This window comes from Numenius arquata, chromosome 5 (assembly GCF_964106895.1).
Source record: "Numenius arquata chromosome 5, bNumArq3.hap1.1, whole genome shotgun sequence".
NCBI classification, from domain to species: domain Eukaryota; kingdom Metazoa; phylum Chordata; class Aves; order Charadriiformes; family Scolopacidae; genus Numenius; species Numenius arquata.
The window spans coordinates 7,834,007-8,410,722 of NC_133580.1; the positions used below are offsets into that span (position 1 = coordinate 7,834,007).

Here is a 576,716-nt window from a genome sequence, read left to right on the forward strand (position 1 = left end):
GAAAGAAGGGAACTCTTGTGCCTCTGTTTTTCCATAAAATATGAACATACTGCCACTTGGTCTAGAAATTCCATTTGCTTGCTTTCGTACAGTGAAATTTATTTGCTTTAGTGTTTTTAGGGTCCAAGAGGATAGAATGTTTTACTTTGACTGTTTCAAAGTGTTTGATATCTACACAAACTCTATATGGCACAGGCTTTCAAGCATAATTACTTATTGCAGAGATCAAGTTGGATTTAGCTTTTAATAATCCAATTAGTATATGGACATGCACATGCATATAGTATGTAGGTACATAATCTACATGTATACACAAACATTACATGTATGTTATTGTGCATGTAAAGATTTCTGTCTGACAAATAGTTGCGGAGCTTAAGGAGAGTTGATTTTAGCTCATTTATGCATAAATATGTGCATGTGTATATATGTAATATGTTATACATGCATCATCTCTGCACACCCAGAAATATGTATGCTAACCCATCAAGATTTATTAATTTTTGTCTGTGTATCCAATACGGTGTGGTTACTTCATGATACTTACAAATAAGTATATATAACATGGTGTGAATTGCTGCTTCAGTTTGAAGCTGTACACCTTCCTTCCGTCTGTAAACTGGCCTTTGTAAAACGTGTTTCACGAGCATTTATAAGGCAGTTAGAGACCCTCTTCTGCATTCCTTGCAAACCCAAAACTTCTGCTAATCTCTGCTGCAATCTCCAAGAAGGCAAGCTCAGGCCTACAGCGTGTGTGGGTGTTTGTATGTATTATCTGTATGCAAAGTACAACAGAAACATAGTTAGCCTGAGAAATATATGTGTGTATATATATAAAATTATAACTCAAGCAGAGATTTATTTTTTTTTAAATTCAGTGAAAAGGTGTAAAAGTAACACTTCCTATGCATTGTCAATATGTCAGGAAATGACTCCCCAAAAGTTTTGGGCTAATGGGAAAAATACAGTTAATTTCCCCCCTCCCTCCCTCTCCTTCTCCCCCCAATGGAGGTATCTGTTTGTGTCACTTCTTGAAACGTATTTTGCCAAGAACTGTCAGAGTTACAGCATGCGCTGCCACTATGCATGTTCTTAAATTCTCACCTGGCATTCCGGATGATTAGTGGGAGCTTTGTCTTGATCCAAACTGCAGAAGCAGCCCTTCAGGTTCCCATGTCAGGTGAGATCACAGTAGTATAAGAATGAGGTGTTTCATTGAACAGTCATAAAGAGGGTGATTAGGAGGGTAGCGAGGGTTGGTGTAGGGGTTTTGGGGGTAAAATGTGTAAAATTAGCCTACAGATATCCTAGTGGATGTTTTGCCTGAAATTAAATGCTGGAAAAAAACACCCAAAACAATTTAAATGAATCTAAACTCTAGCTGAGGTGAAAGGGCCAAAGCTAAAGTCTGGTGTGATTCCTGGATGAATAAGAAGCGTTCACCTGGGCTTGCATTTAATATGAGCCAGTCTATGAGGGAGAAAGGAAGGGAGATGGATATAATGAAAAGCTTGAATGCCTGTGTGCACCAAGGGGACCACTTGCTGTTAAAAATCAAATTTCATCTTTTAAATCACTTTCCACGCTTGTCTGTGGTAACCAAGTAAATGAAATCTTGAAGTGTCCTGGGACCATGTGGCTAGATTTGAACCTGCTTATGGGGTAAGGTGGTGCTATTAATCAGCAGCTGCGAAACAACAAAACCCAACAAAAACCCAACCACCCCAGAATATATAGCTCCTCACTAACACAAACAAAGGCAGAGAGATTCATGGTTTATGTTATATTTATTGTCATTGGTATTAATAATTTTTAAGTCCTCCAATCTTTTAAAAAATGTAGAAGTCAAGGAAATACTTAGCGGGAAAATGCATAATGAGGTATATAAAATAAAACCTGGCAAAGGGAAAATAAGATCAGCAGGTAGGAGTATCACTGTAGCTGTGTGGTTGTGATGAGGAAGACTCCTTACTGCAGAGAAACAAGCCTTTTGGGTTTTTTCTTTTTTGTATTATGTATCACAAGTAGCCTAATTACAGCAAAACCAGCAAACTGCCAGTTATACAGGAAGAGGCTTAAACTCACTAAACTGTTATATAAATAGAAAGTTCAAAGGTCTGTTTGTGGCTGACAAAGCTGAGAACCGGCCATCTGTGGGCCAGGTTCCTCTCCTGTATGAATGCAAAACCATACTGCACGCCACAGCAGCGTGTACTTTTGACATAGTCCTCAACCTGGAGGGGGTGATCCTACTCTCCAGACAAAGGTGAACTGTTTCAGTTCCAGGCCTGGGTATTTCCCCTCCTTCACCCACCTTCCCTCTTTGCCTGGTGCCTCTGCAGAAGACCTTGGTTACTGTTCTTTCACCAGGGGCTGTAATAGCTCACTAAATGAAAAGTCTTCTGAATGTGAAAAGTGTTGTGTATCTGATGGGAATGTGTGAAATAGATTAAATAGGCTCTTTGGAAATTAGACTGATTTTTTTTTTTTTTAATGTTTTGGGGTGGTGGTGAGACTATTAGTATAGGAGACAGTCACATTTTGAATGGATTTCTGGGAGGTTTTTCTCCCCCTCCCTTTCTTCTCCTTGAGAAATATTACAGTTGAATTGCAGTTACTTTTTGGATTTGTATTACAGACATCCCCGAGTAATTATTTGAAAACGTTTCATTTTCAATTTGCTTTGAAAGTGTAAATGGATAAATTGTGTGGCTGCTGGTGGGTGGGTGAGGGGGCTTAGATGCTGTCAAAACAAGCAGCTGAGAAAGACCAAAAATAGTCTTGGGCCAAAACCTGTACTTGAAGTACATCCTGATTTAGTAATTCTTCCCTGGTTGATATTGAACTCCATGGAGTGTAAATCTTAAAAGAATTTGGCCGTTTGCAAACATTAAGCTCACATCTATCCTATGAGGCAAAATTACAATCAGTTTAACAGCATTTGAATTGTTTTCCTAATGATTCATTCAAGAATTTAATGACTTTTAAAATATACAAATTGGGATGGAGAGTAGATACTTCAGATACTGCTCAGCTGTTCTGAAGCCAGACAGAACTTCAGAGCATTTAAGCACTTTGTACATGAATGCCAATTATATTGTTTGGGATTTTCTTTTGAGTAAAAGATGGTGTTATGATGCAGGTTCTTCAGTCAAGCAGAATTATTCCTTTTGTCTGTCTGACAAGGCTGTCACTGCAACCTGGAATTTAACTAAATAATTTAAGGGGAAAATGTGACGTTCTGTAAAGTATTAAGTTAAATAAATATACTAAATGATCTCTGAAGAAACGAGTGGACACTGCTGGTTGTTTTGAACTTCTTAGCACTGAGTCAGTATGCTTCAGTGTCGTTGAAGGAGTATTGTGATGCTTTTTTCACGGTATGAGGCCCAAATTCTGTTTTTTATCAGAGCTAAGCAAAATCCCCATCATGCAAGATGGGACAGAATTGGTTCTAAGACTTAGAAAAAGCTCATGGGCCTTAATACAGCAGGGTTGATAGGCAGGTATGTAGTTTTAAGCAACACACGCAGTCCTATTGAAACAACGCTGATTTCTAGTTAAGTTTTACTGAAATGGGTTCTTGATCACTCCCAAGATGTGCAACGTGTTTTACTTATGACTAAACCCAAGTTCTCCATGTATTTGGTAATGGAAACTGATGTTATTTTTGACTGTGTAGTAGGCATCCATTTGCCTGAAGTCTACCAGCAGTTTTACATGATTGCACAAATAATTGGGCAGCCGGAAAGAATGCAAATACTAAATCTCATTTTTTAAAAAAAATTTAGAAGAATTGTAGGAAACATTTTATACACTGAACCCATGAAATAGGTGGAATGAGCATCTAAGCAGGTAGATCTCATCCTATATTTCCCTGGTGCCTTTAGTTTGAGGTAATGGAATTTTTTTGTGTAGTGGACTTGAAAGAGTGGGCTCCTGGATGCTTGATAAATGCATATAATCAATAAATACCATAAAGTACCCATGTCTTCCCCCAGTTTGGGCCTGAGCCAGTAGCCAGTGATGTCAATGGAGATGCTCCCAATTGACCTCAGAGTGTCCTGGATTTGACCCTGTTTTGGCCAAAAGGCAGACTCTGTGAAATGTGGAGCAACTCTCTGATGACCAAGATCAGCAAGGCACTTTGCACACACCTAATACTATGCATCTGAAAAACTCCATAGAGCCCAATTCTGAACCTGTCTAATTCAAATTTACTGCCTTTCTTTTGAGAAGAAAGAAAAGAAAAATGGAAAGGAAAGCTTGAATCTTTTCTCTTGGTTGCAGTTAACAGAATAGATTTTATAAAGCCTTCAAACATCTATTAACACTGAAAACTGAAACTGTGCCACAAGTCTGGGTTTTGCAATGTTACGAATTCTTTCTTAAGCATTGAAAAAGAAGATAGGAAATCCAGTAATATGTCAAGTTAGAATAACCTTCGAGACCACTCATAATATAATGTAGTCAGGAAGTCACAACAGTGACTCAAAAAGACAGCTTTTCCATCCTTTTATTGTTACTGAATGTTCTATATTGATGCTTTGTAATCAAAATATTTGTTTAAATTGTTCTAATAGCTTTGGTCAGAGGTCAGAAGGTTTGTTACTCCTGACTAATGGACAACCGCAGAGATAAAAAATGAGAGGAAGGATGGCCACGTGCTGTCAGTAGCTTTTAAGCTCTGTTTTGAATAACTTCGAATTATACAGTCGTTTGACCAAAGATTCTCACAAAGGGCGTGTGATATCCAATCTGCATTTGTGAGTGAAGATTTTGGAGAATGAGCTGGGGGGGTTGTTTTCAAAAACTGTGCCGGAGCCTAGGCTCGCAGAAACTTGAAAAGAATTGCAAGTTGCTTCTTAATTTCAACAAGACTGCTGTCGAGTGCAGTCAGTACGATGGGTTTCCAAGGTTGGGCTCATAGTGCTGAAAAAATAACATGGAACTAGAGAGCTGAGGTAAGGGAATAAACCAAAACTTCCTGCTGTTAACTTCCCAGCTGTTATAAACTGTTTTATTGTGAAGAGGCTGTTTTTCAACTCGTACGTAGCAGATCCACACCATAAATTATTACGACTGTTAAACAAAGGTCTAGTCAGTAGTCTCTTCTTCTGTAAAACTTTATATCACATTTTAATGACATTTTATGAATGTGTTCAAATCAAGCCAGTGAGAGAAGAAAACTCTTAGTTGTGGAATTTCGTTTCTTTATGTGACCTCAGCAGTTAGTCTGATGTTGATGAGGCCTTATTCCAGGTGATTTGAGATGGTGAGGCTTAAGGAGGGTTGGAGATGATACTGCAAGTGGAAGCTGATTTTCATTGTAGGTGACACAGGGAATGGGGGAATGCCATTTACTATGTACAGTGTCTTGTTTAGTGAGGAGCTATAGTCAGCAATTCAGATTCTTGACTCAGGTGCTGCATGGTGCTACCAGTTATAGTAAGACATGAATAGCCCACTCATAATTATGTGTTTTTATAGGGGTGGAGTATTAACAGCCAGCACAGAAGAAAACGAGATAGAGCACCAAGCTAAGAATCGCTCAGTTGTTCCTTTGACAAGTATTATAATAGCTATTTTTTCACATGGTGGTGTGGAATAAGTAAATTCTGTACCTCTACACTGCTCTTGGTGCCTGGGGCTCAAACCTGCAGATGTCTCACTACTGAGATGAGTGTTTTTTGCTTATGAAGCTTTGCGTTGGCTATTGTCAGGATTCGACCGTAGTTGAAAAGTTTTCTTGGTCATTCAAGTGTATGATAGGTGACGGTATCTGCATCCTACAAAGTGATAGGCACCTAAAAGTAAGACTGGGTAAAAACGGAGCAGTGCTTGGTGGCTTGTCATCTGTGCTGAGAAAGTGGCTTCACAAATTCTAAGGTCTGAGAGTGACAATCCATTACGTAGGTCTACTTACTCTTTTTTCATCCTGTACTGTATCACTGGTTTAGGTCAAGATTTCACTTGTGAGGAAAAAAGCAAACAACTGTCAGTGGAGAAAGTAAATGCAAATCTTTAAATACAAAATCAAGAAATATAAAATGTCATTAAGGTTGCCAGTTCCCATTTATTTTAGGCTCGTCGCGAGGGGAAACTAAGATACTGCAGTAATACGATGTTTAGGGGGATTTGTTTCTATGCTGCTGTCAGTAACCATGCTTATATTTGAGAATGTAGTATTCGAGACTTGGAAGAATATATGCCTGTTGATTGTGGACCTCTTCGTCTGCATAGAGGCCAGTGTGAGAGATGATTTCAGGGGGCTTAATTTCAGGAGGCTGCACACTGCTTAGGTCACTGTCCTGAACTCTCAGGTGAGACACCCATAGCTTGGGGTAGCCAATGTGTATATAAAAACTTCGGGCTGTTCTTTTGAATGTGGGAGTAATTTTTCTTCCAGTTTCTTTCCTGTAGAACAATGGAATGACATTCTTCCTGGTGTTTCCTATGAAGAATAATGATGAGGAATTATCTTCTCTGTCTACAAGTGTTTAAAAACTCATTAGTTAGGGTCCCTGAAAGAATTCCAATACAAGTCAGTGGGTGTGGTGGAGCTGATTGTAATGGGAAGCGGACTGGGCCCTGGGGCTGGTGGTCAGCAGGGAGGCAGAGCTGTAAAGAATACTGTGCATATGCTATAGTAAGCATTTTCATAGATCCCCTCCGTGGGAGAGGACAATGGCTTTGGAGCTCATATTTACTCAAAAAGCAGCCCTTTGATTTTCATGGCTTTATGCTTCGTTGCACATTGGAAGGCCCATTTGTCTTCTCCAAGCCTTTGAAGAGGGATAGGTGAAGGGACTGAGGCCTTGGCCAGTGGCAGTTGCTTGGGGAAGGAGCTAAGTTGCCTTGCTTGTTTTGGTAATACTTGGCAAAATTTTTGTCCTTTATAAGTTTGTTAAATCAAGAGGAATATATATTCAGGAATCGAACATGGATTCTTTTACCAGCTCTGCCACTAGCTGCTTTACTGCCTTTGGAAAGTCACTTTGTGTCTGTCAAAGTGGGGTAATGATAAATACATCTTCAGTAATTTGCTGTGGTTTGGGGGGTTTTTGTTGTGGTGGGTTTTTTTTGTTTGTTTGTTTGTTTGTTTGTTTTTCAGGTGGAAGGCATGAGAGAGAAGGGCCAGCTGTGTATTTACTTTTGTCTGGTGTTTCTGTTCACTTTTTTCATCTTCCTGCGAGTCAGCTGGGAACTGTTTTTGACACTTTCTCTATTCTGAACTTCACTCTAGCTACGTAGCCCTTAACTAGCTTGCTTGTACTCTGTTACCTACAGGAAGAACAAACGGTGCTGACGCAGATTGTCTATGGCACAGCTTATGGATTGGGATCCTGTGTTGGATGCAACTTTTGTGCTGATGATATCAGACACATGTTTAGAAAAATGGGATGATATTTCTGGCCACGGACCTTTCAGGCAATGTTGATTTATGTCTCTCTGCTTTACCTCCTTTTGTAAAGTGAGAAGAATAACATCTTAGAATTTTACTGGTAGACAAGCATTTTGCAGAGACATCATTATCATTACCCCTTCTTATACATGGGGGAATGGAAAGAGGAGCAAAGTGACTTGCAGAAGGACTGGCCGTTGGTCAGGACTGCTGTCAGGGGAGTTCCAGTTCACTGCTTGCCCACTCTGATGGGTATATTTTCCTATTCTGCAGGGGTGTGATGAGGTTAAGTCCCTTAATGTTTATGAATGTTTATGGTGATAGAGCAAGACAGGAACCTAGGCAGATTTATTAGTAGGGGAAAGGCAAGCCTGTAAAGAGAAATGGTAGGATTTGGGCAGAGGATATCTGCAAGAAAAGGTAATCACAGCAGAGAAACTCTTCTGAAGGGCGGAATTTATTTACAGTGTGCATATCTGATATAATTTGCCCTGCTCTCAGCCGGACAGTAAAGGCCATGGACCTTTTGGAGACAGAACGGTCTTGTTACTCCAGAAGGCTTGTCATTTCCTGGGTCTTATAGAAAAGCTTTGTATATGCAGCTGTAGCTTAAGTAAACGTCATGTCTTGGATGCTTCACTGAATAGTACATGCACGCTTTTTCAGAAGCATTGTTGCTCTTTGAGCCAGCTGCCTTTGTTTCTAGCAGACCACTGCTTTGTTGGTTAACCCTGGGCATGAGTTTTCCTCGCATATGTTATTAGACTGAACATATTTTCTATTTATACCACTTGGGGATACAAATTACTGTGTTGCGTTTAGCAAGCACTAGGAAGACTACATCTTTGTGATGTAAAAAAAAATAAAAATACAGAGGTGAAATTTTATTCAAAGGTCCTTTCTTTCAAGGTTCAAGGGAAAATAGGCAGTAAAACCAGATGATAGTCTTTATTTTTATGTCCTAGAAAAGCAGGGAGGTATTTTGCACATACGTGTTTTAATAGATTATGTTGGTGGCGTTTGGTTCTGAAATTAACAATGGGCATTTGGCGACTGGAATGAATTTTGATGAAATCCTGTGTATCGTTTTAAGGTAATTAGGGAGATTATTAGTAGTGTACATACTTAGAAGTATTGTCTTCGTGGCTTTGATAATTGTCTGTGGGGCAGTAAAGTTGCGCTAGAGGGCTGAGCGGAAGGCCACTGCAACCTGTTGAAGTTTTTCATTGATTTTGTAAACTCTAAAACATTGTTAGCCAGAGCTTCCTTTGCTTACTCACTCCATTTCTGGAGAAGATGACCTTTACCTACTCTGGGGTAGAGCTCCAGAAACATTATGCAATCCATTGCAATATTTTTGTTTCTGTTCAGTCTTTCCCTCTGTCTTTAAAGAGCCTGTGTCCAAACTGACTGTTCTTTAATGTGTGCATAGAGGGGTCATAGATTAGAGAACGTAATTAAAGAGGGTTTTGATATTTGTGTAGGAAAACACCTGTGTGCTCGTTCAGAATCACACAGCCCCATCAGCAGGGCATTGAGCATGTCTGATCATAGACCATGACTAGGTGTTATCCTCATCAGGATAATAAATAATACACTTTCCTGTCACTTCACTCTGCCTGGTTCTTTCCCCATTACCCAAGACAAGCTGTTGCGTGAGAATTTTGCCTGGTTGTAGACTGCTCATGAATCTTGCAGTACATGACATGCAGACATCTAACAAACATGACTAGAAACTGCATAAAATACACAGACATAACACAGAAGTCATATGTTTGAAAACACATTAGAGTTCCACAAATAACCTGATATCTAGAAGGCTTTTTTTCCTGTATATCCATAACCAAGAGTATTCTTCTAGCTGCATTTCAACCAGATCAGGGTTATTTTAGATTTTGTAATGATCCTCACTTGTGTAAACTGATGCAATCTGCTTGCAAATTCAACGTCAATGATAAAAGCTCTCATCAAAAAATTGAGGCAGGCTAGAATGTTTGGTTAAGATTTAATATCTTTCTAACTAATTATAATGCAGTGTCAATATATGCTCTAATATCTGTGGAAAGAAAAGGAACATGAATGATACAGTTCCAATGTACTAGGTCTTTTGTAAACAATTAATGGTTAGGTGGATGTCTGAAGCAAGGGCGAGAGAATTGATAAACCTATTCCAAAGGGCTTGAAAAGTTGAAGTGAATTCTAAATGTAGATTAGGAGCAAATGATGACAGCCAAGCCAGCATTACCTCAGTTGATTAATTTATAAGGATACTGGTCAATGATTTTAACCAACAGCTATGCATAGTAGAATCCTAATGGGATCTGTCTGTTAAGATTACATAAAGTAGAGCATTTGATTTATTTCATAGCTTTCCAACGCTCCACTTTAACTTCATACAAATAATGCATTAGTCACACTGGATAAAATGGCGTATTGAATAAAGTTGTGATTTTGTCTGCTGCTTATAATCTGATTTTTATAAAGGATTAAATCTGTTTTAGTAGTTTATTCATATCATAAAAGAGATTGTCGGTTGAATGAAATCTTTACATCTGCCACTTTCTATCTCATTAGAAAAGACAGTAACATAAAGTTCCTCATTTCCTCCCAGTCTGTTTTATCCCCTGGTGTGTCTGAGTGTGTATATCTTCTGTATATGTTTGTATATTATAATGTCAGTGTGTTTTCGAAGTTGTGGTTAAGACTGCGTCACAGCTTTGGGGGGGTAATACGAGGGCTTATAAATGTTCTGGCAAAGAAAATACCCAGCCAGGAACAAATGGGGGATGCGGCAAGGGGTGGCTGTCAAAAATCTGAAAATGATGGCTTTTAGCAGCATGGCCATGTGTGTGTGCATTGCTGGATTCAGCAAGGTATTTAAGTACACGCAGTGATTTACTGCGAGTGTGCCGACGTCAGTGGACACAAGTGCATGCTTAATGATAAGCGCATGTTGACTTATGGCTGATTTAAGAGGACACGAAGGTTGGGCATTCCACTGAACTTACATGTGAATTGTCAGTTGTGATCAAACTGTCCAACTGTAATTCATCTGTCACGGTTCCAGTGGTTTTTAAAATATTTTTCTAACTCAAATGCAGGGTTGTTGGTTTTAAGCTAAATATTTAATGCAAAACTATAAAATCAGGCATTTTTATCCATTGTTGCCAGAATGTTCGTTTATTGTTTGTGTATTTTATTCCTTTTGTTTAAATGTGTGTCATTGACAGGATGCTGTTGTTACAACTGGCAGTTGTTTTCATGTAGACATTTAAAGAGCAGCGGATGATCTTTTATAGATGTTTTCATATTTGTAGGCAAGGTTCTTGCCATTTCTATTTAATCCCATTAAGTGTTTAGGGCCAAACTTGGTCTTAGGAACATGAGGTTCTCTTGGTTTCTGATGTTGAGCAGAGAGGTAGTATCCAGCTCTTTTAGTTACCTTTTTAGTCAGAAAAGCAGATTCTCAAGATCTCGGTTCTCCCTTCTGAGGACTTGCTGAGGATGAAACTTCTTCATTCACATTTTCATTTGTTGCTATATGTTGCAGTTTTTCTGGCTCTGGCATTTCAATCTTGGCTCCTTTTCCCACATACTTTGAATCAGTAGGAGTATTTTGATATAAAATGTGTAGTCAGCCTCTTCTGTAGAGCAGGGGAGCCACTTGCAAGCTTTGGTTGCAAAGGCGGTGGGAGCAGCTGTAGGGCCTGGGTGGGCGGGGGGGGCTTGTGCTGTGCTCTGCCCTTGCAGGGGACCTTGGGTTGCCCAGGTGTTAGTACAGGATGATTCCCGCTTGACTCCCAGCGCAGCATTGGGCCTGTCTCTGACTCCAGCAAACTTCTCGAATGAGACTTGACGATTCACCTATCGTTCACCAGCCCACTTCGTTTCAGCAGAAATGTCAATGGGACCTGGCTCTTTGCTCGGCGCTGGCCATTTTCTCTGCAGCCGCCGTGCACTTGCTGACTGAGTTGAACAGTCACAGCTGAGTCATTTTTTGCTTAAATTGCATTCATTACTGAAATTGAGGAAAAAAACCCCAAACCTTTACTTGTTACGAAAGTGGTTTTGGTTGTGAGTATGTTCCCATGACGCAGAAGGCCCCCAGGAAGGACAGCAGTGTTTGTTGAGGTGGAGAAACACCCTATGTAGTTTTGGGGGCCAAATCCAGGGAGTATGCATGGGTTGGTGAGGGCAAGTAGTTTCCATTTGGTGTTACTGCGTGAACAGTGCCTCTTCCTCAGCTAAATTTAAGTATCCTCCGCAGCAGGTTTACCTACACACATGGAGCAGCTCTCATATCTCTGACCTTGCTGTAAAAATGGGTAGTCATAAAAGCAGACACAGCTCCAGTGTGTGCTGCTGTGTAGCTCCAGTGGCACTGGGGTAGGTGGGCATTGCAGGTGTCTTGGGAGCCAAGGGAGTCATATGAAATCACCCTCCTTCCCAGCAAACCTGGCCTGTTGCGGGGCTCAGCCTGGAGCTGCACGTGGCTGGAGCACACATCCATCACTGCTATCGGAGAGCGGCCAAACCTGGCATCTTCTGTGTGCAGAACTTTTGAAATATGGAAGTATTTATTCGCTTTCTCATATACGTAGTAGCATAATTTCAGGGGTGGAAAGCACGTCCTGGTTACATACGGTTCTAGTTGCTATTTGAGAACGTGAGCTGATGCTGGACCCACAGTTCCATAATACACCGAGGGCTCATGCAGCCTTCCAACAGTTGGTTAACAAATTATCCTGCGAGATGGTTATGGCAATAAGACACAGCATAAGTATTTAGATCTGAAAGAGCAGTGCCTCACTGTTTATTTTCTGTGAGGAGTACTGACTGTATCTCTGAATAAGCAGACAACAGTGTTTTATGGGAGATTTTTGTTGTATTTTATTTGGCAGCTGTTTGTCTTAATAGGAATTCTTCAATAGTATTTATTGTATTTTGTGCTGGTAGGGGGGAGAGCCAAAGCAGAATCTGAGCAGTTTTACTTGCTTTACTCGTGAACAATAAGAAAATATTGCTGTATTAATTACTGTTGTGCTTTATTGGCAAAAATAAAGAGATCCTATAATATGAAATTGCTAATATAAGAAAGGCTTTGATTTTCTCATTAGCACAGGATATTTTGCATCTGTTCTGGTTCACGAGTGCATTGTCGGCACTTAAATAATAATAATGACTCAGTAATGAATAAGAATAACAACAAATAGGCATGCGAGTATGCAGGCAGTCAGGCACCCTCCGGTGTTTATCAGTAGGTTGGTTTTGGAGGTCTTGCAAAATGAGCTGTTCCCATATGCCCATTCAGATTTTCTTAGATCATTGCACAGACTGGAGATTCATTTCGCTGCTGGCATGGCTGGGTTATATACAAGCACTTTTTTTCATTGTGTGTCAGGAGTAAAGTGTTAAAGTTGACACTTGAAATGGAAAAATTTATGTTTCTTCCACTTAGAAACATTTGAGTCTCCATTTTTCCTCTGTTCTATTTTTTTGTGTGTGTGTGTGAATAGAGTCTTAAGTATCTTATTGTTTTGAATTTGTGAAAGTATCAGAGCTCTGGATTGTTCTGTCGGTCTTTCGAGTATGTTCCTAAAAATGTAGCCTGGCAACACCTTTACTACAGTTCAACTCAGTTTGTATCGAATTGTCCCTGGTACTGTAGTTACTATTACAAAACCAGATAATATTAAACTAATGTTAGCAGTCTGTCTTGAACACAGAAAAGCCTAGGAATCTAAAATTAAGGTTCAAATTCTGATTTAACTCTTAGTTTATAGCATTGTCTCGCCTCTTTTAAAATCACCCACCTGCCTGTATGGATTTCATTTTTTTTCCAGGTCCTATCTAGTTCTGAATAGTTAATAATAGTTAAGTGATAAGTGAAGGATAGCACAATACTCCTTTATTGTTAAGGCAGTGGCTAATTTCATCAAAGAATGTTAACTTATAGCCTTATTCTCAAAATAATTTGAACTAGTGATGTGGCTTAGTGGTTCTGAGTTTAAGAGAAAAGGAAAATGCTCAGTTCAAGTTGGGGAAAAAAATCAGCAATTACACTTTGAGTTACTTATTTCTTAAAACGCTACTCTGCGTTGTAAATTATACCTTTGTGACCCTGCAGCTCAAGAGAAAGTCACAAAAACGTGTGTGTATATAAACAATGACCTGGAATTTGATAATTGTCATCAAAATACTTAAAGTTCTGGGCTGACAGGCAAGAGGGCATCTTCTATATGAAGGGTCTAAATTGTACCTGCCATTTAATGCCATTAAAAGGCTATCTTAAAAAAAAAAAATTACCAAAAAGTGGCCTTATTGATTGCTCCAAGTGATACTTCCTTTAAGAAATCTGCATGTGTTAATGTGCACTTTAACAATATCTGTGAAGCAATGGAAAGCAAAAGTGGATTTTTTTTTTTTGTCCTTATTGATTAATAAAATTGTTTTGTGGTTCAACAGCCCTTAACTATAATGGCACAAACCTTATAACACATGCATAGTTAAAAGAAAACAGCAAGGGAGGAATAAAAAAAAAAAAAGAGAAAAACAAAACAAAAAGCAACCTTCCCCTTCAACTAAAACAGTTTAGCCCTGGATAAGCCAAAAGAAATTGGTAAAGCAAGTAGTTTATCAGCACATGACCCGTAAAGTACTTAAAATGATCTGTGAATGGAAGCTACCCTAAGTCTGCTTCTTGTCACAGTAATTTGTCTGGCTTAAGGGCAAAGTAAGTGGGTCTCCTTGGCAGTACAAGAATAAGTAGATCACCAGGTAAGATCAGATAGGAGTCTCTGATGGTAACAACAGAACTACAACAAAGCTCTTCTTTTGACACCATTTCTGCTGCTCTTACTGCTGTTAATAAGTGTGCTAATTATCGTGAACCTGATAAGGCTTATATTAATTGACTGAACTAAATGTAAATTCTGGTTAAATAGAGAATAGTTTAATAGACATGACAGGTGCTGGTTTGCTTAGCTGCTGTGTTACAGTAAAGGCATGCTTCATGGAAAACAAATCATATGAAGAGCGGTTGAAGGAGCTGGGACTGTTTAGTATGAGGAAGAGGAGGCTGAGGGGAGACCTCATCACTCTCTACAACTACTTGAAAGGACACTGTAGAGAGGTTGGTGCTGGTCTCTTCGCACAGGTAACTAATGACAGAATGAGAGGGAATGGCTTCAAGCTCCAACAGGGTAGGTTTAGACTGAACATTAGGAAAGAATTTTTCACAGAAAGAGTGGTCGGGCATTGGAATAGGCTGCCCAGGGAGGTGGTTGAGTCACCATCCCTGGATGTGTTTAAGAGATGTTTAGATGTGGTGTTGGGGGATATGGTATAGGGGAGAACTTTGTAGTGTAGGGTAGATGGTTGGACTTGATGATCCCAAGGGTCTCTTCCAACCTGGACGATTCTACGATTCTATGAAAACAAAATAAGTATCTGTATTTTAACCCTTAGATTTTGGGGAGGCTTAAAATGTTCAGATTTGACTCCTAAAATAGAAGAGCTTGAGGTTTTCAGGATATCTTTTTCTGCCTTTCTCCCCTGTCCTTTGATACTTTATGCAAGGGCAATCAGTTCTTACAGTTTTTGTATTGTAGTAAAACCCCTGTGTAGTTGTTTGTCACATATTTGCATGACCCAGAGTAGTGTGACCTAACTGCTCAGTCTCTAGACACCGTTACAGTAGGAAATGTTGGATAATAAATACCAACAATGACCAATCCTATGGCTGTAGACTCGATGTGGAGTTCCAGTTAGAACTGGCACTCTGTGTTGGGTTTTTGGGCATCTCTCTCCACCTCACTCAACACATTTGCAAAATGGATACTGTCGTATATGCTGGGCTTTAGAGGCGGTTTAGGGCATGCCTGGTAATTGTGAAGATACTTTGAGGTCTTTCAAATATCTTTAATTTGTCCAAGCAAAACAGTGTCAGTATTGAATTGCTCCTCTTCTGCCTGGGATAAGGGCAAAAGAAGACTGACTTACATTTCCTGACTCAAAGAAGTGTTTAAATGCTCAGTGTTGTTAAGTGTAGACTTGGAAATGGACAGGGAAGAAGCAAACATGATAAATGTGGTAAACGTCACAGATGTTCTTTGGAAATGCTGGAATATTTATAGTATATGTATTCCATAATTAGGTAGTCCCATTAGTGCACATGACCTCTTGATTTTAATTGTCAGGTGAGCTGTCACATAATAACACATGCTGCAGCATGTCATTTCTCAGCTACATTTTATTACTTTTTAAGATGTTTTACGTCTTTTCCCCCTTCTCCCTCCAGTAAACATCACATTCGTGTGTAAGGCAGACAGCTCTGGAAACCGGTGGCCTCTGCCTATCAAGAAGCCTTGGCAGAACGAAGCTCTTCCTCTGCGCTTGGTGAGGTGGTTCTGCTGTGCTCAGGTCTGGCCACTTCCAGAAGGAGGGGGGCGATTTCAGTCCCCCTTGTTCCTGTACTTGACACCCACTGTAATCTGCATCATGCTTGCTAGGGACTGACTTCTGTATTATTCTTGCTATAATGCTCTCCTGCAAAAACACTCCCAAAGCAATCTCCTACCAACCCGACAAAAGGCAAACCTATTGTGAGGCTTGTGCAGAGTTTCAGGACTCTGCAATCTCCCTGTGAATGGGCTGGAGTGGTACCTCAGAGTTAGTTTTGATGCACATGGGATAAAAATAGCTGTGTGCTTTCTGCCCTGTGCATGCCACCTGTTCCAGTGAAAAGAGGAAGCCTTAGTTTCTTATAATGGTCATGAAACTAGCTGCATTTTACTGAGACGTACAGGTGCAAATAACCCCCCTATTTTAAAATATATAAAGTAATAAATTGGCTGTTGAGAAATTAGAATGCAGCTGAACTCATTTGCAGGTTGAGGGTGGCTTATTTATCTCTGGATGCTCCGTTTTCTATCAATGCATGGTAGTTACCAGACGTTACACTTTATTTTGGATTACAAGATCATCACATGCTTTTACTACATGCAGTGCTTTATTGAAGCAATCCTGCATTATGTGTACAAATTTAAAAAAATAATAAAAAATTACAGTTACTTCCTGCCTGAGGAACATGCTGCAGGGCTTTTTTTTTTTTTCCCAAAGTTTTTAGTTTTGTATTCACTAATTTACTGTTTGTTCTAGAGCAGCAGTGAGTGGGAGTTAAACTTTAAGTGCACATTTGGCTCTTTAAAAAGACATTTAGTGTACAATTACTGCTGTTTACCATCTTATAATTGTTGTGTGTTTAGGCTTAGACAGGCTTAGGAAGATGGGTATCTGTAATCTTTGAGGGCTACAACTCCCTGTCCTAGTTTTTACAAAAGAGAAAGTAATTATAGATATTGAGATAGATACAGAGATAACACAACACTCCATGCTGTGATGTTTTAGTGATTAGTGTAAAATAAACACGTAGACAAAGAGAGGTTGTGGTAAAAGATGCTGTATGTGGCTGCAGTTTCAGTCAGTGATATTCAGTGTGATGCTCCAGTCGGATCTGGGAGTCAAGACTGCTCTTCGTGGAGTCCCCAGATTTGCTGTTCTGTCGTTACACAGGTGCACAGTTTGCAAAACACTGGGTTTAAGTAAGGGGCTGTATTTGTAGTAACAACTGTACGTTACACCACATCAGAGTAAAAGTAACCAACTGCAGTCACGCCTTGATTGGCAGCCTGATGAACAGGGGTGGCAGCGCGTCCAGTGACGTAGAGGAGAAATACCTCCATCAGCCTTTTTTTGGTGGGCATCTTTGTTGGATAGGAAATAGTAGAAAGATGGATGAGTAAGTGTTTGGGAAGACCCAGACCTCAGGATCTCAACAGCGCTTAGAGTACATTTTAGGGGAGCAACCAAGGGGTGGAAGCTGCAGGTTTCCCAGTTTGGGGTCCATCAGAGGAAAAGGACAATTGCATGTTCCAAGCTGCTGTGTCGCTTGTTGCTCAGTAAAACCGTTTGTCTTTTCAATAATGCATGCACAAAGCACTTGAGAAATATGGCTGAATCCAGGTGTAAAATAGGTAGCCAATAGTATTTCCCTTTTACAGGCACCGAAATGTGGTCTTTGTGATTTGGCAAACGTTGCTCTGCTAACCTATGTTGTCTGGATTTTCTTCACAAGGAAATGCATCTCTGAGGAATGGACTGAGACGGGGATGTGATGTCTACAGTGAAAATGTAAATTAAGTTCTATGGGTTGATTTTTGCTTTGAACTTGGGTTGAAAAGGCAGTTGTGTAAAAACGAAATGTAACAAAAGTGTAACTGAAAATGCCATAGAACTTGAAAGGCATGAGAGATAGGTAGTTAAAAAGCATCATTAGCTTAAAAAAGTATCTTCTTTCTTTAATTCAGTTTTATGACCCACTGTAATTGGAAGACATAACTTCACTGTTTTTCTTTAAACAGGAGAATATTATTGGATTTCGGGCCAGTCATCTGAAAGTTTTCACTTATAAACGTAATGAATGCTTTCAGCTGTATTTGTACGAAATGTTTTTGGATTACAGATGCTCTAGAGAAACAAATCTGAGGGCTATTTTGTAACTGAAAGCCTTTGAGAAAAATGTTCCTATCATTCAAAAAAGATCTGAAGCTCCGAGTATGTATTGTGACTGTCATATTAACTTTCATACTCAGAATGCAAAGGACAACTAATCCTTCCCTCCTTGGTAGGAATCATATGCTGCTTTTTAACTTTCTTCACCGTGTTTTATTTTTAATGTAATTTTAATGAAAAGGTGGATCTAGCATTATGAAGTGGTTGTTTGTTGCTGTTTTTCTGATGTCACAGTGATAGGAGTCCCAGCAGTGTTACTTTTTTGGGGGAATAATATATACATTCTGCACTTAAACTTTGATCTTGTGTTTAGTTCTACGAGTTGAAATCCATGACACTTTCTTTGGGCTTATCTATAGCCTTTTAAAATCAACTGATTTTTTTTTTTTTTTTAACAGACTGTAATAGTCTCTGGATTGAGACCACAGAGCTTGAGTACTTGGGTGTTACAAAGGTGGAATATGGGGAGGGAGGTGGTGAAGATCAAATCCACCCTCCCATTTAAAGGGTGGAGATAAAGCCTGATATAGTACCCCACCTCCTCTTGATAAGACTGGTCTGTCTGTGTTAATGCTGTTCCTCCTCACTGTGGTAAACTTCACCCACTGACATTAAATCCTCTCTCGTAAGTGATTGGTGTACAATCCTACTCTGTGATTTCCAGGCGTGTCAAGGGATTTAGTTGTACAAGCTTTTTCATGTATTTGAAATGCAACTTTTTGATAGTAATAGGAAGCATGGATCAAAATGTGTGATTCATCCTTTTTCGTACCTGTAAAATCCTATAACAATAGGCAAGCTAATTAAGATAGTTAATTAATTTGTTCAGACTGGTAACTAGTAGGGGAAAAAAACAAACACACACACACAAAGTAGAAATCCTAAAGCTTATCTATTTTAAAAAGAAAAGCTTTTTTTCCTCCCTGTTTTTATGTGAATCCCAATTTTTTTTTGAAGACTGAACTTTTATATGGGAAAATATATTTTCCCATAAAGTATAAGATTTCAGCGATTTTATGTCAGTACTATTGGAAAAATTTTTAATTTAGAAAAGGATCATTTTTGCCAGTGGAGGAGGAAAATTGTTTTGCTTTAAGAAATAAATCTGAGCATCTCTTAATAAACACTAACATTACTGTGTTTTTTATCTGTGTGTGCTTTCATAAAAGGTTCTTTTTAGTGCAATACACATTTGGTTAAATCCTGCAGTACCTTAATGCCTTTCATGCTAGTGCATCCCAAGGCACTTTACAATCTGTAAAGTTAACATTAGAAATGCAGCACATAAAATTCCCTAAGACAATCCTTTTTAAAATGCTGAATAAAACATCTAAACTGTTAAGTTTGGATTAAATTGCCCAGCAGTTGGTGCATTTTTTCTTTCTGTGGAAAATATGTTTGAAACAAATGACTGAAATGAATAAAGGCTCTGTAAATAATATGACTTCAAATGATATTCATGAAGGCCAAAATCTGCCATTCTGCAGGAGGAAGTCTAGACATGTACAAAGTTCAGCTCTGTTAATTAAGAGGGAGCAATACGCTGCAGTGAGTCAGAGCAATTTTATAATCCAAATGCTGCTAAAAGGGACTCTTGTCAACCTCAAAATCTTATTTGTTTTATAATCACTGGGTAAGGAGACTTGCTGGCTGAAGAGATACGTGTCTCTCTTAGGTTTGAATGCCATCCAGCCCTGGTAGTGACCAAAAGCTGTTACCATCTGATAACTGTTTGTTAGGCTATGCAAAATAATTGTAGTCTCCAAACAGATCCCAGTGTCAACGTCACAGAAGCCACCCCCATGCTTGGCACTAATTATTGCCCTTGCTGGCAGCCCAGGCAAGGAGGCCAAGGTTTGACTGTTATTTCTGCTTTCAGAGCTTGCAGTGGTCCTGCCGAGAGTGTGTCTGGTTTGTGGTTAAACGGTGTATGCTCTGTTCTCTGCAGGGCTGCCAGCCTGGCATCTTTTATAAGTACTGATTTTTATCATTAAGAAAACAAGATCCTTCATCATCTCCTCACTCCACCTTTGGGTCTGCTGCGAGCTGATTTTTCACATTGATGCAGTCTTTAAAAAAAAAAAAAAAAGCAAAAACCGAAAAACAACCCAGCAGCAGAACAAAACAAAAGCAGTGCCAGGTATGAGTTTGTTGTGCAGGATAAGATGAGGCCAGAAAGAAATAGGTGCTTTTAAAAATTGTGTTTTTTGCAAATTAAAAGAAATAAAATGTACGCTGAAAAATAAAAACAAGAATAACAGCCAGCTGATAGCAGTGGAATACATAAGAGAAAAAAAACAGGATTATGCAGCCTCCAAAAGAGCCAACAGATGTTCAGGGCGGGTTAGAAAAACAACATGATCAACGGTATGAAAGCTGCGACAGATCTAAACAAAACCCCAAAATAGATGCAATTCTAGAATAAGCCTGAAAAAGAGAAAATCATTATAGGCTTTCCTCAGCACAGCCGCTGGTCTCTGATAAAACAAGATTGAAACTTCTCAAAAAGGAAATTTATACCGAGGTGGGTTTGCAACTTCATTGCTAGAGACTTCTTATGCACCTCTGCCAGCGAGTAAATTGGAAACAGGATAAAAATGAGCAGTCTGTTCCTCAGGCAGGAAAGGTGCCTGAAGTAAGAGCTAATTGCTGACCCCGTAACGGAGTGGCACTTTCTTAGGAATGGGGAGTGTAGTTGTTGTATCACTTAAAATAGGGTTTTTTTTCATTTTACTGGACAACTTCAGCTGGAAGGAAGTACACACAGACTACATAGTTGTATAAAATCACCTCTCTCGCCCTTGATGCACTGTTGTGCATTCCCATAAAATGGAGGAAGCGTGGGTAAAGCCCGATCAGTGTGCAGTGGTGTCAGGGATGCTGGTGTCCCTTGCTGTGGATCACGGGCTCTGCTCCGGGGCTCAGAGCAGTGTTACTGCCTGACTTAACCGTCGTCCTCCCCCAGCATCAGAGAAATCACTTGTTGGGGCAGACCTGAGGACAGGCCGTTTCAGGGGGTTCGGGCTGGCATGAGCCTCTTGGTGCTCTCCTTGAGGTCCAAAGCAGCTTTCCCTCAGACGCTGGTGAGATGGTGTATGTATTTAACTGTCTGAGGCCCTCTTGCTCCTACTTCCAATTGTTTCTCGGCTTAAATGCCACTTAATGGACTAGATGCTCCCACCCTGGGAGGACTAAAGCCAGAAACATACGTCACTGGCTCCGAGAAGAGGGGATGCCTGGCTGGGGCAGGAGTCCATCGGCTGGGGTGGCTGCATGTGGTCCCATCGGCACGACAGGGCCTGAAGGATGAGGGGTTTGGGGCCGGCCTCCCAAAGGGGAGCCAAATGGGGGGGTGAAGGTGGAGACCCAGTGGCTTTTTTTCCAGAAACCTCCTTTACTGGGGTTTGTCTGCTGCCTACCCTGAAGTGAGATCACAGCCGTTGCAAACAGCCGGGCCTCTTGGCTGTGACTGAAAAGCACCGTTTTCAAAAGGCATGTATGGGTCTGGTTCAGCTCCTGTAAATTTTAATAAGATGGAGGTCCGCTCTGGTTTTATCACAACATTAATGAAACACTGGAGTGAAATACCTTGAGTTTAGTGTTATGGGAAGGGCACGATGCCCTGGTGGGTGCCTGCTGCCCAGCCTGTGGCATGGGCGCCATGTCGGGCCAGGCACGCTCCTGCTGCTCGGGCTCGCACCAGCCTTCCCTCTCAAAATGCTAATGACCAAATCTACATCAATTTGTATAAATTATGCAAATTGAGTAGCAGTTGTGCACTGCTGTGGCTTAGGTGCATCTCGTGCTGTACTTACAACTTCGCATTGGGCTGACGCAGATTTTACTCGCTACAATAAGTGGTTTTGCTGTGGAGTGTTTGGAAAGCAGCAGGTGGTGGTAATTGGTTGTAGGTGACACTGGTACACTCTGTTAAGGTTTATATAATAATATATTCTTCAGTGGAGAAACCCAGAAGGTCAGTGAGCTTAATTCACTGATGTACACGGCTCCAACCGGCAGTACTTGGGCCATTTTGCTGTAGGGGGATTAAAGTGATTATATGCTCTGTTAAAAATAGGTAATTTATTTGTTTTTCCTCAGGTTTAGGAGACTGTGAAATTAGCGTTGAATGATACAGAGGTGGGGCAGTTTCCAATAGTTGCCTTTGTACCTTGGTTTTCAGTATTGCCTTGCTCTGCAGCCCTGAGCCACTGACTGCTCTCCCCTCGGCTCCTCTGGGGACACCCAGCATCTTCCCATGGCACAGCAGAGCTGAGCTCTGGGCATATGTTTTCAGAAGGAATCCAGCTCTAGCTTTTCAGATGAAAAGGTTAAAGACTTTGACACAAGATAATTATAAAAGGAAAATGAATCTTTTCTTGGATCAAAAATTATTGTGTAAAAGAGTGTGTAAATTATGGCGTGCAAGTTAAGTAATGGCTTTTATACTGAAATCTGGAATTACTGTGATGAAGGAGGTGGTGTCAAACTGTGGTAATTTATTTCATTTTGGTTTCTCAGATCTGCAATGAATTTAGGAAATTCAAATTTATAGCAAGTGGGTCTTTGTAAGAATTTCTCTGTGAGAATGAGGATACTTTATGGAACTTCCATCGGGGTCACGTTCATACCATTATTCTAGCTAGGACTTCCAGCTAGAAAGTTCCCATGTATGTTTTGTTCCACTGGCTTCTGTAAATGGATTTTGCAAACTTTAAATGTTACTTCCATTTTTTCATTTAACTTGCATCACTGCTAATCAGTGTTTTGTTTTGTTTGGTTGGTTTTTTTTTTTTTTTTTTTTTGTGGAAGGCTTGGAAGTTGGTGGATTTCTTTCCAAACTATGCATAATTGGAGCTTTTGTTATTACACCAGAGTACTAAGAGCCCAATTTGAAGTTTCCCTGGAAAGAAAATTGAAGTTCTTAAAGTTGTATTTTGGGGAGATTAGGTCAAGTTAATTACAAGGGCTCAATTTTATTCCCAGTGGAGGATGGTTATGATTTGGTCGTAAGCATAATTCACCTTTGAGTCACAGCACTTCATACAGAAAAATATTGTTGATGCTGCAGAGCATGTAGTCCGCCTTGCAGTAAATCAAAACCTAGGGTGTAGAGTCTTTCCATGTGTGTTTAAAGAAAGAAATGAGCAGGCTATGTATCTGCTGTATCTAAACTGTGCTCTTTTGTAAACAGAACGGCTATTTTTGAACCTCTAGCAGGATGTCTCTGGCGAAGGGATAATGCAGATGGATCCTTGCATGCACACAGCCTCGTACCCACGTTTATCACTCGGTGAAGGGGCTACGCGTATCATTCATTTAACTGGCAATTCTTTTGTGGTGTCAGTATCATTTCCTAGCAAAATTGGCTAAAGGAATTGTTGCAAACACAAAAGATGTTTTGAACTGGCCTAATTACTTGCTCAACAGCCAATAACTTTGGGAATTGTTTTCTATGTGAATTCTAGATACAAATTGGGATATCTTCCCATTTGTTTAAAGAAGATTAGGCCAACAGGAGAAAAAAGGATCTTTACCCATTTTCACTGAGCAGTGAAGTTTGAATATACAGCTTGCAATTGAAACTATTTTTTTTCCAAAGCCTTTGAGGGCTGTTTCTCAGTCTAGTGTAAACAATTTATTGTTAAAGTCCTAGAATATTTGCATTTTAATTAAAGACAATTTTAATTAAATACAAAACTTTAATCAGAAAAGCAGAGTTTACGCAGACAGTGTGCTTGCATGCTAAGCAAGCTTACTCTGAGGGGACCTGTACTCTGTGTAAAACTAGTTTGTGTAAAACTAGGCATCTTTCTTGCCTAACTTACCTACAGATAGTAATCTCCCTCCTGCATCTTTTACCTTGCAGTAAGATATTCTTCCTACAGGCAATTAAGTGAAAGAGAGGGTCATGCAGAAATCTTAAAGAGGCAGTGAGCAGAAGAAAAGTTTACTTTGAGCTCATAAGGATGCCTGTAAAAGTAAATGTTAAAGTTACTGTTGTGATTTTTAAAATGGTCTGTTTAATGATGTTTTTCAAAGTTAATTTTTTAAAAAAAAAACCAAAACATAGCCAATACTGTGACCTTTTGATGTCAAATAATAAATGTCACATCTGGATTTGCCTGCGCTTGGTAATGCTATAAAGTTGATGCTGTAACAGCATCTTGAGTTATGACCTATTGGTTTTGCCCTGTTTGTAGATGAAGCTCTCTGAGGCCAGTCATAGAACGAATTAGGGCCCCAATGGGCACATGCTTAATAGAAAGTTGGGGTCTACCATGATGTCATTAAGTAAATTCTGAGGTCTAACAGGCAAATGTATTTGTGGAGCTTTCCTCCTGCATTCTAATGGGAATTTGCTTAGGCCAAGATTACATAGCTGGATATTCGGAGTAAATCCTTCCACAGTGAGCTATGAACTAGTCTTCTGAGAAATACAGTGGTAGCCCGACTCTGAGAGGTTTTGATTTGTGGTTGTTGTATGAGTTTATTTTTATACATAAGGTTTTAGTATCCTAGGGTAGACAAGAAGTAGGTGATCTTTTGTGCCCCTTCCATTTTTCTGTTGGAATTCACTTAATCCTTTGCAAAATAACAACTAAGAACTAAAATGATAAACAGTCATAATATGAAAAGAGGATATTTTATGTTTACCTGTAGCTACATGTTGTGAAAGCAGTACTTCTCATTAAGGTCTCATCATTGACAAACTGCTCATAAAAAATTAGAATGCAAGTGTCACTCAAGAACTGTTTAAGACTGAGACTTCAGCCATGATTTAGTATAATATCGGCATTGTGTTTTAATTCAAAATGGATCTATAGCACATGTACAAAAATATTTTCTCTCAGACCTAAAGTTACTTGCGGTAATGGCAAAGCAGTTAATATATTACCTTTGCTAACAGGAGAAGTGCTGCATATAAATATTTTTAGTCAATAATGTATTTTAAAAAAGGTTTCTCAGTGGGATCAGATTTATGTTGTCAGAAAAATTTATTCAGCTGACAAGTGCAGATGCCCGGCACGTCGTGTATTCTAAGATTTACAAAGCAGTTTCTTCCTAGACGTCAGTTGGATGTGGTTATGGCAGGGGTTATGTAGAGAACCGGGGAATCAGTCCAGGAATCCTTTTGTGCAAAATCCTGCCTTAGATTGGTGCGATCCAATAAACCTTTGCCTCTACATGTCCGTAGCAGCTTCTGGTAGCGTTAGATAGTCAGGTCAAGAAGGGGCAGAGCACTGGAGTCAGGATCTGCGGTATGGATCTGAGAACAGAATTTTGCCTGAAGCATTTGAGATTTTCCTTATACATTAAATGGGCCATTTTCCTCCCCCTATTACTTGTGTGCTGCTGCCAGCTGCAGTTCAGCTAGGTAGAAGTTGGAGCTTGCTCCTTTGGTTTGCACAGATAAAAAGTAGAGGATAATACTATTTGTGCATTGCATTTTGCCAAGTGTGCATGTTTCAACCGCTATTGTTAAAGAGCCTGCATATTGTTTGTTGTACAAAATATGTATATAATGAGAAAAATATGCTTGAACAGAGATTTCATGTTGCATAGAGTAGCCAAGCCATATAATGAGTAAAAAAAGAACAATGCTGCTTAAATCCAGTTTAAAACTAATGATCACAAAATAATTGAAATTCAACTCCTTTGGAAATTAAAAGCCTTTAAAAACTCGTAATTCCCATTTGTTTTTACAGTTCTAAGATCTGTAACAGGTTCACAAGTTTGTGAACTTGTTACATCAGTCTCCATACCTTTTGATGGAGCTGTATTCAGTTACCCTGAATTTGTTCCAAAAATTTTAATTGGTTGAATGGAATCTTTTCTCCCAAGATAAAAGTTGCTAAAGCCAAGGAGGTTTTTAGCTGCCTAATTATCCCAGGTTGTGAAATGATTTGGTATAGGGTACGTCAGGAACAATTTGACGTATCTGTGCTGACTTTGAGTTAATCCATCAATTTTATCAAATAAAGAGCTGGAATTTTTGGTTTTTTGATCAATAGGTTTAAAGTAAGGAGAGTTATTTTCCCTTCATTTTATGTCCTGTCTGAGTAATTCTAGTTATCTAATCAGCATAAAATTTGCACTACAGTTAAATAGCAATGCATGATTATACCTGATGATACACTTTTTTTTAAAAAGAAAAATAATCTAATAACAGGATTCTGTATTGATTGTGCTGCTAATTCTGCCTCGTAGCACAGACTGGCGGAAGGCAGGTAGCTGAATTGTATTTAACGGTTTTATTGTGATGTGACTAAGATGGATGTGACATGGTCCTCTATTATTCGTTTGAGAGTGTGGACACTAATGAAGCCATTAGCTGAGCTAAGGCAAGTGAAGAAAATAGGGAAATTACCATTATTCTGAAGCCATTAAGTTGTAATCTGCCACTTTCTCTCCTTACTCAAAAAGGCATCTTCTTTTTAAGGCCTCCCTGACTGTCCTTTAAAGATTCATTAATTCATTAACTTTCCAAAGGAGATGGAGGAAACACAATTGAAATTTTAATCAGCTTGGCGTGTCATATTATTAACATTTTGAGTGTATCTGTATTCACTGTTGCACCACATCAGGTTAAGGTTAAATAAACTACATTACAGCAAATAATGTTCTGTTTCATACCGTAAAACATAAAATGTTGAAGGCAGAAATTGGTTTCATGGTTAAATTAAATTACGATACAGAGCTCATATTATAAATTCTGTTATTCAAATCTGTGTTCTTTGGAGGAAATGCAATACTACCTCTATGTTATTAACATTAATATTTTCAAAATATTCAGGATTTTTGTATTCTGTGTGAAAAGATATAGAAGGCAGTACAAAACTTTTTTTATAATAGTTTGCTTTTACTATATACTCACTTATGAACAATGTTTTGATTTTTCTCTTTTGTAAAGTGGCTGACTGACTTCGATGTCTTTCTTGTAATGGGTCATTCAGACATTATGTACAATTACAGCTGCAGAATTTTCTCTTCATTATTCCTTTTGCTTAGATACTACGGAGTGATATTTTTATCTCTCTCTTCTTTTTTTTTAAAAATATTCCCCTTCACCTCAGCTGTACTGGAGTGTCCTAAAGTACAGCAAGCAGCTTTTGGCCTGTGCTGTTGGAACTGATTGAGATATGGTGGTGACAAAATGGATGAGCTGTCTGTCTTAACAATTAAAATATCCCAAATGTATGGAGGGGGTGACCTCAAACCTGATTATGGGAACGCTCTATTTGATTTCAGGTAACCAACAGGAACTTTTTTTGGGGGGGAAAAAAGCCCATTTCATTTTGGGCTTTCTAAGAGTGGTTTTATTGATGCCTCAATTAAGAGGCCTGGGGTTCAGACACTTTCTGGAAGGTGCATGTTTTAAGCATTTGCTTGAAATCCTTTGATATCATCCCAGGGATAGGGCTCACATGTCCCCAGGGATATGGTGGGAAAAAAAAAAAAAAGTTGTAGGAACAATAAATAGAGGGGTGCTGACAGCCTGCATGTTGGAGGTAAGATGAGGCACAAAGACGAAGGGAGGGTAATGGAGGCTGGAATGTTCTGTTACTTCTGTGAGCTTAAAGTTCCTTTCCAGGTTCATCAGATTTCTTCCTCTTCTTCCTATAATTTTATGTTTGCAAACACTTTCTATTTGTTTCTGGACTGTTTTGCCCTTGTGCTGTATCACAGAACTTTTAAGCAGTGATATAACAAAGCCTGCATAGCTTGATGTTAGTATTTATGCTAGGCAGGCAAGCCTGGTATAAATCTGAGGTGTTTTTCTTTTTTTTTTTTTTCCTAGCTGTGATAGTGTCAGTTTGATATATCACCTTTCATGTTGTGTTTGTACTTGAGGTCAGGAAACTTCTGAGTTGTGCGTATCATCAGCATTGTAAATACAAAGTAGCCTTTGGCACCTTAGTGTGGTGCCTTGCAGTGTATTTGTCAAAACAAAACAAAATCCCCTCTTTTGTTTTCCCCTGGAGTCAATTATGCTCAGGATGAAGTGGTTAGTGACACCAAGGATAGTAGTTGAAGCATTACAGGTTAACCTGCTTATCAGAAGTGCTGGCATTGGTATTTTCTAGTATCACTGGCCAGCTTTATTGGTCTATTGAGAACTTCTGTTTTCAGCAGAACTTGCCAAACTCACTAAAAATTCTTTGTAGATTTTTGAGCTTCCAAAAAGTACCCACTTAAATAACACAATTCTGCTGTGTCAGTGCTGGCAGTCTTTCAGGGCAGGACCTTTTGCCTATGAACAAACCCTTTGATCAGGGAAGTGGAGCTGTTGTTGTGCCTTCCAGCCCTGTCCTGCATGCCCTACTGCAGGGACAAGGAAGATGTGTGCCAGCCCCACTGCCCTGCCCAATAGCTTTTGGGACATACTGGCTCCACCACTGTTGAGTGTATTCTGCATTTTTATCTAGGATACACTGTCCATAAACACGTCCTGAGTGTGTGCTAGGGTGAGTTCTCAGGCTTTGGAGAACTCGTATATAGCTGTGTATATATGTGTATACACACCTTTATAGGTGCTGGTATTGTTTATATGCTGTATGATAATACAGGAGATATGCATAAGCATTATGTATACATATATGCATGGTGTATGGCAACTATATTATCACGTGTACAATATACCTGTATGTTCTCAAGATGCTTCTTTGCAGCCTCACACAGGATGATGTAGTTGCAGCTGGTTTCTCCACACTCCTGGAAAATGGGCTGGTGAGTTGTGGTTTCCCTAGGTTCAGTACAGCTGTGGCATAGTAATTTAACAGCAGTTGGCTTTCTGTGTCTTGGATTTTAAAATGTCCTCTCCTATGCTTAAGTATATGTAACTTTATAATACGAAATAATCTAAATCTATTTCTGAACAAAGCCTTCACTATTGTGCAGAAAAAGTTTGTTTTGAATCCCTTGTCAGATAGGTCAGCTCATTAATTTTGTTGCAGCTGCGATGGCATAGTAAATGTGACTCAGGTGTTCCCATATTGCTGTTGCATGTCAGATACAAGCTGGCTTTTGTAAGTAGTTTCCCTACGTAGGATTAGATTTTAGCCATGTTCTGAAAAGAAGAAGGAATTCAAAATCCAAGGGAGAAAAATAATAGCGTGCCTCAGAAGCAACAGAGTGTAAATCATGTATTGTTGTTTTGATGATGAGATCAGTAGCTGTTCATTAGCATCAGTAGATTAAAAAACTGCTCTTGGTTTGGGATGGGGTTTCCGGATCTCTCTGCTGACAAGCAAGGTTTGGGACCCAGTCACGTCTGCTGTGATGTTCTCTGCTTGAACAGGGGTTTCTTCCCATCTCCTTTCACTGGCTGGAGATTAGTCGAATATATTTGAATATAGTGAAAGGTCCAGACATCTTGGCCAGCAACCAAAATATGCTCTATACTTAATACTACCTCAAATTTCTCATAAATGGTCTGTGATTATTCCAGTCACAAATAACATAGGGAGGCTTTGAGATAGACTTTATGTCATATGGTTATGAGTTCTTTTGTAAATAAAGCCAATCCTCAGGAGTGAGCATGAGTAATGGTTGATCCTGAAAAATGAAGAATAGGACTGTGTTTTGAAGCTTGGTGAAAAAACCCACACATTGTAATTTATTTATTTACTTCCATTACTCTGCACTTCTCTGAGCGCTGAAACACAACCAGAACATAAGAACTTATTGCAGATCTGCAAAGTCCTGTACAGCAGGGACTGCTCTTAGTTATTGCTATCAGCAGCAATAAATGTAATAAACATAAACCTCTCACGACAGCCTCATACATCCCTCAGTCTGTGACTTCCCCAGTGGCCAAAAAATAGATGAACTTTAAAGTGGGCCTGAAAGGGGTTATCAGCAAACTCTGGGTCTGCAGACTTGAGGAAAAGATTAGGTTTCAGTGTCCTACGTTCTTCATGGAAAATACTCTGTCATCAGGACTTTCTAAGTTTTTGGGAAGCTCTGGTCATAATTGTTGCTGTCTTCCATATGAGGAGTAGGAGTCTTTTGAGTTGACAAAATCCAAATTAACAGGAGTGTTAGGAGCTAAACCCAGGGTCTAAAACCTATGTGAAAATTAGCCAGCACCCCATGCAGACTTTGGAGCACCGCTGGCACATGTGAAGTGGGACTACAGAAATAGGTAGCACCAAGAATGTACACCAGTATCTTATTTTGAGGTGAAAAACACAAAGCATGGCTGAATCTGCAAAAACCTCAGAGCTTTCCCAAGTCTTTCCTCAGATTCTTATGAAAACTCAGACCCTGCTTGTCTTCAAATGGTGTGTCTTGGTGACCCCACCATTCCTGACTGTGCTTCAACATCCCTTGATAAAAGAGAGGTTCCATGATTTGGTTTTGTTCCCCCATCCCTTTGGTGTGTGTAGGCAGAGGGGATGGGTCACACGAGTACTGAATTTAAGAAATGCAGTCCTTGTGAGCTCAGTTTGAGATAGAAATATATTTGAATAAACAATGTGTAGGAATCAATTCTCCCTCTCGTGGTCAGATGAGGTCCTTCTCACAGTCTTCAAGTACAGACAGATTAGATGTTTCTGTTTGTTTGATGTAACCTGCACCTTTTGGAAGGCTCCCATCTGCAGAGTACGACCAGGATTTAGTGGGGAAGTTACTGATAGTTCTTGAAATACATATATTGACTTTTTGCCACACTCTGAGTGGACAGATTGGAGATCTGAACTGAACTGTGACATTCCGTGGAATTGTATTAACCTTACTTATACACACCTCCCCTAAGTGTTTCTAATTTGTCTCTGTTTAGGTGTTAAAGTACGTCTGAAACATAGCTCTGTTTATCATCCTCCTGGCACTCCTGTTGACTCTGGTGGGTGATACAGTGTAAGCTTGGTTGCTTTTAAAGGATGCTGCAGTGTTGTTGACTTCGATAGGAGCGCTCCTCTAAATAAGGAGAGTAGGATTTGCCTCTCTGTTATAAATCCCACTGTTTGCTAAGAAAAGTCCTGAGGATTTTGTTCAATGATATTTAAGTCTCCCCAGAAGCAAAAAACCCCAAAACTCAATTTAAAAAAAAAAAAAAAAACCAAAAATGCACAAATGAGCAGGATTTAGCATGCCAAAATCAATTCTTAATTATTGTTTAATTGATTTCAGATATAAAAAGGAAAGAAAAAAGAAAATTTTCAAAGATATTCTTTACACAGGGCTTAACAGCCATTTTCTATCAAAGTGGATATTAGAACAATACCAAAATTCTGTCATGGACAAAGCCAGTGTACACCAACATGCCTTTTGTTTGGTTTTATCACTGAGGAGCAGAAGTTCTACTTTATTAGTTTTTCTGGTTTATTTCACAAATATTTTCTGTTGCATGCATCATTTTTAAGTGCTGCAAACACTAATTTTCATCCAGTAGCGTGAGAAAATAATTGCCACTGTTTTTAAAACTCCTGTTAAATTCTGAAGCAGTAAGTTTAATTGCTTATTATGTATTTCTAAGTAGTTAGTTTCCTCTAAGAATTGGCTAAAGATTTTCCTCACACAGATCTTGACTCAAAGATTGTCCTTTAGCTAGAAAATATTGATTTGCTTTTGTTTGGCCCCTGTGGAGAGCACCTTATCTCTAAGAGTGGGTTTTGTTACGATGCGAGTTGACAGAATTCAGATTTAGCCAGGTGAGGTCTGTCACGGTGAGTAAAAACATTAAAGAATCACGGTAATAAAATATGATATTAATCTTGTGATTTTTTTTTTTAACTCAAAGGCAGTTTTTAATGATGCAGAGATTTTTGGGAGTTCTGGCTTATTGAAGTAATTCATGCTAATTGTCTCATCTGCTTAGTATGTCATTTGTCTTCTATGAATATCAATGCCTACATTCATTTAATCCAAAATAATTAATACGCAAACAATTAATAATGAGAGATAGAATCTGAATTGAAAAGAACTTTAAAAGATGTTTAAATATATTCATGATTGTTAAGACAAGATAAATATTGCATTACATTTCAAATTATTTTATCAGAAAGATGTGAACTAATACAAAATCATATGCATCTTTTTGTTATGCATATCACTATTTTTATTTTATTAGGAAGTATATTGTGGCAGGTCAGGGATGAGACTTATGTACCATAGTTTAGGCATTGTGCAAGCTTAGTAAAAGGGTACAGGCCGTAGATGGACAGCCTGGACTATTTAAGTGCGGTGGCTGCCTCGCTGATGTAAGCAGGGAGATAGGTGCCTTTGAAGAGTGATTCAGCAGCTCTCCGTGCTGACTAATCACTAGATTTAGCCACTAGCAAATGCACGATCCATGGTGATGTCTGAGCTCCTGCCTTTTAGGGCTGGCATAAGGCTCTGACTCAGGGTTGTATCTGCCCACTAATGATCTGGTGCATACAGCCCTCTTCTGATGCAAGGTATCTGAGCCCATCTTGTTTCCTTAAAACTAGCAAAACCCACAACAAAACGTTTCTGCCTTAATAGTACTTTGTGGCTTTTCTGTTATAACCTGGTGACAGAGAAAGCATGGCTTTGGGGTTCTCAGCACCCTGAGAGGGCAGAGGCTGCTTCACTTGCCTGGGAGAGGGCATCCCCGAAAACCCGGCCTCTATGCACCTGCCTGAAGATGAGCTACAACACAACCGAAAATGCAGCAGTCACAGCGCCAGAAGTAAGTCTGATCCTGTAGCCTTGTGGCTTGGGATTTACCTGAAGGGGGTTGTTTGGGTCTTTGGTCTGAAGTGTTTGTATGTTTTCTAGCAAGTAGGAATTGGACAAAATAGGCAGGATGACTACTTCTAGTCTTGGCTGATAGATGTGAGCTGCTGTTGTAACACTGGAGTTTGCACCTTGCCTGTGAGGTTCAGTAGGACCCACGTGACCATGACTTCCACACCATGGTGGGGTGCTTTGCATTTGAAGCACTAGTTGCTTCCCAATGCTTTTGGTTTTAGCAGATCTTTCACGCTGCTGAGGAAAGGATGTTAAAAATGTGAAGGTGGATTAAGTAAATGTGGAGGCAGTAGCTGAGAACCTGTCTCTGGCTCCCAAAACCTGCTGTGTCCATCCATGCTCTCAGGCGTACTTGTGACATGGTGATGTGGAGGGTTACTTAGGTGTGGCTGGCGGTGGAATGTGACCTTCCACGCAATTTAACTCCTTGTCTCTTAGTGCTGATGTCTTTCTTCAGTCAACAGAGGACAGTGCGCCCTTGATCACCTCTTTTCTGAATATTTTAGGACACTGGCCTCAGACGTTCTTCTTCAGCAGCTTTCTGGTGATCTCTATACTTCAGGGAATTATCCCACCAAGCAAATTGGTAGACTTCATGAGCGTGTTTTGTGGATGTTACTGAAGTTAATTTTCCTTACTACAGGTACGCCTACAGGCTGTAATAGAGCTGGCATAGTTTGACCATTCCAGTTCTAAAGTAATAGCCTGATGTGCTACTGCTGCCTGGCCTAGAGGACATGGTAATGTTGTTAGTTGTTACAGTGATGTGTTTTATATATGGTTATCTGAGCCAGAGGTAGTTTGGATTTCCAAAGGTGATAGTTGGAAAGCTTGAAAAGACAAAGGGGATAATAAAGCTTGGATATTTTTTTAAGCATCTGTAAAATATCCTCAGCCTGGACATTGTCAATTGTAGGTGTGGTTTTTTTCATTCACTTTAAATTTGACACATGCACAGGCTGCCAGGACAAACGCTGTTCTGCCTTCCAGTCTTACCCTAACTATGCATTTGTTCTGTCTGCCTTGTGCTGGTACTGGGTTTTAGAATGTCATGTTGTGAATCAGATCAAGCAAATGATCCTGCTGAAAGCGTTCTCTCTTTTTTTTTTTTCTTTTCTGGGGTGTCAGGGTGGGAAAGGGAGGGAGGGAAATTACTTTGCAGCCAGATTAATTTCCTGATCTATCTGCCTGTGCAGTTGCAAGAATGCCACTACCAACACAAGGAGGGGACAAAATTACTGCTAAATTAAAATGTTTGTGGACTGCCATCTTTAGATTTGAAAGAAAGATTACTTTATTTATATTACTTTGCTCTAGATTTTGACACGCTATAGGCTAGGAGACATATGTCTGTAATCATTATTTGCTCTTGAAATGTGGAATAGTCATCAGGCATGTTTTGTGGCTTCTCTGAATGCATATGTGTATGTAGATGTACTGAAATACTCTTTGTTCACTAGATGAAATACGTATATTGGTGGAAAAACATAATTTGACTTTGCACTACAATAGTTTTGGTGTGAATGATTGTGCTGCTTCTGCTTGATGGTGTTAAAGTCTTTTAAACACTACTTGTTCTGAAGATGTTTTATCCGGTTCTCACTGGTGCAACTCTGCAGTTCGCAAAGCATGAAGATGCTGAATAACTCAGTAGTGTGTGCTGGCCCAGTGGCCATAGCTTCTAACCTTGCCATTGACTTTTAATGTGTATTTTTTCAGTTTCTGTATATGAATTTACCTAGCACTACACTGAAGAGTGAACAGATTTACAAAGTGATTTACATTAATATAGCATACCAATTCCATGTTAATGTTGCTATTATAGAAATCCTGTTGTAGAACTCCGATTGGTCTTTAATCAATGACTTGCGTATCAAAAGTAAAGAATGAGTAATTCTGGTATATATATTTTAATTCTGTAAACATAATCATAGTAGCTTGGTCATAAAGTTCCTGAAGCAGACAATTGCTTCAAATATAGCTTATGTTGAAGTAAAGTGAATATATTCTGGATAGACATCTATCCATTATAAATTACCAGCTTCTGATAGATATAGTGAAATACTTACTTTCATTCTGCTCCCATATTTTCTTAGTTTATTAAGGCAGTATGACTTCAGTGGATGTGGGAGGCAGTAGGTGAAAAATCTGAAATGCGTGTGAATAAACAGGTTTCCAGACAGGGTACAATTTTTTCTTCCCATGTAGTATGTATTTCAAAGTATTAATTTACAAAGTACTGAATAACATCGTAAATGCAGTGAGTGTTTTATATGCAAGATTCTACTTCTTTCCTTTTTTTTAAGCCTTTTACACAGAATTCACTCAGTTTACATGCATCTCTTTGCATAAATACCAATAATGCTTTAATTTATGGGTGTTTGCTGTTGGGCTTTGTTTAAATGAGTTCCATCCAAAAGGAATGAGAGCCTTCTATTGTTGCAGAAATGAATAAACCACATGAGGTGAATTTTCCTACAACCCATTTCAAACCTGGAGTTTTCAGGGTATAATTTAGATATTGCATTGGTGGTTTATGACCATATAAAGTGTAGGTGTGTAGGTAGGAGGTTACATAGATGTACTTGTAAATGGCTAGAAGCAAGGAGGCTGAGTATGGTCTCCAGCAGTGCATATTTCAGCTCACAGTTTCACATCTCTATCCTAAGGCATTAGATGTTACTAATTCTCCAAAAGCCAAAGATTTGTTTTACAGAAGAAAATTCTGATTTGATTAAGATATTGCTTCAAGACCTAATGTTCCTTTAGCAAATCATGCCACGACTGGAAACGTACATGATTGGAAATAAACTGCATGTTATCTGAGAAAGAGAGAAAGTGCCTCATGATTTGGAATGATCCTGCAGAAGCAGCGTTTAGTGTAATGACAGTACACTTAGATTAATTACAGCGCTGCTTGCAGGCGCCACTATATACTTACTGTTGTGTCAGCGCTTTTGTTGTTAACCCTGTGTTGCAAAAGTTTATAATTTGGCTTTAAAAAAAGAATGAATATTCTGATTTGAATTCAGGCTTTGTGCTGCATGCACAGAATCAACTTTTCATTAGGGCCTGAATTTTATTTTTGTATCATTCACACTTCAAAGTGTATAGCTATAGAAATAATCGTATCTATTTAATATTGTGTATGTTTTCTGCTCTGCCCACTTTTGCTGAGAAATTTAATTTCAGTAAATGCCTAGACTATGTTATGATCACTTCAGATGGTCTGAAATAAAGCACTGAGATAGCTGACCTTGAAATCTGGAAGGTGTAAGTATGAAGCCACCATTTTTCTACTCAATACATGAGTTAAATTTGGCTTAATGTGTATTTATGTGATTGGCTGCAATGAAGGATTGTGAAGGTCTGAAATAAGTTATGTCTTAAAAGGCTGTTTACACAAAAAATTGGGAATACTCTAAAGATGCTTTTATAATTAGTCATGTAAACACTACAGTGTTTTTTAAAATAAACATTCAAAATATACTGTACTTATTGAAGCAACAGTGAAATTAAGTAACTTTTTGAGTAAGTCATCAGAATGCTCTTTATCCTCATTTTACTCTTGATTAGATGGTAATAAATACTGAGCAAATAAACTTGCTTGTACCTAGATCATCTCATCCAGCAAATACAGGAATCTTTGCATGTTTTTCTAGCAGTTCTTAGTCTGTTATCCTGTATTCTTTTAATTTCCACTCTTAGATTGTATTTTACTTTTTTCTGAGTAGTGCTGGCAAGTGGCTCTTATCAAGAACAAATGATGCCATAAATCAGAACCAAAATCAATGATGCTGTGGGGCTGTAATAGCAAGATGCGGTTATGTGGGCCTGAGTGTTTTACCTGCCTCTGAAGCCAAGAGTGAGGTCCTGGGTACTGTTCCAACCCTTGGCTTCTAATTTACTGGCAAGCATATATATACAGCTGTTCTGTCTGAGTCTTAGAGAGGAGATATCAATATTAAACGCCTGTTTTAATATGCCTTTGCTCATAATGCAAACAGTAAAAAGCGACTGGACATTTGTATTGAACTAGAATTGCATAGGAATACAGAAAACACTTAATCCCTCCACCCTTAACAATCCTAGAGTAGGATTTAGGACCGGCAGGACTGGCTGAGATGCCTGGCAGCATATTGGCTGCCTTCTTTTTCTTTTGAGCATGTGTTCTCTGTAGGTGCAAAGGATACTGGGTGTTCAAATAGTAGGACCGGTTCCTTCAGTTGGAAGAAGGTTTATTTGCTCAAAGCAACAGGATCCTTAACATCATGACTGGCCATTTTCGGCTGTAGTTACTGCTCTTCTCCGTGATAGGTGGTAGTATAAACAAGGAATGATTTGTGCCGCTGGAATAAGGCCATGTGTGTTATGCCAAATATAAAATGAGAGGGCTGATATGAGTGCCTCTTGGACATGTCTTTCATTACCCTTTACGCTTCTCTTTCCTAATAGAATTTGGAGGAACCAAACACATGCTGTATGCAGGGTTTTATTAGAGTGCTTTGCCTCGGGCCCTTAACTCCTTTAGCTGGTCATTACCTGACCAGTAAAGACCTCTAAACGGGTCATTAATGCTTAAGTAATAAACTGTTTCACAAGACTGTCTAGTACAGAACCTCTTCTATCATTTTTACAGTTACTGTTTTATAGATAAATCAATGACCAACAACTGGATATTCTTGTTTTGCTACATAATCTTGTAATAGCGGCCACAGCAAATAGACAGTGGGTTCACTTAACTGTGTTCAGGAGAGCTGGAGATGGCCACATGCAAGTGGGACCTGGAGTTATATGTAGGATAAACCTCAAATAAGGTAAAGAATGAAGGCACGTTCTGCTGTTAGCAAAGTAAAGATTATCTGCTTGGAAAGTTTATTTTTTGTTTGGTTTTTTTGTTGCTGTTGGGTTGGGGTTTTTTTCCCCTTCTAGAAGTTGTATAATTTCAATAAGGTGGCTTTTCTTCCCCCAGTGCCATATTAGGGACAAGTAAGCCTCAGCATAGTCTGATGTTGGCAGAGAGAGATTTCCTACTTTCACAGAGATTTCCTGCACTAACAATTAGCTAATAATGTAAATCCTGCACTCTTCTATGCCATACATCTGTTGACTTTGATTTTGACATCTATTAAATGCTTCCTAGATATGACAGCAAAAGTTAGCTGTGGCACACATTTTTCTCCTGGTTCTTGACATGAAATTTTTAGGCCTCCACTTTGACCAGCACATCCCTTGAAATAGCTTTCTGTGCATGAAGTTGTATAGAGCTCATTCTCCCTGAAGAGGCAGAAAGAGAAAATGCATAGTAGGTACCACAGAATTTTTTTGGCAGATCACCAGGCATTCAATATTTCCATCCTTGTTAATATCAGTGTATCATTGACTGCTGGGCGCTGGAGTAAGCAGTCCAGTCATATACATCTTTTCTCTTGTTAGCCTTTGAGGAATGCTGGTCTGTGCTGGGACTGTTGGGTTTTTTGTTTGTTTGATTTTTGGCTTTGCCTTTTGTTTTTTGGGTTTTTTTGGTTTTTGTCATAATGCATGAACGTTCCAAAGTGGAATGAAATTTGATGCTGAAAATGGTTTGTTGTAGACACACAATGTTTTTCTGTGGTAAAATGGAAGGAAACCTCTGAAAATTGATGACTTCTAGTGCCCATGGAGCAAACACTCAACAATTATTTTTCTGAGAAATTGAAAATATGTTAGTTATGGGACAAGTTATCTCTGGCAATGTAAAACAATTAATATTGAACAGCTGTTTCTATGATGAGACTAACTGTTTTGCAAAAAATATAACATTTGCATGTTTCTCTATTCAGTTCTTCATTGAATTAGGAGTTTTGCATTTGGAGCTGCCATCTTGAATCTAACAAGAAAAAAGATTAAAGAATATGCGACAAGTTATTTATTGAAAGAAAAAATACAATAAGTGTTTTTTTTTCTTTTCCTTCTCTTTTTGAGAGAAAATATCTTTTTGTGTAAAGGCCTTAACCAGACCAACCAAGGACTTTGAGGTGACTTCAGTCCTGCACATTGTTGTGCTAGATCCTCAAAGATGATGCTACAAGTCATAACATTATATATAGTGGTACAAGAATTGTGTGCTGACTTACAGTTTAAGTAGGGATGAATCTGACACAGCACTTTGTTCAGTTTACAACTCTCATGATATTCTTAGCACCTGCAGAAGGATCTTAATTCATTTGAAGCAAAAATGCACCAAGGCTAACATAGGCTTAGAAAACAAATAACACTTCACAGATTGCAGCTCCATGATTGTCCCATTGTCATCTTTGCTGATAAGCAGAGAATGCTGGTGCAGTAGTGATCCCAGTATTTGTACTGGATGCTTCCTTCAGGCTCGCTGGACAGAAGCTGTCCTGTGTGTCACTTTGCTGTGTTATAACGATATCAGGAATCAATTTGGTCCCATCTGCAATCGCCTAATATAATCAACCTCTATTCTGTTTAGTTCAAATCACTACCTACAGTAAATGATTTGTGTGTGCGTGAATATTAAACTTTCCAAGTGAACGTGTGAGTAAATATGAGTTGACGATAAATGAAAGTTATTTATGTGCACTGAAAATGAGTGCCCATTACTGTTTTTATAAAAAAAGCATTATATTGCGTCATCATGGTGTGAATAATGATTATTGCTTCCTTTTTCTCTGATAGGAGAGAACAGTAGTTCCCAAATAATGCCTTTGTATTACCGATTTCACTTCTGGCTAATGTGGTCTCTGTTAGTCTATTTGGTGTAAAGATTTTCTTATCTAATTTTTTAAAGTCAAACCTCTGCGAGAGAAATTTTTTATGGCTCAACAGCTCTTAGGTTTTTTTTTTATATAACTGAGTGCAAGTATATTTGTCTAGTGATTACAACAAGGCAGATACAATATTTACAAGCCTTAGCAATTCCTGCGCAAACGCAGTCTCTGGAGAAGGGCACAATAACAAAGCAAGCAAACATCACAGTTATCTAAATAATAAGAAGTTGCAGGCATTGGGGTGGTGACTCACAATGTGGATGGAAACCCTGGAGTTTTAGAGTAATTTATGGGGATGCTGAGGAGACGGATTTCACTTAAATACAGTAACTGCTGAAATATTTCTAAGTTAAAAAGTCAACTAGTGGTTAAGTAAATATCCTCTTGACCCCTTTTAACTCTTGTGATGTACCGTTGTTTTAAAGTATTTACTTTGAAATGCTTGAGTCATAAAATGACCCAGGAGAGATGGATTGACCACAGATAGTTAATGCATAGGATTGAGTTGCTTAAAATTTAAACCCCATGCCTGTTTTTTATCTAATCTATTGTTCTTTAATTGGAAGAATGAGGTTATAAATGGAGGGCTATGGAGTCTAAAAAAAAAAAAAAAAAAATTAAAAAAAGGTTTCATACAGTACTGCAAAAAGCATTAGGGGAAAAAATTTAGAGAAGAACAGAGATTCCTTCTTGTTTCTATAGAAACCAATAGTGATCAGGAGGGGAGAGGATTCTTTTCAAGTGTACATTTTAGTGAGGCTGGCTCAGCAGCTCAGCACACTGGAGGGCCAGTGTAAAAAAAACCCTCTAGCGGCTTGAGATGCGGTGTTCATGCCCCTGTGATACCAGCTGGAATGAGGATAACACATCACTGGGAGTTTCTGGTTCGTGCTGCTGTGGGTGAAGGGAGCTCTTTGCACTGCCACATCCCCCAGGGAGTGCAGCCTGGCAGGAGGGCTCCTGGCAGCTGAGCATCACTGAGACGGGAAACCAGCCGCAACGGGAAGTTGCACGAATTGGATGTTAAAAAGAGGGAGAGGACAAAAGAGGGGGAAAATACTGATGAAGTGTGCTGTCCTGTGTCAAAATTAACTATGCTAATTGCTTTGAACCAATAATCTCCTTTGGGTTTATCATGACAGGATCATGGCCACTGAAATACTGTGTATCAAAATGATTACAGCCAGGACTCAGTGACTTGGCTTTTGAGTCATGATCTTCCTAGTGTACTGCATAATACATAATCCCCTCCACAGCAGAGTTATATTCTTAATTATGTTCTGTTTTCCTAATATCAATTAAGTGTTGCCATAAAGAGAAGATTAGGGAAAAAAACAAATTCTAAAGCAAATCTAAGTCTTAGTCAATATTGTACCTTTAAAATAATTGCAGGATTCTTCTAAATGAAGTTCAGGTCAAATGCAATGTCAAAAATAAGGCAGTTTCAATTTGCTGCAACCTGACAGGTCCAAGAAGTGACTGAGGAATATCTGGTAACTGGCAAAGACACCTTTGTTTGACATTTACTTTCCCATGTAAACAATGGAGCACTGTATATTGGCATCTGAATGTATTAGCTGGTGGTGATCCAAACCCTGGTATGAATTTAGATGGTTTTCCTTTCTGTTTATAAATACATAGTCTTGATAACAAGGGAACATTTACTGCAATCTTGCTCGGCAGTTGTCAGAGCAGAATGAATCATTTTGAAACATAAACCTCCTCAGATCTCAAAAATATCAAGAAAAACATAAAACATAAGGGAAAAGGATTATAAAATACAAATAAAAAAGGTTCTTAACATATTTAGAGGCCTATGGGCTGTAAACACTGTAGATTATCATTAATGAAACTCTCTGCCAAGTGCACAAACCACAGTTCAGTAGCAGCTGTTAAGCAAGCATTGTTCAAAGCTGGATAATCCCTTGAACATTATACATCGTGGCTCTGTACCTCTTCCTATTAGTAATCAGATAATTGCTTTGCATTTTCTGTTACACATTTTTCTTTTAAAATTCCGCTTCATTCCTCTTTATGTCAAAAGGCTTTATCTTGCAGTAATCACTTAGGCAGAAATCCCACAGAGGTCAACAGGCAGGGCTGCGGTCTGCTTTATTTTCTGGAAATCTGGTGTAATACAGTTCAGTCCTGTGGTGTTACTTTGGCTTTATAATGGTAAAACAGAGGAGAATCCCACTCTACAAACAAGGTGCTTGAATTGTATTGTAACTTAGTTATGTTTTTTTCCTATGAAATGGGCTCATCTAAATAATTTTGAAAGTAATTAAAAATATTTTCTGCCATTGTTTTTTGCTTTAAAAATAAGTTTGCGGTTACATGTTGGGAGGGGGAGGAGAAGATGGGAAGCTTTCCAATTCCATTTGTCCAAGAGTTCAGGCCTCAGAGGAAGTTTTTTCAGGACGTGATATGTAAGTATCTTGCAGAAAGAAATTTGGAAAAGATGGCAACTATTTTATTTTCCGGCATCAAAATATCCTTAAGTCATAACAACACAGAAATAGTGAGCCATAGCCCTGGTAATTGTGGGTTCCCTTGAGCTGCATTGGCTATTAGGCTTGAACCGGGAGAGCAGCTTATCTTGCACTTCTGGAATTTCTCATAACCCTACAACAAAGCACTATTGATTTTTCTCAGCCAGGCAGTAGGGGAGGAGAGATTGAAGAAGGTCATATGTAAATGTCCTGAGTTTGATAAGCAGCTGGACCAAATATTATGGAGTCTAGAACCTCACCTATGCTAAGTAAATCCATTTTATAACCCTGAAGGTACGCATCTGCTATTTTCTCTCAATTAGCACATCGTGTCTCTGCATTGGAGTTTTAAGCCTAGCAATACTTACTGACACGGGCCATTCGGTTTAAAACCACCACGTCTTTTTGATGGGCACTGGTTTCACAAGCTATTGGCATCAACTTCCTTAGTCCAAGATCTGGTCCCAATCCCAAAAATCAAAGCAGATGGAGACGTAATTCAGAGAGCAGAAAATATGATTCATCCTTAAACCTGCAGGGTTGTAGGGACCGTTTCTGTCTAGTACTTAAAATTATTTTACATCACATGGCAGAAGCAGAGATTTGAGAGGTGGTGTCACACCTCCCCATGGGCAAGGCATAATGTATATTTTCTAGCTAACATATCTCTGTGCATGTGTAAGAAGAAGAAATTGCGCTTTTTTTGTATTAAAAATTGCAACATTTTGTTTTCAAGAGAATCTAATGCTTTCTGTTCATTGCAGAAGCAATATTATTAAATGCCAGTCAGCAGGAAAAATTAGAAAAAGGATGGTCTGTAAGACAAAAACAAATGCATTTTCCCTCCATTTTCCAAAAAATAAATTACCAATGAAGCAGGAGCTGTCTTCAGGCAAGGTTTCAGGAGGCAGATCAGATAGCAGAACTTTCCTTGTTCTAGTGAGACGCAGTTTTCATTGAAGACAGGAATTTAGGAGTATTTCTAAGGGAAAAGATCTTGCAGCAAAACTGCAAATTGGGCAGCACTGTACATAAAGCAGGTAACTCACAGATCCTCCCAGCAAAGTAATACCAGTTAAAAAGGCATCTGTAACCAACAAAGTACAGATGTACTCATCTTAGTTGCTGAAAGGAAGAAAGGAAGACATGTATGAAACAATACTATTATTCTAACGTGCAACTAAGATTTGGAGAAAGTGTTTCTCAGTTGCTTTGTTATAAGAAGCCCTACTCTGTGCAGAGTGTCTACCAACAAATTTCTTCTAGCATATGCATTAATTTCTACGATATTCTAGAAAAAACATCTCTGCAAAGATTCTAACTTTTCAATTAATTTACTGAAATTAGGATGTTAATATTGTACGTTTCCAACAAAGCACTTTGACTTCTGTAAGAAGGTTGTGACAGTCCCAGTTTCTGTACCTGTTCGGATACATACATTTGGGGCTTCCTGGGGTGATCCTGAGCTTCCACTGAAAGATCTTCTTGCCCTTAATCGTCTTTACAGTTGCATAAAACTCTTGCATTGTCTTGGCAGTTGTGTGTTGGTTTGGATTTGCATTTCTTTAGAATGCAGAATGCATCAGAATCTGCCAAACTGTCTCAGCAGCACTCCTACCCAGGAAGGCTAAGAAGTCTGTGATTTAACTCTGCATTTATAGAGGGTTTAGTGTGCCAGTGCGGTAGTTGGGGGAGCTTGCAGGTAGCTGTTGGGTACAGAACGTCAGCTCCAATACTAGTACCGCTGAACATTAATTTCTGTTTTATTGTTAGAGATAACATTGGCCAAATACAAAGGTTGTCCTGTGATCTGATTCTCTCATTTTAAGTTAGAAGAGCACATTAGTCGTGGATAGTTTCTAAAGTTCCAGATAGATGGACAATTTTGAGGAATGTTGATCTTCAGGTATTGGGCATGAATATGAAAATAAACTGCTTCCATGTTCTATTAAGAATTGGCATTTTGCCTTTTATACGAGTGCAAAGGGAAGAAGAGGTATGGAAAATGGTGCAGGGAGGAACTGGGCTAAGAGTCAGATCCCATAACTGATCCCGTTGTAGTCTTCAGAGAAGCTGCAAAGCAATTGAGTAGAGAAAGGGCTTGAACGGTGGTTTCTACCTCCCCACCCCCGCTTCTCTTTACCTGACCACGTTCTGGGATAAAAAAATAGTTTCTGAGAAGTCTAAAACACAGCTGACCTGGTTGCCAGGCAAACAGAGAGTCTGAGACTTTTCTTATATTTTAAAAGAAAACAAACCCCGAGTGTTCACAGTTCCCCTTGAGTGGCATCCAGGAATGCCTTCAGCGTTTGACTCCAGATGGAAGGCTCACAGCTTCAACTAGAATCCAGTCAGCTGCCATTTGTGATTTGGGCAGTCTGTTTTGGGTGAAACGATTGAAAATATTCATCCTATTTGAGGGGAAAAAACCCACCATTCTTGTCATTGACTAAATGTGGGGACTTCTGAGCATCAAATCATTGCTAAAGGATTATTCAAATAAGATAAACAAAATGCTCTGACTTCCCTAGTAGAGAAAATTTGCAAAAGTAAATAGATGTCATTGAATCAGGTGAAACATACACTTTAGAAATAAGAGTGGAGAAGATCCACAGTAAAATTAAGGTACTGTTGTAGGAAGGTGTGATTCTTAAAAAAAAAAAAAAAAAAACAAAACAACCCAACAAAACGAAAACCTATGGAAAAAATTACATCTAAAAGGAAATGGGAGGGGAAAAGCAGTGCTTTCCTACTAATTTGCCCCCTTCATTCTGTGTTTAATTTAGTAAAGCAGTCATAAACCTTGCTAAACAGTCAAAAAATTAAATGTTGCTGTATAATTTATGGTGGTTACAGGATACATGAGAGTGCACTTTAATTAGCAAATTGCATGTTTATTTTATTTGCTTAGCATATAATTTAGATTGGATAAATGCGCTTTGACTGGCTATGGCACCTTGGTATCCTCATTTGGTATAATTTTTAATCACATTGTTTTGGAATTTTATTGCAACATTATACAGTTGATATAACAGTGCACAATTAAGTATGCTCAGTTCACACCTTGCTCTTGAGGAAATTACTTTTTATCTGTATTTGGATGGAGCACTTTGTATGGCAAGTGAGAACTTGGGAGTAATAAAGAATGTGCACTGTGGGCGCTAGAGCTGCAATCTGAATAGTAAATAATAATAGTAATGATGGTGCCCTGTTAGTGAAATGTGTTTGGGAGGAAGGTTAAAAAAAAAAACACAAACAAACCGTGGAAATAGGCACCTGGGAATTATTATTGTATGTAATAGTATATTAGCTGTATTGTAACAATGTCTTGATGTTCCAGCTAAACTGAGGGAGGACGAGGATTGTGCTAGGTGCTGTACATGGCCAGAGGGGAAGAAATGCTCATCCAAACATTAGGAAAGGAGGGAGATGTTGAGAGAGCATAAGTATGTGATACAGGATGTGGGATGTTATCAGACAAAATTGTCATCTCAGTCCTGGTCCTGCCCCTGCACTGCCACTACACTGTGACCCGCATCAGGATGCAGACCAGCTTGTAAAATGTTGTGAGTACCACTGTATAGAGACAGTATACTGAGAGAGACATGCACAGGCTTGGTGTGTGTTCCCATGGTTCTGAGACTTAATAATATTTCTGCACTTTTTTGGTTAGTTTACTTCTGTGTATTTGATCATGCTCAGGGAGTGTCAGTCTGGGATCTGTTTATGGTATTCTGGCTTCGACAGGCTTTGAATCTGGAGCTCAGTTTTCCCTGTTGTTCACTTGGCTTTTTTATGTGGTGACAGGACTAAAAGGCAGCTGTTTTCATGCTTTAGGGAAATTCAGATTCACCTTAACCAACTGCATTTAAATTCCCACTTTAAGTAATAGGTCAGCGGCATGTTTAGCTATTGTGTAGATGTTACTGGAGAACGTAATAGGGCTGCAACTTGGAGATTCTGGAAAGAAAAAATAGTTGTTGATTTTGGTGTTGTGTTTTTTTTTTTTTTACAGAAAAATATTCCCTAAATGTATAGACGTTAATAGAGAATATTATTTTTGCAGCTAAAATATGGAAGGAATATAGAGCATTTAATGGAGATCTAGAATAGATGTCAGCAGTGGCATTTTATACAATTTAGAAAATTTAGCAGAAAAGCTATCATTTTCTCTTACATTCTATGGACTTTTTCCATAAGGGCTGCCTGAGTATTGCATATATGCTAATCTGAGATCCCAAGCGACTGTGTCGGGAAGATTGATGCTGGGCCGGATTAAGCTTTCAGTCACACAGGTATAAATCTGGGGTAACTCTATTGTCTTGCTTCCACTGAGAAGAGGATCTGGCCCACATTCCTTTCTTCTCCGCCTTCGAGTAATTGGCCCTGTAATGCGCCCATGCTGCTCTTGTGTGATTGGCACTGATCATTTCGCTGTGACAGGACGTCGGCGGTGGTATGTACTGCTTGAACACTGACATTCCTTACTTTGTTACAGCGTGTTTTGATAACGTTATCTGTAAAGAATGTTCCTTGCACTGATTATGGTTATTAAAACATACAGAGATCAACAGATATAGCAAACAGCTGGTTAGTCACAGCTGATGTGAGAAATTTGATTTCATGTAAGTTTCACAATTTGAAACTATATCCTCTAGAAAAACATAGGCGATTAATCCCTACTGCATGCAAGCTAGTTGACTTTGTTTAAAATAGGATTATATCAGGATGATAAACAGAGACTAGAATTAAAGCACCTTTTTGAAGATTGTTGAAATATAGAAGAAAGAAAAGCAGAGAGGAGAGTTTTTCTGTTTTAGGGTTGGCTTTTTCTTTTTTTTTGACTGAGGTACTGGAGTGTTTAAATAATATTTATGGGACCTATCGTGCAGATGTCATAGAGCTGTAAGAAAATACCTGTAGTATTTAGAGCCAGCGACGCAGTCCTTTTAAATATCTGTATTGCTCTATAAAGGCAGACAGTGCTTCCCGGCATTCCTTATGGAATGCAGGGAGAATGGCATGGACCTCTTGAATAATTAATATGGTTTTCAGAGCAGTAGTCATGGAAACCCAGGCAGTGTCACATATATGGATTTTAGGAATTAGGCACGTTTTGAATTGCACATTTAGCCAAAAAAAGCATGCTGTAAGTCCTAAAGATCAGAAGCATTTTCTCAGTGAATCTCTTGTTTACTCTGACAAATACATGTATCTTATATATTTTTGGATTTAAATAATATTTGGATGCCTAAAAATTTACATGGTAGTGATCTAAAGGGCTGTTAAAGGCACTAACTGCCCCAAGCCATATTTTAGATGTCTTACTCTTTTTTTCTTTTTTTTTTTTTCTTCATCCCAGCCCCCTGAAGATATTAGGATGTACGTTTTAAACTGTATAGCCAATTGCTATTCACTTAAAGGACTGCAAATTTACCACAAAGTTGCTCGGCCCTTACTATTAGTTCAGTTGTGTGGCTTTTTTATCTGTCTCAAAAAATGTCTCTTCAGGATCAATATCGTCATTACCTTGGGTGTGTATGTGGAAGAAGTCAACCAGGCAGCAGTGAAAAGCTATCATCCAGTCCTCAGTAATATTGTACGTGTAAAGAATAAAAATACATGGAAGTTATTTATAGACCATAAACCCCCTGGCTTCATAAACCATTTTATACTATTATTTGTCCAAGTCTACAGAGTCTCTCCCTGAGTTCACGGCACACTCAAAAGCCTCTGTTCTTTATTTCTGGCTGTTTGAATTGGGAAATTAATTAAAAATACACTTAGCAATTTATGGACATGAAAAAGCCATTTGGCCGAGTAAGCTTGCTTTCTTTTTACCTTTTTTCATCCTCATTTTGTTTTGTTGCTCTCTTTCAATCTACTCTCTGCTAATAAAAATATCACTCCATTTCATAAACTCATTGAGACTTTGTGGCAGTAATATTACTTGGCAGCGTAACATGGCATATTCATTACTCTCCAAGCAAAATGATTTTTCTTAACATTTTGTGATCCAGATTCCTTAATTAGATGCACACTTGCAGCTTTCATTGAAGTCAATGAGAGCTTTATAGCCGTCACTGATAGCAGATACTGGCTCTTTATTTCCAAATGTGAAATGATGCCCACAGTTTTGATGTTTTATTTAAACTGGTAATGAACAGGTTCTCCCCCTCTCCCAAATCTGTGTTGTATTTAAAATGTTCCTAATATGAAATGAAATATTTCTGTTCAGTCATTTCAAAGTTATCTCTTTCCTAGCAAGGATAAATTCACTCACGTTGGCCTGTCTTGACAACAAATCTTTAAGTATCCAAGGTGGTTCAAGGTTTTTAAAAGTTGCACCCCCTCTACAGTAAAACTAACTTACCTCTGTGATGCTTAAAACTGTGGACAGAATTCCAGTTGTGAAGTAGTTATTAGAGAAGTCATCTCACTTCTTATGATTTGTATTGCAGCCCTTTGTTGATGCATCTCTGTGTCCTTGTTGCTTTTTCTTTTACTGCAGCCATACACAGAACAAATGGCTTCAGAGATTTTTCTACACTAAGCTCTAAATACCTTCCCGGTTGCTCTGAGCACTGTTTGGCTGTTCCTTTTCATGTGTATTCACTTTTTTCTGGCTTATTACGCTACAGCACTCCCAGCTAAGTTGTCCATCTGTAGACCTTTAAAAAGATGTATGTTAGTGATAGAAATAGTCATAAAATCAAGAGGACCAACTCAGAAAGATGTGTAAATATCTGCAGCCTATTGGAAACATCTCATAATTACACAAGGACTTTCAGGACTCAACCCCAGAAATCCCATGCAGTTGATAATCTTAACTGCAGTGTTTTCTGGGAAGAGTCGCAGGGAGTTAATTAAAATGCTGAGCATCCTTCAGACTTGTAGAGTGATTAGAGAAGTTAAAGGGGGACAAGAATATGGTCTAGGACTGTAGCTGCATGCAAGGCAATTCAGTGATGAGTCAAACTGACATTACCACAAAAGCAGCTTGGGTCACATAGGAATTATAACCAACTGAAGAGCTTGTCTTCTGGGTGTGTTTGGCTCTCCTCGTTTTCTGCTGCCCTTCAGGTAGGACTCCAGTATATTAGTGCTATGTGCCTTCCTCCTTCCATTGTGAACTGACTCGTTCGTGGTACCAGTACTATCCTAACCCATTCCCACTCAGGGTTGTTGTGCTTCCCTAGTCATAGAAGTAATTGTAATGACAACTTTTGCAAAAATCCAGTTGTCTCCTGGTTTTAATGCAGAAAGTTATTTAGCAGTTATTTAGTTTCCTTCTTACAGAACTATACATATATTCTTATATACAAAGGCACACACAAACACAATATTATAGTCTCAAAGAATTGACGCGGCTGTCATATCTGCAAATAATCTACAGTACCATCATTGCTGCGACCTTTCAGACCACTGAATGTAAATCAGATTCTTACCCTCTGGTGGTCTCTGTGGCAAACTAAAATTGCTCACAGATTGCATTCGAACAGTGCCTATCAAGTCAGATGACAATGCAAGACGCGTATCATCATTCTGGTTGCACTGGCATATTTCCAACACTACACCAACTGCAGTGTTTTACAATGCAATCTGTGGTTTGTCGAGGGAAGTGTGTGTGCACCTTTGTTAGCTGTCACATGCTTGCTCATAACCATTGTGTTCTCCCCGACTTCTACCCCCTATTGATGGAAATCCCTATTCATGTTCTTAAGCCATCAAATCTCTGAAAACATTATTGGCTTTGCGGATTTGGGCTTTTTAGATTGACATGTTACAATAACATCATGCCAGGAAGATACTTCACGTACCATATTCTGCCAAATTTGCATCTTTCTTTACAGGGACATTTTGAAGTCCAGGCAGGTGTTTTAGCACTTGGAAATTTTAAGTAGGGTGCGAAGAAGATAAGATAATGTGAAAAGAAGGAAGTGTGTAGTAGTACTGGAAATTCTCCTTATGGACTATTAAAATAATCATCTCCTGGTGTGATCCTGGGGAGGGATGTGTTGGGGTTAGGTTCTCTCCGGCAGAAAGCAAAGTGACCATGATCACAAGTTTCATTCATTGCTAAAGAAAGGCTATGATTAGACTGAGGGAATAGGAGGATCAATAAATATGATTTCCACAGAAATTGGTAGGTAGATGAATGAAGAGCACTGTTTGTTAGTTCATCCACTGGTGCTTCACATGTGATTGTAACAGAAGCAGTATTATCGTATCTCACCTTTGTTAGACCTTTCAACTTTATATTTGTCAGTTTTCACTAAAAGATCCAACAAAGGGAGAAAATATTTGTGTAAGCCAATCTAGGTTTTGACCTCTAGAGCCTTGATTCTCAGAGCACTCAGGCAGAGTGGGTGGGCTTGAACTATAATTCTTATAGTGGCATTCACTGTGTTGGGCTTACTCTGGAATCCTGCTCTCTTCTCAGACATGCAGTGGAGAAAATCAGGTAGGAAATTGATAGTCCATCCCTTTTCTCCCTCTCTGAAATTCTACATTTAAGTGGCTGCAGGAATATCATAATGCAACACATTCATTTCTGGGTTAACAGAAGAAAAGATGTGTTTGTTTGGTTATCTTGGTGTTCATAGTCTGTTTTCATCATCTGTCCAGGATTGTGTAAAAGGGCTGGTATGAAGCTAGATTAAAGAGGCTCAAAGCACAGCTGATCTGTCTTTTAATACATTGTGAGTAGAAGAGACTGTCTGAATGCTGCAGTGGGCTTTAGATCTTGGTTCCATCAGCTCACAGTGGAGATCAGGTGAACCACTGTACCTCATAGAGCGAAAGAAACTGAAACCATGAATCTTTGCCACAAATCTACATGGCACGTGGCCAGTTAAGAGCTGAAATAGGTTGGTATTAGCAGCGGGGAAGTCTGAAAATGCTCTAATCATACCTATCCCAGCAGGGCTCTTAGTGCAATGACAGGACGATCGTCTTGACAGACTTTGAGAACTTTCTTCTTTAAACACATGCAAAATTGGGGGGGGCGCTGAAAAGGGAGGAGGGAGAGGGGAAGACAGAAAAAGCTTTAACTCTGCTGATGTGGCTTCTTTAATTTGCTGTCAGTGATGCCACCGATGTTAATTCTGGCAGGGTTAATTATGAGAAATTAAAAAGCCGCTCAGAACAGACTGTACCCTTCGTACTCCAATAAAGAGGCAGCTCTGGCGTGAGAAAATTTCTTCATTAATATACATCCCCAAAGGGCTACTGCGTACAGCTTTTTGAATATGAATCATAAACTCCCAGGGACCCTGCAGGAAGCAGGGGAGATAGGATTCAGAGGAGATTGACTGTGTTACTTTTACTGCTTCAGGAGAATGACGCTTGGGCTGGCAGGAAATCACCATGCCGGTGACATTTGGAAAGAAGAATTTATTAATTTGCATGTTGGCATGTTACAAGCTTTGAAATATGGTTTTAAATACATTCTGTACAGACACTGCTGTATCAATGTTCAGTATGTCAGTCTGTAATACATGCAGCTGTTAACATGGAGCTTAGCATAAGCATTGTAATTGTTTACCATTTAGTATTTTGCAAAAATGGCTTTAGGGCATGCATTTATTTCTCAGGAAAATTTCACTGGCTTCTCACAAACTAGGCACTATATACCCTTAACCTAATACATTATACTAAATGGCAATGTGGTTATACCAGATACATTGTAGAAAGGAAACAGAGAAGAATACCACATACAGATTGTGCAGCTCTAAAATATTAGCTGAAAAAAGAATGTGTCCCAAACCAATAATCTATAATTTATATTAGTTTAACTTGGCAAAGCCATATTACCAAGCAAATATAAGTGCAAATGGAGCTAGATGAAAGTGAAATACCTCAGTGATATTAACTTTCAGCAGAAATAAAGCCCTATTGTTAAAAAATTATGCACTCGGACCATTTGCAGTGTAACTCTGATGCTGACAGGGTGTTCCAAAGTGCTGGTGCAATTTTGAAGTCTCTTCCCAGGAAAGGTATTACGGTCTGTAAGTCATTACTACAAAGAAAGAAGTTAAACAAAGTTAACTACAGCACAGAGGTCTAAAAGGAGGCCAGAGGAAAACATGTCTTTTTTTTCCCTCTAATATACAGAGAAGCACCGATATACAGCGTGTAACCTTTCATTCAAGAATCTCAACAGTCTTCAGAAACATTAATTACTTAACCTTAATAGCAGCTATAGTCCATGAGTATTATTTTGAAACTTGTTGTAAATGGTCATTCAGGGGACTGATAAAAATCAATTGAGAAGGACCTCTAAGAAAAATGAAACATTATTTATAGCAATTGAGAGTACTTGGGGACAGCCTCTTAGGAAAAGTTATTTAAGCAGATTGCTTTTTCAGGCAGGTTACATTCTATATTACTGTAGCAATTATTAGTGTAACTTTGGGCAGGAACAGTCTGGAATACAATGTTTGAATTTATGGGAAACTTCTGTGCATCTGCAGTCCCAGCGTGCTGGGATCTCTGTTTTGACAACTCTTTATACCAAGTTAACTCTGCTTATCAATCTCATTTTATTTTTCTAGTTGCTTTGTTAACATGGAGCTAGAGGTATAGGTAGACTGTGGCACGCACAAGGCCACAGCACAACATGATGCATTACCCCTGTGACTGAGGAACAAAGACAGAAAACCTGATGGCCATTTTCTTTGTTCTAACACTGGAATCCCACTTTTTAGCTATATAACTAAACATCTGCTATCAAAACTAAGGGAAAGATTAGGTATGTGCTATAAAAGTGGCATTTCCTTTGCCACTGAAAAATGACTTTAACATTTCCAGGAATAAAGACCTCCTTTGTTTTCTCCAATTCTAATCCCTGTCTCCAATTTCACCTTAGAAGTATGTGTCCCTCCCAAACCCTGAATCCCTGCTGTCACCAGCTGTGCATTTCTTGGCAGAAACCCACTTATCAATGTTAAGAATGAACTTTGAGGCTCATTGAATCATTCATTGTAATCCTCACGTAACAAACATAACATTTCAGCAAGATTTCTAATTACCTTTTGACTGGTTTTTTTTCATAGGGCCCTGTTGCTGTTGGAATGGCTCTCATGGCATACACAGAAATAACATTAGACTGTAAATCTATCGACTGGAGCAGTGGGTAGGAAGAAAAAATGTAGAAGGGGAGAAGGTCATTTTTATAATTAGTGTAATATATCAACATGCTAGGAAGCTGAAATGGAAGAAGTTGTTAGAAATGGAAATTTGCCTGAAAGTGAAAGTTCATCTGTGAGCCTCCTCTTCTCCACTTCCCTCTGTTACCTTACTCTCCAAAGCAACCCTTCTGACAGCTCCTGGGTATACTGTTCTTACAGTCTGAGTCTGCAACCCAATACATGGGTTAGCTGCTCGTACCCTCCTGAAGGACAACTGCTTTAAAATATTCACGTAGTAGAGGTGGGTGCTGCTCTCAAATGACTCCAAACCACTGCTTCCGGAACCTCGAGGGGAGTAAAGCAGCAGACCAGTGCAGGACTGAGTTATGCAGCTGTGTCTTCACTGCTTCCCATTCAGGTCTGCACAGATCAATTAGAAAGCCCTGCTTATCCCCAGACCTTGCTAATTGGTGACTACTGGACACCAGTTCCCGGCATTAAAGGGAGGAATAGCAGCATCTGTGAGTCTGAGATCCATGATGAGGATGGTGAAAGTCTAGTCAGATGAGATAAGCCTTATGTACTGATACACGTGATATCCATTGGGAATCAATATACAGGCTACTGTGAATGGGAATGGCTGCCCGAAACCCCTTTCAAAATCTTTTGATTTTTAACAGTCTTTCCCAGACATCAGCATATTATTTAGGCAAAGATCATGAAAACTGCTCTGTTTTCAACTGGATTTTTCATCTAAAATGCAGCTCACTCGCAACTTGTTACTGTCTAAAGAGAATGCTAACACTGCCACATTTCCTCATTAGCTTTGCATAAGACAGACTCCTGTGTCACAGCTGATGGAGCCTTTATGAGCCTTTTAGCCAAATGACTGATGTTTCCCTCGTTATGTCAGATCTGAGGGCACTGCTGGCATCTTTCTTTATTCGCTGTCTAACACCATCAATCGAGCAGCTGCCATGCACCCATGATCAGGCTGATTATTAAAATGTGCTCAGGAGGCTGCCGACACCAATTTTCTTTCATCTGAAGAGGCCAATATACACTGGCTCAGGCCGACAGTTATGTACATGGAATATTTAGTGCAGGGACCAGCAGGTAAGGCTAGGATGATTCCTTACAATCTATATCTAGTCCATTGGGATTATCATTAAGATGTTAAAGAAACAATGGTGATGTTTGTTTTTTTCCTCTCCTTTCTTAAATAGGGAAGTTGTTCTTTTCATTGGGGGGCACTTTCTCTAAATCATAGCCCTTCCTCTTATAGCTAGATGACCCTGGTGATAAGGGGTCACAGCCATGGAAGAGCTCGTTAAACTTCAGTCCTGCTAAAAATGGGCTCTTGCAGTGTTGCTCACCCCTAAGGTTTATAATACTAGTTTTGCTCTGCTGTCTCTTTATTCACTGTTATGTCAGTCTCTTCCAAAGGGAGACAGCCCTTGCCTTCTTTCTGATGCTAATAGTAAAAAAAAAAAAAAAAAAAAAAGCCTTCTGCAAACAGTGTAGTTCAGAGCCATGGGCTGACCCAGCATGTCAGGGATTCATGAGGAGCTCAAGCTCACCTGGAGTTCCCCTACCAACAGCAAACACAACAGCTTGGCCGTGTGTTCAGGGGTGTAGGTAGGAACTCTCCTGTTAACCTGTTTCTGCCTTTGGGGTCTCTAATCTTAAATGTCTTCATCTCCAAATAGTAAGTTCAAATCTTTGTCTAATGCACTTGTCATTTTGATATTTAAGGATGAGCTGTGAAGGTTTGATTGATTGGGGTTTTTTCAGCCCCAGGGCTGTATGTTTTTTAAAGGAATATTTTAAGTTTAATGGTTATAAGATGTAGTTTTGTCTTAGTACTGCAATGTTGTTATGTGTGACTAAAAGGTGTAGCTAAATGTGTGTCACTTTATACATAGGCTTATGTACATGTTATGAGCATAGCACCAGAGAGAAGGAGGGGGTAAACATCCGCAGATGTCTGGACAAACCAAGCTGCAGAGCAAGGGAGCACTGTCATTGACTTTCACCAAGTTCTTGTTGGAAAAAAGGGGGCAGAAGTTTTATGCTCAGATGTGGTGGATTCCCTCCTCTTGCCCTTGTTCTGCCCAGTCTTCTAATGCGCCTGAGCCTCCCTTTCTCTGGTTTGTCTTTTAAATAGACCAGAATGCTTCAGAAATTGTTTCTGCCTTTGTGAGACTGCTCATTCTCTCCAGTTGCTGCAGTGTTTAGACCCAATCTATTAGTTAGTTGGACGAGGAATTCTAGGAGCTCTGCCGTTCCCTCAGTTTGAGTAATATTATACTGTCTGCTCTGGTCTTACAGGAAATGCAAACCCGAGCTGTATTGCACTATATAAATGAATATATAAAAAATACATAAATTCATATAAATATATTTTACCATGATTCAGTTTTTATTATTAAAAAAAAAAAGTATTAAACTGCCTGTATTCATTCATAGAGTGGTTCGGGTTGGAAGGGACCTTAAAGATCATTGAGTTCGAACCCCCCTGCTATGGGCAGGGACACCTCCCACTAGAGCAGGTTGCTCAAAGTCCCATCCAGCCTGGCCTTGAACACCTACAGGGATGGGGCATCCACAGCCTCCCTGGGCAACCTGTTCCAGTGCCTCACCACCCTCACAGTAAACAATTTCTTCCTGATATCCAATCTAAATCTCCCCTTTTTCAGTTTAAAACTGTTACCCCTCTTCCTATTACTACAATCCATCATGAAGAGTCCCTCCCCAAAGGGATTCCCTGGGGATGGGGATCCCTTATAGACCCTGTGATAATCAAAACCACTCTAAAACTCTTAGTACTGCTAATTATCTACATAGCACTGCTGAGCAGTTAACACTTTTGTCTGTCTCAAGTTCACACCCAAGAGGTTATTTCTCTAGAAGGCGGCCCTCTCCTTGGGGAGAGACTAGAAACGACCAGGTGAGAGTAACTGAATTATAAAGGTGCTGAGAGTGAAGCCTAAGTTGATTTGAAACCTGTTTTGTTCCTGATGTACCAGTAGGAGGGTTTGCTGTGGGACTTGGTGTAGGGACTTGTCATAAGGAAGGCAATTGCAAAAAGAAGTATGTTTGATTATGGTCTTAAATCTCCAAACAACTGTGTCTGTGTTGCCTTTAGGACAGTAGTTTTGTGTGGCCAAGTGTGCATCTGTGTACGTGTGGTGTGTGTGTGTGTGAAAAATTGAAAGACCGTGGTCCTGTGCAATTTTTGAACCCTTATTCTGTGAGTGCTACAGAATCAACACAAATTCTAATAGCATGATATTCTATGGTATTAAGTGAATATGTTTTTCATGGCCCACCTGCTAGTGTAACTAATTAACAACCATTCTCATTAATTACATTGACCAGGATCATAAAATAATTTCAAATTGCTGAACATGATCAACAGGAGTAAAATGGTTTCACTTTAATCCCTTAATGATTTTTTCATGATTAATCAAACAAAATATATGTAGTTATTTGATCCATTTTTTCTTCTTGCAACTGCAACTCAGGGCAATTACAGTAGACATAAAGTTGGTGCAAACGGAACTATGTTTCATCCAGTAGCTAATTAAGCAATAAGGTACAATAGGACAGGGGATGTGTGAGTGTTGTGAGAAAATCACCCCCCTGAGGATTTAAAAAAAAAAAAGTACACGAGGACCTCTGCTCTGTCCCCTGGGAATGTGATTATCTTCGTATAACCACATACCCTGCAATTGCGTTCTTGCTACCAGGAAGTTCTTTAAGATTTTATGTAAAACTGAATTGGGAGGGGGAAAAATCTTGCCAGAGTCTAATCAGAGAAATGATGAGCTGCAGTCTGGCTGCAGTCTGGCTGCAGTCTGGCTCACCAAATCAGATGTCATCTACAACTCCTAAATACCCAGCTTTACTTAATAAAACCAGCATTTATTGCCAGTTCTTTGGATGTTGTATAGATCTGCCTTTGACAGTATGTAGCTCTTTTTTGGTGTGGAAACAAATATGGCTTTTGTTCAGACAGTTGATAAACCCTGAACTCAGGCTGTTGAATATGGGATGTTAAATATTGGTGGTTAAACTGTAAAGAAGATTCGGTATATATCTAAGCACAAAATAACATGAATCTGAAAAACGTTTACAATAATGTTTGTCATAATTTATTATACTGTTACTACTCCTCATTATCCCAAATTACTGAGACATTAACAATGTTTTGCATGGTCACAGAGCTGGAATGGTTTATAACCATACTGAGATACCAGCTTGTTTCTGTATATGGTAATTCTTAGATATTAAACACATAAATATATTTAAAAAAAAAAAAGGATGTAATCATTTCTGGTAGTTATGTGCACGTGAGCAAAGTTGCCCAGACTCAGAGACCATAATGCTCAGGTACCTCCTAAAGACTAAGGATTAGCTTCTCTCATGGAGAAACATGGCTGCTATCTACCAGTCCTGACCACATCTGGAGCAGATGTGGGTAGGCTGCTGTCGTGCTCCCTGAGAAAGAGAGCTTGAAAGACCAGGTGGTCTCTCCAGCTGGGGCTGAGGCAGTCAGAGGTGGGAGCAGCCTGGTGGTCCTCTGAGCGGTGCTGCTGGTGAGTGTTGGGGGGGTGGGTTGCCCTTGGCTTGCTGTTGCCCTCATGTACGGCAAGGAGAAAAAGGGTGTGTGATGGACGACGTTACTAGACCTGAACGACCAGGGAAATTCAGTAATTTGTTCCTGTGAAAACTTTACCAGGCAAACGTTTTTTACTTAAGGCTTGGAGATTTTTTCCTGATTTGATAGCTTGTGGTTGGACTTACTGTGGCTTACCCAGCAACAGAAATACAATAGCATAGTCTGTCATGATAATGCTTTCTGTGTGGTCATAAAGATCCACAGTATTTAACCTAGTTTTGCATGAAATAACTAGATTTAGATCAATCACAGTCATTTTGTAGGAGAGAGAGAGAATATTAACTCGGACTTGAAATGTGATTAATTCCAATTTGCTGTTTTCAAAGATAAGCGATGCTCACAATCCTGTTAATTAAAAAATTTAGAGTTTTCCATTTTACTTCATGCACTATTTTTTAATGAAATAAGTTTGTCTTTTTGCTTTTCTTATTATGACTGATGCCTGGCTCAACATGCCACAGTCTTCCTGTAGGAAAAGTAGTGTGTACTTGTTGTGACCCTGTGAAATCAAGATAAATGGTCTCATGCAAGATACATTATGGGCTTTATGACATGCATAAATATACAGTAGATTGTATCCTTTCCATAAAAATGTTCTTAGATTTCTAATATTGTGTTTTAATGCAGTTTTGTTAACAGGATGACAAATACTGAAAATATGTAGGTATTAAAATAGGATCCCAGATTTGTGTGCTGTTCATTCAACTGTCAGCAATTGCCACTTCTCAAAGAGCGGTCTGACTTTGACCTTGCTAAATATTCATTTCATGTCTCCACCAGTGCTTGATTAAGTCAGGCAACTTTCTGTGTGTAGCTGCACTTGGCATGGGTCTGACTGCCATGTGGAAACACTTTTTGGTCAAGGTTAGGAATGAGCAAGACCTTGTTAAAAACTAAACAAGCACAGGAGTTAGGAGATTTGCATGATCTAGAAACACTGGTTTCTTATGAGAACTACTGGTTTCACATCTTATCTTTAGTGCACAGCAGTTGTCAGGCCAGCATTATATATTAAGAAGAGGAAATGTCAGTTATTAACGTACTGTAAGTGGCCTAGCTAGGAATACAAATTGAACTTTAAAAACCGCAAAAAAGGGGAGGGGAAATAAAACTTAGATTTACTTTATAATTGGCTTTAGTGTTTTTTGAGAGGGTTTTACATCTTGCTTATGCTGCTAAACTCAGCTACTAATAAAAACAGTGATGGCAAAACCAATAATCGTCATTAAAAAAAGTTTTACTGTGCTGTGAGTGTATACGGGGTGTGTGTGTGTGCAGTGTGTTTTCTCTCTGTGCCCTCATTGCTTAGTCGTTACCTCTAAAGCCCTGATTGAAAACCACTCTTGCTAACAAGCCACACTATGCTGAAGCATAAGTCACCCATTAATTGACAGATTGTGGGGCAGATTCTGAATGTGCAGAAAGTTGTGCATCAATTACTCTGCAGTACTCTGTTGAGTCATGTTATTTGACATGAGCTTAGTGTCTGATTCTGTATCTTATTTGAAAATAAATCTTAGAGCAAATAGTGTGTTTTTAAAACTGGATTGTCTAATTAGTGTTGTTATTCAAGAAGGCAACAGGGTGTAGGAATGTTTATACCTGTAAATATCCAGGTGTTTTGCTCTTTTGAAGTAAGCAGCAGTCAGAGTTGATAAATGTCTTGGCTGGAATTTAGCAACACAATGAACCTCTGTATAGATATCCCACATGGTATCAATTGAAGCTCCATTTAAGACCTAATCGTTGGCCCATACAAGCAGAGGAAAGCTTGGCTAGACAGATGGAAAGAGCTGCTTTAAGAAGGGATCAGAAAAGGCATTGCTACTCGGCTGGCCTAAATCCACTAATCTGATGTTATTATTAGCGATAAGGAGCAGCGACCAGGATAAAATCTCATTCTCTGCAAATGTCATTTAAATAGGACTCTGATATTTTCCAGTCAAGTAGACAGGCTTTAGTCAAATAGTGAGCACTTTATTTGTAAATGCAGGAGGAAAAGAAAAGCTTTAGTTCAGCAAGTTCTTAAGATGTCAGCTTACCAGTATTGATTAATCGTTCAGCAGTGGCAGCTGCTTCTTTATTAAAAGCGTAGCTCTCCATACAAAAGATATCAGATGTAGGAAATGTTTGTTGACAATTTACCTTTTCTCACGATGTGGCAAGAGCTCAGTCTGTTACACATTCCCTCACTTTCTGGCCCTGCAACTCAGATAATACCCATGAAGGAATACATTAGTCCATCTGCATGAGGTAGACTGTGGCAGCTGGACTCCACTGGAAATGTCGCTCTGTTTGAAACGGACCTGCAGCCCCGGTTCCCAGCATGGGAATTAATTCATGGGGTGCCAGTGCTGCTTAGGAAAAGCCTTTGGTTTGGCTGTGTTGGAGTATACACAAAAATATGGCCTGATGAAGCCAGAGCAAAGAATGAGATGAATGCCTGAATTTCACACAATGAGAGATATGACCTAAGGTCCATTTGTATTTTGAATGTTTTAAAACCTTTGATTCCACCCACTGCTGAATCAAATGGCTGGTCTACTAATTTGTCACACCACACAGGCACCTGGAGGTGCGTATGGACATGGGGACTTAAGCAGCTGTGCAGACGAAGATGTTCCAAGATGAGTATTTTCTTCTATCTCTTTGAATACATTTCTTCTTAGATTTAGGATATGGCTCCTCTTACTGAATTTTGAATGTCTGATCATGTAGACTCCCTCCATGGAAAAAGGTAGGCAATTAGATGCATTTCAGGTTGAAATGGTTCACCTTTGAAGTTGTCGTGTACCCCCCCTGCTACTTTACTGTTTAGGACAGAGGAAGCCTGTCACCTCATTTCTTGAGTGTATTTCTAGAACTAATAAAGTTGAATCCCACTATTAACTGATTGTGGAACAGTGGAAGCAAATATTGCATAGTGTACTAGGAGCACAAGCCAGGCTTATCCTATTGCTTATATCTTCTTTTGTTGCCAAATGTGTAGCCGAAGAAAGAGAGTTGCTTTTCCAAGGGATTAGAAGGGATCTTAAGTCACATCAGCGTACATAATGTCTCTTCTTATAATGTAAGTACAGTTAATAACCAAATATTATTCTGGAAATTTGAATAGTTTCTTTGCTGTACACCGTCCTTGACTGAATCTCCTGTCTCCTGTTTCCTCTTTTAGCTTTCTCTTTCAATCTGAGCTCTCTTGCCATGTTCTTCAGAAGTAAAGCAGTTTGATACCCTCTGAATTTGGCCTCAGCTTTCATGGAGGCAGGGGAATTAAAATGGATTAAAAATAACAAACTCGTCTCACTTTCAGCAAATACACAGCTATAGAAATTTAAAAAGAAAGATGCTTTTAAATCCTTGTAATTATTGAATGCTGAGCACTCCTATTCTTGGGTTTGTGTACAGGGTTTTTTTGTATGTGAAATATATCTCATGCTAGCGCATGCTTGATGAGAACGTATCCAGCAGAGCCGATCATATTAAATGGCGTTGAAACTGTTCGGTATTTGAGCTATGGCTGAATAAACCAATTAAGGACTTATCCAAATCTTCACTGTCATGTCCAAGTCCTTGGGACACAATAAATTATTTGATACCTTGTCCTTTTCATTTATATGATTATGCTTTATACAGCAAGCTGGCTTCTAGTAGATATTAGATGAATGAGCTTACTCCTTAAAACCCTGATTTGTAGTTTCTAAGAGCTTCTGTTCAGATGAAAACCCAAATTAATTTTTGAACTCTTTGAGGTTTTACCTGTGACTAATTGTCCTAAACAGTTTTGGAGTAGGTGGTCAAATATTCATTATTAGCCCCTGATCCAATAACTACAAATTTTCATAAAGATTCTGTGATACTATTTATACTTTTGAGGTTTCAAAAAATGAAGTGTCTGTGTCAAATGCTCAAGCAGACCAGATTTCACTTGTCTTCTTTTGTTACCAAGACTGTGACATTCTATTTGTCTCAAATGCCTGTAGGTAGAGTTTGGATTTTAGGAGTTCTGAGTTAGTAATTTATGGAGTCATCCAACAGTAAATTCACCCATTGACCTTTGATCATGCTGTCCAACTATTTATGGTTAAGAACCCAACTGGGGTGATCTGATGGATAATGTAACTGTGGTGTGTCAAGCATTTCTTTTCATTTAGAAATCAAAATGAATTTGAAAATGGCATCTTCTACACTAACTCAATTTACTTACTAACCTGTTGTGTAGAGATCAGTAGATGACTGTGCCATGTATTTTTGTCCAAGATTTGTATTTTTAAAAGAAGATAATATTAATTGAAATGTCAATGAAACTGTTCATTATTGATATTATGCTAAATTGAACAAGCAGTTGTCTGGACTTGACATTTCTTTACTACTACAGTATCTCTTTGAAAGCATATATAGCCTCACAGAAGCCAGGATTTGGTGTAACTTGATATAGATATGGCTCGATATTGGCCATAGAAATGTCATATTTATCTTGCAAAAACTGTTGTTGCTCTGTTGTTAGCTGCTTTGAGCAGAAGCTGATATTGAATCTCTGTAGTGGATATACAGTACTGCCAGTGGTAGTGGGGCAGCCTGATCCCAAAGAGTAGAGTGTATTTTCACTTGTGATTTGCCATCCCCAGCCAGGGTAGAGCTCCAGACTCCCCAGATAAAAACGATATTTCACTTAGCTCTGTTATACTGTTCATGTAATCTTTATTAAAAAAAAATTCCAAACCAAAAACCCTCAAAAAACAAACCCAAACAACCAAAAATAAAACTCTCACCAAAAAACTCAAACAAAAAACCGGCCCCCAACCAAACTTCATCACCCCCAGGAAAAACTCAAACCTACAATGACATTTAAAATGTAAAGTTGGAAGAATCAAAGTTGCTGTGAGTCATGATGATGTAAAAGCTCTAACTGTGGTTTTATAGGGAAGTCAGTAGGATTTGAGGGCATTCAGTTGTATTTGAATGGCATAATGTAGAATACAAACTAATCATTTGGTCAGGGCAATAGTACTTAGGCCAAAGCTCTGTTCTCTGGTATGCGTGGAAGTCCTTTGTTTGAGCAGTGCTTGCCCACAGGTGACTGAGGGCAGCACTTGATATCCATTCCCCACTCCAAATTTCACTCCTAATACAAACTAGTAGTTTTAAATTGTTAAGAACAGTCATTATTGTCACCAGTTACCTGTGTTTAAGTATCCAATATTGTAAATACTAAGATAATGAAATGGAGGAGGAGGGAAATGCGACAACAGAATACTTGCCCATCGTTTTTATGTGGTACCCCAAATACCATGTGTGAGCTCACCTTTAGTAACTGTCTGCAGAGTCAAGAATTACTGAAGTTTGGGGAACCTTCTTTTCCTTTAAATTAAGAAACCGTGTTTAAAATATAAGGTGTGTGGGTCGTGTTTTATTGGCTTGGGCACAATCTAGGGAATACGTTCTGCCAACAATGCCACTTTTTAACAGGAGGCGCTCCACAGTGCCCAGTAGGAAATTACTGCAGGCTTGGGCTGATGTGAGAATACAGAGCGATCCTTTGCAACCTGTGCTGATGGATTTTAAAGACACAATTGTGTATTATTTTCTAAAACACATCTAGAACATAAGATGGTTTTGTTGTTAGCTCCTAGGGACTACAGGAATGCAAATTGAGAGTGCTGTATTTATAAAATAAAAATAGGTGCTGGTCTGAAGCTGTCTGCTAGAGTAGAAATGAATTTTAAATTACGTGTGCCTGAGGCTTTACCTTACTTGCCGTGGGCAAGGCAGATCCTCCAGCCATGGCGTTGTATGCACAACTGTGCTACTAACAAAACACTGCTTTGGGAGTAACTGAACCTATACATTTTGTAAAGCTTTTCCTTCAGCTGAAGAAATATTACTAGATGATTTTCTTTTTTTTTTTTTGCCATCCTTCCTGCATTTTTCCTTCGTCATGCTCAAGTTAATGCAGAGTTAAACACAAGGCTGAACTTCCACTCTGGCTGAAAGTGATGCTCTGCTAATGCCATCTATGAATCTGAAGCTATGAGCCAGATTAACGGAAATGAGATGTTCCACTTTTCCACCAGCCCTAAAAGTGATTCCCTGCCTGGCGGGGTGAGTGCAGAGGAGTCTTGCTTTCTACTTAGCGTAATTATAAAATCCAACCAGACCAGCAGCACTTGAAAATATCAGCTTCCAGAATCAGCAGAATCAAAATATCAACCCAGTCTTGCATATCCTACTTTTTATTTTTCTTGGAGCTCTTTGGTGATGCTTGTATTTTTGAGAGGAGGATTAAAAAGTTTTCATATGCTGATTACATGGGCTTTTAATCAGTAGTTATATGTGGAAGCATGTATGCATGGAAAAAAAATTCTTTATTTTTTCCTTTTTTTGCTTATATGCTTTTTTAAGGCCTGGTAGGAAGTATCTCTGCTTAATTGGAAAGATGCTGCAGCTGCCGAGCAGAGCTGTTGGCTTGAGTGGGATTGCTCATGTGAGTAAGGGCAAGTTCAGGCCTTTTTTGTGTTACTTGTGCCTCTTCTTCCTAGGAATATAAAATGTCTGTTGCCAATGGTAGTATCAAATGATGAAACTAACATTGGAGAGTTTAGTATTTACAGAAACTCAGTAAAATAAAGAGCTCTAGAGGTTTGATTCCTGAGTCCTGAAAGCAAGTATAAAAACCTCCCACATCCATGAATGTATGTTGAGCAGAAATGAAACATTTAGATTTTGCTTCTCTTTTTTTCTATTTGTGCCTTTAGGGGGCTGTAGTAGAAATGGAATACTTAATGTATTGACAGGAGATATATATTCCACTTGTGAGTAAGGCTCTGAATCCTCTTGGCTTCACTGTTTCTGAATCATCATGTCTTTCCTCAGTGGAGAGATAAATATGGCATTCACTTCAACCCATTTAGCCCATTATTCATTTATATAAAGCAGGACCAATTAAGACATTCTTTTGTGTATTTGCACATTCTACATATGGAGCAAAAGGGAGTTAAAAATATCTGTTGCAGCAAATGTGACAGGATGCTCTCTGAATACTGAACATGTTACTCCTGCAACTCCTCTGAGCAGTAAACTGACATTTGGGAACTGCTGAAATATACAAATAGACACTTGTTTGGTTTTGTGTTTGCTCCGTTTCTGATGTATGAGATTCATAGTCACCTGCTCACTTACCTGAAAAAGTGCATTCCTTTCCACTTCCATGGCTGCCTGCTCCTCAGTAGACAGTGTATGGGCACAGTGCTTCAGCCAGGGACAGAGGCACAAGTGACCAAATAGTTTCTGAGGCAGGTGTCTGTGTTCCAGGAGGGATCCATATTAGGTGGCACTGGTGTATCAGAATGAATTATTTTATTGGTATTGCTGCTTTCTTTCAGAACATGTGTTTTGACTTTTTGTTCAATCTCTGAGAGTTTGAGAAGAGAATGAAGTTAAAAATAAAATAATAAAAAACCCCTAAGAAATTTCTGCTAGTGCAGGCTTAAGGAAATAAGCCAAAATATACATTTTCAATTCCAACAACATTTCAGAATGGTATAAGTCTCTGTTGGCTTAAGTGTTTCTTGGCACAAAATGCTGATTATATATGTCTCAAGGAGACAATCAGCATGTTCATACAAAAGTCTCAATCCCTAAAACACAATAACATGTGGTTGCCACTAAAGACTTGCTGTCGAAATAGATAAGAAAAGTTCTTCTGGATTACGATATGGGGCTTTACATTGAAAAGCTTTGTTTTGCATTAAGAGGTAGTTTGTGGCATTGTGAAGTGATGAAATGGTATGCAGCATAATACAGTTTGAATGGAAAGGAAATACAGTAAGACATAAACTCATTTGCTGGTATTTTTCCTTGCAACTCGGTAATATTTAACTATTGCATTGCTGCCTGAAACAAGTCATTCCAGTCCTTACTGAGGAAGACATGATGGGGTGCAAAGCTCTTCCGCAAGGCCTGACGTACCGGCACCGTGGCCCAGTTGCAGATGGGCTTTTGCAGCTGGGGGGAGGCAGTGGAATGACCCAATATATTTTAGTGGGTCAGAATGTATGTGAATAACTCCTGTCTTGTGGACCAGTACAGCAGTGATGGATTCAGTTGCATCGCTTTGTATCTTTTGTGTCTGCTGGGCTGAGTTTTATGTATTTCACCTAAGATCCTTTCCAAATCTCTCTCTGTATTGTGGTTTAGAACTTCAACATCTTTTTCTGCACATTTGTGAATGTCAGTGTGAACATATGCTGGAAACTTCTGGTTGTGCAGTTTTGTTCTTTTCCTCTGATGAGTGAGGAAGAGGGGTGAGAAGAGGCTGTTTATGAACAGGTCTGACTTTCTCAGCAGCTCAGGCCCCAGAAGTGCACCCATAGAGTGTCAGGCAAGGAGCCCACCCTCTGGGCCGCAGAGGGCAAAGGCAGAGGAGAGCAGTGCTGCTTGGCTGGAGAAGGCTTCATTTCATCCTTTCTACCAGGGCTTATGCCAAACCCCCTGTGGTGTAATGTATCTTTGAGAGACTTCCAATACCTGTCTAAAGGCTGCAAGGGGCAGTGAATCCTCTGCTTTTCTAGTTAAGTTGTTAAAATAGTTATTATTTTGTTGTTGAAAATTGATGCTGCATAAACTGGTTTGAATTTGACTGGCTTCAGCTTCCAAGCACTGGATCTCGTTACACCTTTTTCTGCTAGATTAAATACCCATCTGCTCTCAGTAATCTCTTTCCTGTGTAAGTATTCATAGTCTGTGATCAGGTTGCCTCTTAACCTTCTCCTTTATGAACTAAATAGACTGAGCTGTAGTCTCTCCTTGTAAGGCAAGTTTTTCCAGGCACTCTCATCGCTCTTGTAGCTCTTGTCTGTATCCTTTCCAAGTGTTAGAGGAGGTAGGGAATAAACCAGCCTAGCAGGGGAGGCCCACTTTTGTTCAATTGAGCAGTTCAGTATCAGGAATTGTTCATTCCTATTGAGAAGGCTGAGAGGTACATCATGATGAAGAGGAAAAACAAAGCAGTGTGTTTCATCTGTCAAATGGAGGGGAATTTATGTCTCAATGTTAAGCATTGCTTTTCTGAAAAGCCCTGTCTTTTCAGTCATTGGCAGAAATTCAAACTAAAACTGTAGTTGCTTTTCCTTCTTGGTTCCTCTGTTATATGTATTTCCCAACATGTTCCAGTGTTAACCTCTGTGAATCAGGTCTCGTGATCCTACCCAATGTGTCGGGCAAAGTTTCTATATTTGCTTTGTATAATGCCAAAATAAGCATTAAACTGACCATGAGAGGTTCCAAATAGAAGAACCTTGATGATTGCGTGATTTTAATTATTTTAAGAACTATTTTAAAATCATATACGTATAATTTGTTATTTTATGTGTAATGGACCACTCATCTACTTCTGCAAAACAAGGTATCTGTATACACAGCTTAGCTGACCTATTAATATGGCATTTCTGGCCAACTTTAGGACACAAGGCAATCATAGTTTATTACTTGATAGAACTAAAAGAATGAGTTAAGAGGGAATGTCTGTCTCCCTCTGTTTCTCATTTTCTAAATATATATATAATAGCAAAATAGCTACCTATAGGCAGACGTGACTATATCCTCATGCTGTACAATTAAATACGTTTTATCGTATTGAGATTCAATTTAGTATAAACAACAAATGTGAATAATTGAAGATCTTAGTGAGGTCTTCATAGTGATTGTATTGCCAGTGGTTGGTTAGTGCTGAGCATTTGGGATTCAATAAAAATATGTTGTAAATATGTTCTGTTTTAATGCTGCTCACATTTAAACATGGTACATTGTTAGGATGAAGCTTGAATTATTGAAGAATCAGAACGACTAATCCTTGATAAAATCATAATGATTTAAAAAGTTTAAGCGAGTCCTTTGTCCTTCAGGTTATATGACCTGAAAATAAAAGTATGCAAAAGGATTTAATAAAACATAGGCTACCCTGTGTGAGAGCTCTCTCAAGGCTTTTCAAGGAGTAAATGGTTACTATTACCAGAGGTAATGTACTTCATTTGCTTTCCTAAGAAGCTACTTTGATATTAAGAGAAACTCCTGAGCTGGGATTGGAATTTAAACTCCTGTAGGGTATTTCATCTTGCGCCCTAACAGCCCTAAACAGCTTGTTTGATTCTGAGGTCAACTGTATTACTGGGCAGCAGACTGGCTTTAAGAATTTCAGTGTTATTTCTCAATTTTTAATTTTTTTTTTTTTAGTTTGTGCAGCTTCAGTAACGATTTTGCGCTGTTATGTGCTGTGATTACAGAGTAGCCGATGATGGCTCTGTTCAGCATTTCCCATTAAAGAAAATCCTACATATATTAATGATAATTTTCTCTCACCAGTTCTACATTTTAAGTGCAATTTTTTTTTTATTGTAAGTATGAAACCATGCATGGTTTCTTTATTGTAACACAGCTGTAGTTGGTTCCCTAGAGTACTTCTCTGAACAGAGTTTCCCAAGGGAATAGTAGTACATGGGTGCTTTGAGGGTGAAGAGATTTCCTCCCCCCTCACCCTGCTTTAATAATGACTCAGTGGAAATATCTATGTAAAGAAGGTACTATATGTGTGTGTGTGTGTATGTTTAAAAGTAATTTATGCTTGTGTGTTACGTTATGTATTTTGCTGTGATTTTGATAAATACTATCTATCTGTTTGCAAAGTAAAGCCATCATTCGAATGCACTAGGGCCTGATTTAGTGTTTGCTGAGGTCAGCAGGGAGCTTCTACTTCATTTTTGAAGGGATTTGGCTCTAGTGCACAAAGAGGGAAAGTTGATTTACACGACTGTTGAACTGTGCTTGGGATAGAAAGAATAGAAGCTGCATGCTGGAATGTGGTACTTGCCTTTAGGCACCTGGAGGAGAAGATGACCCAATGGAACTAGAAACAAATATATTCTTGCTGTTTTTGCAATTTCAATTTCCACGTTGTATAAGAAAATTGTAGCCCATTAAACTCATTGCTTCATCTGTGAGCCACTTTTCCTCTCCTTGCTTTAAAACACTGCAACAGTTTAAACACAAAGGATACCTATTCGCCTCCTGGGTTTCTCAAGCACTTACATGTACAATTTTTACGTGATATGTTTCTTTTAAATTTGCCCCTCTGGTAGCCCAGGTGGTGAGAATTATAAGATGGGAGCATTTAAGAAACTGGTGCAGTGTAAATGCTTCTACACATATATACCTGCTCTGGAATCTGGCTCAATTTAACTAAAAAAGCCCTCAGCAAAGATGTCGTCTTTGATATTCAACACCAGAACCTTGTGTGGACAAGTGAAGGTATGAACACTAAATGTAAACATCGCCTCTCCTCCCCTTGCTTTTGGCACTAAGAAATGCCATCATCTTAATGTATAAAATTGTTTGGCAAGGCAGATGAGTTTTATTTTGAGGGAGGAATATGGCTGCTTTTTGTTATAGGCATACATTGATTTCATTTATTTGTAAGTGTAAAACAGAGATTGGAATCTCATCAGATACCATACCCCCTTGGGTTTAATTGGACTTGCTGTATGCAAAGGACTGGCAGGTAGATGCTTTAAGATTGGACACTGGTTTCTTATGACCGGTTTATCGCAGTCAAGTAATATATAAAAAACCTTATCTCTAGTTGGTGAGTGAAGGGTTATATTCTGACCTGCCTATTGGTTGGTGCTGATCAGTTACTTAGCAGACAATAGGTATGCTCCCATGTTTCACATTCTATGCTACTGCACAAATAATAATAGTATTTCCAGTTCTCACAAATTATGATTATTATCCAACTGCTGATGACTGTTCTGTTTTCCTAGTCTTTTCCTTGGAAAGCTCTTTTTTGCTGCCATAGGTCTCTGCATGCTTTCCTACAATCCTGCTGCTCTCCAGTAGGGTTCTGTCAGTGTTTGCTGGATTAGCAGGATAATTTGCTTTCCTGGCATGTTTTGCTTGTCCACAGGGACAGGCTGCTCAAAAGAAGAGAGACCTAACCTGGTGCATCAAGATGCAGAAACTAGTAACTATCATTAGTTCTGAGTTCAAACCTCCCGGCGCTGAACTGCACGGTCTTCAGGAATAGTAAGATTGATGTGTCTGTTGCTAGTTTAACATGCCAACCCAGCCTGCTTCCAAACTGAGCTGTAGCGTTATTATCCTTCAGTGACAGATATGTGCAGTGATGGTGATCTTTGACCTGCATAAAATAAGTCAAAGGAACAAAGCAAAACTTCAAAGAACACGAGTGTGCCCAACACTTTCAAGCTTATGAGAACAATATACTGTTAGCATGAGTATTGTGGAGATTTAATCGTTTCGTCTGTACCTTAGCACGTTTTTGTAATTAGAAATCAGACAATCTTTTTAATTTCAGAGCTAGAATTTCTTTCTCTCCTTTTTCTTTGTTTTTCTCCGAAATCAATGCTATGCTTTGATTTTATTTTAACATTTTGCATATCACATACTCTGATTTATCACAAAAATGTATGTTGCATATGCAACTAGTAAAGAGCACTTCTGGTCCTGTTTTTGACAGAACAAGTCTTTTGAGCCAGCTGCAGTAAAATTTCCCCAATTCAGACTAATGATCACAAGAGTGATTGCAAATTCCAGAATTTTCTGATGTAGGGAGCCAGCTAACAGCTATAAAACCCAGGACAAATGCATCCTATAATGTACTTTGTTCATTTATTTCATACCATAAGGATAGTTTTGTTTTAATTATTTATGATAATAAACTTCTGAGTAAAGGCGTTCTGCTATATTTTGTAATGATAATGAAACTTGAGTGATGCAGGGCCTCTCCACAGCATCCTGATATTAAACGTGTCTTGCAAACAAAATAAGGAGTTGGTCATATGCTCTTTTAGGGATTTTTGCTATTTAAGTGGGGGTTGAAAGCTTGTTTTCTCCTTCTCTCCTGTCTTTCCCTTCCCCTCAGGATAAAACAGGAGCCTAATGCTATTTCATGTATCAGAAATTCACACTGTTAAAAAGCAGCTCTTAATTAAGGCTTAGTATCCTGCACTTTTTAATGTATGAGAGCCATGGAAAGCATCTTAAAGAACCTTTCCAAACATTCTCTGCAAGCTTACAGGGATTATCACAAATTTTGCCCACTGGCTGCCTTTATTATCATGCTACGGGAAAAAAAAGGAGGAGTCGGAAATACAATTAAAAAGGTCTTTGCAAGTCACCTGTAAAGTCTTTATGTGCAAATTATGGCAGATACAACTCAGAGGCTCTACAGCAGTTCATTTCTAGTGGCATGATTTTTTTTATCACTGGTGATCTATTTAAGCAGAAGCTATTGAAGCAAAAGGCATTTCCTGGGGAATTAATGATCGGATGGGAGGAGTTGATAACCTAAAGTACAAGTGAGGGCCATCTATCGCAGCCCATCATTAGTCTCCAGAAAATGCCCTGTACTGAGGTAACTGTTGTACTGAATATTTTTTTACTAGTTGTTTTTTTGTTTGTTTTTTAAATAAAAAGAATAAAGAGCAGTACCAATTTACTGTCTGCATTTTTAACAATGCTCAAATATTGTGTTTGTATTTAATCTGTTTTAACCTGGTGGATTGATAGGATGACAGACAATGCAATGCTTAAGAACTTGATAAATAATATTGTATGGAACATTTATCAAGAATTAATGCCTCTTTACTAGCCAGTTGAAATACTTTAAAAATTTGTTAGTATTTTATTCATTTGATAATAGCTTCTTGAGTGCTAACATTTAAGTGTTAATTTTCTGGTTGTGACTATGGTGCTATTACAACTAGAAGAGACAAACACTATAAATAGAGTATTAATGGTAGCATTCAGTTTAGTTTTAACCCTTACAACACAATACATGGCAGGTATATTTTCTGGTGGGTAGTGCAAATAGAGCTGCTGTAATAGTAATTCCTTACCATTAAAAAGGAAGGTTAATCGAGTTGTAGGTAACAGGACTAAGACGTGGGCAATGGGAAGCAGTTCCACTCCCGCTGCTGCCACTGGTTCATCCTGTCGCCATGAGCAAGTCCTTTAATCTCTCCGTGCCTCAGTTTCTCAATGCAGATTGCATGTTGCTAATGGCAATTAACTGCTTAACTAGCGTTTGCTCATTGTTCTGAATTAATAGCTGGCAGAAGAGCCTTTCTTCCCCGTTGTTACCAAATTCCTAAAGATTAACAATGGAAAAAAATGAGCGATTTATCTGATGAATCACAGGTTCTCATCGTTTGGTGTGGCAGGCAGTCCCGCCTTCTCCCTTTGCCTGATGATTTCTGTCAGCATTATGAGATGGAAGCCTGTAAAATGTTAAATCTTCTAGATCAGATCTGGCTACAAAATCCTTATTAGACTAATGCTCTGATGTGATTGTGCTGTAATCCAGTGAATTAACGGGATGATTTTTAAAAAGGGAGCAAACTATATTTTATTCAAAGAAGTACTTAGCCAGAATCTGTGCAGAACTAAGGAATGCAGTTGGTAGAGTTCCCTCAGGAGGATTCATCCTTGATGAGTTGACTTGGCAGAAACCCACGGGATCACTAAGTATTGATAGACCTACTCTCCATAAGGGCAAGCTGAGGTATGGAGGGACCGAGACTATTTCTTTTCAGGTAGTGAAACACCGACACAGAGGAGAAAAGCATCTAAGGAGTCATATAAGCAGATGGTTTTATATTTATAGAGTATATTCCTCCTGATAATAATTTGGTACAATACCTCTTAAAAGGACATAATGCTGTAGTTCTGGCTTCTGACTGCTGCTTAATGTGTTTAATACCTGGCCCACAATGGTGAAGTGATCCACACGGCCGCGGCCAGATGACTTCTTTGAAGCCGAAATCATTAATTAAAATGTTTAAATCATCAAAATAAGTAAAGATAGATGTGAAATGTGGCTATACATGTGCAGTCATAGCCCTTATAGCTAATGATATGCAAATTGCTGTAGAAGCTGTTAGTGCAAGTGCTGTGCTCTCCTGGCTGATGTTCTGAAAAGCCACATTTGGCTGTGGCCGACTGATGCCGGGGGCGGCCTCACCGGGACTGCCTTTTCTGAGGGTTTGGGCTGTGCTGGCTGTGGAGATTAAAGGTTGACCCTTCCTGCGGGAACTTCTTATTTGGTGTTTAACAATGTTAGGCTTGGTTTTTTTGCCCCTTCCATCAGCTCTTTTAGGGCACGTTGTCTGATGTGGCTCAGGAGGCCAGGCTGGATCTGTCAAGGCCCTTGGTTTTGTCTCTCAGGCTTGTCTTGCCCATAGGTGGGTGTTATGTGGCTATAAAATCCACTCTGTAGGATTGTTTGCTTGAACAGATGTTACATTGGCTTTAGAGCTGTAATTATTCTTTATTTATGTCTGGTTGCTTGAAACTGGCATTTAAAGAATGACAGGTTCTTGGGTAATACAGAAATGTGGGGGGGGTTTGAATTACAGTATGTTAAGTTAATGTGAGGAGAATAATCCACGTTGTAAAAATCAGAGAATCCTTCCTAGACCGACAGTAATATACACTTTTTTTTTTTAGGCTTTCAGTGTAGCAATGCAAGACTTTCAAGTGGAAAATTGTTAATTTACTATAATGAATTGAAATGTGAAAAAACAAATATTTAGTTAATTGCCTCATAAATCTGTCTGTTACTATCAGTGGAATTAAATTGATAAACAGTTCTTTAAAATTAATTTCCACATGGCAATGTGCAGATTTTATTTTATTCAAACCCCATTAGGTATTTGTATGAAAGAAAACATAAATTTGTATTTCTGTCACATTAAAGAGTGTGTGTAACAAAACACACATTTCCTACGTGGGTTCTGAGGTTTTAATACATTTGGCATAATGAGGAGATCTCAACATTAGTTCTTTTCAAAGGCAATAGCAGCTGAAAAGTGGAAGTACATCATACTTTCATGATTGTATCGTGTCGCTTTACTGTCAATACAGCTTAACTCAGCATCCCTTTGCTGTTGGGGTCAGAGGACCGTGGACATGATGCTTGAAGGTCACATGTGGTTTTGGGCTGTTGCCAGTGCTGAAAGTGTTTCAAGAGGCTGAGGGGAAGATGTGCTCTCTCAGGGGGGACTATGAAGCTTATTTCTGGTCACTGCCAGGATGGGAGTTCCTCGGGAGAGGAGGAGGTTGGTGTTTTATGTTACTGGGCCCGTATTTCCTCCACAGCTACAAATTTTCCCAGTTTGGAGCCTGCTGCAGCAGCACTTGTGGGCCCTTGGTATGAAAGGAGGTGGGAAGCTGAGTGCTCTTGTACTTTAATCACCTAATGACATTATGCCCTGTGCAGTATCAGTTTGTCAAAGTAAGTGGGGCACTACACAAAATTAAATCATTTGATACACTCCATCCTTCCAGCAAATGTAATAAGAACATCCTTGCTGACCTCTCCCAGTGACATACAGCAGGAGCAAACTTGTCTCATGGTGTATGACCCAATGTTCTGGAAACGCACATAAAGATAATTCCTTCTTGCACTATCGTATTGTTAGCTAGTCTTAAATTTCAACTTGATGGTTGTCATCTCAGTGTTTAGTGGTGGATGAATGGTTGCAAGTTACAGTTGATCTTACGGTGAAGTGTAACATCTGAGAGTTGCGACTCCTCAGTTTTCTTCCCACAGCTGTCTCTTACTTCTTGAATGACCGTCATCAACTCGCTTAAACTTTCATTCCCTCAGTTGTTTTACTTGACAGTAGTTGCTCCTTCCCAGAGGTGTAATCAGGCATGACTTGCTCTGATTCGTAAAGAGCTTTGAGGGGAACCCAGACAGAGGGACAAAATATTAGTGGTAACAGTGACCTATAAGACTTCAGAGAAAGGAGGTTGCAAACACGTTTTCAGTTAGCTTTAATAATACTTTAATAATCAAAAGAAGAAATGTAATGTTTAATATTTAAACAAAATTGCATTCACTTTCTTCTCATGTTGAGTATTAAAGCAGGATGGAAGCTAGTTTACATGTTTTTACACTAGACTATTTTATTATTAAATACTGAAATGTGCTGGAGTTGGCCAGCCTCCAATGAATATGACTCAACTTACATTGCATTTTAATATTTGCATGTTACATAGTATAATATTTCTATTAGACAAGTGGTTGATGGTAGGGAATTAAAAAAGGATGCACTTTTATTAAGTAACACATTGTGTTCGTGTTATGAAAATAAGTGATATTCATTTGCTGATTGACAGCAGAAGGGACCCAAATAGAAAGGGTTTGGAGTGTAAGTAACTATTATTCAGAATGCAGTAATCCATGTGTCTGGTCTTGATAATGCATGGTATAGTTAGTGCTGTGGGATGTGCATCTGAGATTCTCCAGAGACTGAAGAGAACAGGAGCTTACTGTCTGTTTGCCTGTAATGTGTAGGTGCCCCCCAAAAATGCATGTGAATTCTCACATATTCAATACAGTACAAACAATCTTGTTAAATCAATCAGGTTTTCAGAACTATATGAGTAGTAAACCTAGTTTGAGGTAAGGTGGTAATTTTAAGGTGAGTTGTGAAACTCCTTGCCACAGAGTATTCTGTTTGAGAGCATTCTTTGGAGAAAAGTCTTCTAGAGATGTTAAATACAAAGATACCAGGTCCTTTGTACTTAATACATAGCCTAATGTGCCAAAAATTTCTCGGGGCGATGTCAGTACTTTGGGGAGTGCTTTGCTCTGTTTCTAGAGGCTTTACTGGGTATTTGCTGTTGGCTGTTGTCAGAGGCAGGATGAGTTAAACGGAACTTTGATCTGTCTGTCTTCTGGGAATTTGGCCTTAAATGGCCGTGTTTTCTTCATTGTGGTATTTCTGTCATTCATGAAGTGAGTTATACATGTGAGATTTCAAACACGTTCAAAACGTAATTGGAGAAACATAATTTCTGTTTGGCTCTGAAAACTGTGGTACTAGGATGATCATCTGCATCACGCCCACCTTAAAAATTCAAATAATTTCAGACATGAGGTGGTAGTTTTGGCTAGTCTGAGTAAGATTATGTTACGATTTTGCTCTGTCTAAAGAAGTGAAATTATTTTACTTTTTTAAGTGCTCTTTTTTAGCTTTCAAATCCCAGGGAACATTTCAAACTTATTTCAGTAACACCTACATGCCATATCCCTAGTAGCACAGCATTCCCATGTTGAGTTAAATTTAACGGTGGTGTTTTTTCAGGGAGGATGGTACATTTGCTTTACTTTTTCTCGGTGACAAGGTCCGTGATCTGCTGGCTGGTGTATGTGTCTGTGTTGGTACTTAATGTGGGATAGAGGCAAATTTGATTATTCCTCAGTCAGTTGGTTGAGATGTCATGTGTACAATCTATAACATCACTAAAAAAAAAAAAAAAAAAAATTGTGCTTTAGCTCAAAGTGATAATGGCCTGTGGGGTACATTGGGAAGCATATTTGGTACCTTGCTTTTTTTAAAAAAAGTTGTTTTTTTTAAAAAATTCCTAAATTTCAGTTCATTTGCATTTGTCAACCAGGGAATCTCTGCAGTCAATATCTGTTGTACATAATGATCATAGAAGCTCTGTAGCTCTGGCATGTTCTGGTTTGTATTTGACTCTTTAAACTCTTGGCAGTGGATAAAAATTTCTGTTAGCATGAGGAATATAGCAGAAAAGCGAGTTTATACCAATAAGTTGCTGCTGCTTAGAGCTGGCTGTGTTATGAGACCTGGCTTTTTTTTGTCACTATTAAATGGTGAGGTCCCATCCAACCCTCATTGAATTCACTGGGAAAATTGCCAGTAGCATCAGTTGAAGTTGAACTATGCCCTTAGAGAAGATGTAAACCTCAGCAATGCTGATTAACTTTGTGCTACTTTGGTTAAATTATTTTGTCATACTTTATACTTTGTTTATAAATGAAAAATAAACATTATATGTTTGCTGAAGACATGAGCAGTATTTGTTATAGATTATCTTCCTCACTAGAAGCCGATGATGATAATCCATTGACCTGCTGTCAAGTCTCAATCTATTTACGAAAATTAAATAGAAAATATTATTATCTTTCTTAAGCTGTGTGTAACAGGCACCTTGTTGTTGTGAGGCTTTTTAAGGTCTAGTGGAAGAAGGCTTAAAATTTGGAGTTTGTAATGTTCTAAGTTCTTTCCAAGCTGATGACCGTTAAGTCTCATGAAGGTACAAAATCATTGCATTTCTTGCAAGATGCCTAAGATGGGCAATGTATTTCACAACAGGACTGAAAAGGGGATGCGTATTTACTTGAATTTGAAATGAGAGCACCTTGCATTTATTTGATCATCTCTTTCCAGTAGATATTACTACAACAAATGGAGGAAATTATACAGGGTTTCAACTGAGAGAAGAATAATTTATTTAAAAGATAATTTCTCTAGCCAAAAAGTGTCCTAAATAATAATCAATTAAATTATATTAGGTTTACAGTACTATATTTTTGTGCATTGGGGTCTCTGAATCAGTCTGTACATGTGCACTGCACACAGCGACCTGCGTGCACTTCTCCTTCAATATAAAATTGATGAATGAAATAGTCATCCTACTGAATTCTTAATTTTCCTGTGGTGGTGTTCTTCAGCACAAGTTAAGTTTAAGAACATGTGGTTAAAGAGCTGCTCAGCATGTGATAATGCTCAAGGGAGCAGAGATGCCTGTTAGTAAATGAATGCATTTATTAGAGCTGTAGGGGTAGCACGGAAGCACTTCTGTGATAAAATACTCAAGCAGTTGAGTCTGCTGATTCATCTGACTCCAAAAGGCTGTGTTAATCAATGATTGTTTTGTAATTTTTTTAAAAGGCTAGATTTATTTCTGTTAGCTGTCTATTGCATATCATTGCAAGTATTTCAAGAAAATACAAATGTGTGGATTTCATTTTTAAGGAAGTATCCTGCAGGTGCCCAGGAAAGTTTTGAGTAGCAGTATTAAGGAAATTTCTTAATTATAAATATGAAAAAAGGTAAAGACAAAAGTAGAGTTTCAGAGTGGTTTTCAGCTCAGATGTAAGAATGCAATCTGTACGTATTAAGTAAATAAAGATTTTGTGTTTCCATATATTAAAATCCATTTTAATTTTTGGAAATGGTACATGTACAAAAAGAAACTTGAACATTTTCAAGAAATTTTTCATAATTTGAGGTATCCAGGTGGGTGAAAAACAGACCGTAACAAGTATTGTCAGAAGATCTTTAATTACATCAAATTAGTGTTATGCCTTGGGAGTAATACATATACAAATATACACTTTGTAGTAGTACTACATGGTGTTTTCTACTGATGTGTATAAAGACTAATGCACAGCATGGAAATAAACACAACTATATTCAACTGTAACACATTAATACATTGAATGCTGGTGCTGATGGGCATATGAAGTAAGATGGCAGCTAGGAAGCCGTTAGGAGATATGCTGTGAAGTGTGTTTGAATTATAGTATATACTTTGGCAAAGACTTAGTGACTTCATTCCCATCAGTGAATTTTGAAGAAACTTCAAATCTCAGGAGAGATCAACAGAATTTTAAAAAAAAATAAAATTAAAAAAGGAAGAAACTGTCATATTCTGTTAAACTCATAAGGGCAATGAAATTTGGAATTTAGGTTGAACCACCTTCTCTGTTCAACACCCTTGTAGTGATCAGAGCCCCCTCACAGTCACAACACATTACCTGTCTAATAAAGCTTCCTAATCCAGCTCCTGTGTCCTGAATATAATTCACTTGATGCCAAAAGTGCTCATAAATTTCACATTTATGTAAGTTTGCTGCAGTCTATCAGAGGTTTAGTGTCATAACTAGAATACTGGATTCCAGGTGTTTCTGGGAAGTTGATATCAGTACCTTAATGTGCATTCATTTGTTAAATGATAAAAAGGCAACCAAAATAACCTCATACTATTATCTTAACTGGCTCTTTTAGTTATGTATCAGAGATTTACTCTTAGGAATATCACATGTTGGAAAGCTATTTTATGTGACTGATGTTCTAGTTACTATTTGTCTTTCAATGTCCTTTTGGAGCTGTGGTTATAAGCATTTTTCTCTTGAGTTTTATTTTTTTTTTCCACTCTTTTCCTTCAGTTTTGCTTTTGTTTCTCATACTGAAAATTTGAACTGACAAAAAGACTGTAATAGACTCCAAAACATACCTTGAACACACATTGTTAACCAAATTACAATCGCTGATGTCATTTACACGTGTTGCCTTTCAAAGGATGAACATGTTCATTTAATTTGCTTTTTAAATATCCATAACAGTGTCCCCAAGCATTTTAATAAAACAGAAACAGTTAATTATTGCCGAATGAGGATATCCAAATACAGTGGTCTGCAGTTTGCATTTAGTATATCTGACAGCACTTCTCTCTTGAAGAGAAAATTGTGTAAATTGCCAGTTATTATAATTTTTAATAAATAAGTCTTATCTTGACTCTGTTTCTCTCTTTCTTTCCCACCCCTCTGCAATACTGTTCAACAACCATACTTTCAGTGGGACCATTTCTATTACAGAGTGATTGAGCTCTGATTTACACATCAATTACCCAACTTCATGGAGATTTTCATGCTCCCCTAGCTGACATCAATGAAGCATAACTGCGTAAGCGCTTTATTTCATCCCAGTTTTTGATAACTCAGACTGATAACTAATCATATTGAAAGACAATGTGCTATGATACAGGAAACAATAAATGCTCCCCTTTGAAACCTCATCTATTCTTTATACGCTTACTATTCAGGAGCTTATCTCTGTCATCCATTCCCCCAGAATCGTTCTTTCCAAATTCACGTTAAGGAAAGGTTTGGGGCTGCATAATACCAAAAAGAGGAGAAAATTAAGTGAAAATAACATTTTCTAGGTACTTGGGGGGAGGGGGACAGCAGGGAGAGGAGGGGAATAACTAAAAAGAAGGTAGAATATGACAAATATAAGCCAAACCCTTAGCCTTCTAGCTTAAATTTCCATAAATTGCCCAGGGGTCTCTTGGGTGTTATTTTGTTCGGAGGCTTTAATCTTCTGGATTCTCTATCAAATGTGCTACAGGAATGGCATTGTTTTTAATGCAAATTGTTAAGAGATTTAGCTCATGTGGATAGATAACCAGTGACCATCTCAAGTGTTTCTCTACAGAACTGTTGAACATCAAAGACAGAATATTCTATATTTTAAAATAAATCATTTATCTTGAAGTGCAGTGTTAGATATTTTCTGTGCTAGATACTTTCAGTAACTATTCATGCTATGAAGAACACAACATTAAAGTAAATGTTAAATATGAAAGATAGTGAGAAGTTGTAAAGCTATTCTCTCATGGCTTGATTGGTCTGTGTCAAGTAGTAAAATTACCAGGACGAAGATGCAACTTCAATGGTGATAAAGGAGGAAGAGGAATTTTGCTATTTTAAGTGTGGCACTGCTTGTGATGTTTATCATTAAGCAAAACAAAGACTTCAGATGAGCAAGGAACATATGTGAAGTTGGCCATATTTCTGCTTAAAGATCAGGTTTTAAAACTCCCCTCATTTACTGAATACATTTTAAGACCTGCAATGAAATTTAAGACCTGAGGCTGGTGGGGTGTTTTTTTTTTTGTTTGTTTGTTTTTGGTTTTTGTTTGTTTTTTTTTTTAAATAAATGTATTGAAATACCAGAGTATAAACTGGGGGAATCTGAATATACTACGGAAGCCTGTTTTTCTTCCCTTGTACAATGTTGTGATACTCTGCTTTTACCTGAAATCAATGGAGTTATAGTGAGATATATCGGGAGTTACGTAGAGGTGAATTCCCATTGTAATGTATTTGCTAGAAGTACTCTTACCTACTTTGATTATCAGATGAAATGCTTTTTGCCATATATTTTCACTCACATTGAAAAAGAATTGCCCTGGTGTGGAAAAGCAAGTGTGTATTTTAAGCATGCGAATGTTCTCATTGACCCGAGTTGGATTTTTCATGTAAGGCAAGTATGTTCATGAGTGGTTTTTTACTTGGGATGTTTAATACCTTGTGCAGGCATACGAGTTATTTTTCGAGGAAGCCCAGTTTCTGAGTTTACTTCACCAAATTCCTGGGCAACAATTTTGTCCCAAAGTCAGAGCTATGAAGAAATAACCTTGGGAAAGGGCTTTCAGTTAGCAAATTTATATCATTTTATATCCGCTGTGTCTTAGTTCAGAACCTTGTGTTTATTTCTGATTTCCAGAAACAACAAACATTTCCGTTTGAGAACTTCTTTCATCATTTAGGCATACCCGATATTTTAAGGGATGTGGAATTAGCGGAGATATTTGATTTGATCATAGTGTGCATTTTTGTGAATTCAGACATGTTACTGAGAACAGCAACTACTTCTTTCCTAACTTGTGGATGAATGCTTTTTTTTCTTGAATGTTGTTCATTCATCCTTGTGGATGTAGACTGTCACTACTATAAAGTCTCTCTTCTCCAGCTTTTTTTATTGATTCTTTCCCCATTGGACTCTAGTTGTTTTGATTGAATCACCAGAGCAGTGGTTCTTATTCATGATTCTTCTGCAACATTAGGTGTTTGATCATTTTTTTTTCTCTTTTACTTTTCCTTCACATCACTGTGACTACTTCAGATTTGTCTGGTCTGACTTCTTTCTTCTGCTCTTCCTCCTGTCTTTCAGGCTCTTGTCTGCCTTGCCTAGTCTTCCGCAGTTTGGGAGACTACTTCTGTGGCGTTAGTTAGCACATCTTTGAAAATAAACCCCAGATGCTGGGTCTCAGTCTTTAGCTGTTGGTTTTATTTCTTCAGCTTTCCTTTAACTCTTCCCTCTAACCTCTTGCTCTACTGCAGTCTGTCCTAAAAGGTTTTTTCTTTTCCCTCCAGTTTTTTTTGTACCATATCCTCTCACTTTCATCACACATGACTGCACTGTCCTTCCCAGTGCCCCAATTTTTATGCTTCTTCTAGTTCTCCTTTTTGTGGACAGTGCACATCAGACTTCCGTCTCTTAGTGCCAGATCCGCATTTTTAGCTTCCAGTCCAAAACCTACGTGCATGCTTGTTATCTCTTTGCCTTGATATAACCTCCTACTGCCTCAGCCACCTTCTCCCCTTCTCCATTCTCTGCTTGATGCAGCTTGTCTCTGCAGCCATTGTGGACCATAGCAGGTATGAAGGGTGCAGCTCCAGGGGCCTCGCTGACACTGCAAGTTCATACAGGCTGAGCACCTGGCTTGTCACAGTGCATCAGCTCACTGCTGTCCCTTAGGGTGTCCGTAGCTGAGAAGAATGACAAATGGATATATGCTGGTCTGATTTTAAAGGGTTAAGTATCAAACACTGTTATTCAAAATGCATTTGCAGCCTGCCTCAATGTTAAACATACCAAAACAATAATACAGTTACAGTTACTATTCTTCCTGCCATATCCAGCACGCTGGTAATTTGTAGATCAGTGGTCTCGTGCTCTTGTAGCATTCTTACTGCTCACCATTCCTGATCTTCTCAGATTTATGTACAGACTTTCCCATTCAAATTCAATTATTAATCTAATAAGTGGTAACAAAACAATAAAGCTCATGTATTTAAAGTACATTGGCATGTAATAGCTGTGTCTAGGGAACTGGCCTTCTTGGATACAGTGAGCATAGAAGAAAAACAGCTGCAGGTCACTAAATCTCTTTTTAAAAAAAAGTTTGCAAAAGTCTGTATTTGTGATTTCTTGCTCTCCTGGCTTTAGAAGAGTCATGAAGTATTTCTCATACTAATGAGACAGAGTGAACTCTGGTGTTCCTCATGGTATCTGACTGTAGTTTTCACTGACACCTTCACCACTAATCACATATCTGTATTTCACAGAACATTAGTAAAGCTAAATATTAAACATAAATCCTAGAGATTGCATTGTGGCTGCATTAAGAGTTTCTGGAGAGCATCCCATTAGGTTCTCAGTGCACTGCAGTCTTAAGATCTAATCAGCATCCCTCTTTGGATTACAAAGAACCCAAAGAAGTTGTTATCCTAATCTATGTATGATCTTATAATATTTGACTTTCCGTAGCCACAATCAGTGCCCTGTCAAATACTCCCATAGCAAAAGTACATTTGCAGAGAAATAAGCCAAGTAATTGACCTGACAGGATGAGCAACCACTTCCTTTTGAATAGATACTTCGTACACTTAAGTCTGTGATGTGACTGTGTGAGTGGAAAGTTCATAATGAACGTTTAGTTCACAAGAGAATATATGAGAGAGAGAGAGATTTGGATTGATGCAGACGTAGCAGTTCACTTAAGGCTTTCCTTGTGTTGTAAAATGGATGCTCACAGTTTGGTAGTCTGTAAATATAGTTGAGGCATGAGACGCGTTTGTGCCCACCTCTTGGGTGCATGGAATAGGTACCTTTCATAAACACATGCACTAAACCAGAAATACTGCAGTACATTGTGTTGGAAAACTCAGGTTTTTTCAACTTTTTGCTGTTAAAATTGTAAATACTGTCTTATCTTAAGTTAATGTCTTTTAAAGTGATGATGCCATTTGAATTACTGCTGTTTTCATCACTTTCGAATTTGTGGTTTTGTAATGTGTCACAAAACTTATCTAAATAGTCTTAGGGCCTCTGCTGCTTTTTCTTAGATAGGATATAGCATAATGCCTCACTTGTTTCCCCGAGTACTTTACATGCTTGAGACCAGAGCCAGCTTTTAGATAACAAAGTGCTAGAACCTCACATGAAGGGTGATATCTATTGTGTGCTGTGATCTATGTGTTCAGTTGCCAGATTCAGTTTGATTTGGATGGGCCCAAGATTTCACCCTGAAATTCCAGGCCATGGTTGCTATTGGGAAGCTGTAAAAGGCAGCCCTAACTTTCATGAATAATTCTTTCTGAAGTGAATGCTGGCAGTGCTTGGGGTAGGACTGCTCCCATAAGCAAAGATAACTTGTGCAGGATATAAGTCCTGTTTATAAGTCCGCTCTACTGGCACTGAGACTGAGCTTACAACTTCATAATGATCTGATCTTGATATGAGTCACACAACCTATGGGTCAAACTGCCAAAAAAATCCCTGGAAAGAGCTCCAGTGGGGGGGTGGGGGGATGAATACAGTGTGTTCATCCTGCTCCTGGCCTGGATTATTCCTGTGCTAAACCAGCCCCCTACTCCAGAAGAGCTGTGGGGAGAGATGGAATCAGCCTTGTCCTCATCTTCATGTACCATTTTGGGAAACAGTTTGTACTTGCTTGTTCCCCTACATGTGGATTTTAATCTTGATTTAGAACATGAAAGGAAGGAAGACTCATGCCCCTCTTCACCTTTTAGTGAACAGGTCGCTTGTGGTTTGCAGTATTGTGTCTGCAATATGATCACATATAGGGTAGTAAAGTGACTGTTGCTTACCACAGTTTCCTTTCTGTTGCCAAGAAGCCAGCAAATATAGTACTATAGCTTCTGCAAAGTAGCAAGAATGATTATAACAATGTTCTGGAGCTTGATGTTGGTGCCAGTGATGTTACTACATCAGGAGGCATTATAAATAAATAAGTATGGTATCTTTTCAGCCTTCAGCTCAGCCTATGCAGGTGGCTTTGCATTCTGTTTACACGCCATACTCAAGCCTTATTCAATGAATTGCTTAAACCAATTATTATTTCCTATTTTTTTATTTAGGGATCTCATTGTGGCATTAGCCTTTCTTTTTTTTCTTTCCTTCCTTGTACAAAAACAAGTATACGAGAGTAAGGATACATGGAGTCATCAGGCAACAGACATATGCTTCCCTGTGCTCTCTGCAGGGCTTGCAGGTTCAAACACAACCTGCCTGAATCATAAGAACTTTAATTGAGTAGATAAAGAGGTCCTCATAATTATAAACTGCAGTAGGTATAACAAGAGGCTAAATACATAGCTGTGGTTTTAATTAGCTGGTGCTTCAAATTAGTAATTGTGGTTTCACTCAGAAATCAGTGACTTTATACACTGTTAAAGCCTCATCACTGTGCAGTTCATTCCTCATTATATCTCTCGGTGTGAAGCTTTCAATACAACATCATGCTGAGCTAAAAAGGCAAAAGTTGTAGATATTTGGTTATCTTCCAAGTGCAGCGGAGCTCTATGGAGATTTAATTCATTCTCACCAGAGAAAGGAGAATTAACTGGTTTTTGTTACATATATAGTATGTCTGTTTGTATGTATGCATTTGGACCTAGAGGGTGTGCATGGATGTGTGCATGCATGTCCAGAATCTACCAGGGAAATAGTGCTTACAACAGATAACATCAGTGCATATACTGAGTCTGCTATTCAAATTGTTGTCTGGAATTTGGTAGCTAATTAACTGACACAAAACAGAGCCAAAAGCCTTATAACAAATCAAATACGGGTTGAAAGCACAGAAGTGTCCCTTAATGCTTGTCACATGAGAGGTTGTCAGTGCAAGTTGAAGCATGCATCTTTTCCTTTCCTCTTTCCTTTCCTCTTTTTCCCCCGTCCTTCAGGGTTTTAATTATATCTTTTCCCTCGGAGGAGCAGGAGGTAGTTTGCAAAGCCAAGAGACCAAAATACTTCAGTGCTATTCAGGGGAGAAGTGAATGTGGTCTCAGCTTGTCATCTAGATCTGGCAGGTGCACAAAGTAAGCTGACATACAGCTAAGTGCCACTCGCCATTGCTACGCTGAGGCGCTAGATCCTTTTCTGTGTGTGTGTAGAATTATCTGACACAGGAATCAACTATCCTAAAGGCTCTTCCAGGAGCCTGCTACAAAAACACTTCTTAAAACCTGCTTGACACCCACAATGAAGCTGGACATAAATTTTAACAAGTACATGGGACATAATTAGGTGGTCGCAATCATTTGAGGCTGAACTGGAGCATTGGGATGGATGGAGACAAGTGTTACACAGCTCAATGGAGTTGAAGGTGTTGCTGTGCTTCCTTGACTTCGCGTTTGCTTTCTCTGCACAGACACTTTCTTTGTGGGCACACATGCCTGTGTTTGTGTGTCTGTGTGTGTGTATTTTACAGACTGTGCGTACAAATGCATCAAAATGTATCTTATTCCTCTGCATAATGCTCTGTTAATTTGAAAAGAACATTTTTGTCTGTTTTCATTGTAGAAGTGTACTGACTGTGCTACTGCCCAATTTCACATAGTATTATGATTCCAAATCTACATTTGGGAAAATTATTCCGTAGCTGCTTCTTTCTTTCAGAATTGTCCTCACGAGTTTCATTGCTTCTGATTACTGATAGTAATGAACATGTAACTAAATTATGGGGAAAATAATGTGTTGTCTTTTTTGTCTTCCTCTTCTTCAGTCACTATGAGCAAGACCGGAGTGCACTTAAGCGGAAAGAATGGGAGAGAAGAAACCAGGAAGTCCAGCAAGATGAGGATCTCTTTGCTTCAGGTTTTAACCTCTTTGGGGAACCCTACAAGGTAAGTTGCATTGTTGTGCTTTACATACTCAGAATGTCTTTTACCTGAAGGGCTTTTACAAATACAGATAAAGCTTCTCATCACCTGTAAGAAAAATAAAGCATCAAAGCCACCTTGGTACTTACACTCCTGAATACACTGATTATCCAAATCAGCATATGGGAGCAGAGCAAACGGAATGCTCTGCCCAACACTGCATACTAGAATTGACAGAATCAGGAATTGTGGTTACAGTCCAGTTCAAGATTTCTTCCTCTAAACACGCAGCAAAGTCCTGCAATAGAAGTAGGTGCAGCTGATATCTCTACAAGTGGGTTTTTACTTACAAAGCTAGCACTTAGTCTTTTTATTTTAAGAAGAAAATATATCTCAGTTGTTAAAACCAATGTCCTCTCTATAGATAACGAGTCCATAAGCTTTCTTGTGCAATCATAACCATCCAAAGAAGTCTTTTGGGAGCCTGTCTGAATCTTTGGGGAGCATAACAAGGGTATGAAAGTGAATTATGACAAGTCTTATTCTCTCTAAGGAGCTTTGCTGCCTGAGATTTTCATCACCAAGGGATGTCCCCCTTTATGATTTCTGCTGCTTTGATTTTCAGTAAGACATTCCCTGAAGAATTCATCAGAATGTAAATTTCCATATCTCTTTCTCCTCCCAATCAGTGACATCCATTGAAAGGCCACCACTTCATCTTTCCATTTTACATTGTTAGCAGCTGTAGGGAGCATGAGGGCTCTTTGAAAATCGCCCGTAAAGGAGGAGGAAAGACTGGCATTATTATCAAATGGTGTCTAATAATTATAGACTGTGAGACTATGACGGATGCACTTGACTCCTAGCTGTACTTTGGTTCAGGCTGACTGAGGAGCAACAGGCCTCGCATCCTTGGGGTGAACTCGTGCACTGGAAAGCCCCTGGCTCATGTACAAGGGAGTGAAAGTGTCATGAAAAATATTTAAAAAGGTGGTTTTGAAACCCAAAAGTGCAAGATAACGGTAGTACAGAACAAGATATCAGAGCTAATACAAAGGCATCTGCCTTGTCTGTACTATTGACTAGCAGCCATCCACTTCACGCTATAAATACTACCGTCAAGATGGGCCCAATTTGAGCTCTTCTGGAATTGCAGCTGGACTGCACACCAGGTGAATCTCCCTTGGAGCAGGGATGCTCTCACGGGTTGGAGATTCCTTACCTGAGACTAAGAGATCTCTCCTTAGCCAAGACAGAGAGATCCCTTACCCATGACAGATCCTCGGTAAGTGACTGATAGCATGCTGAATTAATAGTATGAAACATTACTAATCCATGTAGCTACTCAATATTATTGTAAATATTGTATGGATAATTCCGTTAGACATAAACTGTTGACCAAGTCTGAGACTAAGATTGGATCCAGCAGCACCTAGGCTCCAAAAGGAGGTTAGAAAGCAACCTCATAACTCAACAGGAGGGTCCTCCTTCCTTTTTGCATCTCTGGTCTCTGTGTGAATCATTCTAACTTGATTCTAAGTCCATTTTCCTTTGTATATTTCTTCCATGCAGTAATTAATAAGATGAACCTTGCCATCAAACTTACTGAACCTTGTCAAACCACTGTTAAACTGTGTTAAATGCCATCAAACTTATTGAACTCTGTCAAATTATTATTTTACCTCAATAAAACATATTGCTGCTTTTCTCTTTTGAGTGAGGTGCATTCCACTTATCCACAACAGAGACTTATGCACCCAAATAAGGACTATGCACTGGGACATACTTGGGGATTTTTTTTTGTTTTGTTTTTATAAAAATCTAACCAAGGTACTATTTCTGCATTGGGCCGCCATTTTAGCACCATTATTTATGGGAATAATAACTTACTATGAACTGATTTTGTTAAGACTTCCTGCAGGTTGTGTCAAATGAAATGTAGGTGATCATTGTAGTTTTGGACAAGTGCGTGTTTCTACATTGATTCTTTGTAGTATATGTATGTGTACATATACATGAAAAGAGATATTTATTTCTGTGGGTGTATAAAATACATCTGTACTTGCTTATTAGAAGATAAAAAATATTCTTTTGAAGCTCCACTGTCTCATGTTTCATGTGGGGAAACAAGACCTTTGACAATGTGGTGACATCCAGCATTATTGGGCTGGTTGGGCTGTGAGGGCTCTGTTGCCATTTAATGCAAGTGGGTTGCAGGTCTTGCCTTCAAGCTCTGGTGCAACCTGCTAATGCTCGATTTTGCAGAAGGGATCAGAGAAGAGCCTGCAGTGTTATGACAACAGACATCTGAAAAAACAATGACAGAGTTTTCCTGAGTGAAGCTGCAATTTTACTGCTGGATTGTTGATACCTTTTACATTTTGAATTAATAAAGAGTTTCAGAGAGGAGTATTTTAGAGAAAACAGTAGCAGTATTTTTGTTACTTTTCAAAGGAATTGCCTCAGAAAAGTTCCACTTGAGAAAGAGAGCCTGATGGGCAGCATTTCCATTGGGGAGCCTTTGGTGAATGTTAAATCATTTATCTTTTTCAGGTAAAGCCCCTCCATGCTATTCAGGCTTAGCATAAAAAAGATCTCAGCTTCTAATCCATGGAGGTTAGTTTAACTATGAGGCATGAGAAAGTAAATGAATTATGAAACCTCAAGTTTCATACAAATTTTCACAAAACCCTTGTAAATTGGGCCTATAAGTTTAGTGCATTAGTTCTCTTCTTTGTAAAACTATAATGCAATAGCTAGCTAGCAAATTAGTCTTCCAATAGGATTCTATTACAGATCTTTTTTTGAAAGCAATAGAAGCAAATGTAGGAAGGTGTACATTTCCTAAATTAACAAGAGCCTAGAATGAGGGGGAAGGCTACTAGCCATGAGTCACACACCAGACATAATTTATGCCTTAGAATACTCAGAAAATGCTTCATTTCCTTGATACCAGTAAAATTGTGATTCAACATCTGTTCAGAAAATAAGATGTACAGAGGTTTCCTTTAAGAAATCAGCCAATTATCCAGAATGTGAAGGTAGAAATTGTCCCCAGTCTGGAAGTAACAAAGAGCAACCAGAAATTGTGACTGGATTTTGGGTTTGTCTTGCTGGTATCCACGCTTGTCAAGAATACTCTACTTCTCACAAGAGCCCTGAATTTGTCAAGGAAATAAAATAAAAACATTAATATTATGCTTTATGTCTTAAATGCGGGTAGTACACTGCACTACACACCTGAGCTCGTTCAGGTTTTAATGCACAAATGTGGGCTTAGTTGTGTGTGCTCTAGTTTTATATAAGTCAAATTACCTCTCACATTCACTATGTGGTTTTTACTTTGCAATCTGGTCCAAAGGCCATCAAAGACAGTAATAATCCTTCCATTGGCTTCAATAACTATTGGATATGAGCTTTAGTGCACTTAAAATATGGTAAGGATGTTTAAGTTAATTTAATCTCCATGCTTTTTAGCAAATAAATTTTTTTATTAATGCTCCTAGTAAATGACTACATATAATAATGCCTAACACTTATATGGTGTCTTTCATCCCCAGGATTTGAACATTCTGCATAAAACAGAGTTAATATCAAGCAAAATTATATTTATCATTGTGACATGTAAAGCAACGTAAGTTGAGAGAATCAGATCTCTCCAACACAGAAGTGATTGAAAACCTCTACATTCAAATTAAAATATTGATTCCCTCTGTGAGGATTTAGGCAAGAGCCACATGTACTGTGCTGTGATGTTGAAGTGTTACAGTGATGATATGTTGTTAGTACTTTTTTTTTTTAAACTTTTGCGTTCTGGAAAGTAAGCTAAATGCATCCTGAAAGTATAGCGGAACCAGAGGTGAAGGTTGGTGGTCAGGCTTTTTTCAATACTTGTTTCCCATGTTCCCATGTGTTATCCCATAAGGAGTTAAAGTGTTTGGGGAAGGAAGAAACAGAACAAGTATGCAAGTGTTTAGACTTCGCATCATAATTCCTGCTGGGCCCTTAAGCACAATGGAATCTCCTTGTTTTAAATTTGGGGGTTGAACAGAGAGAGCCTGGCTTTGGCTGCTGCCCAAACAGCTCATTGTGCAACTCGGTTGAAGGAGACTGCTCATATACAAAGAGCTTATTCTTGGCTTAGCTAGAATATAATTTTTGCCACTAAAATGACCAACCTAGGGACTTAGTGAATAAAAGTGATTCGTGATTCTCCACAACTAGGATTATTAACTGTGTCAGTTAGGAGCACTGGCAAAATGTATATAGATGAGAACCACATTGAACAGTTAATTTTTAAATCACTGCCTCAGTGCAGTGGTAATATATGTTACAATCCCTGAGAATGAGCAAAAGGAAATTTGCATTTATTATCTTCTTTTTCAACATTTTTTATGGTATGTGCAGTACTAAGGAAAAAAAATATCTTTCTGCAGTATTCTTCTCATCTCCTGACTAGTTCAGCAGTGGGTAATATAAGCAGATATTTCAGGAGAAATCCATGCATGGATTTTTTTCATCACTGAAACTTCTCCTTAATACTTGAGGAAAATGGGATCAGTGGCATGGTAGGATCCCTGGTCGAGGAATGAACTGCAACACTCTCTAACCAAGCACAAGCTCATAGTGTTGCCTTTCCCCATCTTTATGGCCTTGAAGTTAAGGCATCTGCTTTAACAGGAACTATAGTTTTACTTTGTTTTTATCCTTTGAGTCTTGTAAAGTAATAAGCATGGGGAATAACATGTTTTAGTTCTCTGCTGGTCATTTCAATGGAACATAAAGGTCAATAAGAAAACTGGTGCTTTGGGTCTCTGTGGGGTGAGTTAGAACAGGAAGAGAGAGGAAATTAGCTGCCTATTAATTATAGCTTCCAGCTTATTTGTCCAGCTTTTTACAAGTGAAAGGAAAAAGGACCAAAAAAATCCACTTCATGCTTCAAAAGAAAAAATATAATAGCAGTGAAACACAGATGAGTCAGTATTTATTTAATAATTACTGGAATTCAAAGAAAAGCATGATTCACAAATACAACCAGCCTGCAGACAATGAAAGAATCCTGATACTTAAGAATGTGGCAATCATGTCTATTTATGTTCTATAAGAAAATATTTTTGAATTATCTCTTATTTGAAGATACCTGTAGCATTTGAGTGGGTAGAAGCTTTTTCTTTTCTGGATTCAGATGGTAGATACCTCAGGTCAAACTGAACCCTCCATGGAAAAGTAATTGGAGTTACACTGGAGTGAAGAGTTTGGCGCTATATGTTTATTACAGGCTACCCAGCTTCTATTTATGGCAGGACTATGGGTCAAGGGGCTGATAGAGCAATAATGTACTTAAATAAACTCTGTGATTGCAATTCAAATGCTCAGTAGCCAGTAATTGCACGTTCATGTTTTGCGTGATATGAAGTGAACATGCCCAACATCTCTGACATAAAACCAGCTTATTTTGCTCCTAACATCCATAACTGATGCAATTTAAACACTTCTCTGAGAGCATATTTAAGAAAATGGGAAGCAGTATACAAGTGTTACTCATGCAAGCCTGTTTCAAGAGATTCTTTGAACACAGTTATTGATAGGTTTTTCTTACATAACATATGCAAAATGTAATTGAAATTAAATTAAATGTCAGCATGACACCATTAAACAGCTAACATTTGCCATCTTCTAAGACAACTATTCTGAGCAGTAACTTTGTAATCAGGAATTTACTCACTCTTTTCCTTTATTTATTTTTTTGATATTTTAGACAAATAAAGGCGATGCCCTTGCAAACCGTGTCCAGAACACATTGGGAAATTATGATGAGATGAAGGACCTGTTAACCAACCATTCCAACCAGAGCCACCTTGTAGGAATCCCAAAGAATTCTGTCCCACAGACACCCATTGACAAAAATGAACAGAACTTTTTCCCAGAGCCAAGAAACAGGATGATCCCATCTCATCAGATCAGTGGCCACTCATCAACAACAATGCCTCCACCTTCTTCATTGTCATCTAATTCTACTTTGCTACATGGGCACCAGAGCAGCAGGAAGTCGAGGACAGACTGGTCACGTGGTGGTCACAACTCTAGTGGGGCCCAGCCAAGCCAATCCAGTAGTCAGCCGAGTCGGACAAAACATAGCTCTTCTCATGACCAGCCGCAGGGCAGGTATGAAGACCTCTATAATTGTCAGAGTGAGCAGCATAAAAGTGGAGGAACTGAGGAAGCAAATTCTATGGCAGCATCTTCACATTCGAGGAGGCATACTCATTCAAAGTCAGCAGCTGGAGAACATACTTACAAAGAAAACAGTCATTCGAAGTCACCCACAGAGCTTGAGTTTGTAGGTCATGGTCCTGGATCTCCAATTCCTTCCACATCTTTGCTATCTGCAAACAATGGTCTTTCAACCCAGAATTTCCCACCAGGGCTTCACTGTAAAAACAGCATGGTCCAGCAGAAGCCTACAGCGTATGTCAGGCCTATGGACGGTCAGGACCAGGTACCCAATGACTCACCTGAACTGAAACCTCCGATAGAAATTGAGAGTGGATATGGAAATCAGTCCTTTGGAACACTGCTGGAAGGAAAAGTGAACACACCTAGTTCAAAGAACAAAGTACCAAAGCTCAACATTCCTCCTGTTACTGAAGTAAGTAGTTTAAAATATCTTCTGTCTCGTACCACTTGAGTATTTCATGCACGGAATATTTTCCTCTGGAAATATGCAGTTCCATTTCCTGGAATTATGGTCTAAACCATTCCTTTTTTCTAGAATGTGCACGACTACTTTTGGCAAAGTTTTTTGTGGTAGTCCCAGTAGCAATATTTAATGAAGTTTTAAAGGCATAGTTTGGAATGCTAACATTGCTTATTTCTGATTAATATTAGAAGGCTAGATCTCTGTTGGGTGTAATAAATTTATACCACCTAGAATTCTGGGCAGAGAACTCTAATATCTCAGTTCATCTGCAATTTTCACTCTTGCATTTCAGTTAGGAGCTAGTTTGATAGGAAGATTGCTGTTTTATCTCTAAGGAAAAATGGCAGTGTTCAAATTTCAGTGGTACTAAATAGTTCTACCAGTAAGGAGTTTATTTGCAGAGTTTGCTAAATTCCTACTGCTTTTAATGGAATTAATGTGGCTTAAGTTCTGAGTAATGCTTATGAAAATGTGTCCCATTAAAGCTTTTATGCATTCTGAAGAGCTGTTAATATCGGGTTTCAGTCCCAGTCTCTGCTACCAACAGTTTAAGCCGTTGAATTTTGTATTGGTGGTCAGTACAGCAGTCATGTGAGGAACATCTTAGTTGGTCCATATTCATGTCCATTCTAAGCACAGATGTATAATAAGGATACCAATTAAACTATTCATACTCTGTATACTTTTTCTCTGAGTTTCTCTGAAGCAGTAACCTTTGCAAGGTAGGTTTATAGTGTGCGTATGAGCAGAATTGCAGTATGGGTTTTTCATAGCTTTCTGTTTCCCCCAAAATATTTTTATACTAGGAATGAGGAGCGATGCATTCTTAAACCACTTTATTGCAAAAGGTCAGCTTTTTCTATTGGAATAATTGTTTCAAGCCAATAATTTGTTTGACTATTTAAAAACTTGATGTTATTTATTAACATTCCAGGCAGCAACAAAGACTGATGTGTTTTGCAGTAGAGCTTGGAATAATTTTCTGGGAACTGCATCTGAAAACAGTAAAAGGCCTATTTATATCAAGTGGAAGCTGAGGGTTGCTTGCAGATGGTGTTTTATTAGAAAATGTATTTGTTAATAAACGTAGCTTTGTGCAAGATTACTTTACAGATGTTTCTGTTTATTTTTACCTTAGGTTAAAAATCTGCTGATGTAGATGGCTTCATAGTCTGTTGCGATTTGTCGCTAGCATTGTTTGGCAAGTAAATAATTGCATGCAAAGGAAATAATGATGTTGCAAAAGCAAATACATTTTTTCACTTTTGCCATCTATTAGCACTATGAGTCAATAGAGGTACTTTCAAGTGCAGCAGTAATATGAAGTATTTTTGGAAATAGAATGTACCTTTTGCAATTTGTATCAACTATTAAGAATGCATTTTTTCTTTCCTTTATTTTTGAGTGAAATCCTGGCACTGTTGAAATCAACTGGGTTGTTAGCAATGTTTTTTGGGCACAGTATTTCACCCACAGTCTTTTTGCGTAGCTCTAAGAACCTCTGATGTGAACTGTTGTTTTTGGAAAGTTTCCTAGTCACACAGATGAAAAATTACATCTTAATTTGTTGCTATAGCTACTTTACTTTTCACTACACAGGATATAAACTATAGGTGCATAATTAATTTCATTTATGATCAAATAAATGGTAAACTCTAGGCACTTTAGAAATGAATGCAGATAATAATCTTAAAACAGTCTGCGTTACAAGAGCGAACAATAATTTGAAGAGGGAAAGAAAACCCAAAACTGTGTTAAGGTGACAAATATCTTTCCTTTCCGATACAGAACATATGACAATAGCCAGACTGGTGGATCTTTTACAGGCAAATCTCCTCCTGAGTTTGGAGGTTTGGATTTTTTTTTCGCCTGTGTCAGGACTGTGAACTTTGGCCCTGTGTGTTTTTCCACAGATGTGTATCCTGAATTTGATTTACCCTGCGTTCAGCAATAAAACTCCTTCCAATCCAACATTATAGATAACTGGTTTAGTTTAAGCTTAATCAGAACTGACAGTGCACACCTGTGAAACCCATAACCTTTTCAGAATGACTGCAGCGAGTGGCTCTGTTGTAATCTTTATACAATTGATGTGGAGGCTTATGATCCTTCGGTGGTGCTTATCAATTTATGAACCTTCCCTAGCCACCTCGAGCTGTAGTGATCTGCTTGAAACAATTTTGCTCCTGCTCCATGGGTTTCCATCCTAACACAGTTCCAGGTGGTGGTGGTGATCTTCTTCAAATTAGCAGTAGGAGAATTACTTTTTTGGGGGTATTTTTCTGTAATTTGTTCTACGGCTCTCTTCTGTCTTTGAGTCCATTTTTTCAGATTGCTGGGTGTACGCATAGCGATTGCACACCAAACATTTTTCAGTGATTTCTCTCAAAACTTTGCATGCTCTTAAGATGAGGAATTCTGTGCAGAAATAAAATTCCTAGAGGATGATGGTTCTGCAATAATGGCATCTCTTAAGAAGTGCAAAGTTGTAAAAGAAAAAGACAGTTTTTACTATCTTAAGGAGGGCGAGGGGAATAAGTAACCAAATATTTGAACAAGAAGATTTAAAAGATGAGTTGAGACTGATGTGGAAATACAGTCTCATTTATCATGGCTTAATGGAATAGGATGTTGAGTGCCCTGGAAGCATTCTGCCATGTGTAAGGAAGTGATCAATTTTATAACATAATTTGTGTCACTTGAGGTGTTGCTCTAAGAATCCTTGCTCGTTTGCTGGGCCCAATTCTGCCCTCAGAGATGCCCATCCATCTTTCAGCTCCTCCGGAGTGGACAACATTGTTAATGCCTTGCTGCTGGCATGTCTCCACTGTGCAATGGATTGTGGTTTAGTGATTTCTGAGCTTGTAGAGATTCATGATAAGTTTATACAGACTTATCAGACTGGGTCAGGGTGTAGCATTAGCAGCACTTGTGCACCCATGGACTAATCCTTGCCTGTGAGTGAATGGTGGTGTGTGACTTCCAGACCTTGACTCACCCACACAGAGCTAGTTCAGACCTGTCTGCACTGTGAGTGGCCATATCTGGTAGAGAAAGAGGAACACAAGAGCCCCTGTAGCCTTTTAGTTATGTCCTGTAAGGATTTCTTTATGGTTTTGTGATCCGTTTGATTTCTTTTACCTTTCTCCTTCATTTTACTTATGAGTATTGTTGTCTAATGGTGAAGGTAAAAAATTTTAGTGTTTGGCACCTTGAGCGAAACCCAGTGCACCTTGGCTTGGCAGCCTCCGAGATTCAGAAATTGTGAAGCAGACCTTTCAGATCTGGGAGGCCATAAGGGCATTGTGTGACTTAAGGGGGACATGCAGAAATGCACCAGATATCATGACACAGAATTGCTAACAATGACCCTGGAACTAAAACTTAGAGAAAAATTTATAGAAAGCTTCAAACTAAACGCTAGTTCTTGGTCCTTTCTAATTCACTCATTTCTTTAGTCTGTATTTATATACATACTTACTTACATTTCCATATTAATTTTGAGCTTGCATTTAACATTTAGTAAATTGTGGCAAGCCTGGGACATTGCAAAGAGCTTTTGCATTATGTAGAATTCCACCTACTTAAATTTATGATGGGAGATGATTGTTACCACTGAAAGAGACCTGCGTCGTTAAATCCTGAACATCTCTTCAAAAAAGTAGAGGTTAGAGACCACAATAACAGCTGATCCTCTCTCTCCTGCATTAAAATCCAGAATCTTGATACATGTATGTATATTTAAACCTCTAGGAATCGGATGCTTAGAAATTATTTCAAATTGACTAACTCAGCAGGAGATGGCTGAAAGAAAGCCTGTACTTTTCAGATTGGGCTTGAACACAAATTACTGAGAGTACTGAGTAAAGCAAAGGTTGTTAAGGTCTCTGGGAACATCAGAAGTTGCATTCCTAGAAAATCTTATGTGCAGTTTTCCAGAACAATTCATGGATTTCCAATAAATGTTTAGGGACGGGAAATCAAGGGCAATTGAGATAACATTTGATTCACAAGGCAGAGTTTTTAAATCTCACTGCAAAATTGGCCTCACGTTCCTACAAAGTAGCAAATGCTCATATACCAAATTTTCCCAAAAATACAAAGCTAGGAACAAATCCAAAAGGCCTACAACATCTATGTCACCACCCACTTAAGTAATAAAAAAATAGAGAACTTCTATTTTCTCTTTACTTCTAGGAAAATATTTTGACGGGTTCAGTATACTGCAAAATGATAAGCTTCTGTTACGTGTTTCAAATCATTCTGTTATCGCTGCATGTATTGATTAGCTTAGTACTTTCTGAGCTAGCTATAAAAAAGGCTGCTTTCTGCATTAAAGAGCAAGAAAAATTGACAGGTAGATAACCATATTGATTGAACCTAAATAGTCAATGCAGGAGGCTTATATATGACTTATAAAACTCTCTATAGGAACCAAAGCCAGTTTAATATCATCTTTTTTTTTTTAATTAAATGGAAAGTAGGTGTCTTTAATTAACCACCCCCACACCCTTTTGGTATACATGCTACTCTAGTTGCCAACTATACTACATTACCATAGTTGTGGGCAAATCACTTTTTTCAGATGGAGCTTTAGCTGTCCCCCAGACTTTGAGCTCTGAAGAAGAATGGACTGAATCACGCATTAAGCTGAAATCCCTTTGCTTGGTTCATATTTCAAAAGTCTGAGGCCAAAAACAAACCCAAAGAGCAGTATTTCTTGCAGTATTACAGGTTACAGCCATATGTTTTTCATTTGTAAATACTGTGAGAAGTAATGTTCTTGTGATACTTCTAAATGAAGACCATATGACACCACTCGACTGAAGACTTCTTATTGTGGCCTTTCTGAGGCTACTGTCCGATTGCTCGGACAGTTGCTAGCAAAGCTATTTTGCAGGGCTAGCAAGAGGACAACTTGCTTATTTTAAATTAAACATAAATAAGCCTGTTTAGGGCTTGATTTTGAACCGCTGTGACCAATGGGAACATTGCATTCCACATCAGACTGTGGAACAGGGCACTTTAACTCAGTTGAATAGGTGTGGTTAAAAGAGTTGACCGTGTATATTTGGATTGGGGAAGGAAGGGTTAGATAGCTTCTTTCCCATTGTGCATTTGTTAGTGGTTTTTTCCGTTTTGTTTTATAAGTTACTCCTGATCGTTTTTTGCTGGGCGGAAGAAAAAAAATCTCAGTGCAAATTAGAGTACCTCTATTTGTGAAGAGTCAGTCTCATGGTGTCTTGAAAAGTGATTTTTTTAATAATTTTTTTGAAAATCCCAGTGCTGAGGTAACTGCTTGTAAGTGGCTTGTTATTGGTCCAAGTTAAGTGTAAGAAATACTGTTACTCAAATGGTGTCATATGAAATGTCACAAAGTGAAATGACCTCAAAGGCTTTGGGGAGAGCAGTAGAATTTGTTTTGCTTGAGCAAAGATGTGGAGGCATCATTTAACAGCTGCAGTGGGACTGTAGGATGTATTCGTAGCTCTGCCAATAGATTTGGTGTGCAACTATGGGACAGTCACTTTGGTATTTTTCAAACTCATTATACCCAATTTAATTTGTAGAGGTTTTTTAATCAAACAGAAATCTTTGTCAATCCTGTTCCTTGTTTTGATGAGTGGTCCTCAGTTCTTTGGTGCATCTGACTGGGAAAGGAAGTTATAATATTTAGTCTTCATCCACGGAGGAATATTGTGCAGGTATCTCACGGAAAACCATTATCATGGCAGCTAAATATAATAACTAAATAATAACTAAATAATAATAACTAAAGCTGCATCTTTTCTGCTTCCTTCCATTAATTTAAGGAAAACATCACAAGCCATATAAAGACAGTGTTAAGTATTGTGATATCTTCACATTGACTAGTAATATACTTTTTGAATAATGACCAGGAGTTGATAGAGCTAATTTTTCAGCATCTTGTTTACATCTATGTAGGATGCAAATGCATAAAGAAGGATGCTCTTGGATTTTGATAGTCTGCTTATCTGTCAGCTCGCAAGGGCATTCTTCTAGGACCCATCCAGCAGGTGTAACCAAGTTGCAGCCTTTGCACTATTTGTTAATACTTTTGTGGAACGTGACCTGCTTTAATAAATGTATTCTTTGTGAACTGTAAAACAAAGAATGCTCATATAAGAAAAGATGAGAAAATGCTATTTTCAGTTATTTAATTTTTTATTATGTGTGTTTTCACTCTGAGCTGTGGTCTGCCCTCGAGTGAACAGCGTGCATGCTTCTTACTGAGAACGGGATTGGAAGGTATTTGAATATCAGCGTTTGGCCTTCCGTGTTTGAATGAATGGTCATTTGTAAACTTGTCAGCTATGTTAAATATTGTTTTATCTGATGAAAACCTTTAAAGTAAAACACAGCTAGTTTGAAAGAACCTACCTATACATTCTCTACTCTTTCCTGTCATAACTTTTGGATATTTTTTCCACAAATTCTTCTGTTCTTTGTAGAGAGCACAGGAATTAAGGTTTTAAATCGTCTGAGAACACAGAAGTAGCATGTTTTTTAAAGTACAAGCAAGAGAGCATGCACACATTTTTGCAGGGACAATGACAGCTGTTGTGAATCATCGCTGGGACTGAATCTGGGGCTTCTCAGGACAGCCTCCGCTTCTTGAACAAGAGTGCGGACTTTCAGTAGTAGCTATAATTGACTTTCTCCCAGGGCCGCTCATTTAGTGAATATGATGAAAACATTTCATGTAATACACACCTGTTAAATGTATAAAAAGAGGCATAAAGAAAATACAAGAAAATCAGTGGGTGTAAATGTAGACTTGGAGAAGAAAGTTCTAATCCTGATGAAAATGGTGGTCAAGTAGAAAATTGGACTTTGCTTTATCTGGAAGGCGTAGATCAGTAAGAAACAACTGGAATGTGGTTTTGCAAATGCCAGGAATCTGGGCAGTTGAATGGTGCAGAAAGTGTGATTAGATATTATAGAAGTAATAGGAAACCAAACACAAACCACTGTTCAGATGCTATGGTAGAAGTTGAGACTGAAATATAGCTAATTAAAGGCAAAGGAGGAGGGATAGTACCATATATTGTCAAGCTGAATGAAGATTTACAAAGAATATTGCAATAAGTAAAATAAGACTTAGGGAGAAATCAAGAAGGAAAAGTTACTTATGCAACAGAGGTATGGTAGACATGAAGGAGATGTAGGTGTGATCTGAACATACAGTAAACCTTTGCGACAACTTTGAGTAGGAATACGCTGACCATGAAGCAGAGGATGGACGGTAGAAGTCAGGACAGGGAAATGACTCCCCATAGGGGAAAGAGGAACTACAGTACTTAGGTGCAGTTGGCTTTCTAGTGGGAATCGCAGGAGCAGAAGTGCTTAGCTGTTCTTAAACTCATCAAACTCCATCTTGTGAAAAGCTGTATGTGATATGCAAGCAATTAACCCATGATTGAGAAGGCAGCCTCCTCCTGTGCTCTGTTCTTGCAATTTTACATGCATAAGATGCTTACTCGCATGCACACCCCTGGGTATATTGTACGCTTAGTTCATTGACATGCAGAATTATACTCAAATTTTAAACCATTAGAGCAATACCATATGAATCATATTTATAACATACCTTCAAAGTGTGAAAATCAGAGGAGGGTCTTATATATGAGCATTTCCGGCTTTATGGCCAAAGCCACCCCACTATAAGCTAGTTGTCTCTGACTGAAGTATGGAAAAGCATTTAGGAGCTGCAGGTGAAAACATCATATGGGAATACTTTAATAAAAAAAGCAGAGTGAAAGAAAGTTGAACATATAACTTGGCAACTCTCCATGAACTGCAGATATAGGTTAAAGTTATTTAGTTGGCAGGCGATTGCAAGTGTATTAGCAATGTTGGGGAAAAAAAAAAAGTAATTTCTGTATTTTGGCTTGTGCAGTAAAGAAATTCCTCCCACATAAATATGTTCATTTCACCTTCTGGGAAGTAAAGAAAGGAAACTGTAGCTGCAGTCTGTTATTTAATCTTCCTGAAATTAGCATTTGGTGCTCAGGAAGATTGAAAGATTTAATGCCAATGCCTTCCTCAAAAGAAAGAAATGACACACCACATATGTTTTAGCACTGGTTAGACTGTTAAATGGAATTAATCAAAATCCATGTTAAAATATTTCCATGTGTTAATTAGCAACGGTTTGGAACATTAAAATACATATTGGCTTGGGAATAAATTAGGGAAGAAATATCAGATTGAGTTTGTGGGCTTTTAATTGCAACATAATATACTGTGTGTTTTAGAAAGGTAAATGTAAATACACTCCTATGAAATGCTATGGCAATGTGCATTTAAAAATTGTGTAATAAAACAATCTAAAACAGGCTTTCATTATGGCAGAGCGAGCGATACCATTTCCCGTTTTAAAAGAAACATTAAATTGTTCCCTCATATAATAAAGCAAGAGAAAAACAGTTTAAAAATGCCATGAGTTTCATCTCAGGCCAAAGGAAGTTTTAAAATTTCTCCTTTGAAAATCATGATGATGTAGCAAGTACCAACACCAGGTCTCCTGTTGTGAGTAGAAGAATTCACATTTGCCTTTCAATTCCTGCTGGGTCACTGCAAAGCTTGTTTCCCATTCCCTCATGCTGAGTCTTGAAAGCAGCAGAATAACATAAATTTAGTTAAGTATGTAAATGAGACTGGACAAACGGGTCTGTTCATACTCTTAAATTAATACACACAAGGGAGGTAGAGATATCTAAGGTAGCATTGTAGATAAACTTAACTCCTGACTGAGGGTAGAGACCATGGTTGGCCCACAGAGTAGTGAGGACCCATTTATCTTCCTAGGGAGGGAGTGACCATTCTTTTCCATGACAAAGACTACGTAGGAACCACCTCCAAGAGGTTTTCTGAAGTTGCATCCCAGGATTTATCTCCCACAATCACGTAAGTGGAGATGATTTTGTGTACATCCAGCCCGGTGAGCTTGAGATGGAGGTAGATGTTGATTTTAATTTTTTCTATGGTTGCTGTTCAAGTAGCCATTTGTAAAATAACATTGAGCATAAAGAAAAGGTTTGGGGAGCAGAGAGAGGGAGATGCAAGATAAGTATAGCTTCACTCACTTTCTAGGCTAACGAGCCTATTTTTGCTTGTATTTGCAAAGATCTCTGAGAGGAGTCAGTGATCATAGGTGTAAGCCTCAATCCCGATTAATACTGCCAATTAATACTGCCAGTCTAAACATATTTCAGTTTATACATGCTGCTTTCCCTTGCATGCTTCCTCAGAATAATTTCCCATTGTTATATCCCCCAGATGTGTAAACTCGTTGGGTTATATTTCACTGAGCTGCAAGCTGTGACACTTAAATCCACAAGACAAGCTGGCAATTACTTCTGCTGTTTGTAAATATCCAGGCACCCATTTACATTTGCCAGTATTTTAAATATAAACATTGAGATAATTCTTTCTTAAATATGTTAAAACACTGACACGTAGCCATTGTAAACTTAGAAAGTGTAAAAATCCTCAGGCCAGTTGGAGTCAGGATTTGGATTTTATTACTTGGTGTTCACCCTCAATGAAGTCCTGGGCAGTAACCTACATCTGTGGGGTTTAATCCTTTTTGATTCCACGAAGCCCTACCTTCCATGTCATCAGAAACTAAAAACATCTCAAAACCAATATAATTTCTACTAGCATGTGCTAGTGACACTTAATTATGCTTAGTTGTGAACCTCTCTTTACATCCAGGGGTAGCTTTCTTAAGCAGCTTCCTTGTGAAGTAAAACTTCACAGTATATTTTGCATTGGGAAGAAAGAGAGATTGTAACATCTTCCCTTCCTGCCAACACATGCAGTTACACATTGATATGAAATATGGCACAAATTTATCTAGGGAAATATTAAAAAGAGTAATTTTTATTCAAAGCAATTATCCTAGCAACCACATCATTTGCTGCACAATACCATGATCACAAAAGTCACCATTTAACATGGTTTCATGGCAGGGACCACAGAGTGTGGTGTCATGGACCACAAATGATTTACAGATCCAAGTTTGGAAAGAAAGGATTTAGGGCTTTGTCAATATTTCTGAGAGAAAAACGTTACCATTGAAGTTTCCTAAGGTCCGTGGAGGCGCAAAAAGCCGATGAGGGGATATGCACTGTCTGTGCCAATGATTGACATTTCATTCTCATAAATTATTTCTTCCACCACCAGATAGAAAATGACTGTGCCAAGTGGAATGGAGGCGGGGCTGCATTCAAAAAGTTTCTGCATGTGAATATAAAGAAATGCATTTAAATCCCACTCAAATTTGTTCTTACAACTCCTATTGCTTTTTACCCTCTATGAAGTGATAGAGTAGTTCTTCCTTAAAACATAAAATACCCGATTCGCTGTACTCCAGATAAACAAAATAAAGCAGACCCCTCTCTAAAGGGTGTAGAGGTGATTGTAAAACACAGCCAGGTTAGACCTATCCTACCCTTTGACGCTGGCATTGCTGTGCAAGTAATCCCCCTTGTTCTCCCCTGGAATCCCCCTAATTCCATGTGAGGACTAAGGCTTTCTGATTCTGAATAGAAGAAGCAAAATTGGGCCATAAATGATCAGTCTGAATAAGACTTATTTTGCCTAGCAGCAAGAGTAGAATGTAGCAGGGCTATAGAGAGTTATTGCTCTTCAGAGGAGAAGAAAAATTAAAATTTGCAAATGCTGTTTTCGTAAACACATTTTATTAAGATGTAACTGCACCTGCATTTCATCAAGAAAATTGTTTGCTACAGTTTTTAATATACTTTGATATATTGAATATATTTGATTTATTTTGATAATAATATTTTTTCTGCTTTTATTAGTAATTTACATACTTGGGACTAGGGACTTAAATGATCAGATCTTGTGAGAGGTGGCCTGTTTACTTAGAAGTCTTGTCCCACTTTTTCAGAACTAGTGTTTTAACTATAATGAAGACTTCAGATAAGCAACCAGATTTCAGATGTTTAGCTAAATCAGGAATATCATATTACTATTGACTTTGCTTGGTCATGAGAGCCACGTGCTAGAAAGAAAAAGGTTGTTTCTGTTAGCATATTAGTTTATCTTAGGAGCACACTTTGGAAACAAATCTGATCTTCTCCAGTTGCTGCTCTTTGGTTCACTGGGGAGTGGTCTCAGGATATGTGAACTAAATTTCTTTAGGTTGAAAGGAAAAGAAGAGAAGGATGCCCATAACGTGCTCCAGATGCTCTCTGGTGCTCAGGAGAAGTCAGACTAGTGCCACGCAGCCCCTTCTCTTGCCTCCTCTCCCCCAAGACGCACACTGCGTTCACTGGCTTCTTGGCACCAACTCTGTCTCTCCATGGATTGACTCCTGTTGTGCTGTGCTTCTTACTAATGTAGGTACAGCTTAATTCTCTGGCACTAGGACCAGTAATGACCTGGGATAAAATTAACTGTCATAGTGTTACAGAAAGGGTGACTGACTTCTATAGCTTGCCTATAAGAACTGTAAATACCTATATGAACAGGTGGCAAGAATGGAGAAGACTGCCTTCTCCTCACCATGGGCTGCAGCTCTACAGGGACTAGCCTAAATCTAGCTCTTTGAGAAGGGAAAGCCTCCAAGTTATGGAGACAACTTCCATAACTAAGCACGTTAAAAGGGAGATGATTTTTACAGCCTAGCGTGGGAGATTTTCCATAACAAATCTTGCATGTGGTTTCAGAAGTGGAAGCCCAGAACAATTCTCCATGTTCTTGGCTGCTCCAGTCATTTTGGTTTCTAGGGTGAGGCACATGTCAGGTCACTGAAGGACAGAAGGGAACAGAGGCATGAACAGAGAGAGGGATTTCCCCTTTCATTAGCCACAATAAATATGTTTGTTCAAGAACAAATAGCTGGAATAAAAAGGCATGCAGCTCTTATGCTGAAAAAAAGGCTATTTGTGTCAAATACATAGGAAATACTGTTCACAGATAAACCATTGTAAGGATTGTCCTTTAACAAAGCCAAGTTTACTTGAGATCCTGACTATGTAAAGGGCCCTGTATTTCATTCTTTTTCCCAATAGCTAACATGGGACACTGCACGGTGAGTAAAGATGATGATTGCAGTGAGCTGGGCTTTAAACTATTTCAATAGAATATAGTGCTTTACTGCAAGCTGCCTTGGACTTTGGTGCTGTCAGAAATCCTTATTGAGTGGGATTTCCAGGTTTAAAGTCAACAGCCAGAGGCAGAAAGAAGAGATGCTATCTCTGTGGCATGCCCTTAATAAAAAGTTTGCTTGAACATAACTCCCTTATGATAGCAAACCTGTGTATAATGGTGAGAGTATTTACTTGGCGCTCTTCAGGATTACCTGTGGTATTTTGTTGTGATGGTGGAGAGAGAGAGAAGTCTGCAGAGAGACCAAGCCTGTGGCAGGGGAGCATAGCGGGGGTACTTCCATGGCTGTCCCATGCAGAGAGGTGGCATGAAGGCAGCTGGGCCTGGAAAGACAAACAGGTTTGCTTTCACCAGTGGACTTGGAGCCCAGGCTGAAGGCAACTCTTAAAGGAAAAATGTGGCAATTTGTGTTGGCGAAACAGGAGACTTAATCAAGAGCAGCTAGAACTGACATGAGCTTCAGTAGGAGGCTGTGGCAGAGGACATGAGGGAACGCCTAAAAGGTGCTGAGGTTGCGTTACCTGACTTTCCCAACTGCTGCAGCCTCTGTCTGGGCTTCTCCAAAACCAGGCCATTTCTTCTTTGTGGAGTTCTTGCAAATCCCATCTTACTTCCCTTTCAGTGGGTACCTGGTTCTTCAAAGTACTGGAAGTAAAGTTGACTTCTGCACTGTGTTTGTGAACTTGAGCTTTTGTGGACTTCACAGATGATTATTTTTCTGTCAGCAACAGCATTGGTTTGTTTTCTCTGTGTGTGTGCGTATGTATAAAATCCAGATGTAAAATTATAGATAAGCAGTACATAGACAGTCATATGACCACTCGGATCTGCATCCACATTTGCAATACAGAGGCTGAAAAGGCTTTCCCTGGCACAGTGCAGTGGTTTCACAATAGATCACACATGACGAAAGTGGAAAGGAATTACATATTTTGTTGCCTCCTCTCCTGTGACATAAAGCCACGTGGAGATCTTCACCGCATCTGGTTTCTGATTTTGGCCCTGAATACAGACAAATATCACAGGCCCTAACAATTGTCGTTTCTAGTCCTCTCTCCAAAAGTGAGACCCAAGGGAATTAGTTTTCAGCTGAATGCTCTGTTCTGTTCAATGCTTAAATTTACTGGCATTGCTTGTTTGTCTCTTGCTGAGTGGGATCATACAATTACTTCTTAAATTCCTCTTTGTTCCCACAGCTACTTTCACGCTTAATCCCTCTCAAAATGAAGCAAGAACAGCTTTGCCCACAGCGCTGGTGTCCCATGGCTCCCAGCACTTACTGTTTCCCCTGCTGTGGGGAAGGGTGTGGGTCTGCGGTGTGGGAGCCGGAGGAGGGAAAGAGAAAAGTCTAACTTGTTGCCTGTGGCGTAGGGAGCAGAGCTGTGAGCCTCAGGAACTGGAGGAGACATTGTAATGCCTACGTAGAAGAGCAGAAAAGTAAAGGCATCAGTACATGCTTTAGTGGACGTGACAGAAAGATAAGGGCCTGAGAAAGGGAAAAGTGCAAGGGAAGAGCAAGGCAGGTATTCATCGGGTGCTGGGTGCTGGATTCTGGCTGCCCAGAGGAGGCAGCAGCAGCAGTGCCCACCTGGACAAATGGAAAACCTGGAGGATATTCTCTTGGATGACTTCTCAACTGTCTTAGCCTCTTCCTGTGGCCCGTCTGCACCATTTACAGGGAGTAGCAGTGACCGCAATAGTGTGTTTTTAGATCAAATCACTAATACATCCACTTGAAAGAGAGGTAAGCTGTGCATGAGACTTCTGCCCAACTCCAGTTTCCTCTTATATACCATCAGATGCACGTTGCAAATAGCTGTGGCTGTGATAGCAGCACAGCCTGTACTCTGTTGTCATAGAAAATCTTGAACATTGTGAGTGAGTGTTTGGTACCTGAGAAACAATCCAGTATCTTCTGTTAGGAAGCTTTTGAGTTAGCAAGCTGCTCTTAAACCTTCAGGTGATTATAGTATACATGTATAAGGTATAGAACCAAAGCTTCTGTATTTGTGTATGTGTATAAGAGAAGGTATTTGAATATGTTCTCCCACCATTTTTCATGTATTTTTACAGTGGTGATGGCTGGACTTTGCATATGGATTATTGTAATCCTACATCCCTGTAGCAAAGTCTCACCTTGGATTGAGTGTCATGTTGGGCAAAGAAGAGAGCAGATATTTTGGAACAGAGTTTTCCTTTGTGAATGATTGCTTTCTCTCTGCTCTGTGGAAGGAAAAAAAGAAGCTACAGGACCGCATTTACTGCAGCTCTGTGTCTGAGCTAATAAACTGTGCTGAGAGCTTCAGCTCAGGTTTGAGCATTTTTTTTTTCCCAGCCTGAAACACAAGCTGAGATAACTCAGGTCTGCCTACAATAGACAACACAAATATTCCTTGAAAGGATTCCAAAAGTTTCAAGGCCTGTACAGCTACAGCAAGCGTTTCTATGTGTGTATAAAAATATATACCATATAGGATGTGTGTAAAGCCATTTGAAAATCAAGCAAAATGTGCACAAAGCTCTATTGAGATTGCTTTTGGGAAAAAAATGTTTGGGAAAATTACAGAGTTCCTTTTTTAAACAAGAAACAAACAAAACCCCAAAAAAACCCAGAGCAACAACAACAAAAACCCACGGAAAGCCAACACTGGCATTTTTGCATGTGGATGTTACACAAGTCTCCTTAGGGATTACCTTTGACACTGGGCTCTTAAAGCAGCAGCATCTTGTGTAACATGTTTGCAGAACAGGCGCCGTGCTTCCCAGGCAGCAGGTTTAGACCCACTTCAGTCAGCAGCAATCACTGCCACTGTCTGCAGTGTTTTGTGAGAATGTTCTGAACCATTCCAAAACCAAGGATAGAAAATGGAGTAAAGGAGACTGTTGAGGAAAAAAAATTAATAAAATAAATCCTCACAGCCACATCAGTCTTGCACATTTGGCTTTAAGTAGAAGAGATACAAGGAATTATTTCAAAATCTGATGTCTAAGATTTTGAGTTTATTTAGTAAAAAGGAAAAATAAATGCATTTTTTCCAGGAGGATCAAGTCAGTTTAATTTCTATTTTTGGCTTCAATGGAAACAATTTTTGACCCTTTATAATTAAAGTTATTAGATGAAAAATGTTCTCCATTTTTCCCCACTCATACATCTATACCTATTCTGTAATATGCCAAACAGTGAGACCCAGATATGAACCTAGTTTTCTGCAGAGATTTTATTTTTAAGGACCAAATTCCAAACTTACTGTTGCTTATAGAAAACTTGTCATTGACTTCAGTAGTGTTTGGATCAAGACCTGTAAAAATAAATTCAGAAAGAACCACTCTGAAATTAGCACGTACAGATGACGACTGCATTATAGATTGGACTGGACGCAGTATTTGTGCTATCCTTTTATGTAGCACTTCAAAACACCACAACTTTCCCTGAAACAAGCTCTTGGGAAAATAAATGGGAGAAGTTTCCAAATACTATAGCTGCTTCAGTATTCATACATAATAAACCCAGCTTCTGTAAATAACTCATTTTATCTGTCAAACATTGTAGGCACATATGCCACATTAACTGTCACTGGGGTCGTAAATAAACAATGTATCTGTCTACACATTACTTATGTCTGGGGGGAAATGAACAAGTACACAAGAAAAACAGTAAGGAACATAATTTAATTGTAAAATAAAATGTTGGTGTTGCTATTGCTAATTATTTTAAATACATCTGAACTTAAAAATTTAGTTCATAATTCAATGCAAGATGCAAAAGAGTAATATTCAAACAAAATTGAGTTAATAATGCATCTATTACGTATTTTTTAAATGCATTTCTACTCCCAGTCATTCAAGTACAGCTTGGGGCACATTTTGATTCTTTATTCTTAACACAACAACAGAAAACAGCCCTCCACACCAGCCCCCTCTCCGAATCTGCACGAGCGGAGTTTGGAGCCACAGCAGTGTCTGTAACTGATGCCGTAACGATGCTTGACTTTGTAGCCGGAATCTTCTCGAAATGACATTTGCAGATTTGACTCAGTTCTATCAGAATCAATGGTGTTTTCTGTATATAATCATACAGAATTTACATTTGGGTTTAGAGTGTAGGTACCATTTCTGGGTTACTGTATATCAATGAGCTGAACTTCCTTACATCTCTTTAGCATTGTCACAATGGACTCTCCTTTCTAATAGTCTGTGTGATTTCTGCTTAGCAGTCTGTGCTGTACCGCTTGTTTGTAATCGTGTTTAGGCACCAGAGATAGTAGGAGACTTCTAATGAGATGCCAAAATACCAGGAGTCTGCCTTTGACTGCTGGAGTATTTTGGTTGTTGAGATACGTTCTGTACGCTTTCAGTTTTGTTTTCTGTAGGCAGCGTTGTTACTTAAAAGACCAATTTCTAAGCCTTTCTTAGAACAATTTGTTTCTTGTTGTATGTTTGAAAACAATCAAATCCCAAACCAGCAAACCCACAGATTCCCTTTGGCCCGTTCTAAATTTGTTGTACTTTGGTGGGGGGGGAGAGGGGGGGAACAATTCATCAACCAACTATATAGGGATAACAGGCTTGATTTATGATAAAGTAAAATTAAGTTAAGCTCTGTCTGAGCCAAAGTGATAGCAGATCTTAAACTGTTAGATGATATTATCTTTATTAATTAAAGAATTATTGTGATTTAGTGTCTGTGCTAACCACTAATGCTGCAAGAGAGAGGATGTTTTAAAACAAAACACAAGTCTTTATAAATTCTGTTGATTGGCTAAAGTACACCTTTTATATTAATAGTCTTTTAGCAAAGCTAATGAGCCAGAATATTAAGATTTAAGACATTAGTGCTATTAATGTAATAGCTAATGATGATGAAATTCAGCCTTTAGAAATTTCCATGGATCTCTTGGTAACTTATGAGTGGGCAGAATTTGACCCTACATGCTTTTCTAAAACATGAAAATACCACAATAAAGGACTAGGGTACATTTAATCTTGGGATGATTAAGTCATGAGGTAGCTACATTTTTGAAAAGAAATGTATTCACTTCTGTTTGGCATGCATAGAGCAGGAATCCATTGTGTGCATCCATGTTATTTTTCTTTGACACTGTTAAATATCTGCTAAGTTGTTTTCTGCCATGCACAACATTGCAAGTGGCATGCTAGAAAGCATATACGATCTATAAGGAGCTCTTGTTGCTGGATTTAAACAGCACAGCTATGAGAAGAATTTCAGTGCAGACACCTCTTGTTAACAGCCCTTCCGTAGGTGCTTAAGTTCAAATTAACTGTTCTAAAACCCAAATTAGAGTCAAATCTGATGTGAGCCAATTTACTCTGCACAACAATCATGGGCAATGAAAAGTGTTCTGCTAGATTGCTGTTTAAATCGGATCACTACAGCTCCCTCAGTGGGAAAGTAGTACGGAATAACAATGGCCAGCGGCTAAATGTAATTTAATTATTGGGTTTACATATTGGTTAGTTCTTGCATTGTTTAAAAAGACACATTTTCCATCCAGGTGTGCAATGTCTGGCCAGTGTTAGAAATCATTATAAAAAGCTGGAGGAATAATAGACTGATGATCTAACACATTTAAATTAAGCAAGGTCTGATTGTTGAATGTTGAAGGGTGGTGAGTTCATTTCCATCGAGGACTGACATTTTGTCCTTTTTGTATATTGCATTGTTAGTGGTATAATGCACACAGAAATATGATGATGAAAAGCCTGAAGACTCAGAGTTTGAAAATAAAGCTTCCTTAGGGTTGAAATATCTGTTGTTTCACACAGCAGTTTTTCTGGTTCAAATCACATGGTAAATTTGAGACCCTCCATTTAATATTTACAAGCCAAAGGGAAAGAGAAAAAAAAAAGATGTCAGTCTGTCTTTACCTTTCATCTGTCTGTTAGGCTTTCTCATAACTGAAAGATACTCCAGGTTGATGAATGTAAGGTGGTGTAGGGCATCATCATTCTAGTACTGCACTTTTTTCTCCAACTCTTTCTTTTGTATCGTAACAGCAAAATTCCATATCACATCATTGTTTGATATGAAATTGCTTGATAGGGTGTGATGACACATTCATATTATGTTAGCAGCATAATTTAACTGCTCCGTTTTTTTAAACCATTTGCAAAAGTGCCTGAAATGTGTGCATTATAAAATAGGGTCATTATAGCTATGGTTGAATTGGCATTTCGGTAATAAACCCTTTGTAGAGGGCTAGATGTTAATGCAAATCTTTTATCATTATAAATATGAATCAGTCAGCAACAATATGGAGTGACTTCAATAAATGGACACTGGAAAAACTGATTTGCTGAATGCTGATACTGCGGCTCTCAAAACCCTGATGTCATGCCACCAAAATGTTTGCCAGGGGTGCTATGAGTCCGGAATGTAGTTTGTTAGTTGTTGGAAGGAGGAATGCTATTCGTGGATCAGCTGCCACCATAGGTGAGGAGTGGCTGGCATCTGCTGTGTTTGAAGGGAAGGAGGTTGAAATGGATTGTCATCTTCTAATTGTAGCCTCAGTCTGTGCCTGTATTTCATACAGGCACCAAGGCCCATCTCATTATGTGCCTCTCTGGCATCACGGATCAGCCCTCTGTCTTTACTCCAGTGAAGCCTACTGCAATAAATATGAGTGTCTCCCAGTAAAACGGATACAGCCCTTTCTGCTCTGTTTCAGAAGTATGTTTTTCATACTGTGTTGGGAATAGAAGCGTCTCTGTATTGCATATAGAGAAGTGAACAAAAAGATGTGTGTGCCAGAGCTGCTTGTCTCATTCTTTTCCTGCCCTTTCTTTCCAAGGAAGTTACTTCAGCTGTGCTTCTATGAGGGATAAAAGACATCCCCATGGGAAAGTGAGAGCATCTTCTGCTGCAAAGAAGAGGCTAAATACTGATCTCGGATTTGGATTTGAAGTAGGTTAGTGGACACCTGAAGAATCCTTCCAGGTGTAGCTCTGTGAGGGCAGAACCTCACGTACAGTCCCATATACATTTTCCTCCTCTTCCTGAAGCAAGGGACAGAAGAAGCAGTTGCCTCAGCTTCAGCACCAAAGCTTAAGTTCCTTACTTAAGGAATTTAATTGGCTGCATTGACTTAGCTTTTGTCAGGATTTAGACTTTCGGAGGTCCATCTTTGGAGTATCTGTTACAAGCTCAGGAGGGATGCCAGCATGGCTGGAAATCTGAAGACAAGCTCACAAAAGTTGTGACTGTGCGGGTGGAGTGGAGAAAGGGGGTGGCTGTGGATCCTGCCTACAAAGGTTCATGAATAACAAAGATCAGTAGACATTGGCATGAGTTCTCCCTCTTTTAAGAAGTAGTATCACATATATGCCAATCAGTAGTTACACAGTTTACGTTGTCACTTAGGCTATGGGGCTCCCTTTCTGTTGAGTTTCACTAATTCTCTTTTATACTCTGTCCATGACAGCAGCTAGTAAACTCACAAAAGCATGTTTTTACTGCTGAACAACTTCTGTGTAATTCTTTGTCATTTAGTGTCATTACTCTTTGTCATTTGTGTTTTGTAAAGTGTGCCATATTCTTCTGTCTTCCGCAGTATGATCCCATAGCACTGGGCGTGGTGAGACTCATGAGGCAAGCTGGTAATTTCCTCAGTAGAGGCCTTGTCTGTTCATAGGCTTAATGATTTTCTGCATTTTTGTCAAACAATGGTGTTATCTCCAGTTGAAAAACCGCCAATAAACATGACTTCTTACTGTGTGATAAATTTTATGTCACTTAGTATGTTGGGACTAAAGAGGACATTTATGAATGAACCATGAATTAGCAAGGTCCTTTCCCTACTGTATGCCCATTACAAAATGAAATGATAGAATTTGGTCAGTTTGTACACTCTATGATTTATAGAAATTTTAACTTTAAAATATCTAGCTTTTGTTATTAAAGAAAGACTCTTGTAGTGGAAGCACGTATCCTAAGTGGGTACCAGGTGAAAATGCAAATGACATTTCTCAATTTCAGTTCATTTTGTTTAAATTTAGAATAATGTTGGATGATTTTTTTAATGTTTGTTCATTCAGTAGGCACATAAGTCATATCTGCCAGCATGGTCTATTTCTTTTTTAGGTCAGATTTGACACATATATGTGTTATTTCAGGAGTGTAATCACTCAACTTGTTGCTGGTTTCAGGGAATTCTTTTATACTCAGGTCCTTGTGAATTGAATTAAATGGCTAAAAAATTAATTTGTTGTAGAAAATAGACAAATAAATAGATTGATGGCTATTATGCGTCTCATTAAACAGTGTGAACCAGAGAGGTGGTTCTTTGTTATAGTTCTGTCTGGAAGGCCAAATGTTCCAAGTGTTTGAGCCAGCTTCCACGTCTTACATTTTGAGAAGCTGATATTAGTAAGGTCCTTCTAATGCTGATGGAGTTATGCCTGACCTCGGAGGTATCTGCAGTTTGTGAGTCAATATTACTCAAACCTGTAGTTTAAGTGAAGTAATTTCCCATGTTGAAAGGGAACAGAGCATTTCCAAAATTATAATATTGTAGTATGTATATGCAAAACCTATAGGTGTTTTTGATGAATAATAATGCACTCTGACAGCAAAGAATCAACACAGAAAAATTAGGTCACAGCAGCTTGCTTGCTCTTTACACTGTCATGGTTGATTGGTTATTCTCATCACCCTTTGTTTAAAATCATTTCAGAATTAATTGGTGTTCATTAACGCAAGTCTTTGTAGCAGAATTGCAGAAACAGTCATTAATGTAGCTAATAAACATAAAAAAGAAAAAAGGATCCTATTACCAGGTCCCTACAGGCTGTTAACTAACATTTTGAATAAGAATACATAAACATAAATTAAACATTTTTACAAACTGCTAAGGATGTGGGAATTTAGCATGGTGGTCTGTAGTAATGCTTTGAACCAATTTGTTACATTATGTCGATTTTTTAAGGTTTCTGCTGTGAAGATAGTGGTCCTGATTAGATTACATTTTCGCTGCAGTCAGGCAGGTTTCTTAACACGACTTTCTACCTCTGCCAGCTCCTACAGAACGAGGCTCTGATCCTTCTCCCCTGAGTTCAGTGAGTGTTTTTCTTGAGGAGTATAGAGGCTCAGGTTCCTTTTGTGATGTTTTGGGGAGAAACGGAGCAAACAGAAGCCAGAAGTTTTGGTTGGGGGCCCAACAGCAGCTACTGACGGGTGCAAGCGTTACCTGCTTCATTTGTATGAGCAAAGGTTGGTCTTTATCTGGGTGGTCTGCCAGCCAATTTTCATGTTAGCTTGAGTTAGACTAACTCAGTAAAACGCGCTCTCAAATTTGCGGTCTGTTAATTACAGGATTTCCCTTGTTTGGGCTGTTGCCCTGATTTGTTGGAATATACAATTTAGAAGGCACTGCTGTATCTCTTAACCCCCCAAAGCCACTTTTCTAATGGATCTCCCAAGGTTAAGAGTCATTAGTGGTCAACTACAACACAGGTGGGAAAAGTCACCTCTGCCCTGTACCCTGATGTACGATGGTGCATGAGCAGCTCCGGGTCTGGAGCGTGTTTCTGCCTGACCCCTTGCAGGCTGTGGGGATGCAGCAGGTCCCGGTGCTCTGGTGCAGGGTTGAGCTGTCTGAGAAAGACCGGCTCATTCCTGTGCTCACAGGTACTTGTTAGCCAAAATAGAGTGAGATGATGTTTTTACTGCCTACTTCTATGTGGGAGGGAACTGTGGCTTTTCAAAGGGTGATAAAAGCAACCATGGTGTTGGGCACGCAGCAGGAGCTCCCAGCACAAGCTCTGGCTGGCTCTTCGGGAATTCCTTCCAGCCGTAGGATGGCTGCAGTGTAGGGAGCAGGCAGTGGAGCCGAGAGAGGAGGCCACGCCATCCGCGCTCTCCTGGCCTCTCTGCACCTGCACCAGGCTGGCACAGCTGCCTCCTGGGCACCGTTTTGCCCCCAGGAGAGTTTGTGGGACACCTGAGTCCCCGATTTGCAGGCACAATGAGGTACCTATGCAGCCAAGTGAGCGCAGCCTGGGAACAAGTGAATGGAAATGCCAAATTATTTAACCTGAAATGCTGTAGACATTAAAATGGAGCTCTAGTGAGGGGCAATTGGAAAATGTGTCCCCTACTATTTAGTTTTCTAATGTCTTATCTACAGCTTACTCGATATAAAGAGGGTAATTTGCAGATGAACCACCTAATGTACTTAGTTGGTATATTTTGATGTTTGTAATATCTGAACAGGATTGGCTGATGCACTTTTAACTTTGGGTAAATGCAGAGTCTCCATGCAAATGCAGTCTTGGCATACACAGTAAGTTACAAAAACATTTCCAATACAAAATCAACTAGACAAATATATTGCTTTGTGTGTCTGACTTGATACACAGTGTCTGTATACGTTCTGACATACGCAGAGAAACATGAAGGCTTGTCAGTGATCCATATAGATTACTTTTTATAGCATACAGTTTCAAAGAATTCAAGCTTTAAGTAGGATACAGTTGGTAAAGGGACAAAGCAATATATTTACCCCTACAATTAAAATATAATAACAGACTAAAAATTGTTTTAGTCTAACTTTTGTTTATTGACTAGAACATATAAATGGCTTTAGGCACTACTAAACAATAAAAAAAATGTGGCTCACTATTGGGTCTTTTATCCATTTTAATTTATTTTGATGCTGCATGCAGTTTCTGAATATCTTTTGTGGGTTGTAATAAAATAGCCGCAGTGCAATTTTGCATGTATGTCAAGCGGTGCGTGACCTGATATGCAAATTTAATACCAAGGTGCCAAAACTGAATTCATAATGTTTCACATCTACAGAGCTGTTTAAGGCAGTTTAGAAATCAATGAATATGTAATATGAAGGTGATAAGACCTAAATAAAAACCCTATTTATCTACTATGAAAAGTATTTATACACAGAATATTTAGCACAAGCAGAAAATGGACAGAGTTTCCAATTATATGGTTTGCATAAACAAATGTTGAACCATGTGCTTAGAATAGATAATAACATAGCTGGTTCCTTTGCATTATACTTTAGAAATGTTTACAGATGTCTCTCTCTTAGTGTATATATAAAATGAAACACTAAACTGAAGCAGCTTTTGAAGAAAACCTCTTTGAGGTCTCTTACTTATTTTTAATTTACAGTATATGGGGTGCTTCATTATAGGTTTCTGTTACTGGTTTTCAGGTTATTAAAGATCAGTGAAATAAGATACACTTTTGCGAAGTCTTGTAGTTTATGGTGAAATAAGGGACATAAATTTAACTGGTAATAAATAAGAATCAAATGATTTCCATCTGCTTACCTTTAAAAGCAGAGAAGATCTAATTTTGGAAGCATTTTGACTTTTGAGATCTTTTCCTGAATTGATGAACTGATTATTTCTATTGTTTTGTCCAAAAAGTTAATCTAATAAAGTTTCAGGAGTTTACCAAATGATACTCGTGAATTAGATTGGCCTTTCACTCAGCATACTTACATGTGGAGATGGACTGGGAATCCAAGTTTTGATTGATGGCAATCAGTCCCAGCTATACCACTGAAAATACATACTGTCTCCCTGCGGAGGAAGGGCGTGTGTGTGTGTGTGTGGCTGGCTGGCTGCGTTGTTTTACAGCACCCTGCCAGTCAGCACAGACAGACGTTTATATCTCTTGGCTTGAAATAAGTTGCTACGGTAATGACTACCAATGTGTTGAGCAATCAAGAAAAATGTAGGGGTGCAGAGGGGTTTGAAAAATGTCCATCATGCCATATGCGTGCTGCTGGTATTTGGAAGAGATTTTACATCCACCTTGCTACAGGCCAAGGTCCATCATAGGAAAAGGCAGAGCATTAGACTGACAGATGAAATAATGATTTGAAATCGATACTAATGAATCTTTGTTCTTGTGTAAGAAACTAGAGAAAACTCAAACCCTGAAAGTGTATGCTTTTTTTCACACCAGACCTTAAACCAGCTCAGGTGTAGTTTTCCACTGTTGGTCAACAGCCTGTTGACTTAATGTCTTGAACCTCAACGAGAGTTTAAAGTTCACAATAAATTTGAACACCACCTTTGTCTGACCAGATACAGATGAGCAGAACTGGGAGGTAGATAATAATGAAGAAGATCTTAGGTTTTGTCCCTTGCGTGGCTACTACCCCGTGAAATTGCTGCCTCCCTCTGAGAAATGAATGATGGGGTCATTTCTTGTTTCTGCATGAGGGATTGTCTGCGTTTCTTCAGCAAGTGCTAGAATCATTCATTTTTTTTGAAGTTTTTTTTGGCTTGTGCCACTATTTATTAAAAAGAGATTGTATTAAAAAAAAAAGTAGCCATCATAATGTGAGTGATGTACTTTTCTCGGCCTGTTATATGCAAAAACCTGAGGTTAATTCTCTGTAGCAAATATGCTGCATTAACTTTCCTCAACTGAGGGGATGGCACCATATTCCTTGGAGGCGAGGACATCCAGGTTTTCCCTTGCATCCTTACAGGTGCCCTCTAAGAGGTTTGTTTTAAAAGGATCCGTATGGATCCTTCCATATGGAAATGGAAAGATGCCTGAGCTTCCCCTCACAAATTTCTCTTTGTATTGTCTTCATGGTCACGAGGAGTGCTCAGCTTTCATAAGAGACCGTGTCCTTTCTGGTCCTAAAAGAAATCTGCAGTAAAGGACTGCGTTTGGATGAACGTTTTATCTTTAAAATTAATGGACATTATGATGATTTCCCCAGAATTCTTATTTTGATCTTGGCTATTTATTTTTCCTTTCTGACTTTGAGACTTTTTTTTTTCTATTTTAAAAAGCAGAGTTTTCCATGGAATGCAAATTCTGGTTCCTAATCAAGTCATAGAGTACAGGATAATGTTATCGTTTGGGTTATTTTTCTCCAGAATCATCATTTCCCTCTCCAGCCTCTTTTACAGAGCATGGAGGAGAATGGCAGGAAGAGTTGGTGGTGCAAAAGGAACCAGAGGGGCAGGAGACCACCACTTTGTGCAAATTCTGGGTTCCCACCAGAGTCTCTGCGCTGTAATAGAGACTTGAGCTTTGACTGTTTGTTCCTGGGTTCAGCTTTGAGGTTAGATAAAAACATTCCTAAAATGGGGAGTATTTTTGTGTTGCAGATTTGTTTTAGTGACAGTTTTGCTGCTTTGGAGAATATCCATCCAGGAGAACTATATTAATAAGGGAAACATTCAATACTTAAAAAACTAATTTTCTTGGCAGCTTAAATGTCTTTATTTGTGATTTTTCTGTCCATGTCTCTTAATCAGTGTCATGCTGTGAAATCTGCCATTTTTGCCATGACCAACCCATGAAATTTGTCATTGCTGTTTCTGTGATTTGCATGGGGCTTGCTTTATGATTAGCAAGCGAATTTTACAAGTGTGTATTGTATTTGCATGGATCACTGCTCTCCAAAAAATGCACAGCCTCTTAGTCTGGCCCCCAAACTACACTGTAACTCAAGGCTTAATATTTCTAATATTAAAGTGTAGTTATTTCAAGGGATAGTTAGGCTCTTTGTGGAAGTGGTTATTAGGTTAGGCAATGTGGTGCTGTCAGTGGAGCTTACCTTAAATGCCTGGGTTCATCACCTTTGTTTTGCAGCTTGTTCATATTTACTCAGTTTGGCAAATAGAGAAGCAACACAAGCTTTGTGCAGAAAAGAATTCAGATGCTTTAAGAGTGTGTCATGCAGCAAAGCAGATTACCGTACAGGCTCAGCTAAGGGTCGCATCCCCAATTTGGAGCGCAAAATCTGTAGGAGAAAGTGAGGCTCTTACTATTTGATATATAGAAATTATATAGTGAATTATATTTTTAACACTGAAGCACTGTCTTATGAATCTTTTGGCCCAGCAAAAGATAGTATGTTTAGTTTAACAATGGGATGATATTTTGACATTTATTAAAAAAAAAATTAGCTTTGGCTTTATTTTAAGTGTGTGGTCAGAAGGAATTCATTTGCTTTTACTGGAAGAATACTTATCATAATGGACTCATGTGGTATCCATGTGCTTGTCACGTGTTCTTTTTTATACACATCCCTCTAATTCCATTTCAATGCCACTTTAATTTAGCATTAGTTAATGGACTCCACATAAAGGTTACTCATTTTTTATCTGGATTCTCCAACTAAATTTCTGGTATTTAAAACTGCTAAGCTGGAGAGATGAGCACTAAATATTAATAGCAGCACTTTGAAAAATTAACAGAATTATCTTCCTTTTTGTCTGTTGATTCCCTTTTACTACTTTACAAATTAATAAGCAAAACAATAAGGGGCTAGAGATTAGTCATGAAAAATGAAATACATTGTTGAAAGAGAATGTACAGCTTACCTACACATACCAGTCGTCAATGACTCTTAGGCAGCATGGGAAGATGTGCAGATCACCACTGGTGGGCATGGTACAGCAGGAGTGAATGGAGTCACCAGTTTAATACATGAAAGATGTTTGTATTAGGAGCCCACCCCTATGTTCTTGCTGTAGCTGACAGAAGTAACCACTTGCTGAGGCTGAATTAGGAGCCTAACTGCCCAAATTACATTATTTCATTTCTGGAGACACCTGCCTACCTTGGACACCCACCTAAAGCTAAGGTGGGTGGTGGGAATATCTCCTAATATATAAAATCCACAGAGGTCCTTGGGAGTTACAGAGTTTAGTTTAGTTGGAATCTAGATTTCACCCAGAGACTGAAGGCCTGAAATTGTTGAGAAGTTTTTTCATTGACTTTGCTAGGGTTTGGCTTAGGTTGGATGGGCCCGCATTGCGGTGTGAGACAGCCCTATGCAAGCCAAGGTAGAAAAGATCCATTATGATAGCCAGTCAGTAAAAGAAAATACTTCAATGACTAAATTGGCTCCAGTTGTTTATTATCTATTATTTATTATCCCATAAAAAGTCTTTATCCGATAAGACTGGAGCTGAATTTTCATAGGGCATTTTAAACAAAAGTGGCTTCATGTCAAATTTATGCTGGAAAGGTCAACATTAGTTTACATCAAAGGTTTGGGTTGTTGAGAAACAATAACATAAGGTCATAATTTCAGCTTGTTTGAAGAGCTGCAATGAGCTGTTTGCCAGAGATTCGATCTCTGGTAAACAGGCCCCTCTAGGCTCACTTGGAAAAGCTTGCAAATGCACTGATGCTCTTTGCCCATTAGGTTCGGGATGAAAAGCAAGCCTGAAAGCTGCCAGTGTTTATATACAGAATTTGGTTCTTATTTCTTTTATTTTTTTTTTATTTTTTTTTTTTTGAATCTTGAAAGTGAAATCACTTAAAGAGAAAAACAAAAAATGATGGAAGATGTAAAGAAGGGGAGTAGGTAAGAGGAAAGGGTCATAATGTTTAGACTCCAGCTTAATCTAGTTTTACAAGTGCATGGTGCAACTGAAAGTTGCAATAAAAGTTGTTGATCCTAAGGGGCCTTTTTAAAAATATGTTATAAACCACAGGCTGGAGCCCCTTTACGTCAGGTTGAGAATGGGTCAGAATTGAAAACTTCCCTCCATAAGGGAGGAGAAAGCCTTTGCTTAGCTGAGGGAGGGCTCTCTGAAGTGCCAGGCCAGCACATCTTCCCGAAGCTGGAAAGAGCTTGGTCTCTTCTGAAGGCTGCCTGCGGCTGGCTGTTGTGGGCTGTTGTCCTCTGGCCTGCGGTCACCCTTTTTTCAGAGGGTGGAGTGCACGTGCTTTTCTGCAGATTTGCCTCTGTGCTGTCATTGCTCATGGGCTGGTGCAATGGGTGGCCTGAGTGCTCAGGTGGGAGCAGATGAAGGCACTGCCATTCCTTTACATGGTCAAGGTCTCTTTCTGTCCCCTGAAGAGTAACATTTCCCCTCCGATTACCTCTCAAAACTCACCTTTCAATTGCTTGGAGACCATTGAAATGTTAAAAGGACCTTGTCTAACAGAAATACTGCAGCTGCTTGTTGAACTTTAGGAGTCCATGTGTCCTTGCACATTTGGTTATTGGAGTGATGTAATTTCCAGGCTTTCACACACATGGAAACTATAATATCTCATTACAGATGGGGGAGTCCAACGATTAACATACAAAAGAAGGTTGTCTAATTCCATGCAGTTTAAGAATCACCTTTAAGAAAAGAAAGCAAGAACAATAGATTTGCATTGCTGTCTTTAACTCTGAGTGAACTTTGTCAGCTTCGTTTATTGGGGTGAAATATTGGGCCTCTGGGGCTTACTGAAGCCCTAGAGTCCCTTAGGATCAAGTGACAGACCTTATATTGGGAGTATCCAGTAATTACCCAAATCCTTTGAGTACTGTTACTCACAGTTCTGATTTTTACTTTAACATTGCTAGTGGTACTAATTTTTAAGTTTCTTCACAGACTTCTATTCATTACCCCTCAGTGATGTGCTAATTAGAGCAGCCAAATGCTACAAATGAGTCTGTGTTTGCGATTTTTCAAGGTCTGGAGTCTAATAATTTTCTCCACCACTATAAAGATGTCATGAGGTAATGTGTAAAGTTATGCTGTGGAAAACCAAACAGAGAGAGAGGGAGATAAAGCATTCAAGGGTGTCTGATTTAACTCCTCTGAATACAGTCATGCTCATGCACTCCAGGTTGGAATAGCTGGTGTGCACACAGTGCTCTGCAGCCTTGCACTTTCAGTTGCATCAGTGTTTTTACCCTCCTAAGAAAAAGAGACATACTTTAATACTCATAAACATTCATTTAATCATTTGAGTCTGGAAAGGGGCACCTCCAGAAAGGCTCCACACGAATGTCTGTTCTTCAGAACAGGCAATAAACAAAGTCTGCTGTTAGTCTGCCAAAACCCAAGATCCACCTAACTAGACAAAAATCTGTGAATAAGGAAATGCCCAAACAAAATACATGGATTCAGTCTCTCTTCCCTTAAAATCCCTTCCACAATAAAGCAAAAATAATCTGTTTTCTTTTACAAACAAGCACTCCAAAGCAGAGACACTTTTCTTGCAAGCCTGGCACTAGTGTTTTGACACAGCTGAGTGCAGTGTGGCAGCTTGGTGACACGTGGCAATTCCGTCAGACTTTGGAAAGAAAATTCTTTTTGGATAAAGAAATTCTGCTATCTGAAGTTACATTTAAATCTTCACAGCGTGCTTCATCCCACCAGATTTTAGTCACTTAAATCATAAGGCATTTTGTCCAAGATTATGTTGTCTTCTGTAACCAGGTGAGAAGAGTAGGTGAGAGATCTCACCTGCCTTATCAGTCTAGCTTGAAACTACATTTCAGTGTGTATTGGCCTAGTACTGTACCTTCCAATAAGGTTGTAAAGTTTCAGGTGTGTTTACTCATAGGAAGTGGCATCTTCTTTCAACACGTGCGGTTACCTGTTCTGCAATAAAAAGGGTGGCAGGATCTGGCCCCCAAAAGGCTAGCAGTAGCACTTTGTTAGTGGGATTTATTTGTGGTTAACCAAATGGCACAGAGCACCTTCGTAAGTTTTGAATTTTTTAGGAGAGAAATGATCTAATGCCTCGCCTCAACACAGCATGGAGACTTAACATTTAATGCTGGAGACTTGCCTTAAATGCATTTGCCCCGTGCTAGAGTATCATACCTAACGCACAGTAGAGACAAAAGTAAAACTATTTGCTCATCCACTCAAGGACTGAATAAAACCATCATGAAAAAAGTCATCCTGCTTTTCTTGAACACAGTGGCAAAAATTGCTCTCTTCAGCAGCTTAGGATTGAAAACTCTCCTCTTCACTGCCCTTTTTTGTGTATTTTTTGATGTTTTATAAAAGGGTTCAAAATCTGTTCTATAACACTATTTGACTAGATCTATGATGATGTATGCCAGAACATGTCAAAATAATTGTGTGGTGACTATTCTGGGTTAAGGAGAATCATATTTAATGTTACTAATTTTCACATTATTTCACCCATAAAAATCTTTCTAGCAGCAAAAGTTTTATTGCACTGTATTTCAGTCTCTAATTTATTCATGGGATAAATGTTTCATGTAATGAATTTTCTAGTAAATGTATTCTGAAATTCATGCAGAAGCAGGACCACTGTAAAACTGCACACAGTTGTGCTAAAAGAGATGGATTTCCCCCGTTGGAAAGTTTGGAAGGCAAATCCTATAGCTTTTGCCCTTATAGCCCTAGTTTCTTCTTTTATTAAGCTTTTGTAGACCTTTAACAGCTTTATTGTAAAAATGCTACTGCCACATAATATGCAAGTTAGATTTTGAGTTGGTTTATATGTGCGGTCCTTTGCACTAACAGAGTATTCTTAAGCCCAATGTTTTTCTTGATCATGAGGCTTAACCATACTTTCAGTGTTTACACTGAATTGTCTTTGTTCCTCTGTCACATCTTGGCACTTGCAGGTAGGGAGCAAGAGGTCTTGAAAGCTCATATTATTTTTACTAGAGTAAGGCACTGTGTTATAGAGATGCACAGTGTTTGAAGAAGAGGCAGAGAAGAGCTCTGTAGAGGCTGATTCTACTCCTTTTTGCTGATCTCCTGGTTTTCTTATGCTAAAAATGGCACCTGTATGAAGTAACATGTACAGAGCAGCACACATATCATAAGGGCATAACCACAAACAATATATTAGTGACTCTAGGTTTCTCCCTGAGTCAGTGTAAAGTCATTTGGCTATAAACTGTCTCTTGCTGCATGCAGCAGGTACCAAACCCAGAATTTCTAGCAATCTAAAAACCTCACGCTCCTACAGAGAAGTAAGCAACAGATGTTCCTCAAATATTGATACCAGACAAAATTCCTTATCTTAGAGACTAAGCCTCCCAAGTGTTACTAAAAAGGCGGCCCTAACCATGTCATGCTGCATTGGTGAAAAATTTTTGTGGATAAAACTGGTCTTGAATAATAAAATTATGTCACAGGGGCACTTATCCTCAAGCTGAGTAAGTTTCAGGGACAAATTCACTGCCTATCAGTTGGTTATTAACAACTAGCAGCAAAGCAGAAGTACCCTACTGCCGTGTCATATAAAATATACACGGTGATCAACATTGACACAGTTGTTAGCTGTGGTTACTTCTCTATACTTGTCATTGACCAGTCCAGCCCAAACCACAACAAACACCCATGTATTTCTGACTCTAGGTATGAGAAAATACTGAAGTGGCGCTGTTCTTTAAATGCCGTCTATTTAATGGGGTTCAAAATAATAAAAAAATAGGGCATCAAATCCTAAACAGGAGTTAATTGATGACAGTTCTACAGTTTATACTACAGTTTATCAAAAAGTCTACAGTCCACTATTACTAATTAATTACAGTGCTGCACCATAGTCTTCAATATGGTCAAGGCAAACATTTATCAGTAATCAGAAAAAAGAGGCATTACCACCCTGTGGTGTATGGAGTTGGACGTGTGTGATCTGAATGGGTATAGTCTCCTGATGTCATTTCTTTAAGGCTGCTGCTTAAATAAATGAGGTAACCTTAGCCCATTCCAGAGCTCTGTTTTAATATTCTTTTTAGGGTATGGAAATCTTAGGATGTGAATCTCTGAGTGACCAGATGCATAGGAGCAGGTATTAAACTGCTACAATCTAATTGATATATGCTGCCATCAGTTCTGACCCAGGTAATAGCAGAGCTAAAACAATTTCGAGTGGGTCGAAACATCCCTGGAGTACTTACTGCGGTGATATAAAAATCTTGAAGCAATGTGTCTTAAGTCCTGTAAATCATGTTAGACTTAATGAAACCTTCTGCAAGAGTGTTCTGTATCTCTGATGCATTCAGCTGCAGTCTGTTGACATTTCGTATCTGGTTTTAAGAATTATGTAAACTTTTGATGATGTGCTATAGCTGATGGGATTGAAAAGTAAGGATTGCTTTTTAATGGTTCGTTTTTGTGGAGATCCTAATAATTGCAAAGAAAATTCCTGAGATCCAATGTATTTCATTGGATGTTTTGATTTCTTTTGCCCAGAGGAATTTTTCCTTATGAAAACTTTGAAGCCAGAGATGCGTCTGTTGTGTACACAATATCTGTTTCAGCTGGCTTGATACAATTGAGTCAGACCAACTTCATACTCAAGTTGTTTCAGTACATAAAATTTATCTGCCTTTATTTACCAGTGAGCTATAAATGTTGTCCTTTGGAAGGGAAGTTGCTAGATAATGACAAGAGAAAGATAACAGGTGAGACTGCAAGTACATAGGCATCCATTCTTCCCTCCATATGCACACATAAATCCTTTTGACATTAATGAGGACAACATGCATGTAGTGAAATGCTGACAAGACTCCATAATAAAAGTTAAGCAATGTGCAGCACTTGAAATGCTGTATCAGACTCTTTGTTTTCAAATATTTTCTTATCACTATTACTGTGCTTAAAATAGAAAAAGGTCTTCATCTCTTATAAATTAGGGTGGTTTTATGGATTTTCCTAATTCACTCTTCCGTAGTGGTTTTTATTGGTAGAAGCTTACTGCTGGAGGAGAAAATTCTGCTATGTTATTCCAGAATATACCTGAATAGATGAATTCAGCAATTCTAGAGAACTTTGTTTTGTTCAGAATTTCAGAGCTGTGTGGCTGAAAGCTGTACTCCAGTCTAATGCACACTTCTACTATCTAGCGTATTCAGGTACAGCAGGCAATTTCAAATGCTTATTTTAGGAGGGATTGGAACCCAGGGGACCCTAAAAAGAGCCTGAGTTTCACAGAAAACATTAAGCAATTTCGAAATTCAAGTTGGACTTCCTCTAATTAAGCCACACAGACCAATAATCATTTTTGGAAAATGCAAAAAGTCCTAGCTTGCATTTACAACCAACCATTTGTCAAACTGGATGTTGTCTCCGACAAGCACTTAAAAAAATATAAGAGAGACAGACAAAGGTTCTTTCTCAAAAAAATCATGAAACTGGCATAGTTATCATGACATTTAAAAAAGTAATAAGGTCTTATGTGCTCTTATTTGCTTTCTAGTTTCCAAATGAATAAGGGTAACATTCTGAAGCTTTTCTCTGGGACTGTGTAAGCTGGAAAGCTTTTAAATAAATTGAAACGAAGTTCTTCATGTGAATAAATGATGTAGTAGCTTAGGCTTCAGGAGAAGCACCAAATGTCTCAGGACTCTATGTAAATCTGGTGGGCTAGCACTGTTTCTTCAAAGTTGGTAGATTTATTCTAATGCTTGCTAGGTAAAGGTAAATATCTTTTAAAAAAATAATATTGTTGCTGTCTTAAAAATGTAAAGGTCCTTACTCCTGTAGCCATCTGATAGCAAACAGATACTGCTTCATTCCATAAATAAGATTTTTTTTCTGTTTCATAAAGGGTCTCAGAATGCATCTTTTCTTCTATAATTACCTTAATTTTGTAGAACATAGTGGTGTTTTGCAATGTAACCCAAAAGCTGTTGTATGCTGGGCTGTTCCGAAAGGAACTGGTGTGCATGTACAGAGTTTACTTCAGAGGGCAAAGTATGGAAAGAAGCTGCCATTTAATGGAAATGAACATTTTGAGTACAAAGCTTTCCAGTCCTATAAATACTAAGCTGCATAAAAACAGAGCATATACTTAGTTCTTCAGTGTCTCGCGGAATTGTGTCATTTTAAACCCTTTAGAAACATTAAACTAGTAGTCCACGTAACTCTGACTTCTTGTCAGGAGAAGTTTTTCTCTTGAGTTCTGCTCATGGGCTTTAAAAACAGGGCCCTGGCTTTGCCTTGTTGAATCTGAAAGGGTTGGAGGAGGGAAGCAGAAGCAGCAGAGGCCTTTGTGCTGTAATGCAAGAGGGAGCAGGCTGCAGATACCTACAGACCTTGTTGATAAGACTGTGAGGAATACTAACAGCTCCCACTACTCCATGATGTCTGGAATTCCTCCTCTGTGGAGAAGTCATTGTCATACTACCTTCATTACTATTGTTAATTGAGTTGGTAAACTATTACAAATCTTGAGCTACCAGTAGTGTAGCAGCTAAGTCAGAGAGAGATAAGGCCAGTTTCGTTTTCCTGGGTCAGCAAGGCGCTGAGCTCTGGTGGTTTCTCTCTCTTGCACTGCTCTGTGGCCAGAGAGCCTGGCTCGGGCTCCGCATCTTCTCTTGTCCCTGGGGAGGGCAAGGGCTGTCCTTCAGCTGGTGGCTCTCCTTAGGTGACATCCTGCAGTGCTCCAGCTCATGCAATGAATTCTCTATGTAATGGTGCTTGTATGGCAATGTGGAGGAGTTAGGGCATCAGGTCTGCTGCTGCTCCGTGCCCAGCTGTGACTCTCATAACGAGACAGCCTTTATTTGGAAACAAAAGTACGGTTTGTTTTAATAGTATGTGAAAATGCTTAGAAAGAGAGGGGTTTAGAACAATCCACATGCATTTCCATCTCACCACGGGGCTTATTATCCCCTTGGAGCAATCCAGGCTGGCCTAATTCCTTTAGTCACCTTCTGTATATGTAAAAGTCGATACAGAAATCTGATTCCCCGGAGCAGTTCCCACTCTGAAGAGAAAGCCGCCTCCTAAGCAGCAATGGTTTTATGTTCCTGGCCATTCTGGGTGAAACCTGTCAAGTGTGCTTACTACAGATAAAACCGCTGGCTCTCAGCGCATCAGCGCACTGTGCTGCCATGGCTGACCTTGAGCATTTTCCATTCTTCTTTGCTTCTCCTGTGTGTGACATCACCTTACAGAACTTGGATCGGTGTGTTTGTACTGTAAAAATTGCAGTTGAACAACCTGGTTGACTCGTAATATCCTTTACATTTGCCTCAGGTTTAGGTACTCAATAGATGTTCTTGGGTGCAGATCTTTTTTGAAAATCTGGCCAGACCTCCCAAGTGAAATGTGCTGATGCTGAATGCTTTTGAAAATCTGAATTTTGAAATTCCCTTATGAGAAACACACAGGCACTAGAGTAGAAGTACTCTGTGATACGGTGTTGATGTAGTGAGTAGTTTCTTTTGCTGTCCAGACCAGCAGGTTACACTGTGAGCACAGGTGTAACTAAACTCCTTAGCACTGTCCTATGGGACACCTGGTTAGCCCCTGAGTTTTACAGTTTCTGGTTCAAGCCAAATGCAGTTAGACGTGAGAGGTGGCAGCAGCCATGGCAGAATGTTATCTGAAAACAGTGAAACTTCGCATAAATTCCACCTTTTCTAGATCTTTGTCAGTCAACGCTGTTGATAGGTAAGGTTGCTCTCCAGGCATTTCTTGCCAAAGACAGCTGTACCCATTAATTAATAGCAGGGATTTACAAATTCTCCAGTCACTCCCTCCTCAATGCTGCTCCTTCTCCGCAGAACATCCTTTCTGCCTCATCTGCCCTGAGTCTCTGCCAGGCTCACAGCAGAGCAACCCGATGAACACTGTTCAGCACGGGTGGAGACAACCAAAATCTCTCCCCACAGATATGCAGAAAAATGGTTTGAACGTGTTGGTGCCAGGGGTAGTACTGTCTCAGAACAGAGTAACACTGTGCTCCCTTCCCTCACTTGGGACATCCTGTGGAATACAATCACCAACTGAAAGAGTAAATCCTTCCTAAAGCCCATTCCAAAGGAAGTCTGTCACACTCGGACACTGTAAACACTAACCTCCTTATCCCAACCCTCCCTATGCACCCCCCCTACATCTCTGTCCTCTTCTCCCCTTAAAATATCCATTTTTATCTTTCCTGTTACATCACTCCCAGCACACTGTATTAATCATCTGGCCACTATCACGTTACACTTAATAAATGAACAAGATCTAATACAAAAACCTTTCCAAACCAGATGACTTAATACTATTTTATGCTTAACTCTATTTCGTTCCACAGATGTGTTGCAAACACTCATGAGTGTTCTGTAGTGGATGAAATGCTTTTAACAAAGATAGTTCAAAATACATGTAATCTATATAAGCTATTTTGAATACTGCTGTTCTTTTGTTTGATGGCATATTGTACATCCTGTCTTCATTGTAAAAAGAGAAAAAATTGCTATTTTTGTGTGCACAAAAGGACAAACCCCACTAAGTTAGAAGCCTAGTTTAATATGTGGCTCTAAGATCAGGAGATGTTCTCAGGGCAGTCCGTGTCAGAGTTGGAACGGGCACTGCTAGACATAACAACAGTATTCCCTTTTAACTGAAATACCCAGATAGAGCTTTCAGTCTGAAATAGATACACAGAGAAGGCCCCAAATACCTAAAAGTACCACCCAGCCTTATGTAGATGTGTTCTGTGGGCTGTGCCACATCACCTGTGCTATGGGAAATAAGCTGTTAATGAGAAGATGCCTAGGAGAGGGAAGTAATAGGGTTTTCTGAGCGGGATTTTGGTAGGGTTATAATAGGTGATTAAAAAACGCTCCAGTAATCCCCTTTATTTACTCACAGAAGAATATTTACTTTCATTTTCAAGAAAGAGGATGGTCATTTAAGTGAGACTCGGAAATTTTCACTGTCTTAGGTTTGCCTGAGATGTCCTTATATTTGTGCTAAAATACATACGAATTTTTAACTTTCAGATTGCAATTTGTTCACCCAAAAACATTCTACAGAACATGTTCGGTTTCTAAATTGAAATAGTAATGACCCTTGTATGACTGTGAAAGATTAAGCTCTGGGTTTTGCACACATCAGATTCTTAAAAATGCTGGTGAGTAGGTATAGCATTAGGTGATTAAGAGAAAGCAGTTGAACTTTGCATCTGGTGTAGCTACCGTAAAGCTTTTCTGGAAAATGTAAACCAAATTACCCGAGTACTAGAAAATTGCATTTGAAAATAATAACGGTTTCATTTAGTTTTATCACGCAGACTGACAGCTGGAGGAGACTCGGTCCGTTGCCGAACCCCCAAATCAACAAGTTTTGTCTCTTGACACACACGGGGGTGGGAGAAGCTGTTCATTTAAGACCAGTAAACAGCCACTGCTGTGAATTTCTAATCCCTTCATTAAGTATCACTCTCTATGATTGCTGGCTATGTTCACTTTCCTTTCTTTTAATTCACTATCTCCTAAATTATAATAATTGAAAACACATTAGGACCAAGAAGGGGAATGGAAAAAGCTAAGTAGACAATCACCTTGTAAACATCTTGTGATGGTGATGGCTATTAAACAGGAACGTTCAGTACCAACTGAGGCACAGGCGAGCTTATCCAAGCAAATCAATGCAAGTTAATCTTTCAGTGTCAGCTGGCTGAGTTTTGGACTAGTGATGAATGCCTTGACTGGAAAGATGAAATGCTGGAATGCCAGGCACTGCTCTGACAGCTACAGATGGTGCCAATTACTGCCAGTAGAGCCTGTCCTGCTGTGAGCCCAAGATGTCTGATTTGTGGTCACAGAAAAATGAAAAAGAGGTTTCCCAGCTGGGCCTGTCACCTGTCCTATATTGCTCCATAGCAAAAATGGTATTCGTGTTCTAAAATCAAATTTCTTTGTATATTTATGCTAATGATCCTACCATGCTAATTACCAGACATATGCCTTGGAAAGATGCAGATACTATTAGAAAATAGAATTTTCCTTTCCCTTGATTAAAATAAACTTCAGAAATTACACAAAAGTTAGAATAAAATGCAGCATTGAAATAAAAGGGAAGGAGGTTAAAGGAGGAGGAACAAGTAATTCAATAGCTCAGGCAGACATTCTGTGCTTAATTTTTCTCTATGCAGTTGAAAGGGATTTGCAGGCTGTAAATCAGAACAGAATCTAGCCCATGGTCTCCAGCCTTACCATACCAAGCTTGAATGTTAATATAAGCCTTTATTTTTCCTTTGTACATTTGAGCCTTTTTGTGTTTGTTTTTCATGTGCCGTCTTATTCCACCACTACCCAAGCTATACAAATTGTCATTTATTGCACTTTCACGTTATTTCCTGCCTCTGTGATATTTAAAAGGATTAGTCTAGACATCTGTGATCTGTAATTGGCTTTTTCCATGAAAGGGGATCAGCTGTAAGAACTTAAGCAACCCAGACTTATTTTACTTGTGATACTTGAAAGCCTTCTGGACAGAGAGCACCTTTGCTGCAATGATTTAACACCAGGTTACTCAGTGCGCAAATGCAGCTTCAGCCAGCTCTTTGCCATTGAATCCACTGTGATTTTATCCACCTGAAAATAGCCCATGTGTTTTAATTAAAATACATTTTGAAGTAACTGGTTCCAGGTTTGGCTTGCTTCAGCATTGTGCTGTGAAAGGGGACCCGATAGAATACTCAAATGCTGAAATAAATTTCCATCGTGCTTTTATTTATATATTAAATTAACAATAGCATTGTAATTATCCTTATTGGAGCATGAAATACAAATCTGCCTCTTTTTCCCCTGTTCTTGGAACTCATTTACCACAATTTGCCTAATTGTTAAGAGCTAGTAGATGGGGGTTGGGGGGCAGATGACTTATTTCCATTTTATTAGACTCAACCTTTGCTAATGAAGCTATTTTTCACTCAACTTCAAACACAAATGTTTAAGCAAATTTTAGAATTCATTTAACAATAGCAGTAAATCAGTAGAAAACTGTACTATAAAAATAACTCTTACAGCAGCTGTGGAGTGGAGTGGGCCAAAGTACCTTTAGGACCTGGCTTGAGTCACGGAGTATTTGGTGCTTTCAGGTCACCACTCAGTTGCCAGTTGTAATTCCACCATGTAACTTTGGAGAACTGGCTCTGTGAGTTCCCAGTAGCCATGAGTGGTAAATGGTAAGCTTTCAAGTGATCATTTCTTTAAGTATTTGGGAATTAAATGGTGATGATAAAATGAGAGATGGGAAGAAACCACAACTTCTCTTAATTTTTATCTTTTCACCTTTTGTCAGGTGATGAGGAAAGTTGAGACACCGAGGAAGTCTGGGAAGACTTTCAGTATGTCCATAAATTGCTGTAGCTTTCATGTGCCTTTTATCTTGAGAGTACCATTAGGTTGCAATTTTTATTTGTTACTGGGTTCACTTTTCCCTTTCCAGAGTTATTTATCCGTTGAAACCAAATATACAGGTTTTTCTGCCAAAGGTCTCAGCTTCTTGTAGAGCCTCTTGTTTTAGCACACACTAGTCAAGTCACTTGCTTTTACTGATTCCCTTTTTCTGGGTAGGTTGCCTGTATTAAAGACATTATCATTAATATAAATGCAAAGAGTTTGCTGGACTAGTAGTGGGAAGAATCACATAAAAAGCCATTACCAGAGCAGGTAAGATCCATAGGCTCATTCTCAGGTACAGCTATGGGGATTATAGATTTGATAACATGAAGTAAAAAAGTCTCCCAAGCCCCTTTTTTATCAGCAAAGTGAAGGTGGTAAAATAGAGAGACGCCACAGTTGTGGCTTAATCCTGCAGCAACTTGATGTGCAAAATCTGTGCTGTCAGCCCCTCACGGAGCAGTGGCTGTGGGAGGATGCCTGGAGCTGCCCCACATCATACCCCAAGGTGAGCCCGGGGCAGAGAGTGCCATGAGGCTGAACCTCCTGTTTGTGACCAGGTTTTCTTTCCCCTGCCCCTAATTATGTAACAGTTAAACCCAGATATATAGATTTTGCTGCCAAGGGTCTTGGCTTCTTGTAGAGAAATATTTCGGTTGTCTTCTGAACCACTTTTTCATTTCCTGACTGCTGGGAGAAGAAGGATAAAACGAGTGAAAGCCACAGCAGTGGGCCCCCCGAGTACAGCGTTTTTGGGGGCAGATACGCTGTTTTGTGTAACATTAAACCTGGGGAGATACTTAACCACTTTGCCTCAGTTCAGCATGTCTAATACTTGGCACAAATCAGCGTATTCGTGTTTCATTCAGCTTGGCTAACAGCCAGCATAGAGACTCTATTTTCATTTTTGAATTTCACTTGGCAGATCCTTAAAAGTCACTGGAGAACTTTGCCTGGGTAATAAAAAGCAACTTTTTTATTGAAAACTAATTATTTTTTCAGCTCCATGTGCCAGCTGTTTAAAAATGTTGTGGTCACGTTAGCGCATACTTTAATTACAGAGTTCTAGAAAAATGCAGATCCTATTGTGAAATGTTCCTCATAGCAGTTAATAAGCCACTTATTTTCGGCCACATCCAAACTGTTAAAATACACGGATAGATTTTTTCGGCTATAATTAAGTATCAATTAACACTAAATGCACAAATACCAAGATAAAGCATCTGCCTGTTTTGGGTGGAAAATTGTGAGTTTAAGGCTAGAAGACCAAGCTTGTGCGTATGTGTAAGGATGTGGATAATACTGAGCGAGGTTTTCAGAAATGCTCAGGACTTTCCCAGCCACAAGGAACTCCAGACTCAAGGTACTTCTGAAATTTCTTCTGTTCCTAAAGAAGATCCCTTTAGGCATCCCGATGCATCCTTAGGCACCTAAATGCTTTTGAAAATGAGGTGTGACGACACTCCTGGGATGCTGTCATGGGCTCTGCTAGCTCACGGTACAGCACTTGGCTTGGGAGGAGCCGGGCCCTTCGGTGGGGTGATACAGGCCACAGCACCAGAGACCCAGTTTCTTGGCCCTGAGTCGTGTCCCTGAGTTGGATGGGGTTTAGGTCTCAGGAAGAGAATAAGGGGAGACAAGAGGATCAGGAGGGAGGACAAGCGCTACGTGAACCAAAGCGGGGTGTCTTTTCTCTTTTGCAGCGAGCACCACAGGGATGGGGGGAGCTGGGTCCCTCCGTGCAGCTGCAACTTCCCCTTTTCCTTCATTCACCCTTCCTGTGCGACCCGGCTTCCTCCACGGAGGAAGTGTTTCTTCCAATACGCTGCGTCGCATGAGACTTCATCTTTCATAGTGCCAGCGTTTGCAGAGCATTTGGCCTGCCAGATGCTGCTTCAAATTAAGGATGGGTCTGAGCCAAAATCTTGGGTTCAAACACCTTCAAACTTTGGGAAAGTTTGCATCCCATTTTTATGGTTTTGCTCTATCCCTGCTTCATTTCAGTCTTACCTAGTTATAGTTTTTATATCCTCCTGCAATCAGAAGCTGCAAAGAAATGTAACGGGAACAGGGTGGGTGGATGTTCCATGGGAGAATAGTAAAACTTCGCCTGGCTGGAGGCATGCTCACTTTCCTTGGTCAATTTATTGAACGTATAAAAGGGATTATTCAACGGACAAGAACAGTCCTGCATCCCTACCTTTTTTACACTCTATTTTTGGTCATACCTTTCATATAAAAATAAAGTGCCTTTTGCCTATTATATTTGATTCATTCCCATAAAAACTAATGCGTTGCATATTTATAAGCAGAATTTTTATATAAGTATATAAACACTAAGGGAAAATGGCAAAACAGATGGCAAGTAATAAAGCCATTTAAAGGTATTACTGGACATGCAATACCAGACATGTATGTTTCTTCTCCGTAACTTCTTTAATTACTCTTTGAGTTTGTTTAGATTGCACCTGACCTAATTTTTCCTCCCATTGTTTTGAAATAGATTGAACATCCATTTCACCTATATTCCCACTTCTTAAGTGTAAGCATGTAGTAGTAGAACATGTTCCCACAGCAAATTGTGTAGGTACAATATTTGCTTATATTAAGTTATATTTAATTTGTGTCATTAGAGACAACTGTAGCTGTTACAAGTAGCCTGTCCTGGAAATAAACAAATTAAAATGGAAATGTCAAATCATTCGGAACATGTAAATTTCAAAACCATTTCTTTGACTACAGAATATGTCAGATTTATTCAGCAAAGGATGACTTAAAAAACTGAAAAACTCAGACTAGAGTAGCTGTTTTGATACTGTGTGATTTGACATTTTCTCCCAGGAAATGGTGAAAACCAAGGAGACGAACCAGTTTAAGGTGAAGAGGGAAGAAACAAAAAGTACATTTTAATGAGACATTTACAAATTGTTCAGCACCGAGAGAGGCACATTATGCTAGCACTTTGTCACTGTAAATATTGCAGATGTCGTTCCTCTGAGTTTGTCCTGGAGCATTATTAGAACAAAATATACAAACATACGGCCAAATCTTTTTGTGTTGATATTAATGCCTCTGACTCAATCAGGCTTGAGCAGGGAATCCAGATCTGCCCCACAATCAAATAGTCGTTAGGGCCCAAGACTAATTGCTGCGACAATTAATTCCGTGCAGACACCGGTACTGGTGCGGTAGGCGTCGTCTGGCTGTTGGTGGGTTTTGTTCCCTGCAATGCAGGGAACAAAAAGCAAAATCCTGGTGGAGCCATGACCCGTGTTGGCTGTTAACTGTGAGTCCCCGTGTGCCTCCCCCAGCCCAGGGTGCTGCGGGCAGCAGGGAGAGCCAGCAGGTATGGCGAGGTTTTCCCAGGAGCCATTCAGGGGGACAGGCTGATCCTGGCCCGCTGGCCGAAAGGTGGCCCAAGGGCAGGCAGCCAGGAGCAGCCGTACATTCAACAGCCACACTCCTACTGCACAGCACCCATGTCTCTCACACTCCTGAGACTGGCTGCTCTTTCAGTCCCACAGCTGGCTCTGTTGATCTTGTCCAAAAGGAAGTTTTCATCTACTGCTTGTCAAATGTCTCTGGCCTGTCACCGCAGGCAGACAAACCCTGCCGAGCATCGGGGCTGACCAGGGAAGGTGTGTGGCTGCTGGTGGGCTCTACCTGGCTGGCTGCAGTGAGGGGCTTCACAGCCAGGGGGATTAAGGTATGAAGTAAGAGACTTGCGTGGGACCTAGCAGAAAAGAGGACAAAAGAGAATTGGCTCAAGCAAACCCTCTTGTGAACAGGGAAAGGGTTCTTTTTGCTGGGGAACAGATCTTCACAAGCAAACATCTTTAGTAATCCATCACTCAGCAAAAGAGCTCGGTGCCTTACACACCCATGTCCATGTCTCATTTATTTCACCATCTTTCCATACTCTTATTACCAGATCTTTTACCAGATATTTTAGTTAAATAGCAGGAGCTTAACAGATTCTGTTGTTGTTCCTGTCACCCTGGAGGCATTAGTCCCCTTTGCCGATTTATTTCATGGCTGTACTGGTTCAACTGGATTCAAGTGATGTTGAAAAATGTGCAGGTGGAGGCATAAGCAAGCAACCAGGAGCAAGGACAGAGGATCTGCTGGTTTTATCTCTTCTGGTTACTTGGCCGGCTGCGTTTGGTGTGACTTAGCGCTCTTTAATGTGGCAGAGGGAAGCATGCTTGCTTTGGGGTGAGCTTCTATCTGAATTTTCTCAGGTGGTGCATACCCGTGAGGTCCTGTGGCAGGTGTCCTGCAGGCAGCATCACCGGCTTCCCCCATGGTAGGTGGCAAAGCTCCAGCTGAGTTTTAGAGGGGTGAGAAGGGTCCTTAAGAGAAAAACATAATGGTTTTTTGGGGTTCCTTCTTACCAGATGCTGATGGTTTCAGTGAGAGCTATCAACACCAGAGCATTCCTGGATATTTCAAAAGCTCTATTTCCATCTTCAGATTTTGCCAGGAAGCACGGTTATTTTTCTTCATGCTATATTTAAAAAATGCAGTTGAGCAAAAAGTTCATATTTTCTTAAAACTGGATCATTCTTTATAAATTACTTATGTTTAAATTTTTTGGCTGCTAGGCTTTTTTGGAAAGCTGCCATCTTCTTAATGTATCAGTGTGTATGTATGCACTCCCTACCACCAGTGAATGTAATTAATGTTTGAAAATTGTGGCTTTCAGTCTCACAAGCATAAAGAAATGTTTTAATTTGACAGTATGGCTGAAAAAATACTAATTTGTTTTGGGACAGACCCTCACCTAGTGGCATGGAGACAAGCACTAATAGGAAGCAAAGCCTTTCCAGAGTTTCCAGCAGGAGTAAATGTCAGATTGGAACCTGTATTTAGAAAACATCCACATCCATTATAATTATGCATTTGTAATATTAGCAATTTCCAGTAGTAGAATTCGATAAAACACTCATTGTACAATTAACTATTAGAAAAGAAAACTAAAATGAAGAACAGCCTTTGAGAAGCATTAGCTTCTTTTATTTAAGACAGTTCGGTGTGCCCATGAAAAATAAATGTATATTCTATTTATAGTACAATGGACTGAAGTAGAAAGACTATGTAAGTGCAAACAGAGAAAAATACAAATTTTATGAATAAGATATGATGGACTACTTTCAGGAGTCAAGGTAATTGTAAAAGATCTATCTGGGCTAATGTGACTGCTTTATATTTTTGTCATGCCTTTGTAACATTGGAGATCATTAGGAACTGTCTCCAGGGAAAGGGACCTGTGTCTAAAATCAGTTTGGGCCCATTATCTTCAGTAAGAGACTGTCTATACCCCAGGCATCCTGAATCCTCTATTTACTGGGGGAGAAAACACATTATGTAATGGATATTAATACAGTAGGACCCCACATTTCTAGAGATCATTAATCTGAAGGACTCGGAGAGCTGAACGTCACTCTGTTACTACCTCTGCTGCGCCTGCTGCTCCTGCTGCGCTGGGCAGGGGGGCTGTGTTCACTGCCCTCGCTTTAGTTATTGTTTCTTCTGTTTTGTCTTCTCCTGAAACACTCATTCGCCATGAAAATCTTTAGTACGCAAGGTAAAGGATGCATACTGGCACAGGCAGGTGCCACAGGATGAACTTTGGTGATAGTGTCCCCAGGTTTTGCTGTTAATGAGGTTCCTCTGCTGTTGCATGTGTTACACGGAGGAGAGGCTGAAGCCGATAAATGCACATGCCTTCCTGATATGACGAGCCAAAGAGCTTCTTTAGGTGTTGGATTTGAAGTTACCAGCAGCCTAATTTGTTACGTGTTGATGGGGCCAACTTTCTTCCTTTGCATTGCTCCTACGATGTCCTTAAGCATTATTTTTAAGCTATTCCTCTGAACACAGTGGTAATGTTGGAATAACGTAGCACACACACATATTCTAAAGTAAAATATGACCATGTGATGCTAGCAGAAATGTAAAATTAACATTTTTAAAGTTATATTTTGAAAATTCATTTAGCATCTGAGGCTTTTTACCTCCCTCAAAATACAAGTTAGACGTGCAAACAAACAAAAGCTAGAGGTGACTGTTAAAGATCTGACTTTTTGACTGTTAGGAATTTTGTGGTTTTCAAACAATTGAGAATGTCTTCTGCTTTTCTTTAGAGGCTGAAAACACTATGAATTACCAAGTAAAATGCTTACTAGTCCCCTGTTCACTAATCAAAATCTGTAAGAATTGGCACAGTGTTATAGAATCAACATTTAAAAAACATAAACCTTGAAGGACTTTTTTTAACAATCTAAATATATTTCTTTATGTGCCTCTAAACAGTTTTTAATAGCTGTGGAAATAGACCTTTAAATGTCATGATGTCTTTAAAAACTACAGGTTATGTCACCTGGCACATTACATGAAGGTGTAGATAACATTAAACATACGAGCTTTATAATGACTATACAAATACGTACAAATGATACAACTTGAGATCACACAGAAATTATATGGATACGCATTAGATAGATGTTATCTCTAGTCCAAAAATTACCCTAAATCTGGTTAAATAGTTATTCGCCACAAGTACAATAAATAACTCCTGGGTTTATCTGTTACAAAGATCTCTTCTGAGGTCATCTGTACAGATGTCTGTGCTTTCTCTTGTAATTTGATGACTGTGTCTCTATAGGCAGAGTCCTGGGAAGCCTTTGGTGCCCTTCTGACAGGTGCTGAGGAATTGCAGGATTATTGAAGCCTCAGTAAAAAGAAATGTTGGCGATGTTGCTAAATTCACTCGTCCCCTGAACAAAAAGAAATTATAAAGCTAAAAAGTATGCCCACAGATCGTTTTAATGATGGAATATGCCTCCATGCGATCATATTTCTTACTTTAATTCCTCATCCAAATGAGGCTGATAGCAGCAAAATGAAAATAAACAGATATAGGTGTCCACGTGCTAGGCAGACAGGCATGTTCTTATCCTTGTGGGATTTTGAACATTTTAATTAAACTGGTAAAGGAGGGACAGGAATGTGTTTGGCTAAATCCAGCAAGTATCTAGGCTGTGGTTTGTCAGCACCCAAGCTACTCTATTAAATGCCACCCAGTTTTTGGGTTATGGGGTTAGTCTGCTCTAGCAAATATGTTGTAAAAGAACAGGCAGCCAAAAAGGACGCTTTGCTTTCAGTAACAGTTTGGTGCTGGTAGCTCCTACCCTGTACATGTCTATCAGAAATGAGAATTCTGATCTTTAAAATTCAGTGCTCTGAGCTAATTTCTTTTCTGCTCTGAGAAAGTGGGGCTCAGTAACTTCCATTTCTCTTTCTTAGCTTTCAGTTCAAGTCTAAATAAAACCCAAAACTGATCTCTCTGGACTTATTCCATGCTACTGACCTCATGTCCATCTGCTCACATACCCTTTCCCAGCATGACCACCTCCCTGTGACAGTTTCCCTTCCTGGTATATTGGCTGGTGCACTGAAGAGAGGTCATTTTTCCTCTTGAGCTACCCCACAGTATGGGACATGGTTTACCCACCCCCTTCAAATCCAAAACAAGATCTTTTCTTGAAACACCATCTTCATTTTCTTTTTGTTTGCAGCTATTTCTACTTTTCCCCCTTTCCTTCTCTAGTGTGTCTGTGAGACTGTCTTCTGAATACGATATAAAATAAAGTGTGTTGTATTGTAATGTTGTAAAGAGAGCTGCTGCTTGAATGAGGTGCTTCCCAAGGAGTAACAATATTTGCTGAGCAGATGTTATTCCATTCTGAATAATGGAAACCATTTGGTGTCCTTCAAAATCATCATGAGGGCAGTAGAGGGGAATAAAAAAGATTCAGCAGAGACGTAACAGCTGGAGAATTTCTTCCCCCCTCCCTCTGTACCATGAATAGTAGCTATTGCAGATGTTTCAAAATGGCCGAGGTGCTGTTCAGGAGAAAAGCTCCACAGCTTTCTGCACCATGTGAAGCCATGCAACTGGCTCCTGCACCCTGCTGAGCTATTCAGTAGAAAGCTCAGCTGGGTCATGGAGTTCCTGCCAAGGGGCCAGAGGGCAATTCCTGTAGAGAGCATCAAAATCAGGGCAGGAAACTCTATTCCCCGCGCTCCTCTGAGTCTAATGCAAAATGTCCCACAGTGGGCAGTCTTGTTTTTATTAGACAGAAATTCTCTGTGCCAGGAGATCATCAGTTAGGTAATTTAGCAGGTATGGTAACACTTCGTTTACCAAGCTTATTAAAGGCAAAAAAAAAAAGAAAAAGTTTTGTTCCCTGCCATGGATCAGAGGAAATGCAATTTGCATTATTTTTACTTTAAGAAGCTCTTAAAATATTTAAAACTGCAGAGCTGATTGGCAGCTTTCCGCCAGCCAGATACTTGCATGCTTTCCTGAACAGGTATTTTTGAAATCTGGAACCGTTGGACTGTTTTTCTAAGACATACTCTGCAGCTTTGCGGTTGTGTCTAGCTCTATCTGATGGAGAGGGATCAGAAAGTGCTGTAAAATAAACTGATGCTGGTAGCTGGAGTGATTTATGTCAGGAGTCCAATAAGAATGGTTGGATCTGGTTACCCCCAGTGTTCATACACCAGCTGAATTTGCAAAGATTAACTTGGTTGCATGTAATAAGCAATATATTTGCAAACCAACTTCATACCTACTGCCTTCTGTCCAGGAGTTTGACATATGTGTACATAAAGAAGCCATAATACAAATTTGTGAAACCAGCTGTTGTACGGGGACCTTTTGATCTCCTGCAGCTCAGTTGTCTGAAGAATGTCCAGGCTGTAATGAAGTGCATCAATTTTAGCAGTGTCTTTTATGTTGCAGGGCAGAACTGAAATAACACGCGTTTGCACACCCCTAACTACAGGATCACAAATACTTCTTCAATTAAGAAGTGGTAGAGCAGCTAAAATGTAAGAAATATCAATCTTTAGGAGATAGTGTTAGAAGAAATGGCTGCTTTATTAGCAAAAAGTCTGATGATACTACAGCCACTCAAGTAGAACATTCATCTACTTTAGATCTATTCTTAATTAATTCTTGAATACTTGACAGGCTTTTTCATTTAAAATTCTGTTTTCCCCCTTTGAATATCCGTTCTTGTTTGTGCATTGGTACTTAATTTTCTTACAGCTCAGACTAACCTTTCTTTTCAAGCCTTTTTCTTTTTTGAATGAATACTTTATATCATCAGACTCTCACACAAAAGTTCCAATGTGGTTTGACAGTAAAATAAGAAACCGATGTTGCTTTACAGCAGAGAACAGCACTTCTGACACAGTGCGTTTCATTGCATCAGCCAGACTAGAGCCAGGTCATTTTCATATTAGGAAAAAAGCTTGAGGTCTCGACAAGTGTGATTATTTTACAAAGTCTATCTTAAGATGGTCCTTGAGAATTGCATTTCCAAGTGACAGTGGAAGAACCAGTTTAGGTAAGATCAAAAATGGACCTAGTGCAATCTTTTTTGACAGCTGAAGAAATTAAAGATATTTTTGCTTCATTTTCCTACGGGAGAGATAAGATGCTGTCGGACCCTCTCGAAAGTCCAGCTGACTGGAGCAAGTGTGTGACATCTTTGGTAGCACACATTTGGTATTAACTAGCTGACTAATGTGTTTGTAGCTCCATGGTAGTCCATGCAAGGTATTGTATGTGACCTGTCTGGCCAGGATGAGTGTGGGGGTACTGGATTATTCTGCTGTGCAAGGACTGTGGGCCACAAACCCAGCCCTTGGTATTTCCACATCTTATGGGACTTGTTGGGGTTGAAAAAAAAGTTTTGAACAAAGGAAGGACCTCCTTTCAAAAACCTGGGCTGGACATGTTTCCAAAACACCATTTCTTTTCTGTCTTGTGTTTCTGTTCAGATGTATATACATGGCTTCCTTGTGTTCCCATTGCAATCTGCCCTTCACTGTAAATTCAGAGATCCCAACCTAAAGTGGTGGGCAGATGGGGGTGGGGGCATTTACACTACTGAGCCTCACTCCCCCTAATTTAGTCGCTCTCTTAGAGAGTCTCCTTGACTCCCAGAGATCGGTATCGAGAGATGGATCTCTCTGCAGAGTGAATTGGAGCAGCTAATTCAGCTCCTGATCCAAATACATCCCTGGACAGACCTTTCTCTTCCTAGAACTCTTTAGGGAAGGTGGGGAGACCAGTTTCAAAACATGGTACCAAACTGTGATCTTTAGGGGGACTTTAGATGAACACTCCCGCACCGTAATAGCACCCCAATGTTACAGGGGTATGTAATAGCACCCCGATGTTACAGGCTCCCTACGCTTTTAATAGAGCTACATGCATGGAGTGGGTGAAGTCATCCTTTAGAGGGGAAGTGATAAGCAAAGCCTATTTGTAGGCATATATGAGCTGTGTCACCAAGGCTGTTTGAGAAGTCTCCCTTCTCAGTCATGTCCCAACTTCATCCCTAAACCAGTAAAACTTCAGTAGCTTGGCCCCAGGTTAAGCTCCCCATGTTTGTTCAGAATGAACATGGTTGACTCGGAATCCTAAAAGGTGACTGTTTGATTTTCTGATTTGTTCTTCCAAAGACAGGGAAATTTCCCTAATAATTCTCACCAAGTCTCCCAGCTTGTTGTTTATGGCTTTTGCTGTCATTTTCATTAACAGCAAATTGTTCAATATGATGCTAAACTGAGCTATATTAGATCAGCTAGAAATCTTTGTAGGCTCTCAAAGCATGGGCATTACATATTCAAAACAGGACCTAATGTTTCAGAGATTCATATTCTACTATAATTATATGGTTCAATGCAAGTGATTATATCTCTTCTTCAGTATCGGACTGAAAAGTTTTGGTTTGCTGGCTTCCTCATAATTTACTGCCGAGGCATAATAGGCCAGTCTTGCGGAAAAAAAGATGATAAATGACGCTGGCAAGGATTCATAGATTTATTAAATTTCTATCAAACAGTGCAACAAAAAAAATCTGCTTAAGTTAGAAATGGGCTCAAATTTTTTAATCAAAATTCATGAGTCCTGATGCTTGGTTCAGTAGGTCCAAGGAAGGCTTGAATTGAGGACTGATTAAAGAAAATAAAAGGCTTATTTGAAGTAATTTTTCAATGACGGCTTTTAATTGGATGTTAAATCAAATTCTTATCTGCTTTTCTGCAGATAGCACATTATATAAAATACAGTTAGTGGCACTACCACTGTAACTGATACACTGAATAACAATTGACTTCTTACTTTACACCAAGAGGATAGAAGGACTTCAGTTGTCAACCTGTCAGAAATTAAGTATGTAAATTAATGCTTAAGTATATGAATATGAATATGATTTACAAGAGGCTCTGAGTGCTGTCGATAAAAATACTGATTTCTTCTCCCTCCAAGGTTAACAATTACTCGCTGACCTTTACAAATTTGGGCTATATTTTTTCCTTTTTCTTTTCCTTTTTTTTTTTTAATGGTATGATGTTCTAGAGGTCTCAATAATGCTGAAATAATCTGAAGTAATCTGTCATGTACAAAGACAAGTATTTTACTAATACCTATTATATTTCATGTGTATAAGGCAATACATTGCTAAAGATAATGGACTTATTATTTAGTTTGATGGTTACAGTATCTGTGAAATTTGTTGCTGGCTTTCTTTGTAGGCTGAGTTGTAGGGTAGCACTATTTATGTTGAGGATGTATTCTTAATAGGCTATCCATTAGTTTTGTAATGTTTTACTGCTGAGAATAACGTCTGATTTCTTGGGCTTAGGAAAAACCCCTCTCTCACCCAGACTAATCAGGACCTATAAAGAAAAGTAAAATATGCTGTAGAATATATGCAGTCCAGAGTGTGGGAGAAAGAGGAAAACCAGCAAGGTTTAAACTTCAATGTTACAGTTACTTTTTCTTCAGTAGGAGAAATGCATATGTGTGGTTTTTCTCTGCTGGAGTTTGCATCATGCACGGTATAATCACTGTGCTGAACATTATGATTATTTGTACCGCTGGAATTTGCATCTAGTTCTTATGGATTCCCCTGCCTGTTCCTCCACAGAAGTGTTCCCACAGGAAATAAAACTCCATAGTAGGAGATCCTCCATGAGGTATTATTTTGAATTCAGAGAAACTATCCTCCAAAAACAGATCAGAAATTTCTCTGAACAATTAAACTTTACAATGTATAACAGCATTTTTCCACAAAGAGGCAGTATCGAACACAAGGTAGTGTATCTGAATTGCAGGATTCCCAGGCCTAGGATGGAAAACTAGACTCTCCTCATGGTTTCTTTGTGGTTTCTCATGTTCCCCCCATCTCAGATACCCAGCACATTGGGATCCCTAATTTCTGTGACTGGGACAAGAACACTACGAAAGAAGGGAAAACGCACTGTAAAATTATTGCATGCTAAAGCGAGGTTAAGCAATTGCAACTTCTCCCAGTGCCTTGTAAAACGGACCCCCTGAACAGAGACAAGCCATCTTCAAAAGACTCTGAAATTTGGTTCGGATAATCGTCAAGAAACTCAGCTTTTTCAAAGCTTTGAAGTCCCTTATTAGTCATGCCCCAGAGTACATGGGGCTTCAACGGCTTGTGGGCTTCTATAGGTACTTCACACATTGTGGCGTGTAACGGATCTTCCCGCCTGGGCTGGCAATAATTGGAGGGTGCCACCGTGCTCCAGGCAGCTCTGGGGTTGTCCTGCCAGTGTCAGCTGTGAAAGGAGAATCCAGCTCATATCCATCAGAGATGACCATGCGTCGCTGCTGTTGCTCTCTGTCAACACCGGCCCCTCTCATGTCAGCCCACTGGAGGCGGCTCAGAGGAGTAGGTAGAAAAGTCCTCCCCGAGAGCTGACACTGCTCATACTGCTTGAAGTTTTGGAAGTCCCTGATTTAGTCACTTGCTCAACCACCTGGTTAACTCTTAAATGCTGTGCTGAATCAGGGCTTCACTGCTTCCCAGAGGGAGGTTTGTCGTGGAAGTAATTTGCACTGGATTTTAAATGTTGTTCTTCCTATATGATGAAAATCCCGTTTAAAGCTTGTGTTCGCTAATTGGGAAGTGTAAACTTTTTTTTAAGGCAAATTCTTCTAATTTTGCTACTTCCATGGTTTCTGCATCATAATGCATGATATGGATGCCCTATTTCATTTTCTATAGATGAAGTTTGTGCTCCTTGTAGCACTTCTGGCAGGTTTCCCATGTTCTACTTTAAATTCTGGGCTGTTTCTCAACTGGTACAGATTAAGCTGTGCCAGTTTAAACTGGGCAGAACTCTGACACCTTAACGGGAGCAGGCCTGAGTTTGCATAATCAGAAGGGGGACCTCAGTCATTGTCCCTGTGAAATAACATAAATATATGGATATGTAAGTCAAGTTATTTGTGGGAGGTAAACGAGTGTCAGAGAAGAATCTTTCAAGGTACAAAGGTGTATGCAGTTTTTCACTTAATCTTTATGGTAACAAAATTAATCTTCTTGCTAAATCTGTATTATTTGGTAAATACCCCAATAAACACTGGCAACGGTTCATGGGGAATTTTTCTTCTAACAGCCTGGAAGACAAATAGTATGTTGCTCAACCAGATATGGTTCTAATTATAGCGTTTGCATTATACTGTTTTAATTGTCCTCTTAAATGCAGTTTTTGACATCCTGCCAAGAACTTCTCAATGATTTCTTCATTGAATAGAGGACTTTTAGTCATCCACTACATTTCTTAAGGCCATAATTTTCAACAGCATTAAAATCCACTTCTTCTTCTCTGCCTTGTGCTGCAGTTAATATCATTCATCTCAAGAACAATTGTCCTGTCACCCGTTTACCTGGGAAGCGCAGTCTCCTTTTTTTTATTAATCCACAAAAGGTAGAGATGGAATAGTTCAGGGAGTGAGTAACTCTGCCATCTTCCTTGGGTTACATCAGGGAGGTGGTGGTGATGGAGCTTTTTGCTCCTGGTATAATAAGGATTTAAGTCGGAAATTGACAAATTTTATTCGTTTCCACAGTTTTCATAGTATGCATTTTTAATTATATTTTTTGTATGCGGAAGTCATGGAAGATACTCTTTACTTCTTGTTTTATAAAAAAAAGCTGCCTTAGGGTGACACTATTATAAATTCTCCAGGAGAAACTAGGAGTAGAAACTATTTCGCTAGTTGTTTTACCTCTGTGGCTGCTTTGTAGTTCGTGTTTTTTGCACAAAAAATTACACACTATGGGGTAAATTTTAAGTGTGGTTATAAATTGCCAGAGAAGACTGCTGCTGCAAATAATAAGAATGAATTTAAGAGGCAACTCAGTAGTTCAGAGCAGGGGGCAATGCTGTAGAATTAGGAAGAGGCATTTAAGGTCATTCAGAAGCAATCAGCCTTCGTCAGTCCCAGATACTTTTGTTGTGGTGGGTTTTTTTCTCTCAAAATATATTTAGGAAGTAGGGGCAACATGTCGATGTGATTCCCATTGCGTTCATATCAGTCCAGAGGTACTCTTGAGCAGAAGTGCCTGCTGTTGAATTACAGGTTTACAGAGGGCTCTATAGAAGCCTGGATTTTATCTTGTCATACAAATTGACTAACACATTTGCTAAAGTTTCAATTATTATTTATCTATTCATGTCCTCAAAAAATAAACATTTGCAAAATGAAAAAATACATAAAATGCATGTTAGACCCCTCTCCAGTCAAACACTTGACATAAATGCTTAACTTGGAGTATTTAAGCTGTTGAATTGAACTCAAGCGAACTATATTTTTGTTAAAAATCTAGAAGTACTTGCCAAATCAAAGTCCTAACATGGAAAACACATCTCTTTGGAAGAGCACTCAAGCCTCTGTTTAAGTGCTTTCCTGAATCAAGACTTTGTTTCCAAATAATGTGTTTTCTAACAGATAAACCCCAACAAATTATAATGGCCATTCTGATTAGGCAAGAGCTCAGGTAATCAGGTCTGCAGGAGAACGTAGCAAGTATCCTAAAGTTGCTCCCACTGCTCACTTTTTAATGATGTTTATAATGATTCAGAGATATTTCGGCTTTTAAAATGTACATTATAAATTTATGGTAGACATTTTTACTAAGGTGTTTCTTTTAATCACCAATTCAGTCATTTTATTGCATGCTCTCCAGGAAAGCACATGCAGCCAATATTCATCTGCAGATGGATGTAGTCCAACCCGTTTCAATAAAAGTCATTAATTTATTAGGACTATTTGGACTTGTAGGTAGAACCTTACAATACATATCCTTGCTGTCTCCCCAGTCTATGGAATGTTTTTCTGGTAGCAGTAAGCATCTGGCTGTTTTTAAAAGATTACACTAAAAATGAATAGGTAAGTTTACCTCTTACTCCCAAACTATTGCTGCAGTTCCTCTTACTGTCTGTTGTTGTTTGATAACTGAAGTACTGCTGCAATATTATAAAGTGTTTGTCTGCACACACACATCTCCAGCTGGATTATTTCAGCAATGAACAATTAATTGAAGTTTGATCACTGAAATTCATTAATTGTAGTTTAATTTGCCACTAGTGGAAGCTGGCAGAGATCTGCGAGATCAGCGTAGTTCTGGCAGTTTATACCAACAGTGGATTTGACCCATTATCTTTTGTTGTTAAAGCTTTATTTCTTTTGAAGTAGGTTTATCCTTTGTCCATAGTTAATTATGATATTAAATTGCAGAGGAATGTTTCCATTTTCTCCAACTGCCTAATCTGAGCCTTTGGTCTGACACATCAGATTAGTTGAGATTTAAACCAATGACCTCCTGGCTCTGGATAATGTCATGTTAGTTCCTATACAAAATAACAGGGCTGTCCCTGTTCAGGTTACACTAAATCACAAGCTGATGAGAGGTGACGGGTTCTGCAGCAACTCTGAATCACATGTTGTTTGATTTCTTCCTCTCTGGGCCAAATTCCTCTAGATAAAAGGTACAGAAGGTCACCCCCTGTCCAGAAACACTGTGCTGAGATCACAGCAATATTCCAGCAGTGTATTTTTGATTTGGCAAGTAAAACAGCGATGTTCTTGTAAGTAAAAAAAATTGAAAAATTGTTTACAACAGCACCAACCCAAACAATGCTTTTATGTGCATCTCATGTCTCATTTAGAAATAATGGAATGAAGTGATGAGATGTTTTTTAAAAGCACTTTTAGGCTTAGTTTTTCCCAACACCATAGAATAATCAGAAGATGCTGTAAATATATTCTGAAGACAGTGGCCAGTCAGAAGTACTTACATGCCAGCTTGCAGCCTTGACATGCTCAGAAATCAGCATTTAAGACAGCAGTTGGCACAGATCAAGTTGGAAGTCTAAATGTCAGTGAGTGGTAAGTGTCTAAATCTTGATCTCTCAAGTCATTAGGTTGTTTATTTGAGTGGTTGCCCCCTGAGGTGGACAGAAATGTCAGGAGAAAAATGTTCAAAGAGATGTTGCACCACTGAGCTATTGGATAATAGCATTGTTGAGTCTTGACTGTGACCATAAAGTTGCCATAAGCATTTAATAATTTTATTTTTTAGTATTCAAATAATGATTTTTTTTAGCTTCCTAATGAATCCTAGAGATTTTATATTTTGAAAATTAGGTGCAATCATTTGTTCCTTGTGAGTCTTGGAGCAGGTGAGTGTGTGTGGCTGTTCCTGTGGAGAGAGGGGAGGGAAATGAGGTCTGGAAGGAGACAGCATCTGAGAGGAGGAGCTAGAAACAGACTCTGGATGGAAAGCCAGACTTCCGCAACTGCAGAGAAGGAACTGCTACAACGTCTGCATGCTTCAGTGAAGCCTTCAAAGTTTCAAGTCTTATTAGTCAAACTTCTTTTAAAAAACCATGTATGTGGTTGTGTCCATATGTGTCAAGGCTTTTGATTTTGTCAGGCAATTTCAACCAAATGTCAGTGAAGCCATTGAAAACTGTTAAACTTGCTGTAAATTTTGTGAAAGCAGTCGGATAAAAGTCGGATTCCCAGCCATACTAGCGTTAGGCCTGGAATGTGAACTCAGTTTATGTTAGACATATGAGAAACCCATCTGAACTGTGCCTGGAGACCTGACTCCACAGCTAGCCAGCCCTCATTTGTCATGGGTTTGGTGGAAAAGCATGTTGTTCCAGGATGCGAATGCAGACTAGGTTAGACACCGTTGTCCCGGCAATATTTAAATCATGCCTCTGCCAGAGCATATTCTCTTGCTACCTCCAGAAGAGCTTTGTCAGAAGACATGGCCAGTGGGTCACATCCCATCTTGGTCAAAGCCTGGACTAGCCTGTGGTCTGGAAGTTTTCCCTGCAGTGCAGGCCTTGCAAAGCTTGTAATTTAAATAGTTTTAGATGCCTGTAAGTGTGAGACTTACAGACTTACTAGACAAATAGAGCAGAATTACCCACTCGCTATTTCTATCTTACCTTCTTCCCAGGATGCCCACACAGTGTTGATGTGCTTCATGACAGAAATCTCTCTAGACTATCCCCAAAACCTTGACTTCCAGACAGAAAAATATCAGGGAGATATGTTCCAAGTTAGAGAGAAAATTATCTTTCCATGTTAAATCTCCTATTCCGCCTACAGGGTATCATTCAGTATTTTCAGTGTGCTCAGGTTCAAAGCCCGTAAAGGTCATGTTTCCTTAGGAGTAAAGGGAACAATTAGGGCAACAAGTTTTATTTCATTTGATAAAAGTTCACATACTTTTATATTCAAGTAATAATTACAGTAATCCGTAAATTAGTCAGCTAAAATATTAATTCATTTGGCACAGTCCTAGTGTACGCTGTCATAACAGTGTCTGACAGGACTAGCTGAAATCCTGTAGTTACCTTTTTAAATACCACAGAGTTTCTTCATTGTTGTGATAAAATACAGATGTGGCTTCGAACGAAACTTGCATGGTGAGCAGAAATAGAATATATAATTAGAACAAAGAGGGCTTAAATCAAATTAATCTTTATCTGACAGGAACATTTACATTTACATCACTGAGTGCAAAGTCATAGCCAAAATTGAAATTAGAAACAGATAATTATGATAAGAGAGGACACTTATGCTGACTTTTCTCATGCATAATTGGAAAGTACACGAAATGCACTGCTTGTTAGAATTAGAATTAGTGTTAAAAATATGCTACTTTTGATGAATGCTGGTTTGTTGCAATAAGAAGTTGCCTAAATAGTTGTCTGGTAAAAGCACAAGTTGGGTCTGATTAGAAGATCATAAAGAGGGCAGATGGTTTAATAGCTTTTCAAAACCAATAATAATAGAAATGGAGTCGGTAACATTTTGTCTAGTGTGTTCTAGATCTTTGAAAGCGTAGATTCTTTGATGCAGGGCCTAAGTCCAGGCATCTAATTACTGTCATTTAAAAATTGTAAGTGTGCATTGTGAGTGGTTCACCAGTCACCAGGCAAAGCATTTGCCGCACCAGGATTTCATCTTGTGAAGAGCAAGCTTCACTTTTGTCAGTCTGGAGCAGCAAATTAAAAGTGCCCAGCACCTGGGAGAATTGTGCCCATAATGCCCATGCAACCTACTTTTAATTTACTTCTCAGTATATATACCTTGAAAGTGTTTTACATATACAAACCTGTCCCCTTTGCGAGAAAGCTCATTTAGCTTACTGGGAGTTTTGCCCCTGGCTTCACTGTCAACGCAGGGTTCACTGCTTCTCAAGTCCCAGGAAAGAAAATATGTTTTGTGAGGTTGCTGTACAAAAGAACTAGCTTGAAACCATGGAGAGTGTGAGTATCAGAACAAAAATCAACATTGAGTATTTTAATTCATTTGTTCTCAGCTATATCCTTGCTCTGTAGGTCACTCATCCTTTTATGTGTGGTTGCCAATTGGAGGGCTAGATTCTCAGTTGCTGTAAATTCAGTACGACTCACTTGACAACGACAAATTTGACTGATTCATCAGGCAGCTGAGGATCAGAGCCTCTGTATGTATAATGCTACAGAGGCACACACATTTATGATATTTGGAAGCAGCAGTAAAATTGCCCCCAGCTCTAAAAAACTCCAGATGTTTAGATTTTTAGATTTCAAAAGAGGTATAGCTGGAGCTCTAATGATGTTTGTCTGCTTTACACCTCCTTGACATAAGGGAAGCCGTTCCCATGATGTTAAGGGTGATGGGAAGAGCTGGGATGTGAAGTTCAGCCTTTGGGTGGATTCTCACAGGCTGTGAGCCGTTCCTCCTTTGGCTTTCACTTGCGACTTTTATTAATGAAACAGATCCAGAGGGTCTCTGGGAATTCACCACCACAATAGTTTAGCATGCTGTCAGAAAGTAGCTTGTCAGATGGCTCTATTGTACTGGGATGTGATTTTTAGTAACATGTAGGATTAGGGAAGTGATTCATGTATTGTGCACTGTTGAAAAGAAGGGTAATTTGAGGTAGCAGAAAGGATTTTCAATGCCAAAACAATAATGATAATTCATCCTGTGGTAAGGAATTGTTATGACACGTTTTCTATTATTAATCTGGTTATAGGGTCTAGGTTAAATGACTGCAGTCGATTAAAAGATATATAGATAGAAAAGCTTTATGTATTTATTACCTGCTTAAAGAAAAGGAAATTTATCTGAGAAAATTACAACATGGAAGAGTGCACAACTGTGATTTAATGAGCTGCCTTTACACGAACATCTGGAATTACTATTATTATTATCATGAAGATCATTATTATTTTACATAAAAACAAAATACTGACAAATATGAATGAGAAGTGAGTTTTTATGTTAGCTGAAACAAAAATAACCAGTGTGGTTAAAACTGTAGCATTGCTATGGGCTCTGTGCTGGCATAACTGCTGTAAATCAGTGCTTTTTCTCCTGGGGAGTGTCCCACTTAAATCAGGGAGTGCAAAGGCACTTGGTGCAGTTTGTACAATGTAGTCCCTCAATGATAAATACGAAGTGCTGTAATTCTGAAGAAAACTTTGCTAAAGGAAATAATCTAGCAACTAGGAATTTCAGCTGATGCCGTAGGATGGTTTGTTCAAGGAGGTCAGCTCAAAGTATACACAGTGGTATTAGCTCACCTAAAATCTGTTTTTTGTTAAGCACAGTGAAGCATAGTCCTGGTGCTGGTCTTCTGTGTAAAACCAAAATTCACTCTTACATACATATTCATTTGCCCAAAGTCTAGAAATGGCCACATGTAAATATATACAGTTGCTTGAAGAAGGGCTGTTCTTTCAATTAATGCCCATTTCCCTATATTTTCTTCCCAAATACAGAACTTTACTGTAGCTATAAAACCTGAGTTAAGTCTATGTATTTAGGTATTCTTGTTTGTGATATTAATCAGTTAATTTTCAGTGCCTTTTATTCTTGCGCTAAATAGAGGAGCTCAATCATAAGAGTTAGAGTGATTCTGAAGTATTTAGTGTAGAACAGAACTGTAGAGACAACAACATATTTCTGCTAAAACAGTCGTCTTGCAATTTTCTAAAGCATAAGCCTAGTTACAAACGATACCCGAAATGTAGATATCCTTATGCCAGCAAAAGAGTTCATTGGCCGGAATGGTCTATTAAGTACCTACTTTTCTTTAAAGCAGAAGTCTTAAGTTTGTTGGCTCTTTAAATTAACCTTGCCAGGAACCCATATTTTAAGGTATTCTATAAAGAGCTGAGGAAGATAAGACAAATTTAAATGAAGCATAGCTAGAGTAAATATGAATGTTAAACCAAAGCACCTTTCTCTTTCTTTCTATACACACTGACTTTGCCCTGTATGGTAAGCTATTGTGAACACATTTCTTTTTAGTTGGAAAACAGGACAAGCATCCACTAGGTTAATTTAATATCCAACGAATTTCCCTTAAGGAAAAATTATATGAATCTTTGTTACAGTATTTCACAAATCAAATTAGCGACTCAACATTAATAGATTTTGATTGACACATCTGATATTAACCATTAGTGTCTCTATAGACTTTAGCTCTTCTTCATTAAGTGAATTATAAAATTCCATCTCTTGATCAGAAGAAGAGTCTGTTTTGTCTTTTCTGAATGGAACCAAGGGCAGAACTTCAGCTGACATAAATCAGTGCACCTCCACTGAAGTCAGCTTCGGTACTCCAGTTTTCAGCTGCCTCAACAATAAACTCTTTATTTCCGATGAAATTAATTTTGCAAGACAGGACTGCCTGATAGCACAAGTGAATTTCCTGGGATTAAAGTTTATCATTTACAGGTAAAATTGTGGCAAAGCAGAGGTGTTGTTACCCTCCTCCTTGCACTCCTCTGGCTGATTCTGACCATTCAGTTTCAGATTGGAGACTCCAGCCACTAATGTGGCTTTGATGTTCTGCATCAGCAAAGTGACAGCAACCCGTTGGAAGGAATTAATTGAACAGAAGATTGGTTCTGTTTTACCTCAAACCAGCACACATGCTCTCAGAAAGTACAAGGGATTTCCACTGTAACACGTCCCTGCTTGAACAGGAGAGGGTCACCATTTTGGTGGAGAATGTGAGGAACCATACCCCATCCAGCAATCGGAGCACTCACTCATGATGTGGATGGCAAAGCTTTATGCTCCCACTCTCTTGAACTCAACTCCGAGGCTTGAACCTTAGTCTGTCACATACCTTGTAAACACCAGGGTGGTCTTGGTTATTCCGGTGCAAGTCTCTTTTTGATAAATGTGTTGGAATTGCTCTTCTCTGTGCAGGATAATTAAATGTCAGCTGGGACTGGAAATTTGAAATCAGTTGTCTAACTTGCAGGGGACTATTTTAGCATCACTGACCGGTCTGGTGTCAGTGTGAAGGAGCAACTCTATGGGTTTTGTCCTGTGAAACTTGAAAACGTTCAATTCCCAGCTTCTCTAGACAGGCATTTGAAAAATACTTTGAGAAAAAAAGAAAACCAGAAGAATTAATAGCAATCAGGGCTCCTTTCAGCAAAGTGAATCTTGTTTAGATGCTACCTACTGGTTTGTGGAACTAAAGCCTGAAAGCCGTGAATCTTTTAAAGAGAAAAGATGACATAGGTAGGGAGAGAATCAATACCTAATTTCTGCTTTGGAATTGCTTAAGAAAAAGAAGGAACACAGAGAGTAGCGTTGCTATCATCATAACCATATTAAGTGTGTTTCTCTTAAAAACCATGCATGCAGATATAGATATGCATAGGAAAGCAAACAATAGATACTGGATTTGCTAAGCCTTCATTTGTTGGGCTTCTGTGGTACACAAATTGTGTTTCCTTGAAGAAAATGATTTTTTCTTTTGATTTAGTTAGTGTTTGCCCAACATTCTCACCTCTATGATGATTATGAAGGTGACTTACTCCCTTAGGAATGATGTCTTATATGACACCTGATGTGTCTTACAAATTAAGGTAGATAAGTGGGCAATTTATCTCCACAGATATCTCTGCAGAATCATATTACTTTACTGACCAATACTTTAAACTTCTCCTGCACTGGGTGGGAGGCTTCTCAATTTCTTTTGCTGTGAGCAACATACCGGTTAACCCAAAACAAATGTATATGATAGATGAGACTAATTCTCCAAAAAGGAGCTCAGGCTCACACCTGCTGCAGACAGGTTTGTGGCCAACCTTCCTTGACAGAGCTGGTGTGAATTCAGATTCAACAAAGAGACTGGAACATCTCTGCGCCTCCTTTAATGACTGTTATTTTTAGAACAGTTAAAAGCCAGCTATGCAGCGTGAAGGATATAAAGGAGTATGGAGTATGTTAGATAAGAACAAAAATATAGTAACTCTGAAGGAGGCAGAAGTGGAGTTTTGTGTGTTACCTGCAAAGATGCCTACCTAGTCCAGGGTGAAAGCATCTGTATGTAGATATTTTTCTCAGAGTGTACACTCTTTCCCTGACAGATAACTTGATCAGACAATATTTTTAATAATGTAAATACATTTAAAAATTAAATGCTTTGGTCCTGGTTCTTTACCTAAACGTCTGGATTTTACACCATTTACTCTGGTGACTTAGCATTAGTTTCTTACAATTTATTCCTGTGTGGCATAGATTGTATTCCATTTCTGTGCTCCCTTCAAGAGTGAGACCCTTCACAGTGGTCATCTGGCCTCGCTCTGCTGAAGTGGTTGGAGATAGGACCATAGACAGAGCAGCTCCATAAATCAGAAATACATCTCCTTCTCGCGCTAATACTGTTGTAGTCCTCAGCATTGTGGTGAAACTGCTTACAAGCCATCATACACCTGTATTAATGCAAGACTTCTGTTTAAAAATTTGCAAGTTTAATCACAGACCTAGTTCTACTGGGATTGCCATGAAAGAACTCTGGTGAGTTCTATTTAATTACTTCTGATTAGGCCTCTGGTGCAAGTGAAAGCAGAATCAAGCCCGGTTTAACCCAAAAGGTTATTCTGAGTGATCCCAGAGGAGAAGCAAAGGACAGGCATTCTGAGAAGTTTCAATAATACCTATATATTTTAGCATGTGACATAACGCAGATTTTTTTCAACTCATTTGTTGCAGTGAGTACAAATGAGGCAAAATATAATCTAAACTGGTTAAATGAGGTCCTTCAAATATTAGAGGTGCTTACTGGAAATGAAGTGGTTTAAATCAATCAAAAGGAGCATCACTCACAAGTTAGTCACAGCCAACCAAAGTTGCATGCTAATTATTTTGTACTTTTTTTGAATAACTTCAAGTTAGTGCTAGAAAATCCCAGAAAACCAGAATTTCAAGACATTTACAAGATTTTTATCAGTCTTCATAGGCAGCTGGGTCAGATCTTGAGTTGGATGATTGACTCCAATGCAGATTTACCCTACCAAGGATAGGGTATTTTATGTAAGATGACAGAGAGACTCATAGCGTTACGAAATGCCCAGTAAAACAGCAGGGTAACAGTGCTCTTTGTGGATTTTCTGTTGCTTATTTTCTGTGTCTTATTTGGTGTTTAACCACCCATACATGGTGTGGTATTCTGCACAATTTTGAAGAGACATCTGTGTGTGTTCTTTGTGTATGTGTGTCGAGCAAATGGTATGTATGGAAAGTAAGACAGTAACATTGCAGGAATGAAAAGGATGGATTTCATGTTTGTTTGAAAAAGACACCTGCAGAATTCATGCTAGATTGGCCATTGCCATGAGCCTGTTGGCCCTACAAATGTGTTTTTTGACCCATAATAGGTTACAGCTTGATTTAATAGGTCACATTTCACTGCCTTTATGGACACCTTTACATCTTCTTTTCAGGGTAATTATCTTTACACACATCTGATGTGGCAACATAATTGACTCCTGCTTTTGTACGGCTATAGGTTAATGAACCAAACTGATAATTTTTTTAAAGAGAATAAATCACTTGTGTATTGTTTTTGAAATGGTAGTGAAGCTGTATGTTTAGAGGGCTGCTCTTGATTTAACAAGAACACTTTGCAGAGAGGCAGCCACCATCTGGGGCTTTATACCACATGGTACACAATGCACAGAAGTGTCCTGGAACGGTGCTCCTGTCTCCAATGGCCTTAGATCCTGCAGAGGCCAATACCCTGAAAGCTAATCTGAAGTAAAGAAAATAATGGCAATTTGCATCCACACGGGTGCTAACTTAAACACTGGATGGGAAAAATAGTCTAAAAATCAGGAGTTCTTTTTTTAAAAACAAAACCACAACACTCCTAAAAAAAAAAACAAATATGTCTCTTCTATTCCAAAGCCAACATTTTTCCTCAAAATATGCATCAATATGAGTTCAGTCATTTTTCAGTTCCTCATGTAGTAAAGTGTGCATAGATGGCAGTTCACCATTTTTGATGCTGGTTTGTTTTCATACAATTTGAAAGGAGTCTTTGATTAACAGTGGTCATTTGGCATGGTTTCTTAGCTATTTTAAAAATCTGTTTGAACAGTGGAAGCGCTAGAGCAGGAAAAGCCAAGTTTGCAGGTACTTTTAGCACTTTTCAGGATTTTAATGGGCCCTTCACAATGTCATTATGCCTTTAATGCAGGTTTTCTGCAGAATTATTTGTGTTTATTAAAACAGTACCTCTCTTTCTGCCTCAAAATATTTTGGGGGGTTTCATTTTTGCAGAGGAGCTGAAGACAGGGAATTTGAGGCTAGAACATGCTTTTACAGATGTTACTCACATGAATAGGCCTATTAACTTTAGACTACCTGTGTGAGAAAAGACAACTTATGTGAGCAAGGACCCTGCTGAGGGCCCTAATTAGTTAACATGTGAATGCAGAGACTGTGCTCCAGAAGCCCATTCTCGTTACTATTCAGGACATGTTGGTCTGTCTTAATAAAGATGTCACTTCCACTTTACTATCCCTGATTTACTTTATTACAGATTAATAAATATCTGATAGATGAATTGTACATAGAGTGCCAGAGCTTGTCTGCCCTGTTGATCATTTTGTGTCAGAAAGAAGATGCAAAAGGGCCATAAACCTCTGGGTCTACCCAGCAGAGGACATGTGCATTAGGTGGGGATGCAACCAGGTTGCCTGGCAGTATTTAGTTCCTTTATAGTCCTTGGGAGCGAGGGGCATCCAAGAGTTTTGAGCTTCCCTGGGGATGAAAATGAATGGAGTCACAAATGGCTCATTTACACCTCTCCCAGCTGCTTATTGGGGCATAACTGAAAATGTGGACACCAATGCATCCATTCTGCTAAACATCCCATTCTTAAACCATGCTTATAGCTGAGTCACCAAATTCCCACTACCTGCTGGTAGGAATGGGGCTTGTGCAATTGGGGGGATCTCAGTGTGCCTTTTTGCCCATCCAGCACCTCTTGACCAGTTTCCACCAAATTTGGAAGAGAAGGTAGCACTTTCAGAATTGAAAGTTTTATGGAAACAAGCAGTCAGCTAGGAAAGAGAGCCTAGGGATGCTGTGGTTGGGAAAAGGGACATGGTATGAGCCCAATTCTCATCAGACATTAAAGAATCCAGTCACAGAAGAGAGGACAGACAGATGCACACACACAGAGCTGTAGGAAATCAGCCATACTTGCATTGATCAAAGAACAGCTTGCTTAAAGCTTTGAATAAGCTCTTTGACCGTAGGTTTTGTACTGTGGGATACCTTTACATACAGGACTTACGAGGAGTGTGCTGTAAAGCTTTGGTATTTGGTATTTTGGAAAGTAAAACTTGGAAAATATTCTCCAGAAAAAGTGTTTGAATGCAAATCCAACCACTTTCCGCAGTCCTCCCTCAGCTCTGGTCCATGTTACAATTGAGCTCTCTGAGCAGATGCAGCAGCAAGCCAACAGCTTCATGTACGAGAGTAGACCTGCTGAGTTCAAAGGAGCTGAGCATATATATGTAAATGTTTGCAGGATCAGGATCCTAGATATTGCATGGAATTTAGCCTGGCTTTCTGCTTCCCCATAGGATTTGACCTATTGTTTTTAAACACTACTGTAATCGGTACATTTTAATATTGCTGTGATGTTATCCTGAAAGGCAACTGGGAATTAACATACTATATTTCATGATTTCATGACTTTTTATATATTCATATTTAGACTGAGCAGTGTTAAAAAGAATATTTTATTTCATTATGCAATTTTTAGTGAGCTTATTATCAGTAATATGTTTAGCATAAAATTTATTAGTGACATGCCCTTTAATTTAGCCTGTCTAATTGGTGCTAATTTAGTTAGATTGCATTAAATTACACCCTTTAATGTAGCTATGTGTGGGTCAAGAAATCCATTCCAACAGGTTAGGTAATTTTTCATGCAGCTGAACAGTAAAAATGGTATTAAGGTAGCTGAAAAATGCAATCATGTTCCAAAATAATAGTTTTCCTGGATATGATTATCAGGGAAACAGGATTTCTGTTATAAGTGCTCTTCCTTTGAAGACTTACAGGGTTCATCTTCCATCTAAACTCATGTCCCCAATCTCCACAACAAAGACAAAGGGTGGGAATTAAGATCATTACTCTTACGTGAGGGGGAATTATTAAGAATGATCTTTATTTCAGCCTTCATTCCTTCTTTATCATGCTCAGCACAAAGATAACAGTGAAAAATATGTTGTCCCTTCTTTTATCTGAGTTTCTGCTTTCTGCTCCATTAGAATTACTTTGGTCAGATGGTTGGAGTGGAAAGTAATTGATTTGATCTCAGCAGTGTACAAAGAAGCAATCTAAGCCTGACAAAACAAAACAAAAAATCTGACCTGTAAGAGTCATCGATCTCTAGCAGTAAGAGCAGAGGGCGGCAAGGCAGGACTCCTGGGGGCAGGTCTTCAGCTGGTGTAAATTGTCGTAGCTGTTACGAGTCAATGGTGTTTGAAGTCACTGGCAATTTCACCAGTGGAGGTGTCAGACCTTGGATTCGGTTCCCATTTTCCCATACAACCTTCAGAAAACTACTGGTCCTCTCTGGTCCCTGGGTGTGTCGATGTCTCTGCTCCATGGCTCAGTGACTGCCGCACTGCCGTGCCCCCAGGCTCTCCCTCTGTCCCGACTTATCTGCTGGGAATCTAGTCCAAGCATAAGGCAAACTTCTTCCATCTTTGGAGGTGTTTTAATACATAATTTCTATGCATCAGGAAGCCCCTTTATGTCTTGATGCTGTCTGTAGCAGTGGTTCCAAGAAAAGGTGGAGGGAAAAAAAAGACATTAGGGCTTTCTGTTAATGAAATATAAGTGTCAGTCCTAGCATGTAGAGGGCATGCTCTCAAAGCCGTGGGAGATCAATAAATAATCTCCCCCTACCCCTTTTTTATTTTTTTTTACCCAGAGAACTGGAATCTTATATAAAAGAGTCTGACAGGTTTTGAGTGTGCTTCTGGGGATAGCCCTTGTAGCGTAAAGGTTCACCGACCTGTTTTTGCGGTTGTTTGCTGAGGTTATGGTGTGGTGTTGTCATCATTGCTGAAGGAGTTATGTTGTTAAACTTCTCTTTCTAGCTTTATTGTCATCATCCTGTTCTTGTTGAGCTTAGTTTTACTATAGACTGTCTGAATAAATAGTAACACTTGCTCTGTTTTCCTGTATTACCGACTCCTGACATAGCAGTATTTGTAAAATTTTCATGTTATAATCTCAGATTACCCACATCCTCGGGGAGCATCTGCACAACCAAATGCATGGGAGCTGGGTGAGAAGGAGCAGTCGGTAGGAGCTTAGATGCAGGGAACCATTAGGGAGGATGAACAGGGGTATTGGCTATTTTTTTGCCTTTACCAGCATATGTTATGTTATTGCAGCTGAGTCACACATTATTGGGATTTTGCAGGTAACTGGCAGCATAGACTCAAAAATAATGCCGTTGCTCATTCAACTCCTGGCCTGTCCCATAGTTAAGCAGTTGCAGTTTTTCACTCCAGCACCAATGAGAAAAATGACTCGGAGGAACAATACTCGTAGCAATTTTCTCTTCCTACTAAGTGCCAATCCATAGGGTATCTCCATGGCAAAAAAGAGCCAGTTATACCAAAATATCAACCTGAGTTTCCTAACACAGCTAACTGAGCACTGAGAACAAAGCTAAATGCCTGTTAGGTCTGATCCAGGAATCTTTTAATTCCTTGGAAAAGGCTCCCATTCAGATGCTAGACCAGTTGTAGGGGATTTAACCCCTACAACTTGTAACCTAGAAGGCATAGGAAGATCCCCTTTTTGACAGCAGCTGTCTGGGCTAAGCTGATACCTGTTTGATTTTTGGAAGGATGTGAGATCAACTTTGCCTAATAACCCAGCTGTAAAACTGGCAGAAAAAGAGAGCAGCAGCAGCTCAATTGCAAACTTCACACTATTATGTTTGGGGTAAATAAATATAAAAAAGAATAAGTGGAAATCTTCCTCTAATAGGAAAATACATCAATGATACTGTAATTAGAACCAACATTACTCAACTGTAATAAAGTATTTATTTTACTGTGATTACAACAGTTGTTTATTCTTGGGAGCTGTATCCAGAAGCAGAATATCCAGTCTGGAAAGGATACAGCAGCTGCCTAAACCAAGTTTCAAATCTGTGCTTAGCAGCTCGATTTATACTTGTCAGTAGAGCCTCAAGACAACAGACTGGGCAAGTACTCCAGTCCAGCTGGGTCACAACACATCCACAGCCCCGTACCTCAGAGTGTGTACCTGGATTTTAATGAAACTGCAGTTCAAGCAGTATGGAGGGAACAGGAGGGAACAGGCAGATGCATGGTACAGCTGCACAAGGAATTAGTCTGTTCAAGCACTGCCGTGGTCCTGTCATGCATGCAGTGATGATAGACAGATTTTATCCCAGAAACGAAACTTAATAGTCTGGGTGGGTTTTTAGAGCTTTAAGGAAAAGAGTGGATTTTTTAAAAGATGTGTGTTTGGCTTTTGATTTAGAACAATAAACACTCTACACACACTGGTGCTGAGCATCCTTCCAGCTGTTTAAATGTTCCCAAACTAAACACACAGTTCAGTCTGTTCCTGTGCTCTGTCATCAGGAGAAAATGATCAGCTCCAGCAGCAAATTCAAGTTTACAGACAGACTGATGGGGCTGGTCCCAGGCAACTCCCTGCATCCTGCTCCATAGCCCTTCCAAGAAGGTGGCAGCTGAGGAGAACATAGCTGCTGGACAGACTGATGGGGTTGAGGGATCTCTGCTGAGGAAGTATCTGTGCAAGAGCAAGTATCTGTGTTGCATGGAATCCTTCCCACAGCCGGGAGGCCCTGATGATCCCCAGTGATTCAAAATTTTCAGAAACATCACCAAGATGTTGTATGCAAATCGACTGTATAATAAAATGTTGTAGGTTAATTCTGAGGTTTCATGTTGATGTAAGGGAAATTAGCTCTTCAGTTTTCCCTGTGTCCTCCCCCTCTGCCCTGCCGCGGGGCTGGTGAACGGGCTGGTTACTCCAGGCCTTGTTCTTTGTGTTCAAAGCGAGAGGAGAAGCGGTGCCAGCCCTGCCCGTTGTTCTGATAAATGCAGAGCGTGCTGGGTCTGGTGCCAGTGCGGCGCTTGCCAGCGCTTAACTGCATAAACGGGGACACTGGGAGGTGATGCAGGGTTGTGCTGGGATACTTCTGTTACAGAGATCTAGGCCATCGGTGGTGTCCTTGATCTCATGTGATGTATTAGACTTGCAGCTTTTGGTTTCTTGCTGTAAATCCAAAGCACTCACATGACGGAGATGCTCTGTGGCTGGCTGTGTGCCTGCAACCGAGGTGCTGGTGTAGGGAATGGTGAAACGGCTGACCCCTGTCAGGTGTGACACAGTCTCCCCACAGTCCCTGTGCCATCGTCCTGGCCTTCGGGTAGAAGCTGAGGGTCAGACAGAGGCGACAGTCTCCTGGGCTTGCACGAGGAGTGTCTGGCAGAGCAGCAAGCTGAACTGAGGTCTTCCAAGAAGTCTGTGACACGCCACAGCCATTTTGGCATTGCATCAGGCTTTGGGAAAAGATGCTAGTTGTCCTGAATCAGTTCCCATTGCCTGCAAGTAGCAGGCACCAGCTCTGGCACTTGCTCGTTGTTTTGAGTGCTGTTAGGTGGGACGCTGCTGGGGGGATGCAAGCCAATACTTTGTATGGTAATATTTAGAAAGAGATAAGAAGAACCTGCTTTTCATCTAGTCTCATTCTTCCCTGCCAGCCTGTGCTTTCTTTCAGCTCAGGAGACTGAAATCTTCTGTTCTCTTGTAAAAAGAAGTCACTCTGTGAGCAGAGGAGCTAATGAAGCCTCACTTGTAATGTCTCTTGCTCATGTGGATCCTCTGATATTTTACAAAGGGGGAGCTTTATTAGCTTTTCCTGTAATGGGACAGCAGTAGGGTCCCTCTCCTCTCCCCCACTGCCTTCTGTTCAAACTCCGAAGAGTTTCCATATCTTTTGACCTTGATGCTGGACAGCAGGGGTGACTTGAACACCCTTTTTGTATGAGAGCACAAACACATGCATTATTTCAGACTCTCATGACTGCAATCTGTGGGTGTCTCCTTTCTGTCAGGAATCAGGCTAAAAATAAAACAATCAAATCCCCTGAAATTAAAAAGAAGCATCAATGTTCAAATGACTTTATTGTATAAACTGGGGAGTCATCTAAAAAAATTCAAAATAAGGGCTATACTGGCCAAGCTGAAATACACCCACTCATAGCAATAGTGTTGGCACTTCATAAGAGTGGGATGTTCCCAAAACTTATACTCTGTCAGTTAATGTATAGACAAGACAACCCCATCATGCGGCTTCTCTTTTTAGTCCACGGGTCAGCTTTCCATGTTCTTATGGTTAGAACTGGTGAGGCAGGAAAAAAATGGTTCATCCCTGTCACTAACAGGCAGACGGAGATAGGCGAAGTTGAATGGGTTAAAATCAGTGCTGGGTTCACGTATCAAATTTTCCTAATCAGTTTGTCACAAATTCAACCATATTTAAATTCAGCTGCTTGGGTAACACCCAAAAGCTATCATTGCACTAATGCAATTATGATAGTGCATCAATTGCTGTAAATCACAAAGCTATAGATAGGGTGTAGTTGTCATGTTCTTTGTGATTAAAAGATGTAGAATCTCTAATCACTGCAACGGGAGAGGCTGTCATCGATAAAGGGAATCTGGAGCTGGAGGAGCAGTATTGATCGTGCCAAGGAATTTGCAAACTCTACTTCTCAGTTTTTACACACTTTGAACAGCCTTTCAAGATGCACCATCAGCTTCACACACACACACACATCCCCCTGCCCAGGTCTGCGGTAATAAATGAATAGGGTAACATCTGCCTTGCTCAGGTTCTCTAGCAAAAAGGTGTTCAGGAGATGCAATTTCTTTTTCAAAAGGCCATGCTATTTGGTAGATCAAAATTAGAAATGGTACACTGCATTTCCACTCTGGAGGGAGTAATGGCCATTCCTGAGCATAGTCCCACATCACGACGCAGATGGGGGTCTTGGTCCCCCCAGTTGCAGTGGTGCCAAACCAGCAGGTGCCTGTGCTGAGCCCAGCCCCAGCACAAGCCAACATTTTCTCCATTGTGGCTTTAAATACCTCCTTGAACCTTTTTGCAAATGACACAACTTCTCTACCTGGAACTGAGAACCAGGCTTTCCCATGCTCTAAGAAGATGTCAGTGCTTATCATCCATTTTCCTCCTCTTCTTCAAAAAAAAAACCCCAAAACCCACCCACAACAAAACCCCCAAAATAATTCATGGCCAATATTCATAAATTATTTACATGCAAACTGTGGAATTGTAGGCAAAAATGAATATTAAATGACCAAGGACGATGAAAATGGAAGGATAGTGCTGGATTGTCAGGCTGCTTGGTTGTTTTTCATGCATTTGGCTGTTTGTTTGCTTTTCCCTTAAGAATCTCCATGGATCAACATACAAAGAATTTATGTGATTTTTTTTATTAATATGTAGCATATGGTTTGAAAGCTTTTATACATTTATAGCTTTCATCCACAATCACATAGTTCCTTGTATTGGTGTGTTTGCATATAGATGTGTATGTACACAATATCTGTATGTGCATGTGTTTAAACTAATATTCTTTGTATAGAAATACTATACCCTCATGTTGCAGTTTCTCTGGTTTTCACCACTCTCTTCTTTATGCTTGGGTGGTCATATTTTGAAATTTCCCCAGGACCAGTTTTTCATGCAGTCACGTTTCTCATCACATCTGAAGGATGTTGTGCTTCGCATGGTAATTAGGTCCTCTTTGTTTCATCTGCTGAACTGCTCTCTGTTACTTCCTGCAGCACACTCACGACTGGAGGCTATTGCTGAAATGTTAGAGCAGTGGAGATTCTCTAGGAGTAAACAGATTCATGTTAACTTGCCTTTTTTTTTTTTTTTTAATGCTGATTTACATCCTGATTAAACCTTGTGCAATTATATTTATCCTTGTTGCTTTCTTAGAGTAATGCCATTTATTGGAATAATTTATTATTGCATTGTGTGGCTGGTGGGTGTGTATGGAAATCATCTGAGTATTTACAAATACATATGAATTTATATATAAAAACACACAAGTATCTGTTTATCTCCCTAAGGCTTGAAAATGCTGATGGCTTAGCTGGGAGTGCAAGTTGCTGTCAAGCTTTACAGAGTTTAAGCTTTCACGGCTTAAAAGAAAGCTCTGATTGTTAGTTTTTCTGGCCCCACGTGAAGGCAGGCTGAGGGTGGCTTCAGGCTGTGTTTGGTGTTTGTGGGGCCAAGCAGGGGCTGGGCTGGGGTGGCAGTTTGCTGTGGGAGCCCTTCTCTGGGGATGCAGGGACAGGGGACCCACGCATGGCACAGCAGGAACCAACAGCCAGGGCTCCTGTAAGCCTGCCCAGGCCACTCTGAGAAGGGGGTTTCTTCCGGCACAATTTTATCCCTCCTTTCTAGCTGTCAAGTTACAGGAGGGAATCGAGCCCTAATTTTTTAGCCTTTATTGTTTAGAAGGAAACTTTCCAAACCTGCGTGACCCCTTTTGCTGGTGCAGCTACCTCCTGCGTCTCAGGGTACGCGGGTCGCTTGAGCTGGTGCCCAAGGGCAGTTGGTTGGAGGCAGCTCAGGCTGTGCTGCTGTGCTCCGAAGCCTGATGGCTTTGGCGAAAGCAACAGGACCTGGGTCAGGTTTGCCCTAAGGCTGCTGGGGAACCCCTGCCTGGGGTCCCTGCAGAGAGAGGTTCAGGGCAGGGGCACTGAAAATGCCTGTAGTCATCTTAAGAAATGGGAAGTGATCTAGTAACTGACCCTGAATTCCCTTTTGGTCAGTATGAAGCTCTGCACTGACTTTTTGCAAAACATAAACCAGTGTTGATGTAAAGGGGGACCATCACAGCGTCTGCAACGCCTGCCCGCTGGAGGCCAGCAGGAGGGGTGGACCGGCAGGGCTCTCCAAGCAGCTGGCGGTGGCAGGGCAGGGGTGGAAGCAGGGATATTTTTCACCCTGATAGGTTGAATAATACCCTCAGGCTGATACATGTTGGGTATGCTGCCTGCCCATGTGCCGCACGCACATATACATGGAAGTGCGCATCGGGGAGGGAGAGATGTGAACACCAGCGATAGACAGCAAACACTTTTGTCAACACATGGAATTCCTACTGGTTGTTTATCTATTTTTTTCCTCTTGTAATTAATAATGCCGTTATTACTCTGATTATAATGATTGCATATCCCTTTAAGTGGTATCTAGATTGAGGTTTACACGGGATTTTTTCCTGGTTTGTGTGTTCTGCAAACATATTAAGAACGGCTGTAAAATAATATTACCAAACGTCAAGTAAAATCCTGTCTCCTGAAGGGCTGATGAGATCATATTCGTATGACTGTGTGTTATCTTGCCCTGACACATGGAATTAAGTCTTGGACTACCCTCACCTAGGAAGACATCATTCTGCCAGCGTTTTCTCTCTTCTGGCCATTTCAGATGTGACAGCTTTTTTCCCTTCAGCCAATTAAAGCAGGGCTGTTCTCTGTAAGAGCCAATGAGAAAAATTTGGCAGTTTGATAATTTCTGAGAGTTTCTTCATTTCATTTTTTTGAGCTTACTGGTAGAACACAATCAGAGGAATTTGTGTCAAAACCCCCACCTTAGCCCTGCAACAATTCTGTGATTTTAATGAACTGAGTTGTATGTGGAAGGCAAACTGGATTTCCTGTTATCCCACTGGCAAAGCTGTGGGTGAGGGAAGCCTGAAATTCAGCCACACAGCTCTGCAACAGGGAGGACACAGTTTCTGCAGCGGAAGATCAATTTTAGCAGTGCTGCCACTTCTATTAACGTTGTTTTATTTTATCAGGTTTCACAAATTCTGGGAAATCATGGAAATCAGAAGCAGACATTTAGGCATTTCCCTAACCCGCATTTCCATTTTTTAAAACAAATTCTTCATTGTTTCTTTCTGGAGCTCCTGACATTGTTTTGTTTTGTTTTCTTAATGAAAGTGTTTTACCAGGTTAGAATCAGTAGGAGACACCTCTGTTTTTGTCACAGTGAAGTTTTTTTAAATCAACACAAAATGAACAATTTCAAATTTTCAGCTTTCTGAAAAGTTTTTAAAATGTTGTTTTAAGTCCAAATCAAAGCAATTTCCCTTCCTCCCTCCAATTCAAAATTATCATTTGACAACAAATTGCTCATTGTCTAGCTTGACAAGAGTGGTTGGCTCTCGGTCTTGCATTCAGATCCCCAAGCCACTGCCTGATGGGGAATTTATTCCCCATCTGTTTCCATTTCTGCACTGTGAGTTCAGCCTGGCACATGAGCTGCAGTGCAATTGTGGGTTTTGTAATCCATATTTAATTCACCTAACTTTCAGTCTCTAACCGAGACACCCCGATTAAGCAGAGTGGTGCCCCTGGCCTCTCTGTATAGTCAGTGCAGAAGTGGGTTCATCCAGAAGGTGACTCTGCCCACAGAAGATCTCAATTAAATGCCTAAAGAATAACTTCTCTAAGATCAAGCTGCTGTATGCTTTAAGCAGTTCCACTAAAAGAAACCTCGTTGGCTTCTGGAGACATGCTGATAATGGGCTCATTGGCTTGTTAGGTCAGCCAGCAAACGGATGCTGGGAGGTCCTTGGGGCTTAAGTACCAAGGCAGCATTGTATTTCTGGGGAGATCATTGCATTTCAAGGGTGTGATATGAGACATGGGACTGCAAAGTCATCCCCAAGCTGCATTTATTCCCCTGAAATGCTCAATGTGTCAGACCCGATTTCAGTTATAAAATGGAAATAATAGATAAAAAAGGTCAAACCATTTATTGAGGATTGACATTTACAGCAGTCAGGAATCTCCAGTTGTATACAGCTTTGTGTATATATGTCACTCCTGTGTGACACCATCCTGCTGAGGATCTCCAAACCACTGCTTTCCTGCTATAACTAGATGGCAGCTAGTTATATCTTGCTTACTGCGTTTATACAGGTGCACAAACAAAGAAACCCAGAAGTTAATTCACTTGCCCAAAGTTGCAGTACACCTTTAGCAAAATGAAAATATAAATTCCTAAATCCTCTCTGTCTTTATGGTTTCAAAATTCTTTTTTTTTTGTCAAAATATTTAAAGCTTGTAAAATAAAACTGTTTGAAATTAACTATGTTTTCTATGAAAGCCGACTGTTAAAGGGCTTGTGTCCTTGATCCCACTGTAGGCAACAACAGTTGTGTGTTGGATCATTGACAGGGTACGTGGATTGAGTCCAGTGCAGCAAAATGTAGATTTAAGGCAATAGTCCAGACAGGGACCCAAAGAGCCGTTGCTGCCGGTCTGCACCAGGACCTGGACATAAACAGATCTACCATAGGAGGGGTCACGCTGTGTGTGTGAAATGACCCTGGCAACAGCCCATAGATCAGTAGATCATCTTTGCCATTAACATCTAAGTAGGAAGAAGGGGAAGGAGAAATACAGTTACATGCACAGACGCACATGCAGAGGAGGAGACAGACGTCTCGGGTAGGGCTGGTAACAGCAAAGTGAAAGTGCTGAAGCAGTAAGTGCCAAGACACCCTCTCCAAGGGTACAGAGGGTTTGCTAATGTCACTGTTGATGTCCCTAAGGTATCGTGCAATTCTGGTATTTGTCTCAGATGCCCTTCTGTGAGATTTGCATTGCCTGGGAGCCAGTCTGCTTTCTCCTTGCCTTAATGGTCTGACTTTGAGAGCTCAGCCTTAAGATCGCTGCGCCTCAAGGAGACCCAACGCACACCCGGTTAATGTGGTCTTCAGGGCTATTTTCTTCCCATTGCTCATGCATTGCTGCAGCATTATTTCTCAGTGCTTTGAATTAAGGGGCTAATATCCTGGCACTAAGGATTTAAGGGACCTTGTGCAGATATAGACAGTATAATTTATAGAGCAAATACAGTAGTAGTCTTGAAAACGTTGATAAAATGACCTATCATTGCATAATAGGTATTAGATCTCATGTTCCCTTTTCCCTCTTCCCACTCCCCAAAATGAAACTTTGGCTTTTGGACAAGATGCCAAGAATTACTAGTCAGCCGCAACTGTAAAAATGAAGAAAAAAAGACATTTAGGTTTTAATGAAACATGTCTTCCAAGTTAACTTATATGCTTGTTTAGATAGCTTTTGAGATTAGTCTAAGAATAATAAACTGTTATTTATAGGGAACTTCCTGGCCGAAGACCTCTGGGCAGCTCTAGAATAGCAGAACAAAGGATTTACAGCCCACTGACTACTTAAAATGGTGATGTTATTTTCAGATTCAAAAGTCCTTTTTCCTTTATGACAGCTTGTTGGGGAAGAGACAAAGCTGTCCACCAATCCTTCAGATTCTGGAGTTACTCTTGATCGTGTAATACACGTGGGTCAGTCCATTTAGCTTGAGTTTGGAGCTTTTACAGATCTGCGTTATGTCTGCTGTGCAGATTTGTTTTTCTGTTTATGGCATCAGTCAGAATAAATGGAGGGATGGGATCTGCCCTGGCTGCTGTAGGGAGTTTCCCTGAAGTGTCCCCAGTCTCCTAATAAATCAGTGTCTTTACTAGTCCGTTTCTAATGGGATCCGGCAGCAGGTCAGCATCCTTAGGTAAAGAAAGGCTTCCTGAAGTGAGCAGCAGTCACAGAAAGTAAATTAATGGAAGCCGGCATCTGCTGATCTCTTTGACAATAAGGAATTTCACTGCCAACATTTAGAAACCATTGGAAATGGTCTCCATTGGAAACCAGATTTCGACTTTCTGCCCTGGGCTGCCAGAAGTATTTCAGCATAAAATGCTAAAGTAAGTTGAACTTTCAATTATAATTTCAATGACTGTCTAGTGAAATGGATTAATGCTCTGGCACTGCACCTTTGAGGCTTTGGCTCGAATCTTGTAGGATAAAAATCTGTCTGCTTTGACAGTTGAAAAGGTCAGAAGTGAAATAATGTCAGGTGGTCTTAGCCCAATTCAATGTCTCGATTAAGAAGTAGATGTAAAAGTTGTTGATGTGGGATATCATATCAGATCCTTTGCAAAAATATAAATATTTTTTAATTTATATTTTATCAGCAAAATTACATGCAGACAGCAGCATTCTGGGGAGGTAGAGCTTAGTTCAGACTTCAGAAACATTGAATTTCCAAGTGAGCAAATACAGGTTACCATATGCAGTATCTTAAGTTCAAAAGCTTGTATCCATCATGAAACTGATTTCCTGGTATTTGACTGTGTCAAGCATAGTTCTCACTTAAATATTTTTTAAAGTTTAATTTAGGAATTTTTATTACCTGAGAGTGTATAGAAAGAATGTTTTTTTCTCACCGTTTGGGCAAGACAAGGGGTCTCTTCAATTTATTTTTTGAAAATGCTGCAATTCAATTCCTAAGCTGATTAAATAGGATTGTGGTTAAGGAACTAAATATGGGTATTTGCATAATGCATTTTTCTCTTGTTTGGATACATACTTATATAATTTTATATGATAATAATGTATAAATACAAATAGCTTCTCCAGACATCCCTGCGGAAAGGTCACTATGGCAAAAGTTTCTAGCAATAGTAAAAGAATTTCTGTTGGGAAAAAGGAACAAATAAGGGTTTGGGGCCGTGTGTCTCAGTGATGGGGGCGGTGGCTAACGGAGCTGCAGAGCACTGTCACTGCCTTTGATTTATCCCAGTCTCGCTTCTCATCAGCCCTCCTCATGGCTCAGGTGGCCTTGGCACTGCTCTTCCAAGTGAGATTACAGATTTTCTTTGCTTATTTCAATAAGAAACAGACGTACAAGATTGTGCAAATTGGAAATCAGATGTCATGGTATGCTACGTAAATTATCCAGTTCTGGTTGGTAATCTATTGCAGGCAATTAAATAAGTGAGCAGTTATGTCCTTTTTGCACTGGTAGGCATATTTGTTTTATTTAATTCCCTGTTCCTTCTCTGTGTGTGTGTATGTGGTGTGTCATGGGTTTTTTCCAAGTTGTGTTTCCTTCTTAAGGCAAAGAAACCACAGTCTCCATGTGATCATGATGCAATGCAAGAGTTGATGGAACCGTACATATGTTGTAAAGATTAATTGGCATTCAGTTAGGCCCCATAAAGCATGGCATGCCATGCATTATCCTCTATTTTGCCTTCAATTTACAGTGCGGTTCAGTTCACGTAGTGGGCACAGGCTAAGAAAAGCATATTTCTGAAGTATAAAATGTGTACTTTTTATCAGGCTGATCTTCCCAGTAACAAACCCTTAGAAGAGCTTTGGCGATTCAGATACGCCTTAATTGTGGGGCAGTTGTAACACGGTCTTGCTTTTCTCTGCTGAGATCTACTAAGTAGGGCCCAGGGGACCATTGAAACCACAGAATTATCTTTTATTTGGTCTAGGGATTTTTCTGACCAAAAGAAAAAGGTAAGACATCGCCGTCCTCATCGCTTGAAAGCCGTGGAGCTTAGCTGCGGAGCGCAGCCGGAGGAGAGGGGCTGGTGGGGCTGCTCAGCCCTCGTCCGGCTGCTGGGGAAGGCAGAGAGGCCACGCACCCTGACTGCGAACCCTTATTTATAACAGAACAAAGTAGTAATTTTGCAACTATCACGGCTCAAATATGGGACCATTTCCCTAGTAATAAAACTATTACTCTGTAACTGTTTACTTATCAGGAGACCATTATGTGATTGATGACCTGAAAATGGAGGTTATCTTTCAATTCATTTGAAATGCAAACTGACTAGAAAATCTATAGTTATTGCGGCATATTTTTAAGCGAAATCAGGCACCTACATTGACCTCCTATTTACATTTCTTTGAGAAGAAAAATCACATAAAAGCTATCAAGAAACACATTTCACAGCAGGCAAATTAATTGGTTTTACTGTATTTGAATGGAGGGTTTGTCAAATAAAACATGCCATGACAGTTAATAGTGTCATTTAGAGGCAGAAAATTATTGGCTTATTTGTTATTGGATAAAAGGAAGGCAAACACTTTGTATTAGGAAGTTTTAATGTGTTTAAAATCCTCATTAGGGATTTATGGACATTCTTGCTTAGCATAGCGCCTCATTAATTTGAGGCTAAACAGTTACTTCTGTGTTTCAATTCCAATTTTTTTTTCCCTTTTCTTTAATTAGATCTCGCATTAGAGTTTGGTCTCTACACCACTGGAGATGTAGAATTAATTAATGTGATTTATAAATCTAATGGAAGTGAGTTATTCTTAGATATCTTTTCATTTTAGTGAGCGGTTTAACTGCACGCAGCATAAGTGCACGCAGATCTAAGAGATTTTGGGAGCTCAGGAAAAGTATGCGACTTCTGCATTGAATACATTTAGCAGGGTCCCTTGGCATTAATAGATCAAAGCATTTTAATTAGAAATGTAACTAAAAGGGAGGCCATAAAGATCCCATTCCAAATCAGATTTTCTTTGTTCTAAGTTGTGTACTGTCCCCAAAACCTGTTCTTTTAGCTCCCCTTTTGTATGATAACCATGACATTCATTGGCAGTTGGGATAATCATGTGTTTTACTATTTAATGAGCATAAGATCTGGCTCTTAATGTAGTCTAAATTTGGATCCGATCCCAATAAAGACAAAATCATAAATTGCGCTATTTTGTTATTAATAATAAAAAGAAAATGGCTTTTATTTCATATAGGAATTTCATTTATTTGGTTGAATTTTATGTAAAAAATGTATTTTTGTGGACTGGTAATGCTAACAGGTAGTGTTGGTATTTAAACATTAAGATGTTTCAAAATACTTGTTTTGTTTCCCCCTGGGCAAGACCATGTCCTTGCCCTTTGAATTCTGGTCCTCTGTTTTGAAGACAGTCTGAGGATGCGATCTGCGAGTTGTGACTCTGGTGGAGGGACATATGAAAACAACTAATTTGCAAACAAGCTCTGAGCAATTAATTTGGGACCCAGCATTGGCCTTGCAGCTGTGCAAACCTCTGTACAAATTCAAGCCAGGAGTATATTTTTCGGTGAGGATGTTCATACCTGCTTTAAAAAAAAAAGAAGTGGAACAGGTGACGGGCGCAGTGACCCACTGTATTCCTGTAGCTACAGTGAAGGTACTGTCAGATGTAAATAGATGCTTAAAAAGACTCAAAGCCTCGAAGGAAATGTTATGGTCTGAATTCATGAGGTCAAATAATGCTTCAGGTTACACTGACGCAACTTCGCTGACATCAGCGGAGTTTCAGCCGTGTCACCAAGGCCATGGTCTGACCTGGCGAGTTTGCTACTATTTTAGCAGGAAGTTACACAACTCTTGCCTGATGCTGCTCGCTCTCGTGCTGGCATGTCCTGGGAACTGGCACCAAATTCCACTAATGGGAAATAGATTTAAAGGAGATCCAGTTCCAAGTTCTATTAAATTTAGACAGGCGTGTCTGTATAGCACAGGGATATTGAATTATTTCCAAGAGGTTCAACTCAAAGAGTTACACTGAGAATAAATATGGCATCTAATTTACATCCCCCTAACTGAGGGTGAGTAGACTCGGAAGCCAAATTCCCTTCACACTCATTTTATACTTACACTGCTTCATTGTCTTCAGAGGAGTTAGATTTCACTCACACTGGTAAAAGTAAGACAAGAAACAGACACTTGATCTTTATTTCTGCCACACCATATATCTCACCGCACCAGAGGGTTGCATAGTCTGTTAGTCAGGCTTTGATGTTTCAAGTGGACAAGTGCACGGTGGCATTTTAGGTCAGGGTGCCTTTTATCATCAATTTAATGGAAATGTATAAGGTAACCTCTTCCAGAATAAGGTGAAAATATCAAGGCATATAAGAAAAGGTACTTATTTTATATAAGTAAATAAGTACTTGCAGTCATTGGAGGAAGAGGGACAGAAAGAGAGGAAGGAAGGAATAAAGGAAGAAAGAAAAAAAGAAAATGTGAAGTTCCAAATTTCCTTGCTCTTTGTGAGTACTAAATGGTTGTAACAGCCTTTATGCAAGCCAGTGTTTTGGTCACAAATTAAGTACTGCAAATGCCACTGTTGGAGCCTGGCTGAATACTGACATTACCAGTTACTCTGGTATTATCATCATGCGAAGCTTCTGAAATACTGCACTCAGAATATTCCATAAGTAAAATGTGCAGCCTTACCTACATTAAAAAACTCCCAGGAGACCTTGAAGTGAGAGATCACTTTATCAGGCTTCTCTCTCTAATAGAGTTTGGCAATTTGCTGCATGAAAATAATGGAGAACCATTGAGTTTAAATTGAACATCAGCATATTGTGCTTTCATGGAGACTATTTCGTGCTGATCAACATTGAAATGGTATTGTTAAAAGAAAACATCAAAGAAATAAAAAAGAAAAAATGGGCTAAATACAGCATGCACTGGGAAGAACAAGAAAAATATAATTGTCACATTCAGGTCAGTCTGGTTTAAAAGTTGCTGTAGCAGAACTAAATGCCAGTGAAAAAACACTGTCCTTGCAGTTGGGGTTGCTCTGACTGGGAGGTCGTTGTAAGCTGAATTCATTGTAGGGAAATCAAACTATAATTCCTTCCGATTTCTGGGCTAGTGCCCAAGTGCCCCAACCTGGTAGAACTGCACCGTTTTGTCTAGCTCTTAGGTGACCAGAGAGGACCATATTAGAGGCATTGGCTTTTGTATGAAACTGAAGGTACCCATTGTGGGCAGTTTTGGCTTCTGAACTAGAGGTCTTTTAGGAAGTTCACTAAAGTCAGCATGAGTCTGATTCACTCACTTTTTGGACCACACTAGTAAGTTGTTTTTCCTAGTTAATGTGCTTTACTCAAGGGAAGATGCATAAACTTCTCCATCCACCACTGGAAGAGCAGCACTGACTGCGAGCCAGGCTGTCTTAGCTTAACAAATTAATTAACTCGGCCTGCTCCTTAAAACTTTTTCCTGTTTTCAGGTTCTGCAGTAAATGCCTATTTGACGCAACTGCTTCTGCGGTATTTGTACAAGGGGAACAGAGGAGCAGCTCTCTGTATTTCGTTTAGGCAATAGTTTTTCTTTCTCTCTCTCTTAATTTTTTGTGTATATATAAAGTATATATTTTCACAGACCTTTTAATAAGCCCCAGGAGATATTTTTGGGGTTGAAATAATGGGAAATGTAGTCTTCTCATGGTATTTTGGTTCCAGGGTGGTGGAGGTACTAAAAGAAAACAGTGAATATACATTATTTGGGACCCACAAATGGCTCCCTTGAGAATTAATAACCTTGTGAAAAAACATATATATGTATTTGAATACCAAGGGAACAATTTTCTTTGGATTTTTTTTTTTTAATACCACCACGTTTGACTTCATTCAGTTTCCTTCAGACCCTAAATGTACAGTCCTAATATATGTTGGCGATAACCTCATGAATATCAAATACACCAGAAAAAAATACCACTTAGGTTGCAATATTCATTCCTCGCTCTTTTGCTGCTCCTATTTGTGCCCATTTGCACTAAAGTTAGGAAGGAAGAGGCAAGATCCTCCCAGCTAGTGAGATTAGTTTGACATCTATTTCAGCTGTCTTTAACATGAATGACCCTTTGGGGACAAAATATTAGCGAGATAGGAAATGGACAAAAACATGAGCTGTGAAACAACCCAAGAAGGTTTGAACAGTGGGCTCTGAGCAGTGGTGTGAAGTTTACCTCAAGTAAATGTGAAACAGTCTTTCTCAGGAGGAGAAATGTGTGGTCAGATGGCAGCTGAGGGGCAGGCTGCTGTCTGAAAAGGGGCAAGTTAGAAGAGATGTAGGGAATGAATGAAGAAGGGAAATGAAGCCTAACTGTGCAAGGAAATACTGATGGCAATCAAAGGAAAGCTGGTGTTGGAAAGGCGTGGGTGTATACTCTGTTTAAATGCAGGTGAAGTATTGCATCTTCTTAGATTTCTACTGAGCATGTTGCAAAAATTGGATCATACGTACATATAGGTTGGAAGGATGTTCAAAGGTCGTCTAGTCCAACCTCTTATATCTGCAAGCCCTGCTATTCTTAGTACTGCCCTATCCACTTCCCACTTGTATTAATCAAAAAAAAGAAGTGCCCTCTGTTAATAGGAATCCTGGCAGGAGCTGAAGGCATCCAGAGGACAAGGCTTCCGCTGACAGTCATGGTTTTGCTGCTTCTGTTTTTCTAAGTGTTTTCCTCTTACCACTGTGTAGTGCACACTGGAAATGATCAATCAAGGCTTATGCACAGGATCTTTTCATGCTAGCAAGTGAAAAATCAATTTGTGTTCGAAGGAGTAAACAGTAGCATGAGCTTCATCTCCCCAGAGTCAACATGGGTTCCTTGATAAAGGAGATGACAATGAAAGCTGAGCTCTTGATGTATAAGCACATAGATGCTCATATGCAAGAGATGAGAGTGGGTTCCTACACTCATTTAACGTGCTACATTTATCTTTCCAATAAAACAAAGACAGGAAGAAGAGATTACTTGTTGAATGCCAATTGTGCATCAATAAAGCCAGGGGGATTGTTCACGAACAGTTTATCCAGATGAAAATGTAGTCGGTCGGTTCTGGCAAAGACGTTACTCATTGTGTATTTCTGCTTTCTGACACTGCATTTGAATTTTCAGAACTATTCTGACAAGTCTGTTGGAAGATTTTGTTGCTAACATTTCTGAATAATGCCTGCTGTTGGATGTAAATTACAGGGAAAAGAGACTTTATATGATTTTTCTGTGCTGCAAAACCAAAATCTGATCTCATGCAGGTTATAAATTGTCCAGGAGGTAAGAGTGGTCAAGGAACTGTTGAATGAATAAATGGAAGGTTAGATCAACATGACTCATCAGATATTGTAACCATTCACCCAATGTCATTTGATCTGCATAACATTAAAGGCAGCTATTCCCTCACTCTTTGATTTCTGCCCTCCTTCTCTCTCTTTAAAGTTTAGCACTGAGCCATCCAAGCCATACATTAAACCTTTGGTTCCACATCATTTAAGTTCCGTTCTCTCTCGTGAGACCGAAATGTGAAGAGCCTTATAATACTGACTTGTATTAGGTGGAATATTTTGACCATCTGACCTTTCCTTTTTTCTTCTTTCTTTTTTTTTTTCTTTTCTTTTTGGCAAGCAATGTTTAAAAGTAAACATGAAGTGTTTTGATGCAAAAGAGTTCTGCCAGATTAAAATGAAATTGGAAGATGAGTTCAGTGTAGCATGTAGCTGTTGTGAAATCTTTTTGCTTTGATTGAAGTTTTATTACCTCAGGACATCTGTCTGCAGCTTCTGTAATATTCACTGGTATGAGGTTCAGGAGTGCGCTGCCGGCGGAGAGAAGAGCTCATGATGTGAAATGCAACTACTTGCTCTTACAGAAGCCAAATTCCTGGAATCTGTCCTTTGGGCTGAGTTCAACTGGGCTGCTCACAAAGGAAGAAAAGCACCAAAAGTGTGCACAAATGCAACTGTGCCCTCCTTTTTAGAATCTGATGACTGACGAAAGCTGAAAATGAGAGGGGGTGGAGAGTCATATAGTGGGTCCTAAGCTACTTGATTTTTATTAGATTAGGAAAGTAGTAGTATGGGATGGATGTCCAATCTTGACTAAATTACAGGAGGAATGTGGCATTTTATTAATGGCAATTCTAATGACAATTTGTTATAGCATGAGTACTTGAGGTGGTGATGAATATTGTGTCTGCTCTGTTTCATTCTGTCCTGATGAACCTATGCTTGGATGCCGTGGTGTGCTGTGTGGGCCTCCTTGCACTTGTTAGATGAGAGCGAGTGTTTATGGACAATTAAACTTGTAATTTTTGATTCACACTTTGAAAGGTTGAGAGGTTGTTTTTTTCCTTTTTTTCTGCAGGACAGGCTGGATAGATCTGTGCCTTTCAAGTCTCTTAGAATGTGCAACTATAGCACGAATTTAGAAAAATGGTCTCATTTCTTTAGAAATCCATTAATAGTAATGTACTGAAAGACTTACATTGATCTTTTCTCTGATAGCCATGTTGTAATAATTATTCCTTTAATGTTTGCATCAATCTAAATGTTTTCCTCTTTGTGCAAGCTCCTACTTGGATCTCCCTATATGACAATCACAGCACTTTGACATCTTGCATTACTTTAATACCAGTGATTCAAAACAAAGCAATGCCAAGGGGAACAAAAGTTCTGTCAAGCCATTAAAATCTCTTCTTTGCCATTAACACAATTAAATTGATGCATGAGCATTTAAAGTTATTAGCAAGTGCTGCCAGCAGAAGCTGGTTGTGATTGCATAATATATAGTGGGCTTTATTAAAGTAAAATGGTATGTTTATTGTTATTATCATCATTAGTTCTGAAGTAACATAAACAGGGCTGTGAATTGGGAGAGGACTGTGAAACAAGTAAGAACACGCTCTGCCCTGTGTTAATAGTCAGGGACACAATTATCACAATTATGACATTTCTAAACAAAGAAATACACATAGTGTCTCGGCTAACCATTGAAAATGGCATGTGTGATGGCAGGGAGGGTTGTTAAATAAAGAGAGGACTTCTGTATCTCTGCTGCTCTCACTCTTCCTGGTCTGACTCACTGGGCTGGCTTTTGGGCTGCTTCTGTTACTGCTACGAGAGATTTTGTGGTTGGTGTGTACACTGCAAGCTTATTTGGGAAGTAGTTGTTTTGTTTTCTCGTATTCCAACATACTAATTTTTCAATGAAAAAAATCAGGAGTGTATTAGAGACATATGTACTCCCACTATCCCACTGCACGTTGCAGTAATACCCATGTGGCTGATCTTTTGGTTAAAGTTAACTACATGCCTCTCTGAATGGGGAGTTAGTATGAGGTGTGGAAAGTACAGATTAGCAAAGAATTTACAGGTATTGAGAGGGGAAAAAGTGATTTAAGTGGAAAGTGGAGGCATGAAGGAAGGCGAATGAAGTGCTGGAATATCAAGTCGTGCAGTATGAGGGTGGACTGCCTGCCTGCTGCAGGTAGTGCTGACCATCCACTGGAAGTTCTCAGCCTAGGTTTGTCAGGTAGAATTTGAGCTGAGTACTCGGGACAAAAGGTAAGGTTCTTTTTTTGGTCAGCTGAATGTTTTTAACTGAAAATTATGATCTATAGTTGCTGAAGTAGATAAAAATCACTAATATCCCTGCAGTGTAGTCCTATTCATTTGAGTACTTTACCAATGTATTGATGAACTGTTGGAAATTCAGAGAACAGTGATTAAATAAATCAAAGGGATGGAAAATCTTGTTTATCAGGGAAGAAGGTAAAAGTTGAACATACAGCATTTGAGAAAAGGGGAGTGTAATTTCATATGTCTGTGCATGGTGTAAGTGTGAAGGGAAGTGAAGAATTAAAGTAGTGGGAAGAGCTCTACAAAAAGGCTGAGGTGACACTGAAAGCAAAATTTTAACAATTATCACAAATACGTGCCAAATAATTTACAACATTCCTCCACGTTTTATTAAGGGAAGGGGTGGGACACCCGTTTCCCTACAGTTTTTGGGTCAGACTAGCCACAGTTCTAGAAGATATGGGGAAAACGTGCTACCTTAGCAGAGCATGAACTTGGTGATCTAATAGGTCTTTCTGGTCTTCGACTTCTGCAGCTGTGTGGATTTATTCTTAAAGCTTAGTGCTGGCTGAAATACAGGAGGAAAGCCATGGTCAGTGCTTTCGGTCAAACTCTATAGCAGATTAGGATGATGGGGATTAAGTTTAGTCATGAGTGTCTTTTACCAAACTAGTTACCAAGGGCAATAAAGTAGAAGCGTCAGGCAGAAAAGTCTCACTGAATATTTATGGTATGAAGCACTTACCTGTTTTTTTGGTACCTTCCTGAACATTGTCACTTCCTCTTCAGCTGTACCCCATGACAAGAACCCATCATAACTACCTGCAGGTGCTACAAAATGGTTGTATATGAGGGTCGTGTCTGCCTGTTGTTTATGTAAATGTTCACAGTATTTAGAGGTTTTGTGCTCTTTCATGTCCTTGGAATGAGGGATTGTGGCAAATGTTGTAAGTACCATTTAAACGAGTATTTTCAATTGGAAGACGTTAAGGGCACCGCTGTGTGTGTGCATGGGTATGATTGTGTGCATAAATGTATCACATCTTTCTAAGAGGAGAAGGAATACCTGTCAAGCCTCTTGAGGCGAATCCTTGTGTGCTGTTCAGTCTTCAAAGGACACTTAACCTGCAACGGCCTGATGAAGTGAGGGACAACAAAATCAGCAGCCACCCTTAGAGTCCAACCAGTATTTTACTACAGTATATGTTTAAGTTTTAAGAGCTGTCTTGGCTGTTAGCCTATTAAGCTGTAGGATAAGATAGTTGATGATAACAGCTTTCTCCTAACTGTTATCACCTCTGTCCTTCGCTGCAGCATGCGGCAAGTTAAACCAAACCTCGCCTTCTCTCTGAAGGCTGCTGATAGGAGTAACAGTGGGATCTTCTTCAATTACAGAAGTTTCAGGCAATTCTAGTGCCAGTTCTCAACTGTGAGGAAATCAGAGTACTTTATTGCTTCAAAAGTGTTGTAAGTAGCACAAAGCAGTGCGGAAGAAAAAAAAAACAACTTTTGACAAAATGGGTCCTGCTGATGATTTATGTTGATCTGAACTGGGAAATTTGGTAGGCAGCAAGTGTGGTTACAGCAGTCTTCAAACAGAGGCAGTTGCTGGTTAGCTGTTCACCTGTGTGGTTGTAGTCACTAAACTTTGCATGCAGCACCTGACTAAACATTTCTTTTTTTCTTTAAACCTAGGTCACCCTTCCCAATGACTCCAGCTGTGTGGAAGAAATATTACGGGTGAGTAATACCCTTTGCTTTTGTATCTTTTGTATAATTGTAGTGCTGTTATTTCATCTTTCATGGAGAAAGGTTATATGGCTGTCTTTAACACTGTAGTTAAATAATCACATATTAGTGGGTCTGTATTAAAGAGACATGGCCAAGTGGTAGGCCCAGGGTGCTCCTTAGTGAGTAAGGTCAGTTCATCTGATACTCTGCTTCTGCCAGTTTGTCTCGGTCAGGATTTACACACGTTCCTGTTCTTATTTAAGGTCTTGGTCTCTGTGAGTCTCTCCAGGACGCATTTCTGTCCTACCCTGAGGTGGAGTTTCCTTAATTCTCCCGCTCACAGACTGACCTACAGTCTTACTCCTTCTTTTCCTGAACCACAGTTGCTCATCGTTCATGGTTTTGTAGAAGACCTACAGACATTTTTTTCTGGGAGATATAGTCAGTTGTTAAATACAAAAAATTAAAACAGAGCATGGCTTAATTGCAACAAGATCATATAACAAGAAAAAGGGGAATGTGCGCAACAAGTTTAATATGTGTAAATCTGTCAAAGTAATGGGCTTTTCCTCAGACACCCCAACTTTGGGGTCCCTGTTGGCAGTGAGATTTTTCTGGAGGCAGGTTTGCAACCCACTAGTCCCTATCTGGGATTTTATCCTCATGGTTTGAGTTTCTCATCTTTCAGAGATACCTCTCTGGGATTGCCAGCCAACCTGCTGGGCTTTGGTGTAGAGAGGATAAAATTTTAGTGGGAATTTGTGCCTGCCATATCCATATCACTAGGAGAAATGGCCCCAAACTAACCCAGACCTGAAATCGTGTGTAGCAGTTGTTCCAGCTTGCTTGTAAAGACATAGACTTATTTCTGCCTATAAAATAAAATAGGCTTCTCAGTATTCATTGCAATCAGGAGTTAAATTGTTTGGGAAACTTGCTCCTGTTTTGTGTATGCACATTATCTTGGGATGCTGTTGATGTCCTTACAGGTTGCCAGTGTTCCTGCAGAAGTATGTTGAACCAGCAGGCAAGCATGCACATGCAGACCTGCAGTAACGGGGATGTATGCATCTGTGTGTGCACCCAGCAGCAACGAATGCAAGGAAATAAATAAAATTTAGTTTCAACCTTCAAAGTGAGCAGGGGTTTATTACCCATAGAGCACTAAGGGAGCTAAAGCAAAGAAAGTGTTGAAAGGCAGTGCTAAATACTTAGTACATTTTAAATGTCTTCTTCCCCTGTTTATATATTTCAATTAGGTTCATTACTGTAGTTGGAATGAATGACTTGTTAGCTGGGGAAAGCAGTTGTTTTCAGTAAACAGCATCAAAAGGAAATGTGATGTAGCAAATTTCAGGAATCAGTCATCCAGGTGACAGTTTTAATGTGGGAACAGTGTATATAAATCACAGGAAGCAGAAATGTCTTTTTTCTAATCAAGAGGAAGTTATCCTGTTTCCTACCCCATGACTGTAATTTGAGTCAGCAGAGGCAGAGTATCCTGGGCTCCCTTCTGAAACCTGCTGAGATAGGTGCAGGACTTTCTGTTGTCTTCAGAGGATGGGGATGAACTGCAGAGTCCCTGTGGCCACAGCAGCACCTCCTGCCACCTGTAGGCTGTTCAACTCGGGGGGGTGGACACAGCAGGGGTTTGGCAGGTTTCCACATATCTGGGGATCTGTCTTACAAGGGCGTGTAATGGGCACCCAAAAAAGGGATACAAACCGGCAGATCTTTCTTGACTGCTGGGTACAGATGCCTGGAGGCACCCCTGGTGCCCAGCCTTGGCATCCAGCAATGGAGCAAACCTGTTGGCTGCAGCTGCAGGCATAGCTGAGAGCCACCTTGAGCATATGGAACTGCCCACGCCTGGGAGCAGCTATGGGAACCTCGGCCATGGTTTGTCTGGGGTTTGTCTGCACGCTCCCTCACCACATGTGCGGCGGGTAGGTTTGTGTGCTGTTACATGGTGAGGGTGGCTTAGTGTGCCATCAGCATGGCATTAGGCAGCTCTGGCACTGACAGGCTGTAACCTGTCTCTTGTAACCCGTCTGCAAACAGGCGGCGGGCTGCCAGCAAAGCCCTGAGTCTATGAAAGCAACAGATCACAGCCGCTTCTGGGGCTGCCCATGAAAGGCTCAGCAAACCCCAGTCCCAATTGGTTGCCGTCAGTGGCAGTGTGTTGGGTTTTCAACTTTGTATGGTGCTGAAGCAAACCTGGAAGTAGAAGTACCTGAGTTTTGTCAATGACTTTGTTCTTCTCAAATTTATAATGCAGAAGAAGCTAGTGGGAAGTGTATTTTGGCTGCATGCAGAGTATCATATTCACCACGATAGGCAATGGAGAGAAAATAAGTACATCGTGTTCTGATGCCCAGCGGTGGTCAAAATCCAGTCTTCAGGCTCCCCGTGGAAGCCCTGTATCAGGAGATTTAGGCTGCTCGTGTCAGATGAAAGGATGACCCTTGGTTTCAGCAGCGATTTGTGTTTTGAGAACCTGGATTAAGTTCCTAGCCCTGAGTGACACTTTTCTGTCCTTTTGGGGCCATGTAAGTAGGCTCAGAAGAGTGTGGGCCTCAGCTCCCTGATGGAGCTTCCCCGGGTCAAAAAATAGGCCATTAACATTTCTGTCATGTCAGGGATGTTGCAGAGGTAAACACAACGGATTACAAGACAGTTGAGTCCCGAAGACAGACAGATGGGGGTGTAATACTGTGCATTTGGACCAACCAGACCTTTGGCAACAACTGGCAATTTCTGCTCTGGGCTGTGTCCACTGCCGAGCTGTGGGCCCCAAAGTGCTGGAAGAAGGGTGCTGCCGCCTGCTGTGTCCCGGCCCAGCCTGTCTTCCCTGAGAGCATTTCATGCCTTGAAGTTGGCTTTTTTGCCTTTTTTTTTTGTTTGTTTTGTTTTAAGTGAGGGAGTTAAGTGACTTAATTCAGTTTCAACCCTTAGAAAGACACAGTAACTCTTGTAGGTTTTTTTGCTAGAGTTTGCAAGGAAGAGGCACCCAAGCTAAGATCTGTGACCTCTGATTTTACAGAGCTCTTTTTTCAAGCTGAACTTGATTAATGGGGTTTGTAATTGTAGAGGTTTGCAATCCCTAATCTCTGTCGTCTTTTTTTTTTTTTTTCCCTAGAAAAAAAAATTAATTGAGTTTATGGTCACAAATTTCCAACCGAGTGAGGGGAAAGGTCTTGAGTCTGTTCAGACCCCTGAGTCTTCAGAGACAAAAATTCACAGTCCTTCAGATTTCCTGAAACACTTAGCCACTTATGTCATCTTGTGTAAATGCTTTAAGGACTGTTCCTGATACTGCAACCAAAGGTTAATGGCAGACCAGTCCCCTGTTGATTTTGCTCTTCTAACCAGGATGGCTGAGAAGGTGGTTAATAATAATAATCATAATAATAAAAATATCTCTGTACAACTAAGGGCAAGCTGTAAAGGTAGTACAAGAGACTTGCATTTAATACAGGTTGCTAATACCAAATTGAAGGGTGAAGGTAAATATACTGGTGGTCTGTGCCCTTTTTTCTGTTTCAAAATGTGACTTATTTTTTTAAATCTACATAATGTCTTTGAAAGTGCAGATAACATGGAAGACAGGCAATCAACAGTGTGTGTATGTAATTCACATTTTATTAATATGGATTTAAATTAAGTTGTCACTTGCTATGTGCAGCCATTGAAAAATGAGTTCATTGAAATGTTGTGATACAAAGTGCAGATGGGGTGGGAGAACTGACATTTTAAACCAATGTTCTAAAGCTGTTACTTGTGCCACTTGTACCAGCGCTTTACATCGGTGTCCCTTGCTGTCATTGCGTGTGATGTGAACCCTCGTGCTGGTCCAGGCGTAGGGGGCTGTGTCAGTGTGACACTGAGTGTGAACGAGCAGCGATACTTCTTCTGCCTATGAAGAGCAACAGAAGGGACCTCCCTTAGCACTGGTCTCCTCTGGGTAAGGAGGTGATAAGCACACATCATTACATGGGAAAGAAAGGAAATTTTATATAACTAAATTTTCTTGAGGAGTTGTAATGTGAATTGAAGCTTTGCACTAGGTGTTTAGGCAATCGATTAGCCGTAATCCCACAGAAGTGAGGCTCTGGTCTGTACACATAAAGCTTTTGTGTCTGTGTTGCAAACCATCTGGGCAGGCACTTCTGTCTAAAAATCTGTCCCTGCTTAGAGGAACAAAAGAATTCTTGTAGGTGCATATTCACTGTAGTAAGGCATCAAGTAGCTAGATGGACTTCTGATGTTATGTGGACAGCTGTGATATTAATTAAAAGCTTTCTAGTCTGGAAGCAAAACAAATCCTAAATATAATTCAGATTGTAATTAGTATAGAAATGACTGGAGTTAAATGAGCAAAGTCTATAATTTGTATGGTCTTCTATTCTTCTGATGTCTAGCTCATGTCTAATGACATTGGAGAATATGTAAATTGATCAGCAGGTGAAAATGCCCTTGACTGGGCAAATTATGTGTAGTATTACCTTCCTCATGCCAATTGAAAGCACTAATGGATTTAATATGTATCATCCATAGCTGAGGTGAGCTGTTCACAGAGCAAAATTAGACTGTTACAGATATAGCCCATTATTTGCCCCTAAGTAATTGTTTTCTCTTCTAAAATACAAACCAACATTGAAGAATGATGCTAAACCTAATTATAATAATTGTAATTTGAAAAATACAGGTATGCTGTCCAGTGTGGTTACAAATGCACTTAGTAGCTGACAGGCAGTTTAAATATTTTCATGTGGAATCTGGGGGCTTGCTGGGGAGGACATGATGTGAATTTAAAATGATTATCCAGACGTCATTGGACAAGTGAATAACGAGCTGACTGGCCTAGTAAATCATGTGAACCTGTCAAATGTGGGAACACGTTGGGGAGGAGATGATGTCAAGTAACAGTAACTTAGCAACCTGGCATTTAGCTGTCCAGAGAATGAGTAAGAGTAGCCACTTTTAAATAGCTGAGTAAATAAATGAATCCCTATATGTCTTAGGTGTGCTATAAAAATAGCCCAGCACCGTATGTTTTGTGTCAAGCTGCTTCTTTCTCCAGGATAAGGTGATTTATTATTTCTATTGAAATGAAAAAATGGATTGAAAAGTTAACCCACGTGTAAATGTGTATCTGTGGCCTTTGTCCCTCATCTGGCGTGCAGCTTTTGGAAGCGTGTAAGGAACGGGTAATAGCCTGCTTTGAAAAAGGCAATGTGTTACAACTGTATGGTTGGGGTTTTTTTTCTTTAGATTTTGCTTATGTACATGAAGATTTGGATGGATAAAACCAATTAATTGCTTAGCAATTTCCAAGCCATTGCATTTTCAGCTTTTTATCAGCATTTTCTCTATGGAGGCAGAACCAGTTTCTGCTCTCACATCAAAATGAATCAAGGGGTAATTCCGCTGACCTCTGATCTCATTTGAGTTCATTGAATTCTTCTTCCTCCCACGCTGGTATAAATTGGCAGCAGCTCCACTTTCTGTTGCTGCTGCTGTTATTAAATAAAAAGGAGTTACCCCTGCATTACTTTAGGTGTACATAAAAGCAGCAACTACTCCTTTGCTCTGATGACTCTCCAGATGTAGTCTCACTCCAGAAAATGGAAATGCCAAGTAGTTCTTTGAGAACAGCTCATTCCTGGTTTGGTAGGTGATCAGCTCAATTCTTGTCTCAGTACCACCACAAGCTTTCAGCAAGAATTCCAGGAAGGTCAGAAGAAAAGTACAAATGCTTTTCCCAGCGTTTTGTGCATTGTCCAGCTGATTACACACAGGCACGGTGAGAACAACTGTTGGGGTCATTTGAGGGCAGCCTGGTGTAGGCTTGAAGTGCAAAAGGCCCTTTGGGAGTTGGAGAATGCAGGCTTGGGTCTTCCCAGTCTAGAGCAGACACTTAACACGAAAGTTCGTCTTGGCCACTGTGAGTTACACCTAAATGCAGCAAAACAGGATTATTAAAATTTTTGGTCATTCACCTTTACAGTGACATTATGGTGCCACCCATGAGAAAGACACCTCAGGAGCATTACCCCAAAGCTGTCTATATTAACTTGAAGGTACTTAATGTAGAAAACTCAGAGCTAACTTTACGCTAGCTGAGTAGGAGGTTGGCAAGAGTCAATGCTCAAGTACTTCGCTTGTGCGGTTGGTTTTGTGGGCCCCCGTCACACGGCTGGCACGGCACAGGTTAGGTATGAGAGGAGTTCACTTGTGATGTAGATATATACTATAAATCTGCTTTGAGCTGCCAGATCAGCGCAAAGTAGACTTCACGCTGTTGGGGAGGTGACGGGGAGAAAAGGTTGGCTGTCTGATCTGACAAATGCATGTGGGTGTGCAGTGTTTCCTGTATTCGAAAGGTGGTGTTTTGTACCTGCCTGTTATAGGGATAAATGCCTCTTCAAGATGTAAGGCAGCAAAAGATTAGACCTTTGTCAGGACAGACAAGCAAGGTCTGATTCCAGCCTGCAGGTACATTTATCAAATAAAGGTTTTATTTTTGTAGCAGTATTAAAGAAATTATTTAGCAAAGAACTTTGAAATGTAAAATCTGATCATTATGTGGGTCTATTGCAGCCTGTCTACACTGTAACAATAAAAAAAGATTACAAAAGGTATTCAGGAAAAGAGAGAAAGATTGCAGTGCACCTATTTCGAACTCCCTATTCAATTCTGTTTTCTTATCTCCTTAACCATAATATTTTAATGTATATTTTTCTACTGCCAAATTGAAATGTTGCTGATTTCAGTAATATTATGTAATTCTGCTATCATTGCCAGATTTACCATTGCAACTAAAATTACCCTAAAGTGAGCTGACATCACAAGAGTTGGGACACATATTACTGCTCCTGAAGAGAATGAAAGCACTGTCTTGAGGATTAATAACTAAATGGAAAAGTGTTAATTCTTACCTGTTTTCTAAGCTCTTCCGCACCTCTTTTTTTTTACCAAAACAACACTTTTAGTTTCCTTCCTCATTTGCCCCTCAAAAATGATCCACCATGTAGTGCAACGTTACACGCTCAGCATCCTCACTCTGATTCAGTAATCTCTTATGATAAAAATAATGATATTTTATGAGAATATAAAAAATACTTTTTTTAAAGCCAATTCAAACAAGAAAGTCATTCCAGCAAAATCATTGTCTTGGAGGAAAAAATAATAAGTTTTGCAACTTCTGCAGAATATCAGGTGCACCCTCTGTGGCCCTTATAAGTTTTGGTCACTTCATATACTAGTTTTTTGAATACCTCTAAGTTTCATAGTTCCAGAAATAACTGGAAGGGAAAGAGACAAATAATGTGGGAAAACAAGTTAATGGGATCTTATAGTTGAGTGGAGAGTATCATAAAACTAAGATTCCTACTCCAGATTTGCAGACCCATGGGACCTGACTTCCCGTCCCTTTTCATCATTGTAAATAAAGAGTAACTCCCTTATCTTTGAGTGAAAGTGTGAGAGAAAACAGACCCAAGGAATCTTGGGATGTCAGATCAACTTTGACCTTTTGTATGCTCCCATGAACAAAAAAGGCTCCAAGTGCTGAACTCGATGGAAAACTTTAAACATTTCTACATTGTTATAGTGTTTGGCTCTAGCTGTACCAGTTATCCTCCCTTAAGGACCTTGTGGGCTGAACTAATTTATGTTGCATAAAAACATGGTTAGGAACGTCAGAGTCTGTTGTGTGTCTGTCCTGGAGTACTGTTGCCGAGTCCAAAATGACTGGTAACAACTCCTGGCACAGTACGCAGTGGGGTCAAGCAGAAAAGCCATCTGAAGCTCCTATACGCCACTTACACATCTTACTGCCAAAGTATTAAACAAAAAAATCTAGTCCTATTTTGAAATATAGGTGGTAGAATATTCCTCTGGTCTCAGATTAATCATTTCTGTTATTTCATCTTGTCCTGTCAAAATGAAACATGGTTAAATGTAGGCACTGAGTGTTTAAACTGCTAGCAATGTTACCTTTCATTTAAGTAGATTAATAATGTGTACTCTACATAACAAATTGCTTTAGGCACAGAATGAAGACGTTGAAAACATATTAAAATCGAGTTAGGCTTTCTGAAATGAATGCATGCTTTAGAAACAATTCTGGTTTGAGATAACAAAGTCTATAGCATCTTCTGTAGCTCTATCTCACAAAAGAGAAGGGTGCCATTTTTGCAGCCCTGAGGGCAAGTGTTGCAGCTTTTAAGTCCTGGTGGGAAGCCCCCCCATAAGTCAGCACTTCTGAAGAAGCTGATGGAACCCATGCAGGTTAAGTTGGACGTGGTTAGTCAAGAGAAACAAGAGCTAGGAAAAGGCTAAACAGATTTGCAGCATCCAAGGGAAGACAGGGCTGGAAGATGTAACTAAATGAAACTTCCAGAAGAGTTTCAAGAAATTCTCTTTAGTTTCAGCTGGCCATAACAATCAAAACCTAAAAAAATTAGTTGATGGCTAGGAAAGAACCAGATAAATGAACAAAACATGGAAAAAAAAGGGGCCAGATACTTGAGGCATGTTCAGTTTCTCTGCCATAACTATACCCTGCATGTTGCAACCTTTGATGCTTCACTGCTCTTGTGCTCTTAGAAGGAAAGGAAATAAAACATGACGAAAATGACACCTGTAGTAAACTCAAAGTTACAACTTTGAATCTCATTGTTACTCTCAGAGGAGATGGGTGGAAGTGTTCTGTTAACAGTAGATACCAGGAATATTTGTTGACATTTTCTTCATGTACTGCGGTCTAAATTTAAACCAGGCCACTCCTAATCTCTTCTTCTTAAAGTGAAAATACAGAAACTAACTGAGTTAGGGGCCAAGTAGTACTTCTTCCTGAGAGACCCCCTGGACGAGCAGGTGGACAGTTCCTTTGGAGGAGTCATGTGATGACACACTCCCAGCCTTGCCAGCCCCCATGGGGTTTGTGAAACCAGCCTAACATGGGAAGGTGGTCTTGCAGTCATCATCTGGTTTAAGTTCAAATTATTCCATATTCTGTTAGGGAGAGTACTTCTGGAAGCCACCGTTTTGTGGGGGCAAGTTATGTCTTTGCTACTTGTCATTGGTCTGTGGGCTTTAAGGCTGTCATGCAGGATAGTCAGTGGAGCTCTTCCTGAAGGTGTCTTCCTTCTTACCTGTGGAGATTGTTTCAGCTGTCAAAGTCTTCAGAATACACCACAGCTGCCAGTAAAAGACTGATATGACCCATCTTCTCATTTCTTCAAACATTCTCTCAATAAATGTTTGAATACATAGACTTGGATAAAACATCCTGCCTTTAATGCTGCTGTATAACCTTGAGATGCCCCTTCACTCCACAGCGTCTCCTTCTATGAAATGGGGAAATAGAACCTCACCCACACTGCCATCGTGCTGCGAAGTTAAATTAGTTGCTACCAAAATGCATTGAGGTCCTCAGCTGGAATTATTGGTGTTATAATTGTGCCAAAGCAAGGCTCAATCAGATATTTAAAATTACACTACATACTGTGGCTTATCCATTTCTATAGAGAATTTCTAACATTTCTTTAAAGAAAGCATGTCATTGAATTTAATGTTCTGAGAAATCTTATGAACTTCCTATCTATTTTAGCCATATATTTCAAATTGTGCTTATAATTGTGTTTTTTATTGAATATGTAAGTTCCTTTCAATTTCTTAATACAGTACATGGGTTTTAATACACATTTGAGAAGAATGCACACTGTGGATGGGAGGCACTTTTGAGTATTTTCAAATTGTCACAGTAAAATTGTCACATTTGTTTAATTAGCCTGTAGATCCTGCCACATTGATTTATGTCAGCTGTGTAAGAATTTCTTTGGATAGCTAGAAAATCTGACCAGAATGCTTTTCTTTTTTTCCCCCTTCCTCTTTTTTTTTTTTTTTTTCATTTTCCCAAGGAATTTCTCACATTTCTATTTGATTTAAAAGCATTCATACAGGCAACCAGCCTTGCAGAAGTCAGCTGAAGAAAATGTCAGGCTGTAGTATTAGAAAGGAAGATAGTTTTATTAGTTCAAGGCGTTGAGGTGTTTGTTGACCATTGTTCAGAGGCAAGAGATAAAAACTGACTACAAACATGAATCTGAACTTCAGCCCTAAGTGCCCAGATTTATGTTTGTTCAACATTCTGCATGTGGTGTTTATTCTGCCTGCTGCAAGTGTTACTGTATTGCCTCCCAGGGCTCCTAGGGCAGGGCTCTGACACGGATGTCACCAGAAAGCCTGTTCTCAATGGTTTATGGCTCTTCTTTAAATATTTCCTCTATTCCAAAATTTCTGTGCAACGTCTAAGCATTAGCATCTAAATATTTTGGGGGGGAGGTGGAAATAATACTTATTAGTACTTTGCAGGGTGCAACAGGAACAATATGGACACACATGGACTTAGGAGACTTGCATGGGTTGCGAATGGGGAAAGAAAAAACAGGGCAGGGTAGTGCTCATTACAATTGCTGCTGGTTGGGTGGGTGATTTAAGGCATGGGCAAAGTTTCACGTTTGGAGCCAAGCTGGAAAATGGTGGGTACTGATCTCTTGTGAGGAATGCTTTGAGATCTTCTGATGGAATTTATTGTACAAGCACTGTGTTAAAGGCCCCTTTGGGCTTTGTAGTTCATTAATTTATTTGCCATGGGTATATCCTGCTAAAGAGTATGGGTTTTGCGTACCCCAAGATACAGTAACCTTTAAAAATATTCTTCTGAGCTTCAGAAAAAAGACTTGATGTTTAGTTTGTAGGAGAACATTCCCAGGAGTGGCTTTTTATTTTTTTTTAAATCAAGCCAATTAATCCCTTCCAACTTATTCCACTATTTTATCATTTCTAACCTCTTGAGTCCCTAATCTTTTCAGCAAGAGGTCTGAGCTGCAGTTTATCGGAAAAAAGGAGTGTTGTACCAATGAAATGAAAACTGGTGCTCAGATTTTTTTGAAGAGCACCTCCTTGTCATTCCTGAGTTCAGACAAAAACAAAGAACACATCTTCAACAGTGAGGCGTTCACTGGAGGCTTCTTTCCATGAAAATAGTTATCACTCCTTTTTTCCTTGGCAATTGAGTCATTGTTGCTTTTAAAAGAAGTTGTCATGATCTCCTCATTACCATTTTTCTTAATATGATAAGTGTAAACTACAAGAAAGCTATCATGTTTGAAAGGATACAGGAACCCTGAGGAATGTTATACTGACTGCTTCTGCTCTTTGAAAAGGCTTAGACTGGGAATTTGACTAAATGTATCATTCTGTCTCCTTCTGCTGCAGCATTGTCATTCTGTAGTGTCTTTCACTTATAACACAAGTTACCCTTCAAAAGAAATGCCACGTTACTGCATCTAGCCTTTGTATCTCTCCAGCAAAGTGAGATCAACAACTCCTTTTAGGAATTGCTTGAACGTGATAATACATTAAACTTTGTATTAAAAAAAAAATAATAAATTCTTTGGCAGGATTATTCTAGTTTGTCTTTGTATGATTAACTGGTAATTGTCAGTGTTTGACACCAGCTGGAGTTGCAAATAGCACTAACTGCTTAGAGCTGACTAGCAGCCGTGGGTCTGCTGGGTGGTCTTTTCTTGGGCTTGTTCCAAGTTTGTTTCAGATTGCTCATATGACCCCTGATAAACTATTACTAATGAACAGTTTGCTATTCCTTTTTGTCCATCTAGAAGCAACAAAGACAGTACATGTCATCGTCTAGTAATGTAGATATATAATTTTTAAATGCTGGAGCAACAAACTGCACTTTAGTGCTGTGGCTTTTGTGTCCTATTCGCTGGTTTTCCTGTGGGAAAAAAAAGCAGTATAGTGTTTGGAGACAGGAAGGTTATGGACTTTGCCCTTTTTCAGCCTGATTTTTAGGAGTTAGTTTGTTTCAATGAGTTTGTTGTCAGAAGGTTTTAAAAAATGCAGGCATGGGAGCAGGATATATTAATCTGGTATATAGCTGAACATGTTGATTTCAGACGTTAGGACTGCTCTGTGTGGGACTAGCCATCCTCAGCTGTCATATGTCTTAGTGGCAGTTCTGAGTATTTAATGTTTCCAACCTCAGACTTACTAGCTTTGTAAGAAAGAACGAGCTGGGAAATGAGGAATCAAATGCATGCATGTGACAGTGGGAATCTGTCTACCAGAAATACTCTGAAGCCTCCATACCTTAAGGGAGATCAAAAAAGACCTCAGCATGTTTTGGCTTCGGTTTTCTTTACTCTTTAAGCTGGCTTATGTGGGTAAGGCTGACATGCCAAAAAAGTATACGTTGTATCAAAACATCTTCTATAACATCCATCCATTTTCCCTACACCTGTTTGCTTAGCAGGAGCGGATCAAAGGGGAGTGCTGGCATGATTTACAGGACACACAGATGCAGAAACAGACCTGCTTCAAGGCAAAAGTGAGGAAAAGGAAATCCAGACTGAAATGTTTGTTCTTTTCCAAAGGCTAAAATTACTATAATAAATGCCAGGTCACATGATAGGTTTTCAGGTGGCTGCTTAGGTCTTTCTGTACAAGAAGAGAATTAAAGGGTTGAATGTGAGAGGCAGCAAGGACTCTCCCTCTCTGTTATAGGCCAGAACCCGTAGTATATTTTTTGGCTAACATGCTGAGCTTTTAACCTTACGAAAAAACAGGGTGCCAAATTAGATGATCCAATGATCAGGCTTCAGTTTAAAGTTTTCTGTCCATCCAGGACTTGCTGAATGCTGATCAAGCTAGCTATGTTGTCCGCCCAGGATTTTCCAGCCAGTATTCACTGTTCCCACTTTCCAGCCAATATTCAGAAGTTCCACCACTGCCCTAGGCATTGCATAAGACAAAAAGTTGAGACAGTGTTTGCCCTCAAAGCATTCATAGTCTCTGATGTAGGCACTGGGAAGATAATCATATTCCGTAGAGGAGAGTGCATTCTTCATACACTAAGGGAGAAGCAAGTTTTCAACTGGGACAAGTAGTAGGGAGACCATCACATAGATGAAGAAAAGGAAATGGTGAAAAAGTACAGCCTCTCTAAGGACAGGTTTGAGCTTTTCTAAGTCTTCACTGTGTCTTTGCCTCAGCCCATTGCCGCTAATGGCAGTACAGTTGCGGGGCTGAGGAAACTATGTAAGAGGGAAACACTCAACATTAAAAAGAAATGCTACCCTGGCACACCCACTCAGGAAAACCCATGCTGCAATACTGCTTGTGTGGTAAGCAGAATAAAAGAGATCTGGCAGAGTCTTGGTTTTGAAGGCAAAAAAACAGCTTTTGTAAAAGATTTCAATGTGTATTGTACAGCAGTGTGTGGTAGCTTCATTTCTTTGTCTTTGGTGAGTAGCAATTTGGAGTCCAATTTTAATAAAAGCAAATAATGGCTTATGCAAAAGAATTCAGCTTTAAACTCAAATAAGTTGCCTAACCTGGTTTCTTAATTTCCCCCTATATGCTATTTCAGATAATTGATGCTCCTGTTTTAAGACTAAAGCTAGTGTCTTCCAGCACAAGTTGATGCTTTCAAATTCCTGATGATCTTTAGGCTCAGTTTCATCATATTTCAGGATGTGGGTTATAAGCTGGTTACATGGGTCTAAAGCTTAGTGCAGAATGTAAAATTTAAATAGTTTCGGTGCTAAGCTTACAGAACGAGAAGTTTAGTTTAGTAATTTAATTTTGCCTGATACCGAATATAGGGATTTTATTTTTTCATGTCTTTGGCATAAGTGGCTCCAGAAATTAAATGCATTTTGTAAAAAATTACATGGATAAGGTCTTGTCATGTGACTACATAATTCACTGTAGTATTTTGTATGAAAAAAAACATGAATTGATTACATCTGGCAATGTAAAGGAGATGGTGTAATGTATTGTATAAAAGTGCACAGTGGAGTGCCTCAGGGTAGGTGCAGTCTTGTTTTGTAACTGTAAATTATAGTTCTGCTCTCCTCTTGGTGTGAACCCTAAGTTTCAGAGAAGAAAACAGGCGATTCAAGACATGCTTTTTTGCTTGTGAAGCTCAGGATGGATGGAACAAATTACCAGATTCCCTTAAACAAGTGCCAGCAGTGAATAGTTTCAAAACACAGTTGCTTATTTACTTGGAGAAATGTTGCCAATGTTTTTTAAATTGTAGAGATGAAATTATATGTTGGTATTAGTAACTTTTGAAAGAATTAGCTTTTTATTACTTATTGTGTCTTTGTTTATATTATACTGTTGTACTGCCAGGATGTTATGTTGTATTTAACAGTTCAATGCATACTTCCTATCTCTTGGGGCCCTCATGAAAATTAGATGTGCCATCCCTGGAGATGGTTACCAACAAGTATCATTTTGAATAAATAAAATCAATGGGATATGGCTGTGCATCTCAGTGGGCATGAGAAGCTGCCAAGAACAGGAGGTATTGCATCGGCCATACTGTCCAGAGCAAGACTCTGGTACTGTGTTTGAGGCCACAAAGTCATTAGTTTAGTTACCGAGAGTGACAGATGAAGGATGCCTAGCTTTCTGGAAGTGGGTTTAGTACACCTGACTGCAAGTATCTGAATATTTCTGGGCATATCACTAAATTTTAGGACTCTAAAACTGGTGTTAGCTGGTGTTAACTAAATATCCAGTTCTGGATGCACTATTAAGCAGATGGAATCGCAGCACAGTTGAGGATTAGTAAGTATGGAGGTTCAGGATTTTACTCTCATGATTGTTCTGATGTTCTTGAAGTGCTCTGTGAAAGGCACAGCACCAACCACTGTCCACCAGCATCTCAGATGAGCAGGTCCTCAAGTCTGACCCATTCTGGCAGTTCCATGTTCCTGACCCATCAGTAGGTCTGTCCGGAAGAACAGTAATATGGAAATACAAATACCTCACATATGGTTGGCAAAACTTCAAAGCTTTGATCATCCTCTCCTTGCATGCAGCCGTCCTGGCCTATCCTTAACAAACCCCACGTATTCTGCAAGTAGAGAAGATGCCTCCTGCCTCTCTTGGATGGAAAGTGGAGTTACTTCAGTGGTGTTATTCCTGGTTAGTTCATGCCTGTCTTTGGACTCTCTGAAGGCTCATGGCTTGTCACAAAGACAACACTGGCTCTTGCTCATCCCCTGGACTTTCACTAGAAAGCTTAGGGAATGGTCTAAGACAAGACAGCACGGGTCAGAAAGGCAATCATATACACAGGATGCATCTACCTTTCACTTTATGATTTCTCAGGCATCCCCTTTCCACAGAACTCTTAATTCTGTCTCATCACATAAAACTTGTTAAGAGAGGTCTCCTGTCTGCTTCCTGTACAGTCCTGTTTAATTTTTTACACTGTGTGGTTCTACTTTGCCGATTATGTTCTGTGAACCCCCCATATCCTTCCTGCACTTTACTCATACAGATAACCTAAACTCAACAAGAGTAGGGATACAGCTGCTACAGACCTCTTGTTGCAGTCCACCATAATGGTGTTTCTACGGTAGCACCTTTAGGGAGTTGTGCTCCTTGTTCCTGAAAATGCCAAGAATGTGTGAGAAGGTGCTCAGTGTCACGAAGCTTGATTGGGATTGAACTGAAGGACTGTCCTGGGCAGTGTGAGCCACATTCTGGAGAGGTTTTGACCATGTAATCTTCCTGAGGTGGGTGCTGAAGAAAATTATCCTGAACTACCTTGGGGAGAAGTATCCAGCCTGTTTCACAGGGGAGCCTTGGGAATGAACTATTACATTCGCAGTGTGGACCGTTTGGGGCCCAGGACCCAGCAGGGAGCTAAATCATTTGGCAGTGTAGACACACTATTATATAGACTGTGGTTACTTTTAGGATTGTGTTGGACTTGTTAAATTGGAAATCCGGTGGTGGGTTCATGTGGTGTATCTTCATTACTCTCCCCCTAAAACAGCCTCTCGAACTGAGATACCTTCTCACTGTAATGGAGCGTTGTTTTTCTTCACATACACAAGATTGGTTAGAGCAGTAAGTGCATCAATCACGATTTGCTGGTTTTTTTGTTGTCTTCTAAATGCTCTAAGCAAAGGATATGAGTGTTATTAGTTATAAAAGCTACAGTATGAAGAAAATATATTGAAAAGTGTGCAGTAAACGGGAGTCAGAGAGTATTGAGAAGCTCAACAGAAAATGTCCATATTACTATCATTTTCTTTGTGGAAATGTTAACAAAGCAGGAAAAGAAAACATATGTTGTAAGGTTTATAGTCAACTACTGTTGGCTTCTAGAGCACTTTCTGTATTCATTTTCACTGAATATCACTTTTGTCTGTCCTTTCCCTTCTTGTTAATATTAATTAGGATTATTAATTTACCATGGGAGGATATGGAATGCATCCCATTCCCCAGTTGGGCAAAGGGAACTTATTTGTTGTCATTGATAAAACCCGCAAGGTAAACACTGTGTTTTTAGATTATGGTCAGGGAAATGGTTGCTTTTTGTAGAATAAACTCTGGCTTTTCAATAATGAACACATGCACTGTATTTCCAAATGGCTTTCTAGAAGTTTTTGGTACAGTAGCAAGATAAATTCTAGTATGACAAAGGCATCATTGCAGATGCCGCCACATTGTTGCTCCAAAAGTATGTACTGGGCTCTAGCCACTGGTTATTAATTTGCTAAAACATTTGCATGAGTAAAAAGTTTCCTGCCTTAGCTTTCATACCAGAACTTGCTCTTGGAAGCCATCAGGCCATCACTGAAGTTTTTTGGTTTTGGTTTTTTTTTTTTCCCCTTACAGGAAAAAAGATGTGGTATTCTCTTTGATGGTGAGGATTTTTTTGAAAATCAAATGCATATCCATGAATTTATCTATCATGTCCCTGTCAATACTGACAATGTATCAAAATACCTTCCTCAGGAAGCCTTTGGCCCAGTATAAAGCAGGACAGGTTATCGGTCAGGATATTCCCAGATGCTCGTGCAAATTTTCTGTTCCTTACTGAGGAATATGAATGAGAAAACAGCACGTAGTTTTATTGCCTTTGTGTTCCTTTAGGCTTTAGTGTCATTTGCTTGTACATGTATAAATATATATCTATATCTTCATTCTTTCCTTTGCCTTTTCCCCAAAGATGAAACACGTTGAGATGTTTTTTAATTCAGTATGCATCACACACATGAAGTGTGGCTGCCCCTCATGCATTACTGGCTTCCTAGCAGAGAGGGTTTGATTGGGTTTGTATAAATGCAGAAACCAGAAAGATACTGTGAAAAAAGACATGCTTTTTATTAAGGTTGCACTGATAAATAGTTAATAAAACATAAATAAATCATTAATAGAGGCTTTAATAAATGGTAAATCACTTGGTTATCTTTATTCCATCAAGGCAGTAGGTTGCTTAGCACCAGCTATAACATGAAGTTTGTAATAACCTTAGAACATCTATTCATCATATATTAATTTTTTCTGAATGCAACTTTAACATACAGTGTAATCAAAAATTGGAGGAAGTTTAAAGCGACAGATACAGCTAAGAGTTCAAAGGATTGAGAAGGGCAGTTGACAGAGAAAATACCACAGATAAGGTCTCTTTAGCAGCAGTGGCCTTAGATTGCATTTATTGCTAGCAATGTGTGCAGAGCTGCTCCTCCTCCTGTTCCTCCAGCTGCCCTCTAATGATGTGGGCAAAGTGTCACTACTGAAACAGTCTTTGTGGACTCTAACGCCACAGAAGAAAAGCACCAGGATTGTTGCTTTCTTGTGCCTTTTTGTGGATCTGCTATCCACAAGAGAGACAGTAAGGGTAGCGTTTGGCCAACAGAGATCTATCAAACTACAGAACAAGAAAAAGAGCTGGGAAGGGTCTTAGAAATCTCATCTACTACTACACATCCCTGTCCCAATGCAGGAATCAATTCTGCCTAAGCCATTCCTGACTGATGTGTGCTAATCTGTTCTTAAGTGTGTTCCTCCAAAGATGGAGTCTGTGTAGCTCTCTGAGCAATCTGTTTTAGTGCTGCACGGTCCTTACCATTAGGGAGCTTTTTCTTATGTCTAACTGGAATCTTTCTGGCTGCAGCTTAAGTTCATATCCACCATAAAACTGGAGAACAGATTATTCTGTCCTTTAGCAACAGCTCTTTCTGTAATTGAAGACTGTTCTCATGTCTCCCCTCAATTCTCCCAAGGGAAGTAGCATGAGCCCTATATCTTGGGAGACTTCAAATTAGATCAGGGTAAGCAGTTTAGAGTGCGCTGCAGGAAGGGAAGCTGCCTCAGTAGGGACGCAGAGTACACAGTCTAGCTGCTTTTTTCCATAATGACCTCTTAGAGCCTGGCTCAGTGCTTTTATCTGTATTTAAAAACACTGCACAGTTTCTTTTGAACAAGAAGGAAATGATGGAAAAATGAAATGCAGAGAAAGGAAATAAATCTTGAAGGCAGCTATTAATTTTAAGGACTGGTTTTGTAAAGCTATTTACCATCTGCCCCATATGCCCTGTTCTCTCACGCTGACCTTTTCCTTAGAAACATGCAAGTTTAAATCCTTCCCCAGTCCTCTCCTTCCATTTAAATCGTGTTTTGGCCTTATACCTTTGCAGCCCTCCAAGTTTGCTTGGAGTAGTTGTATTTTTGGTGATTCATTAAATTGCATCTGCATGTGTCCTTCTTGGTTACTTACCTGAGGGCTTTTATAGCTGAAAGAAGCAGACTTAACTGAAGAGATGAGCGTGCCTAGCTCTAATAAATAAAGCACATGGAGTCAATTAAAACAATGTTTAAATAATTTTCAGAAAGGAGGATGCTTGATGTTACTACATCAGAGGACCACAGCGACTTTTAAGCCAACAAACTTGTGCAGGTTTACTTTCCCATTTAATCTCCAGGTCTATAAAAAAATGCCTGCTTCCATAGCAGTCATCTACTGACTCCAACAGTTAACGTGATTTTGAAATTATTTTAAGTCCAAACCATGTGAAAATAAATCCTAACTCAATTTTGTGGGATTACTTTGTTTCCATTAAATTCCTCTTTAAAGCATTTCATATGCTCGGTTTTATTATTGTTACTTCCAGGAATTTCTAAATACTTCCAAATTTGGATTGATTTAAGTTTTTTAACTTTTTCAGGAGGGGGAAGTATGCAATTCCCTGCCTACTTTCCCAGGTATTTACAAACCAAGATGTTTATATATACATCTTAATGGATGCATATACAACACACACACTCTCTCTGTGGTTCTTTATAGTCATAACATATTAGGAGGTAGATATATCAGATTTCATAAGTTAAACAAAATAGAGCTTAGCGAGTACTTAAAGATGAGGGACCCCCAAAAGAAATTGGGGCATAGTAAAGAATGGTGAAGTTACGTGGATGATTAAACAAATGGCATCCCTTTTTCTGATCCTCCAAAGCACTGTGCACGTGCTTAAGGAGCAGAGTAGGAGAGAATTAAGCGGACGGTCACATCTCTGCAGGATGCAGGGTTGGGGTTCTGACCCTTCCCTGCAAACAGTGCGGTGCCATTTTTGCATGTCGATCCGTAGCTCAGTAGTGCTCTGCGTGAGTATAACACCCAGCCGGGTGGTGGTCGGGATGGGGCTGCTGCCCATACGTTTTGATGTGACATTTTTCAAAGGAGGAAGCTCAAAACTTTCTCTACATTCAGGGCTCTTTGGTCAACAGTGCTGTGGTATCTCTCCATAGGTAGATGTAGATATGTTTATTTAAGTAACTATATACTTCCTCACCACTTCCACATGCAGTGTTTGCTTATTCGCTGAGCTTTAAATACTTGTGTTGTTTTCCATGTGTGATCCTATCTGGAATTTTCTATCCAATAATTTTTATTACAGTGATAATTTGAGTGAAATGCTTCAATGTAGCTAGCTTGTGCCTTTGTAATAGACTTTGATGGTCACAAGGTCACCCTGTAAACACATAGATCGGATAGTCCTGACCTCACTGAAGTTGACTTTTGCCTCTGACCTCAGTGGAGTCAGGAGTTCTTACCTTGTAATTGAATTTCCTCTAATAGTAGCAGACTCAGTTTTCCTTTTCCAACTGTTTTATGTTCAGGTGTGCCCTAGCAGGGAGATGACTAGATTTGCTTACACTTCCACCCACCAAGTTGATACACAGTGGACACTAGAAGCATTTTGACAGTGAATATTCTGAAATGTTTGCTGTCATCATCTTCCCATGAATCCTAGGCTCTCTCTCCAGTGTGGGCAGGAAGACACTGAGGTCAAGCCTATAATTGCAGTTCTAGAATATGCTTCCTTTCTGCCTTCAGTCAGGCTGCCTGTCCCTCTTTTAATTATGTGATAAAGTCTCTGTTTCATCATTGTGCTATGAAGAGATTTGCCACAAAGCAACCTCTGTGGCATAGGATTTGGCAGAGGCATGCAGGATTTGGATTATATTATCTCACAGAAAAGTTCACTGGATGCTTAAATCTTTTCCTGCTTTCCTCTGTGTAGAGGTCAAACAATCCACGCAATATAATAGTGTACTTCTCGTCATTGCACTGAGATGCCGCAGCATCACCCACTGGGAGGGATGAACTGCTCACGAGCCGCCTCTTTCCTCCTCATTGCCACCGTTGGGCCTTTGTGCAATGAAAACAGGCCCTGAGCTCCACAGGCAGAAACCCAGAAGCTTTCAGCAGTGCAGAGGCATCTGCACCCTCACCTGTCCCTGGGCCATCTGCACAAGGAACGGCAAAGCCTGGCGCCAGGCTGCAGTGTCTATAGCTGTGTGGCCCTTTAGATAAGCCGCAAGCGTGCCCATGGTGCGCTGGTGGAAGCAGAATGAAAGAGCCCAGTGAGGCCGGGGTACCAGACCAGCCCTGCCCTCCTGACTCCACCAGGACCAGGTGAGGGCTTCTTTCCACAGGGGTCGTTCCTGGGCTCTGTCCCTTGTGGGGATCAGCGAAATCTTGCTGCAGTGACATCACTGTGAAAGGTGGAAATGGATAGGCTTCAATAAAATACCAGTGCCTGACAGGCGCTTGCGGGAAGTTCACATGTCCACCTGTCCCTTTGACTGAGGACCCTGGTGCATAGTTTTCCTTTCTCGTAACCTCCTGTATGACACGTGATTTGTGAGGGACAACTGGAGACCTGAAACTTGCTGGCTGTATCTTCAGTGAATTATACGCTAGCATCCAGCTGTAGCTACCCAGGCCATGTCTTCAGCCCAAATGCACACAACCACACTGCCCTTTGACAACAGTTACATTTTCTTTAATTAACTGTATTGTGTTATGTTTTTATTTGTGGAGCATTTGCGTGGTTGTCATGTTACCTGCAGAAACTTGTGTGTTCATAAGCTTTGTTGTGACTGGGCTTGACCAGTGTGAAACAGCAGCTGGTAAGTTCAGTTTACTGCAGTCAGGGTTATGGCCATTGCATGCAAAATTTCCTAGATCAGACCCTCTTTTACTCTTTGTCAGCCTTGTCTGAAGAAAGAATCCTTCCTGAGCTTTGTAGGCAAAGAAAAACAACCAACACAAAGATCCAACAGATTGCCAGAGACAAGTATTACTGCCTCTCTGAATACTTATTAAATTAAAAACAAAGATAAGAGAATGGAGCAGCATCTACCATAAAACACTCATTAGAAGGGCATTTGCAAGCTCTGCCTAAAACAGCACTTTTGCAGTTTCTCTGTTTTACTGATTTTTCCCGCTCCTCTGAACATAAACCCCAATCTGCTCCCACCGAGCTTGGTGGGGCAGCGGTTCTAGGCCTCATTATGAAAAAGCAGGGTGTGCACTTCTGTGTCTCTTCTGCTTGTATTTCATAGCCGCAGGCACCCAGCTGATGTCTTTGAAGACAGTTAGAACAAGACATGTACAAAGGAGGAATTAACACACTGATTCAGAAGATGGGCATGTTGCTTAGATGGCCTGGTAGGCAGGTCTTCACCAGAGACCTGGATTTCCTAGCTAAGTATGGGCTTTCTCTGTAACCCTGATCGCTGATCTTTCAGTCCCTCATTTTAATATGGAATCAGTAGTGCTCTGATGCTGTGACACTGCATACCACAGTAAGTGCCTATGGCCAGTGCTATGAGAAGATGCTTTGGTGCACAGGGCACGGTCCCCTCTCTCTTCTACACCAGGCATTCATGCTGCAAGCCCACTCCAGCTTTTTCTAGACCTGCCTCTGGTTTATTTTGCTGCTATGTGATCTTGACTAGTGCTGCATTTTGTCACCATGCAGTCCTCTATAGAGTTGCATCTGGTGCAATACAGGAGGCATCCCCTTCTTGCTTGAGCTTGGCCAGTAAAACCCGGTTCTGTACCTATGATGGCTTCATTCTTACAGCTTGACAGGCTGACCATGGAGGTGGAGTCAGCTGCCACCTGATGATGGCACAGATGGTCAAAATTTTCAAAAGTAAAACCTGTCCTCAGCCTTCTTCCCAGGAATTGCTGCCTGTTGAGTAGTTCAGGTGTTCATCTACCACATAAGGATGAGTGATGATGCTTCCTTTAAGCAATTGCATTTCCAGACTCAGTGGAGAATACATGATCATTTTTTCCTTTCTATCTTCTTTATGTACATGAATTTGTTTTCAAAACCAATTTTTTTTCTTCCCTAGGAGATGACCCATTCCTGGCCTCCTCCTCTTACTGCTATTCACACTCCTGGCAAGGCTGAGCAGACCAAGTTTTCTATCCCAAGCAAGGTACAAGTAGGCTATTACCAGTGACCTGATTAAGATTCTGTTCTGTTGAGTGTTCTTCGCTGGAGAGTTTATTTTTGTAATTGGTTCCATTTTCAAAAATTTCTAAGACTATTTTTAGTTGGAAATTCCCAATCAGACTGTTGTTACTAGTAGGACTGCTTATTTAAAGCTGCAGAAGTTACAATGGAGGCAAGGTGAACTTTCTCTTTGTTGTTGTAAGAGTCTTTCTACATCAAGTACAATCTATTTTACTTGTTTGTTTTTCTTACATTATTATTTCTGCAGTGCAATGGCTGAAATGGTAATTTTTTCCTACTTAGTGACTGATTACATGATGAGGTTTAGGCTACAGGGTCAAATTATGGTGACTTAAAACGCTCCTGCATGTGAACAGTGCTATGGCATGTCTGCACACTCCAGGGGGACACGACATTGCACAATGTGATACTCAATATTTGCCTTGTTAAAAGCACACACTCAGCACTTGCCACGTCACAAACACGTGCCTGAAGAGTACCTGCGGTTCACCTAACACCCAGTGAATTGTTAAACTGTATGATTTGAACATGCCTTTAGCCCAAATGCCATTGCTGCCTTCTAGCTGTCGTTCTGGTAGCACTGTTAGAGGTCAAGCTCATAGCCAGGGCAATTACTGCTGGAGGTATCTTTTGCTGGGACCTGAACAACTGGGAGCTGATGATGTTTGGGGAAGGGGAGAACTTCCCCAGGATGGGAAATCTACAGCAGTCTGACATGGAGCTACATAAAAGTTTCCTTCTAAAGGCACAACCTTGGAAAATAGCTTACAAAACTGGTACTGTTGGATATTATGGTTCAAGCAATCATACCCTGTTTTAGAAGCTGGAATGTGATTTTCCTCTTACTGATTTTATCTGTTTGGCAGATACTCCCCTGTCTGAAATGCAGCCGCCATACTTAATTGGAAATCATATGAGATTAGCAGTATCTGTGGCTCCTTAAAAAAACAAACCCAGTGCCCAGAATGCCTTATTTTAATGGAATGTGATTGTTACTGCTCCAGCACTGCCAATGTCGCTACAGTTAACTGCTGCAGTATTAAGCATCAGAAGTCATAATCATACAAGAGTATAATCCGCATTGCAAATTGGGTTAAAGTCAGTTGAAGCCATTTAGGTGTCAGTGGAATCTGACCTGTGTGAATACAGTAAGTGAGAGTAGAGGGTTTTGCCCACTGGAAGCTGTATTTTTTCAATTTATACCCTCCTTAATTTAGTGTTCTGTTTTTGATGGGCCCTACAGAAATTGGTCTACGTTCTGCAGACTGCTGCTATCTCCATTGGCAGCAGCATAAGCATAGGTTCAGAGAAGCTAAAATTTTGTTTTGCTTTTCTGTTTCTATTAAGTTTGCTTTGAACTTTTAAGATCCACATCAAAGTCAATTTCTGGGCATGTTAAATGTTGATCCTAAAATTCTTGACCATATCACTTGAATAAAAAATATAAATTAGATATTTTTTTTGAGCTAGCGTTTCAGGAAATAGGCAAGCACATAAATATTTCCAAGTTTGCTAGTTTTACTTCAAAAAATACAACAGAAATGTCTCTTCAGAACATCACATTAAATCAATTATAACTAGCCAAATTATAGATCTTAGACATAATGTGGCTAGATTGTGCAGTCATATAAACCAGAGACGGGCACTATTAGAAGTTCTCAATTTAACTATTAAAAAAAAGTATCCTCATGAGAAATGTATATAAAAAAGTGTGATAAAAAAGGCGGAACTTATCAGAACAATTTATCCCTTTGACATTCAAATTTAAAGTGCCATGTTTACTCTTAGGGCATGATTTACTTCACAAGGGACTGACTGACAGCACAGTATAATATTAGGAACTAATAATGCCCTAAGAGGAAGTGCAGTGAGGGCTTTAATGACTTTAACATCCTACAGAACTAACACTTCCAGCGAAGTAGTGCCTGGCTGTAAGATGAGGTTGTAAATAACACCTTAATTTCAAATGATCAAACTCTGCTTGGAAAGAAAGCTGATTACAGTCTCTGTGGTCTATAAAGCCTAGAGAAAAACTAAGCAAGAAAACTCTGTGACATTCAGGAAGCAGCTTAGTTATTGCGAGCCAACAGGAATCCCGGCATTAGCATGCTCCGTGGTACGAGCCAGATTCTTTGCTGGTTTACGGTTGTTGTACTTCCATTGATTTCATTGGATTTGAACCAATTTCCATCAGGTGAAGATCTGCTTCCTGCGTCTTTATCAAATCCTGTGTGTCACAGTCCAAATAAAAACCATGACTATCAATGAAAGGTTACTGTATTTCTAAGCAGTGAGATCAAAAAAAGAAAGGCAGTGGTTCTGAATTTAATGCGTAGCTGCATTCATGCTGCAGTCTAAATTGTGCATCATAGATGGCTCATACACACATCCGTGGCCAAGCCTGGAAAAGGCTAGGACCACTGCGGGTATTAATCTGTGCAGTGTCTCCATAAAGGGGGTATGTAGATTTACAGCAGCTGAGGACAAGCTCTTGTCTGAACTGTGAAAGGGTCCCTCAGTGGTGCTCTGTCTCCACAGTTAATGTTTTTTTAAACTAATGTCACTGGTGCTGCCTTAACAATCACATGATTCCTTCCCTGTACCATCTCCTTCCCTGTTTGTGTAATGCCAGTGCCCTTAATCTAGCAAGCTAGGATATAGCTTACCTTCTTCATCTTATTTAACTAATGCTGACATTTTGTGTGTTCTTCTTTGTAGGACTCTCAACATCTGACCTCAGGATACAATGTACAAAGTAGGTCTTTATCATCCTAGTCCGAACAGTCAGGGTTGGGTATTTTTTTTTCCTGCTTAACATCATTAAAACAAAGGCTAAAAAATTAATTTCTATGGTGCTAAAGCAGATCAGTTCCATTTTTTATTACATGTTATGCATTGTGGCATGTTGTGAAACCAAGTATAATTAGATGGGCTGACAGCTTTGGGTGCATTTTAATTCTACAGTAATCTTTTGACATTTGAAAATGTGTTTCCTTTGTTTGCAGAGTGGAGTGATCCAGCAGGGAAAGTTGCAACAAAGTCAGTGCCACAAAAGTCGTAAGTATTATTATTTCCAGCTTTAAATCTCGTTTTAAATTTATCATAAAGAATGAGTTTATTTCTCCAAAGGTAACTAAAACCTAGCTCTGCTCATAATCTTGTCCTGGTGTTCAGGTGTTCTCAGTAGTCCTTAAAAATTAGCCATAAACCAGTTTTATGTTTTCAGTGCTTATTACTGTTTCTTCTTTTTAAGCATTAGCTAACAGAGGTATGTGTGAAAGATGAGTTTATTAAGCAGAAATAATGCTGATTTTAGTTGTACAGCTTGCCAAAATTAAATCACTTTTATGCTTCTCTCATCAGATACTAAGCCTCTTACAATAGAAAATGCAACCCAATGAACAGATGATGCAGGAATTTTAACATTCATACAGTGAGAGAGAGTAAAACACATCATACAGAATGATTCCATGAGCTGGTGTTGAAAAGCTAGTCTTGAGTTTCATATGCTTTGAAACATCTGAAGATCACAGATGATCTATAAATATGACAGTTGAAAATTGTGGAAGAGCTAATTCTCCATTGTGTTAAACCATTTTTCTTTGGTGCTTCTCTGGTGTAAGGCTGCAATAATGTAGCAGTGAGTTGAGACTGAACTGGCTTTTTACTTTCACCCAAGGATCTCAAAGTAATTTACAAACAGGAATTAAATGGTAACTTTGAAAAGTAGGGTTTTGGTTTTATACTTATGAAAATGTGTGGGTCTGATTTCAGTTCAGATCTGTTTGGTTTTTTTTTTTTTAGTGTTCAAGTGTTTTAAACTATTGAATGTAGAACTGCACTAGCTTAACTGACGTTTGGGTAAATACAATATGTTCATTTAGATTCACTTCAAAATTATCCTAGTGTTCCCCTTAATCTACTAAGGACACAATTTTAAGTAAATCCCTATAGGGAAAAAAAAATCAATGTGGAGATACATGCATATTTTTTTTAAAATAATTTAAATATATTGATTCTTAGAGCAAGTTTGTGTACAGGAAAGGACTTGCTGGAGTTCAGTGATTTGTCTGTGACCATGTAAGAGATGTGGGACTAGACTAGATGTGGATGCTGAATCCCTTGGTGTACTCACCAGGCTCTGAAGGTCCAGTTCTTTACTCATAAACTCAAGTCATGGAAGCACTCAGTCAAATAAAGTTTGTTGAGTAAAGCTTTTCAAAACTGTGGTTAAACGACTAATTCAATTTTAAAATGAAATGTTTTTTTCTTCAGAATGAATGAGAATCGGATGGGAATGCTAATGATAAATAGATTAATTTGCATGAATAGCATTTATTTGTGAAACTTAGTAACAAATTAGGTTTTGCCCTTTGCTATTTGATTTTCAGTAATGGCTTAGTTTTTTTAAAGAATCTAGCCAACAGTACCCACTGTTCTTGGTAACAGAATGGGTGCAGTTATGTTTCAGAACATCTAAGTGATCCAAACCTAACATCAAGCACATTCCGTAGTAAAAAACAAACAAACAAACAAACAAAATATTATTACATCTTAAAATGATTTTTCTCCTAAAGCAAGTGTATTTGGATTCCACTGTGAAAAATATTTTAGTGAGTATACCATAAAATACAATATTTCAATAGTTTGTAACCAACAGTAATAGACTTGTCAATCATGGTTTATAGTTATAAGCTGAATTTCAAAAGAACAGTGCTTCAGAGCTCAGTGGTATATAGTGCATTTAATGGGACCAAAGCTCTCTATAGGAAGCCTGATATAAAACCCGAAGACACTGAGTACATTTTATGAACCAGTTGCTCTCTGTTCTGCTGCTTGATCTAAAGTTCCAGTACTATCAATCAGATTTCTGCTGCAATGAACTGCCTTCTTATGGTAGGTGATAGATTTTACACATGAGAGATCAGAGCTGCAATAAAGCTACTTTTATTTTTAGCTTCCAAATGAAGATCAGCTAACCCATTACTATCACTTTTTCTCTTTTACTGCAGAAAAATTGTTAAGGCAGCTTCTAAGAATTTCCATAGGGCTTTGGGAGGTTAGAAGGCAGTCCACTGTGAGACTTGGTATTACGAGGCCAATTTGTTTCTTTAAATCTGCGTGTGCAGTTCCCGCCACTTTCACTGGGAATTGCAGTACTTGAGGACATAATGAAATTAAAGCAGTGAGTGGGGCAGAAAGACGTAATGGTATCAAGTAGAGCTGGGTAGTGTGATTCAAGTAAACCCTTAGAGATTGAAAGCTCCTGCAGTCATTGTGGATTTTAATAATATGGTATTTATAAGATTGCTGTTGTATTAAGGATTTAATCTTTCTAACGTGGTCAGTTTCAGGGATACTGGAGTGTATGAGTGAAATTACAGCCTAACTTATCCCCAGTAACGTTGGTTGCGACACTGTCAACCACACAGCATGACCTTACTGACTTCAAAACTCTATCCCCCACCAGTTCCTTATATATTTTGTTAATGGGTTCTATTATCTGTATTTCAGTTTGATCAAATCTGACAGAATTTGGGTTTGTTCATCCGTATGCTTTGTTAGAGACCTTTTAACCTGGACATGTTTCTAGATATTCCCCAACTTTTGTCAGTTTACATGCAATTCAAGTGAAACTTAAGTTGTCTTTTCTATCCGCTGTCCTAGTGACAGCCTTATAGATTCCATTGGCTTTGTTAGAACTCTATAGGATTTAGAAGTAATGTGCTTGCATTCACCATATTGGTGAGTTACACCATGACTAGTTAAGTGATGCGTGCAGAATGAAGATAGTTTGCCTTCATGATGCTGTTTTCTACACCAGTAGCTAAGATGCTTGTATGTAGGCACCTTCAGGTGCAGAAACATTGGCATCATAGAAGATCAGACCAAAGGGAAGTATGATCTTTGCAAGATAACCTTTCAGGTGCGTGCTTCTAGGTGGAAGAATGGAGGCAACGTAATGCAAGGTAGATGAATTGACCAACGTCTTGCTTTTGTAGGGGGATGCAAGATGCATGACTTGTCTAAGTGAAGCTTTCTAAAATATGAATTTCATCCTTTTTATGCTATTTCAATGTACCTTATTGCATCCACATGGTGGAGAAACCAAATGCCCTATGCTTTGCAGCAGGTAAAATAGAAGGTAGAGTAGTTGGGATTGTGTCTAAATTCTGCATCTCTGTTGTACATGAGTACGTGTACATGTAACTAACCTCAGATCCTAATTTCTACTCAAAAATCTTGAAAATGGAATTTTGAACACTGATGTGCGTGCATGTGTGTATACTGTGGTGAGCTTTTGTATCTGAAATCAAGCTATGTAAAACTATGGCACTTGGCTTCCCTTTTATTTTTTTTAAGTTTCAGATTCACTGTAAATCTCCACTGGGTATTGTGCAGTCAGTTTTCAGCCGGTCTACTCTGATTAGTTTATTATGAAGCATAGTAAGCAGGAACAGATAAGGTGCAACCAATTGCACTGAGAAGGATTTTCTGTCAACTTCCATGAATTTGAGGGTAGGAACTCAGCTCGCGACTTATGTTTCTGTTATACAATTACCATGGCAAGTATGTCATCCTCAAACATCCAGTCCTTTTGTTCTGTTTTGGTTGTTAGCGTTTGGCCTCTGTCCAGTTGGAAACTACCCAGAACCTTTTTAATCAAGCACATCCTGTGTTTCAAAATCATGCTGCAGAGTAGTCTTGGGTAGTTTCCATAAAAGCCTAGCTAAAAAGAAGAATGTAATCATAATGGTATTCTTCCCCTGTCACAAAATTACTTCCTATACTTACTGTATTAATACAGTATTAAAAGGCCCTTCTCATGGGCTCAGTGAACTACCGGAAACCATTAAAAACTTAGAGCAGCAAATTTTTATGGGTCAGACAAAATCAACTTATTTTATCTTTATAGAGTTTTTGTTATCCATCATACTTAATGATACACAACCTGTGGGGGGGCTAGAGAACAACTAAATACAGTGGGCTCAAAACCAAAACAAGCAGCTGAAACTCTTTATGTGATATTTCAGCAAGGATTTTTCAAAGGGGGCTCAGCACTGGTTTCGGTTGGGCCAGGATTTCACTTCACGGTTCTAAAAAAATGTCAGTAAATACCAGTACTTTTCTAATCCCAAAGATTATGATAATACTTGATGGAAGCCTGTTTGAAAATGGAAATGTGCTTCTTGACATCTAACTACTTTTCATAAGTATCTAATGGCTTTTTGGAAGTTCTCCACTGTGTCAGGGACAGCCACCTGGGAGCATGGAAAACAAAATTTGGCAGCATGTTCAAGCTATGAATTAAAGGTAATTCACGGTTTGAAATGAAACAGTGTGAGGTCCTTATGAAGAGTAATCAGACATCAAGAGGATTTTACACCAAGGATTGTATATTGGATAATGCGACAACAAGTAATGTTGTTATTCAGAACGTTCAAATCAAGAAGCACTGATGAATTCTTAACCTTGAAAGGAATCAGTTTTAAAAAACTGGGATTCGTTCAATGTTGATGCATCATTTCCAGTTCAGTCACATGAACCAAAAATGTAAAATACATCTCCGACTGGAATAGGAAGAATGTTTCTATTTATGTATCCAACCCTATATCTGAGTTTCAGTCACAGTCCAGCCCAGGTGTAATACACTGAAGAAGGTGAAATTTTAGTACTTCTAATTATGGTTTTTGATCGATCCTATTAAAGCATAGGGGCGTCAATTGATCCCCCAGTGTTGATAGCCTGCTTGCTTTTATAGCATACGTTCATTTTCACTTAGCAAGCGTGGCAAGCTTTAATCATTAGACAAAGTACTGCCTGTTTGTTAGAAGTAGGAAGTTCCAAAGATATTCCCTCTGGGTAAACTGGGAAAGTCATGAATACAAGGGACTTACACTGCCATGTACAAATTATGATAAGTGAAACAACAGTGGCATGTAATTGGAACTCCATTAATCTTTTGAGAGCTCCAGTGCACCATATTAAAGGGACAAATAGCAAATGAAAATAGAAGGGTCTGTTTTGATAAGATATCATTCATCTTCCATATTTACTGTTTAGTTTTGTTTGTTAGAAGTTTGCTTTGCATCATTTTGCCTCATAAGTTCTTGGGTTTGGAGTAATGATAGTCAGTCAAGATTGTGTCATTTTGTTCCTCACTGCCACAGGCTTTTCCTTTTGACCAAAGTACTAAGTAGTTGAGAATAAAACACACAAGCATTTCCTATGGACAGTTGCCTATAGAAGCAAACTTGCAAAATATTTCAGCTGCTGTGAAATACGTTAAAATCCAGTGTCATAATTAAAAGCCCTGTATCCTTGAAGATAAGCCCATTATTCAAAATAATTTCTAAATTAGACTTTTAATTTGTTTTCATTATTCAGCTGGCTCATATACAGTTTAACCTCCCTGTCAAAATAAAGTTATTTCCTAATACGTTCTTTTCCATGATCTCTTTCTCCTGACATGTTTATAAATCAGTTTAAAAGATTGTGGGAACAGAACTAAATTAATTCTCTTATATTTTGCTGATCAATGTTGAACAATTTTTCTTGACTATCAGAGGCTTACATAATTACTGCCTTTAAGAATGCCTGAAACAAGCTAACCAATGCATTCTTGCCAGCACTGCTGATTGCAAGTGAGCCCTGAGCCATTTGAATTTCCTCTGATATTGTCTAACCCTCCATTAAAAATTCAACATTTATTTGCCCTAACTAACAAGTAGCAGCTGAAATACTTTGTTCTCAAGTAGGGTGCACTACTGTGTCACTGCCAAATGTATGCAACCACTGAGCTGTGACCACTGAAGTGTCAGTATTAATAGAGACAGGTAAATGACACACATTAACATGTTTGGATTCGGGATGTATTTCCCGATGCTTCCCATTGTCGCTTCCCGACGTATCGCTTCCCATTTTGGAAGCTGGTTAGACTGCAAATCTGCCATAGGTTTCCCTGTCTTTAAAGAGCTTTTTCGCAGGCAGCAGCATGTGTTGTGCCTTCATGGCTTAAGGCCAGTCTCAAACTGACCTCCCAATTTACATTTCTGTGGGATGGAATCACTTCCAAACTTCAGTCCAACTTCAAACGTTCATTTTGAAAAACAAATGTATTTGGTAAATCTGAAAATGTAAATCAGGATAGAGCAGGGAAAGCCACCACACTCAGTACCTCTCCCACCTATTTGTTTTGCGAGCTGCAGGCTTGTGGATAAAACGCATATAAACTAACTTCTTGCTTGGCTTTCTGGCCACCATAGTTTGGATCTCACCCTGCTCCCTTTTGTCTTCACTCTGACCTGTCAGTAAATTTCAGGTTCAGAGCCAAGCCATTTCTCTCACTGGCTTTTTCTTCCTGATGCTCTTTGCTCTAGTCCCTTTCATTCTTGCTGTCATATCTTACTGGCTTTGAAGACTTCAGTAGCCTGAGACAAATAGAAGATTGTCACCCAGATTCATCTGCACTAGGCTGCAAAATAGTCATAATCGGAAATGGGTGATAAGCTTGAAAGAAGAATGGGTTTTGCCAGGGAGCTTGGCATTCATAACACCAGAGTGGGCTTGAAACTCCCAATTTGTGTCCTAAATATCCTAGGTAAGACTAACAGCCACTTTTCCTAATATCGCAACTTAATCCTTTGCATCTTTCCTCTGAATCCCTCTGACAACCCCAATAATCCACCACATTTTTCTCAGCTTTACACTCTCCATCCAGAGGAACTTATATTGCTACCATTATCCTTTGGGCTGAGGGCTCAGCAGGGCTCCAAAGCCTATCAATCTTCTGGCCAGAGGGCTTATTTTTTATGAAGTGAAGTTCTCACAACACCCCATGAGGCTAGGCCATGCTCACTGCGTTATCCTCTGGCTTGGATGGCCCTTGGAGCCACAGATTCAGAATAGCTTTACCTTACAAATAGATCCGCCCAAACAGTGAAAAAGGAAAATATTCCCCACTGCTGGGCTAATTACTGTTCTAAATTCCTGGAGGAAGAGCTGCTTCCCTCACTTGTGTCCACGCATCTAGAAAAAATGCATTTTGAGACTTTCCTAATGCTGTAAATGCAGCTTCCTAAAAAACTGATGTAGCCCTGGAGGAGGAGGGAGATGTCTGAGCCTTACTCCAGTAGCTGCAAACCGGTTGTTTAATTAAAATCTATGTTATGGAAAACACAGGAGGGGGCCTAGAAAATTGGCAAATAAAGAGTTTTTTCCTAATTTCCACAGGAGCTTTTCATCCTTCAAGATAAAAATAGTAAACAAAATCTGAAGGTAGTTTAGCTTTCAGGAAATTATCCCTTACTGGAAAGTCTTGTTTAGTCAAAATCCTCCACAAAAAGATCTTTACAGGTTTGGAAAGAAAGATGTTGACTCATCTACCTCATATTGACAAGAAAGACATAAATGCAGCTGTCAGGCTCATCTGAGTCTGCAAAAGTAGAAAATATCTCCAGTAATGAGGGGATTGCTTTCACAGCTATTACCTGCTAGACTCTACTGAAGTATTTGCTTTTTGGGTATCCCTGATAAGTTGCCTGCACCTAATGGTGTTTTAAAGACATACATGTGCTGCAGAGAGAGAGGAATGCAAATCAGTGCTGCCCATATTTGATTTAGCACGAATTTCAATAGTTCCAGACAAATTTGAAAGCCTATACAAATCATATAGCTTCAAGTCTGGCTGTGTGCTAGACTGGAATTTTTTGTTAGGTCAGACCTTTATCTCAGCTTCTTTTTGTGACTCTTTATGGGGAGATTGAAGAGGAACTGAAACTGGTGACCTGTCTTGACCTTTAGTACTGGATTAAAATTCCAACTTGCTGCCATGGCAACGGGGCCTTGAAAATTAGATCCCGACAGAAGCAGGGAGAAACTTAAAACTGCAACTGCTGCACTGAACTGAAGAAAGGTTGCTTACAATTGTCAGTGACAGGATCTTAATTGAAATAATCTGCTTTTCCTTGTACTTAAAAAAAATGAGGAAGAGAGAAACGAAAAAAAAAAAAAGCAAAACCAGAAAACTGTGTCTTGATTTATTTTTTTTAGGCAAAAATCTGTTGCAATTCAAAGTAAAGCGCATGCTGCAGAATCCAGCACAGAGGCTGATATTAGAAGTGGCAGCAAGCGAACCTGCCAGACATGCACTTGCAGAGGTCTGAACCACCCAGACCAGACTGGTAGCAGAAGCCAGACAGTGGCCAGAGTTAAATCACAGGTTAACTTTCTGGGTTTTTTTCTCCTTTAACCTGACACCAGGAATCAAAAGAGACATCACAGTGTCGAGTCTGACTCCCTGGATCCATGCAATTATCTGTTCTGTAGATGTAAAGGGATAAACATAAGCTAGATAGTGCTATTTCAGATCAAGTGTGATAAAAGTTACTCATTTTCCAATCTAATCAATGCAACAGTCAGAAGGAGATAATAGTGCGAGTCCTTCACTGTTAAAGGAGGCTAAGTTGTTTTTTTCCCCATGGAGAGAAGGTGCTGAGGGTCACAGAAAGGATTTCCTGCTTTTTTCCACTTTATCCAGGAATCCCCCTCATCCCAAAATAAAATAACCTTGAAGATCAGGTTGCAACACCATCTGATGTTAACCTGTGGCTTTCCCCAAACACCCGAGGGTCCTGAGGATGCTCTGAGGGCCCTGGTCCCCTTCTCGAGGTTAGGAAGGGGATGCCTGTGGGATGCTGCCTCCTAGCAGCCACTAGCCCTGCTTTCTAAATCCCAGTAGGGATTGCTGTCTTCTTCACCAAAAAAAAAAAAAAAAAAAAAAAAATTAAAAAATCATTAAAGTATATAGATTTTACATACCAGATAAAGGAGGTTTCTTAATGGACAAATGGATATGTTGAATAGGATTAGATGCTCTGTACAGCTAGATAACTGCTGCAGAGTCAGATTGGACTGTAGGTACTATATATAGCTAGATGAAAGTTTAACAGCTGTAGGTAGATGGCATTAAATTTTTTGAAGAGATATTTTTGTCAAAGCTTAGTGTCCAAACTTACTGCAAAGTCCTAAGACCATGTTTGGAGTCTGAGTTCAGGTAGAAGGCGTGCACAGAAAAATACTTCCTTTAGTTTTCTTTAGACTGTACTGCCAAAGAATTGGGTTTGTTATGTATTGGTGTGTTGTATAATTATAGGATCAGAGGAAATGTTACAGATGTTCACAAACACATAGTTTTGTGTAATGCTTTTTGTATCACTCACTGCATGGTTTCGAGATAATGTTTATCGTTAATGCTGTCCATTATTGAGGGTAGGTAAGCGTTAAGCAAGTGCAGGTTGCAATGCAATAATGTGTTGTATCACCATAACAAAACACTGATTTCTGGAGTAGACTGTTGACTTGATACACAACAGAAAGTGGGTGAGTTAGATGAGCAGTTTTCTAACAAAGGAAAACAAAATCCACTTAACATTTCTCAGACTCTGAGTTACATGCTTTGGTAATGTCAGACAGATGAAAATAGAGGCCATTATTTGAAATTTCAAATGTCAAATTAATTCCTAGAATAAGTTTGTTCTTTCAGAGGAGTTGCTGTCAGAGGTGGATTTGGCCCATCCTGTTGTACAGTTGCCACTGTAACCATTTCCTGCAAAGCACCACTAATTCTGACTTAATTACTGTCAGACTGGACTATGGAGCCCTGGGGTATCTGGCAATAAACTTGTGTTTTGCTGGGAGGGAAGGTAAAGAAACATTTAAATAGGTTTTTAAAATAAGCATGAAATCTCTGAAGATGTACTGTTGTAGCGCATGCTGTATATCAAAATATATAAGCATCTAGTTGTAACAATGGCTTTGTAAACACATTACTGAGCAAACTATGAAAAGTAATCCACCAAGGGGCTGTTTCCCTAACTCATAAGCACTAAGTTAAGAGACCAGTGCCATAAAGTAGATATGTGCTGTTAAAAAATACTTCCTTTTATGTGAGATTATTTTGTGTTAAGCCCAATAGAGATGATTCCTTTTTTTATTTTTAGTTGCATATCTTCTAATGCTTGAAAATATTTGTATTTAAGGCAAAAGTCAGCTGTTCTTAGAAAATCCATGAATAATTCATTAAAATTTGGGGCAAACAATGGTTAAGGGTGGCATGAAAGTGCCCACGTGCACCTCTTGTGGGCAGAGTGGCAGCAGTGTCATGCAGTCCTACTACAGCTGTCCTCTAGCTTTTTGTGGAATTATAATATTGTGATGTATAATGAGAAAAGCCTTCAGCGCTGTCATTCCTTTTAGCAGCCTGCAGGCATGGCCTGAGGGGTGGTTGGAGCCCACCTCCCGAGGCACGGAGAGCCTCCTCGCTCCCGAGCTCTGCAGTGGCTTGGTGAGCTATCGGCTGCTCCAGGCTGCTTACCCAGGAGGGACACGATGTCTTATAGCCATTTTGGAGGCCACAGTTTCCAACTAATCTTGGCACAGCTGTCAATCACACATGCATATCACTTGCCTCCATGTCCCCACCCCAAACCAGTTCAGAGCAGCCTGCTGCAAAATAGGAAAGGCGTGAGATAAACCGTGCTATGGTATGAATAGTTCTCATCTCTTGTTGGCATCTGCCCTCATGCTTGGCCGAGGAGCCTTCCCACCATACAACGTTCATGGGTAGCGTCAAGGAGGAGAGGGATATCACAGCCGGTGGATGATCTTAATTCTGCGTTGATGAGCTTTTCTGCATTTACCCATCATGTCTTCTCTCAAAGCCAACAGCAATGTTCCTGGTGACTACAAAGGGAGTTTGCTCGGATAGTGTGCAGCTCACTCTCAGAGGGATTTTATTCAGGAAATTGCAAAACATGAGTAAGAAAAGGTGTTAAGTGAGTTATATACAAACTGGAGATGGAATTAATCTGCCATAGCCAAAACCCAGTAAAAGTACATGTACTGCCAGTTGCTGACATTTCTTCCAGTTCTGTAAATTGTGCAGCTATGCAAACACTGAGTTAAAAATCCAATATCACCTTCCTTCTCCAAAATAAAGAACATTCTATGCTATTTTGCTTTAGCCAGTGTTACATACTATTCTTATTATTATTAATTGAATCTTGTGAATTAAAGAAACTACACAAGGATTGATATTGGTTGGATCCTTGGTAGTATAGGGTACACAGCTCAGACTGATTAATACCAGTGAGAGAGCATTCATTGATTTTGTTTGCTTTGTCTCAACCAGTAGAAAAAGTACCTATTTAGGGAATCGGATAAAATGGATGTAGTTGAAATCTCAGATATGACTGGTGCTGTTCTTAGAAGTAATGGGAGATTGAGACTTTTCAGAAGAAAGAGCAATATAGCTGGTTATGAAGATTTTGCAGGACTTATTTATTAGTATAATGATATGGTGTTTCAGTATTATTGTGTTTTAAAGACTGAAGGCCTTAATAAACAGCTGTTGTTCTTTAAAAGTCCATTCTGATAGGTAAAATTACGTGTAGTCTAAAGAACATGCACCATGCATCATATTAAGAAAAAAAATAAAGCAAACACAATGAATCTGTTAAATCGTAATGGCTCCCAATCGTGACAAATTTGCAGATTAAAGCTCATTGAATACACATTTAAATGATAAATGATAATGGCTTGGAAAGAGCCATTATGATCTATTTCATCAATAATCCACATTTTTTGCCTTGTAACTACACTAAGGATGAACATAATGGATACTGCCTGATGAAAAAAATATTTTGTTTATGAAAGAGAATCAGAGAAAAGAAATTCTCAGATTAACAAATTTAAATGGTTGTTATTGTTTGTTTATATTGTTTACACATGACAGATTTTTCCCATTATTAATATTAATCATTTACAGCTCCAGAGCTTGTGCTCAGAAAAAAGCATGTTTAGTCTTAATATCCCTGAAACTGCAGTTGATTTCACCGAGTTTTGGAAAGCGTAAGGAAGCAGAATGAAGCAGGGATGCAGAATTAAACATTCACGGTTTTCGACTGCAGATTGTTCAGCGCTCGTGAGCACCCAGTCCCACAAAGTTTGTGAGCAGCGTTCAGTGGGTTTGTCACAAACCTGTCGTGCTTCCCATGCAGAAACACGTGCGCATTTTCTTAATTGACTATACGCTGGGATTTGCCGTGCCTGCCCAGGATAGTGTTCAGGATACTCCAGCAGTTCCCAAGGGCATTCAGTTCAGTCCAGATGGTGCTGATGTGTTTTGGCACTCACGGGCATGCACCTGTAGGAGACCTGTGGGGTTTTGTCGACAAAATCCTTACATTATTTTCAAACAAAATTTCCTACTGAAGAAAGAGGAAGGGTGAAGGTAGATCCAAGTGTGCTGTGTTGCCAACTCTTGGTTGTAATCTCATGTGCATGTACATGCCTCATTGGGTTAGGACTTCAGTGGCAACCGGCTTTAGGACTGAGTTCCTGAAGGGCGTTTATAAAGCTGCAGCGAAACTCTGTTTGGTATGAAGGGTGACAAAGTACATCTTTGTGGGATATTCTGACTGGATACTAACGGTTAACCTAAAGCTGAAATTTTTGAAACTGAGGGCATATTTTCATACACGACACCCAAAAGCTTAAGTCTGCTACAGGTATGAACTGTGGTGGGTTCATTTACCTTACTGTGTTACTGGATAAATTGAATGAGTTAACAGTGGAGCAGGATCCCAGTACACTTAGTCGTAAAAGTCATCTCAGAAGTTACTAGAGTCATTCAGCTGAAGGACGTGAAGGTCCTTGTTAAAAGCCACATTTACCAAGTACTTCTGGGCATTTTCTGGTAACATACCATTGCAGATTAGCGCCATGCAGCCATTTAACAATAAACAAGACTGTTGGAATGTCATCTGAGAAAAAAGAGCAGTTCTAGAGCCTAGATAGCCCTCTTAAAAACCTCCATGATTTAGGTAGTTCTCTTAAAAAAAATTACTTGTTATTTCACTCTTTGATGTCGCGTAGCACACAACTCCCACCCCTTCACCTTAGATATTTTCTCAGGGAACAAAACGCTTCAAGTGGCTGTTGTCTCAGGCAGTCGGTATCTGTAGCAATTCAGCATTAATAGCATCCCCTACTACCACAATGTTTTGAATTATAGAAGAGAGAGTGGAGGACTTTTTAACTTTGAACGCATGTTTTATGTAAATACTCAAGTAAAACATAAGCTTGCAATGAATTTTTGTAGTCCTTCTCCTCCTGAGGGCCGTATGCCAAGATATCCCTAATGCCAGCAGCTGAGCCTCTGAGGCTGGGGTGATGTTTGGAAGTGCCCAGTGAGGATGAGAGCCCTGTGGACAGCTGTGGTGTCACCCAGCTGTGGTGTCACCCTGTGTTAGAGCTCCCTGGGTCAGCACTGAGGAGCTGCCGTGGCCCCATGGCCTCACACGCCATTGCCATTGCCGTGGCCATGTGGGGCCAGGTGCCGTGCTGCCTCTGCACTGGCACCACTTTGCTCAGCGTGAGGTAAAAATCCCCTCACAGCACACCATGGAGCACTGGAGAGATGGCCTTAATTCTTCGGAGGTGTGAAGACGACCAGGTATGGGAGATTTCTCCTTCTGCCCTGGCTGTCACATCGGTGCTGGCCCCGGCCGCCTCTGGCAAGCGAGCACGGGGTTGGGTCTTGTGTTTTGATAACCTGGTCACTCCCTGTGTGGCCTGCTCCGGCCTCCCAAACCCCTGTAGTCACATGAGGTGCTGTTATGGCCAGGCTAATGACTTCTCATTAAATATTCCTCTTGGCAAAGTTTGGTTCATAGATGCTCGGGGCTGGGAGCGAGGGGGGTCAGTCCTGAGTGTTAAAAAAACAGCTCTATTTTTAGGCCTTTTTCCATAATAAGATCTTCTCAAATGACTTGCTGCAATAAATGGGTCTTTTTAAATTTGAAAAGTTCAGTTCTAAGTTCAGGGGCAGCCCTCAGGCACTGTGGTGGAAGATTCTTGTACATATTACAGAGTGATTATTGACAGAGTTTAACTTTATTGACCCTGCTCTCCTAATTCCTAACAAATTTTCTAAATGTGGTCTTTAAAATCCCTACAGAGCACTGCAGATTTCGGGTAATTCCAGAGCTGCGTCTGAGATTATTGCTTTATTACCTTCCTTCTTTCTATCCCTTTCCCCAGACTAACTGGTTCCCTGACATTCCTTTTTTAGCATATTTTAAGCAGAATATGTGTGTTTGTCCTTCCTATAGCTTTCCACTTAGTGTTTAGGCGTAGGGCTACAAAGATGATTAGGAGCCTGGAGCATCTCTCTTACGAGGAGAGGCTGAGGGACTTGGGTCATTTTAGCGTAGAGAAGAGAAGACTGAGGGGGGATCTGATCATTGCTTATAAATACTTAAAGGGAGGGTGTCAAGAGGATGGGGCCAGTCTTTTTTCAGTGGTGCCCAGGGATAGGACAAGAGGAAAGGGGCACGAACTTGAATATAAGAAGTTCTACCTAAACACGAGGAGGAACTTCTTTACTTTGAGGGTGGCAGAGCACTGGAATAGGCTGCCCAGGGAAGTGGTAGAGTCTCCGTCTCTGGAGACATTCAAAACCCACCTGGACGTGTTCCTGTGCAACCTGCTGTAGGTGGACCTGCTTTGGCAGGGGCATTGGACTAGGTGATCTCTGGAGGTCCCTTCCAACCCCATATGATTCTGTTATTCTGTTTATCCAGCACATCTTATCTATTCTATTGATTCAGGCAGTTTCCACTCCTACCCTAACCCATTTCAGCAATGTACTTGCCTATGCTGGGGAAAAAAAAAAATAAAAAAGGTGTTTTTCAGCAATGTGATAATGTGATGGCTTTACCAATGGGTTCAATGAAAACAGGTTACATTTTTATTCTTGAATTGACAGCTGAGAACATTCTGAAAGTCTGTAAACTTTCTACATGTTCGACTTCTCTGAGCAGACTTGCTGCTCTCCTCTTCCCAGCACCCGCCATAATACAAAGTTTCTTGCTGGAGGCATTGACTCGACTCCTCGACTCATTTTCCCCCGCTGTCAAGCTTGCACAATTGAGGGATAAAAATCCTACTTGAATCCTACATAAAGAAAAACTGAATATTTAATTCCTGCACAGGATTCTGGGGTTGGAAACTTATAGCTATGCATCGTATAAATTAAGTACAGTTTGTGCCTAAGTGCTTTTTTATTAGACACTGAGATTGTTAATAGCAGGTACGTTCTTTAGATTTTAGAGAGAGTTACTTGCTCTGAAGTGATTGAAAATCAAGTGATACGTCTATCTTTAGGTGGGAAATCGTTCTGAAAATTAGAAGGACATTGCGTTCTTCCTTATTTAAGGAAGTTATTTCCATCTTCCTTGGAACTAACTATATTGCATTAATGCTCGATATGCCTAGCAATTCACCAAAGCATTTTCTTAATCTCACTTTTTTGCCATGATGGAAAAATAGGTTCTTTTTTTAATGGTTAATCTTATTTCATACCAAGTTTTAGAGTTCTCTCATATGTGAGTTAACAGAAAAATATTGTCTGTAAAACATTGCCTAAAATTTTAACTTAGAGAAAAAAAATCAGGTACTTTGGGTGTCTTCATGACCCCTTTCCATTTTTTTCAGACAAAAGAAGAAATCTTAGGTTAATGACACAATTTCTTCCTAATTCTGTCCAAGCAGGATGTGTAGGTGAAGGCACAGAAGTGTCCAGAGGAACTTCTCTGGGTGGTGGTCTTATTTCAGGTTGAATGTGGCAATGCAGGAGGTTTGACTACTGCCTGTATATATGCATCATCATGACTTAGAGAATGTTTGGAGAAGAAAGTAGGGGAAAGTAGGAAAGAAAACTGTGGAAAATCAGCTTAACTCCACGCAGTCAGCATCAGCTCTGTTCCTGTTTCTGTTCCAACTTTCTCTGTGGGGCGAAGGAATTGCCATAGACTAAGATTAGGCGCTTGGTTGAGAACAGTTTTGCACAAAACGTAACTGTCACTTCCTGACCCAATGAGTGCATGGCCTGATAACCTTGTTCATGCTCCTCATGAGTTGGCTTGTCCAGGTGTGCAGTTCGTGTGTGTGATGCGTTAAGTCAAGACAGGTACTAATCATGTCACTTAGAGCACTAAAGAGACATGTTTAAATGATACAGGGATGAGCGTGGAATACAGTAGATGAAGAAAAACAGAGATGTTGGGGGAAGATTAATGTGCAGTTAATGCACTGGATTGGTGCTCAGGAGAATTTGATTTTAATTCCAACTCTAACAGGGACTTCCTGTATGACCTTTTGGAAATTATGTCTCAGTTCTCAGTCCGTAAATAGGAATAATGTTTTTTTCCCATTCCCTGTCTTTTCAGTTTAGACAGTACAGTTGCTAGAGCAAGGACTCTTTTATACTATGTCTTTGTACTGGCCTAGCAGAAGGGACTGTGTTCTCTCTGGGTGCAGCCACATGTGTACGATATGACACAAAGGTGTGGTTAGCAATAGGGAGGGGAAAAAATGTAAAATTGCGGAGCCGATATACGTGTCACTGGTTAAGAACTTATGGAATTTAATATGGGATGTTTGGGATAAACCTAATGAAAACATTGCCTATTATAGACTAAGATTTTTATAATTTCTGTGACCCTCTGTGCTATAAGAGGCTCTGTAAAAAACCTGTTAGTTTAATCTCTGTTAAATGCTAACAGGACTTTTTACATAAGCTGGTTTTTAGCATGTATTTGGGATGAGTGCATTACCCATGAGTGGTGAACTCACAAGTGAGTTATGCGGGTAATCCCAAACGAGTGCCAATAAAACTTTTATAACACATAACATCGTTATGGAATTTGTTTATGCCACATATTTTACAGGGAAAAAAAAAACAACTGTTTTGGTCATATATTAGAGAGTTTATAATTTTTTTTACTGGTGCTGTTTTTCACATCCCTCTGCCTCTAAAGCCTGGCCAAGTGAATACCAGCAATCCTAGAAGGACAAGAAAATTAGAACAAGCACATGTTTGAAATCTCTCTGAAAATAAAACAAGGGACAGATTCTAATCTCCTTACTCATACCAAACACCACCTTACTCCCTGAATAGCCCCATAGATTTCTTTGGGACCATTTGTCAAGTGAAGTGCTATTTGACATGTGTGGCGATACCCAGAATTGGCTCAATCTAAACTAGCTTTTTCCATTTAAGCCCTCCAAAGCTTGCTGTCTGCAGTGGTTAGAAACACATATTTATGATTTTTTTTTTATTGCATTAAAAAGAAGAATTCTCACACTGCTTAGAGGGCTTGTTTCAGCCCCTTTTTAACAAACTTGGGTGATGCAAAGCAGAATCCCAACACTTTTATAAAGACAAGACAGAGGACAGCCTTCCTAAATGGGTGGCTGGCATGGTGAGCACGCTGGTCATGTTTGAGCAGCAGAGATCAAGGAATTTGGGCCTTGCGCTTTCACCAGCTGGTATCAGTAGCTTTACAAACCCCACCTCATACATCTGATAAACTAGATGTAAACCTGTTGCTCTGGTGTAATATCCTTCTCCCCATCAGTTCAGCAGATTAGCTGCCATGTCCCATATTCAGTTCCCCTCCCCTTGGGAGCAGTTATTTCACCTTAGAGACTTGAATCCTGTATCTTTCTCAGTGTAAACACAGTGCATTGTAAGAGAGTTTTATATCTCTTTCTTTTGTTCTTCTGCTGCTGTGTTAATTTTAATGTCAAGATCATAGATCCTGAACTAGTAGACATGTCAATGGAAGAATTCAACTCAACTTTATTGAAAGCAGGATCAGGCCATATTTGTCCTGGTTTTGTTCTTTTTTCTCACATAAAAAACTCCACTGATAAAATGCCCTGTCTGATGATGGCTAATCAAGGATTGCTGCTTAAAGCTCCACACGTAACCCAGCTATCTCCACATTAACCTCCTCCTTTCATTTCCTTGGTTATGTTGAATAGGAAACAGTTATTGAACCACAGTTATGTTCGTAGAAACCATTTGATTAATTGACTATGTTTTGAACTCTTGTGACCTGAGACTGAAATATAGCTCAGACAAAAGTGACAGAAGCCCAGCAATGGGCTATAAAAGAGCACCAGTAAACTGTCCGTGGGCAGCCCGCTTTCACGTTCATGTTTATCCTTGTGGAACTTGCTAAAAGTAAAGACAGATGTCCAGCTTATCTCATGGAGTCAATAGCAATAATATGTACGGATGCTGCTCACTGTGAGTTGAGCCTACTCCTGCTGTCACTATCTCTTTATGTGTCCACAGGGAGAAAACCTGGAAGGTAGGGAAAAAAAATATAAGTATTGCCAGAAATCCCTGTAGGCTGTCTGAGAAGGAGCGGATGTGTAAAGCATTTCTTTCTGCATAAACATTTAGAAATCAAGCTCTCATAAGTCAGGGATCCACCAAATGTGGTGTGAAGAGGCAGATGAAGCCTGCCTTCTGGCATGCCAGCATTTGCTGATTGATTTGGAATGCAGAAGGGCCCTTTTTATTTTTATTTTAAAATTTGAACCACATCTTAATACAAATCAGGTGAAAAATAAATTGAAAAATAGCAAGCCTGAGATTACAGATGTGCCAGCTTCATATTGTTCAGTTTAGCTGAGGTCATAGTCAAACCCATCAAGTTCACATCGTTTAGTGTACAGCCACTGAGGTAATAGTCAAACAAAAGAAAAGCAGTCAGAATACTGATACGCGCCTACTTTGCCAGCTGGCCTCATTCAGCTGTACAAAGCACACTGGCTTCAGCTATGTAAGGAACTCTAAATCAGTAAGGAATACAGGTTTTTAAAAGGATATTCTGTTCCAAACAGCCCATTCGTGCTCCAGCTCTCTGACTTTAGATTAGTCATAAAGAGGAAATACCTCTCCTAATATGCAGTTTCATATTCTGAAATTTAAAATGTAAGAGCTATGCTAATGATGATACAGTTAATTTGGACAAAGGAATTTTTCAACAGGGGACATTTGTATTCTGCTCAGTGGTTTAGAAAAAGCTTGAATTTCCTAGAAAACCTACAAGTAGAATTACTGGCATCCGTTCCTCCTCCATACTGGTGATGTTACCATGCTGGTTCCCTGCACACAGGTATAGATTTATGTAGATTAATTTGGTATAGTACAGTGAATTGCCACTATGATATATATTTTAAAATTACTTCCTAGCACAGCCTAATGGCTGGAATCAAATAAAACATAAAAGTAGATTTATATAGATTGCTGTATAAATCAGATAAAGCTTTATGTTACCTAGCATTGGTAATGGAAGCTTTTCCTGCAAATAATACAGAAGTTGTTCGTGTAATATTTTCATTATTTCAGTGAGAGTAAAGCAACAAAAAAGAAGAAAAGAAATAAACAAGTCTATCGGGCTTAGCCACCATTAAACATCATTAACTACAATTTTGCCTGACAAGTTCTCTCATCTGGTGATGGGTGAAATGGTAGAAAAGTAGACTGAACAATTGCATAAACCCAAATGAAATATGCCCTTGTATTCTAAGTGTGCACAGTTCAGTCAGTTAAAATAGAGCAATTTATTATACTTTAGCAGCTTGAGCTTAATCTGGTTTTAAATAGATCTTTTTTTTCTTTTAACTTCTTGCTGAGATTTAACTGGTTTGAGAAGACACATGACGTATTGCTACACAGTCTCTTGCTCGCTCTCACCAGTTTACTCTGAAATAACTTTAATAGAGTACTGATGATGAAAATAATTCACAGGAAATGTAGATGAGCCTTTAAACAACAGTGAATGTATTTGTTTTGTTTGAAATGAGTGGATAAACGCTTAATGAAAGAGACAAGAACAGAGAGTGGCGAGAAAGGAGATGGGTGTAGCAGGCAGGCAGAGCGGTCAGCAGCACCCTCCTGGGGATCTGGGGACTCGCCCCAGTGGTGAGTGCCACAGGACACCCCCTTTTCATAAGCTTCTCAAGTTTAATACCTCTCAGCATTTTAGGGTCAGCCTATCAAATTTCTTACTGGTCAGTTTTTAATGTCAAATTGCTACTGTGAACCAGTCTGAAACCATACTGGCCACTTGTTGTCAAAACAAGTTGGGAATGTCGATCAAAATATCTTCACCTAATATAGGCAACACCCTCACCTGCCTGCATTCGGTGTGCTCTGCCGTTCCCCGAGGCAGGGAATATATGACCTTTACCTAGTGGAATATTTTGACTGTAGGCATTTTGTTTGATATTATGCTGTAGTTTTCCACTTATTCATTAGATCCCTCAGCCTTTGTGGTTTTTTCACAGGTAATTCTGCAATTACACCAGCTGTGATAAATACTTTCTTGAAATCTTACTTGAAGAAATTTAGCTCGGTCCCTTTGTATGTGGAAGGAAATAAGCATCTAACTTGGGTGTTTGCAGCGTTGACTGATACAAGCAGCCATGCCAGATGCATGGGTAATTACATGTGCTTTTATATTATATCCCACAGGAATGGAAGAGGGAAGTTTTTTTCAGGAAATTGTGTGTGTGTGTGTGTGTGTAAGAAGTTCAGCAATCAAGTGACACCAAAATCGTCTTATAACTGGGAAGGGGACTCTGGCTGGCACAGGCCGCACTAACAATAGGATGATGGGCCCTTTCACCTTTAGGTTACTAGTTCAAATTCAAGGCAGATTTGTAGTGAACAAGTCATTACACTCTCAGAGCTATTCAGTGGCCTGTGTGAAATGAATTGAAGGTCTCAATCAGAGTCTAATGGACATGTGTCCAAATCCAGAAGCTGTAATCCTAATTGGCACACTTGTTGATGGTGGTGGCAGAGAGGCCAAGGACTGAATGGGGATACAGATCGAATTTACTCTCTTTGTCCAGAGCTGGGTTAAAGACCAACAGTGTAGATCATAGGATTTTTGTGTTACTGCTGCACATGATATGAATGTTTTCTGGATTGAGAAGGGACTGCAAACTTCAAAAGCATTCAGGGAGTCTTAAGTCTTCTAAAAAGCCTTAAGCTAACTTTTTTTTTTCATTTAGAGAAAAAGTTGCTAGCAATGTTTGTTGAGCTGACTGAAGCTTTGAGGTGTCTTAACTAAAAAAGCAGGGAAAAAAATGTTTTAATTAAAAGTCAGAGAATTTCGGGAAAATCAGTAAAGAGACTGTATGTACTGTTCCTTCTTATGAATGACTGTTTAAACAGAACCAGATTCTCTGGTCTTTAAAAAGTATTTTCCTAGAAGAAATTTGCAGTTTCCTAATAAAAAGGAAAAAGAATAACCCGAAAAAAAGAAAAAAAAAGAATACACCCCCAACTGACTGCCTGAAGCAGCTCTGTGACCATGAGTACGTATTGTGATCAGAGACCATATATTGCTAAAACTCCTTGATGGAATGAGTTTTAATTTGGTTTACAGAAAGCTTTAGGGGATATGGCTCTCTACAAATTAGACCACAGGAGCTATAAAATGAAGGATGTCCTCCCTAATTAGAAACAGTGGAGCGGCCTGGTGTTCTTCCTAGTTACTGCCTCGTGGGTACACTCTCACAAGTGAACTCTGGGCAATAGATGCTTCTCTAGTAACTGTTATCTGTCTTTTTACTGGAGTTTATCTGTTGTCCAATTTTCTGTCTCCAGTTCTGAACATGCCTTTCTACATAGCTGTGGTAAACTCTTAACTGAAGTTTTGAATGACTGCCACAAAACAAAAATTCATATGTTGCTGGGTGATTAGCGACCACTGCCAGAGTAGCTTATTTATTTTAAATACTAGGAAATGGTTCTCAAACTCAAGTGGACATGGCAGTCAGTTTAGGCGGTTCGTTTTGCAGCGTGCAGCTGTACCAACTCTGTTTTCTCATTCCTCTTCTGTTGAAGTTAATGAGAGCTCTAAGGAATAGAATATAGATGGACTGAAATAAATTATGTTTTATGGTAATCAAATCAATTTTCTAGACACATTTTTTAACAAGAAGGCGTTCATCAAACTGGGATCCAGGATTTTGGACAAGAAAATAATACAGTTATTTAACTATGGCTAGAAAAAAAATGGTGCCTGCAAATCTAATAGTGGGATGTCTACAGCTTGTCATTTGTGCCAAATGATAAAACCAAATTTAAGCATAACTGCAAAAGAGCATTAGGCATAAATGCACAACAGTAAAAAAATCAGCTACAAATGTATTTCCAAACTGCATGTGACTGGAAGGCTGAGTGTGGAGCTGAGCTGGGAAGTATTCTGAAGCTGTGCTTAGGCAGCTCTAATTTGACTTTTTTAATTGTTGGTAAGGGAGGAAGGACATCCAGACTCTTAATTCATCAACATCTTTTCATGTAGACTTATATGAAGTAGGGCCAATGGCTGGTCCAATGAAAGCTTTAATTTACTTCTGACATATTGTTTCCACTACGAGTTGTTGTAGATCAATCTGAGAACAATTACGAGGTGAATAAAAGAGAGGAAAAAAAAGTCAAGCATTGCTCTGGAATATGAGTAAAAAATGGAAATTTAAAATCAATCAAAATATTTATTTTGCTGCCCAGCGCAAGGTATTACTGACAGGAAAGGGCTGTATTTTACCTGTGATTGCTGTTTAGGTTTTACCCGAATATATAACTGAACATGTCTCATGACCGTCTTATTTTCGTGTAGTATTTCATCCTTTGGCTTTGTGGGGGAACTTTATGCCAAGAGAACTCACTGGAGACTGAGTGACAGATCAGGCTGTTGTCCCACATTCCCTTTCTACTAAATCACAGTTTTCTTTAGATGGAAGGTGGCTATTGTGAAGCTGTCAAACTGAGGAAAGTTAAATGGGCTGAAGTGAAGGCTCGTGTTAACAATAGCAGCTATCTCTGTCAAATGAAAGCTCAGCAGACAGTTACAAGGCAATTCGGCACTGATGGGTGGTCGATTAAAAACAACAAAAGGCAAGATGAATGAAAGGGGAAAATCCCTATTACTTTGTGGTAGGAGCAAGGGGAAAACCAAAAATAAAATAAAAAGCCCACCTCACCCAACCCCGTAGCAATTGGAACAGACTTGTAGTTAGCATGACCTTCATCTTCTCAGATATGGCACAATAAAACTGACAAGATTATTTTCTCTTCAAGCAGTGCTGAGGTATTTTCATTGGCAAAAATCTGGAAAAGTAAAATAAATGCAGAGTTCAAGGCAATTGAAGAATTCTTGAATCTGATAACAGCTGGAACATAGTGCCACCAGGAAAAATAGCTAGGTTTTGTGCTAAAAAAATTATGACTTGATCATTTTTTTACAGTGTCATATCTGAGATTTTGAAGGTTACACTATAGACAACCAGAAGAGGATTAGAGAGAAATTATTTTTGAGCTCAAGGGAGCACCAATTTAAATTGGATTTGAGATATAACTTTTGCATTACCTTAGGAGATGAAAGGTAGTAGTGTGCCCTGATAGTTACCCAACTACCTAACCATATGTATCAACTGGATTAGTGTGTAGATTAACAGCTCACGCACCAAATGCAAGGTGTATCATGCAATTTCTTCTTTGTGGGACTCATTCTGTTTCCATTGAACTAACATCAAAACTCAGCAAAAGCAGGGAGAGCTTTGCAGCTTGCGTGTCAGATATAAGCTAAATGTACACGCTTGTTCCTCAGAAGGTAATTGTCACTAAGACTTAGACTTGCTACAGCAGATGTATAAAGTAAGATGAGAAAGTACAAAAGTAACAATATAGGGAAAAAAAAAGTACATTATGTTCTTGTAACTATCCTGACAGTAAATCAAGTTTTGAAACCCCATTGAAATTTAATGAGAGGCAACCACCTAGACCCATGTAGATCCTATGAAATTCTTGTTCCTTTTCTCACAATTTAAACACTGGGACGCATTCCGTGAAATTCAGAAAGCCAAGAAAAACAAATGGGTTCTTACCCAGCATCAATTAGGACTCAGGTTGCTGCCAACAGTGGAGCTAGGGTTCAAAGAGATTCTGAAAAAAGATTAGAATAAAGAATTTGGGAGACATATGTGCTCCATGAACATAATGAACCAATGTCTTACTCCAGTTATGTTAGGAAAAATAATTCAGCACTAACAAATTGTTCCATTGAGCGATCTCCTGTGACAAGATGCAGAACTAGATGTACCGCAGTCCTGATCCAGTCTGACAATTTTGACATATCATTATATTATTATTTGTCTTTGTAAAGTCATGACATCATTAGACTTTATCAATGAAATTTAGTTTAGTCTGCATCACCCCTAGGTTTTGCCCTTTGAAGAAAAGATTTAGTGTCCGTTTATCAATTTTATGTACTAATATTGTTGTTTATTTGTCTTATAATAACATTGAGGTACTCTAGTCAAGGACAAAGAAACCAGGTGCCAGGCCCAGTATAAATGTACAAAAAGAGAGGCAAAAAATTGGTATTCAGGAATTTTCTTTTCTGGAATGTTTTTAGAACTGAGAACCATGTATGAGTTTCAATTTTTTTTAAATGGTAACATCCATTTCATCTCATAACTAAATGAATTTGGTATGAAAATAATATCAAACTACCTCTCAGAGAATCAACCACAATGTTCCTCAAAGGCTTTGTGGTAAAGGAAGACCAGAGTGGTCTAAAGATGACTTTGGGAGAGAGATGTTAAAACAGGGAGCTGCTGAAGGACGTCATCTTTCTCCTGATCTTGGAAGTGTCCATCTATGTCATGTTCTCACTAGGATCAGAACCAGGACAGTAATTTGCAGGGTTTGCTCTCAGTAATTAGGCATTAGCAGTGTCTACTGTAACCTTTTAAACCAATAACTGAATATTCCTTTCTTGGTTCCTCCCGGCTTCATTCATCTAACATAGGAGAAGGCTCTGCAAGCACAAATTAGCAGATAGCTCAAAAGTAACCAGGGCTTCCTAGGGAGTATAAAGAACGGAGCGTATTTGTACATGGGGTGTGCGTGAATGTGGCAAAATCGTAGTTTTTCCAGAGTTTATACCATTTGCAGTGATACTGAAAAAAATAACCTCTGCAGATTTCAGGCCGAAGTGTGGTTTAACCATGTGGCGTAATTTATAGGGTAAACAAACTTTCAGTAAGAGCTAACTATATCAGAAAACTTGTTTAACATGCACAGAAGGCAATGTTAAATTATTTCAGTGCCATAATTCAAAATGCTGAGGAAAATTCTCCTGTATTACAGCCAGTGCAAGATTGGATCTGTAGCCAAGTACATCAACATAAATGTTCAGCTGTCTGGGGAAATACAAGTCTTACACTGTTACTTAGGGGAAAATGTGCACAGACATGGTGGAGCCCCTTATGAAACAATCCTCATTTTGTTAAACAATAGGATCAAATTTTCAATCAGGTTATCAACCATATTGCATTCTTCAAGCTTGCCAAGCAAAGAGAAGTATCAGCATGAAGACAGATATATTTTTACAGAATTAATGATGTATGAAATCTGGAAGTGGAAACATACATTTTCATCTTAGCCTCTGATTTTTTCTTTTTACATTATAAGTGAAAGGAAATGCTTGGAAGTATTTGCTGTTATTCATATCTGTTTATCTTAGAGTGATTATCAGAGCAAACAGTGTCAGGCATTGTGTTTGGATTTGAGCCTGAAAAATAGTGCTTGCAGGAGCAAGGATTACTTGCATGAATCAGTATTTTCAGGACTGTGCTTGGTACTTGATTTCTATCATGCATATTCAGTGCCTTATAAATCATCCAGATTCGCAAATCGTTGAAGTATTTTACTCATTTATCCCCTCTATTTATATTAGTTTTAGTCTTGCTTGGTTTTATCCATTCTATTTATATTAGTTTTAGTACTGCTTGGATTAATCTGTTTTTACATTTTTAGATTGATCCACAGAATGTTCATTAAAGGATAGAAGTGAACTGTCTTACTGAAGATTCATTTCTCTCTGCAAAATTTGTATCGATGTAGGATTTTGCAGCTACAGAAGTGGCTTTAAGAACTGATCAGAAATTTAGTGCAGTGAAAATGAAGCTCACCTTTCCCAGGATCGCCTCATCTTTGCTTTCTCCAGGGGTTTTTGCTGATTGATCAGCCCTGAGCTGCCTTGTGTACCAGGCACAGTCCAGCAGTATATTTTATAAAGGTGTAATGCCTTTGCAGCATTTAACACCCCAGTCAGTTCTCTCATGCACACGTCAGCCCCTGGTACTTGCTCGTCTTCTTTATGGCCTGACCTCTCCTCTGTGTTCGCCGTGCACCATCAGCAGGCCAGTACACAGGGCTTGCACCCCCTCTTGGAATCCTGCTTTGGTAAGGCACACCCCTGAAAATCTCTCTTGAAGTCAAGCACTGAGCTTAAAGCATTCTTTAAATATCTGACATGTGACAAGTTTCACTTCTCTGTATATGAACAAACACTGTTTCTGAAGCTAAAGCTCCCATTCTCCATGGCCTAACTCATCACTGAGAATCGTGGCATGGCTGCGTTGTGTTGCCTTTTCAGCATCTGCCACTGGAAAACCTCACCCTACCAGTCTTTATTAAACATCTTGAGTCTTCCTTTTGAACAAGTAAATAAATACTTTACAGTTTTATGAAGTTATTGTTCATTTGCACTGAAATGAAGCAGCCAGATCCCTTTATTGGGTTACAGGACACTCATACCCGACAATTCATTCTTGAGGACAAATTGAACCCAGGGATTCAAAAACCTCTCAACCTGAGATCACTGTCAGAGACTCTTTGTTGTTGTTCCTCCACTCATCTGATTAGTTAGGCTCCACTCGCACTGAACTATTTAAAATACAAGGACATTGGTCACACTACAGGTTTTTTAGGGGCAAGTGTTGTAAAAGGAACTGGCAGGCTTTGCCTTCAGCTAGCTTCTTGCCAAATGCTCTTTATCCTTTCTGTGAAGGGATGAGCAGATACCAGCAGTGTCTGAGCTTTTGAGGATCTCTTGAGTTCATTTGCAAGTTCCCTCACATTAGCAAACACTCTAATTTGAGTGAATTTCTTCTAATAGTCAGTTAAAAAATTATGTTTCTACTTAAGGCAAATCTGCTTTGTATCAGGAAGAAGAGATGATGTATCTGCTCCTTTCCTATCCCATTTTTCCTCCAAAGCAAGGCTGGCATAAGCACATATTCTACAAAAGCACAGTGAGATATTTGGTTTTAGTCTGCCTTTGGCGTTTTCTTCATCCTTTTCTTGCACCTCTGCCTTCTCTTTTCCACTCTTCTATTACTACTTTTTACAGGATTTTCTTTCTCTGTATTCCTCTGTTCTTTTTGTCCCTTTCTCCTTAATCAAGGTGTGACCCTACATGGCATCCATGTTGAGCTGGAAAACTCTGTAGACAGAAGTAGCTTTCACTAGACAAAATAGTTTTTCCCTTCTATATGTGCATAAGCTATGAAAACTGAGTGCAAAGCTCTCTTGTCATATTAGAGTGCTGTGAACCCATAGGAGGTGATGTTTCTGCACTGGAGAAACATGAACTGAGCAGTACCCTTTTGCAGACCTGTGCTTGGCTTCAGGGCAGAAACATATATTGGCTCTGAATACTGTTCAAAGACCTTGTTAAGGAATGGTCCATGGAGGGAAATAGTTCTCATGTTAATTGTAGTCAAGAGGTTGTTGGGCCTTGTTATGGCTAAAAGAGCTTAAAGCAGGGAAATGATTTGTGAACTTGGCATAAATCGTCCTCTGTTGAAATTTTTATTTACTTGACACCCTGTTCTCAGCCTCCAAGGTCCAGGAAGCTGCTTTGGTTTGTTCACTCAGAGCTTTCTCTGACACTCTCTTGGCTTTTTAGACCCACCCTTATTTGTGAAGGGTGGATAAAGTTGGTTCATCTTTTGGAGGAAGAATGCAAAAGCACCCCCGTCCTCCTGAGATTCTGTCGCAGAGCTGTGCCAGGGCCGTGAGAAGAAGGAGGAAGAGGTGTCCCTTTGTGCATCATGCTGCATATTGGAGGTGTAGGACACCTATTGCCTTCACTGGATTCTGCAGATGGGCTGTGGTTGGGAGGGGATGGATAGATATTAGCCCCTCACACACAGCTGGTGTGGAAGGGCTGTGGTCCCATTGCAGCTCACAGACTGGAACAGACTGCTGCTACCGGTGGGGCTGCCATGCAGCCTTACCCCATAGCAGATCCTGGTTGAGTTTCTCTTCCTCACCACCCCACTGCCAGTCTCTGTGCAGTCCTAATGCCCATGCTGGAGAGCAGCAGAGCTCACCTCAGTCCCTGCTGCCTGTGTAAAGCACCTTGTGAGGACTCTTTGTCATTCTTACTGCTGACACTGAAGTGAAGCCTCTCTCCATCACACTGAACTTTGCAGACAGCAGTTCAGAATTACAGGCAAATAGTTCAAATGGCAGAAAGAGCTGCAAAAATGCATCAGTATAAAGGTTTTAATGAACAAAAAAGCTGCTTCCGCTCCAGACCAGGTTACTGAAGCTTAAGATTTACCAGACACAACTTGTTTCCAATCTGCAGAAACAAAAGAACTCAGCTCTTCAGAAATGAGATTAGTCTATGTAAGGGGAAAACAGTGCACAGAGAAAGATTTGTGAACGTCATGTTGATACTGACAGCTCATCAAACAGCTCCTTGAAGGACTCACTTTGCTACCAGATTAAAAAAGGACTAAAACAAAAGATAAAATAATATAATCAATGAATAAAATTAATGTCCTTCCATATGCACTGTAGAACATTGGATAGATGAGCCAGTCTTGTGTTATTTGTTCCCTGTTGAACAACTCTTTTTAATATATTTTCTGGTATGATTTTTTAAAGTCACCTTTGCAAGTTGCTATAGAATTATCAATCATTGTTTAACTGTGTACTAAGTTCCCAAAGCCTTTGTGTGTAAATATGCCAACTGAAGGCTTGTTTACCAGAGAAAATACTGGTGCTCTGGCTAGGAGACAGTTTTAATCAAATATGGTTGCAGTAAGCAGGTGTTTTTCATGTGGAATGTATTGGAAACGAGTATGTATCACAGAAATGGCTCTTGGACTATATATTGCTCTTGATAAATAGCAGAACCCAAAATTATATCAGCAGTTGCAGTTGATCAAAGGGAAAATAGTAAAAGCTTTGTGCACAGTGGCAGAATGTGGCACACTAAAAAAGGTGGAGTCCTCATTTTTATTCTTTAAAAACTTGAAGAGTACAGGTTTTACACTGGCATTTTTAGAAATTGTTATTAGTCCCTTCCTGTGTTTTTTCTGGAGCCATACTCTTCTTTGTTTCTGTCTCTTTTTTTCCCCTTTTTGCTTTAATGTTTCATCATTCTCAGGCCTTGCCAAACAGAGAGGTATGTTGTACTGAGGAGTCATTGGACAGTGAGGGAGGCACAATGTGATAGAGATTGCACTTTGTCTAGACAGAAGGCATAACCGGTGGTGTTAGTGCTATTAAGATAAAAATATCAACTAACCAGCTTGAAAAAAAAAAAAAGATGCTGCTTTTTTTGACTTTTTAAACTGCTTTTAAAATACTTTGACTCAATTCTGCTCCCATTCTATTGGAAGTGTTCTCTGGGAGCAGGATGTGAAGTTGTTGGGTATGCTACAGTATTATTCATGATAAACATACAGATTTCCATCTATGCTTATACAGATAAAATTTGGCAGTAGGTTTCTCCCTCCTCCCCAAGTTCTTGTCTCAGCTTTAATGAAAAACAAAATGCCTGTCAACAGAGCAGTAGTTATAATGCACTTAGTAGCATCTTAATATTTTAGTTGCCTTGAAGAGCTTTTTATACATAGAGATTAATGGATGGCTTGATAAAGAAATTCTTCTACTGAAAGAATTAATTTTGCTTAATCCTTTTGAAATTAAGAGATGATATGGTGAGATGAGTAATGAAGTGCACTCTCTGATTGTGAGGTACCTAATAGATAACCACAGGGGTTACTTCTCTCTCACCAGCTGTAATTACACTAATTACTGATACGGTGCCAGGAACACTAAGGCAGGCTGAGTGTGACAACACCAAATGGAGTGTTTCTTAGCAAGCCATCTTTCTCCATCAGCTGGGCCAGAAGGAGACTGACCATGTTACGAGGCTAATGTGTGCCTTCTCCCGCAGGAGGGAAGAGACCAGGTACCTCTCTTGCTCACAGGCTTTTTGCTGTGAAGACACAAAACTTGACTTCAGTTCTTCCTAAGGGGAGGCAATTTCAGGCCAGAGGCTGAGGACTTGGTCTATCCTTAAGCAAATTAGTCCTGTTCAGGCCACTGAAATTACTCAAATGAGTAGAAGTTACTCCTGTGAGTAAGAGTTTGCCAGACTGACCTCATCATTGACAAGAATGTAATGAAAGAAAATGGTGGATGAGGAGGAGAAGGAAAAATTAATAAACTATATTTAAGTATGTATAAAATTCTTGGACAAATGGCCCTGACTATTAAAGTAAATGGTGCTTGTAAATTCCATTTAATCTTCTGAGATTTTCTTTTACCGTAACTCTTATAATATCTTAGAGGAAATATTTCAAAGATGACTTTCACATTTCAGCAAAAGAATGAATATCAGGTTTCAAGATTTATCGATGGGATGTTTTAAAACAAAAGATCTTCTTTTTTCCTTTGGAATTACTCTACCATTTATTTTCATTTCCCCAGGTTTTTTGTCCACTGTATTATAAACTTCTCTGGGGAAATCTATTGTTAGATGTTTTCACACACGTAGGCCCCCTTCTTCCCCCTTGATAAATGATAAAATTGTGCTCCAGTGTGTGCAACACATTCTCGAAATACATCTGAATTCCATTATACAGTTTGTCATTTGCATGATACCTTTTGAGTTACTGCTCTCAGAGAAGTCTTATATACTACAGAGAAATGCACTAGCAAAATGAAAAACAAGTTCAGTATAAAGTCCATAGGGTAAACTGGCATAGATTGTGTTGAACTGACGGCCTCATTCAGGGGTAGAAAATGTTGCATCTCAGTGCTAGTCACTATTTGCATGGACAGTGTTCCCTCCATATAGGTATTGCTGCAAATGGGAGTGTGACAAGGGCTTCTCAGCTCAGGATGGTAATGTACTACTTTTTTCACCTCAATGACATTTATTTGATTCCTGCCTGTTCTGGATTTAAGTCTTATTAAGTATCAGAAGTGAAATCTGTTATAACCATCTAAGATCTGTCTTTAATATCGAACAGAATAACTAGTTGCCGCACACGCTGCTCCAATCTAAATCACACAAACCTCTGTTTAATATTGTCCTTTTGTATCAGAGGAAGGTTGAGGCAGGAGGGAATTCTTTCCTTGGACAGCACCCACATCCTCTATATGCTTCCCCTACCAGCCCCTGCTTCTCCTTATCGGTGCTTTGCTGTGTCTTTTGTGTCACTAGGCACAGTTTCATCCTTACCTTTTCTTTCCAGCCAAATTTAAGCAATACATCCTACCCCACCAACGGGACAGAAGCGTGGTTTGTCCATTGAGGTTGCAAGGACAATGTTAAAGATTTACAAAAATATATGGGCTAAATATTTTGAAACACATGAATCTTTGTATTTCCATTTTACCAGAGACAAATCTGGCAAGAAAAGAATGGTATGTCTGTATGTCTGGTTAAGGCCATTGCCTGTCCTCCTTCCTGCAGAAGCAACTCTTGTGTTTGTTGTGATATGACCCAGATGGGATATGCATTTTGTAGAAATGTGGTTTGACATGAGCAAGTTAATTTTCTGGGCAGCTCAGGATGAGGGAATTGCCCGGTATTCCCTTTGCTGTCTGCTTGTAACCCCCTTCTTCCCTTTTCACCATCTTTTTTATTCCCACAAGGCTTTTTTTACATCTGAGTGGAGCTCCAGTGCAGTGGTGAACTGATCCCAGAGCAAATTAGAAGTGCAGAGCCTGGATCCTATTTAGGCTGCCTTGTAAGCACCTCCTCCTTGATGAAGCTGTCTCACCAAACCCGTAACATCTTATTATAAACACAGTGTATTCCCATCGTAGCCCTACACAACCAGAGCAGGAAGAAATGCATAGCATTCTCAGAAGTTTGCCGACAAACCGGACCTTATTCACTTGTAAAAAGCATTTAGATATGTTATACATTAAAAGAAAAAAAAAAAAAAGATGTTGAGCTCCTTTAAGACGTTCGGTGTCTTCTACAAAAATATATGAAATTGAGTTATATCACAATAGTGCTTTTTCAGGGAGGAGATTACCTCACATCTCCTAATCAAATCCTCACTTGGTCATTCGCAGGATCCCAAACCAGCAGGTCTGATGTGCACAAAACACCTGCTGAACTGAACCATAGGGCTGGGCTACAAGTCCAGTTTCAGTGTGCATGCAAGCTGAGCTTGGTGACACCCCAGTAAGTTTCAGCCCAGAACCCAGAGCTGAGTTGTGGTTCTGTTGCCTTTGCTCCTCCCAGCAAAGTGGGAAAACCTATTTCAGTGGCCCCAAAAGTCTCATCAATTCCTAGATCATCTTGCTCTGCAGCTTTGGCCTCTCACTATTCATGACTTCTCTGAAACAGTTAAAAAAATGTGCCTAGACTTATATTTTAACTGAGTAACTCATGCTGTACCAACTGTTTGGAGTGGCCAGAGGGACTCCGTGGCTCACTCATGATGAACATGGAGAGGAAGAAGGTACAAAGCAGAGTCTGTCCCACTGGGAAACAGAAGCCATGATGGGACTTGCATAATCTTTTGACGTCTGTTAAAAGAACAGATACAGAAGGGTTTCTGATTATGTTTAAACTGGTTTATTATCATGGCCTTTTTTTTTTTAATGATATTTTTGGAAAATATATGAGGGGTCAAAGAGAGAAGATAAAAATTTAGCTTGTTTTTCCAAAATTATGATAAACTGTTATAAAAATAGCTCATTTTGATTTTGGTCCATCTCGTCATCTTCTGAGGCATGTTACAAGTTGAAGGCTCCTAAAAATAATGTTTTGTTATTACTATTTCTGGTGAGACTTTTACAGACCTCTTCCTAATAAAGCCCTCATTCAGACATTTGTCTAGTTAAATTTGTAATGTAGGAACAATCTGCTTTGGGAGCCGATTCATCCCTGGAGGAAGTGGGTATTGTAGTCAGTCAATGAGATTGCCCCTACTTACACCACAGATAAATGCGTTGCTTTGTCCTGACGTTTCTACTTTGCAATAATTTCACATTCCAAATTATAAACCTCTGAAAATTGTAGATTATAATAAATGTGCTGACACAACTTCAACTGTTACAGTAAATGGCATTGCTCTAATAATGAAATAAAAAATCCTACTTAATCCCACTCTTTCCCTAAAGTGGTGTTTTGCATTAGCTATGGATGAAAAGACAAACAAGTACATGTATATTCAATAATAATGTCAGCTGGGTCAGAGAAGAATAGGAAATAAAATGAATTCATAACACCGCTGGAGATAGCTTTCTGATACAGGCAGTTTTCTCTTTGATTTGCCCTCATTGACAGTATTCATTGTAACTTTAACATATCTGCCAAATTGGCCTTTATTAATAGGTGACCTGATCTTCATAACAAATATACTCTGTAATCTCCAGTCTGGGTGTTTCTGAGGTTAGCAGTTACATAGAGCAGCACAGATCATATGTGTATATACAGGGATCTTTCACTCAAGAGGGCCTAATTTCACGTTCAAACCATCCAGACAGAGTTTGTGAGAGCTGTAGATGCGGAGCTCTTCTGTCTCAGGGCTTTGAAGCTGAAATGGGTTACCTCTCTAGATATGATAGGGAAATAGTCACCTTGGATTAAGGTTGCTGGCAATCTTAAAAAGCCCTTATTGTGCTTTGAGTGTGATCAGATGCTACTTGCTTATAAATGAGAGTTAATAGAAACATTAAACAGTACAAGCTACTGTGACCCATGTCTTCAGAATATTAAGCACATTTTAAAATAGTGGAAGACTATCTAGTCCTCTGTTTTCTGTAAAAGATTACCTCTTCCAACCAATATCCTCTGGGAGTAGCTTATTTGAACTCTTCAGCATTCTACTTTCATTTGCACATACTGTGTATTTTTAATTTATTCCCTCACTTCTCTGGCTACCATATATTTATTGTTGATACCATAGTCAGTTTCTCTTTAATTATTCCATCTGCCAGGAGAGTGTGATGCATTTTAGCAGCTGTGTGGTTTAGTTGTTTAACCTTTGAGTTTTGTAACTGAATGGGATGACATATTCTTCATTTAGCAGAACAGGCTAAGAAGAATTATATACTCCAAGTGATAAGCTTAGAACTGCTAAAGAAATACCAAAATCCATTTTTTTTCTCTCTCTAGTCGTCTAAACATCCATTAGTCTCTTGAAGGGAACTCATAAATCCCGCAAATTTAGTTTATCTGAAACCAACTCTAACAGTTGTCCTTCCTACTAGTCGTGTTTTATATCCATTTTATATTTTTCAATATTCAATAAACATGTCTTGTGCTTACTGTACTTGTTAGAAAGTGTCTGCAGTATAGGCTGTATGAGGACAGTTATTAATCAGCCATTTCAGATGGCTGTTTGGTTAGTGAGTGTATTCATTTATCTTTTTTATGTTTTCTTCTTTGTTCTTTCCATTTATCCAATATGGAAGTTCCTTTGTCCTTTTTGGTTTATTTCTACCAGGATATGTCAAAAAGGAATTTAACATGTAACAAATGAAAAAGAAGGGATAGCTGGAAAGAAAAAAACCCACCACCCTTTGGGCTTCGTTCATGAAAAGATCCTTTGCATTATGTCCTCTTAGATCTGCATTAAAAAATAATAATAGAGCGCATTATCTAGCAGTGCTGCTTTAAAGCAGTAGATAATTTACACATTAAAGTGAGATGTAGGTTGAAAAGTAAGAGTGTAGGATTGAATTAGAGTTAAGAATCAGAATGATATAGTCCTGTATGAAGATGGTCTCTGTTTCCTGGGGGTATTGTCCTTCTGGTGTGTAATGAGACTCACAGATAACAATCTGGGGCTGTGGATAGATCGAGGTACAGCGATACGTTGAAAATAGCACAGCAAGTAATGACACTAGGGAAACAAATGAATGTGTCTGCTAGATAAACAGCATTAAAAGTTCCTGTTCCTCACCAAAGTCCAGGCCTCTAAAGATTAATATTTCCTGAAAAATTCTGTATTGGGTTTATGTGGCAAGGTTTTGGTAGTGGGGAGAGGGCAACAGGGGTGGCTTCTGTGAGAAGCTGCCAGAAGCTTCCCCCATGTCTGATAAAGCCAATGCCAGATGGCTCCAAGATGGTCCTGCCGCTGGCCAAGGCTGAGCCTATCAGTGACGGTGATAGCGCCTCTGGGATAAAGTATTCAAGTAGGGGAAAAAAGTTGCTGGGCAACAGCAACTGCAGCTGGAGAGAGGAGTGAGAATATGTGAGAGCAACAACTCTGCAGACACCAGGGTCAGTGAAGAAGAAGAGGAAGGAGGGTCTCCAGGGGCTGGACCAGAGATTCCCCTGCAGCACGTGGTGAAGACTATGGTGAGGCAGGCTGTTCCCCTGCAGCCCGTGGAGGTCCATGGTGGAGCAGATACCCATCTGCAGCCTGTGGAGGACCCCACACTGGAACAGGTGGATGCCCAAAGGAGGTTGTGACCCTGTGGAGAGCCTGCACTAGAGCAGGCTTCTGGCAGGACCTGTGAACCTGTGGAGAGAAGAGCCCGCTCTGGAGCAGCTGTGCTGGCAGGACTTGTGACTCCATGGGGACCCACACTGGAGCAGTCTGTTCCTGAAGGATTGCACTCTATGGAAAGGACCCACACTGGAGCAGTTCATGAAGTACTGCAGCCTGTGGGAAGGACTCATGTTGGAGAAGTTCATGGAGGACTATCTCCCATGGGAGGGACCCCACACTGGAGCAGGGGTGGAGTATGAGGAGTCCTCTCCCTGAGGAAGAAGGAGCAGCAGAGGCAACGTGTGATGAGCTGACCACAACCCACATTCCCTGTCCCCCTGCGCCGAAGCGGGGAGGAGGTAGAGAATTGGGAGTGAAGTTGAGCCCAGGAGGAAGAGAGCTGGGATGGGGGGAAGGTGTTTTTAAGATTTAGGTTATATTTCTCATTACGTTAAACTAATTTTCCCAAGTCAAGTGTGTTTCACCCATGACAGTTGCTGGGTGATCTCCCTGTCCTTATCTCAACTCACGAGCCTTTCATTGTATTTTCTCTCCTCTGTCCAGCTGAGGAGGGGAGTGATAGAGCGGCTTGGTGGGCACCTGGCATCCAGCCAGGGTCAACCCACCACAAATTCTTATGTTTAAAAGATTCTTTATCCATGCTACAGTCTTACTTTTATGGGTTCACATATTACAGGGAGGCATCTGCCATTTATCAGGACATTAATGACTAGTAGTTATGTGTCCACATACTTTGTAACCACTGAGCTGCCTGACAACAGAGGTCACCGAAAGACAGATGACTCTACAAACTGGTTTAAAGATCTCCTTGCACTTTCTCTTTTTAAGAGCACCAGCAGGGCTCCTGATATTTCCACACTGGGATTATTGTCCCCTCTTTAAAATTCCTTATACCACGAAGCTTCCATGATTTACTGGTAGTCTTCAAACAAAAAAAAAACTTCCTAACAGAACATCCATTGATTGCTACAGTTATTTAAAGGCTAACAATAAAAAATCATAGACTTCAGTCTCCATCAAGGCAGAAAGGAAACAGTAATTGCAATTTGTGAGCCTCCTGCCGTGGGTAAAGGAGCTCAGGCTGGAAGAAAGGAAGCTCGACAATTTTAGTGGCTGTCACAGCAGATCTGGGTGAGATGTGCCGATTCATTCATACGTCATCCTGTGGTAAGAGGATTTGTCAAGGTGAAAATATGGATGTGAGGTGTAAGTGTGCCCAAAGGAATATCAGCTCTGAGGAGGACCACCAGATAAAAGCGTGAATATATGGGAAGCTGTATGGGAGTGTATTTGGTGAGTGCTAGTCATGTCTCTCTAGGTAGACAGACCTTGAAAGAAGAGACCTTTCTGCAAAGATGTAATAGCAAATAATATGGTTTCTTACCCCATGTGTTTTGCCATATGCAAATCTTGGATAAAAAAAAAAAGAAGCAATATAACATGAATGTTAATATAGTAATATGCATTACTCTTTCTTCTGCCAAAGGAAAGGAAGGAGACATTGGGACAACCATATCTTTTAGGAGTTTCCTTCCCCTTTAACCAAAGACAGGGAGCAATGATGTGAGATTTCCCTGTATTTAAAAAAAAAAACAAAATTGGGGATATGAATTAGCAGATTCCTAGCTTGTAAAACATTTGCTCTGCCTTTTGATACTAACAACTGTGAGGTCCCATCAAACCTCAGACAAGCTCCTCCTCTTCTTGCTATTCTGCATTCTCAGTTTGAATAAGGTGGGGGATTGGTACCAGCCTCAAAGATCAGTGATGCCCTCGATCAAGAATGAAACACGGAGCACTTTTTCTCACTTCAGTCTCAGAGCTGAATTTCTCTTCCACCTCCTGATTTAGAAATACACATAGGTGTATATGGACTAATCACTGTGAAACAATATGCAAATAAAAGAGGACATGAAAGAGGAACTGACTGCCAAACTTTATGACGGATGAGTCTGAAAGACATTTGTTCTTACCTAGCACCCCACAGAGGACTAAAACATACATACACACATGGAGTATTCATCAGTTTGCTTATCACAGACCTGATTTTGCTGTTGTTGAATTGAAAGGGAGTTTTTCCTCTGACTTTGCTGAAGAGTAGATTCAGCCCATTGTATATAAAGTTAATTCATTAGATGTAATTGTCTCTCTTTTTTTTCAGAATGCTTGAGGATGATCTGAAACTCAGCAGTGATGAAGATGACAATGAACAGGTAAATACATCTGATACGAGTGCATAGATCATAAATCTGATAAAGCTGTTTCATCAGTTGAATGTGCTTGCATGTTGGTTTACCATATTTGCATCAAAAGCATTTTGAGGTGCTGCAGAATCCATTAGCTTAAATATTGCTTGCGCATAAAAACTCAGTGGGAGGAAACATATTCTTAAATACGAATGCATTTTGTCAGTTTTGCTGAATTAACTTTCTGAAGTGGATTAAGCTAAATCAAAACATGACTTACTAGCCTTGTAAGTAAGAGACTACACGTGGCGTCATCCAGGAATAGCTAAAGTGCTCTGAGTTTCTGTCCTTCATTGTACCAAACTAACGGTAGAACTGGCTCCAATTGTTTTGCAGTCAATTTCTGACATTGATGACTTTTTTGGAAGCGGATGTAAAAAGACCATATTGGACCACTATCACAACTGCAGAGTTGGTTTGCACTTTGCAGTTCATTTGTAAAATTGTACCCAAGAAGATTGGGTCCATAAGTTTTTTTCCAGTCAGTGAGTAAAGTCCATAGTTAGTAATTCAGTGATTCCCATTTGTGAGAGGGAAAATCTTCAGTGTGTAGCTATAAATCAATATTGAAAGTCTCTCAACCTACTTGGGACATTAATGAAGAATGATTTTCAGAAAACTGGTTCATGTTATTCTCTATCTTACCTACTTATAAATATTTATAGATAATACTGGGAAATAAAGCTGTTGAAACTCATATTCTCAACATTCTTCTCAGAAAAAAAAAAAAGAGGCTTTGGGTTAAATTCATCCTTCGTGTTACTTTATATATGCAATACGTTCATATGTGTAAACATCTGGAATAGAGAGGAAGGTAATGCTGTAGTTCGGTGTAAGATCATCTGTTCATCCCTGGATATGTAAATTATAAGCCGATACTTTTTTCTAATTTCTTTTTAAACCACCTAAATTTTCTCCTTCAGCCTACCTAATCTGTCCTTTAGGGTCATGCCAGGAAAGATTTACCTTCTGGTATCAGCTGACCCCTTGGTCATACAAGCCGGTATTTTTTAGCACTGAGACAGACTTGTGCTCTCATCTGAAGCCAAAGGATCAAAAGCCTGTACTTGTGCAATGCGCTGTTGTACAAACACGGTGTCTTAGGAAACCAGAAGATTTCCCGATCTATTGGAAACTTGCCCAAATAGTCCTGAAAAATGACATTGTGATAGTGAGGTGCCCAAGATGTAGAAGTGGAAATACGTTATCAGGTAGGAGTTACTTTTGTTTTCCTACCGTAGTAGTTTTCTAGTGACTTCAGTAGAGTTATTCCAAATTTACACTGCCAAGGTGAAATCCTGTGTCATTGCTGAATGAGGAAGCAAATTCCCGGACTAGCGTTTGCTGATATCAAACAAAAAGCCCTCACTGACTTGAATAGGTGTCATTTCCCATGTTATTCCCAAGCAGAAAAGACATGGTTATGTCTACACTGCACAGTGGAGTATTGATAGTTCCCAAAACATCGTTGCTGTCGTGTGGTACCTGCGTGTCTCTTACCCAAAGGCAGCATTGTCCTCATAAGCAGTGTCACATTGCTCCCAGTTCAGGGGCTGCAGTCTGAGTCCTTGTGTGGTGGTGATGTGCCTGAGCTGTAGGAAGCCTCAGACTGCACCAAAACTCCATGTGGCTTTCCAGTCCTACCATTCACAGCATAAGCTGCAGACAGACAAGAAAGCACAATAAGGATTTTTCATGTAGTCTCTCAAAATTTTATAGTACACAGAAAATGTTTTTCCTTTTATCAGTGTGAGCTTCATCTCACTCTAAATGATTAGAATTGATTCAAATCTCCTAAGATCTCCCAAATATCTTCTTAAGAAATAGATTATCATCTGAATATTTAGGGATTCCAAACATGAAAACTTCCAATCGCATAAGAAATAGATTAACGCTGAGCATATTTCTTAAATGCCCTGCACTCCAAGGGAAAATCTTGGAGTGAAAACCTTCACCTTTCTTATGTACCCCACATATGTATGGTTGCATCTCTTTTATTTGTATTACAACTACAGGGCACAGACGAAGTTATACATATTATAGGAAAGAATCATGCAGAGGTTTAGGTTTCCTGAATGAATGACTGTATGTGTCTGTCCTTTAGATTTTTGTCACATACTGCGTCCCAGACTAAGGCCTCGCAAAGCTGAGCAGCGTGGCTCTGCTGCATCACTCACGCGTTACACTGGCACTGCCTTTGCACTTCAGCAGCTTCTGCCATATCTCTTTAAAGAGAGGGGATTGGAAATGCAAAGGAAGGTTGATCTGGCCCACTGACCAGGCACATAAACATCAACAAAGTAACTGCAGTAGTTTTTGACTGCAAAATATTTTTTCCAAAAAGTACGTAAAATATTTATTCGTGAGGGATAGACCAAGGCAATTACAATATGTGAATGTTACAATGTTGAATGTTCAACTGTGGAGCTCAAAGTTAGAAAAATACTTCTTTTTTAACATAAAGATTTTGCAGTCTAATAACCACTATAGTTCAGCTGTACGCATGTGCGCATTCTGACAGGGAGAGCTGTTTACAGGTCTGTGGACCTCGTGCTCTTTCAGGTATTAAACATCTCTTTCCTTTTGTCCCCACTCCTGAGGAGAAACCCAACACACATGATAGCTCCAGTCAGTTCTAAAATGAAGAAGCTGAACCTGATTTCTGGATAAGAGGAGAACTACCAGGTTGAAGTCAGTGGAAGGTGTTTATTCTATAGATAGTATTCGCAAGGCTGTTATTGCGCGTGCTGCCCACTTTTAGTATTCACTTTTCAAACAGAATTTTGAATAACTGGAAATTATTCCTAAGAGTTATAACCATGATATGGAGAACCCTTATTAATATAAGTCTTAGGGCTTTTATGGTTTGGCCAAAAAGAGTTAAGGCACGCATGATGATGGCCTGGCAACATAATGACCAAGAAAAAGATTCCTGAAAGGAGGCTATACACTTTAATTTTACCCCAAATGGTTGAAGAGGCTTCAGCAAGTGAGAGCTGACTGGAAATCCAAACTGCTAGTGCCAAACTGCTTTAAATTGCATGGAAACCTTGTGGTTTCACTCTCCTGTTAGACCTCTGACACTTGCAGGCTTGATGTAGAAGCTGTCAAGTGAATTTCTTTCTTTGGACTGTGACATGCAGGAGGTCCAATGAGATGTTCATTGCAGGTCCCTTCAGACTTCAGCTCTGTAAAGCTTTGGACCATATTGGTCTTTGCAATAGAGCATGAGGCAAGTTACAAGTCACTCCACTCCAGGTGCAAACTCCCGTCATCACCTTTTGGGCCTCGCTTGGAGACACCACAGTTATCGCCTACATCTAACACATGTAAACACACCCCACAGCGTCTTCAGTGTAAACACTTTGGATCTGCCCATATGACACATGCTTTGTCCCATAGATAAACTGCTGATTCTTATGTCTCATTGCAGGTGATTTGGGATTAAAGACACACAGAAAACGTCAGGTTAGATCTGGAATCAATTTTCATTTACAGCTGAGAAGCAGTTATTGATGCTGTGCTCACAGTTCAATAAAAGATCTAAAGATATAGACCTTGTGTTTCTTTTTCAATATAAGCAGCATAATCAGTCTCAAATGTTTTTACAAAGAAAATTGTATTGACAGTTTTATTAAAATTGCTGTCTTTAAAGTTTTAAGTTATCCACAGTTTGACCTACTTGAATGGTTTTTAATATGCACAATGACCAACCCAATAGATTTTTGTGTCACATATTTATAATACCAGGTACACATCTGTTTAATGTATTATTTGAGAAATATTGTTACACTTAAGCATTGCCTGGATTGTAAACTCTTGTAGTATTGTCCCTGAGAGGAATGTTGGCATATGCATCAGTATTGCATTCAGAAGTCCTACTGCACAATATTTTTAGATTGGCTACGAGAGATACAGTCAAGGCAGATGACAGACATGTTATTAGTAAAACTGTTGGATGACAAAGCATTTCAGAGATGTTAACAGTCTTCTGTGAGGAAGGACAGAGCTTTTAGATGGCTTTATTACTCTGTTAAAAAAATACATCAGAAATTAGGAAGAGCAGTGAAGATTTTTAATTAGTAGCTCAGTTCAGCTAAAAGAGCTTAGATAAAACACAGGTTAGTATTTTTGTTCTTTAAAGCACCTCTGTATAATTCAAATTAGCTTTGAGCTCAAAGGCATCCAAACGAGTTGTGCCTGGATACAGTATTTTAAGTAGCAGTAGTGTACCCAATTTTCTTCAACCAGCTCCTCTTTGTTCTTCTGCCTAAGGAATAGTCCTGTTAACCTTTGAAATGCGTACTTAATTTAAAGCACATTGCTAGCGTTCTGTGTGTTTTTGAACGAAAGAAACTTTGATACTAGTTACAGACCTGCTCCGTTTTCAGTATTTTATGTATGTAGTGGTTTTGGCAGAACAAATCAATAGGATGTTTTTCTTTTCTATTTGATTTTTTTTCCTTCTTCCCTTAATGATTGCCACTTTACTGCCATTTCTCTGATAACCATACAAACACAAGACATGCACATAATCCATGGCCCTGCTCTGTCACTTGTATTTTACACAACCGTAATTCTTTTTCACTACATTAGTATAAGGTAATTACATACAAAATGTTTGATTTCGTAGCTGAGTCTAAAAAGGTGATCAGCCATATGCTGAGCTTTGAATTCTCATAACACTTACTGAGCTTCCAAACCCTTTACTCAAGTTAAATTTTTGAAAAATTTATGAAATTCTAAGATACAATATGCCTTCATTGTATCATGTAAACACTTTTTAAAGTGGAACAGTGACCACTTTCCTTGTAACAGCAGATATCCTTTCCCGTTGTAATTTTTCCCGGTTTTTAGCTGGATCCTGAACAAGCTGTTTACCTCCCCAAGGTTTCTCTACATTTCCATTTACTATGTTATCAGCAGAAAGGCTGAAGAACAGCTCTTCAGTAATGACATCAATACTGCACACACAGTGAGAGAGGTCATCTTGTCAAAGCTATAGAAAAATCAGATGGATTAGGATGAAACTAGGTGCAAAATAACTTTGATAGAGTCTTTTAATGTAAACAGTTTATCTGTCATTGGGTTCCATTGAAATCCCAGAGTGATGCAGCATCAGCTGTAGCCACAGCAGCATGTGTTTTGATAAAGAACCCATATTCCAATGTTTAAGATCTACAGTCATGTTTTATAACTGTAGGGAAATGTTTTCATTAAGGCATTAATGAAAACAGAAGCGATTAGGATAATACAGTCATTCTCTAACCTTGTCAGTCTATAACCATGAAAAATCCTTTCGTGAAGATATGTCTCAGTCCATTTTAATTGATATTCAAATTATTTTATTCCACAACACTAGTTGAAAAAAACATTTATCAACTGCGTGAAAGGAATACTCCAGCTTCTGGTAGACAAATCTTTGGTAAGAAGAGATTCGATGGCTGACATATCTAAGGTCATAATTCACATGGTAATGACGTAGGTTCATGCCATGTATTGGTTATTATACGCAGAAGCTTTCAGTAACTACTGAGATCTGGGCTGAGCTTGCTGCGGTTATGAGCAAAAAACATGGCACACCACTAAAATACACAGTGTTATCAAAAGCTTTTAACTTGTTCAAATTCACAGAATCTCATGTAATTGTTTCTGCACATGTTGTTATTGTGGAGGTCATCCATCAGTGAGGAAGGGTATTAATACAACCCTCAGCACAAATGGTTGCTTTGGAGCGTACAGAACTACAGATCAACAACTATAAGTTTGTCCCTGCAGGTTGCAGACGTGCTCTCTTACCTGGGCTCTGGGGCAGCAGCAGCCTGGACCAGCACAGGAGCTGGAGGAGCCCTGTCCCTCCCAACTGACTTGCCTTTTCCATGGGTTGTCTCATATGTACTGGCAGCTCGGTGTCTCAAAACCCCTACACTGTAGTAGAGAAAATAATACAGGAAAAGAAAATACTGGCAGGCAGGCAGGCCTAACAAAGGGGGGATGAAATGCCTTAGTTGAAAAGATGGATAAGTGCAGCTACAAGATTCCCTCTCTTCACTTCCCCACAAGTAAGAAGACACTTCATGGCCCCTCAGTGCTCTCTTAAACAGGTGCTTCTCTTGGGTTTAGTTTTCATGCCAGCAGCCTGAAGCAGCCAGGCTTTGTCAGCCATACCAAAAGACATCATTCACCTGAAGGAGAAGCTTTAAAACGACCTGACGCCTCTGTCACCAATTAACCAGAGGTGGAAAGGCTAGTTGTTCCTCAGTGCAGCCGTAAAGACCAGATGCTGGAGATCTCCCAGCCTTTTTGGGGCATGAGGGAGGAGAGAGATGCAGCTTGCAGTTCACAGGATGGGTCTTGTACTGCCTGTGTGTACATACTTGTGCACACATCTTTTTTGTGAAGGAGTCTTTGTTCTAAGCGTGGAGGAAAAATATATTTCCCTAAGGTCACTTGCTGTATATGCCACTTATGCAAAAGCCCTGTATTGTTTTGGCAGCAAGCAGAGGCAGCAGCAGGTGAGATAATTGATTGACACCAGCATTGTTGTTGTTAAGAGAAAAGCCAGACTTGACCATACTGTCCTATAAAAATAAATCTGAAATCTGTGATGTCTGTGGGCCATCTCAGTGCTCAACATTCACTAATCTGACCACACAGGAAACATTTATCTCCCTTTTCTCCTCAGAAGGAGAGTGTGATTTTTATCATGCATGCCTTGTGAAGCATTTTGGTAAAGAAAGTGTTTGGCTTTCTTACACTGGCCATCTGCAGTGTCGCTCTTTTGTAAAAGCCCAAGCAACCGTCTGTGAACTTCAAAATCTAAATTCTTGGGAGTTTTTTTACACCAGTAGAGGATAGTGCTAGTGCTGGCTTTGAGGGGGGGCTGGGGAAAAGGGCACAGTTTGCAAAAGTCTGAAGGAGGGACTCATAGGTGGCTAGAACAAGTGTAAAGTAGGTGATGAAAAGGGCATGATAAATCCAGTAATTGGCTTCTGTCAGCCAGAATAAGGGGTGAAGTGAAAGTTGATCTCCCCTGGAGATATTCCAGAAGGAGAACCATAATGAGAACTAAACACCTTAATTTTTCTTACGATGAATTCATCTGCCACTGCAAGGTTTGCTGGGGTTGGAGGTGCTCCATTCTGTGCCAGCAGGATGAATCTTCCCAGAACAGACTTTCTGCCTGCTTGCAGGGACAGGTCAGGACCACAGTGTGACAGTGTAATTGATTTGGGCAGGGTGCACTCACAGAGAGCGTACCTGCTTTATAAAATTATCAATTTCATGGCGTACTATTAAGCATAATTTTTGGAGCTGTGCAATTTAGTAATTCACTAAGTCATCTGAGCAATGTCCTAAACCAGACCAAGGTCAGAAAAGAGTTATTTCACATGTGTTTACCTCTGTTATCTCTGCTGCCTGTTTGTAATAGATTTAACATTCAGTATAGATGTAATGTTCAGTATAAATTAAAATCCTTAAAGTCTTTAGTCCTTCACAGGAAATAAATGTGCGGCATGAACAATACCAACAGCAATTCATGTCTTCCCAGCACTGCCACTGCTGGTACTCTTTGACTCTGCCCTTTTGCTTCTCAAGTCTAGGGAACTATTCATTGATTTAGAGTAAGTAAGAGACTAAGGATAGGTTGGACTCCCGAAGGAGTGAGATAAAGGCCTTTGCCACAAAGGAAAATCTGAGGGCATAAACTGCAAATGAGCAGGGGTACAAGGGGCTGTTGCCAAGAGAAATACCTGTCCTCCTTTCCATTTTGACACAACAAGTTATAACTCATGTAAACATTGGAAAAGTAACAATCGGACATTGCACACTAAAAGTACACCCCATTATGAGACCTCAAAATATCAGCACTGTTCAGGTAAGTTTCAGGGATGGAGATACAAAGAATTGCTGTCCTCTGTTAGAACTGGGAAAGTGAGGAATACACAGTTTGTGGAGACTGTCTGCGGCTGCGCAGTGAGGTCACAGGGTAGTCTTTGAATCTACCCTTTTGCTGCTTATTTCTTGAGGGATGTTTAGAGAAAATTTTTTGTTTCTCTTATAAATGTTTCTTGACCTTTTCTCTGATTCTTTTGCCTCCTCAAGATTTTTAATCATGTGATTAACATGTTGAAATGCAGCTATGGAGTAAACCAAACAAATAATGGATTTTTTTGATTTATTAGCCATCTGGAGGGTTGAACCAAACACACATTTTAGAAAAATCATCAGTAAATAAGACGATGAAAAATACTGAGCTTTATTCCTAGCTAGATGTTTTATATTTTCACAATAGGATTATTATCCACTAAGCCTAGGTCATTTGCAATGAATTTGTGACAGCTTATTTGCTAGGAAATGATGTTTCAAACCAGAATTTCACTTCAGAATTTTTTTATTTAACATGGACCATTCAGGACAATTTTCCCAACTTTTTCTGTCACCAGGGCTGAATATTTGTTTTCCAAATAAAACAATTTTTATGAAAAATCAGGCCTAGCTCTAGCCAGGAGTTCAGTTCTCTGCCATAGAACTCTGCAATGGCCAAGTCAACTGGTATTGCCAGAGTATTTAAATTTACTAGACTTCATGAGACATTGATTAGCATTTGTAAAGCAACTTGACAATGTTTTGTAGGGCTACAAAAGTAGAATCAGTAAGATTTGTAATGTCATGTTACAATTTCTGTTTTGTTGGACGGAGTCAAAATTAGTACAATTAGCAACTTCCCATCAAAAACACATTTGAAGGAATCCACTGTACATCAAAATAATTGGGGAAAGAAGTCACAGTTTCAGGCCTCTCCTGTCAAGGTACATTGGTACTGAAGTTCTAAAATAAGCATACGTGTTATGTGAGTTATCTTTGAAATAAGTCTGTTCACTGACAGACAGCTGTAACAATTTGTATTGTAAAGTTCACCAAGGACCCTGAGTAAGCTGAAGATTGTGTGACAAAAGCAGCAATGTTCATAGTACCCACAGCAGCTAATTTAAAACCAGCTCAGGTTTGTTGTCTACATAAGCAACAAGCAATCCTCAGAGCTTAGTATGCACTTAGTGGCGTAGCTCTTTTCTCTGTTTTATGAAAAAATATGGAATACTCCTTCAAGAATGAGAAGTGGCCACGTTTTTCATTGCATACTTGCTTTGTGTGATTTCTACTATTGGCCTGATGGAAATGTAGGGATTTGGGAAAAAATGCTGACAGAAGCCCAGATATATCTGTATTGTTGCTCAATTAAAAGCAGTTCACTTATATCAAGGATGAAGGTGACTCCTAACCCACAGACAGACTGTTTTAGATTTGGCCACTTAAACTCTGTTTTTTGCTTTACCCAGCCTCCACTGCACCAATTGAAATTAAATTTCCAGTATTTCAAGTGTTCTTGAGCATCTCTCTGTGAAGCCATGAAGGTTACCGCATTGCTCAAAGCAATGATGAGAATCTCTCTGTGGTTCATACACAGCGAGAGTTCAATGAACCATTCTGATTTGTAGATATCACATGCTTGGTGACTTGATATTTCAAAAACGGATCTTAGCTGATCCATCCCACATGTTTGGCTTCTGAAGGAAAAACACTTATTTTTTAAAAATAGGACATGATGAGGAGAGTATCTTCTCCATTGTTTTTGGTCCTAGATACAGTAACATTGGGCTTTTTGTCCTCAAGGTGAGACTGACCCAGAACATCACACACAGAATCTCAAATACAAGGTTGCCAACTTCACGTCAAAGGCAATTAGCAAGAAAGAAATACAATCTCCTCTGTTGACATTAGGGGACAGGTAGAGGAAAGCATAACCAATGAAGTAAAGAAAAAAAAAAAAGAAGGAACACAACACATATTTATGTATGTATCATCACATACTAATCCTTCAGCCCTTGGATTTGAGCTTTCTGATTCCCAGCATAATTCTGGATGGTTTGTTTGCTGCACACTGTGTTCTCCTCCTCTACAGGAATTCATAGTTAGTACCAACTGTATTATTTCAGAATCAGAGCACATTATAGTGCAGTCAATAAGTAGTGGGTTTTGGTTCATTACTTAGGATCATAGGTAAGGTGTTCTATATAAATAACAGAATGGTATAACTTCCAAGACAAATTATAATCTACAAAGATAGATAGATATATAAAACCGTATATATAACTCAACTAATGTGGAAAGGTTCTTTGTTTTTATTGGATTGCTGAATTAGGTCTCTAAGGAGTCTCTTCTATACCTACAGGACAGGAGAAGAGGATGGAGGGTTGTAAACTTGTGTTGAGTCACTTAGCTATTCACCCACCCATACAGAGCTGGTTAGAAACTGGGAGATTAACCTAAATTAGATTTGCAGCAGCTGATGGAAAAAGTTAAAGCATGAAGGCCTTCCTTCTTCTGCCAACGTGTTCAGTGACATGAAGTGCCATATGTCTCACTGTAAGAGATTCTTGGAGGCTCAGCCATTGCCTTCTTGAGTGGCTGATCAGCGCTTCTGAATCAAGAGGGTGAGGAGACATTCTTAAAAAATATTTTTTGTCTAATCGCACTTTCTTGAAATCAAATACTATTCTCTGTAAATCCTGGATTTTCAATTATGCAATGGAAAGTGTATATTTTCTTTGGATAGCAGGCACTTCCTCTGTAACACTTGATCAAAAATCTTATTTGCCTTCTGCAGATGCCAATTATTTTACTTGGGTATTTGTGAGCCAGCCTCTTGTCAGTTCGTTCTCCTCAGGTTTTTGTAATATGGGAAGGTTGTACTGACTGGAGTACATTTTCTGGTTCTTTCTATACAAAAACCAGTCCAGTAATTGATAGTGATGAAGAAAAGCATAATTTTTGACGTTTTGCAGTCCTTGTGGACAATCCAGAAGCAGTTTGTGTTATTCCCACGTTTAATCTTTTGTGTAATAGTTGCCTGCTGACAAAATAAGTTTATGGTTATATCCATGCTGCAGATCAAGTAAAGCATACTTGAGCATGGTGGTTCTTGATCTAATGCTAAAACAACTAGCACCAAGCTCAGGTGTAATGCAATGTAAGAGGTAGGAGTCGTTCAGTTAAAAACGTCTTGGGAAAAAATCCCTGGGCAAATGCTCTCTGATGGGTGATCCTCTGTATCTTGCTGCATTTCATGTATTCTTCATCTTCTTATTCAACACTAGAGTTGGCTGTTGAAATGAGGTCTTAGAGAGCAGTGGCATAATTATGGAAAGGCCATAATTGTTAAAAAAAAAAAAAATCAGAAGGAAATTACAAATTAAAGTGGAATGATTGTCTAGTTCACTCTGGCTTCCATTTTCTAATCATCCTAAATTATTTTAATGCATGTTTTCAAGCTCAAAATTAGCAAAGGTCCCATGATGTAATTCTCCTAACACCCATTGAATACTACATTATACCAGTCCAATTTCATTCCAATCTTTTGCAGCATTGTCTCCCACTCAGGGCTCATGTATCATGGTTTAGGGACCTCCTACCTGCTCTGTTTCTAGACAGTACTTTTAATATATGAAGTCTAGGAGTCATTGTGGAGTTAAAACTAGTTTCTTATTTGTAAAGGCCTAGGCATATAAGATAAAAAAATAATTCTTAAAACATGTTTGTCTTTGAAATATCTTAAATTAATAATCAAAAGCTCACATCAAGCCTAAAACAAATCAAACTCAGTCATGAAGAGGAGAAACAGGAATTATTAACTGAGTAGCGAGGCTGATGGAGGCTCAATGAGATCATTTTGTTCAAAGATTAAAGGCGATGAACACTGAAATAGTTGAGGAGGATGGCTATGAACACATCTGACTAGAGCTGCTAAATTCAGTAATGATCAAAAGTTAATTATCAAAGCAGAGAGAACTACTCAACACAGACAATTTGAGTCAATAGCTAAGCAGCCCAGAAAAAAAGTAATTTGGAAGAAGTATTTTCCTGTAATGAAGTTATATAAAAGACGTACATTTCAAAGAAACCTGCCTAAAACAAGATTGCATTCTTCCTGATCAGAGAAAAATAATTAGCTCTAATTGACAGACCTGCTGCACACCAAATATTTTCAAACAATATGTGTCTGCATCAAAGCTTAATGTGTAGAGTTACTCAATGTCACTTTGATTTTGCCTTCCTTTATCTTCTGCCAGTGGGCATGCTCGTGATACCACAACAAATACGCTTTGAAAAATGAATGAGCAACACCTACAAGACAAATAAAAGCAGAAGGCCAGATACTGCATTTCTTTCTCAGACGGAATCCCTGACGTATTCTGTGCTGTGTTTAACATCACCATGGTCCCACTCAGAGGCAAACGGAATCATTTGTAATAGGAAATGACCAGTTGCTTGATCATCCAGCATTAAGCTACCCTGGCATGTAGATTAGCCTGAACATTTGCAATATTTGTTTAAAACTCTGTATGAGTGAGCGTGTGTGTGAAGGACACTGTCCCTCCAGCACGCACCTTTTCTTAAGTGTTAGGAAAGTGCCTTCTCTGAGTAACAAAGGGGAAAAAATGTGGAAATTCTCCATGTAAAAATCTAAGGAAAGATATGTGCTATAAAGTTCATGGTCAAAGAAAATAAAATATATCTATAATTCTTTCTTCCTAAAGCGACCGTGTTTCTTTCAGGGTAAGCAGTTGCCATCAACATAGCTAAGTAGTCAAAAATCAAACATCCAGTTTAGCTTCTGCTCTTTAATATTCTATGACTTTGACATTGCCAGTTCTCGCCCCCTGAAATATCTTCATCTTCTTTAATTTTTCATGTAAACAGTTTAGCTCACACTATCACACACATGCTCTCCAGAATATCTTCTGCTTTGCTTTGTATTAGAATTGACTGCATTATTATTATTTACTTGAGGCCCTAGTCACTCTCCACTCTTCTGTTTTTTTTTCTTTATCTGTATTTTGATATCAGTTTTTGTGTAGTGATTTTTGAATAATTCAGGGGGGGAAAAACTGATTTAGATGCAAGTTTCACATGCTTGAACTCAGGATTGTTATAGTCTGGCTATTTGGTATTTGGTATTTAGAAGGATCAAGCAAAATATCAATGTACAGTCAAAAAAACTTCTGCCATTGTGGAAGGCTGTTTATGAGCTTTAAAAATAATTTTGGTTCCCTGCAGGATGGGAGTGAAACTTGGCATTTCATGGGAGGCTTAGGAAACTGAAATGCTGTTTTTGATGGCGTTTTAATTCATTTTAAATGAAGCATTTGTGTGTTCTTACATGTAGTTTATTACTCAGAAAGATTTCTTAATAACATGCTTCTGACTCTGCATTTGCACGCAGCAGCTGAAAAAGGGAGATTTGGGAGAGTATCACTGGAAAGAGGCGCAACTCGCATTATCTCACTAATGAGCTGGGGACCCCATTTCATCATAGGCTTGTTTGAGAGGACATAATTAGGTTTGGGTCTGTAACACTTACTTGTGCAATCTTAAGTTTAGCATTTCCTGAGGTTTAAGTGTTTTATTTAGCAACCCTACTGTACAATTAATATAATTGTTTCCTATCATGCATTCATTGATTTATTCTTTAGATGGAAAATATAATTCAAATGAAACAAACACATTTTTCTTCGCACACTGGGAGCCAGCCCAGAGGATTGCTGTTTTCCCATCTCAGCTCTCACAATCTCTAATTCTTTCTCTCAAATTTTAAACTCGTTATTAGGGATTTCCATGGATTTAAACACAGAATTTATCTTTGCTATGATTGGAGGCAAAAGTGCCAAAACGGCAGGTATTCTGAAAAACTAACCCCATTGTAGAATCCAAAGGAAAACTCATTCTGGCAAAATTTGGAACCCAGTTGTGCAGGTCCCAGAGGTTTCAAGTTAGTCAGTTTTCATAAAGGATTTAATTCCTCAAGGGCTTATGTGAGCATTTTTCAGGACCACTAATATTAGCTGTTCCTATGTGGGAACCATTTTATTCCCATCCCTAAGCATAGCAGAGGTTAAAGTTCCTCACCAAAACCCTTCTCTTCAATTTTGGTAGGCTTTATAAAAATATCTTTGAAGGTAATTAAGCACTAAAACTTTCCTTGCTATAATAGGTTTATGGATCAGTTGTCTTAATTCTGCCTTTCACCGCTATCCATGCTTGTAATCTCGCTAACCATCTGACCGCTTTCCACATTTAAATCTATTACAGTCTCGTTCTGCAAACGCTAGGAGGAATTCTGTGAAACGATACCACACTAGTTTATCTGAAGGTGATATTTCAAGCCCTCTTGCATTAGAACGTTATTTACCTATTCTGAAAAAAAAAATCAGAGTGGGGATGCAGGGTTGGTTCAGATTACATAATTATGCCACAGAAGCGTTAAAAAAAAAAAAAATCTCCACTGAAATCTCAAGCAGCTTAACCAGTGTGATAGACTGGCGCGGCTCTGCCATCGGTGCCCCCAGCTGTGTTGCTTAGCAACATTTTAATTCAAGAAGAATCGAAGGAGATGAAATCCCTGTGGAGAGGGAAACAGAAATAAGAGGGCCGTTGACAGATGATCTGAGTTGTTTCTTCTAATATACTGTGAAGATCACTGGCTCTTTTCATGAATGATAAATGGACTGTACACAGATCAATGGGTTCAGCAATAAACTGGAACCAGGCTCCATGTCTGAGGTGGTGCAGGCCGAGAGGCCCAAAGATTTACTCATTTAGATGATTTGGAGTGTGTTTTCTCAAAGGTTTCACAAGAGGAAATTGATCTGAACATTTGATCATCCCTTGCCCTTTTCTGTTGTTGGCGAATAAAAACTGTTTTGGAAACGGAGTCCATTCTTCCCTTTATTTTTTCCTGTTGTTGTTCTTGTTCCAGATATGGACAGATAGCTTGTGGCAAAGGGGCCAGGCCTCAGGGCGGGAAATGAAGTAATCGCCCTGAATGAGCAGTTCCTAAACACTCATGACCATTAAAAATAAACAAACCACACTGATATCATAAACTGGGGCAGAAGGATTTAAAACCTGTAGCTGTATCTCTCTGGAAGGGTCCAGCTCCTGCAGCCCTCTGCCCGGCTGTGCACTTCTAAAGAGCATCCAGGCGTTGATGTTTGCTTGTGGCTTCGTTGTGCTTTGGTGTGTTGCTTAATTGTTCGTTTCCCCCACCCCTCTTCTGTTTACAGGCTGCTGAAAAGACAAAATTGAGAAACATTCCTGTAAAGTAAGTTATTTTTATATCTGTTTGAAAATGCAAGTTTAACGAAGATGCTGTATACAATCACTAAAAAGATGAGGACAGTACAAAGGGCGATGAAAGAGATAATAGAATTCAAGTTGCCCCTAATCATAGCTATAAAAAGGGCAGTATCATTGAGGAAAGCTTTCAATTTCTCATGTGTCCCTAATGATTGCACTCCCCAAGTTTCATCCAGTTTCCATAAATTAATGTGTTGTCTATGAATAGCTGCCAAATAATATCACAATCATACTCAATGCATAGTGCTCCTAGCCTTGGGGAGGTTTGTACATGCTAAAAAGATTATGATTTTTAATTGCAATCCTTGAGAAGGTCTGACAGGGGAGAAATAACTAGGAATGTGCCAAATGATTTCTAGACACATGGGAATATTTTGCACCTATGTATCAAGGCTTTGCCATCCTGTTGATTAAGAGCTCTTTCTCACTCCATGTGTGCATCTCTTTCATACCATACACACACGTATGTTTCTGCTCTTTACAGTAGGGCTCTGTGAAGGATGAGCAAGCTACCAGGGAGCAATTTCCAGGGCATTTTATGAGAAGTTCTTAAATCTTAGGGCACCAGCGGCAACACTCAACCATATATCATTGAATTAAGAAAGTTGCTATATAGATGTACTGGCTCTTTGAGAAAAGGCATTTTCGGTTAAAGCTACCAGCAATCAGCGATTCTGCTTAAATAATGAATACTCTGGTCTTAATGGGCTCTTATGTACCAATAAAACACATATTTTTAGCTTCGGTAGGTGATCATTGCAGTTTAACTAAGTCCCAGTAACTTTATATTCCTGTTACAGACAGAAGAAATGTTCTTATTTTTATAGTAGTTTGCTGATCATGCTGGCTTTTGGACTGGAGTGGTTTTGTATTCGTAAGAACATGCAATGACAGGACTCACAAATCATTGTGTTTTAGCACACATAACAAAAGAATACAGTTTTACTTCTCACTTGGCTTCCATCATGTATAGTCATTTACATCTTATAAAGTGAACACAAAATGTGTATGAATACTCCTTGGAGTGATTAGGCAAGATGCAAAATAGTCATAAATCACTCTCTCTTTATGTTTCATTCAATCTGATAAAAATTAGAAATAGGATCCAGCAGGGACCTGATAGCACATGAAACTTCTAATAAGACAGGGGACCTTTCTTGCCTATAGGGCTAGTTCAAATTCAGTGCAATCTGAATTAAAGTCATTGTTAGCTGGTGGTTGTTTAACAGAGAGTGTGAAATGAGCTGTGTTTTCACCTCACATTCTAGAAGATCCAGGAGTTGCAAGGTGATAAGGGTGCTGGAGAACAACTCCAAAATAATCATTTATCGTTCATTCACTTTTTTTTTAATATTTTGAGTCAAATTCTTAGGAGTGGCTCAGCTGAATTGAGTTCTCCCACATATAACAGAGATACTGAGCCTTGCAGTCATTAAACAGTGTGTGTGTGACACTGATGCCCAATTAATCCACCAGAAAGATTTGGAAGTGGGGGGGAAAGGGTGATTTAGGTTAAATCATTCCTTTATGGGACTTGAGTAAGTGTAATATTTTGGAATGGAAGAAGGCCAGATGGACAGTCTCGCTCTTTCCACCTACATGTGCGTATTTCACCCTGTCATGTTTTCCCCAACTGGTTGTTTAACTTCTCTTTGACTATGTTCATGGTGGCAGCTTCAATTAGTACCCTAGGGAATCCATTATACATATTAATTACACACTGCATAACAAAACAGCTGAAAAATCTGCCGAGTATTTTTCAGTGACATGTAACTATTTAAGGTACCTGTATACAATTATGATTGTATGCTAAAATATTACCTCTCAGGGCAAAAGTAAGAATAGTGTCTTTAAGATAGCAGGAGTAGATATGGATTGCATTTGTATAAGCGTCACAGCCGCACTTAGTACAGCTCGGGCTTGTCTAGCTTTTACTCGTTGCTTTTGTAGCTCTCAAATGTCAAAGAGAATTTCACTTGAATTTTAATGTTCTTCAGCTATGCAAAATAAAGCTAGTAGCTTCCATTGTCATAAGGGCTGAAAGCTGTACAGATTCCTTCTACCATATGTGACTTATCACATACATTTTTAAAAACACATTTCTGTTATTAAGACATATGTGATAGTACACTTCTGCAAATGTGAATTGCTTTTGGCTAAAAGCCATGCACTAATAAGTTGAGTTGAATCTAACTGCATTTGACATCTGTTACAATATATATATATTTTTACATATATAAATATATATATAAAATATTCGCAGTTATCATTAGCATATAAAATGTCCTTGTTTTTATGTTGTGCTGACATAGTTCTTGTGTCCCAAAACTGGAATCAGAAATCACTCCCTTTTAAAGACTATGGTTTATATCGGGTACTTGGACAGTGCCACTATTTAACATACTAGTTTAGGAGCATTATGAAGATTTCTGAAGAAATGATCTATTTACTTTTCATTGCTCAGTTTATTAATCTTGCTGGCTTAATGTTTGGGAGGAAGTTTACTGTTCTTTTTTGTTTTGTGGAATCCCTCCAGCACTTAACACTTATGGAGGAAAAAAGCAAGAAAGTTTCCTTACTACAGTTCAGTAAGGCAGCCAAGCAGCTGGTTTGTCCAAGTGTCTATACGCGCTTAAACTAATTGGTGTGAAATTCCTGCTGGTCAGGGTAGATGCAGGTAGCATTTGGCTCCTTCAGAAGGCATGGTCTCAATTCCATGTTGCTTGGAGCACTTCAAGACACAACACATCCATAGGAACTCATCTTTATGTACTGGTAGTATCATCTGACATAATATTACTATAAATAAGCACACAGAAAATAGCTAAGAAGTCTCTGTGTCTGCAGAAGTGATTTTTTGGGGGGGTAGTGGGGTGTGGAAAAAGTACAGTTACTTTTCCAAAAACATAAGACCCTTTTCTATCTGTATGTAGCATCAAGGTGGCCCCCATAACTGCAGAATCCATTACATTTAACTTACTTATCCTCTCCTGCTCTTGTCCTATAAGGACCACTTGCCTAAACCCATTGGTTTTATCCATATTTTCATTGAGAGTCTGTTGTAGAAAATGGATTTCCTGGATGCAAAGTCCTAGATACTTTCTTATGTACTTGCTGGTCCTTATCATGCTATTCCTATCCCTGAGTCTGAAGGAGGTAACATGACTTAAATGAGTGTACTCTGTGGAGGGTTTATGATTTCTAAAGAGCTGTTACATGAGAAATAGTTTTGAATTAGGACACATACAGAGGAAATAATCTTCTGTATACCCTGTGATTTGATGGAAGAGGGGGAGAATAGGGATATGATTAAAATTCAGTAGCTTTGTTCGGAAACCTGACTGATGATCACTCTTCCCAGATTTTTTTCCAGGTTTGGGTAGGCAATTGGAGCCCATATCTTCATAGAGCTTAGAGGAATCATACTCATGTTGACTTGGACCACATCACTTGTCTTTTATCAGTGAGTTGAGCCACAGGATCTCCTCAGATCCAGGCACAGTCAGGGTTAGGCCTCACTCAAGTGCAAATACACTTGGCTTGGCAGCCTGTACATTAATGTAGACTGAAGATCAACCCAACCCAGTGCTTTATCTCTGCCAGTGGCAGAAGGTGGAGGAAGAAGAACAGCAATTATGGAGGCATCCTCTACTGGTAGTATCCTCCCACCTTCATGGACACAGCTTTTAACACTTCCATAATCACACGTCCAGTGTTTAGAAGGTACCAGTGGAGTTATCCTCCATGCAAAGTCCCTACAACATCCTGTGGCATTGAGCACTATAGTGTGTGAAAAAATACCGTTTTGTTTGTTTAAAACCTTTTCCTCTTATATTCACTGGAATTCACTCAAGTAGTTACTTTTACACAGAAGACCAAATGATTACTCACTGTTCTTCGTTCCTGGTATTACATGTCTCTGTCGTATAGACCAAGGAGTCTTCCTACTCAAAAGCCACTAATAATGCTGTTTTCTCTCTCCGTGTGTGAGCCCACCAGTGAGCTAATATAGACACAAGGTAAGTCTCTCTGCAACTGGGAAAGGAGGACTGTGTGTCTGCTAGTTGAGCAGAAACAGTGGTTAGGAAGATAACTAGTTTCTTATCACTGTTTTCCATTTTAAAGAGATGAGTTCTTTGCATGGTGATGCCCTTCTGACTAACAACTGGATATAATGTCACTGTAAACAAGTGCCTCAGATCAGTTCTTTATGAAAATGGTCAGATGGATTCCTTGGGAAAATGTGGGCCAGTGACAGAATGATTTGGCTAAAACCTGATGTCATCCAACACTAAGAAATAGAACAGTTTTGTAAGAGAGAAATTACATTTTTTAAATGGAAAATGAATGCTTTTAAGAGTGGTCCATGTAGTCCATGAACTGCTGTAGAACTGTGAGAATATTGGAACTGACTTCTTGCTTCAGGGAAGAAAACACTGCCTTCCTTGAGTGTCCTTTATACTCTCTTTTTTTATAATCCCTTTAAAAATCTTCAATAGAAAGCAATGGCATTTTCCCCAAACACCTGCATATGCTTAAATTTGTTGTAGATTTAATGACTTCCAGATACATGTTTTGGGATTATAGCTTGTGTTAAAATCCTGCAGCTTTTTATATTTTTAAAATATATTTGTTTTCTGTCAGCCACGAGCTTGTTAACCAGAAAGACTTCTGGTGTTTATCGTCTTTTCCTACCATAAAACTCATCTTCTCCTCAGAAGGGCATCTGACTTGACTTGGTATGGTTTTCTGTCCCAACCATCATTGGAAATGCAATCCATTAACATTTGATATCTTGACATTTCAATTGACCTCTCATTTGCAAAGCGCAGTGGTATTTTTCGTGGCCTTTTCATCCTTGATTATACATGGAATAGGAGTGACTGTTTCTACTGACTGCACTTTAAAAATATCTTTGTTTTACCAGCTGGAGTGGCACCTTGTTTTTGCCTCCCTGGATAGACCTTATTCTGCATGGAAGGTCTGAGGTCTAAGCAAGTCATGCAGAGCCAGAGGATTTTCTTATTGACTCACTAAGCGGGAGGGCAAGCAGGTCAGACTCCGAGGGTCAGTTAATGTATGCTGTAATAGCAGTAACCATAAACAGATCTTTTGCTCCTGTTGGCAAAAGTGCAGGCCAGTGGGCTGGGTCTGAAGGTTGGTTTGTTTTTAACCAGTCAAATCAGGCACTTGTAACCAGTAGAGGTACAAAAGGGGCAGTGTGTCGTTGGTACACATGCTCAGCTCTTCCACTTCAGGGTATCTCCTGTCCTGTACTTTAAAAAAGAAGAAAAAAAATGAAATTGTGGTAAGTCTAAGTTGAAAAAGCCTCCCATTCGTGCATAACTGTATGGGAGGATGGCCACATATACATATATGTATGGGTGTATTTATGTACATGCATGTATCTGTAGACACCTATGGACCATAGGTATCTATTGACATTTGTGTATGTGTACCTAAAGGACATTTGTTAAAGGACTTACACCGGTTTTAAAGAAACAAAAAGCCCAAACCTGCCGTAACTCTGACTGTCAGTGAAACTCTGAAGCAATTTCCCCACTGCCACCTGTTAGTCTCTGTTTCTAAACCTTCCTTCCTGTTGTTGCTCCTCAGACTATTTTTGGCAAACTACTAAATCAGCCAGCACCAATTCAATTAGTTCTAAAAATCTATTACAACGTAGTGCCTAAACTGCCTGTCCATATTCATTTCTCAAAGAAATCCATTCATATTTATGTTTTAATACTTTAAGTCTAGCACGCGAAAGCACTCAAATCCCCAGTAGAAATCCAGGAAAAAGCCTGCTTACAGGCAATTATAGACAATGTTCTTTAGTCCCTGATCCTCCTAGTCTGTCCACTTAGGCATCTACACAGGTGCAGGGTTCAGTGAATGGGGTCCGGTTATTGAACCAGCAATGAAGTCCTTCCAAAAATTCACAAAAACCCCAAATGCCCCTGATTCTGCAAGCTGGGCCGCATGGTAGAGTCTGTACAAACATGCAATACTCACAGCAGGGTCGGTACCTGGAGTATCACCATGAAAACCCATATGCGGGTGCTGCTGGTGGTTTCCAGTGAGTTTTATTTAGGGGGGCTACGTTTCCTCAGCAGAATGTGAACTCTAGAAATGTTGCGAAGGATTATTTTACTCTTACAAGTTAAAGGTTAGTGTTGGAAATGGATTAGAGAACTGCCACTTTTAAACTGTTTGCAAAGAAACACACATATTAAATCCTTTTTGATGATATCACATTAATCCCTAAATACTGATTTTTATGTAAATTTTGACTCTTGCAAAGCTCTGACAATTCAGCTATCCCCATGTGGTTTTATCAGAGCTCAATTGCTCCTTTAGATCTTTTTTCCTTTTTGCAGTACCTTTTGCTTTATTCCAAAGTCATCACGGCAGCTGGAAGATGTAGTACTTTAGACATAAAATAATAAGTCTATTTAATATTTTACCTTTATTTTCTGAATTTGTTCCTCTGACACATCTTGTTAGATATATTTTTATCAGTCCAAAGGATAACCACAGTAGGGCTATTTTTATTTCTAGGGAAATGATGCATGATAACTACTGGCAGGACCCAAAACAGTAAATCAGTCCTGTTCCAACCACAGAATGTATTAAAAGTCTGTAGCCTGTGGTAATAAGTTATAATTTAGTTGACTAGCAGTTTGTTTGGACTTAAAACTGTACAAATGAGTCACATTGGCTAAGTCCTGAAATATAAAATCGTTTGTGCTTTATTAAGGTTTTTAGCTACCACCACAACAGGTACCTAGAGAGAACGCACATTTTTCAAATGGGCGCAATACATTTTTATAGTGAAATGCTTCCGACTTGATTGTATAATTTATAGTAGATGGTTAAATTACCACACGTCCTGTGTAGTGCACAATGTTTGCTTACAAGACAATGAGATGAACAGACTCTGAGAGCTCATTCATCTCATCTCTTACAAATCTGAGCACGTACCGTCAATACCAAGCACCACTGGCTGTATCTAGCCACAAAGCACCCCTCAGCTGCCAAGCCAGGCACGTTGCTCAGTAGCCACCACAGAACTTCAGACAGCTAGAAAAACCTTCTCTTTTGTGTATTTTTATTTGCAGAGACATGTATATGCTGGTTGACCAAAGCTACTCATGCATTTGTGTAAAATTTGTCAGGAGTCTTGCAGCTGGACAAAAATAAGTATTTTCATTTTAACTGGTTCACTTTTGTTATTTTTCAAACCAATATTTTTATACCTTCATTGTGATACAGCTTGTCTAGAATAAATTTACGTCAATTTTTAAAAGTTGGTAAAAAGTGAAAGTTCAGGCCAAACAAAACCTTTTTTTTCCTTGATTCCTTCTTTTGACAGAAAAAAAGTTAGTTTAGGTCAATATTTTTTTCCAGTCTTACCATGTATCTGCTGTTGATCAAAGGAGTACCTGTTCTCTCCTCACTCGTGCTGTGGTTTTGATAATTTTAGATTTTATATTTGTCTCTCTGGTTATTATTTTTAATTTTAAGTTACTAAGCATTTATTCAAACAATTATTCTAAGTGTTTGCTTTGGGCATTATACTTAAGTAACAGCTGTTTTCTAACTACCTGTGATCTTTTTTAAATTAATGCTTTAAAAATGTGCTTCTGAGCAATTAAGATATTGCAACCAAGCAACAAATGCTAGCAAAATTGAAGACAAGGCCTGATCCTGTTATAAACGGGAGTACCTGTTCTGCTGGTTTTAGTACAGCTGGCTGAATCCAGCATGGGAACCAGCCTCCAGATCTCATACACCTGAATTTCACTGTTATACCATTTTTGTGCTGCTGGAAGATAAATAACCAGAGCAAAACTGTAAGTAGTGTTAATGTACGTATATGACTACATGGTTTATTTAGGTTCTAGTATGTGCTAGACACTCTCCAGATGAAGATCCCTGCCTTGGAGAGGCTGGTAAGAGGCAGTGGATAAAGCTGCCAGGGAGTGGGATTTCACTGAGGCTGTCAACAGTATCTTTGAAATCTGTAGGCCTGTGTCTGCTCTCTTTTGGACTGCAGAAGTCCTCTGGTTTCACTGGCATTTCTCCTGATTTTACCTTCGTGTGAGAGGGGAGAATGAAATTTCCTTGCTCTTTCTGTCATATGGCAATATATATATATCAGCTTTACTCTGCCTTCCGGGGTTGTGAAAATGGGGATGAATAAAGGTGGTCCTCCTTGCGATCATCTGTTGTATATCCAAGAAAAAGTGCTTGCCATACAGCAAATAGTCCTTTACTTTGGCAGTAAGTGAAATAAAAGAAAAACAGGTGTCTTTCAAGCATTTATGTTTTTTTTAAATACAAATACAAAAAAAAAATGATCTTGTGTTGAGAGAAATAGGAAAAAAATCTAGTCATTTAGGATCGATGAATACAAAAGAAAGGCAAAAGCTAGATAATGTTTCAGGAAATAACACTGCTACAAGGTTAATTTTGCCTAGTACAACATTTCCTAGTATTGAATTGCCTGATATACTCCCTCAGGGATTGCTCCTGCGCTTGCAATAATCGAGGCTGATTTTATTGGAAAATCACCTCTGGATGAGAGACATACTCTAGAGAGAACTTTGCATGGGTACAAATAGGTTTTTGGTGCCAGTGCCATGTTGCCCAGGCCAGCACAGTTATAGTTCCCAATCTGTCTGTGCATTCAAGCAGCAAATTCATTAGCAACCCTTCTGGCAGGATAGAAAAATAGTCATATTAGGGAAATTTACTTTGAATTGTTTTCAGGATTTGTTGGATAACAGTTCAGTAATCAAATTGCGCCTCCTAACAAGAGCATTAAATATTTTTATTAATAGTGGCAGGGAAGCTGCAGATATTCCTTTAAGTGCAGAACACTTTACCGTAACGCTATGTGACTTGCAGAGATCATGGATGAAAGAAGAGATTAGCATAGTTGGAGCGGGGGTGCTTGTAACGTCAGAGCTGATTTTTGTTTTGTGCTGTATGTCAAGGCTGTGTTGAGTCGCACAACTCTCACATTACAGATGTAATGTATGTTCAAGTATCGGCTCATCCATCAGACCCTGCCAGTTTGCTGGCTCTATAATTGTAGAAGTGGGTCGTATCTTGACAGCGCTGTGCTCTCTCTAACTGTGGGACCTAAGTTCAGATCTATGTAGCGGCTTCCAGGCCTTGTCAAGTGGAAACTGAGCATATTGTAAACAGAGCGCGTTTTGCCTCCAGCTGGGAGGAGGGACACGTGGAGCGCCCGCGCACGAGGGCCCTCCGCTGACCTTGGAGTGACTTTGAGTGTGGGGAGTCAGGAGAAGTGCTGGGAAAAGGCTGATTCAGAGAGACAGATGAGTGAGGAAGAAAAATCAAGGAGATTGGCACAAGGACGGTGGAAAAAAAATCTTTCTACAGAAAGCAGGAAAAATTTTTACACTCAAGGCCAACACCGAGCCCTTATAATCAGGCTCATCGGGCCACACACCAACAGTAGCGAGAGAAAAAAATACAGAATGCAGCTTGCAAGCTAAGGTCTGTGCAAAAGCTAGTGAAAGAGCATAGACTGAATTTTTTAAAGAATAAATTACATTATGCTCCAGGAACTGACAGGGTTAAAAATTAGGATTGTAAAAAATGATCTGTATACTCTGTTTCCTAAGTCCTGTTGTCTTCATGATTGTTTCACTGTGAAGAGGAGAGCCACCCTCAGTATCAATCATTGTAAGCTATTTAGACACAGAAATAAGTGGCATATGGCTTAGCGCTTTTGGGTCTAGCAATCAAGTAGCAACCTTCTGCAATACAACCGTAGTTTGGTTCCCAATGGGTTTCACTTTGATGATTAGATATATTGAGTTCCCTGTGTCATTCAAAGACAGCAGAATTTCATACAAGTTGGTGTTAGCTTCCTCTCACTTCATTTCAATTTTCAATAACCAGTGTCATCACATGTAATGGTTTCTTCATAATGGAACTTCATGTCGAATCAGATTTGTCTTTCAAGTGAAAGAGCGCTGTGAAAAGTCTTCTGAAATACTGATCTCTGAAAAAAAATCTTACCACACTGAAAATGGGGAGAAATTATTTATTTATTTCTCCTAGAGACACTTAGGTGCCCAATCCCCAGATCATTCAGGAATACTCAGGAAAAAAAGCTTTAGTATTGCATTTGAGGATGGTATTAGCATTCTTTACAGAACTTACCCCAGGTGCTAGCTGAAGTCAATGTTGTGCTAAGTAAATAGAAAATATTTCTTCAGTCATATTTGAAACCAAAACTATGATATTTAAAGCCAAGTTCTGTGTAAGTGGAGTTACATCAGAGGAGATTTTGGACTTCAGATATTAATTATTGCTCTGTATTTCAGCATGGCAGCTGTTAAATACAAAGGTGCTTCGCTGGCACACAACTGGTAGCTTCTCTCTACTGGCTCGGCCCCTGTCCCTGGGCAGGGGGGAAGCAGATGGAGGGAGCCAAGTGCTTTGCCCGCTGGAGGACAAAGTCATGGGCCCTCCTGGAGGTCAGGTTAGGGGGAAGAGAGAGGAGAAACTCAAAGGGTAAACAGCCCAGAACGTGCCTCATGGTGAGCATAAGCCTACAAGTCAGGTGTCTGCCAGTTCTGTCAGGGATATTTGTGGAGAAATCTGGTGTCTTGGAGAATCTTCTACCCATACCAGTGCTTGAAGCCACATCCTCCCCAATGGGCTGTGATCTCAGTTCTCTCTTTGGTGCACCTCCTCCATAAGATTTCCAAAACGGAGGAACTCTTTGAAGATCCACCTGTGTCACACAATCTGTACATTGAGATTTACCTGGGAGCACCTCCCATGCATATGGATTGTGCCAGGTAATGTAACAGCACAAGCAGTGTTTTTAAAAAGTAAATTCTGGGTCACACATTCACAATGAAACACTTGCTGTAATTCACAATTAGTCCTAATATGCTGCAAGGAGAGCGACTGCAGACGAATGTCTCACAGCTTTATAAGACATTTACCAAGCAGCAAAGATGATATGGCTGTCTGTACCACATACCCAAGACTGCCCATCCCATGGTTTTATTTCTTGGCAGTTTCCTACAATTTTGTGAAATATTTTTTTAATGTGACAAAGTCACTTCAATTACACAGTCATTATAAGTTTTGCCAAGGTTGACTATGGATCGTTTTGTGTTCATTAGAGCACAAAATTAGAATTTTCATTGCAGCAACTGTAAACAGTATTGGCTCAAAGGAGTCAAGCTTTTTTCTCTCCATAAAATCTTGGATAAGCTATAACTGAGGACTTCCATGGGTTTTTGACAGATTTAAATTTTTTTTTAAACTGCCTTCTGGGTTGTTGGATTTTTTTCTTCTTCATCCTACCCTTGATATATTTGTTTAACTGAATAACCAGTTCCCTTCAAAATGATGACATTGCCACTGTGTGCATGAACAAGCAGGTGTAGTCAGTGTGTTTCTAAGGCTGTGAATATGTTATTTCTTCAACTTCTTAAATGTTACAGCTTGCCGCTTGTCACTTTAGACCTAGTCAGGGTTGTAAAAGCCATAAATGGTCTTTAGGAAATAACCCTGTTTCAGAAAATGCTTCATCATCTGCTTAAGTCCCAATAAGCCCCATTAAGCTTTCACTTAAGTAATCTCTGAGTTCATTACTTAAGTAATAATTAAAGTTTCTATTTAATATTCTCATGAATTTATGGATATAGATGATTGAGTTTGCTTGTCATGCTGATGTAAATATAAAGAAATTGCATCAAAACCAATCATTTATATATGCAAAAATGAAGCAAATGGGAAGTAAATTCAACACAGAGAGTTTCAAGCAATGGAGAAAAAACAGAAGGGTTTCTAGTAAAATCCAGGCTTTCAAAAGCTGTCTGGAACAGTTAAAGAATCTTGTCTGTATTTAGAAAAATACATAAAATCCAGAAAAGCATCTTGAAGAGAAGGAAATTACATTTTTCACTTGATTTTTATAATAATTTCTTTTAGGTTAATTTAACTTCCTTATTGCTGATATACCTCACTAGAAACAATAGTCTATTTAGTAGTGGGAGGCTGCTTAGTAAAAAATATAACCAAAATGTCTCATCTGCTAGCTTTTGGGGCTGAAGGTGAACCTACGCTGCTCTACCTTCCTTCTCTGTCTCTTAGAATTAGGGAGTTTGTGCTGCTCCTCACTTGTGCTTCACTTGGAGGAATTCATAAGCCTTGTTTTTAACCTAATGTGTATTTACAAGGAAGGAGAAATGACAGAGACTATTAAGAAAGTAGCAAAGAACTTCAACAGACATCCCTGTCGGAGCTTGCACAGCAGCAATCCTCTGTCTTGCTCCTACAGAGCTGTGGAGTGCATGCTTCTCTTGGCACGTGGCATGCTCGGGTCTTGCCAATGGGATGCCCAGTCCTTAGCAATTTATTTTTTTTTTAGATATAATATGCCATGATAATGTCATTCAGGATAAGATATGTCAGCAAATGCACCAACAGGCTTTATCAGCTTATACCTTGTAGCAAAACCTGGAGCTACAGTGAATGGGGACAGCAGACGTACAGCAAAGGCGTATCTCTTCCTCTTAAAGAAATGTGTTTAACAAGATTATGTACTATTTGCATTCCAAATTTGCAATTAGCACCCCATGAACACACAGTGAAATCATCCAAGTGGCAGATAATGTGTTAGATATATGTAGTTAGACTTTTCTAGATTAAACACGCTATTAGATATGTGGTAGCACAGCTACAGTAATGCATTTTATAGAAATCAATGTAATGTGAATAGTATGAGAGCTCATTGAAATATGGTTCTCTCATTAAACCTGTGAAGTATGTATGTTTGTGAGTGCATGTGTGTGCATGCAGGAATGCAAATTACTAAGTGGAACAATTAGCAAATTGTGGATTGTGAAAGTTTTACTATATATAGTAGAAAATTTTTCTTCAAAGCACATATAAAGGTTTGATTCTGCAACTTTATTCTCAACCCTATAATTTTACACTAGCTGGCATAAATTAGCAAACTAGAAGTCTAAATATATGTGTCTGACAAGCCTCTCAAAAGAAATAACAAGACGAATGCACATGGTGAAACAGGAGTGATATGTGTAAAATATCTATGCTTCTCTGCACATAGGTTACCTTTAAGTCAGGAAAAGGAAAGAAAAATCCTTCAACTGCAGTTTATCTGTGTTGTTTGTAGTCTGGAGTTCTCTGAATATATTTCTTTTTAACTTCAAGGACTTTCAGTCTGTAAAGAAACTGGCAATGCCAAGCATTCCTTCTCTACCAAATGTGATAATTTCTGAATCCAGACAGTGGCTTACTTGCATTAATGTGCTCAGTGGTCTGGTAGAAATCAGTAAAATGATGAGGCACAGTGAAGGGGGAAGGCGGGACTTCCACATTTATTTATTCTGGATAAATGGTGCCCATTAATCTATCAGGAAAGTATGGAATTAGCAGGGAAGAAACCACAGTTGCAAATTTGGCAGTTGCTAGCATGCACAGATGGTCTTTCAGTGTTTTAAGATTTTCCAGTCTTTTGATATTGACACCAACATTGAAAAGTAGCCCATGTATTGCTAATGTTTATCTAGAATAGCCATAGGAAAATAACATTGTATATTTTGGATTGTTCAATCTCCTGTCACTGTATTTGCATACAGTTTTTTAATCTTATAGGTAAACTTTGTATGCTCTGTCTGTCTTTGGTTATTTTAAGCAGCATAATTGGGGTACGATTTCCTAAAATAAGCCAGCCAGCCAGTATATCCAGACAAAGGCATTAGGAAGAAAGAGACTCTTACACGTGAGTTATGTTAAAGTTTGCAGGTTGGTACTCCAAATTGCTTTCCTACTGTTACAGATAGTATGCTTCTTTGTAAAGTGGTGTTCTCAAAACGAGGATGTTGAGTCCCTCCTTGATAGAGTGTTGTTTATTCTAATTCTGCTGACAAGCACTGATTTTCAGTTACTGTAGCTTCACTGAAGCTGGGAATCTGACCCTGGCAATGTCTCCATTCAATGTTTCAGGGAATGAAGTCAAGAGGGATGGATAATGTCATCTACTTAATTTGCTTTGGGAATGTTTGGTTGAGTCTTTAAAGACCTTGTTGAAATATTTCACAGAGGAAATCACAGAATAATTCTTGCCAACTTTACTTTGAGTTTATTCTCAGCTGACCTGGAGGATACAGTACCTTAATGTGTGTTAAGAAATGTGCCTTCTGCAGCACCGTACTTGTGTACACAACCCGCATGTGCACAGAACAAAGACACCTTTGACTACAAATAGCCTGAGATGCTTTGTATTAAAAATCAGTAAAAATTGTTGGAGAATAAATAAATAAATAAATTTATCTCAGTGCACCACAAATTTTAATCTGGTGAAAAAAGATCTGAGATGCAGGTATATAGGTCTCATTTATATAGATCTGTATGAAGATAGATGGATAGACAGGCAGGTAGATATGGGTGTCCGGATACAGGTATGCCAAACCTATAGGACATTAAGACATATAGGTATGATTCTAAGGCTTTTTTTTGTTTTCAAATAAAACAAGGTAAATTAACACTATCTTGCCAATATCTATCAATGAGAGAAACATTTATGAAGAATTAAATATTAGGTGCTAACGAGAAATTTTTCTAATTACTGTTCAGCAGAAATCTTCCTCAGCATCTGTGTGGATACCATAGAACAGACGTAGAAGCACCTTACTGCTTCAGACAGTGGTTCCCATCTTTGATGCGCACAGCCAGATTCTATATACCACCTCAGAAACAGAACATGCAAAAGATAGAGTTTTATTTCCCTGCTTGCCAACAGCCATCTTGCGTCAATGGGGGCTTTAGCTTAAGGCCATACCTGTCGTATAGGACAGAAGAATTATGCCATATATTTTGCAAGCTACATTTCTATTTATTCACCCCAAGAGAATCGTTGTCTTTTCTGCAGCCACCTGATACTACTGACTGATGCTCAGTGTGTAATCCATTATAACCATCTGATCTTTCTCTAGAAAACGGCCTCACTGGTCATTCTCTACCTTGTATTTTTGCCGTTGAATTTTCCTGACAGACTGTAGTACCTTGCACTCGTCCACACTGAGTTTTATCCTGTTTCTTCAGATCTTATCTCTGCTTCATCAGGATCATTTTGTTTTCTGACCCACCCTCCAAAATACTTGCATACCTTCTCACATGGCTGTTATTTTCTAATTTTGTTATTTGCTAATTTATCGAGCATACTCCCCGTTGTCTTATCCAGACTGTTAATGGTATTCTAAACTGTCCATGTCTATTGTATAGCTACTGTGACAGTACTTAGGCTCTAGTCTTGACAGATGTTTCTTGCCAGATCTATAACAAAAATGAGATATAATACTGATGATGATTTGGGCGATTTATGCGATCTTTAATGGATAGCTTACCAGAAAGGATCAACCCTTTAAGATCTTGAAATGGCTGCACATCTTGCAGGACTTCTTACGGAATTCTGAAGATCCTGGAGGGTATGAACTATTCAGCTTTTTTGCACATATGTGAAACTTTAATTTAGCAAGCCACAAAAATGCGTAAAAAGCTCAGTGCAACACATTACAAGTCCCTCACCAGCAATTAAAGGCTCTGCAGCTCTGATTGTCTATTTGCTAACCTACCGCATATGAATTTCATGAAATACTGCCCAATACTGCCCAATACTGCCCACTGTCAATGACCTTGCAGCACTGGCAATTTTTTAGTTTTATATGTTCCTATTTTGTCATGAAAATTGAGTTCAGGAAAATCCCAAATTTCTTTCTGGTCTACGTGACATTTAAGAGAGTAGAACTGATCCTATAGCATTGAGGGACAGAGATGCAAAAACAAAGCAAAAAAATGGAAGTGGCTGAAAGCAGAGAGAAAGAAGTCAGACATCAGGCTAGACTTAGAAATGAGCATACAAGATTGTTGTGTAAGCAAAAGCTGACCCTGGTCAGCTCTAACTAGTGTTATCTTCACTTATTCCAGATATTGCTAGAGGAATTTCTTCATTTGTTTAATATCAACAAGCAATTCATCTAGACTTCACTCACCAGTCATATACAATCATATCATCACTCATGCACATACTCCAAAATTCATCCACACATTTCAAGAACAAAGCCATGCATCTAATAATATATGTAGAGGATTGTTCCAGACACGTACTCTATCATATGTACTTCAGCTTCTCTTTTAAAAGGAGGCATTTAATATATTTTTTTAAATATATAATTCTGCTACAGTCAAATGATCTTTTAATCACTGCTCTAAAAGTCTTATTGCAGGGTAAAAGATCCCCCACTCTTTTTGTCCTGTGTCCTCCACACAGTGAATTTCTTGGTTCCTCTCCCTAATTTGCCCACGTACGGGTGTGTAGAGACCTAAATCCTGCCTCCACTCCAGCTCAGACCGTCTCAGACCCTCACTCTCCTACTTTAGCAGCGTCCTACAGGAGTTCACTAGCATTTGTGGACACAGTAGCATAGTCATGTTCACTTGGGTATATGTACAATGCTGTTCAAATTTATAGCATTTGTTTTGCTTCATCTTGTAAACAAAATGTCCTGGAACGCAGCTGCTGAGCTCTGTCAGGTCATCCCCCTGCTCTTTGGATGCATTTGTGCATACCTGATTGTTGTATTTTGCTTCGACTGATTTACTTGAGTCCATCTCTTAATTTCATAACATTTGCCAGAGTAAAGGCAGAACCATGGGCTTGTGGTTTGGCCCAATAGCATATTAAGTGTTATTCTCTGCATAAAAGCATTTCTGACTAATTTTTATGCTATAATTCCATCAAAGATTATTTTTCTTGGCCCGTAACCACTGTACAATGATCAGTCTTTTAAAGAAAAGTGTGTATCTCCAACACTGAAGCCCAAAGAAGTTAGTTTTGTTGTCAGCTTTATAGTGTACCCAGGAGAAAATCTATCCTCTGCCATCCTTGCAAGTGAGAACTCAGGGAACAATCTCACATCCATTTTTCCATTTAGGTTCCCAAGTGCCTTTGTGTATTTGCTCTGACCTTATGTTGGGAAGAGTTACAAGTTACTAGCAGTCATCTTCTCTGTACTTTTTCTATGACCATAATTCAGTGTAATGGAAACATTCCAAGACAATTAGAAACGCAGTCCATATAGCAACCTGCACTCAAAAATTCAGTGTAAAACACTAACCTTCTTTAAAGAGGCAAACCCCATCAAGAAGATGGGGTTATTGAAAGTCCTGAATCTGTTCTTCATAAGCTTTACACTTTGTTCATAGACTAGACTGCATCTTAAATATAAACCTATCATCAGGTTTAGCAAATCAATACCATAAGAGTGTGAAATGGTCCCCAGAAATCTCCAGAATGCCATTTCACAGTAAAAGCAATTGAAGAAGAAGCTGCAGTGGAATATCTTATGAGATAGCCATTTAGATCACAAAAGGATCATAAAAGTCAGAAGCAGTTTGTTTGAAGCAAGGTTCATAATATAACCATACAGAGCTTGCTGGGGAGAAAGAGGAAAATTGCAAACCAATTTGTGGTTACGGCTTTTTCTGTCAATTCTACAGGGATTTAAAACTTGTAAAAGGTGCAACTTCTGCCATCTTACATTGCTCAACTAGAAAGAGATAGCTATAATCATAGTAGCTAAACAAACACCAATTATTGAAAGGCAATATAGTCTTTATTAACTTCAAAGCAATTAGCACTTCTTTAGTTCATTTACACTGAGTAAGGTGGTGTCAGACAGTGGCATTTGTCAGGAATAATCTGAGCATCTTTTGAGGCTTGCCTTTCTATATTCTCATAATATTTTGTCAGTGAAGTTTTGATACTTCCTCGTTATGCACAATAAAGGCACTAATGAAAGCATTAAAAGGAATGTTTCTGTGAGCAAATGCCACCTGAGCATGCCACCCTGTTTCAAACATTTTGTATCACATAACTCCATGTTTCTTAAATGATGATTGTGTCCCAGTGCACGATAGTAGGAGCAGAGCATTCTGGAGGAAGTTGCATGTCACAAAGAAAAAAAAAAAAAACCACCACTGTACAGAAATAAATCAGTTCATTTTTTCACAGCCATTCAATTTTACAAGTGTCTTGTACACACCCTTTGAATTAATATGTAATCTTTGTTCTTCAGTAAGAGCTAACAGATGCCCTGGCTAACTAGAATGGCCCAGGTCAGATTTAAGCAAATCTCTCAAATGGTTGGAAATTTAATTAGGTTGCAGTTACTAGACCTTTAATTATTTTTTTTACAAAATCTTTATGATTCATGGTTGATTAGAAGCTAATATGGAGCCAGTCTACTTTCTTCTTTGCTTCCTTTAAAAAAAATAATCTAGACAATAAAAATAGTTTCTGTTTATTCTTCTGCTAACATTTCTCTTTAAAGAGTGCCACTGCTTTAATAAAGATATAGGAAATGAAATTTCAGCTATGTTACACTCAATCAGATTACATTGGACAAATGAAAGTAATACTGCCTCCTTTAATACCATTAGAAGAATTGATAAAGCAGAATTCTTTTCAGATCGCAGTGCACTGATGATTAGAGGCCTGATGCCGTTTACCCTTTGGTGACACCCGTGTGCTGTGTTGCTGGGAAATGTCTCAGTGGAGAGTTGTGGACACGGGAGGTGGAGGGCCTCAATGCACTGGGAGCCCTCCCATTTTCCTCGCTGCTGCCACTATTGGTGATGCCAAAGCCTAGGGCTGGAGGACAGCAAGGGGACTGTGTGCGTATGTAACTCTCCTGCCTAGGGATGCTCTCCACAGTACTGCTTGTGGACTGGGACACAGCCTGGACTCTCCTGCACCTCTCTGAGATCCAGGAGATTATGCAGGATTACTCAGTTATGCAGGATCAGGTTCTAATTATAGTATCTTTAAGTGATGGTTACCCGAAAGAGTTCACATCTGTATAATGGAGTGAAAACATGTAGGCTGCATTTTTTCTGCTACCTTCTAGATGGCTGACCCTGCCCCGTTGCGAGGAAGCTGAGCTAGCCAGCTCTGGGAGGACCGTGTGGCTGTCCAGTAGTGGCAGCACACAGGTTTTTGCTCCCTGCCTCTGTGTAGTATTGCCAAAGAGTCCCTTCTTCATGCAGATTCACAGTCACTGTCACACTAGGGCTCCTCGGGCACCTGGCATGAAGCAGAACAGGCCTCTGACAGCGCTACGGTGGGACGTGCCATTGCCCCAGGATCGGGCGAACATCAAGTTGTTCTCTTGATTTCCTAAGCTACTGCTGTTCACTCCTCAGCAGCTCAAGTCCTGAGCTGTAGAGCACTAAATGAGTGCTTGAAGTGATTAGGTGTTATTTATCTACGTTTATGAACAATGCATTTCATTCATGTCATCATTTACTGCACATATTGGGAAAGTTATTGGGCTCTTTGGGCAATTTCTGTTCCAGGAAGTGTGTGGCATTTTTTGTCTTGCATAACCCTCCATTTATCTCCCAGAGCATGATTTCTGGATCACCACATTTTTTTCCATTTTGTACATACTCTTATGTCTGAAACAATGAGAAAAAATGCACATTAAAACATCCGTTCTAATCCATTTATCAGAGAGGGACAATTACAAATAGCACTTTACCAATTAATTAGTAACCTTATTCATCATATAAACTCAAATCATGCAAAGGCGGCTTCTTTTTCTTTGCATGATTTGCACCATTTTTATCATCTTATGTGACTGACACTGCTGAAATAAATTTCTCAACATGGCTCAGAAAGACAAAGGCAAATCATCTCTTTTCCCCAAGTGAGTGTTAATGAGCAGGAGGCTGGTGTGCATCATCTCTACCACTTCTTGCAGTGTCCCTTGTTGCAGGCTGGAAAAAAACCCAAAATCTTAATTACTAAATGCCACTAGAAAATCCTTTGTCCCGGTTTGCGGGGGGAGCCAGAGCAGTCTCCTAGCGCAGGGCCATTGGTCTCCGATAGCCACATCAGGAAGAAGGTCAGTGCAGTACTGGAGTTGGTGGGCTGGCTGGGCTAACCAGCATGTGAGAGAAGTTCACAGTGTTTAGTAAATACTCCTGGCAACTGAAAATCATCTGTAAGCTGGAAGCAAGGAGACACAGATGCCACTGATAGCCAGGCTGTCGTCACAGACAGAATTCACAGCCCTCAAGTAGTGTTCACTAGCCCTCAACAGCATATCTCCATTTACTTTACTAGATCAGCATCATTTTATACCAGTGAAGGGATTGTCCTATGAATCAAAACCTCTTTTGGCGTATCTCTGTTGATTTATTTGGAGTTACCCCAGCAGAGAATTTTGCTCCAAAGCGTTGCAGAAATAGAGCAAGCTGACAAGATGAGAAGAGGGGCTAACAGCTGAAACCATGAGGTACGAGACAGAGAGAGAGGACAGACAGTTTGTTGCTTTGGGGTAAGAAAGCTCAAGATGAAGGATTTTTATTTTTTTAAAATCCTACTTATTTAATAGAATGTAAATAAAGGCTTGTCTTGCATAGCTAAGCTTATCATAGCATTAGACTCTGCAAGTAGGGCCAGGAATCACACTGGTGTAAATCTGAAACAATTCAACTTTAGTGGAGGAAATATCTATTACATTTTTCTAAAAAAATTGTTTCTTTTGTAGCTAAGTGTTAGGACTTCCAGTCAAAATAGACTTCTTATTACTAACATTTGTTTTAAAAAACAATATCAGCAATGAGAAATGGGACTAAGGGACCACATGTCAGTGACATGCAGCTCTTGCTCATGTTTAGAAGTAAACTTCAGACACTTTACAGCCACCAGAAGAATTTTGGGAGGTCTTCTCCTAAAGCTGTGAATACTTTCAGTAAAACTGAACTGAAGGAAGAAGAGTATGATGCTTTCCTAGGAAGTTGTGGAAGTTTGGTGCTTTTTCATTACTTTTTGTATGTCAGAGCAGTAGCACTCTGGGGGTATGGTTTAGTCTCAGCTCCAACTCTCAGTCAAGTTAATGTGAGCTGGATGGGTTCCTCTATGCCACGCAGTTGTTGTCAAGTTCTATGTGGAAACAAGCAAATGTGATTGAACACATGCCTACATGCATCACGTGTTCCAGACAGCTACGGAGGGACCTTCACACTTCTCATTTTGCAAAATGCAGCTTTTCAACCAGCATTTTAAAAAAGTCTTTAAAATGTGAAGCAAGTATAACTGATACAGAAATGTCTCTCTGGCTTGGAAACTATTTTTCTCCGAGATGCAAACGATACTGTTCAGTGGGGGCTGATACAGATGATGACGGGGATGCTTCAAGGATCAACATCTGTTACCCAAACAGCCAGCACGGCCAGAAAGGAGGGAACATCTCTCAAGGAGATACAGTGTAGGCGTTTATAAGCTGAATTTCCCCTATGCTGTGGGAAGTGAACCTGTGACAAACTATCAGTATGGAAGATTTGTGCGGAAGAGTTAGACATGAACATGTGCAGGCATTTAACAAGATATAAATGGTATCTGGGGTGTCCCTGGTTGTATTTTACTGCAGTAGCATTCTGCATTTAGAAAGTAGGAAAAACTGCTCTGGTAAAGTCTAGTCCAGTGGCCTAAAAACAAGACTTGAAATAGGAATCCTAGTTTTCCTTGCCAGCCTTTTTTACCCAAAATCTCTGTAGTACTGGTGAGACAATTCAGAACTTTCCAGCATGTGTGCCAAGATTTAGACATCTCAAAAATCCTTATAGAAACAAGAAGTACTAAAAGTTTTCCTTGGGATTTGGTTAATTGTTGTGGGAAACGCACAGGAATTTGGAATAAGACATTTTGTTGAAGAATTCATATGTTGAATAAATGTATTGGGTGTTCTCATATATGTGTAATACATACATCCTAGGTGGCACACCAGTGTGCAGAAGAATATCACTCTAATTGTTACATCGCTGCAAAACCTAGATGTAGAGAAAAGCCTGGAAACTCTTACCAGATTCTTCTTGGTCTTTTTGTGAAAGTATATGAAAAAACAGGTAGCTGTTGGTCATGCATAAGAGTGAGGAAAATTCTAGTGTAGTCTGAAAAATTGACAATTTTTTATAGAGAAGAAACAGAAACGTATGAATTCAGCTATATTAAGTGCTTTTTCATAAATATCTCCAATCAAATAAAATATTTTTACAGTCTTGAAAACAACATACTTTTATTAAATTGATTGAAAGGTTCCATTGGCTTTGCATTGCACTGCGTAAGACATCCCTCATAGACAGGATGCAGCCAACTTAAAGCTCTCAGCAGGGACTGCACTCTGGGCTTAACTGATTACATAAAACATTTTAAGTCAATTTAATGAAACAAAATATTTCATTGTGGATGAAATTAACTCAAAATATTTTATTTGAATTTTCCCAATAGAAATGTGCTACTTTGCAGGGGAGTTTGACATTTTCTTGCAGGTAGTAATGCCAATTTTAATGAGAGTTTGTTTTTGTCAGGTTATCCTGGGGGAGAATTGCTAAGAGCTCTGCTATGTTTTCATAGAAGAGCTAATTAGGATTGCACTTCTCAAGTCCTGTTTGAGGGGAAGATCTGTGGTACAAACTTCTGCATTGCCAGTGGAGCACCAGACCCTCCAAATAAGTTACAATAGATTGCAGTATCCCCACCTGACCAAGAGACAGGGTGAGGCCGTGGGTCTCTGCAGGGTTGTAGTTGGGGCAGTGCCTTCAGGTGATTTAGCTTTGCCAGAAGTGGAGGGGTGAAGAGCACTGTAGATGCTCAGCTGCTGTTCAGCAGAGGCAGCTGGAGCTGATGTGACTGAATAAAGAGGATTTCTTTCAAGCCCATTGGGCTCAGGGTGATTACTGAACACTACAATCAGGGTCTTTTACTTTTTTTTTTAAAGTTTGATTGCCCTCGCATGAGGCTGGAAGGCAGAGAAAGGGCTGTGGCAGTACAGATTCCTATGATCTCCCCTTGCCATGTAATCAGAAGAGCTCTGCAATTGAATATTTCACAATAATCACTGCATTTTCAATGGGAATGATATAAAAGCCAATATCAAGGCCTCTGGCTGACAAAAGCAGAATACAGAGGGAAAATATGAAAATAGCAACTTACTTCAGCAATAAAGAGAGTATATTTTATACTGCAGTTTTTCTTTTTGTTAAATCATGACTTTCTAGTAAATGACATCCCAGAAGATATTTATCAAAGCAGGAAAGCACTAGAAAGGAGCACCCTGCATTCACTTTAATATTTCTCCTTTTCTTCTGACATTTTCTTGCCTAGAGATCTAATTCCATTAAATATGTACATTTTTGACTGGAAGACTTCTTCATGTATCTTTCAGATGAATCTTAAAAGTACATAAGGTCTGTAGGGCAGGTTTTTTTAAGTGCAAATGAGGCGCACAGTAGAATATTGTCTATGAGGCTTTTCAAATTATTTATATTCCTGCAGTGCTTTACCTTTCTCTTTCTGTGATAATGATAAGGAAGAAGTGAGACTCTAGTGCACCTTCTGTGGAAGACTGTCAAACAACATTAGTCATATTTAATATCTGACATGCAGGAACTTACTTTGGCTGATCTCCATTTTTATTGGATTTATTAGACATTATCATGTCTGTAACTTTCTCTGATCCCATAGCGCATCGAAGTGTTAAAACCCTTAGGCCCATGATTGGTCAGTGTTAGAGCCCCGTTACGCTCTTGTGAATGGATATAAATTAACATTCCCTCATTAAGCCTACTTTGCAGTACATGTGAATCTGCTGTAGGAATAATGACAGCTAAATGCTCTGTTGGCCCCCAGCCATGCCCACTTGTGCTGTTCTCCTCCAGCCTTCTTCTGAAGCTGTGTAGAGCTGGGCCATGACCGTGCTTGGAAAGACAAACTCCCCAGGTCACTTGGGCGCTGTAGGAAGTGATATGGGGTCTGACTTGGTGGCTGTTTTCCCTGCACCACCTTTGAAACAATGACTTTACGTTGTGTTAGAGGCCACTGTGCTGTAAGAGTTGCTGCTCCAGATTTGGTATAAAGCAAAGGTCTTGGCCATTTGCAGTCATTAAAGATTTCATTGCTTTCTCATAAGGACTTGAGTTAAGGGTGTTAATCCTGGTGTCCCAGCCAAATTGCTACTTAAGTAATTATAATCTGCCTAAATATCTGCCTGTACTGCTGCTAGTATCAACCTCCTCCAATTATCTCTGGGCATCTCGAGCCTTATTTCAGATCCTGCATTTAAATAACTTATCTGTACCAATGTGCAGTGGTCTTAGCTGAGCTTTACCAAGAAATATACAGAGCTGTGCTGACATAAAGACAGGGATGGTAAGACTTTGCTTTCTCTGGTTGTGTCGAGAAGACATTCAGTGATTTGAGGCTCTTCAGCAGGAGTAAGGAGTGACAGAGTGATCTGTTAAGTCTATTCATCAGGAATCTGAGAGCTGAGTAGGTCTTTCCAAAGCTTTTGCTAGGCCAAACGTTTATACCTGCCATAGTGTTACCCTAGCTATAACTCCAAAAAATCACGTGATCAAGGGCTAGATGAAATTTAATGCCGTCTTCAGTCCACAAGCTCTGGGCTATTCATTCCTATCTTAACAGAAACAGCAAATTGTTCAACAGAGCCTCTCTTTCTCCTGCCCTGACTCTGGCTACTCATGTTCTTGTATCTCTCCAGCTCTCCTCTCAAGATGTCCAGTTGCAGACTTTGTCTTGCTGCCCCTTTCACTGGTCACTTCTTTAAACTCTCATTTTCTCTTTTCTCTCATGGATTCTTCCTTAAATCCACACTTGCAAATAGTCTCTTCTTGTGTTTAATGCCTCCCATATCTGGCATTGTGGGTCTTACCTAGTCCAGCGCTGTGGCAATGTGTCGCAGGTTTGAGGCGTGGTGTGGAGGCCTGCGAAGGTATCCCCTACACAATGCAAGCACTCACACTTGCCTTCTTTTAAAGGATAGAGTCTATTTCCCCTCATATGTTGGCCAGCTTTACTGAGAAGAAAGAAATGGCTGTGGCAAATTATCTTGCCTATCCCACTCAAGTAACTCCTTCAGATGATGAGCAGCTCCCCCCACACGTGAGCAGCAGTTACTAAGCTGAGCATAGAAATCTATAGAAAATGCCTTTCTCCTGAGTCTCTCTTATTGCAAGTGCCTGTGGGGATGGTTGCACTAAGTGCATATATATAAAAGTTTTTTATATAAAAAGACTTTATATAAAAAGACTTTTCCAGGAATTTAGTTTACTGTTTGCTTACAAGCTGCGGAATATAAATAAGCCTTATTTATGGTCACCACTAAGAAAGCCTAAAACCCAAATAATTGACACCAGTGTGTTAAATATGGCACACTCCCAGTGAAAAACAGTACCTGTATACAAACTGTAGCTTTGTGGTTGCTCTTGGAGTTCAGCTCCATGTTAGACTTGGAGCTTGAAAGCCTGGCAGTAATTTTGGTCTCCACCTTCCTCAACAAAACTCCTTTTGTTTCTCATCCTTGCATATGGTGTTTTACTGTTGAACTTCATTCAATGTGTAATCTGCTATGATAATACTGCCTTCAATTTAAGTTCCTGAATTGTGTTTGGACTGCTGAGTGCTCTCAGCTTCCTTCACCTTTTTCCTTTTCCTCTTCCTTTTCCTTTTTCTGTTTTCCTTTTTTTCTTCCCTTGTCCTTTTACTTCTCCTTCTCCTTTTCCTTTTCTGATGTATGGCTAATTGGCCCCACATCTGGAAGGAAATACCCACTTCTACTTAGGTTCCTTCTGGTTCCCTGACTGAAGGAGGATACTGCCCTTCGTCACTGAAGTCAGACACTGCAAATCGGATGCCATTTTGTCCCCCACTGCCAGCTCTTTTAGAAGTCTGTAGGCTTATCCTATGTAAATATGGTCCTTTCCAGTGCTGCCAGCCAGTTTCTACTGTAGTACAGTTTTACTGAGGGTTTTACCCTCGGCTCTGCAGCCCACTGAAATCCCAAGCCTTCTTTTTTGTAGGCCTGTTTGTTATGAAGTTCAGGGAAGTGGTTGCCTTTCTTTAATTGTTGGTTTGTAATATGTGAATTATTTCTTATTTTTGAGTCTTAACTTGACTTTCAGTTGGCACTAAGGTCACTGCTGTAATTGCACATGGCTTTTGGCAGGGGTTAATTCAAAGAATAAGTTCTCTCACTTTGGTTGCTGCACGTTTTGAAAAATCATATTGTAGATGTTGAATTATATCTGAATCTTGTGCCCCTGCTGAAGGAGTTCTTGTGCCTGATGACTTCTGAAAAGTGTTGTTGGATAGCATTTCCCATCAGCTCAATATATTCCCAGAAGTATTTGAACTGTGGCAGTTTTAGTTGCACTGCAATCAGTTATTTTAAAAAGAAAAAGAAAAAAAAAAAAAAAGAAAGAAAAAGGAAAGAAAGAAAGAAAGTACCTTTCAGTTTAACACTGAAACTGCAAGAATTTCCTCTCCATGTTTCCTTCCTTTGGGCTGCCTGGCTGCTGCTCTCCACGTACACACTCCATCCCCAGATGTTTTGATAACGTCTCTGCTGATAAGTACTAGCAAAACGTCAACAAATAAAAGTGCAAAGTAAATAATCACTGTCAGCAGAATTATATAGTCAAGACAGCACGTTTTGAAATATGCAGAGGTGAGAGTCTGTGATCCCTTGAAGAGCCAGGACCCACATACACACTGCCATATGGCTGTGGGCACCTATGGGATCCTGTAAGAAGACTGTCAGCAGTTTTTCATTTGCATTCACATAGCAGGACACAAGGTGCATGCATCTCTTCATGTCTTCAATGTAAAACATCTGAATACAATGGGTGAGGCATTACCAAGATAAATATATGGCCAAGCCCCAAAAAGAGAAGGTAGATTGGTGCTGGGAGCAAAAATTAAATTCTGTTTTATGCTTAATAGCCTACCATGGGAGACTGGTTGAGAGGGGGAATGATGCTAAGTATGAGAAGCAGTTTCTTCTTTTCTCACAAGGTTTTCCTTGCATGAATCTCATCAAGCCAAAAAGATCTTCTCTAAGGCTTCTTGTCCCCACTAGATAATTGTTTTATCCTTGTTTTCTTTTGTTCCTACTTCCAACCATTGATAGCAGCCTAAGGGAAAGGGGGTGGGGAAATATGTCGCTTCTGCAAAAATCATTGTAGGAAGAATAACCAGAACGTAAATGATACTGTTTTGGCTTCAAAAGGGTAAGCAGGTGTCTTAGGAGTCCCAGAAGAGCGATGTGCAAGCTTGTACAAACAACCTCCGAATCACGCCTGTTTGTTATTCACACAAACGGAGTTGAAACCGTCTGAATTCCTCAGTTCCCAGAATTCAGATGGTGCACAATGGCCCATAATGAACAGCACCTGTGCTTACCTCAATTACTACACAGAGCCGAACAACAGCAAGAAGGGCTTTCAAGAATATTTTTTCAATAATAGATTTAGTTATGTCTTTCATAATTGGATTCAAAAGCTCAAAATTTCATTTTGCAACTTGTTCATGAAATTTGTATGAAAAAGTCTGGCGTTTATTCAAAAGAAATACTCTATGAACAAGAAATTGCAAAACAGCCAACTGCTGGTAACTAAGCAGCCAAATTATAGTCCAAGCACTTGGCAAATACACCGTCTTTTTTATTATTTCAGTAATTGAATTTCTGTTAAAGCGTGGAGCATAATTTAACATCAGGAATTTATTTATAATACAATAGTGTTTCAGTAATAAATGCATTATTATTGTCACTTTTAATGGAGTCTTATGTATTCCCTCAGAGACTATGTGGCAGACTCTGAGACAACCACTGCATCAGTGTTGTTTGTAGACAATTGAATTAATTGGAGACAGGGTCATTAACTCGACCTGAATACCTCTGATTGCTTCTGTAAATAAGGTTAGAGAGCAAATGGCTAATCTTTGTTGTCATTATAGATTCTTTTTACATTTTCACACTGCCTTGTATATTAAGATCATTTTGCTAAGCAGCTTTTCAGACTGTCGTCGTGTTTACAGTATTGTCTTGCATGGCATACAACCGTAATTGTATCAGACTTACATTTCATTTCCCATATCTATATAAAACATGATACTAGAGAGAGACCTATTCTGAATTGCAGCACATAAAAACCATTGGACCAACAAATTAATAAACCAAAATGAATAAGCTGTAGCATTAAAAAATAATCAAATCACAAAACAAAAGTTGATTTTGTTTGCTTTTTTTTTAAAATTCCAACCTGCGAGACTTGCCAGGGATAATATACTGAGTCCATTACTCAGTTGGGAACATGACCTGCAAGGCCAGCTCTGTGTATACCAGGCTGTGAGTTAAATGTTATCCGGACTTTTGGCATGGATTTTCTTGGAAAATGAGCAGCAGGCTGTCATTTAAGCACAGATAGAACACAGATACTTTTCAAGGAGAGATCCAAAAAAAGGTTGTGAGCACACTGTTCCATTTCTCAACAAACTTAATAAAGAATGTAGCCTGAGAGGCCTAGGAAGGCATGCATCAGGGACAAGAGACACCCTAAACTTGAGAATGAGGTCAGGTTCACATTGAACTCAGGGATACCAGCTTGTCATCACTCCAATATTCCACCATATACTTAAAAAAACATATTGCTTTCTCAGAAACGGTCTTGTAAGTGGAAGAAAACAGCTGGCAGTGTCTTATAATATGCCTGGTATTTGCATGTATTTCTTTCATTCTAAATTTATATTCAAGATGGGCTTGAACCCAAACCCCAGATATGCAGTGTGAGTTATCCAAACTCTGGAGCCAAGTGTGGGATCCTGAGTCCATCTGTAACCTAGATGATAAGTGATGTTTTATGAATTCAGATTCAAAAATAACAGCCTCTCCACTTCAAAACTAGCAAGTACAGCTTTCAGCTTCAAAACTCTGCCCATGTCAAACTCCCATTGACAGTCTGTTGGTGCAAGAATCCAGCCTGACTTGAGTGTGGTGGGAGCAACATGCTGCCACACCATGTTTTCTCTCTGCAGCCTCTGCACAACTCACTTTTAAGAACATTTAAGGATGTTTTTTCATTTCAAAAGCAAAGGAGGAAACAAAGCACTGAATAGATGCAAAATTATTCCAGAGTTTTGAAGGCTCCAAGGGAGATCTCCTCTCAAGGGAGATTGAACTTTGCTTATTTACCTCTGTATCCATGAGGGGTTTGGGTCTTCCTGACCTTTGGTTGTTGGCAGACCTTCAGCAAATCAGGGCTGGTACAATAACCTTTCACCAGTCTGAGGAACAATGGACGGTGATAACGCTGAAAAATCCAGTTCTTGTAACTCAGAAATGTAAGTGTCCAGAATGGAATCTTCTTAGCTGGAAGGTTTTTTAAGAAGAAACAATAATTTAACTAATCCTGAAGATCTAAATTATTTTGTATACATTGAAAAAATAGACAAAATATCACTTTTTTCAGCACCCCGTTGACAAAACCCACTTTATACTAAGGATTATGGTCACTCCACTTCTTTTTTTCCTGAACCCCTCTTGGGGAGCACAGTGTTTGTCCGTAGTCCTTTCCAGGTCAGATTTTAACTGCTTCTGCCAGGCATCCCAGTTTCTCTCAGCCTGAGTTAAGAAAGCAGGCAGCGTGACAGAGGGGATAAAGTACTGAAGTAACACTTCAGGAAGGCGTCCAGTGTTGTAACTGTTACTTCTGGCGATCCCAGTTAGTCTTTCCTATTTAAATCAAAGCTGTCTCCAAATTTGTCCTCAGCACGCACACAGGCAGTGCAGTCCTTCTGTTTGCGGTGTTTTGACTTAATCCCCACCAAGCTCCGTCCTGAAGCTGCTGAGCACCACCAGCTCCCTCTGGAAGACGTGGCAACTCTGCCCACAAGATCCCAGCAAGTAGGTGTGGAAGCTGATAGGATCTTCCCTTTATTTTGATGTTGATGAAAAAGGCTGAAAGGCGAGATTTTCAGCCAGATAAGGTTAAGGAATTAAAGATTCTCTGTTTCCTTTTGCTGTCATTCAAAATAACAAGCATAGAAAAATCTGTTTAAAATAGCTGAGCCTTTTGACTTAAAGGGTTTTCATGTCGAAGATTTAAGATGTCAGGTTTAAACATGACACTGATAGTATTAGGCAAAGTATGAGAGCAGATACTTGTAGTAACTGTCATTTTTTCTGACTGTTTATTAATGGCCTTTAGTGATTTATAGTGAATGTTGTGAAGGATCTTCAGGTCCATTTATCACTCAAAGAAGCACCTTTTTTCCTTAATACCTACGTATGTCATAATTAAGGGTGGATGCTGCTTAAAGATTTAGCTCTGTTCTTAGCATAAGATCCCTCAAGATGATATTTAATCCTAAATTGATTTAATACCTTTTTTTAAATCTATAAAGCAGTGTATTATGTAACTGGCAAAAATCAACAGTATTAAAAGGAGCTCACATTAGACAGAAATGTAGAGAAGGTTTAGATTTTCACTCCAAATGGAGTTTTTCACCCCATTTTAAAATAAATTGTAAGGAAGACACCTATGTTTCAGCATTCAGCTTTATTAATATTTTACTAGACAGGTTTCTCCTTGTTCAAAAAACAAGTCATGTGTGCTGAAGTACATCTTTATATCCATGAAAGGTTCTGGTGGTATGCCATAAATTCATCATGTGCCTTTAGGAATACTTCTTTAAAAACTATTTCAGAGTAATTGCCCATTATTAATAACGATGATTCCTTTTTACTGTTATGTAGCAGTGAAACTAAGTGTCTGCTTGTGGTTTTCATCAGTGTCTGTGTATTTCTGTCGCCCCTGTTATCCTACAGCTTAAATCTGATGAACATAAATATGCTTGGAGTCTCACGATACTATTTGTATTACAAACAGGAAGGAAGTGCCAGGAATGGAATTATTTTGCCCATTAAATCCCAGAAACACAGAGAAATCGAACAAATTTTCTAAAGTATCATACCAGTGCTATAACTACAGGGTTGTCGTTCTTTACAAAGGTGCAGTAGTGGTCCCTGAGGAGGTGGATTCTTTGTGCCTTAGTCACTGGAGTACATGCCTACAGAGCCACACCACGCCTCTAGCACCAATCCTGCCAGTTCATGCTTTGTACAGTGTGTAATGCATGGAGATTTCTACCAGTTTGTGAGCAGCTGAAGCTCATTTAGTAAAATATTACCCAACTTGTTCTGATTGTACTCAGTTTTTATCTCTGCCCTTTTCTGAATTGCTTGTTTTACTCATCGTGCTCCTGACAACAGCCACAGATGGAGCAATCTTGGGCCTTTTCTAAGTAGGGGTGTCTTTAACAGACTGCAACAGGTTGTTTTACTTTCTCTGGCTTACAGAGGCTTATGTTCCCAGTTCATCCTCTTTGCTCTGGTCTGGAAGTGGTAATGCTGCTGATCTGCTCCCAAGGGATTCCCCAGGAGTGTAAATGCCCAGGTGGTTTCCTGAGCTGACGTTGTGACACTTGTTCGTAGCTCACAGGTGTGAATGACTGTGCTGTAAAGCTCTGGAAAGTCAGGATATGCCTTTTGGCATCTTTTCAAGCTCAGAGGTGTTGTCTTATACGGGGAAAAAAAATAATCCTACTTTCTCATGTTCTGGCTGCTTGGTTCCTCAGAATAGTAAAATTAGCTTTCCTCAGATAGCAGCTGAGACTGGAAATGCTGAGGATTTGGAGGTGTCATGTGGATCCATCTGCACCAGGGTGCTTTGGTCCCATAGATCCCAGTTCTCTTCCCACTGGGCTCTGTAAACTGGATTCTGTTTTCAGTTAGAACTGAAGTAGAACTGAGTTAGAACAAGTAGTTCATTTACAGTGATATGTGTCCAAGTTTCTGCCATACACAAATAAGAAAAAAGCCAACACTTTGTTTTTAGAGGTTCACTTCAGACATTTTTTATCATTACCACACTTGGGCTTTCTGCTGAAATAAGTAAATCAAAGTGCAAATAAGCGATTCATTAAAAAAAAAATTATGTTAACTCAAAATTATAAATTGGTAGAGGGGTAAATATGTACTTTTAAACTTTAACAGAGGATTCACAAAGTGTACTGGAAGATGCAGTAGTCCACATTTCCTCTGTGGAAAATAAATAAGTTTCTATGTATCAATACTCATCTCTAGCTTGATTCAGTGAGGCAATATTGATATAATAAAATGGTTCCATTTACATCAAATGAGGCCCTTTGGAGTCTCACAGAAAGAGATAGTATTCTTGTTCTTCCAGATGCCAGACAAACAGTAGCACATCAGGGCATAGTACAAGTAATGCTCTCTGACACTCGAATCCATTCACTAAAATATTGTACATCAAAAAGTCTACATACATTGCATTCCCTGAATAATATCATGCTCACAAAATTGTTTCCAAACTCTGAGGTGATGCATGCACAAATCACGGATACAATATTGCTTTTAATATGCAAAATCCCCCTCTCTTCCATGTCAAGTGTGTATAAGAGTGCTGTGAAATTGGAAGGAGAGTGATTACCATACCAATAGTTCAGAAAGTTTTTTATGTGCACCATTAGGGATGTGCCATTAAAATTCCTCCTATTCTGTTTGTTTTTTATAATTTCACAGGCAGTTTGATATGTTACACCTGTTCTTTACCACAGGTGTGATAGGGAGTCAGAACTTACTGTAGCCCAAGAATAAAACCCAGAAAAGGGTCAGAATAGGACAGTAGAAAACAGTACCATGGTTAAAGTCACATTGCAGATGTATATACACAGTTCCACCTAGGATTTGTGGCTAATGTAATTCTTTATTGGAAGGCTTTGACCTTGTTACGGATTCTTGGCAGCTTTTCCCCGCTCTATTCATTACTAATGCAAGCTGTCAATCACTTTAGTTCTGCTTTGACATAGATTGTGGCTCATAGGAGTTAGCTCTGTCATTCTTTTTATTTCTTTCATCTTTACTATCCTTTTTTATGGTCTTAAAAGCTGGAAGTATAAAAGGGCTATATGTATATGAAAAAAAATCTGTTTCAGTAACTCTATCGACCTTGTTATAAACAGTCTTTGATTAAAACAGTTACTTTTGAACACAGTAAACTGAGAATGCGGCTCTTTACATACAACATCTTGTAAATTACCCTCCCCCTCAAAATAAATCAGAACTCCTATTTGCATTACAGTGTTCAGGACTGATACAGGCAGATCAGCTGCCACATCCTGAATAACATATTAGAGAGGTTTTCCCTTTCCATGTGTTTTGACATGAGAGAGCCATCATAAGTGATGTCTTACTATGCGTGCTAATGTTAGCTGAAGTAACAATTTCCACACCTTATTTCATTTCATTGACCTGGGTGCTGATTAATATTTCAAAGGGGCTTGATACAGGTTTTCAGTTCCTGTGTCAACGCAATCTTTGAAAGTTTAGATTTGAATTCTACCAGCCTGATGATAAATAATTTAATACTAACCAATGGAAAGGCAGTGAACAAATCATTCAGAGCAATCCTTTTCTTTAAAAAGCAATCTAATGGCACTCATATATAAGTTTGAAGATATAGATATGAGCAATTCATTATAAAAGAATGGCAGCTCCCTTTCAAATTAGAAGAGAATATTACTTCCTGATAGTGGTGTAAGAATAGAAGAGAAATAAAACTTCGTTATTGAACAGTTATGGTATTAAATTCTGACACTAAATATTAATCTGCTAGGTGCTGCTCTATTATTATCTGCTAGAATAATGAAGCAGCCTTTTTTGAACATTTACACAGAATTCAGTGAGCCCAGTAACTCCTACTAATGCCCCTCAGGCTCACAGTTTTTCTGTATAAATAGACTCTGGAGGAGGGATTGAGCTAACTTCTGAAAAGCTGGAGCTGGTTTGTTCCTCTCTCTTCTCCCAGAATAAAGTGTAGCGATTGGAAGAACAACAGTAACCCCCCAGCGTGAGTGTTACCGTTCACTCTGGTAGATGCTGTAGTGTGGTTCTAGTGCTCAAAAGTCTTACTCAGAGCTGGGTGCCCATTTTTCGGTGCCCTGTGCAGTCAGAGCCTTTGTTCTGAGGAATTTGCATTTTAAATAGACAAACCAGATTAAGGATAGGCAACAGAGTCTCTCTTTTACTCAGCAGGAACTGATGCAGAGTCTTATTTTCTTCTCGGACACAAAGCAAAATTCATCCAAGTCCCAATCCAGTGCCTCAACAGGAAGATCAACCACTCTGTCAAGTCTGTAGTTACTTTTCCAGCATAGACCTTCTCCTTTCCAAATGTCATTGGTTGAATTTTCCCTAAAAATAGGCCTGTGCAGTAAAGCAACCTTTGTAGAGTGCTGCTTCTTGTGGAAATACATTGCCAGCATTGATATACTGTTGACTCACTGGTCAGTTCCCATCTACAATTTCCCACTGCCCAGCAGTGCTCTGCTTTCTCAAAGTTTACGTTTTAATTTCTGGGTAGAGCAATGGAACAAGTGGCCAATTCATCGTTAGCCTAAAAAGGAAGGGTTGGAATGAATAAACCTATTGTTGGAGGGCACTGTCTATTTGCCAGATTTCTTCACAGCAATTAACGTGACTACATCTAATTGGTGAAAAGTTCAGGGAGATAGCTAAGGACTTGTTAGGAATTTTTGTTCCTTGATGAGTTTTACTGCGGTAGCTGAATTATATGACTTCTTTTACATATGTATTTACAGGGTAAAAAGTTTATTATTTTTCTTATTAGGGGATAATGAGTTTTAGTATTTCACTTTATCTTGTTTTAACTACCAGGTTTAATCTTGAAAATCATTTATTACAACAATAGAGTAAATGATGTGTTGAAAATAACATAATAGTCTAGATAACAACAACAAAAAAAGTGAAGTTGCATGTTGGGCCTTCGGTTCTCTAGGCAGCATAATAACCCAGGCACATAATAATGGCATGTCTGCTTTAATTGGCTTTGGAAAAATAACTCATGAGTTAAAAAACAAACAAGCTACAGGGAGACATTTAAATTTAGGCAGATCACCCATACCAGTGAACTGCAGTGAAAGAAAGATGGTTGGTGTGTGATGAGCTTGATGCAGTTCCTCACCAGGAGCCATCAGCAGCCACACACCTGCAAGGCTCAGCTGCTCTGTAGTTAAGCTTGAGCTAAACAAGTGCTGAAAACTACTGGCAGGTACTGGTGATACTGGTGCTTGTCCCCTCCTTCAAGGCATTTCTCATCTCACACTCTGTGCCCACACTGTGCACAGTCATGCTGCCAAGCAGCAAGGGACAGGGGAAGTGCCCAGTGCTGCAAAAGCAGAAGAAGGGAGGTAGGTGAAAATGCTGCAGAAGAGCCTTCTTCCAAATTGCCTCCAGATGCGCAGGTCTCTTCTATCTGCTTCATTGTTTGATAGCAGGGAGGAGACCAGCTTCCTGGTCTGCAGGCAACTAGAGACATCATCATGATGGCCTTTGCAAAAGAAGGGGATCTGGTTTTCCTTCCACCTACAGTATGGATGTCACTCCAGTGTCTCTCATCTCCATGGCACAGAAGCTCCTTTGGAGAGGGGTAAGCAGACGCTGACCCATCCGACCTGGGTAACGGGGAGCCTTACTGCTGGGTCACTTGTGTATTTTTCCTCCCACATAGCGCACCCGTGGTCAGGGCTCTGGGTCAGGGCAGAGAATGTCTGACTGCCCTGCAGGATTCGGCTCAAGAGCTGAGCACAGGGCTTGGAAAATGGGGAGAACAAAATTAAAAGGATGGGGGAGGAAACTGATTTTTCCATTAGCTGCGGAGAGGCCTTGCACTTAGAGAATGTGACAGGCCTGCTCTGCGTATGAGGATGATTGTAATACCTCTGATGTTTGCTTTGTCTGTTTGGATTGCGAGCTCTTTGGCCCAAGGACTGTGTCTCATCATGTATTTACACAGATCCTAGCACAGTGGGTCACTGGTCTCAGTAGGGACCTCCAATCTCAAGTGATAATAATGAACTGGCTTTCTTCTAAGTGTTATTTACCCAAACAATACTGTGTTCCATTGTGCAGCATTGTTTTTATTAATATTTTTTTTTTCAGTTCAAATGAAATAAAAACATTGTCCACCCAAACACTGAGGAACAATATGAGTGCTCATCTCCTGCTGGGAAATAAAAATTCAAGAGTTTCAAATACCAGTGTTTCCTGCCCCCTTTAGTCACTTTGAGGACTTGTGTCTGATGATAAAATGCTTTAAATCCATTTTAAACCTTGTCCGGGCTGGCATTCCTTGTCTGGATCTTAGCAACACAACAAAGCTTGCTTTGAAAGCCTCTTAGAGAGGCAACCCCCAGTCCATGTAGTTGGTACTTATGTGAAGAAGCCCAATTTATTTGTATAACAGCTGCTTGAATGCACATTTGCAAAATCTATCCCAACATCTTTTAAAACATGTGATACAACTTTAAAGCTGAAGAAGTCTTTGGGAAGAGTGCAAGCCAACCTGTTCTTTTGAACTGAAAGATACATTTTATTTAAGGAAAAAAAAAAAACAACCCATAAGACAACCCAGAATCTCTCCACTAAACTCATTTTATTGGAAGCAAGGATTTTTTTCCCCAGTGCACTTGTATATGAAAGGTCTGTATATTTTCTTCTGTTCTGCTGAACAGCATTATTAGAAGTTGACTGTGCATGTAGCAACATGCAAGATCGCTCTATAGTATGGTGAGGTGCTAGGAAAGGCATTTGGCGTTTTATCTGATTGTTTTGCAAAGCATACAAACAGAGTTACCCAACTCAACCCAAACTACATGATGAAAAGTGCATGTTTCTACTTTAAAAATGTAGATCAGCAATGATGTCTTCAGTATGAGACCGTCCAATGTAGCCAAGGCATAATTTTATTATCCCAGATGAAAGACAAATATGACCTCATTGTGTTTTGTATGAAAACCCTTATTTTGAGTCTGTCTGGTTCCTGCGAGCTTGCTGAGCTGTGTTATTCAGTAATGTTTGGCATATGATAACTTTTTTTGAGGCTGGTGTGCAGAAAGAAAGAAAATAAGGCCAGCTGGAGCTGCCATCTATTTCCATGGTTTTGTTCTTGCCCTTTGAGTTCTTTGTCCGACAGTTGCAGTTTGCTACAGTACAACTCCAGTTGTTTTGTGTAAGTGCATCCCAGCTACAGTGTCAGTTCTCTTCCAGAGTGCTAAAAGACGTCGCTTGTGTTTAAAGGCTAGAAAGGTCTGGCCTTAGCTGCTGGGACACTGGCTTTTCCTTCTTTGATCTATTATAAGAGGTGATATTCTTTAAATCAGTTATCTTAATGAGAGCAAACTTGCCAGCGCCAACAACAGAGCATTTTCGTAGGCAGATCTGCACAGGTATGTGAGCAGCCTCACGCACATCCCTCTGTATGGGGGGCTGCCTGGGCATAAACCACCCCAGACAAGGAGCTTTGGCACCTCAAGAGCCTGGTGCAGGTTTGTATGCCCTGCTGCAAAGGTGCATTAATTCCCATCAGCCACAGGGGACGTGGCTGATGGCTCAGCACCTCAGTGCGGCCATGGGCCCCGCTACTCTCTGTGGGACCAGCATGTGCCAGGCAGCGGTATGCCCTGCCCTGAGCTCTCAGAAAGGCTGCTAAGGATTAAACATCTCTTCATCTTCACAGCCGGCTCTCTGCTTGGGTTGTGGGAATCGGAGTTTTCAGCAAGCATGAAACATTAATAGCGCCTGTTTGCTTCCATTTTGGGGCGAAAGCAGAAAATAGAAGTGAAACAGATGAAGCTCACAGATTTAGGGAAAAAGTAATTTCTAAATTACAACTTCATTGTTCTGATAATTCCATAAATAACACTTTTTTTTGAAGGCTGATGTTTTTATTTTGGTATTTTAGAATGGAATTGTTATGTTTGCCTCCTCAATTTGGAAATCCATGAAGTTTTTCTATTTTCTTCTTATTCTTTCTTCTTGAAAACAATTTTAATGAAGTAGGAAAACTCTGTTTTCATCTACTTTTAGTGTTTTCCAAATAGAAAATATAATACCAAAATTATAAGGTATTGAATTACAAGACAAACTCCCCTACAAACACATTCAGTTTCTCTCCGCTGTTTTGTTTCCTAGTTTACTGTAAAAAAGAAGTCAAAAATATATTTCCCTACACTTTCTTGAGCTTTACTGACAAGGAGGGATAAAGAAAGAAAAACAAATGCGGAAATGGTTTCCAAAAATAATGACATTAAATGCAAAGCGTAAGATCGATTTTTTTTTTTTTTTCTTTTTTTTTTTAATTCAGCAATGTTTAGTTTCCCATAATACTTTTGGAAATGCCCATATTTTTAAAAAAATATGTTCTTTTGATCTACCTGTTATTTCCAGTTGAAATTTTTTAAGTAGATCTACTTGAGTCAGTTGAGTCAAGAGCCTCTAGAAGAAGGGGGAAAAAAAAAAAAAAAAAGTATATGCCCTTAATGAGCAACAAAGTTAGTGATCTGTAGCAATTACCCAAGTGAGTAATTTTGTTTCATTAATGCACCCTAAAGCACCGAGCTGTTTTGTCAATGGGCACTGCAGGGCCGTTGCAATGCTCAAAGAGACAGTTACCAACCACGGTGTAAGGGATGGGTTTACCAACAAGGAGGGAGAGAGAAAGTAGCTTAGCGTAAGAAGAAAATTAAAGACCATCTATTATCTTCACGGAAGCCAATGGCAATACTTGTAAAGATGCTAGTGGAGCAGGGTCACACATCAGGTTTTTCTGGTTTTTCCAACTTCCAGTTTCTTGGTTACTGTGCTTTTTTAAGAGGGCATCTTGATGCACTTAGCATCTCAGTTTGCAAGGGGAAGGAGGGCATGTACCTGGCTTACTTGAATCCTTCTTGGAGGAAAGTAGAAAAGCAGGTAGCAGAAATGAATGCAAAGCTGTAACTTCTAGGCATCTCTGGATCACTCGATATGGGACACACGCAGCATATGATATATTGAGGTGAAGTATTGAATATCCATAAAGGAGTACTAGCAAATGGTGTCAATTTTCAAACACTTTGCTTTGTCAGCTTCACAAATTTAAAATCAATCATCAAAAAGTCTCTGTATAGATCAGCTGAAGAGACATAAAGCCTTATGGTTATCTCCCTGACAAAAAAGTTGAAATTAAAGATGAGTTTATGAAGACTCAGACTGGCAGAATTCTGTAGTGCTAAAAACTGGGGTCATCCAACCTCTCAGTTTAGAAATAAATGCTGAGGAAAAACAATGGCACCCAGTGCACTGCTAATAAATACATCTTGGAGGACAGCTGAACACGCAGAAAAATAGATTTCACAGAAAGGCTTATTTTCAGCATGAATGCCATTTTCTCACTGCATTATCATAAACATGAGAGAAAAAACAGCTATAAATAAAAAATTCTTGGGCAGTCCCTGGAGACTTGTCAAAAATATGTAGGTTTTGTATGCTGCAGTGTAAAAGTATTCATTAAAATTAATTTTTAAAATGCCCTGTCCAATATTAGTTGCCTGATGTCCTTCCTTTGATCATAAATTATAAATGAACCAGCAAAAAATGAAGAAACCATGATTCCATTAATGAATTATTTAAGTGTGATTGTTAGTTTTCGCAATCATTGGGCTAATAAGCTCAGGCTTGTGACACTGAAGTGTTTCTCATTTGAGGGTGATGATGGTGGTAATGTTATTAACACCATTATCAGTGCGTCCCATGAAGCATAAGCTCCTTTGGTGGCTACGCGGTGGCATGGCCACTGGAGCTTTCATTGGGTCTGTACTGCAGCAGAAGGAGTTGACAGTGAGGAAAGCTGGTGTGACCAGGGTTCATTGGGTGGCTCCCCCCAAGGCACCACTTTAAAACAGACCCACAGCATACTGACACGAGAGGATCTTCTCCCCACAGCAGCCTGACGGTGCCAGCAGCACACGCAACTGGCTTGGCCCATTCCAGCGGTGGCTCCGGGAGCTCCAGTGAGTCCGAGAGCAGCTCTGAGTCCGACTCCGACAGCGAGAGTAGCTCCAGTGACAGCGAGTGCAACGAGGAGTCTCGCAGTGCCACGCCAGAGGTAAAGCCGCAATCTTGGCTCCACACCAGCGGGGGCTCAGAGGGGGAAGTGTGGAAGGGAGGGAAATCCTGCTCACTGTTAGAAAAATGTCGGAGTTCTGTGCTGTTTGATGCTGTCAGCTTTTTCCTTCCTTTACAGTTTTACGTGTATGACCCACATACTCATTCTAGCTTTTGGAAGAATCCTTCTGGCCTACATTTGAATTGCTTTAAAGAAATATTTAGATTTTTGCCAGTAGCTAGAGAAGATTTTATTGACACAGTATTCAGCTGGGACTAAGGAAAGGCAACATGACAAAACTATGTCTTCAGGGACTAGCTAAACTTTTTAGTTGTATTAAATTTCTCCAGGGCCACATTGTAAACCAGATAAGGAAGCCTAATTAACCATAAATACTCCATAAATACTCCCATAAAACTAGCAGTCACCACTAGTTGACTGAAATAAAAGGGTACATTAAAAATGTTCTCATTTAAAGGGAAAAGCGTTGCTTCTGTCTGAGATTTGTTCCTATTCATTCTTCAAACTGCAGCCTGAACCTCCCTCAACAAACAAATGGCAGCTGGATAAATGGCTAAATAAAGTGAACCCCCACAACAAGACCATCATCAACAATCAAAATGAGCCTCACAGCGAGACCAGCTCCCAGGCCCAGAGCAACCAGCAGGCCGAAGGGCCAAACAAAGGGAAGCTCAACAGCAGCCTGCCCCCGACCGATTCCAAAGACAGGGCGATCCTTAGTCCCATCCGAGAGAAAGCCAAACCGCGGGTTGCCCAGAAAACCCCAGAGGCAAAAAGCTCCAAGCAGAAGTCACCAGCTCATAATGAGCCAAGTTCACAAAGGACTACTGGGAAAAAGCAACCCAAAAAGGTAGAAAGGACTTCCAGTGTAGAAGAGTATAACTGGCCCAAACCAAATAATACCAGCAACACTCCCAAAGAAAAAGACACACAGGAACCCCCCGAGCAGCCAAAGGTTCGAACTAAAGCAGCAGTTGGGAAGACCGCTCCAAGGAAAGAACCACGAACTAGCACAGGTCTCACCTCAGAGAAGAAAAAGTACAGAGGCCCCAGCAAAATTGTTCCCAAGTCCCGGGAATTCATTGAAACGGATTCATCTACTTCTGACTCAAATACAGACCAGGAAGAGAGCTTGCAGGCAAAGGTGTTGCCAGCTTGCACTGGGTCTGGCAATGGCATCAAAGCGAAGGACTCTGGCAGTAACATCCTCAGCGTAAGTAGTTTAACTAGCAATGGCAGCAACACATCCATTGACCAGACCAGCAACGACTTGGAGGAGCAGCTCTTTTCTCCTATCCCAATCGTACAAAATGAACTTCTGTCCCCACTGAGAGAATATGAAGAACTCAAATCTTTGTGGGTGAAAATAGACCTTAGTTTACTCTCTAGGATACCTGGACAAGAGCCTTTTGAGAGCACGTCTGTGAAAAGTGAATCAAGAGAGGCAAATGTGAAACACAGACGACCATCTCGAGAGTCCCCTACCCCAGCAGCTGAAAAACCATCCACAAAAACCAAAAGGAAACACAAGGTAAGTAGTTCTCATCATTCAGAGGAAAACACTGAATTTCTATGCATCCTGGAGGTCAGGGCAGCAGCCAGTGATTCCACACAGCACCTGCAGCAGGGCTATAAAGATGCATCATAACACTAAGGCTTTATTGTTTTTATAAAGGACATACATTTACAAGTGCATTACAGATTAACATCAGAAACTAGTAAAAAACAAACTCCAGCTGACAAAATCAATGAACAATGTATTTTTTTTAAAACTTGTCTTACAAGCTTTTCACTGTATTTGCTCACTTACCCATTAATTTCCAGTGTTCTGTAATCTGCAGAGAGATTCCCAACGATAAGTTCATATTGCTACAGGTTCAGCCATACTCAGAAAATGTGACTTCTCTTTGGAAGGCAGGGTTTTATTGTCTGCAGAATTAAGGCATTTTCACCACTGGCTTAAACAAGCATAGCTTCATTAACATCAAAGGAATGGTGCTTGCTTATGCTCCTAGTGAATTTAGTCTTTATATTGTTTTGTTGTATATATAAATGTGATTCATGGAAATGTCATTTGCTTAACTAGCTGCTTTCTCTACACAGTTACCTGAAAAAGCAAATATATTTTGACTTAAGGCGTTATGTTTTATCATGTGTTTGATGTTATTTATGCCCAAGGGTACCCTATCTTGTGGGATATGACAGTGCATTTCAAACTAAATGTGCTTTCAGAGAAGAAACTGAAGTTTTATATCGTAAATGAATTTTTGTAGTCACTTTTTCCAGCTGAAATGGTTTTGCTTTGGTCTGTCTGTAAGAAGTCATCATAGCGGAATTTTTTTTTATACCCCAAATTTTATAAATCATTGTGAAAGTGACTTCAGCTCTCTGTTCTAATGGAATTCTTGAAATCCTGAGTTTGAGCAGTCCAGTGGTACGAGAGAGTTAATACAAGACAAAGACAAACAATGCCAGGCAGACACAGGGTCTGCACCCCTGCCTACATGAGTCACTGCACTGGCTCCTTCCCTGTTGAATTAAGTGGAAATAATCACATGAGTAAACTCAGCAGGTTTTTATTCAGTTTATATTCTAGCTGTACACTAAAGGCAGAGATGTAAGAAGGAATAAGAAAAGAAAGAGGAAAGGGATGTATAAATGTCCATGCTTATGTGTATGTATGAGTACACCAGGGTGTACATTAATTAGACAAAAAACCTTCTTGCTAGGTAACTTAATGGAGTGTCAGTATGATGGAGAAGGAATCTTGACTAAAACATTAATATAATATTTGGCAACTAAATTGAGGGCTCCCAGGGAAAAAAAAAAAAAGGGTTATATGAAAGTTGGAACCTCGTAATTTCATTAGCTGGGATTTTGAATGAGAAAGTAACAAAACGAGGAACCTTGCTCTGGGACTGTACAAACTAAGCTACACTCTGCCCTTTCAGTTGCTGTATGATTGTTCACTGCTACCCAAGGGGAAACAAACCAATTAGGATGACTTGAGGGTATATCAACAGTTAAAACAGGATAGGAAGACCCTGATTTGTGTTTCTAAATCACACTATTAAAAGATTTATTCTAGCCATCTATTAGTGGGCTTGAAGGCTGATATGAAGGTTCCAGTGACAGAGCAGTAATCAGTTTTGCTTGTATCATCCTAGTTCAGGCACAAAAGTCATGCATCAGAGAATCTTTCAAAGCAAATTTTAAACGAGCTATCACTGTTAATGACTACCACAGCTCAGTCCTGTAGTCTTTTAGTCCTGTGAGGAATACTTACTCAGGGAAGTTTTCCCATCAACTTCCATTAAGTGAATGAGTAAAAGCTATTTACTTGAGTAAGATTTGGTGCTATCAAGTCATTCTATCTGAATTATTAATTAAATTCCAGTGCACTACAGAAGGTAACTATAGCATATGAGGCGTTTTGCTTCCTAATTATCTGGCTATGTCACTTGTTATATAACTTCATGTCATGTGTTTGGAGCACGTTTAGCCCTGATTTCAGGTGACTTTCACTTCTTTTAGACCAGTGTTTTAACTGCTGCTACTGTAAAGGAAGTGCTGAGATTCCTGAGCTCCTCTTAATGGCAAGTGAAATTGTGCATACATGCTGGATCTTTCAAGCTCTACCTTTTTTCTTAAAGCAGACGGAAAGCCTGGATACCTTTGTTGAAAGCAAGAAGCAGCGCCTGGAGGACCCTTCAGCTTCATGCCTGCTCCCACCTTGTATCTCTCCGATACCGAATCACAGATTAACCAGCACTAAAGAGTAAGTTCTTTTTTTTTTTTTTCACATAACATTCATGAGAGATTTCACAGTACTGTTCTACAAATGTCTTTGCTGTAGAGCCAGATGGGCATAAGTGACCCGGCATTGCTATTCCCATCCGTCGGGAAGAGGATCCACATGGTTTTGGATGAGATTCATTCATCCTTCTGATAGACTACAGGAGTTCCGAGTGCCACCAAAATCCTGGTGTACTCTTCGACCCCCATACTGCATCCTTTCAATGTTTTTTCTTACCTCCATCATCCTTAACCTCTATGGCCAGAGAATCCTACTAAAAGTGGCTTTATTTGATTGCCTGGAATTTATTTTTTAAAATCATTTTACAAGAGACAGTTCTCAGTTTTATTGAACGAAACAGTGACTTTTCTGTTCACTTCAGCAGCTCTTATTCTTTAACTGTGTGTACAGCTGTGCCAGGGGTGACCATCCTAAATGTTTCAGACATACATGCTTTGTGTTTCAGCAGACATATAATCAAATAGTTTATGCCTTTCAGAGTGTCTTTGAGAGACGGCTATAATGCTTGAGCAAACAGGCACCACGTAAATAATGATTCTGATTAGTATAATCACAAGATTAACATTCTATAAATAACCAAAGAATCCAATTCCCTTCTGTCATCAATTTTGTGCTTTTACAATTTTGAGATGAGGCACTTCTTTCTGCTTCACACTAGGACATGCAAAGAATCAAACCCTCAATGTGCTTCTGAAAACAATGTGATTGAAGTATTATTTAAACTTAGATAAAGTTCAAAAATCATTTATGAAATCGTACACATTTTAAAATCCATAAAGAAGGTTAAGCATCATTTTATTTATAGTGGTGTAATTACGGAGTAACTTCAGTCCTTGAACTAACCCCTCATTCTACCACTGAGAAAATCAGAATTGGAAGTCTGGAAAAGGCAGATGAGTTGAAAGTCACAATGTGATCTGTAACATGTTGCACATTTGATAAACATCATGATGGGTGTTGCCTGATTGTCATTGCTAGAAATACAATAAGCAGATATATTGCGGAGGGAATCAAGGATTATCCATCCCCAACACCTCCACAATCCATTAAAAAAATCTTTCTATTCTTGTCGCCAGCAAGCCCTAAGGATCCACCCCCAACCTGATGTTTCTTAATTTCAGCTTGTTTTCCAGGTCATTAATTTGATTCCTCGGAGCTTTCAAGCCCTTGGTATTCTCTGTTAAAATATAATTGTGTCCATCAATAGTTATTTCCATATGCTAGCTTTTCCTTTCCTCTGCCTCAAATTTTGAAACAAAATTTTCTGACTTCTTTTCCAAAACAGTGATTGAGACCTGGATCACACTGCATTTGTTATTAGTGTCTTCTGAGTTCACTTGAACCAAATGCAATATTGCTTGATAATTCAGGTCTTCAGCTCCCAGAGATGTGCAACTGAATATAGATCAATGTATTTCCCAAAAGATTAGGGAGCTGGCTGAACTGTGTGATGACAAGTTTCTGGAGAGCCCCAGATTGTTTTCAAGCAGTCAGGAGTGGTTCTGTTCCCCAGAGGGTTAAGTAGAGTTTTAAGGGGAGGCAGAAGAAAGGGGAATCTGAAAGTACACTGTTCAAGGGCATGGGGGAAAATAACACTTCAGTGGTAAAAGGTTGAAAGACAGGCTTTGCCATTTGCTCCTTTATTCCCAAAGGTTCTACATTTTTTTCCAGAACTCCTAAGTGTCTATGTAAGGACTTTGAGAAATGAGGGTGTTGCAGCTACAAGTGTGATGATGATGTTCGTCCATTAAGAAGGTCTTATGTCCCATGGTGGATGTTCTCACTCAGTAAGAACCTTAAGTCTCTCCTGATAAAACTTGATCCCTGTGACAACAATCCAAGTTCCCCAAGGCAGGCTTCAGAGGCTTTCACTGTGCTTTTTTTATAGATACAAGAGTGTTTTGACAGAAAGACCATGATCTCTGGGCCAAAATTGGGATGTATTCAGGAGTCTGGAGGAATCAGTGAAATATAGGCCACACCTGTGCTTTTGCAGCTCCCACTGGCTGCCTTCTATGGTTTAAGCATTTGAATACATTTCTCTCATAATCTTTCCCTAAATATATGAGCTCAATAAAGCAAGCAAAGATGCACAATTAATTTTTAAAGGGTTACATGTCTAATATGGGCAATTATATGCCTAATTTCCACAAGTTTCTATGACTACATGTAAAATTTGAGTGTAGAAATTTCAAACGGTGAGTTGTGAACTTAAAAATTCACACAACCGGGATCCGGTTTGTATTATGTAGTCATTGCATAAGCATCTAGTTACCTCTCCGCTTGTTCCTTCCCTCACATGCTCTGGGGCTGATGCCTTTTCCTGAATCTGACATGACACTTAAAATATAATTATTCAAACTATTGCCACTGCATTTTCCTTATTCCTGATAGTTCATAGCAAATGAAGGAATAGATAATACTGTGTTTTGTCCAAGTAATTCACAGTAATTCCTTGAAACACTGCTGTGAGGCAGGATTTTTGTCAGATCAGCTGCCCACTTTGCAGCAGAGGTTTATTTATGTATTTACTTGCTTGCCAGAGCAATTTTAATTTAAGCATTAATTGTATGTGCTGCTGCATACCATCTATATGGAATAGCTGATTGGTAGACCTAGTCCAGACAGAGCACTGTTCGCCAACGTTTGGCAGTCTGTAACAACACAGAGAGTTATTTGCTGATGCAAACTGTGAGTCTGAATTTCAAACTAGACTCATATCAGTGAAACGTGCCTGCCGTCTAACAGGCACGCTAGAAGTCTGTCTGAGGCGAGCATTGCAGCTGGTTTTTCAAGATTTCCTGTTCCCTTTTGTTTGACCTTTAGTTAAAGATGCACCTGTACTTGGCAACAAATATTAGCCGATCCCTTGGGTAGTCACAACGGCGGTCATTGGGGTTCCTTCACGGCAGAGACAGCCTTCTACATCTATGACAATGACTTCGGCTTCATTCAGTTGCTGCCATATGGTCCAAGCTAATGCGGGAGTGACCTTTCCCTGCTAACCCCCTGCAGAAAATCAGATACACCGTCAATGTGTGGCATTTCATTGTGGACAGGGAGAGTAGAGGCAAACGAAAGCCAAGTGATTGGTATAGACAATGGCTTTGTCTCACTAATAGGCCACAGATACCACTGCATACCACAAGGAGCGGATAAAGAAAGGGCAAAGAAAGGAGGCTTGAAATGTGAGAGAAGATGGAAATTCTCTCTCCTTCACACGCTGACCTCTTGTTGCCTGCTTGCTTGCTTTCTGCCCTAAAAGAAACAAGGCTGGAAAAAAAAAAAAAAGCAGATGGGGAGCCTTCTTGTTCCTTGATAATTGGCCTTTTCAGACACAAAGATAAACCCTGTAGCCACAAGACCATCACTTCTGCTTGTATTTTTTCCTTGCATTTTTATTGTGTTTCTCCCTAGATTTTAAATATAGTTTAACTAACAGTCATGTCAGCAAATTAAACCATTGAGTCTTGGTAATTATTGCAATAAATTCATTCGAAATTAGCGATTACTGCAATCAAAGACCAGTTTCTTAGCCCATTAACAGCCCAAAGCAAAGTGACAATCTGGTTAACTGCTGGTAACAACCTATTTCATGGAGGTTATTGTTAACATAAATGCTTTGGCGTAAATCTGAGGGAGGTAACATTGCTAAATAAATTATCAGCTTAATTCCTTTGATAACACATAGGATTAAGTGGGCAATAAGGAAAAAAAGAAAAAAAAAAACCCAGAATTATAATGGTAAGGTATTGTTGTTTTGTTTGGGTTTTTTTAATTTGAGTTATGTAGGAAAAAAAATATCCTCAAGTGCATTTTCCTTTACAATTAAGTCTTTCTACCCACAGAACTACTAGTGTGCCAGAGCTGTATAGTTGCACTTATATCTTGGTTTGCCCCATCTTATATTTGAGCCCAAAGGTGAACTGGTGAAGTTTTAAGTAGGGAAGTTTTAACCGTGGTACCTGCAGCCTTCTTAATTTTTTCTTGTCCTAGTCTCTTAGTCCCTCCACCTCTGTGTAGCAGCTGAGGAATGTGGCTTTTTTTGCTCTATATGTGCCCTAAGTTTCCCCATGCAGTGGTAGACTCTGCAAGTGACAGTCCTGCATTAATCCTGGAAATTCCACAGATGTGCTGAGGAACCTCACTAGTGGTGCAGGGTCAGATCCTAAAGTGGACTTCGCCAATGGCTCACATTCTTTTTTTTCTTTTTTTTTTTTTTTTTTTTCCCCTCGGTTGCTTTTGAGGTAGGCATGCCAGACTTGATTGCTCTTCCCTTTGCATAGCTGTACCAGGGAGAAAGAAGAGCTCCACACACTTCTGTGCACAGAGGCAGAGAGAACCACTTCACTCTGTGCTCCCACCAATATATGCACATTCAGGAATCCCTGTGTAGGACACTCGTTTGGAAGGCAGAGGATTTGGATTCTACTCCTGGGTGTTTCACGAACTGTGTCTGTTTTGCCTCTCTGCCATCCAATAACACGCATGCTTTCTTGGGGCAGTGCTTACCCTCCTCTGGAAAACTTTCCTCTGGAAAAAGTTCAGAGTATTATTGTGCTATAGCTGTGGTAACTTGTCTGAGTTCCAAAATGTCCTTTGAGGGTAAGAAAGCTAACAGATGGGGCTTCAAGTCAGAACTTTTTGGAGGATATGTTGCAGGACCACATGTGCATAAAATCAGTCTCTTCGAAGAACTGCCAGTCTATTCCAACCTGGTTGCTTTCCTTTGATCTTCTTCAGGCCCATGTGTTTTCTGAGCAGGACAGCATCCATCCCAGGCCTACTATTAGGCAATATGAATTCTGTGCTCATTTTATTTCTTCAGTCTGAAGATCTTTAATATCAGAGGATTTCAAATAAGATATTTTTAACTCTGCTTCAGTCAAATTAAAATAGTTTTGAATAGAAGAGCTATAAAACCTGAAACGTGGGGAGTTTGTTTGATTTCACTCAGTGATTTCACAGATAGGCTACAATATTTTTGTGTCACTGAAGGTCTTAATTAGGGGAATGACCAAAGCTGGTGTAGATATTGATACTGTTGATAACACTGAAAAGAGGCCAGACTGGAACGAGAGCGAACTCCAGAATGAGGAATAAGGAAACTTGGATTGCCGCCTTCTCCTTCTCTGGTTACTTTAAGGCAAAGTAGATCTATAATTCCTGACACTGACTGAAAGTGACTGGGAACAAAACATAAATTCTTGTTGACTTAATTTGTTATTGAGATTTTAGTCAATAATCATGAGAAGTAAATGACTGTGTAGTGCAATATTAGATGTCTAACAAAAGATTAAAATTCAGGTTATCTTCATTGACTGAGGTAGGACAGTACCTAAAATAAAGTCTTGTGAGTAGATTAACATGTTAAACACTCAGCAGGGTGGTGGGGTTTGGTTTTCTCTATTTTGATGGATTTGAGGGCAGAAAGGTCTAGCAGGTTTTTTTTGGTTTTACTGTATGTCACAGCTGCCATTTCTAGCCAGCTAACAATTTCTGTACATAAAACAGACAATAGATTATCATATTACTTGAGCTTTCATGTCAAAACCACATTCATTTTCTGAATCTCGTTCAATTCATCAAGCAATATTTGCTCAAGGGCTTTTGCCAGCTACAATGTATCACTTTAATATAGTGTTGAACGTTGGGTTTATTCTAGAGGTCAAATAATTATTATCTTGTTATTGTTATGGTTATCATTTTGTAGTTGTTATAAATTATTTTTTTTTTATTCACGTGCCATGTGCTATTATGTTTTTTTGTAAAGGTTGCTTATGTGGGCCCTAATCCGCCTCTTAAAAAGATGCTTAATGTTAAGCACATAAATAGTCATACTTGATGTCAAAGGAACTAACACCATGCATAAAACTTTCCAGCACTTTGCTGAGTCAGAACCTCTATGACCTCTCAAATGAAGACTGACTCAAATTAGCATTTAAATTGGGTGCAATTTGTACTAATGCACTGGAAGTTGTCCTCCAAAGCAGGAGGTTTCTGCAGCCATTGAAAAGGCAGAGATAGCTCTTCTGTTTTCACTGCCTGTCCCCTTTTGACTTAGTTCCTAGGACATGGGGACTGCAGGACATATTTGAGGGTAGAGCCAGCTTTTCAGTAAATAAAAATCTAGAGCTTTGTGCTGTGGAGGATTAATCAAAGTTCTTGAAATGCAACTGGTTCTTATCTGTGTCCCAGGAGCAGCGGTAGCTCAGTGAAGAAGGTGACAAAGAAAAGGGAAGAGAAGCTGTTCCCTCCTCCATTATCCCCCCTCTTGGACGAGCCCGTGCACCGGCGGCACAGCAGTGACAACAGCTCCTTCAACCAAGAGACCAACATCACAAACACCTCTCAGACCAGCAGCTCTTCCTCCTCTGTTTCTAAACACAGAAAGAATGAAAATAAATCCTCTTCTAACCCCAAAGGAATCTGTGTAAGTAACCAACCTCAGTTGCTGGAAGTGAACAAGATAAAATAAAATTAACTTAGCTTTGTTCTGTTTGATTTTTTTTTTTTTTTTCCCGCCAGTATCTATTTTTAAATGCTTATGTAGCTCCACTGAAGAGCAGTGAGAAGTGGATCTTTGCAGAGGTGGGCATAAGCAACTCTTGCAAGTTCCATTTTTAGGTCAGCGTTAGGCATCCACTTGGCATTGTGTATCTCCCTGAAACAGCCGGTACCCAAGCCTTAAAGAAGAGCCTTTGCAGCCACCAAGTAGCTACAATTAGTCCCTTAACTCTGCAGCTACAACACACACATTTTGAAAATAAATCTTCAAGAATTTAAGTATCCATCACCTAAATACCCCACATTCTCAGCCAAAATTAAGCGCTGTAGTTACACTGAATATTGCGGCATAAACTTAACAAACAATAAAAATCTAACAAAAAGCTACCTGTGTATAGCACACTCAACATGGGTTGAGTTTGCAGGCTCCCAGCTTCCAGCAGTAAGATTTATTTACACCTAATCTCCACAAATTACATATATAAGCTTTTAGATACCATGTAAATTTCTTTTTTTGCCTCCCAGAAAGTCATCATTCTGTTAGGAACATCTCCCCATCAAAGGTTTTCACATAGGCAATTCTTTCTTGCTTGCTTTTCACCAGATTCAGATGGTTTTTTTACTGATAATACATGAAAAAGAGCCAAAACTAGAAGCTGCATAGAAAATTGACTAAAAAAAAAAAAACAAGTAATATTTCACATCAGTTTATCATCTTCTTTTGGGTTAAACAGGGAAACTTCAGGATTTTGGCCCATTTTAGAAAAAAGTTCCCTCTAGCGTTTCAAGCATATCGTTGGTATCAAACTGGATATTAGTATCACTGTCAAAATTAAAAGACAAGAAGAAAATTTTGCCACAGAAAAGGACATGCATAGCCCCAATTTTCACAGTTCGCTGCTTTGTGAGAGGTTGTTACCCTGCACTGTAATAGTAAAACTCACAAGTTGCATTGGATCTTAGGTGACAAATCACTTCACCTTATTCATTCATCCCTGTTGCTTTCTGATATCATTGTGTCACTTCAAGCTGTGAGAGTAATACACACGCCTTCAACTGAAATCAATGCCAAAATGAACTGTGTATGTCAGCAAATAAACAATGCTATGTAAACAGTAGGGCCACTTCCTCTCACTCCCAGCATCTCCAGGCAGAGTTATCCTTGGTTTATCTACTATCCTTATACATGAAATATTTGTCTTCTAAAACATGTTAAATTTCTTCCTCTAGTTCATTGGTTCATCTGTAATTTAGTTTTATCTGGTTGTGGACCTATCTTGCAAGTTGCAATTGCCTGATTTAAATGCTTCTGTGATGCTTCTGGTTTTAATCAATGCAAAGTCACAACTCCTGACTTCTGCTTCCCATTCTTCTCTCTGTTCTGTGTTGCAAGGGTGAGGAAATCGTTCCTTGCTGAAATCTGAGGAGACATGTTAGACATCTTACGGTTAGCTAATAATAATATAGAAAAAAAAGGTTAAATTAATGTGATACACCTTCAATGAAGTTGAGTTCACATCCAGCTCCTCTCTATTAGATTTCCCCACCCTTGCTTTAGCCAATGTCTCTCGTGAGTAACACTGTGGTATCCATACTAACTTTATCTGAGAGTGTAAGTTAATGACTTCAGGTGAGGAGCCAGAGGTAGAGTCATATTGCCTAATTAATCTAATAGGCTTATGTTATATACGATGGAAGGGTGATTTTGTGAGGTAAACTGGATGTAACTGGGTATATATGAGTGCTACTTTGTGCCTCAGCCTTGTGTTTGTTTGGGGTTTTTTGCAGGGGTGGATATGAACATTGATATTGTTGGAAGGTGTTTGTTGGAACTATGAAGAGTTAATATCAGTCCTTCTTTTTCTAGGAGGAAGAATCTCACAACACACCAACAGCCAACACTCTTCTTGACACCAGCCATCTAGAAGCAGACATCTGGTCTGCAATGCCAACGCTTTCCAATGGGAATTCTGAGCCCAGAAGACCCAAAATAACATTTGATGATGTGTAAGTATTACTGGATCTATGTGCTAGCTGCACATTACATAGTTGGGAGTTTCATGCAAGCAGAGCTCCCAGTGAGAGAGTATCTTTGATTATAGCTTTAGCATTGGGCACCTGTGCGAATAGTGCTGCACAAAGGCACACAGTTTTAATCTTTACAAATGAACTGTTGTCACTGATTAATGAAGACTATGTTGATAAATGTTTTCAGATCATGAATGTTGGTTCACAGTAATTCTTCTTCATTTTTTTATTTTAGCTCCTCTAATGAAAACTTCTTATACTTAATTAGTTTAAAATATTTTTCCTTTTCCTCCGTTCAGCACACATTAATGAGTCCTTTGGGTGGCCAGTTTCTACAGCTAGTTATTTTACATTCTGGTCACCCATCATATCCATGCATACAGCAGTTTCAGATTAAGATCCAGGTTAAGATTTAGAGATAAGTGGTTGTGTATGCCAGATTTGTTCTTGGAAGCAGTCAGCAGTTTTCTCAAACAACATTTGTCCAACTGTATGAAAACAAAGACTTGTAATAATGGATTTTGTCTCTTTAGGCTTCACAATGCGGATTATTACATGCAAGAGGCTAAGAAGCTAAAGCATAAAGCAGATGCATTGGTAGGTTGTCACAGGGTTTTTTGTTTTGGGTTTTTTTTTTTGTTTTTCTATTATGGAGCTGGGTGTTACAAAAATGTACATTCTGAATGTCACCTAAAGCCTCACAAACCAAGAGGAACCCTGCTATTGACTAAAGTATGGTTCAGATTATACTCCATAAACAGACTGACCACAAGTCAAACCCTGAGCACTGTTTCTAGCCTTTAAAAATTTGTTCCCCAAAAAGTAGCTTCTTACAATAGCTGGTGTTTCTTCCAAGGAGGAGCAACAGTCATGCTGCTTATGAAGGATGTTTCATGAAAGATGATGTGTATTTGAAAATTTTTTTCCTATTCACTTTGAGCCTAAAACAAAAGTCTTGAAATATTCCATAATAGAGAGTTAAGAAAGGCAAATCACCCTCCACCCCATTATCATGTGGTAAAACTGGTTGATATTTCCAATCCAATTGTTTAAAATTTGCAACAATTGATTTTTAAATAATACATTCATTCTTATTGCATGCTTTTAGGCTGGTAAATAAAGACTCAACATGCTTCTTCCAAAAAAATCTTGCAATGAGGTAGTTGAACCCTGGGAAAGATTTTTCTCTCATTTTACCTCAGATGAAATTCCAGTAAAATTTACCTAATTTTGCAAAGCGGTTTGATTTTGATAAAACTACTTAATCCGATAGATTATACTCTATCATAGTTTGTTCAATCCAAGATATTGCTAGCACTGAAGTGTGTTAATAGTCGTTTGCTTCGTAGGTAGGGACTTTGCTGCTGTATGCTATATTGGGTGCAGAACAGCAGTTCATTTAGGCAGGCTTAGTGGAATTTGACCCCTCTATTTATTTAAACTAAGATGTCTAAAATGGAGTGTTGTGATTCACTTTGCCCCTCAAAATCACAACTAAAGAAGAACTGGGTGATTATTCACCTCTGGCTTTATTATTTGTGGGGGTTTGGGTTGCATATTTTATCATTCCACGTAGAGAATTTGTGCTTGGAAATAAGTGTTTGTCAAAAAAACCCACACCAAAACAATCACATGCTGTGTTTTTAAAAAACAAAACAAACAAATGAAGGAAAAGGAAAAAAAGGCTCTCCCTCTGCTGTCGGTGAGCTGAAGGAGAGTTGACATGTCAAGCTGCCTGCTTCAGCTCTCTGGGCTCCCTTTGACTTGGGGCACAGCGTTACCAAGAGTGTTTTCTGTGGGAGGTGGGTTCGGGTTTTTGGCAACCTGCCGTGACTGTCAGTAAGTTAGCAGTCGTCCCTCCCAACCTGCCCCTTTCCAGGGGGTTGCCTGCACTGGTTCCTGCAGCCCGACTCAGCAGAGCATGTTCAGCCAGAGCCCTGACATCTGCACGCAGGAAAGGCTGGCAGGAGCAGACTGACAACACCTCCCACAGCTGATTGACCTTTAAAGAAAATACACATGGTTCTGGCACAGGGATGCCTGCTCCACGCTAGCAAATATTTACAGGCTCAGGCTCCTGATGATCTCAACATGCTATGTCAATCCACTTCCCTCCGCAGCCTGATTCACTCAGAAAGTGTTGACCTGTCTCCCGTCCTCTTACCTTTGACTATGCCTTGCGGAATCAGGGGTGTTTCTCAAGCAGAACTAAGAGGAGCAGGCACAGCACATCATGCTGCTGCCTGCAGGCAGGCCTTGCCTGTCACATGCAGTTTGACACCCCAAGTGCTCTTATGGGAATGTGAGACCATCCGCTACGATACAACTTGTTGGCAGACATAAATACCCATAAACAAAGTATCTGCTTTTTCTTTCCGCTATTTAGGTCTCAACTTTTTTTTTTCCACCCAATACAGCTGCACACAAATTATCTCCGTGTAACACATTTGCTGTGCAATCCCGTAGTGTTAGTTGTCCTATGGAAACAATTGCTTCTGGTTACTTGGTGCTGACATGACAAAGCACACACAGCATTGAAAGATGTGTTGCAGTGGCTGGAAAGATAATGCATGTGGCCTCAAAACGTGTCAGCAAATGTTAATGAGATTTGTGGCAATGCTGTTCATGAGCTTGTGTGGAAAAGAGATTTCTGGTGAGGGGCAGGGCTTTTTGCCTCTTACGGGAGCAACCCCAGGAAAACCTATCCTTGTCTGGGACAGCAGTAAGGAATCACCTAATTTGGATGGGCTGCTGCAGTGGCAACTGACTGTACCATATGGAAGAGATCTTGGAGACCTTGCTGTTCTCCACTGAGCTGTGATGAGCTCTACTCCACTAGAGTCAGTGTGGAGCAAAGGGCAGGGTCAAATTCCATTTCTGGCTCAAACTGTGTGTCTGTACTAAACCCACTTGCATCCAGATTCCTTTTCTTTATACCACAAAAAGTCATCTTTGGAAGACTTGAAGCAAGGAATTTGAAGAATATGCTGGGAAGTGGCCATTGGAATAGAGAGAAAACATTTAGAAAGAATTCTTCTTTTGTGATCATCCAAGTAATACCTATGAGTTACACAAAGGCTTTGTACGTAATCAATGCACAAGAGCAAAACTTGAAATAAAAGGGATCAGAGGCAATTAGTTATAAGGATTGCTTAGAAGTAGGCACAAAGGCAAATATACTGTTACCTTGGACCAATGCTAAATGTTCTGCTTAACATGTTGTTAGGATAGTCTTCCATTTTGTGAATGAAAACATATGCAGATGCATCAAAAATATTTTGATAGAGACATACAAAGAAATTTTTTAATTATTTAAAGTATATTGGATGTCTTATATCAAATGCCATATTAGTAGAATTCTTACATCCAGCTATCAAAAATTGAAAGTGTTAAATACTGTTATAAAATACTTACTATAAAAGTGTCATATATAATATTCATTACACATAAAAAAAGAAATCAGTATGTCTAAGTCAGTTTAATCACAACCATTATGAGGGCTAAAACCTTTTGCAATAAAATCCTAGTAAAATAAAATATTTAGCAGTGCTATATTTTCTCCTTTTTTTTTTTCTGCTCTTTCAGTCATCACATAAATGATGAGATTTTATTTTTGGTCAACAGTTAACACAGAATGTGATGTTTGACAAATGGCATAGAGTTGTTACTTAACCCTTGCATAGTGACATTCAACTTAGTTCATATATCAAGGAGCAATATAGATTTGTTCAAATGTGCTTAGTGTCCCCCATTGCCTGTGTAAATCCCTGCATGTCAGTGGACGTACATTGACTTTCCTCTGTGGAGCTTCCGGCCATACACTACCTGAAAAGATTTCGTAAAAACATAGATCCTGCCTTAATTACTGTATGAGCTCATTCTTAACTGCCAGCGTCTTTTTGCTTTCATCCCAACGCTAGTGTTGCTGTGTATTATGATCTGTCTACCTAGAAATTAAAGCTGAAAGATTTTCTTGATGGTGTCATTCCCATTTCAGCTGGAGAAGTTCGGCAAAGCAGTGAATTATGCTGATGCTGCCCTCTCCTTCATCGAGTGCGGGAACGCTATGGAGCGAGATCCATTAGAAGCTAAATCTCCATACACCATGTACTCAGAGACTGTGGAACTCATCAGGTTAATGTCCTTTCTGTGATCATTTTCATAATCTCATTTCAGTCATAATTAGAACCTGCTATGTTTTAAAAAATACCATTTCAACGTATTAATGATTTGTCCAAGGCATCTTCATCTCAGAAGTCATCATAATTAGTTCTTGCCATTTTATTAATGTCATGGAAAATTTATAATTGATGGACACTGCTTTTATAAATTATCCCCTTTAGAGGTTATAATGTGAGTGTTATAATTTGCAATATTCATAAAATTAAAATTGAAATGTAGTGGGTGGAAGTAAAGTATAGTAATTTCACTGTTTGGCAATGACACTTGTCTTTTAAAAGGTGTAGTTTTATAATTCAAAACATTAAAGTGAGTCTATCAGGATTTCTATTACAAACCCTGTTTTTAGAGGTTTATAACTTGGCTGTTAAAAAAAAAAAAGCTGAAACTTGGCACATAAGATCACAGCCAGAGAGGAAGCTTTCTGTATGTATTATATTAAAAAAGTATTTTTTTTTTGATGTTAAAGGAATGCAAACCAGCTGAATTAGTTTTAATACAGTTTTGTAGACTCGTAGGCTGGAATATGGATGAGAGTCTTTGCTTACTAATAAAATGTCAGAATTATTATTTTTAAATCTGCTACTGTTCCCTATAGCTGTTTCATAGTGTTGCTCCATAGAAATAATGGTCTCCTGAGTAACTAAGGGCTTGTTTGCTTTACTTGCACAAATTATCAAAGTGAAATCAAGCAGGATTAAATTTACCTGTAAATAGAACAACTGACTTTTTCCTCTTCACTGTGATGCACCTTTGCTTTCCCCCGTGTATGCTGGGAATATCACTATTAATGTCAGTGTAATTACTGGCAGTTTACACAAGGGAAAGAAAAGGAGGCAAATCAGGCCCTAAATGCTTGGTTTTTAATATGACAAAGGTGTTTTTTTAACATGCAGGATTTTAACATGCCAGATTAGCTATTAGGGACTGCCAAAAATAATGCATGTTTTACATTTTGAATAAGTAGGTATTTACATAATAAAATGTATCAAATCTTAAGAAGCTCTTACTCTCAGGTAAATAATACGCCTATTAAATATTTAAAGACATATTTTTACATTTTACATTTCATAAAGAGAAGAGGAATATCTAAAGAGATTACTCAACAAAATAATAATGTTCACTTAATGCTTGCGATCTAAGTTAAACCCTCAAGAGACTTAAGAAGAGGAGCCTCCTACCTCTGCTCCACTCTGCTGGAGCTCTTCCTGCACTCTCAGGGCACTTTGTGTACTGAACTACACAACTACACTTGTATGGCAGGATAAATTGTATTTAAAGAAATATACTTTAAAGAAGTGAGTGCTTCTTCATAGGAGCCCACATTTATTTTATTTTTAAGAAAACCACGTGGCAGGGTTGAAAATGTAGTTCCTCAATCCAGCAGTCTGTCTGTTCAGAAGCAGATGGACGAAAAATATTTGTTCATTCAAGAGCCACAACACGTGCACCAGTTAACTCGGAGGATGGCAGCTCTAGGAGTAGCTCACAGATGGGTGATACCTGCAGCTCCCCTCCACCCTACGCTGCTGGTGCTGGATGGAGTCAGCAGAGCGCATGGCTGCATCTCGGAGCAACCAGTGCTCACCAGCATACGAAGCCCTGCTGCCTTGCTCTTCCCAGCAGCTCCTGTATCAGCACAGTCCTGCTGCAGGCTACGTGGTAGATAGGCCTTGGCATTGAAGCAGTACCTGAACTGCTTTTGGATTGCTTTTTGAACTGCTTTTGCCTATGGAAGAATCTGGAGGACTTTGTTATAGTAGATCTCCAATTTCTAACCAGCTAAAGTCAGGTGAGATTAATTCCATCACCTGTCATAAAAGGCAGAGCTTAACACACCAACTCTTGTGTGCAGCATCTTGTAGGCAGCGAGAGAGAGACTGTTTTGCCCATTTAATTGCTGTCAGTGGTTAGACATGGAACAAGGGTGATTGCCCAGGTGAGCAGCAGGCTGGTACAGGTTCAATAAACTCCAGGGACAAATACACAATTCTTGTGGGCTACAATGAGTGCTGAATATACAAACCAAGTATGCGGCTGTGCATGCACACTTTCTCAATATGGCTCCTAATGTTAACATCATAGATTTTTACTGTGAGATAAGAAACAAAAGGAGATTTTTCTCCCTTTTATTCCTCCCTTCATCAGAGGCACCATGTTCCCCTTTTGCATTAGCTGTGTCTGCCCTGAGTATCTGCATCTGTTTGTGAAAGCAAGTGAAGCATCAAAGAGATTGGGAATATCTGATCTGACTGTCAAAGGTGTTTTAAGTTAATGGTAATGCTAAAATCCCTAACTTAAGATTGAAAATCCCAAAGAGACATATGTCTTGGTGTTTGATCAGATTCATCCAGTATGACTGGAACAACAATACCAAAGAGCAGGTGAGACGGGACATGGAGGAGGTACATCGGGTGGTGTGCTACATCTGCAAGCTGGGGGTTGATGGCGAGGGTGGTGGGAGGAAGGCAGAGCAAGGGCAGCACTGCCTGCCTGCACTCCATTACCTCCTTGTAAATGAGAACTCATCAAGACTGCCTGGATACCTTAAAACTTTCTTACGCAACGCTGAACCCTATTACTTATTCTAACACAAGTACCTGTGAAATTGCATTAGGGCTCAGAACAATGATTTTATGCGATGAATTGATTTTCAAGAGACTAAATGCATGGAATGGAGTGTGCTCAGTTAAAGAAAAAAAAAAAAGAGAGAGAGGAGGTAGGAATACTCAATCTTTGATCATCCAAATGCTGGACAGCAGCAATTAAAAAGAGAGTGAAGACCAAGTACACAAGACTCATAAATTAATGGACCCAAGAATTTAAAAACCTGTGAACATGACCTTTCCTGTGTTTAAAACCATTTTCTATGTAAAATATATTAAAAGCTTTGAAGAAGCATTTATGAGAAGGATTTTTAAGGTATTATTCAAGTCCAAATTATTATATGTAAAACCATATTATATATTACTCTACTCTTCAGTACATATAGGGCCAAGATCTTATGCTTCTGTCCAACACTCATCACAAATGTTTGCAGGACTCAGGCTAGATGGCTGGATATAATATCACTAATATGGCCCAGAAAATGGGTAGGTGATTTATTTTAGCCCTCCAGATTTTAAGTAGTGCCTTCTGTTGAATTTTACATTGATCTCATCTTTAGAGAACAACGTGACCATTAACTATTGCAGTTGGAGAAGAATATCTATGTGTGGCTGTTATTTTTCAGAGTGTCAATAGTATTCCTGGAAACATCTTAATTCTCACTATCTTCTCTCCTCACCTTTCTGACAAGGTATGCAATGAGACTCAAGAATTTCACTGGCTCTTCTGCCACAGAAGGGGACAAGAAATTAGCAGTTTTATGGTAAGTCCCATTGCGACAATGAGAGAAGCAGCTAAAATCTTAAGGACGACTTTAAAAGTACTGAATTACTTAAGCAGCTTACAGAAGATCATTATTCTTGTTTTCCATTAAACTATTAAAGGATAACTAATGGATTTCTTCAGCAGCTGACTAAACATTTATTCTTCTAATTTATACTCTTATCAAGATGGGATTTTAATGCTTTTGACCACTTTTTTTTCTTTCTCCATTTGCTTATGTTTCAAAATCTAACCTTACAACAGAAACTGCAAAATATAGGTCAGCTTTTTTTTTTTTTTTACAGTTTATAGGTTTCATTAAGCAGTGGAATTAACATGATCCTTTCCTAATTACCACAGCTACCGATGCTTATCACTTCTCTACTTGAGAATGTTTAAACTAAAGAAGGACCATGCTATGAAGTACTCCAGATCTCTGATGGAATATTTTAAGGTAATCTTTATTCTGTTTAATTTATTGATATGAAATGAAATTCATACCAGCACTGAGAGCTCTCACAAGTACAACTGCGTGACTTAAAAGTTCCACATTTAACCTCTCCCCTGGGAAATGCAGGCAGAATGGCTGCCAGGGAGTGGGGACAGAAGTGATTCAGGGGATTTTTGGATTAGTCACTTGATTCGAAGGACCATACTCAGTAATTCTACTAAAATAACATTATTCTCAACACCATGTAATGTTTATGCAAGTTTCTGTAAAGGAAACTGTTTCTTTCAAGATTTCAATGTGCAAGTGATTATGAACTGACCCCCAGTGAACCATAATAAAGCAATTATTTAGCCTTTAGTTAGTTAAATTTAGATTTTAAATTCAGTGAGATTTGCTGAAGCTTATTGCAGACTTGGAGATTTCTCCTTTATTTCTGTGGAACTCCAAATTGACTTATCTACATCGTGAAAGTTTACCTTTACCTCAAATCAAGTGCAGATCAGCTGATTGTCATGATTCAGTGATGTTTTCCTTTACCTTGTCAAACGCTGTTTACCCAGTGTAAGAATGACAAGTCCTCACGGTTCCAAAATTAAGGGCAAAACAGAATCTTTCTTCAGCTCTTCCAGGGTTTTGATATTTATATTTTACTGGTTAATGCTGTTTGAAGCATACATTAATTCTTGTAGTTTATTACTACATATTATTCTATAATTATGTAATTATACTGGTTTGTCAGCCCATCAGTCTTTTTTTGTTGTTTTTTTTCAGCCTCTGTGAATTTGTTCCAGGCTTTGACATATTAGTACTGCAAACCAGTACAGCTTTTAACATTGCATCTTTAATATTTTCATGTAAATGGTGATAAAATGCTCATTCTGTTACTCCAGCACTACTCCAGCACTATCATGCTAGCAACCACCACATAGTCCTGACTTCCTTGGTGTCCTCTGTGTGCGCATGTGTATCTTTGTAAATTTAGTAATGTTACTCCTGATCTTCTGCTTAAATTGAGGCTCCCTTGAAGACATTAGGAGTGCCTCTGTTCTACTCGCAAAGTTCTCAGTCAGGGATTTGCACAACAAATTAAATTTGAACTAGACACATTTATAGCCTCAGCATTTTCATGAAGTGTATTCCATCTACTTCAGATTTTATCCAGGATGAATGTAGATTGCATCTTAAAAAAAAAGGTTATTAGATCATTTGATAAACTTTTTCTGCAGAGAGTAATGATTTCTTAAAAAAAAAAAAAAAAACAGGTGCCAGGGGGGATTCTCTCCTCCCTTGAAGCCACTTCACTTTCTCTACCTGTGCAAATAAGTACAATGAAGAACATATTACTACTACTCCCACCATAAGACCATTTTACTGCATCTGCACAGAGAAAATGTCTTTTAATGTAAGTGAAAATAAGGGAAAAAAATTAAAATGTAATAAAATAGACAAAACAGAAATGCTGGTTTCAGGCACCCAGTTGAAGCTGAGTATTTCAGCTAATGTTACTGTGTGTATGCTATGGGCACTGGGACTTACTTGCTAGAAGTGGTGTTTGAGTGTATACAGATTATATGTGCAGGATCTTTTTGTGGTAAAGGCATAGGAGGAGAAAAGAAAAGAATGGGAGCTATTAGCTACGTATTAGTTTTGTGTTGCTGCACAATGTGCTCTGTGTTCACTAGCAAGAATCTGTAATACAAATGAAATAGCTTAACTATTTTAATAGAGTTGTTATTCAAAATTTTGCACAATTTTAACTGTGAAAAGCAGCCCACTGTTTACAGCAGAGCTGGAGAGGAATTTTCTGGCAGAATTGTTTTTTATATTTTTCTTCACAAATGCCACTTTGTCCAAATTGAAACCATTTGTGGACAGAACTGGTGCTGATTAATTTCCAATTAAAAGTTTCAAATTTTTGACATTTCAAAACAGAAAATAACCATTTAATCATAAAAGTAGTTTTGAAATTTAGAGACAACTTGGAGTAAAATATAACTAAAATGATAAATGTTTAAAATTGAAGTCAAACTTTTTAAGATCAGCAAAAGTGGCATCCTTTGACGCATTTCACCTAAAAGTGAAAGTTTGAGGAATATTTTTTGGTTTTGAAAATGTGTTGTCAGTGGTCATTGCGGAAAAAATCTAAATATTTTCATTGTCAAATAACTACTTCCAATCGAGATCTAGTCTTAATCTTGACATTTTTCTGGAGAATTTGTCTCCAGATACTGTCGGGAACAATCCCCAGACAGTAGAAACTAACGTCAAAGCTGCTTTTTCATCCCTGGAGACTTTTCAGGGGAGTTTAGAATCTTCCTCCTTCTTACATATGAGTGGGTGGCAAAAATACACACTGCATGTGCTCTGTACTGCAAAACGCTGCAGTTCATGCTCACATCCTTAATAAAGCACAGTGGTACGCTGTATAGCAACAAACAGGCAAGGCCAGCATCATGGTTTGGGCAGTGTTTTCTGCTTTGGTCAATACTGTTTGGCAAGTTTAGCTGTGTTTTGGAAGTGAAGGGTAGGATTTTGCTCTCAGAGTCAGCTGCATGACCTTGGGCCATGCCCTAGGCTTCTTTGTGCTCCACTGAATCTCTGTGACTCACATCCAAAATAGCGATTGCAGTAACCAGATGAATCCTGTAACAATGACAGTAACGCTTTGCAGAGAACTTGTAAAATTTGATTGAATTTTCACTGTGCGTTCTGACTTCTTTGCAAGGGAGCTCAGAGTGATTGTTTTCAGAAAGCACACATAGATAGCTTCAGCCCTGCTACTACCACTTTTTATGGGAACTAAGTAAGATACCGCCTAGTCTGAGCACGACTGGAAAAATCTGGGCTTTATTGTTGCTGGGCAATCTTTTTGTACAGGGCTGTACAAGGTGCTACACAGACGTGAAAGGCAGAATGAGTAAGCAGGTAAGGAAAGTCAATTTGTGCAAATAAAATACATAAAAACAAGGGCATTAAAGCAAATCCTTATTAGAAGTTTTATTGCTACTACTGTCTCAATCCCAAGCCACCCTCCCTAGCAACTTGGGAGGGATTAATTTCATTAAGGCATCAATCCAAATCCTTTTTGTTTCTTATTAAAAGATTGCAGGTCCCCTTAAAGATAAGAAGTCATTTGCACTCTGAAGAACTTACTTTGTAGAGTAAGTTTCAGTGGTAATTAAACCACTTCTTTGTGAACTACATCTGCTTTTACTGGAACTTTACTGTATTCCCTCTTTCATCAAGTGACTTTCAAGCTACTGGTTGGAACCTACCAATCATCCACCAGACATTTAATGATGGGAGTGATGTGCAGAGGTTTTCTGCTACATGCAGTGTAGCTCTTGCAACGAAAACAGGGCATGTTGAACCTTGTGTCATCAGTATTCATGTACTTGTGTCACTTTTATTTACATTTTGGTTTTGTACTTACAGAACTCTTCAAAAGCCTCACAGGCCCCCTCACCTTGGGGCGGAAATGGAAAGTGAGTATTTTCTGCTGAGTACTTCTGTCTAGGAACAAGTGGTTCCAAGGGGGGGGAGGTTTTGGTGCCTCTACAGGCAAAGGACAGGTCCTGACTCAGTGGTTTGGGAGGTACAGGTATGTTTCAGATATGTAGAAGGTAGAAAATGTTCTTCTGTGCTATGGAATTGATCTTACAGCCTTGGGCTTGTGGGGGTGAGGGGCTCCCGCTGGGCTAAATCAGGTACCCATGTGAGCCGTCTGGTGTGGGTGAGAAGGAAGAGCTGAAACACACCTTTATCTTTGTGCAAAGCCTCCTTTAAGTCTAAAATCAGCCGTGGTGGGTCTATGCTGAATTCTTTGACAGTTTCCTTCTCAAGCCAAATGAAGGCCATAAAAATATCTGTTAATTAGCTAGCAAGTACCATGTCATTTCAGGAAGCCAAAGTAAAGTTAACCTTCATTGCAATGATTTTTCAATGATTCGTTCAGTAATGAAAGACCAATGAATATTTCATTGATATATGGTAAGTGCTGTTTAATAAAACTGAAGGCATAATAGTGGTGAAAATGTGAAGGCACTTAGTCAACCAATTATCAGTGGCTTTATACGAACGTTAAAATGCCCTCACCTCAGATGGGAAGTCAGGGTAATGCAGTTATGATCTGCTGCAGACTGAAGGTGCATTGCTGCTGCAGCCTTGCCTTTATCTTGCGATGTCTATTGCCACCCACACACATTTCGTCTGCTCCTTTCTCCTGGTCATGCATACAGATACAGGTAAAACAAAGGACAAGGACTTTACCTTTCTGTCCTTCTTTATTTGAGTAGGCTGAATACTAGGTGAAAACAATTATCGTTAATGGTTTCTTTCTAGTGGTTCATAAGAAGGAATGACTATTAGACACTCCAAGGGAACAAAGTAATAAAGCTGTAAAAGGAGTTGAAGTTTAGCACACGAAGAATTGAAGTTCTCAAACAGACTTTGTTCTGAATTAGTGCAAAACCAAAAATTCCAACATTTTGCTTGAAGGAAATACTTTGGGGTATATATACATATAAATATATACACACACACCCCAAATACACAAAATTAATTTGAATATGTGTGTGTATATAGATATTTAAGTACAGATTATAACACAAACTAAAGTGATGAAGTAGGAAATCACTTTAAATAAAAACCAAAAAGATATTTTAACATTGGAAAAGCAACTACTAAATTAAATTATTCAATATGTGCTAGTTTTTCAAGGCATTTAAATGTCAGTGAAACCTTGTATTGCAGTAAAAGTACAGTAAGTTTTACATGAAGTTTTAGTGCTGAAATAGACCACTGAAGCATTATACCTCTTTTGTTCCTTAAGGGGTGGCCTATACCTAAAAATTTCATGGAACGGAAGTTATTCTTTTATTCCTGTCCTATAATAGACCCCTGTGAAGTGTGTGCTCTGCAGGTGATGACATCTCCCTTGCTATTTAAAGGAGTTGATTAGGTGCCCAGGATTTAGAATCAGTGGGTTTTGACTGGAGGAGAAAATTCTTGTCTGGCCACAACGTAGGCAGCAGAAACCCAGCATTCAGGTCAGCATCACTTCTAACATAGCACCCAGCTGATTGGTCTCTTCCCACTAACTTTGGAGATAAGGAAGTAAAGCTCTGAAAGTGCACATCTCTGTCTTTTATTCAGAGAAGGAAGCACTTGACAAGTAAGAATGACTGAATATGACAAGACTGTGTTGTAACAGTGTTATTATGACACCTGTGACCCAACACTCAAAGTCCACACTCAAGTCTTCTGTCTGAAGTCTCAGAAGAAAAGCTCACCAGCTGGCTCAGAGTTGCTGTATATCTCAGGTGTCTATTGGTAGCCCCAAGGATTGTCACAGGCCTGGTGCTGCCACTGGCAGTGTGCGTTCTGCCTTCCCAGGGCCACTCTCTCTACAGTTTCCTCTTATTCCCCCGCAAATTTGTACCAGATGGGAAGTCGCACACCACAGAGGAGAGACCAAACACCATCAGGGTATGGCACCACCGGAGATGGATCAGCAGCCTGGTTCAGAATGGGGAGACAGCAGGGTGTTCTTAACCTTTTTTTGGACAAAGCAAAACTTATCTATTGCCATGAAGTGTAGTCTGCTCAGGATCTCAAACCTTCAAAAATCACAGCTTGGCTTACTGGAATTTTTGGCCACCGTTGTTTGAAAGGGTTGTGAACCTCTGCAAAGTTGGCCTGAGTTCCAGGCTGGCAATGAAACAAATTTTCCCTGGTTTCATTACAGAAATGTTTCCCACCTCTAGCGACAGAAAGCACAAAATAGAGAGATTTAATAGACTCACCACAGTAATAATGGCTGTGCACAACAGGGTAAATCCAATGAACAATGTGCTTTATTTGGCAGAAGTGCGTCAGCTTGTTGTAAGTGGCTCTAACAAAATACTCCTGGTCTCCTCAGATACTTATGATTTTTAACTGCTCCCAAACCTAATCTAGTATAGTTCAGCTCTTCTGTGCATTAAAGACACCGTGGTGTGTCAAGTAACCAGGATGTTTTGAGACTTAAAAAACCCAACACATTTGTGCCATAGGATATGCTTAAACTCTAACACATAAGCTGTGTAAAAAGCTACTGGCTGCTGAATTAACATGGTCTCTAGCTCTGGAAAAAGAATGTATCAGAGGAGCCTGTTGTTGAGCACAGGTAATAGCAGGACACTGCTGGAAAATCTGCAGCAAAAGCTGTTGTCATAAATGCTTTTCAGCCCAAGGCTGTGCCGTGGTGGCAGTCTGTCCTACAGCACCTGCAAGGTACCAGCACAGTAGGTCTGTGTCCCCACCCCATGTTCAGGACCATTGACGGTGGCTTGTAAAGCCAAGAGGAGAAGCCTTTCTACCCTGGGATTTGGGTCAGGCCCACAATGAGTCTGAGTGAGCTTGATGCTGTTGCACAGCTGAGGCATCAGTGGCCGCCTGTCAAGAGAGGGGTTGCAACATCCCCATCCAGAGAGTTTTGGTGTCTTTGCTTCATGCAGAGAGTGCCGGGAGCATCTCAGCCCTGCGTTTCAAGTGTATTCCACAGCAAATCGAATGCATTTGTTTAGGTAAGTGGTTCCAAATGGGGGCAAGAGAAGAGGTTTTTGGAACCCTTAATCTTGTTCACTGAAACAAATTTTCAAAGAGAATAGCTGTACGTGAGCGTTCAGTGCTGCATAGCTCTAAACATGAGCTTGCTGTGCTGACCTCCGCGCTGCCTGCAGCCAGCAGGTGATGCCTAATTGCTGGTGTTAGAATTAAAGGAAAATCTATATTAGTACATTAGTGCTGCACTAAGTAGGTAACTTAAAACACTGCTCTGTACAAAACTGTGCAGATGAACTGTAGGCAATTAGAAACAAATCTCCATAGCCAGTCTTAAAGAATCCTATAGAGATATTCATAATCCTGCAGTACCCTCAGCTCCTAATACTGCTCTGCAGGGTGCTTTTAAGACTTACACTTTACTTATTGTGGTGACTGTATTTGGAGCAAACTGTCATTGTGGTTACCACAAAATGCTTTGATAATAAGCCAATATTGCACATTGAGTGTTTTCTAACTGCCATTGCAGCTTCTGGCAGCAGGTAGAAAAATCATTACAGCTATGAGATACTTCTTTCTCTGAAAGATTGCTCTATTTTTATGATAGATTTTTTTTTTTTTTTAAATAACGGGTTCATTTGTAGGGAGAATTAAATCCCTTTTTATTTTCAACCATTCCCAGTTTATAAGCTCTCCTTTCTCATAAAACCAGGAGATACTACTGCACATCCTCCCCTGACTGGGGTGCAGAGTTTAGTTTTTTGAGTGCATTTAGGATGGCAATGAAGTGCGTGTAAGTGAACTCATTCTCCCTTTACCTCTTGCAGGAGCACAGAAACGCCATCGCCCATGTCCCTGAGCCCGTCCCCTGTCAGCTCTGCTGGAAGCAGCGCAGGTACCACCGGCTCCTCCTTGGCAGGGACCATCACCATCCCTCAGCGCATCCACCACATGGCTGCGAGCCACGTCAACATCACCAACAACGTCCTGCGGAGCTACGAGCACTGGGACATGGCTGACAAGCTGACTAAGGAGAACAAAGGTGCTTCTTCCTTGTCCCCTTTGGCTCATCAACTTTAGCTTTCTTTCTGTTCTCGTAGGCGTTGTTGGGAATTGGACCCAGAACCATCGCATCTAAGAGCACAACTGTGACAGCTTGAGCAAACAGACTAAATCTGCTTGCTGGTCACTGTAGCCAATGTGTATCTTCTCTTGTCAAGCACAGGGGGGGATGTGTAACACACGCTGAACATGGGTTATCAGAGCAGCTGGCAAATAATTTAGCAAACATGAGCCCCAAGTGATGAGAGCTTTTGAGTCTGCAAATTCGTTCACAGTTTCGGCTTCTCATAGAGCACCGAGGTTATTTTCGTACTGCTCTGTCAACTGGTTTAAGACTATTAAAATCCTAGCTAGGATAATAAGCAAACATTAGATTTTATGTTTATGCAGGGAGTCTGATTAGGAGATGTCCACTGAAAGCCATGACCTTGACTCTCCTATGGTTAGATGGCAAATCTGCTTGTTTATACCTAACAACAAAATGTAAGCCTTCACCACAGTCGCTTCAAAGGAGTTTTGGCAAGCAGTTTGTGACTGGGTTATATCGAGTCCAGTGGAGTGGCTGAGATGTAACTAAAGGACAAATTTGGCCTATCGTTGGCCAGCCATGAGCTTCCCTGTGAAAATATAATTATGCAGATTCCAGCTTTGGGCTTACACAAATCATTGACAAAGCTTTCTTTGACACTAGAGTTGCAGAGCCTAACTGGGAAATATTCTCATCATGAATTGGCTCATTCTCTTAAATTATACTGAGATTTCAGATGGCTGACTTTTCCTGACAAATGTGCTCGCTGTATGCAGTTTGATCTTACTCCCATTAATGTCAGTGGCAAATTTCCACTGATTTAGAGAAACTAAGCTTGAGATTTATAGAGTTTTATGTCTGAATGGTGGGTCGTAATGATCTATCCCTGGATGAGGAACAATAATAGAAGTTCTGTCCAGTCCTCCCCACTGCTTCTTGTCTTTGTTCGCGTTGGTTAATTTAGTAGCAGTGCAGTCATTTTGGATTTTTTCCATAGCTGCATCCATTTTCACAAAATGTGAAAGTGATTCCCTGTCAAATGTACTGCAGAATGTTACAGTGGGAATGCAGAAGGATGCTCTGATGGGAGAAAGAGATGGCGATAATCTTGTAATTAGCCCTGTGTGTTGTGGAGTTGTTAAATGTTCTACTTGGTATTGAATCAAAATAGCTTAGGCATTCAGCCAGCAGACAGAAAATGTACCCAGCCACTGCTGTTATCAGTCCTAGAGCTGGATGAGAAAAAACCTGCTGACTCTTTTTCTGCATTTCCCCCCCCTGCACACTTCTTTGTTCTCTTTTTGATTTACGATCAAATAAACGCAATTCTGCAAAGCCATATAGGAATAATCTTTATTCAGATGAGCAGTCCCTTTGACTTTAGTGGGACTGGATGCATGAATAAGGGTTTCTCACATGAGCAAGACATCTAGGGTTGTGCCCTGTTCTTTCATATCTTGTTTCACAAACTGCAGCCATGTTACAGGGAATGGAAAGTTTGTGTTACTTCAAATTTCATTTAAGTATTGTAAACCATTGGAGAGAGATCAGAATTTCATATGTGCTATAGCGTGTCTGTCTTTACATTTTGTCTGGAAAGATACCTCATTTCTAATTAAATACTCAATTTAAAGTTGCATGCTTAAACACAATTAAACTGCAATTTGAAAAATTCATGGTGTAACAAAAAAGTATGTAAGAACTGCTGTGGTACTCTGCAGGCCTTCATTATATCACATGATGGATTCCATTTACAGAAGGATATATTTAAGACAGTTTGACGGGAGAAATGTGGCGTTTCGTGAAACCTAGCTGTAATTATTTTAGTAGATGTCATCTGCACCTCTCAAATAATTCAAAACCACCTCTATCTTGCTGGCTGGGACAGGACTCCTCCCTTTCCCCATAGCTGTCTCTAATCCGCCTTTGCCAGCTGGACTGGCCGTTGCCCAGGCTCTGGTACACTGGCGTGTGGACTGTGAGCCAAAAAATGCCCCATGACAGCAAGCAGGGTAGGTGCAAACCCCAGCTCTGCCTTGAGTCCCAGGTAAAGGACAGATCTCTTGGCCTCTCTCTCAGGGCTTTGGGCAGTCAGTTCATCATAAATGAGATTTACACCCCCCTTTCCTTGAAACAAGAATAGTCTCAAAACCAAACAAACACAAACCCAAAAAGAAACACGCATTTAAGATAAACATGAATTTTCTTTAAAAAAAACCCAACAAAACAGATCCAGTCACTATTTTCTTTCTTCTTTCTTCTTTTTTTTTTTTTTTTTTTTTTTTTGTGGTCAGCTCTCATTGTTTCTGTTGTCTTCTGAATCACAGGGTGTGTCTTGCCCAAGAACATGTCCCTGATGAGCTAATAGAGATGGGTATAAAAATGTGGCCACATCATTGTAATGTCTCATAGCCCTTACCTCTGAGTCCTACTGCTGTTATAGGTGTTTCTTAGGTCATGCCCATGCAGACACAAGAGATTTCTTCCACATTGTAGGGTCTGTGCAGCCTCCCCTTGTCCACGGCTGTCAGCTTAGGTTTTGTGCTCCTCTGAGTATGCCTGCACACTCCCAGTTTGGACTTGACTCATGTCCAGCTGGCTCAGAGCAGGAGACAGAAGCCGTTCTTATCAGCCTGACAAAAGATGTGTCATTAAAATAAAAAGGCATAGCCAGAGGGAGATCAGCAGAACTGTGACCCGCCAAGCTGATCTGGTTTGAAAAGGAAAGCGGGAACATACTGCCGTGTAGCTCTGGTTGAATTTCCCCTGGTCGGTAGAGTTTAGAGTGTATGGGAGAATAGATGGAGTTTGTTATAAACTCTGCATATGTAGCAGGCCAGGCTAAACCACAGACTTCCCAAAGCCAACCCACGGGCTGCTTTGTTTGGATCACCTAGAGAGTTGTTCACCATTTATAACATCAAACTCTCAGCTGACTTTATGAAATCAGGTAATTTTTTTAAGCTACCAAAGACAGCAGCACTTTTTCTCTACAGTAGAAAACTATCAGCTCTGTAGTGACAAAGGCCTGCTCTTTCATGTATAGATTTAATAAGTGGCTTCAGTGCCTGTAGCTTTTTCAAGAAATGCTAAACTGAAATTAGGCTTAAAGGTGAATTCTCAGTGTTTAAAGCAATTATTATTAATCTGAGCCTAGAATGAGATCCCTAGAATGCAAGCAAGACAGTGCATTATTTCACTTCCAAATGTATTGATTTTAGACTGGAAGAGGGGAATAAAAGACAGAGGAAGGAAGATTAAAAGTAACTGCTGGCTGCAGCATCTTAACGCAACTGGTGATAGCCCTAAGCTTTCATTATGCTTGCCTCCAGCCAAATCACTTTGTGCTGTGATACTGCTGTAGCTCCCAAGCTGACCAGGGTCAGGCTGTCAATACTTGGATAGAAGACCTCAAAGCAGCACTTACTTGCTGAAGAAAGTACTGATAATGATTTTGTACCCATCATCTGCTCTCCCGAACTGCAGCCAGTACAGCATTAGCTGGCTGAGTGCCGCACACCGGATTTTAGATAGGGTGAGAATGTAAGGGCTCAGCCACAAGTTTTTGTGATTGTCGGTTGTTATCTGAGCTCTGAGGGGCTTTAACTGAGAGTGGGCTCCCACTCGCCTAAATATAGTGTAACTGTTGTATATGTGGGAATGCCTGTGCCCCAGTGAGCAAAGAGACAAGCTGTGGGAGAACAGAGGACACAATCCAGTTCTCCATTGAAAGCAATTAGGAAAGGTCCGTTGGGCCTAACAGGATTAGTCTTTCACTGAAAGTGCGTCTAACACATGGCATGAAGTAAACTGGTGTGTTGCTTCCTAACTGTGGCTCTCTGTTTAGTGACCTCATGTTAACCCTTCCCAACGCCAGATCCCAGTGGCCTTACCCGTCTTTTCTTTCCCCTCGTCTCCTAGATGCTATTTTCCTGCTGTTCCCTCTCTCCTCTTCCTTCTCCCCTCCCACCCCACACTCATCCTCTGGGCCTGCAGCTGGAGCAGGATGAGCAGAGGGCCAAAACTGCTGCAATGGCAGGAACAGAAATTGGAAGGTGGGGAAAAGAGTAAGCAACGTCCTCTGCAAGATCCAGACTAGTTCTTCCTGCCCGGGAGAGGGTACAACATAGAAAAGGAAATGTCACGGTTCATTGCCAGCTGTTTGAATCATGCAGTCAGCAAACTTAGGCTCAAAGAACTGAAAGTGCAGATCATCAGAGGTAAAGGAAGACTACTGGCAACCATTTATAGCATGTTGTGATTGACTTCCAGCACGGATGATCTGATTTGTTCTGTTTAATTATATTGTTGCCTTTGTTTAAATTCTTTCCTACTGACCATGTGCTCAACGTCTTGAGAACTGACTAATTGCACTGCTGCTACTGAGTGGGAAATCATGGTAATACATGTATTTTTGTACCATTGCCTGAAACAGTACTGACTTCTGTTTCTTGTGTGTTGCAGAATTCTTTGTTGACCTGGACTCAGTGATGGGACCCTTAACACAACACAGCAGTATGACCAATCTGGTTCGTTATGTTCGCCAAGGACTCCACTGGCTCCGCATTGAGGCTCATTTGTTGTAGTGACTGCTGCCCCGTTCATTACATCCCCATTCTTCTACCTCTACCAGCGCAGAGACGATCACTGGTGGAACTCCACTCATTTCTGGAAGTTTATTCATGTAACTTCATTTTTATTGCCTTTTTTAATATCCTATCTATTGGAAGTAGAAGTCACCATAAATGGAACTTATGACTCAAGAGCAGTATGTGTTGTACCATCTAATAATTTTCAACAATTTTCTATGCCTTGTGTCTCCTGGATCCTGCCATCCTTATGTGCTTTATGGAACGGTACATTCCCTGCAGTATTGTTTTAAGTCCATGCTGCCTTCAAGTGAAAACAAAAAAGCACTTTGAGAAGATATGGATTCCTGAGAAATAGTACAAAGCGTCTTAAATATTTGAGGGTATATATGAGAAGTCCCTTCTGAAATAAATTAGTAGAAGTTATAGCTATTCGTTCAAAATCGTCTTCTGAACCTGAACCAAGCTTTTCGGCACTTAATTCTGGCATCGTTACCTGACACAGTACATTCCTAAGATTTCATACTTCCTATAGGCTTAATCTCTAAAAGAGAACATTGAATATCTTACAGGTAAATAATGTAAGATCACCAAAGGTGTTAAGAGGTAAAAGGTTGAAGGAATGCCTCATTAAAGAACGATGACACACTATGCAATGAGGTTTTGATATTCCATTCTTCCTGTTTATTGTTGGCTTAATAATTTCAGTAGGCAGCAGAATTTATTGCAGTTTTTAGGCAATTTCAAAATATTAGCTTTCATAGTCTTTTCTACCATTCCTGTACTAAATCTGTGAATTTTCTTTCAGTTTTACTGTTTAGTCTCAAACAAATACTCATCCAAGATTCTTCTTCATAGAACAATCTCTCCTTGCATAGTGACTCAGTGAAAGCAGATTTTAATGGGACCGCTGCACTCTAAGCATTGATATTGTATGTAAAAGTCCATTAATAAGTGTATGCAGATTCTTCATGAAACTCTCTAGAAGTTTAACTAACCAGCTACTGTTGAAACATTATAATTCCATGTGGCATCAATTTTCACCTGTTTGTTCATTTCAGAGCGTTAGAAACGAACAGTATTATCTTGCTATCTTGAAAACAATGTCAAATTAAATAAAATCACCAGATTTACCCAAAAGCAATATAACATTTGTTTAATAATGGCCACGAATACTTCAGTCAGATTACCTATTTTCCAAACTCTGCATCTGTTTACCCATGCTGTCATGTTTTGGACCATTCCTCTAATGCGTGAATAATAATGAGACAATTCAGATAGAATTTCAAAGCAATTGTGAATAAATTACACCATTTCACATTTGCTCTTTCCTCTTCTTTTTTTCCCCGTTATAAACTGCACTGCTCTTCTGGTGCTGCTGCAAGAAGCGCTGGTGCATGAAACAAAACAAAATGAATTTATATCAATAATTCACAAGACTTTAAATGGTCTCATCTCATTCTTGATATAGCGCCTGCATACCTTACTGAACTGTAAATTCCATTTCTATAAACAGAAAATGCTCATAGCAATGTAAATATTATTCTGTCTCATCTCATTGAAATAATACAATATGTGTATTAAATGCCATCCAGATATTAGTTAATTGCAATTACCTTCTGCTATATAATCCTGTATATCCTTTAATCTGGTGAGTTATTGGATTCTACTCACTGGGTTGTGACCAGATAAATAGGACAAATTTGCATTTAAAAGGTTCAGGCTCATATGATTTTTAGAGCAGGCCTTGGATATTTGCAATAAGAGCAGTTTAAGGACTCTGCCCAATGCACATTAAAGACAAATATTACTGTAGCTGTTGTATATTAACTCCCTGTAGTACTGCCTTTTCTTAAAAATCAATAATTCCTAATATTTTGTTCCACTAGACTATATTGTAAATTTAGCCAAAGTGCATCATTAGAGAAATCATCCAGTTTAGGGTTGTCTGCAAAGGACATTTGCAGAACATGCACATCCTGTATTATCTGCACATTCCTGTTCCTGAAGTGGTCGATACTCTCTTATCTGTTCTCTGAGGGTTTCGGTAACACGGCTGAAACGTGAATCTGACAGCATTTGTCACGCTGATTCTGGCCCCGGTAGCTAATGAATAAAACCACAACAGTGAGAACTATTAAGAAATGTAGATGAAAGGTGGTTGTTGGGTTTTTTTTTTTAAGAAAAGGAAAACAAAACACTTGCAGTATTTTTTTTTTATTTTTTTGAACAGGGTGAGTACTTAGATGAAGTACTGTTGGGGGGTTTTGTTAAGCCAGAGTTTTCCATTCTTTTTGCAAGATCTCACTAATGAGATTCAGTAACTATTTAGTCTAATTAAGTGCATTGTCATCGCTTGTTCCTTTAATGTAGACTGAAATCCTAGACTTCCATGCATTTATGAAGGATAGATATGTCTTGAAATACAATCTTCTGACACAAGACTGTTCAAAGAGTCAGCTGCAGTCACTCGGTGATGACAATGTATTATCTTTCCCCTGTTGCTTGCAGTAAACACTCCTATCTCTAAATTTACCCCGTGTTCACAATCTTTTGCTTAAACAGCTTAAGGAATTAGCCCACCTGATTTTGTATCCTGTGACTTAGTTTGAAATGTATGCTGAATCAATGGCATGATTATAATAAGTCCAGCAGTCAAGTCTAGGATCACAAGCCAACTTACTATTTAGCAGTCTTGTTTCAAAAGCGGCTTAGAAACAAATTAAATATGGAGAGTGAATTACCGTCTTATCCCTGGGGATGATGCTTCTTTTGGGTTAGTTATTAAGGATTATTGCACTTTTACAGGCACTATATTCATCTCATTTCAAATGCCAACATGTCATCTTTGTGGAATCATTTTACCCCTTAAAATATTACTTCCAGCAGAGTTAATCAAATGAGATTGTTTGTTTGTTTCAATCCATGGAGAAGCAGTGTGTGTTTGCTTGGGCATTTGCTATGTCTGCTCTTAACACTGCCCACTTCAGGCATTCAAACTCATGAACCAAGCACCAAAAATTACAAGATTGGCTTCAAATCATGGGTTGGTTTGGTGTTTTTTTATAAATAAACTTTTTTGGTTCCTATTTTGCCTTCTGGATACTGAGCTCTGAGACTGATTTCATGACACATTTTCAGGCATTTTTCAAGCATGCCGAGGGCCAGAAACTACACATTTGTTTTTAATAGTGATAAACTGGGACAGTGATGTCTCTCGATTTCTGCAGCTGGGATTTAAGAAGGTCACCAAGCTTCATAAAAAATTGCCAGAGCTGACAAGACTGTCATTTGTGTCCCATTCTTCAGGTTTGGAGCAATATCAATAGTTCAGCAGTGAAGGGATCACGCCAGTAAAAGGGCTAAACACAAGCATTTGGGAGCTCCATCAGTACGAGATCCAAGGGAGCAAAGCCCCAAGTGCTCAAGCGAGGCATTTACATAGCTCTTAACCTCCATGGCAAGAGCAGCAGCAGGTCTTAAGTGAAGTATTTGACAACGTGCAGGCAGAATATCCTGCTCTGAGTGCAGTATCTCAAGCCATGCGATGTGTGGTGGGTCCTGGAGAGCGGGGATCAAAGGGAAAGCCTGAGATGATGCATCCCACATGGGCCGTGTTCCCCTAGACCATGTCCCGTTGGTCACTGATCTCAGCTATGCTCCTGTGGCTCCTTTCAAAGGACGAATCACTCTTCCCACACATAGCAAACTAAGAGTATAAACGGTTCACACTGAGTTTGGATAGCTGGGTTTGGCCAACTATTTGTGCTTTTTATTTCATTTTATTTCATTTTGTCTTAACTTTATTTTTTAAGTCATTCTGATTTAGCTTACAGCCTTTTTTGTTGATAATGTTGGTGGCAACTTTCACAGCTTGCTTCTTATAGCTTAATTTTGCTTTTTCTTACATGGTCTTTGGACTTTTAATCATTTAAATACACTCTCTGTGGTTATATTGTCTCATTTATAAATGACCTCCAGGTCCTGTTGATATCAGTGTGGGGTTTTTTTAAGAATAAAGATCGAGATCTTTATTCCTCCTAAAGAAACGAAGTCTGAGAAATTGAATCTGGACCTTAATTTCTATGCTTTGTTAATTTCACAGATTTTACAGTGTTCTTCCATTATAACAGTTTAGATTCACTGACCAGTTTTTAGGTACTTTGGAAGAAATGTTTTCATTTCATTTTTATCAGTATTTAATGCTGTCTAAATCCAAGTATTAGTTTTGTGAGGGCATTTAAAATATAGCAAAAACAAGGCTGTTAAGGATTCTGATTTAGGTATTAATATACTACTTTGAGCTCAGGAGAAACCTCACTACACACAGTATTGAAGCGCGCACGTGTGTGAGTGTGTTTGTACACATATGTATGGGTTTGGATGTGGATTTGCAGCAGAAAGTCCTTGCTCAGTACTTTGTAGCCCAGGAAAAAAGATGCAGTAGCTGTAAGGAGAAAACACTCTAACCACTGCTGAGTGGTAGCAGAGTTATTAAAGTGTTCCTTCGTAGTTTGTCATCTTGGTCCTGTGGTCCCTGAAGTCAGTATCAGAACTGAACGTGCCGTCAACATTTTGTTTTTCAGAAGATTAACTCATTTGCAATAGACCAGTGTCTTGAAATTTTAAGAAGGGCAAAATATTTCACAAGTCACCAAAGAAAATCGATTTATCCTTTGGAACCCAGTGTAGGAATGTCCTGTATTTGGGCAGGCCCCCAGACCGAGGTGTCATTGCAAAGGGCCTTTGCTTCTCGCAGCATCTCCCCAACCTCACTGCAGTGCTCTGGGAGTGAGGCATAGGGGAGGAGGATGAGAAACCAGCTCACTGTCCTTATGACATCTTCCAGCTTTATTTTACTTACTATTTTATAAATACAAATAAAACAAGTCTTGTTAATGTTGGGAGGGCTCAATTCCTCTACTTTTAATACTCCTCCTGGACTTCCATGACAACCAGACCACTATACACAGCAATGCCTGTGGGCATTCTGTGTTGTCTAATGAGACATATATATATATATATCACTAGATATAGTGACATATTTTAGATATATCACTTGATATTTTGTAGCCTATATGTGTAGGCTAAAAGCTCAGTTAGGCTCTCCTTCATTATCGAAACCCCCCTGCTACTGAACGCAGAATGTTCCTGCCTGACTCGCAGCATAGCCATCTTCTCCGCAGTGTTCTTGTCAGACCTGCCTTTCTGACGGACTCGGTAGCTTTACTTTAGCCATTCTGTTTCAAAGATGTTTTGTCTATTTCTTTTGTCTTCCAAGATCAGTGATTCCGATCATCTCAAGCCAGTTTAAACCCATGGTGGTAGCTGTTGAAGTCAGAAGAGATTGAGTTCAGATCTTGTGTACAGCCAGGGGGATCCCGCAGCTCTACAGATAAAACTGAGAGCAAATGCAGGTGCAGATGAGGTACTGCATAAAACTGGTGTCAGATGAGAATCAAACCTGGCCTCCTCAGGAGATGCTTCAACAGAAATACTACGAAGATAAGCTGTGCCCAGAGCCACAGGGTACGTAGCAACATCTCAGGCAGCTCATTGACACTATAATCATATTAGACAATGGTAAAGATGTGAAGAGTGGTTTAAAGAAACTGGGGCAAGTTGGTGTGGCCTGGCATTGTGAATTTAACCTGTGTTTGCTTCTTGGGAAAGGGGATTCATTACTGTTTATATGTCTTGCAAAATAACACCTGTACCATGGTATCCTACAAAATCCGAATATGGCACCATCCCACCCAATTCCTTAATCCACCTCAGGATGCCACCACATGTCACAAAGAGCTAATGCTTGTCACTGCCCTGAAGTCACCATAGAGTTAAACCATTTTTCCCTTATAAGTTCAGCAAGGACCAAGCCCAGGGACCCAGCAGCCAGCTCAAGTAGCCATGTGTGTACTCAGTGCTTTGGAGAGAGGCCGCAGAAAAGACCTGGTCTTGACTACCGTGGGCTGTGGCGCCGCACAGAGAGCCCTCAGCCTGCTCAGAGGGTTAGACCACTACAGGTCTGCACAGTGTGAATTCCCACGTGGCCCTGCCCACGGTATTGGTGTGCAGGAGACATGGTGGGGGACCAATGCTGTGGTGGACTGAGTGACCCCAGCACCACCACCTGAGTGCAGCAGAGCTGTGGTTGGCATTGCTCCAAGGTCTTGGTCTTCAGCGGCTGCAGATGGGACTTGGATTTGAGCACTTGCTTTTATTTGCACTGCTTCTGGAAACACTAAACGGGTTGACAGAAGCAGTGCATGCAGTAATGTCACAAAACTAAGGCAATATTCAATGTATGCAGAATCGCAATTTAAATTGTAGTATCCACAGGACCACTTGTGCTTAGAGGACTCTAGCTGAATCCTACTGATGCCAGTGGTAAAAGCCATGTGAGTGCATGATGCAGCTGTTTGAGACTTGGTTTTATTCTTTGATTTTAACTTAGTTCCCCTCTATGCAAGTTCTGTAAGCTCTCTGTGCTGGATATAAGTTTAGTCACAGTTGTGTGTCACCCTGTTGTAATTCCATTGAAAAACCCATCAATTAGAGATAGCCCAAATTTCTACTCAGTTATTTCCTTCTCTGAATTAGAAGGAAAGTCAGATTCTGAAGTGAATTTCATTGTTATAATGGACAACAGTAACTACAATGGACCAAACTTTGAGCTAAGCAAATGTAAAGTAACTTGTCTCAGCTTGTTGAATTCATGGGACCAAATTCTGCTGTCGTATGGCAATCCAGCAAGTCTTGGGGAGCTTGCTGAGCACTGTTTATCAAAGGAGAAGCTGGTTAACAAAAATGGCATAGCATTGCCAGAGTTTATTGGGCCAGAACGTCAGTTGCGTTAACCCAATTAATTCAATGGAATTACACCTATTTTTATTCTGGCTGAGCACCCACCTCACTGAAATTGGTTCAAGGTCTCTGGACCAGTGCTGGATTAACTGCAAGCAGACTTGCTCTTCAACCAGACCGTATGTTGACTCAGCCCTTGCTCAGGGAACCCACCATTGACTTCGATGAAAATAATGCAGAGTTACGGACATGAAGAAGCTTTGACCCACTGGCAGGAGGCACTTACCCTTGAATTTATGAATGAACCAAGTAGTGGATAGCGACACACTTGCTTTATTTATGATGGAGGTAGAGTACAAGTTCCTCAGCTGGCGTAAACTGGTATAGGAGTACTGATTTCAGTGGAGTTAATCCAATATGCACACACTGAGGAGCAAACCCTCTAACCCCAGACTAATTTTTGCCAATATATCTCTATGCAGATAAACTCCCAAAGCTTTTATCATCATGCCTTTTTTACTGATCATGCCAATGAAAGATTAATGTACCATAATCCTTGCCTGTAAGGAAATATTGTACTTTGCAAAGCTATGCAGTATAGAGCACATCATAAAACTGCTTTAGACCACACAGTCTGGAACAGGGTTATCAGAAACTAGACTAACAGAGCAGCTTCTTATCTGATGTGGATTACACTTTCACTCTGCACTTCCACCGCTGAGTTTTACATACGGAGTGAGTGATGGTTGTACCTTTCTGATGACTGTGGGCCAAAGCTTCAGCTGATGTGCCTCTAAGTAGCTCCGTAGATGTCAGTGCTGATTTACACCAGCTGAAAAACTAGTCCTCTCCCTTTTCATACTGCGCTGTGTGCCCTAATGCAGCTTTATCCGTACATACTGAAGCGGAGTCTGTATTGAGCTAGTCTGATTCAGCACCAGATAATCGCTGCTAAAAGAATTGGAGGGTGATTTCTGCATGCCATCTAGGCTTGCATATGTTTTGGTTTTAACTAAAAGGCATGTTTCAATTTCATTACCTCTGAGTTTAAATATTTACTGGCATCAGCATTAGCTTGCATAGAAAAATGGGAAATAAATTCAAACGCGTCATAAATGCTCTCAGTCTAGAGATGGAATCTGTTACTTTAGTTCAAAGACATTGCAGCAGGCTAAAGTGGTTTTCCTAAGCCAAATGGTTTTTGTACATTTAAAAGTCATAGCAAATATTTATCTAGGCCCAATTCTGCCATTCTTCCCCTGAGCACCCTAATCAGCAGGTTGCTCCCCTGAAGTCCACAGGAGTAACAGTGTAAATTAGTGCTCAGCACACAGATTGCAGAATCAGGCACTGAACATGTTAGGTTGATGCAATCAGGAGTTTAATTTCAGCCATATGTATCATTTGAGGACACTTAAAAACTGTGTACTTTTTATCCAAGCTGACAGTCCTTGTAATTCCATAAAATATTGTATAATTTATTCCTGTCTGTATTTTTGACATCTCTGGATTGCGTATCTTCTACTGAATCTTAAATGCTGTTTTTTTAAAACCCACATTCAAAAGGTCTAAGACATACTGTCACAGAATATGAAAACAAGTCAAAAAGATCTGGTTGGTTTTTGCTTTGGTTTTGAGCTCTCCTTTGGTTTGTGTTTTGTCTTTGGCTGTTGTACTCCCGGTATTTTTTAAATGGCTCAATTCTATTCAAGTTGCTTCCTGTCTTCTGAAAAAAAGCAAATTAAAAATAAGGTTCAGGAAAAGTAATCCTGATGAACTCAGTGGATGTTTGCTCTTTCTAGTTGTCTTGGTTTTTAACCTAGCCATGCTGGCCCTAGTCTACTGTGTTCCTTCTCTTGCCCAGCGTTTCTGGCTGTTGTGGCAAATACTATTGTTTCCTTTTTTTTTTTTTTTTCCTTTGTGTGTGTGTGCGCGCGCATGTATAATTAACCAAAATATCAGGAAAATTTATATATGCTTTCTTCTGGTTCCTGGAAATAGAGCAACATTATGACCTTACGGTCTTCCAGCAAAAGTCAGATTTAATTTCTGCATTGCAGTGCAACATAATTAGCTATTGGAATTAGATTACTACTTACTAAATGGCCCTTTACCTTACATTCTTACTTTTTATTTACTATTGAAGTAGCCTTTTTTTTCTCATGTGTGCAAATATCATATCAATAATCATTGCAATTCCACAAGGTGTCTTTGTTCTGAACAAGCATGTTATTCTTGTAAAGTTTTAAGTATAAGTTAAGATGTTTTGTACAGACCAAGGTAACTGTTAAAATGTCAAGCAATTACTGAAATGTTGTATAGTTATAAAAGTTTGATTTCTTTTGCTTTATATGTATAAAATTGTATCTTGCCTGTTTTGCTTTGTATTTCCAACGTGTTGCACAATTACGCATTTTGTTTACATTTGTTCCCTCTTCAGAAAAAAAAAGAAATAACAGTAATACTTTATGTACAAACATTTTAATGTACTTTTGTTGTTTTTAAACACAATGTCTCTGTATAAATAATATTGGTTGAACTGGTACATTTGTGTCTCTCATAGAGGGATTAATTATACTGCCAGTGCATTGAATTATTTAAAAAAAAAGTAAAATAAAATTTTTATGAAAATGTAACCCATTTTATCATTATAAATTATTCTGTCTTCTGCTATTTTCTCATTCCCCTCTCAGGATACAATAAGTATGGTACAGTAAGTACTGTTTGTGGGAGAGCTGTCATTGGTTTTAATTTTTAATCAATGTGTTTGTGTCACTGCAGAGACTTAAAATGACTTGATGTTAGGAAATAATGTAGTGCTGATACCAGCTGTGAGGTAACAGGATCAATAGTGGGTTTTCCCCATCCCTGAGGGGCCTCAGCTGCGAGACAGCAGCCTGAATCCCGTCTGTCCCAAACCCAACCTAAAGAACAGAGGAGCCAGGCTTCAAAGGCAGGTTTTTGGTTACTTGCTGACGAGCGGCCCAAGGCGGCAGCGTGACTAAAGTGGAGCAATCCGGCGTGCGACCCTCGGCACGGGGGTGCGTCCCTCCCCAGGGGGCTTCCCGGGATGACAAAACTGGAAACGCCAGGTTTTATATCATCATTGCAGAAATAGCTCTAAGAGCCAGTGCCAAGAATACCGGCTCAGAAGAGATGTAGAAAGCTCTCGAGAGATGCTCAGCAGCATGTGATGTGGCTGCCCAGTGCAAGGCTGACGGCTCGGCGCTGCTGAGCACAGAGCAAGTGAGGTCAAGCTGCCCGCTGGGGAGGAACGAGCCCCAGCGCTCCCGACACAAAGTCCATCTCGGGCCACTGTCCCCAAGCAAAAGCAGCCGTCACTGCGGTTTGCTGCCTGGCCCCTCACACTTAACAGTCCTTCTGGAAAACCTTTCATCTCAGTCTGGAGAATTGTGTGCTCTGGAGGTGCTGGGGGAGGAACAGCCAGGCGGTGGCTGGCGGGGATGTCACAGCCCAGTGTAGGGAAGGGGCTGGTGAGCACAGAGGATGGATGGCACTGCAGAAGGATGCCTCAAGAGGTATGCCAGTAGGTGTTAGGCTGGATCTGAAGCTGACTATTTATTGTAATGTCCTGCTTAAAGGAAAGGGCCACTCGCTGGTCTCCACCACTCTGATCACATGAAATGGCTTAAAGCTGTCCAGTCTGACCAGGCTATGGCTTTTCCAGTGTTCCTCATCCCACTGGTGTGAGTGATTACCTGTAAAGTGGGTGCTAGAGCCCCAGTCCTTCTTAGCAGGACGTCACTTCAGAAGAAAATCTGGAATGGGGTGTTTGGAGCTCACTTTGTACCTCATGTGCCCATTTCACATTCAGGAGTCAGAAACTATGACCTCTGAATATCTCAGAAAGAGAAGCCTTTTGGGTCAGCAGGAGGGAGGGCAGGGCTGATGCTGTGTGTGCCATTCATTCCCCACATCCTCAGCATTCTCTGGGTGTGCCCAGAAACCAGCTTGAAGCTTGACTTCAGATAGGCAGCTCACGTCATTCCCTGCATGTGTAACCTTGTAATCGGCTGTGAAGTGTTCTGTGATCCCAGCTATGAATGATGAATGGCTCCACATAAACCTGTGCTGCACAGCACTGTTAGTGCAACTGCACAGCTCAGAAAAAAGCACTCTGGGGAAAAAAAAAAAAAAAGAAAGAAAAAAAAAAGATAATTATTCATACAGCCAGTATGTGGGACTCCCGTAGTAGAAAAGATGCCGGCCTGCTGACTAGAGGGAGAAGTGTCTCCTCCAAACATGGCAATGAGGGGGTTAATAGAAGATGGACATTTGGATGTTCATTTTAATACATAATTTCACAACGACCTCAGGCAAGGCACCGTGTGCCCTTTTCCCCAGCCAAGGAGACATCTCCCCTCCCTCCCTGGTTGTGTGGGGCTGCTGGAGGAGGAGGCTGCTGGTAAGAGCTACGCAAGGCTCAAGAGAGAGACAGAAGCGCTACAATTTCTCAGCCAGCTAAGATGATTTAACTGCACGACTCCCTCAGGAATGATTTTGGCCCATGACAAGCTGCTCTAGACCGCAGGATGTTTGGTTGCCAGCACAAAAGACCTAGAGCTTGTGAAGCCTTATTTATATCTGAAAAGTCTGGCTGGAGCTTCCCATGGCCCGTGGAGCTGAGGAGTAGGAAGCGTAGCCTAAACCCTTCCACCAAAAGGCTGATGCTCTCTTCAGCCCCTCCTACATGGGCCAAAAGGAAAGCGATGCAGTATCAACTCCACGTAATAGAGAGGAATTTCACTTACCAGCTGCATTTCAAAGTGAATTTAGATATCCTTTTATCCCTTTGATTGAAAAAGGCACATGTGCATGGGGAGTTACAGGGATTTTTTTGCCCCCATACTGTTTACATGCAGTTGGAAGGACTTTATTATAGCTAATGTAAATGTGTTCAGCACACAAACCACATGTGAAGCTAATGTTAAACAGAAGTTGGTGGTCATATGAGCTACAGAAAAGTCCCTGTTGATATTTTTAGGCATGTATATAGACAAGCCTTGTGAAAATGTGATGTGTTCTCCTCTCTTTTGGGAACCTGTACACCTATGAGCACATGAAAACAGTAGACACAAGGGATGAGTTAGTAGGTTAAGACCTCAGGAACTGGACTGCAGAAGAAAAGATACTACCTGACAGCATTGGCCTTCCTAGGCCAGAAATATTTGGCAAATTTGGGCAATAACCTTTAGAATCAGTTTTCCTTCAAGTTATATGTCTTTCATCTGTGAAACCAACTTTGGAGCTGTTCTCAGTTGCTTTCTAGTTATGTTTCTCACATTCAAGTTTGTCCACAGCCCCTGGGCACCTTCTGTGTTTTGCTGGACTCAGCAGTGATTTGCAGCTGCCTGAACATGTGGCTGCTGATACTTATAGGATTGTGTGAAGATTTGCTCAAAAGTTTACATTTTAAAAGGAAAAACTGAGTTAAAAAGTAAAAAAAAAAAAAAAAAAACAGCAACAAAACAACAGCCACCACTACCACCACCGTTTGCTCCCCATTTCTCAGCCAGCTCCAGGCAGACAGAGTTCACCCTTTTGGCAGGGTGGGGGGGACCATGAGAAATGTGTGTGGCTGGATGTGATGAAGCGACATGAAACATGCTCCATTTTCTGCTTTCAAAGAGAGCTGAGCCTTGCCACCTGGGTGCCAGCTTCCCTCTGCCCTGCCACCCTCAATGAAGCCTCAGTGCCAGCTGCTCTCATTCAGCACACCAGCTCTAATCTGCTGTAAGAATGAAGCCCCCGAGTGTTTGCTGTGTTTGAAGGGCAATTCCCACCTGCGGCAGGGGCTGCTGGAAAACTCAGCCCACCCTAGTACCCCTTAGTGCCGATCCCAGGCTTTGGGCAACACCGAGAGCCTTGTTTAACTCCATCCCAAGGAATTGCAATCTCACAGGGGTGTAACAGAAAGCAAATTCTGCAGCACTTTTTCCTTTTTCTGGTTTGATTTTTTTTTTTTTTTTTTTGGCAACTCTACATCGCTGCCTATCAAGCAGGAACTAAATAAAAAGGCTGTTATTGTGCTTCGAGCCATCAGTTTAAGAGCAATCACCTATGCGTTTGGGATGATGCTGGCAGGGAATTATCTGCAATGAGAAGCTGCTTGCCAATCAGCATTGTAAAAGCCCATTGGCTTTAGCTGTACCTAGAAGTAGATGCAACTCATTCAGTTAAGTGTAGTACTCGGGTCTTTAATGCCCTCTATGGTTTGGCAGCTGACTAGCCAAGAGGAGCTTCCTCCAGCCAGGTGTCCAGGGCATCCTGGTGCCCCAGCCATGCATCCAGCCCTGAGATGCTGCTCATGACTGTTGTCCTGCCCTGGCTCCACGGAGCCACAATGAGAGGCAGCAGATTTGCTGACGGGGGAGCACAAAGGCTGCAAAACCATGACTGGGACATGTCACAGGAGCAATATGCCTGGGAAGCTCTGACATTGGCATTGAGGAACCATAGGGTATAATGAAGGAAATACTTTCATATGAAACATTCCACAGCTGAGATGACATGATGTCTCCGGCTTGGACCAAGCTGCGTCACCAAGCCTCTGCCAGCTCCAGGCAGGGAGATGTGTTTCTCCCTAAGGACTCCTGTAACTGAAGGTCACTTGGGTGTCCAGAGACTGGATACAGACAGTTTGGCAGCAGGCTGTTTCCCACACTACTCAATAAATCCCTTCTTGGCTCCACAGGGCTGGTGTTGGATCAAGGACAGACCCATACTCTCCAGGCTGCCCCAACGTGATGGTGATGAGGGATTGGCCTTGCAGACCATCTAATTAGTTCTGTTCTAGGCTGGAGAGGCCTCCTCCGCTGCTCAGCTCAGCAGATTGGTCCTCCTTTGGCAGCAGTGTCCTTGTCACTGGTGCCATTGGGGCTATGCAGATGGCTGCCCCTGTGGGGTCTGTGGTTATCCCAGCAGCTGCTGCCCTGCTGAAGGCATGGGCTTGTTCAGCCGGTAAAGGTGGGCTTGTTCAGCCAGTAAAGGTAGGCTTGAACCAGGACTTACCAGGTGAAGTTTAGTGGCCTGTTGGTATTCAGGAGGTTAAATTAGGTGACCACACTGACTAAAAATCTATCAGCTTATTAATGAGGCCACCTGCCCTCACCACGGTGTTTTCTGGAGAGACACAGAGCCTGAGCCTAAATCCAGGTTATTTCACACTGACTTCACGTGTAGAATCCCAGGGTAAGTGAAATCAGATTCAGGCCTTCAGATTTGTAACACCAGCATGAAAAACAATGCAGCTGCATCGACTACTCGGGCTTTACACAAGCGTAACTATGATTTCACTGTCAAAACTGGCATCTCCTCTGGTGAACGCTGGACTCTCTAGGCCTACGGAAATGTCACCTCCATGTCTCAAGGAGGCATTTCAATCTCAATCATCTCTGAAACAATCAATGAAAAGAGCACATCTATTTTAATAATGAAGCACTGTGGGCTCCCGGTGTCTGGCGCTGGGGCTGCCGATGCGCTGCCAGCCCGTGGCTCAGACCCCAGCTCGCTCATCACCCCCGCCAGCCCCATCAGCCCCCCAAAGTTGCTGTTGGCGTGCTATTCCAGGAGGGTAATTTATTACCCTGAAGAGCCTGACTCTTCTCTCCCATCTATCTATATCTCCGTGTTACATTGTTTATGTTAGCATAATCATTTCTCACGGAAAATGTCAATAAATGCTGGAGACAAAAGCAACACCAACACTACCAACAAGAGAAAGCCCAACTGCTAAATAATTCCTAGAATGAGTTGTCAGAAACCTTTTATTTACTGATTCCATGCATTTCATTTATTCCTGGCAGCGGGCCAACCTTTCTGACAGTTAAGATTTATTGATTTAATTGCCTAGGGTAACCATGCAATAAAATCATCTCAAAGATAAATTTTCATGGCACTGTGCAGCATTGAAGTAATTTTTCAAGTGCTATGGCTATATTTCTGCAGGTTACAGGTGCAAAATTTGCTTAAAGCAGAAATGTCTCATTATTGTAACCCCAGCGCATCAGTGTGGTCCCTCCTGTGAAACTCTCTTCTTTTCTTTTTCCCCTCTCCTTTCTTTCTCTCTGTCACTGGCTCTTCCTCTATTCCCCCTCCTCTTTTTTTTTTTTTTTTAAGGGGGACAGCACAGGTCTCTCAGAAAAGAAATTGTATTTTCTTAATTGGTTCATATATTCAATGCCCAGGAGAAGCGAAGCTTCAGTTTAATTAGTAGTGGGCTTAGAGGTTATTTACAATGTTATACAGAAGCATTTGTTTCCAGCTGTGTGATGCTTTTTAACACAGAGGCCTCGCATGGTAGATGATTGCCATTTGTGACATTACAGTTTATTGAATCTTTAGATCTTTTTATTTACACTGTTAAAGGTCTCATTATGGTTCAGAACAAGGAGCAAATGAAAATCTCTGATTGATTCCCAGGTTAATGGTAACATGTCTGAAGTCAGAGATAGTATAAACTTTTAACAATGTGACATTTTTTTCTTCTCTCTCATGATTTATTTGGGGTGGGGGATGTTGTTCGGTTTCAGTGCGGGGTTTAATGGCCTATTGCTGTGGCAGCCTTGGCAGCTTCCCTTGCCAGATCTGAATGTTTAAATTCATTCGCCTGCCCCATTGAGGACATTCGGCCAAAGGCAGCTCCGAGGTGAAGCCAGCAGAAGGCAGGCACCCAGCCTTGAGGTGGAAAGGCTGGCTGATGGTAGTCCCAAAAGCCTGGGCCACCACGGCCTCTGTGAGCCATGCCAGAGCTGAGCCCAGCAGCCCAAACATCAGAAAATAAACTAGGAAACAAAGTAGGGGTTTTACTCTGCCAGCCTGGCACAGGAGATAGCTGTGGTGCACAAACGAAGAGCAGCTGGCTCCCGGGCACCTCCTCAGGATAATGCTGTCACTCGAGACCTGCTCTCCCATCAGACCCATGCTGCTGGGGGCCAGTGGAGCTTCCCCAGCACCTCTGATGGCTCCTGGAGGCCAGGTTTGCCCTGCTAAGCTCGTCTTGAATGACTTTTAGTTCCATAAACTAGTGGGCTTTCCCCTACCCTGGTCTCATTCTGCAGCTTTCACCCTCTGCGCTGGTCAGTACAGACCCCACACCTGGCCCTTAGCACTTCCCTGTGCACCCACCACTGGTCTGCAGCTCGCAACTGCTGTTGCCCTGTCTAAAGACCTGCCTGTGGAGAACTTGTTTTCTGCAAGGGTGCAGCGAATTTGGAGCCACCTGTGGGCCACGATGTGGCTGCCGTGTTGCACGGGTTGCCCCCTATCTCTTCCCTGCAGCAATCCAGCCCAGAGCAGAGCACCGTCCCACCACGCTGCAGGAAAGTGCTGCTGCCTGCATGGACACCAGGACACACTGCTGAGCACCTCTGCTGCCACTGCACTAGAGAGCTGTGCTGTGAACAAAACTGACCAGTAAGTCAGTCACAAAAAACCCCAAACTCTCTATATAGAAAATGCATGACTGGCCTATTAAAGCTGAGTTTAATTTACAAGCAAGACAACTACAACTGTGGTCTGTTAATTTGGATTAGCTCCAAGACAAATAGCACCTGAGATGTGTTCCTACCTGTGAGGGCAAATTTGCTCCTTATTTTCAAAATCATACAGTCTGAGATGGGCAGATTAGGGTCTGTGTTATCATTGTTAACCCATGAATGGATCAGATGGAGAGTTTTGCAAAACAAGCTTATTTTAATTCAAATTATTAGTAATAGCATGTGAAATTGGCTTGACAGCTTCTCCTGGTGGAAAAGAGCCCAGACTTGTAAATCTGCACCACTGACAAGCTTGTGGATCTCATACAGCAAACACTGATTTTAAAGCCTAGGACCTTTACGCTTGCAGTTTAACCTCTTCGACCTCTACCCCTCTGACTTCAGCCTTTCATTAGGTGAAATAGGAAGGCAGGTTGGATACATTAAAAAGAGTATTAGTGAGAAGAGAGGCAGTTGAATCAATAATGTCAGTAAAGGTAGACCTATTTATAGAGAAACAATGTCAGCATATGATAAACCTGTGAGTAAATTGGCTGAAAGCCCAGAGCTTTGTACTGGTTTGGAGAGCTCAAAGGGATCTGAGCAGCAACAAGCACAATCAGTAATCCCGGGACTCAAAAATGTCAACCCTGCAACTGGGATCAGAAAAATGAAAAAAGTGTCCCGGGGTGGGGAGGGAGGGAGGAAGGAAGGAAGGAAAGAAGGAAGGGGGAAAATGGGCATAGTTTCAAGTACCGTCAAAGGGAAATGCCAAGTCCTTAAGGCTGGGCAGCAATGGTGAAAGCTGAGGTCCATATTGGCTCTCTTCAAAACAGGGAGCTGAGCAGGCTGTGAGCTACGCAGACCTCCCACCCTGCAACCACACATAAGCCTTCAGGCACCTAAAATCAACAGGCACCTCCAAATTCAAGACAAAACCTATCCAGATATTCAGAAAAAACATCCCACGTGTACCAACTAGATACACAAGTCCCTCCACTGATCACCAAGAGAAGAAACTTGGCTTCTTCACAGAATCTGATTCACCCTAACCAATCTGATACTTGGGTTTGGCTTTTCTAAGGTGAGAGACCACTCAAAGCAATCTGAATACAGTTTCCAGTCTATACTCAAGTCTATAAATAACTGACATTGACTAGATGTAACACCCTATTTCTCTTCATTGAATCTATAGAAAGCCAAGGGATGCGAGCTTTATTAGAGTCCAGCTGATGTTGTAGGCAACAATCCTAAGGGTCATTAGGGCCTACAGTGAAGAGTCACATCCTGAACATACTCTTGGTAATTAGCATTAATTGGATAATTTAAAAGGAACCGCATTTCTGTTTCATGTGAACATTTGAGCAACTCTTGTTCTAGTTCCAAAGCAAAATGATTTTTCCTCCCCCCCAGCTTTCAAAATTCTCTTTCTCTGCACCCTGACCTCAAAAATTCCAAGTTTGGGGCAACACCTCTGGGTTCTTCCCAGAGCACTCAGAAAGCTTCATTTTATGATATCACCCTGAAATACAAAGTGTCCTTTGGTGGGTTTTTTTGTTTGTTTCCTTAGGTTCTGAGATGGCTTCAGTGAAGTAGGACACACCAGATGATGTGGGTGGTTACGCTTCTGCTTAACTAACTCTTTCTGCGAATTTTTCCCTTTCACAATTCACTGCTGCTATGGGCAGGCCAACAACCCAGGAATGTAAGAGTACACAAAACACGATAGACTCATGTTGCAGGGGGAAGTTCAGAAATAGCAACCAAACCAAAACGCTCTCAAGTGAATAAAAACCCGTTCAGAAATGCAACCAGTGAGATCAAGCCTCTGCCCTAGACGTAGGTGTGTAGAGACAGATACGTACCATATAAATGTGTGGGTTCACTGTATGTTCCCAATAAACAAACATGGGAGGAGATAGGCCCACATCAGAGCACACAAATCACTCGAGCCTTACCGAAAATCCACAGTACTGAGCCCTTGCAGGAGGTCTCAGCCATCTTCATTTGAAGGAAGTGGTCAGGTAAGACAACCGTGAAAGCCTAGCAGGTGGCCACGTTCAGAGGCCTTGTGACTGATGGTGCCCGAGAGCCACATCCTAAACCACGCCGGGGCTGCTGGTTTTGCTGCAGCAGATGCAGTGTCCAGTTTGGAGCCACGTTAGCCCGTTTCCGGTTGCAGAGTGTGTCTGCTAGGTGTCCCAAATAGAACATAAATAAAAAGGGAAAGGGCTATCAATCATGTTAAGACCCCTACTGACACACACTGTACTCACACATACCGTAAACACCTTGAAAAGCTCATTTTTAAAGAACCAGAATTACAAGCTGTTTCAAAACCCCTGCACTTTATTAACATTGAGAATGTGTCCTTTGATATAAACTCTTCTAGAAATGATTCAGATGAATTAGCACAGGAAAATCTTGCTGAGTTGGAAAGCGCTCAATCGGAAGCAGTGCAGTCAGTGAATAATGAAAGTAAACCATCATTCTGAAGTATGACTAATGGTGACATGGGCTGTCTAGAAGAACAAATAACCAAAAGACATACTACTTGGCCCCAAAACTGGGCTGAACATTTTTTGAAATGACTTCACTGTTGTATGAAGACTATTAACAAAATGGGAAACCCTGCCAACTTGTGGACTACAAGTCCAATGAGGGAGAATTTCACTTGTCCATGGGAGAGACAGATGATTCACTTTGTAAAAGAGCAGGACTTATTACTCTTAGAGGCAATATTAATAGATCCATCTGAAATCGCCCACGGAACGGATCTATTGACAGTGCCAAGATCCTTAGCTGAAAAATGTGCAGAGAAACTTGAATCTGCAATGTAGAATGCTGCAGTGAAGTGATTACATTTTGTGGCACATAAAATGCTTTTATCAAAGGATGACTTGACAAGACATCACGATAGCTAAATGCTTAGGACTGAACGTCAATCAAAAACTTACATGTATTATTCAAGGTGCAGACTGAGCTTCAGCTAGGCAAAGCGAAAATACTAAACTAAGACTTATGGAGAGTGTGTTTGTGAAAAGACAGGAGATATCTTTTGCAATCTAAGTACATTCATTCTGCTTCTTGGGCTAGGTGTGTCAGGTGTGACTTGACCAACTGCATGGGGAATGAATTTGACTCATAGTGTCCCATTTAGGAGGTAGGGTAAATACGTTGTCTAGGCATGGTGTGGTTCCAGGACCCAGTTAGGGCTGCAGAGGTTTTCAGCCCAGTGGTGGTTGTCCAGCAGCTAATGGCTGCCAGTTGTAGTATGCAGTAACAGAAATAGCTGCCATCAAGAAAACATCTTTTCTTTCCAACAAGAAGGCAAGAACCACTGAGTTGTGATTCAGATGTAGCACAATGATCTGCCATTTGAATGCTCCCACATCAAGGGAATCTCTCCACCAGTAGGAAGGTACTTCCTCACCCCAACATATTAAAGCCCTAACATAACCCAAGATCACCATAACTTACCGATTCAGCATCTCAGCGCATGTCCCAGTCCTCTGCTTCTCTGGGATGCCCAGGAAATAGACACCCCACATTTTCAGTGGTCCCCAAAGACCTGGTGAAGCTTTTTTAAATGACTAGCTCTCTGTACACAGACTTGGCTGCTGACCACAGCAAGGGTCATCAGGAACACACAAGTCCTGCTCAGGAGTGGGACATGCAAATGAAACTGGCACTGATTTTTTTTTCCATCATCAGAACTGTATAAAAGGCATAAGTCTTATACTCAGTCCCGTAAAACAACAGAATGACAGTCTCTAGCTTAAACAGCAAAACCAGTCTTCCTACAACAAATAAACAACTAGAAGAGACAATTAATATATTTCTATGCCTTTATGCATGTACACATATGTATGCTTTCTAATTGTGTCAGTGTCCTAAGGGTTACATGGCTAAGAAGCTGGGGAGATACACATTATACAGTTCAAGACTGGCCTCTACAAAATTCCTGGTCATTCCGTTGGCATTCTTTCCTACAGATCTCTCAGAGCGTCTGACACAAAGTTATTACTTTTACCATGGAAGTGACCAAAATAGTGGCAAAATGATGTAACAAAGAATCAGGCAAGGAATCAATGGCAGCCTTGGGAATAACCCACCACTGGACACACAGAGAGGAGGAACACATACTTCACTCTCCTTCCCTCTGTGTGGCCCAGCTGAAATATGGGGCATCACCTGAGAAAAGGACAGGGTCAAATTATTGCACTACTAAAACCAGGAGTGAAACAAAGGTAAACACAGCCTCATGCTTGATCTGCCGGCTCCTTGCAACTGTCTAATTGCCTTCCATACCCAAAGGGTTTGTAAGGCAAGAGTGGAAACAGAATGAAAGAGAACTGCCTTAAAGATGTTAAATATACCTATTAAGGGTGAAAAAAAAAAAAAAAAAAAAGCAGATTTTCCTATAGGGCACATGTATCAATTAAGCCTTTCAATGGCGAGACCTCCCTTGTGCTCCTAACATTAGCACTGGCTATGTTACACGACTCTGTTTACGCCTTTAGTTAATATGAATGAGCAGTTACCATAGCGATTATTACATTTTATGATGTACATAAGGTTCCTGATACTGTTAAGAGATAGGGTCAGTGTTTAAGCTTAGCTCAGCATTTAGCAAGCTTTCCTTCCTAGATGTTTTGATTACTTAGGAAAGCCTTAACCTCTACAACATAATGAAGGACTGGAAAGTTGTAGGGTAATTTGTAGGAGAAGGGGTGTGCATGAGGATATATGCACTATTATAAAGCTCAATAAATAATCACGTGAAATCACTGGCATTTAGGACCCTCCAGAGAGGAGCTTTCCCAGCCGACTCCTGATCCCTCATACCCCGAGTAATTCCAGATTAAATCCACTGACTTTGTGAAAGTGTACGTGATATCAGAAACCCACCATGTCTTTCCAAAATGCACGTTAATTGGCTCCAGACAGCGGCAAGGGGGTTGTACATGGCTACAACTGTAGGGCTTCAGCTCCTCCATCCCCAGTGTGGCTCGGAGGGAAAGCTGTGCAGTGCACAAATGGCCAGAGCTGTGGGAATGATGTAAGATGTCTTCCACTTGCATTTTATTGAGAGAGCCCATAAAATTCAAAATCCAGCTGTGCACGTTGGTTCAGTCCGCCTATTAAAAGGGCGGCATTTTCTCATGCCTATGATTGATATGGTTTTAGGCACATCTGTGTACTCACTTAAGCCCCTTCCCTCCACCCTCTCCATCTCAGGCGACTGCATAGACATGAAAAGTGGGAATTTGTCTTTTGTACGTGAGGGTATAAAAGGTTTCTTGACTTCCACTGAAGGACAATAAGTGGCAGTTCACTTTGATTCCCTCTCAATGCTAATTTTACCTTAGTTTTACCCAGGGAAAACATGGAAGCCCAACACAAGGGTAATCAGCCCTTTTTCTTTCTTAACCTCTAAGGTATAGGAAAGGGGCAGCTTGGTAAAGTGACCCAGACACATGCTACAATAGATAATCAATGGCTCTAGTAAAATGCACGCAAAAGCATTTCAAACCCACATTTCAGTAAACATTCTCCAGAATCTGTGGTTATTTATCAAATATGAATGCGCTTTTCAGGATGAGGATCTCATCTCCCCCTGGTGTTTTTGTTCCAAAAGTAATTGGAAGTGACAATACAGAGAAAGATGATGTTTCAACTTCATGTTTAAAATAAATATAAGGCTGTCATCAGAGCCGAGCTGTCTTGTGAAGATCCCTCTCACAGGAGTCAACAGGCAGCTCTACTGATAGAGAATCGTGTTCCATTATTGATTAGCTTTTAAGTTCTTGTTACATATTAGATTAAGATCGCTGTATGCATAGGGAATGAATAGCCCAATTACAGTCTAAAATAGCTCATCTCAAAGTGGTTTAGGATTTTGATATTATAGAAAGAATTTTAAGGAAATTACAGGCAGATATTTACATTTTTATTGCATGGGTTTTCAGGATGGGGAGGGCAAAATAACTCTCCTTTATTACATACAATGCTGATTTTAGCTCCCTCCCAATTAGATTTTAAAAACTTTGGGAGTTAGGGGGTTGCTGTGTATGGGTTTTTTTTCTGCATAGAAAGTACCAGACTAAGCAGCCCCAGAGTTACACCTCTGGCCTCCTCCGGTTTAAAGGAGAGCACCCTCCACCAAAATATGCATCAGGCTCTGCTCTCAGCACTGCTGCTGAGACCCCAGGGCTCGTTTCAGGGACAGTGATGGTTCTCAGCAGAAGCTGGCATTCAGATATTCAGGACCTGTTATTTCTTACTCTTTTGTGCAGGAGGAAACTATTGATTGTGCTAAAACAGTCACAGCTCCCTGAAGTTGGCCCTCAAGGGCACTAAGCATTGACCATGAGTAACTTGGAGTAGATTCACGGCTACCCTAGCACATCCCAGCTCTCAGCAAAGGCACTGATCCTGGTGATAAGAGTTCTTATGGACATGGGACCAATACTCTCGTAATACAGTATTCCTGAGAGGGTTGCTTAATCTGCTTTCGTGTTGCCAGTTTATACGAGACTGGAGCAATACTAGGAATTTATGCTTAATTTTCAAGAACAAGCAATTTAATTTTTTTGCTAAAATCTGGCAGCCTCGAGGCCAAGAAATTTTCAAGCCTAGCAAAGCCATAGTTGATGTAGTCTAGCAATACCCCTCTTCAGGCAGGAGGCAAGAACTCAGACCTCCAGGGCTCCCTTCCAGGTGGTGTTTTGTTGTCCTTGCAGACACACTAGAAGGGTCCCCCAAGGGGCTGCCTGGGGGCTGCCCTGGGGAGAGGCAAGGGCTGCTGGTCACAGTTCTCTCTGTCGCAGGGGGTCACAGCTCCCTGGCCCTGCTGGGGGACAGATCAGTGTGGCCGGCCATGTCCCACGGCAGGGCTGCCCGGCAAGCAAAGGAGAGTGGCAGCAGCACTGCATCTGAAAGCCAGAGACACCAGTCTGGCTACAGGGGAGCATGAAGTGGGAGTCAATGGACTCCCAACATGGACTGCTCGCATAATTTAGGGCCACCTGAGGTACCTCCAAGAGATGCCAGTCTTGGGGACTGCAGGAAGGCAACAGAGAAAGAGCTGCTTCCCGCTCTCACTGACACACACACAGCCACGCCACCCTCCACCCTCCCTCACAACCCAAGTTTTAACACCAGCTTTAAAGAACCCAAGTGTTAAAAAAACCTTTTTTATAGTTCTCCAAAACATAGTCATTCTTCATTTCACAACAAAATATATTTTTGTGGGGAGGGAGTACAGAAGCCCAAACTCAAACCTCAACTCTCTGTATCCACTCATCACAGTGCCGGCAATATTGCATTTCACAGTTTTCATTCCGTATAACCACCCTGAATATTTTGGTATAGAAAATAAATACTCTTTTTCTACAGAGAATTTCCAGCCTTCAGCAAGGTGGAACAGTTTTAAAAATTGATCTGACTTTCCCTCAAATTTGCCTAATTAATCATTCCCTTCGTTGGTTAATCTCCCATAAGAGACTAGCGTTGACCACGTCTCCAACAAAGCATGGAAAAGGTCACCAGAAATAGATTTCCAAGGCCTTGAAGGGACTCTGTGGGCAAATGGTTGCTGCTATCCAACACTGCAAAAGTGTGATTAAAGACAAAAGGGAGAACTGGGTGGGAGAGTTGCATGACCCCAGGATCACTGCCAATGAAAAACTGCAGCGAAAACATTTAGTAAGTACTCCAGGTCCACTGACTCACTCCTTTTGGAAGGTAATATATTAAATCTTTAGAGAAAAGTTCTGCTCACCAAGTTGTACAGCACTGATAGACTTGTAACATTTGTATTAGTCTGCCCCATAAGAAGCCCAAGTTCCCCTATTTTTGCATCTTTGCAAGCGATGTAAGCACCCAGAAATTTTTCCTTCAAGAGTGCAAGTCCAAGTCCTCATATACATGTGTGCACACAAGGTCCCACTGGCTGCTCAGGTTAGATAATGTCTCTTTCTCACCCCTCCTGAACTGTATGCTAAGATACCCCACATGAATTTACAATGCCTTTGCAAATAAGGACCCATTCTGTGAGGTGGTGAGTACAGTAGTTTAATCCAAGAAAGTATTTTTTGAACTGAGACTGCCCACACGTGTTTAAAATTAACCAGGCTCAGGACAAATTGCCTTATGCCCTGCAGATGAACACTTGCTGGTGGCGAAATCTGAGACAGAGTCCTAATAGATGGCAGCTCTATTTCGTGCACATCTGCAATCTAATAGGGAAACCCATAGCTTCATGCAGGAAATGTACAGCTGAACTTAGCAAGAAAACAGGTTGGCTTGAGCCCATGCAGCTATTTTTTGAATGTGGGGATACTCCTATCTTGAGTGCATGCTGCGATCCCAGTGAATGGGTAGCAGACATGCTAGAAGGAGTTAAAATAAATTACTTGGACTAAATGAGAGATGAAGAGCTGGATCAACCACTTGTTCTTCAATTCTATAAGTTCAAAGTGATCCTTAGCACAGTATACTATGTGAGGAAATGCCTTCAGAAATGCATCCCTCTGAGTTTGCAGGGTTTGCACCCTGCTCCTGTGCAGGGAATGGGAATTTAACCATTTGCTCCACCAAAACAGGCCCAGCATTAGCAAAGCAGAAAGTCCTACCCAAAGTGCTAGCTGGAAAATCAGACTGGGTAGGAAAACGAGGGAGTTAGTGCCTTCCTTTTTCCAAGGTGATGAAAAGTAGACAGGGAGCATACCTGCATGGCAACACAGAGATCAGTGCAGGCATGTCGGGACATGTGGAAATGTGAATCAGTAAGTCCAAGTCTGGATATCACCTGCTTCAACTGACCATCTCTAAACTTGAGCTTACAGAGGAAAGCAGGGTTTCTTAGCCAAACTGCAAACACGGCACCAGTGCCAAGCAGGCTGCAGATTACCCACAGAGGTATGATACCGTGCACTGCCTGGCTCTCCACACTCAGCCCCAGGCAGGGACGTGGTCCTGCTGCGCTGGCATCCTGCACAGTGACCTGCGTGGGCACTGAGCCAAGGCTCCCGTCCCACAGCATGCTCCAGAAGCTGCTCCATCACTCAGCAGCTCCACTAGTCCCTCCAGAGTCTTGTGTCTAAATATCCCTTTACTTAGCCTACAGTGAGGATGATTTCCATTAGGCAACAAAACTTTTACAAGCCAACAGACCAAGCTGACAAGATGCACTTAACTATCATTAGAGCACCAAATCATCAACAGTCTACTTTGTCCATCATCTACATTGACTTTCTTTAGTTAAATACATGTACAATACTTACCTTACCTGTCCAAGTGGAGACAGTACTTACTTTGTTTCTCATTGCACATTTTGCAGCCTGTAAGCAAGAACAGAGTGCTCTCTTTAAAAATACAAAACATATTATTATTACTATTACTATTGCTACTGCGAATTCTATCGCCATTACCACCTTCTGCTTCGAAATGTTTCTTTGCTTTCCGTTACCGCAGTAAAGCAAGACCAATTATGTAGCTTCCTCCTTTCCTCTAAAGTGCTATGGAAAAAGGTCGCTTTCAAGAAAAAAAATGATAATTTTTTACAAATACATAAAACAAAATACTCAAGGCATTTTTGAGAGGCATTCTCACATATTGCTGAAATTACACACAATGTGTGAAAATTTGCATAACAAATGTGACAAGATGGTTACTTAAGGGACTGAAACAGAAGGAATAAAATACATATTAGATACCTCAGCTCTCATTAATTATTATTCTGAATGAGAAATAATGCCAGGAGCAAGAGGGGTGCCAGAAGAAGCGGTGGGGAAATATATTATCATGTATTTAAAAACCTTTAAAAGGTATAATAATAATTAGGAAATTATTGCACTACTGATCTTTTTTAGTAGCAGAGCAACCACCTGTTCACACTTTTATTAATCGCTTGCTCGTCTCTTCCTTAAAGATGGTCTGTGAAAATCATTAAAGGAAAAGCTACCAGAGTAGAAAGGAGGAGAAAAAATTCATGTTATGCAGGAAAAAAATTTAAAAATCATAACTTTAATTAAGAATCACATGTGAAAAAGCAGTACTATTTTAAGACTGGTTTATAGCAAAACATAATTTGGCTCCAAACAATAACGATGGAAGAGAGTGAATATTATTATTATTGATTTTGTTAATTTGTTCCAAATGCACTGCCTTACCCAGCTTTGTCTTTCCAGTGCTTCCTAAAATCTGGCTGGTGCAGAAATGTAGTTAAGGCAGCTCTGTGGGTCTTGCTCAGCACCGGGCACCCACGCAAGGCGGTGGCCACAGAAGGTCCGGTCTCCAGATCCGGTCTGCAGATCCGCAGCAGCACATGGCCTCAGACAATAGCCCCCGGGCGAAGTCCTTGATAAACTGGAAAATGGCAGCCTTCTTATTTTGGCAGATAATGCCAGTTAATGTACGTTTGTTGTCAGACACACATTCATCTCCTGAATTACGCTGCTATGTGCTCAGGAGGGCTGCACGGGCCCTTACTGTTCCTTTCGTTCCTGCCTGCCCACGGATGGAGATGAAAGCCCAGAGATGTCCTATGGCCAGGCTGATCCTTCCCCGCTCCTGCGGGAAGGTGCACTCCATGGCAGAATCACTGTGGGCGTTAGAGCATACCATGCTCCATAATTATGGCAGGAAATTTCTCAAGCATTTCTCATCATTCCCTTCTTCAGGCCTTGAAACACTTACGCTTTATCTATATAAAAACAAAGAAATCCATTTTTCTATCAACCTCTTTCCTTCAGGCCTCTCATGGAAGCAACACGGAATTTCCTATTTGCTCCTTGCTGCAGTCAAATCTTGGGTTTCCCCAGAGGTTTTGTCTTGGCATTCCCTGGAATCACCGTCTCCCACAGAGAGCAGCATGGCTTAAATACGAAAGTCTCTGTCCTTTTTCCCCATTAGTCTCCCTTATGTTTCTTTTTTCTATTCCCTCTCTTCAGCCTTTTCTCTCCCAGCTTCACCGTTTGGAGGTTATTTCCTCACTGTTTAGCCTTGGGAAATGCTTTGGAGGGCTGCTCCTCTGCATGTGTGCTCCATCTAGGAGCATCTGTACACAAACACGAGTCCAGCAGGCCACAGTATAGGCACCTCCACCAGTCCCACACCATTCTGCTAGTACACCCTCTGGTGTACAACCTCTGGTGTGACAGATAAAGTAAGCTCAGTATGGTCAGAAATAGGTGAGAGAAAGAAACCTGCTATGCGGTGGCACTCCTAGCTTGGCAAAGACCTGTTACCATTCCTCATCCTTCTGGAAATAACTCCGTTCCCTGACATCTCTTTCCACTTTTAAGCGCGACAGCTGGGGCAGGCAAGCTGGAGGGGGAGGAGGTGGGCAGGGAGACAAAACACTTTGCACAGGGTCTTCTGCTGGTGAAAGACAGAGAAGGTGCTGGTTTATTGTGCCATCGCATGATTCAGTTGTGAGGGGACCCGCGTCTTCACTTTGGGGTCTGTGGCACAGCTGTGTGCCCTCACCTCCGGCCAAGACCCCGTGCCACAGTTGGCACTGACACCAACATGAGTTATCAGCAGCGGGTCACTCGCAGGGCTGGCGTTTGCACGCTGCAGCACAGGAGTCGCACGACTCCCTACCAGGGGGCTAGAAACGGAGTTTCTTCGCATCTGCCTCCCATGCTGTACGTGAGCGCAGCAGTTAGTAAAAGCTAAATCCATTTAAAATCATTTTAAGAGGGAAAATAAGGCCCTTTCTGGGGATATTATTTATAAGTCATGTTTTACTCTGCCATTAATATACTTTTGGAATGCATGAGAGCTCCCTGCACCCAAGGCAGGTAATAATGGTCTATTAAAAGACACCATCTCTGTTTCCTAATGCTCTATCAAAGGTTCATTGATGAAAATAGCCATCTGACTGCTCTCATCAGCTTTAAGGAATTCCATAAAAGAATGAAATATGCTTTCCTCATAATTGCTTTTGTAAAGATTTATGACAACGTAACGGATAAACCGGGCACTTGCTGAACAAGACTCAGATTTAAGATGTGCCAATGCAAATGAGAAAGTGTCCAACTAAGAGATGCATTTCCTGGAAGAAATTTGCAAGTGCTTGCAAGAGCCACAAGTTACCACATACACCTGGCTACATTCACTGCTGCTGTAAACACATACAGCTCCAGCGAGGCCAAAGGTACTGCATTGGCTTGCTCTAGCGGTAAATTTGGGTCTTAGAGGCCAGTCACCTTCTCACAGCTGATAAGAGGACCTTGACAGCATCTGGAAGACATCCTGAGTAGAACTATACAGCCGATTAAGCAGTAGAGTGTTCTTTTGCCACCTACATGTTGTATGTGTAAAGAACATCACATGCTTGGGGAAAAAAAAGTCCCTTAATGCCTGGCAGCACTGTTTATGCTCCTGCCAACAGTAAAAGTAGCATCAGTGGGAATAGGCTGTGTGATTAGTGTAGTGGGATAATTAAATCCCATTTGCCAGCTATTCATCTGTCTTAAACAGTCAGAGGTGCAATGGTCATTGTCATTGCCTCTTTACCATTACATCAATACTATGGTCCTATGAGCTTTTGGCTCCAAGATTACCTAAAGCACAGGATTGACACTAAGGAGGTCCTTCATCTATTTCCAACTCTTCTATTGGTTTTTGGTGTCACTTGAATTTTTTTGTCCTCAACTTTTCCACCTCTAAAGCAGGAATAATGATTCCTTGCCCAATTTCATCGGATACTACAGATCTAAGTGCCACTTAAATACTTGTAGATGTGCCTGTGTCACTCTGTATGCTAGGGCAATCGCTACACTCTCACTCAACGCAAACAAACTATGCAGTCATATTACAGTGAGGGTCTAAAATTGTTAATGTAAGAACATTTCTGAGGTTGCTCCACCTCTGTGAGTGTTTGACATGCCCTCCTATACGTCCATGGATAGCCCAGTCCCACACAGAAGCTGAGAGGAGGTGGTCGGTGCTGGAAGGTGTGAATGATGTGAGGTTATATGGTTTTTAGATTTTTGAATCTTCCTAAATCTGAGTCTGTACAGCTGTGCATGCTCTGTCGACCATTGTCTCTTTTTACACGTGTGCACACAGATATGTACACACACACATTTTAAGGCTTTCATCATGCCCACATTTGGGTATTATTTTCACTTGGAAAAGCCAGTAACCAACATCCAAAATTTTACACTAAAGAGTCAAAGCTTGTCGGAGCCATAAGTGAGAGCAGAGTGTAACAGGGGAAGGACCAGTCATTTTGGTAAGTCAGTACTACAGCCATACTTTTAACACCCTACTTATTCATTCAGTTTCTTATTTTTTTTCTTTTTTTTTTTTTTAGCCAATTACACCAAGAAGGCTTTATAGAAACTGTTGCCAAATGTTTAAAATGGGAGCAGTTCAGTCGTTATTTCAGTCCCACGTTACTATGGTAAATTGTACATTCTCACCTCGTGCATTCATTTGTGAACGTTTGACTTATCAGTGGTTAATTAATATTAATGGCAGAAATCACTTCAAACTTGCTTTATGCTAGAAATCACACACAGTCCTGGCTCTAATCACTCGGCACATGAAGAAACTTTAATTGATAACCCAGGTTTAATATCCATCAGGAATGGATTCTGTAGGAGGAACAGAGCAATGTTCCCTGTAATCATCCTAGAGGAGATAGAAAGCTTGTTCTACCAACATCAAAGAAGATTAGGCAGCAGAAGCCTGATAGTAAAGTAGCAATTATGGATTTTTTTTTTAATTCTGTGCACCTGTTTCATCAAAATAATAGGCATCTTTTAGCAAAATAACCTGAAACTCAGTTCACTGACTTTCAATTATCTGATGCTGGGAAATGCATCTGGAGAGACATGAAAAAAGGTGATAGACACACAGAGAAATAAAGAAAAGGGGGAAATTAGAATGAGGGAAAATATGAGGGCCTATGTAAGTGGGTGTTATAAATATCCTGTGCCTCGGGCTGGTTATAGAACGGGAATATTTTTGCTGAGTTAGGATTGGGGCATCAGATACATTTGACCGAATCAGTCCCTGGTGGAGTGCCTTTGACTACAATAAACAGATTACACCATGGATGGATTTGGCTCATTGCTTTTAAGGGCAATTTTAGGTAGCAAACCTTAATGCAAGCAAGGGAAGTGCATGGTAACTTTCCACAAACATTTCAGGCTGTATAACTCGAGGCAAAAATTACTAATTTTTGACCTGGTAGAGTGGAAGGTGTCCCCGCCCCTGGCAGTGGGGTGGAACTAGATGATCTTTAAGATCCCTTCCAACCTAAGCCATTCCATAACTATCCTCAAATTCCCTTTTATCAGGTGTATGTGAAACTAGGAATCACCCCATAACTTTGTTTCAAGAGATGAGTCTGAAGTTAGATCAGAACCAATCTTTCCTGGAGGTGGGAAGGGGAAGAAAGCCCAGACACAGACTTGGTTCCGCTTCAGGGATTTTTTCAGAGGGCAGTGGGCAATTCACTTAAACATTTCATGATCTGTAGCGCTGGAGCCTCCAAAGGCAGAGAACAGCAGAGTCTTACCAGAGAAAATCTGCATTACCAGCCCAATTACAGGGTAGAGTTCTTGCCAGGCTCAGGACAAATCAAGGACAGCACTTTTCCACCTTTTTTCCTGCCTTTACATCCCTGTTGTATTCTCTGTGCTCTCTCATGCACATCTCACTCCCTCCTCACAGAATCACAGAATCACCTAGGTTGGAAGGGACCCTTTAAGATCATCTAGTCCAACCGATGAAAAAAAACAAAAACAAACAAACAAACAAAAAAAAAACCCACCACCCACACACAACACACCACACAACCCACATACACACCACCACACCACCCAACACTAATCCATATCCCCGAGCAGCATGTCAACTCCTCTCTTGAATACCTCCAGGGATGGTGCCTCAACCATCTCCCTGGGCAGCCCATTCCAATGCCTGACAACCCTTTCAGTAAAGAAATATTTCCTAATATCTAACCTGAACTTCCCCTGGCGTAACTTGAGGCCATTACCCCTTGTCCTATCATCTGTAACTTGGGAGAAGAGACCGACCCCCGCCTCTCTACAGCCTCCTTTCAGGTAGTTGTAGAGAGCGATAAGGTCTCCCCTCAGTCTCCTCTTCCCCAGACTGAACAATCCCAGCTCCCTCAGCCTCTCCTCGTAAGGCTTGTGCTCCAGACCCCTCACCAGCTTCGTTGCCCTTCTCTGGACCTGCTCTAGCACCTCAATGTCTTTCCTGTGGTAGGGGGCCCAAAACTGGACACAGTACTCGAGGTGGGGTCTCACCAGTGCCGAGTACAGGGGGATGATCACCTCTCGGGTCCTACTCACCACACTGTTCTTGATACAAGCCAGGATGCTGTTGGCCTTTTTGGCCACCTGGGCACACTGCTGGCTCATGTTCAGCCGACAGTCGACCAATATACATTACATACAACTCCGTATACATTACATACACTCCGTTACATACAACCAGCCGCATCTCAGTCTCACTTGGAAACGATCCCCAGTGAATGCCGGACAGGAGACCTGTTCTCCATATTTTATCTCCTGAGCCCTTACAGCTTGGATTGTAGTCCAACAACTATGCCTGGCATCTTCAGCAAGAACCACAACCACATCCCACCTCATGCGAATGAAGTAGAAGTAATTCCATTGTAATTAAATAGGAATTTTTGTGTGAATTCCAAATGAACCTTTGTAACATTATCATTAGTTCTCAATACATCTCTTATTTTACCTCATTAGAATTATTGGTAATAAACGGTAGTAACTGGATTGTAATTAAATAGGAATTAAATTTTGACTTCCTAATGAACTGCAGCAAAGCAATCACTATTTCAATATACATTAATTGCTGTTCTGTTAGGAATACAGGCAACATTTTTAATGAATTGCTACAAATTATTATGGATATATGGCCTAAGCCTACAAAATAATATCACTTCAGTAAGTGTGCCTGGTAGATGTCAGCCAGCTGTGCAGCGAGCAGATCTACCCAAGGAACTTGGGACTTGCAGCACGCTGATGCCAGTAGAGAGTGCACTGAGTTATGACATTTCCACAATAAACATTTCTTTCAGAAGGTTGCAATTAATTTACAAATAGGCCAGACAAGATGCCATTGGGGGTGCCATTGGGGAAGTGGACTAAAAGGTGTAGGAAACCAGCGGCAATAATACAGGACCAGAGCATTTTTATGTTATTGGTTCCTGTTTGATTACAATAAAAGTGTTTTGTAATAAGTCCCAGGGTGGTAAACTGTGTATAGAAAGCCCCATTTTATTATTTATACATTCTCTCTCTGTATATAGAGATATATATAATATATGTATGAATAAAATTTCACTTCTATGACTGGTCTAGATCTAAAAGCCATAGATAGCATTTGCTTCTTTGTATTACTGCTGAGGATGTAACAGGCATTTGGTGTAAGAACGTGCAAGCTACAAGAGGCATGTTCGTAACAGGGAGTACTGACTAGCTAATAGAGGGTTTGTATCCAAATTCAGGGCAGGCTTATTCTGGTTCAATGGGATGAGTGGGGGAGCAAACCAAAGCTTACATGCAACTGCTGAAAAATCAGCTTTCTGTTTTCATTTTGAAAGCTGGCAGCATGTGTCCCACCAAGCAGCCTCCCAGTCACCTTCTGTCTCCAAGGGGACTGACTCGGGGCTGCATTCCCCAGGGTGTAGGTTCCCCCCATTAACAACTGACTAATTTTTTCCATCCAGCCTCCTCATTGCTGGCCCATCATTGTCATCTCACACTGTAGATTTCTAGGGGACAAACAGCAGTCAGCCACTGCAAACATGGGACAGCCGGTTCCCTTGGATGCAGCGTGAGCCATCCACACCGATGTGATCACAAGGCCTGCTGCAATGTGGTTTACATGCCCTGAAACATCTTCATGTTTCCATTTGTTTACTATTGCTAGCATTTTACCTCTCATCATACTGCAAAGTCAGTGTCTGACTGACATTTACAATCCCTTTGGATTTCCAGACCCAGCAGGGGAAATTCAGAATCAGTCTCTGGATGGGATCTGCGAGAGCCACAGTCACACGTGTGGGCTCGGGAGAGGGCAGCTCGCTGCTTAGGCATCTTTGTTATACCCAAATTTAAATCACAGACATTGAACGGGGCAAGTAAACTCACTTTTTCAATTTTGTTACTTAATCAAAACTCTGAAGCTTTCTAGTGCTGCGGAGTGTTCACATATCATCCACTTTCCATATCCAATGCTGACAAAACAATAAGGCAGGAATAACGTAAGTCGTGAGAAAACTAGTCTGTGTCATAAATCTTCACAGGAAAGTGGCTGCTGTTTTATGTTATTGCAGTGTGTTGTTTCCAATGAAGTGATTACTGTTAGATGTATTTTTAAATTGCTTTTGGTATTTTTAAAAATACATGACTTTGAGAGTGATAGAAACGAGATTGAGTGGCGGTAGACAGTGCCTACAATATGATTAACTTTTCCCCAGACCAGCTACTTCTGAAATTAAGGTTACCAACACAGCTATCGTCAACTTTCCCCTGTCTGAAAATGGCTCATTGGAGGCTGTGAAATTTATGCACTTATCCAACAGCCCACCTAACCCTCCTCTTGTTTCAGACACTGCATGGGCTCTTGTTCTGCTTGAAGATGTTTGGTTAATAACCACTAGTGTTATTTTAAAGTGTGAACGTGCATGTTTATGCACTGAAGCTCTGTAACACAAAGCCTCAAGTTACATCCCGTTGTGACTGAGAAGTTGTGGTTTCTGTCCATGGAGGGGAGGAACAGCTTTGTGTGTTAACAGCTTCAACTAAGGAGCACACACACTTCCAAAAAGGCTGAGCTACATTTTAGATAAAGTTCATTTGGAAGACATTCAAGGCAATAAATATCAAGTGAGAGGTTTTCTCAGGGCTTTACAAGTCATTAAAACTCCAGGTAGGTTTTACCTACCAAAGGCTTCACTTGCAGCTTGCTGAGCTCATGCGGTCCTTTTCCTGGATATCGACATGTCCCTTCCAGCAGCTAATGAAGCCTGTAACCATCCCAGGGCCCACCTACAGCGTCCTTTGGGCTGCTGTGTGCTACACAGACCGGGCACTACAGGGTTAAGCTTACCCAGACAAGAGGAGACTCAATAAGAGGCAAAAGGAAAATGAATTAGAGGAAAATCAACAGGCAGCAAAGGAAAAACTAAATTACATTTCATGTACACACATGCACTCGTTTGGCTGGAGGGGCAGAAAATGTAGCCAAAACCCGGCTGTTTTTATTCTAAACAGTGCATCAATCCATTGATTAATTTTACACTTTGTTCCTTATGAACCTGGGCTGGGGCCACGAATGCTGCTATGAAAAGAAGAATATAGCCAAAAAGGAACTCTTAAAAAGTTGGCAGCCGTTTCAAGGCAATGTGTCTGGCCAGCAGGAAGGAGATGGCTCCTCCAGGGAAGTGTATGAAGCTGTAAAACCATTTGTGAACCGGCCCTGCTCAGTTTATAAGGTGTGTGACTGACTTAAAGTCAAGTTTCTTGCACAAATTTGTGACTTGTAAATCGAATGATAAAAGTAGTCTTAAGTATCATTTTTCCAAAAGGGCATTACAAGATTGGTTAAGAATGACTGTATTTCCTCACTAATACCATTAACTTCAGAATTGTTTCCATCCATTACTGAGTCGAACAAGGAGGGTTTACCGTAAATTGCTACATGCTGTATGGTACAGCTGGTCAGCTTTATGGTATAGGAAGCAGAAATAAAACAAAATCAAATAAAGGAATACAATAAAACACCATGGACCAACTTCAGCCTTGGTGTAATCAAACGCAAATGGAAATTAATGGAGTAGCACTCGCTCACACAAAGGCTGACACATCCCTTGGCCACAGAGCAAAGGGAGGCAGCAAACCTCATCTCTCTGTGTTGCTTCCCAGGAACAGCTACGGTGAGCAGGAGTAGGCTACAGAACATCATTTTCCAGTTACCTGCTGTCTACTGTGTAAACGTTTCCTCAAAAGCTTAATTTACCTCAGGATTTCCCTTCCATAAGTGTGTATTCCTTTCAGCAAGTTAGGAGGTTAGGAAACTATTTAGGAAATAGTCCTAAAATCTCTCAAAGATAAGCCAAGAGTGACTTTAAGTCGGTGGAGGTCTGTGTAAGATCTCAAGAAAATGGGGCAGAAGGAGGGGGAAATTCTGTCTGTGACATATCTCATTCCTTCTCCAGACCCCATCACTTAGTGGGGAATAGGGCCACAAGTTTCCATTTACAGGAGGTTCAGAAATCCCAGGATACCGCCTTTCTTGTTTGCATCAGGCAAGAGATATCACGAATCCCACTTGTTGATGGGGAAACTCACCTTCTGTAGAAGACTAACATAAAGCCAGGATACCACTTAAATGCCTTAAAATAGGGATCTGCAGAGGCTCAGGGCAGCGAGGGTTTCACACAGGCAATCTGACCATTCCCCTCATCAACACACAGTCAACACCTGTCCTGGCATCTGTCTGAGGGAAGAGTTCAGCTCACTAGTGAATTTGACCGCGTGTTCAAATTTGGCAGCTGCAATGAAAAAAGTTGTATTTAGGTGAGTTTCTAAACCATTGCTCTTCTAAGCCACAAAGCTGCTCCTGCTTCAGCTGTATGACTACCCGACTTTGAGACCTCCCAAGTGCCCACAATCTCAGCGTAAACGCTTCTGAGCAAACAGGGGTTCAAAAATCTCTGCACAGAATCAGTTCTTTCCCTTCTCACTGTGTTTCAATGTTGCTAATTGCTAATTAATCACAGACTTTACACAGCCTCCCCCTTGCCCAAGTTTTATGGTTAAAATTTTGTTTGAACTACGCTTCACCCAGCTGAACAGTGCTTGAGGGTCAGCAGAGCTATGCAATGTGCTGTGAAAAGTGATGCTTCTTTTGAGAGGCCTCGTTATTGAAATAACTTTTGAGTTAATGTTTGGAAATAACTTTGAAATGAGGATTTGCACAGATTTGTTTTCTTAGTGCAGCAATTAGCTTCACGAGCAGTGACTGGCTGCAGTACCTTCTGCCATGTCTGACACATTAAATAAATTATTCACTCAGTTCATTAGCTGGAAATACAGTTTGTAATACCTGCCGAGTTACAGGACATGCAGCAAAGCCACAGATCATCTCAGATAGAAAAATGAAGTCAGGTTTTGCTGCTCCTGCATAAACAACAAAAAAAAAAAAGGATGGGGAAAAAAGGTAAGTAAGATACTGTTTTTCCTACCATGTGGCTCAATCAGTTTCTTTCAGAAAACTGCCCCTCTGCCCTGTTCTTTTTTTAATGATCAGATTACGATTCTCTCCTCTCCACTGAGTTGGATTGCCTCAGCAAAAACTCCCTTTGCCTCTGGTGGAAATATCCTCAGTGTCACTTACTTTTTAATGAAAGTACGATGTCACAGCCTCAAGAAACAGCTTATTATTTTTCCTGCCAGTCTGTCTCACTGTTACAAGCAAAATTGTTGCAAGGAGTCTATTTGTCAGGCTTTACATGGGCAGGCAGCAACAACCAGATGTCTTCATGGAAAGGTAGAAGCTGGGGCAAGCGGGCTGTCCTTCATGCTTGCTGGTCTCCAGTTGGCGCATCGGGACAAACTCACAGCACTGGCTGCTCCCATGGGAGATGGGACAAGCTGTGGAGAGAGCACCTATTGATCTAACAGCTTTTCTCCCCCACCACTTGTACACAAACAGTTCCATGGCTGGATCTGCAGTTGTGAAGTGTGGGTGGAGACACAGCTACTGCTGGTCTGAGCTGCTGAGGAGCCCAGTCTGGATGCAGAAGGTGGAGCTGCACCCAGCTGAGAGCACTGGGGCTTTTCATGAGTTGACAGGTGGAGGGTACTGGGTAGAAGCTGCAAAGGGCCACCCAGACAAGCAGGTCTTCCACCTTCATGGCTGTATAACAGCCCATGCAGTCAGGGTCCTGGCCTGGGATGCTGCAACATCTAAGATCTTACCATGCAAGGTATAACATTTAAATAGAGAAGGGGACTTTTACATACCAGCTAGCAGTGGACCTTAACAAGCGATGACAGGGTAGGAGGATAAGGAGCCTGACCCTGCTCTTCCAGTCTCATCATTCAAAGCAGCCTTAAAATGACAGCCCAGATCAAGCCATCTCTAACTACATCCTTGAGCTCAACATTTCCTCAGCCAAAGGAGAGAGTCTCCATTTCTTCAAAGGCACTGGGGCTGGTCACTACTTGTCACTAGTCAAGAACCACTGTGCAATGAGATGAGTGGGATTCAGGTCAGAATGCTGGCATGCATTTTACAGAGACAACTGCCTGTAATTAAGCTCCTAAATACAAATTCAAGCATCAAAGTGGATGACTTGATTTTCCAGAAGTGCTAGGCAATGATGGCAGTGGAGGCACCAAGATGAACCCCAGTACATGTGACAACCATGTGCTCACCTCCAGCAGAGATGCCACCCTGAAGCAGGCCTTGGATGACTTATTTTGTTCAGTCAGATTCCCCCAGGTAGAAGGTTTAGCCACTGCAGGTCAGCTGCACTCTTCCCAGTCACGTACCATGGATGACAGAGGTCTGCTATGCAAAAAATGCATTGTGTAAAGAAGAGGAGAAGGGAGAGAAGAAATCTAATAAATACCCCATTATTTCCAGTGTATATTATGCAAAATTTGGCATGAAATCTTTACCTCACATAAACATGAAGGTCACTTGTTTGTTCATTAAATTCTCCTCTGTCTACATCATTATGCTCATAGTTTTTTTTTTATACTTAATGTAGTAAAGGCCTGCCAAACTCATTAGACATCAGCTGATAAATGGATTTGAACTCACAATCTGTTAAAAATCACATAGACACATTAGAGCAATATTTCCATGGCTTAGAGACCGTATACATTTAAATCTTCCCAGAGAGCATTTTGAGCATTTTTGATCCAGTGCAGCAGACTCAACACATAATTCAAGTCTGCTTGCTGTAAAAATTTACAGGCTGGGATCTTAGTATCACGAGTCATAAATCAAAGCTGCACACTTAAAAATGTGATAGTGACAAAACTGTTGGATAGAGGGTAAACATCATCAAGCTCATTGTCATGCAGCACTTGCATTGGATATTGTTAAATGTTCCACACATTTTCTCTCTTCTGGCCGAATTTGTACATATAACATATAACCCTGAGTAATTTCCAGCCTGGGCAAATCTCTGGATGAGGAAGTGTCCTGGAGTCTCACCCGAATGCCATGGCTTCACATAAGCTTTTACATGAAATGTGGACAGAGGAGAACAGGGGGCATGTTTATGCCATAGTTTATGTTTCACTTACTCATTGTTCTTTATTGTAATTTCCCCCAACTGATGATAAAATGCTTATAAAGCATTGGGCTGATAATTTGCAGGCTCTCCCGCTGCTCTGTTTGTTATAAAGCTACTCATGTCTCCAGGAGAGTCTTTCTTCCTTTTGGATTTATGAGCCTAATGAACCACTGTTATTCTCCATCACAGGAGCCAGTGATGCTGTGACATTATAGCAGGAAGATTTGAAAACTTATGAGAAAGCACTTGAAACAAACTGCTGCTCTTAATAAGTGCCTCTTGTCTTCAGTGTGGTCTGAGGAAGATCTAAGCAAGCTAATGAATGAAAAGAACAAACCGAGTCCTGCACTAACCCTGCAAGCTCCACTGCAGAGTAAGTAATGCTGGTGAGACAAATCCTCTGCTGGGATGAACAGTATTTATCAGCGGCAGGATGCTGATACACAGCTCCTCCGAAGGGCCCACTCAGCGTACAAGGACCCTGAATCCTCAGGACTGCTTAGATTTTCCAGATCTGGGTTGTTGGATGTATGAGACTAAATAAAATTAAATTAAACTGCAATTAAATTTAACTTCCACCTCACTGAAATGTCTTTCACTGGAGCTCAGATGGCTGACTAGACAGCCTTTTGGCCCCTGGGCACTCTAGATTCACTCAAATACATCTTTTTCTGGAGCCATTCTTGCCAGTCACCAAATTTAGATATTTCCAAACCATAGAAGTGGAGATGGGGGAGAAAAGGGACCACCTCCTGAAGACTAGCTGCAGGGTACCGCTTACCTTGTTATTTCCATAAAGGAGCACATTTCTGCCTCCTATGGCAGGACACAATGAAGAGAAAGGCAGTACCATGGCTAGGCTGGCCCCAGGCTATTTAGGAAGTTATAGGTCATAACCCACACCTTCATCTCCACCTGGAGACCATTAAGAAGCCCACTTGAAGCCTGGAGCACACGGTTCATTGGCTCCCAGTGAGATGCCCAGAGTTAAAAGCATGTCCTGTTCAGAGCCCCATCGTGCAAGCTGTTGTTATCAAAGAGACAGTTCTTGGACCCAAAAATTGACTTCAGCTAAAAAAGTGTGGGGAGCAAAACAGAAGTGAGTTGCCCAGCGTTAAGCAATAAGTCAACAGCAGTGCTAGACGTAGAACCCAGGCACCTTGGCTGGGAGTGCAAGTGAGACACCAGTATGCTCTGGCAAGGTTTCTGCTGCCTTTGGCTGTTGTGCTGGATTCCCAGAGACAAGTGGGTTGAGCCAGTTGAGCCATGCTGCCTGTTGGGGCAGAACTTGAGACAATGCCAGTCCCTTCCCACCCTAAATGTCCCTGCCTGCGGAGCCAGCTGGCTCCCTCCAGGCTCAAATAAGAGTGTCAGACAACACCTCCGCAGCGTGGCTGGTCAGGGAGCGTACCTGTAGGGCAACCCTGAGCCATGGGCCTCTGTGATAGTCTTGACATACTCCTTGCTGTCCAGGGGGGATGCTAGAGGTGGCTGGAAGTTATGTTTGCAGGTGAGAAGTCTTGCCAAAATAATGAGACCTCCCACCACACACAATGCTTAAGCATGCTGTCAACTCTGTGTATTTTTCATAAAAGCTCTGCTGTCTTCAGTTAATCTGTAATCATCACATCTTTCATCATGGCACACATATCTCAGCAATTGTACTCATTACAAAACCGCTATGGCATAATAGGAAACAATGACATGTTATTTCTTTCTTCTGTGATACAGTGGGATTGGGAACAGTGCAATACAGGTCATTGAACCAGCAAAATATTAGTGGAAGATGTATGGCGACGTGCCAATCAGTGCTTTGAAAAGCTCAACCTAGGTGACTCTGTTTGTTAAAAAGTATTCAAAAGCCCCAATTACAATCAGTTAAAAGCAATAAGCATGCAAATTATTTTAAAACAAACTTTAATTAATTTCAGCATATGTTTCACTTAGGCTGATTAGTCAAATCTGATTTTCTGAAAAGAAACAATAAACATCTGCTAATGATGATTTACACATTACCGCTCACATGGCCTGCAGTGTATTCTGTGGTGACAGAGGTTCTGCACAGCTCAGGGAAGAGACGTCGTGCAGTGCCAGCCACCCCCAGCCTGCAGCCATCAGGTACAGAGAGAAACAAAAACAATTCTTTGCTAAAAAGGCTAGACAGATCCTAAAAGAACATGATGTTGTTTCTACAAACAACTGACCCAGTAATGGCTTCCCTTTCCATTAAGCACTCTTTGGATGAGAAACAAGCAAAGAAGCCTGAAGACTGGCCCCCTGGTCAGGCTGAAGCCCTCCACATTCTGACCTTGGTACAGACCCATACACCGAGATGCCAAGCGAGAAACTATTCAGGCAGCAGCATTCAGAATAACAAGAAGGCTTAACCTATTGTCCAGACCCCACTTCCCTCTAAAATCAGTGGAAAAATAATTATCATTTGCTATAAGCACCTAACTTAGCCAACACAATCCTTATTCTCTGTTCATTATATAGGGAGACAGGATGTGATAATCCTGCATAGTCAGGAGGCTAAATCCCTCTTTACTCCCGAGACTCCATCATGGGAGGCTTGAATACAGCCCCCTCATACCTTTGGGCCTGTAGCTCACACTAATGTAAATACCTAAAAGTCCATGGCATTTTATATTCACAAGGCTGATAATGGAATAGCTTTAATATTCTCACAATGCCAAATCCAGATTAACACGATAATAGTGGCTCCCAAGCAGTTTATTAGCACTCATACCTAACATGTAGTAATCCTAGAGGGGAAAAAAAGGAAAAAAGAAGTTCTGCCAATGTATGCTGCACACCAAGCTGCAGAATGTTATATTCCAAGAGTTACTTCAGTTGTAGAAACCACGTGGTGCCATTACTTGGCATGAAGAGAGGATAAAGAGAGAACGGTCTATGACAGGTGTTGCTTTAAATATTTTGAAGATATGCATCAGGAATAGTTCATAAAATGCTTCCAAAGTAGCTCTTACACCCACTGGGCTTGGCAGTCCTCACTCTTAAAAAACATGAACTTGGCGCAGTAGTCTCCTAAATCTTTTAAACTAGATTAATCCTCCCAGTAATGAAACGTGCACTCAGCTAGATGGGTGCATTTATCTGAAACTCACTTATTTACAAGCAACTAAAACATGAAATTAGCTGGTCCCGGAAGGCAGCTTTGTACTTCCCAACTCTTCTGCTATCATAAATCAACCCATTCAAGAGGGTGCTGCTTTTGTTTTTCCCATTCTCACATTCTGTATGAACAATCATTCTCCATTTAATGCCAAAGATGATCCTCTGGAGATGTCTCTGCATGATTCTGTGATTTCTGGCCTCTGTGGGACTAAAAGTGCATGTGTGTTGGCAGACATCAGGAGGTTTGCAAAATCTGGAGTTCTGGGAATGTTTCAATGGAGGTTCCTTTACCAAACAGTGCTTCTGCTGTGCAGGCATCGAATGTGAGTGATAACAGTAGGATCACCACGTTTCCACCAAGTACCTCTCTGCAGAGAGCAATCCAGCGGGCAGGAAATAGAGCTGTACTTCAAATATGTGCTCCTTTTATATCCACATTTCTGTGGAGGCTCAAGTGCCCAGACAGACAGCTAGATGCACTCATCACAACCACTCAACACTTTTTGGCAATACTAGTTCTGCAGAAGGTTCTTGCGTCTCCTCCATGGAGAGGGAGAGCAGCCTTAATTTATTAGACGTAAAGAAGTCACTCCCCAAACTTCTGCCTAGTTTGGTGAAATAAAGGATTTCTCATCAGCTTATTCACTAGTGTGTTCTTGTTCCATTATGCTGTTTCTGCATAGCAAAGCGTATATTGGTCAACAGCGATATATATAAAATAATTTTAGCTTTAGGATTCAAAAATAGTATTGAATCTTGTCTTTCAGGAAGTCCTTCCAAAAATTACACTAACCCAGCAGAGATCAATGATTCATGACTGTAGAGAACATCTCGGAAGGAGGAAACACCAGAGCAACAGGAGATCAAGGCTCACAACTGGTAGCTGAAAACACCATCACTAAGCCAACCAGGCCCTGGGCAATGACAGAGCTTCTCCACACTTCATCTCTGACTAGAAGATAATGCCAGTTGGCTTCTATCAGAAAATGCAAGCAGCTACTGAAAGTTAAAACATTTCATGCAAAGTGACCTGAAGGTCAGAATTTGCCTTCTATTTTCCTTTTATAGTGTGGCACATAAGACAGTTAAAAAAAAAAAAATAATATAAAGAGTGCTTTTCTCACTTGCCTGAGAGAATGGCATATTCATTTACCTTTTTACACCAAATTGTCACCTGTCACCTGATCATTTCAGCCGTATGACGACTACAAGGATTTCCCTTTATTCTGGAACATTTTCAAGGACTGGATTTCATACAGCACAAAGAGCAGCACCAGGCTTGAGAATGCAACAAGGACCACAGAAATAGGAAAGAATCTGTTTCCACATAAACTTTTCAAAAAGAAACAGCAACTCTTCATTCATTCCTGTATCCTCTTTGAGGTCTGGAGTAAAGATTTGCTGGGAAAATGAGTTACATGTGAATATACCAGATGATGAGTCAGAAAAGCTCTGGACAAGAATTCAGCAAACCTCAGTTTTACCAGTGTTCATATGCTTCTAAAACAAGATCCTGAGGAGCTTGTTGTCAGGCACAGGAGAAACTGGGGATGCTGGATATGAGGCTTTTGTCAGCCAGCAAACTGGGTGTGTATGTGAGATCGAGGTCGCTTCTCACGGATTCTACTCTCCCCTAAATACAGAGGTCCCCAAATTTTGTTGGCCTGGAAACAACTGTGAACAAAAACCATTCTGCCAGAATCTCAGGCTTTTCTCATCTTATCTGCATCAATTCGAACATTTTAATTCCCTGATGATACCTGCAACACTGGAGGGTCTCAAAGCTGACACAAGAAGCCTATGTTGTAAGAGATGGGCTCTTTTCTGACGGGTATCAAATAACACCTCCAGCCTCCTCTGGAAAAAGTGAAAGAGGGGAACAGGATCAAATATACAATGTGATAGCAAAGCTCCTTGTCTTTGAGAGCAAAACTCCCATCCTGTGTGAAGAATATGAAGGAAACAGATGTTCCCGTGTGGAGTTTAATGGCTAGATTGTTAAAGGGATAACATAATTTCTCCTCTCTGCCTTGCTCAGACTAGTACAGAAAAAATTTTTCCTCCTGACATAATGATTCTCGATTAAGGACCAGATTCTGACCAGTTCCAAGGTAAATGAGCAGAAATACCCTGATGGCACTTCCACCATAGGCACCCTGCATTAGAAGCTGAAAAATTAGCTCATGTGTTCAGGGGAGGGCAGCCACCTTCCTCAGCAGTTTTCTGGAAGTAGGCATGTCTTGGTAGGAATAATCCTACGAAGGACAGGACAGAGGTGAAAGGGTTCATGGGCAGCCTCGCATCCCAACTAGTGACTATCAGCAGCTATGTTTTGGGGTCCACAAGCTCGCTTCAGTTGCATACCCTCCTGTGCAATTGAGTTCCCAAAGAACTGATTTGAAGCATCCTCACCTCAGACAGGCTCTCAGCTCCGAGAGTCAACCCAGGCTGCAAGTCTCTCAGACCCCCTGAAAGATGAGGGTGCACAGCACTAAACCCCCTGTGCCATGCTTCCTTAGTAATTTTCAGGCCTTAATGAACAGAATTTGTCCTCTAGAAGGTCACAATTGAGATTTTACCGCCACCCTCTCTCAGTCTGTCACTTATGTTTTGAGCAATTGTATTGGGTACTTTCCAGGTCAGCTCCTTTACTGTTAAGTTAAACCTGATTTCTATCTACAAATAAAAGCAGAGAACACCAAGTACATTGCTGGGAAAGTCAGTAGTTAAGAATTACCTACATGACATGTTATGTCCATAAGAGCTCCTAGAAAAAAAGGTCACCACATATTTATCCGGCTGCATGCTAGGTAGGAAGTGTGCTCTATACGAAGTGCTTTTAGCAACAGTTAACATTTTCAAGACGATATGTCAGCTAACGGTAACCTTTGAGAGGAGGGTTCGAAGAAAGGTTAAGGGAAGTTAACCTAAATAGCTTAGAGAAATAAAGAGAAGTGTTGGAGGTAATTAATACTGGAGAGGAAATAATGTAAAGGAGAAGAAAGACTTATTTAAGATTGGCCAAGTGCAGTGTACTACAAGAGGTAATGGCTTTAAATTAAAGAAGGGCAAGTTTAGATTAGATAACAAGAAAAAACTTCCCAACAGGAACAGTAATTCAAGAGCGTAGCAGTCTGAAGACAGAAGCAGCGCAAGCATTATCAACAGACACATTCCAGCCAATGCCAGCTAGCACTCTCACAGAGAAAATACCTGGGATAAACCGCAAGAGATCCTGGTGATTTGACTCAACAATCTATAAAGATCATTCCAAACCCAACATCTATGATCCTGTGATTAACACACATATCACCTATTAATCTTACGTGTTCCAATGGCTACCACTTCCCATTTAAAGCATACGCACCTGACATAGATGGATGGCGGATTGTAGAACCATAATGAAGCCCTACAATGGATTATCGGTCTGATCCTCCCCTCAGCCATGCATCACATCTCACCTCATATATGTTATTCCCTATACAGTAAATTTTCAAAGACTGGCCCCATCCCCCAGAAAAGCCAGATGGAAGAACCGAGTTGGAAAAGTTAAAAAGTGTTTCAGGTATTGATTTAGCAGCGTATTTAGCTGGCCACAGTTTGTAAATGTGCTGAAATGTTTCAAAATGAATATGACTGGATCTTCTAACAACATGGCATCAGCTGCTGTTTTATGAGTTTATTTGCCATGTTCTTTATAATTCTGAAAGATTCATATTTCCTTTCTCAATCTCATAATTTTCCTTCAGCCTACAGTATCATCTGTTCACCTCTTCTTTGTTTGTGAAGGCAGTTTTCTACTGAATTTCAAAAAAATTTGATGGCTTCTGGCAGGGAAGAGAAACTACAAGATGTTGCATAGTCTGAGAGAGGAAACAGCATAGAATCTCATCTATCACACAGTATACCACGTAATTAACAGAAGCATTGTTTCACTCTGATTAAAACCATATTCCTCACAGCGCAGTTGTTCTGCTGTGCATGTCTCTAAACCCAGACATTCCTTCAAGATTAAAACTTCTCAGAAAAGTACGGGGAAGTTGAAGACATCCCACAGGAAACTAGCAACTGGACCCAAAAGTGCAGTTGTTGTGCTCAGGGAGGGTATCAGTGGGGCAAAGAAGTGCAGGATTAGGGCCAGATAAGCTGTGACATCTATGTGGTTAGCCACCACTGAAATCTGAGAGACACTGACCCATACTGGGCTAGAAAGACATGGTCAATAACACAGCCATGAAATTAGGGCTCCTGGGTTTTCTTTCCAGCTTCACTGTTGACTACCCACCAGGTTGCGTGCATAGTGACAATTCAGTGCAGCCTTGCGTGTGTTAATTTATGGACTTTGAACCACTTGTCTTAAGGCTAGGTTATGCCTCCCTCCTAGCTGAGGTAGAATGAAGCTCTAAATGCTTTGCCTGGGGGACTTGGGACAAGATTTGCAGTCTTGGCTCTCAGCTGAGGGTTGAAATCCTAGCTAGCTTCAGAACCACAAAGTTTCTCACAGGCTAATACAGCCTACTTAAGCTAGAGGTTGGATCTCCAAAGCAGCTAGTAACAAAATCATCAGCTAGTACCAAAAACTAAGCTCCTGATAGCCACCCATCCTCAGACACTTTCTCAGTGGTTGCATAAGTCATCACACAGGCAGTCATGTCTTTGTCCTTATGGGCTGTCCCCCAAGGCCATTATGGGTGTAGATTCCCTGTTTTCAGGTATAGTTCTGAGAGTTAGATTTCTCTTTACAAGAAAAATTCTGCTCAAAAAGTTAACAATACTAAAAAATTTAGATTGCCAGAAAAGCCAACAAAAGTTATGCTTTATTACTATTATATTTCCCTGGGTAACTTTAATTTTGCTTGCTATTGTACATATGCTACTATACAGTCTTATATGAATGGTCTCACAATACAACTAACTATATGTGGGCTACAAATCCATATCCATCGTAAGTCTGGGGTAGATAAAGAAACAAGATGATGACTGGACATTCAAGCAATGAACATTAAACTCAGCATAGGAAGAAGATTATCTCTGTAATTGTTCATATGTACTTTTCGTACATAACACCCTGTTTTGTGTAGATAGAAGAAGTTTGGAGGGTAAATGGTCAAATATTATTCTGCTGTTTTGCAGCCATAGTATTTTCTTAACATAGGTTCTAAAGGTGACATCTATAAATCACGCGTATCCTCAAAATTGTTGCCAAATACATGGTCAAAAATAGTTCTTCCTAATGCATTTATCACCCAGTCTTCTAACTTCTCTGCTTACCAGATCTAGATGTGATTTCCATCACTGAAAGGTTTGAGTAGTATATCTAGCTATAGTAGTCAGACCAAAAGATTAGTGGCAGAAAAATGTCCAGGGTTCAACAGCAGTATTTAATCTTCTAGCTGCAAGGTAAGGTTCTCCCATCCCTCCTCTCAACAGGTTAATTCATGAAGGTTTATTGATGGTCGCAGTGATGGTGGGATCAGAAGAGGCAATACAATAAAAAGGGACTCTAAAGAAGAACTTTATAAGAAAAGAAAGAGAAAACCATTGATTATTTATGCAGAGCCTTAGATAGACCCAGGCCTAGTTAAATAAAATTTAACTTGCAAAAAGAAAAAATTAAGCTGAATAAAATTGAGTAAAAAGTAAGTTCTATTTCTGCAAAGAAACTCAGGGACCACTGCTACTGGCCAAGAATATCTCAACATGGCACCTCATCATATGTCCCTGCTGAAGAAATTGTTGCCTTTACAACTTTTCTTGCCTTAGAGCACGTGTCATGTTCTGCCCAGGCCTGTCACTCTCTGTGGAGTATTTCACATGCTCCCATTCATCGTTAGAGCAACTAGAAGCCTTCACAGAAAAATGAAAGAGAAAAACTCACAGCTCCAAGTTCCCATGATAGGACAGACACACTCCCTGATCTGCCCAGGGAATGAAAAATCGGTGCTAAAGTACAAGATTCTCCCTGTAAGTTAAATTACCTTTCCTCTGAGGAAAAAAAGCTACACAAAGTCATACTAAATATGGTTGCTTTGAAAGAACACATGACCATACATCTGCCAAAAGTTTAATAGAGCTAAGTTGGCTATGAATTGAGCTGGATATTTGAAGAGGTTTCGTCTCATCAAAGGAATAAGATATTTAGAACAGCTGTCTGACAGGGACACAAAACCAAACCCACTTTAAGGTGTTGCTTAATAAATGAATTAGAGAAATTGCAGGATTGACTTATCTGCAACAAGATCACAGTTGGGGAAATAAAGTGTTCTTGTAAGTCATTGATTTGCTTCCTGGCATCAGTTTCAGTGATGTCTAGCAATGTTACAAGATGATCTGCAATAGTTCTAAGTGCCGCCACAGTTCGGGTTAAAGGTTACAGGTAATGTGGTCTTCCAGAATAAAAGCTGTATTTGTGGTTATAATCCACTTGGTCTTTGCCTATAGGTGGGGGTTTTTTTAGCTCTTGTTCCATCATCTACCTCAGATGCTGAATGCCTTGCACTGCAAGAATGAAAGGTAGGAGTCAAACAAGCATTATTTGGTGACATTTCAGGTTTTTTCAGGAACTACCCCAGCACTCACAGCCTTGGATCTCCAGCCGTCCACCCCACGCTTTCCTACACCCATGCCCACCAAGGACAGCATTCACCCAGTTGCTCCCGAATGCCGTGGCTGAAGCCAATGAGACACTTTCTCAGTGACTGCATTAGGCGATGGCTTCAGCTCTTCCTTCCCAGCAAAACGGTGGGAGTGAGATGACTAACTTGCCTGCTACTCCCGCAGAGCAGTGTTTGGGTGTACCCGATGCCTGCCCAGAGTCCTGGTGACTTCAGCGGAGCTCAGCGTGGGTCTGCATGGCTATCTGCCTGTCCCACAGAGCACGGCTCAGGCATTGCAATGGTCTGTAAGAAGACGTAAAAATAACCAGCAAAACTTATTATTTTTCTACACGAGTGTGATACTTTGCCTCTGCAGCCACATGAGCCCCCACCACTCGCATCCCAAGGAGCTGCTTGCAGGAGTCTGGAGATCAAAGCTCACCCACTGCCTTTAGTCCCTCCTCAGGCACTGAAGGCATTCACACTCCAGAACAGGTTTCTGTGAGCCTTTTATTAATACTGTACATTTCTTGGGTGACTGAAATTACTCAGTTTCCAGCTTGCTGTCTTACAATTCACATGGGTTTATTATTAATGGCCCAGTAAAACAATATACAGCCTGTTGTATCTTAATTCAGTAGTCAGTAATGACCAACTTAGAGAAATCATTTTAGACCTATGGGTTTTCTAAGGCCTTTTGAAGGTAATGGCAGTAAAATATGCATATATTAATGTTACTTGCAGAAGGCAGAATATAGTGGCAGTATAAGCAATAATACAGCACTGTGTAATAAAAATTGAAAATTCTTTTCCCTAAGTGTAAATATAAAATACCTTTGGGGGACATATCTAGAGGAAGAGTGTTTCAATAACACATAGTTAAACTCAAAATTATATTTTTCAAAGCTATCCAAGTATAGTCTAATAAATAAACCATAAAATAAAACAACATTTTACAAGGAAGACTCATACTGTATTTCAAGCTTTTTGCCACTCTTAAAATCATTATTTAATACGGACAGTTTTAGTCACAAAATTTCAAGAGTTTATTCAATATCTTTTATGTGCTTTACAAGGTTATTAGAGAATTTATTTTCTCTTTCCCTTACAGATTGGAAGGTGGGCAGTGATATATGAGCTTTCACATTTTATTTATTCACCAAACTGTTCCAGATGTGATCCCATCATTTATCCACTGACACATCAAACCTGCTGCGTGACCTTTACAGTGACCTCTTTACAACATTTGCTTTCATGCTCTTAAAGTTATAGCAGCTTAACAGTGCTTGCTTCAGTGGGAAGACAAGAGAACTGATACTGGGGGGGAGGGGAGGACTATAATTTAAAAATAATAAAAATTTAATTCCTCTCCTACAATATGAAAACTAAGTCCAGGTGGTAAACTGGCCAGTGGAGTTATATTCCCAGAAATGTTTCAATCATATTTTACTCCAAACAGTATTTCACTCCATGGACTTGGAATGTACTGGATTTGCACAGGATAAATTTAGCAGGCACTAAGTCTTTCTCCACTTCTTGTGATTTGTCACAGCAATAGGCATTCTTGGGATGGTATGCCTTTCCTTACTACACATCAGCAAATAGACTGAGGGTCCATCTGCAGTTTTCCTTCTTAAAGGGAAAAAAATGCTTATAGTGCATCCAAAATTTCCATTAACTAAAAAATGTCTACATCATTATGACCTTAGCATTATGCAAAAAAAGAATTTTGGTGTCATGTCTTGGGGAGTCAGTGAGTACGTGAAATTATTTCAGGTACAGATCATTTGTTCCAGCCAGCTCCCAAAGCCCAGCCCTGGCCGGCTGGGAGTTTCCAAGTCTGGTGAACTTTTCCTTGGTATTTTTTTGTTTTATGTACTTCCACATTTGGGCTGATACCAGCAGTAGACATGCCTCCGTTGTGGTTCACGCAATATTTATGGCTCAAGAGGTAGCAGGGAGCATCAAGAAGCAAGCACACATGCACATATATATACATACCCCCTACACACACAGTCTGAATCCATGAGAGTTCTAGCCAAGGGCTGAAGCGTTGATAGCATGAAAAAGATGCTGTACGCCTTCTAACTAACAGCTCCCCACACTTTAATTTCACTTAGAAAAATTCCCACTGACTTAAGCAGAAGTGTTCGAGTAACGTGTAAAATAAGGAATAAGTAAAACCTGGGAAAGGCTGTAGTGAGAACTTCTGGATGGCCTCTTGGTTTCCATGTGCTCAGCTCTTAGCTCTACCCACACCCACTGCAGATTCATTTCACAAGAATGTCTGAATTTTTGGATTCCTATCAAAGGAAAATCTGAATTGTGAGGCACTGAAGAACCCCCCCTCAAACTTTTTCCTGGTCCTCTTCTCCCTTCCCTCCCTCCTGATCACAAAGGTGCATAAAAAGATCACAAAGGTGATCAGGATATATACATCTGACCAGCCTGGGATACCAAGTCACCTGAACCCACACTGCAGAATCATCCTGTAAAAAAAAGAGGAGCAGAATAATCCCTGCAATTGCCTTTCAGCAAACCCTCCCCAGAGCTATACACAGACGCCTATGCTAAACCCAAACGTGGGCTGCTATTTCAGTGACTTTTAACACAGGCCTAAACACTGAGCTGAAGCTGAGCCTGTAAGATTTACACGCAAAGCAGAAAATCAGATTCACTCCTGTCACGCTTTTTCCCCCTCTGTAACACAATGTTCTGAAACTGGGTTTTACTCTTTATTTTTTCATGGAAATAATGAGGTTTCAGAGTAAGATCTTAAACAGTTGTTGGGGTTTTTTTGCAATATTAGTTCATCAATAATGGAAAAATGACATCAAAGAAACCACACTTGTTTCTTTAGGTGCAAATCAAAACACAAAGCAAAGCTGGTAGAAAAACAATGCATTAACCTCATGTGCTTTGAAAACAGATGAACGGTACAAATAGTAGATCTGAAGATGCCAGCAGGAGAATATTATGAAGCTATCTGGAAGTACTGCTTCCAGGTTAAGTGATCACAGAAATAATACAGTAACACGCCACCACTAAGTGATTAATTCTCAGAAAAAAAAAAAAGGTGCAGCCCTGTTTTGATCACTTCTCTAGTTCACAGACTTACATTTCAGCTGGAGTCATACTTTAAATAAACAGAGCTGAGATTTGAAACTTTTTAAATAACACTCAGAAATAAAATTCAAGCGAGCTCCCCTGCTCGCTTTCTATCGCTTATCCCTGCTGGCAAAGGAAATGCAACCGTCGGCTTTTGAAAGCCACAAATTTGCAAGGGTCTGGGGCGTGAGCTGGCAGGAGGCTCAGGCTCCTCGATGTTTGTAATTGAAAAGGACATGAAGTAATGAAGTAATTTCCCTGTCCCTATTCTCCATGTTTATCAGAGGCCTGTCTGCAGTGGAGGAAGGGTGACAGGGTAATCTGAGCCTCCACAGAAAACCTGCTTTTTCTCCAAAGTTATTTAGATTTCCATGAGCGCTGGCAGAATTTTGGAAGGAGGCCAGGCAAATGAAGGAATTTGGCTGCTCTGAAAATATCATACAGGAACTTTAAAAATTGAACTGATTTATGCCCTGTAATGTTTTCAATACTGTATAAATTAAGTTTGAGTTCCTAGCCTGGATTTTAAGAAGAAATTTTATATGTTATGAGCCATGAAAGAACTAGAGAAAAAAAATATATCTTATTGTATGATAATTCCACCTCTCCTATAAGAAGTGCTGGACTTTGCATATATAATGTGTTCAAAGGAATAATATGGAAAATGCATTACTTTGTAGCATCAAAGGATGTTCCAGAATACCTTGAGGTCCTGACAGCTATTTGGAGTTTGCTAATATCACACAGCACTGTGAAATATATTAGCAATATAAAGTTTCTATGTTCTGTTCACCACTAACTGTAGAGCTGGGCTTAGGAACACTGTAGGCTTCTAAAGTGCAGCATCTAGAAAGTGTAACCTAATTGGGGAGAGAAAATTATCTCCTACAGAGGACTGCTTAAAGCCACCTTTAGTCTTTCATGTGCAGATGGCAACGTCAGGGCTTTTTTTCCCTTGTGGACATGCTAGCCTATGTCAAATACTCCGAGCAGTGACTTCCACGGCATAGTCTCAGGAAGTCCTCTAGCGTCAATAAACAGCCATGTGCTTTCTGAAGCTTTATGATAAACTGCGAGGTTTTCAAAGGAACCACAATTTGCACATCTAACAAACACAAATATGTTTATCCATGGTGCCTTGTCCTCAGTCAGAGGGAGATACAGCTGTAAATAGCTAAATATATTTTCCTCTCTTAATCAGCCATGGACAGAACCTCAGCTGGGGATCTAAAGGTTGAGTCACAGTTGATCCCCAATTTGATTAATCACTGGCCTCCTCTGAGGTTTGAGTCTTGTTTCTGGTTCAGAGGTCAGCGTGTACAAAAGGCCATTACCAGTGAGCCGGCTACCTCCGTGCTAACAAACACATCGTGCAAACCACTGCCATCACTGGAAACCAGAGAGTTGCAGAATGTGCAGCTTAGTGCTCAAGCTGGTCCCCAGCTCCGGGCCCTGAGGAGGAGCATCAAGAGGCTGAGAAGAGGTAGCTGCCATTCAGAAGTGTGAAAACAGAAGCTTAGGAGGAGATTGTTTCTTCTGGAGCCTGAAAGAATAATTGGGAAGTTAGCAGAAACAGACAGAGTCTCCAGAGAAGTGAAATGGTAAAATTAAAGCTGTGTTGGTTGCCAAACCTCCCTCTGAGAATTTAGGGGAGCGATGCAGGTGAGGAGCCATTCACCAGGCAGCCAGGAAAGAAAAAAAAAGTTATTCATCAGGCAACTATTTCATAAGGAGACACGTACTTTCAGCGTTCAGATACACATAGGGGTGTCACTGGTGTTTCCTATGGAGTGGAAGGGAACAGAATCTATTGCCCGTAACTGCTGTTATGCACTGCTGTTCTTCCATCCCTGCACCTAGAGTCATCTTTTCAAAAAAGAGCTCTAAATTTTCTGGTTGCAATCTTCAGGTCATGATCACTTGTAACCAGCACGATCACCTGGCATGTATTTGTGTGCAAACGTCCAACTCTGTGCCTCTCCACATGCAAACAAGACAACTATTATGCCAAAGCTTTGGTACAAATGATTGTGCATGGGTAGATAAAAATAATTTAAAAAAAAAAAATTAACAAGAGCTGAGCTACAGTCTTCCAGGACAGATGTTTCTCTCTCTTTCTCTACTGTGTGTCATTCATGGTGTTTAAGATGTATATTGTCACACAGTCCTTTGAATCAAGGCAACAACCTCTCTTTTTCTGTCTTTTGTGACATTAATAAATTCAATCTCTGTTGCCTGTCCCAGTAGGCAAAGAATCTCAGCCTTTCAAGCAAGTCATCTCACTAAGAATATACCTTTCCCTTTTTCCAAGATGCAGACTTCCTCCCCTGCCACATGTCCATAATCCTGACATGCCTAAACATGAGCAAGAACACTGGACCAAAACTACCTTTTATACCTGTGAAAATGAAACAGCTGTAAACCCCAAAGCTGTTCTTAGTTCTGTGGAGAAATCTAGAAATTTAACCTATTGGGAATGGGTGTTTCCACAGAGACTCCCAGCAGAGTGGAGAAAGCTCCAGATTTACAGTGTAATTAAAATTACATTTTTTCCGTTATATTTTCCACTGTGTGGCTTTTTTTTCCCCTCTCTGCTGTAGTATTCTGCAGGCCTTAAAGAAGTGTCCCTGTATCTTAGTACACAGAGGTCTTGGGATATTACTTGAAAACAGTACACCAAGAGGAAATTGTGCAATCAATTCCATGAGAATGCCTCCCTCAGCAATAAACACTGCCTGTGCCAAATAAATGGGTGATGTGCGTCATAAATTTCCTTTTCCTGTCAGAGCAGCCACAAGAAATGGATGAAGTTATGCACATTTGTATAAAAATAAAAATGTGTTATTTGCTCTACAGCATACTGTGGACAGGGCACTGCAAGCACCGAGGAGCTGCACAGTGCTGGGGCTCTCAGCACCCAGCAGCCAAAGGCAGAGCTCCTCACACACAAAGGAAAGCACATCCATTTTTTCTCACAGTCATATTACACCAGTTCCAGCCTAACTGGTCACAAACGATGAAGGAATGCCTTAATTTTTGCACTGAGCTTAAACCCCTATCAAAGACCTCCTGTTTTTAAAGAGGAGGTGTTTACCACTTGCTGCAAACCAGACCTAAGCACAGAGTCTTGGCTGAACAGCCCAAGGTTAGCAGTCCAAAACCACCAGCTGCTGGACTGAAAAGTCAGGATGTTTTATTCTCTTTTTTTTTAGGTAGTATTTTTCCCACCGACTGAGCCTACAGAGTGAGAAACTTGCTTTGTATTTATATCAAAAGGATATAACCCACCAACCTTACACACTAAGTTCAGCTCTTCATCTGACAAAAACAAGCACAGGTCACCAACTTCAATGCCACTCACAAAGCTTACTCCAAATGGGGCTTCAGACTATGGTAAGAATGCAATTTTGTATTACTTTATTATATTTATTCTAATATTCTTTATTCTAACCCATTCTGGTGGGGTTCCTAACTGCAGAAGCGTGTTACTCACCACGATCAATGGTAAGACCATCTGATCCCGAGCCCCTCCATGTGTCTCCACAGTGATGCCACCTGCATCATCTCACACACCTCCAAAGACCGTTCCTGCTGGGGCACATGCTGACATGAAGAGGTATTATCTCTGCCTCTCCATCACTTCTGCTCACATCCCCCCTCAGGAAACAGCTCTTCTTTACCAGTTGCTTCCATAGGATTCCTGACTCAACTGGGGGGAAAAGAGAGCTGTCAACAATAATATACTGGAAATACAATTCAAGCAGCTGCTATTTGTGTTTTATTTTTAGATGACTTTATTTTTTCCCCTCAGACTGATCTCAATTTCTATAAAATTATTATTTCTCCTAGGTCAAACAACATCTCTTGTATAAAAATGAAAGTAAACTCATTTGTGTTATCAAGTTTACATCTTTCTATTTATATTTTACTATAGTTGCCTCACTAGGAATTTACCTGCTTTGCCCTCTGATACTTCATGAATTACTGGATCCATGAGAAGATCTTGGTGTGTCTTTAGCATCTGTAACCACTGCACAGGCCTTAACCTGATAAACCACAACTGCTCCACAGCAGGATTTACAGGCTGTGTCCATATTGCCCCAAGAAGTGGGGATCCGAGCAGCCACGGGTGCAGCACCCTCCTCCCACCCTTCCTGCCTGCTCCGCAAGTGCAATGGGCTGCACCAACCACCTACCGTGTCCCTGCTGCTGCAGAGGGCTCTCTCTGGCCACAAAAGAAGTCACTGGTGACTGCCTTTAACAGTCAGTGTAGGCACAACTATAATCTGTCAGAAAAACATACAGAGACATAATGTCAGCAACTGTAAATTAGCATAACTCTCTGAAGTATCCTGTCAACTACACCACCTGGGCATCTAATCCTGGGCTGGCTGCAGGACTGGTACCAGCCAGCAAGGGTGCCCTGTCCTGCTAGGGCTCACAAACAGTGAGCCAAACCAACGCAGAAAGTGAAAATCAAGTTCCTACATCCGAACCTGATTTAGTCCAGCAAGACCAAAGCTATTCAAACTCACGGAGGGCTCTGCAGCTCTGGCTCTGGCCTCTGTGCCTGAGGACCACTGGCAACACTCAACGCCTTTGTTTTGCTCTTCTGCTTCTCAAAGAATAGAGCCAGAAGAAAAAAAAAATTAAGAGGAAAAATCCCAGCTCTTTGGAGGCGCAAGATGAAATCAATGGCATTGATTTGATCCCAGCTGGCATTTCATACACTGAAACGCCAATCTCTTACCCCCCAGTCAAAATGAGCTGAAAGTCAGAGCAAGCAGGACAGAGAAAGATAAGTGTAAGGAAGTGTTTGACCAGATGTGTTTCTTACAAGCAAAGATGTTGTTCTCATGTTTGGTCACTTCTGAGGATAGCAATTGGTTCAGCCATCAGAAGACAGATTCACACAAGAGCCAATGAAGAACGGACTCTCTTGTCTGGAAGGACAGGTAGGGACCTCAGGAAGCTAAAGAGAACCCTGATGAGGCTCCATCATTTTTTCTGTGGCTCATACCTGACCTTTGGTACCAACTTTCACAGAATCACAGAATGGTAGGGGTTGGAAAGGACCTTCAGAGATCATCTGGTCCAACCCCCCTGCCAAAGCAGGATCACCTAGAGCAGGTTGGTCAGGAACGCATCCAGGCGGGTTTTGAATATCTGCAGAGAAGGAAACTCCATAACCTCTCTGGGAAGCCTGTTCCAGTGCTCTGTCACCCACGAAGTAATTTTTCCTTATGGCCAGACAGAATTTCCTGTGTTCCAGTTTATGCCCAGTGCCTCTTGTCCTGTCTCTGGGCACCACTGAAAAGAGTCTGGCCCCATCCTCTTGACACCCTCCCTTCAGATATTTGTAAGCATTTGTGAGGTCTTCTCTCAGTCTTCTCTTCTCCAGGCTAAACAGACCCGGGTCTCTCAACCTTTCCTCATGAGAGAGGTGCTCCAGTCCCCTGATCATCTTTGTAGCCCTCCACTGGACTCTCTCCAGTAGTTCCCTGTCCTTGAACTGGGGAGCCCAGAACCAGACACAGTACTCTGGAAGCGGCCTCACCAGGGCAGAATAGAGGGGGAGGATGACCGACCTCAACCTGCTGGCCATGCTCTTTTTAATGCACCCGAGGGTTCCACTGGCCTTCTTAGCCGCAAGGGCACATTTCTGGCTAATGGTCAACTTGTTGTCCACCTGGACTCCCAGGTCCCTCTGCAGAGTTGCTTTCCAGCAGATCAACCCCTAACCTCTAGAGCTGCATGGGGTTATTCCTCCTTAGGTACAGAACCCTACTCTTTCCTCTTCTGCTGCTACCTCTGCTTTTCAAGAAATAACAAGGATCAGAGCTGTAATAGTTTCCATCACGTCTTTCATAAAAAAACCCTTGACTTTTCCATAAGGCTTTGCTCGAAGAAAATGACAATTTACAAACATGAAAATCTTTCCTGGTACTTCCTAAGGTTAAGAAAAAAAAAGGCTATCTCCATATGTTCACATTTGTTCTTTTAGGTATGTAAGCATGTTCCCTGTAATTCTACTAAACTTCTAGGACATGATGGATTTCCACAGCAGACTTTCTGCCCCTTAAGACAGTATGAAGAGCCCTCATGCACAGAAAAGACCCTGCAATGTGAACAACTGTGTGCAGGACTGATTTTCATTCTGGTCTGAAGCTTTGGTATATTTCTGAGCAGCAATTCCAGAAGTGACACAAAGGACACTTTCCTGCTGAAACACAGAAGTTGCTCCTCATAACAATATTCCATTTGTGAGACCAAACTAAGATACGTCCTGTGCGTGAGGGTGGGACCTGACTGGCCTCTTGCTGTAGTGCAGGTGGCTCCAAGTGGGAGGATGGAGGGGCTGCTGGTCCATCTCTTATGCTCAAGGGTTGCTGCCCAACCCACCGAGTGTCTTATACCCAGACAGGTGAAGTCTTGCAGGCCTTCAGTCAACAAAATTCAAAGGCCAAACATCTGCAAAAATGAAATATTCCCAACATATCTCTTTCACCTAGATTTTTTTGTTCAAACTTGCTGGGGATCAGGCACTTTTTGCTGCAGTTGATAAGAATCAGAGCACTCTGTGCCCAGCGCTTGCCCCTTTGCTGCACTGTCAGCTCCATCCCACCTTCATGTCCAAAGTCACTTTCTGCCAATCGAGGGGGGATGTTTCAGAGGGGCATTGTGGACTTGCTTCTATAGTCTAGAATTATAGTGCTCCTGGTCTAGAAAAAACTGCTGGGATTTGCGAAATTTTGTACAATGGTTTGAATAGTTGATGGTTCCAGCCTAGTCAAAAAGCCTCACAAAAAGTGCCTGATTTTGGAGCTTGAAGTATTTCTGTTCCCAAAGGGCACTAGGGTATGGAGAATCATGCCACAGTTTTTATGGTTAACTGAACATTTCTTTTCAATCTCTGAAGGGCTTGGGGTTTGTTTGAATTGTGAATGATGGCTCATGTCCCAGCTCTGTGTGTGACATACTCCTCTAGTGACAAAGTTCACACACTGAGCCTCAGTCAAGAATCCACACGTAGCCTGAAAGTTGCTGGCACCCACAGCATATAATTAAGATCATATGAGACTCAGCATTTCTCTCTCTTGCCCAGCAACATCCAAGAAAAGGGCCAAATGACTCTCTTTGCCCTAAAGATTTGGAAGGTAAATTCTACCATTTGGCTTTTCCTCACATGCCTTCATTTCTAGCTGTAATTTCTATTTAAATGTTTCTTTACACTCTCCACACCAAGCATTGTCATGGTACATTATGGCATGACCATTTCCTGCGAGACAGACAGCAAGGCAGTATTTTCAAAAGCAGCTAAAAGAGTTAAAAGCACAAGACCCCAGTCAAAATCTTTCCAGGGTGAATGGTTCTACGTGCAGGGAAGTTACATGAGCAGCACAACATGGATCCTCACCTCAGTGGTGCTAAGAGACTATTTTGGCAAGTTACGCTAAAGACCTGAATTTAAAGGGATAAAAGGTTGGTCTGACAAGTTGAAATAGCAAGGATAATTCCACAGATTTTATAGCAATAGCCAATTCAGCTCCAGGGGATTTAAATGACAAGAATAATAATGTCTCCTTTTCTTATTAGACACCTATTTTATCTTTTTGTGCATCAGCCTGTTGATTGTTGTAGCAGTTAATTAAGAGAAAAAAAGCATCACTTTAGAGAAATCATAACTGCCATCATTTAAGCTGCTGTCATGATTGTGACTTGTAACTAACAGCTTAAGGTACATACAAACCTAAAATGCTCAGCCTTCCTCCAGTGGTCAGGGCTGGTTAATAGAAGAGCAGAAGAAATGGGCATTATGAGAGTTTGTCAAGTGCATTTCTTACCTGGCACAACTGTGTTGTATTGACCGGCTCTGGGCATTGAGTGACAAGCTTACCGTAATCCACAAGAAAGCAAAATAATATTGTCTCTTGTACAGCTCAAATGAAATCAGCTGTCCTCTATAGCTGGGTAAATTCAGAGCAACTTGCTGAACTTGCTCTGAATGTACACCAGTGAAAACAAAGGAAGATTTTGGTACGGAATTTTTATGATTAGAAACAGCCGTACCATTGTGAACTCCTCTGAGCGTGGAAGGGAAGCCACATCCGAGAGTTTCGATGGTCAGTTTGTGTAATATTCCATGCCCTGCCTTCCATTTGATTGCTGAGCTTCTCCTCTTCCACAGTAACAGCTTTGATTTCTTTTCATCCAAATCTATGGGAGAAAAAAGTATTGTTCACTCTGCTGCAGTCTGTAAAACTTGTACTACTTAAAGTAACAACTGCTTCATTGGAGATGGGGCTCCTTTAGGAGTCAGAAGGAGCACGGTGACTACACAGTCTCACTTCTCAGACCAAGGTGGAGGAAAAGCAATATATTAGGGAAAGACAAACCAACCTTCAGGCTGGGGGTAGGAGAGAAAGAGGGAAGAAAAGAGGAAAAAATAAAAGAGAAAGAAGAGATGGAGGGAAGAGAGCAAGAGACAGAGAGAAATAAATACTCTGGAGAAAAATATATCTGACTTCAAAATTCCCAACCCCTGTTAGAGTTTAAAGGGAAACTCTTTGTGCCCCTCAGATGTCTTCTTTAGATGATGAATGGACGAGGTGGGCATAAGCCTGCGGACGAAAACCCAGCACTCTCACCTTTGCTCACACCTGGGTTCTGCAGGGCTGTTCTTTGTTGCCTTATGCTACAGCGCTCATACAGTGGCCAACTTGCTGACATTATTCCAGGTGGGACCTAATGCCTTTTACAGCAACAGACATATCACCTCCTTTGTTTTTTATCCTGTTCCTCCATTAATGCAGCCTTGTCTCTTGCTTGCCCTTTTACTACAGCTGTGATCTAGGTGGACAGTTTCAATGATTTTTCCAAAGGAAACTAACCCCCATGTACATCAAATCCCTCTCAGCCCCTCTGCTGAATGCTTGTTCTGTTTAGCACATATTTCCCAGTCTGATTCTCTGCTTGCAGATTAATTACTTTACATTTCTCCGCATTAAACTCCATTTTGCCATTTGTTAGCAGAGTCACTGAAGAGGTTTTGGCCCTGGTGAATCTGCTTAGGTGGTGCCCAGTCTTGAGGAGACCTTGCACCAAATTATCTCTGCCCTCAGCAAAGCTGGATAAGCTGCTCAGACATCAGCAGCTTCACATTTACACAGTGTTTCTGAGGAGCAGGCTCACTGTTTTCAAAGCCCAACAGATACACAGACTGCTCTGAAACACATGGCAGCACAGCAGCACTGGCAGCCCCTCACCATGGCCCCAGAGACACCAGTGACTCCAAGACCATGCTGACAACAGTGCCCACCCAAAAAAAGACATGAAAGGGCCCCTGGCTCAGACTGGAAAGTCAGAAGGGGGTCTAGCTAGGAAAGCCAGAAGGGGGTCTAGCTAGGATACTTTGCTGCTGGTGGTGCCAAACCTGGGCTGCTTTAGCGACATGAACAAGGTGGGGCACCTTTGTGCTGTCTGGATTACGCATTACAGAGGTCCTGAAACAGTCCCAAGAACAGCCTTCTGCCAGCTTGAAAAGTTTTCATCTGTGCTTATTGTCTCATACCTGCCCTTGAGCTGGTTTTGATCCAACAGCCTCTATTACCTCCTCTTCCTTTACCTTTTGCCTTAGCTATTAATCTCTGATGTGGAACTTTGTGAAATGCTCTTTGAAACTCTAAGCGCACTGCTGAATTCCCCTTATCTAGCCTGGCAGTAATATCTTCAAAGAACTCCAGGAGGTTAGTTAAGTATGACCTCCTCTAGCTTCAAGCTCAGCTTCCCAGCAAGCCCTTCACTTCATTGCTAGAGATGAGAGGAAGAGGACAGGGAACTCTGGGACAAAGAGGCACATCACTGCTACAATAAAGCCAGCAGCAGACACAGCACTGCTCCTGCTGCCCAGCACATTTTTAAATTACATTGGTGACACCACACTCTCTGACTGTGCCTTCTGTTTTACAAGGACCCAATGCAAATCATGTCTCACAAGCAGCTTCCTCTACCCACACAGGGGAAGGCTTTCCAAGGGGCACCAGGGATTTCTGAAATAAAGCTGAGGACCCAGCTGCACATCCTGAACCTTTGGATACCCCCTCAAGCCCCTTTAATGCCTGCCTGTCATCAGGTTCTCATCTTACAAGCCCTCCTTCCATAGAACCATTTTAGAATTATTTAATGCTACAGCAGATGTTTTTGTCATGAAGGTGCCTAACACTGGAAAAAGTCTCCGAGAGAGGTATCTCCATCCTTGGAGACGCCTGAAAATCAGCCAGTCAAAGTCCTGAGCAACATTGGCTAAGTTGGCCCTGATTTGAGCAGGAAGATGGACAGCAGGGTATATTAGAATAAGGCTTATTGATGATTTTTATCTTCCCTTTGGACCCAGCCCCATCTTCCAGCTCTTAACTGGTGACTCCAGGAACGTGAGCATAATTGTAAGCTGCCCTTTCAGAACCTCATCTGGGATTAGGTACAGTTTGGTGAGTTCCCTCCCTTCTGCATCAGCCCAAGCAGTATTTAAAGTTTATCTCTGCAATGATGTGCGTCCACGTTTTAATTCCACCTCCCCTTGCAATGTGCAGAATTTCTCCTTGCACTGTGCTTCCTGCTCCCTCACAGAGCACCTTGCTGTGTTTCCATTCACACATCATCTCTTGCTGGTTTCTCATTTACATCATAATACCAGAGTTGCTGTTTACACTGAGCTGCACAAAGGTATGTTTTACATCTTACTGTGGTGTGATCATTAACATCACACTGCTGGCCCCAGGGAGTTTCATGACTGGATTCAGATCCATCTGTCCTGTGTTCCCAACAGGGGTTCCCCCTGCAGGCCTGAATATTCTGGCAGGAGACAATTCAAAATGCGCAAAACAGTACATGTCAGGCAGAATGTGTTACCTTAAATGATGATCTATTATAAGAATGTGCATGTTGTTTTGCATCTTACCTCTTTAAAGAGCAGCCTCTTCAGAAATCACGGTGCAATCTACGCTCCATCACAATAAACGTGCTAGGTATATCTGCAGTGAGGTAAACTCCCTTAACGTTCTCAATTTATAGATAAAATCCCCCAAAAAGAATAAAAAAAGACACAAGATAGATTTCCTTATTTACAACTGATACAAGGTTAGTAGATTTTGGTGCATTCTCTTTACAGCTTTGCATCTCAAAGGTATATATAATGTTTCTACCACCCGTATCTGCATAGTCTGTCTGGAAATAAAAATAAAGACACACATGGCAATGCTTCAGATTTAACCCAGAGTCACAGACTGATATAGCTCTGAGCGTTAATCATGGGGGGAACCAGGTGTTTCAAATGTGCTAGCGGCCATGCTGTCCACAGGCAGTGGGATCGAGGCAGGGGGAAGGAGACATCTGCTTCGGAAGTAAATGTCCACCTGGCAACCCAGGTGAAAACAAAAGCAATGGAGAAAAATGAGGATGGTGAACATGTCTTTTCCTTATAGGAAGTTCTGTAGAGGTTCTGTCATTTTGAAGGGTGGTTTCAGTAGGAGATAGTCCTTTTTTATTTCTCCTCAGTGGTATTTACACCTAGGGCTTACTGCAGCTGCCCTTGAATTCCCTTCCACTGTCTCTCTAGCATTTGCTCAAGTACATTAGATCAGATCGCTCAAGAGTAGATTTTAAGGAACATATGTGGATGGAAAAAATCCAGCAATTTTTTACCTTCAAGCGCAAGTAACAGAACTTAGCTCACTTTCTACCCTCTCCTCCTCTACGTCCTTGGAGGGAAGAGAAACCTTCATCTGCACTGGTGGGAAATGTCTTCAGCTTTGAGGACAGAAAGTCATTCCTGACACTTGGCACAGAGTAGGCTCCAAACTACAGCCTGAAAGTGGCTGGATTCTGTGAAGCAGGTATTAAACAAAAATAAATTACTAGCTGAATAATAAATTTGACAGAACTTAACCTAAACAACAGCAATCTCTGTAGACGTCTCAGAAGTTGCAAGGCACACACTTGCAAAACAGAAGTGCCCTCAGGAGAGATCCACAACACAAACTGGGCCCCTAGGCTGGCTTTGGGCTGCATCCTTTCATCTGTAATACACAGCTCAGGCTGACCTTTAACTAGGAAAAATAAAAAAGGGAGGTGACTGTTACTGAGTCACACAGAGGGGAAAAAATAAAGTGTGAATTATGATGGGGAAGAATGAAGAATATTTAGAAAATTCTAAGAGGCAGAATATTTTGAGAACACTTCTGGATGGGGCAGACACTCTAGCAGCACTTGTTTTGCAGAAGTGGTTGCTTTGGTGCAGGTTTGCTACTGGGTTTCCATAGGTTTTCCCAGGACAGATGCCTGAAGTCTGAGATTTCCAAATCCACTGGCACTTTTGAAAATCTTGGTTACTTATATGTTCCTGCAGTGCTCCGATAGCTGTGTAGCCTTGAATTTACTTAGGATAAAGTGCTGCTACAAGGGTCAGGACAGGTTTCTGTCCAGGAAGTTGCTCAGTCCCAATCTGGCAGATTCAAATCCCAGGATCTAATAGGGAAACTCCATCTCACCCTTTACCCCCCACTGCAGATTACAAGCTCAAAGGGAAAGGGAGATTCCTCAGCATCTGCCCATTGCTCGTAGATGAAAAAGAATTTAAAAATCTCAGGATTATTCTTTTTCCTTCAGTGTAAGGCTACAAAGTCAATATAACAGTGTTGTACAGACACTCAAACCGGCGTTGAAAAAGCTGTGGTATAGCCAGCAACACAGTGATGACAGTGGCACATTATCCGGCATAGGCTGGATAATAATCATCGCCAATTCATCGACTTTCTTGGAAAAGCTTTGCAATCAATGGTGGCCACTGCCTATCCTACTACATTGCTCACTGGACACAGGGTAGTTGGCCTGCAGCTAGTTCAGCTACACTTGTCTGTACTCATGCCTACAGGAGGAACAGACCCCCCCCAGCTGACTGACTTACCTCCAAATGTATCATCCCCTTCACAAACACAGACAGGGCTCCAGGATCCCTGCCCTTGCCAACCAGCCCAAAACTGCTTTTACTTGGGCTGCAGGGGAGAGCCCAGAGGCGGTGCCTTCTGCAACGCAACTTCGTGCCAGTCAGAAGAGTTGTGTGGAGGAAGGTGGAGAAAAAAAATCCAGAGGATTAATCAAGCCATCATCAGTGGCTCCAGGTGCAATAGCTGTACAAGAAAAACAAATAAATCAACCCATGGTTAAAAATAGCCCTTTTGATTACTGTCTTCAGTCTTCGTCTAAAGACAGCATAACGACATAACATTCTCTCAGGAACTAACCCTTGTCCAATATTTTACTGCTCCTGCCCTTAGAGCTAGTCAATACTTGCAGAAGATAGAGAGGTAGATTGATTAGAGGTAAAAGATACCTGCACTGTACACATTTCCACTTGCTGGGCCCAGGACACTGCCCACAGGGGTCACTGGAGGGATCCCCAATACCCACACAGCCTGATGGCTGGGCACAAGCCTTCATGGCCAAAAAGCCACATCCAGCGAGTCCAGCAGTCAACCAGCCGGTCAAAGAATTTTGGAGAACTGACCTCTTAGGAAACGTTTATATTGATATCCATGTCTCACAGCAGGAACTGCAATACTGCACCTCTAGGAACTCACACCTACCTGTATCTGCAGATTAATGTTTATGAAATACATCTCCAACAGGCTGCATTGTCTCTGAGGCAGCCAGCTCTTGGTAGTCTCTGCTAATGCTCAGGTTCTAATAGCATTCATAAAATTGAAGAAATATAAAAAATAGAAAGCAGAAGTACAAGTAATATAGTGTTAATTTTTTTAACCCCTTTTTATTAATTTTTAAATGTTACCAGATCCATAAGAGAAAAATCGCTTTCATTAGTGTTATCATTTCTAGCAGATTCTCAGCTAGGCTCTCTAGCCTAAATAGAAAATCTAAGTTTAATGCTTGAAAGCAAACCAACCAACCAGATCGAAAAACGTTGTCAACCCACCCTCATTTACTAGCGGGACCTGTTTGCGGTAGTTACCGGTACGCGCCCAGCGGGGAGCAGTGGGGGACACCGCGGGGACACCGGGGGGGACTCGGGGGACACCGGGAGCGGCGGGGGACACCGCCACCTGGTGCCGCCGCCCCGCGCTGCAGGCGCCGCGCTCCCACCCGCTATTTTGGGGGAACCGAGGCAGAATCTGTGCCCATAAAGTCCGTTCTGCCCGCGGATAGCACAGGCGTTAAATAAATAGCCCCGGTTATTCCCGAACGGTGAAACAGCGCAGATAATTACGCGTGTTCCCATTGTCTACATAAATGTCTAATCCTTTCTGGAACCCTATGAAGCTCATGGCCTCAATTAAATCTTGAAGCAGTAAATGCGACAGGTTAATCATAGGGCCTGTTTCTGAAAACCCAAGTGACCTCAGTCAATTTTAAATGTGGCATCTTTCCATTTCAATGTCTTCTTGAGAAAGGGCAAATGGGAGCAACCAGTGTCTGCTTTCATGCTATTCAATATTTTGATACGATCTTTATTATATTTCCCTTATTAATCATCCCAGTTATTAGTTGGCCCAGACTTTTCAGTCTCTCCTCACAGGAAAGTTTTCCCCTGAATGCAGCTTGTGGGTGATAAACTCCCACCTTATCACGTGAAGTGTCCATCACATTTAACCTAATCTCAGTGCCAGGGGTCACGGTGAAGTACTTCAGCCCTGCTGCCCCAAACTTTTGCACTGCCAGGCCTTATCTATCCCGTATGGTCAGCTCAGATGTGCAGTCCTTCCTTTCCTGCATTTATTTGAGCAATATAAACATCATTGCATCATTACCCAGAATCATCTAAACTCCATTTTAAGCTTAGGCAGGGCCAGCTCCTCCTGCTATTTTACGAGGAAAAATCACTCTGATTATGCTCCTTGCTTGCAGTTTGTGTTTGGCTGCTCCAGCATTCATCTGCAGCTCAGTGTTTACACAGGATACACAACCTGTAAATCTAAGATTTGACTATACAGAAAGATGTTCCAGGAATGTTACACATAAATAGATGGCCTCAGTGCACTCTGATTCATCCAGACTTCTGACCTCACATAATTTGCCCAAGAATGTTCTCATTTGTCCAAGTACCATCAACACTGACAGCAACAAGTCCTCGCCCCACAACTACATGCCTTCCTGCTGGCGCCTGGCTCAAAGAGCCTCAGACAATTACGAAGACAGAGAAAGGGAGCTTTTTGGAGCCTACAGAGAAGAGGTACCTGCTCCCTACTGGAAAACTGAGAACTGGGTAGCTTTTCTGAAATCATGTTCCAAAATAGATCTTTTGACTCGCCACATAGTGAGTCACTGACCTGACTCCACAGGAGAACCAGGAACCACAATCCTGCACTGTCCAGACCTCCTTCAGCCAGCTCAGGTCACCACAGCCTCCCAACATCAGCAACCACATCCAGCCAGAAACTCTGCCCAAAAGCCTCTTGATCCACACAGCGCAGTTTCCTCCCTTACACTGGGTGAGTCACGGTTATGGATGGTGTTGTGCTTCCTCCCGTCCTCCATCCATCAAGGGCAGCACGCTCTCCTGGCAAAAGGCCAAATTCAGTGCTAAGATAATGGAAGAAATTTAAGTAATATTTAGACATTTCCACAACATAATAATCACTAGTGATATTGTATCTCATGGTAACACACCAACCTCTGAGAACAGGCTGGAGCATGTGAGAGTCCGGTTGCAAAAAATCAGCTTGTAAACAAGCAGAATGACCTGAGCATGACAACAAAGACCTAATGTCCCTGGGTTACTTCTGGCTTTTTAATCTATACAAGTTGGTATAGAACCCATCTCTGCTGTACATATCCACCAGTATGGCACATCCATCTAGCTATTTGTGGGTCTGGCACCTCTACATACTTCTACTGTTGAAAACAAGATAGGAGAGGAAAGGTTTTGGAAATATGACTCAAGTCTTCAACATAACTTGAAAACTACAGGGCAAAAGGTAATAGGGTGACATTTCCAGAAACATATACATGACACAGGCATATATGAGTTCAACCAAGAAAGTGACATGGATCAAATATTTTGTGTTCTCCCAGAGGACTTTTATGTCATTTAATGGGCCGTGCTCCACCCACAAACCCTTTTTCACAAGCCTCCAGTAGCTTTCATCTTTTGCATATTTTAAATTAAGACTTAAGCCATCCAGCTCGGGAAGGACCTGACTGGTGCACAGACAGAGGCACTGTCATGTCCTCAATTCTGGAGACAAATGACTCATAGGAGTCCTGCACAAAACCACCCCACCAGGCTTTGCCCAGTCGCATGCATTTCTTGCCGCAGCCTTCCGTTGCCTGGCTTATCTGTTATACCTACAGCAATACACTGTTTCTAAATAGGTTGTCTTTTATCTTCCTCAAATTCACATAACTTTGCTGCATCAGAGAGAGTTGAAGTGTAGTGATTAATTCAACTAACAGTTATTTCTTCTTACAAAGGCATGCCCACTCCACGGGACATCCATCTGTGAGTGGCACAGTGGCCTCGAAATGCTGGAATGTCGCTACCTAAGAGCATGGGCCTCGTTAAAAAGAACGGGCCAACAGTTAGAAACGTAACCACAGCCTTGCAAAAGGCTAGTTCAAACTCATGATCTGCTAAATACAGCTTGTGTAGTGTTGGGGAAGTCATTAGACTCCAGAGTTTTCATGTAATTAATGGTGCAGCTAAGCACCACCTGGGATTTGCAAAGGTACCAAGGTAGTTGTTAGGAAAAAAAAAGTATCTCTCTTCTCAGTGGCTGCACTCTCCAACGGTAAAAATGAAGCGAAAGCTCATCCCACCTCAGAGCCGCTGTGAAGAGAAACTCACTAAAATTTGTAACACTACAGGAATGGAGATTCTTTTGATTTTTGGCTATTTCCTTCACTGACGGGCTTATTAATGTAAGAAACATTCATGAAGGACAGAAAATACAAATATTTATCAGTATAGTTCCATTAAAAATTCAGAGCATCGCCATTATTTTTAGCTATGTTAAGAATATCATGTATTTCAGAGTGGGATCACTTTTCCATCTTTATTAATAATTCCCTATTGTGAACAAGAAGAGTATCATTTTTCTTACCCCTTTAGGGAACAAACAATTTTCCCATTTTCTACAACACTAATATACTTTTAATGGCTGTAAATTGTGCACACATAAGAATTGAAAGATTCCTATCATTTCAAACTACATGAAAGTTTCAGCTGCGGCATTTACCTTATTCTGACTCACTGATTTTAAAATTACACGAATGCCCTCGCAGATCTTTTGAATTAAAAAAAGATACAGCTTCTGCTTTAAAGTGTGAAGTTAGCCTCCCAAGGTAGGCAAATTTATGCTGTATAAATCCAGAGTCCAGCATTTTTTCCACATTGAAACAAGCATTTCTTGAGAAAATGTGAGCGGTGCCCACACCCTACATGTATCAAATGATCTGATTTGGAGCAGGACTTTGATTCGTCACCACATCAGGCGACAGATTTCCTTGTGCCACACCAGGAGCAAGGGCAGCTGAATCAGAAGTGGAGGATGGGTTGAATGAACCCATCAACCAGCAGCAAAGGAGAAAGCAGCAGCTGTGATGAGATTCGAGGCTACACCAGTTCCTCTTCAGACTACTCTTATGTTGCAGCGTAAAATCCACACCCTTTGTCAGAATTTATATTGCAGTCAGAGGCCAATTTAGTGTTACCCTACTTGTGACAGTAGATCTACTGCTGCGGGCTACAATCCAACATTAGCACATTTCTATCTCTGCTGGCTTTCTGTGACCTAATGCTGAGACGCTGACTATTACTAATCAAATTATTACTACCTGGAATAAATGCACAGGAATGGCCCATCCCAGGGTTTTCCTGTTAGCAAGACCTGGTTGGAGAAGAGAATGTGCAGCTGTGTGAGCAATTACAACAGCACGGACAGTGTGTCACTACTGAATCTCAAGCCTATGGTATCCAAAAGTTCTGCTGACACCCTCTTCCAGCCTCCACATTGTGGAGCAACACGCACCCAAAATGAAGAAAGCAGGCACTGGCTATCTGCTCGCAGTGCTCAAAGACTCTGCTTCTGCACTGAACCTGTGTCCTTTTATTAAAGGTCGTTCATCAAGTACAACGTCAAAACACAACTTTTCTTCTAACCTGGTGGTACAATATGTCCCAGATGTACCTAGGAAACCTCCCAGTAACCGTGGGGGAAGAGCATGTGCCATTTTGTAGCGGGTGGGGGAAAGAGAGACAGAGGCAGATGTCACCACACAGCAGATATATTCAGAAGGTACAGCTTCTGGAGGAGAACAATACATTCATAATACAATTATGGCAGAATGGGAAAAAGACTGATAAACTAAATAGCCTTAACTCACTCCCCAAGTTCTAAGTGGTGATGTGTTCACTGGTTTAACTTTCCACCAAGATTACGGCTGTGTGACATCGGAGCCTATGAATTTAGATAGCTCATTGGTTGTAGGAGACTAAACACGTACCCGTATCAAGTGTGTTTTCAGATCCTTCAAACATGAGGAGAATTCAGGTAGAGTATCATGTGCTACTGCCGCCTGGAGTCTGACACAACTCTGAATTTCTATTACAGCTTTTATACATAACTTTCAGACTTCATTAATTCTGGTGGAATTATGATTCGTCTTTCACTTTTTTTAAGGTTATGTGTGACAAAAAAATTATGCTTTCAATTTGTAAAACCAAATACCTACGTGGGACCTGTCGCCACCAACAGAAGCTCCAAACAATCACACTGATGGGGTTAATTGGCATTTTAAAATAAATCACTGCCTCCAGATTGATTTATTTTCCCCCCTCTCTTTACACAACATTACTGCGTTTCTCTATAATTATTCAATGCTAAGTTCATGGTTTTGAAGCAGACGACTGCAGACTTAGGAAATGGTGTTTGATTTGTTGCCATGGAAACATCTTGCTGTAGATGTACTCTAATCCCATGACAACTCTGTCTCTTAAGAACCATTTTTTCTGACATAATAAAAATCTGATCAAGGTCAGATTTAATAACAATCTCAGTTCCCAGACTTTATTTCGTAAAGGTTTAGCAGAGTTATTTTTTTCCAAAGGGATCCTCTGGAAACTTTGTTTGTTTTCTTAGCTGGATTGGAATTTATTCCCTAAAATACATAAACCTGGTGTGGTGTCATGTTAATTTACAGTGCACCTTTTGTTATGGTATAATTGCATCATTAAAAGAAAGTTACTTATAATTGTTTATATTGTCTTGACAGATGTTAACATTTTACATAACATTGTTCCCACTAATACATACATTTGGGATATCAATAATGCTTATCGTTTCCTAACAACTGGTGTTTACATAGTAGCAAATGCCAGTGTAGCTTAACTTTCATTAAGCTACACATTTCATACTATAATGTTTTTCTGAACTATTTATCACAGGCACATTCAAACCTGGAGGACTGGAGACAAGTGCCAATGCTTTATGTGTTCCATCAAAGTATAAAACCAACATACGTACAGGAGAGTCATACTAACACAAAAAAGTGGCTGGCAATAAGGAACTTGTCCAGAACTCAAGTATGAGTTCGGGGAAATTTTTGCCCTCCTTGGCACAACTGTATTTGTCCTTTGGCAGTTAGGAATCCACTGAGGCCTTTGAACAGTAATAGCTCCACAGGAAGAGAGATTCGGCTAATGCAACTCAGCTACGCACTTAAGTTTGAGCTTTCAAAAGACAGCTCCTGACAATGCTGATGGACAAAGAGACTTCAGAAACACCTTTTCATCTGTTCCAGTCCAGCCCCTGGGCAACCGAGTCCTCAGGATTATATGGTCCTGACGGGTGGGGGAGGAACTGAACTTAGATCTACAGTGAGGACTTCTTTGTTTATGCTACTTGTCCAGTATGACTTTATAGCCCCCAGAGAGAGATATTTCACGTGTTTGTCCCACCTTGAGACACATATCAAAAAGAGATCAGATGAATCACAACCTAGAAAACGCATCATTTCCATTGATTGTGAAAGGAATCCAAACAAACTCAGAGACAAAGGTCTCAGATCTTCTGTCCTCGAAGCACTGTCTGCAAACCAGGTCCAAGACAGTGAAGAATACACCCTTCCTATAGCAAGAATTTATTTTCCCACATCTATTTAATCTTATGCCTATCAATGGTACAATCAAAGAAAATATATCATTGACTCATTCTGTCAACGTGAATAGTGGTCCTGGAACTCCTTAATATCACAACTACCCATATTTCTTCTTATTCCCCCAAGCACAGCTTCACACAGAAAGACAATCTTTTTGTCTGGATCTTTTTAACCATCCAACACTGGACTATTTGATCTGCTCTGGAAATTGGTATCACATCCTTGTAACTAGCACATTCACCAATGTGTATTACAGTACTATTTCGGATCCACTCACAGGCCATAGCGGATTATGCAAGATACCCTACAAGTTACATCACGGAAAGTCCTCACCTCAAAAGGATGGGTAATGGCCTCTGCCCAGTACGGTCTCTGGAATCAAGTTCAACCACTGAAGTATCACGGCAAAGACAATTTCTCTCACCATTGTGAAAACATGAGGCGTTTGTTCAGCAAACATTTATATTGTTATGCAATACTACCACCAAGATAGATGAAGCTGCAGAAAGCATCCTTTAAAGTAAAGGTTGTAACAAATTTTGTATATTTTTAAGTTACTCAAAACCAACAGCTTTTCCATTCTGATTTTCAAGTGTGACACCACAGGCAGAATATAAACCCTTCTTATAGTCCAGAAAAAACTGAGCTACATCTGTTCTTTGACATTACAGGTGATAAAGCATCACTTTGATGGCTCAGCTGAGATCAGAGCACATCCTAGGTATAACATAGGCACACACTAAGATACAGCATCTGCCCTGCAGAGCTTCATTTTAAGTACCATAAGACAGAGGGGAAAAAAGGAATTATTCATATTCCTGTACTGAGGTCAGGAAGCTGAACCCTGGGCTTTAAGTACAAGATTGTCCTTCTTTTTGCATTATCAGTATAAACAAGGATTATTGACAGTATTATTGTGACCAAATAAGAAAAGCTGAGACAGCTTCAGTCAAGATTATATTGTGGCATACAAATAATTTAAAGCATACATGTTTGGCCCATAGGCACGGAGACAGAAAATACTTACTGATGTTACCGCTGCTGAACTTTAAGGTACTGATCGCAAACCCTGTGCCCTTTCTGCTGGGTGCTGTAAACACACATACATTTACACACACCAAAAGATGGTTTCTGCTCTGGAAAGCAAAGGGTCCCATGAGGATACAGCTGCAAGGTCCATGCGTCAGTAAATCCAGCATCATTGTGCTGTCAGTCTTTCAGCATTCAATCGCCAGGTGAAAATGCAATATAACAGAAAAGGCCAACCTCAGGACGAGTCAGTCAGGCACTGTACAGCAAAAGGAACAGCAAATCCCATTCACCCAGGCTGCCCTGCCATCTTCTTCAAGAGAGTCAGCTAAAGGATTTGTGCCCTTCTCCATGCTTACCTTCAAGCCTGAAGAAAGAGGGTTTTAGTGACTTACCACAGCGTGCGGATCAGCACTGTACAATAGCTAAGTGGTGAGCAAACACAGAACAAAAGGACACTATCAAAACTAAAGAGCTCAGAAGTTGCTTCTACATTAAAGATGATCAAAGTCTATTTTTCTTCTTTTGCGTACTCCAAGAGGGCTCCCTAATCTGCTGTTAAACTGTTAAACACTAGACCTTGAACACAAACTACCAAGAACAAGTTACAGACAAAAGCGTCAATTCCAAATATTGGCTGATTTTCTATTATTTCCTCTTGGAAGGAATGTCAGTCCTCGGCTATATTTACTCAATCATTTTCTATTAAAAAATAAAAATGACCTGAAGAAATCTTGGTGGATTGTTTTGGGGTGTGTTTCAGTTTAGGTGGGGTTTTTTTGGGGGGGAGGTGGGGGAGGGCAGAGAAGGAAGGGATTTCAGATCCCATATTTGGAGCACTAGTAAAAGCAAAGTTGCCGTGACAACTGTAGCCATCTTTACACAGAAATTCTCTTTGCAGAGTAGAAGACCGTTTTAATTCTTCATTTTTCCTCTCTGTCTACAAGAAGATCCTCTCCCACTCCCAGGTAAGGTTCTGTCCTGTTTTTCCTTCAGTGTATACCCAGGGTACAGCCTGATCTCATTGACTAAATCTGGAGTTTTAATAGATGTTATTTGACTTTTAAAAGCATTTCATATTAAGATTTTCCAATTTAATTGACTGATATTCAATTTCAAAGTCCTACTCTCCTCTTTAAAAATTGCTAATAGTATTTTATCCGAAACAGGGCTAACCTAATAAACAGATGAAACTTTGTTGTCATTTCAGCTGCTCGGAGCTCTGGGCTGTATGTAATTGTTCTCTTCATTTTACAGTTCTTCTGCTTCAGATTAAACTTTTTCAGGATGTTGCAACGCCAAAACATGCATTCTAACAGGAAATCAGCATCAAAGGTAATGGGCTCGCAGACATCTTTGATGCTTTGAAACCAGAGGAAGAGAAGTAACTGTTTAATTTACAACAGCTATTGCAGAGGAACAGAGGAGGGGAAGAAACAAAAAAAAAATAATAAAAGAGTGACTAACGGATACAAAGGAGGGTTTAGCGGCGATGCTCGGCGCGATGCCGGAGCCCAGCGCGGGGTCGGCGCTCCCTCTAGTGCCCGGCGGCCGCCGGCAGCCCCCGGCTCGGCCCCGGGGCTACCGGGGACCCCCGAAGGAGCAAGCCCAGCCCGCTGCTGAAAGTCATCGCCAGCTCTGCAGCCTCCTAAGGGAGAACCGGCCGTCGTCAGCGGTAGGAAATCTTTGCGGGGGCTTCATCTAGTAAATCTGCCAAGATGAGAATGAAAAAGGCGTTGGGGTGCGGGCTGGGTGAGAGCCGCGGTCCTCTCCGGGGTACTCCCAGTGTTCTTCCCCCACTTGCTGTTGTTTTTGGTGTGGAATCGTTTTCCACCACAAAAGACCAGCCAAATAAAATCATCTTTTGTGCTAAAAATTTCTTCGTGCTGGGGGCTGGAGGGGGCTTCCAATGAAGAATTTGAAGTTTTCAAGGAGAAGAGACGTTTTTCACCAATCCTTTGCTGCAATTTTCCGTGCAGGAAAAACTGTTTTCATGGATTGTCTTTATATAGCTCTAGTTATAACAATAGCACCCACACATCTTCACGCTCACCTTTACAGAAATCAAAGTATAAATTTATAACAAAAAAAATTGTGGAGGTCTATGTTAAATCATGGAGACTCCACCACCCCAGCAACCCTCCTCAAGGAATCAGACAGACCTAAGGATGGCAATTTTTGTTACGCACACCGAGTCCCTCAACCCAAAAGCCAGATGCTGCACTACAGTAGGTGGGTTCACACTTGCTTCCCTCCTCCACCTCTAACACCCAGCAGCAGCAGCACTTTGAACAAATTCACACAAAGTTTGGCCTTTGTCACCTCAATATGCAGAACTAGCCATTTTTTTTCCTCAGTTTAAAGGTTTAAGGCAAACCCTTACAGGATAGTCAAGTGAAGCAGGTGGCACATATGGCTAGAAGGGATCTCCCCACCATAAGCAAGTAGACACACTGGCCACCTGCAGTCAAACTGCTGGATCCCCATGTACTGCTGGAAGAAAACAGTGCAGCAGCCGTGAGGAACGAAGCTGAAGTAGGTGTGTGCACGCACATGCATAAACACAGACAGGAAAACAGACACAATGATTAAGCATATGAACTTGAAATACAATTTTTAAAGACTCAAGAAGAATTTTAAAATTTCCTGGTAAAATACCATTTTGGTTCAATGAAGTATTTTATTGCCATCAGATTTTGAAGAAGCAGGAATTTATTTATGGCCCTTTTTTTTCCACAGTGAAAAAATTCATGGGCAAATATTCCCATTTTTCTATTTACAAAACTGTGGACTATTTATTTTCATTGAAATTGTTACTCTTGGTGAATAATACACCAGTCCTGAGTAACCTGCTCTGACATGCTCTGGGCAATCCTGTCTCAGCAGGGGAGTTGAACTAGATGATCTTTATGGTCCCTTCCAACTCTAAAAATTCAGTGAAATTCAGTAATACAAAAGTAGACATATTTTGGTAAGCTTTTTAAGCACACTTTAAGATACTTGAAATAAAGACTGAACCCTTCTGAACTGGGTAATGATATAAAAATATTACTTTATTTGAAACAAGACTTTTGTTTAGGGTCAGTTCTTCTATCAAGTGACAGGGTAATCTTTAGCATGGCCTAAGACATCGTGATCTACTGGAGCTTTGACTCTTCTATATTGACTAACCTACTATAAGGCACGTCACTCTGAGCCTCAGTTTCCCTTGTTGTACAAGGGTACAATGTCTCTGTCTTTAAAAAGCACTCTAAGGTCTGCGGATGAAGTAAACCATATGATAATTGCCATCAATCAGAGCAGCATCCAAGCAACTAACAACAAAATGTGGCTCATCTCCCATATTAGTGTTTGGATAAATATGCACAGAAACAAGTAATCAGACAAGAGAAACCTGTTTCCATAGGAATCACAGGTAATAATAAGGATATTTATTATGCTTTTTGGAGGATAAAAGAAAATAAAGATGAGTGGACACACATCTAACTTCTCTTAGAGTTGTATTTTGTTTGTAAAGTCAACTAGCCCCTATTCGTCCTACTCAGAGGAATCTTTGATAATTCACATGTGAAATTAAAGGCATCTTATTTATTCAGTTATTTATTATTCTCTGTAAAATGAGTTAGGAATTTGTCCCTGTGAATAATGTTAGCCATAATAGTTAATTTACTCCTATTCATTGGCAGTAATAAAAATGTACAAGGGGATGCAGAAACATTATTATTTCTTGCTTGAAGTGCAATTTCATGTGGTGAGAAAAACATGCTAATATGCTGCAAAGTGCTACAGGAATTTAGTTCTCAAAGGAATGGCGGTATTAAATGTATTCTGACAAGAAGGGGCTTTGGAAGGGAAACATTTATCTTCATAAAGTCATTAAATTTACTGAGCAGCACCGCATTCTTACTGCAATCTGCTCACTCCATTAAAGGCAGAGCTGTGGAACGGTCTCTGCTGTATTAGGAGCATCTACATTTTTGAAAATTGTAATAATGGGGGGAAAGAAGACTCAAGGAGGGGGAAATAATATATCCTTCTTTAAAAGAACCCTCTGCATTAAAAAAAAAAAAAACACCTCAGAAATCGCCACTCAAAAAGAACTGCCTACCTCTGGAAAGAAACATATTATAGGGGAACTTTGAGAGATAAGACTTTAAAACACTGAAATGGCAACTAACAGCTTTGAAGGCACTGGCAGCAAAAAACTGGCATGTGAGGGATGCTCAATTTAAAGGGGTGGGAAGAGCAGCTTTGCACATTTGCATTTGGCCTGTTCAAGCTCATGGCAATAAAATGGAATCAGGGCAAGTAGATAACTCTTGAAATTGGAGATGTTGTTCTCATTGTCATTTCCCATGCAGTTGGTTACTTTATTTCTCTTCATCCTTGATAGCTAGATACGTTATAAGTAAAAAGATGAAACCTCTCTGTGTACGGCAGTGCTTCAGTAACATTTTGGGTGAGGTCTAACCATGCCAGTTCAGATAACCCAATCCAAGGACCTTGGTCAAAGATTCACCACAGGGATCTGCGTAACTGATGAAGAAAGTCCTTCCTACAGAGGAAGCAGGAGAATTTCCCCAGCAAGGAGAAAACTAGCAAGGGTTATTTATTTATAGAGAACTTAACGCACTAACTCCAAAAAGAAAACAGGCCCAAAAGAAGTCATGCCTTAGATGTGAAAATTGTTGCATAAAAGGTGCAAGAACCAGGGCACACACATTGTTCTTTTTTTATCCCATCATAACCTCTTTAAATGACTTCCAGTGCCCCCACTGGAGAAGGAAACTACCTGCACTTGCTCTGATTACAGCAAACATTAAGAACAGAAAGCTAATTAAGCACCTGTCAAATATGACACTAACACCATAAAACCATATTTCTGAACAACAGCCGGAGCCATCAACAACATATTTACTGCATGTTTTTTGTATCAATATCACAGGACACCAAAGCCCTCCAGGAACTCATTTCAGAAACAAGGCAGCAGAAAACCATAAAGTTAACACCACAAACCCACCTGGCCTCCTAACCACAAAACAATACAGCACACAGAAACACCCCGACAAGGAGAAAAACTACTGGAGCATCAGAAGCTGAACCTCACACTCAGCATGATTCAACCTATGTAAAACAAAGGAAGAGCAATACTCTCAATGCCCCTGTTCACTACAGTAGGGGATGTCATACCTCCTTTAATTGATCTTTATATCTGCAGAGTCTCAAAAGCTTAGAAGTGTTTTTGCCTGGCTCATGAAAGCAAAACAAAATGGTGACAGAACTAATCAACCCCATTTTCACAGAGGTTGAATGCAACGGGTTTCAAGTGATGCAGGTAAACTTCTCTTCAAGCTTTACCTCTGTGAACAGACAATCACCGTCAAGGCCCAGAAGACTAAGTATTCACTGATTTCTGGATCTAGTAGGTCTGAAGAATGACTTTCTAATGGCTTTACACCCCAAGTGCATCAGTTCTGCAGATAAGTGTTGTCCCACACTAACAACATCTGGGTTAAAGGTCTGAACCTCCTGGCTTTTTTCTGTCTCTAAATGTACCAGATAAATATAGTGAGCAGAAGTTAGATAGCCTGCAGAATAATTGTACAATCATACCAATTTCTAATATACTTGTAGCCAGTTGCAACCTTGCTGTAGCACAGAAGGGAAAAAAAAAAACAAAACTGCATCAGGAAACCGCAGACTTCCCTAATGGGTTACAGTGCATAATTGAGTATAAAGAATAGTTATTGCTTGAACTACAGTTGAACTGAGATTTCCAGCTTCCCTAGCAAATGTTCTGCTACTGCTGCTAAGCTATAGTAATAATTTCTAATTGTGTGGGTTTTAAGTGAAAACAGTAAGAAATGCTGTTCGATTGGTTACCGTAAACTATTTCTTCCAATTCTACCACGTCACTGGAACAAGACCTGGAAATCAGAGGTCTTTTACCTAAACAACACTAGCAGAAGCTGGAAACTAATGAAGCAATGCTGCAGCAGCATCACGCCCATTACACAATTAGAGGGACAGCATTGGACACCATGAGATTGTCACACACCTTGCTAATGAACCATGTTTTACACACATTTAATTAATTAATTATGGCTGAAGTCATTCACTGCTAGCCAGCAACTGCTTTATTATACACAAACCTGACCACCTTACAAATACCACACTGGAGTGCTAATGAGCTATTAAGTGGGAACTGCACGTTACCAGCAATTTTGTGGGAAATCAAGTAATAAGAGATCAAATATCAAATAAAAGAGCTTTTAATCCAAGTGAGATAATTAATTGCACCTCCTGTCTCACAGCTTTCCTAGTACTTTACAAGAAAAAAAGAGCTTTCTCATCAAGTTAATTTGATCCTATTGCCAAAAACTTTTTCAAATTATGAGTGCCATTTAGCAAGTATGAGAGGAATTATCATTATTTACATAGCGGTTTCTCCTTGTGATTCCAATATACCCCAGAGACATCGTTCAGACACCCAGGGAAAGATGCTCAATAAGCCCAAAGAACTGAAGAGATGGGTGAGGGAGGAAAAAGGGGAAGGTTACAGTTTCTGCATGGGAGCTAATAATACTCTATTACCTTCCCAGATCTCATTCATTTCTCAGCCATCCATCTGCTTCTCAAAACCATGGAGAATATAAACAGCGTGCAGAGAACATCCAGTACGCTTTGCCAAAGGCCAGGAGGAACTGCAGTGCTTGCCCTTAAGGCAGGGAAGCAGGGTGAGAGCCGGCTCCTCTCATGTTAGAGCTCAGTGGACTCTGCACACAATGGTCTGCAGCCGCCTCCATGTCCTGAAGTCCCCTTACACCTGCACTGCCCTGTTGACCCTGCACATTCTGGCCTAGAATAAGGTGGCATTTATGAACACATTTTCTTATGCACCAGTTGCATTTAAAAAGAAACCACCAGCAACACCACCCAATCTAACTTTAGGTGCTCCCAGGCTAATAAGGAATGAATTCTGCTCTGCCTTTATTTTTTCCTTTGTCATAAGGATGATTGTAAGACAGTACAGAAGATGACCAGAACGTTTGAGGAACATTAAAGCAGGCTGCTTTTTTTTAAATCAGGGGAATCAATAGCTGAGAAGGCCCCAGCTCAATTTTGTAGCCTAAATAGCATTCTTCTGCGTTCTTCTCTGGCTTGTATATGTGTATGCGCAAATGTGTTATAAATCCCTGGGGCCTCGATAGAGCTTTTCTTCTACAGTTTCAGTTAAACGTAGGCTGGCCACGACTTCCATAGCCCCATAAAGTGTCTAAAGTAACATGATGAAAGCATACTTCATTTCTCCCTAGATCCAGAATTAAGTGTTCACTACGCTTAAAAGTCTTATTATTTTTTAGTTCACTGGCTCATACCATCATCTGTTACCCAATTATTTCCTTTCTACGCAGTTTCTTTTCCCCTTAAACCTTCTCATCTTTCTGCATTCTACAGTCCATCATTAGTTAATTCCTGTTGACTTTTGTCATTTGTATTCTCCCTAATTGGTTTGTCACATTCCTATTTCCTTTTCATTCCCTTTCCGTTTTTATTTTCCTACCTTCTAACTTCCTCCAATTTATTTTCCTCCTACATAAACTATGATTTTTATTGCTGCTGAATGCAGCCCGCAGGCCAAAAATAATAGTCAGTCCAAAACCAAGTGACCACAGTTCTTCAGGTTTTCACAGATTAATTTCAGAAAAGAGGTTCTATTTGGCTAAATTTCCTTTTCTATATTTCTAGCTACTGAAGAAGCTGCACATACAATAAATATTTAATAGGAAATCCCCTCCAGCTGAATTCAGGCCCCACAGCATCTCATTACCATGTCTTGGAATAGCATCCTCATTGTCACTTGCTTAATTATGCTAAGAAAGAGTTGAATTGTGTGGCTGTTGGGATCAGAAAGTGATTAAATTCACTTGGCAAGACTTTGGATATCTCATTATGATCCTCATTTAGCACTTCTAATTGAGTCCATTTAAAATTTTTTTTTTAGTTTTCTAGAGTCATGATTTGGGAAAAATCTTTCCAACAGTAGCAAATAATTCCTTTACTTTTTCCTTCTTTAAGACAAATTTCTGCCATGAAGAAGAATCACTTAAAGATTAAGAGCAATGTGATGTCCTAGTGCACCACTAATCTTTCTGAAAGACTGTCACCCTTACAGAAAAGGGAACTGAAACTCCCTGGAGGAGACACCTAATTTCTGATGGAGTTCTTTTTCCCGTGCACTACTGCTTGCTGAGTGTATTGCCCTCTCTAAATGATCATAAATGACAGCTTGCTCCCAAGCAATCCCTGCGACCACTACTCTCCAGCAGATTTTTTGAGAGCTTACCTCCTCATTTCAGGTGGAAGCATCAGCACTCTGAAGGTGAAGATGAGGATGCTTCTGGGAAAGAGAGGGTTTTGCTTTAAGAGTCGCTACCTTGCTTGCAAGAAAATCACTTCTGTGAAGTAAACCAGCAGAAGAGCTAGGTATCATTTCAATCACAATTAACATGTCAAAAGATGACTCAAGTGATGCACAAGTGCCAGATATCTGCACAGGGGGTTAATTTCATCTTAAGAAGTCAGATGACAAGAGAGTGCTCTATTAAAATCAACACACATACAGTTTACCAGCACAGATATAGTTCTCATATTAGTATTGGGAAAGCATCTTAATAGCGTCCTAAGACTCTCATAGCAAGGGCTATATACAGTCAGAAATAGACAGGTTGTTCACAGACACTGATTAGTATGAAACTTTCCAACAACAGCCTCATGAAAATATACCTTCGTGGGTAATGTCTGTGCTAATTGAGTCCTAGCTCAGAGCAGAAACACTGATGAGAGTCTCTTCCTCACAGTGAGGTACAAATAACATGCCTATAACCTCTGAAATTAACCATCATTAAAGAATAAAAGACTTTGAAGGGCAAGAATAAGGACCGGGTGTGCTAAGATTTCTCCCACAAAAAGAAAACAAAAGAAATGCTTTCTACAATCATCCTTAGCAGTCTTTACAACCATCAGCCATAACTGAACAGTGGTTTCTACATCTTCATTTTGTAGAGATGTAGGCAAATGAAGGAAGGTACTTTAAGAAACCCTGGAGCGATTCTGCTGCAAGTATAACAGAAAGAAGTAATAAGAAATAGGAAATCATTAATCATTTCAGCATCCAATAAGGCATGCACATAAAAGATCATTTCTGTTTTCTATATGCAAAAACCGAGACTGGAAAAGGTGATGTGACTTCACTGAAGCTTAGACAAAAAGGCTCATATGACCTGAGAAACAGACCTTTAATGAAACCCTTGTCCAATGCAGAGCCCTTCTGGAAGACACCTGCTCTGATTCAGCATATCGCCACCACTTTTAGTCTGCTGCAAAACCTGGCAGGCTAAAATGGCCAACTGCCCCCTCTCAAGTCTCATCCAGAGAATCTCATAAAGCAAGGGTACTTAATTTTCCAAAACCTAGTCATTTCTTTCTTTCTTATCCTGCAGAAAGACTTCTTTTTTTTTTTTTTTTTTTTTTTTGCAGAATCTCCCAAGCACGTGTTCCCATTTTCAAGAAACAAAGAAATTTTAGGGCTTCCTTCTTTGCAGGTGTGAATTTACCCCAAGTCAATGTGTGTCCACCCATAGCTGATGATTTGACCCTTTCCTTTTTGCACAATTATTGCCACAGAAAAGTTTCTCTCTAAGAGCTGCCTAACAACATCCTGAATATAGTCTTAGCTACTCCAAAGCCCAGATTTTGGTGACTGGTAGTCTTACTTAATTTTGTGAACTACAAAATCTTTTCAGGCATAAACATCTCTTCTACCAGTTCTTTAAAGTTTATTCAGAAAAACAGAGGAAAAAAAGAAATGGGAGAGAAAAGCTTAAAGCCTCAAGGCCACCATCAGCCCAAGGATTTGTGGTTCTCCTGAGTGCATTTTTTTAGTGTCTCTATTCAAGCAGGTACAGGAGATTGACTTTTAAGGTTGATGGTATTGATCTAATTCACAGCCCTATACTCATTTATCATGATTCTTTAATCAATAGTCTAGCTACTTAAGATAGTAGAAGTTCGGGTCCTTATTTATCTAGATGACATTTTGATAGCACCTATCTCCTCAGGGGCTCTTGTCTTTTAGGTCAGCGCTTCATTTCACCTCATCTTTCCCCAAGGTGTGTAAGCAGTGGGAAGACATTAATGTCACTCGCCTCAGTGTATGTTTGAGTGTGGCCACACCACGTTTTGGACTCCTCAGCAGGTTTTATCATCATAAAGGCACAGAGGTCAGGTGCTGCGCTGGTGAAAGCAGCTGCACTTCTGAAATCCTTTCAGAAGACCCACACTGATTTTCACCACCTTGAGCTCTTTCCTTCATAATCCATGTAGGCCCCTTCACTTCTATACACAAAAGGAGCTGTTGAAGTCTAACCGAAACATGATCCCAAGTACAACAGGCGTCATTGTTTCATCTCCTCACCTTTTCCTCCCTTAGTATCAAGAGTAAGCACCAGGAGAGGGTTTCCTGTCAGTCTCTTCAATAAGGGCTTCAGTTCTCCAGGATGAACCAGCTTGTCTGGAGCACTCAGTTGTCCCTGCTTTACAGTAGATGCTCTCCACCCCTGAAGTTCTCCTATCAAAATACATGCTGGCAATGAGATTACCACAAAACCACACTCAGGTATCTAAGCACAAGTTCCTAGTTCAGTCATTCTTTTTAAAGATCATTCCTACATTGAGGTTTTTTGTTAGCATGGAGGGTTTTTTGTTTTTGTTCCAGGAGGAGGAAAGGGTTAGTTGATATCTGGCTTTCATTGCAAAAGCAATGCGCATACACTGCAAAAAGACTGCTGAACACTTCAGTAAAAACAAGGTAAGAATAAACAAAGACCTGCTGGTCCCTCATGCTGAAAAATACACCCTTTCAAGCTTTGAGGCATCAAAGAGTTGTGTCCCACCGCACAGAACTGCATCCTCAGAGGGTGGGAAGTTGGGGAAGCTACTTCAGTCCCACAGCTGAACATCTGGTCCCCTGCAAATGGGCTTTGCATTACAGTAGCTGAATTTCTTTGTCACTATACAAGATAAACAACACAAGAGATAGACACTTGAGCCTTGAAAGTGAATGTGTCTGCAGCATGAACCCCCTCAAAAATTGCCTGCTTCAAAATTGAGTTCAAGCGTTCAGTGTTTTGCATGTCTCAGGGTAACCAAGACACAAATATACTCCAAATTTTTCCACAGCTTGGCCCAGCCTTACCAACCAATTCTCTCTAACTGATTTGGATAAGCGTTAAAGAATTATAATTTACCAATGTAAATGCATACACAAGGATAAACATGAATTTTGGTGGTGTTACTGTCATACCGAGCACTACTTTGGTTTGGAAGTAATCCTGCCTGTTGCAGTGAGACTCCTCAGGAAGCATGGTGTTATTGCAATCCAGGGCTATGGGGTCTCCTCACTTTCTCCTGAGCAGATGTGTCTTCTCACTGGACTATGGTGATTCTGCAGAGTTAGTATCTGCATGGCTGCTACTGAGTTCTCAGTATGTTACCATATTGGCCCCATGCCACCACAAGGCTCACTCAGCAAGAGGTTTCCACATTGTTGCCCTGTCACTGCCTTCCTATCCCATAAACTTGCTTGTTCAGCTGCACTGTTAATTATAATCTCTTCTCACAGCACTAGAAGACTGGAGATGATCTCCACCAAGGTCTGTAAAGTTACAGTGGCACAGTATGGTCATGCTGCATCCAGTCCTCATGCAATTATGAGCTGCAAATCATTTTTATTTGAAAAATAAATCTCTTCTACTGCTTTAGAGAGAAGAGCAAATATAGTCAATTCCCGTTGACAGATTTTCCCTAAACCCACCATAACACCATGGATGAAATCTACTCTGTACACAAGGTCCTCACATTCACTTCCACCTTTAAAATAGGTTTAGCTAGGAGAGAAGTGGTGCTTGAACCTTCTGCTGGGCCTCTGTACAGAGCGGGGAATTTCACCACACTATTTTCCCGAAGTCATTGCTTCCCAAATCAGTTTAACAACTACAGCTGCTCCCTGACATGCAGAGAAGTGTCATCTTTAAGAAGGTCTGCTGCAGCTTGTATCTCAAAGGCAGAATAAGTAATGTGGGGTGACAGATGCTTTCATAGCTGTTTTTGCATTGTAGAACTTACACAGCACATACATAAATATATCTACCGCACATGCAAGAAAGACTTTATTTACACATTTCCTTCTTGTCATATTTAATTCACACACGCATGCACTCTGTCTGCTGTGTTCCAACTTGGCCAAATCCTCGTTCACCAAACTATCTTCCCTCAGCACTGCAACATCCTAAGGGCACACAACTGAGAGAAGAGGGAAAGCCTATTAAGTGATGAGGATGCAGTGTTTATAAAAATTAAAATGTGTGCCGGGTGTTTGGGAAAGAATGAAAAAAATTCAAGAGCTGCGTTCAAGTATGCTGAATAATTTTAAAATATTAAATCAAGGCCTTAATTACTATGTCTCTAATCTCATACAGTCACACTTCACTTTGAGGCAATTTGTGATTAAATAATAATACTTTAAGGCAAATAACAACACTTGGCACTTTTATAGTGCCTTTTGCCTAATTAGTTTGGGATTAGTTCCTTCGCATTGGGTATGGGGCTTTGAAGATATAAAGTGCTAAGTATCATTATGACCTGAGGATCTCAAAGCATTTTACCCATACGCATTAATTAAGCCTCAGAACGCTCGTATGAGGTAGGTAAGTAGCTTTGTATCCCTTTATGTTTGGCAGGCCCAAATGGAGAGAGGATTGGCCAGTGTCTTCAAACTTGCAGACACATTCTGCAAGGACTTACGTGCAGAAGCTGCCATCCTGGACTGGGCACTCCCAGCACCCCCCAACCAGAAGAGTATCCACATGAGCATCGTCACATTTAACCATAAGGGTCTCATATCAGAAAGCTCTGCAGTGCCCAGAACTGCTGGGAAATCAGATTGTTACGAGGAAAAAGCCATAAGATTTCATTCCCAGCTGCAGGAACCCCAGTGAGAAAGCTACCCTCATTTGCTTGGTCAAAGACATGAGGAGCGAAACTGAAATATTCCAACAACTCAGATCCAAGGATTAACATGGTGGAGTCAGACACAAAGTCATTGCACACATTTCAGATTATACAGTGCTCAGGCCTTCCCCAGAAACACGAGTTTCTTTTCTTTTGCTTGTTTCCTGCAAACACCAGAACTCAGAGGCAGCCTAGGGATCACAGGCTGTTACCAAAGCAAAGAAAGGAAACTTCTTCCTTTTTAGTTCATCCATTATGAAAACATAAATCAGCAATAAGAAGCTACAGAATCTTCATTCTATTTATAATTAATATTGTACCTGAAACAGTCACCTGCAGAAGAAAGAAGCATGAAAGGATTTCAACTTACTTTGATAATTAAGGGTATTTAGTGTCCTTTAAACATAAAGTTTAAAAAAGAGGAAATCCACAATCTGCCTGAATGTTCTTAGTTCAACAAAGTCTTTGAGTTGACAGCTAATAATTAATTAACAATGAATGGTGTCTTTCAGGCTGTCACCGTGATTGACACTATCATCTTCTGAAAAGTGAAAGATTTGTTAATGTGGCAGACTACAGTCTGGGAAACATTAAAGCTTCACAATTCCCACTGCTTTCAGCTAAATGCTTGACATGACAGGTTAGCTCTCTTGAAAAGAGGAGGAGGTGAAGAGAACAGCAGCAACCTCTGCCGGCGGAAGCACTACCTTTGCCACAGACAGACAGCAGAAATTAGAGATAAAAAGACCTAACTGGCTCTGAAAATCCAAATTGCTGGAGGCTGGGTAGCATTGAATTGTGCACCTTCACTGTGCCAACAGCCGTTCCTGGTCCCGCTCAGCAGCGGGGCAGGGGCTGGGGTGGACCCTGGGCAGACCCCGCTGGAAGGGCTGTGGCCATCGCCCTTCCATCCCCTAGAATGACTCCGCTGAGGAGTGCGACTCCAGGTTTATCCTGACATAGTCACCAACTAAATGTGAAACAGCTGTCAAGTCAGTAACCGAGAGCTCGTTTTCAGTTATAATTATTTGTTGATTTTTTTAAATTCTATTTTTACAGACACTGTCAAAAACTATGAAATATGTGTTCTAACTTAAAATAACTGACCTAATTAAACTAATTAAGCAGCAGAGAGATACTTTATTCTAGGAAACAATGAGTCCTGCCATCTCACCTGCTCGGTGTTGCCACTGTCTACCATGGATCCAGCTTCTCATCAACCTTCCTCTCTGACTGACTCTCAGCTCTCAACTTAACTGTCAATTCCTGTGCTGATGAGCCACCTGCATCCATGGCCGCTCATCTCCTTGGTCTCGCATCCACAGATCTGGCTTGACTCTTCTGCTACAGAGCCCTTCTTCTACTACCTTTATTAGTGCTATCCGCTTTCTCCACCTCATTCCCACTTCATGTCTGTCAGCTTTTTCACAACTCAACTGCATCAGGTGTCTACTACACAGGCACAACTTTTGTTTGCTTTCAGTCCCCTCCTCACTGCCTTCCTTTCTCTCTCTTTCATCAATAAGGTGTCTCTTGCCTTTTCACACTTAACAAGGTCTGATTTTCCAAGCTTCCATCCCAGATCACCTCCATTTACACCACTTCAGCTTATATAGGAAAGCAGCTCCAGCAGAATTATAGAGACCAGAATTACTCCCTCCATCAGTTTCTCTGGCATCCCCCAAGGAAAGTTTCTTTTCTGACAAAAATAAATCCACCTCCACAATTCATTCTGCCTCCTATCCTTTATCCACACAAGCTTCTGCCAACTTTCTATCAGGAAAAAAGGACACAAGGCTTTTAGACATTTGCACACCTTACTCTTCTTTATGCCTTTTTCCTCCTCCTTTCCCATCATAGAAATCACAAATTACTTTGCTTCTGCCAACTCCTTTAGTTCTCCAGGAATTCTCATCCTCGTCCCATTTCCTCTTTTCCTCTGTGTCTCTGTACACTCAGCATTACTATAGTTAGTGTGTCCCTGCTCAGAAATTCCCCACGCTGACTCTGCTTGCTTCTCCACCTGTTGATCCATCCCTACTTCAGTCCCCATTTTGCTGCTACTGTCTGTATAATGTGTTGTTCCCCCCCCCAGCTTTTTCACACAGAAACTGGTCAATCCTACTGTCACATCAATATTCTTCTCTCTAGACTTCCTAATGGAATCTTTCCCCAGTACCATTCTCTCCCAAATCATGTTGCAAATACCTTTTTCTTAGCTCATGTGTTGCTGTTTTTCCCCTCCTTCCTTGGGCTCTCCCTTCTCTATTATTTATGGCTTACTTGCCTTGAGTTTTGAGGCTGTTCATGATTTACTGAAACATCCCATTTCCTCTCATCTGCTCCCAAGATGTCAGTTCTTGCCTCCATGCAGCCTTTGGCACCAAACTTCTCCATTTTCTACTTCTTAAAATTAGGACTTTCTTGCTTTCGTTTCTTCTTCCCACGTTGTCCCATCACACAGGATACAATCTAAAAATTAATTCATTCTGTTTTTCAAAAATTCTTCTTTCCATTAGTGTCTACAAAGAAACTGACAACAATAGGTCTTTTTTAGCTCAGATCTCTTCACCTAAAATACTGTTTCCTTACACTATTTACGCTGCTGCCTACCAGGAATGGTCAAAATCCCTAAGTGGATCTTCTAGTTGCTATAGAAATATAAATACTAAATAACAAAAAGAACTTGGAACCGGAGTAGGCAAAGTACACACAATTTATACCATTTGCTCCTTGCAGAGAAAACTCCAGAGAGCACCTGCAAATAAACTAGCAGCCCCACAGCCCTAGCAGGCTTATGTGCCAATATTGATGATGGAGGATACTCAAGCTCTATACGTTAGTTTAGCAGCCTCCTTCAGGTGCCATTTTCGTTCTTATTTCAAAGGAAGAAGTGCAGGGGAATGAAGGGGGGAAAGCATGAAAAGACATTCCCCCTAATATACAGTCTCTCTGAAGATCAAACTTGGGGAACCTTGTTTTAAGTATGCTAAAAACTTGGCAAGCTAACAGATGCACAAGAGTACAACAACTTGACTTCTGTGGGACTCCTGCAAGCACAGTCTGCTTAGTAAAGGCCTTAATTAACAACTTTGCAGAGGACAATGAGATTATAACAATTATTCACTGCAGGCAGCCTGTTTTTACCTCCTCCAGTCTCCAGCATTTGCTTTAGCCTGCATTCCAGATAAATATTTTATTTGGTACAGGCAGAAGGTTCATTATGTAAGTGACAAAGCATCAATTGCCATATACACCGATCCTAATGCACCTGGTTAATGTATTTATAATATGTCACTGCAAAACATCTTGTCAGCATTTTGTAATTAAAAAAGAAAAGCTACTGCAATAATAAAGGCAATGCATTTACCAGAGACAAACATCACATGGAAGATGATCCTTCAAAGCAAAAGTAGACATTTCCAAACTAAAGCCTTGATAACCTTGCCCTACATACTTCAGTACCCTTGAATGCTCTTTGGCCCAATAAAGTACCCTTTTCCTCTCTACAATAGCACTATTCAGATAAGTAACACTGACCAGTCTACAGGGCTGCAACATTTTTCAAAGGACAAAAAGCATTTCTTTCCCATTGAGTCAGCAGGATATTTATTTCCTTGTAACAAAGAGTTTTCTGAACTGCTGAGAGATTTGTCAAAATGGAATCACAAGTGATACGTTAAACAACCAGAGGGGAGAACTTATTATTAGGCATTAAAAGAGAAAGCTGCAAGTTTACAAATAAGAATAGGACTGTGTACTTGACTTTGCAAATTCCCAGTTAATGAGAAATCAAACATGAAAGGCAAACATTTAATCTAGAGTAAATTTAGTCATTTAAGTCACAGCCACTCACAATCCTGCTGTCTTACACTTCATAATAAACAGTAAAGGGTAACTAGCAGGGTGTAAACACGTGCCTGCTCATTGCTCTGGAATATGCTGCAGTTATTTATACACAAGTTACCAAACCACCAGAAGGAACTTTATACTAACAAAATGCCAGCTCTCTCCATTGCAATCTAGCCCATAATAAAAGGCACTGGCCTCAGTTGTCCCTGGATCGAAACAGCACCTTTCCTTTTCCAAAGACATGCCCTGCTCATGGGGCTGGAGACTTAAGAAAGAAGGAAAGGCGGGTTTACATTCCCATGGGCCAACCACCATTTCAAATCTGAGTGTCCTACACCCCAGATTTCAGTCACAAAAAGGGAAAGGAGAGTAACTTCTGCTTCCTCCATCAGCCTGAGTATCATCTACTGTATTTTAGCAGGGGACAACACGATGACTCCTTAGCTGTACACACTAGTCTGACGTCAATGCCTTCTTGCAGCCACAGCTCCAGAGAAATAGGATTAAAATTTGCTCATTCTTGAGCTTTTCCCACTAGCTAAAATAAGTACCTCCCTGCTCAGCCAGTCCTCTATACCAGAGCCCACTGGGAGGCATTTAACTTTCCCTGCATGTCCTAAAGCCGCTGGGTGTCTGGTCATGGCAGTGGACTGCACCCAGGAGCCAGGATCTCAGCATTCAGTGTGTGCTCTCCACTGATGATCCTGACAGCGTAGGACTGGGAAAGACCTCCTGAGTCACCAAGCTTACAAAATCATAGTACTGGAAGACACCCCAGAAGGCCATTTAGTTCATCCTTCTATCCATGGTGAAATCAACTGTAGATACAGTATTTGCTCTTAAAGATCTCCAGTGATGCAGACATCACAACTTCCCTGACAGTTTCTCTCCAGCTTTTGCTGTCCTTTCCATCAGTAAGGGGTTAGGTTTTTTCCTTAATATCTAGCTTGAACTTACTTTTTGCTTCAATTTAAGGCCATTACTTTTTGCCCTGTCTCCATGGACAAAAAAATACTTTAAAAAAAAAAAAATCAAGAGCAGCAGTGCACTTACATAGAGGAAATAGTCAGCATGGACAAAAATCATACACCTACCTTCTTTCAAGTTTGACCTATTAATCTATAACATTAACAGAGGGAATTTTTAGACTTAAAACTCTTCCTTGCTTTCAAAACAAGGAGTATGTGGCATGAGAATATGATAAGGATCTGAGTGTTTTGTGAGAGAGATCTTTGTGGAGATTTTTACAGAGAGAAGAAATACACAGGTGATTCAGTTTCTGTCCTCATATTTGCTATTCACCTAATGATGTTAAAGAAATCCAAATGCCTCAGGATGGTAAAGGGGCTTTCACAGTTTAGAGATGGAGAAGATTAGCAATAGCAGGACCTGCTATGGCTCTTGATTTGAATAAGTTTTTTTTATTCAACATTAAAAAGGGACTCGCCCCCCCATTTCAGAATTTCAGTCTCTGTGGTTGAACCACGTCCTGGATTCCCATACACTAACACAATTATCCTGCAGGCAGTCAAATATAAGCTTTCCTCTCCATCTCTCATGTACATCCATGAGCACACACGGTGTTCCTCTCTAATTTGGTATCCTCCAGCACAAACAGTTCTTCATCCATTACTGCAATCAAGGCTGATGCTGGAGGATAAAAAAAAAAAGAAAGAAAAAACAGTACTGGAACTCAAGGAGAATTGGTCTATGCTGTGAACACATATTGAATAACAGGAGGAATATATTGGTATTTATCGCAATCTGCCCATGGCTAGAACAGCTGAATGGTCCCTGTTATATGTATATTTTCAGTGTTTTATGACTTCAGGAAAAGCATTGATAAGAATAAATAGAATATTTCAACCCATTAAAGATTCATCTAATAAAGTATTAGGATGTGGCAGTTGGAAACATTTCCCTGCTAGGTACTCCCTCTGTCCTAGGTGCTCTACTTACTCCATTAACATTTCCTATAAGGAAATGCTTGTTTAATTCAGTCTTTTTTTTTTTTTTAATCTAACATGTCTCCATAGCAGCAGAAAGTTAATCTTTAATTGACGAATGCAAAAGCTTAGACAAACCACAAACGCACTATTCAGCATGTCAGGCTTACAAAGGAAGTTCTGGTTCTATCAGGTTTCCACACCACATACAGCTGCAACATTGGCTTATATTACTAATCACTTGCAGTATTTGTGTCTTGGGTTGTAACAGATGGTGTTTGTGAGGCATGCAAAAGCTTCAGATAGCCAAATGGTACAGCAGTTGAGATAAGGAAAAAAAAAAAAATCCTCAAAACAAAATACCCATCTCTACTGCGGAGGCTGGAATGTGAGCAGTGTTTAAATTATGCCTAGTCTCTGCAAGCACAGTGGATTTACAGACTCTTAACCCTAAATAGGACTAGATTCAATCTTTCATATTTCATTACCCCAGTAAATCCGCACGATGCCAACTAATAGACACGAAGCACAGCAACACAAGACAAACCACAACACAGGAAAGTTATCTTCCTGACACTTTGAGAGGCCTGGGCTCCAGATTACACCCGTACAACTCAGGTGTAGCTCACAGATGTCTTGTTAACATCTCAGTTCTGATGACAAAAAGTAGTACCCCATATGCCAGGGCACTTGAAAATTCAACATGATGCACCATGAATTCAATCTGGTCATCTGTAGGAAGTGTAGTAAGCTGTTCTATAGTGGCCCAGTAAGCTGTAATTCTCAGTGCTGATCTGTTGGCAGGTAATTTTTAGGGTACTTCTGTGAGTGTCTGGAGACGCTGGAGAATCATTTTCAGCCACGAATGTTTTTGCTTACATGCTGACCTGGCTTAACAGCCATAGAATGGATACAGGACATAATGCACATCTTCATACCAGCACTTAACTTACTGACATCTCAGAAGATCTCTTACCAGTTTCTCATGTTTAACAAAGAAAGAAAGATGCTTGAGCCCAAGGCAGTTGCCAGTCAAGACTACCTAGGCTTGTTTTGAGATGAAAGAATAGAGACAATAGAACTAATTTCTGTCAACTCTTTGCTGGATTCAAGTCAACAGTAGGTCTTCCTAATAGCATTCTCAAATAATGCAGTAATAAAATTATGACTCTTTGCTTATTGCCTTTGGTTAAGTAACAATCATTCAGCAACACAGCATGGGTATTAGATGGGGAAAAAAGCATAATTCATAACGAAAAATTGTAGCTCATATTTTACTTTTCTGGACAACAAAATAGCCCCTCACCATTTTCTTTCATTTTTTATCTTCCATTTACATTAAAAACATAGAAACAAGACAAAGATTAGTTTTTCTTCTTTCAACAAAAGAGAATGCCTCTAAAAATAATTTGGAAGAAAGTCCTTTTTTATAAATAAAATTTTTAGAAGATACTCTGACCACTGCTAGATACCATTGTGCAGAGCTGACTCATGTTATATTGAACACAGCTGGGCTCACTTATTTCTCTACCTCCAGGGGTTGTTAGCACTGGAAAACCAACCTGTGTTGCTTTTAAAACTCTTCCAGCACAAAGGCTTCAAATTCTGTCACCAATGGCTAGTGGGCTTAATTTTATGGTGATATTTGTACTGTCTTTGCCTAGTTTTGTTTAAATGATGATAATATTTAAGCACAATGCTAGTCTGAACAGCCCTTACTACAGGTTTACATGACCTTGACATGCAGAAGCACTGACATTTACTACCAGTGATACCTGGATGATATTTTTGATGTCTCACTATCTGATTTGGAACCACTGAAGAGAAAAAGATTTTCCCATTACTCTTCATTGAAGCAGGACTGGTTCTGTAGAGGGAGGACCAAGAACGTCACCACGTTTCAGTGAAACGTCACCACGGAATCTTGTTACTGCAGAACACAAAGCACAGAGAATTAATACAGCATTAAAACACAGGAAAAAGTGCTTGACTGGGCCATTTCAGATAATGCACAGGTGGAAGTGGAACACACCATTCACCGAGGATTTATATGAGCACCCAGCACAACGCATCTGATCACATCTTTCTGTGGTAGCAAAACTACAGTCACCTGTCTGGATAATCCACACTTGCCTTTCTTCTTCAGCCTGTCAGGCTTACAAAGAAATCAGTAATCTGATGCATCTCTAAATGCTTTCAAAGGGCCTTGTGGATAACCTCACAAAGGTCACTTCTCTTCCTCGGGTCTTCAGTTTATCTTACTATAAAATGATTGCATCAATCATCAGCATGATTTTTATTTTCTTAAACCATGATCAGTATCAAAGCACTTTACAGACATTTACTCGCTTCCTCTCAATGCACAATACAGCCATGGGGAGAAAACACTGTCAGACACAGAGAGAAGCCAGTGTTAATGCTTACTGCTCCTGCAGCAAGCTTCACTGCATGCATTTAACTGGCAATTCTCATATCCACCTCCTCCCCAATCTTTTTTTTGTTCCAGAACAATCAGAATACCTCATTGGTTGATCAGGCTACACTGCAGTCAGTTGTGTCCTCTACTGCTGCCATTAATGACTGAGTGAGCATGTCAAATTTGGGTCGAAAAATCTCGCTACTTGTGGAGCTGAATGTGGAACCAACCTTCCGCCATAGGCATACACCGGATGTTGAACCTGAGGTTGTTGGCACTAAAAGCAGAAGGTCTGAACTGGAGGCCACCTACATGGCAGTCATCTTGCAGTAGACATATCAGCATCTTAGGTACACCAGCCCCTAGAGACGTAAAAATCACGCACTACAGTAACACAAGAAACATTTTTAATATTATTAGGCAAAATCCTGGGTCACTTGACTTCTATTAATGGTTAAAGAATGAAACAGTTTCTCAAAGAGGCAATCAGTCTTGCTAAAGTACACGAGCATAAACTGAATCAGAGCTTCTGAAACTCACTTTACATTTTATGTAAAAATAGAAAAAGTAATATATGCAATAGAGCCATTAAAATGCATGTGCATTTGTGTGCAAGTTCTCTTTCTTCTCTTCCTTTCCTTCCCAGCTTGATAACTATATTGTTGATAGGAATAAAATATCAGCCTTTACTTGTACGCATACCCGAGATCTTGTAAGTCATTACAACGTGTTTTTGAGATTTGCCACTTCACTGCTCTATAAAAAGCTTCCTGAAAAAGTATTAACAGATGGCCTCTTACTCTCTGAGACTGTTCGCAATACACCAGATGGCAACCTGAAAGAGAAAATCCAACTTACATTTTCAAAACTGAAAGAAATGTGACAATATCCTCACAATAAATATACAGCATGAAGGTAGCAATAAATGATCCGTTTGAAGCAAACTGGCTTTCTTTATTTAAGCAGTGAATCCAGCCCTCATTTTATAACATATTGCAGAATGCTTCATATCCAACACTGGAAGTAATTTCTAATGCAAGCAGAAAGTTTGTTTTAAATAAGCAACAGATTTATGAGAGGCAAGGTTATTTGAAAGGGTGGAAAAATGGGCCAATAGCCTTGGGGGTTAAGAGTTTGTATACTGGATCCCTGGTATCTGGTTTGTGTCTGAGAACTAATCAGTAGGTTGCAGTGGTTTTGCTGTTAATGTTAGAAGTATTAAGCCCAACTTGCCAGTCAGGCTCTTGTTAGGGGAAGGTAATAACTGCTCCAGATACTTACTGCTTTCAAGCTTTCCAATTCACCTGCTAGACAGCAGCTTAGCTCGGCTCACAAGAACTGGAGAGCTCTGCTGAATACAATCAACCGTTCTCAGTGCTACTAGCTCTTCTTTGGGGCTGGGACTATCACTTAGATGAATCAGGATATCCTTCAGATAGAGAGAGCAATCCCTACCCCACAACAAGTCCCACTAAAAGACAAGGACCACTGATGTCTTCCAGCACACACCAGGAAACCTAAGAAGAGGTCTTTGTACTTGGACAGTATCAGCATGACGGGGCTTCTTTTTTGAATAAAGCTTTCAGGTGTCGCTGCAATTTCAGTAACATTCATCTAAGTTGTGCTCCTAGGGATTCTGAAGAGATTAAAACAATTCTTAAGGGGAAGACAGGTAACTTTCCAACCATCTCTCACCACGGATCAGTGTAATTGTTCCCAGCAAGTTCACCTCTCTCACGCAAGACACACCTGGAAAGCCCACCGATTTCTTCCTCCAAAGCCTCTCCAAAGAGGTTCCTAGGGACTGGCAGTGGAAACACAAATGCCTACACCTGCCTTCACAGAAATAGAGTTATCTGTTGTACCATTAGGTTTTAATCAGAATTCCCTATTGAAGTCAATGCGCCATAAGCACAAAATTGCCTGTAGGACAAATTATAAAATTACAAACTAGACAGCTGTCCTACCATCGCCCGTAAAAGGAAACCATTTCTATAAAACTGCTATTTATTATTAATAATATAAAATATTTATAATGATACCAGATGTATGAAAATTGTCACAGAGAGAGTTTCCCTATTGGCTTATTGCCAACGAGAAAGCACATTTGCACAAGCCATAAACAGTAACAAAAATAACTCTATGGAGATAAAACAATAATAGGACTAAAGCCGGGCTTTCTGTGCAAGTGTACCACCAAGTAGCTAAAAGACTTTTTTTGTTAGTACAAGCCAGTAGACTGTATCAGCAGATTGGAGAGTTTCAGGGAAGAGGAGAAAAAAATCTGCTAAATTCCAGCCCTCTAAAGTCAACTGCAATAAGCCTACAGATTTCACCCGGAGCTGGAACAACCCACTCACTCTAAAACAAACATTGTTTTAGCTGCTTGTTAAATTGTACAACTTTATCATTTTCTGATTAGACTATAGATCCATAATGATAAAAACTACACTGTACAAAAGTTAATCTTCAGGGTAAAACAACATCCCAATGTGAATACTATAAATATTTTTTCCAGTCGTTATCCAGGTTGCCACTACAATGCTTACGTAGCAGTGTTAAAATGGTCTTTTGTATCTGACAAAAAAGTCAGTGATTTAGGATCTTGAGCTTGCCCAATTTGGAAAGTGATAGTATCAGATCCCCCTAGTTTTATTACTCATTAAATTGCTATTCATGATATGAGCTCACCTCATCCAGTTCCCACCTGATGCTCATCACCTTCTGGAGTCACCTCTCCCCTTGCAACAACATACTAACACACATCCCCTAATTGCACTACTGCCTCCATACAACTGCCACACTCCTTGCAAAGCCACTTGAAAATTTCAGATACATTCCTAGGAAAGGGAACAGTAATTGCATCACTTTCAATCTGTCCTCTTCACATAGGTGCTAAGTTCTGCAAGGCAGGAGCTGTGTATTAGGTCACACGCTCCTTCCTGCTCTGGTACTTCTCTAACTTCTTACTGAGCTAAATCAACAAAAGGGGGTGGGGGAGGAGAAAAGGAAAAAAAAAAAAAAAAAAAAAGGAAAAAGGGAGTTTTTTGTTGGGTTATCAATCTGAACCAGCTCCCAGGTAATCGGACACGCACCAACAGAAGGGTGAGGGCAGAGCCAGCCAGCTGTGAAGAGCAGCAGGGAGGTGGGACCGTCCCTGCTACTGGCAGTCAGCTCAGCCACAGCACAGAACCTCCCCCCGCGATGGTTTGCAGGGTGTCTAGCACCACTGGGACTTTATCCAGTTGGAGTCTCTAGACCCAACTGAGAATGGGAGATCTGAAACACTGAACATTTCCCAACACACGGCACCACTTAAACTAGAAATCTACCTCTGCCATTTGAGTGATACAATGCAAATCTGCTAATCCCCATGGCTTTCATGCAGTCACACCAGCAGAGAACTTGATTTACTTTACGAAAGAGGTTAAAAAAAACAGAGTTCCAATTACATTTCATTTCCCCTATTCATTCAACAATCAAATGCATGAAAGTCCTCATTTCTACCCCACAAGGTTGGGTTTCCATTTTAGAACTGATTGAATGACAGGGGATAACAGATGATGACGGCCTGTCACCAATCACTTCTGGAGCTGGCAGGCTGGAGTGGAGCTCTTTGCCAAGGTACAAGCTCAAGAAAAAGAGATGCCAGACCCTAAGAGATGACTGCACTGGGCTTTTAAAAACAGTTATACTATTCAGCCTCCAACCAGTGACTGCTGTCTACGAAGATGTTTAGCCTTGCTGGAGCTAAAGAGGGAGGTGCTGGTATCACACCAAATGGGCCAGGGTTACTAATCATGAGATAGTAATCATGAAAGCGCATGTTGGCCACAAGAGTTAAGCTGCTGTGCAGCCTGAAGACCACTTGGAGAAGAGAACTGAAGGGGGGAAAAAAAAAAAAAAGACATTTTTCAGGACAGCACTTTTCAGCCTGATCCCAGTTCCAAATGTACCTGTTATTGTTAATAACATCCTTACCAAACTCAATACCAACGCTCAAACTCATCTCCATTGTCCTGCCCATAACATTTCCAAGGCATAATCAACCACTTTTAGACTAATGCATTTTGCTGCTCCAACACAAGAGGTCTCCTGTGTCTGCAGCTCACAACAGGAGCCCCACTGACCTGGTTTTATATCGTTAAGTTTTCAGCTCAAATTACACTGAGAGTTTCTTAATGCAAACATGACTTTATATTCCCCCTATACAACAGGTTCCCCATGAACTTGTCTGTACAGACAGTAACCAAGCTGCACTGAGAAAACATGTCTCAGAGACTTTGTTTTCTTTTTTCTTATGCTTCTCCTGAATTTAAAGAGGGGGAGGAAAGAAAAAACAGAGCTAAAGTGCAGAATCCAGCTGAAATTAAGTCTTTGGCTCAGTTTTGAGCCAAGCTCATGAGAAACTCATGTTAGATAGCATAACAACCTTTACTCTCTTATTTCAGTGAGATTTTTGGAGTGCAATGAGGTTGGTGAAGTCTTGGGCGTTTAGACTTATGGCAGGCCTGTCACTCTTGGTTGCCATTACATTGAGGAAGGCTTGCATCTCTCTTATCTTGATGTTATTCATTAGAATTACACTGTTCACTATAATTGTTGTTAATATTTTACATTTCAGAAATACGAGATCTGGTTCCACTCTTACTAACTCTGGCATAAATCACAATGTCGCTTGTAAAGCTGTAAAGTGTAAAACTGGTGTGAGGGAAGGAAACAGGACTTGTGCAAGATGACTATCGAAATGCCGTGACCTAGGTTTCTTTATGCGGGGTGGGGTGGGGAAATAACCAGCTGAGGTAAGAATGCTGGGAAACAGTGATTTCTCCTCCATAAAGAGTTAGAGCACAGGTCTTGGGAGTGCAGCATTCAAATAAGAATCAGCATTTTGGCTGGAGACAAATGCACTAATCACGGTCATGAACACAACCGAACTAAATGTCTCAGCAAAATCACTCAGTAATGGCATTAGTCATGATAAAGGAAATGAGTATTTTCAGAATAGGACACACTCAAAGAATACAAACAGAATCCTTTGTGCCTGCTTCTATGAAGGAATGATTCAGAGTATGTATTTGAACAACCTGCTACTAAAATAGCACCACAGTTCAAGACATCCTTTAAAGAAATGCGTCTGGAAGAGAAAGAGCTGCTCCATAAATTGTTTTTTAATTGTCCAGATGACCAATTCCTCTATCACCAAGCAGGAACAGTTTAGCAGGAAAAAAAAAAAGAATGGAATGATTACAGGAACAATAAGGTTATTTTAAAGTAAATGGAAACAAAACAAACAAACAAACAAATCTCTATTTCACCTTCAAGCATTCCTAAACTTACCCTTTATTAAAAAGTGACCGATCTATTCTATAGTCCACGAAGTTGTAAGGACATGAAAAATAGGACTTTGAGCCTGAGTAAAGTAATGTACTTCTAACCATCTCTGCTTCACACACTGATCTTTTCTTCTGAGCACCTTACCCAGCACCGTGTGAAGAAAATGCCAGTGCAACTGAAGAGATTATATAAAGATTTAGCAGTAAAAATTCCTAGAAATCATATTTTTTTCTAAACTACGTACCACATAGAAATGTGCAACTTACTATGTAAGAACAAACTATATTAAAAGGGTGATAATTTTTCTTATTGCTTAAAATTCAGAAGAACTTATTCAAACATGCTTCTAATATGAAAAAATGGACAATAGAAGCATTCCGATACTCTGGTCACATATCTCAGTGATTTATAGAGGATGATGATTAACCATATTACAAGTCTTCACTTCAAATGCAAAATAAAATGTCTAGTGGTAGCTAACATCCCACAGCTCATGGTTTTCTCTCATGTTCTTTGATGTGTTAGTGACCTCTAGTCGAGGAGCTCTGGAATTACAGGGCAGAGCCGCTCCCACACATGCAGATGACATTTGAAGAACTATTGCAAAATCCTAACAAAGAATGTGAAAAGCTGGAGGACTTTTGCCTCCTTTCAGCTGCGGTCACAAAGAAGAGGCAACGCAAAGTGTAGACAAGCACTATCTGTAAAGCAGGTGGAAGGTTTATGAGGTTTGTGTGTGAGGTTTGATGTAGGAACATCATGTGTTTGCACTTGCAAGTTTTTAGTTTTAATGGCTTGTGATTCATTTAAACCTCTCAAAGGAAGTGAAATGTTATTGATCTGCAATCAAGGATATGAAAAACGTTGAGAAAGCCAGACCCAGCTACTGTTTCAAACTAATAAATGTGTGAGAGAGAGAGGTGGAGAGACGCAAGAAAGATGCGGGAACCTTATGAAGCCTAACAAGTACAGAAATTCCATCCTGGGCTACCAAAACCTTGTCACATAAACCTGATACATTCCTGAAAAGTGAACAACTGACCTTAAAACACAGAGCGCCAACATATTTTTTTCCAGCAGGAAAGAAATCTTACTAATACTCAGTTACCCACTCAGGCTGGTCTCTGCAGCCCACTGGCTTCTTTTGGTAGCACGAGCACTGCGATGCAAGTGCTACGGTCTTCTGGCACTGGTTCAGCAAAGCATTTTAAACACATACTTAGTTAACACACTTAAGTGTTTTACTGAATAGGAACGCATTTAAGTGCACAGCTTAGTGCTTTACTAGGTCAGGGCCTATCTGTATTTAATAAAGGTAAATGAAGGTTAGCACTTATTTCTTTCCCAAAGTGAAAATTAAAAGAATCCTTAGACAAACCATCACTTACAAAGGCAGCGACAAATTCTGATCTTGTTCACATGCGTTTACACCAGAAAGAACATCATTGCTTTAATAGAGCAACATGGAACAAATATAGAAGCTACTTGAGGTGTTTCCACCGAGTATTATCTTGGAGAAGAATAATTGCAGGCAAGAGTAACACTTACAGAAACAAATAATCTTCAAAAGAAATGAGAGTTTGCAAATTCTTAAAGTATGAAGACCCATTTAAAGCAAACCCATCATGGCTTCCCTGTCCAGAATGCTATACCTCCAAAATAAATAGCTTTAATCTGTGCTAATCTTATTTCAGCAAAGAAAAGCTAAAGCTGGCGACAAGAAAATGATTATACTATCAAGTTCAATAAGCCAAACTATTTGTTTTTAACATCCTTAACCTTGATTTTGTTTAGTAAAACAAGGTATCCAAGTTTTCCAGCAGAGCAGATAAAGGAAAAAGATGAGTATCCCACAGCTGCATGTAATAAGGGCTCCCTAAGTAATGCATCACATCCTCCTTGCTGTGAAATATTCAAGAGGGCTCAAGTAAAGAGAATCATTTCCTTCAGCACAAGATCAAACTCACTTTGAAAACAGGAAAACGTGGGAAGTATTAGGCTAGGCTGTAGGTTCAATCAAGGATAGATATTACACACTTCATATCTGCCAAGATTTGTCTTCTAGGAATTATACCCTAATTCTATTACCAGGAAAATATTTCAGAAAAGGCTCTGCTCTTTAAAGCTGGAATAGCAGACACAGAGATCAAAACAAACTTTTTCCAGACGTGTGATTAATACTTGCCCTTTTATTAGGCAATTTGTTGGGAGAGAAAGCCCTGCTTGAAATTCCCCGCAGCTCTCCGGCCAGGGGAAGAATTCCTTTGGCTCTGCAGGGGCTGTGTAGCCTGGCTTTCCAGGAAGGAGGAGGAGGAGTGTCCTTCCAACAGCAGGATTGGGGTGAGCCTGCAAGGCAGTACAACAGGCTTGACAGTGGGGGGGTAAGAGGGCAAATGGAAGAAAAAGCAAAGAAATTCTTCAGAGAAGAATGACCGCTAGCCTTTTCCAGTTGGGCACCTGTTCTTTATGGCGTCTCCTCCACTCAGACTATTTTGTGTCATCTGTAGACCACATTCACAAAGCTTTAGAAAAGCAGAAACAGCCTTGGGTTAAAAGCACCAGGTAAGAAATCAATGTCCTTTTAGATCCGTGTCTGCTCACAGTCCTTGTCCAACCTCGAATAAAAATTGCAGCTCTCTAGGCTGGAGTCTCCTCCCTGTAAAAGGGCAGTGATCTTCCCTGAGTGCCCCTCTCTCGTTCAGTGTGAGCGCTGAGGCACCAACACCGCTCTCTTCCCAGAACACTGCAAACAGAAACAGCCTAAACCCAGCCTTCAACGCTGTGCCAACGTGAATAATTATTTGGGGAGCCAGATTAGAGCTGGCATTTTTAATACCGTGAGAAGCTGCAGGAATTGGGATTTTTCCATCACTTTCTTGTTGCCAATATTGTGAAGTTGTCCCGGAAGACAAAAATTACAGAAAAAAAATCTGGTTTAAAAACCTGAATTGACACTTGTGAAGTGAGCCATTTCATTTTGACAAAGGTGAACATTTTCCTTCTGAGGTCAAAGTTTTTTGGTTTATTATTTTCACAAGTAATTGCATTCTCATTTGTTATAATACCCTTTTATATTATGTCAAAATTATGCAATATAATAAAAATTGAAATAAAATTGAAGCAAAGGTCCCTGATCTTATCAAAGCAAAACTTTTCAATAAAGCTGTCACCAAAGCAATATCTCTACATAAGATGGTTTGATTTAATCAAATAAACATTTTCCTGACCAAAAAAAAAAAAAAAGGCTGCAGTCAGATGATACTCAGCCAGCTCTTATAATCTCCACAAAAGATTCATAAGCAAGACTTTGTCCGTAAGACTTGCAGCTACACTGAAGCGTGACCAGACTTCACTTGTATCCGCCTCACCCAGCAGCTCCCGCGCGCTGCCCAGGGGAATCCAGCCCAGGGACCCGCTAAGCGTTCAGCGCAGGCTGGCCATGCAGCACCTTCCATTAGGAATATGCAACCTACAGGTAACTGCTCTTCAGCTACACGGCAAGGAGTAAACTGGGAATCTTCAGCACAAGTGTGTAGCATACCGGAAATTAAAGGCTTTGATTCTACTATGGCATTGGGACCAAAAGAAGAGAGCAAGGGGTCCGAGTACATGGGTAATGCCAAATTGAGTATACCTGGGACAAAATCGCAACACGCTGTCCAGAAGTAGATTTTCAAAAGTGTTTCAGAGATAAATTCAAAGAACTTGTGCAGTCAATCACAACATGTATAAAAGCTTACAGATTTTATACCTAGAACACAGAAATAAATTAGAGCAAGAACAGGAAGGTCTGAGTACCCCTAGATTTCTGTAGTGAGATATAGAATACTTCCCTTTCCAGCCTTGCTCTCTTCAGATTTCTGTTCTTTCTGTCTTCTTGCTGGATCCTAAGCTTTCAGATCATGACTTTATATCCGATTTCACTGTTCATTACATCTTACTGTTCCTTTCCTCTCTGCTGCTTCACTCTATTATCCCCACTCCACCACTCCATGTCCAACTGCACCCTCAGAAATATCACAAACTTTGCCATTTCCTCTTGCTTACTCAAAGCTCCATTATAGTTGGGGCCTTCACACACTGCTGGATAAAAATGTTATTCTACTATTCAGCATTGAGCCAAGTGTTAAAAGATAGAGGGCAAAAGGCTCCTTTTGCTGCTTCATATGGTGGATCTTGACATTGGTAGTCTTATCTTTCATAAGCTGAACTCCCACAGACTTTAAAAGGAGATCTGTGCATGTAGGCAGAGAAGAACGTTGGAGTCAAGATCCATCCATGCAGATCTGAAGATAATTTTCATTAGCTAGGAAGTGCAGAGGCATAAAAAGTTTTGACACAGTCATCTTAACTTGGCTGGGAGTTTCTGATGTGAAGAGCAAGAACATCTATAGCCTAGAAAACTGTAAAGTGCTGGAAAACCTAGTTACCGAGAGGGCAATTTCATTCTTTATGTAGCGTTTCACATTTGAATTTCTAAGTAACCACTGGGGTGGGGGGGGAGACACTTTCAACAAAGGATCTCAGCTGCAACCACCAGGCACTTTCCAAATCCAAGTATAGTCTGAGACTGTCTCTATCCCAAAGGTCTGAAACATAAGCCGAGCACAGCGCCCTGCAAAAGCTGGGTGTTGACCATGCCATTACGGCCCTTTGGCCAATGGTGATATTGCTGCCTATCACAGAAAATACACCTTAGTACCGGGAATTAAGAAACATCCCTGATAGAAGCATCATGTCCGTATCCCATCCTTCATGCTGTGGAACACTCGTTCCAGCAGGGGACTCCACTTGACCAATACAACACCGCAGCAAGTCACTAATACATAATTAACATGCAGCAGTGATTAATTAGGTAACATCTGACCAATAGCCGGGACACTCAGCTGCCTTTGCCCATCTCGCCACACAAACACATGTGCAACTCACACAGCCAGCTATTAATTCAAAACGTACCCCATTTCCCCCAGCAAGCAGAGAGCCCAGGCCAAAGGGAGGATTCCAATCTGTTGCACAGCACAGTGTGTAGCTCCAGCATTTCCATTCACTCCAGCGTGCACAGCATGCCTGAAATTAGACCCAAATCTTTCCTTTGCAAACAGCATGATGTAAACATTCAAGTAGTGTTACAAAGTACACCCAAATAAACAGCCATCTCCACTTTTTAAAGACTCTTACTGCTTCTGCTTTGTACATAGCCTATTTTTTACTTTGCTTTAAAAACTTTGATTTTAGGATGTTCTATATCTATACACTAGAAAAAAATGTTATGAGTTATGATTGACTGATGTACAGCTGTTTAGGGAACAAAATTTCAATTCCATTGCTTAATTACTCCTGTACATTAGCTTATTAACAGAGGTCTGTTTATTGACTCTGCTTTGTGCCAAGTGCTTACGATGGCTACTCTGGGGTCCCCAGTGGAATCTCTCTCCATACACGTACCACAGGTAACAATTCCTGCTGATGCAGCATCATGCTGTTCTTCCAGCTGTTCTGGTGCCATCCTGAGAAACAGGGTCAGCACTGGCATCTCATTTATTTCCTGATGCTTGGCTTGCATCCTCTTCCCTCTAGAGAGAGTGCTGTTCACAAGAGCACTTTACTTTTATTGCTCCTGTTAAGCTCTTTTGTTCTTCAGCGGAGGCTGGCTCACAAAGCCCACAGCTCAGGCTCTCCAGGAGAAGTAACATTTTGGTTTGTTTGAAAAAGATGTGCTTTCTCCCTTTGCCTCCCCTGGTTTTGCATTTTGCTCAACCAATTCCATAACAACACTAACTCATGTAGCAGTATAAAAAGCTTGGTCTTGAAAGTGCTAAGCCTTACTTGTCCTCCAAAACATTACACCTCAAGTCAGCAGTGGGTAGAAGTGAAGTCCTCGCTTGGTGGACGCAGTCCTCAGTCCCACTTTGTGACATGGGCCATTATTCAAGAATGTCCTTGCCCTGTGCACCTGGATACCAGTCTTGATTCACTGGCTGTCAGAGACAATTTTGTTCCATGTCTCCCAAAAAGATTACTGGATTTTGATTAAGAAAGGTCAAGGGCAGCTTTTCCCTTCCAATATGAAGGGAATGACTTGAGGAAAAAAACACTCATCACCCAGCACCAGGACTTTTATCTCCACTTGAAAAAATTAAATTGCCTAAAGTGATGGGAGGCTTAGGGCAGGGTACTTACAAAAATGTTTTCATGCAAATAAATTCCTAAATAATGTATCTACATGCTATAACCTTAAGCCCCCTGAAAAACGCTGTTTTGGTTTTGGGTTTTTTTTACAGTTATTTTAGCAAGAGAACAAAACGCAAAGCTCAGGTAGCCAAGTCTAAGATAATACCCATTTGCCAGATCAATTTTAAATGTACATTGTATTACCGACCTAGAATACCAGAGATTTAGATTAATCCTTAACGCTTCACTACATCCCCCAAAATAACTTTCCCAATATTTGATTTTCCTTCGAAGGAAAGTATGTCAGAGATATAATTAGCTCTAGCTACAGATTCCAAATCTCTGGCTGGCACCGTTCTCAATAAAACACATCTTCAACCAGTGTGAAATTGGTATAGCTACATTGAATCTGCTACATGCAACTGCAGTATTTCACACCAGCTGAGGATCTAAGTATACATGTGGAAGTGAGGGAAAAATATGTTTTCATCAGGAATAATAATGCTGCAGAACACACAGCATCTTGGGCTGAGTAAAACAAATGACAAGTTCATAAGAAATATATTCTTCTAATTGAGTTTAAGGTACTAAATAACCACTGTCTCCTAACAGAGAATCAGATTCATGGTGGGTATCTCTACATTAATTAGGAATAAGACTATCACATGGATTTTAATGAAATAAAGTTATGTCTGTGGCTTCACTAGGATATTAAAGTCAATTTATCTGAGGAAGACAAGTAATGGCTGGCTTTTTCTTTTTGTAGGAACTGCAGCAGTTCATTGAGGAAGGTAGCAGGAGTTAGCACTGTCTGAACAACTCTTATTTGTTAAGGTACAAATTTTGAGAGCCTGGATACCAGGATGGAATTGCAGAAATCCAGGAGGCTGACAGAACACAACACAAATTACTGCCATCACACTAGAGCACAGTGTCCGTCGTGGCTGTGAGTGTAAGGTACAGATAGCACTTAAAGAAAGTACTCAAAGACATTTTTCTCAGATACAAGCTCCCAAACATATGTACCTTAAAGCATTGGGCTATATGGAAATTTACTTACCAGCATAGCTTGGGACAACTAATGCTCCACATCCCGTGTTGCTAAATGCCACACTAAAAACTTAAAACTATGTGGGAGGCTTTTAGCTATCCTAGTCCAAAACCATGACTGCCAAGCCCCACTGAGCACCTAAGAAAGCAAACGTCCAAGTTTCTGTCACTGGATGTGACAATCCTCAAGAGCACTGAGCAGTTCAGCAACTACAGCACCCAGCAAGCTACACCAGCTAAAGGTTTCCATCTCTTTTCACCTGTGGGGCCTCATCGGACCAATCCTCATGAAAAAACACATAAGAGCATAGCAGTGTTACTTTAACCCCCTCAGTCTTACTTAGTGTTTCAGTGATGAAAGCACTTATTTCCTACACATTAATCAAAAAATCAGATCCCCTCCTGTATGACAGGAAGCATGAATCTCCAAATTAAAGCTTTTATTTAAAGTAACTAATTTTTGAATGAAACACAGTGAGTTTCTCTTTTAGCTCTAGTCAGAGGTAAGGCTGATGACAGCACACACCTCAGTCACCACTATCAAATGTCTCCTTGACCACTCCAGCCCCAAGTCTCCTAGGTAAAGCAAACAGGATGTATTTACCAACGCACATCTTCCGCACAGCCTTTCAAACACAGAGGTTTCTCTTTTTCCACCTTTCACACCACCAGTTTCAGCGCAGATAACGAATTTTAATTCTTCAGTCACTACAGCACAGAAGGCCACAGAGATGTTTCACAGTATGGGGCTGCATACCCTGTGCGGCCTTCTGAGAAGTGTTGTGAGCTTGTGTTTGAAACCACAACTGCAGAAGTTCACTCTGACTACTTCAGTGCAGTAAGGTTTGTAATGAGACAAAAAGCAATAGCTAGTGCTTTGACATAAAACAGGATTTTAATTCAATCCAAGTGTTTTCTGTACAACAGAAAGGTTTTATACAAACAAAAGGAAGTCTTACTTGAGTTGCCAAAACATGCACAGGTTCTGAACCCTAGCGCTTCAGAAAGCCAAGAATTTTTTTGAAAAAACCACCATGTGAGGTATTGTTATAGATGTTATAATCCTGGTTTGGATCAGTCTCCACCATGTACAACTCTCCTGCATGGACATCCTCAAAGTTAGCACTGAAGTTGTTAGGATAAAACCGAACCCATACAGTATACCTGTAGTCAACCGTACGCATGGAATAACCCATGATTCTGATGTCTTTCAGCTTTGGTTTGTCGGAGTTCCACTGAGGAGTGTCTGCGGGCCTGGGATATTGGCTGAAAGCAACAGGTTCTTCATTAAAACACCTGTAAGTGTCATCACACCCATCCTTCTCTTCCACCATCTTCTCTTCAGATGCTTTAAGATACCGGACAATGCTTGCCCCCTCGGTGCACAGTGCAACATGAAACGAAGTCTCTGGGCACGCAGGAGGAACTTGCAGGCCAGCCAGTTCAGCAAGCGTCGGAAAGAGAGACACAAGCTCAACCACCTTCTTGCTTCGCCCTAGAAAAAACATCAAAATCCAAGTTACGGAACATGATGGTTTGGCAGACACTGGTAAAACATTTTAGAGACTTATTCTGATAATTACTGGAAGTGCTTTGTAATGGTTTTGTGAGGTAACAAAACCAAGGCAACTACGGTGTGGCAGTTAGCTCTGAAGATGTTACTCTATGCATTTATGATGTATGTTGAACAAGAAAATTTTTGCACTTGTGTTTCTCAAATGTGCAGTCTTCAAGACTTCAATAATATTCATTACTTTGAAAAAGGACTCCTCAGAAAGACAAAGCAAATTCCAGTGTCAGTAGTTTAACACAAGAGTGCCTCCATCAAAACAGTTTGCAATGCCATCATTTTAAGTACAGATGCTACACAGAGAACGTTCACTAATCACTGCTGGAAAAGCAACAGCTGACCTACCTTTTGTAGTGGCAAGCAACCTTTTAGGCATCTACACCACACAAGAATAAATCTCCTGCTGTGTTAACACAGACATCTAGCTGTTTCCACTAAAGCAGATCTGATCAAAGCAAAACTTTGTGTCCAAGGATTCCCTTCACCATCTTGTTCCTCAACTGTACAAGCAGCACAGTCAAAGACACTGACTCAAGCTGCCTGTAGGCAAAGTATCATTACATCACCACTCTCCTTTACATATACCCACCGCAAGCAAAAGATCAATGCTGGAAATTTACCTTGAGGTACCAAGCCTAAAATATGACTGAAAGGGTCAAGGTAGGGGAAGACCCTCTCTCCTTGACTAACAGAGGAAGTTGTCATTCCTGGTACATAAAACATCAGCGGCACACGGGTAGCAACATCAAAATTGCTGTATTTTGCCCATTCACCATGTTCTCCCAGGGACCACCCTAGATGACAAAGAATACAATCAGAGAAGATACCGTGTTGTAATTTAGTAGTAATTTCTTTTACACTGTAGATTGACTCTGGCTGTCAAGGCCACCGATCTTATCAAGGTTATATTAAAAGGCAAATAACAATCTGTATTAAAATATAAAAAGATTTTTCTCTTATGTGAAAGCTATTTCAATAGGCACCTAAATCTTGCAACTTGATACTCTTTTATTAAGGAAATAATTACACCTTTCCTTATTTCCTCTACTCTAGATTAGAAGTAGGAAATCAGCATTAAAACAGCAGAAAAGAGGAACTGGGGTGTGTCACAGTGCCTTGCAAGAGTCTCCAGATCAATTCCACAAAGCACTCATTTAAGTTTTGGGCAGCCGCCAGCTCTCCAATACTCCTGTTAATGCTGTAACTGAACATCCCTTGGAGCCAAGGCTGCTATCTATGCCAGACTGCCGTATCAGAATGTTACCCCTGAGGAAGCAACAGAGATCAAAACTCTTTAGCTCTCCTCTTCCTCTTGGAAGAGATGCCAACACGACTTCCTTCCAGGCAGATTTATTGCCAACTTCACTTTGGGGGAAGACAAAGGAGATCTATGACAGCTATGTTAACACATGATTTTTTTGGATCGCTTTGCTACCCGTGGTACTGGAAACAACGTTTACAGTTAACCACAGCAAGGAAAAGAGGAATTCAGTTTATATCAGACAGTCCAAGTCAAAGTGGCAAGTCAGAAGGAACATCTAGAGTCACTTTAGTACCAAGTAATCCCATTGCTCTACAACTCATAAGGGCTTATTTATACACGCACACACTCACAGAAGTCAACCCAAATTAACTAAATACATGACTTCAAATTTATTTAGTTAAGCCATATTCTAACTGTTTTAAGTCACCTAAGACATCCACCAGTTAAAGGGACTGGGGAGGGGGGCTATTTTAATGACTGTTAGAGTATTGAAACAAACATTAAATGCTTGAAGTATTTGTCCCACAATTCAATTTCTTTTTTTTTTACCACCAGGATCCAGCGTGTGCAAGACCTCAATTATGAGGGGGGAGCCATATTGCTATCAGTTTAGATGCTCTGCGAGCAGCAACGACAAGTGCAAGAAAACACACTTCAGCAGCTAATGAGAAAGCCTGTCACCCATGGTACCAGATGGCTCTCTACAAATTGTAAGGGGGGGAGGAGTGGTCGCTATCCTTTCACAGCACTATTCCCAGCAAGAGTCACTCCTCGGGTAGGAGGTGGGAATGCAGCAAGTGTCCTGGCAGACAGTCTCATCACTCACCAGCAAACCCTCAACCTGATTAAAGAGAGGTGCCTGCAGGGGAACAGAACTGTGCAGCCACAGAAGCCTGTGACAGTCCATTTAATTAGAGACAGACTAGCCAGATATACAAGGTATGGTAGCTCTGCTGTACATTATATAAACAAACACTTGATTAATATGCCAGCACTGAGTTGCACAACTAAGTTATTAGCAGTGAGCTGGAGAAAGATTTAAAAGCTTACCATGATCAGCAGTAAAAACTACTATTGTGCTATTTGAGAGTCCTGCATCATCCAAAGCATTCAAGAGCAGGCCAACCTGCGTATCCAGGTAAGAAACTGCTGCATAATAGCTCTGACGAACCTGACGCTGCAAGTTAAGAAAACAGGGAAGAGAAAAAAAAAAAGTTAGCTTTTCCCCAGACACACACAAGGCGAACCAGTGGGTGACTGTGTAAGGAAAGGAACTAAAGTATTTTACTTGTAAAGCTTTATTTTAAGTGTCTGTAGTATGATTATCGTCCCAGAAAAGGTAAACAGAGAGGGAGCAGTCAGAAAATTTTATGTCTCTCAGAAGTTCTTTCAGCAAGATTTTGCAAACCAACCAGTTCTGCTTCTCTCAGGATGCAGCCAGTGCACCTTATTTTGGCATACGCACTGGAAAGTCAATGAAAATCTTGCAAAAGAAGATACACTAAGTGGTGACATGAAACAGATAAACAGATTCAGATAATGAAAACAAACACAACATTGGTAGCTGCTACCTACACTCCCTTATATACAAACCAGGAGCACATATTACTATCACTGGTTGATGGCTGATCTCTTCCTCCCCATCCCCACTGCCCCGACTGCTGTTAGAGTGAAGGTTTGCTTACAAAGCTGGAGGTGACAGTATCCAAGGCAGGGAATTCACAGCATTTGCTGGATACCTGGGAACAGCTAAGAGCAGCCGACTGCTCCCTCGCATTTGAACAAGTTAAGGCAGTTTGACTTCAGTGTTCTGTACTGACAGCTTACCTGGAAGTCATCTGGAAGTGGTCCATATGGGAAACTAACATTTAATGCTTTCACATCATCCCTCTGTCTGATATCCGTCCAGGGGTTGTACGCCACAGTAGGTAGTTTCTCAGGCACCCAGGGATCTGGGGCTAATGTGATGTTTTCCAAGGGGTACAACTTGAGAAATTCCTTTACAATACAAGCAGACATCAAGATTGCTGTCAACTCTAAGGTCTACTGTAAACTATGTGTTGTAAAGCAGCAACTGTTTCCCCTTGAAGACGCAAACTACTCCTACGGTTTACAAGGCTTCACTCTCCCTCCCCCGGAGTGTAAATGTAGCAATACTATGCTAGTCAGCCCCAATCAGATCCTGAAAAATACTGAATTGGTAAGTACCTAAAAACAGCTTCCTGTATCTCAAAGCAACACTGAAATAAAAAGTTCTACATCACTTCCTCCGAAATGAGTAGGGGTTTTGCCACCAACACAAACAGGGAATGGAGTACAAGACCTTGTAAGGCCTCATTATGTCATACTCCATCAAGCTGAACACCATCTCCATGCAATAGCAGTCACCACTACGGTGGCAGAAGCCTGGCTTTCAGCTGAGTGGTCACAACTCATTCTCATTAAACATTTTGAAATGCAACACAGGCAACTGCTAAAGTTACATCAAACCAAGGGTGGTTTTCAGCTTGCTTTTCAGAAACAATAGCAATAAAGCAATGCTGGAAAACAGCTTTGAAAAGCAAAAGCAACACTTGTCTAAGTTCCTTTCCCTGCAGGCTCCCGTTTCCTCACCTGCGGGTACCTCAGTGGGATGTGTGGTTTGTGGTAACCAACAGCCAGGAAGAATTTTTCCTTCTTGGTTTTCATAACATTCAGCAAGCGTATGGCCTCTTCAGTGCTCTGAATATCAGGCAGAGTACCACTGGGCATTTCTGTCACATCCACTGGGCACACCAAGTTAGCATAAAGTTTTCCATCTTTTCCCCTACAAGTCTGAAAAAAAAAAAAAAACCAGACAAAAAAAAAGACTTAACTAAGTAACTTAACTTCTGTAAAAGCAAAGAAGAAATTCTCTGTTCCATTAACTTTAAAAACCAATTTGTTTTTCAACCCTTCTACCAAGACTGCAAGACTGGATTCAAAAAGGAATTTCGCAATTTCTGTGAACACTAATGGTGCCAAGTACATTAATGGCAGAGTAGACAACTTCAGGAGTTGAAGAAAGCAACTTCCATGTCCATGGAAAAGCAGAATCTTCTCTAAAACTGGGCAGATTAAATGTAGTCATACTGGAAAACACACAGCTTCTACAAACAGAATCTCTAACCTATTGGCAAAGAGGCAGAATTTGGTTACAGTAGATACATGCATTTCTACTCCTTTTGATCCCAAGACCTCATAGAAAGCTGTCTGGAAGCTACTTAGTTTCTGAGCAAATGCCAGCAGCAGCTGCTGTATAATCAGTGAAGAAAGATAAATTAGACTAAATGGTTCCCAGGAAAAGGTGACCTTAGCAGAGCGTTTGGGAGAGTTGCTAAATGAACATAAAGAAAAGTATGTCATTGATGCAAATACTGTTGTTGCTAAACTCAGCTTTTTTTCAGCAGTAAGCGCAAGAAGAATGCATCGCCAAGGCTCTCTATAGCCTCATGCCTGGAGCTCCCACCTTTGCAGTGTATAGGCTCCAGCACATGATGCTATTGCAATATTCGCATCAATGTAAACCAGATTCTTTTGGGCCACACTTAAGAGTGACAAACATTCTAGAAAACTGAATCAGATTATCGATAAAGTTTCAGATTATTTAAAGATTATTTTAATCATGACCTCCATCCACTCAGCCCTGAGCTCTTTATTGAGCTGATTTAAGTTCACCAAACCTATTGACAATGTTTTGTCACTTCCTAAGCAGAGCAAGATTAGTGTGGAAGTTGACAACTGCACTTTTCAGACAAAGAAATTCATGACCCAGACACAAGTTAAGATCACTCTTTCTTCCAAGTACTCTTATATCTCAGTAACTTAAGTTTCCAAATACTAATTTAGAAAAAATATCTGCAGGATGGGCACGTGAATTAACATGACACACAGGCTGCTTTTGGAAGGCTAAGAAAGAGAGTATCAGACTGGCTGGTTGTTTCCCTGCTCAAGGTTGCAGTCTCAAAAACCACAGAGTATAGTCTGTGCTCGACACAAAGAACTTGGCTATATCCTGAAAACCTTTCTTTGTTAGGGTCCCACAAATCACCCTTACCTTATCATTTTCATACTTTTCAGTTGAAGGATGAAAGGGTGGAATGGACCAACTGTATGGATAGTCATCAGTGTAATTGGATGAAACCCCTGAAAAGGGTAAACGCATTAGAAATCCTCTAATAGTTCAGTGAACCAGGAAAAGCTCAAGTTTAACTTGTTTTCACGTTGGTTTTTTTTTTTTTATATGCTAAATGAGAAACATTTCAAATGATCTTTGACAACTGAGAAAAAGAAAACCAAGAAATAAAACTCAAAAAGTTTAAGACAGACATTTTTCCCTGAAATACACTTTTTACTGGTGAGAGAGACTCAAGCCTCTCACTGAATTTCACTGAATTTTTAGAGTTGGAAGGGACCATAAAGATCATCTAGTCCAACTCCCCCGCCGAAGCAGGATACTTAGTGCTTATACGAAGCACTGAACCTTATTTCAGGGAATAGCAAAAAAAAAAACCTACCAAAAAACCAGGATTAATAAGTACCTTCATGTACATCCTTCATTAACTTTACTATCAACTGAAAGTTCATATATACACACAAGTTTAGTTATAGCATAAAGAACTACCAAAAATAGGGTCAGTGTTACAGTTAGTCAGTTGTGTTATTGCTTTTTAACTATTGAACTAATTTCCTGTTTAATTGGTAGTATTAGTCATACGTTCTTTATCTCCTGATCCAGACAGAGAGCCTATTATATAACATGAAATCTGTATATGAGGATCTAAGACAACAAGGCTGTTCAGTGATTTCCTCTTCAGCTGATACCTAACTTCTAGACATATTTTTAGAATGCTAGACATTTATTCCCACAATCCCTAGACAAGGTGTGAAAATATTCATTAGACAAAAATCATCTAACATATTCATTTCTAATGCCTTAAGATTTAAAATTAAGAGTTAAAGACAACCTACAATCATTGTACAATCTGGCTCATGACTATGATTTAGGTAGCCAATATATACAAGAATCACACAACAGTTGACACATATGCAAAGTCTATTTGTGAGAACACACACGTTAAGCAGATGACAATTGAAACCATACCAGGATGAAAAACCTTCCCCACGGATAGGGTCACATAGCCATTCTCCTTGAAATACTGGGGCATCGTGGAATAGTTCCCTGCGTGCACTCTCCAGTAGGAGTAGAAATCGTACAGTCGGGTGGTATCAGGTCTGCGTCCAGTAAGAAACGACACTCTACTGGGAGCACACACGGCTTGCTGAGGAGAGAGCCAGCCAAAAAGAGAATCAATTTGGAACAAAAAGCAAAACAAACATATCAGCTGACTTCGGTGTAGCTGGGCAAAACATCCAAAGGCCCAGGAACTGCACTGAAAGTGTTTCATATCACTTCAAACTGGAACAAACAGCATCCTCATTAAGAATATCAATTCCCAATTGCAACCCTTTATCAAGATATACATTTACCTATCTATAATTTTTCCTCAAATAAACAATTCCTAAGCACTAAAAGCTTTGGTTTTGCACAGTAGTGCAAAAAAAAAAAAAAAAAAAAAAAAAAAATCAGGCTGCACTAAAGACAGTGCTTTTGAAAGCTCGTAGCTCACACTCACACAGAATTAAGCAGAAGTGGCAGATGGACTGTGCTGACAAAAGCCCAAAGTCTAGTTGATCTGGACTGCCTTAAGAATAATAAAAAGGATAAACATATGGAAGGTCCAGGTTACAGCCAAAGGCCTCACCAATTCTACTGCAGATTGGCAAGAGCCAAAAGTTATAGCTTTAAAATCCTAATCCCTCGTCAGAATTAGACTCAATTCTCATTTCTCGGCAGAGAGAAACTTGGGAATGTAGGCAACCTATTCAAAGTATTTAAGTAACGAGCAATTAGTGAGATTTTGAGTCCCATATTCAAGAGTTGTGCTTACCATACAAGCTGCCCCTTCACAGAAGTCTATAGTTCTCCTCAAAAGATAAAAAGCAAAAAATAATCTTCTAAAAAATAGTAGAAAAAAACAATTCTAATTTAGTAAAGCAGCATTTTGCTGCTAATAGTGAAAACGTTTGAGTGACATTACACTCCTCCAAGTGCTACACAAATATCATCGTTCAAATGCCCCGTTTTCATTTTCCTCACCTTAATAAAGATAGCTTCATAGTTCAGCCCAAACCATTTATTTTCTACTGGAAATACTTAAGGTTAATAAATACTTGCTTTTCCCAATGTTTGTGATAAAACAGTCATTATCTTGCATAGAGAAAACATTTTTAAAAGTGATTTTCTCACCTGTGCATATGCATTGCTGAACACAATACTTTGAGAAGCAAGTTGATCAATGTTCGGAGATTTCACAAGCTTATCTCCGTAACAGCCCAAAACAGGACGCAGATCATCCACAACTATAAACAGGACATTCATGCCATCTATGAAGAAACAGGATTAGAAATATACTGACTTGAGCTCCAGTACGAAGAGGCTACTATGCAGATTTCTTTATCAGTTTTTAACCCTGAAGTGTACTTAAAATAAATAAAATAATCAAGAACATCTAATATCTTTGTAAGGAAATGTAAATAATAAATAATACCGGGATTAATTCCTTCAACACGTAATAATTCTTATTTGGCCTGGGCAGAACTACACTGGTTTTCACTTCCCTTCCTATTTCGTTGCTTCCTCTGATGGTGTTTTCCTCAGCTGCCTGCAGATGGCTACAGAAAGGTGGTGCGAAATAAAGCAGTATTTCACAGTCCTTCCTACTACTGAATTCTACAGCCTACAAGCTTTGAGAGGGGTGTTAAACCACAGGTAAAACTCAGACACGTGTTATGCCATACAATCCTCCTCCAAACATATAAAAAGAAAACATTTTTTTTTTAAGTTATATATATATATATTTAAAAACGCCCTCTTAAGGCGGGAAGCTATACAAACAGCGAGCAAACCGCCGAAGGGGTTTGAAGTCCGCAACCTCCCAAGCAGCAGCCGGAGCTTCGTCCGCGCCTTGCGGGGCTCCACCGCCGGGCTGCTCCCCGCAAACCCGGGGCCGCTGCGGGGACGGGACGGGGCGACCCCGCCGGCTCTCCCCCGCTGCCCGCCCGGCCCTCCCCGCCCGGCAGAACGATCCCCGCCCGGGGCCCCGCCGCACCTCCGGGCCCCGCTGCCGCCCCACGGGTGCGGAACCGCGGGGTCGCCGCCGGCTCGGGGGCGAAGGCGCGGCGGGGAAGCCCCAGCAGGCAGAGGCAGAGCCAAGCGGCCGCCGCCATCTCCGGGGGAGGCGGGCCGGGGGCGGGCCCAGCCGCCGGTGCGGCCCCGCTGCCGGGGCTTTAACCCTGCCCGCGCCGACGGCGGAAGGGCGCCGTTCCCCTCCGCGCCCGCGGGGCGGCGCCGCGGCCCCGCGCAGGAGCCCGGCGGGGCGGGCGGCCACGGAAGGGTCGGCGGGGGTTCGGGAGAGGAGCCCCAGGGAAGGCGGGGGTCAGCTGCGGCGGGACGGGGCTCGGGGGCGCCGGCGGGTCCTCGCCCCGTCTGTCCCGTCCGGGGCCCTGGGGGCACTTGCCGCAATCGCTCCCCGGGAAAGGGTGTACTTAACGGCGTTCCGACAATTATTTCCTTCTCATGCAAATAACGTTGGGGAATGAGGAAATGAAGGTTTAGTATTTCGAGAGGCTGTCTCGGAGTCGTACTGTAGTCCTATTTGTTAATCAGTTCTACAACCAGTTAACTCTTACTTTTGATCACTTTTTTGACCAGTCCTTCAAAGACCAGTCTTGGCTTTAGCAGACAGAAAAGCTGCATATTGTTCTCTACCCATAATATTAAAAGTTTCAGGAAGAATTAGTTTTATAAAAAGCTCTGAAATTTTTCATGGTTTCTGTCTTAAAGTTGTGGAAGAGAGAACAGATTTATTGCTGGCATTCCTGTACAAAATAAACTCACTGTTAACTATACAACTGCAACTGTAAGATTACCAAAAACCAAGGTGGTATAATAAAGCTGCTCTCAAGATGATTGTAAAAGACTTAAAAGGCCATAACTATGTAGTCTTAAAACATTTAACAAGCAGGTAAAGTGATGACAAAGATACCAATATTGAAAATATACAGCCAACTTTTCACTCACTTGCATGTGGAAACCACTGTGACAATGGTACCTGGGATGCCATGTGGGTTTTTTATTCTTTAGCAAGTGTTAGGTGCTGCTTTGACTACAAATGGCAGATTAACAGTGAAATGTACTGGCAAATATCAGTGCCTTTAGAATCAGACCATTAAAAAAAAACACCTAAGGAAAGAAGCCTCAATTTACAGAAAAGCAATGCATCTCTAATGGAATCTATAATATTTTTTTTCTGTGCTTCAGGACTGTATCGGTGGCTGTTTCTTATCAAAATTAAAATGTTGACAGTGTGAGTTCTGAGACAAAAATGCCCTATTTAATCACTTTTTTTCTACTGAGGACTAGCATATGGAAAGAAAATCAATAGCTGAGCGTGAAAAGTTCAGATAGTAGAGCCTGCCTCATCAGAGGCTGGCAGGCAGGTGGATTAGTCCTGTGCTGCTGGGATTGTGCAAATTGTGGTATTTCTGCAACTTTGAAGTCACCTGCACTACGAGAAATTGCCATGAAAACAGTCATACTATCCAGACTTTTCTAGATGCTCGTCTTCCCCCTCTCCTACCCGTCCCGCTTAGAAATGTTATTCAAAGGGAATATAAAGACTTTGAAGGCTAGTCTGGGATTTCTGCACACCCTCGTAAACAGGGCAGTCGATTTACCACATGCAATTAATTCACAGTATGCATAAATAGCCCAAAGCACACACAAAACTTGAAGCCTTCTCTATACATATTGTGCATGTGCACATCAAATGGAGAACACATTTGGTAAGCCAAGCTCTTCTTGGGTGGATTGGATCTCCTGCAGGCTTGCTGTGTTGGTGGCTTGTGCAGTACATGCAAGGCACAGCACACTTAATGTGCACGTACATGTGATATAACCCAGATATGCCAACCACACTGCATGTGTATTAAACTACATGGAGAATATGAAGCAGAAGTAGAGGAAACTACATTTGGAAAATCTGAAGCAGAAATATAGGAACTTTGCCCTAAAACCACCGAGGAGTTCCTATCAATATTCCCCAAACTGGTGGTTTCTTTCACTGGAGCAGGTATCAACGCTTAAAACAGAACCACCTCAGAGCCAGAAGAAGCCTTTTTCTCACCTCTGAAGAATTTGACAGAACTATGAAACTGAATTAAATCTAAAAATTGTTGTAATGCGAGACAGCTATTTTGTTAAAATACCTATTGGAATACTTCAAAAGAGAGCAGATTTACTGGAAAAGCTATAAAAAACAGGAAGTGTAAGCCAATTAAGAAAAACACACAATTAATCAGAGTTAAGCATTCTCAGATGTTTGCAAACAGTACTGAATGCCTTGGCTTCCTATAACTGGTTTGCTTTGCTAACTCTGAGAGAATGGGATAGAAAATAGCCTGTTTCTCTGCTCTATAAAGAAGCATACCTGAGGCTTGAAATATGCTGTGTTTGCACTCACCAGAAGCTTACCAGGAACACTGGCTAAAATGGCCTGTCACAATCCTATTGTTCAGTGGGAAGTGTGGGTCAAAAGTCCAATAAATTCTGTATTACACAGCCTGTGCATACACATTTAAGCGCATACACTTTCTCTAACCTGTTAGAGTGAAGTTTATTTTTACGTGGATCTTACACTTCCTTTCTACACACACTGGAAATGCTTGAATCAAATAAAGAACCCTGTTACTACAAATTCACATGACATGCAACCAGCTCAGGCATATTCTTCAGTGTATTTGATGGCTGCATATTTTGGAATTAATATTGTGTATAAGCACTGTATCTCACAGGTATCAGCAACCCTCCTAGCATAGATCAGCTGCTGGAAATGTATAGTGAATTGAACAGTGCATCCCCAAGTGACACTTCTCTTCATTTGCAGGCTTTTTATGGAAAAAGCCAAGGAATTATTTTGCTATTGCACATGCATTTAATTACCACAACGCTTGCCTCTCTCCAATGCAAATATGTTAAGTGGTACTTGATATGAATTTCCTGCTTTGTCTAACATGAGTATTCAGCAATCATCTTAAGTTCAGTCCACTACAAGAACAAATTACACAGAAAAATTATTTTTCAAACAGCACACAAGTTCTGATGCTAAAAAGCAAATTGGGATGATACCAGGTGAATGATTGCAGGCACTGAAGTCATAGCCCTAATAGTATGTCTTTGACAAACTGGTCCCACAGCTTAGATGTCCACTCCACCCCGGATGTATGGGCATTCGAGCTGCCTGTCATCCAGCTCCTGAATTAAACCACTGCTGTATTGGGTGTGATGAGTCAGGAGTGTAATAGCAAGGATTAAACCTAAACCTTGCCTGCATTGGAGATACTTTGTACAACATTTAGGCAGTCTGCTAGAAGTCCTAGACGCCCTGATGAATATCAGCCTCCTCCATCTACCACCACCACTGAGTATCGAATCTGACAATTTGACAGCTTAGCAATATGCCGAGGCATATATTGAAGTTCTAGGAGTCTACAGTAGTGCTTGCACAAGTATTACTAACACAGATGATGCCACCAACATAAGAGCTAAATATCTTAAGATCAACTATTTTATACAACAGACCCACATTAAGACATGGTAAAAATTCAGCACAGCAATATTTTTAGTGGGAAAAACCATATTAATGCAACACTGTAAAAAATGTTTATCTGTACCCACAGTAGATCTTATAAAGTAGCATTTTCATACCTGGGAATTCTTTCCAAGAAAGTTTCCACATGTACTCTTTCTGTTTAAAAGAGGATTTCATCAGTTTCATTTGGAAACTGTACTTCTTTAGTCTTCAAACTTCTTGAGCCAAAACCCAAGAAACTAATAGGTAGCAGTCTCATAAGTCAGCATCTAAGGAATAGATTATAAAGAAAGTAATGCAATAATTTTATTCCACTTTACAAAGTATGTGATCAACTTGGCTTTCTCTGCTGTTTCCCTATGCTGAAAAATGGTTTTGATCCTCCTCTGTCAGATGGAGGACAACAACATGCCAAGAAATAGCTTCCAAGATGGGAATCAAATCTAACATTAAGATTTGCAAGTTTTCATGTTCTTTGTTTCCTCTGACAAGGAAGATGATAGAGTGTATTTTTAAGACTAAGTGAATATGGTCAGGAAATATAACATAACACAGGTGTTGAGCTCTGCCTAGGAAGGATGCCTTGGCTGTTCATATATGTAACCTGCCCTTGCACATGGCCCCCATTGATTTCACCAGACGTTGCATTTGGCTCAAAAGAGTAACCACCTTAGATTCATTAGCAGGTCTAAGGATTTTTTATGCATCTATCAGTAATCCTAAGAAAACAGGTTTTCACAAACAAATGGTTGGGCACTGTGATCAGTTCACTCAAACTCTCAAAGAGCGATGCTGTTTTCAATGAATCAATATAACTAATCATGCAAATAGATTATAATTTATTTCTCATGCATTTTAGAAAGTATTTGACTAATCACTACAGGAAGCTTCTGATTGGCAAATTTATTTATCCCTACACTGATTTTTTTCAAAAAAACAGTTTTCCTTTTTTGTTTTATGGACTGATTGAATGTATTTCTGTACAAGTTGCTATGAAGAAAACGAGAGAGAGGCCTGCTGAATGTTAACATTGGCATTAATATCCGTAGCCTTCTCTGGCACATATGGTGAAGAAATGAAATACCTATAGCAAACATGAAGCTGCCTGAATCACTGAGACATTTATAATGTTGATAAATCTCTAAAAAGCATTTTTATTTTTGAAAGATTCCATAGCTCTACTTTCATAACCAAAGTAAACATACTTTTAAGTCGTCTGTGAACATTGGCACTCAAGGATAGGCCAAAACCACCATATCAGAGGCATCTACATAGACTTTCAGTTTGTTAATATTCTTATGATAAATGATAAGACAGCACTGTAGTCTGTCCTTGCAGTCTAATCTGCAGAGCTATGCACTAGAAAAGACATTGTAGATCTTAGATAATACATTTCTAATTCAAAAATACTCATTATAAGCCTTTATTTCATATATAGTCAGTTCTCCATGGCTGAAGTGAGTCATGTAGATCTGCTGACCTGCAGAGCACTCTCTCTCTCCCCCAAGTCCTAGGTTGATGATCTCTCACAATGAGTTTTCCCAAGCATGCGTAGTATCAGAGCTGTTTCTAAGATACTGTTTAGATTGACTTCAAAGTACTGGGCAATAGGTAAGGCAGGTGCTGTTACCTCCACCAAAAGCAATGAATCAAAGGCACACCTCAGTCACGGTTTCTCCCATTTCCTGTTTGGCTTTTAAATACGGCAAATTAGATACTACCAGCTCCATCTCTGATGTGTTGGCCAGAGAAGAGATGGGTGGATTGAGGAACTGGAGTTCTTCCTGAGACTCCCTGCACCCATTTCAGGAAGTGTTCCTACAATTCAGGTGATACTCAAAGTAATCACACTGTCCCAAGTGCTTAGTGAAGGCAGGCAAGCACACTAGCGTAGCCCCTAAGAAAGAATTTTCATGCACATAAGCATTGACACAGGCAACTTCTCAGGTTACATGGTGAGTACAATAAAGAGATAAGGCCTGCAAACAGTAAAGACTGTGTAAATAAGATGCCGTGTAATGCTACTGAATTCTTTAATGTGGGTATCTGGCAAGGACTGGTTTATTATGTAAACATTTATAAACTCTGGTATGTTTGCTATTCTGGATTAATAGTTGCTGCAGATTTTAGAAGGTGTTTTGGATGGCATCCTCAGTGTACTTACAAAATACAGTTGTTAAAAAAATTAAAAACAATCTGACCCCCATCTATTGGTAATAGTGAAATCTAACCGACCCTCTGTTCCCCTGCTTACAACTGCCTTAGAGGGGAAATGAATAAGCTCATCAGTATTCAGGTATTGCTAACAGGGAGGTCACCTTCTTCTGTTAAGCAACTCTCCATTTCAAACATTAAAACCTTGCAATTAGTAATGTGACAAGGACACCAAAGTACACAACTACTTTGCTCTGACTAAGGGGATGTTTTCTGTAGTGTCTTTCTACTTACAAAGCATGAGAGGAGCGACTCCTGCGAAGACGCAGATCCTGCCTCCCATATACGTGAAACTGTGGGATGCAAAGCAAGTGTCATGAAGGCAGAAGCTTAGGGGAGGATAAGCAGGGATCTGTAATTAGGCAAAGCAAGGCAGAATTAAAAATTGCTGAAGGTTAGGATAAAGCCTTTTAGAAATTAGCATGGACTTGCTACTCTAATGACACTTTTTATCATGCTTGACTAAAACAGAGGAGTGGTAAGACCAAGAGGCAAAGAAGTAGCAATTGTAATAGCCAGTAACAATGTCAAGATCAGATTCTTCTTTTCTCTACTATCTCCTTTATTCACAGTTCACCTTAGGGAACAGGTCTGTGAGGTAGAAGATTCAAAACTACAAAAAAACTTTTGCTCACAGCCACTGTAGACATTTCTTGTACTGCTGTGAGTTTCCTGTGTGCGCAGCAGGAGACTGGTTGTGGTACTATGCCAGCATTTCCAAATTCTGATTCGTAAGCCCATACAAGCTGATCTACAGCTACCCATCAGTAACACTGTGAAAAATTCTTGAGAACCTCATTTCCACAACAGCCACTCTCCCAATTCAATACATAACAAATAAGATACAATCCACAGTGTATTCAAAATTGGTACTACCATGAGTACAACTCCAGGATGGAATAGCTTGTGTCTGGTTACTGAAATAATAATTCTGCACTTCATTCTTTTGTTAGTATAAAAGGAGACAAAACTCAAAGATTATTACTCTCTAACCTGCATCCTCGATCTCCACCACTGGATCCCAAAGGCCCTGTGCTGAGTTTACTCAGTGCTTTTTAAGCACGACACTTCAACAAGGTAGCTACTCCTTTCTGGATACCATCATTTTCCCTTGAGTAAATGAGACTCAAAGGTGTTTTGCAAGAGCTGTTTGATGAAAGGCTCAAACTAGTATGCCTTTTCCAAAAACTCCTTTTGCCGTAATTTGTCAATAGTATTCTGTGGCCCAAAAGGTTCAGGTAAAAACCACAAAGGGACAAATGCGTTCTAGTATCTGTTTGTTCAAGTGAAATAATACCTCTGATCACTTTTTATGTAAAGGGCTTTCACATGTACCATGTTAATTCACTGAACAAAACTCACGAACCACCTTTGCTTTGAAATGCTCTAGCAGCAGTAAGATTTGGAAAACAGATTTGCTGGGGAGGAGGCAGCCACAGTGATAGTCTGGAGTAGCAGGATATGAAAACTCCAAAATCCATCAGAAATTAACTGGAAAACCAGGTGAGTAAAATAAAGACAAAGCCCCTGTAGGTCTTAAAAGGTGAAACTGAACATAAATTGTAACTTTATAAGCATCAGCAACCAAAAATAAGTATTGATCTAGCTGTCAACTTTCATGAACATGATAATGTTATAAGCCTTCTTGTAAAAATAAATAAATGGAAATCACTTTGCACATGGTCAGCACAAACTTCACTGAGCAAAATTTTCTGCTGCTCCAGGCAATCACAAGGGAGGCACAGAACCAAGTTGCTAAGGAGGGAGCAGCTGTGATCTGGTCACCCCTTTTGCAGTGCTGCCTCGGGGCCAGTGCTTCTGTCTGCCTTCGGAAGCTCACAGGCATGGGAGTGCGGAGGCAACTGGAGGCTAAGCTTTCATGCTATTTCAATACATTGAACTCAGAAGTGTTTGTTTCTTCACTACGAAGATTTCGTCCCTTTGATAAGAGGATGGAATTAAAGAACAGGGAGAAATGGAAGACAGATTATGGCCCAAATTGTGGTTGCTTAATTTGTCCATCTGGAAACTGATCTTCCAAACTTTCTGTTGCTACATTACCCTATAATACAGGTTTGAATGAGATAGCTTCTCACCGCTGCTACTGCAGGTTGAGTGGACTAGGTTCCAGGATCTCAAACACAGATACCCGGTGTGTAAGGAATACGAAGTGGGGAAAACATGACCAGTGAAGCCTGACTTGTACTCAGGACAGGATAAGGACAGACTCAGGATAAGACGCAGGATAAGATTTGATTGCCTTAAAGGAGAACATTATTTCTCTTCCTGAAATTCCTCGACTCCTTCACAGAACACCTTTCACCTTCAGCAACAAAAGCATTCACAAGGTGATGCTTCACTAGACAACCCCAACTTAATGCAGGAATCCTGTGAGGAAAACCAGCATGTGATCATGTCATTGAAGACTGCTTTGCAGCAGCTTGGCTGTGTGAAAATACCAATGCTTTAAAATACCTGTGGTTTTTTTTCTGTAAGATATACATGTCTTCACTACAAGTTAAAAAAAAAATGCTTGATAGACTTAGTAAAGCTGAAAGCCCAGGGAAGATAAGTCCCCTCATGCTGTCCTCTTACTTAGACATCCTTTGTGAGCTTGGACTTGGTAATCCAACACTCCCTTCTGGACCATTTTGCAGGAGCTTTCAGATTTTTCTCTGATATTTAATTTGGACAGTTTCTAGATGATTCTGAAATGTCACCTTGCTAGATCTCAGACCTGAAACCAAAGTAAAAAAAAAAAAAGAAAAGCTTATGTCTTTGATCTTGTTCACTTTCATTCCCTGTCTCCCATCCAGTTTTATTAACAATTGGTTTCTTGCTTCATGGCTGAAACATCAGAGTCTTAAGTAAGCTCTATTATTTTTAGGTAACTTTGTGTGTCTTTTCAATGTGGTGAGATATACGCAGGTCCTTGTCAAAGAATAAAATCCAGCAAGTAGCTGGTTAGTGTTTTAGCTCTGTAAAAGCCATGTAAATTTGTCACAATCATACTGCCATTTTACCTTATTCTTTTCCTTGAATACATTCCAGAAGGAGCTATGTTATAGCAAATTACTGATAAGATGAAGCCTGATTTATCGTTGTCCTGCATCTCTGGCTAAAGTATATGTTGCACAATGTTACTACATTAGGATCATACACGTGCTATACTGCTGCAAATTGTTATGCTGCTGCAAGGCATGCTGAACTGAACTCATCTCTTGTACACAAAATCCAAAACCTGTTATTTGATTTGGTGGCATTTAAGCATTTATCTTGTGCTATCTGTCTTGAATGCTGAAAGAAGCCCAGAGGAGTCATGGACAGAAATCTCATTCGAAGTCAGTGTCATCCAGACGTGCAGATTGGATCCTTGAGATTCTTGGAACGCCTGACCTGTGTCAGTACTAAAGTTCTTAATCTGAATAATGCTTTAGGTAAAATTACTAGGTGCCTTTACTTTAAAAAGGAGGAACGTAAATAGTTAGAAGCTTAGTGTTGCATGCAGAACGCCCATCAGTTTCCCTAGGCACAATATGATAGGCACAATCAGTTCCTTTAACTCATAGACTCTGTCCTTCTGGGTGAAAGATTCCATTCCTAGTGCAATTTCCTTAGTTAAAATACAAATGTTTAGTGAAGACAAGAGCTCCTAATTTTCTCAACAGTTGACAAGTCGGTATTTTTACATGAATTATCAGGTCAAGGTAAAGCTCAAATTGCCTTCCTTCATTATGCCCTTCATTACATGCAGGACTGATCAAGTAGAGTTGAAGTCAACAAAAATCAGCAAATTTAGAGAAAACACAAGCAGAATTGTACTGCAATTTTTAAATTACTTAGAAACTTTGTGTTAAACACCTCTATATTTTTCAGTTGTAAGAACACAAGTTATAGAATTAAATTACTTTCTGTTGGACTAAGGTGATGGTAATAGTCAACCACATAATGAATTTTATAGAATAAACATGGGAATTTTATATCAAATATTCTACCTGTACAATCAGTCTTAGTTTACTGTATTAAAATTAAATGCAAGGTTTAAAGATAAACCTAAGAGGTGCTGTATTTCTATTATATAAACTACATCGTGTGCTTTTTCCCAATTGTAAATTTATACAATTTCCTATTCAAAAATACTGCAAATTAAATGTTCTCTTTTCTATTTATATAAGGACATTTCTGCTGCAGATACATTTTTTGGTAATGATAAACATGACAAATTTTAAAAATAGCAAAGAAATTTGATACTTTGCTATTTAAAAAAACTATTTGGTAAATTCTAGTTATAGAATAAAGTCCTGCAGGGCTGAAAATCTACGCTTTGGTTAGTTGTGTTTAGAATTTGGATGACTTACTTTTGGCAATTAAACAAGAACAAAGCGTGAGCTGAAAGAAAATATGAAAATCAGCACTGTGCTAACTTGAACAGACAAAGTTCAACAGCGATTAAAAACCAAAAACTCTCCAAGGGATGTGACAGGAATATCAACGAAGAAGTCGCATAGTGGCAGTGTTTGAAAAAGCCATTAAAGGAAGCAAAAATCAAATCTCAGTAGTTCCTGGATCTGTTTACTTTTAATTAATGAAGAAAAACTTACTAAAATACTTGATGAATATTGCACACTGGTCAAACTAAAGAAATCTAAACTCAGGTCAGGTTGACTCGTGTCCTCCAGTTAATACAAAACAGACCTCACTTTGACTTCATTGGAGTCGATAAGGATACCACCACCACTGATTTTTATAAGAGCCGTATTGGGCTCCCACTTCAATCACCATAAAGCACAAAGCTAATGTGGGAGTAGTTTGTTGGTCACTATGTACTGAAATCTCCAATGCTGTAGAGACCTGACAAATTATCTGGCATGGGAGTTATGCCAAAAGTTAGAAACACAAGAAGAGAAAACCATGCTGCTTCAATGACAGTTGAGATGTCACTGGAAGTATCCATAATTTTAAACATTCGTGACACTGGCTGATATAGTAGCTATTGCACCCACAGCACTGATTTGGTATGAGAGGAGAGCCTAGGAGCCTTGCAGGTTGTTCTTATTGTTCTAAGGTTGATAGCATCTCTAACGTCTCCCTGTGCATATCATAGCAAAAATCTAGTTTGTTCAGTTTTCTGTTTGGCTGGAGCTCTCTTAAACAGCCTTTGTGTCTTGGAGCTAAATCTCCCCGTTGGTATCTTCCTGAAGAGGTCACTTCCTTCTCTCAGAATCATATCTCCTCTGAGAAATTTATGGAACTTCCTTAAATGATTATGGGTTCAGCTGGTCCAAGTAGCCTGATCATACACAGGGTTGAAAGTTAAACAACTACAAATAAGAGTCATGTTTTGTCCTGGATACTATGCATGGGTTTTAAGAATAGAACATTATATTAATTTTGCCAGGACAATATGTGTGACCTGATCCACCATCAAAGCCTAAAGAATTAAAAAGGCCTTGAAGGAAAGCATCAACTCTGATAAACTGCCATTATTAGGAGATTGATAGGATTTATTTATAGAGCAATGATCCAATGCCTTCTTTTCCAGCTTTATTTCAATAGCTCCTAAGTACAGAGCAAAGGAAAGGCAGAAAACTCGGGCACAGAGCATCATAAAAAATTAATAACTTTGAAGCTGTGACAAGGCAGGAAAAAGACAGATAGCATAAGAAAAGGGGCATGGAACACAACTTGTTTAAATGAGATTTCTCTCAACAGGAAGACAAGTAATGAGTGCTTAACAGTTTAAGATGGAAAAGTAGAATATATATATAATTAAACCAGATAGATCTTTTGCAGGTGATGTCGAGACATTGTGTCAAATCCTGCTTTGGCCAAATAGCTGCACAACAATGCATTTTCTACCATATCACTGGCAGAACAGCTTATGAAATTCATAGTGGTTTAGTACTATAATTTGCTTCACATCACAATCCTAGTTGGCATTAATATAAACAGCAACTTGCTGAACTACTACAACTCTACAAATAGTTTTCAGGCTGGAGGATATTAATTTAGAGGCACAACACCCAATAGACAGACGCAAATAGAATGAATTAAAGCCTTTGCCCTTACTAACTTCCCAAATAGGACACAAAACAATATTCTTACAGAAATTATTGAAATCTATATTGAAACTGAAGGCCCTAATTTCAAAACTAAGCAGCTGCATATAATGCCAATAACATTTGTGTAGATGTTAACTGTGCAAAATTAGAGGCTAGTCTAAAGATTTTGTAATAGATTGAGTCATCTCTTCTTTGGCAAGTACCAGTCAATCTTTGTTTGTTCTGAGAACAAATGTTTCTAGTAAGGACTACAGTAAAATCAACAGAAATTCAAATGGGGATTTTCAAACCTGGAGATTTGTTTTTGTAAACAATTTGATGTTCTGTCATAGACTATGAAAGACGATTCTAGAAACAGTTCATGGCTATGCTGTCAGCCACATAAGTCAATTATTACTGAACTGCTGTCCCCCCTTTAAATGTTACTGTATTCTAGTCATCTACTAGTGACACTTTGAGACGTCTGTAAAGCAAACAGGACACATGAATGATAACGTATGTTAGAAAGGAGTCAAGGCTGACCGTCAACAGAAAAGCAAGCTTAACAAATTGGAAGGCTGATTCAGGTTTTTTTTTCATTCATTTAACTTTGGCCAGTCAAGGATAGGGAACCTCCTCGTTTATGCTTTTTAAGCAGCATAAAAATACAAGTAGATGGCTTATGAAAGCAGTAATGGCAGTGGCTATAAAATAGACCTTATATATGACTTTTTGAACTAATGTGAGTAAGGAGATAAATGGAATGAAACCAAAATGTCTGTTTGGTCTCCAACATAAACTATCTCAGGGGATTCAGTTCAATTCCTAGTGTTCAAGTCCTGATCAGCAGTAGACAGGAAGTCTTAACAGAAAGCAGATGACTTGTTGCTTCTTTTATCCCCTCCCCCATATTCTTCCTCCCACCCTTAAATCACCATAAAATGTAAACTCAAGATTACAATTCTGTAAGTTCAGACAGCACCTTGTTTTTTCTTTGTTGCCCAACTCTCCTCTGCATCACCCTCACAGGTGTAGTATCCAGCCATAGCAATCAAGAAACCTGAGACCACCAAAAGATCTAAGAAAGCCCCTAAAAAGCCCATTGCCAGTTACTTGTCTTCAAGCCACATATTTAGCCCTATCTTTCCTGAGGAAACAGTATAAAAGTATGTCACCTGAGCTTAACCATGAATTTAACAGGAATTTGATCATGGCTAATGATGTAGTAACAGTTTCAGGTTACTTGAAAGTCACAGCTTCAACATCCAGTTTAAGGGATAAAAAATTAGGATATAACAATTAGTACAAAAATGTCTCTCTTAATATTGTATCACCTATGAACCAGAAAAAGGCCAAACAGGTCATCCTAAATCTCAAAGAAATCAGGTTAGAATTGAAAGGCAGACTTTGACTTATCTAGGGGTCAAAGGTATTGCTGTTGTTTTCTCATTACCTGCTGTAATACAGAGCTTCTACTATAAAATAGCAGCTGTTTTCTTGTACCACTATAAACTTTTGAATTGCATTGTGAAGGAACACGTGGATTAATTGCTGGGATTGGGAAAATAAATACTTTTAATTTCTATGCTATTAGATTTACCTGAAGGTGAACTGCTGGATGGAGATGACATCAGAGTCTTCTGTCTGCACACCATGTTGTTTTGGTTTTCATTTTACAAGGCACAACCAAAATGAACACGTATCCTGCACTAGCCACATCTCAAACTACTTTGAGTCTGAAATCCCACAGCAGCCCTGCAAATGGAATCTACCATACTGTATAAAACCTCCCAGATGCAAATAAATGTCTTTTTAAAAAAAAAAAAAAAAAAGACAAAAAAAAAGACCATCTAAGCAAGTTAAAAGCTACTTAAAGAAACTTACCAGTCAGGCAGGAAACAAAGCCATTTAATTTGGCTCGGAGTAGAGACACCACTCACTAAGAACTGCCAGCTGTGAGATCAGGCAGTGTGAGACAGCGATTTCCTGGGTACATACACACACATGTACACAAACACACACACACCCTGGCACCCCGAACCCGTCAGCCCTGGGCTTGGCGCTGGCTCCAGCCTTCCAGCACAGCTCGCCTGTGCTCAGACATAGTTGTTGTCCCTATCCCTACAATGTAACAGAGGATGGGCAGGATGGTGAAAAGGAGGAGTGCAAGGAAGATGGCCTTTGCCACAGAGACACCAGGGGCTGTATGTCCCCAGGTGAGGGACACAGCAGGAAGCACTGCTGTAGGTGTGGATGCCTGTGCCTGCGCCACACATGCACGGTCACACCACAGAGAGACCTCTGGGTCCTCCATTCAATCCCAGCCCTGCCTGCAAAGTTCTCCTTCCCACCATCTTTTCTCTGCCTGCTGCGTTCCCCCTGCACAGCATGGCTTGGTTGCTTGCAGGGAGAACAAGGTATTTTACAGGCAGAAAGATGTCACCCAGCCCATTTTCAGACCTGACAGCAGCTGCTAAGCGGCCAGATCTTAACTTTTCCTCCGGAGGAGAGAAGGGGGAAAAGTCTAATATATTACAGGGGGCTAAACTTGCTGTGTATTTCTTTGGGAGGAAAAGCAGATAAAGTAACTGGAGGTTTTCTCAGCTTTGGCACCTGCAGGTCAGGTCCAACAGCAAAGAGCTATCTTCTTTCTGTCTAGTAACCTCCTTTTTTTTTTTAGCTTAGTCTCTATCATGTTTTCTGTAACTAGGGATTTCTTTCCTACTTCTTTGCCCCTTGTAGGGACTACTTTGCTGCCTGGGCAGTCAGCCAAACTTTTTAACTGCAGAAGAAATCTTTCTTGATTTACTCCTACAGACCCTCATGAATATTCTTAGAAATGGCATGCTGCTTTATTAGACTTCTGAATTATTAACAGTTCTCAAGTTAAGAAAATTCCTTGTTAACATTATTTTACTTTGCTTTATGATTGCATCTGGCTGAGGATAATGCTTACAGGTACTATCTTGTCTAGTAGCTTCTTTATGCATTGCAATAGATTTGTTTTATATTGGATAAATATATTATACATAATTGTTTTCTTTTCCAAACTAGTAAGGCTCAACTTTTGAACAAGCAGAATGAAAAACAAGGTTCTAGTTTCCAATTTTTTAAGCCTGGTAATTCTTTGGTTCCTTAGAAGCTCCTTAGAAGCTGCACCAGGTGCCATCAGTCTCCAGAGACTGCCTAGCTCTCATCCTTTCCTTTCCTTCTCTTTTCTTCCATTATGTTTTCATGCTTCTCTCTTATCCTGATTTCTTACCCATCTCCTCACACCCCCTCCCCACTGCCATTACTTGTGCTGGCATGTCCTTGCTTTCTTGTAGCCTTTGGCATACCCTTGCTTCATCAGTTGAATATACTGCGCAGAAATCTCCTGCTGTGGAAGCCTGTCAGTTATTTGTACTGTTGCCAGTGGAGTTAAAATTATATCTACAATTTCCCAGTGAATATCTCCAGACGAATCACATCTTTGAGTAGACTGTATTAGCTAATGGATACTGTCAAGAGCTACAAGTAGCTATGGTATTTAATAAATCACACTGCACCTAAATCTAGCTTCTTAGCTGGTATAAATTACCAGTCCTGTTAGCACTGGGTGAAGACTTAGAACAATTACTTTTCAGTGCTTTTTTCATCTTTCTCCAGAAGCTAGTGCTTAAGATGCAATTAAATTTTTCTTTTATTAGCATTTTACTTGCGATGTAATCTTGATTAGTGAGGAGTTACGGGGATTTTCAGTTCAGAAAGAGTCAGAAAATAATCTATCCCGATATAGAGTCATCACAGAATCTGTCCTGATCTGCTATATAATTTCATAACCCTCGTTACAGTCAAGCTCATTGACTTGAGTTTGTTTAGCATATATCTTCCAGAGAGGCACCCAGACTTCATGTAAAAATGAAAAATCTCCTGTTTTCAGAGTCATTTGTTCCAACAGCTGATTACTTTCACTTAAAAACAAAAAACACAAAGGAAACCCCAGCTCTCTCCTCTTTAACCAATATTATTTTAGCTGAAGTTCTCAGCCTTGATTCTTGTATGCCTCTCCTAGCTTGGCCAAAGAATCTTTTAGTACCTAGTATTCTGTCTCCAAGAGGGTATGTACATAACATCATTAAGCAACCTCAGTCTCTTTGAAATACACTCAACTCCTTATGACAAATTTTTTCTGAGCTTTTAATGACTTTTGCAGCATTTAATCACTATCTGCAGCATTTTCAACATTCGTCCTGATGCAAGGACATTTAAAAGGCTGATGTGATCAACTCTAGAATACACAATGAAGGCAGTTCTCAGACTTTTTAGAATGGACTTCCTCCCCCTTTTTTTTTCTCCTTACTGTACACATTGATTCATATCTAGAGTAATAAGGAAATGTATTTTACAGGCAGTTTCCACAATAATAAACCAGAACTCCTGAAATCATGTCCACTAATGTAGTTTAAAAGAATGCTGGCAGAAAAACTGCCTCCTTCTCCGTGTTACTTTTGTATGCCATTGGGCATGTGTACAGTCCAAGGACAAAGCTAACTCACACGTGAAGACTGCTTTTAGTTCTTCAGGCAACTTGCTGGGTAATGCCAAATAAACAAGTTAACCTAATTTATTTCCACCTTTAAAATAACATTTTGAGATTTTCTAGTAATTTTACGGAGATAAATTTAAACAAGCATTATGTATCAGTGCCCTAAAAATCAGCTGGACATTTAAACAAATGTAGTCAGGTGAGTGTTTCCAATATGAGTATACAAAGGAAAACCAACCATAACAAGGGTGGTCTGAGAGGGGCACATCTCTAGGTGTTACTCCCACAGAGCTAAACCCACAGTGGGTAGCATACCTGAGTCCAAAACCACTTCTTCTGTTTCCTTGTGTTAATTCTTACTTTCCCTGGTATCTTCCGTTCCAGCAGCAACAAATATTCCAGAAATATTTGTTAATATTTCATTTTAATGTAAAATTAGCATGTTCAATGCAATGATGGCCAGATACCACTATCAGTTAATGGGAAGACACTCATGATGTGTCCAAATAATGTGTGATTTAATGCTATAAACATAATATGACAACAGCCATGTCACAAATTGCAGCAGAAACTATACAGCAGAATCACAAACAAAATCTGCCTCCAGATCCTCTGGACTTGGCTTCACAAACAGTTTGAAGAATATCTGATGAGGATTTCTATTAACGCACACAAGACAGTATAAGCTTATTCAAGTGTGAAATGAAACACAAATGAAGAGGTGACAAATAGGACATTTTTAACAGATTCAGAACAGACTATCTAAACCCATATTTTAAAAATAACCAAGCTCAGTGCTTAACTTCTGAAACAGTGTCATAAATTTAAAAGGAAATAACACAACCCGAGATAAACATTGCTGACATAACTCTGGGGTTGCAAGAAGAGGATGTTCCTTTATGTCTCTCTGCAGCAAGCCTCTTGACAGTCTTTATGTGAGCAGCCAGTTAGCGCACCCAGGCTTTCTGAAGCACAAAGTCAATACAAATTTAAGTCTCCAAAGGAACTGGATACAAACACCGTTCTTTATCACACAGTCTGACACATTCTATGGCTTGTTTTTTTCCAGTAAAGGCTGCAGAATTGTGCTACTCCATCAAAAACCTTTTTAAACATAAACTGAAAAGGCCATAGTGATCCCCCCCAACAAAGTTAATTGGCTTGTTGGGGTTTTTTTTTAGTATATTACTTGAAAGGATTCTCAGCGAGCAATGGATTATGACAACTTTTGGTAGAGCTGTTCTCTAAATACCAAACACACATTGCCACATGCCCCGAAGGCCATCGCACCCCCCACCACGGCAGACGCTCCCCGCTTTCGGCCCGGCTCCCCTCAGGCGCCTCTCCCAGCAGGCGGCTCCAGCGGGGAGAGGCCCGGGCCGCTCTCTCCCTTCTCCTGGTGGGGAACGACCTGACAGCCACCGCCAGGCCTCGGGCAGAACCCCAAACAAGACCTTCTCCTGCGTGTGTGTGACCGGGGCAGGGAGGAGGCTGACGAGTGGACGGTGGGGCGAAAACCAGACCGGGGCGGGCCCGGTCACCACCACCTGCCCGGGTCAACCCCGGCCCGTCTGCCCAGGGCGCATGCGCGAGTCGGCGGCAAGCGCATGCGCAGTGCTCGCCCATGAAGCCTGGCGGAGAGGGCCGGCCGTTTCCCTGGCGGGCAGCGCGCATGCGCGGAGATGCCCGGTTCCGGCGGGGGCGGAGCGGAGCGGCGGCGAGGCCCGGCCAGGCTCCGGTGGTGGCGGCGGCTGCCGCGCCATGCGTGGCTGGTAGAGTGCGGCGGGGGTGGAGAGTCGAGCCGCAATGAACCTGCGCGGCTTGTTCCAGGATTTCAACCCCAGGTGAGGGCGGCCCCGGCGCTTAACGGGCGGCCTGGGGCCGTGCCGCCCCGTCAGGGCCCGTTCGGCGGGGCGCTGCCGGTCCGCGCGGTCCCGGCGGCTCTCTGCCCCGGTGTAGCGCTGCTGTTGGGCGGAGGCTGCCCTCAGCCGCGCCGGTAGCGGCGGCGCCCGGGGCGGGGAAGCACCGCTGGGCTCCGCTGCCCTGGGGCGGAAACCGGCCTCGGCAAGGGGAGCGCGGTGGGACCCGGCGTCGGTGTGTGCCATCCGCTGCCGGTGTGTGCCATCCGCTGCCGGTGTGTGCCATCCGCTGCCGGTGTGAGCCTTTCGTCGGAGCTCGGCGTCAGGGGCCCTCCGCAGGGCGGGTGGAAGCGGTCCGGTACAGGCGGCTCGGGGCCGGTTCTATCGCCCGGTCCTGGCCGGGTCCCTCCCCGCTGCCCTCGGCCGGCCCTTCGTCAGGGTGGCTGTGACCGTCATCTGTCTTCCAGGCCGAATTCCAATCGTCTTTCTTGGTTTATTATGTAACTTTCTCAAATCACTCCTTAAGTCTCGTTCTGGTTTCTGAATTTCTCAACTCCGTAATTTGGGATATAAAGCTTTCTACGGGAAAGCAAAGCTGCCTTGGGCTCTCACGCGGGGCTTTAGGGTATGGTACAGGCTCGTCCTCCTGCGGATGCGATGAAGGCATCATGCAACAATCCCTGTCTGGACCTGGGGAGCTGCTGGTGGCCATTCTTCAGGCTGGGCTCTCTTAAAATTAAGGAGATAATAGTCACTACAGCCTGGGCTTCTGCTGTCCTGCCGAGCAAGTACGGATACGTGTAACTTTTAAAGAAGCGGAGGAAAAGAGTTGAATTTTACTGGGTTTGCTGTTACTGGGTGTTTTAAGACTGCAGAATAAAGGCCTGCTATTAACTTGTGTGGGGTGGCATGGAATACTGAGAGTCCCGGAAGAATCTTGCTTGTGAGAGAGGCCTTACATGATTGCAGTTACAAAAAGCTGGGGTCAATTGATTGTTTAGACAAACAGAAAAGTAACCGGTGCTTCAGGAAATGCATTGTTGCAGAGAGGTTGAAATAAACAATTTAAATATGCGTGGTTGGAAGGAATGGAAAAGAAGGAACAGAAGTTCCAGAAGCTTATAAAGTTTTGTTATTGCTAAGCTCTGCTTGCAGCTTATGTGGATGCTGTCTAAACGATGAATGAGCAAGCTGAATGCTGCACTTGTGCAGATAACTTAATCTTGAATGTTTTGGTGTTTACTGGAGCACTGGTATTTTAGTTCTGTGTTTATTGAGGAGCCAAGGAAAGTACAAATTACACAAATAATGAATGTTGGAAAACTGTGACTAGCCTAGGGAGCTGAGGGATCTCTGTTGCTGTGGAGAGTGACTGTTGTTTTCTATCATCCTACCCTGAGGTAGTTTCATGGAGCGTACAAGGAGATGCTGACACAATAAAACTGCTTTTTCTTATTAAGGGGCAGCTCAGACGCTTGTGCTGAAACAGACAAAGCAGCTTGATACCGAAGCGAGGCAATGCTGATATAATGAATGTCTTATTACTTGGTGAGAGTGCAAGTGGGTAGTTCGAGTTGTGCTGTTGGAGTAAGGCTAGTATTACTGACTGTTGCTGCTTTACTCTGTAGCAAGCATTTACTCTGTTCCTTAGGTTATCTGTGTTTTAAAATACATATAATTATTTCACTGAAGCGGTGTTGAAGCCTAATGATGTGTTTTATAAAGCAGTCTGTGATCCTCTGGTGAATGGGTGGGTGACTTTTCCCTTTCCTGTAGTGTGAGGAAATCACGTACTGTGTAATTATTTTGTCTGGTTTTTGTTGGTGCAAGCAATTGCTGTGCCACTGCTCTCAAGTACTCTGGCTACATTTAGTCATTCCTCGATTGACTAGTTTACAAAGTAGTTCAACATAGGTAGTTTAAATTTGTAAGCACCACCCTCAGTATTCCAGAAACTTCACTCAATAATCTGTAACTTTGTTAAAAGTTTAACCTGTTGGGTTTTTTCCTATAATTCTGCTTTTCTTAACTGAATGTAAAAATTAAAAAAAAAAAATAATAAAAAAAATCTGTGGAGTCTGCCTTGGTATAGTATATAGTAGTTTTTAATCTTTAGTTTTTGATATTCAAAATTAAGTTACATAATTTATGTAATTTTATCCACACTGTTTTTATCTATCTTATTTGAGTTGTAAGAAAGAACACGTTTTCTAAAAACATGTACAACTGGTATCTTTTTGAGTCTCTAATAATCCAGCTCCTGACGGCCCTTGTGGGAGGGAGCTATTTATAGATGTCCATTCATTAAGTTTGTCATGCAGGAATGCTTTTGATGTGTTCCCTTGAAGCAATGGTTTTATAAGTGAAAGAGATGACATATGCTGTATTTATGATGAAATGTTTGACTCTTCAGAACTGATTTGATCCTTTGCAAAGAAGTTTGGCACACATTTTCTGTTAGGAAGTATTGTGATTAAATTTCAGCTATGACTGATTTTCTTGTTCTCTACAAAGTTCATGTGAAGTTGCCTGCCTTAATCCCTGACTCTGTTTTCTTGTTCGTTTGTTTAATAGCAAATTTCTTATTTATGCCTGCCTGCTGCTTTTTTCTGTGTTGCTCTCTCTACGTCTGGATGACAAAATTCAATGGAGTTACTGGGCTGTATTTGCTCCAATATGGCTATGGAAGTTAATGGTGATTGTTGGTGCCTCGGTGGGAACAGGAGTATGGGCCCGAAACCCACAGTATCGGTAAGTTAAGGATATTTATTTTGCAAAGCAGAAAGAATATAATGTGTTTTCCATACTGAATTGAATTCATAAATAGGTTTTTTGATAACATAAGCTATAGCATCCAAAAGGTTTGATTTCAACATATTTAAAATAATTAGTATCACCTATAGTGTATGCAAACAGCTTTATGCAGCTAATGGATGTCTTAATCCTAGCGGCAACAGTTTATCACAAGCTTCAACAATATTGTCTTTGGGAAGCTAAAACTTCTTACAGAGTGAGTTGTTGCACATTTCTGTTAGAACATTGGGAATTCCTTGCTTTAGTGTAAACCATATAGAAATATGTATCTTCATATGCATTAGAAATATACTATATTTAATTGGATTGTTTCCTAAATCAGTTTCCTGAAATGCACAAATTATTATTTTTTTTCTCCTCCGTGTGCATATGGATGAATATTCAGCGATTCTTGAATATGCAGTGAACATAGAGGGGATTTTTTCAGGCTTGTAGTAGTCTTATAAGAAATATTCAAGTAGTTTAATACACTAATACAGTCGGCAAATGCATAACATTTGCAAAGTAAGATGTTTGTAGTGGTAGTTTAATTGTCAGGCTAGGGTAAAATAACTTTCAGACCTTTAAATACATCAGTGTTTATCTTTCTGGTAATCCAAGTAGGATGTGAATTTGATCATGCTAGGGGAAAAGAAAAACTGTTTTATCTGCACAGCTATGGAATCCTCAGACAATTTTCAAGCTGTGAAAATCCCACTGTCCCCTTTGAGTAAAATACTTGAAATGTGCAGCTTGATGGGCAAGAAATCCTGTTAGGCAGTGCAGTTTGATAGTGGCTATTTGGCAGAAGGTGTATGTTTATTAAAAACATGTGTAAATATCTGTAACTTAATTGTAAACCAAGTATCTTGGGATGTTTGCAGGATACTGTGCGTTCTTATTGACAAATGAACTCAATGCTTCCTTATCATCTCTTTAGAGCAGAAGGAGAAACCTGTGTGGAGTTCAAAGCTATGTTAATTGCAGTAGGCATCCACCTGCTGCTCCTGATGTTTGAAGTTCTGGTGTGTGACAGAATTGAAAGAGGAACCCATTTCTGGCTTTTGGTCTTCATGCCATTATTCTTTGTGTCTCCGGTGTCTGTTGCAGCCTGTGTGTGGGGATTCCGACATGACAGGTCTCTGGAGGTAAGGTTCATTTTCATGTGTAAAATTTGTGGCAATGCAAGACTCGGCATCGATTTAGTTATGGTTCATCTCTCAGTAAAGCATGATGTGGATGACAGCGTCAGTTGAATTAATTGTTTGCACTGACCTGCTAGAGTGAAAAATCAGTATCAGGAATAATATAATTTTTTTCTAGTATCTTCTAGGTTATTTTTTTTTTCCCAACCACCAAATTGCAGGATGTTTTAAGCCTGCCTTTTTATTATTGTGTGTTAAAAGAACTCACCACAAACAGTGCAATATGGACTAATACTAGACACTTAAAGAGAAATTACTGAAGAAAATTCCACTGATAGTAAGCACAGTTCCTGGGCAAAATTGAATTTCCCAGGACTCGAGATAATCAGGGTTGAAAATTTCTTACTATCCCCATCACCCACCATCCCCATCATAGGTATTTAAGAAATGTGTAGACATGGCACTTCAGGGCATGCTCTAGTGCCCGAGATTGTTGGTTTGTGTCTGTTTGTAGGTGGGGTGGGGTGTGGTTGTGGGCGTTTGGTTTGGTTTTGGTGTTGGTGTTCTGGGATTTTTTTGGGTGTGGGTTTGTTGTTTTTTTTTTTTATTGTTGGTTGGACTCGATGATCTCAAAGGTCCCATCCAACCAAAAATATTCTGTGATCTGTGTCCTTAATCTTTAATTTGGGAATGTGGATGGTAGGCATAAAACAGTTGGTTTTTATTTTCTGCCTCTATCTTCTTTCCTCTTTAACTCTTTCCTTTTGGTTTTGGAAGAACTTTGCAAGAATTCTCCAGTTCAGTAAGAATTCTAAATCTATTGCAAAATGCCACCGTGGGAAGATCTCGAGATCTTAAGGATTTTTTTTTTTCTATATCCTCAAACTACCCCATGACAATCAAAAATCTGATTTTTTTAGATAAGGTTCAGCTTTTTCAGGTTTAATTTCAAGGGAATATTTCTCTAACATTAGCATAAACCAAGTTTCTCTCTAGAGAGATGTTTTTGGTAAGTGATTGTTAGGATGGCTGGTAAACTGATACCTTGAATTGTTGATTTAAAAGTATTGCAAATAGGGCAAGCAGGACACATGAAAAGCTTTAACATTTTTAGTGAGAAGTATTGCTTTTCTGTATTGCCTCAAAACCTGAGTGTTTTCAGTGTCATTTAAAATATCTCTCAATTATACAGTAAATGATTAATTTGGATGTCATCTTCCACTATTCCATGTATTACTTCCCACTCCCCACCACATAGAGCTGGGATTTTTAAATTGGACTGTTGGTAGTTAAACCTATGTTACTTTCATCTTTGCAGTACTGCAACTACTGAATGATATCTTTAAAGATAAATTTTGCTTTTTTAAAATTGAAGGTCTCTTTACTACTTGTTAATTTAATTCTAGCAGTATTTCTCATCTGAAGAAAATGGTTGAAGTTGTTTTCTGATGCTTTGCTTTTTTAGGTCTGATTAGTTTGTTTTTTCTTATTTCTCTTATCACTCAAATCAGTGCAATTTTTTTCTTAAATAGCAGGGAAGTCTTTCCTCAGAAAAACAGCTGCTTCTGTAGTTACTCTGTTGGGATCACCACCTTCCAAATTTAAGGATGCTTAGTAATATCTAATGTAAATGAAACTGATGTTGCAGTGGTAAGCCAGAAAAGTCCTTTGACAGATTCTTTGGTTATCTTGGAAATAGCTTTACCATGCTAAAAGTTAACTAACGTCTTTTCTTCTTCTAGCTGGAAATCTTGTGTTCAGTCAATATTCTACAGTTCATATTTATTGCACTCAGACTAGACGAGATCATCAGATGGCCATGGCTTGTATGTAACTAGTGTTTTCTTCTTATCCCTGTTTAAATGCTGACTTTCATAAAGAGATTTCCTCTAGGGAGCATGTTGATGTATGAGCAAAGTCCGTGATGACATTTTGCTCGCTCAACAGTCCTTCACTTGAAGGTCTGACATTTCATTCAGTGGTCACAGGGGAGGCTGTTCTTTGGGCATTTCATCCTTTGGGAGAAAGGGATGTGCCATCAACTGCAATTAATCTCTGATCGGTTGGTGAAAGAGAAATCCTAACCAGAAGTTTCCAGTGGGAAACTAGCCATGAAAATGATGGGTGAATTAGGGAATGTGTTGGCAAATATGGTGTGGTAAGTAACTAGTTTTATTTGTTGTGTTACCATGCATATAAATCCACTTATTGTGCAAATGGTCACTGTCAGCACTGCAGAGATCTCCTGTCCCAAGTAACTTTAGAATACAAAAGCACTGTTTCTCTGTCTGGATTTTTGTAAACTACCATAGAACTGATAATCTGGCATTAGTATGACTGTGCTTTCTATTTTCCAAAAAACTAGGAAAAGGATCTAATTTAGAAACTGTGTTAAGTAAGGTGTCCACTATAGAAAATACCTGCTAAAATCAATTTCAAGTACTATTTGAGCCCATGTAAAATCACAGAAGTCTTACTATTCTTGTTTAGACTTAATATGTAGACTTGCTTTATTTAAAAAAACCCCCACACCTGAAACAAATCAAACTGATAAAAATGTATCACTGTCGGGGGGTGGGAAAGCAGTTAATTTCATTTTCTTTTTCTTTCAGGTTGTTTGTGTTCCACTGTGGATCTTGATGTCCTTTCTGTGTCTAGTAGTGCTCTATTACATTGTATGGTCTGTTCTATTCTTGCGCTCTATGGACGTGATTGCTGAGCAAAGGAGGACACACATAACGATGGCTGTCAGCTGGATGACGATTGTAGTTCCGCTGCTCACATTTGAGGTAGGAAAAAACATAACGAGTTTTATGTATCTTGTGCTTTTTTCCATGAGTGATGAATGTTGCTCTGTCTCTTTTTGAACTAAAATGAGAATACTGCTTTTTGTTTTGGAATAAAATATTAACAGCAAATATGACAGAAATCCAAGAGCTCTATGTTTCCTTAAAGTTTTTTTGAGTAAAATATGCATCACACTAAAACTGTACATATTTCTGTGGAAGCCATTTTTCTTCACAGATGTGTGAAGTTAAAGATCTGAGATCAGCATATGTTTGAAGAAGCTTGAAAGTGGGTGTTGCAATTAAACTGACATTGTATAATTTTTCTGCCATTTAGATCTTACTAGTACACAGACTGGATGGGCATAATTCTTTTTCTTTTATACCCATATTTGTTCCTCTCTGGCTTTCACTGATAACTTTAATGGCAACAACATTTGGACAAAAAGGAGGAAATCACTGTAAGTATTTAAAAATCATGGAAACATCTTGAAACTCAATGCTTAAATGTATTTTATTAAGATCTATATTTTCAGAAACAGCTTTTTTGTGTATATTCTCATAAAAGAACTCAGATGTGTCTGTTACTATTGTGTTCAGGTGATTTTAGTAAGTTTTCAATGTTTGTAGTGTCTCTTGCTTTTTCTCTCATTCCTATAAGAACATAAATTCTGCTCAGACTCAACTTGCAATCTCAATGGGGTTTTAATTGTAACTTAGACTTTTATCTTTCCTTATTTCCATGGGTTTTGTCCTCATGGGACACGAGTGGATCTTTCTACTCTGAATTCTGAAAGTAGTGTAGCACCTACCATTTTTTATTCAGCATTTTTCCTAGTAGCCTGAATTAATATTTTGTTTTCTCTTTGGCCAAATAGTGCTCTGTGCTGTTTAGTTGTAACTTCAGTTGCTCAAGTGGCCAGTGCAGATCTACTAGGCTTTTATCCCCACCACAACTAGCACTGCCGAAAGGAGTGTTTGTACTTTCAGCCATCTGATGATGTTGACCAGTGCATATGAGTAGCTCTTCCCATCCATGTTGCAGTTCATGTTCCTTGTTGACAGAGCAGTAAAATTTGTGAGGATTTTTTAGAGTTGAAAGGAACTGACTGTGATGTTTGTTATATAAACCCACTTCCAGTTTGGTCCAATAGTGAAGTATGTTGAGAATTTCTTTCTTCGGTCATGACTAAGCTTATCTCCGTATTTAGTTTACTTTTACATTATTATTGCATGGAAAATTGTTACTGGTGACTTTTTTTATTAAATTAGTCTTTTATTAAATTAGTCTCTTGGAAAGCCATGTGTCCATTTTATCTTCTGTAGGGTTAGTAAATGTTCATGTCCATTTTAAAAAAGACTATTTATCTGAAGTGAGCCTTAGAAGACTTGCATGAAAATCTACCTTTAAAGCGCTAAGCAAAATACACCGGTTGGGCATGAAGTATAATCTCTGAAAAAGATGGGTTGTATGGGATCTTCCCTTGCTTTTGTTCAGTGTGAAAGATTTGACTTGGGCAGGCTGTTCCTTTTAACGCTGACCTTTGGTACTCGTTAATAGAGAAGTGCCATCTGCTGAATTACAATTTCCGCTTACGTAAATGGTCTCTCTCCAAGTCTTTGGGTATAGGAAAAGACGTGACAAACACAGAATGTGTACTGTTTTCTAATCTAGCACTGGTAATACCAAGGATGAGATACTCCTGGCATCGCATCATTATTTGGCTAACAACAAAAGTATTTGGGAAATACTGAATGCATATATTGACTAATATATGTCTGCCTATGCCATCCCGTTCCCTCTGGTACTGTAACCTATATGTATCAAATGAAAGTTTGCATGAATGTTCTTTCTCTGTGTACTGATGTGACCCAACACTGCTTAACGTGTTACATGAAATGGACTCCTGCTGTGGTAGTATAGCTGTAACTTATACATATGGATATACACATACAGACATGTATGTGCAGACATTCAGAGGCATGCAAATGCCTGTGTATATTCTGTACGTGTATCTGTGTGTATATAACCTGAACTGTAATGTTGTAATATGATAGTTGTAACACCTATCTGTGATTCTGTGCAACCCGCCTGGATGTGTTCCTGTCCAGCCTGCTGTAGGGAACACGCTTTGGCAGGGGAATAGGGGAATCATCTGGAATACATGATCTCTGACAGTCCCTTCTAACCCCTGCCATTCTGTGATTCTGTGAACACCTGCTGAGAAGCAGCAGTAACAAATTTTATATTGTTCGTATGCAAACAATCAAGAGAACTTAAAGGAGATTGCATAGTCTGCTTGCTTAATTAAATTTTCATTCTGTTCTGCAATAATGTGAAATGATTTTTTTTTTTTTAGGGTGGTTTGGAATTCGCAAAGACTTTTGCCAGTTCCTACTTGAAATTTTCCCATTCTTACGAGAATATGGCAATATTTCTTATGATCTTCATCATGAAGATAATGAGGAAACAGAAGAAACACCACTGCCTGAACCACCAAAAATTGCACCAATGTTTCGAAAAAAGACTGGAGTGGTTATTACACAGAGTCCTGGAAAATACGTGATTCCACCTCCCAAGTTAAACATTGATATGCCAGATTAAGATGACAGTAGCATATTAAATTTGAACTGGGAATCAGCAGACAAATGTATTTCATCTCATGCCTTGTCCCAATTACTTTAAAATAGGTATTGCTGAATCAGTGGCTTGGATTACACAAATCAGAGATCTTGAAGATAATCTGAGAGCTTTTCCAGAGATACGTGGTGGTCTAATTTGTGAACCTTCCTAACGGATTGGTTGCACACTTGCCTGTATAGTATTTATATGAACATTTTAGCAGTGTAATATATTGTTTAAAAGTCTTGTTGTGTACAGTATAAGTATTATCTAAAAGTATTTTTTTAAAAACCCTGTATGAAATGCCTATGCTATTCCAGGTGTCTTTTAGGCCCTAAATATACACTTGATTTCCATGTCTGTTTTAAATGCTTTTTTTGGGATGCCTTAGTATAGTACCTCTTTTTCTCTTTAGCCACAATCATTGTCTCAGCTACAGAGGCACAGGAGTGTTGCACTTCTCAGGCAAGACTGGAAAGCTTTTTTTGCGGGGAAACAGAATGTATAGCAACTTACATGATGTTTTTGAGTTAGCTATGTAAATTTTCATGTAAGTATTTCAACTTTTGCACTGGCTTGGGAGTTAAGTGTTGCTTTTGTTTTTTTTCCAGTTTCATGTTTTAATTCCTCACACTGTTCTCCCATTAGATTGGCTGTTTAATAAGCTATTCCCTCTTGCGTTGTGCGGGCAGTCTATGCCAGAAACATTAGTTGTACGTTTTACAGCTGTCGGTTGCTGCTATAGATACCATAGCTTGGTCTTCGTTACCAACTTTGTAGAAGTGTTGGTGTAAATGATTAAACTTTTCAAGATAGGAAGTCCTTGGTGTTGATATAGCATTTTGTTGCTTGAAGAAAGACCTCCTTGACAGATTGTCTTGGACTTCAGGTGCTTTAGAGGTCTTTGAAACCTGTGCTCCAGTAGCTTGTAACAACAGATGTCGGATACTCCCACATTCTTGCAGCTGCTCTTTGTCTTTAGGTGAACCCACAGTTTAGGTAGCTTAAATACCATGGATCATGTTTCCTTAGTGTTAGTGGGACAATGAGATAAGAGCAAAGAGTGTATGGACATCTCTGCATGTGTGAAAGGTGCACACCTGAAAAACTTCAGAGATGCGATGCTTTCATTTCTAATGCTGCAGACCTCCCTCTTCTTCCCTGAGGGCCAGCTACTGGCTGAAACCCAACACAGCACTGTCCTATTTCATTGCAGTTTTATTTACTTTTTGTTCGAGTAAAAAAAAAAAAAAAATTCTGTACATGAAAAGCCGTAAGTGCTATTTAGCACTTGCTGCTCCCGCTTCATGGTGCGAGGAAATGGGTGCTGCTCTGTGGTGTCACAGCAGCGCATTCGGGTGTCGTAGTGATGTTTGAGAACTTCCCTGGGGATTCGCAGTCAGTTGGTCACTTCCTTTCACCTCTCTGTCTGCAAGGGCAGTCTAGCTGCTGGGGTAGATGGCTTCTGCTGAAAAATTTATTCAAACTGAGGAAAAAGAATTTAAAACGGAGCTTTCCTCATCAGAAACTTCATGTGATTCTGTTCTGGCCAAAGGAGTTGATTCATCAGGCTTGACTCCTCTCTGTCCAGCACAGGACAAAGAGCAGCTGGTGATACTGCCTTTGGACCTTCAAGAGAAGAAAGGTCTTTACAAACTTCGACTAAGCAACCCTGGTCAAAAAGAGAGCATCTGAATTCATCTGAGGAGAGCTCTAGCAAAGACAGTGATGCCTTTATATGCCTCGGCTTTCTGAAGAAGCTCTGGGATGTTTTTTGAAGGCGATTGGTTTGAGTCCATTTGGTGGTAGGGATAATGGAAAGTGTGTAGAGATTGACGAAGAATTGTACAAAGAGGAAGTACTAGCAAGGAGATGACATCTGAGAATTTTCAAAAGCCAGAGCATGAAAAACGTCATCACCTCCATCTGTACAGATTCACCAGAAATCTGGGATTTTCCAAAGTCAAGCTTGTGTGATGACTTGCTAGCAAAGGAACAGCTAGGAAGGTATGCTGGATCCTATACATACAAATATATATACTCAGAATATTCTAGTGGGACAGATTTCTGTTCCAATGAAGTAATTATTGCATAGGAGATGAGGATGGTGGTAAATGTTCTCATTGTCAGTTGTTTCTCGGCTCATGTTCAGTTTTTGAAGGTAGCATTTCTGAGTAGTAGAAATGCTGATAAAATGGACATTGGTTATTTCCAATTACCTTGAACACATAAAATGAAAAGATATTCTCACTGTATTGGGATGTGTTTCTTGGTGTTTGCTATGTGTCTTGCTGTATCAGAGGTGCAGTTTTCTTGTGGCATTTGTTGAAGGCTGAGAAGGTACGTGCCAGCATCGTATAGTTACCTACACGTTCATCCCACACTAAAGTTGCTGAAAAGGAATGGTGTTTGGGTTTCTAAATCAGTGTGTATGCTTTTGAAAATCCTACATTTCTCTGCTATCAAGTGGCAGAAAGACAAGGCTGGTTAGTACTTTCACAGGACTGTATCATACCATTTTATTCAGCCTAAACTTCAGATTTAGAATGCCCGATAGTCCTTTTGAACATCCACATTTCTCTTTTGCAATTAGAATTTTCAGTTCTCTTTGTGGTTTCCAGTCAGAAGGCGGTGGCAATTACCCTGAGCCCTCAGTACAGGAAAGACATGGATCTGTTGGAGGCCCAGAGAAGGGTCACAAAAATGATCAGAGGCCTCTCCTGTGAGGACAGGCTGAGAGAGTTGGGTTTGTTCAGCCTGGAGAAGGCTCCAGGGAGACCTTATTGTGGCCCTTCAGTACTTAAAGGGGGCCTACAGGAAAGATGGGGGCAGACTTTTTAGCAGGGCCTGTTGCAATAGGACAAGGGGTAATGACTTCTAACTAAAAGAGGGAAGATTTAGACTAGATATAAGGAAGTGTTGTTTCGGGTAAGGGTGATTAAACACTGGGACAGGTTGCCTAGAGAGGTGAGAGATGCCACATCCCTGGAAACATTCAAGGTCAGGTTGGACAGGGCTCTGAACAACCTGATCTAGTTGAAGATGTCCCTGCTCATAGCAGGGGAGGTTGGACTAGATGATCTCTAAAGGTCCCTTCCAACCCAAACTATTCTAGGATTATATGAATTAACTCTTTTCCTTTGCATTTTTTAGTTTCATTTATACTACAACCCAAATTTTAGAAGACATTTTCTGCATCTGCTAATGAAGTATTAGCGAAGCTTTGGTCCAAAACATCAAACACCAGTAGGATTTTCACCAGACACGGACTTGCATGCACGCTGCCGGAAGAGAGCCAGATGTTGAGCTTGTGTGCGAAACCACTTCTGGGGAGAAGAGTGGTCCATTCACAGCAGGTCCATGGAAGAACATGCACACCTCTGCACCCAGGAAGACTGCACCTCCCAAGCAATGAGCCAAGGCAAGAGTCTAAGGGTTTCAATACACTACCTGAATACAAAGCCTCCGGCAGTTGTCCTGTCCTGTTTTTATAACCATGCTGGTGCCTGGCCTTGGACCTTACTCCCCAGAGTCAAAAGGACTGTCACTGTAATGCAGGGTGTGAATTTTGAAAAACTCTACAAGTACCAAAATTAGCGACTTCTGTTTGTTACTCTTCACACTTGTCTCTAATTCAATGTTAGATTTTCAAAGCTTACTAGTCAGATTTTCAAAGTTTACTAGTATTTTTCATCTTAAATATGAGAAAAGAAATACAATTTATACTCCATTTAATTTTGTACAAGCACCTTCTTTCTCATAAAGGCCTTTCTACAAAGGCTGTCAGGTCACAGAGCCGTATACTGCAGAGTGCTTCCCCCCACCATAGTATATCTAATGTAACTAACCTGTGAATGAGGAAGAATTTGGTCCTTTCTGCAAGTTTTACAATTATAGTGTGTAACACACCATGCGCAGAAACTTCATCCAGCAGTAGCCTTTTTCCAGTCTTCTCAGAAGTCCCCCGATCTGCACAACTTCTCAAAGATTATGGAGAGTGGCCTTGCAATGACATCAACCCCTCTCTTAATACCCTCGGGTGGGTATTGTCAGGGCCCACCAGTTTGTAGGGCTCAAGCTCCCAGAATAGTTTCATACCAACTCTTCCTTCACTGGCAGTGGGTCTGTGTTTGCATCAACCACCTGGATTTGTGTTCCCAAGGCCTGGGGCCCAACAGTGCTGGTAAAAACAGAGGTGAAGAAAGTGTTGAGAACCTCTGCCTCTTCAGCATTGTTGGTGACTAATTCACCTCTCTTGATTAACGGTGGGCCAATATTTCCCTTCTGTTTCTGCTTTTTGTTTATGCACCTGAAGAACTCTTTCTTGTCGTTTTTGACGTCTCTGGCCAATTGCAATTCGAGCTGAGCTTTTGATTTTCTAACTGCATCTCTGCATGCCTTGGCAATGCCCTTGCAGTTCTCAATGGGTATTCGTCTGCTTTTCCATCTTTGGTATACTTTCCCCTTGGTTCTGAGCAGACTCGAAGCTCACGGTTAAGCCAAGGGGGTCTCTTGCTCTGCCTACTCCCCTACCTTTAAGGTTAGGTTAGTAAATCATTAATAATTTCCAGTAATGGTGAGAAAAATTACATCTTGTTTATTTTTCCTCAAAAGAGCAGTTTTTCAAATGTATTTGCTATTTCAAACAATTAATTTTGGAAGGGAATCCTAAACAACTCACTAGTATTCAAGATGGTGACTTGTCAATAACAAGTTTGCATTTAGGCAGGAAAAATAATCATGAGGGGCAACACCTATGCTTCTGAAGGGATCAGTTCTTCGGGGATGTCCACCTCCCACAGACCTCTTCTGCCTTTGGCAGGAATGGGTTCCAGGAGCCATCTTGGATTTGAAACAACAGTCAAGTATTTCTGTTCTAGATTACTTAGGACAGCTTTGTTTTCCAGCTCCAGAATCTTTTCAGGAGGCAAGTTTTCTGGATACAGTGATGTCTCTCCGATGTCAATTAATCCTGTATTATAAAATTAAAATATAAAGTTACTTGGCTGTTTGATCTCCTAGATAAAAGTTTTCCAAAAGTAAACTTCCCAGAGAACACACAGAACGGCTCATTTGTTACCAGAAGAACAAACTACGAAGCAACGCACACCTCAAACCAGTGTCATTCACTGCAGAAGATGGCCTATGGGACTGAACTTAACTGAAGCATATAGTTTTAATAGTCACAACTCAGTGATACAGAATTCTGTTAAAAGAAGCCTGCATCTAAGGAGATACAGCTACTACCAAAACTCCTGAGCTACATTCTGCCTCAAAACAGCTTCATTAAAAATAAAATTCTCTCTGCTCCTATCAGAACACTATTCTACTAACATTTTAAAATCCTTAAACTATATGGAAATTCCTGCTCTCTGGAACCCTTTTAATGTCATGAAAGGGAATTTCTCTACTGCTTAATGATTAAAAATGTTAAAATAAAGATCAAAGAAGCTTTGATACCTACCCCACAATTTAGTGTGCAATTTATGTCAAGGTTACAAATCTGCATGTTACTTAGTTCCTAGCACTTTTCAGCATTGTAGAACCTGAACAATTTTTCAGTGTATGTCATAGAAGTAATTTGTGGTGCAGGAATAGCTAAAACTACTCAAACAAGAATGCAAGATGGATGGTGCAACAAAAGATACCTACAAGAAAAGAGTGCAAGACGAGCACTGGATTAAAAACTTTCTACGTATGTGATGCAACAGCATACACTGTATTTCAGCACAACATAAGCAAAGAAACACCACTCCATCCTAACTTTGTGTTACAGAAACAAACTTCTTCACTGCCCAAAAAACTAGACTGGTTGAGCATGTGTAGAACTGAAATAGGATTTATTTATGCAATACTCTAACATAACATGCAAAGCACTGCAACGTTAGGACTTCACTTGACTACGAGTACTGTAAAAAGGTTTCAGCAAGAGTTCCTGAACTCAAAATGCAAACAGCGTGTAACTGACATTTATTATCATGCAACAAAATAACATGCAACCCACATTATACTCTTACTTCATGACAAGCAGGCACAAATCTACTTTATTTCTTGTACAGACTGTAGAGTTGTAGCCTACAGTTTTTAGTAGAGAGAGCGCATTTTAAAAACTGAGGCCTGACTAAAATCCTTTACCACAAAGGTAAAAGATACTTCACAGTTCCAACACAATGAAAAAGAATAAATTTTATTTACAACTTCCATCACTGACCCCAGTTTACAGTGTTAAGGAATCGAACTAGCCCCTCAGTCACCCCTCCTTCAAAGCAAGGCTTAAAGCGATGTTAGAATGAGCATAACAGTGTAAAGCAGATGTGTGTTGGACTGAATGCTCGCGGATTGAAAGCTTGCTTCGAAAACACAATCCAAGGTTGCTTACCTGCAATAACTCCTCTGCCAAATTTTTCCCCTTTATCCAACAGATCTTGCACTTGTTTTGGTGTCATACCAAACCTATTCAAAAGAATTTCTCTCCAGGTTTCATCTTCCCAGTCCTTAATAGCTATATGAATAGCAACGGTGCAGTTCTTGTAGCTGGCGAGCACGGGACGCCAGCGAGTCTCTACTGTTTTGACTTTGTTTAAAACTAACCCTGCAAAGGGCTGCCGGAAGGAAAGGCAACCGAATTTCATCGTTTTCCTTGCATCAGGGCCCGTTTATTTCCTATGAACAGACAGACACCGGAGATCAGTGTTTACGAGCTCTCTGTGGCCGTGACAAACGAGCAGAGCCGCCCGAGCAGAGCCCTGACCATCAGCGCTGGGCTAAAGCCACCTGCGCGCTGCTCGCCCGGGGGCGATTTCCCGCTCCTCGGCCCCGCGTCGCAATGGCCGCCCTGGGCCGGCGCTGCCAGAACCCGCCCCAGCCCCGGAGGGCCCGCCGCACCGGCGGGCGGTACGCCGCGGCCGGAGGGAGGGAACGGGGCCTGGCCCCGGAGGCGGCGCTCGGGAGCCGGCTGTTCCGTGGGCGCGAAGGGGTTTGAAAGGCCGCTCCTCGGGGGCAGCCCGAGACCGGTGCCGGCAGGACCCGGCCCCCGCATCCCGCTCCCTCCCACGGCGAGCGCTCCGCCGCCTCACAGGCGGGGAGGCCCCGCGGCCGCCTCCTACCTGGCTCCGCACCCTTCCCTTCCCGCCGCTCCGCCCCGCTGGCTGCCGCCGAGGAAGGCGGGTGACGGGGAGCGGCGGGGCGGGGCGGAGCGGCGACGGCCGTGGCCTGCCGGGGGTTCGCTGTTGCTGTTTGTTGTTGGTTCTCCCGCGAAAGGGCGGCCGTCTCCCCGCCAGCCGGGAAGGGAGCGTGGCGGTGCAGGCCCGGCGATGGCTTCCCAGAGGAGCGTGGCGGCCGGGGGTGTGTTTTGGGGGGTTGCTGACGGGAGAATGGGGCTGGGGTGTCCCCAGGGACAGCCTGTGGGCCTCGGCTCTGGTGAGGAACCATTGGAGCCCCCCCACGGGAGTACAATGGGGGGAGAAACTCCCCGGGGTGCCCTTCCCACGGCAGCGTGGCACTTGTGTCCCCAGCTGGAGGACTGTCCCGAGGGCCCGCGCAGCCAGAAGTGACTAAGAGCCATTTGGCACGTGTTTCTCACCTCCCTGCTTTCTTCAGCCAATAGCTCGGTTTGGACAGAATTTCCCAAAATGTTTTCACTGAATTTTCACTGAATTTTTTTAGAGTTGGAAGGGACCATACAGATCATCTAGTCCAACTCCCCTGCTGAAGCAGGATTGCTTAGAGAATGCTACTCAGGACTGCATCCAGGCAGGTCTTGAACATCTCCAAAGAAGGGGACTCCACAACCTCCCTGGGCAGCCTGTTCCAGGGCTCTGTCACCCTCACCGTGAAGAAATTCTTCCTCATATTCGAGTGGAACCTCCTATGTTCCAACTTGTGCCCGTTGCCCCTTGTCCTGTCACTGGGAACCACTGAAAAGAGTCTGGCTCCCTCCTCCTTCAACCCACCCTTGAGATACTTACAGGCGTTAATAAGGTCTCCCCTCAGCCTTCTCTTCTCCAGACTAAAGAGTCTTTTCACTCAACCCTACTCCGCGAGGAGAATCTGATTTGTATACTGTTGCCATTTCAAATGTAAGTTTTGCATCAACGTCTTGCCTTTCTAATACAAATATTTTGAAAACACAGTTCTTGTTTGACAACAGAGGTTTTTACCTGTGATCCCTGGTGGCCCATCCCTGGCAACATGGAGCAGTACATAAAGGCCTCGTGAACGCAATAAAAACCTGAGACCTCACAGCAAAAGATAATTTGGAATAGAAGGGAGTTAAAATAGATATATGGTCCCACCGTATTTTTTCAGTTTTAAGGGAGTAACCAATACATATTTTATGTCAGTGAACACTCATATTTTAACAGTTCATTTCCAACTTATGACAAATAAAGTGATCTCATTAAGGCAGACTCTAGTGCTGAATAGGGAGAGGCTGTGAAAATGGCTACTGATGCACTAAGTTGAACAGGTGAGATCCTGCCTGAATTTCTGCAGGTATAGAAGATAAAAAAGGCAGAGGCATCTGTATGCAAATAGAAATAACAGGAACATCAGTTTTCCTATCAGTTGAGGGTTATAAATTAGAGAAGTATTTGGGGAGTTTTTCCAGACGTGCAGCATCCTAGAGAAAGAGAGCAGGGAGGAGAGACCATTCACAAATAGGACTGAGTTCACAGTAGAATTAAGGAAAGACAGGCAAGAGAACAAAGGAGGAAACCTGGAGAAACAGAAACGAGAAATTAGTAATATTTACAAAGGGGGATGAGAGTGATCACCAACATCAAATCCTGGTTTTGAATACTGTTTTTTTTTGAATACTGGTTTCAGTCACTTAGAATTTCTCCTGTGCTCTATTGAACCACATTTTCCAACCATGAGAAATCTCAAAATCATTTTAACAATTGCAGGAGCTGAGAGGTGGAAAGAGAAAAGTCATCTGCCAGAATTCCACTGAGAGAGAGATGGGCTCTTCCTGTACTTAAGGAAGACAGAGGAACTTCATTCAGCAGAAGGTAAGAGTAAAGAGACTATTTTTTTTTTTTTCATCTAGGTCTATGACTTTTTGACTAAGAGGTTGTCATGGTCTAACCTCAGCTCGTAACTAAGCCCCACACAGCCACTTGCTTAATCCCCCACATTGGGGGAGAAAATCAGAAGAGTAAAAGTGAGAAAATTCATGGGTTGAGATAAAGACAGTTTAATAGGTAAAGCAAAAGCCACACGTGCAAGCAAAGCAAAACAAGGAATTCATTCACTACTTCCTGTGGGCAGGCAGGTGTTCAGCCACCCCCAGGAAAGCAGGGCTCCATGAGAGATAACAGTTACTTGGGAAGACAAACATCCCCACCCTTTCTTCTTCTTCTTTCCCCAGCTTTATATACTGAGCATGGCATCATATGGTCCGGAACATCCCTTTGGTCAGTTGGGGTCAGCTGTCCCAGCTGTGTCTCATCCCAACTTTTTATGCCCTCCCAGCCCATTCGTTGGTGGGGTGGGGAGCAGAAAAGGCCTTGACCACTTGGCAACAATTAAAAACATTAGTGTGTTATCAACACCAGTCTTATCCCAAATCCAAAACAGCACCACACCAGCCAACAGCAAGAAAGTCGACTCCATCCCCCCGGAAACCATGACTAAGGTAAACCATGACATCAGTAAAACTTTGCCTGTAGCCTTAGTATTCTAAGGTTATGTGGTTCTAACCATGCTGCACTGGACAGCATAGTTAGATGATTATTTTCTGATGGTAAACACTTCAGACAGCTTTTATGATAGCAGTTTTTGGTGTATACTTCAAATAATACCTTCAGTGAATGTTGTGTATTCTAAAGTATTTTATGGCTTACAGACTTTAACTGTTGAGACCTATTTTTTTCTTATCACCATTTTCTGAAATTCCTACTGTTCCCATTATCCTTTTTTCCCCAGGATATTTCCAATACCGTGTTCAAAATGTTCCAAATGAAGTCATTCTAGTCCTTTATACAATGCCATGCTAACAAGAGAAAGTAATAGATGACGTGAATTTAAGGTCATTTTAGTGTTTACAGGGTTATTATTTTAAATGTTCTTTGGCTTTAAGCTATTTCCATCTTCCTAGATGTGCATGGTTAGTTGAAGAACCTGTTGAATCTGTTTGGAGTTGCAAATATGTAATGAGCTTTCATGCTTTCTTTGGTATTTTTCCACTGCGTAATTAAAGTTTATGTAAGGGTTAGTTATTTTGGGGAAAATAGAGGGCAAAATTTTTTCCTGTTGTGTTTTACATTCATATAACTTACAGCAGGATTTGTATCATGTTTCATCACATAAATAAAGTACTGTTTTTCCTGATTTAAGCAAAAATCTCCAAGGGACTTAAAATCTCAAATCTATCAGTTTTAAATAAAATGTAAATAGCACAAGACTTGTGTGCTACTAACAAAGGTGAAGAAATACTATATTGAAAATCTGTTAGAAAACTAGCTTGCTTTTGTAGAAACCTTCTCTGATAGATTGTGACATTCACTGGAGGACTTAAAGCCTATTTATAGCAGCACCTAAATAAGGCCCTGAAATGATGAGATTTTGTGTATGTGTTCAGCCTCTTGCGTGATGAGTGGTAAACGGACTCTAGTAGGTTTCCTCAGGGTATGAGATAATGATTTGAAGTGTGCAACAGTCAACATGAAAAAGAAAATTCATTCTGATCTTAGCAGATGATCAGCTCTCACTTGACATCTAAGATGCACGTAACTGGTTTTTGGTCACTGACTTTCATATGCTAACACCAATCCCTGATTATCTAATCCTGGCACAGTACCTCACATGATGATAATCTCAACAACAGGAAAATCTACAGGTTTGGTCTATACTTCTGTAAAGTATATTTCATGTCAGTGTCTCCAAATTAGCTTTCCTTCCCTAATTTCAGTTTTGATAGAATAAGGACTGCATAATTCCAGTTACAGAACATGTTACTGCTTTCAGTGGAGCTAAAACAATGCCTGGTACGTCATTTATAAGGAGTCAGGTCTGATCTCATCTAGATAGGTGAGGATTGCTGTGTTTCTTGTCAAATTCGCTTAGTAGCTGATTTTATATGACTCAGTACGCAGCAATATGTGCTGGGATATCTTGGGTCAAAATCAGGTCAAGGTACTTGATCAGATACAGTTCATTTCAGAAGCGGTAAAGATACGGTGCAGTATGTCCCAGGATATTGGAGGTCAAAACTGAAATTTCAGCTGTTAATAACCCATGAAATACAATACAATACAATTATTTGTATTGGGTGGTCACTATTTAATAATTGACATTCACGAGAAGCTGGAATATGTTGACATATGAACATCCATTGCATTTCCTGCATTTTAGAATATCAAACCATGTGAAGTGTGATGCTGTGACCCTGTATTCTTTTGGCAGCAGTTCCATCTTAAGGAATTCTACCAACCTTCTACATTTTGCCCCCTTTCCCTTAATTTTACTCTGTCTCTCATTCTAATATTGTGGTTTATGAAGCCTCAGTACGTGCTGGGGAAACAGCTTTATATTATTCTTGTACAGAAATAAAGAACTTCTAATTTTTGGATGAACTAAAATATTTACATTTTACCATGCTGATGTGTATTTCTTTGTATATATTGTGAGAAATGGTGACTGTCTTAATTGTTTTAGTAAACATATCTCCAGTTTCTTTAGATGATTCTCTTATTTCCTGATTTGTTGCAACAGTGTGTTTTCTGGACGATTCTCTGAAAATGTGAATCTGTGGTTCTCTGTTTTTTTTTTACACACCCACACACCCATTGCCCCCCCCACCCCTGCCCCGCGAGGAGAGTACATTTCTGGTTGGTAACACATACTGACATTACTGTCCTTCTCAAAAATTTCGGCATTACAAATAATCAGTAGTCGTAACTTGTTGGTTACTTAGAGTTTTCCTGTGTCTGAGAAATATTTTAATGAGGTTTCTCGGTGTGGGCAGCTTGGTGGTAAAAATGCAGTTGTATTTCAGAGGTTTATTCAAGACTAAAATGCCTACATACTAAATTTTCTCTTAGGCAGGTTTCAGCATGTTTTCATAACAGATCATGTGTGTATGACAGATCTTCTTACATAAGGACATATGCACTGTTCTTTTTTAAAACACCCAACGTGAAGGCATAAGGTAGAGCGTGAGCATTAGCCTCTAGCACTTATGTGCAGTCATCGTACTGCCTTTCATAATGGTATATTGTAGTAACTGTATAGTGGTATGTAGTAGCTAATATACTAGAATTTTGCTAATATTCAGAGACCATCCTAGTCCTTCTGCTTTTCTGAAGGTTAAAAGAAGGTTGTAGCTATAGGCTGAACACCAAGCTAGTTGATTTTAGAAACATCTTGTGTAGCTCTCAGTAGCAATCTTTTTTTGGTTGAGATACGTGGCTTCATGCTGAGGTGGTCTGCAGGGGAAGGAGAGGTTGTGATAATGAGCTCTCCTTCCCCTGCTGATTATTGTGTCCAGTCCACAGGCAACTCTGAATGCAGTATGTGGCCACATAAAACATTTTTGAAGATAAGACTGATCGACACTTTTGTACAGCCATGGGTCCACAATCAGGGTTCATGCCCTCTAAAATACTGAAAACATTTTTTTTTAAATGAATTTGTACTGCTGCTATAAAGGGGGAAGCTATCCTTGCTTCTTCTGATTGATACTGTCCATCCAGCTTTATAATTATTTCAGTTTTTAATCTGTCTTCAGATGCAACATGTTACTGGAAGTTTTGAAAGATCCTTTAGAGCTATTTCTAATAGATGGAAGGTTCGCACTACCTGTGGCAGCTAAAATATGAATGACTTTGTTTCCTTAGTAACTTACTCCCTTATATGACACTTAAAATGCTTAGGAATACTTCAACAATTGCTGCTGTGTTGGGCTAAGTACCTTTTGATTCTCTCTCATCAGGAGACACTTCAAGAAAGAGAAGAAAATGAATTGCCTCAGTATTTTGAATTAATCACAAAAGATATTTCTGTCAAGAACTACTAGAAAGAGAGTTCATGTGCAGAAGCAAATGCATTTTCAAACTGGTTCTGTATGTTCTTTTGTAACTAAAACATTACTTTTTGGCTATTGATAAAACACTAATAAAAACAGAAAATGCAGTTTTCCTCTCTGAACTGAAACTAGCAAACTAACTAACTAGCGAACCCCATCTGCCCTGAGAAAAGTGCCTCCACATCAGGGGTCAATCCTGTTCTGTTTCCCATTGGCTTTTTTGTTTGGGGGTTTTTTGATGTTTTGATTTGTTTGTTGTTTGGTTGGGGTTTGTTTGTTTTGTTTTGGAATATTGGTGTCAATATAGCCTGCATTAGAGAAGGCACCGAAAAATGGGTGGTTGTGTTACTGGGAAGGATGTTGGTTCTACCTGATACAGGTTGGTTTTCTATTCCTACTGTCTAAAAATAGCTGAAATAAAATGGAAACTTACAAAACAGATATGTGTGTAATGCCTTTATAGACTCGATGTTCACGTCTATGATCATGATGATTAGAAAAATGTGTAAAAACCAAATGTAGAACTGATTCGTTTGCTGTGTGATGATTAAACCAGTCTTTAGCATTCTACATAAGATTTAAAAATGGATAGTTAATTTCTGACTTGCTCTTTCTAATAAGAACATGTGTGTATACTACTTTAGTGAGTTTTGTGGGTTTTACTGAAGTAATAACCATTTTATGTTTGTGGTTGTTTTTGTGTATTTTTTGTTCTTATATGTATGTATTTAATTTTTAGGTTCTATCTTAAAGTACACCATTTCATACTTTCTCTGCATTTTCTTTTGTTTTCAGGAATATTTCATATATATTGGACTTAAATGCTCTCTTGATAGTCAGGTGTCTGGATTTCCGCTTCCCTATTGTCTCCATTAGCAAATACAGTATTTTCATCATGTGTGTCTAGTTAGATGAAGTGTTACCTTTTCTTAGGCATACTTTACAAGATAACATTGTAGAAATAACTGATAGTATACTGCTTTAACCTAAATGTGCACTGGAGTACTCCATATTTTATTTTAATCATTAATCAAGATGTCACATGAACCTAATTTCTAATACATCAGCAAGAAGGAACTAAAATAAAATATAGACTGATTTTGTCCAAAGTCCAAACATATCTTAACTATCAAAGCAGTTTTGAATTGAAGCCTTATATCCCCTTCACTGTAAATAAACTCTATAAAATACCTTGTATCCTATCATAAAAACAGAGCTCAACATACAGCTCAGCTCTTAAATGAGAGAGTTTGGGTTTTTTTCCCCCTCTTCAAAGTTTGATATGCATTCTTCATTTCTTATAGCTAGGTGAGCTGGACCAAATGTTAGTCAGCTTTCCTCTAGGTGGCACCATGACCCACAGAACAGCTCCTGTAGACTTCAGAGCCAGTCACTTAAAACTACAGTTGTGTCTGCTGAGGATGCAAACACATTTTCAACCACTACTTAGTCATCCTTCTTTTAACCACTTGCATTGTTTCTCGGAGACAACATTGCTTCCACACTAGATCAGAAATAGTGATGATTAGAACATGGGCAACAAATTATTTTAGTATTATGATCTATTATTTACTTTAAAAATCAACTTCGGAGTATCTCATGTAAATAATTTAATTCCTTTACATTAAAGGGAGGGAGGACGCTGACACCTTGTGCAATGCAATAGACTATGGCACACTTGTGCTTATTTGGGTAACAAACAGCTACTGTTGTCTGCATAGAGCTTCATGTTACTACATGATTCGTTTAGATCTAACGCAGCTTCCTACTCCCAGCTCCAATCCTAGTCCTGCTTTACTGCCAGTTCTTCTGTACTTGTTTCGTGCATTGTTTCTCTAGCCCTATGTACAAATACTTGTGGGGGAAATTGAATGTCTGCTTCTCAAGCACGCTAAGATTAAGCAAAAAGAATTTAATCTGATGGTCTGAAAAGCCACATAATTAACTTTTATGGGAGGACTACACTGTATGATCGTTAGATATGTGTTTTGTTGTTATACTCAATGTCAAGTTCTTCTTTGGACTAGAGAGCAATAGAGATTTAATGAGGAAAAAGAGAAAAGTTAGTTGTAGCCCGTAGTTTTGTTACAGGTAGAAGAAGCCTTACGTCTTCTGAGATATCTGACAGAAATATAAGAGCAGATATTTTGGATAAAGAAGAGTTCTGAATCTTTTGCAGTTAGTGTTGGATTGACAGTAGAGCTTAAGCTGAAAGGCAACATGATATCTGCTGCCCAGTCCTACAGGTTATTTGAGAATTTTCATGTAATAAAAAGGGTGATGGGATTATTGTTGTCTCTGTATGTGATCGTGTCCAGTGAGAAGATTTTGCAGTCTTCTATTTGGAGCACAATTCTGGTTTTTAATGATTTTTAGAGTAAACAAAAAACATTTTTGTTGCAGTTAATGCTGTTATCATAGTGAGATCAGAACTGTGTCCTAGAACACTTGTTTTAGAAGCTTATCATAGCCTAACTGAACATAAAAGAAGGTTCATCATGTGGACAGATTATTTTTGCCATATAAAAAATGCTCCTAAATCTATAGTTGTTGGTGAAAAGATTGTTCTTGTTTTAATATCTGCACAGTTGTAACTGTCTTCTGTTTGCTATCAGTTGCAGATTTGAAGTAGTGTTAACAAAACTCTAGAATGCTGTTTTCCCACATATTTTCTTCCTGGTTTTCTTCATTTGTTAGTCTGATTCTTTATGTCTGTGTCTACATTAGAATTTACCAGGGTACAGAGCTGGTGCTGAGAACCTGGTATTCCCAGGTTTTGTATTTCAGGGGATCAGACTAGCTCTGATCGATCCCCTGGGGTCTGTTTCACATCTTACAATCATTTGCTTCTTAAGTTCCTAATCTGAACTAAAACACCAATATAAATGCAACCTGTATCTGTGTATCTGAGTATCTGAGAGTACCAAACTGATAATGTCCCATATCAAGGCGTAGTTTAAAGGTCTATTCCCACACACCTCCGTGTACACTTTTGGCATTTTTAGTAGGTCCTCCTTGTCTAGCTACTCTTTTGAAACAGTGACAGCCCTGATTCCCAACAGTGAAATAGTTTTGGCTCTTAGTTGTAAGTGGGCTCTTTTTGTCAGAGACGGAAGGAAAATCCTCATTAGTAGAAAATTCTAGCTCCTTTTCTAAGAGCATATTGTTTTACTGCTCATCTAAGGGACTTGCTCAAACAGATCTGATTTACATGGTTGCTTAGCAAAGCAAAGTCTTGCTGAGTTACTTTCTTCCATTTTAATAAAGCATTGAACTTGTGAGTTGAAATTCATATCTGGAAAGACAGTATTCTGCTGGAGCTAAATTCTGTCACTTGGTGCTATGGATCAGTATTCTGTTGATCAGAAATGTATCATGTTAAGATATTATTTCTTTCCAAGTATTTTTTGTGGTTCCAGTTCATGGATTTGGAGAAAGTTCTAAAAGCAGAGGATAGTCTTTTAGATTGAGTTGTCTGGTGCAAATATTGTATGTTTAATGTATGTTTGTATAGTGTCATTCCAATGGACTGCCAACTTTTTTGTCTAGTTGCTGGTCAGATATTAATCACAGTATCAGGATGCAAGATTAGGAGTACGTTTATTTGTAAAGAAGGAGGAAGTCAGGGCTGCGTGGCAGAAATGATAGATCTAGAACGGGCTGTTCAAGGTGTTCTTTTCTGATAGAGAATTCAAGCTTTGGTACTAATTTGAGGGTGTCCAGAACCCTAGTGCCTGTAGTGCCCTGTTATGGTATTTGATAGGGTTTCTGCAAAATGTAAACTCAAGTGCTGCAGCACTTGTAGTTCAGTGTCTCTGCCTCCTTTCTTATTTTTTCAATTTTGTTGGATTATCCTGTCATTTCTTAAAGTTCATATTTCTTTTGAGTCTTAGGGTTGTGTGGTTTTTTTTTTTTTTCAACCTAAGTTAATTGTTTGGTGTTTTATAGGAATAAGTTCATGTTTATACTCAAATTTAAACTTTGTGATTAATCTGTGCACGTTTCCTTTTCAATGCTGTATGGATAGTGGGGTTTGCTGTTGGGTTTTTTTTTTTTAATCACCTTGTTTAGGGAGTTTTGCTAATAGTTCTGTATTTTTACCTTTATATAACAACCAACATTTTACAGTATAGTTCCCTTAAGTATTTCGATTCCCTTTGTTATATTAGTTAGAATAATATTAGTTAGAAGGAAGGCAAATATTTTAGACCATGGTTACATAAGTTTAGCCTGTGAAAATCTGAACATTTTCAATTTATATGTTCACCGCTGAGAATGCAGATGGAAGTTTGCAAAATGAGTCAGTGAGAGTAATATCTAGAACTCAGAATCGGCAAGTTTCTTGCTATGAGTCTCATCAGAAGGAGGTGTTACACCCTCTGGAAGGTGTCTTTTCTCTACTTCCTTGTTAGGCATCTGCATACATGAGGAAATGGATCTATATAACTAAATAAGTAATAATAATCCTTTGTGGCATTTAAACACCTGGTGTACTTGAGTTTAAAGTGTGCACAGAAATTACCAGACTTAAAACTAAATACAGTTAAATCTGTGCAGAGCCTGAAAATAGCAGTTCTAGATATAAATATTTAAACCTACTTGAAGTCTGATATATCAGTTTTGGCAGCATTGAAGACGGTAGAGCCTAAAGTGTTGTTAGTGCCTGTGAAAACAGCACAGGGCAAATGCAATATAACAAAGTTTTGCAGCTTTAGATTCCCACATGTAAATTATTTCTATGCCTAGTACTTAAAATGTAAAGCCACAACAGTTTTTAACCTCAGGAGCTATGGAATCATGGTGATGTGAAAGAGCAGGACTGTGAAGCCACTGCAGTATTCACTTGTGCGTCACCCGTGACATATTCTATCGCAGTTTAAAATGGTTGTACCATGTATCACAAGCTACCAGAAACATTGTCACCTGTATTATATGTTCTGCCTAAGGAAACTGAAGATCATTAGTAACTTGCATGCTGTAGTTGTGTTCTATTTGTTTTGTTAAATGCCTACTTCCATTTTAGTAAGGTAACTTTTACTTAATTTTTTTCACTTGTAATTGCCAGTTACCACAGACAGGTAGTAATTTCCTACGCTGCTTCAGGAACAAGAGAATAAACAAATAGCTGCTAAGTACTGGTGTGTTTTCACACAGTGGATGCTTCCCCACTCCAAACTGTAATTCTGCAACACCACAATTTTAAGCCAATCTATAAGAACAACAAACCATTGATTCATAGTATACTTTTTAGTTGTACTACTTATGAATGTAGCTAAGTTTTAAAACATTCTTTGCAAGGAAAATTTTTAATAGTAATCTTCAGCTTATTAAAAAGCTTCATCAACATCATCAACAAATTCATCAACATGAAATAGAGCAAGCATGAAAAATACAGTGTATGTAAAGTGTGGGTTTTCTTAAATGCATTTTGCAGATTTTAATTGAGTTAAGCAAGTGAGTCTACCAACCTGAACTAAACCTGCTCCATAAACCAAGTTTCAGCTGTCACAGTACGCTTTAATTTCTAAAATATGACCAGTGCATACCCCTCTTGAAAGATGCATGAGCTAATGGATAGGGCGGTCAGAACAGATAATCAAAGAGAAACATGTTTAATAAATGCTTTAAAAATTCTTATGTTAAAATAGCAGAAGAATAAATAAATATTATGATTAATTCACTACTAATTTTGAGGATTTATTTAGTAAATTGAAACAGTTGATATAACTGGATTTGTATGGTGCATGATTCAGTAATGAACTGCTGGAAGTGTTTACTGATGCTCCCATACCTGACAGGGAATTTTTACTCTTATTTTCTAAACAAAACTTGCACGGTAACTATCATATTTGTGGGTTGACTGGTCATTGTTAAAAATTAGAATATTCTACTACTCTTTTATTTAGATTGCTTTCCTAGTCCAAGAGCTCAAGCTGTGTTTAGAATTCCGAATTTGAGAGTTCTAAATTACAGGTTTTTCATAAAATAAAACTTCGGCTATCTGAGCAGAATATCTTTTGTTGGTTTCATTTTACAGATGGGAAAATTGAGGTAGAGAAAACTAGTGAGTCTGCAAGTCACAAAACACAGTAGCAGCACTGCATTGCAAGTCACTTGTATCTGGAAACTTCCCCTCGTTTTGAAGACGTATCTGTAAGTAAAAAGATGTTCCTTTAAAGAGAAAGCACAGACGCTTGCTATGATGACAAACATCTGATTAATATTCAAAGAAAAAGTCTTATTCCTGTGGTTGTTGTGGGTTCTTTTCATATTGCTGACTGGGATGCATGGAAATTATAGCTGGACCTAAAAAGTGTAGCTTTTGGAGTTCAAATTTTGATTTTCACTGGCTTTCTTGCATTTTTTTCTGAATGTGGCAAAGCTGACAGCTTTAATTGTTCTGAGTTCAGGAGTGTAGGTCTTTGTTCTGTGATCGCAAATTTTCCTAGTGCTGAATGATAATTTAGTCTTTTATAGTTACTGCCTGGATTACAGAAATGTGTATTTCCTCATGGCTAGTGCTGTGGCTTCTAGATTGGAGTATGATGACTGTAGTACCTGATTAATACGTTTTATGCTGCTGCAAACTATGAATCTATGTACTGAGGGTAGAGGCTCTCCTGGCCCATTTACAGGTATGTGAGCTGCATACAGAATGCAAACTGATAAGCAAATGTTTATAGACCTCCATCGGAATTATGTCCTTAAGCTTAGCACACTATTTTATGCAAAGAAGATGTAGTGAGATGCCTGAATAACTTAACATATTTTTCTGACTTTATTAATACTTGCTTTTTTTCTATTCCAAGTCTTTTAGAATGTATTTTCTGTATTAAGCATATTTAATTTGGAGGATTTGGCGGGAAGGGAAGTGCAATGAATAGTTTCTTTGGAGATACATGAAAAATGTTGACAGATTTGAAATAAAGCATACAAGTTTCCTACTGAGATTCATACTTACTACTGTGTGATCTGCTGTATTATCTGTAGAAAATGTCTTTGTACATCAGAGAAACAAAAAGACCTTCAGCAGATTGTTTTATTGAACTCTTAATAGATATTAAGAAACATAACGCAGCACTTCTGCCACGTTGCTGTCATTAAATAATAAATCATTGCTGTAGCTGCCTAATGGGATATGGAGCAATGCTGATGGTGGCAGTCTAGACCTGAGTTGAAGTGGATTAATTTAAAACACAGAGCAAAAATAGTAGATAGCAGTGCTCAGCAGAACAGTTTTGGGGCTGGAACCTGGTGACTAACCACAAGACAGAAGATAACAAAAATTAGATCTAACTAAAAATGATAAGAATGTCTTTCATAGTCCTTGGATATCCTCCAACACCTAATTATGAAACTGTCATATAAGCATTAATTAACACATTTGCAACACTCCTATTCGTGTGAGATGTCCTATCCTAATATACATATCTAAATGGCGGGCAGTAGAAGACAAGTGGCTTTATACCAGCAATGATGATGACCTGTACCTGCCTTTTATCCCAAAGGAGGTACAAATGCATAGGGCTTTGGAAAATAAGGCCTTATGGTACTTATTCCTAATGCAGGGCCTTAGTCACATAAGTTTTGTGGGATTCTTTTAGCGGGATTTGCTAGTTAGGTGTGTTTCCAAGCAAGCAAAGCTATAGGGTTCTGTGCTTCTGCCTTGTGTCTTGCCAACTTAGAAACTCATAGAATCATAGAATGGTTAGAGTTGGAAGGGACCTTAAAGATCATCAAGTTCCAGCCCCCCTGCTATGGGCGGGGACACCCCCACTAGAGCAGGTTGCTCAAAGCCCCATCCAGCCTGGTTAAACACTTCCAGGGATGGGGCAGCCACAACTTCTCTGGGCAACCTGTTCCAGTACCTCACCACCCTCACAGTAAAGAATTTCTTTCTGGAAATAAAAGAAAGTCAGTCCCATCTTTGGAACTGAGATATGAGAGTAACATACGTAGATGAGAGCTACCTCCCAGTCAGGCACAGTGGGTCTCTGTGGGCTGACCCTTGAGATGCCATCGATGCTTTGGACTGTTGTATATACAACTCATTAAGCAGAGGCGCGTGTAGCCATCTACCAATATAATTGTGTGTAGCATTTGTAACATTAAATGCTTTGTCAAATTATTGAAGTTTGTAAAATTTTTAAAATTATTTACCAAATTCTTAAAAACAGTCTGTTCAAAGACAATAGACTGCTCTGAAAACAAGAAAAAGAGATTGTGAGGAGTCCAGCACTAAAAAGCCAAGAAAACCAAAAGCGATTCTTCTGTCTGTGACTTCTGTTGCTTGCTTTATGTAGGAATCTGTTGAATTGTGCAAATGTTGAATTTGTGAAACTAATTAGCACATAAAAATCCAGCTGTAATAGTAATCAAAACTTGCTGGTTCAACAGACTATGGGGGTTGTTTTAGTAGTAACACATCCTGTACATATGGCTCCCAGTTGAAGATCCATACCAGCAAGTTAATATCAGGGGATTTAGGAGCACGTATTTATTGGTGGCAGTCATGGAACCAGCATGTGGTCTAACGCTGACTGGTGCTTCCGACGCTGTTTGTGTCTGTAAGGGAAAAAAGGGAAAAGTGGCTGGTACTGCTCTCATTATCCTCATAGTGTATGAAAACAAGGTACGGTGTTTTAATAGATTTGTTGGCTGAGACTTCTGTTGAAGAGGCCTTCAGTTGATAAACTGTGGCCTTGCTAGAAGCTGTAACTGCAGCAACAAGAAAATACTGTCTGTTTTCTACAAGTCACTGTTGAGATTTACTTGCTCGTATTTAATTATAGTATCTTGGTGGCATTTTCTTTATGTTCTTCGTGACAGCATCAAAGAATGAAGAAGATTTTTGGTTTACATTCTTTGGAAACATAAAAAACACTCTTTAGGTTAGCTATCTTACAAATCAAAACACACTATCTTGTTAAATGTACTTTAATAAAATCATTATAAAGCATCTCTTTCATTGTGATTTGCAGATCATGAGTTGGTAAGTCTTAGCATTTAAATTCATAATTAGAAGTTTAGATGTTTCAATGGAAAAAGAAACAGAATCTATTTGGTATTCCTTTGATAAAATACCTTAAGTAGCTACTGGATTATAAGTAGCTTATAACTAACTAATAAGGCACTCTCAGTAGATCATTTATATACCAGACACAACTTCTGGTAAGAGATTTTCCGTAATGTGAAAATACAGTGCTTTTGGCATGATGCAGATACCTTTGATCTCTGTAAATGACTAGCAGTAAATTTTGAGTGTCGGAAGCTGACCAGTGGGATGTCTTAGGGAAGATGAATGGATGGGATGTTACCTTGCAAAACCTGCAGAGCATTAACGGGGCTCATACTTTGGTGGGAATCTATGCAAGGCACTTGATGGTACTTAAGCTACATATTTGTAAGAATACATGTAGTAAAGCACTCTTCTTCAAATATGGCAGCAAAATTAGGATTTTCACAGTGAATAACACAACTTAGACTCAGTGGATAATATGCTGATGCTGCATTCCCTTCTCTTCCAATTTCACTTCAAAGTGGTAAGAATGGATTTTATTAGTACTTTTTAAGGCACTTAAATTCTTTTAAGCCTTTTCTCCTACTTGAGTGAAATAATTCACAAGTTTTTGCTATGTTTAATCAGAACAAGATTTTGAGATTCCTTATTTTGGTAATGATTTCATTTTGTGATATCTAAAAATAACTGCATGTTTTACTTGAAACTGCATTGTCTTGTATTTCCATGGTGAGTAGTTGCAAATTGTTTCATGAATAATAGGAAACCTTATTGCAGGTAAACTGCATACTTGCATTAACAAAAATTTGTGAAAAAAATAGGTGCTGTGAGACAGAAAATGCCTTTGCCTTGATTTCATAGTTTCATATATTCCATGTATTATTGGTGTAGTTATTCTTATGTTGTGTTCTGCTCCCTTCTTTTTACCCACTTAAATTCAGGACTTTAGAGTTCTCCTGCAATTTGTAAACTGAAATTATTTGAGAAATATATTTCATAAGAAAGCCTACACCATTTTAATGAAGAATATGTTGGAAGAAATGTTGCAGTTGTAGGAATTTTGCCTGTTGATAGTGTTGATGATGATGATGTTATTTGAGCAAACCACAAACAAAAGAATAGACAAAAATAGCACTTCTAAACTACCATTTCTATTTAAATTTCTTCCTAAATTTAATTTTCAAAATTAAACCTGAGATACACAGAATCCAAATATATTTGATTTACAGCTATTCCATATTTTCAGTGATGAAAAAAAACCCCAGGTTTTATTACTACTATAACTGGATCTGTAAGCATGAAGTATAAAACTGACAAAGTCAGACTTAGGGGATTCTATATTTTACCCGATTCTTCCCCCTGCCCCCCTCCCCCCTTTAACCAAAGCCACAGTCTTTATGTAAATTTAATCACCTTGCAACAAACGAATAATTTTATTACATTCTTTCCATTTGATGGGCCTTACCTGCTTAGAAATTTAAAATTTCATTACCGAGCTAGGATAGATTTGCTTTAGAATATTCAGTTTCTGGTCTCTGTCTACAGTAGGTACTGAATATGTTTACAAATAATGAGCCAAGTCTTCCTTGATTTATTCTTTCAAATAGTCTAAATGAGCAAGCTCTACAGTATTTAGTCCAATGCTAGCAAAATTTATTTTGTATATCTATATACATATCATAATCAAATTACTACAGTTACAGTGTGATAAAAATACATATCTGTTACATATCCATAATGCTGAGGAACTAGTAGAACAAATCCCCGTTATGAAGAACATTCCTTGTCTTTTTACATGTGCACACTAACATTCAGCCCTAAGTGTTGTACAGTCTGAAAAAAATATCTTCTGATGTTATGTTGTTATATAGACATGGCCCGAGTTTATACTGAAACTGTGACCTAGACTGCGACTGTGATCCATCAAAACATTTAATAAAGTGCTTAACTTAAGTATGTGAATAATCCCTTTGAAGATCAGTGGAACTACTCAAGTGCTTAAGACTGTGTGCATGTAGTATTTTGCTAGGTTGTGGCAAAACTTCCTGCAAGCATGTGATGAAACACACTGCAGTTTTAACAGGCAGTACATTTCAACAGTTATTCTGACATTTTTATCTAATACAGATTTAAACATATGGATTTTTCATCTGTGTTTTATAATAGTATTCTCTTGCACGAGATGCAATTGCTCAGGTATATGTTTTCGGGAGGATGCATGGAGTTTTATCCAGTAGGGGTTATAAATCATGAACTCTTTATTGACGTCTAACACATGGAAGAATCAAAGAAGGTGGAAAATGGTTCTGGTTGTTAAGAACGAAAAAAAGAACCAAACATCACAAGTTGCAACAAGGAAAGTTTTTCTTAAACTTGGTGGGAAAACCCCTAAACTTCACCATAGGGAACTCCAGCACTGGAACAGATTGTCCAGAGAGGCTGTGGATTCTCTGCTCTTTGAATTATCCAAAGCTTGCCTGGACGGGCCCTGAGCAGCCCAGCCTCACCCTGTTTGGAGCAGGGTGTTCAGACTAAACCACCTCCAAAGGTTCTTTCCAACTCAAGGTGTTCCACAATTGTAGCACAGTTATTGCTGCACTGGGAAAGGTGCAGAAAGGAGTGCATTTAGCAAGAGGGCTCAGGAGGGGCCAAAAATAATTCTGCAAATATGTTCTTAATAAGAGGAAGACTTGGGGTTGCTCTTCAACAGAAAATTAAGGCCATCAACAACAGTCAGCAAAAGGCCTATAGTTCTGATGGGTGGGTGGGTGGGGTTTTGTTTTTTTTTTTTAGCCTTAGACCTTACATTCACCAGTGTGAATGCACCAGCTGTGCAAAACTGTTTAGCAGCAACAAAAAAAATTTCAAGCACAAGGAAGAGAAGGCTAGAGGTGAAAGAGATATGCTAGATATTTTCCAAGCAGCTGCATCTGTTAAAAATGTTATATTAAAACTGATAGTGAAGTTATTTAAATGCATGGCTTGCTGCCCGTGTTTAGGGTACATACTTCGTGTAAGTTTTGGCACTTATGGTATCAGACTGGTTGTATGCTGAATATAGGGCCTCTTTCACATGGATGGGCTGAAGCCTGGCCATATACCAGCCCAAAGCTTAGTAGCTGGAGTTTCATAACAGAATTTGGCTCAATGACACAGTAGTGCAATTCCAGCTGCTATTTTTCTCGGAATATTTGTCTTAGTCCCACCCATGTGCCTCTAGTAGTGTTAACGTGAAAGTGGAATAATTAGTGCATAATAGTAAGTATAGAGAACATTCAGGGTATGTGGGCAGCGTTTGCTCTTCCAGATATAGGCTTTCAGAACGCCCCTCCAAAGTTTAGAGTTGTTTGCCTTATTGCTAAATGCTTCATTGATTACACAGTCACTGCACCCTTTGTCTTTGACTCCTTAGGTTGTAAAGTTTGAATAGCAGAGACATTGAAGAAAACAACTACATAAATGTGTAATTTTCAGTCTTGGCTTTAGTCTTACTATTTCTTTCTTACCTTCACTTTTAACAAGTAGCAAGTTTCCATTTAACACAGTTGTTTTTATGCTTTATGCCTTGCCTCTGGCGAAATTGAAATGCCACCCTTCCAGCATATGATTTGTGTTGTTCTTCACATTGAACTTCATGATTATGTTCTCAAAGTTCATGCTTCTTTAACCTTTAAAATGCCTACAGACTAATTTAAGAATGTGTGAAAACTGCTACAGATAGCATTAAAACTCATAAAAAAATTTCTGTACAGTTCGTCCTTGACATACATTACATGCTTCATTAATTTAAATATGTAATCTGTATTTGCATTCTTAAAAATAAATTCTTCCCTCAGGTATAGATAAACGACATTCATTTATATCAATAGGGATTGCATGTACATACCAAAGGGTGATGAACAGTCCTTACTGTAGTAAGTCACTGTAACGTGTCTTTTAAACTGCTTCCCTGGAGATGTCAAATGTTGGTCTTCTTTTTATCTCAGTTCCTTTCCAAAGAATAAGCCCATTGTTATATTCTTACTAATTGTCCTGCTTTCAAATGATGCAAGCCCCCAACTGCTAAATAATTCTAGTTGTGTTGATCAGGATTTGTCTAACTATATATTTTATTGGCCAGGTTTTTTCAAACCAGAGCTAGACCATGTCTCCTGAATTAATTCTAGCTTTCAGTGACTCTGTGTCTGAAATTGACTCTGTGGAGTAATTGAACATATATCATTTACCCCCAAAATATTAAAGGGCAGGTTGTTATTTCTGGCTTAATTTGAATTAATAATTTACTCAGGTTTGACATTACCTAGTTAATCTTATATACTTGTGTAGTTACTCTTTGAATGGTAAGGAATTGTTGAGGTTTATAGCTTCCAGAAAGAATTTTTTAGGTGAAGTACTGTTTTAGCTATTTATTATCAGTAAATAATTTTATCCCAAATCACAGATAAAAAAGGAGTTTGCAGTAATTCCTCTTTTCTCTAAGTTGTTGTTGCCTTTCGACGGAACTAGTGAAAAATCTCCTCCTTCCTCCTTGTTCAGTGAGGCATTCACTTCTTTGCTGTGACTGCATAATGAGTGCCTGCTGAGACAGTGTGTGTAATGCATACTTGTATGCATCAAAACCATGGGAGCTCAGACTTTAATCATAGGTCTCTGTTTACATGGAAAAAAAAAGAAGTTACGTGGGTGTTCCACTTGTATTGTGGAATTCTCCTTGGGAGTTGTTGTGCGTTTCATATCATATTTAAAAATAAGATTTTTTTTCTCAACTTGGTTTGAACACATGTTGGTATATGACTCAATATGAATTTCAGGAAACACCTGAAAATTAAATATATGATTTATAAATACAAAATTATAAATCATTATTCAGGAAAGGATTCATTTTCCGTTTTTTAAAACGCACTTGTTCTTGATAGTGCTCAATTTACTTGTATTTGCTGTTTGGCTTTAATCCCAGAGCAGAAACAAGAAGCTTGAATCTGCTTGATGCTTAGCAGTTCTTCACAGGCTATGTATACAGGTGTTTTCTCCCAGTTCTGTCCAGCTGCCCAGGTGCAGGTGACTTCCAGATTCTCTAATTCTGTTCAACTGTGGGTTGAAAACAAAAGATTTCAAAATCCCATTCTACCATGAAACCTTACTCTTGCTATAAGCATATGCTGAAACTTTAGGGGCTTTTTCCAGTCTAGTCAGGTGCCAGTATATCTGAAGAAGTAGCTCTTCATTATTATATTGTCTGATGCCTCATTGCGAGGACACCATCTTGGAGCTGTAGGCTCTCAAAAGCGAGGAAGGATATCTGAGAGACAGTTTAGATGAAAGTTCAACTTTCTCTCCTTATTGATACCAATGAAACCAATAATGGTGTGTAAAGTAATACAGTTGCCTCTTGGTATGTGTTCGATATGTGTTCTGAGCAATGCCTCACAAGACAGAATTTAATCCTGTTTTTCTTTCTAGTGAGTTTTTAACCTTACTTTTTCCTTAGATGTCAACAATATCTTAAGCAAAATGCAGCTGAGAAAATTAATTTAATTTAAAGTTATATTAAGACTCAGTTCAATGCCTATGGCTTGCTGTTACAAATACCAGTAAAGATGCACTGAATATCCGTGTCAGCTGTGGAAGTTGGCTTTCTAGACCCTACTGACTTCTTTGGTTAATAGGACTTCAGTTTAAAGAAATTAGCAAACAGAATCCACAAACAGCCAGTGTTTTGGTTCTTAGCTACATTTCATGCTTTCAAAATCATGGATTCTGCATTGTTTCAAGAATCTTGTGCTTTTGTGACTTATTCCTGTTCAGAGGACATACACTCGCTCTGGACAGCTGCCCCAGTGAATGCTGTCTGAAAAGCTGAACATCTTATGTCTGCAAGCAAATAACTCCCAGAATCAGCAAGCCTCTGAAAAAAGGCTTAATTTATTTTAGCTTTTGTAAAAGTTTTTGATTACACAGCAGCTGCCAAGATCTAAACTCCCCCACTCACTTCAAGGCAGTATTTCTAGTTACACATTTGGCAATGTTTGTAATTTTTTCATCCATTCCTCTAGGCATAATAAAAATCATATAGAAGGTTTGCAACCTTTTTTTGGGGGGCGGTGGAGGGGGAGAAATTTAATTGAGAGAGACCTCTCATAGGACAGCCTCAAACTAGTGTGTGTGCATATAAGAAAATTCCCTTTTATTTGCATACTGTGACAAGCAACTATTTTGATCTTAATGGTGCCATCCATTTGGGAGCTGACTGCCGTATAAATACAGCATGTAGAGCAGGTACAAGGAATGTTAATGTTTTCAGAAAGAGGCAAGCTATAGATCTAACAGATGCAGGACAGTCTTACTTTTGAATTGTGCTTTGGCTGGAATGCAATCCAAATCTTACCTTACTTCAGGGGCTGTAATTGCAAGTTATGAACACATTAATAATGCCTCCTTGTTACTTAAGTTTCTTTCTTGAACGAAGGGTGAGGCAGACCTGTGATATATTACTCATCATATTAAGGTACTTATTCCCAAGTCATATTTTGCTCTTTAATCTTTGTGATCAAATAATTTCCTATGTTGGAGAAAAAGTGCCTTGCCTGGCAAAATTAAAATACAAAATAAAGATATAAATAACAGTAACTAAAAGCATTTTGAATTTGCATGCATGCTATGTCATGGGGTGGCTACAGCATAGGAAAGGAGTGCTACTGTATACCATTTTAAATATTGTTAACCAACTGGACATTCCTAGGAATCTTTTGCCTTAAGTAATATTGGGATATGTATTATAAACATAGTAAATTATTGATATATTAATTTGAAAAGCAATGACTGATCATGTCAATCAAATCAAGCTTAATAATCAAAGCTCTTTTGATGACCGTATTTCATTCTCTTGAAATACAGTAGGCTGCAAAAGCATAACTAGCTCAAAGTATTCAAAAGAAGAATTAATTTGGTGCCTACTGCCCTATAGTGTTACTGTTCAGACACTCGTTCTAGGACTAATGCAGTTAAAAACCCAATGGATGTGGGTATAACCAATATATTTTTTTTCAAATCACTTTATTTTTGATCAGTATTTTTCTGATTAAGATCACTTAATTATTTTACTATTTTATAATCCGCCTTAATTTTCATAGGATAGTTATATACTATAATACGGGATGAAAGTTATTTCTTATTGATAATAATCAGTTTCTAGTTAGACTGTATCATAGGAGATTGAGACAACTATTAGTAAATTTTATTCAGACACTGAATTCTTCCTTTATTTTTCTATCAGTTTTTTAGGGTCTTATATATTCAATGCCTAAAAGCTTCAGAAATTAATATTACTGTAGATATGACAGTCAAATACTATGATTCAGTTAACATACAGTGCATTATGGTATTACTTAAAATATTAGTGATAAAACAAGGAAGTTGCTATTGGACGCCAAGTGACAGCATTTGCAGTGGACACCAACTTCAAATGTTTATTTAGCAAATGAATGCCAGGCGCTCAGCCAGTCCCTTTTAGGGCAGTCAGGTTTCATTAGCCTGTTTGATATCTCACAGGTACTTGTGTAACTGCAGTTAGAACCAAGCTACAAATACCATTATTTTGAAGACTGGAAAACCAACTTTGGTTTATGGGGAAAAAAAAAATTAAAAATCCTCTCTCCTATATTCACTGGATCAAAGCGTGTACGTCCAGAGATCCACCGCCTGGAACAATGATAGAAGTTTAAGCTCATAGCAGTGCAGTATGGTTTTAAAAAAAGAAAAAAAAAAAGTAATAGCTCTTGAACATTTTCAAGATGCATTTAGCTCTGCTCAGCTTTAGGGATTAAGAGGACATCGTTGTAATTTGTGCACAGCTCTGTGTTTACTGTGAAAAAGCTTGCTTTGTAAATGCATTGTGATTTTGCAGGGGGCACCCAATAAATAGTGCAGCAACGTGCAAATGTGGTTTGATTACTTTTTAAGGAAAAAACTTTAAATGAATGCGACAGGATTTTTTTTTAAGCTAATACGTAAATTAACCACCTTTTAATATGATTCTTTGAACATTTTAAGCCATTTTAATACAAGGTCCTTTTATTTACTGCAATGGATGAATGAACCCATTGTCAAAACTGCATTCACTATAATATGACATCCATTTAATGTCTTTGTCATCAAATTAAGATCAACTGCAAAAGGCTAATGAGTACATTCTGTACTGAAGTGTATTTTTCAAGGATGACATTGAAAATGTTTCAAGGATGACATGGAAAAAAATTAAGAGAACTGCACACTAACACTGTGCCTCCCTCTATTTCTAAATTCCCTTTAATAAGGAAATAACTTGTGGGATTTGGCAGACTTGCCCTTAACTATGAGATAAAGACCATACATAAACAATAATATCCTGTTGTACTTGGTACCAAATTAGCTGACTTTTATTGCCACCGAATAGAAATGTGTAGTCTGGCTGCTTGCAGAGCTCATGCTTGAAATTCCAGAAATAACAATATTGAAGTAGGCCTCTTCAAAGGTGGTTATTCATCATCCAAAAAGTTTTTGACTGTTTGCTGACTGTTGATCTTCACAGTCTCCTATGTTTACAGTTTCTTTGAAATCACAAAAAAGGCACATGCTTAGTAAAGAAAGTATTTTATGCTTAAAGGGCAGGTGTGCTGACTAAGTCATCATTTCATAATTAGCAATTATGGTTATCCTTGGGAAATATGGGTTACTTTGAATGTGGAGGGGAGATGGCTTCTGGCATATAAAGAGGAAGTGTTATAGTAATATTTCACTTTGCTTATTGATCTGTGTGTACCATACAGCGCTTCTTAAGTAAATGTTAACTTTCACAGAATGATGCAGCCAGTGTCTGTACTCTGTTGTCTAATAATATCGCTTAGCACTAAATTCTCAGGAACTTCTGCGAGATACAAATTTTTAAGTGCTGTTAGTTTTGCAGCAGTGGCAATTGAGACACACGGACATAAAGAAATATTTGTGCTCAAGCGGTAGAGCCACGGTGGTGCATGCCTTCAGCCCACATACTTTCCTACAGTAGTAAACTGTTGTCATCCTTTGCACTTTGGACAGCTATTTAAGTTGTTACATTATATATGGTGTCCCTCAACAGCCCATTTTCCTTTTGCTTGTGTTCACCCAGCTCCAGTAATAATTACAGTGGCACAGAATGAGTTCCCTAATTGTATTCCAACTAATTTTCTTGACTTTCCGATAAACGTAGGGCGATAGGGAGGTAAGGTCACAAAAGGCTATTGAATATTGTAAAGCAGTTGGAGCATGGTTGCTAGAATCTGAGGACTATGTTGAAGATACTGCATTAAGATTTGTGATGGAGTAAAAGCAAAAATGAAATATGAGATCATCAGTGGAGGGAAGCTGTGATGGACTCCTCCATGCACTGCTTTGCATGGGTGATGGTAGAATCCCATAGGGCTTTCCCCTACTGCTTGTTGCTGGAGGATTTATGTGATTATTGTCTCTGGGAAGTGGCTCGCATAGGAACAATGTTAGGATTTTGTGAGTTGATGGCAATACCTGGAGTCTTCATATTTCTTTCATTTCAGACAGTTTGCAGGTGATGCAGGCACTGTACTAACCATGGATGTCAGTCAGTTCCCATAGGCACTGAACATGTGCCGTTCCCCTTGTGCTGCCTTAGTGCTGTCACCTGCCTGTAGCACTGCTCCTCCTTTGAAAGAGTAGGGAAAATTGGTTTGGAGGGGCTCTCGTTTTTTTTTTTTCCTGAGAAATCATACAGACTTCTACTGAACAGTTGCATACCTGTTCTCAAAACTTGCAGTATGGATAATGTAAAACCAGGTCTATCACCCTGCCCTTTCTGTATGCATAGGCTAGTAAGAAGAGAAATCGAGGGATAAGTGTTGTAATATCCCCAGTAAACTGTTGTTCACATCTGTGTCTTCGCGTTAGCCAATCTGACTACCAGATGAACAGTTGTCTGAATTGTAACAAGATTTGGAGGAGAGCTAACTGACCGAACCTCAAGCCAGGGAAGCCTGAAGAAATACTCATTGTGTGGAGAAAGCAAGCAAAAGAAATAACTGAATAGTAATTTCCTCTAAAAAAAAGCTGTGGCGCTGCCAATTTGTTACTCATCTGCATTTAGTTATATAAGATTTTACTCACACAGCAACAGGGGGCCAACGATGCCTCTTGTTCCCTTTGTTCTCTATAACTTCTGGTGAAATGCAACCTGCTGACCTATTGGACTAAATGTTCTGGGTATTTTGAACTTAATACCTGAAAGATTTCATTTCCCTAGACAGCAGTAATTTGTATGACAGTGGGGACACTTGAGCTGTGATATGGCTGAAGATTCCCTGGCTCTGGAACTGGAGACTGGATTTGTTCTTTTTAAGGTCATACTGCAATGATTGTTACCCTGAATTTTCAAAGGGAAGGGTTTGGATTGAAAGCTGTGAAATAGCAATGTTTCTGATGAGTTCTATTAGAATTACTGAACCTTTTGCTATTTATAAGTGGCATCAAATGAACTGCACGATAAGGGTCTTTTCCAATAAAGAGTTTTATTTATTATTGCATCTTAATAGTTGTCCATGATGGTTAGGCAGACTATAGATCTAGCATGTCTAGCATTTGAACAGATGTTCTAAATGCTTTTAAGTATATTTTTCATGAAAGGGAATTTTCCAACAGTCTTACAGCATTTATAATCTGAAGTAACATGCATCTAAAAAGCTGTTTAAAGAAATTTCACACTGATCTGAATTTTTTAACCAAATGGGAGTTGCAGATGGGGTTTGGCAGTACTGGTGGTTTGTGTCTATTTTTGCTTTTCTTTCTGCCAATATATTTATTGATTTTGTGCATATGTGTACGGATGTCCATTTCAAGGAACACAGGGGAGTCAAATGCCAGAAGGCTTCCCCAGGAAAGCAACCAAAACTTTCACTGCTAAGGATTCTTCCTGTTGATTAGAAAAGCTGAATTTCCAATTGTTTAAGGTTTGGCTGATGTCGATAGTAGTACTACAGATCAGGAATTGGAATGCACATAGGCGTGCTCTTCTGGTGATGCTACCAGGAGCAGCCTGAAGATAATCTGCTTCCAATTAAAATGTCAGCAGGAAGCATGCATGGTGGCCTTCAATAAGTATCCTATGTTGACAGTGGTTTGTTGGAACATAAGTTTGGGAACCAGTGCTGTATCAAATGGAAAGTGTGTTGAGATTTTAGATACAGGAATTACAATGAGCAGAGTTGCCAACTTTGCCAGGTCCTGCATTTAATATTCCTAGTTTTACAGAACTTGGAAGGGATCCTGAAGGATTTTTTTCAATAGAGTATAGGTCCTTATTTTATTAGCCCTGTATCAAGTTCTGAAGGAGTGATAATATATGTGAAAGAAAGTAGATTTCCTCTTAATACATAGCTACAAGAGCAAAGTACTAGTTTTTAATGAAATCTCTTGTAATAATCTTATGGATGTTGTATTCATTTAGTTTAAGTGGCAAGACAAAGGCATTCTTAAGTTCAGAGATTTTAGCTTTACAATGCATGTCGTTATTCACAAGACTGTTTCAGGAGAAGATGTTAAATCTTTATTATATTATCACTATTCACTATTTTTGTTCTGCTACGTATTTAATAAAAGCAATGAATAAAGTGAAAAGTTAATACAAAATAGATACTGGTTTAATATTTTAATGATAAAGATATCCCATTCTTTTGAAACAGATGAAGAATAATATAGAACAACAGGTTGCCTTTTCTACTTACTTTTAGGCTATGTTTTAATGGCAGTCTTTTTGCTGAACTCAGATCTGTACTAAATGAAAATATAGTAGTTTGTTCAGTGTTTAACAGTACTTCCCTCATGCTGTCTTTCCTTTAGCCTCTTTTGATCATAATGCTTTTCTACTTACTTTCTGGGGTTTTCTAACACAAAGACGAGATGTTTCTAAATTAGATTTAATTAATTGTGCTTTAAAACCCAATAGTTGGGTATTTCTACAGCAGGCCCTTGACTGTCAAAAGCTTAAGGTAAATATTAGGAGAGACAGCAGTTAATCTTTCCATTTTAAGACTTATTTGTCTGTCACATTCTTTATAATACTTTGCTCATGCCCTACTTGGTTAGTCTTAAGATAAAGAATAAAGAGACACTATCACCACAGTTTCTTCATCCTTAATTTCTTTTTATCCTCAGTTACCCTGTGGTGAACAGCCAATCTTAACTCTACTTGCTTTTAAAGCTTCTGTTCTAAGGACTTGAGCTTTTACAGATTTCCGTAATTAACATGAGTTTATTTTCCCATCTATGAATTAACCTGCATAGAAAGGCTTGTGCACCTCTATGATACTCAGTATGAAGAATGTGAAATAGGAAAATTGTGCATTTGTTTTTCTGTGCATTTGAGCATCGATTCCTTATTCAGAGACCATATCTCTCTTTTTGAAGTGTATAATAAATCTGACTGTGCACTTCATTTGGTCTTTGAAAACAAAGTGGTATCCTCTAGACGTGAGTAGGTTTCATAATACCGGATGTGAAGCAGCCTGTAGAGATGCTGTTCTTAAGCTCATTTCTGTTATTTTAATGTCTCCAAAGCTTCTGTGTCCCTTTCCTCAGCTGTCGATGCCTTGTATTCTCCTGGGTATTTTCAGAAATCAATCTACTTTGTTTCCAACACAGCAAGATGCAAGCAAGAAATTAAAAGGTTTCTAAGATAAAACATTCGCATTGGAGGTGTCTATACTCAAATGGTATATTCTGTTAATATCAGTGTACCTAGTTATCCCAACCTTTATCTGAGATGCAGTTGGAGAGAAAAATGAAACTGAGAAAGAACAATTAAAATTAAAATCAGTTGTTACAAAAAGCAGACACAATATTTCTCTTTAAATATATTCATTTATACCATACATAAAACACTTAAGCAGAAAATATCTAGCTTGTTAGACAGTGGAATTGTTTATTACAAGTTTTTTTCTGGAACTATATTTTCTCATAATATCTTTCTGCTAAAGACAGTTAAGATGTGGATATATTTTCTGATATCCATTAAAACTTAGCTTGGTTACCTTTTTAATTATGCCTTAATTATATTTTTTTAATTTATTGTTTTGATTACTACTATGATAAGTCATCTGACTCTTTGCAGGTTATCTGTGTGGTTCACAATTGTGAAGTATGAATTCTGTAAGAGAAATTCAGGTTTCATTTGTCTGTCCTCTGTTAAGTATTTACTTATGAGCTTATTATGAACATATATTTGTCATAGAATATTGTCCTCCTCTCAGCTACTCTCCAGCTCTCACAGGCAAGTCACTGAAGACCAGATTTAGTTTCTGATATTCGTTAGATAAAGAGTAAGAAAGGGGAAAAAAACTGAAAACACCTATCATGACAAAGCGAAATCTTTCCATGCCTTTTGTATTAAAAAGCACAAAAGTTGTAGAAAGTTAACATTTAAAAGCCCTCTGCAACTTAGAGTTAACTTATAAAAATACCTCCCAAATTGTCACTGTTCTCAAAGCTCACCAGGCAGTGAGCGTTCCCGGGACTCTGCTTGGCTTCCTCTGGGATACAGCCACCCGCACCTCTGCCTGCGTTCCCTCCTGCCCGTCCATTGCTCCAGCCAGCCCTTGGGCACCTCAGGGGTGAAAGGAGGTAACCTTGTGCTTAAGATATGTGCAACTTCTCTTTCTTTTGCTGTGTGTGAACATACAGAACGGTTCCATTTTTGTTTTGCTTCTGGCTTGTATTGACAACAGAATCTTTGTTCTTTTCTGTGAGCGACTAATACATGAAAAATGTCCGTGCTGCCATGACTCAGGCAAGCTTAAGTTGAACGTGGGCAGGCAAAGAAGTGAACATCTTTTGCCAGGCCTACCTCTCTACCAAGGGACTCTGAGAGGGAGCAGTTATCCTTGTGTCTTCCCCCAAGTCTGCTCCTCTTCTTAGCTAAGCGCTAATTAAGCAGGACTCTTCCTTTTCTGTTCCTCCTTTGAAGTCTGTTGTTCGCCTCTGGGAGAGGCTGATTAGGTGCCCAACAGCCCATTAGCTCCTTCCAGACGCATATAATGGGGTGTACAAACCCTGCATTATGCCGCTGCAAAATCGTCCCATTGGGAGCAAAAGGACAGAAAGGTTATGGAAAATAGATTATTAATCTCCTGCCCCTTTCCAGTATTACACACATACAGTCATCTGTACACAGTTGTCGGGCGTCTACGTAATCACCCCAGCAGAAGTAGAGCGGAACCTTTTTGTAGTGCCTGGTTATTAGAGCTGCTGATCACAGAACAAATCCCACTGAAGTGTAATTCAGAGAAGACTCTGTAGGAGTGAAACTTCGCATAAGCAAAGTTTTCATGAATTTTAAGAACTGCTTAAAGTGCCATAAGTGACTTTTCATTATATCTGAGTTAATGGTATGGCCTTCTTTATGCTTCTCTCCCCTGCTTTATCTGCCTCCTTCAGCTTTACTGATAATGCCAGGGTAGAGTTGGTGGGAAATTTAGAGGTGAAAAAGTGTAGAATCATCTTAAGCAGACACCATTGTAATGTATCCAAGTTACTTTTTTATATATATTACATAGAGGATTACCCTTTCTTCATACATTCCTGAGTGATTAAAATGCAGGGTGAAGCAGCTGCCTGTTCAGGGAGGCTCTGGGCTGCTCAACAAAAATGGATTACCATCCCATGTGTGATTATTACACTGTCTTTGGAATTCTGCTGAGAACTGTAAAAATCAAACTAAAATATAATAACTCTGTTTTGTTAAGAGTATCTTGTGTGCCATGGGACACTACTGAAAAAAGGTCCAGAATTATGAGCTTCCCAGCATTTGTACTCTATTCCCCCCCCCACCAGTTCCCCCCGGGGGGGGGGGGGGGGATAGCATCTTATAAAATGCTTTTTTTAGGTGACAGTCACAGATGATTTATTTACAAATACATATGTCAACCCTTCTCCCAAGACTTTTGTTTCATTAATGAGACTTTAAGACAACACTTTGTACACTCTTCCTAGATATGCAATGTAAAACTACTCTAAAACTATTTCATTCCATCTAATCACTTCTTTGAATGTTATGTCAACTGTCTGAAAATTAGACACTAGAAGTGAGTCTTAAGAACCTGAAGTTTCTAAGCAGTGAATACACTTAGTGCCTTTTGTATTTTATTTTTTGATAGTTTCTGCTATCAAATCTACAAAATTAATATTTTGTATTTTATTTTTTGATAGTTTCTGCAAGTTTTTCAGCTTTGTTGTATTCATTGTAGTATTAACCTGTGTTAAATCCTCTTAAATTAGCTTAGTCTAAGTTAAAACAGATAGATTGAAGAAATAGCACTTGAGCTGGGAAGACACAGTAAAGCAAGGCTGTGCTGGCATCTGACAATATCTGCAATGCCCTGCAATGCTATCCAGCTGGAATAAAAAGGTGGATGTTTGGCACGTGTATGGGCCTGTGACTATTTGGAGCAGTTGAACTAAAACTCTGTTCTAAAGAGACTAATAACTGAAAATGCTTGACTGGTTCTTATAACTTAAAGCTGGTATATAATATATACTTCCAGTTCAGCTTAAATTTCAAACCGTTCATCTGCATTTGATGCTGACTGATACAGTCGTGTTTGCTGAAGTTTAGTGTCAGAACCTTAGTGTTATTCTGATCCTTTGTTTCCTAGAAAGAAAATTCAGAGAGAAGGTTTTCAGTTGGTAGTGCATGCATAGTCTGAACGGATCTTTAGCAGTCTCGGGGATCACAGCAAGAAAATACAGACAATCATATATAAAGTACTTAGACTGAGTTAACTTTTAAAATGTAAGATGTCTGTACAATAGAGAGATAAGCAGCATAGCCAAATGTAAGCTGGAGAATATATTGAATGTAGAGGGACAGAATTACTTGTATAACATCATTATCATGAGACCAGGAGGAAGAATGTGATCTGGAGAGCTCTGTGGGGGAGAGCGCTTAGGAAAAAAAAAAAAAAAAAAGGAAGTCAGTCAAGGTAACAGAGAGTACTCTAGAGAGAGCATACGGGATCAGCAGTGGGGCTACTGTAATGCCAAATATAGCGAGAGGGGAAACAACAGATAGTGGCTGCTGAGAAACTGTTGTTGTTCTCACTGTGTAGATATGATGTGTTTCTTTTCTAGGAGGATTATCAGACCTGCACAGACCTTCATTAGAATGTCATCTTTTTATATGAAGGGAAAAAAATATTTTTCCTTGTTGAGGTGGTCAAATGATTAATTTTAAAGCCATAGAATAAGAATATCATATAATATCTTTATGTATAAAAATAAAAGGCCAAAAATTAAAAGGGAAATAAACTTTTTATTAGAGGAAGTTGTTGGGAGGAAATTTGTGGAAGTACTCTGCTGAGAAAAAAAAAGCTTCAGTAACAAATTATGACTGAGGTATTTTTCTGAGAAGGATTGTGTGTGAGAGAAGGGAAGTGTTGCTGCTGGTGCTGTCACTACTACTGAGAATAGTACAGTCAAGCCGGAACTGCTGGCAGTAGGTTGTTTTTTCTTATCTCAGTTTGCCATAATTTTCTAATGCCTGACTGTGGTCCCCTCTCCTGGCTCTTCCATGCTTATGAGCATCTGATGAATCCAGGAGACTGTATGGATCTAGAGGAGATTATATAGGTTTCAGGGTAAGCCATCAAGCTAGGAGTATATGCATTTAGGAGGGCTGACTGTGTTGGAAGGAGTAATGTAAGTGTTTTCACATCTCTGCCTTATTCCAGAGCATGGCTCAGGGGTACCAGAGGAAACCACGTCTGGAAAACTCTATAGTTCCAAGGAGTTCCATGAAAAAAATTGATCGCTGATTGTTTTTCTGACCAGAGAGTGCTAACCAGGCCAGATGAAAAGGCATGATGGTTTTTCTCATGCTACCAAAGTGAAGCTTTCTCCTGAGAGAAGCATTTTTTCTGCTTATGTATCTGCCTGCAGAGATTACTGTTGTTAAATAAAACAAAATAGCTTTTCACTTAGCTACTGACTTTGAACTAGGCAATAAAAATGTTTTCCACACGTTAAGTCTCAGAATAAGCTTGTTGAAACAAGGATTTTGTCTTCATTTGTGTAAGTATCACTAGGCTTGTTGAAAAACATGCTGTTTTGGTCATTTTCATGACTGGTGAACTGGGACACTGAGCAACTGAATCAGTTATCGTAAAGCCAGTTAGCAAGTCAGGAGGGAGCACCAAATAGATACTAAGAATCGTGTACTCAAAATACTCCTCTAAACTGTGGTTTCCTTTCAATGTGAACAGCAATTTGCATTTTTCTTTCTCTCTACTTAACACTTAAATAGGATGTGACATGTTTTTAAAGAACTGGGAAAAGCAGAGATTATAATTGAAAGAATGGAGTGGATAATATTTACAAAACCAGGTTATTCAACACCTGGATGAAGATCGTCCAGTCAGATGAGCCTAATTTATGCAGAAAGGAAAGTGTGCTATTTGTTGAAAGATCTATTCTTTGCTATCAAGCTTGATGGATGGATTAAAGGAAAGGAAGAATTTCATTAAAGGCACATCTCAAAGTCAGGATAAGGGATACATCTCTACAAATATTTCCACTGAGCAGAAGGTGATCTATAGTGCCACTGGGTCTGGACCTGAATTCTGTTTTCTCCTATGTGTACGAAGATGGTGAATCTTTTTCCCTTGTTTTAATGCTGGCCAGATACACTAGCCATTGCCAAGTGCTGTTATCTCCTCTCATACAAAATATACATCTATGCACTTACTCTAATTACTGTGTACACTAATCCTAAGCATTCTGAATACAAGTTTATCATCAGCCTTGTTTTTCTTGCATGACTTTAGAACTGTGTCCTTCCTTCTAATGCAAAGCGTTACTACTCAAGCATTTTTGTTAGGGACTGCGAGGTGATTTACCATCATCTTTCTCTAAGATGAACGAAGATAGTTGAAATTCTTTTGTGACTGCTGCCATCCTCCCACTACTGTTTTTATGCTGTTCCTCTTTTGTGCCCTATTTTTGCAATCTACATTCCATCCCCCTCTTTCTCAGCCATACAGGATCACAGAAATAAAAGCTGGCAATGATAGACTATTTGGGGAATATGTAGTAGAGAGAAGGAAATTCAGATCTGGAGGAATGCAAACGGAGGCTCTGTGGCTGGTCTCACAGGTTTTATTCCATATTTCTACCATAACACCTTTTTGTAGCTTCAGGGTATCACTATAATGCAACTGTGTAGTAATAACACCTTCAGTTGCTTAGTTTCCTTTTCTTTAACAGCACCTATCAGGTTGTTAAATAGCACCATTTTTTATCACGTTACATATCTTTGATTTGGGAAGGGAAAGGTATGTAAAGGCTAAACATACTCATATCAAGTAGATAGGAAGAGAACAAGTTGAGGCAGTTTTTCTTGCAGACTTGAGTTGAAAAGAGCCCAGGAACACGTACTTAACATTTTAAGAAGAGACAGCTAAAAAAGGGAGCTAAACCTCTAACAGTAGGTCTTTTTCTTGTCGATATTAATGTTCGTAATCTCAGAAGGACTAAAAGGCAGCCTCTCAATGACAAGCACAATAGGCTTTTTCCCCGGCACTGTTTTATTAGTGTGCCTAAGCTGTGACCTGTAGCAGCTCTGTCCTGCTGAAGTGTTGAACCACCCATGGCATTCCACCGGGAAGCTGTGCGTGACCTGCAGCACTCTGACGTTCTGTGGAGACAGAAGTTTAAAAAGCAGGGTGCAGCAAGTGGCCATGATGCTGCTGTTTTCACAGAGGGGAAAAAAATACTCTGAGCTGTGGGAGGTTAGTTTAAAGAGGAACAATAAGTTTCTCACCATGATTTACCTGTATTGAATAAAGCCATAGGGCATAGGAGAGTGAAGTTAAATCGCAGGAAGACAGTACTTTCTCTTGCTCCATCTCTGCTTATGCAGGACTTTGATACTACATAAGCAGTATAGAATCTTCAAGATTTTTGAACAGTTGTCAGACACAGTGGAATCTCTGCATACAGAGATGGCAGCTTGAAAAATATGTGAATTATTGTTATTTTACTTTTATTTATTTGTTACAGAAAGGGTATCATAAAATTATCAAGGGCAACGACAGGAAAAATTGATATGACTATTTAAAAATATGTGGTGAGATAAATTTTGGGGGATATATTAAACTGTAAGCATAAAAACTACTGAAAGACAGCTTCTTTTAGTAGCCTTTGTGGTTTCTTCCATGCTTTAACTAGACTATGTTTCTTTATATGGTTAAATAGCATAATTAATTTCTCCAAAAATCTTAGACTAGCTTAGTCTTTGTCTTGTACTCCTGTGTTTCAGTGTGAGCCTTAAACTGCTGTTCTTTATTCTTTATGATGTTCTTCAGTCTAAACTCTCAATTTACATTTCTTCAACTCTCCATTTCACTTATTTCCCCAATATATATCTGCAGTTAGTCTTCCGTTAGATCTTTGTACAACCAATGCTACATACATCACTCTGCTTACTTGTAAAGTAGCTTACCTTGTGTGGGGGGGGTTTCCGCTGGAAAGAACTTGTCAGTGCCTCAGGCTGTTGTTTCTGTTTCTTGCTTTTACAACTATCCTTGTAAACAAGAACTATGTCTACGTTTAGGTTAAAATTTTGCCAGAGGGCTTTTGTATTTCAATTGCAATAATCTGTAGTTGGAACAGACCTTTAAATATATTATATAAATGCAAAGTTATAATATATGATTCTGTGACTGAGTATTTAATTATTTTGTGTTTGCTTTTTTCCACAGACAGGTACTTCTAGTACACTAATTTTGATTTTTGTTTTGTTTGGTTGGTTTTTTTAACTGTTTTATGTTTGAATAGCGTATCTACTTTTACAATTGACGACAGTATATTTCAGGCTATCTCCTTTGTTAGAGTGTTATTTCTGTGCAGGTTGTGATATTCACTACACTAGACTGTCCAAGTGACTGTGATCATAACTGTTCAAAGTGTTGGACAGGAGCAACGGTGATTCCCTGTTCATCTCTCAGTTTTCTGTGAGCTGGGCAAATGCATTATTGCATCCCTGAAGCTTGGGCCTCAAAACCATATTCAGGATCCTGTTTTACGAGAGGGATCTACTAGAAATGCATTATCGTGGGGCTGTAGGCTTTGCCAAAGCGTATGTGTTCATACACATCCTGCTGCTTGGAACGAGATTCAGAACCGGTTGCACTTCCGAGCAGATTCACTCTGTAATCACAAAAGGGGACAAGTAAATTATAGCTGAGTCAGCAAATGCTTTTGCATTAGTGATATGAATAGGCTCCAAGCCTGCAGTAACCATAAAAATATCTGCTTATTTGTACATGAGTGGAACATGTGAAAGTCTGTATGGAGGAAAAAGTAGCAAGGAGATCTTTTCAATGTATGTCTGTAAAGGATAAAAAAGAGAAGGTCTGGGGTATGTGTATTAATCCCATCTATTACTCTATCACTTGATTTTGTACTTTTACTTACTCTTCTCAAAAATTGTCCTCTCATTTTGTAGAACTTTTGTAAAAATTTATTTTCAGTATGTGAGAACAGTTGAATTACTTCATAGATCTGCCTTTAAATTTTTGCTGTTTTATTCATGGGGCTATTTTTGTAGATGAAAAAAAATCTGTGTAATATGGATTATACCAGCTGTGACCAAATTCCACTGTAGTGACTTGAAACATTTTCATTGTGTTTAGTTTGTGTTTGGAGCTGTTGGGTTAGCTCCAGATTCAGTATTAAGTCCTTCCAGTAGTTCACTCCCTGGCTAGCCTCAGATATTATCCTAAATATTTACAAATATTTATTTTCTAAATCTTAAGAGATTTGGAGGATAAGCACAAGATTTGGAGAGAAACACAATGTAATTATGTGTTGAGGTTTTGGGGTTTATTTCAAAAGTAGCAACAATCATTTGAGGGACTCGCAGGACCACAGGATGGCTGCGGTGGGCAGGCACCTCTGGAGATCGGCCAGCCTGAGCCTGCTCAGAGCAAGTGTGGCAACAGCAGGATGCCCAGGGCTGTGTCTGGTGGGGTTTTGAATATCTCCAAGAGTGGAGACTACACAGCCTCTCTGGGCAACCTGTTCCTGTGTTCAATCACCCTTTTCTTAGGTTTATGGTGTTTTGACTGTGTTGAATAGAACTGATGGAATGGTAAAATTATGGACCCTTTCACCTTTAAATCTCTTACACACAACTTGGTTTTTGATAACATCTAAATGGCAATGATGTGTTCTTAAACTGCACTTAATATTCAAAGGAAGATTTCTGCCTGTGCTGTGGCTATTCTGTGCATAAATCCTGGCCGTTGCATCTCTTACTGGGAAATTGCTATGCCAATATTTTTTCTCATGACATTACATGTTTTTAGTTCTTAATGTTCTTAAAAGATGAATAAATCTTTGGCATCCCTACAAGGAATTTTAATATTAGTATTTGCATACTTGTAATGAGAACAATTTTCATGCAGGCAAACTAGTGATCTTCTTAGTATGACCGAGTAAGTCACCAGCAGATGGGAATGCAATCCAAGAGTCCTGATTGGCAACTCCTGTTTTGATAATGTTTGTCAGCAAGTTAAAGGCAGGCAAGAGACAATGAACTGTACAAAAGTTTTGTCTTTCTGAGCATACGTTTCAAAGAAATGAGATGTGACACTGTGCAAAAGAACAGAAAATCAAGGTATACTTGTCAAAAATAATTCAAAAGTAAGTTACAAGCTCTGAAAATACTGTGTTCTGTTATTTAGATGTGTAGACAGCACTGCACTGCTTGTATACCTAAATTTTGTTCATGTTAAAGTACTTATCTTGGAACTAAAACATTCAGCCATGGTTTGACAATAGGTTGCTGTTGCTACTACCATCTAAGTTGCCAGTCCAGATTTATATTTTAAACTTCCATGTTTTCCTCTTCTTTTTTTTTTTTTAAATATGGCTATGATACATAATGAGGCAGGTGAGGGAAATAATTATATAAGGGCAGCGCGTACTGCCACCCCTTAGAGCTGTTTATTTAGAGTTCATGCAGTTAAAGCCAAAGCCATTAGATGGTGCCATGCCGTAACCAGAATTTTCTCTTCATATGCTTAAAACTAGCTGTATGTTATATCTGGCATGGTTTTAAATGACTAAACCTATTCTTCTAGCGCATTGACTTGTATTGGTCAGCCTTAGTCATTATGCGCAAAACCCAGACAATAAATTAAATCTGTAGAATTTTTTTTTTTATTTGTTTCAATGAAAAGACTGCACCATCCTGAAAATTCAACAAAAGAGAAGGCAATGGCAGGACAGATTTACTGCCCCTTTTTCAGTTGAAAGCAGTGTGCAATCTAAATGATTTACTTGTTTGCTAGCCCTGCATGGTGCTGTCTCCTGGGTTATCATTCACCTAAATGGCCAATGTAGTACAATGAAAATGATAGTGCGGTTACAAATTCACAGCAATTTACTGGTTAGGATCTGAAACTGGTAAATTATTTAATTTCCATTTTTTCAGTTACTGTTCAAGGTTGGAAACTTAGACATGGAATGTTAAAAAATAGAAAAGAATTTAGCAGCTTTGGAAGCCCAGGTTGTAAAACTGTGGTGATAGAAGGGTGGGCTTTGTTGTGTATGTAGATGTAATATACTTAGGCTTTTGTACAGCATTTGACTTACTACTGTGTGACATTCTGATAAAAAATTAACACTCTACAATATCAGCCAAGCCCATCTTAAATGGATTAAGTGCTAGTTAACAGACAGATACCAAAAAGTAATTGTTAATGGGGCATCATCCTTTAAATGGGAGTGTTTTTACCATGTTTGTGTGAGAATGGTAGGAGGCCCGTCTCCCTGCATTTTCACATGTGAATGATAGATATAAAATCATTGCTAGTATCTAAGGGTGACTTAAAAATTGTTGGGGTGGCAGGTCATGACCTGGTCAGGGCACCCATGAAGAGGAGTTTGGGTTACTCTGTGACCTCAGCCTGGGCAAACAAATCTACCTATTCATTTTAGTTAGTACAGACATGTACAGAGTTACACAGCTGGATAGTCAGGAACAAGCAGTGTAATCTATATAAAAATAGGGGCTGTACTCTGAGAAGTGAAAATTGAAAAAAAATCCATAGGTGAATTTCCATGATGATGTTAAGACAATGTAAGTCCTTGTTCTTGAAGGAAGATTCTTCCTTGCCATTTCCATTGGCATGTGGCCATGTCGTCACCCAAATGAGGGCCAAGTATTTGCTTTGGTAGGTCAGTTTTAATCTGGATCAGTTCCCTTGTCTGACTGAATGTGTAGCCTCATAAGCTCTTCTGCTTGGCATAGTTGGGAGCTGGGGAATAATGGGATTGCGTTTTTCAGTGGAATTCATAATTGATTATGAAAGTAAACCCTGTCACCACACAATTTAGCAGGAGCTCCCACTAAGAAGCCTTGAATAGTAACGCTGCAGAGTAGTGCAAAGGCGCTAGGGAAAGGATTTTATATATATACATATATAATAAATATATATAGAGACAATGACATAGAGACCGCTGTGGTGGTAGTTCTGGTGTGTGTGATTTTGACAAGATTTTTGTATTAAAAATGAATCAATGATTGGAGAAAACCTTTGGAGGAGAGAGGCTTCAACCTCAATAATTTATCACCTGAAGAATGTCAAAGAAGAATGTATATAACAGCCCAACCAGTAACAAAGTTCATCACCATGTGGTATGATAACCTGAATCACGATGACATTTTAAGCAGTGTGCTGGCTGTGTTCCCACCAGGGCGTAAGTGACGAAAGCCCAGCTGCAGCAGGATGTGTTCATAGCAGCTGGACGTTGAGCAGGTGCCTTCTGCAGATATTGGATCAAAATCGACATCTTGTCAGTCAGAAAACTCCTGCTGATCTTGGAACATTTGAATCGAGGTCTGGTGAAACTCTTGAAAGAAGTTCAGCCAGTGCCTTTCATGTGCTTTCAAGTTAATCTAGAATATAGTTATTAGTGTTTCCGCTAACAAAGAGCTACCCTACGTATCATAGTTCTTTTAATCAACTGTCATAAACTTATTTCTCTGAGATTTCTTTGCATCTTCTTTAGACCTGCATCGAGACAGTATGATAGTTACCACTATCTTTTCTTTTTTGAGATTTCATATCCTATGAAGGAGAGAATAAATTCAAGGTACCGTTTTTAGGAAATAAGGAGAGAATAAATTCCAGGTACCATTGTTAGGCTTTATTTCCTTTAAAACTCTAAGATAATAAAGACTTTGAGAGACCAGTTTCAAATCCTTTTTTTTTTTTCCTGTTTGGCTACCAAACATTTTAAAAAAAACTAAATTCCTCAGATAAATGAGTATAAATAGCTCTTAAAAAGAGAGAAGCAGAAGAAAAAGGAAGGAAGGAATAGGTCAAGTTTTGGAAAGAGTATATTAATTCATAACCTTCTACCTCTGGAGACCTTGCTTCAGAAACAGTTTAGGACAGGTGAAATGAGCTTGGTCCACTCAATTCGATTCCAAGAAGTCATTTGTTCAAATTACAAAACCGAGCCAGAGCCTGGCCTGGTTTTCCATAACCGGGAGGTTCTGCTCAGGAGAGGTTCAGCGGCTGAAGTGTGGGGATACTGGAGGTCAGGGCTGAGCTGCCTGGGCAGAGCTGCGGGGGTTTCGTTGGGTCGTGGATGTGGTGCCTCTCTGAAGTTGGCAGGTTGGGCGATTTCTTTGTCTCAACCAAAGCTGCTGTAAAGTGCTGAGAGTTGTCACAGCCTTTTTCGAAATTTTGGCTTTTATTCTATTATGTAACCACAAAACAGTGGTGACAAACTGAATCGTACCAACAAAAAGCCTTTCTAACAGGAGAAAGTCACACTTTCACTTCATTTTATGGCTAGGCAGCACTTGTTACAGGCAGTGAGTTGTTGGGGTGCATAATGTGTGACCATCAACTTAAATATTTGTTCTTTTAAGGTTTGAAACTTAAGATACTCTACTAAATAGAAGCCTTTATAAATTTGAGGGGCCTATTTCCATATATGGTTCAACTGATCTAATTGCATTTAATTATTATTGATTTTATCCCTCTCCAGCTCTAACAGATTACATCCCCCATGTAAAAGCAAGAGAGGAGGATCAGATCACAAAGTTCTTGTCCTCCTTATAGTTCGCGAGATCTCAGAAATGCAGAATGAGGAAGTGCACTGAATACTCATATTACATGATCATTCTAACAAACATTTGTTTGTGATATTGTTGTCTTCACTGCTTAGATTCCGCTTGCTTGAGACAATAGCTAAGCATCTGCTAGTCACTGCAAAATCCTACGAAATAAAGACAAATTTTACCTCAACTGACACCAATCAGTGAAGCAGATGCTGCAGAACCACTGAAGAGAATTTTAACATTGTTTTAATTGCATGTTAGAAGTCAAATAGTGTTCATCTCAGTGGGGTGGTGAGTTAAAGGCAAAGGAAAAAAAAAAGATGTTTTGTTCAGTTTTTAGTCTTTTATTATTTCTTAAATTGTTCAAATGTTTTATGTATTGCAAACTATGCTAGTTTGTTTGGCAGTTATGTAAGGTGATTTGAGAACACACTTTAATGCTGATAGATTGTTATGACCAGTGTGAGCACACCAGCTTTTCAGTCTGAAGCAGAATTGCTTAGTATAAACATTTATTTTTTCAAATTTGTTAAATATGTTACAGTTCTTACAGATTATTTTTTCTTTAAATGGGGCTATAAAATAGTAGTTGTATCTTAGAACCCGTTAACCGAAATTTTAAAGCTGGGTATTGACGCTTGTTAGGAAGGAGACTGAGTTTTAAGGTGAGTTTTGTATCAGAGCAAATAACATTTTGTGAATGCTGTGTCTATGTGAGATCTGAACTCCGATAATATTTACGAACTCTTGAAGCTGAAACTGATGATGCCTTCAAATACTGACTGTGGAGATGTATGAGATCCAGATACTGTTGCATTTAGAGGAAACAGAAAAATACTTCATTGAAATAAAAGCAGTGGAGTTCTCTATCCAGCCACTTCCTCTTTTCAGTGATCTCTTGAACTGAGAGTAGTAACTGCTAACGAGGAATCCGCAGGGTTTTCAGATGAATAATGCTTACGTCATCAGGAACCTCACATTTATTCTGCTACTTCAGATGCTGGATTTTCCCAGATACTTTGTCAAGATGTTTCTACTGTTACCAGTAAAGAACAGAAAGCAGAAAAGAAAAGACACATCACTTTTCTCTCTAATAACCACAAAAGAGATAGATAGCGTTGCATTATGTCACTACATCCTCTTAGTCTTCAGGGTGAAAAGATCATATTCATGGTTCTCAGCGCTTACAGCTTCTGTGTCAGGTGTGGCAGTGCAAATGAAGTTGTCTTTACTGCTGCAGTTGTGTACTTCCTTGATAAAATTCGGACTAGAAATAACTGGGGATTGCACTTACTTTTATTGACTATAAAAAAAAATACAAGGCAGGAAACCATTAGGTTCAAGCGCCTCCCAACAGACTTGGAAGGAAAGTGAATTTAGGAAAAAAAAATCATTTACCATGAAGTTCTGATTACAGTCAGATTTTTGTCATTTGTAAAATCCTGCTTTATTTTATTAATACAGTATGGTGGGGGAAACTAGACAATTATCCTGGTAAATAAGGTTGATTATTTAATTATTGCAATATAATTAATTATTGTAATATAATTAAGGGTAAATTTCAGCTTCATCTGCTGTTTCTCCTAATGCGAGGAATCAAGGAAGTATATATAGGCGTGTTGGAGAGAGTGGGGATAGTGACAGAAAAGAAAGCTCCACTGTCCAGATTGGTAGCCAGAAGGTGTCTTCTCTGACCCTTTGTTTGCTAATCATTAATTTATTTATTTTTTAGATTATAAACTTCCTTTGAAGAAAATCTTTCCTGACTGCATTTCTGGGTTTTTTTTTTCCTTTTCCTTTTTCTTTTCTTTTCTTTTTTTTCTTTTTCCTGCTGACTCAGTCAATCAGTTTCCATTTAGCTAGGCAGAAAATTCAAGGAAACATTCCAAGAACAGCACAGAGATACATGTCTCTTCTGAAGTACTATGAAATTAAATTAATCCATTATACGTTTAAAGCGAAGACCTACTAAAGAATGAGTAAATTGTGCCGTTGTAGACATTCTAGAAGATAGTTAAACTGTATTAAAACCGGAGTCCATGTACGTAAAAAACTGTTATAAAGAGCAAATAAATACGACCAGGCAGAATGTGATGGAACAAAATTACTTGTACTCCACAGTAGGGCAGATGTTTGGGTTTATTGAAATAATATTTACAGATAGGAACTTACCTCTGTGCACACATGTAAACTCTTTTACAAGAAGTTTATTCATTTGCTTTTCACCAAGGATTTTACTGGCACTTACCCAACCCAGACCGAAGCCTGGGGATCAAAGCCCAAGAGTCACAATTCCCTAATGCAGACTCTAGAATTTATTTCACATGAGCAATGTGTGTTGGGAAATCCCTGAAGCCAGAGAAGAAATAGTGCACATTTCATAAACTTTCTTCCACTTATCTGCTCTATTACAAGACGTACACAGGAGAAGACTCATGTTCTTACCAGGCCCCATCTGAATCTCTGAAAAAAGTGCATGATTCAATTCATTTCCATTTATAATTCAGTTGTCTTTTAGTGGCTGTTCACAGTACTCATTTATAAAAACATGTTTGGGTTGTTTTACTGCTGGAATATATGGTACCAGGAAAGTAAACAGAAGCATTTTCCAGGAGGTGCTTAAAATGGTACAACCTAATGGAAACTTCTCTGCAGTTCTCCCCAAGGGTACTTAAGTTTTGAAGAATAAGCTTTTTCCTCAGTATTGTCTCAATACAGAAGAAATTTGGACAAAGACGATTAGTGTAAACATCAGTATTTCTGGATCATGGAACTACAGAAGTGCTATATACATGAAAAATGCAGGTGGTTTTGAACCGTTTTAAGTATTCTGAAGACAAAAACATAATATAAAAATATTGAGTATTATATGGTACAGCCGATTATTCACAAAGGGTTGGGAACTTATAAACTGCAGCGTCTGTCCCATTGTTGTTATTCTTGAGTACACAGGCAGCCGTTACCCTGTGTCTTTAATTCACTAATGTTAATTGCTTAGTAATGGAAAAAGTTAGCATGTTGCCTAACTAAAGGGCCTTCTGCACGTGCTTGTGTGGAACCCATTCTCCAGGTGGAAATAAGAAGCACCCCTAGAAGAGAATCACTGCCAACCCAAAACAGTTTACAAAGACACAGTGCTCCAATTGACAGTGAGCCTTGGCCGGCAGGATTTCAAGCTGAACAGAAGACTCCTTTGAAAGATATTTCTCTTCTACAAACTGCTGCAAATGCTCTATGCATAAAATCCCATGAGCCCTGTTTTTATTTTGGATAGCAGTAAGAAAGAGGGGATTTGGGGAGGGTGCTGGGTGGGTTTTTTTCCTTTCCCCAGAAATTGTAGTTCACTCATCTAGGAGGCAGATGGTCACAGTGGTCATACTCCCTGCTTTGTAACTGGCACTTGGTTTTGGCATGCTAATGATTTTTTGTTCCCAAAAATAGCTTTACAGACAGGGTCAATTATATTTTTGGATTGTACGGAGTGTAGAGCAATTAGTTAGTTGCACAAGGCAGTCAGTTTATAATGCAGTATACCCCTTCTTCATAATTGGCACCTTTTTGATATCCCATTTATAATGGAGGGGTCTATCTTTACAAACAGTTCTTTGTATCAGCACGCAAATACTCTGGCTCCCCCCAGATAGTTTTACACACAGAGTCAATTATACTTTTGCATTGCAGGATGTGTGGACTAATTAGCTATAGAGAAATGGGGCACTTGGTCTTCAGATTTCAAGATCTTACTTGCACTAAGTGATTTTGAGACACTTTCAAGGGCAGACTGGTAAGTAAAATTGGAGAAAGAGGTTGTACTGGCTCATCTCTCAGACTTTCATTTGAACGCAAAAAGACACATTTATAGTTATGTTGTTTCATTATCCTTCACTGTGTAGATCACTCTGAAGAGAACAGGGTCAGATGCCACACACAATACTCTGCAGATCTGGGTGAAGATCTGCACGTGGGTTTGGTCAGGTGGGAAACATCCTAGAACCAGTGTGGTTAATAGCGTACTTCAGATTCAGGTAGTAGTTCAGATTTTAATGTGCATGTTATTAGTAACTGCTCACTGATTCATTAACTGTTTTAATATCAACAACCACTTCTGTTGACACAGTTAAGTTTTCATTTTTAATATAAAAATATCTGAACTACTCTCTCAGGAGAGCAGATAAATGAGGGAGGGAAAGTTTTCATACATGGTATTTCAGACAAGATTTGTCCTTAAAGCTGTGCCTCTGCTAAAAAGGTGGTGCTAAATCTAGAGATGAACTAAATTTGGTGTTTTATATAATTCTTTTTCTTGCACGTAAAAAGACTACAAATGCAGAAACAGAGAAAATAGTGAATTTGCAGTGCTCTCTATAGTATTTATGATAGAACGGTTGTCTGTAAAACATTGGTCAGGGGTACAGTATAGTTACTGCAAATACTTCTTGGTCTGAGTATGCTGAAAAATCCCATTGTACTGGATGTTAGTAAGTGGTTCCTGAAATACTAGGAGTTAGGAGGCTTAGTTTTGGGTTTTAATATGGTTTTAAAGTGAGGAATGCTCCATCCATTTACTTATTTATTATCCTTAATACCCTCTCATATGTTACTGAAGGAGCAGAGAGGAGAAAAGAAATAACAATGCCAGTAGGGAATGAATGAAAATTACAGATTCGAAGCTCCCCTAACAGAAAGGTTCCTGCTCTAGCCTATATTATAGGTTTGGAGACTAAGTGATTGTATGTTCTTTTCACACCAAGAAAGAAAATCACACTTGTTCTTGATATCTAATAATGATACCACACAGTATGCACAGTCTGAAATCAAGCAGAGAAAAAACATAGGTTTCCTGCTGCCCAAGGGGACTGATGTGATTTATACACATTTCTGAAACAGCTTTAGGAATGGATTCAAATGCCGGAATCATTTTAGAGTACAGCAGAATCTATGGAGTAGATGTTTCCATATCCTCAGCTGGTACCGTCACTGGGCCATGGCGTACACTCTTCTTGCTCCAAGTATGGCTACTTGTAAAGCATAGCCCCAAGCGTTCAAGGATTTTCATGTTATTAATAAAAAGAAGGTGACATAACAGCCTGTGAAAAGGAGACATAATTTAATATAAGTGCTTTTAAGAAAAACTTTGGGTGTTTAGCTCTTTTATTTCTTGATAATGCATGTGTGCTACATGCTGTACATCTATACAATGTATACATACATAGGTATTATATGAGCTAATGTTCCTAGATGAGAGAAAAAGGAGAGGCAATAGGTAGAGACTTACCTCTGCCCACACTGTACATAGGTGCTGCCACTGAGATTTGTCACTCCTTTTACTATCTCCTGGGCCAGGAAAAAAATTTTCTTCTGTGGACTGCTCCTTTGGCCAGAGTGGAAAAAGAATAAATATATATGTATAATGTTTTCTTTTTTCTCAGGTGAAATGTCAAAATTATTACCGATGCAGTTGTTTGGCAAATAGGTAATTAAGCTAGTTCAATAATTTAAAGATTTTTTTTTTACCTAATGGCTTTGCAAATTTCTGTTTCTAATCAAAAGTTAAATGTTTACACAACACTAAAATGTAAAATAATTTCTAGGAAGTCAGAATTGTTTCTCCATATGAAATATAGAGAATAGGAATGTATTTTTTATAAACTTCAGCAAAATATGTAATTCATTTCTTAGCTTTAACAAAACCTTGAAAAACTAGAAATCATGTTTTATGTCGTTCTGGGTTTTGCTGGAATGTGCAAGTTTAAAACTTGGAGTGGATTTCTAAGTCCAATGAATTTTATCGTGACTTTGTGTGAGGAAAAATGGCAAGAGTTATTTGAAAACTGGAAGTTCTGGGTTGTTTCAAATCATATTTGGAGATGTTTTTTATTCTGTTAACAGCAATGCCTTGTACTTTAGTCAAGAGAAAAGGTTCGCCTGGGATATAGCTTGGTGCTGAGTTTATCAGAAATACATTTTCTCCCCCATAACCCTGAACACACGGTGTAAGTGTTCCTCTTCAGAGAGCTGCTGCTTCAAATTTCACATAAGATCACTTTGACTTCTTACCTCAGGATGTGCATCTTATCTGTATCTTTCCGGAGCATCACTCACTCTTAAGAAATTTGTCCTCTGTGAAAACAAACCCTTCATAGAATAGAACAACAAATAGATGGCCACATATATATGGCATATGATGTATCCACATTAGTGAAAACAGAAGTGCTTTAATTATGATTTGAAAGAACTTTAAACTTTTGCTCTTTCACTGATCTTAATCCCAAGCAATGGCATCTATATCCTGGGAAATTATTGGGAGTGATTACTATTTAATCAGCATTTACATAAGATGCTCTCAGCCATCATTACATTTATTTACATATTGGTGAGCAACTGTGTATCAGAAACTGGATTCAGGTTGACTAGGGACAGTAATTTTGGTGGTATTCAATTAACTCAGGTCCTTGGTTGAAAATGTATCTCTGCTTATGTTATATCTTTAAAATATTACTGGTAGGACAGGACTAACAGCATGACAAATTAATGATCTGATTAACATATCTAATGCACTAACTTCAAATTTACTTGCAATTTGGAGGAGACAATATTTCTAATTTATTAAAGGAATATGTGCATATTACTTTTTGTCTCAAATTCTGGTAGTTCAGCTGCTGATGTTTTTTCCATGTGACATTAAAAGTGATATGAATATATCCTATCTGAGATTAGTTAGAAAAGCACCAGTCTCATGTAGGTGTCTTGGGGATGGCAGATGGTCATGTCTTTGTATCAATGATACAAATGAATGTGCTGTTTGTTTTTAGTGATGTAAATTCAAAAAAGTATAGCCAGGTTCTCAGGGAAAATATAAACTTGAAGGATAGGTAGCTTGTCATACTGGAAAATCCATTTTCCTTAAACCTTTATTTTATATAGAGATCTTGTAATAAGTTATTTCTGAATATAATCCATGAGATATTTAAATGAATATAATTCTGGAGCCAAGCGTAAGATATTCTGTCATAAGTCCCGCAGCAGAAAGGTAATGTTTCCATGTGCACATATCTCTCTGTTCTTCACATTGATTTTATATATATATATATAAAAAAAAAATATGTATTAATCTATAGATGTAGCTATAGCAATGCCTGATAAAAAGCAGCTGTCTCTCAAGGGCCAGTCCCACAGAAGGGCAATCGACTCCTGAGGCCTAGTCTATTACAAATTAAGACCAACTCTGGAGCTTTGTTGTTTACTGAAGTTTATGATGCTGTTTTATTCCCTGGTGCCCAACAAACTCATTAATTCTCTCTGTGCACTGTTTCCCCCTGTTGTGAAAAGGAGTGTGCTCTTTCTGTAGCCTAGCACCTGCCCCTTTCTCCAGAAATTAGCATCCATGTTGCCCATTTTCAGCTCCCCAAAGCAGAAAGCTCTCAGATTAACTCACTTTTCTGTGGGAAGATTTTTTTTCCCTGCACTATTGAGTATGCTACTTGTGCTACTTTATGTTCTTAAGCCATTGTATTACACATGATGAGCATCCTGGATATGAATGATTGCTCTCAGCTCTAAAGATCTGTCCTCCAAAAGCAGCTCTCTCTGAATCATAACATGCTGTAACAGTGTGCGATGCAAATATTAAGGCATAGTAAGAACCGATGATGTTTATTCCAGAGTCATTCAGCTGTGGATCAGAATAAACTCTTTTGGGACTCACAGACTGGGATATGGGAGGATGTGTGTTCATATATGTCCAGATAAGCAGATATCACATTGCTTCAGCTGTAACAGAGAACTCCAGACGTTTTTTTTCTGCTTGCCTTTATAATGTGCCTATGCATAGTATAAAAGCTATTGCGCTTGCTTATTAAAATATCGTTAGAATTGAGTTAATAAAAGCCAAACATGATTGTAGAGCCAAAACATTTTCTTTCTTTGCATCACTAGAATTTGCAGCAGAATTTTACCCATTATTTTATATTCAACTAAATGAAAAACATATGGCAGGTGGCACTTACAGCAAAATCAATACAAACAGAAACAAGGATATTAGCAATGGCTCAGCTGAAGGATCACAAAGACAGATCTTTGGTATAATTACACAGCACAACGCTGCAGCCAGATTGTCTTAAAGTATGTACCTACCTCTCAGGCTCCAAATACAATTAATTATTATGAGAAATAACTTCCACAGGAACTGCTTTCCTTTCGCTCAGGAAAAAAAAAATTGAAAACAGTTGAGTGTAAACTTCAGAGAAAGGTCATAGGTTAATAGAGTTCGTAAATAGAACAGCAAGGGAATCTAAACTTTAATTACTATAATGTAAATTACCTTAGAGAGCCCAAATTAGTGATCACTTAGCCTAGCCATTCCACCTTCCCAGTAGGTTGTGCTGACTTTGGGGGCTTAACCCAAATTCCCTAAATTCCATCCAGACTGCTGAGATTGTGCACAATTTGCATAGTTGCAGCTTCTTCTCCAGGAATTTTAGGATGTCTTTCCTTCCAAATCCCTTTCTGCCTGTTCAGTGCAGTTGTTTATACAGATGGATTGCTGAAGTATCACTGCTTACTAACTTTTGTCTTAACACCTATAAAGAAAATGACAAAATCAACGATATTAACTCATTATGGGGAGAAATGCTGACATACAGATGAGAAGAATATCAGGGCTGGGGGTGGGGCATGGCATTGCAGTTCACATTCCTGAGCAGTAATTGTTCTGTGGATTCTGTTTGCTTTTAATGACAGACCTGAATACATTAAAATTTACTATAAAAATAAATGTATTTAACAAGTTGTGTATCAACAAACAACTTCAATACATTCTAAATTTTCAAATTAATGATAACATGGAAGTTGAAACACCCATTTTGAATGATCACTCCGAATAACAACATAAAAATTTGCTGTTCTCACCATGGTGGCTGTGAATAGTCTGCCTGAATAGATGCAGTGTGACAGGAGCTGGGACATAGGATGAAGCTTTCTTTTATGTTTGTATTTATTAGGTTTTTCTCATAATTTTAATAAGTGCCTGAGTTTCAAACATGGTAAATGCTTTTTCTGCAAAAAAAAAAAAAAAAAAAAAAAGGAAGTTTGACAAGATCTGTGAGGCTCCCATTCCAGGATTTGGCATTACAGGGGAGCAATGGTGCCTCTTTCTTTTTATTACCATTTTAAGTGGAGATTAATCTTTGGTAAGAGGTGACTGAGAAGTGACTTATGGGTACTTATTGTTGTTTGCTTCTCAACATATCTATGTTTGTAATCAAAATGTCTTCAAAGTTTTGGTGGCCTGGCTCTGTAGTCCTGGTTCCTAGTTCGATTTGTCCTGAGCCATGCAAAAGGGTGCTTCAGAGAAACGCTCTAACAGTGTCTCTTCTTAGAAAAAAAAAAAAAAAAAGAAGTTAGAGAGTAAGTGTAGACTTTTTACTTTTAACTTTGCTAAATGTACTGATTGATCAAAAATCATGGTTATTGCCAACTAAATCTAAAAGCACCCCAACTACAGACTTAGGAAATTCTAGAAGCAGAGAAAATTTTAAAAAGGGAAACATTTTAAATTAAAAAAAAAAAAAAAGTTTAAATATATTTATAAAAGTAATTGCTCTGTTTTTAGAACATTAGAGTAGCACTTTGGAGATGTGGATTTGATTCTTGATGTTTTCTGTGAGACTTCCTTTAAGACCACTCTGTCAGTGATTGTCCTACATTTAAAATAAAATTAAAAATTTATACAGATGACAAGATCTCCAAGACGAAGGACTTAGATTTCTATGTTTTACAGTGCCCAGCCCAGTGTGGTTTCAATAGAAATTGGATATTATAAGTTTTAGTGAAAATTTATTTAATGATAATTTAAATACTAGTAGTAAAATTAGTAAAAAAAAAAAAATTAAAACAAAAAATAGACCCTTAATAAGGAAAATTATAAGTAAGGATGTTATCTTTTAATTCTAGCCTCACTGGTATAGAAGGCTGATTCTTAATTAGGTTAGTTCTGTTAATAAAACGTCTACAACAGGATCTTATGTAAGACTCCCAAGGTGAAAATCGCCCTCTCCCGAGCGGCAGCGTGAGATCTTATTTCTTGACCGAAGCGAGCATCCTTCCGGGAGAGGGAGCTGCTGAGCCTGGTGACTCCCGCATCCCTGCTCCAGTTTTCTCTGGCTTCAGGGATGTGAATTGCAACACGTTCTACGCTTACCCACGCACAGCAAACCTGCAGCTGGTAGACCGGGTGGCTACTTTAGGTATATGTCCACTAATTGCAGGCTGTCGGTAGAAAAGATACCACAACATGTCCTAAATGGAGGTTGTGAAAGAGTCGGGCTGCGTTTGTTAGGAGTGCAGGGCTGTGCGGGGAGAACAGATGCTCGGACGGTCTGGGAGGGATCCCTGCTTCTCCTGTGTGTGTTACTGCTCTGGGACAGATCAGCGTGAGGCCGCTGGGCATCAAGAGAAGTTAGCAGAGTCAGTGAGAAGTCAGGCAGGAGATGCCAGGACTAACAGAGCTCTTCAGAATGCTGCCAATAACTTATTTAATGGAATTTGTTTCTCTTCTAGAATAAAAGCACATTTATAAAAGTAACAAAAATGGTAGTTGATTTCTTTTAAGCACAGGAAGAACAAGCTCTGAGTTATGCAGTGCATTTGCTGTATATTATTTTACTTCCAGAATGTGGTCTGTCTGTCATAGCCAAGAAATAGTGTCTTTGTGTGGACCAGGAAAAAATGTACAATATTCAATCGAGCTATGCTCATCTGGTCTGCTTCCAACCAGGAAAACAGAACGTGAGCTATTGTGGTAGTTTCACTTAATAGCACCCTAAAACATTTGCTGCTTTTTTTTTTCTTATTGTGGCTGTGCTGGTGCTGCTTTCTGTTAAGATGGGATGTTAATTATCAGTTTCTAAGGTAGAATGTGAGCATTTTACCTGATTCTTTGAAACTCCTCTACGGAATAATATTCTCCCTCAGGAGGCACGTGCTGTTGGTCCTACTCAATCTGACATATGGGGTTGTCATTCTTGTGCTTAGCTAGCATTGATCTTTTCAGCATTGTTAATGGGGACTGTGTATCTCTACTCACAGTCCTGTCTTCTCTCCCAACCCAAATCTGTGAAATCCATATCTGCTACGAATACAAGGGTAGTATTTAGTATTCTATTTTTCATCATCAAAATCAAGAAGAGCTTGTTACTGCGCTTTGCATGGACAAGCTCTGTTACTCTGCGCTGCTCACTCTCAGATCAAACGTAAAGATATGTTTGCTGTTGACCTCATTTAAAAGCCCTCTAGAGGAAAAGTCTGAAAAAAGTTGATACAGTTTGGCATGGTTATTCATTATGCATGGGAAGTGCATTGCTTTATTTTCATTAATTTTACATAGAAATGAGATAGAGCACAACATGCTTTTCTCGTTTTTGGGAGCTTCACAAAGCTTATGTTGTTATGTTCTCTACGCAGAACCACTTATAGACAGGTAAATCCAAAAGCATTCTGTATTCCCGGGCTCATCAATCCATGTTTAGGAGGGTGGGATTGTCCTTGTGTTAAATGTTGGCCTGGCATTCTCTTACTTCTCCAGGCATAGTATTTTGTCTGAATACTGGTTCTACAGAATGACTGGCACTGATGAAAAAAAATCAGGTGTGCTAAAAATATAAAGTACTCCTTTGGCATATCATTGAAAATGGTAACTAATCACCACGATGTGGATGTGTAGGCTATCGAAATGCAAAGAGCAAAGGTACAGAAGTCTAGCTTTAGCTGTACTGGACTAATGGTGTTGTTCACAAAAAATATTGCAGTTAAAATACAGCCTGATTGTTGAGTTTCACTTTTAATAGGAGTGAGGAATCCTACACCACACCTTTTTCATTCAGTAACGCCAAGTTTGTTCCTGTCTATTTTTTTGTGCCTGAAGGAGATGTAAGTGAAAGGTCAGCATGTCAAATTTAGGGTAATTTTTAGTAATTAGATGAAAGAGTGGAATATCATTTGTTATTGAAATATATACTGCTTTTTTAAGAGCATGCCACTAAAGCTCAGAGAAATCCTGGGGAACTCTTCACACAAATGTGATGATTTACATACTGATGAGAACATGAATATATTTTTTTTCTAACCCCTTATAGAACAGAATAATACAAAATCTTACATTGTCTCATGAACATGATCAATATTAAAGGCATTTTAAATACTTACATTTAAGCTCGAATCTATTCACAAGGACCTTCGCTCCAAAGCTGTATGTGTTCCATGAACCCAAAAGGCTGCCAAAGTCTGCAAATGGTGTGCAGTCACTTTTTCTGTTCTGCTCCCTGTCCCTCTCTGCGGCATCCAGCCTCTCTTACCCAAACCCCTTGTTCTAAAGCCTACAGATGCTGTTGTGAATCAAATCCTGTAGTTTTTAAACTTTCAGGATGACTGCTTTTTCTTTACACCATAAATTACATTAGCTACAATCCTAGCAATCATAGTTATTTCTAGTGGTTTGGCCACAAAATTAGGAATCAGAAACTTCCTTTTAGTTCCATAACCATTGCCACTTGTTTCATCCAAAGTAAGCAAGTCCTTAAAGCTGCTTGTGGTGTCAGTTCTTTATATGCAGTACGGTGATAATACCTCTCGCCTCTTGGAAGTGTAATGGAAATTCTTTAAAATCCATGGTCCTGAATGACCTAGAAATACTAACTGTATCATCTAAGTATAACTAGTCCTGATTATGGATTTTGTATTGTGTGTGAAATGATACGTATCGGTTTGCTTATGGTATTTTCAGTTGGCTAACGCATGCACTAATACTGAATTAAAAGTAATTAATCACTTCTCTACTTTAGTAACTAAAGGTATGCATTCAGCCCTCATTTACCCCTCTGTGGTCCTACAGATAGTTTTGTGATTTACTTGGATCTTATAATAGGGTAGAGTCGGACCTAAAATGTTCACTTCTAATGTAATTTAGGTTTTGACATCAGTGGAGATTTTGTTCCACACCTCTGCCTCGCAGTCCCTCATAAGAATTCCATGCAGGGACTCAGAAAACCTCATGTTGTAAGTGGAATGTCTGGAGTACGCTATGTATAGCAGTTATTCCCATATTTTATCTATCTATCTATCTATATAAAATGCAATATATGCTGCATAACCAAAGTTATGGCAGAAAAAGAGAGAGAATTACTGACGCTTCAGATAGTTACTTAGTTAAGTATGGGGGTTGGTAAAAGTAATATTACTTATGTGTATATTAAAAAGAATAAGTAAAGCTCTTCCTCAGTTGAAGACGCTTGCTCCCGTATTTCCTACCTTATCCAGTCAGAACATAGTTTTCCATGTGGGCATTGCAGCAAAAGACAAAAGAAAATGCAGAAACAGCCCTTGCTCTGTTCCCTCTGTCCTGAGTCCAACATTGTGATGGAAGCTCTTCTTTTTCCTTCCAACTTAATCCCTGAGCTGGATTAGCAATGGCGCGTTTCTTTGTCAAAGTGCAAGCTTAGACTGGATAGCCATGTGGATGTTCCCAGCTGGGAATCCTGCCCTAAGTACCCTCACTTGACACACATACACGGTCTCTTGGCTGACTAAGACCCCTGCCCATCTGTCTGAATGGCATTGTGCCCACTGCCCCAGCTCACTGGCCATTTTCAGTAGGGCTTTCCTGCCAAATGCTGATTGCTTTAGATGGACAGCTGACATAGCATTACTGCCTGCTCTTCTGCTAGCAAGTCTTTCTTTTTGAATAGTATAAAAGCCTGAGGTACAGGTGTATTTGGGCCTGCTCTACTTAAAGTTGTATAGGCAAAATACTAATCTGAAGCTGTGGTAGCCTTACCAGTGACCTGACTGGAAACAGATCTGAAATGCATCATCTCTGCACTGGAGGAGACACACAGAAAGAAATGGGTCTGCCAGCTGATACCAAGTCCAACACTTGGTATAAGTGCTTTATAGATGATACAGAAGGCCTGGACATGAACAGCAATTTATGACAACTGATGAAGCAAGGAAGAGCTCAGTCTCACCGTGGTGATTCCAGGGAAGTTCAGGACATGCTTTTTACTTAATGTTGTGGGGGTTTTTTTCTGCACAATATTTGAGTCACATGTTGATCCATCTTCCTAAAAGTAAAAGTATCTGAGCTCTTGACCAGCTCACACCCAGCTGATTTATCGCTTTGCGAAGATCTCACATCCAGCCCGTGTATGTGCATCCATGCCAACAGAAGATTCTTCTGCATTTTGGGGCATTCATAGCCTGAGAGTTTTCATAGCTTCCACATACCTGCTGTCTCCAAATTTAGTAGTAGTGATGTTCCGATTCTAGAAGAACTGACATCAAGAATTAAGAAATTGTGAAGGATAGTCTTCTGTTCCATTTTTCTTTTAAAGCCGTTGGAAATGTTTCAGATCTTCAGAAATTATTTTAATTTTTTTTTTTTTTAATTTGGATTATTTTGTAGCATGGATAGCTACAAATTCTGCTTTGTTCTATGAAAGATAAATGATGGAATCCCCTCACAAATAAAATACCAATGCTGATTAATTCCAGTAAAATGAATTCTATGTAGTTTCTACCAGTTTATATTTTTACCTGACGGAGTAACACATGGAGAAAATTGAGCCCTGTGTGTTGCAGCGTAAAAGGCACAGTGGGAAGGGAAAGCGGCTGAAAGTCAACCAGGGCTCTTTTATTGCCTCTGCTGTTGAGCTACTTTATGACCCTTAGCAAGTCACTCAACTTTTCTGTGCCTTAGTTTTCTTTTGGTATTAATTAACTAAATTGTAAATGATTCAGAAACAAGACTTCTAGCCTGATCTTGGCTTGGGATCCAGGTGCTGATGGATCAAAAGTAATAATGTTGAAAATTCGTAACTAAGTTTTCACTTAATGAAACATATTCTTACTTTTTTGGGAAAGTACTGATTTATTTGCATAAAAATAGGGTTCCCTAATAAAGGGAGAACATCACGACACAAATTCTGTATTGTCACTCATCTGTTTATCTGTCTATTCCATGTTCAAACAGAAGCAAAATATTTTAGATCTTTAAAACAAAGAGCACAAGGGAGTTCTTCTGTCCATAATACCTTTTACAAATTCCGCCATGCCTAAAATGAAAACCAGCTCTTTTCTTTTAGCTAGTATATGTGGCTGCAGCTGTATATGTGTGTGTGTGTGTGTGTTGTATATATGATATACAAATACACTGTATTAAAAAGAAAGGTTTCATATATGCTTGTGGTTAGATATTAACTTTTCATGGTTTCATTGTTATGTACACAACTGCTCCGGATATAGCCAGTGTCTATATCTTAAGATGAGCAAATGGCAGCTCCAACTCTTTCTGTGAATGTAGGTCAATTCCTGCAGAAGGAAGTTTGTGCATCAAACCGCAGAGCACCGTGTGCGCAGCCCCGGGTCCCGCACACGCTTGGTGTTGCCAGCACAACAACTCCTTAACTTTCTCTTCAGTTTATCTTTTCCCTTAGCAGCATGATGTGCCTGCGTTGCATATAGTATATCTTTCTCCACTCATAGTTTGGGTGGTGGACAAAGGCATTTCTGCTTTTGGAAATTTAGGATTTTACCAGTTAGAACAGCTGTATTTTTTTATTGTTGTTTTCTCCCTCTCTCTCCTCCCCATCCACCCCGAATGTCTTCCTAGTATCCTTTTAAAAATGACATACATGTTTTGAAGCTCCCTGAAGTTACTACATATAGAGAGTAAACTATAAGGATAGTATAAAAGCTTCTCATATCATGGCTCAGATATGAGAAGGTATAAGGGTGAGCATGATAAAATTAATGTAACTTTCATACAGCTTTTTTGAAGAGGGATGGGTACTTTGTACAGAGGTTTAGATAAACCAGGTTTTGCTTTAACATCAGGAATTTAGCTGGTATGTTATTTTAGCTATTATTTCTTCTTTGGAAGTTCCAAGGATTGCTTATTCATTGACCTCTGATACCAACTCAAACACTGTGAAATCTCCTATTTACTCTTACTCCTCTGTCCTTTCAAATTTTATTGAAAAAATACTGAAGGTTTTCACCCAATTCATTGTTTACCCTGAATTTCATCCAGGCAGTGTTCACCCTGTCCATTTCCTCCAATGTGTGATTATGGTTTGAAAGTAGCCTTTAGAATTTTTGTCTCTGAAAGGAAGTGGGTCCATTCAAGAGTATGGTGGACCAGATATTTTGTTTTCTGCTCTCTTAGTGGCCATCCAAGAAATAGGTGATTTTTCCGTCAAGGTGTTTGTGTATGTGCATATATACATGTACATACACAAACGCGCTTTTAAAAATCACACACGTGTATATATAGTTACCCTCAAGTTACCCTTGAGGGGTGCTTGCTTTAAATATGAAAGATTTTTTTAAAAATTGTGTTCCCTGAAGGGCAAGGTAGCAATGAATCTTCCACTCTACATCCCAGCTGAATGTATACAGTGTACACACGTTGCTAAATATACTGGGGGGAGGTGGGGACAGGGGTTGAGGGGTGGGGATAAAAGAACCCAGCACCTTACACTTTTGGAAAAGTGAGCTTATTTAGAGTGCAATTGGAGAAACGTTGCAGCGTTTTCTGCCTTCCACAGTTGGGGGAGGATAAAATTAATCATTTACATTAAATTACAATGTACACCCAGATTAGAGTGCTACAAAATCCATTGTTATGCAATTAGTGGAACTACTGCGGTACCTCTGAATGGTGCTGCTACCTCTGAGATACATCCATATACATCCATCCATGCGCAGTTTCTGACACAGCCTCACCATCTCCAGTGAAAAATGACACATTGTTGAGGAGACAGGATGACTGTTTGGGTGCTTCAGAGATTTGCAATTTAGAGAGGAGTCTATGTCAGAATCAAAACCCTATATCAATGCCATTCTCAGATAATATCTGATACAGAAGATCTGCTGTGATAATGTATTTACTAAGATGTTTTACAGATAACGCTCAGTATTATCAGAGTATGTCAGTATGTGTGTATTAAAATGTTTTGTTGCTGCGGAGTCACAACTATTACATGATGCTAACATGCCAAAACTTTGCAATGCACCAAGCACTCTGTGTAGCCGTGAGTGCTTGGTTTGGATCTTTCTTGCTAGCGTTTGGGAGCTTAAAGATACAGGCAATTCATGGAAGTGCTAGGGGGATGTCTCGGCAAACTAAATAAGCTAGATCAATCCCCTTTGATGGGCCCCCTTTTAAAAGGTTATACAAAAGAACTGTTTTGTTTGAGCGAATTGCCTTCTACTTTGTGAAAATCATATATAAATGAGTCCCAGATCAATGCTCTTGAGGCTGCAAAAGGGAAAAAAAAAAAAAAACCAAAATATAAAAGGTAGATCAGAAGCTATATTTTAGCAAAAATGTCTCTTAAGTGCTGTTGTCTGACACTATGAACTCCAATCAATGTGTCAGTATTTTGGAATTTCAAAGGAAATAGGGATCAGACCTGACAATCCAGAGCTGAAATTTGATGCTCTGGTCTTTTTGATAAACTGACAGGCAGTGAAAATTGCACACGTCTGCAGGGAATCAGGAGAAAAAGAGAGACGGTTTTGTAGAAAGTCTGCTTATGATTCACAAAGGCATGCATTTTATAAAAATGAATTGCTTTTGCAGTGTGTGGCAGGTTGCCTTCCTTTTTGAACGGAAGCTTTTGCAGCTTGTAAACGGGTGGGTTTTGTACACATCTACAATATACTATGACTTCTGTTGGCTTACGATTTCATTTCAGTTGCCCTCCCATTCTTGCAAATGAAGCAAACTTGATAAAAACAGGTAGTTGAAAAGGAATTAGAAACATAACCCTAAAAGCTTTTTTTCTAAAGGTACGATCAAATTTGACAAAATGAGTTTTAAAAACTGTTCTTGTCAATAGTTTAAAATAACTGAAAAGAATTCTTCACATTTCACCTTCCAAAGCATTATATCCTTTGGATTTATGTAATGCTTGTCACCTAAGACTCTCAAACCCTGCTGCAAATGCTCAATCTTAAAATATTTTATTCGGACAGACAAATATTACTATACCCGTATCTCAGGCTGGTAAACTGGAAGACTGCAAGGTTGGTGACCTGCCCCAGATCACACGGCAACTGGGAGTCCAAGGTGAGGAAAGAACTCAGGACTCCTGACTCTCAGGGTGGTATTCAAGACATTGCACACAGTTTACCACTTTTAAAATACTGGAGTCAAACCCTGAGTCCTGCATAAAAATATGCTTAAATGTGCTTTGTGTAAGGGAACAAAGAAGTTGCCTTGTGGGACAGGTTTCCTGATCCATGGAGTTCAGGGTAATCTCTGGGGGAGCAGCTGATACTTCCAAATGCTTCTCTCACTCTGTGGTGATTTTTTATGGTTAATTCATTCACAGAATTTATTTTAGTCCTCCAAATTACAGGAATTAAAATCCTTTTTTAAACTCTCTCCCCCCCACCCCCCGGTATATTAACTATTATAACTCAATTTTGTTTTCAGACATATAAACGTTTTGTGCAAGCAGGCAGCATGCAGTGGAAATGGAATCTTTGTGTTGCTACAGTCTTTGAGCTTTGAAACACTTCTCTTTAGAGATTGCTTTTAAAAGTTCCCTGGCTCTGTTGCTCTTTACAGCTTTTACAGAGGTCACAAAAATTACAACTTGTAAACTGCTTTATGTCATTTTAGCTTTAGTATATAGTCTAAGAGTAAATACCACTACTTTTATTCATTATAAGAGTGTTTTTAAACGCCAAGTTATGTCAAGAAGGTTCTCTGAATTTAATCACTTGTTTCCCTGTGCTCCTGGAGACGTTAGTAATATCAAAGAGAACTGTCAACTCTGAAAACCAGCATTCATAAACTTGAAGAGATGGCTAGACACGCTACAGGTTTTGGCTTCATGGTTTTATTGGCCATTTCTGAAATTAGAGTGCTGTGTCAAGTAGAGATGACTGTACCTCTGTGAGGACAGAAAGCAGGATGGCTGGAGGGGAGCTGCAAGGAGCTGGTATAGCGGAATAGGGGGAGGACAGGATCCTTAAAGGGCGATGGATTGTCAGAACTTGTCCAGCCAAATCTGGTCCAGTCTAACGAAAACTGAAGTTACTATGTTTGTGATTTGTGTATCTTAAAATATGAAAAAGCCTTCTGATCCCTTCATTACTGAGAAGGGGCATTACTGCACTCTGTGCCTTTGGTAGAAGGGGGCAAATAACCATCTTCTCTTAAATGAAGTTACTATAGTGTATGATACTGGGCAAAAGCATCCAGTCCCAGGCTGCTGCTGTTTTACCATCCATTACCTTGGTTTCACATAGCAGCAGCAGTGGATAAAGTGAGTCTGATCATCTCAGCTTCCAGAAATTCATGTCTAGCTTTATGTTCATGGATCCCCTACATAAATCAAGTGCAGTTGTGTCTGAAATAATTCTCTGCCAAGGCTAATACAGCTGTTTCATTCTTATATCATATCAGGCAGTAAGCAGGGTATGACTGTTTATGCAGCTGGGAACCTTTGTCTTACTGGGTTCTCTCTGTCTCAAGCACGCTGGAGCATAATCTAAACAGCATGTTATATTCTATACGGGCCACTTATGTGGAAGAATCAATAACGGAAAAGTAAGCATTATGTTATCAAACAGGGAGGAGTGTCACTGGGTTTCTTTAACACTATGACATTGCATACTGATGTTTCATTGGAGATAAAATCCACCTACATTCACTGCAAGCAAGGGAAAACCACTAGTACTCTGACTTCTTAAACAAGTGAAAGGTTGTTTGGCCTCGTGTCTTTCCCTCTTAATGTATATTTTCACCTTGGGGAATGGCTGCCTGTTATTGATTTATCTAGGAAAAAATATAACCTGTAATATATTAAACATGGAAGGTCCGATTCAAACTGGCAGCACGTGTAAATTTTTAGCTCTTTACTGGAGGATAAAGGATTAGCCACTTTCGGTTTTCTTTTTACAGATAGGTTTGTTTAAAAAGGGATACCTTGTTATATGGCTATTGATTTTCCCGATGTGCTTGTAGTTGTGCCCATCCTGTGCCTTGTTCTACTGTTTAAAAAACTGTCCTTAATGTTTATTTTAATTAAATAACTTTCAACCATGTTTGTTGCACACGTCTTTTGATGAAGATTTGACCCAGGCAACCTGCATTAGTTGATTGAAGCAAAAGCGTGTTAGTCTGACAATTTTGGCCAGTCTGACAAGTGAAAAATAGATGTCTGTCATGTGACAAGCTGCTGAATATAAATTCTGTTAGCATTTGCTCCTGAGAGAAAGAGAAAAGGTGAGAGTTGGGGAGGGGGTGAAGAAGAAAGGGGGAGTTAGAAGAGGCTGGAAAAAGAAGAAAGGAAGGATGTTAGCTACTCTTAAAAACATCAAGCCAAAAAGAGAGTGCTAGCCAGGTTAGTTAGTTGTTAGTAGAAGCAAACAAGCCAGACAGCTCTTTCTCCAGCTGTAGATGTCGTATAAACACCTGCAGAAGTGTACCACAATTTCAAATTGGCAAGTAAATAAAAGCAGTGAAGAGGCACATTTGTGGGGCCGTATTCAGGTATGTTGTCAAATCAGCTGTTTCCTGTACTGACTGCACAAATGTACTAATTCTTTGCAGAAGAATATTATAGAAAAATTTTAATCTAATTTTATTTCAGAAGCTAACTTCTGAGTGATCATATCCAGCACAGACTTCAGAGGCCTGCAGCACATTCTATTTATATCTTCTACAGTAAAAGCTATATCTATTTTGTTAGTCGCATAACTGAGAGAGGTGATTTTATTTAATTCTGCTACCTTATTTTTGGGGGAGATGTTTTGCACATATAGAGAACTGATCTTGCTGGTGTTTGAGAACCTTCTCCTAAGCAGAGGAAGTTCTGCTTCTGCCTGGCAGGAGGCAAAGGGGTCATGGATGTATTTCAAACTTCCATATATCTGAACAGTTTATTAACTTTTTTCAAACGTGAGTAGTTTAAGCTGCTGCCAACTTATTAGCTCTAAATTAACAAAAGTTCTAACAAAATTGGATGTGCATAGTTAAAGATATCTTTGTTAAAATATTGTATAAGCATTAAGACCTATTTATTTGATAGCAGACAAACAGAAAAGATCTTTTGACTGTTTCTATCCAAAGAAGCTTGTTAAAGGTCAGTCCCCTGTCAGAATTCAGCATAAGGGTACAGAGAGTGAGGATAAGATGTGAGGCTGCACTTCAACACTGTCTCTGTGATTGCCAGCATCTGTTGTGGTTTCCAGACTTGTCCAATGAGATTTGCTAATACAGTTGTGTGTTTGATGCCGTGCTACTGAATGCAAATATATGGAGCGTGCTACATCCGATATAGCTCACCCTTAGGGAGAGTCTTATTGCCACACTTCCCTTTATACAGCCCAAGACGTACTGTGAAGATAACATGGATATATAGGTGAAGTTGAATCAAACTCGGATACTGTATTTGCATCAGTAAATATGGACCTGAACTGCAAAATAGAGTTGGATTCAGACTTCCACAAAATTCTGGTCTATTCAGGTCAGAACTGAGATTAAGACCTTGCAGTAATGAAAGGAAGTTTAACAATGATTTGGAGAGAATGTTGTCCCTGTTTGCCCACTTTCTAAATTTCTGACCATTCTTTTTAGGTGGAATGTTCTGTGGGGTATGCTTTCAAATAGTCTGTATCACTGAAGATCAAAATAATGAGAGATGGCATTTGTTAACTTGCATTAGAGGTTGAAATTTTTTGTTGGCATTGTATCTGCTAATAAGTAATGCAGGGAAGTTAAGTGTCTGGAGGAATAGGTTCTAGCTTTGTGACTCATGCTTTTACTATCAGTTCATAGAATACATGGATTTGAACTAAGCCAGCTAATGGCATTACCATCATCATGGAAAAATCAACATGAAAGTATATTATTCCATTTGTAGCCAATGATGTTACCTAAGAATTCATATTCTAGATAAGAGTATGTTCCACCATGAATTTCTCAAAGGGAAAGTAAATCCCTAAGTATCATTCCCTGACCGGCCAAACTCATATTCTCAGATTCTGTCATGATAGGTGTGATATGAAAATACAGAGGGAGAAACTCTCTCTACTCTTACCATAATTTTTGTACTGTTCTAGCTTTTTTGCGTTTTATTACATCAAGGCTTGTTTTAAGAAGTTGAAAGTAGAAACTGGCAGGAACCAGATATTTATGCAAAGAGGGATCTAAATTTTAGGCAAATCTTAGGTGTTTCTTTAGTTATCAAAATGCCTAATCAACAGCTATCTGTAGAGATCATAATGAATGTTGTGACCATAGCATATTTTTGTAATGTAGCTTGGTTTGTGTAAAATAACACATCTGTTGTAACGCGTTAACATCATCTTTTAGTAATTGAGGTACTATCACCTTCTCTAACAGGCAGAAGTTGGATTGAGTTGTTTACGGGACAGAATTAATCTCTTACCATGCTGATGTCTTCAGAAATGCTTATAGAAATGTAAGATGTGTTATTAACTAACAGTAAAATGTCATTAGTTCCCAACATTTCTATGAGCCAGACAACAACCAAGCTTCTACCTGTGTCTTTTCTAGAGCCCTGTGCAGCCCGGCTCGCTGTAAGCCTTGCTCCTGCCCTGAAAGCAAGTAGAGCACCTGGGACTTGACCTCCTCACCAGTGCTCTTATCCTTTGTATCCACCTCACTGGCCTCCCATGGAAGGCTTTCTAAATAAATCTTCGCTTGAGTACTTAACAGATGACTTTCTTTGAGAGCCTTTGTGCAGCTGACCCAGAGTTCTGACAACCGCAGATCTGCTGACCCTCCTATGCAGGGGCTGCATTAGATGCAAGAGGTGGACAAGCTGGTGAAATGAAGGCTCCTTGCCCCTTCCCCTCTAGACTATTCAGCTGCAAAAGAGCAAAGTAAAATCCTATGTACAGTCACTAGCTACAGTGCTAACTCTTCCAAATCTAAATTTTTATTAAAACAGTAGGGGGTGAAAATGACTGGGCTAAATGCAGGTGAGACAGGCCCCTTGAGAACTATGGTAAAGGAAAGGCGAGTAAATCAATACGTGTCATGGGATAGCATAGTGTCTGAAATGGCATGATAATGGCAGCAGCTGAAGCTTGTATTGATGCAGCAGGAAATGCTTTTTGCTCCACTGATGACTGTTGTTCAGTTTCAGAAAATACAGAAAGTTCTCTTCCATTATTAAAAATTAGCCAGGAGGTGTCTGTATGCCGTGTACAAATGTTTACAGATTCTTAGAACAGTCATTTGTGTTACAGAACAGTACTCCTATGATACATGCACAGGAAGGTCAGTGAGTTATTTAACAATTGCGTTTTACTTACAAAGGAAATAGGGAAACAATGATCTAATCCGTTTGGTCTTAATAGTGAAATTTACTCTAGAATGTAAAAAACGGTTTAGCCTATTTAAATAATGGCTGTGATTATAGCACACTAATACGGTGCATTCTATACTACATAACGTTATGAGTAGCACGCTGAGTGATTTTTTTAGTATATGTAGATTACATAGAAACACAAAGGATGCATCTCTGAACTGTTTTTGTAGAGCTGATTATAGGTCTAACTGCTATAGGAGGAGGCTGAAAGAGCTCTGTTGAGAGGCATTGATTGATTAATAAAGTGTGCAGCAGCAACAGACATAACATTGCAGTTATAGATTTTCCATACTTTATCTTCAGGGCTTGTAAAGATACAGTGGTGATCAGATGATGAGGTTTTCTTTCACCTTGCAGTAACACACAACAAATCATGGCATTCTGCAGTGCCACAAAACAGCTTATTGCAGAACACCGAGTTAAAGAAAACTCCTCCACAATCACGACTTTACAGTTCGACATTGTCCTTTTTCCTTCTAAACTCCTTTATGAGAGATGCTTCCAACAATAATTTAAAGTAATGTCCCAAATTTAGAAACAAAGTGGGAACTGTACATTCAAACACTTAGGGATTCTATTTTTATTAAATTGAAAGTGTGAGTGGAAAGTCACATGTGAAGCGTGTGTGCATTTTATTCCTGCTGATAGATATAGAAGATTTGCTGAAGAAACCTCTATTTAGATTCAAAATTAGCCAGTACAATGGCCTATAATTAAAAATCATGTTTTGCAGAATAAGACAGTAGCTTTGTGTACCTGGTTAACAAAGAGGAGATATAAACAGACCCAGATCAGAATGTGATCAGAATATATCTGAGTTGATATTTTTATGTGAAAGTCAAATCCTGGCTGGGAAAACACCCCATTTCAGCTCTAGGAGAGCCGATCACATGGGCACTGCTGGAAATAACGTGGATTCTTATTCATTAGCTGTCATTTTGCTGTACCCCTGTAACAAACTTCTAAATAGGAACAGAGAAAGGAAGTGCCACAACAGACAAATGTTGTCTTTACCACAGAACTTCTTTTTAGAGACATCTGTTGCAATAGGTTCTTTGAATATTTTTGCATTGTTACATGCCTTTCCCATAAATCTGCACTCACCTAAGTGGGGCCCAAGTTATTTGAAGTTCAGTTTAGTAAGAGTTTAATAGTAAGTTATTTTGCAGCTGCTGTTAAATCCACTGAACTTTCTGTGCTTTCAAACCCATTTTTAATATCATTTTGTCTCTCACTTGGTGACGTGAAAGATCTGTAAAACCGGGATATTGAGTGTACTCAAATTCACAAAGACATAAAAGAAATGGAAGAAGTAGGTAAAATATAAGATTAATAAAAACCGCTAGAAGTTTTTCAGACAGTAGTTTGTTCTTTAAATTTACAGTAGCCCTTTCATGTTTACATTACTTTTGTTCTGAATTTAATTCACAACACATCCTCTGTTATCCATTCCCAATATAAATTAAGAATCAAAACAGGGCACATGAAGTTCTTGCTAAATAGTCTTCTTTATATTTGTACATACGTATATTTTAGAGGCTATTATAGAACAAAATTATTTTTAAGAAAGAAACTACTTTTAGAGGCAGCATCTCCTCAAGGATAATTACTTTTTGCCAAGCTGCAATTTAAATTAGCTGTAGTATTCCTCAATTCCTAAAAGTCCAGTGAAATTTTACTTTGAAACATTTACCTTGTTTTTTTCAGTTTCAGGTATGATTTTTAGTTTAGTCTTGAGTGAAGTGATCCCGATGCATGTATCTGTAAATGTAATACAAATACATACACCCACATATACCTGTGCTTAAGCCCCTGAGCACTTTTTCAGAATAAATACTGCAATAAGAAAACTTGAGGTGAGCATCTCTCTTTGATATGCGTTTCTTTGAGGTGCGAGTAGAATGCGGAGTAAGAGTCATTGTGTTTCTGTATGGCACTCGGGCTTAAAAAAAAGCCCTATATTCAACATTAGTCCAGATCTCTTCCCTTCTCTCGGTAAAAGTTGTCACTGAAAAATGCCTCACAGTCAGAACATCATCTCTAATGACAGTTTCCATTTTCAGCATATATTAAAGAAAACCCTTTTGTTCCACATACAGCCCACACAATGACGCAGCATTAAATGATCTCAATGTTGAATACTTAAGTGAATTTTCATTAGAAATTTTAAAATGTGTCCAGTTCTTTGGCTGCTGTAAATTAGCATTGGTCCACTGAAGCAAGTGCAGGTACGACAGTTATAACACTAGAGGATTTTAGCCTATGCTTTTAATTTTTATAATAACCTGGAGTATGATACAAAGTAAGACCTGCCATATTCCATGTATGAAACGAGTTGAGATGATCCGGTTCTCTGCTGTTCAGGTACATTAACAAGCAGGTGCTCAAGTTGAATCTGTTCTCTGTATAAAAACAAAAAACTTGATTTTGGAATCTCATAGCCATCAGGAGCATTAAAGTCAGATAGTTATAAATAAACAATGTTGTGTAATTAATTAGCTATCTTTGTGATATAAAAAAATGTAAGCATGTGTAGGCATAATGCATTCCAGATTTTGCATAGGATTTGCAGCAGTCTGTTTCAAATATCAGCAGAGAAAATTCTTTTCTATTGACCCAACAAGAAAACAGTGTGAATTCTAAGATCAATTGCTTGCCAACATGTTCCAGCTCTTTTTAAAGATAAATATGCGTACATTTATATTTTAAACTTTTAAATTGCTTTCACCTGATGATCTTAAGTAGATTTTCAAACTTTGATTAATACGTAGCATCCAGTATTTCTGGGATCTACAGGGATCAGATTCTTCCACTCTCAAAATGAAATCACATCTGTGACGAAAGACAGCAACTATTGTAAAGTGCACAGGAGCACTTCAGAACAGCTTAAAATGGGAAATGAAAAATTCTGGTGGAGACTTCAGGTGAATTTATTAACTACATTGTTACTGCCAGGAGTATGATCAGAATAAATATTGAAAGATTTCATGTGCCACAGCAGTGCCTGTTAATGTCATCCTGAGGCATTGTTTTAGTACTAAATCTGAGAGGAGAGAGACTCACGCTCTGTATCAACATCGTGTCCTGGGAAGGAATAAAAAGCCAGTTCCTCATGGTAAACCCTGAGCACCGTAGGCTTGCCAAGTCCTCTGTGGCACTGGACTCTTAACATGGAAAGCAAATAAAACAGGAACTGTTTTGCAAGTAGATCCACTCAGATTGCCTCAGCGCTTTGGTATATTAGCAGAGAGTTCCAAAAGGGATGGAGGAGAATGCTTATTTATCTTGGCTTCATTAAATACATTTGCACAATTAAAAAAAAAAATAAATAAATACAACAAAACAAAAATAAAAAGCTTGTCTCTGACAGAGTGTGTTTGCATCTCAATAGACTTCAGAAAAACTCTAAAATAACTAAACTTAGCTACCCCTGTGGTGGTGCCAAGATCAGTTGTATTCTCTCTAACTGTTTGCCAACATCTGCTGGAACAATCTGAAGGGCTGAGGTGAATTTATACTTCGCTGCTCAACTTTATTTCCACATCCACGTCTTTTACTCCTTCCTCTCCTCCTTTCGCTCTGCACCTGTGTTGTCTCTCCTTCCCCAGCAGTCTTAAAACTGCTAATAACTGTTCAGATTCACTGTGCCCTGGCAGACTTTGATTTTAAGTTACTCCCTGGAGGTTTTACTTTAATACAAACAAGAGCATACAAATAGAGTACTTTGTGTTTCTTTCTCCTAAGGCACGCAAACCTGCCTGGCAGGGGTGGTAGCTGTTGGCACTCAGACCTTCTATGCTCTTTCCTCCCTTTTGCTCTCCCATTTGCCTACTGATCCCATTTTATTGGGAATGATGCAGAGCAGGTAGAGTAGAATAGGTTCATTGGATTGAGCAAATGCTAAAGGAGAAAGTGGCAATAAAATACTTAGCCTCTGCCTGTGATGTCTGGATTCCTTTAGGAGACCTCCTTAGAATAGAAAAGATTTTATTATCATGATATCAAAGGAAAAAAGTGGTGTGCTTCAGTGAGAAATGCACTTTCTGCTCTTGATTTTCCGTCTGTCGAAGACTAACTCAGGTCACTTCTCACCGTTCAGCTCTTACAGAAACAATATTGTATTCCTTATGCCAGTTGTTAGCTGTGGAGGAACCAGAACAGAAGAGGTGCTGTCTTTGGAGGTTCTTGGCACTTTGGCATACGCTTGTAATACAGACTTGATGCTGCAGCAACAAAGAATTATTAGTTCAATGTTCAGGATATGTTATAGCTCTATCTATAAGACGCATTGGTCTCCAGTTCATTTGTAGGGGTAATTTGAGGTGTTGATTTTTAACAAGCAGAGCTTTCATGCTTCAAGTTGAACCTCCACTACAACCACTGAAATCACTTGAGACTCTGACATTCCTGTATTAGTTCTTAATTGTGGAATTTGCTGCCCTTGCTGCTCCGGTGGAATTCAAGATTGCTGACCTTCAGGGCTCACTGTGAGGCCTTTCTCTTTTCCCGGGGCGAGGAAGGGGCAGTTATTAGGAGCAGGTGAGAGACTTGGGGTTTTTTTTTTTTTTTTTTTATTTTAACTCGACATTGTGTCAATCTTGGCACATAGTATCCAGGGGAAAAAAGGGGAAGGTTTATATATTTTGTTCATGCAATTGCAGTGCCAAAACGCACATGTGACAATCCAAAAGCTGAAGAATTTTGAAGTATCCATTTAATTTTCCTTTCGTCACTGTACCAGCCTGTTGCGTGAGGAGGCAGTACCATGGGCATAGGCTATGGCTGAGCATTTGGTACAGAAGAGGGACCACAGAGGATGATTTTCCTGTGCAAACTTAATGAAGATAAGGAGAAAGCAATGCATAACTCAGTCATGTACAGCAGCCAACGGGGATTTTGCTTTTCACTACATGTATATGGTTTTGAGTCCCTGCGTCTTTAATGATTTACATCGCTGAAAAGCTTTTTAGAACTGCACATGCAGACATTTTTCTATTGGAGCACTACCAAAAAGTCTGTGTAAGCACAACATGCAGGGAAAAACATGTCTTGAAAATATTATCCTGTGGGGAAAAACAAAAAAAGCTGGTATACTGCAAAGGATTTCTGTCCTTTCCCAGAGTCATGACACTTTGTTAATATCAAGGCTATGCAGACTGATTTATTATTTATTTATTTAGAGAATGAGTAGAAAAGGATCAGCCTAGAAGCAGAACGGAAGATTGTAGGACTAAAATACCGTACAAAACACATAGGTAGCATTTCTTCTCTCTTTCCCACTCCTACCTCCTCGGTTGTCTCCATATGGTGCTTTATAGTTAGCACTGAAACTCCCATTTTTATATGGGGTTATTTTTTTGTTCCAATAAAGCCCAAACCATTTTGACTCGAGACGGTTGTATTATGCAGTGCCATGAGATTTATACTTCTCCCTCACTTTTCCTATTAGCTAAAGCTGCTTTGTAATACATTAAATGATACTACAGAAAAGATCTAATAGAATCTGAACTAGCTTAGGTTCTTAGATACATGTAAAACTCCACATAAAATGAATATTGCTAAAGCTCTGTCTGATTTCCATATCCTTTCCACATTGTATTTGTGTGTAATAGGCTTCCAGGAATGTTCATGACCTTACAGCTGTCCCTTTTGTTTACAGTCCAGCGCTCTGTCCTTGAGATATGTTGCACACAGAACGAAGACAAAATCATGGCTTCAGGCCTCCGTCTCCCTCCTCTGGAAAAAATAAATACAGCCTATATAGGAGACATTCTCCAGTCAGTGCTGTTGCAGATACATATGAGTGATTAAAACCTGGGAAACAAATATAGATAGTAATAAAAGAAATGAAGCTCAAAAGGGAATATAGCTTTTTCTCAGGAACTTCCAGGAAAAAGCTCATTAATTTATTTTTTTTTTTTAAATTATGAAAACCACTAATCTTTTTCACCTAAAAAATAAAATTGGACAGATGAATTTCCTAGCAGTTTGGCTTGACGTTTTAGAAGATCCTTTTCTTTTTGAAGAGACTGTATCCTGCTAACACACAAGCAGCCCGTTTCTTATTTGGTGTCCAAGTTAGCAAACAATCAACACACATTTACAATGGCACTTCACTCGTGTAATGGGGATGGTGAGGTTGGGTTTATTTTTGCTGCCATGCAAATTTTCATTCTCTTTGAGTAAATGTATTTTTCTGCTGATATTCTGCTTTCTGGCAGGTGCTCAAAACTTCCTTGTTCAAATGTATTTGCAGATGGCACAGTCATGGGTTCTGTGTGGTGTCTGAGTCGGCAGTGCACAGCCTGGGACAAAATTACAATCGCTAATTATTTTAGAACGAAGGGCATATGTGAGATTTCAATATCAAACATCTCGATACCAGCAGTGCTGTGCACAAGCACTACCTAATGTAACTCTGTGTTTATGAAGTTTTGGGGCTGAACTTGGCTGTTTGTAACTGAAGGGTGTGACAGCAAGAACCCAGAAGAGCCGTGGGTTTGGCTGCGAGCTCGGTGCGTGGAGGCTGGCCCAGGGAAATGCAAACAGTGCTGGGCCCACAGAGGAGCTGGGCAGTAATACCGAGAGGTGCAACGGCTTCTCGATGTTAGATTAGTGTCCAAAACATTAACATTTTTACTCCATTTTCTTCCTGCAGTAGAAAAAATATCAATTTTGTTAAACAAATAGGATGGATGTCTGACGATTATATATTATGAAACAATTACCTGACTCATAGTATAAACTCAATTAATTTAGATTACTGTTTAAACTTTCTAAAAATTCTTAAGTGTTTGTTAACGTTCAGATCCATACTTTTCTGTGGGGTTTGAACTTCATGAATGATTTTTAATTTCAAGAAGGTGGAGCTGCTTGAGTTAATGAGGTCTTTTTGGAGACACCAAGCAGCTATTTCAAAGTGTTGTTCCATATCCGGGCAGTAGCTTTGTGTGTACATACACAAGCAGCACTACTGGTGAGGGCTGTTTCACAGCTCTGGTAACGTTCCTGAAGCTCAGCATTTATGAGGTTGTAACTGGCTCTACAGACATACTGACTGCGTGCTTCTAAACTTCTCCAAACTCCCTGGCCAGGCTACAGACACCATCTTTGGCATAATTCCTGGCACAGATTTTCTATCTGACACCATTAGTTAAAAGGAGGGTCTTTCAGCTCCCCTTCCCTTAGATTCCAGGACCAGTATTAGCCTGCCAGGGCACTTAATAAGGTTAATTATCTCTTTTTCCTGCCCTCCATCTGGTGGACTAGTTTCAGCTGTATAGTCACAAACATAAACAATGAAATAAACACATTGTGCAGAAGGATTTTAAGTGCAAACCCTCTTTGCTTTAGCATGAAAAATGGACATATTCAGATAGAACAGTCAGCTCTCCCCTGGCATTTTCTGTGTCTCTCCTCAGTGCTTACAGTTATTCTTTAGGATTTGGGTATGTGTCCTTCCAGGATTTGTGAGTTCCTTCTCTTCAAACATCTCTTGAGTTAAGACCCTCTCCTTCAAACATGATTGTATTTCTGACCTTTTCAGTCAGCATCTTTCAATGTCAGGAGTTTTACAGATTAAAAAACACTTTTCTCCTCATACAAAACTTGTCCTTCTCAGTGTTTTTCTTGGTCCCTCCTCAACTTCAGGTAGAGTTCATAAATAGCATGTTATCGGATTTTCCAAATATTCAGAACTCTTCCTATTATTTATTGGGTAAATAAGCAGGTGTGTATGACATTTAAATGCGTAAAAATAGTCCTTTTCCAAAACAACTTAAGTGACCTAAAAAAATAACATTGGGATCTAAAACCTCAAGTAAAAATGTCAGTAGGACAGAATATGAAGAGAAAGTCACGTCACTTGTAGTTCAGCTGTATTATATTTATCAATTTTAATAATTACATGTGTGGGTTTTATTTACTGAAAGGGGGTTTAAAGAATTGGTGTATGGTGAGGTTTTTTTAGGGAGAGTACTGTGTTTTGTCAAATGCTTTGGTTAAAAATTCTATAAATTTTTTTTTTTTCATTTTTCTCTTATTTTATACAATGGTGCTTGGGGTTTTATTGCTTGTCTCACTCGTGTGAGGGCAGGGCATTTACTTTCACGTATCACATTGTTTGAAAATAATACTGAAAAGGCGCATGAACTGTAAAGAAATCTCCTTTGAAGTCTTGAAGGCAAGCTCTGGGAAATTTTAGGGTGGATGTCAAGACGGATACATGCACTGTATGTGTATGGGGGCTATTAATGTCACATGAGCCTACAGAATCCATATTCTAGCAGCTGATACAGAGTTGCTAAAGCTAAAGAAAAACATGGAAAGGAAGTAAAAATCAAACAGTAGGAAAACCATCTTGAGCAAAAGGCTGATAATGAAGACGATCCATAACATTCTTGCTTCCCAGTGACTCTGCCAACCTGTAGTAGAAAGGATTAGGAAGATTTTAATTCATAAGTTTCAGAGAAAAGTTCTTGAGGATGTGTTCTGCTTCTGCAAACTGTGCAGTGTCTTGGAGTCCAGGTCCTGCTGCTGCAAAAGTCAAAGCCAGTGTCTGAATGAGATCTTCCTGCGTGGCTCTGAAATGTACTGATTATTAGCAGTTTAGCAGTCACACAATAAATGAGTGTCGGTGTTTGTCATGGAGGTCCCTAGTATGGCACAAGGACCAATTACCTCTTCTTTATTGTTTCCAATATTCTACTACAGAAAATGCAAAGAGATGTTGGGTCTGACTTATAAACGATTTTCGTAAAATATGCATCTATATTTATAAGAAGTACAAGGACCTATCCTTTCCCTGCTGAGCACCTTTTATTCTCATTATGAATTTATTAGTAGTGCAGGATGTTCAGCAGTACCAAAGAATGTGCTTTTTATCAAACAGACTTCTGGTAAGTCCTTGTAAGTCATTCTATCTTTGTTTTAAGGGAAAATACTGCTCTTCCATTTTGGAACACAGCTAAATGAGAGCTGTTGAAAGGCAGGCATCCATGAGATGTGCCACTGTCACAAGTGAAAGCTGGAGGTGGTCCAGGGGCACATGTTCAACAAATGTTAGTGTCATTCCAGAAGAGGAGGAACTCATCACATTCAGAGGGGGGTTCAGCAGCATCCTCTGACCAACAGGTTCAAGGAAGTGGGTATCAGCATGGACCCTTCTGACTGGCAGTTAGTTCTGATGAAACTTGGGTTTTTTTCCTCCCAAGAATATCTGTAGGATATACATCTGAAGAAGAGATGTATTGCCTCCTATTTTCCCTTTTCAAGGTATTTTGCTACAACTTACCCCTAGTAGAGATGAATTGCGTAGTTGGAGTCATATTGTCAGTTTGCCTTTTCGCTCCTCAAAAGTAGTTCAAATAAGCTAAAAATTTTATATGTCCCTGTATTCAGCGTATCAGTATGGAACTGCAAAAGCTTGGTGAACTTTAAAGCTCAGATTACTTATAAACCTGTGTATATGTTTCTGTCAAATGAGCAAATGGAAACTAGAAAACAGCAGCATTTCTGTGGCCGGCATTTAAGATGCTTAGGATGCTGGAAAGAAAAAATAATGGAAGCACTTGTCATAAGCTGGAAAATAGATTTAGTGTGTATAACATGACTAGGGTAAACAAACAAGATCAAACAAGAGCTGAGCAGGCTTCTGTGTAACCAAATGCCACATGAAGTGCAACTGCTGAAAGGGTTCTGTGAGAAGGGAAACGAAACTGAGCAGACAAAACAGGCAACGATGGACTCTAAATTCAGCGCTTTCTAATGACACTGGAGATTGCACTCGTTTTGGCATCTGATTCGGTGTTTTCTGCTCCTGAAAATGAGCTGGGGAAGTGCATTGTGTGCGTCTCTTGCACCCTTGGCGACAGAGTCTGCAGATTCTAGATTAAACATGTTCTTGGCAAACGACTAACGTCCAGCTCTTCGTGCACAGTGACTCACCAGGGTGGAAGCTAGGAATATTTAAGAGTTGGGTTGTCTGTATTTTTATGTCAGATGTCTCGTGGTTCGTATTTGATATTTTTCCTTTGTGATTGCTTGCTTATTTAGTGGAATAAATTTCCTTTTTCTCTTCTTTTATTATTCTATTTGTGTCCTGGGTTTTTTTGTATGATGAACTGTATGATATATTAGGCTACAAATGTAGACAGCACTAGCTGAATAGTATTATCATCCCATTCTGATATTCTCAATGAGTAGTAAAAATAAGGGGAGGTTACTTTGCAGTATAGTGAGTACATGCCCACATTGCAAAGCTGCTAACGCACTGTAATATAACATCCTATTTTTATTGTACAATAACTTTCTCATATAAAAAAGCCCTCATTCAACTTCTTATTATAGATAGAGGTACAGGTTACTACCCTGACAGCCAGGGAAATGCAGTAAGAAGCACTGCTGACATGCAAATATTTTGGAAGGAAGTGGTAGGCACAAGAACTATCTCAGTTTTCAGCATTTGTTTTCCTATAATCCAACTTTTAGCCACCTCCAAGCATATTCCCTGCCTACCTACTACGGTCGCAGTTCAGTCACTCAAGCCTAGCTTTCTGGCATTTTTTGAACCCTGGAATTTTGATACTACTCTATGGTTTAAAATTACCCTTACAAAGGAATATAAGATTTTCTTTTATGTGTTTATTCCTTTAAGTGGGAAAAATGATGACAGCAAGATCCGCAAGGTCAGCTTGCAAGACAAGAGTGGAGAACTATCAGGGAATTCTGTGGGTTTCTTTCTGTTTTATCACATATAGTCTAGGGAAGAATGAATATGACATCTAAAATGTTCTCAGGATGGGTCTTAATGCTTTTATAACCTACTATGTTTTCAGGTGATAAGCCAGAATACCTGGAAAACATACTGAAAACTTGAGTTGCAAGGATTGTTCATTACCGCCCTGTGGGGTAAGGACCATCTGCACAACTCATCATAGAGTCTTTCCATTGGTCAGTTTGTATTTGTTGAAAGCTAAAAATATTTTTCCAGTGCAGTCAGGAGATGCTACGCAGAAGAGAGGGCCATTGATCAGGTTTAAATATCATTGTAGCAAAAAGCAGTCAAAACAAAGCCTACTGAAAACTGCCTTCCAGGAACCACAGTAGGTAAAACTGGTGACACAAATCCCTCCTCTGGTACCTTTGCGCTAGATTTGCAGCTTTGTAGAATATATTCACTTGTACTCTCCTCAGCAGCACAGTCCTGTATCCTGACAGCTGAGTAATGTTCTGCTCACGTCTTCCCTTGTAAAATGAAAAAAGTAGATAATTTAATATAGATGTGACAAGTACAAGATAGATTTCTACCCAGCACAGTTCACTGCTGAGAGTATTAGGTTGAAAACCTTCTTTAAGGATAACCAGATTCTTAAGTTCTACCCCATCATCACTCACCACCCCCTCCCCAATTAAACACAATACAGAGAAAACATTAAACTAAAAATTGAATTTATTCTTTGGTCATTTCAGTATGAAAAAATCTTTTATGTCTGTTGTTCCAGAAAATAAACCAATGTCTGTTATTTCTGCCTAACAGCAGGTTTTCTGCAAGGCATGCTAGATACAATTTTTGTATGTTTCCAGCACAAATTTTTTTGAGGTCCATCACTGGTTTTCTTTTTGGTAGTTTCTGCTCGGCCCTGAATCACAGAAGCAGTTCTGTGCTACTTCTTGTAGCCATTGTGGTTGAGGACTAAAGTTACCTTATTGTCTTCTTAGGCAAAGCATGACAAATTCTGTGAATCCAAATTACGTTGCTGAGTACGGCAGGGTATGCAGTCTGATTTCACTGGCTTGTTGAAAGAAACACATTGAGCAATTCTCATTCCTACATATGCATTAGTAATGGGTGACATGCTGAATACACAGCATTATCGTGCTGTCTTGATGCTGCAATATTAGTCTTGTATCCTGTACTTTGGTATTCAACCCATTTCTGTTCCCCTGTACCATTAGTGCTACCTGCTGTTACAGCCTTTCTGCTCCAGCCATAGGGTGACTGTGAGCTGGAAGCAATGCTATGCTGCTACTCTCTTCCTCTCAGCCGCGAGGCACCTCCTTGTCTCCAAGACAACTCAGAAGTGAAGCAGAGCTGCGGCTGGTGTGGGAAGTCTATGAATCTTTGAGGGATGACGTTGTGTTGAGGTGAGGAGAGTTTAAGAAGGGATCCAGCACCATTGCGGAAGCTGCATCCTTGGTAACAGCAAAATCAGATTGACTCAGGAGAGGCAGAGGTTAGCATGGGATTCAGCTCCCCTGAATCCCACGGAGCTTTTTCCAGAATCTTTAGAATATCATGGATTTATTAGTATTGTTATACTTCCTTTTAAAATCAGTGTTGTAAAAGATCCAAATGGTTGTGGCCCATCACTGAATTGATTTTATAGTACCTGTTTCTGCCTAAGGTTACCCAGTAGCAGAATGTGAACCTTTAGGACCATGTTTCAAAAGTATTGAGAATAGCTTAATTTTTTTTTTATTAAGAGCAGACTTACTGACTTCAGTGGGTGAAATGTTAGCCTACTGCCAAACATTAAAAAATCCCTCACATTTGCTGCTTCTAGGCATTGACCAGAACGTATTTTTCAACCTGAAGTTTTTAATGCACAGTTATCTATGTCAAAGGAGTAACTTTTTTGTGTGCAGTTGATGTGGTACATATACGCTGCATCTCTCAGATTCCTCTTGGATGCTCAAACCTCCCCACGCAGAGCAAGGAATACAAATTAAAAGGTTGAATGAAAATGACCTCTCTTAATGTTTTCACCAACATTCTGCTTACAAATGACTCAAATACACTAGCAAAGGAGAGAACTAATCTCTTTAAACTAAAAGGAATATTTTAACCTAAGAACACTTTAGCAGCATTACTAAAAAATTCATAACGATTGACTGTTTGCCCAAACTTGTGGTGCTGTACTATTGACTCTGTGTTCAGCCCTGCACAGATGGCAACTCCCATTCACTTTGATGGGAGATTTGCCTGGGGTAGGACTGCAGAACTGATGCCGAGGATGTTAATTAAATGTACAGTCAGCTGGCCAAAAAGTGGATGGTTGAGTCATAAGGACAGATCTTCCTGGCTTACTTAAGAATACTTCTTAGTATATAATTAAACCACAAAAACTGACATCAAAGTAACGATAAGGGCCTAATGTAATGCACATAACTGAGGAAATTCAGGCCAACATTCCTTCCTTTGATCACCCGAGTGGGCCAAGCTAGTACACAAGGTATGGGTCTGGATACTCCCTTTCTCAAGCACTGGTGGAGGTGAAGGAGTTAAAACTGATGGAACTGGCTTGATTGGATGAACTGGTTGGGAGGTAATAGTTTCTGTTGCACACACCTGCAGAATCCCTCCACAATTATAAGGTGGGAACTGGGATCTTTAGTTAAAAGGAGGTTTTTCCAGGGTGTGAAGAAGTAAACTCAGAGAGAGCACACCTCTGTAACTTGTTGATCTCCATACTTCATACCACTCCAAACTCCATGAATTTCTGTATCAGCTCAGTGTTGTTTTTTTTTCCCTTGGATGTGTTTTTTTTTTACACTGGGATAAAGTCAGGGCAGGTGAAGGGATGACACTGCGTGGGTGTAAAAATAGTCAGGAAGTGCTCTTTGAAGGCATGAAGGTACTAGAAGTCTAGGCACAGTGTTTCTCCCCCATATCTCTTGAAGCTATAGATCTTAACTTTAGAGATGCTTTAAAACATCCTTGCTTCACATAACATTGTCTTAAACAAGCTGGAAAAACAGGACCTAGAAGGTCTACTGTGGAGTATTAGCAAAATGAGCTGGAAAACCAAAGTCGAAGAATAGTTACGGATGGTTTACTGTAAATAGGGAAGGATACATCAAATGTGGTTCCACAGGGATCTGTCCTGAGCCAGATACTGTTAAATATTTTCAGTAGTGACTTCAATGATAGGATAAAGAATGTTCTTATTAAATTTGCAGATGCCACAAAGCTTTGAAGGCTCCAGGTATGGAGAACATGATTAGTATTTCAAGGAATTTTGACAAATTAGAAAGATGGTATGAAAAAAGCCAGGATGCACTTAAAGACAAGTCCAGTTTCTGTGCTTGGACAAGAAGAATCATTTATAGAATCAACTTAGTGAGAAACAACTAACTAATTTACAGTCTTATAGGAAAGGATCTAAGGGCTGTAGCTGACTGCAGCTTGAACATGAACGGGCAATGCCATATTAGTGTAAGAAAAAAGGTGGGGAAAGTAATTTTGAGTTGTACAAACAGGAGCATAGTCTGCAAAATGCATGAAGTATTTCTTCTGTTTTACAACCGTAGAAAGGTCTAAGCTAAGTTCAGGTTTAAGTCTCATGTGGACCAGAACAGAGCAATATAGCGACCTATGAGAAAAGATTACAAGGTTTGGGGCTGTTTACGCTAGAGAATAAAAGGCTGAGAAGAAACATGATATTAGTCTTCAAATATGTAAAAAACTAATGCAAAGCCAAAGAGAATAACCTTGTGGACGGGACAGAGAGACAGTGATTCAAGTGCAACACGAAACGTTTGGCTAGACTTTAGGTAAAAGCTTTTTTGGACAATAAAGATAGTTAAACACAAATTACCTTTTTTTCGTTAAGTTGAAGTTAGAAAAAAGGCCTGTCCGTAATGAGAAGGGTATAGTTCAGCATGTCTTGGGGTAGGCACAAGATTTCTTCTTGAAGTTCCTTCTTATTGTGTTCTGTAATATTCTGTGATCTGTTACTAGAGGCTTTAGGAGTCCCTCCAGTTGACTCGTTTCTCTTCTCACGCCTGGGCTGACGCTGACTGGTAGCTCTCAGTCACGCTCTCATACCCTCCCAAGGCCTGATCCAGATTCTTGAGATGCAGGATGGCCCACTCTTTATTTGGCCGACTTTCTGAGTTATCTAGGAGCTGGGTGACTTCCCTCCATAACGACACACTACGCAGCCGTACAGCTCACCTCCTTTATGCATTACTTAGTGGTTACATGATTGACTTAGCAATTGGCTGCATTTTGGTTTCCTGACTAGTTGCCTCCCAGGGCATCCCAGACAGCTATTTCCTGGGATCCTAACAAGCTGCATGGTCAAAGAGATGGGTAGTCCCCAAATGACATTTTACTTGTCTCCTTCCAATAAAACCAGAACAAAAATTTGTGGGCGGGGTTGTCCAAATTCAGGGGTTGTGTTTGTTGTTTTGTTTTTTTCTTAAGGAAAAAGTTTCAGAAGTTAAAAATGTTATCTAAAAACTCTTGCAAGGCTAAGGGCTTGTGAGGTCTATAATCTGTCATGAGAGTCAGACAATTTTATAAAAAGGACGGTTGAAAGCAACACTGAAAATATGGGTATTTCTTACTGGTATGTGAATAGGAGGCAACTTAGTATGGGTAGTAACTGGAAGCCTGGTAACCTCTCTGATGATAGTAGAAATTAATTGTAAATTAATTATAGTCTTCCATTATCCTGATTTTTTTTTTAAAATGATGGCCTTGAAGCCTGTGTGAGCAAGTATCCAGCGAGACTGTGTGTCTTAAAAAGACTTATTTATTACACCGAATATCTGACCAGCCTGATGTTGTCTTGGCCGCGTGGAAGGCTGCTGGCTTTTCCTATGTGCAAGCAGCAATCGCATGTTTTCAGTGAGAATGACCTTCATTCTAGATTAACAGCAACAAGAACAAGTATGTTTGTCCTCAGCACTAGTCTTCAACAAATTAAGTAAAAATGACTTCCTGCTCTCAGACATCCTTAAAGATTTAAAGGTACAGCACCTATTAAATAGTGGGTTAAGTGTAAGTTATGTAAGGTCATAGAAAAACAGTAAACACCAGAAGACTGAAATGGATGGTACTTATCATTGGACAATATACCGAGTCTGTCAAGCATGAGACACATTAGCTGGATGCAGCCAGATAATTTTATTTCTCTAGGCTCTATTTGATTTAAAAATAACACTACAATTTGGTTTCAGACAGTAGGAGGCAGTGAAAAGCGCTCCAGTGCTTCTATGTACAGCCTGCTTGAAGTTCTTAGGTAAAGACGTTCTTCTCTAAACAAATTATTTTCCTCCTGAGAGAGTCTCTAGTGCTAATAAGAAAAACAAGGGGAAACAGATTGCAAGATCTTAATAGGCTTTTTTTTCAGTGGGTTCCATGCCAAATTCTATCCTCGCATGAGTTCTTGAAGCCTCTCTGATTTCACAGGGACCTCGTGGCTGTTAAAGAATAGATTTTTTTGGTCTTAAGGTCTAAAAAGCTTCCTTCTGTATAAAGTGCTTTACACATGGAATGGCTGCTGAAGCAAATTGACTAGAATGGTAGTCAATTTTACACTGCTGCCCTCCCACCTGAAAAGCACTTTCGGTGCCCTACAGAGAAAAGAAATGAAAGAGGAGGGGTAGAAACATGCACATGCACACACAGAGAGAGAAAAGAAATACTTGAGAAGAAGGCTTTAAAAAGGGGGAGAAAATGAAATAGTACTGTATACTGTCTGTCCTACATATTTGTCGTGCTGGATGGGGAGAGGTGTTTCTAAAGGATGGAACGTATCCAGTGAATGCACATTGAGCTAAATTCAGTTCTTATCTGTACTAGGATATTAGCTTCAAATAGCTTTGCTTAAGGGCCAGAATATTCCCAGGTTACATCTAGGGAAAATGAAGATTTCAGGTTCAAATCAGTTTCTAAAAGATGCATACCTACTTACTGTCTTGCTATATTGTAGTTTTTAGGGAGAGATTTTGTACTGATTTTAATCCAGCATATCTTTGCTGGATATGTTATAGCCATACCAGTTTTATAGCAGCTAAATCTCTAGCCCCGTATCATCAAACAAGCTTTAATAAATATTGACCAGATGTCTTTAGTTAAAAGTAAAATTATGTCTTCTGTAACAAAGGAGCCTGACAGCTCTGGCTAGCAGTATTCATGAAGCTTGGACTGAGAAAGTCTATTCTAGAAAATAATCTTCAGCATATTTGGTAAAACAGAAGTGCTGCTAATGCAGCAGTTACATTAGCAGTGTGAGAATGGGAGCAATAGGAGGACACGCCAGGAAAATATGTTGATTATGCAAGGTCTCTATCTTTTGCAATACGAATTGTGTAGCGATATGACATAAAATTGAACAGCTGTTTCTCTGAACATTTGAGAGCTCGTGGAATATATTTTAAGGATGTCTTCTGTGTCCAAAAGGCAGCCTAGTTGGTGCTGGTTTGAATACTCTGGTTTTATTTTCAGGGATATAACAGAAAGGTTACACACAATACAATGCGACAACTCCAAATGTTATTCTGTCTAGGGGCAGCCTGCTATACTCACTATCTATTTTTCCACTTTCTGTTCTGCTGCTTCTACTTACAAAAGTAGGTACTATAGCAAAGCTACAGCAATAAACATAACAATCTACTTTTCAGAGATCTTGTGCATCAAGTTTTCTCATGTTTGCCATTCCAGATCAATTGGGATGACAGAAATTTTGTAAACTAATTTGTTGTTTTCTAAATTTGGAATTTGACCGTTGCTGATGCCAAAGTTATCACTCGTACTGTTGGGAATAAAGTATCTCTATCTTCTCCCCCAAATTCGAAAAAGCCTTTAATAAGGTTTGAGAAATACTGAACTCATGCTTTGTTTCTTTTTTTACCATACAGCCATATCCATGATACTTCAGGACCTTTTGCTAAATAAGGAACATCCTCCAGTACATTGTCTGTTAAAACCAAAATGCTGGAAAAGTTACATCACAGCTAGACTTTCCATCACCATACAGGGCGCCAAGAAAGAGACAGCTTTGCAATATTGCTGGTATAAAATGCCATAAAAAATATTGACAGTCTTGAAATAAAGTCTGTTTTCAAGGATTTTATCTGATTTCAGAGCTCAAGAATAATTTTAAACCCCTTCTCAGAATTTCACATCATTATGGAAAGCTTTTTTAAAATTCATTATTTTGAGATAAATTTTCTTCTTTTATATATACTGAGGCTTTCTGAGTACCGGTTATAGTGATAGTCTTTGCAGTGTTGTAATTTGTTTTAATTTTTCATCTGAAAAAGATTTTGTTTGATAGTTGCTCTAAGGAAGTGTTCCTCTACAAATGTTGATTCTGTGCTTCTCATTGGTTGAAGATAAGGAGCAGATTCTCAGATATTTTGAGTTGTCATAGCTCCATCAACTCATATGCTGATTTAGACAATCTGACTTACTAATTGTAGTCATATACATTTTTTCTAATCAGTGGCAATCTTACATCAAAAATAATGTGAGATTTCTATCATCAAAGCATTAGAGTTATACATTATCTTAATTTGTATGTTTATTTTCATTCATAAGGAAATGTATAATCAATTCTTTCTACCCAGTTCGTTTTAATTAGGTAAATGTCTGGATCTATATTAATTATGACTAAATCTTTAATTTTATTAGGTAGATATGATCTAAACACAGCAGGATCTTGTTCATTGGAACGTCTCTATAATGAAACTTCTTGTTATCTGAAACTTGGACTATGTGTTCCAATGTGCATCATTTGTATTGAAAATTCATTCTTTATGAGTAGCATATCACTTCCTGATCAGTTTTATAGGAATTTAAAATATTTTACACACTAAAGACTCTATTCTTTCTGAATTCTGTCCTGAGTACAATATTCCTTAGCTTTCAGTCAGTAGTGAAATTATGTAGGATCTGCCATATTTTTTATTTTTCATTTGATCTCTCTTCTAGTCCATGTCACCTTGCCATCAGTCAGTACCAGGATCTGGCCTTCAGTTTGCAAAGTTAGTATTTTACTAGAATCATCAGCAAATTAAATAGAGAATTTCAAGAACACTGCTACTTGCATCAGTTGCAGCTGTTAATCTGTCAGATTCATTTCTGTCCAGTGAATCATACCAAAGAGACTCAGACATGAGACAGGAGTCACATTATACTTTTGAGCTCATTTGCTATTTCTGTTTTGTATTCTTTATACCCTTGGTCAACAATTTTAAAGAAAGCGATATGTGTATGATTTAAGAAGTTACATGGCTCATTAACTGCAATATAGCTGACAGTCTGATTCCGAAGACTTGTTTCTTAAGTTAGCAGATTTTTAGCGCAGCCTAAGATACTTCAGACCCCAGATGTGCGAAGGAATAAAAGAATGAGAGCGCTCTTGGCTGCTCCTATTCCTGGGGCTCCCCGAGGAGCAGCAGTTATCCTTGAAAGCTTCTGTGCTAATGCAACTGCTGGTATGAGGAGAAGCCTACTCAGCTGCCCCTAGGTAGAACAGAAGAGAGGAGGGCTTTTAGAAATTTAGGGAGATAAGGCAAGGGAAAGGTGCTGGCAGTGATTTTTATCTTAAGTTGCAGAGTTCATAAACTCACAAATGCTACAACCTGAGTGGGTGTTGTAGCTGACGTACACTTTTGAAAATCTATGTAAACCAAAAACATTGAGTTTGATGCAGCTCTAACAAGGACTCTGATGCCAGAAGATGAGGTCACTTTAAAACGCAAATGAATTTAAGTGGACTCGAGGCTGCTCAAGGAGGAGAGCCAGCTATAAAGGAGGAATTTCCAATCTGCAGCTGAATTAACTAGGAAAATACAGTTTACTAGTTATGGGCTCCTGAATCCAGGCCTGTTGGTGTGGTAAAGAGGCTCTTTTTCAAAGGACAAACACCCGCAGAGTTGAGGGAAAATGGTTTTTGTGGCTGGCCATGCGAGGTTTTGCTGAAATACCAGTTCAAGCACGGAAGCCTGACCTATGACTTTGTATGAGTGTTTCTGAGGCAGAGTCATGCATATTCTGCAATGAATGGAACCTGAAATGCAGAAGCTCAGCATTGCTTCTAGCACTGAAATGCCTGACTAAATAGTGTATTTCAGTCAGTTTTAATCCCGAGAAACCACTTTTATCTCATGATGGCCCCTTCTCTTCTTTTGTCTCCTGTAAACTGCTTCCTCAAAGAATAGTTAGAGCAGATATACAAACACACTAACTTATTAAGTAATAATTATGGTAATATAAACAACATAAAAAATTATAGAACATGTTGAGAAATATATATGTACTCATCAAATGCTGAGATATGTAATAACCTGCTCCAACTGTACTTTTATTGCAGTCATTCAGTGTAGTCTCACCTGTTTTACCTGTTGCCTTTTTATTTTCATAAAATGATAAACTACAATTATGCTTTGTTCTTCAGCCATACCATATTACGTCACAAAATACATTGAAGACATGGCATATGAGAAGAGCCCAGTTCATCCAAATACTTACACATATGTCTAACTTTATAAGCATGTAACCTTTCCTACTATAAGCGTTGTGCTGACTTGAAGCCTACCTTCTCAGAAGGTACCTTAAACTCTCGGCTTGACTGTACTCTGAGTTTATGAAATATATACATCCTGGTGAGAAAAGAAACTGAAGGCTTAGGCGACATTCGTATATCCATCACGCAGATACTGTTTGTACCTGCAAAGCTGCTTGTGCTATTGGATCTCCTGCCTTGATACGTGTGTCCTCTTAGGCGCCCTAGCTGAGAAGCAACTTTGAAATTGTAAGTAGAGGTATCAAACCCCCAAATACATAAATTGGATGTCTTGTCAGCTAATACCTTTTGCTTTAATGACAATAAAGCCTGCTGACACATGTGGTCGTGGCGAGAAGGCTTTCTGCAGTGTGAATGGAGCAGCTGCTGCTGATCAGGGAGGGAAATCAATGACTCAGCATTCATCAGAAGCATCCTGCTGGTCACCACTGCCAAGTGCCGAGTCATCGATTTTCCTCCCTGCTAGGCATAGACTGCTCTATTTTCTTTACAGCAAGCTTTAAAATGTTTCCAGTGCACTGTATGCAGCTGTCAGCTCCCGTTGGTAGGTCTCAGTAGGAGCACCCCAACACATGAATTGTATTGGGGATGGGGGATAAATCTCAAATTCGCCCAATGTAGTTTTTTCAAAGTGCCTGAAAGCCAGTGTGCCTGAAGCTCGGCACGTGCGAATCTACGAATCACCCCATATACCACAATCAGCATAAATGAGGTGTTCTGCTTGCCATAAACTCACTAAATATTTTTTCTCATGAAGTGGCAAATGGAACACAATATGCATGGCTCACAGATTCCCAGTCACTGAAACAAATCCAACAGCATGCAGTTGTCATCAAGAAATATGTCTAGGAAAACCTCTATAGCCATGCAGTTTCAGCACAGCGTGCTAGTACCAACCCGTTCTTCAGTATTCAGACAAAGAGATTGCAATATATAGTGCACATTAGAAGTGCTGCCCTTTGATTTCTCCTTTTAAAAGAAATCATCCTTACAGCTGTTCTCTATTGTCCCTCAGTCTTGAATATCTTCTTTATTAAAAGAGACCCTGGGAATCAAAAATAGAATCAGAAAGGGGTCTTTATCTGCCAGTACTAAAATCTTGTGAGTCATGTTTTCCCAAATCCTTCACAAAATTCTGTCAGAATTCAGCTCACAGCTTCAACTTCAGGAATACTGTGAAGGTGACTACAAACAATGATATTCATTTACAATTTGAAAAGCTCATTTAGGCTGAAATGTGTGATATATTCACATACATCTCTTTTCTGTTTCATTTACAAAGAGCAACAGAATTGCAGAGTTGAACAATAAAGGCTGAAAGCTTTCGGTTCCATTCCATTTTCAAGATGCAAATGAAGCAAGTTCTGAAATCTGCAACCCAGCTTCTACTTACTGGTTTTAATCTAAGAAATAGCATATTTACTCGAATACTTACTTAAATAGAATATTTGCTTAAAAATAATATCTCAGTGTATTACAGTTGCAAAGATTTTCAGAGCCATAACGTTGCCATTCGCTTCAGAAACAAGGAAATATGCAAATAAGTTGTTGTTTATAGTAGCTGCAGCTTGCTATGTTTGTAAAATAATTATATTTGCCAGTTAATTGACCTTGTGTGCACAATAGGGACAAAAATAAAGACACGATGCATGAAAATTCAGAGTAACACTGGATTGGTTTGGAAAAAGTATATTAAATGTTAATTTTCAAAAGTAGTATGCAATTAATTGCTGCTGTAACAAAAATGTCTCTTTTACTCTGGCAACCGCACTGTGTTAACATAATATATTGGGAGTTGAGGCAGACCACTTGATTGCAGTGTTTGCACTGTAATAAGTGCGCTTTTGGTTTAATTGTAAATTTTCATCTCAAATGTTCTTACAGGAATGCAGATGTTGTCCTTTTTGTCGGTCTTGTTAAAATCTTTGTCATGTGAGTGCCAGTGAATGTAGTAACACCTCATAAATTATGTAAAGTATTGCAGTGTGCTGTACTTGTATGACCATTTCAATATACTGTAATTGTTTTCCAGCACTTCCCCCACAGGTTAGTCTGGCTTCCAGCAGAGGCAGAAGTGAATAACAAGCCAATCAACATGCAAAATATTGAACAGAGTAGCTCAGCACCCAGCCAACAGCCAAGAGAGAGATGACCATGTGGTTGCAGTCAGGGACTCTACACTTGGCTTTCTAAACTTTGCACGGCTGCTCCCTGTATCGTCTGAGTCATATTGCTGTTGTTTACTGGTCAAAATAAGCTTTTACCCATGTCAACACTGGATGATTAATACAAGCGCAGAAGTAGGGCTAGATGTTTATTGCAAATTACCAGCTAGGGACTTGATTTTGCCTCTGTTGGAGCTCTGGAACCAGAGCCCCCAGTCCTGATTCTGACTTGTAAATCCCGGTTACGTGGGGATACGGCCTGACGGTGCCAGCTGGCACTTGCAGCGGATGGCACGTAGGGGACTCTGTTCTGACATGTAAAGGCACTTGTCTAGGTATTCCTGAGAAGTTTGATTGCGTTACAGAGTGTGTAGTTGTGCCTCTGCCATACTCAAGTGGTACATTCCTTTTTACCTCAGCGGATGTGACTTTTGGAGGCCTTTTTCCAGAGACATTTAGTTTGTGGCTGAAAAAGTTGTCTATAGAACACATCTGGGTCTGTTTTTTACACTGTGGTACTTGGAGGGGCTGCTCTTGGTAGCTGTTTTGTCCATTGCCTTTCCACTGAGCCCCCCAAGCAAGTGTCTCTATGCTAGTACCAATTAAGGAAGCTCTCTTTTTTCTAATGGAAAGAGCTGGCACCAGCAACTGAGCTGAGACCGCTGGCTCCCTTTAGATAGACCACACTTTACAGATTTTAGAAGGCAGAAATTTCAGTCACTGCTAGCCTGCAGTGGATTTAACCAGTGGTTTAAAAATGAAAATTTCTGTATTGTATTACAAATCCCCTGAGGCATCCAGCAGGGTTTTTTTTGTGATTTAACGTGGGTTCTTTCCTCCATCTTTTAGCACTTCCAGAATTCACATTAGCTACTGTAAGACTAGATGGATAACTGCCCGTCGTTTGGCTCAGTTCTCAAACAGTCAGGGATCTACAAGTTGGGAAGCATTGGCTTTTGCCTGTGTAGGTTGGTGCATTTCTGTGAAGCATATAAAATGTTTTTGCTGTATCTTTTCCAAAATTGAATATTTTACAATGCTGCTTTAGTGCCAGTACACCCTTATGAAAGGAGCTAATCTGTGCTAATGATTGTGTAAGAATAAAATGGAAAAAAAGGAACACAGGAACTTCTCTTCTCTGAATTTATGGCATTACAGTCCTTCCCATGGCAACACAGATAGTCAGATGGTTAGGCAGCAAAGTACAAGCAGGAAGAAAAGGCAAACAATGACAGAGAGCAAAAAAGGCAAAGAAAACAATGTGGGTTTCTCTAAAAATATGAGAACTAAATGGCGGAAGAAAATCCTTATAAGTGGTAGTGTCTACTTGAAAAGAATATTCTTCGGTGTGAGTTCATTTCTTTCTGTTAGACTAGCTCGTCTAAAACATATACAGAAAGGCCTTTAATATCCCATTATACTGTATACTGAAGCATTCAGGTCTAATACTATTACTGATAAAGAAACCAAAAGCATATTTACAGAGACTGAATGTCTATAAAGAGCAGATCAAGCAAGTCTCTTGAGAAAAGAAAGTCCCATATCAGATTATTGTGTGAAAAAAATAGCATGCTCATCTCAATTACAACACCAACTGGGTTTATTTAAAAAGGAAATAATTCTGGTTTTATATCATAAATACACTTTTTTTAAGCCTATAAACATCCAATAAATTAAATTTTTAGATAAGATCCATTTTGCAAAAAGCTTTTTATTAAAAGCTTCAGATAATAATTAGAGAGGATTTAATAACCTAATAACTGACTAATACTAGCACACAGTAAGTACACTGAATTAGATCCTTCTGTGGAGTTACTGTTTTACCTTATGTCATTTGGCAGTTTCTTATTTCAGGGTAAGTTGCTCAAGCCTGTAATTCCTGCACCAGTGAAGTTACGTAGCAGAAACCTTCTGATTATAGTATCTTTATGTTGTAAGTAAAAAAATCTTTAATAATGTTTGTCAGGGTGACGGTCTAGCTGAACCTAATGCAGAAGCCAAATACAATGTTGTACTGTGAAGTTATGAATATTAACGTGAAACATAAAAGGAAGTTGTGCTATTTAGCATAAACATCAACCAATTCAATATTGTCAGTATGGTATGGAATACTAAAGCTTTTCCTTAAAAGATATGTGCATGTTATGGCTTATATTAACTTTAGTACTCTACTAAACACTGTAGATACTCTACTAAAGTTAATATGAGCCCTTTTGTTTATTATAAAGCACTTTGAGCCAGACTCTGGAATTAATTTCGTTCCTGGTCATGCAATTTACCTTTGAATAAAAATGAATGAAATGTTACCCTGAATCTGGCAAGAGAGAGAGGGGTGATAGTCCAAAATCAGAAGCACTAACACGGTACAAGTTATATCCCTTAGAACTAAACCTACCACTTCTACTACTTGAATCTTTTCTAGTGAGATTTAATTTAATTTTTAAGAACTTCAGGGCAGGTTAATGAAGGTCTACTCCTGTTATAGACATAAGATATTTAAAGTGGGTCAACCAAAAGCCCTTGACAGACCACTGCAGCACTTTGGGACTTTAAAATCCTGAACCAAACTTCATGCATTAGCAACTCTTGGCCATTCTTGCCCTTAGAACTAACTGATGCTCTCAGCAGTCACTACTGAGTGACGCTGTGTTCGGTCACACCCATCTGCTGCTCACGAGCACCAGATACATCCCGTTGAAAAACAGCATACTCCAGTGGACTAACGTAATTTGTACGTGGACAAGTTACATTGCTGTATGTATACTGGAATGTAAAACAGCACAGAAGTAGTTAAGAAAAGGTAGAAGAGGAAAAATACAAATACGTGCAAGCACAAGTGTCTCTGAAGTAGTATGTATGCAAACTAGGGATCAGAACTCATACTGAAACAATCTTTGAGAAAGAAAAAGGAAAATTAAAACCTGTCAGATCAACAATGTGACCACTTCCATAGGCACTTCTCAGGTGCCATTAAAAAGTTTTCACTGGAGCTAGTTACAGTGATAGAGGCACCAAGATACAGCTCCTAATAGCTCCCATTGACAAGGTGTGTGTGCCTCTCAAACTCCACCTACAAGGCAAACAGTCAGATGGCCATAATGGGGAAGAGTGAAAAACAAAAGAGAATTTTTAAGTTTTGAAGAAAAGGGGGTTTATATATGTATATATATGCCTGGCAAAAGTTAGCACTTAAAAACCTATATAATTGCATGCATTATATTTGTGGAAGTGTCTTATTGCCACTGCATTGCTATTAAAATGCAAAACAAGTGCAAGCATGTCATGTTTATTAAACCACTAAAAAAGTGTTCCGACAGCATTATGACTTTGGTTTCAAAAGCATAGAAATGGGCAGGGAAAAGAAGGGGGAGGAATCAGAAACCAAATTCTCAGTTTACTCTTTTGTGCCTGGTTATTGGAACATATAGCAGGGATTATATACTCCTTTGAGGTGTCTGCAGTAATAATCTTACGTTTTAGAATAAATGATCTCAAAGTGCATTGCAAATTTAACAGTTTGATATCAGATTTAAGCACAAGATGACTGCAGCTGTTTTTGAGGTTTTCTAGGGAAAAGGTTTACAGCAAGGGAAGAATACGTTCTTTTTTCCTCTGAAGAAACTGCAAAGGAATCATAGGTGTGCAGAGTGTAATTATGCAGACTGAAATTAGGCCAGTTCACTATAGCTAATTCCTTGTCTTTTATGAAAAGTGCCACAGGATCTTTAATGCCACAGATGATTAGGTTGTCAGCTTTAGGTATCATCCGCAAGTTGGCAGCTCTAGTAGCTTACCCAGCAGCGTGTCCAGTTTTCAGAGTGTGGGGATAAATCCTGGCAGGGCAACAGGCAGCATTTCTTCTCAGTTCTTCCTGACCCCATGTTCTGCATCCGTGGAGCTGTAGATCCAGTGCCTTCTCATTCATGCTTTCAGCTTAAAGTTCCCATTTATTAAATCAGCCCTTCCATCCTCATCATTTATGTCCTATTCATACATCATTTCTATCTATTGTAATACCTCTTCTCAGGATTTAAATAACTCTGGCACCAAATAGCTTGAGCAGTCTGAACAAAGAGTCTTAAGCTATCAGAACAGCTTTATCTAAAACATACTTACAAACAAATGAAAGGGAAAATGTTATTTGTGTTCTTTTTGTGTTTTGTGAATAACAGTTATGCAGGTATAGAGATATTCGGCACTGAATACATTCTGGCAATAGTCAGATGCAGCCCCGACATATGAAGGAAGTTGCCACGACTTTGAAATGAACTCTCTCTGCAAGTCCTGGAAATGTGCTTCACTGCCCAGTTAATTACATATCTTCAGATTTGGATAGTATTGGGGATATAGGCTAAAGGCTTGATAAGGCTGAACTCTCTCCTCTAAATCCAAGTTTTAATTTCGTTCTTTTGCTAATACACCTTTCTGGGTAGCATACCGTACTGTTCTTCAGCTGTTTCACAGACCTGTAACCACTCAGGTGTTGCCAGTGAAGCATCATATCTAGATTTTTAACTTGAAAAACTGTATTGCTACCATTTCTTTGCATCAGAACTGTTAGATGTTGTGCAACATCCCAAATTGCTCTGAGATCATGAAATAAAAATAGACCATTGGGAATCCAGCACAGATTTAAGCCAGTAACCACACATTACTCTTGCACTCCAAAGATTTCATTGCAGACGCACTTTTTGAGAAAATGTGTAAAGAAAGATGTTTTCAAACTAAAGCTAGGCTCATACTTGGAAACTCTTCTTCGAAAAGCAAAAGTCTGCTACATTGGAATTGTGCTAGAAAAAAATTGACAAATATGAGTGATATCCAAGAGCTCCAGCTGTGGGGACAGGCTTTCTCCTTCAAGTCCCCACTTCTCCTCAGTAGCTCTAGGAGAGCTGAGCAAGGGATGGTTCTGCCCACAGCAAGCAGTGATGGAGGGAACTTTTAACTTCTGTTTTCTCAGGCCCCTGTGTAGCAAAGGGTGAAGTTCCCAATTCTATCTTCCTCTCCTTGTGTACATCTAAAGATGTTGTCCAGAATCCTGCTGAAAAAAAGTGAATGGGAAGCGCTGACATCTATATTCCTTGATAGAATGTGTAATGACCCAACTCTGTTGCATGAGCTATGCCAAGCCCTTGCTCCTGGTAGGTGTGGAAGAAGAGAATGAGGACCAACTGGTATTTAGGCACATTTTAGAATGACATTAAAGTTTTGTCTCATTTAAACTTCAAAGTGCCTATTGCATGTCAGGTTTTGATGAATATATACTCAAGACAGGAACATTTCATTCATACCTGTAGTATTTTAGGTACAAATTTCAAATGGATCATCAAAAATGACTTTCCCAAACTTGTCAGTTTGTAGGCTTCTGACAATGCGATTTTCAATCCATTCGAACCCACTCTTTCTTTTCCTTGTACTCTGTTTTACTGTGTGCTCCTCTGCATTCTGAAATGTGTCCTTTACAAATTGTACACTTTTACCTTGATGTCCTGTCTGAGGGTGGTTCATAGCATGTAGCAAGGCTGAGTCTGTGTGAAAAGGAGAACCCGTTTCACAGCTTGTGGGCAGGACACGAGCATTTTTATTGCCTGTTATTTCATCTTGCCTTGGAAAGGTGGTAGCACTGGCTGAACCCAGTGCAGCTGCCATCTTGGCTCTCAACAGTGAAATGGCACTAGTAATATATATAAGAACAAACCTGGTTTTTGGTGTTTAACTGTTTTTTCAAAAGGGCAAAAATTCATTCTTGCATTTCCTATTAAAAAGTTGTATCATAATAACTTAATCCAGACTGCTCACACCTTCCTTTTCTGAGTGGTCTGATCAAGAGAAAGATGTTTTCAAATTTCTGAGTGAGGGTTTTCAGAATGGAGACTTGCTAACGCTGTTTTCTTTTTGCTGTAGGAGTTCCTGTGTCTGTGATTTGGCTTTGTGTGATAATTTAAGAACAGATGTAGAAACACTACTTCCTTGGTTCTCTGGAAGTAGGCTAGCAGTGTTCAATTGTTATTACATTAAGATGATTCAAGGCTAAGAATACTGATGCCACCCTTCCCCCCCGCCCCCCGTCTCTGTAGACACACACAGACACATGCACACAGGCGTGCACACAGAGTATTATCTCTGTTTGCCTTACTAATGTCATTGTGCAATATTCCATTTTCCTCTCTCTTCTTGTCCCCAGGGTCTGTAACAAACCCCTGCTGGACCTTTTATCCACCCACTAAGTCCAGATTAATTTATTATACTCCATCTAGTTTTTGAACTGTTCCTTCTAAATGTGTGATGGGGCTTAGGGCTGTGCAAAGGGGATTCAAGGATAAGGGGAGAAAACATCCTCAGGCTCTAGCTTACAGTGAAAGGTTGTGTTACAGTATGAACACCTCTACTATTATTATGCATAGCCATGGAAGATGATGCAGGAGGAATGACTGATTAGAGCTCATATTTAGCTAAATTAACATCTCAAGTCCATTTTTTTTTTTATAAATCTGAGTTCATCATAATCTAAAAGCAAATATTTGCCTTTAATATCTCTGATTTATGCATAGAATACAGTGTACTCTTCATTTCCTTCTTAATTATTATTATTTTTTTAACAGCTTCCAGGCAGAAAGTCAAAGCCTGCTGTGTTTTATATTATACTCTGCAACTCATTTTCCTGTTTTTTTTTTAATAAAACATCTAATTAATCCATGTAATCTGAATACTTTCTGTTTAAACTCAATGTGCTAATGAAAGAACTGAATGAAAATGTAGCTAATTTGTTGTATCTATGAAAGCAATAGCTAGGTAAAAAATATATAGAGATAAAAACTTGAATACTTTATGCCTTCTACATGAATGATGACTGAAAACAAATAATAAGAGTAACTACAAGTGGAAAATGTCTGAAAAACATTCTTCAATGAAGTGGAAATTATGCTCCTAATTTTTGCCATCTCATTTTTGCTCATTGCATTACATAAACTGGGCCTGATGATCTTGCATTTGTACCAATAAAACTGCTATTTCTTTTCCATTTGCAGGAAAGTCTCAATGTGAGCTTTTTAGGGGTTCCTGATAAAAAAAAAGCTTGAAAGATTCTTGCAACTCAGGCCTCTTTATCTTGGGTTGAACATAATAAATGACTAGTTATGTTAGAAGTTTCTTTTTCTTTATCTCTGTCTGACTCAGCATCTTCTCCTGGGGAGAATACAAACAGGAGGAACTGGAGCCAATCATATATTTAGAAATTAAGTGCGTAACTTCAGGTGGCAAAGTCTGTAATAAAGGAAAGGAATTAGAGAAGTATGCTTTTTGATGAATTATCACCAGCACAATTTTTTAATGGAATGTTTGTCAGGCTTTTCCACGAAATACCAGCAGCTCTTTAACATCTCTAAAATTATTACCTAGACAATTTCCAGTAATGATGAAGTTGAAAATCGATGTAGGAAATATTACCATAGTAAAATAAAAAAGATGCCTGTAAATGGTAATGTACAAAACCTCACAAGGGAAAGCTTACTTGCCTATGAAGCTTTCCCAGTAGAAATATTATAAATCATACAGAAGTCAGAGTATGAATGAGAAAAAGAAAAATAACTATCAAGATATAGTTTAGAATTACTTAAAGTGTTCATGGTTTGGCACAGACAAATGCAAATAGAATATGTTTGTTAAGCCTGGTCAGCAGACACATGGCATCTCACAGTACCTGGGTGGAAGCTTAGCAGTCCTGTTTTTTCGTTTTGAAAAAATGCATTAGATCCATTTCTCTGCACTCTTTTGCATCTGCACCAAAATCAGTCATAATACATCACTGTTAAGTGGCTATGTAAAGGCATGGAGAGTCAGACCCATTTTTTTCCAG

General features: G+C 39.8%; 4 protein-coding genes and 1 pseudogene across 5 annotated transcripts; 3 read left to right on the top strand and 2 right to left on the bottom strand.

The window, feature by feature from the left end:
- Positions 1-73,852: 73,852 nt before the first annotated feature.
- On the top strand, positions 73,853-334,771 carry AFF2 (ALF transcription elongation factor 2). Its single transcript, XM_074147510.1, has 21 exons — positions 73,853-73,998; positions 86,049-86,169; positions 91,904-92,794; positions 180,439-180,483; positions 203,032-203,118; positions 205,875-205,911; positions 206,162-206,213; positions 243,835-243,886; positions 259,045-259,082; positions 298,927-299,089; positions 299,622-300,641; positions 302,764-302,888; positions 309,126-309,360; positions 311,302-311,441; positions 311,996-312,059; positions 315,460-315,596; positions 318,940-319,011; positions 319,371-319,464; positions 322,897-322,946; positions 326,832-327,046; positions 331,559-334,771. The coding sequence occupies exons 1-21, from the start codon at positions 73,853-73,855 to the stop codon at positions 331,678-331,680; spliced, it is 3,906 nt and encodes a 1,301-aa protein (XP_074003611.1). The 3' UTR covers positions 331,681-334,771.
- A 104,303-nt stretch (positions 334,772-439,074) lies between these two features.
- On the bottom strand, positions 439,075-448,342 carry IDS (iduronate 2-sulfatase). Its single transcript, XM_074148065.1, has 9 exons — positions 448,225-448,342; positions 447,363-447,499; positions 446,157-446,334; positions 445,110-445,198; positions 443,648-443,848; positions 442,862-443,032; positions 442,085-442,211; positions 440,391-440,564; positions 439,075-439,695 (listed from the first exon to the last, which is right to left on the bottom strand). Exons 1-9 carry the CDS (start codon positions 448,340-448,342, stop codon positions 439,193-439,195), a joined length of 1,698 nt encoding a protein of 565 aa, XP_074004166.1. The 3' UTR covers positions 439,075-439,192.
- Positions 448,343-466,235: 17,893 nt separating this feature from the next.
- On the top strand, positions 466,236-476,570 carry TMEM185A (transmembrane protein 185A). Of its 2 annotated transcripts, XM_074147470.1 has the most exons (7): positions 466,236-466,391; positions 468,981-469,157; positions 470,140-470,347; positions 472,087-472,170; positions 472,957-473,133; positions 473,468-473,591; positions 475,491-476,570. In XM_074147470.1, the coding sequence occupies exons 1-7, from the start codon at positions 466,354-466,356 to the stop codon at positions 475,733-475,735; spliced, it is 1,053 nt and encodes a 350-aa protein (XP_074003571.1). In that variant the 5' UTR covers positions 466,236-466,353; the 3' UTR covers positions 475,736-476,570. The 2 variants fall into 2 exon arrangements, with proteins under 2 accessions (XP_074003571.1, XP_074003573.1); XM_074147472.1 differs by lacking the exon at positions 468,981-469,157 and having other exon boundaries at positions 466,354-466,391; positions 475,491-476,564.
- A 641-nt stretch (positions 476,571-477,211) lies between these two features.
- LOC141464542 (heat shock transcription factor, Y-linked-like) lies at positions 477,212-479,059 on the top strand (annotated as a pseudogene).
- A 1,448-nt stretch (positions 479,060-480,507) lies between these two features.
- On the bottom strand, positions 480,508-482,906 carry LOC141464511 (protein EOLA1-like). Its single transcript, XM_074147473.1, has 3 exons — positions 482,860-482,906; positions 482,133-482,416; positions 480,508-480,725 (listed from the first exon to the last, which is right to left on the bottom strand). The coding sequence occupies exons 2-3, from the start codon at positions 482,383-482,385 to the stop codon at positions 480,508-480,510; spliced, it is 471 nt and encodes a 156-aa protein (XP_074003574.1). The 5' UTR covers positions 482,386-482,416; positions 482,860-482,906.
- Positions 482,907-576,716: the final 93,810 nt, after the last annotated feature.

Excerpts from the sequence above, each read along its gene's own strand:
- AFF2 (XM_074147510.1), top strand. The coding sequence starts at position 73,853 with ATGAAGCTTATTTCTGGTCACTGCCAGGATGGGAGTTCCTCGGGAGAG. Across the intron at positions 203,119-205,874 it reads AGTTTTCTATCCCAAGCAAG|GACTCTCAACATCTGACCTC; the intron begins GTACAAGTAGGC and ends TCTTCTTTGTAG. Across the intron at positions 205,912-206,161 it reads CTCAGGATACAATGTACAAA|AGTGGAGTGATCCAGCAGGG; the intron begins GTAGGTCTTTAT and ends CTTTGTTTGCAG.
- IDS (XM_074148065.1), bottom strand. The coding sequence starts at position 448,342 with ATGGCGGCGGCCGCTTGGCTCTGCCTCTGCCTGCTGGGGCTTCCCCGC. Across the intron at positions 442,212-442,861 it reads CACTTCCAGATGACTTCCAG|CGTCAGGTTCGTCAGAGCTA; the intron begins GTAAGCTGTCAG and ends CTTAACTTGCAG. Across the intron at positions 439,696-440,390 it reads TTTAGGCTTGGTACCTCAAG|GGCGAAGCAAGAAGGTGGTT; the intron begins GTAAATTTCCAG and ends TGTTTTTTCTAG.
- TMEM185A (XM_074147470.1), top strand. The coding sequence starts at position 466,354 with ATGAACCTGCGCGGCTTGTTCCAGGATTTCAACCCCAG. Across the intron at positions 470,348-472,086 it reads GACATGACAGGTCTCTGGAG|CTGGAAATCTTGTGTTCAGT; the intron begins GTAAGGTTCATT and ends TTCTTCTTCTAG. Across the intron at positions 473,592-475,490 it reads ACAAAAAGGAGGAAATCACT|GGTGGTTTGGAATTCGCAAA; the intron begins GTAAGTATTTAA and ends TTTTTTTTTTAG.
- LOC141464511 (XM_074147473.1), bottom strand. The coding sequence starts at position 482,385 with ATGAAATTCGGTTGCCTTTCCTTCCGGCAGCCCTTTGCAGGGTTAGTT. Across the intron at positions 480,726-482,132 it reads TGGCAGAGGAGTTATTGCAG|GATTAATTGACATCGGAGAG; the intron begins GTAAGCAACCTT and ends TTTATAATACAG.